This window comes from Phocoena phocoena, chromosome 10 (genome assembly GCF_963924675.1).
Source record: "Phocoena phocoena chromosome 10, mPhoPho1.1, whole genome shotgun sequence".
NCBI classification, from domain to species: Eukaryota; Metazoa; Chordata; class Mammalia; order Artiodactyla; family Phocoenidae; genus Phocoena; species Phocoena phocoena.
In genome coordinates this window covers 11228377-11718853 of record NC_089228.1, presented here as the reverse complement: position 1 = coordinate 11718853, position 490477 = coordinate 11228377, and the positions used below count along the sequence as shown (strand labels likewise).

The 490477-nt window shown below is 44.4% G+C and overlaps 2 protein-coding genes across 5 annotated transcripts; both read left to right on the top strand.

Moving 5' to 3' along the window:
* The first annotated feature begins 29403 nt into the window (after positions 1-29403).
* Positions 29404-325548, top strand: ITPR1 (inositol 1,4,5-trisphosphate receptor type 1). Of its 4 annotated transcripts, XM_065886458.1 has the most exons (60): positions 29404-29495; positions 33784-33854; positions 122922-123037; positions 131611-131697; positions 133693-133851; positions 136027-136125; positions 137263-137346; positions 137444-137590; positions 141359-141454; positions 143129-143173; positions 146724-146878; positions 153325-153424; positions 154401-154561; positions 155082-155223; positions 157830-157988; positions 160100-160272; positions 162116-162235; positions 163236-163430; positions 165517-165768; positions 166288-166429; positions 167164-167344; positions 168357-168544; positions 172279-172417; positions 172929-172987; positions 175425-175586; positions 175673-175843; positions 176349-176414; positions 177355-177492; positions 181150-181275; positions 183420-183620; positions 185247-185498; positions 188305-188430; positions 190420-190548; positions 195904-196024; positions 198302-198486; positions 202290-202438; positions 203386-203497; positions 207741-207773; positions 215905-215940; positions 217135-217182; positions 222371-222503; positions 224497-224687; positions 253984-254164; positions 255678-255931; positions 262187-262387; positions 263875-263985; positions 266196-266291; positions 268819-268941; positions 269925-270029; positions 272961-273153; positions 277764-277886; positions 283290-283465; positions 288135-288299; positions 293953-294148; positions 295500-295592; positions 296759-296898; positions 297477-297642; positions 300451-300611; positions 317246-317407; positions 325462-325548. In XM_065886458.1, exons 1-60 carry the CDS (start codon positions 29404-29406, stop codon positions 325546-325548), a joined length of 8274 nt encoding a protein of 2757 aa, XP_065742530.1. The 4 variants fall into 4 exon arrangements, with proteins under 4 accessions (XP_065742530.1, XP_065742531.1, XP_065742534.1 ...); XM_065886459.1 differs by lacking the exon at positions 143129-143173; XM_065886462.1 differs by lacking the exons at positions 207741-207773; positions 215905-215940; positions 217135-217182 and having other exon boundaries at positions 167164-167317.
* Positions 325549-443318: 117770 nt separating this feature from the next.
* Positions 443319-448381, top strand: BHLHE40 (basic helix-loop-helix family member e40). Its single transcript, XM_065885246.1, has 5 exons — positions 443319-443665; positions 443826-443895; positions 444162-444269; positions 445213-445336; positions 446643-448381. Exons 1-5 carry the CDS (start codon positions 443586-443588, stop codon positions 447497-447499), a joined length of 1239 nt encoding a protein of 412 aa, XP_065741318.1. The 5' UTR covers positions 443319-443585; the 3' UTR covers positions 447500-448381.
* Positions 448382-490477: the final 42096 nt, after the last annotated feature.

Sequence of the window (490477 nt, the reverse complement as noted above, 5' to 3'; positions counted from 1 at the left end):
TGGGACAGCAAATATAGGGCCTCTCCCTGTTCATGCCTTTTCCTAGCTTCAGAGGATGCCCAGAGCCTGGGCTCAGGAAAAACACCTTACTTTTCCAAGCTCCATGCCAAATTGGTCTCTCTTCTGCTCTTGTCCAAATGCCAACTGCACTTTTTCCATCTCAGGTAGGGCTGCTATGTGTTTGTGCATCATTTCTTCTAGCCATCCTTATAGTTTCGATAGTGAATTAGCCAATAAATGCTGTGCACCTACTCTGTATACAAAGCTGAGCTACATGCTACACAAATATAGGACCTGGTCGCTATCTTCAAACAGTTTATCTGGTTGGAAAGACAACATTGCAAAAAGACGGAGCTAAAAGACAATTTAGTCTTGTAGGGGTATCTGTGAATGAGACTGGGGGTGCTGGTACAAGAAATTTCAAGAACTGGTGCTAAAATTGTGAGCATCTGTGTTGTGCTGGGGCAAATGTCCATGGGTTTTATAAGATTCTCAAAGAGGACTGTGACTCCATCCTTCCACCACAAAAAGTAAATAATGACCAATGACCAAGAGAGAACAGTTGGAAGATTGGCTATATAGTAGCTAGTTCTCTTTACTGATAGTAAATGTAGTACACATGTAGGTAACACAACAGGGCCCGAAAAAATACATCAAATTCTCTGACTTCAGTGCCAGTCATTCTGTGTTGCCATTTAAGAGTGATTGGGAGAGCTATTAATGAAAGTACTCAAGACTCACTGTGACATTTGCCTGGGAGAAAACTGGGACTAATGCTGCCCTAATAACCTGAAGTTTGGTTTGGAACTGAGTACTATATCATGACGCATCAACATTTTCCCCATGCTTGTTGATAAGGCTCTCTTGGTACAGCTACGGTGAGCTTGCAACGCCAATCATGTCCAATGACTCATTTGATCTGGTGAACTTGGCAGGGCAAGGATTATTGGCTTTACTCATCAAAAAAACTGAGCCTCTGCACAGTTAGGTGACTGGCCACAGCTACATGGATATTAATGGTGCACCTGGGTGTCACACCCATTTTTTTCCCATTCTTTGCTTTCTCCAGCATATCTTGCTGTGTTAATCAGGGTAGCATTTGAGGGTGGGCTTCTTGGAAGATTAATTCAGTTGCAGTTTTCAGCTAAATACCGCTGACAAGAACCTGTTTCTATTTGCAGGGTTTCCCTGGGGTAGGCTGATGTGCTAGTTTTGGACGTTCTTCAGACTTCTGCTCAATCTGTGATAGTATCCTGACTGCAAAGCTCTCCTACTTCCCTGCACAGGGCATTTTCAAGGGTAAAGTCATAAATGGCAACTTTCAGGGCTGGTCATCTTCTCAAGTTGGATCTCAAGAATCAGATTCTTGGTGTTCTAGACCAGCACTGTCCAGTAGCATATAATATAAGCCATATATGTAATTTTGAATACTGCGGTAATACCATAAAAAAGTAAAAAGAAGCAGGTGAAATTAATTTTTATAATCTACTTTAACTCAATATATCCAAAATATTATCATTTCACCACGTGATCAGTATAAAAATTATTAATGAGATATTTTGATTTTTTTGTCCTAAGTCTTTAAAGTTCAGTGTGTATTTTATACCTACTTCACATCTCAGTTACAAGTAGTCACATCGTGAGTGCCCGAATGCCTAGTGGCTACTGTATTGGAAAGCACAGATCTAGAAACTTCTACCAGGAAAAAAAATACAGCAAAGACAAAGAAGCCCCCTTCCCTCTATGGATAATGGAGAATGAAATGGGCTGTGGTCCTTTTATCGGAAGTTCAATCATCAGTCATACTCCATCATAGAGAACCTCTGTACAGCATAGCAAATTTCGCAAAACTACCTTCTAGTGATCCTGTAGCTTCCAGAACCTGAGGCCAGTTGCAAAATGTTGAATAGGACCATTCATACACACAGATAGAGGAAACAGTCTATGACGCAAATGGGCTACAAGGTTTGTGTGCTCAAAAAATATGTTCATCTAGCTTTCCACATGCCTGCCACACCTCCTGTCAAAAAACCTTTTTAAAATGAACATTTTATTTTGCATATCTAAAAAAATGTGCAGAGGACTAAGGCCTGCTGCATTAGGAATGGTAGGGAATACAAGCATAAATAAAATATGGTCCCTGCCTTTAATGAAACTTGTGGTCTGGGTGGGAAGACAGTGGAGAAAGCAGTTAAAGGTCAAGTGTCCACTATATGGTGAGGATGAAAATCACACAACTCCAGCCCTCAGACTTGAGCAAGTTTTCTTCAGAAAATCTATGTTAAAATCCCACTGTGTTTCTGAATTGGAAGCACAGGGTAGGGTGCTTTAGTATTTACCAGTTATTTACCAGTTATGTCAGCATAGAGCGATCTGTGGAATATGAAAAGCAGAACAAAAAACCCTTTAGAAATAGAACAGATTGTTTTCATGGAGGAAGAGAGGGGACAGATGGGAAAGGTGTGAACCCCTTTGTTGTGACAAGATGGGGGAGCTTCCTGCTGATGGGAGGGGTAGCTTGAGGCATTAGGCAGAAGCCTGTGGTGTCCAGCGACCAGAGGATGATGCTGAAAGAGAGGAGGGGACAAAGGTGAATGTGATAACCATTCCTGGATGATTAAACGCTTATATGCGCAAATACAACACATATGTTTACATTGGGGAAGCTGTGGAGGGCAGTAGTAAAAAACCAAGGTTTGGGAGTCAGACAGCCTACTCCCTGTGTGACTTTGGGGAAGTTACTTAACCTCTCTGTGCCTCAATTTTCTCATAAGTAAAAAAAGGTTCATTAATAGGATTTGATGAGGTAATGTACATAAAGAGTTTAGAGTAATGCCTGGCACATGGCCTGTACCCAATAAATGTCAGTAATTATTATTAGTTTTGGCATTATTATGTCAGTAATAATTATCAGCTATGCTGCTCCCCTAATTTGTTTCTGAAGTTTCATAAGACTGTTGACTCTGTATCAAGCAAACTTGACAGAAAGTTGGCAAATTCTAATGATTTTCTCCCTCCAAGATGGCAAAACTAGGGCAAAGAGATAAAAATGACTTGCCCAAGGGCTCAGAGGCTGCTCTCAAAATGGGGAGGGAGGCCGTTTAAGGCAGTGGTGATGGATTTCCCGAAAGACAAGGACTTAGTACACTTACAGGCTGGACTTGGAATCCAGGCTGCACTACTTAATTGACGGTGTCATCTTGGGAAGTTACTTGATTTCTTTGAGCCCTCAGTCGCGCGTCTGTCAAATAGGGATACTAAATATGCCTAGGGTTGTTAAAACTGATGAAAAGTGCATGTGGGCTGGGCTCAAAATCAGTCTCCCCGATTATTATTATTGCTATTGCTGTTGTAGCAGATCCTATGCGGCAGTAGGCAGTGCCTGTCCGGAACACTGCGATGTGTTTTGGCTCACCACCATACTCCAGTGCCTGGCACAGCGCCTGGTACCCAGTAGACTCTCAGGAAACGTTTGAGGAATGAACGCACATCTTTTGAGGCTGACTTGCCCTCCCTGCAAAAGCCGCAGCCAGAAGCTTATAGCCAGGCATCACTTAGCAGTGAGCTGAAAGCCACCTTGTCCCTAAAGCCCCTGTCGGAGCTGCTGGAGTGCGCCCCGCCTGGACGCGCATCTTTGTATGAGCTTCTCTCTCCACAGCCCTTATTTTTCTGGTTTGCGGTTTATTTACTTAAGCATTTACAGCTCCCGGGAGCAGAGGGGCTGCCTGTAGCAGGGTCAGGACCGAGGTCGCGGTTTGTATTTATTTTCTGCCTCTCAATCTCAGCGCTGGCAAGTCACAACCCGGCTCCTTTATTTGTGCACCGAGAGGCTTGCGTTTCATTACCTCCTGCGGGGCGAGGAAACACACAAGCAGCTCGGGCTCAGGAAAGTGTTCTCAAGCCACTTGCCTGTGTCCCCGCTTGCACTGCTCCCAGACTTAGTTTTCTGTGCAAACCCGAACAGGGCAGAGCAGATTAAATAAAAGACAACCTCGCGCCTTTAATCCTTGACCGCAAACACTGGCGTTTTTGTGCCTTGGATTTCTGAAATTCTTGGCTCGGGGACTCAAAGCGGGGGAAGGGTGGGTAACAGCTTGTAAAAACTTCCCAAAGCAGAAATCCGAGCTCCTCCCCGCCCTCTGCTCCCAGTGACACCTGGATTCTAGGGAAAGGGGGCAGCCGAAGGAGGAGAGTCCCCAAGGGTTGGGGACGCCCCCAGAGGTGGTTTTGGGTCGCGGGCTCCAAACCCAGCCGGCTCTCACACGCGAGCTCGTTTTGAAGCCCGGACTCTCGGCCGCACGCCCCTCCCTGTCCCGGCGTGCGTCTATTTAGAGCCCAGCCCGGGAGCCCATAGGATTCTGGGACTTGTAGTTCATCCTCCCTGCCCCAGGCGCCGCCACGACCCCGAACTCGGACTACATTGCCCAGGGAGCTTCCCGGCCTATATAAGCTGCCAGGAGCCGCTTCTCAGTGCAGTAACCATGTGGATGAGCTGCTGAAGCGTTTCCTCAGGCTCGCTGGGGTGGGAGGAGAGGAGGAGGAGGAGGTGGTGGTGGAGGAGGAGGCAGAGGGTGGAGAGAGAAAGCTCACGCCGCGAGGAGGTGTGGGTGTTCCGCTTCCATCCTCGCGGAACGAGCGCCCTCTTCGCGGACATGGGATTACCCAGCGGCTGCTAACCCCTCTCCTCGCCCTCCTCCCCCAAAGCGGCGTGGCTCCCCGGGCACCAAGGTAGCGGCTGGGGCCGGGCAGAGGGCGCGGGGAGTTGGTACTGTTCCCCCGGGGGCAGAAGTTTTTGCCTCGCTCTCTGGGAGTTCTTGGTGGATTTGCACGCACTTGCATGCATTTAGAGGTTCTTTTACAGAGGGCATTTTGGGGGGGTTCATCTGAGGTTAAAAAAATTCTGAACTCCATCGACTGGCTTTGAGGGCTGCCCATTCTGGATTGGAATGGCATTCCCCCAAGTTGGAAACTGTTGAAGCTGCTGCAGGAAACAGTTGTTTTTTTTGGGGGGGGGAGGTGTGTGCGGGGGTGTCCTGTGTGAGTCCGCTGCAGGAAACAATCTTTCTTAAAATGTAGCCGTCCCTCGTGCTGCACGGTTGGGAGAATAATGCGTGTACTGGGGCCCCAGTGGGGAGGTTTTAAAAAACGAAGAAAACCCCGGGAGCGGTGAGGGATGAAGTGTGGACGAAGCTCACGCCCGATGAGGATACTTGGCCTCCGCTCTGGGAAACAAGTGCTTTGGGATCTGCCAAACACTTCGCTTAGTTTCAGCCCCCCGGCGCGTTCGAAGTTTGTGCGCACTTAGTCTCACCTGTCAGTTATATATTGGAAACAAATAAGCGAAGTTACCTGTAATCCTCACTTAAGTGATCCCACCAACCTACCTGTCAGATTTGGGGGTGGTGGTCGTGTGTGTGTGTGTGTGTGTGTGTGTGTGTGTGTGTGTGTGTGTTGCGGGGGCAGCGGGGTTGTCTCTCCAGGAAGGAGGCTAACGAAAGTGGAAGTGTGGAATTTGAAAATTTCTCTTAGGCACCCACATCTGGCCAATCTCGTATTCAGTCTTCTTTCTTTCTCAATATTTAGGAGCTGACTACGGGAGGAGCCGGACTCGCACTCCTGGCTGGGCGTGTTTTGGCAACAGAGTGCCTGACCCGGGTCAGGTGAGTGTGGAAGCCTGAGAGCTGTAATCAATAAGGAATTTTTGTCCTAAGCCTATTTAAGTTCCCTCTAAAGAGTCATGGAGACGGGGAGTAGGAAATAAAAGGAAACTTCATAGCTCAGTCTCCAAAATTTGTCACTGCCTTTGGTGAGGGCTTTAGGGAGCGGATGAGATCCAGAGGGCAGTCCTGCCTAGTACTTTTGGCCCTAGCTCAGAAGTGAAGCAGCCTGAAGGTTTATGAGAGGAGGGGAGAAAAAGAAAAACATTAAACGGACCAGTAAAAGGGATGCCCATTGGTGACGTGAGAATTGAACTTGCCAGGTGGTGTGCTGATGATTTAAATTCTGAAGGATACAGTGTATTTCATCTGCCAAGATATGTAAGCAAAAATTATCTGCTTCTCTCTTTCAAAATAGTCATTCTTTTTTCTTACTGTGAACGTGTGTTTAATCAGAGTAGATTGGGTTCCAAGAAATGAAAGTGGTTGCTGGCAAACTGAAAGAATTAGAACTTTAAAAAGGGAAGTTCTTGAAACATAAGATAATAGCATCCAGCCCTTGACTTGAAGCCACCTGAACATCAAGGAATCTGGTGGATTCTATGGTTTAGGTGCCTGTCATGGGATATGAGCTTAGAGCAGCATTTAAATGTAAACACAAGCAGCTCCTATTTTTTTCCTCCCCAAATGTTCAGACTGCACGTCACGAGAGGGAGGTTTCAACGGGTGCACATACATCCTCATTGCTGCAGATTTGAGCATCACAAGTTTTTTCTTCTGAAATGGTCAGGAAGAGGGTAAACGATAGGGTAATATGGGTGGGGGGCCTGGGTCTTCATAACTTCTTTAACATTCTAAATATTTAGCTGTTCCCTGGGCTACAATCTTCCGGCTTTGCTAATTAGAAAAGAAAAGTCAGACATTTCATTATAGTAGTATTGTGCTTTTGTTTCCTGTTGATAAGCTCCTCAGGAGTGCTCGTGGAGTGGGAAGGATTTGGATGTGTGAGGACTACTTCCTTCTTGGAGTTTTCTTGACTCGTATGGCTACGTGGGCACTCATAAGGTCAAGGATTGGGTTCAGGTCCCCTCTTAAGAGTAAGGTGCAGGCAGGGAGAAAGTGGTCTCTTCTCTGGTTGCTAAAAATAATAATGCCCATTAAGTACTTGTAAGCCAGGTCCAGAGCCATACATCACAGAAACCCTGTGAGTCAGGTACAGGTGAAGAAGCTGAGGTGCAGAGAGTGAAATCACTTGTCCGGTAACTAGCACCCAGTGGATGCAAGATATAACCCCAAGGTTTGGGACTCTGCTGCTTCCCACAAATGCACCTAGGTTTGTGGGGGGATAAGGGGGTACCTGGGAAAAGTGGTAAACTCACTGCTGTCGATGAATAACTTTTGCTTGTGTCCCACCAAACGATGAAGGAACAAAGTGACCTTGATGTAAGAAGAAAACGACGTAGCCATAGATGTAGGAATAAAAGACTGTGGCTATTTGAGGAGGTCTTAGGTGTTGTACTGAGTTCGTTTTGGTAAGCTGTGTGCTGCCAAGTCTGCATGAGGAGAATAAAAGAAACCAAACCAAACCACAAGGAACGTTGTTTAAGTTCATCATTGGGTTGATCTCATACCTGAAATCCATCTTGATTGTCTACATCAAGGCATCTGAGCAGGTTACAAGAATCAGGTGTTTCTCCATTTGAATACTTCGAAAGTTTAAATTGCAGCGAGTCTAAACTGTGAAATGTTGATGTCTTTTCATGTATCCTTCAGTTTGCTTTGTGGCCAGTTGTGTAAGAACACTTTTCTTTTTCGTTTCTTACTTTCGCTTGCGTGTGTGTGTGTGTGTTGAAAGTATAATCTGCTTTTTGAATAATTCAAATCGGAACAGAATATCCTATCAAGATTTCCTTATCAGGCAGGGAAAGTTCTTCATGCTCGTAATGAATTACTCCTGGCCTCCAGTTTGGTACTCATGGAAGTTGTTTGGGGTTGACAGTGGTGTTGCGTTTAAACACAGCGGTTGCCTTTTGGAGGGAGTTAGCACCTTTTCTTGAGGAAGGAGAGATGGAATGGTTGCTTAGAGAAGAAATAGGCGAACTGAAGACAGATCTGTTGCCTTTTATCTCAAAATATTTTCAGCTGAGGAAGACCATAGTCTTAAAGAGAGAAAGAAACTTCTAATACAATGGTTTACTACCAACTGACTTCCACAGCAAAAACCCAAATGGCTTTTTAGCTCATTTGTAATGATTTCATGGAAAATCTGATTTCTTTACAAGCAGCTCTTAAAAAACAAACCAAAATGAAGCAACAAACACCAAATTTGAACAACAGAAAAAAGTCAAAGAAATAAAATTAGGCCTGGAGTTAGGTTTTTAGGTCAAGCTGCACTTGGGCACGTCTAATTAAGGAGTCTACGCAAGGCCAGTGCCCCATCTTTTTGCTGTTGGTTTGATCTTTTAAAATAAAACACATTGCTTTCACAGGCTCTTTCTTTAGTAACTGGAAGTACATGCGATTTTTTAGTTCACTAAGTTTTTGCGCAGCTCTTTTTTTTTTCGGTACGCGGGCCTCTCACTGTTGTGGCCTCTCCCATTGTGGAGCACAGGCTCTGGATGCGCAAGCTCAGCGGCCATGGTGCACGGGCCCAGCCGCTCCGTGGCATGTGAGATCTTCCCGGACCGGGGCACGAAGCCGTGTCCCCTGCATCGGCAGGCGGACTCTCAACCACTGCGCCACCAGGGAAGCCCTGCCTGGCTCTTTTGATGAAATGAATTAAGGCTTGAAGTCAGGGACAGGAATGACATAATTTCCATGATTCCTACCAATTGTCATAGTGTTTGTGGTTCTGAGGTTATTGCTAATGAGGATGAGCTGAAACCATCACCCACTGAGCTGTTCCTCCTGTTGAACTATGTCCAGGTTCCTCCCTAAACTGGACATTGTTTAAGGCACTTGGTATGATAAATCTAGTCTAGAAACTCTAATGCCTGTTTAAGTTGTGGTTCAAATATTTTATTCCTTCATTCAACAAACTTTGAGTACCTGCTGTGTGCCAGGGTGTGTTCTAGGTGCTGGGGATGCAGCCATGAGAGTCCTATTCCTAAGAGGCTTAAATCCTAACTGGGGCTAGGCAGCCAATATAATAAGCAAGTATTGTAGTGTGATACGTAGTAAATGCTATGGAGAAGAATAAAGCTGGGTGAGGGGTAACGGAAGACAACAGTGTTGGTGAGGAAGTGGAGAAATTGGGACCTTTGTGCACTGTTGGTAGGAATGTAAAATGGTGCAGCCGCTGTGGAAGACAGTATGGCTGTCCCTGAAAAAATTAAATGTAGAATTACCAGGTAACCCAACAATTCCGCTTCTGGGCATATACCCCAAAGAGTTGAAAGCAGGGATTCAAACATTTTTGTATACCCATGTTCATAGCATCGTTATTCACTATAGGCAAAAGATGGAAACAACCCAAATGCCCATTGACCCATGAACGGATAAACAAAATGTGGTATATCTGTACAGTGGAGTACTATTTGGCCTTAAAAAGGAATGAAATTCTGATACATGCTATAACATAGGTGAACCTTGAAAACATTCTGTTAAGTGAAACAAGTCAGATGCAAAAGAACAAATAGTGTATGGTTCCGCTTAGAAGAGGTTTCTAGAGCAATCAGGTTCTTAGAGACAAGAGGCAGAATAGGGGTTGCCCTGGGCAGGGCTGCTGGGGAATGGGGAATGTGTTTAGTGGGTACAGTTTCCTTTTGGGAAGATGACAGAGTTCTGGAAATGGATTGTCGTGATGGTTGCAGAATAATGTGAATGTACTTAATGCCCTTGAATCATACACTTAAAAATGACTAAAATGGTAAAATTTGTGTTGTATATGTATATTTTACCACAATAAAAAGAAAAAAATGATAACAGCAACAGTAACAGTAAAGGGGATAACAGTAAAGGGGATAACAGTAAAGGGGATAAGGGAGTACTCTGGGAGATCAGGAGTCATGGAGGGGCTTTTTTTTTTCTTCTTTTGACTTCAGTCAGGTTAAGTCTCTTTTTATTTTCAGTTTGCATTTTGTTATTTATACCTGCAATGCGAAAACGTTGTGATCAGTTTCTCATCTCTGTTTATGGTTGTGGTAATAGGGAAATCAATTGTTAATTGGTCAGCTCAAACTGTACTCATTTACCTATTATGCCTCCTTGTCTCTCTCTCTTATTTTTAAAAAAAATTTTTGTTGATTTGCAACGTTGTGTTAGGGAAGGGCTGTTTAACACGGTGGCATTTCAGCAGAGATCTGAAGTGGGTGGGTGAGCCATGTAGGTGTCTGGGGGGTGGATGTTCCAAAGGGCCAGAGCAGCCAGTGTAAAGGCCCTGAGATGGGAGCAGGTGGGGCCTGTTAGAGGAGGGACAAGGAGGCCAGGATGGCTGCAGCTGAGGGAGAGTGCCAGGTGTTCAGGTGGGAGAGGGAATCGGGAAGATTGTGCAGGGGCCAGGTGTTGGCCGGTATGCAATGATTTGTTTCCCCGAGGATTTGTAAACTCGCACAGAATTCTCAGTGGTTCTCGGCATCACTAAACCACCTTGTCCTTTCCAAAGAGGCTTTGGTGAGGCTGGCAGGATCACATTACCAGCTTGGAACTTGCAGGGGGATAAAACCCAGATTTCTAGACTGTCTGGTTAATCACCTGATTTACCTGGGATTGTAATTCACTTCAGGAGGAAAGGCATCTTTGATAAAAGAGGTGAACGTACTGTTAGCTTGGATAACAAAACAAATTCTAAGAACCTAATGATATTCCTGGGGGTTTATCTTCAACACAAACCTTTTGTGCCCTGTGGCTACCCTGCAGTCTGTCTAGTCTCATTTTAAGGAATTACACAAAGAGCACTCATGCTCTGCTATCTAATATCCTTCGGGGATATGAAGTTCCTTCTAAGTGATTCTCCCTGAGGAGTGGAGTGGACCCCTCAATGTGTACAAACGTGTAACAAAAATACATTTTGTTACTTATTGTGTAAGATGTACATATTCAGTTGTAAAACCTTAGGAAATATAGGCAACAAAACAAAAGCAGTCACTTCCAATCCTACCATCTAAGATTAGGGTTTCAAACTTTCCCTCTATGTATAGACATATAAAAATTACATGTATGTTTAAATTTTGTGAAAAGGGACTCATACCTCCTGTTTGATTCCTTGCCTTTTGCACTCTATATTGTGAACATATTTTCTTCTTAATAAATAGACATCTGAATCATTTATCCAGAGGGGGCTGTACGTTTGATGGGATTTCATTGGAATGAGGACATGTATGGAATCACTAGGGTAAAAAAAAAAGTATATCATTCAGGTTTCATCACTGTCATGAGTCCAGGTTTTCTCATTCAGTTTGTCCTGTTTTTAAGAATGTAAAAAAGAGAGGATATGTGTATATGTATAACTGATTCACTTTGCTGTACACATGAAACACATTATAAATCAACTATAAATCAAAAAGAAATAAGGAGAAAAGAATAAAAAAAGAAAACGAAATGGAAGGTAAAACACTATTCAAATGTCAGTTACCACATTACAGGGGTAAAGCCTAGTTATCATGTATTTAAATAAAAAATTTCTCATTGGTTCTGCAAAGTAACCTAATCCCCTGAGGGGTTAGGGCCAGGCACTCTTTTGTTTGCATAACAGGAAAACTTTACTCTAGAAAATTGGAAATACATGAAGTAGTAGCGATCTTAGTATTATGAACCCCTCTTAACTCCTTACTCACCCTCCATGGTTATCAGTTCATGACCCATATTGTTTTATCCACATTCTCATATACTCTTCCCTCTCTTCTTGGATGGTATTGAAACAAATCTCAGATATACCAGTTCATCTATATTTTAGTATATATCTCTAGTATTGGGATTCTTTTAAAAAAAACAAACAATCACGATACTGTTGTCCCTCTCAAGGGGAAAAAAAGCAAATTTTAAAATTGCATGGGTTCTCACTTCCTTAATTTAAATAAATTTATTATTTCAACATATATATAATAATAACAGATATGCATACTTCAGCAGTTTGTTTGAATTAGGAACCAAATGAGGTCGATACATTGCAAATGGTCACTGTGTCTTTTAATCTATGTATTTCCTCGACCCCTCTTTTCTTTCCATGCATTTTTTGGTTGTTATTAAAGAAACTGGGTGATATCTTTTCCTACAGTCCGCATTTTGCTGGCTGCATCAGTGTGGTGTAGTTGAACATGTTCCTCTGTCCTCTATATTTATTATATTTATGTTAATTTGATAGTTAGATGCAGAGGCTTGATCAGAGTCACGCTTTTTTTCCCCCAAGTCTACTGTGAGCTTCACTCACGGGCATGTGTGGTATGTCTGGATATGCTTTCTTGTGATTAGCATCCAGTGATGCTGATTGCCTCAATCCATTAGTTCAGCTGGACTTGTAACACTCCTAATTCTATTTCTGGTTCATTTATTAGCTGGAATATTTTATGAAATGAAATTTCCTCCACTTAGTGTTTGGTTCCCTGGGGTAAAGTTTCATATATATAAACAAAAGACAGGATCAATACTTCAGTCTCTCTCTGTGTTTTATCAGTTTTCAGAAATAACGTGTTGATCCATGGCAATGGATCTCAAGTGGGGGACATTGGACGATATCTGGGGACATTTTTGGTTGTCACAACTGGGGAGAGGGTGCTACTGGCATCCAATGGTTAGAGGCCAGGGGTGTTGCTAAATAGCCTTCAATACATCTCACAGCCCTCCAACCCAGAATAATCGATTCCAGAGTATCAGCAGTGCCACTGTTGAGAAACCCTGTGCCGAGATGACCAGTGGGTATGGTTCTTTAGTATCATTATGAACTCATGGCTTTAGACATATTTTCTGTGTTTCATTTTGTGTAGTCATCCTTACTAATGTTCAAATTGTCCATCTCTGCTCAGAGAGAGGCTACTCAAGTTGATTCAAAAGGCACAACCCCAGTGGTCTTAGACTTCCTGCTTCTTGTATGACAAGATGTTCCAGGCTCATCTTCTATATTTCTTGATGCAGACCTGAATTCAGTCTTTTCTCCAAGAAGCCCTAGTTCTTTTGAGTGGGAGATGGTACTTAAGAGAGCTGAGCTCAGGGCCAGATAGGTACTCTTCTCACTCTCATCCTATGGGTCAGAAAATAAATTAAAATGAAGGAAATATAAAACCTGAACATTTTTCATGAAAGCTTTTCCAGAATGTAATCGATACATCCTTGCCTTTGAAAAAAAAATTCTGAACATACTCTTTTTTTTGTGGTACGTGTGCCTCTCACTGTTGTGGCCTCTCCTGTTGCGGAGCACAGGCTCCGGATGTGCAGGCTCAGCGGCCATGGCTCACGGGCCCAGCCGCTCCGCGGCATGTGGGATCTTCCTGGACCGGGGCACGAACCCGTGTCCCCTGCATGGGCAGGCGGACTCTCAACCACTGCGCCACCAGGGAAGCCCTGAACATACTCTTAACTTTTCAAGTTGGTCTCAGTTTTAGCTTTAGTAGGCTGGGGTTAGGATGTAGGAGTTCTCCCCAGTCAAGCAGGAATGTTACTCTTGTTCTATAGCCATGCTTTTCAAACTGTGTGGCAGGCCATTAAGAAGTTGTGAAATCAGTTTGGTGGAGCTTGGTAGATGATTTTTTGATAAAGCAGACCAGAATAGAAAACGTCACAGTATATCACATAGGTACTTAAAAGAACTATGTATGCTGCAACAACTTTTCTCAATCTCTCTCAATCTCAATCTCTCTCTCTCTCTCTCTCTCTCTCTCTCTCTCACACACACACACACACACACACACACACACACATACAGAGTAAACATTGGATTGTAAGTTCAGTGTATTTCTTACTGTGGGTCACAGCCAAAAATCTGAGAAACCTTGTTCTACATCTTTACTACTCCATTTGTGGTCACCAGACCAGCATCATTGGCTTCAAACTGAGAGCTTGTTAGAAATGCAGACTCTCAGGTCCCACCCCAGAGCCACTGAATCCGAAACTGCGTTTTAGCAAGGTCCCCAGGGGATTCTTAACGTGTGTGAAAGTGTGAGATCTGTGCTGGAGGGTGCTTGCCCCTGTGCTTTTTCAGAACTTTTTTTTTTTTTCTCCCGGTACGTGGGCCTCTCACTGCTGTGGCCTCTCCCACTGCGGACCACAGGCTCCGGGCACGCAGGCTCAGCGGCCATGGTTCACGGGCCCAGGCGCTCCACGGCATGTGGGATCCTCCCAGACCGGGGCACGAACCCCTGTCCCCTGCATCGGCAGGCGGACTCTCAACCACTGTGCCACCAGGGAAGCCCCCAGAACTTATTTTTATAGTTTGTGTTTTCATGGCTAGCTGTCACCTCTTGAAACTGACCTTTGTACTTTCCCCTAGCAGCCTTCTCATGTTCAATTAAGAGGAAAGGTAGGCGAAATCACCAACTAAGGTGAGGGTATAGAAGTCTGGCAGGATTCTTCCAATCCAAGAACATGGTATATCTCTCCATCTGTTGGTACCATCTTTAATTTCTTTCATCAGTGTCTTAACAGTTTTCTGCATACAGGTCTCTTGTCTCCCTAGGTAGGTTTATTCCTAGGTATTTTACTCTTTCTGTTGCAGTGGTACATGGGAGTTTCCTTAATTTCTCTTTCAGATTTTTCTTCGTTAGTGAATTGGGAGGTTGGGATTGACATGTATACACTGATGTGTATAAAATGGATGACTAATAAGAACCTGCTGTATAAAAAAATAAATAAAATAAAATTAAAAAGATGGTTATGAAGAACCTAGGGGCAGGACAGGAATAAAGATGCAGCCATAGAGAATGGACTTGAGGACACGGGGAGGGGGAAGGGTAAGCTGGGACGAAGTGAGAGTGGCATGGACATATATACACTACCAAATGTAAAATAGATAGCTAGTGGGAAGCAGCCGCATGGCACAGGGAGATCAGCTCGGTGCTTTTTGACCACCTAGAGGGGATAGGGAGGGTGGGAGGGAGGGAGACGCAAGAGGGAGGAGATATGGGGATATATGTATATGTATAGCTGATTCGCTTTGTTATACAGCAGAAACTAACACACCATTGTAAAGCAATTATACTCCAATAAAGATAAAAAAAAAAGTCTGGCAGGATTCTCTCTGATAAAAATGAGAGCTTTCATGCTTACATTGAGGGAGTTTTTTAAATTGGCTGTTTGGATAGAGGTAGAAGGAGACCAAAATCTACATGTAAAGCCTACTAAGGATTGTGAAGCCACAGACACACAGAAAGCTGCATTTTAACCTGTTGTCAGACACTTTGAGGAAGTTACGTTTTATTATGTTCTATGACCCTTCGAGTCAGCAGAACTTCTGGACTGCTTGGTATAGCATTGCTCATCAGAAAAAGATGAACAGAAGAAAAAAATACCACTAGCCTCCAAATTCCTCAGTGTTCGTTTGCATTTCAGGAGCAGCTTTCTTTGGGAAGTGATTTTGTTTTGCAGAAACAGCTTGAAAAGCTCCTCATACCCCCTTCACATGCACATATATCTGAACAGAAAAAGCTTACAAAAACACCTAGACTTGGGGACATTCATGTACTTCCCAGCCACGTGCGTGATCATGTTCTGTCTCTGTACCTTTGCACGTGTGCTTTCTGCCTGCCGACCCCATCCTTATCCCCTCTGTATCCACCTTGCCAAGTGCGTCTCTTCCCAGCCAGGTCTTCCTCTTCTGGAAAACCTTTCCTGAACCTTAAAAGTCTTTGTCATCTGAATCGCCGTGACACTTTGTATCTATAGGCCTTTTTGATTTTTCCCTCATAGGAGTACCTGGCACATAGTAAGTGCTCACAGGTACTCATGAATGAGGTTATTTATCTACGTTTTATCTCCCATTGAAGTCTGTAGGCTACTTCTTCGTCTAATTTTTTGTACCCCTGTCCCGGTGACCTATTTCCTGAGTTGGCCTATTGCTTTGCCTGTTTGCCGTGGAGAGTGAAGTGAGAACCGGGTAGAAAGGTCTTCAGCAGTTCCTCATGGTTGCTTTTGAGGTGTTTTCTCAGCACAGCTCTCTGGAGAGCATTTGACTTGGGAAGTTGGTGATGGTTACTAAAAGGGAGTGGAGGTAGGAATGCAGTAGTGAATGAGCTGCTGTCAGGTTGAAATGGTGTTGTCCTGCTGAGCCGCAGGATGGGGACTCCCGAGAACTGGGTGTTGCCTGCGTGTTCAGTCCAGGCAAAACATGTAACATCTGTGCGTCTGTTTCCTCTTCTGTAGAATAGGTATAAAAATACCTGCTTTGGGGCATTGCTGCCAAGTTGTAGAGAATAATAGATGCTAGCAAAAGGTCTCAGAGATCAAAACAACCAAGCCTTTCCAGCAGGGTGATTTGGTCCCCCAGGGGCCATTAGGCAGTGGCTAGAGATGTTTTTTTTTTTTGTCCTCACAGCTGAGGGGAAGAGGGTGCTAGTGGCACCTAGTGAGTTGAGGCCAGGGATGCTGCTAAACATCCTACAGTGCACAGGAAGGGTCCCCCACAGCAAAGAATTGTCTGTCCCCCAGTGACAGTAACCCTGAGGCTGAGAAAGCCTAGAGTGTTTTTCCCAAACTTAGTGAGACTTTTCTCTCTCTCTGAGGATATTAACCTAACGTGCTTTTAAAAATTATTTATTTATTTATTTTTTTGTGGTTCAGCCTATGGCGGGGCGGAGGGGGGTCTTCTTAGGTCGGGACTGACTTTAACTTTTTAACAAAACAAACACCCTCCCCATCCCTCCAAGCGTTGGTCTTGGTGCCTGGAGCCCTGTGGTCTGCAGGCTTTGGCCACCAATTGGTTTGTGTGACCTCCAAGAAGTCTCTCAGAGGATGTTTGTTTCCACCTATAAAAGGAGGACTTGTGGCTAAATGATCTCTCCGCACCAAATGTAAAGTGCTCTGACTGCCGACTTTGATTGGCTTCTCTTACGTTGGCCTTTAGGAGTAGGCCAGGAGCACGTGTCATACTGACATCTTTTCTGAGAAATAACTCTGTGGATCGTGTACCTGTTTCAAGAATAGCTTATTTAGCGGATGTGTTTGTGAAAAGGCAAGTAGTTTATCTTTGTGTGTGTGTGTGAGATGTCTAAAGGAGCAACAATTTAAACCAGAGGATCGCTCCGCACTTCAGATTTACGATGATTATTTCTGAGATTGTAACAGAGGGCCCTGCTTAAAGTCGAAACTTCTGAATTGATGACTTTCTTTGCGACTGGCTGAAAACGAAAGCAGAATGCGATCTTCTGAGCTCCAGAGAGAAGTGCTTTGTGCAGTCAAATAAATTCTCTCTTGATGGGGACGCACTGCATTTCTGAGGACAGTCTGATTAGACTCTAGAGGAACCAGAAGGCGAGGAGGGGGCTGCACAGAGACGTGGATGGCAGTGGGGGTGGGAGCATCTAGCCGGGTGTCCGGCTGTAAACCGTGCTGCTGCTCGTCCTCGTTTCACAACGAAGATGCTATCGTCAAAGTGTCTTTGCTCAAAGGAAGTTCCAGAATTAACCGTGAGAGTCCCCAGTAAGCAGAGACGGTTAGAAAGAGAACCTTTTCTCCTTCTGTTGGCAGAGTCAACCATGAAAAGGATGGGTTTTCTCTCCCCCGTATTTACAGCCGTGTTACCATATATGTGCCTGGGCTAGGGCGTCTTACTGAGGCTTGTGCTTCTCTGGAGGGAGTGTCCTTGGTCTCCAGCCAGGAGATTGATCAAATGTTGGCAGCTCTCCTTTTTTCTGGGCATACTCTTGTTTTCCCTCTAAAAGGCCTTGTGGTTTTGCCTGGCTATGCCCACCGGGGGCTGCTTGACCTAAAAGTGAAGTGGCGGCTATGGTTCCCCCCCCCCCCCCCCACCGTGTTTCTGAGTCCCTGAGGTCTCTTGGACCTCCAGGCGCTTGTAAGTCTCTGTGCATAAGCCCGCTTCTTTGCACCCTAACTTTAAAGGGTGCTTTATGATTTCATTCTTTTTAAACAGTCATTTTTAAAGCGAGCAGCAATAAAACCAGCGCTGAAAGACTTTGGCAAAAGCCCTTTGTTTTGTAGGGGCTGGAGGTGATGTGGATATGCCAAGAAAGAGCAGGAAAAGCTGATGGATTTCTATTGGCTACGTTTTTCAGCAGAAGAATGACTTTCCAAGCGTACGGTGCTTTCAGGCCAAGTAGCAAAACTTGGGGTTCCATAGGTGTCATGCAGTCATCCATTCTTCACTTGGCGGTGCTTGGGTGGTTTGGGTCTTACTTGGGGAGAACATTCTGTAGGAGTTGGTGTTGGCATGTTCAGGTAAACGCATGTCACAGTGTGTCCCTTGTCTGCATTCATTTGGACTTGCTGGTTGATAGACTGATCTACAACTGATCATAAGCCCATAAGCCCTCAATACGAGTAGCTTATGAGAGTAGAAGAGAGAGCAGATCAGAAAGTAGAATAACAGCACACAGGAATGTTTCCTATGTCTTGCCTCCTGTGTGCTAAGTCCATTATTTCCTTTCTTTGTGTTTAATCCTCAACACAACTTTATGAGGTAAACCCTCAGGATCCCCATTTCTGCAGATCAGTAGTTTGAGGCCCAGAAAGAGTAAGTGACTTGGTCAAGGTTCCGAACTTCCCATCACAGTTATAATAAAAGCCATGCATTTTACCCTTGTGAAGTCCCACTGGCACAGGCTTCTCTTTTCTCTGACCTTGCCCAGTACTTTCCTCCTTTCTCCATGAATTCTCCCGACTTTGCACTGGTTTTCTGTTCATTGAACTTGCCAAGCCCTTTTCTGCTGTAGGGCCTTGGTGCTAGCTGTTTGCTCTGCCTAAAATGCCCTTCCGCCTGATTTCTTTTGCATGACTGCCTCTGTCTTGACTTTCAGGTCTTATTTACATGTCTCAACTTGTTCCCTGAGCAGCCATAACTGATACGATTGGGTGACAGTTTTAATTCTCGGGATAGTACTTATCATTGTCTGACTTGATTGTTTTATCTTTTTTGTTTCTTTACTGTCTTCACTAGAGTGTGTGTATCATGAGAACAGGGACCAGGACTGTCTTATTTGACCTACGTCCTCAGCACCTGGAGTAGGGGTAATATATAGTAGGTACTCAATGTGTCAAATAAAAAGGATTTAAGTTTCGAATCAAGGGGTCCTCTCTAAAGCCCTGGCTATTAAGTTGTATGGTTTGCATTTTAATCCTATTCAGTTTTTTATATTTATATGATATGAGTCCTAAGTACACGACCAGCCAGTGCCAGAGCAAATCTTAAAGAAAATTTGTAGCAGCAGTTTTTTCAAACTGTTGGGCCTCAAGAGCTCTTTACATGCTTAAAAATTACTGAGGACCTCAAAGAACTTCTGTTGACATGAGTTATACCAATCTGTATTTATAATATTCAAAATGAACCCTGAGAAAATTAACACAGAAAATATAAGAAATAGACCTATTGCATATTAAAACAGTAACATATATTTTTAATAGACAATAACTATGTTTTCCAAAACAAAAAAAATTCAGTGAGAAGAGTGGCATTGTTTTACATTTTTGAAAATTGCTTTGAGATCTGGCTTAATAGAAGATAACTGGACTCACATACCTGCCTCTGCCTTGAGTCTCTTGTGACATCACATGTCTTGCAGCCTCTGGAAAATTCCACTGTACATGTATGACAGACTGAGTGAAAAGCAAATGACACCTTGGTGTTCTTATGAAAATAGTTTTGACTTTGAAGATTCTCCAGAAGGGTCTTGGGAGCTCTCAGGGGTCCCAGGGGTACCATTAAGAGCCACTGGCTTATAGGATAGGTAGGTAATTTGGAAGCTTGTATGGTGGCATGGAACATTTGGGAGAGGAAAGCTTTCTGTTCGGAAATATATGCATGGGAATGCGTTTAAGCTGTTCTTGCAGAACAGAATTGCTTCCCAGCTAAAGCTCCTCCTGAATTGCAAAGGAACACTGAGAACTTGGAAGCCAATGGTACTTGTGTTCCTCTTTTCCAGGTGAGCAAGATTAACCAACCAGTCCAGAAGTTCTGCAGTGGGAGGGAGGGGTCATTAAAAAATGGTAAAGCGCAGGTTCCTCTCCTCTCCATGTCTGAAAACAGTCACTTCAAATGCAACTTCCCTAATGGCTGTTACTCTACAACCCCTTACACTGGTGGTTCTTGCAGCTGTTGGCCTTGGATGAAGTTGTGTCCTGTGATAGAAATTAGATTGTCTCGAAGCATTATTTTCCTCGGGTTCTGTCACAACTAGTGTTAAAAGCATCAATGTGGAAGCTATTGGAAGTAGATGAGGGAAATTCCTGGCGGTCCAGTAGTTAGGACTCTGCACTTCCACTGCAGGGGGCATGGGTTCGATCCCTGGTTGGGGAACTAAGATCCCACATGCCTCGTGGCATGGCCAAAAAGAAAAATAGATGAGGTATTCCATGTTAGTCAGTTTGAGTGTTTAAGTAGGGTAAATGAGTGCAAATCCAGGTCTCTGGGGAGTATTTTGCATGTGTCTTGGGTGATGTATACAATTGTCAAAATTAAAGTAAGTGGGTGGGAAAAACACATAGGGCAGTTGGTCATCAGGAAGTGGGTGATGCACCAGGGGCAGGCATGACGGGGGTCTTCAGTGCCTGACACCAGGGCTTGGAAGGGCTGAATTTAAGAGGGCAGTGTCAGTGGGTTTCTTTTTGTCCCCTGATTACTGAAAGTCAGACTGTTCAGCCCTAAGGGCCAGGTGGCTTCATCTTAATGAAAGAGGCTTGCTTCTACATGTTAATAAAAATGTGTGAGTCTGTGGTTTTGGGGTCTATTCACTGCCATAAAGTAATGATTCTGATTTCTTCCCTTGTTCGTCCACCCTTGAGGATTAAGTGATACCTTAGTTAACTTCTTGGTTAATGAAAGTGTTCTAACTTGATCTCATTTCAGGAGTTGCTAACTTTTAAATTCTGAATTGTGTGTAGGCGATAGTTGAGGTTTTTTTTTTTTTTAGAAAAACGAATATAATGCAATTAGTTAAGTATGTGCAGGAAAACTAGATGGGAAAAATGACAATCAGTGAGGTTCTGCCACAAAGCTTTTAGCAAAAAAAAAAAAAAATTGGATTTCTTTCCTATCTTGAACTGTTTAAAATGAAATGAACATACTTCTTTTTTGATGAGGCTGTGCTTTAGCCTGTCTTAACACCCAAGTGGAAGAGGTTCTAAATATTGAATTACATCATTCCTTTGAAGAGGTTTCCACCCTCCACCCCCGCCTTCCAGCAGGGGCCTGGTTTGATGTTAGAAGAAGGGAAAGTGGAGATGAAGTCTGGCTGTCTTGGGTGTTTTGAATCTGGGGGCTGAGAAGCAGTACCTTGGATGACTTGTCCTACTGTCGGCCACTTAACGGGCCTGCAGAGGACTGAAACATTTCTGGGACCTTTGTTTATTTGAGTGTGTTTCCAGCAGTGCTGACAAAGTAAGAAGGATGTATCCAATAGAAGAATCACAAGTTATGGACAGAAGTGAGTGAAGACTTTGAAGGAAGAAAAGGGAACGTCTTCATTTCAGTCTCACTTGAAAATAAAAAAGTGAGCCCTTAGTGAGGGCCAGGTACTGGGCTGAGCACTTTGTGTGGATTATCTGGTTTTCCCCTCATGATGACCCTGTGAGATAGGAAGGGTGTTCACCGCACCTTTTTTTTTTTTTTCTTTTGCGGTATGCTGGCCTCTCACTGCTGTGGCCTCTCCCGTTGCAGAGCACAGGCTCCGGACGCGCAGGCTCAGCAGCCATGGCTCACGGGCCCAGCCGCTCCGTGGCATGTGGGATCTTCCCGGACCGAGGCACGAACCCGTGTCGCCTGCATCGGCAGGCAGACTCTCAACCACTGCGCCACCAGAGAAGCCCCCACCCCACCTTTTTTTATATGCATGAGGGAGTTGAAATTCAGAAGTTATGTAAATTGCTTAAGAACACACAGCAGGGCTTCCGTGGTGGCGCAGTGGTTGAGAATCTGCCTGCCAATGCAGGGGACATGGGTTTGAGCCCTGGTCTGGGAGGATCCCACATGCCGCGGAGCAACTAGGCCTGTGAGCCACAACTACTGAGCCTGCGCGTCTGGAGCCTGTGCTCCGCAACAAGAGAGGCCGCGATAGTGAGAGGCCCGTGCACCGCGATGAAGAGTGGCGCCTGCTTGCCACAACTAGAGAAAGCCCTCGCACAGAAACGAAGACCCAACACAGCAAAAATAAATAAATAAATTAATAAACTCCTACCCCCAACATCTTCTTAAAAAAAAAAAAAACACACTGCAGCTAACTGATGATGCTGGGATTTGAATCCAGGTGTTCTGAGTCAATGTTTCTAGCCTTTTTGGACATATTAAGGGATGGTCAGTGGGAGAGGGGTACTTCTTTTCAGGGATGGAAGTTAGATATTTTGTTTCTGGCTCTCCAGATTTCTTTTAGAAATCTGTTCAAAAGGGCCAGCAGGCCTGTATTCTCCATTCTTGATCCAACAGTATGAACTTGGCTTTTATTAGTTTTAGGAAAACAATCCCCTAAAAACCAGTGTAATTTCTTTTAGGCAACAGACAAGTTGATACTGTAGTACGTTGAACCCAAGGTTGACTGCTTGCCGTGTCCCAGGCACTGTACTAGGGACTGGGAGGCAGTGGGGAAGAATAATTTTGCTGTTCTTACTCTCATGGACTCACAGTCTAATGGTGAAGACAGGTAAACAAGCAACCAAGTGAACAGGTGATTTTAGGACAGTGGTGGTGGGCCCAGATGGGGTAATTGGGGTGCTATATAGAGAAGCGTATTGCCAACATATAACCCAGATTTGGGGAGTCTGAGAGGGCCTCCCAGAGGCAGTGACATCAAACTGGGATTGTAAAGGTAACTGGAAGTTAGCCACAGGGGGTGGTGGGGAGGTGAGGGGAGGAGTGTCAGGCAGCAGGAACGGCATATGCCAAGGCCTGGGGAACAGGGAGGCATACAGCATGTTGGGGAATCTGGAAGAGTTCATCATAGCTGGAGTGTAAAAGCAGTGTGGAGAGTACAGAGAGACGAGGAAGGAGAGGTAGACAGGGACCAGATTATGGAGAGCCCTGAAGAGATTTGGGAAGGTTTTAAGTAGAGGAATGACATCGTCTGGTTTATGCTTCTAGAAGGTCATACTGGCTGTGCGTGTAGAATAGATGCAGGGAGAAAGACAGATTCAGGGAGATGAATAGGAAGGGTTTATGGAGCCCAGTTGAGAAATAGTAATGGCTGCAGTTGGGCCGGGGAAGAGGAGTTCAAAAGAATTGGGGGAGTCAAGAAATATATTAAAGCTTAAACTCTGTAAGATTTGATGCCCATTAAACTTCTTCATTCATATATTTGACATACTTACTAAGCACCTACCATGTGGTAGGCACTGGTGATGGGAATGCAGTGGGTATGCAAAACAGATCCCAAACAGATCTGGGATTTAAGTAGGGCAAGGGATGAGATAGGGATGAGTGTGTTCTAGGCCCAAGGGAACAGCATGGGCAAAGGCCCTGTGACAGGGAAAAGGAGAGAGGGGAGACAGGAGATGTCACCAGACTCTGTGGAGGTAGATGATGTGAGTATGGAGGAGGAGAAGAGGGTTGGGCACACAGGTGAGTTCTTTTTGGTACATTGAGATGCTGTGGGCATTTAGGAGCTGAATCCCAGTAGCTCTTGGCCATGAGACAGATTTGGGAATCCTCATCCTAGAGAAACCACTGGAGCCAGCAGAGTGGACATGATGACCAGGCAGGTATAGAAAAGGCAAAGAGCAACACAGATTCTTTGACCACGGATTTCTTCTCCAAGGAGATCTCTGAATTGGTGCATTTTTTTTTCCCAGCCTTTACAGTGTTCTTTATATTTGTGGAAAGCTTGGTATGTCTGCTTTTCTGTGAACTCACATTGATTTTTTTAATTGAAATATGATTCACATACAAAAAATGATAACCCTTTTAAAGTATACAATTCAGTAGGACTTCCCTGGCAGTCCAGTGGTTAAGACTCCGTGCTTCCACTGCAGGGGGCACAGGTTTGATCCCCGGTCTGGGAAGTAAGATCCCACATGCCACGTGGCACGGCCAAGGGGAAAAAAAAAGTATACAATTCAATGCTTTTGAGTATTGAATTGGCGCATTTGAATTCCCACCTTGCTTACCAATAGAATCCGACATCCCTTTTCTTTATAGTTTGCTCAGGGAACAGTTTCAGAGGACAGTGAATTGAAGCTGGGCCAGCGGGTGATGTGAGGCTCAGCAAAGCCACCACAGCTCCATCTGCCTGAGGACGTCACAGAGGCAGTAGTAATCCACCTTTCTCCACCCTGGTCGAGCCTCCCTGGGGGAATCCTGTTTTAGAAGGTGCATCAGCTGGTTAGAGCAGTGGTAGGAGGTGGAGGTGGTCTAGAAATGGCTTCTGTAGATTGCATGATTTACTTTCTGCCGAGTACTTTGGTGGGTGCTTTATAAACACAATCGTATTGAGCCCCTGACCACCTGCTGAGGGAGGTACTCTCACTATCCCTCTTTTATAGATGGGAAAAGCGAGGCTTAGGGAAGTTACGGATCTGGCCTGAAGCCGTGCAGTGATGAGCTGGCAGAGCTGGGGTTGGAACCCTGGCTCTTGAGGCCAGGTGCTGTCAGGAACAGGGGACGATGCTGATGCTTTGCAATCAGAAGCCATGTCTTAAGGAGAAATCAGATAGAGAGCGTTCACATACTCAGAGGTCTTTGAACATCGGAAGACAGATCAGTAGCAAAAATTCTGGGAGGTGTTTGTCCTTGTGTCGGGCGGGGGGACAAGGGCAGGAGTGTCTTCTGACTAGGCTGTTTGAACCTAGGGTAGACCTCATTGCCAGGTGTTCAAGCAGAAGCGAAGACTATACCTAGGCGAGATGGGGGGTGGGGTGGGACGGGGGGAGTTCTATCATTGGGCAAGAGATGGAATTACAGGCTTTGCAGGGTTGCTTCCGCCATTTATTCTATGATTCTGTATATTTGGAAAGGCCAGAATGTTCTGTGGTTGGGAGTTGAGTATAATTCTGAATTGTTCAGCTTTTTCTCAAGGGATGAATTAGGGAGGGTAATTATCTTCCCTAAAGTGAAGTGTATCATCATGGGTCATACAGGAGTTCATTTGTTGATACCCAGCTGACTTTTTATGCAGGGGATCCTTTCCTTTGCTGAGTTTAAATTTTTTAAAAATTTATTAATTTTCCAGTTTTATTGAGATACTTGACATATAATATTGTCTAAGTTTAAGGTGTACAACATAATGGTATATGTATATATTGCGAAATGATTACCACAATAAGTTTAGTTAGTATCTGTCTCCATACATAGTTAAAAATTTTTTTCCTTGTGATAAGAACTTTTAAGATCTGTTCTCTTAGCAACTTTCAAATATACAATACACTATTGTTAACTGTAGTTGTCATGTTGTACATTATATGCCCAGAACCTATATAATGAACAGAGAAAGTTTAATATAAAGAATTCTTTTTATTTATTTTTTTATGGTATGCGGGCCTCTCACTGTTGTGGCCTCTCCCAATGTGGACCGCAGGCTCAGGGGCCCAGCCACTCCGCGGCATGTGGGATCCTCCCTGACCGGGTCACGAACCCATGTCCCCTGCATCAGCAGGCGGACTCTCAACCACTGCGCCACCAGGGAAGCCCCTTTTTATTTTTTAAATTGAGGTATAGTAAATTTATAATATTATATAAGTTTCATTTACACAATATAGCGATTCATAATTTTGAAGCCCAAGAATCATCCAGAGTTCCACCTCACCTCATTAAAAAAATAATGAAAAATAGCTAGCATTGAGCGGTGAAAGTCCTCCAGCCCCTGTACTGGGCACTTTGTACGTACCATTTCATCTATTCCTCAACTCCTTGAAGTACGTATTATCCCCATTTTACAGATGGGGAAAGGAAAGCAGAGAGGTTTAAGTGGCCTGGATGACAGTGGTGGACTAAAAATAATAGTTAGTAGGCCAAGAGACAGTTGGAGCTCTGGAGCTGACCACCTGGGCTTGTTTTCATAGATGTCTGGTGACCAATTCAGAGTTTGTTAGCAAAGAGCCCTAGGTATCCATATAGTGTTTGATGTACCAGGGTCATGCAGCTCAACTGCAGGTTGGCCCTGGCTCTGTTTTTCCCTTAGGTGATCCCCAGCCACTGTGTGAGTGACACAGGAGCCCTGGGTACAGCTGTGAAGAGTTTGCAGGCACAAGTGGTTCAGGATCAGATAAAGAGGCGGGCTCTCCCACCCTGCTTCTAAACAACAGGAAGTCTTCCATAAGATTGCTCCCAGGCCCATGGCACCGGCTGACTTTCCACCTCCTCCCCTCCAGGCCCCAGAGGCCTGTTCTGTTGACTATCAGTGGCCTTTGTTTTTACTTCCAGGACATCACTGATGATTGCACCAGAACCTCTCCTCCCCTCCCCCCTGCCCCTCCTCCCCTCCCCCCTCCTCCCCCTCCCCCCTCCTCCCCCTCCTCTGCCTCCTTCCCCCCTCCCCCTCCTCCCCTCCTCCCCCTCCCCCTCCCCCTCCCCCTCCCCCTCCCCCTTCCCCTCCTCCTCCTCCTCCTCCTCCTCCTCCTCCTCCTCCTCCCCCTCCTCCCTTTCCTCCCCCTCCCTCGCCCTTCTCCTCTTCCTCCACTTGACTAATGGTAGGTGACGGGAAAGCTCCAAAGATTTCCAGCCAGACCAGGGAGGCTCTGCCTGGTCCTGTGTGAGGGTACTTATTGTTTGAGACCCTGGGGAAGAATCTGTCCCTGCCCTCGCCTCCCCCCCCCCCCCCGCCCCCGGCCTTTTTAAAATTGGGACCCCTGGCAGATTGCTCAGTAGAGGATCATTAACTGTGTGGATGTATTGGCCTGCGTTTTCTGGGGGAAATGTAAAGTATGCCTAAAGTTTATTTGTTCAACTATCTACTTAATAAGCATGTTGATGAGGAAGAAGATACTTAAATTTTTTCCCTATCAAAATATTATGTGGCGACGGTAGAAAAATTAGGAAATACCAAAGTAGGAAAATTAGCAAATAGAATTGTGCGTATAAAAGAAAATCAGTTCTCCATAGTCTTGTCACCCAAAGAATAAGAATGGTTAACATTTTAATCCATGTTCCAGGTATCACCATTGAACAGTTCTGTTTACCAGTCACGTAGACCAGGGTTATAACCTGGGCCTTCCTGCTTGTTAATTATATGTGGCTTGGCCATCTTAACCTCTTTGTAGCTCAGTTTCCCAACAGCAAAATGGGAATAATGGTAGCGCCTGCCTCATGCTGTGGTCCTGAGGATTTGAGAACATTTGTAAAGCTCTCAGCACAATGGTGGGCATGATAATGCTTGCCAAATGCTAGGCATTATTATTGGAAACGGTCGTAATGCAGAACCTTGCTGCACGAGTGTGGTCCAGACATGTACCTCAATTATCAACCGCAGGCAACGTTGAGTATGTCATGCTTTGTCATTCCAGAACACTGAATTTTGTCCACTTCTTCCCATTAAGGGCCTGAAGCTTTTAGTAAGGTGACCAGGTGGTGCTGAAAGTTCAGTGAATAACAGTCATACTCCTATTTCCTGGCCTGGTCTCCACTGGGGCCAAATACTCATTCAAAGGCCAAGCCCGAAAGGAGAGTCATTCACAGCAGACAAGGCCCCTTGCCCTCTTGCCTGAGCACGTACCTGCTCTCCTGCGTTCAGCAACTTGCCAGTGTCCTTCTGGGAGGTCGAAGTGTGCAGACACAAATTTGGTCTGACTCAAAATTCAAACAGAACTTGTTTCCCAGTAATCAGTTCCAGAAGTACACTGACTTCCTGACCCTTTATGATGAAACTTTTATATATAAGCACATAAGGGAAATATTAATGCCCCTTAGTGGTTTTCATTTGTGCAGCTTCGGGGGATGTTGTTTAAAACATTGGTTTGCCTTTAGGTATAAAATATCCAGTTAGGAAGAAATGACAGGATGATAGCCTCGATTCTGGAGAGGGGGACTTGGCAATCTGTCCCTCTGCATGTTGTCTGTCTTTCCCCAAGGTCGAGAGATGCTGGCTCTTCTGTTTGAGAGTTTGTGTTCTCAGCTGCTGTCTCTCTTTATACATAAGTTCAAGGCAGTGCTCTTTATGTCTCTTGTAACATCTTGGTTGTTGGGGGGATAAATGAGTTTTTCCTTGCTGTTTCTCACAAGCAGTGAACTGAGGTTCTTTAATGGTTTGTTTTCTTACCTGCCGCTCCTGCTAAGGTAGGAGAAATGCTTCCTGAGGTTTCCTGCTCATCATTGCTGCATACTAATTCTGAAAAGAAAACTTGGCACCCAGAAAGCAATTTCAGGAGAGTATGCTTTTCCACGCCCTTACAACTCTTGTGGCTTTGCGGGAGGAATGCTTTCTGGCAAGGAATCTTGAGTAAAGAGATGGGCAAAGATGTTTAAGGGGGTCTGGGTTTGGAGGAGAGGTCTGGGGAAGACCTAGGTGACCCTGAACGTTTACACACCAGGTGCCTGAGGAAGTGATGGGGAGGTACTGCAGTCCACACCAGCACACACTCTTCCCATAAAACTGAGATTGTTTCTTTTTTTTTTTTTTTTTTTTTGTGGTACACGGCCCTCTCACTGTTGTGGCCTCTCCCGTTGTGGAGCACAGGCTCCGGACGTGCAGGCTCAGCAGCCATGGCTCACGGGCCCAGCCGCTCTGCGGCATGTGGGATCCTCCCGGAGCGGGGCACGAACCCGTGTCCCCTGCATCGGCAGGCGGGCTCTCAACCACTGCGCCACTAGGGAAGCCCCTGAGATTGTTTCTTAGATGTCAATTTAGTTTTTTACAATTGGCTCCCACTCCTCAATATTTATGCCTCTGATGAAAGCTGTTTCTATGAGTCATGTCAATATTTTCTTTGATATTTGTGTGTGTGTGTCTACTAGGCTGTGTAGAGATTTCCTGAACTTAAGAGCATTTTCTAGGACTGCCCCTAACTAGCTGTGTGCGTTCCTGACCAAGGTTCTTAAGCAACCTCAACCTTACTCTTCTTAATTGCATTGGGAAGGGTTTGGACCAGGTGCTAAGATTCTTTCTCCCTCTGCAAGTGTTTCTTGGTGAAGTATGAGAAGGAAGGACCCTGGAATAGCATTTGGCTGAAGTGTGTAGGTTGTTGAATTCTTAAAAGGCTGCCAGAGCTTTGTGGTATTTATTACTAGGTTTCCTCTTATTAATTTCATTTTGTTGCTTTGGCACCTCAGCCCAGGCACTGCTGGACCCAAGTTTTATACCAGGTGTTTCCTTCTGACTGAACATTCCCTGAGGCAGATTGAATATGTTAATGTTTCATAAGTCAGACTTTCCAGCTCCTCAGGACTGCAGAGTTCTTGGCTGACTTCCTCCTCTCTTCATATTCACTATTTATTATCGAGGGTCTTCAACTTGGAGAATTGGATCCAGGCATGGTTTCATTAGAAACAAGCATTACTGTGGTTGGAATATCCTGAAATTAAAGAATATGTGGGAAAAATGTGGTTGCAGATGTCCTGCTTGGCTCAGTGAATTGCCTGCCTGTCACACCCCCATTTAAATTTGACTTTTAAGTAGGCCGCTTTGGAAAATTGAGCGAAGCCAATTTTCAGTGACTTTCCCACCCCCCCACCCCCGAGCATTTCTTTCCTTCTAATAATGTTGCATATTTTACTTTGTCTAGGATTCTCAAGAAAGCCATGTCTGACAAGATGTCTAGTTTCCTTCACATCGGAGACATTTGTTCTCTGTACGCCGAGGGATCGACAAATGGATTTATTAGCACCTTGGGGTAAGAGCACTTGGTTTCTTGTGTGGCAGGATTTGTTTAAGACATCATAACATCAGCTGAAAAACTGATTTTTCTAGGACAAGAATGTTTCCATTTTACTGGCTTTTCCAGCAGTGGTTGGAATCATGAATATCAAATCTCACGTTAACCAAGTTTAACATCTTACACAAAAGTACTGTTTTCCTGTCAATTCTGCAAGAGTGAAATCTCATTAGTTAGGACTCTGTTAATTCAGAATTTATCATAATTTCCTCTTTTTTCATATGTTCGGGGGGAAAGTGTTAAATATATGGGATGAATTTTAAGATGAATATTTACAGACCCCAAGGAAGTGCTTTAGCTTTGTAAAAGCTCTTATTTTTACACGGTGACTTATTTGTTGTACAAGCAAAGACCAGAACTTATCAGATGCTTATCTCTCTTCTTCGAAGCAGAACTTTTCCTGCTTCCCGTTGCTGTGTGCATCTGAAAGTTACAAACTGCACAAAGTTCTTTAAATCAGATTTTTGGTCTTTTGTGCTTTCTTCAGTTCCCCCCCCCACCATCTCTTAAGGGTATAAATACATTCCCTAATGTACTCATTTGATTATCTTCTCCCTTCTTTCCCTACTCCTATTGTCTAGAAGAGGAAATGAGAGGTGAATTAGCCCCAAAGGCAGACACAAGCAGAATGGGGAGTGAAGATGGTTAACTGCCAGAAGAGTCACAAATGGCCTATAATGTCTTTGCTGGAAAGGAGTAGTGGGTGGCATTGTTGTATTTGGCAAGAGCTGATCTCAAATAGATGGGGCGCGGGAAGGCAACAGCTTCTCCAAGAACCTCATTCTTACAGCAGCCAGAACCTTCATTTTAATCATACTTCTTAAAGTATGCTTGTTCCCTGGTATTTGTGCAGAGTGAGTACTCTTAGGCTCTCTTTCAGTTACTCCAGCCTCAAAGAGCAAGTTATGTCAGGTAAAGAGTTCTATAGCTCAACTGGACCTCTCTGAATAAAGATTTTATTTTCAAGAGTCATCTGATAAAAACAAGTCATCCACGACTGCCTGATCACCAAATCAAGTGTTTTTTTTTTTGAGTCCTTACCTTTTTTTTAACTTCTCTAAAGACCCACCCTTCACATTTTACCTTCTGTGGCTTTTGGCAAAGAGTCCTGCTGCTCTGCCTCTCTGTTGTCCCTTTTTTCTTCTTGGCTGACTCCTTGCTTTTTCCATCCGTGGTTGAATCTTGAGTCCTCTTCTTATTTTTCACCCATAACAGCACCAATAATAAGTAGGAATGGTAACTCCTTCCACGAATCCTATGGGTGTTTACAGCTCTGTGCCGCGTACTGTACATACACCATCCCTTTAATCCCCAAACAGCTTTTTACAGTTAGGACTGTCATTATTGCTATTGATGGGGGCAAAACCTCTGAGCATCAGAGAGGTGAAATCACCTGCCCCGGGGTTTCACAGTTGCGAAGATTCAGGACTCTAAGACCAGCGCTCCTAACGGTTGCCCTTGACAGGGCAGACTTTTCCTTCCTGGCTTTGCTGACCACCCCTCTCTGGCTGAATTGGCTCACCACCCTCCTAACTGTCCGCCCAGAGCTCTTACCTGGATGCCTTGTTAAATCTCAACCCCACTCTATGCCCCATCCCTCCTCTTTGGCCCCAGTTTCTTTTAACGGTGCCACTGCCCTTCCAGTCACCTGGGCACGCTTCCTGTCACTTGCTCAGTCTACTGTACCAGCCCCTATAAGGTTAATACCTCCTTTTCTTCCAGAGCATCTGTTCTTAGATTTCGTATGAAGTGCAGAGCTTTCTACGCGTTTTCCTCAAGTATTATGAACAAATTAATGATAAGGTCTCCCCCTTTAACATGAGGATGGCTCTTTTATGAATTTTGGGCCCTAGTCCTTCCTTTAGATGAATATTTTATTCCCTTGGTTCCCTGCACGTATTTGAGGATAATTGGCTTAGAAATGGATTTGGAAAATAAAGTGTGACCTTTTTCCTTCTCATATTTCTTACATTTATGGAGCAGCAGTCATGGTTGATGATGAGTGACTGCCAGTTTTTGTGGAATCAGCCTCCATCTCCATTTATGTTGCCCAGTTCCACTTATATAGATGGTGGTTACCTCCAAATGGCTTTATTGACTCACTGAACTTTAGAACTCAACTAGGACCTTGGACAGCCCAAGCGTATGACATGCAGTGTCAGAGATGTGCTTCTGAATCACCTGCAGAACTTGTTAAAAATAAAGGTTCTTGGCTCCCATTCTGGAACACGGCTTTAGTAGGCCTGGGGAGGATGGGCACCGGGTATCAATATATTTAAGAAACAAAAAGTCTTATGAACATCTGCCTACTTGAGAATCCTTGAGACCTACTCTTCGATTTTACACATGAAGAAACTGAGACCAGGAGGAGTGAAGCGATGGAGTTAGCGTCGTGCCGCTAGTAGGTGGCCGGCTGCCATCTACAATTCACTTTCTTCTAGCCTAGACTGGGGCTCTTTCTCCTACCTCTTCCTGCTTGTTTGAGAGCTTGATGATAAATTAACCCAGTCCCGCATTGGATTCCAAGGCATTCCCCCTGGCCCCTGCATACACATATTATATTTGATCTGGTGGCATTACCTTATTTATACTCACAAAGGCTCAGTGATTCTTGACTTTCTGCTCTTGAGTTTTGCATTACAGTTCAGGCTGTGACCACACTGTCCCTCTTGTTGATGCAGAGGGCTCTTGTGTCTCGGAGCTGAAGGAGGCAAATTGCTGGTGGGACACTTTTGATTCATCCACCAAGTAAATACTGAGCACCCAGCCTGGACAGGAAGTGTGCTGGCCCCGGGCACCTTCTGGGCCACAGAGCCGGCAGATCTCTGCCCTCATGGAGTTCGTAGCCTAGTGCACCATTTGTGTTTCAGCCCAGTGATATTGGGGCGACAGAGGAGAGGCAGAGAGGGCCTGGGGCAGGAAAGGCTTGAGGGCCTTCATGGAGAAGATGGGGGCTCTGAATCAAGGTCTTGAAAGACGTGCAGGACTTCAGCAGTTGTCAGGGAATTTTGGAGGAAGGAGCAATAAGATTTAAGGCCGGGTATTTAATGGTACCTTGCCTTTGGGATAAGACACAGATTAATGGAAGAAACCCTGGAAAACCATATTAACTGGGAGCAAATTCTGTGGTCACTTGGAAAATGAGCCAATCGTACCGATACCACTTTTAGGAACTTGGAAAAGTCATTTAAACTCCTCAGAACTTCAATTTCCTCATCTGTTCAAACAAAAATATTGTTTTAAAATTGGTTCTTCTAAAAGCATTGTACAATTCAGATTGTTCAGTTGGGACTTTTTTTTTTTTTTTTTTTGCGGTACACGGGCCTCTCCCTGTTGTGGCCTCTCCCGCTGGCGCAGGCTCAGCGGCCATGGCTCACAGGCCCAGCCGGTCCGCGGTATGTGGGGTATCTTCCCGGACCGGGGCATGAACCCGTGTCCCCCTGCATTGGCAGGTAGACTCTCAACCACTGTGCCACCAGGGAAGCCCTCAGTTGGGACTTTAAACATGGGGGCTTTATATATAATTTGGGGCTGGTTATTTATCTGTAATTTTTGCACTAGTTGCTTTTGAAGCTCCAAAGTCCTTTCTTATTTCGATGCTTTTGTACGCGGGGTTCCCTCCCCCTGAAAAAGCTCCCCTCTTCTTCATCCCCCACCTTGACTTCAGTTTCCAATAGCTCCAGTTTTCCCTCTTCCACCAGCAGCTTTTCAGATGGCCTCAGGCACAGTTAGTTTCTGGCTGTATTTTGTTCTCTTCCTTTACAGCCTTTGGTTTATATTCTTGTTATCAGTTTGTCTTTGTGGCTCCTGCACAAACTAGCCTTGAGCTCCCTAAGGGCAGGGGCCTGGCTTCTACTCATCCTCACATCCCAGGACCTAGCTCAGTGCCTGGCATGGGGTGGGCCCCTCAGCTACCGTTGGTTGAGTGCGCCGATCCCTTGCTATGCCCCCGACTTGAGCATTAGTGCGTGCTGTGCTCAGATCTCTCATGGCTGCGGGTAAGAGAAAAGAGCCACAGAAAACAGTAGCTGAATGTGTCTGTTGCAGAAGCAGAGTCTTGGGTGTTTGGATGAGGTTTAGCTCCCTACATAGGAAACCTCTAGTGTCAACAGCTCCCTGGCAGGAGAATAGGGCAGCCTAAGTTTTGTGCAGGAACAGCCCTGAGTATTTGATTTTTGCAGAGTGCTTAGGGTTTTATTTTCTTAGACTTGGCTTGGTACAACATTTATCTTTATTTTCTTTGCAGCCTGGTTGATGATCGTTGTGTTGTACAGCCAGAAGCTGGGGACCTTAACAATCCACCCAAGAAATTCAGAGGTAAGTTGGTGACCTTCCCAGAGCGGGTCCCTTGACTCATTTGAAAATTCATGAAGTGTGTTGCTCTGTGTGGATTTAGTTTTTTTAAAGCAGTCGTAGGTTTATTTGCTTACATATTTTTTAAAAGTATGATACCAATTTCAAGCTTTCTGACCTCTTGAGAATGCATAAATAAGTTCAGTGTCAAGATTGGGATGGCTTGTATTAGGGCCTTCATTTGTCTCTTGAATACATGTTGGTAAGTGCTAATTCAGTTTAAAGCCTCACACTTGTGCAGATATTGCCAAACAAACAGGATTTCTGGATTGAGTCACAAGGAACAAGTGTTATTTCCGCAGATCTTGCTGTCCCTTTGGGGGTTTGATATCCTTAGATACCTCGCCTTCGAGTGAGAAGTTCTCGATTATTACTTACTTTTTGAGTTAAAAGGCATAGGTGGGACGGCTTTCCTGCTGGTAGCCTAGCAGTGTTGGCTTTCTTAGTAGGCCTCTTGCGTTTGATGCCTTCCTTGGAAGGTAGCTTAGTTTATTCCAGGAACTGTTTAAAATATAGTTGTTATCTTAAAGTGAGAAATTTTTTTTTTTTTATTTTTTGCTGTGGTTAGTGGTTCTCAGCTCTGGCTGTGTAGTAGAATTATCTGGGAGAGATTTTAAATGGCTGCTCAGGGCCCCACTCCAGTCCAATTAAAGAATCTCTCAAGGTTGCAGCCTAGGCACTGGCATTTTCAAGGCTTTCCGTGTGATTTTTATATGCAGCCAGGGCTGAGAACCCACTGGGTTAGGTATTTGACTGATGGCTTCAGTCCCAAAGAGTTTAAACCTTGCTGTTTGCAGATTGTATCCTTTGAGTTATAAGTTCTTATTGTTAGGTGATTTAGAAACTGTTTGAGTTTTTTGGATAAAAGCTAAAGAAATTAGAATAAAATAGGAGGCAGACGTTCAGATGGGGAGAAGCCATTTGGAAGACGTTCAGTGTTGAGCTGCATCCAGTTGGCACGAGTCTGCCAGCAGAACGTTTTCACCTGGGGGGTGCTGGTGGGAGACTGTTAAAAAAAAAAATTGTTGGCGTGGGGCTTCCCTGGTGGCGCAGTGGTTGAGAGTCCGCCTGCCAATGCAGGGGACACAGGTTCGTGCCCCGGTCTGGGAAGATCCCACATGCCGCGGAGCGGCTGGGCCTGTGAGCCATGGCCGCTGAGCCTGCGCGTCCGGAGCCTGTGCTCCACAACGGGAGAGGCCACAGCAGTGAGAGGCCCGCGTACCGCAAAAAAAAAAAAAAAAAAAAAATTGTTGGCGTAAGCCTGATGTGACAGGAACCTGGGGTTCCTTTTGCCTCTGTTGCCTTTTTCTTCTCAGTTCCTGTTCCATGTCATCTTCCAAAACAGAATCCTGAATGCAGCAGAAAGATTGGATCCAGTGATCATAATCCAGTCACTCACTCATAGAATTAATTCCCTACTCTGAATTATATAATGTGCTGCAGTTTATCTTTTAAAAGAGCCAAGAGTGATAGACTTGAGCCAAGAGTGACGGGCAGGTAATGTGCTTAGGGCTCTGCAAGCATTTTTAGCTCTTGGAGGGGTCTGTTCTCCCTGGGAGGGGATTGAAGCCCTCGTAAGTAGAGGTTTAGCACCTTGTCTGGAGTCACAGAGCTGGTGATGGGTGCAGTAGGAGCTGGGCTTGTCCACTTGGGCTGCACAGAGAAATCACCTGGGGGACATTCAGAAGTATCACGTATGAGCTCCACTTCCAGAGATTCTCATTTAATTGGGCGTTTGAGATATTTTGAAAGCTCCCTGGGTGAGTCTTCCGTACAGCCTAGGTTAAGAAGCACTGCTAATAGAGCCTGAGCTATAAATTCCCGGCTTTACTACATAGCAGGGAGCTGGTCCACACGTTGCTTTTGCAGCAGGGACCAGGTGAAGGGATGAGAAGCTTATTGCTTGGGTCCGATGTGAGCTCTTATCCCATTCTACACCCAGGCTTTGGGAGTTGGGAAAGGAAGCTGAGAAAGGTGTTAATGGACTGTACAAAGTTAACCAGTGGCTATTTGAATACAGGTTTAGAACGTTAAAATAAACAGGACCATAGCCAGGGGAAGTCAGGAGAGATATATGTTTTCCTGGCGCTAGGGTAAAAGTGCCTGGTGCTTAGATGTATACCTGGTGGCTGATTGAAAGGGATTGTTCTGAGATAAAAGTGACAGTCCGATAGAGGCCATTTAGAAAGAACCAAATTCCATTTATGGCCTGGCCTGGTTCTACAGGTGGTCACGTGACAGTGACTTAATTTGTTGACTGTCTTTCCCCATAAATTAAAAATAAAGGTTTCTAGGTTGTGAGGTGCTTTGTACTTGTGGGAAATCTGGTTCAAAACAAGCTTTGCTGCAGGCTTTGTGAATGTAGGTCAGGGCTGCCTAAATTCCTTGTGGTGAGCCGGAGGCCCTTTGCACACAGGTGAGGGGCCCAGGCCCATCTCCCTTCGCAGCCACTGCCGTGCCAGGAAGGTCTCTTCCACCTTGGAACCCGGGCGACCTTTTCCAAAGCAGCCTTTCAATTCTGGTGTAGCGTACTTTGAAACATTTTTCTCTAAAATGAAGAGAAAGATCTCTCTTTAGAAAGGGATGACTGCCTCTCCAAATACTAGTCTATTTTGAAGTTGAAGTCATTTTGATGTTTAGAAATGGTGCATAGGGCAGTTGGGCAATTTGGAGGCATTTCTAGTCCATTTCCTTGCTGTGCCATTGCACCTCAGAGTTTAACAAACACATATGGAAAAGTGAGGTGCTGGCAAGCGGCCGCATAGAATGATGGAGTCTTTATCCAAGCAGTCAGCAGAGCTACATTTAGTCATTTGGGTTTGCTGTCGCTTCCATTGTTTCCTTGCCAAGTTGTTTCCTATATTGAGAACCATCATAACCTGTTCTTAAGTAAATGGAAGCCAAAGGCCTATTTATCTAATACTCCCTGTGGCTTCTGACTTTGGGTTTTTCATTTTGTGAGCTCCTCTTGAAATCTGCTACCCTAGTGGTTAATAGCATAGGCTGTGGTATCAGGCTTCCTGGGTTCAAATCCAAGTTCTACTCATTCTTAGCTGTGTGACCCTGGACAAATGGCTTAACCTCCGTGAACCTTGGTTTTCTCATCTGCAAAATGAAAGATGGTATTAGCCCCTCCCTCGTAAGGTTATTGTGACGATTAAATGTGTGTTCCGCATTTAGTACTGAGGGAGCCTGGCCCTTAGTTAAGGGCTCAGGAAGCCTTAGTTATCCCTGTCTTTTTGCTCCCAGTTCTTAGTACAGAGCCTGATACTCATATATGGTGGCAGAAGGGAAAGGAACTATATGTGAGTTCTTATATATGGTTCCACTTTTTGTCTTTAAATGCTTCTGTGGTTAGGGGTGTGTACATGGACCCCGTGGGCCTAGATTTGAGCCCCAGGTGTTCCCATATACAAGCTGAGTGATCTTGGTAGATGACTTAAATATCTAAGCTTGTTTCCTTACTTATGCAATGGGGGAAAAAGAATTCCTTCCACATGAAGATAATAGGATTGAAGATAATATGGATAAGTAGCCAAACAGAGTAGTTGGGTCCACAAGGCTTGCTCAGTGACTGGTTGCTGTTATTTTTCACAGTAGATGCAGAAGAGTGAAACTACTGAACACACTTGCTTCTTTCTGCTGAGTCAAAGTGCGTTTCCAAGGGAATTGCTTTTTTTTGTGATTCCTTGGACTATATCTCCTGCCCCTAACATTGTCTGTACGAAGAAAAGATTGGCTGCACATCTGTTTCACATAAGCCAAGCCTTTTTCATTATCCGAATGAATTTTGGACCATGTCCCTGCCCTCTAGGTGATGAGAAGAGCTGAGATGTAGAATAGTTCAGTTACTTTCGTCCTTTTGTTAATGTGGTACCATTTTAAAGCACCAGTGTCCATGGAAGGGAAGGCAGAATCTCTTCTCTTCCTGATCTGTGTTGCTTTGCCCATAATCTTAAAAGAATAGGGAAGGCAAACATCAGATTGAAAGTGGGAATAGAAACTTTGTGGTTCGTGATTTCCTTTCTCTATGTTATCTTTTCCTTTTCACTCCCACCCATCCCTTCCCCCTAGTAAATATACCGGCATCTTCTGCAAAGAAAAGATGGAAACTAACAACCATCGTCCATTTTGAGCCTAGAATCTCTGCTGTTTTAAGTATAACCTTCAGCACTGTTGGAGTGGAAATAAGAACTGGGGCTTTTGGGAAATAAGATAGGCTTTGGTGTTGATGCGGTTTATTGTGTAATCTCCTTTTTCAGACTGGGGCAGTGGTCCAGTTCTTGCCCTCAAAACTTGATCTTTTCCATTTATGTCAAGAGGCCAATCTTGGCCCCAAATCCTTGATCTTGTACAGATGCTATCGTATCAGTGTCACCAAGGTGTGAGAGGTTTTTAACCTTGTAGTTGAACCTTTAGTTTCAGAAGAAAAGCTGTTTGAAAGAAAACTCACAGTGGAAGATGGGGAGGAATTTAGTTTGGGCAGGGAAAGGTGAGGAGAAAGGAAGCGTTCTGATGTCGTTCAGTGCTTCCTGTGGATTGGGGAAGAGCTCAGAGACCAGGCTGAAAGTGTGGCTGTTTTAGGTAAGTATCACCCTTGTCCTCTGTGCTTCGCCTTCTCCGCTAATCACGTTGGTTTCAAGCGTAATAATCCACTAGGTGGATGTATTATGAAAATGAGTGTTCAGCTCAACAAGCACTGAGGTCCTACTGTGTTCCAGCTGCTGGTTTTGGTGATAAGGGAAGGCAGGATGGGTTGAACACAGTCCCCCTGGCTTTTTGAGAGTCTTAAGGTGTCTTGGAGAAACAGACCCACATTATAAATAACAGTAGCCGACAGTAATAGAGCATTCAGTTGTGCAGAGCATTTCCCGTGGATTCTCTCTTTTAGTCTGGTAACCTTCCTGTGAGGTGTAGGTATCAGTGTTCCCATTATGCAGATGAGGAAATTGAGGCCCTAAGAAATTGAGTAACTTGCCCATAGTCACTTAAATGTCCCTTCTTAGAATGATTATTATAATTACACAGACGTTTATTGGTTGCCTCCTGTGCACCAGCCATTTATGTCCCAGGGAGGAAAGATAGAGACATTGTCAAGGAAGTCAACGCCAATACACAGTTAAAATTTTTCAGGGCTGTGTTGAGAGTAATTTGTTGTCCACGTGACAGCTGTTTATATGCAAGTAGAGGCCCAGCAGGTGAAATATCTTTCTATAAAGTAGGAAAGTTGCCCCTGTAATCTAGTAGTTTGTTGGAGCAAAGTAGATGATGACACTTTTCACGTGTTCTCTCTCCTTGAGGTTTGCCACACCTTCTCAGCCCAGGGTGTATCTGTTTTATCCCTGATGCCATTTTGGCTGACAAGGGTTGAGGATCTGGCCCAGCATCACATGATGTGTGAGTGTCAGAGTCAGGCCAGAACACTCTTGCAAAGGCCTGGACCCAGTGCTTTGTCTTCCCTCAGCCCTATGGACCCTTCCCTGCACAAAGCACAGGGTTCCTTCAAGCCGTGTCACCTGCAGTCTCTAAATGGGAATGGACTAGGTTATTACTTTTCTGCTGTCTGCCCACACTCTTTCTAGCATTAAGTTAGGACCATATAAATGAGGAAGAAAGCCCACTGCAAGATAGAAAACCACTTGGACCCTTTAACTTAATGCGTTTTTAACAAGGTGTGGGGTACTCTGTCTGTGACCTGCAACATTATTTGAATCCTATTTGTAATGCAAATGAGGGTCTGGTCTGGGGCAGTATAACCCTGCCTCAGGGCATCTCCTGAGTAACATGTTGGCTGAAGACTCCTGCTTGCTCAGCACGTGTCCCCTTTAAAAGATTGACAGCCTAGGAATCATGGTCTCAGGATGATACTGGGATAAGGAGTGTGCTGGTTGGCGGTGACCAACCACTCTGGATCTGAAGCGTGGCTGTGAGTTTGAGGATCAGACTTAGGGTCTTTTCATTTTATTGGACTCTTCTTTTTCTGCAGTCCCAGAATGCTTGCACTGTGTCAGCCCACCTATTAGGGGGCTTGTGGATTTAGTAAGATGGCTTGGTTGAGAGAGAGAAAGAAGGGTTTCCCATCTCATGCAAGCTCTTTGTGAACTGGCCTGGGATCTCCCAGCAGTTTTGAAGGGAGCCTCAAATAAGAATGGCATTTTTCATGATCCAGCGATGAGAAGAATTTGAGTACCAGCAATCTGCTTATCTGATCACAGTCTTACCTCCCATTTAGGCTGAGGTGGGGGATGGTTCTTCGCAGATGTGGGAAAACTGCTAGCCCTGGAGTAGAGAGAGCCCCAGCTGACCTGAGAGCTAGCGCCCCGCCCAGGCTCTGCCACCAACCACTGTGACGCCGTGGGGGAGTCACTCACTGCATCTCTCCAGGCCTCCGTTTTCCCATCTGCTCAATGGAGTTTAGCTTGAAACTGTGATCAGCGCCAGAAATAGGCCGGTTAGCTTTTCACAAGGCAGCATTGTTGTCCAGGAGCCTCGTGCTGTCCAGAAGTAGGTTTCTATTTCTTTGGGATTGCAGGTCTTCTTTGTCAAGATAAGACGAATGGATGGAAACAGGCAGGCCTCATTCTGAGGCCAAATGGGGACACGGCCTGGATCTTGGGTCACAGAGGTCATCTGGACTAGGGTGGCCATAATGAACCCATAGGCTCAGCTTTCCTTCACCCCCGCTCTCCTTCCCTGCCCGTTGTCTATTTGTTGCTAAGCAACATTATTTCTCCTTTTTTTTTTCTTTTGGCAAGGCCTCGAAGGAATGAACCCATATCTTACTTAGTTTTAAATACCCACATGCGAAGGGGAGGGCCTCCCTTAAATTTTGTTTGTTCTTTTGATTCTAATCCACGATGGGCCTTTCGCAGTGGGACTGAGTTTTCTGCCTGTCTTGTTATAAACAAGGCAGAAAAATCAGTCTATTTAAGGTGCTTGTCAAGTATATGCCTTGAAGCATATTCAAGGTTTTGTGTGTGCGAGCAGCTGTTTTGTGGGAACGTCTCTTGCAACGTGTTCCGTATTCACAAAATCAATTCAAATTTAATAAAAAGATGAGTGGGTTTTTTTATAATCTTCATTTCAGATTTACCCGCTTATCCCAATCTTGAACCAACAGACTCCATCTAAAGGGCGCAACATTGTAATTTAAATCAATTCCCCGGACACCGTAGAAGGGTCACAGCATGTTGCACGGCCACTGGGGTGACGCCTGCTGCGTGATTAGTCTGGAGTCCCACACACTACAAGTGGCCCTCGCTGGATTCCTGCCTACTTGCTCAAAGCTTTTTTTTTTTTGTTTTGTTTTGTTTTTTTGTGGTACGTGGGCCTCTCACCGTTGTGGTCTCTCCCCCTGCAGAGCACAGGCTCCGGACACGCAGGCTCAGCGGCCGTGGCTCACAGGCCCAGCCGCGACCGCGGCATGTGGGATCTTCCCAGACCGGGGCACGAACCCGTGTCCCCTGCATCGGCAGGCGGACTCTCAACCACTGCGCCACCAGGGAAGCCCTGCTCAAAGCTTTGAGATGCGTGTCTGAAGGTGCTGGGCATCCTGCACATGGACACAGGAGAGCTTTATCTCCGTTGCCTTGGATAGCTTCCTTTCTGAATAGCTGAGTCACCCATGGGAGAGTAGACCCCAGACCGCTGTTTTATATTCATTTACTCATAATAATTCATTTGCTCATGGAGAGCAAATTTCAGCTCTATATGCGTAAAGTGCTTCCAGTGTAAGGGATGTGTTCTCTTTGTCATCTGATTGAGTCTCAGTATTGCCGTTGTGGCCTCCTCCATCGAGGGCAAAATTGATTTGGACAGAGAGCATGTGTAATTGCATCATACTGTTATATGGTTCTCCTGAAAGCAGAACATAGTGGTTGATGAGGGACTTTTTCTTTTGGTGAAGGCTTTTATAATCCTGTCTTCAGAGCACTGATGAAGTTATGTGGTGAATCACTTGCGTTTATGATAATTATTGCCCTCCCTTTTTTGACGGATGAGGAAATGAGAGAGATTTAGGTCGTCTCCTGGGCTCAGAAAGCAATACCGCGTCAAAATTGGGATTGGGACACACCCTGGGTCCCCACCCACACTATCTTTTAGGCTGCTGTGTTTGAACAATGGATGTAAAAAAAAATTTTTTTTTTATCCTGTCACCTTGTGTACTTAATGATAATGTGTTTTCCATACATGCAAATAATAGTGAATACCATGTATAGTGCTTACATATGTTAATGAAATTTAATCTATTTAATTTGTATAGTTTACTTTACATACGTTAATTTATTTAACCCTCATACAACCCCATAAGGCAGCTACAGAGCTATGAAGTCTTGCCGTCCTTTTATAGATGAGGAACTAATGTACAAGACGTTGAGTGGTGGGTCCAAGTTACACAGCGCGAAGTGGCAGAGCCAGGATTTGAACCCAGACAGTCTGACATCAGAAGCCTTCCTTATAATACCTCCTCTAAACTGCTTTAGAAGGAGACGGGCCTTTGAGTATTCCTTTGCCAAATTACTGGATTCCTTCTTAATCTCCTTCTTCCTCTACTGCCCCGAAATATGGCGTTCTGAAATGCGTCGCACAGGAGTCAATGTCTGCATGCTAGAGGTACATGCTAACTGCCTACTTCACAACCTTCAGTGTAGTGTGTATCACGGCTGTCTTCTATTTTTGTCTCCCCAGCTAGATTTTGGAGCACCTGGAGGGACCAGATCTTGCCCTGCCCTCGTGGCCCAGTGCCCGGCATAATGATGGTCCTTAGTTAAAAGCTGGTTGAAAAGGAATTAGTGCTTGTTCTAAAATGGTTTTCACTGTTCCCGGTTCTTGTAGCGTTTTTTGCTGATGACGTTTTAGGTTGACTGAAGGCTAATTTTTTTCCTACATGGATGCCTGATGCTGTGCTATAACCTCTCTCCAAACTACCTGAGTCTGGAAAGATTTCTGAACAGATTTCTTATAGTTGACTTGTCTTCTCCCTGGAATGTGGACTGGCTTCATCCGCTGAGGGTGTCTTCTCCTTGACCTCCCCCAGCGTTTGATCTTTTTTTCTCTGTTACGCCCACAGTTTTGAGACTCCTTGGCCTCATTCAATACATGATCATGAAAAACAAACAATAATTAATGCCCTTCCTCCTTTGTGCCTGGTCTTCTGGCAGAGTCATGGTATGCCTTTGCTCTTGAATGTTGGAGCAGTCCTGTGGTGTGGTGGTGTATTATCCCCACTTTGCAGTTGGGTACCCTGAACCTGGAGAGGGTCAGTAACCAGTCTGGACCAAGCTGGGATTTGAACCCATGTCTGGAGTGTTCTTGACCCTGTCTCTACTCAACCATTCAAGCGAATTCTCAGGAAGCATCTGGGGGCTCTTATCACATCCTGGGTTCCACATTTAAGAGTCATACTGCTCAATGGGAATAAAGCTAAAGGAGGGGTAACCAGGAGGATAGGTCCCAAAGTGATGACGTTCGTGCTGAACCGTGAGTAACTGAGAGAACTTGAGACATTTTAGACTAACTGGGCAACAACAATTCTCACCTAAGCTGCTGCAGTGGTCTCCTTGCTGGTTTCTGCATTTTCCTCTCTGTCTCCTTTGGGCCTGAGCGTTGGGGCCCCTCCCATCCATTCCCTGCGCCTAGAGGAATCAGCGCAGGTCTCGTGATGTCACTTGGTTGCTTGGATCCCTTGGTGGTTCCCTAGTTGTGCTTAGGATAAAGGACATGCTTTCGGGGTTCACAAGGCCCTGCATGAGTCTCCCTGCTTACCTCTCGGCCTCACCTGCAGTCCCCCCCGCCACCTCCACATTCTGTGTTCCTGCCACACTGAGGCATTTCGTCCTGGCAGTCAGGGTACTCGCTCTGCGCTCTGGGCCTTTGCGTGTCCTTTATCTTCTGTCTGAAATGATCTCCCCATCTCTGTCATTCCTCCTGGGACCCCCTAGTCTTTCTCATGCCCACTCATCCTTCAGACCTCAGGCATCCCCTGTGGAGGGTCTTTGCTGACGCTGTGTACACATAGGCTGCTCCTTGTCAGCCCGGTCCCTGGAGCCAGACTGCTAGGGCTTGACTCTCAGCTCTGTTTTATGCTGGTCATGTCAGCTTGAACCTCTCAGTATCTCCATTTCCTCATCTTGAAAATGGGAAGATTCTTATATGCACCTCATGGTGTTTTTGTGAGGGTCAAAGGAGCCAGTCCATGTGAAGCACTTAAAGGAGTGCCTGGCCCGCACTAAATGCCCTAAAACGGTTAGCTGCTCTTGCCGGAGGATGACTTCACTGTTACCCACTCCATTCATCGTGAGCTCGGAAGCTGTGCCTGTCTCCTCTAAGGCTTTGCACAGGCCCTGGCCTGTGGTAGGCTCTTGCATATTTGTAGAATGAATGAAGAAAAACCTCTAAGGCATCGCTTCTGAAACTTGAACGGGCACCTGGGGATCTTGTTACAATGCAGAGTCTAATTCAGTAGGTCTGGGTGAGGCTTGAGATTCTGCATTTCTGACAAACCGCCATGCTGATGCAAGGCCCGAAGGGACAACTGACAGTTGTCTTCTCTTACTGTGAGGCTGTCATATGCAGGGATGTGCTGAGCCCAGAACAATAGAGAATTAGGCCCAGCAGAGGAAAGTGACCAGAGGCAGAGTTTTCGATTTTAGGAATGTGCTTCTGACTGTAATAAATGCTGAGCCATTGCTTAGGGAAGAGGCCTGCTTCAAATTACTGAGTTTCCTCTCATTAATAGGAGTCTGAACATCTGTCAGGGATCTTGGAGACGATTTCTGCTCTGGGACAGAGGTTAGGTAGGTGATCCCATCTGACCGTAAGTGTCTGTGTTTTCCCACCAAAGGACCCAGCTGTTTCTTCTGTTTTTGCTTCCCGTGGAAGCCCTGTGTTTGGGGGCATTGGGTCAGCAAACAGCTGGGGAGAGTTACAGACACGCTGTCCACATGAGTAGCTCTCAGGGAACCAAGTATATTCAGTTCAGTGGGTAGAAAACAATAGGTAGTAGTGGAAAGATGGAATTATTGAATATTTGAAAAGGTGAGCAAATATAAAAACCCAAAAACCTTTCTGAATCAAGATCCTGCCAGATCTGGTTTAAATGAATAGGTAAGATGTATTGGGGAGGCCATGGGCATAGTGGTTGAGAGTGCTGGCTCTGGAGTCAGACTCGGGCTCAGGTCCGTGCCCCACCTCTCATTAGCTGTGTGACCGTGGGCAAATTACTTAACCTCTCTACACCTTAGTCTCCCCAGCTGGTAACTGTGGTTAATAATAGCATGGAACTGATGGGATTATTTTAGGGTGAGGTGATGCACGTGTGTAACACTGTTGGCAGCATGCCTTGCACAACCTAAGCACTTAACATGTGGTAGCTGAGTAGCTTTTGTGGCTAAATTTGCACTTAACAGCTTTCAGGACATCTGTTAGGAACATCAGACATTGCCCTTCAGACGTTGATATGTCCGTTTTAAAACTTCAGTATGTGGAGTGTACAAAGATATCCATGGCCAGACACACTTTAACCTCGCTGCATTTCTTATACTTTATTGAGCGAGTTCATGAACAAGAGGGAGCTCGAGAGCTTGAGAGCTTGCAGCCTTTTGAAGAGAAACCAAAGGCCTTTCTCTACTTACACAAGCCTTGATCAGGGCCTCGCTTACTGATGGGGCGTTCACTTGAGATGGCAATCCTGCCTTATGTATAGAATTACAGGCCCAGCCGAGAGAGGAAGTTGTGTTTATCTTAACCCAAGCAGCAGGCACTCCGACCACTCTTGACAGACAGGAGACAGATATTGCCAATCTGCTCTTTTCCTGAAACCCCCCACCCTGCTGTGTGTTTTTTGTAAGTTCGGAGGGGTGCCTGCCAGTTGGCCTGCAGAGTGACATTCTCTACCTGACTCTGAGGACAGCTGAGCTTCCAGGAGAAGGGATATCCAGCGGCTGCTTCCTTGATACTGTTGGCCAAGGCAGAAGCCAGCGTGGCTCCTAGAGAAGGCAAGAATTGTGCTTGTGTCCACTGGTTTGGGGAGAAAAGTGGAGAGTGGCCACAGGTGTGGGGAGAAGAATGTGTCCCTTCAAAGAGTCTGTCTTTTCTCCCTGACAAAGCAATAGCTGGAGGTCAGGGCAGAAAAACTCTAATTAGAGCAGTTGCAATAATTGAGAAAATCAGTTGGACAATTATTTCTCTTATTGACATTTAGAAGTGCCTTTTTTCGTCTGGTATTTTTCCAGGTACATGTGAGTTCCAATTTGGGTGCTTCTGAAATGTCTGGATATTTTGTACTGCTAAAATTATATGTGTCTAAAAATGTTATCAGTGATGACACTTAAGTATAAGCTCACTTGGACTTACTGCTAGCACGTTGCTGAGACTGAAGTCACCCCCTCCCCCATATCCATTCTCAGAAACATGGCATTTCAGGTAAAGGTAGAAAATAGAATAGTTCAGCCTAGGTTTAGCCATCACGTAGAGGCCTGCTCTTGAGAACTTTGCTTCGGTCTTGTTGACAAAGAATACTGGGGTTTTGTTGCCATAGTTTCAGTGAAAAATTTGACCTTAGCTACAATAACATACAGTTAGAAAGAACTAGCTAATCGGTTTTCTAAAATTAGTGTTCTCTAGTACATAAACCAGTAAGCACAGAGTATTTAATTAACTATTACACAAGGATATAAAAGCCCAGGGGAATGCAGTCCCTTGATCCGGTCAGGGGGAGGAAGGAAACCCATAACTGTCCTTCACTGGTCTCTTGCAAGCTAGAAGAACTTTTCTTTTTTTTTTTTAATGTTAGCATTGACTTTATTTTCAGATCTGTCAGGAATGAATACACAAAGCTTGCTGAGAGAGCAAAACAACCTTCAGCATTATTTCCAGTTGTCCCTTGCTGGGTACAGACTCACAAGGCAAGAGCTGAAATTGATGTTGGGCCGCGATTCTCACAAGGACACTTGTTGGTGGTGTCGTAGTCGGCTTGGGGAGAAGGAGAGGCATTTGGAAAGCTATTTCCTGTCTGAAATCTTAGCAGCTAGGTTCTAGACTTTAGTTCCTTTGAATGCTGAATGTGTGATGAAGGGGCCAGTGCCCCTTTGTTGTCCTCTCATTCCGAGTTCTGAGTACAGCTGTGTTCTTCCCTCAACCCCACAGTTAGCTGGTCACTGAGCGCTGACTGAGCGCCAAGAAAATGACCCGTATGTAGGTTACGCAGAATTTGGTATCTCTTGTCATCTATCTATTGAGACCCCCTGCCTGCAGTAGCTCATCTTTTTGGCGATGGCTCGAAATGTTACCAGTGTTGCATCAATCCAGAAAGCTGTGTTAACATTTCTGGAGCGAGGAAGGTTTCAGCCTCTGTGGTTTCAGGACATGTAGTCAGATCCCTAGCTGACATTCTTGTCTAATCTTTCCACTGCCTGCCATGGATGCTGCAGAGGTGTAATTGAGTTCGTCTCTTTGCCAAGTTTATTACTGTTTGAAAACATGACTCAGGATTTTCTGGAACGTCCACTGTTGTATCTTCCTATCGATAACATCATGATAAATGTTCTCTCTCAATTGCATTATGATTTCAGCTTTTTCTCTTTTACCCATAAACAATTCTTTCATAGAATTTGAAGTGTGGGCTATATTTGAGGGGCTATAAACTTTCTCCATTTGATTGTTTCACCATTTTGCATGTTTCTGTATTGGCATCTTAACTATTGCAATGGAAAATATGTGCTTGGCAAGACTCTTAGAAACATAGTCTGAAAGGTCATTGGACTGTGCAAGCTTCTTGACTATTTACAAGGTCATCTACCTGAACAAATAGAAATGGTCCCTGCCCTTAAGGAATTTGCAATCTTATGAGAAGAGATGAGTGAGAACTACTTTGAGGATTATTCTTAGAGAATGTTGAATCCTAGACATGGTTTTATTTCCCTGATGTTCATTGTTTCCATGTATTCCATCAGGTCACTGTGCCCAAATCATTTGAATTCATCTTAATAATAGCTTAACTGTAGTGAGGTGGGTGGACCTAGAGTCTGTCATACAGAGTGAAGTAAGTCAGAAAGAGAAAAACAAATGCCGTATGCTAACACATATATATGGAATCTAAAAAAACAAAAATGGTTCTGATGAACCTAGGGGCAGGACAGGAATAAAGATGCAGATGTAGAGAATGGACTTGAGGACAGGGGGAGGGGAAACGTAAGCTGGGACGAAGTGAGAGAGTGGCATGGACTTATATACACTACCAAATGTAAAATAGCTAGTGGGAAGCAGCCGCATAGCACAGGGAGATCAGCTCGGTGCTTTGTGACCACCTAGCGGGGTGGGAGGGAGATGCAGGAGGGAGGAGATATGGGGATATACATATACTAGTTGATTCCCTTTGTTATACAGCAGAAACTAGCACACCGTTGTTAAGCAATTATACTCCAATAAAGATGTTAGAAAAATAATAATAATAGCTTAAGAAAAAATGCAGTTAGAGAGCTTGTTGAAAAGTGACAACACGCATTTTAAAGTACTTCCGGTTGGCCTGGCTTTCACTACCTTTGTGTCCTCAGGCCCTTGCATTAATGTGGTTAATTGAATTAATGATACTTAGCAAGTATCATTGAAGAGATTGAGTGTGTCCAGTTGGTTGGTGGAATGGTGAACTAGTCAGGACTCTTGGTTGTGGGTAATAGCCAGCTTGAACTAGCGCAACATAAAGGGGCTTTTATTGGCTCAAACAGCACTGGCTGAACAGCTGAATTGCATGAAGGGCAGGGATGCAACAGCGGCTCAGGAAGAGACCCATTCAGGCACTGAGGACCTTCAGCGGCCTGTGTCCATCTCTGGTCTCTTCCTCTCTCTGCACATCTGCTACTTTGTGTTCTCCTGTTCTCATCTAGTTTTGGTGTCAAGGTTATACTACACTCCTAAAAGGAGTTGTGCCATGTTCCCTGTTTTTCTGTTCTTTGGGAGAGTTTGTGTAGCATTGGAATTAGCTCTTCCTGGAAACTATAAAAACCTATATGTTTTCTTTATAGCAAGATATACTACTTATCAGTAGACAGTTTTCTTATGTCCTTAAAGGGCTATTTCTTCTTGGGTCAGTTTTGTAAGTTGTCTTTTTCTAGGAAGGTAGCCATGCCATCTAAGTTTTCAAACCTATAATATCCTTCTATTACCTTGTTAATCCCAGAAGTGTCTGGTTTGGGCCCTGTGGTAAGTTTAAGAGTCTCCCTCTCCCTCGTGGTGTCCACTTTTAAACCCCCAGAACCTGTGAATATATTACCTTATTTGGTAAAAGGAACTTCACCGATGTGATTAAATTAAGGATCTTGAGATGGGAAGATTATCTTGGATTTTGGGAGGTGCCTAATGTAATCACAAAGGTCCTTATAGGAGAGAAGCAGGGGGAATAGGGTTAGTAGTAGGCGATGTGAGGATGGAGGCAACAAGTTGGGTGATGTGGCCATGAGCCAGGGAGTACAGGAAGCTGGAAAAAGCAAGGTAATGGATTCTCCCCTGAAGCCTCTGGAAGGGGTGCAGCCCTGCTGACAGTTTAATTTTAGATTTCATGACATTGACAGCATAGCTTTGTATTGCCTTAAGCTACTAAACTTTGGTAATTTGTTACAGCGTCAACAGGATTATTATAATAATAATCTGAATATTATTTGTTCTTTTTTTCTGGATAAGTGTTGGCACATTTTTCTGTCTTGTTAGTGTTCAAAGGAACAAATTTTGGCTTTATTGATTCTCTTGTAGGTTGGTTTTGAAGTTCATTAATTTTTGCGTTTTATTTTATTCCTTCTACCTTCTTTGGATTTATTCTGCTCTTCCTTTACTACTCTCTTAAGTTGGATAATCAATTCCAAATATTGAGCCCTTCTCACCTTGTAATTCAAGCATCTAAAGTTGTGAATTTCTTTTAATATTGCTTTAGTTGCATCCTACCTATTTTGACATGTATTATTTTTTATTCTTATTAAATTTTAAATACTTTCTTATCTGTACTATCATTTCTTATTCTCTATGAGTTATTTAGAAGTATTTCACGTTTTCAGTTGTATGGGGGATTTCTGGTTCTGTCTTAAAAAATTTTTTTATGACTTAGTTGTATTTTGGTCAGACAATATGATCTGTATCCTATCAGTTCTTTAAAACTGGAGCGGCTTGCTTTATGGCTTAGCAGGTGACCTATTTTTATGCATATTCCACTGTGCTGGAAAGAATATGCTTTTTCCAGCCTGGGGTGCAGTATCCTATATATGAGTTCATTAGGGTCTTTTTTTGTTGCTGTTTTTTTGTATGCTGGAACTATCAAGACATTTCTTAAAAATTCCCACTGTTAATTTTCTGAAGTTACGGAACTCTTCTGTATCCTAGTTGTGTTGGTGATTATACAATACATGTATGTGTTAAAACTCGTACATCTGTGTACCAAAGAAAAAGGTGAATTTAACTGTATGTAAACATTTTTTAAAGGTTTAAAAAGTTCCCACTATTACACTGGATTTGTAATTTTGTCTTGTAATTTTTAAGTTTTTGTGGTTAGGTTTTTTAGTTTTTCGTTTATTGAAGTTATGTCAGTAAAGGCTAACACTTGTAAAATTGTTTATAACTTCCTGATGTACTAAGTGTTTTATCATTATGCAAGGAACATTTTTATCTGTTTTATGTCTTGAAGTCTGTTGTTGTCTGTTATTAATAAACCCACACCAGAATTGTTTTAGTTAGTATATATTTGGTATAACTTGTTCTTTTAAATTATGTCTTTATGCTTTGGAGATGTCTCTCATAAGCTGCGCATAACCAGATTTTTAAAACTATTCTGACCATCTTTGTCTATTAATTGGAATGTTTACTCCATATATATTTGTTGTAATTACTGATGGTTTTGGATTTACAAACTTAGCTTGTGTTTTTCTTTTTTTACCTCATTTTTTTCTTTATTTTTTTCCTTCTTTAAATTTCATTGAAGGCTTTTTTTGTTGTTGTTCTCCATTCCATTTTTTCTCCCTCTACCAGCTTGAAGGTTATACTTTATATGTTTACTATAGCAGTTACTCAAGATATTTTAATGTGTATTTAATTAAGCGTAACGTACAATATAAGGACCTTAAAACATTTTGATTCCTGTCACCCTCTCTGAGTATATGCTTTTGTTAGTACTTTATTTTTTATTTAAGCTTACATATTAGATATGATTTTTTATATTGTCTTTTTTTAAAAATTGACTTAACACGTTATAATATATCAGACTATCTGGGATAATTGTCTTTCCACCTCAGAAATGCCCTATAGAATTTAGAGGGTCTGCTAGTGGTAAATTCTCTTTTTTTCTTTGAAAATATTTGTTCTATTTTGTTTGTCTGAAAATTTGACTTTTATTCTCGAGTGATAGTTTTGCTTGGTATAGAATTGTAGGTGGATGGGTACTTTGTCTCAGCATTGCTCTTTTTTGGGGTTCCATTTTTGCTGTTAAAAGCAATTGGCAGAAAGTTTGTATTTTTCTCTCCGGTTGATTTTAGGATCTCCTCTATGCTTTTGCTTATCTGCAGTTTTATCGGTATGATTCCAGGTGTTGATTTCTTTTCATTTATCCTAAATGATATTTGTTAGATTCCTAGATTGAGCGTTTTTTTTTTTTTATAACAGTAGTGGAGAGTTCTGAGCCATTATCTATTGGAATACTTCCCTTCCCAGTCTGTCTGTTGTCTTTTGGAACTTTAGTTAGATTATGCTTCTTAACTTCTTCATCTTTTCCATCTTTGCTCTCTAGCCTGTGCTCTGGATAGATTTTCAACTCTGTCTCTGTTTACTAATTCTGTTTTATTCTAAACTGCTGTTTATTCTTTGAGAGTTTAATTTCAATTCTGTTTTTCATTTCTAAAATTCTCTTTGTATCTTCTAAAAACGTTTGGTCATTCTTCCGTATTCCTCCATATTGTCAAGCCTCTGTTTTACTTCTTGTTGCGTAAAACGAAACAAAACATAGTGTTAAAATATTCTATCTAAAAATTCCAGTTCTCTACAGATCTGACTCTATTTTCTGTAGTGGCTTGCTCTAAAACTGGTGTCTTATTTCCCTGTGTGTTTTGTGATTCTGACTATTGCTTGTGTTTCGTGGATTTTCATCTGTGGGAATTCTTTGTGGACTGCGGTAAAGCTCTGTTCCTCCAGAGAAAAGTGTTTCCTTTCGCCAATTGCCTGAGATGCCACAGCTCAGGACTTCTTTAAATCAAATTCTCGGCCTAAGGTTTTCTTTAATTTTGTTTTGTTTTCTGCTTAGAGTTTAAAGATTTCCTGTATAGTGTGAATCTGGGTAACAAACAAGTATGAGAGCCCACTCGTGGTTACGAATTATAGGAGAGTTTCCTCTCCTATATCTAGTGCCGAAGTCAAGAGAGACAAATTACCGGAGCAGGTTTCTTTGTTATTCGTCATTGCTTTGGAGGTGTAACTCCTTGGGAGTCCAGGCTTTATGCAAGAGTCTCCTAGAAGACTTCTGACCTTGATTAGGCTCAAAGCTTTATCTCCTGTATCCAGTACAGCTATCAAAATGGAAGCCTGAGGTCAGCAGGTTTTCCAGATAACCACAGGGTGAATGCTAGCTTTAGGACTCATGCATGCACCACCCAGGGGTCTTGCTTTCACTTCTTTATTGGGTTCTTTGGATTCCCAACTAGCTATCTACTTCAGTAGGTGCCTTAAAATGTGTTCCAATATTTCGTCTAGCTTTTTTTGTGTTTTGATTGAGAGGCTCATTCGGAATTGGTCACACTGTAAAAAAAAAATAGATGTGCACAATCTTGGCTTTTTACCTCCTGCAAAGTGTCATTTTCTGGGTGTTGGAAAACACGACTGCCAATAGCTCCTGAAATTTAGAATTTTACAGTTTTAATCGTTGGAGAGAGACTGATCTCTGTTGTTTTAATAATCAAAAATGCCAGGAAGACCTTCAGTCAGATGTCTTCCTCTGGATCAGAAAAAGCTTAGGGGGATTAGACTAGGGGCTTAGGGTTACCTGTGTTGACATGGAAGCTCCCAAGAAAACCACCTGGGCTAGAATCAGTTCCTAAAAATGGAGGTATCGGGTACTGGTCTGCTGTGGTGGTTATCAGGGAATAAATAATGATACTTGAGTCTGTTAGGAATGATTTTGACTTTGAATAAGAGAAAGGTCCGTCTAATAGTGGCTTAAAATGTAAGTACATTTGTTGTTTACTTAATTAGAAATCCAGAGAATGGGCAGTGTCAGGTTTAGCGAAGGACTCTAAAGTGTCCTATCTTTTTGCTCCACATACTCAGGGTATGGACTTTTCTTTTCATGCTCTTGTCACATCTTGGTTACAGATTGACTGTTGTGGCATCAGATATCCTGTTTGCATTCATGGCAAGATTAAAGGGATGGGGGCAACACAGTGAGCTTTCTGCTTTCATTCTTGTCCTTTTAAATAAGGCAACAAAAGCTTATCTTCGTGTTCCCCAGGATCCTATTTTTGTTTCATTGGTCAATACTGGGTTCCATACTATTCTTAGCTGCAAGGAATTTGGGGGAAGCGGCCAGGGAAAAGGTGTTAGAAATAGCTAGGGTAGACATTAGGACCTCCATAATGCGGTACGCTGATTGCAGTGGAGGGCAGCACGTGGTTTTCTTTCTGTCTCATTTTTAGTGTTTTGGTGATTAAAGAATACTGGCTTTTATCAAGGATAAATACTTTAAGGTACCTATCTATAAGAACAAGAAGAATTTTTTTTTTCCCCCAGTTGAAGTTAAACATGTAAAGTCATCTTAAATGGATGCAAGCAACCATATATGTTCACCAGATGCCAGTATCTGCCATTAATAGTATGACTGTTGGTGAAAGCAGGTAACTTAATGAGTAATAGCCACTTGGTTTGTTTTATTGGCTGGCATATGAGAGGTATGCCCCAAGTGAATAATTTCTGCATTTTGTTTGTAATTCCTCGGTTTGGCTAGATGAATGGGACTAGGTGAAGAAGAGCCTTTCATACACGTGACTGGGTTTCCGTTGACCAAGTCTGGGGGCCACCCATCTCAGTTATTTTGGAACAACAGTGCCAGTTTGCAAAGCGCAACGGACTTTTCTGTGATGGCGATGTTGGAGGGTCATTCTATGAGCTTGCCCTTTGGTTTGCTTTCATTGGAACAGCTTCTTAAGAACCAAGAGCTTACACGCGGTATCAAAAACAGTTTGGTTTTGGTTCCCCAAAAAGATTAAGCTTGAGAGAAAAACCTAAAATAAATTAGATGATCTTCTTCAAATTCAATGCGTTTTCCTTTTTCGTCTTAAGGAGGAAGTAATTTTTCTTGGAAAGTGGCAGGGAAATCTTTCCTATTTCTAGTACTTGTGTATGGAGGCTGCATATGGTATAAAAAAAGAATTTGGCTCTGGAAGCATCTTTATTGGGTTCAAATCCTGATGAGTGTGTGATCTTGGGCAAAGTATTTCATTCTTCTGTCTTGATTCACTCCTGAGTAAAATGGTAACAACTTTAGAGAGTTTGGGGGACTAAGGGATGTAAGAAGTGCTCTGAGAGCAAAGCCAAGGACACTGTAAGCGTGTAGTTAGTGCTCAGCAGTATTATTGTGATGATGATAGGCATGTACATTTTTTTTCCTCCTTTCTGAGTTATGCTTCTGAGTTGGAAAAGGAGTTCTTTTCTTTAGGAAGACAGAGTTGGGGAGCAGAAAGTATCTTCTAAGGGCACCGTAAGAAGACTTTCGGGTTGCTGGCGCCTGAGAGTGTGTATATACAAAAACCTTTCATTCACTTTTATATCGTCTGATCCTTACCTCAGTTCAGTGAAGTTGGTGCATTATAACCATTTTCTAGTTGAGGGAAGATGACCGTGTAGGTTATGAAACTTGCCCAAACTCATAATTCTGGCACACGATAGAGCAAGACTTGCCCCTAAGAGGGAGCTCCTGAACTTTTCCTCCTCTTGGAAGTTCTTGCCTCAAGGCTGTACCTTAGCTCTGGCTCGTGCTCAAACTGGGTTCTTCTGTCCACTCGGTAGCAAATGTGCGCTCGGCCTTCAGCCCATGCATCTGAAAACTGTATTATACTCTTGGTTGTTTCTTCTTCATTTACATAAAAGGGTCGTGTGTCCGTCTTAAGATGGGACAAATAATTTAGTGACAGAGGGACAGGGTGATGCTTAAAACTCAATGAACTAAACCAAGCATTAGGAGAACTTTGGCTTTTTCCCTTTGGAATGACAGCGTGCTGCATTCTGCAGTAGGTCTTGCCAGACCTTTCTGGAGTTCATGTCATGTGAAGAAGTGTGGGCACATAAGACATAACAAGGGGAAAATGAGAGGGCTGACTTGGAGTGTCCAGATGTCAGTCCAGGTTTGGGAGCGGAAGGACCCGGGTCCCAGCCTTTGTTTTGCCCCTGACTAGCAACGTGACCTCGGGCAATGCTCTTGACCAGTCTGGGCCTTTGCTTTTTCATCTGTGACGTGAGAATGCTGGCCTGGATAATGAAACATAACAGAATTTTATTAAGTGTTGATCCCATGCAAGGCCTGAGCTGGGCACAGTTGGTCTTACAATTGTATTTACAGTCTCTTAAATCACTCAGGCCCGCTCTGCGTCTCTGATTGATTTTAATCTCTAGTTTATGAAAGATTCGGTTTGACATTTTGTTCTTGCATCCTGGTTGTAAGAAGCACATACCGATCCCTCCAGTTTACCACCTGTAGTTACTTAATATGGATAAACCCCATGTATGCCTTTAAAATAAATTTGGCCAAGAAGTGATAACAGTGTCTAAAATTAACCCAAATGGAAAGCCTTAATACAAGCAATGAAAAGACAGATCTGCAGCCATTCCTTGTATTATGCTGCTGGGTTCCCTACCTCCATGTCCCAGTTGATGACATGGATTTGCCTTTCTTAATTGTGCCCTGGTCCAGTATGGCTTCAAAGGAGTTGGGCGTGTTGGTCCATGGTGGAGTGGTGGTATATGGTGGTGATATCAGAGACTTTATAGTGGAACTTGGGTTCAGATATTAGTTTTGCCATTTACTATGTGTTAGTATCTCAGAAGCTCAGTGACTTAAGCTATAAAATACTATCCCCGTCAAAAAGATGGTCTATTGTGCATATCATAGGCACATAGTAAATGTTAATTTCCAGTCCCCTTCCTACCCAATCACATTGGGATATAAGTCACTTACCCAGGTCCGGGGGGTTGAGCTTCAAATGCACCAGAGTCATTTTCCTCCTTCCTACCCTGCAAAGACTTAGACTTGTTGTGTGGTAGGTGGGATATGAAACAGGTACCAGACTGCTTCTTGGCAAAATGGCCTTAGATATCATTTAGATCATTTTATTTCACTCTATTAAACTCACATTTTCTTCTGTACCCACTTCTGAAGCACAGTTACAAGCCTGGCTCTGTCTGGGTGCCTACCTGTGACTAAGCCATCCTACTTCTTATTTCCCACGCTGAATTAATAACCAAACCCTCTCTTAGCTCCAAGCACTGGTCAGGGTTATGTAGGGTGATTAAGTGAGCCCTGGCCGTGGGGTTGTTAGAAAACATCATCTTTTTTTTTTTTTTTTTTTTGCGGTACTCGGGCCTCTCACTGCTGCGGCCTTTCCCGTTGCGGAGCACAGGCTCTGGATGCGCAGGCCCAGCGGCCATGGCTCACAGGCCCAGCCGCTCTGCGGCATGTGGGATCTTCCTGGACCGGGGCACGAACCCGTGTCCCCTGCATCGGCAGGCGGACTCTCAACCACTGCGCCACCAGGGAAGCCCAGAAAACATCATCTTTTTATTCCTCTGAATGGAGTCTGTCCCCTGTCCTGCTTAGGTTTGTCTTCAGTAGTAGATAAAGTTAGTAAGACCTCAGTCTGACTGTAAATAGCCAGACACTGCCAAGATTCAATTGCAGTTGAATTAAAACCAGTGGAATTGAATCTGGTTAGTTAATTGAGAATTACTTCTCAGTCAGTGTTCATCTTCAGTTTTTCGCCTCTGTGCTGCTGTCAAAAACCAAGTTTGGGGCTTCCCTGGTGGCGTGTGTGTGAAACTAGGATATTCTCATCTTCCTAATAAATACTCAGTACTTTATCTCTCATTTCTTGGATGGCATCTAAGTTTAAGATGCCACCCGATGGCGTCTAAGTTCATCAGGTTTCGCAGCTGTTTGATTTCCTTCATGCAGAAAATAAATCTCAGCACCTTTTCCTAAAGCCCGTATGTTTCCTCTTGAAATGTACAGGTAGTGATGAAGGAACCCTTTGTCCTGTTGATTGGAATTGTGCCACTGACCCTTTACACTGATCACTTCCATTCTTTCAAGGTGACACCAAAGATATGTTACTGGGGGAGGAAGAGCAGGCGTGTCTTGCTCAAGTCATAAGTTTCATTTGGGGGCTAAATTTTGGGGCTAATGGCTAAGAGATCTTTTTTTTTTTTTTTTGTGGTACGCGGGCCTCTCACTGCTGTGGCCGCTCCCGTTGCGGAGCACAGGCTCCGGACACAGGCTCAGTGGCCACGGCTCACGGGCCCAGCCGCTCTGCGCCATGTGGGATCTTCCCGGACCAGGGCACGAACCCGTGTCCCCTGCATAGGCAGGCGGACCCTCAACCACTGCGCCACCAGGGAAGCCCTAAGAGATCTTTTAAAGAACTGCCCAGGACCCCACATTCTCTGTAAGTCAGAGGCACAAATTTAAGTGTTTGCATTTTACACTTAGAGTAAAACTGCTCCAGTTCTCACCTAACCTGTAAACCGTATTAAGAAAATCTGGGTTGTTAACTCGCCTTTCTCAGAAGGAAAAAAAAAAAAGTCTTCTTGAAGTGGAAAGCTGATGGGTGGTTCTCATGTTTCTAAGGAGTCACTTTTCAGGAGAGCATGGCTTGTTTTTCTTCTTGGTTACAGAGGGCAAGTAACACAGAGCACCCTTGGTTGTCCAGTTAGTAGGAAAGAAATCTTAGTCCCTCTTGATTTTCTGATTTTTTAGAAATGATTGGTTAATAAGAGAATTATAACATGAAAATATTAAAAAAAACTTTCATGTACAAACTTTCTCTGTAGTAAATGTTTAAATAAGTATAAGATGCTCTGCTTTTTCCTAATCAGTAAATGCACTGACATGGGTATTGAGTCATCCTCCTTTCTGTTTTATCACAAGACTATTTAAAATTGAAGTCAAAGATAACTTAAAGCCTCACCAGGGCTGTTTAAAGCAGAGGGGCTTGAAATGATCTTTCTCTCGCAGAAAGAAGAAAAAAGATTTCCAAGTTTCTAAAATCCTGACAGCTCCACCGTGCATAAAGGATTCAAGGGCTTTTGTTCATTTGTCACAAACATCTGTCTTGAAGTTTGAGCATTTTTGTTTTTAAAAAAAGCCTGAAACATTCGGATTCTTTGTTTCCCCGAACTATAACTCGGATTGCTGAGAGGTAGCAAATTGTCAGTGTTAACTATTACTTTCTTTCTCTGGACCATTTCTCTGCATTTTCTCCTGTGGGGTTGAATCTGGTCTAGTCAATGCCCCGCATCATGTGGGCACTCTGAGGAAGGAAATGGGAGAAGAGAAAGGAGGTCGCTGTTTCTACTAACTGAAAAGTCAGAGGTGGTGTTTTTTCCCTGCCCCCAAGGAAAAAAACAAGATTTTCTTCTTGAGACATCACTTCAATTGCCCGTGTTTTCTTTGCTAGGCTGTTTTTGCTGATGAAATCAGTGTCTGCAGCATTTCCTGTGCTTTCCATCTCTTTCTTTAGAGTTATAACATTCACCTGTCATTGAATCTGCTAACAACTTGGCACATGCCAGAAAGAAAGCTGTTCTTGGGGGAAGGGGTTGATTTCTGGCTATTAAAAATTTCCCAAGACCCCGTAATTCTCTGAGTAGGGCCATATTGATGATTTCCAGTACCTGTGCTTTTCAGACCCTGCTCCAAAGGGCCACAGCCAGCTCCTTCCATACAGTAGGACATGTCAGTACATGTCTGCCACGCAAGTGCACGGTAACCATCTGTCCCACTGACACACTGGCACCTACCTGACAGGGTTGTGATGATGATTTTATTGGCTGTTTCAGATAATCATTTAGTGCCTGGTACATAATAAACAATAGAAACTTTGTGTTTCTTACACCTGGCATGTAATAAATATTCCTAAACTGTTAAAAGACAAAACAAAAAACCTGAGCACATAATTAGCCAATTATCTTTGAGTTAGATTTTATCCAGATACAAGTGACGTGCATTGCTAACACGGGCTTGAAGAAGTAAATTCAAAACATTGATTTGGGGCTTCCCTGCTGGCGCAGTGGTTGGGAGTCCGCCTGCCGATGCAGAGGACATGGGTTCGTGCCCCGGTCCGGGAAGATCCCGCATGCCGCGGAGCAGCTGGGCCCGTGAGCCATGGCCGCTGAGCCTTTGTGTCCGGAGCCTGTGCTCCGCAACGGGAGAGGCCACAACAGTGAGAGGCCCGCGTACAGCAAAAAAAAAAAAAAAAAAAAAAAACCAGAAAAACCCACATTGATTTGTGGAAGATTAAGATGACTCCCCTGGGAACCAAAATGGCTGGAGTAAAAGAGGAGGACAGACCAGAATAGGGCTGTCTGGCTTTGTGTTTACATCTTACACGGAGCTGTTTTTCCCACTGCATCGAGCAGACAGAGCTGAAGTGCTTGTGTGTATGTATGTAAGGGCGTGGCGACTTGGAAGAGAAGATGCCAGCTGTGGCTTCTCACAGCAGAGGTTTGGAGGCCAAGGACGGGGCTGCAGGGAACTCCCTCTCCTACAACATATGTTTTGTTCATTTCATTCTGGTTTTGGTCTGCGTGTAACCAAAAAAAAGAGAGAAGGAAAGGAAAGAAAAAAAGACAGAGACCAGCTGCTGGAGTCTAGAAGGGAAAAGTAATGGGAATGGGGAGAGTATGTCAGAATCATCCAGCATCATCGTGTTCATGGGGTGATCTCTTTTACTTCCCCCTCACTGTTGGTGCTGAGATTGAAAGATGTGAAATCATGGAACAATTCAGAAATGTTTCCTTAGAAAACACCATCTTCTCATAGCTTCACTGTATAATGCTTTTTATTAGGACAGATCTTTCTGATCTCTCAAGCATTGCCAAGAAGTGCCTATGCTTCTTATCTAGAGAGTTTATTCCATGTCTTAATTATAAAGGGTTGAGTAGATGTTTCAGTATTGACGTTGGTCCTTGCCTGTGAGACAAGGTCATAAGAGAGGTAGCCCTGGCCTTGGCCAGTGATTTAGCACTCATTCAATAAATACTTCCAAATTCTTGCTATGTTAATAATATGCGCTAATTGCATTGGGGTAGATAAAAAGATAATACGTCATGTGCAGTGCTTTTAATAGTTTCTAAAGAATTATTCTTTTATACCAGTGAGGAATTCGAAAATCAGAGGGGTCAGGCCGAGGTTATATCACTGGTAAGTCAAAGAGTTATAGCTGCAACTAACTATCTAGTTCTTTTTCTCTTCTAAGACATGTTCCCTACTCTCAGTCAACTCAACTTTTAATAGAAAAGATAATTTGGTTGACTACAGTGAACATTTATGAAGTACATTCTGGAGGTTCCATGTTAAAACAGACTTGCTGTTAATCTGGGTCTCAATATAGCAGAAGCAATCCTATTTGTATTTTTATCTGTTTTATTTTAAGGGTGCTTGTCACAATTTTAATGAAGAATTTATTTGGGTAACAAGTTATTCTCTGTGTATCTCCCCTCCTATACCGTGGGCAGGGGTTGTGTCTTTCCTGTTGACCTCAGGATTCCCGACTCAAAATGAAGTACAAAACAGGTGCTATAAAGAGCAGATTAGGTTTTGTCTTATCAGTATGTAAAGGGCCGTGGGAGTGTAGATGAAGTCTGTTGGGGAAGGGGTTGTAGACAGGAGTAGGGAAACTTTGAAAGAAGACATATAAAGCTGGGCCATGAAGGATGGATGGGAGTTAGGGATGAATGGAATGAGAGGCATTGGGGTACATGAGGGGAGGAACATTCCTATGCACTGACTTATAGGACCAAAACTATAGACGGGCAGAGTCCAGAGGTATCTTTTTTGACTTGGGACGAAGTGTTTGAAGTTGAGGCCGAAGTGGTTGATCAGTGCCAGATTTTGAAGCCCTTGCTAGGCTTAGGGCATTCTGATTTTGTTAATAATATTGTTACTAGTAAAAAAGAACATTTATTAGTTTCTTGCTATGCTGAATGCGTTTTATACCTTACCTCATTTTTTAGGTCAATCCCGTATAGTATAGTGATGGTATCCCCATCTTGTAGATGAGTAAACTGACACTCAGAGAGTTTAAGTGACTTTCCCAGGACCACACATTGTTTTTGTCTGTTCAGGCTGCTATAACAAAAATACCATAGACTGGGTAGCTCATAAACAAAAGATGTCTTTCTCATGGTTCTGGAGGCTGGGAAGTCCAAGAAGAAGGCAGACCCGGAGTCTGGTGAGAGCTTGCTTTCTCTTCATAGAGGTGCCTTCTAGCTGTGTCCTCGTGGTGGAAGGCTGCGAGCTCTCTCAGCTCTCTCTCGTAAGGGCGCTAATCCCCTTCCTCAGGGCTCTGCCTCGTGCCCTAATCCCCCCCACCTCCACAAAGCCCCTGTCTCCTAGTACTGTCAACATCGGGCATTAGGTCTCAACATATAATTTTGGGGGGACACAAACATTCAGACTGTGGTAATCAGTGAGCAGCAGAGTTGGTGATAAATTCAATTCTCTTTGAGAGGAACAGAGACCCACTGAGGTCTGTGAGCCTAACGTTTCTCAGTGAGTGGGGGAGCAATATATCATTCTTTATATCATTAGAAGTGAGCACAACTTGGCAACATACAGATGTTCCAGGGTTTGAGAATAAATTTTTGCATCTATAAGTAGATGTAATCGGTACTTTCCTTTACGAACATTAGTCCGGTAATAGTATGTATTGGCTGAGTTAACAGATGTGTGTGTGTGTGTGTGTGTGTGTGTGTGTGTGAGATGAATCCATTGAATTAATATATTTGATGCTTGCTGTGTGTTAGGCACCATGGTAGGTGCTGGGGACGTAGAGTGGTGAACTCGTTGGTGGGTTGGGCTGGAGGGATAGAGGCTGTAGGGAGGTAGGAAGGCCAGATGGGAAGGAGTGAGGGTGAGGTTGCAGATCTAATCAGTGAGAGAAGGTGGTGACGAAGAATCATGACTGGTGTCAGTGACAGAGAGTCTCTGTCATTGGTCATTGGGCGAACGATGGAAACATGACCCTGATTTTGAAACAGCAGTTTCTTGTCTTCCTGCTTGTGGGTAGATTAATTGGGTTACATATGTCTACGAATGGTAGTATAAATGTGTTTCTGATGATAATCCAGAGAAAAAGTAAAAATGGCAATAAAGGAACCGTTGCTCATATATCAATTGATAAAGCAACTCCGTCTTCTGTAAGAACACATGGCACCGGTGTGGTGGCTGAGAGTGAAGAGTTTATTACTGAGAGCATGATCCGTGGATGGAAATGTACCCACGTGGAATGTGTTTCGATCTGGTACGGGCTGTGCTTTTGAAACAATGCGCCCTGTTCCATAGGGCTTTTGATAAATACTGAGCAGAGTGGAGTGTTGGAGAACTCAGTGTTATTATTTATAGAAAGCACCAGAATCCCATAATCAAAGTCAGGGAATTTGGGGGGTTGGAATTGATTGGAGGGATTGCTGAATCTAGTCATCCCTACCTCTCCCTGTCTTTTAAGCTGAGGAAGCTATCCTTGGGTGTTAACTGAGTTACGTGACATAGCCAAGGTGGTACAGCTAATTATTATAGAGCCTAGACAAGAACCTAGATCCTCAGAGGTAATGGATCACTTTCAGCAGTTTGGTGTCTATCTTTCCAGAATGTTTCCTGTTCATTGGAAGGCATATACAAGTATATAAACGTGTACATTTTTATGAGTCCTCTTAAACTTAAAATTATTCTTCTGTAACTTGATTTTTTTCACCTGGAAGTATTTCTTTAACCCTTTTTTTTTTAAAGAAAGCCAGTGCCTAGTTCTTTTCATCTATAGAGGATTGTTCCATAGTATGGATATGTCAGAGCATAAGTAGGCATTTGGTGAATGATAAACATTCAAGTTTTTTTTTCTATCACGAACAATATTGTAATTGATTTATCAAAAATTTGTATAGCCCCCACTCTGTGTCACATGGCGTGCTAAAATTAAGTTAATCCTTATGAGTGCCTAGAGAATTACCTGCCTTACAGATGAGGAAACTGAGATAGGGAAGCAATTAACTAATTGTGCTTTAGCACCACATGGCTTAAAGCCAGCATTTGAATGCACGCAGTCCAGCTCCAGAGCCTGAATTCTTAACCACTGCACTGTGCTACTTTTTAGCTTACATAGCTCTGCATTCACGAATATTTCTGTGCAATAGGTAGCATAGAAATAGAATTATCAAAGAAACTTTTTTCTGGAGAAATGGCCAAGCATTCGGACACAAGATGGCTTCTGAGTTGATAATAATATCAGTGACTAGCCTTTATCAACACTGTGCTAAATGCTTGTTATGCTTTATCACACATAGTCCCCACACCTGGCCAGACGGAATCCCTTACGTTAAGGGAACTACAATGTGGTATGGTTTTTATGGCCCCAGATCGCTCACACACTTCCTCCCTCCCTCCTTCCTTTATTTTTTCAGCTTTGTTGACTTATAACTGGAGTATAACACTGTGTAAGTTTAAGGCGTGTAAGTTTAAGTTGTACAGCCTTTTGGCTTGATAGGTTTATATATTATTACAAACTGATTACCACCGTAGCGTTACCTAACATCTGCATCACTTTGCATGCCTACTCTTTCTTTTTTGCAGTGAGAACATTTAAGATCTTCTTTCCTAGCAGCTCTCCAGTATATAACACGGTATTGTTAACTGTAATCACCACGCTATACATTAGATCCCCAGAACTTACTTATTCATCTTAACAACTGGAAGTTGGTACTCTTTGACCAACATCTCCCCTTTTTCTCCATCCCTTAGCCCCTAGTAACCACCATTCTGGTGTCTGTTTCTACGAGTTCAGCTTTTTTTAGATTCCACGTATAAGTCATATCATACAGTGTTTGTCTTTCTTCGTCTGACTTACTTCACTTAATATAGTGCCCTCCAGGTCCATCCATGTTGTCCCGAATGGCAGGACATCTCTCTTTTTCATGGCTGAATAATACTCCATTGTTTATATAAATATAAATATATAAGTAAATACACACATGTGTGCGTGCGTGCACACACACACACCCCACATCATTTTTATCCATTCAAAGGTTGATGGACACTTAGATTGTTTCCATATCTTGGCTGTTGTGAGTAATGCTGCAGTGAACATGGGTGTAAATGTATCTTTTTTTTTTTTTAAAGGTATCTCTTAAAGATAGTAATTTTGGTTCCTTTGCATATATACTCAGAAGTACGATTGCTGGATCATGCGGTAGTTCTAGTTTAAACTTTTTGAAGAATCACCGTACTGTTTTCTATAGTGGCCGCACCAATTTACATTCCTCTCAGCTGAGATCACCCATTTAGTGAGTGGCAGTTGGTGACTTGAACCCAGGTTTCTCCAACTCCAGAGGCTCAGTTGTTAATACTGTTTAATTTCCTTTTGACTCTGTCAGTTGGGCCTCCATATGATGAAATATTTTGGCTAAAGCTTTGACTGGACTTCTAAATAGTCATCTGTGGCTTTTTAGCTTAAATTTTGTTTCTTTTTTTAGCGTTTGGAATTACGTTTACACAGTAGAGTAACTCTCCTCTTGCAGATTCAGTATTTTTTCTCCCTCTAGCAAAGTTATAGTGCGTGGATATGACTCAGAAGCTGGGATGAGGGTAGGATTGTTCCCAGTTATTCTAAATGTAAACATGAATCAGGGGATTCATGTGGATGCATACCTCACTTCTCTAAAAATGCAGTGATTTTAGCATTCATTGTAAATTCACTGATGTTCATAAATTCATGGTGTGACTCCACTGAGTTTGAACATAAGCTTTATTAGAACTGCATAAGCTGCTACCCCTACCCTCCACCTCCTTTCCTACAAGAACATTCTCTGCCCACTCTGAATAAGTTTATAGATGTGTTTGGACGTCTTCTCAGCTCAGTTTAAAAACAGGGAAAATAGGCTTTGGAATATATTTTCTGAGTGAGAATTTCTTTTGTCATGTGACCGGTTTAGTCTGTTTAAAACATAGGAGGGGGGTGCTTCCCTGGTGGTGCAGTGGTTGAGAGTCCGCCTGCCAATGCAGGGGACACGGGTTCGTGCCCCGGTCCAGGAAGATCCCACATGCCGCGGAGCGGCTGGGCCCCGTGAGCCATGGCCGCTGAGCCGGTGCGTTCGGAGCCTGTGCTCCGCAACGGGAGAGGTCACAGCAGTGAGAGGCCCACATACCGCAAAAAAAAAAAAAAAAAAAAAAAACAACATAGGAGGGGAAAAAATGTTAATTGGAATTAAAGCCATCCAGTTGAATGCTTGATATGATGAAGAGTTTGAAGAAAGTCGAGGATATGCTAAAGGCAAATAGTAAAAGAAAAACAGGTAGAAACTCCAGGAGAAACTAAAACTGAACTGAAAAGGAAGTATATTCATATTACATTATCTGATATGTTTTGAACGATATTTACATGGTCATAATAATAGAAACACAAAGTCAATTTACAGGCAAAATAGAAAGCTCATGGTTAGAAAACATTATCACTAATCAATCTTGATGATGCAAAAGTAAAATTATATAAGGTAGATGATAAGAGATGGAAAGACATGGAAAAGTGAAGGAGGAGACAGTAATATCAAAGTAGGGCAGATAAGAGCTACTGAAGGTGGTGGAACAGGAGTTAAAAGGGACTACATTTAAAAAATAAGAAAAATCCATGGGCAAGAAAATACCAAACTAATCTTTTTACGAGAGGAAAATAAATACTAAGAAGTAACAGAGAAAAGAGTTAAGAGTGCATCCTCTCTGGAGAGGCATTTGGGGAAAGTGGCTTCTATTACAGGACAAGGGACTGTTGCTTTTCATTTTAAGTTAATTTGATTTTTAAAACTTTTTTATGATGGAAATTTCCAAATGCCCCCAAAATAGATACAGTGAACCCCCATGAACCTGTCTGCAAGATTCAACAACACTCTATGTTTTACCATTTTTGTTTCATTTATCTTGTTTTTTTTTTTGGCTAGGATACTTAAAAAAAAAATGTCATGCTGTTTCAACTCTTAATACTTCTGAATGTGTCTCAAAATAAAAAAGATATCTTAGATAAGCACAGTACTATTATCATAGCCAGTACAACTAACAGTTTCTATCATTACCACATTGAATTTTCTCTGATTATCTGAAAAAAAAAGTTTGAATAATTAAAATGTTCAAATGAGTTTCCAAACAAGGCCTCCTCTTGTACATAGGCATATATCTCTTCAATCTCTTTTAAGTCCCTTTTAATCTAGACTAGTTCCCTTTGCTTTTTATCATACAATTGACTTAATGAACAATATTTGATATTGAAAATATGTGCTTGCATTAATTTGATTAAAAAGTTTAATTTGATTAAAAACTTCAAAGCTTTATATATATATATATATATATATATATATTTTTTTTTTTTTTTCCTGTACGCGGGCCTCTCACTGTTGTGGCCTCTCCCGTTGCAGAGCACAGGCTCCAGACGCACAGGCTCAGTGGCCATGGCTCACAGGTCCAGCCACTCTGTGGCACGTGGGATCTTCCCGGACCTGGGCACGAACCCATGTCTCCTGCATCGGCAGGTGGACTCTTAACCACTGTGCCACCGGGGAAGCCCAAAGCTTTATATATTTTGAAAAGCCTTATGTTCTTCTCAACTTTAAGTATATTTTAATAAAAATTCCTTTTTAATGCTTAAATTTAAACATCTCTAATGCAGAAGCATTCAGTTATCAACTATTTTGGGCAGGATTCTTTGCTTACAAAGGTGAATAAAAATAATCGTTTTCCTCACAAGGATTTTTCAGTTTAGTCATAGAGGGCAGTTTATGGATGTCCCTGCTGAGGCATTTTGCCATACGGAATTGTAATTATTTTTTTAACTAACAGCTAATGGATCCCTTACTAGGTGCCAGCCACTAAGTGCTTTAAATGTATTATTTTATTTAATCCTTATCATACCCTATGGGAGAATCACCAGTGTACAGACAAGGGACCTGAGACCCAAGGGGACTGAGTAACTTTGTGTGGGGTCATCTAGGTTAGTATGTGACTCAGCCTGTATGTGAACAAAGTCTTTCTGATTCTGGACCCTGAGCTCTTAATCACTAAACCTCTCAGTTTTGATGCACTGGTCATCTCTTCTAACAAACAGCATCCTGTATTGGTTCAAAATATGAGCTGTGGAGCCAGACTGCCTGGTTTCCATCTTGGCTCTGACACTTAGTTGCTCTGTGATCTTGGGTGAGTTACATAATCTTTTTGTGTGTCAGTTTCCCCATGTGTGAAATGAGGATAATAGTCCTGCTTCATAGGGTATTATGAGATTGAATGACTTCTTATTTGTAAAGACCATGGAACAGCCTGTGGCACATACATAAACAAAAAAATGATTTAAATAGCTGCAGCTGGAAACACTGTGACCGCCATATGTGTGGATTGATGGGCAGGTGACAGATGGACAAATAAGAAAAAGTAGAAGCAGATAGTAGGCAGTGTCTTCTTATAGTATCTTATGAGTGAAAGGAATCTCTTAATGTAATAAAATTGTCCATCAGGCTCATAATATTTTGTTGGTAGATTTCTTGATACTTAATGTTCAGATCAACTTTTCTAACCATTCCTTTTTGTTTTGTTTTTGTCTTGTTACTTCAAATCATTTGAATAATCAGGAAGCATAAAAAGCAACTCTCATGTTAAGTTTTCTGTGGAAGGAGAGAGAACTGGGTTTAGGCTTTCCTTTCAAGGAGAAAGGAAAAAAAAATGTTAGTCACATTACACAGTTGAAATCTCAAAAGGTTCTGGAGGGGCAGATAAGTTTTAGTGCTGGCTAGTAGATGCAGTCACTTAGCCTCTGCCACATAATCTATCCCCAAGGTCTCATGAAGGGAAGTAGAGGGGAGAAGTGGATTATAATGTGACTGAGCAGTTAAGGATGGCTCCCAAACGTCTTGCTCGGTTTGACTTGATTTTTTTTTAACATTTTGAACTGGGCTAAAGCATAATTATTTATAATCTAGGAGACTAGAGCAACTTGGAGACCAATGAATTACTTCTAAGATGGCACTCTGCTGTTTTGAGGATGTAGGCTGATAGGACTTTAGGTCATATATGGATTCTGCTGGAGATGTCCGTAGAATGAGGGGAAGGATCTTGTATTCAATGCCTCCTGATCCATTTTCAGCCGCTGACCTGGTTGGCTGTGATGTGCTGATTACATTTGTGTAATAGGTGTTAGTACATGCCAAGTAGTTTTGGGTAAGTGGTGTCAGATGGAAGGAGATGATCTGCTTGGCCTAGTAGCTGATTGTTCCTGTAACTGGTAATGATGTGAGTGAAATTCCATCTTAAGGATGGCAACAACTGACTTAATTGAGAAGGACGACGTGGAATTTCCCATTGTCTTCCTTTATTCTCCAAATGACGTATGAGCAATTCTCGTGACTGGAATGATACTGTGACTGAGTAAAGATGGCTCCAGAAATCCTAGGTTGGCTTGACTGTTTGTTTTTTTTTTTAACCTTTTGAACTTTGGTGATACATAATTGTTTAGAATTTGTGTACTTATCCAAGCACATTTATATTTTCAAACTTACTGACTTATTTGGGTCCAGTGTGATAAACTGACCAAAAGGAAGAAAAAAAAGGAGAAAATAAGAAAATATATCAACCTTATCTCTGATTTTTGGATCTGGAATGGATTTTGGACAGTGTTATGCTTGCCTAGGGACTTCTTTATTTTTTTATTTATGGCATTCGTTTGTCACAGTTATGATTTACCCTAAATGACTTAAAGGTTTATTAATTTTTTTGGATGTGGGATAAAAGAACATGAGTAATAGACGTGCCAATAACTATTTTAAAATACAAACAGATAACTGTTTGTTCTGCTCTAAAGGTGAGGGAATCTTCTAGAGAAGGTAATGTGTGGGTTGATTCTTAAAAGTCTAAGAGGAGCCAGCCATGCGAGCCTCTGGGGGATGGTGTGCTAGGCACCCGGAACACCGAGGGTGAAACCGCAATGTGGGTACAAGGAGTGTTGGAGAAAGAGAAAGAAAGCTTTAGAGCAGAGGATTCAGAGCTTGCGGCTCTCAGGATGGCTTGTTTCTTAGGAGAATGATTTAGACAAGCTGAAATGAAAAGTTCCTAGGTCACTCACATTTATTGAACTTTGTTTTTAATGCTTGTTTAGTTTCTGATTGTATAGAACATTGGCATTTAGATACATCTTATCAAGATATCTTGATGTGCTCAATTTTTTAAATTTGTGTTTTTGTATAAGAAAAATTGTTAGATTGAAATGTTAAGTTTCAACACGTAGCTTTGCCTTTTGGGTGATAATAGTCCCCAATTTTATTAAAAGCTTGTTTTGTGGTAATCGTAGATTTTTTTTTTTTAGCTGATAGTGTGTGGAAAAAAATACCGAGTGGGTGAAGCAGTTGGACTAATTGTTTAAGCTGAAATTACTTAGGAAAGGATATGTGACATGTTTATATTACACTCAGCAAATTGTTTATAGCAGGGATCATTTAAATACACGTTTCCAATATCTTAGGTTTTAGATTTGCAAACTCGATATATGTTGAGACTTTCCAGAGTCTTCTAATTGCACCAGCTAGTGGTTCTCCCTTGAATAAACTGCAGGACTTTGCACCTCGCTGAAGATATAGCTCACCTTTGAAGGTGATACTCATTCTTTCAAAAAAAAAAAAAAAAAAGTGCCTGCAAAGCACTATGCATGATGTTTACCACTGGGGCTGTAGTACTGAATGAGACAAATGAAATCTCTGCCCTCATAGAACTTTCAGTCTAGTGGGGTGAGACTAACACCAAGCAAGTAAACAGTAAATAGTAAGGTGCACCAGAGAATGACAAATGCTGTGAAAAGTATCAAGTAAGATGGTGGGATGCAGTTTGGCTGGGGTAGAGTGGTGTGGCCAGCCCTAAATAGAGAGGTGAGGGAATCTTCTAGAGAAGGTAATGTGTGGGTTGATTGTTAAAAGTCTAAGAGGAGCCAGCCATGCGAGCCTCTGGGGGATGGTGTGCTAGGCACCCGGAACACCGAGGGTGAAACCGCAATGTGGGTACAAGGAGTGTTGGAGAAAGAGAAAGAAAGCTGGATGGCGGGGAGCCCATCACCTTGTCCTAAACCATTCCCACTATAGGCAGTGCTCAAGACCCTGCAAGAAGTAATTTGGTCTCTTTACCCAGATGTTGAGAAGTATTATGTAACTTGGGTTTTGCTAAGCCTTGCAAAGTTCAGGTGACAAAAGTTTGATTTCCTACCAAAATGCAGGAGCTTTTGCCCCCAGTACCCCAACTTGTGTGGATTTCCAGCACCCTGTTTCCTATTTTGCTTACTCTTTCTTCGGCGAGGAGAGGAGACTGCATTGGATTTGTCCGTTCAGGATGTTTGGGGTGTCTGTGAATCGACAGACCAACATATTTGCTTTTGGAACTGGTGGGTTCATGCTTGTTTATTAAACAAATATGACTTTATTCAGAGGGTATATTAGTTTGCTAGAGCTGCTGTAACAAAGCGCCACAAGCCATGTGGCTTAAATCAGTAGAATTCTGTTGTCTCACCTAAATTAAGGTGTTGGCAGCTTTCTGAAAGCTGCGAGGAAGACATCTGTGGCCATCGTCTCTCTCTGCTGGCTTCTGGTGGTTTGCGGATGATCTCTGGCATTCCTTGGCTTCTATTGTATCACCCTGATCTCTGCCTTCACCACATGGCGTTCTGTGTGTGTGTGTGTGTGTGTGTGTGTGTGTGTGTTTGCGCGCGCGCGTGCGCTCGCATGCCCAAATATCCCCTTTTTATAAGGCACCAGTGACACTGAATTAGGGCCTACCCTGCTCCAGTATGACCTCATCTCTGCAGTAATCCTGTTTGCAAAAAAGGTCACATTCAGAGGTACTGGGGGTTAGGCTTTCACCATATGAATTTTGGGGGAGGGGGAACACAATTCAATCCTTAAGAGAAATGTATATAATTTGGCTGAATTCACTGTTTCCCACAAACAGAAAAATGAACAATGCCTGCAGATTTCTTGAAGCTGTTTAACCCATTTTTTTCAGTTCGGGCACTGGGAAGCCATGGCTCCCTCTCAGTTAATAACAGCTTAGTGTTTATTGAGGACTTACTAGGGTCCTCTGTGCTAAGGTCTTGACACGTGTTGCCTTGTTGAATCCGTGTATGCACCCTCTGGAGATGATTCTATCATCAACCTCACTTACCCTTGAGGGAACTGAGACTTAGTTCTGTAAGGAACCTTGGGCTCTGTCACCACAGCAGCTCTCGTTGCAACATTATTTTTCATACTCATCTCAAACGGCTTAGCCTTGGTGGGGTACTGGGAGCCACCATTACCACTAACAACACCTCTAGGTAAAAGGAGTTTCTTATCTTCCTAATTCTATTCTGTGGCTGTTCAGTGCCTCCCTTGGTCTTATCCTTGGGAGATCTTATGTCATTGTGCAGCAGTGCTACGAAGATTAATTAGTTAATATTTGTGAAGCACTTTGAAGATGAAAAGCTCATGAACGCTAAGTAGAATTAAATTTGGTCTCCTGGTGCCAAGAGATAAAGTTTCTTCTTTGCTGCTTGGGGTCAAGAGCTCGCCGTAGGCTGCAGGAGAGCCTGTCCTCACAGGGCGTAGGCTGTATTCATTAACCCACCCAAGGGGAAGGTCTGAATGGTACTCAAATCTCTTTTAACCTAGATCGGATTCTGCAGGCTATTGAACAGTTGACCCTCTGGGAAGTAGAAAGGTGATTGATATCGAAACAGATTTTAAGTTTTAACTTCTAGGGAATTTTGTTGAGTACAACCCCAGAAATTCAGAGATGAAGTAGTTTGAAGAGTGGTTCTGACGTTGACTAAGTATATTAACTCTGGAAGTGATACTGACGTTTCGGAACACGAGGTTGCCGTTATTTCTTTTCCTTTTCATTTGTTACCACTTTGGCCTGAGGTTTGTGCCAGGAAGTTGCGATGTCTCACTCTTAATGATCTGAGTGGTACAGTGTTGGCTCTGCCTTGCCTGTTGCCCTTCCTGGTGGCCAGATCCCTGTGCAGTGAGCTGTAACATATCCTCAAATAAACTTTGTCAAAGTGTGTTTGGAGATGGAGGAGAAGATGAATTCACAGAACAAATAACTATAAAAAATTCATGACTCGTAAGAATTTATTTGACTTAAGAATTTAAGCCAAATTAGGAGCCAAATTGGAAACTGAATCTTGGACTTTTAAAGAATGTTCTTTCCTTCTCCTGTTGGCTAGATCTTCTAAGCACTCCCCTCAACTTACGTGTTTAACAATTGCTTTTCAAAAGGACAGTTTATTTAATTAACCCTGACTCTATATATCAGCAATTTTTTGTTGCCCAGGAGCTGTTTTCCCAGAATACATTGACATTTATTCTGGTCTTCCCTATGAGCAAGCGTCTGTCTGTCGAATTCAGCTCCTAGAATCTCAGCTCGGAATGAAGAAATAGGTAAGGTGGGGAATCGGTGAGTCAGTTCGGCCAAGACTGAGGCTGGATAAGCTCAGAGTCCAGAGCCAGGTCAGAGTTGGGAGTGGAGAGAAAGAGCCAGCAATATTTGGCCCAGGAGACAGACAGGTAGACACACACATACTTACTGCAAAAGTAGAGCTGTTTCCCAGGTTCTTGACCTCCTGAACGCAATAAGGATGCCTCCCCCTTTCTTGCCCTGCGTTTTTCCACCTGTCTACCCCGTATGACTCTGGACAGTTACCCACCTGCCCTAGCCTTGGCCACTACTAGATATTCTCCTGGCGCCCAGAGCAGTTGAGACGTTTTCCTTCTCTTAATCTCTCCTCAGGAGAGTTGAGTGCATGTTAGATTGCTTTCCTTTCATTTCCTCTGCCTTCCTCCATTCCCACTTCAGCTCTCTTTCTCCTTGATGTGTATCTTGAGAGGTAACACAGGGTGGGTTAAGACTGCCTGAGTTTGAATCCCGGCTCTGCCACTTTAAACCTATATGTAGATCTTGGGGAAGTTATTTAGCCTCTCTTTGCCTCAGTTTCCTCATCGGTAAAATGGGGATAATAATAATACCTATTTGATCACAATATTTTGAGGATTAGATGAGATAATGTGTTAAAGTCTTAGGATGTGGCCCGGAATGTGTTCAATTAATGTAAATTGAAGAGGAAGTGAATTGTCCTCTTTCTGCCCTTCAGTTCTTACCTAGGTAACATTGGACAATCCCTATCTGTTTTGCTTTAGTTCTTTCTCTTTCTTACTCATTCCTGTAGCACTAGAGATAAGGAGAAAGGACCTAATTGCTGATGGATCAGTTCCTTGTCGAATTCTTGAAATACTCCAGGTTGAAAGTGAAAAGATAAAGCACAATAAGATAAGTTCTTTTTTGTAACTTAGGGTACCAGGAGGCGAGATATGCCAACAGAGGATAACAGTATAGTGTAGAAAGTGCTAGATCCCAAGTACAAACCAAGATTAGAGGTAGGACGAAGGAAGACATTCATTCAACTATATGGAGGAGTCTTGGGAGCAAGGGTTGGTCATGGAGGGCTTCCCCGAGGAGGTGACACTTGAGCTAGTTCTTAAAGGATGAAGAGGCATTTTCCAGTCATACAAGATGGGAAGAAGAATTCCAGGAAGAAATAACCTCACAAGTATAACAGTGGAGATACCAGAGCATTGGGAGGACTGTGCAAGAAGTTCACTGGGGCTGGAGGGGGTGTTGAGAGGTCATGTGGCACAGAAGGTGAGGCTGGATGGACAGACGCCCAAGTCATGGAGAGTCTTGTGGGCAGTGAAGCCACTCGGCCTTTACCTTTAGTCAGGGATGTGATTAAAGGGCTTTGGCAGAGGAGTGAGTCTGGTATATTTGCATTTTAGGTGGACAGCCGTGCTAGCATTACACGTCAGATGGGTTGTCTGGGAAGGGGAGATGGAGAAAGCCGAAGACGAGTTATTCTACACTATGGGTGAGAGATGGTGAGGAACCTGGGCTGTGGGGCTGGAGAGGAGAGAAATCTAAGAAGTGCTTTGACAGGACTTAGTATCTGATGGATACGAGTGCTGATGGGGAGGGAGCCTCTGGGAACGTTTCCCAGGTGTCTGCCGTGAGAGCTTACTGGAATGGTGTGCAGTTAACCGCAATAGGAAGCGTGAGAGAAGATGAAGTTGTGTTGGGTTCAGTGTCGGGTATGTTCAGTACCCAGTGAGCAAGGAAAAAGGGTCCAGCGGTGAGATGTGGTTGAATTTAGATACATGTTTAGAAGTCAGCAGGTGGTACTTAAAAACTTTGGGAATGGAGCTTCCTTGGTGGCGCAGTGGTTGAGAGTCCGCCTGCCGATGCGGGGGACACGGGTTCGTGCCCCGGTCCGGGAAGATCCCACACGCTGCGGAGCAGCTGGGCCCGTGAGCCATGGCCGCTGAGCCTGCATGTCCGGAGCCTGTGCTCCGCAACGGGAGAGGCCACAACAGTGAGAGGCCCGCGTACTGCAAAAAAAAAAAAAAAAAAAAACAACTTTGAGGATGGATGAGATGGCATAGAAAAAAGAAGGGCAAAAGACTAAAGCCTGGAAACTCAAGAAACACCAGCATTTGGGGGAAAGTAAAGGGAAGGGAGAAAACCCAGGGGCAGGTGCAGTGGGGGGAAAATGCAGAACATCTGGGAGAGGAGGCTGTCCTGGATGCCAAGCGGGACTAGAGGTTCAGTCATGAAGATTCAACACTATCATCACCCCCAACAAATCAAATATGTTAAGGTAAGAGAGCTTCTCATTGGATCTAGCAGATGTGTGCTCACTGGGAGTCTATGCCAAAGCCGTTGCAGGGCGTGGGGGAGCCCGAACCCAGGGACCCAAGGAGAGGAGGACGTAAAGAAAAAAAAAAGTCTATTCTTTTTACAAAATTGGGCCATGAACTGATGGTACGTACTGTAGAGTTTTATGGTAAAACTTCTGGGTGCTAGTGATGTTTTAGGGAAATCCAGAAAGCAAAAAACATAATAAGCTTTGTAGTGAACTGAGACGTAGTGAAAACTAGTCATACTCTACTGCTAAGATCCTTACTGTCCTTCGGGACGTGTGCTCGCTTTTATCTGTTTCGATTTCTCTTCTCTTTCCTTCTACTTCCTCCCATTCCACAGAGCTTTGTTGAATACCTATTATATGCTAGGCCCTAGGGGCTGACAGGCTGGGTAAGGATTATATCCCTCCCCTGGAGGTCATCTCCCCTGAGGGGGAAGATAGTGGTGTGAATTAATGGCAATGTCCCAAGTGTGTCTTGGGCTAAGAAGGTTGGGGATGGCTTCAGTCGAGGTGGATCTTGCAACATGGGTAGATGTTGACCGAAGCACTTCAGCAAAGGGAGTAGAGCCTGCAACATCAAGAAGATGAGAGGCCATAGCTTGACTGAAGAATGTACATAGTTGTGTGGCCGGAGTACAGGGTGCTTGGCTCTTGACATCAGGAGTGGTTCCAGATGAGGCTGGAAATGCTGATGGGGGCTGTATGGGGCAAGTTCTTTTATGCTCTCTTCAAGGCATAAGGAGTTTGGAAGAATCCTTAAAAACACGAAAGTTTGTAAGCCAGAGCATGATTTAAAGATCATTACAATTTGGCTTTTTTTTAAAAAAAGGAAGTTAATTCTGGTGATAGTGTGGAAGACATGTTTTCTTACATCCAGTCTTCCATATAAAATTTACAATTTGATTTAAAAAATGCTTAGTTTCTAGCATTATAACAGTATATATATTTCTGTATACATGTATATAAAATGTATTTCTAACAGTGTAGCAGTCTAACATTATAGCAATACTTTTATACATTTTTAAATGATATTTTAGGTTCTTATAAGTAAAGTCATTTTTGTGACCACCCTTCTTCTATAGAAAAATGAATATTGAATGTCAAAGGACAGAACTTAGCATGTGAGAATCATAAGCTAAAAGATCCTAGACTCAGGTCTCTGGTGTCTTTTAAAAATGCTTACCTTCCTTTTTGTGTACGATGAGAAACCCAGAACTCATGATCCCCGAAGTGGAAACCTATGATTCCCTGTGTTTGCCTGCGTAGGTAACACAGCTGTTCTATAGATGTCTTTCAAAGGGTGCATGTATGTTTTGGTATTTAAGGAATAGGTCTTTGAGCTTGTCGTGGGAGCTCATAGTTTTGGAAACCAGTTTTTAACCTTAAACATGGCTCACATTGAACTCTAGAATAATGTGTTTTTTAAAGACCAGCTGCTGACTGCGTTCACGCATATTTAATGAAGTTTTTTGAATGGCTATTAAAGATCTTAAGACAATTATACTCAGGTTTAAGGAAAGGACTTCCTGTGGGAATTTAATATTTTTAAACTGTGGGCTGACCAAGGACTGGTATTTACTGATATTCTTGACTCCAGGAGTCCCAAGTATAACAGCTAAGGGTTATTATGTTGCTGTTCATTTCCTCTCTTCTCCCAGCTCTGCAATTGAGCTACCCTTCAATTTTGGACCACTGCATATTTTCACACTCCAACTTTGAGGCTTACTATTTCCATGTACGATACAAATACAGTTGCTGAGGGAAAATGACAAAATTTCAAACTTGATCAGAGGCAAATAGGAAGTTGTTAGTTGGGCTTGTTTCAGTCTTCGTAAGCTCCTCAGCCTCGTGATATTATCAAAATAAGAGTATGGACTGTTGAAATATTAATTGTTTACAGTTTCTTACAGTCTATGAATATCGTTTATGAGAGCCGTACTAGCTTGAGTTCCCCTAAGATCATTCTCTAATGTTTTCGGAACCTATGTACAGTTTGACCTAACAGTACAAATAGACCGTGTAACCACTCACTGAATATAAATGATGTTTTTATGCTGAAAGAATAAGACTGTCTCTTGAGTTTCCAGACACTGTACAGCAAATCACAAGTAGAAGAGTCTGAATGCCTCATAGTCTTCAGTATTATTTTACTTGCTTGTCTGTTTATTTGCGTATTTATTTTGCCGTAAACCTTAAAATTATAGGTAGTTCTACAGTAGTTGGGGGTAGATCAGTCAGATCACACATCACCTAGATATTTTTGAAGCTCCTTTTTTGTTTTGTCAATTATGTTTTATCTGTATTTCGCAGTTTTGGGGGGCCAAGTTTGTCCTCACTTACCAGTGGTGATAACTGTGAATAGGAAGTAAGTCAATCAAATCCCATCAGTGTTTTTTTTTTTTTTTTTGTGGTATGCGGGCCTCTCACTGTTGTGGTCTCTCCCGTCGCGGAGCACAGGCTCCAGACGCACAGGCTCAGTGGCCATGGCCCACGGGCCCAGCCGCTGCGCGGCATGTGGGATCCTCCCGGACCGGGGCACGAACCCGTGTCCCCTGCATCGGCAGGCGGACTCTCAACCACTGCGCCACCAGGGAAGCCCCCCATCAGTGTTTTTAATCGATGATGTATCAGTTATCTTTGCTACATAGTGACTGGCAACATACCGGTTACAAAACACTAGGGGTGCACACAGGTAAGTGTGTTTTGCTCATGTGTCTGGGGTCGCTGAGGTTCTGATTGCGGGTGAACACGCCCACGTGTCTAGGCGTGGCTGGCTGTAGGATGGGGTGCGGTGATGGGGTCCGCTGCACACGTCTCTCCTTCTCCGTTAGTCTTGGCAGTGGCTCTAGAGAGCCAGCCGCAGTGTACAAACCCATGAAGCCTCTGCTTGCATCATGTCTGCTTGACCAAAGCTTGTCACTCTGGGCTGAGGCCAAAGTCAAGAAGCAGAGCAGGCCACCCCACGCATGGAAGACTGGCACTGCAGAGTTACAAGGCAAAGGGCGTGGATGCAGGGAGAAGTGCAGAACTGGTGCCAAATGTTGCAGTCCATCAAGTAAAATGGAGAATTTTGATTGAGACCAGTTGGTTTCACTTCTTGCCCATCACATACCTTGTCTCCTTCCTTTAGGATTACATGAGGGATTCTTTGTTGGTAAAGACTCAACACTCAAGTTGCCTTGAAGGTTACTGTAAACAGAACAGGCAGGCTCACAGACACGTAAAAGTATCAATAGGAAACCAAGAATAAGCAGTTCTCACTGGTACTGAGATGGCTAAACAGAGTTTGAGGCTCTTCTGTCTGTGAGAGTCTGAATGGCTTCTCTCATCTCTGCTTCTTTCTTTTTTTTTTTCCTTTTCTTTCCTTTTTTTTTTTTTTTTTTTTTTTTAACCACGCCTTGTGGCTTGCGCGATCTTAGTTCCGTGACCAGGGATTGATCCTGGGCCCTTGGCAGTGACAGTGTGGAGTCCTAACTGCTGGACCGCCAGGGAATTCCCCTCTGCTTCTTTCTGTTTCTTCTCTCTTGCTCTTGACCCATCATGGCCTCCTCCATCCCAATTCTATGTGGCCTTTCAGCTCAAGCACCCACCACATCTCAACTGTCTGGATCTGTTTGTCTCAAATTCCTGTCCCAGCCTCGTGCTCAGTGATTGGGCATTCTTGGGTCTACTCTTTGTGTCTCCCAGGGCTGAGTTCTCAGATTTCCTCTCTTTATTTACTCCCTCACTTACTGAGCTGGTGTCGTCCCATGACTTTAAATGTTACCACAACGCTGATGACTCAGACATTACTGTCGCCAGCCTAGACTTCTCCCTTGAACTCCAGACTCACATATACTATATCTTATTGCACATTTCCCCTTGGATATACCTCACAGGCATCTCAAACTTAGACCACTTGATTTCCCCCTCATAAACCTGCACTTCTCAGTTTTTTCCTCAGTAAATGGTAATTCCAGTTTCCCATTTGTTTAAGACTCTTGTTGGAGTCTTTTTTTTACATTTGGTTATATGTTTATTTTAAAATGATATGCATATACTACAGTTCTAATATATATAGTATGTACATGATAAAAGGAAGCAAATTTGAAAACTTAATATGATACAGAAGAAATCTGTAGATATTAAAAGTCTTCTTCTTTAGGATGCTTTGTATTTTCATTTATGAATATCTTAAACACAGTAGATGCTTAAATGGTGCCTTAAACATGAGTTTCATTTTTTATTGTGGTAAAAAATGCTTGATGTAAAGTTTACCCTCTTAACCATTTTTATGGGTAACAATTCAGAACTGTTAAGTATATTCGCATTATCGTGAAAGAGACCTCCAGAACTTTTTCATTTAGCAAATCTGAAACTCTGTATCCATTAGACAAAAACATGCCTTTTCCTCCTCCCCCCAGCCTCTGGTAACCACCATTCTACTTTGTTTCTATGAATTTGATTACTTTATTTAACTCATAAAAGAGGAATCATACAGTATTGGTCTTTTTGTGACTGGCTTCTTAGCATAATGTTCTCAAAGTTCGTTCATGTTGTAGCATGTGGCAGGAATTCCTTCCTTTTTAAGGTTGAATCATATGCCCTTGTGTGTACAGACCACATTTTGTTCATCTGTCCTTGGGTATATAGTTGCCTTCACCTCTTGCATATTGTGAATAGTGCTGCTGTGAACATGGGTGTGCAAATATCTCTTTCAGTTCTTTTGGGTGTATATACCCAGAAGTGGGATTGTTGGATCATATGGTAGTTCTATTTTTAATTTTTTGAAGCACCCCCATACTGTTTACCCAGCAGTTGCACCATTTTACAATTTCACCCATAGTACACAAGGGTTCCAGTTTCTCCACATCCGACATCTGGAGTCTTGTAACTCCTCTTTTTTTAATTTAGATTAGATAGCTAATGAAATCCATCTGCAAATCCTCCTGACTTGTGCTCAAAATATATGCCCCGTCTGACTGCTTCTCACCTGTCCATCACTGTCACTTTTTCCCTAATCACCACTGGCTCTTGTCTGGACCACTCCCATAGTCTTCTAACTGGTCTCCCTGTTTCCACATTTACCCCCTACAGTCTGTTCTCCACAGAGCAGCTAGCGATAACTTTAAAACATAAGCCAGGTTTTATCACCTTCCTTCTCGAAACATTTTCATGGCTTCCATCACACTGAGGATAAAATCCAAAGTGTCTTCCTTGGTATATAATGTCCTAAAAATGTTCATCCCTTTACTTATGTGGCTTCAGACACGCTGACCTCTTACGGTGCCTTAAACACACTAAGATTGTTCCTGCCTCAGGGCTTTTGCATTTGTTGTACCCTCAACCCGGGTGGCTTTATTCATGGACAGTTTCTTGATTGACTTCCTCCTTAATTCAGGTGTCTGCTCAGTTGTGACCTATTCAGAGAGGCCTTCCCAAACTACCTGATCAAAAGGGGAGCTCATTGTCAACATTTGCTGAGCACTTAACACTCTCTGACGTCGTACTATACTTACTTGTGGCATTATTATTGCCTTTCTCCTCCAAGAGAATTTCAGCACTATGAATTCTCTCAGCATCTGCAAGAGTGTCTTGCACGTAAAAGATGCTCAATCAATAATTGTTGAATGAATAAAAGAATACTTTGTACTCATGTATTTAAACAACTTTGGTCATGGTGACAGAGATACCTAGTGTACGCATGGTGTCCTAGGTGGGGGACTTCTGAGGAGAATGACTTTAGTTTTTCTCCCTCCTCCAGCTGATTTCACCAGCTCTTATTCACTTGTGGGCTGTTGCTCAAGGGATCTGAGTGGGAAAGTATAGATAGATGCCTCACCCAGCCTCTTATGGAAGAAAAAAAAAAACAATTCAAGAATTGATGGGCATTGTTTGCCTCTGTCCTCTTGGCCCCAAATTACCCTTCCTAAATGAGTTTTGCCTGCTCTTTATTACCTGCAATCACATTTCCTATTGTAATGTGAGGGCAATGCCTCGTTTGCACAGTGAATGCTGAAAATGGGCTTTAAAGCATAAAGCAAAGCCAGAAATTCCTCCTGCAGGGGACATGGTAGTTTGACAAGTCTTTGAATTACATAATGGAATCTCCTCTTACTGTCATTATAAAAGATACCAAAGTATCCAAAACAATGGGCTTTTCTTCCCAGTTTGTTTGGGATATTCCTGGCACTCCTGCCATCCTATACTTTAGGGGTTCGGGGATTAGAATTATGTGTAGTACCTTTGTTTTCCCCCAGCGGCGTTTGTGATGAAGTTATTCCGATGGAAACACTCAGTTAATTCTAAAGGATCTGCACGTGCTTGTTGAGCAGAGCGCTTCTACCTTAAATGGTCTTCCATGCTGTGGAAGAGAGCTTCGGGTGCATCATCACAGTGATAGTGTCGCAGGGCTGGAGCATCATCTTTGTTCACGCCTCCTCGCGGCTTTGAGAAGTCTCTTTCAGTCTTACTAGTCTGTTAGAGACAATGATAGTCAAAATGGTCCGTAGACTCCTGGGGTCTTTGGATAGGTAACCAGGGGGTCTGTCAATTGCAAGAGGTTGAAAGATGATTGCAAACATAGTTCCTAGTTTCTCAATTTGGGCGCTACTTACACAGCATGTTCACTTTCTGAAAATTCAGCTTCTCTGCTTACGACGTGTGTACTCTTCTGTATGTTATACTTCAGTAAAAAGGCTTTCTGAAGAAAACAAACCAAGCATAATTCCTGTCTGCAAAAAGATCTCCTCCTGGTGGAGGTGGTCAAATAGAAGATCACATACTCAGATTACTACTAGGATTAAAGAAAGCCCTATTAGAGGAGCACAAATTAAAGGGATCAGACTCATCTTTTAATGGGATGGAGGAAAATCTGAGAGAAGATTTAAAGGGAATTTATCACCTTTTCCTGGCTTCCTCCATACACGATAGGATTTATACAGAGAAAACCAGAATAAGTAGGTTAGATTCTAATTCTGTGATAGCATGCTTAGAAGATAAAATATTGGTTAAAAAAGCATGTTTAAAATATCATTGCCCTCAGCGAACTTGTTGATAATCGTCTCCCCAGACCTACCTCACTATTGGCATGGGTGACTAGATGGATGAATGAATGAGTGTTGAAACACATGATTATGGGTGGTCCACTGATGTGTTTCGTTACTGTGAGATATTTATTATTATTAATGACCAGCAGTGACGCTATATTGGAGGAAAGTGGTGTTGGTGTTACAGTGTCAGGTGTTACATGGTGTTACATGTGTCAGTTGGTGTTACATGTTACATGGCTAAAAACATGACATAATTATTTTTTAAAATGTTGCTCACTGTGAAAGAGTCTGATGAGACAAAATGGTTTTATTGTTTCTCTTCATCATAATGATTGAACAGAATCATAATAGGCAATAATTAGCAAGCCTTGCAAGGTGCTATAAAGCTAATTTCTCTAGTGTAAGCGCATTGAGCTCATAGCGGGAACTGATGGGCAGGGATTGGAACTGTCGGGCAGTGGAAGTCCTTAGTGTAGATAGCACCCAAACTGGTCTTTGAACAGTGGGTTCCACACATGCGGGTGCAGAAGAAATACCTTGTTAACAGGTTTAAAGTGTAGATTCCTAGGTCCTGCCCCCATGTTCCGTGGGTCTGGGGGAAGGAAGCCTACCGTTGTGAAAGTGTGGGTGGTTCACAGAGGATGCTGTGAGAAGTGATGATGGGAAGTGAAGGTAGGGGGTGAGAGGAGGCTGGGTGAAAGGCAAGTGCTTGGAAGTGAAAAACGATAGCATTCAGTGAGGAGGCAGGCTGATTCCCAAGATAGAAACAGAGACTGTGTCTGAGAAGGAACAAGCGTGGCGGGCAGTCTCTAGCTTTGGAGGGACTGACGCCAGAACAGATAATAGCGGTTGAACCTCTTAGCCATAGGATGCTATGATCTATACTTGCTGATTTTATTTGAAGGTGGCTTAAGAATGAGGTTAATATTTAAGTGAAAATGTCAACTCTAGAGGAATTTGTGCCTTAAGATGTCAGAGCTGAAACCAATCTCAGAGTAGCTTTTTGTTCTAACCTGTCATTGAAGGGCTGAAAAGACTGGGAGCCCCAGAGCCAGGGAAGTAAGTTGTGAGGGGTCAGCAGAGCTTTGGCTGAAATTCAGGAATCTCCTGATGAGTAACCATTCCACTTATTTGTTCACTTATCAGACACTTAATGAGCCCCTACCATATGCTCAGTTCTGGGCTGGGCCCTGAGATTCTGCCGTAAAAGAAAAAATAATACAGCCTTTACCCTCGTGGAGTTTATAGTCTAAGGAAGGAGAGTCAGTTGTAGAACAAGTACAGGAATTTCTCCTACTGTGAGTTCTTTCTCCCAGGATGCCAGTTAAATAGAGTAAGGTTGTTTTTTTGTTTTTTTTTCTGCTGTACGGGCCTCTCACGGTTGTGGCCTCTCCCGTTGCGGAGCACAGGCTCCAGACGCACAGGCTCATCGGCCATGGCCCACGGGCCCAGCCGCTCCGCGGCATGTGGGATCTTCCCGGACCGGGGCACGAACCCGTGTCCCCCGCATCGGCAGGCGGACTCTCAACCACTGCGCCACCAGGGAAGCCCAGTGAGGTTGTTTTATTAGGAAACAAGCTTTGCACTTTGCAGCCCCCTGCTGATTACAATACTGTTGGAATGAGGACCTGGGTACATGATTAGCTGTGCAGCTCTCCACATAGCTGCACTGTTTGAGTGGCAGGTTGCTCCTTGGCCCTGAGTTATTTTATTTAATGCAAGCTTTTATGATTTATTTGGACAGTGTAGCTGTGCTGCTTGACATTTACTGTGCAAGGCCATCCCCTAGGTGTCTTGTTAAAGATGCAGATTCTGTGGGTTTAAAGTGAGGGCTGAGATCCTGCGTTTTCAGCAAACTCCCAAGGGTGCTGATGCTGGCAGCAGGTGGACCACGCAGAATAGCAAGAATCTAGAAACCTGGAGATATTAGAGGATCTTCTGAGTCACTGAAGATCTCTTCTGTGATAAGCCATTGGGTTTTCGTTAGTTTGCATCAACTGATTTTTTTTTCAGCTTGTAATAATAACAAGGTCCATTGTAACTACAAAAATACCTTTGCTGTTGAAATTTATCCAGAAGAACAACTTCATGATTGCAAGTCCTTTCTAACCCATTTTCATTGAAAACATTATAACATCATTTTGGATACACCAGGTTTCTTGAATTCACCAACTATCACATTATAGCAGAACAGACTGTAATTACAAGTGTGACAAATATTATAAAGGAGCTGGGAAGGATGCTAGGATATCTATATTGGGGTGTTCTAGCTGCAGTACGTTTGGATAGAAGTCACACTGGTTTTTCTTCTGCTCGCTCACCCCAATCTTACATTAGTACATAAGATAGTATATCCCGGAACAGAAAATCTTGAAGGAGGGTATAGCATTATTACCTGAAGCTCTTCCAATAGCTAAAGCCAGTGAAACTGCACATTCTATACACATCTCCAAATATCAGCCCTTTCACTTCTGGCTCATCATTTGTTTATAGCAAGCGGAAGGAGAAGAATTATTACTTTCAGATTGCTATAATGCTTTACACTATTGGGCTTTTTAAAGGTTGTAAGTGAATAAATTGAGCTTTTGTGTAGGCATGTTTCTTTTTTTAAATTGTTTGATATGAGGTTAAAAACTTAATTATATAAGATTCTATAGAAAATAGATTCTCTCTGCCACTTTTTTTTTTTTTTTTTTTTTTTTTAAGAGCGATTTTCCCATCTTTTGAGTGACAATATCGGAAAATACAGAAAATCACAGGAGGGAGAATTTCAGTTCGACCTCCTTGATTAATTTCCTTCCATTGTGTATTGGCCTGCTTGTTCAAATTAGAAATTTCCATGGCTGACAACAAAAGCATTAATCCAGTTGTTATTCTAGGTTCCTTTGCCACTTAAAATTGTGGAGTTTGTGTTATCTTTAGAATGAGAAAAGACCTTGGTACTTAACCTAGCCCAGTGGTTCTGCATTCTGTGGTGGGCTCAGCTGTGGAGTTATTGTTCGAATCCCCCTTCTTTAAGGATGTCTGTGCTTAGTAATCTTCCAGTCAACATTTGTGCATGAGATTTGGCCGTTGATGGCTCTCCTGATGGCCATAATGAAATGTGTAGTTTCCAAGGAACAACGGAAGAATTATAAAATGACTACACATCAAGAAGTTTTTCTTATTGTGGTCTTTTCTTTTTCTTCCTTTTTTTTTTTTGGTGCCTTTTACATTTTGTCTCTGTGAGCACAGAGTCCCTGTTACTGGTTTGTGTAGAGATAGACCAAATGAGGTAGATAACAGTGAACTTGACGGTGTCGTCAAGAGGGTAGGACTCAAGGGGTCAAGGCATCTTTTGTCTTGTAATTTTGAGGCTTCTACAGTTCTGACTAGAACAAAAATTTGACCCACGTGTTGCTGCCAATTTTGACTATCAAAGTATTTCATTTGGTTCTACCCAACCAATTTTATGTTATTCCATGGCTGTTATGACCTGAGCATTTTGATACGAGGAAGGTCCATTTGTGCAGTGACTTCCTGTGACTTGGGGTCAGATTGCCGGGGTTTGATTTCTAGCCCACAGCTCATCAGCTATGTGATATTGGGAAGGTTACTTAACCTCTCGCAGCCTTCTAAAGGATGTGTCCCTCTGATGATGAAATGAGATGATATTGCAAAGTACTTAAATAGCAAATAGAACATTGTAAACACTTAATAATAGTAGTACAATTGAACATTTGTTGAGCTCTACATTCTTTTTCATATAATAATGATCATGATACCTCACTAATATCAATATATACTTTAAATCCTTGTTTTATATATTATATATAATAAATGTTATATATTCTATATTCTATATATTCTATAGCTTAAATGTTTAGAATAATAGATCAGCATGTATTAGAGCATGTTGATCCTGTAACTTGACCAGAGCTGTCTCCGTGGAAAAGTGTTTTCTCCTTTTGGGATGAATGGTTGTGGACTAAGGTTGGTGCTTGGCTTGGAGGTGCTTAGAGAGAGGAAATATTGGTCAGTCACTGAGTACGTCCTTCTTTGGTGGTTTCCCTTTAATAGAAAGTCTATTACTGATCTGGGTTCCTTTCTGTAGGAAAGTTCATTTTAGACAGTGGCACTGAGCTTGAGTTTGTGTTTTAATGATAGAGAATTGAAAAGTGTTATTCTCAAAAGGCATGGTAGGTTCTTTTTGGTGCTGTATAAAATGAGGTTGGACATAGACTTTAAGTGGAATTATTTGCCCTCATTGCTTTGTCTTTAAAGCACATCTCACCATCTGCAGTTTATAAGCATATATTATCTGGATTGGGTAATTAGATATAACTGCATTGTGAATGTTAAATCAAGCCTTTTTTCCCCTTATGATATGTTGGAAGACCCCCTGATGGAGAATCAGTAATAACATTAAGTGAGGAGGAAGGATAAGGGTTCAAGTTAGTTAAATAAGGAATTGGTTGGTTGATGGTTCAGAGAAGTGGTTTTCAAATTTACTCATCCAGCTACTTCTTAGGACCCATGTCACCCTTTCGAAGGGGAGTCAGAACAAGAGAACCCCACAAATTCCCCACATTTTTCATTGTAAAAATTACCAAGCCAGTTATTCAAAGCAGCATAGTTATGTAATTTGCTGATGATCCTGGCGAGAACAAGTATTACAGGGAGGTTATAGATGAGCAGAGCGGAGAGCTTTCTGCACTGAGGTTCTACAAGCTCACTGATTTTGCAAGTGAAGGATGTGGTTTTTGCCTTGCTATCCCATAGGCTTGTTAGTAGTACCTCACAAGTGTCCTTATCCCCAGCCCCTTGCAGGGACAGAGTTTCCCCGCTGAACTGAACAGAACAGATCCTCTCAGTGGACAAGCCACAGGGACTGAACTAAGCATGCCCAGCTTCTCCCAGTCCTTCAGTCCCTGAGTGGGGCTTCCTCCTGCCAGGAAGAGGGATTGGGGGGGGACTGGAGAGAGGCTACCAGTGTCACCCTTGGGAAGATGCCCCTACCCTCAGGCAAGAAGAATGAAGATTCCCGCCTTGTCCAGCAAATATTTATTGGTTCTCTAAATACCAAGCAGTATGTTCCGTTCCAGAGCAGTTAATTAAACTCTGTACCTCTGGACTCCGTAACCCTTAGGACTTAACTGTATTGACCCTGGGGATATAAACCAATCCCCACACCCCCCAGGCACCAAACTGAAATCTTTCAGAAGTTTCGAATACTCCCTGTTTCAGGTACTGGTAAAAATTCAAAGTAATTCCCCTAAGAAACACTTAGAAGCCACCCAGATCTGTTCTGAGAGCCCAGCCATCTTGCAGAGTGTTTTTGCTAAGGCAGCATGAGTAGGGCGCAGGTGGAATGTCAAGTGTCCGTCCCTTCTGAGCTACCGAGAGGCCATGAGGTTCCTGCCTGAGGGGGCTGTCTGTACGGATGAGACACATGGACGGTGACGCTGTGGTCTTACGTCGTGAGGTTAGCTCTGTTTTGGGGGCTTCAAAACTCCCAGGAAAGATTTCTTTGTTGTTCCCAGACCAGTGTTGTATACATTGGTCATTTTTACATAATTTTAGGTTGCTTGCCATATTCTATATAAACCTCGTTTAGGAAAATTTAGCTTGGTAGTGGCAGTCTATATTGGGAACCATCCCTTCTCAGTATTAAATGAGTCTGGGACAACGGGCAACGCCTACCCCATTACAAGTTTTTTATGAAGCAAACATCTATTTTTGCTTTGTGCAGACTCTACTGTATGAAGGGCTGAAAATAACCAAATGCTTAGACACCATTTGTAATGCAAAAAATGACCGTAGGGGGAACCGTGTTTTTTGCTGCCCTGGTTATGACTGACTAGTATAGGTCATAAATTGTGCCCTCTAGAACCAGTTTTGCTAGGTCATTCCAAGGTTTTTTCTGGTATTGGAGGAACCTGCAGTTTTTCCTGTGCACCTGAAATGTCATCTTGTCCACACAAACTGTGAAGGAAACTGAAAATAATTTAGAGAAGCAGGATTTTTTTTTTTTTTTTTTTTTTTGCGGTACGTGGGCCTCTCACTGTTATGGCCTCTCCCATTGCGGAACACAGGCTCCGGACGTGCAGGCTCAGCGGCCATGGGGGCCCAGCCTCTCCGCGGCATGTGGGATCTTCCCGGACCGGGGCACGAACCCGTGTCCCCTGCTTCGGCAGGCGGACTCTCAGCCACTGCGCCACCAGGGAAGCCCCTTTTCTTTTTTAAAAAAATTTTTATTGGCGTATAGTAAATTCACAACGTTGTGTTAGTCTCAATAGAGTGACAGATGTAGATGACGCTGTTTCTTAAGCTATGCCACGCATGAGGCTTGCAGACTCCGGAGCGCCCATACTGGCCTGAGTTGTACTCCCAAGGAGTGTGTTTGCTAGCTCTCAAACCAGCATCAGAAATCATGCTCTGCATTCAAAAGATAGACACTTCTGATTTTTATCAGATAGGCAAGTTCCCTTTCCCCCTAGCAAATACACAAGCTTTCTGATCCAGAAATGTCGGAGTGTGCCAAAGGAACAGCTGGTTATTTTAATGCCTCAAGGCTGTTCCTGCTGCGTCTACAGGACAATGCTCCCCCCACCCAACCCCCCAACCCCACAGTCTGACTATGTGCAAAGGGAGCCCAGTTGACCCACTTCTCCTGTGTGCTGTGGAGAATGGATAGTCACCAACTCCGTGTCCCACCTGCCAGCAGAGGTGCATTTACAGACAGACGTAGACTTGAGCGTTTCTCTGTAGCATTGTGATTTATGTTATCATCTCCAAACTTCAAGAAAAAAAAAAAAAGGATCCAGGATGGGAAGTGACTGTCCAGGTTGCTTTAGCAGGACGTGGACACAGAGGAATCACCTCCTGCATTTCAAGCGACTGGCAGTTGACTGGACATTGCATTTTCTCTGAGCCTCTTAACCTTTTCAGTGCATCCCTTCATGGCTGTGAAAGTTTCTTACCATCTGTTTGATTTTCCTGTGAGATGATTAACTTTCAGAAACCTAAATGACTCAAGGAAAGTGAAAGCAATACTAGACTTTCTGGAAAATTTTATGCAACGTGTCATTCTTCTCCCAGTGATGTGCGTGCTTTAGCGAAGATGCCTCCTTTGCTGTAAGAAGTCCGTACTCTTTGAGCTGGTGGTTTGTCTCAAAAGCTGCAGAAGACAGTGTCAAAGTCTAAATCACAACCCTAGAGATTTTTTTTACCCCCAGCCTTTATTTTAGCAACCTTTGTCTCCAATTTCATCTCTGGCATGTAAAAGACTCATGGCATAAGGGGGGAAAGAAAAGTTGATTTATAAAAATCAACCCATTTCTCCTATCAAGGAGATGGGCTAAAACAGGAAATTGGATGTGGAACTTCTTTGGAAGAGAAGAAAATAGAGTTAAATAAAAAAAATTTTTTAATATTTAAATGCAGGTAGTCTCATAAATATTTCCTTTGGAAAAAATTCATTGGATAACCTTATCTATTGATATAATAATGTCTAACTATATTTTTTTTTTTTTTTTTTTTACTTTTTTCACATCTTTATTGGAGTATAAATGCTTTACAATGTTGTGTAAGTTTCTGCTGTACAACAAAATGAATCAGCTATATGTATACATATATCCCCATATCCTCTCCCTCTTGAGCCTCCCTATCCCACCCCTCTCGGTCGTCACAAAGCATCAAGCTGATTTCCCCTTGCTATGCAGCAGCTTCCCACTAGCCATCCATTTTACATTTGGTAGTGTATATACGTCAGTACTGCTCTCTCACTTCATCCCAGCTTCCCCTTCCCCCCAAGCCCTCAAGTCTGTTCTCTACGTCTGCATCTTTATTCCTGCCCTGCCACTAGGTTCATCAGTACTGCTTTTAAAAATTCCATATATACGTGTTAACATACGGTATTTGGTTTTCTCTTTCTAACTATATGTTATATCTGAACTGTTTGCTCTGAAGGTGTTGATGTATGATATTGAGAAAGAGTTAGGATTTGAATCATAGCAAAGCCTTGTCCTAGTTTGAGCTACGTGTTTCACAAGAGAACGTTTGGGCAGCCCAGTGGGTTTGAAACTTCCTGAAAGTTGCACGGGCTGGGATCCGTGCATTCCGGGCCTCTCTTTGGCAAAATATTCTTTCCTTTGTGGTTTCTTCACATTTTCTCTTTGCATTTGCAATCCACGCTGGTAGAATCGGGATACTCAAATTTCTATGATCCAGCTGGCTAGTTTTAGGAAAGATACAGCTTGAGCCTGTTCTTCCTTGGCTTTTCGCTTTCACTTGCCTTATTTGGTAAAGCTGTGGGCTTCGTTGTTCCTGGAAAGGGCTGTTTCACCAGTTTCAAGGACTATTTCCCACTTGCATCTAGTTCGGAGCTGGGAACCAGAGCTTGCTGGTTGCTCTGTGGTGTCTGTTCCGAGCTGGGGCCATTGCAGGGTTGGAGTAGCCTTAAGAATCCTCAGTGTATACAGGGCTGACGGTGATGTATCCCTCCCTAGTGAGAGGTTGGCATGTAATATATATAGTGCAGTGTAAACTTCCTTTTAAAACTGGGACTCATGAAAGATGCCGGCTTTTTTGCTTTGTCCAGGGCCTGGAATGGGCATGCCCTTCTCCCTTTTCCCTGTATCTCGTTATCTAGATTACCTTTCCCCCAATTATTATTTCCGGTTCTGCTTTCTCCCTACTACTTTGGGGGCTTTTTCCTGTCCCTTTTAAGGAACCGATAATTTTGCTCATCCCAGGTTTTAATAGAGCTCACGGTTTAACATTCGGTAAGTACCTCTTTTGATGTTATTTATAGGAAAACGTATTCTTATCATGTTTGTGGTATATGAAGTCATGTTCTTAGCACACCCACACCACCTTTCTGACTACACACCCTTCTCTTGTTCCTAAGGAGCATTGCTTTTAAAAATAATTAGCATAACTTTTAGAGAGATGAGAAGGTGGGCCTTATTTCTTGGAGCTTAAATTTGTTTTCTGCTTTAGCATAAAAAGGAAGTTTGTAGACCCCTAATCCTCAAAAAGATAGTTATATTCTTTCTGATAAAAGATGAGGATGGAGAGGGGGGAGGAGAGGAAGTGAGGTTGATGTAACCTGATCCTTCACTCTTTGCCAAAAGAACAGTCAACTGTTGTTGTTGTTTTATAAAGTACAAGGAAGTTGATTTCATTAAGAGTTTGGAGGGAGGGGGCAAAGGAAACATTTTTTCTTTTTAACCTCCCAGAACACAGAGGCTGCCCCTCAGTAGGAGAAGCAGCGAAACTCCTGAACTGAGCTCACTTTCATTTTCAAGGGCCTGTTGTGGAGCATTTTTTCATCTTTGCTGCAGAAAGAAAGGCTCCCTCTTCTTCCTTACCCTGCAGTTCATTTTGGGGGTGTGTGTGAAGTTAAGGGATGCTTAACATCACCAGGCATCCCCAAAAAGCTAATGGACAGGCACATATGTGCCATCTAGACATTTATTGGGACGGAAAGCCAGAAGGAGGAAAACAGAAGGGCAGCCTCTGAAAGTTAAACACCAGAGTTAAACCTGACCTGACCTCTGACAATGTATTACTCTGCTACCCAAACGTGTTAGAAGCACACGAGTGTCCCCCACTCTCCTCGGGTATGAATTCTGGGCTGTTCTCTGACCAGCCACTTGTTTTGAATACTCAGTTCAGCCCTATCAGGTTTGAGTGTTTCTGTTTCCCTTTTAGAAAATAACAAACAAGTTTGAGAAGGTTGGAAGCAATGCGCTAGGCGTGTAAATGAACAAGTTTGCCTCATGCTGGGTTAAGCGTGTAAACCCAACGAATCATGTGCCCGTACAGGATACACACAGGAATATTTTGATCTCACTACCGCTGCTCCTTCTACAGTAGAGATTAATGTCTCTTGGCTGGATTAGTTCTTTGATCCTCCTTACTCATTCTTATCTGGCCTGGGGCACATAACTCTTTGTCACACTAACAATAATGATTGCTACTGACACGAAGGCTTAACGGTAGCTATCGGTCTCTACCGAAAGCTCTACCCCCGTTTCCCCGTTTGTTCCTCACAGCGATGCTGAGAGGCTGGTGCTGACTAACTCTTTGTTTGACTCTTGAGGGAACTGAGGCTTACAGAATGAACATGCCCAAAGCAGTGCAGTTAACTGGAAAGCACTGTCTTGCCGACGGCTTCGCTCTGTTGCCTCCTAGCCCTGTTTACGTCATTGTCCCGCTGCCCAGAGCCTCGAGTGCTCCATTAAGTAGTTTCTGGAGATCGTGGTGCAAGGACTGACTAGACTAAATGCACATCAGTAAGTTGTCGAGATGACTGTGTCTTTAACACACTCAGCCCTCTGCCCTGCTTTGCTGCCATGTTCTCTCTTAAACTTCATCTCTCTTCTTACCCTGTTCCATTTGCCTCTGACTTCGGTTCATTTGCTACTCAGGTAGGTCTCAGACCTGTGGGTCCTCTAAAGGCGTTGGTTCCCAACCTTGACTGTGCCTTGGAATCACCTAGGAGAATGAAAATATGAGATTGGAGGGCTCCATCCCTGCTGTTGGGATAGGACTTGGCAATACATGTGTGTGTGTGTATATATATATATATATATATATATATTTTTTTTTTTTTTTTTTTTTTTTTTTAACATTTACCTGGAGATGATGATGATCAACTAACTTGGCTTTCAGGCAGTTTCTCAAACTTTACTGCTGAAGTACGTGGTGATCTTGTTAAAATGCAGATTCGGAATCCGTCTGGCCTCTGATTGCTGTCTCTCTACCCAAGATCCTGCATTTCTAACAAGGGCACAGGTGATGCCGAAGCTAATGGTTCACAGTTTTTATTTTAAGTAAAGGGTGCTGAGATGGCGCATCTTGACTGTGCTTCCTTTCCTTTTCAAATCAATTAAGTGAGTTGTATCTCCTAGTGGCTGGAATTGGTGGCTTCCAACAACCTACTGGATGTAATTGCTTCTGGGATAAAGTGAGAAAAAGGAGCAAAATGGAAGGGTGTTGAAAGAGAAACTGGGGAATTCCCTGGTGGTCCAGTAGTTAGGACTCCGCTCTTTCACTGCTGGGACCTGTGTTCAATCCCTGGTTGGAGAACTAAGATCCTGCAAGCCGTGCGGCACAGCCAGAAAAAAAAAAAAAAAAAAAAAAAGAAAGAAAGAAAGAAAGAGAAGCTGCCTCCATTTGGAGAGGACTTGTTAAAAAGGCAGGTATTCTTAATTAGTAGCTTAGGATCTAATCTTTGTCACTGAGGGCTGCAAATCAAGCTGCCTGGAGTCTTCTTGAAGACAGCTTCTAGCTGCAGAGGTTTTTAACACCTCTCATCTGACTTTGTTAAATATCTACTGGAATCTGAAATAGAAGCTGTGTAGGGAGAGTCTCCCTAAGCATACCTCAGCTGCCAGGCATGCTCTGTATGGATTTCTTCCTTGATATGAAATCAGTCATAGGAAATCTCAAAGCCCTCCAAGACGTTTGGTTCCATATGATATTTAATGCTGGAGCGTGTCCCCTTGAGTGTCCCCACCCCAGGATCCCTAGCCCTGGCTGCCCGCAGAATCATTTAAGAGCTTTCCATTCTATAAGAAATAGGTAGGTACAGTCTCTCCGTAAACACGTAAGGCATTGATGCAAAGGCTTGTCTCCTTTTATCCCTTCCTGACCCTACGTGACTACTATTATCGATGGTGCAGTAATCTTGCAGGTTTTTTCCTCTGCATTTATTCACCTATGTGTATACCTTTTTTGAAAAGAAGGCTATTATTGAGTGTGTATTTTAACATTACAGTGGGTTTTTTTTTTTAACCTCTATTCAAAGCAGCAGTGAAGTCCCTTTTCCGCCTGGCTTTGCACACATCCTACCCTCCTGGCTCTCCAGAACCTCCCTGGCTACACCTTCTGGGTCTCCCTATCTCTCCCTCTTTCTTACTTCCTTAGTGTGGTCCCGGGCCTTGTTCTCAGCCCTCATCTCCTCTCTACCTATGTTCATTCTCTAGATGATCTCACCCAGTCCTGCGAGGTTAAATATGCTGACCACTAATTCCCAGCTCACTTATAATAAAATCCTATAGGACGTTCTGTCAAGCCAGGTTCTCAGCCTTGGCTGGCTGCACGTTAAGATCACCTGGAGGAATTAAACAACAACAAAAAACTATAGTGCCCAGGATACATCACAGAGGAGGTGGATCAGAATATCTGCACGTGCGACCAGGATTGAGAACTGCTGTTGAACGTGACCTGGCTCCTGCCTACGTGTTGCTCTCCCGGCTGGCTCAGCTCTAACCATATGGGCTGCTTGACCGTTCTGTACACGTAGCTAATTTCTGCCCCAGAGCCGTTGTCTGGCCTGGAATTTTCGTCCCCCCACCCCACAGGACTCGTACCCTCACTTCCCTCATGTGTCTGCACAGATGTCACCACCTCAGAGAGACCTCCCCTGACCTTCCTGCCGTATCGCCTTGATCCCTTTAGCTGCTTCATCCCTTTTTGTCCGTCCACCATGCTTCATTCTTCTTCATAGCAGCTATTATTCCCAGTACTATGTTTTTTTTAATTTTCTTATTCTTTGTCTCCCTCTCTAAAATTTAAGCTATGTGAGGATAGAGGTCCTCTCTGTCTTGGTCACCAAGACACTAGGTATCCCTACTACCTAGACCAGTGTCTGGCCCAAAGGAGATGCCGAATCAGCATTTATGAATGAATGGGAGTCAGCAGGGTAACTGGATGACCGTATTATGGTTTTTGTGGCTTTTTACCACTGAATCTGCCCTCGCTCTTTCAAGACCACAAGGCAGGAGGAATGCCTCATCCCTCTAACTCTGGTCCTCTCCATGTATTTTGATTCAGGATGGTGTTTCCTCGATTCCTCCTAAGGGAAGAATGTAAAGGAGAAAAAGAACGAATGGCAGGATAACCTGATTATTTTCCTCAAGTGACTTGACTGTGTTCAGATCACTAGATCTTTGCCTTGAACTGGTTCCAGTTTGGGGGGAATGTTTGAAAGAGCTTTTCATTTAACCTGGGCATTTAAAAATTTTTTTGAAGAGACGCTTATGCTAGAATTACAGAAACCTTCAGCACTTAGGACTGATACCAGAGTATTAAATGTCACTGGTTACTCTGGCTTGGGTTTGGTTGTGAGGTATTTATTTAAATGATGGCTTCCCTCGACTTGATTCTTTTTAAGTCCTCGTTTGGAGCAGTGTCAGTTTACTAGTCAGATCTGATATAACTCTCTTATATAATCAGACTTTTTAAAGATGCAAATTGAAAAGGCATTGCAGTTAGGGTTTAGAACTTCTTTTATGTTACACACGTTAAGGATTGGTCTTCCTGCTTTTGATCTTTTTCCCTTGATCCCTCCTTCAGTAGGTTAATTCAGAGCTGGGTTCTGAAGGGTTCTTCAACTGAAAACAGAGGGCAGTGAGAATAATGTCTGTGTGTAATAACGACACCATTTGAGTTGAAGGAGGGGACTGTGTCGCTCTCTTGTGTAAGTGTGGCTGGTGCCTTACCTGTCATACCTGGGAATGCTGGGAAGGTGCAAGAGTCATTCCGTGTACTTAGGTTGACTGTCCCGTTTTATGTTACATATCTAGTCACTGTTGGCCTCTGTTATGCATTTTGTCTCTTAGTCTCAACACATTGGTGATATTCTTTGTACATTAAGTGTTTGCATCGTATTTTGCTCATTACTTGTAAAGCATAAAGCCTTTTGTCTACTGTGAGATACATTTCTGGCTGTTTAAGTGAAGCAGTTCCTCTTGCTTTCCCTTCGTGGCTTTTATATGAATCACAGTCCCTCAGGGTACAGACAGCTGGAAGCCTCACTCATGCAGGGATTTGTTGGCTGATGTTACCGGCTGGAACCCAGGGACTGAAATGATGTGTCTTCAGGGGCCGTACTTGGTGCCTTCTCCGTGTTTTGCCTCTGCTTCTCTGTGGCTGGGCTCCTTTCTCAGGCAGCCTTTCCCTTTGTGGTATCCAGACTGTGGTATGCAGCTCTGGATTTGCACGCTCTTGTCAGCCAGGCTAGGGGAAGGAAGATGTCTCCGCCTGTTTTCTCCAGCCAGTTAAATCCCACCGACTCAGAGGCCCTGGGCTTCTAGCACTGTGGCCTGGGGAGGCAATCCTGTATTTGACCAGGGTGGGTCACGGGCCCACCTGCGGAGCAGGGAGGTTGAGTGAGCTCCACCCAAACACTGCAGTTGGATGTGGCTGGAGGTTTGGCTCCCTGTAGAAATGAGTCATGTCATTGGAAGAGTAGGGGATTGGGCTTAGCTGGGCACCCTACGAACCACTGGCTTCTCTGGTGTCATCATTGGGACGTGACCCATGGTCTGATAGCGCAGAACATGCTGTGTGCTGGGGCAAGAACTTGCTCAAAGCCAGGCGACCTCAGCTCTTGTCAGGTGACCCTTGCTTTGGCACTTGGTACCCCGTCTAACAATATCTGTCGGCGATGCTCTACCCAAAGCTTCCAGGTGTGGATTTTGTTTGCACGTTTGTGAACCGAGACATGTCATTTCCCTCCTTTGAGTAAGTGTTACCGTTATTTGCAAATGGGAGGCTTAAACAAGGTCACTCTTCACTCTCAAGCTTCATGATGTCCTATAGGCCCCTCCCTCCATTTTAAGAGGAGGAATGTGGGAGTCCAGTTGAGTGCTTGGAGCTACTGGCAGAGTCTGGGTTACATTTTAAGAGCTGAGATTAGAAAGAAGTGAACACAGCAGTGTGTGGGGGGGGTGAGGACAGATTTTTTTGCCTTATAGCCTTGAATTTGATTCAGCATTATGAATCGGATAATTCAGTTTAAATTTCTGATGCTAGTTCCTTGGGGGAATATAAAAGTGAATAAGATGGCCATGCTTCCATGCCGGCATAGAGAAGGCTGTAGGAGAGAGAGGGCAACTGTATTCTATCATAGTTCTATTATAAGTCATGAGAAAATAAACACACCTTTGTATTTATGTAAACAGACTTGTGTAATATTCCAGGGGAGCCCAGAGTGACAGAAAGTGTGAGATGTGCTGTTAAAGATGCACAGGGTAAGGTGGGAGATGAAACCGGAAGTGTGGCTGGAGGCCCCGTCACTTGGGTGCTGGCTTCAGGTGCTCAGATCTTTATTCTTGGCCTCTGAAGACTGCTGGGTGGGGAAGGCTACGGTCAGCAAGTGTTGCAGAAGGTCACCCCTCGTGGAGAAGTGGGAGACTGGAGCCAGAGAGGCTACCAGGAGAGTCCCTGTGGCAGATGACAGGATTAAAAACCAAGGCAGAGGCAGCACTGAAGGTGGGGTGGCCGTACGTAGAAGGTAGATTCACTAGGACCTGCTCACAGGCTTTGGGAGATGTGAGGGAGAGAGGTACGTTGAGATCATTTAAGTGTTCTTTCCTGATTTACCAGGAAGGTAGTGGTGCCGTGAATCACTGCCAATGGTTAGGAGAAGGAAAGGATTTCGAGTGGTGAGAGGGGCAGAGAATGGTTTGACTCTGGTTCATGTCACCATGGCCATGAGGCAGATGTCAGCTGCCTGTATCCTTGAAGGAGCCAGATGCGGTATGTATGAACAAATGTGGAGAGACATACCTGGCACTTACATTCTTGGCTGGAGTTCAGGAGAGCCGTTAGAGCTGGAGATGCAAATGTGGACGTCTTCAGCCAAGAATCTGCATCGCTCAGGATTAGGTCTGGCTGTTACAGAACAGAAATATAAATCGCAGAGCTTTCAACTGAATGGATGCTGTAGTGGCAGCCGTCAGTGCTTGGCCTGGGCCCCCTGGGATCCCTGTGTGTTCTTCCTCAGTTTTGGGGCATTTGCGTCCTACAGCCCAAGAGCACGCAGCTCATCATGGGAAGATAGCCCTCAGGCTGCAGGACCCACTGTGCCATAAAACATGGAGAGCCCAGAGTATCTGGGAGTCTCTGAAGTTTCCCACCTTCACCAGGGACTGACTGATACAGAAGAATGAAAACTCAACCTCAGGACGGGAAAACAGGAGGCATTGTTTATACCCCGGGGCTCCTCGTAGGATCAGGCTGAAGTCATCCTCTGTAGAACTGTACCTAACAGTCCACTCTGATGAGCTTTTCTCTCTTCCCTGTCTTGCTTCACCCACTTCCTTATGGGTTTATTTATTTTTTTATTTTTTTATTTTTTTATTTTTTTTTGCGGTACACAGGCCTCTCACCGCTGTGGCTTCGCCCGTTGCGGAGCACAGGCTCCGGACGCGCAGGCTCAGCGGCCATGGCTCACGGGCCCAGCCACTCCGCGGCATGTGGGATCTTCCCGTACCGGGGCACGAACCCGTGTCCCCTGCATCGGCAGGCGGACTCTCAACCACTGCGCCACCAGGGAAGCCCCTTATGGGTTTATTTTGGGAGCATTTCCTTTTTTAAAAAAAAATTATTTTTTTATTTGGCTGCGTTGGGTCTTTGCTGCAATCAGGCTTTGTCTAGTTGTGGCGAACGGGGGCTGCTCTTCATTGTAGTGCACGGGCTTCTCATTGCAGTGGCTTCTCTTACTGCGGAGCACAGGCTCTAGGCGTGTGGGCTTCAGTAGTTGTGGCACGCAGGCTCTAGAGCACAGGCTCAGTAGTTGTGGCGCATGGGCTTAGTTGCTCCGCGGCATGTGGGATCTTCCCAGACCAGGGCTCGAACCCGTGTCCCCTGCATTGGTAGGCGGATTCTTAACCACTGTGCCACCAGAGAAGCCCGCGCTTCCTTAATAAATCATTTGTATATGAATCCTAGTCCCAATCAGCCCAAGATAGGGGTTCATCTTTATCTCAGGTAAATGAAGTCCAGGTAGAGGTGTTCCAGGTCTGCTGTGGCAGCTGTGTGGTTATCGAGAGGCAGGCCCCTTGTGTCTTTCTGCTCTCCCATCCCTCGTGCGTGCCTGTCCTCAGGTTGTCTCTTTATCATAAGATGGCTACTCTTGCTCCAAACATCACAGTCACATTCCAGGAAATGGGAAAGAGGAAAGGGCAAAAGGATGCACCTATCCACTGATTGAGCCTTGTTTAAAACCCTCAGCCAAAAGGCCCTCCCCAGGACCATCTCACTGGGAGGCTGGGAAATGTCTGTGTGTGGCTTGGTGTGTTTATTTGAATCTGGGCCCATTGCCACCCCAATGATAAAGTGTTCTATTGGTGAGAAGAAGGGGGAATGGGTACTGAGTAAGCAGCAGACAGTCCCTGCTGCAGAAATTAAATTCAAAACTGAGCATGCAGACAGTGTTGCTTTTGGAAGCCTGGCTGAGGAGGAGGAAATAGAGCAGGGAGGTTAAGGATTTGGGCTCTGGATTTAGACCTGGTTTATAAACCCCTCCCCTGCTCTCTTGTTTACATGATGTATAACTTGGGCCAATTGCTAAGCCTCTGTTTCCTCTTCTGAAAAATGAGGAGGGCGATAATAATGGAATCTAGCTAAAAAGGCAGTTGTGAGAATTTGCTAAAGTAGATACTGTATATGAAGCTCTTCACATAGTACCTGGTATATATCAGTTATTTTGGGGCAGTATATGCGAGGAGCAGGGGCCTTGGCTTAGGGATGTTTTTAAGAGCAGAGAAGGAGCTGTTAGCGAAGAGAGGCCTGAAGAGGAGCAACGTGACGGAGGGAGGGAACTTGGAAATTGCAGGGGAGAGTGATGAAGAGTGTCAGACGGTGCCGAGATTGGGGAGGATGAGATCTGAAAAGTCAGTTGACTTTATTTATTTATTTTTAAATAAATATATTTCTTTATTTTTATTTTTGGCTGCCTTGGGTCTTCGTTGCTGCGTGCCGGCTTTCCCTAGTTGGGGCAAGTGGGGGCTACTCTTCGTTGCGGTGCCCGGGCTTCTCATTGCGGTGGCTTCTCTTGTTGTGGAGCACGGGCTCTAGGCGCGTGGGCTTCAATAGTTGTGGCACGTGGGCTCAGTAGTTGTGGCTCGCGGGCTCTAGAGCGCAGGCTCAGTAGTTGTGGCACATGGGCTTAGGTGCTCCGCGGCCTGTGAGATCTTCCCAGACCAGGGCTCGAACCTGTGTCCCCTGCATTGGCAGGTGGATTCTTAACGACTGCGCCACGAGGGAAGTCCCAAGTGTGTTGGCTTTATAGCATCTAGGTCATTGATGACCTTTGGGAGAATTTTAGAAACATGACTGGGGAAGAATGTTCTCATGAAATCAGAAAGGCGGCCAGGCATGGCCCTCATTTCATAGGTGGAGAACTGTGGTCTTTGTGTGTTTTTCTTTGGCATTTGCTTAAGCACACCCTGCCCTGCCACCCCCAGCCTCCTCACCCCACAATGATTATGGTGAAACCAGAAATTAAATCCAGATCCCCTGCTTATGAGCGCCTCACTAGAATGCCAGTTTAATCCCTGAAGTTGGCACTGGTATCTGCATCTTGCTTGTAGGTGAGTCTCTACAGTAAAATTCCCTGATGAGCCAAGAATTGAGAACGACGTTCTTTAGGGTTTGTTATGAAGAGTCTACCTTTGTGGTTGAAAACCAAGTTCATAAACAAATAGATAAAATCTTTGCATGAGTTTTCATTCCTGCTTTTAAAATATTGATTTTAATAATATTTATAACTGCCCTATATTTCATCATCTTTGATTCCAAATCTCAGACTTAGTAGTCAAGTGAAGTAATAATCTACTATTCGTGTTAAGTGGTGTTTGTACTCCGCTGATCCCTTGTTTATAGATGGCAGAAGTGGAACACGGGGTTATTTATGTTCAGAAGGGTTTAGTAACTGGTCACAGATGGGTTTGCAATTCTCCAAAGCAGGTTGTTACCCTAATGAAGGTGTGAAGTGTCACCTTTCCGGTTTTGGGTTATGTGGGTTAAATGACTGCCTCTTTGCTAGAATCCTTTAAATTCTGATAAATGGAAATCTCTCTCCTCCCTGCAGTCTTAGACAGCTTCTTATGATCAGAACTCCTCATTAGCTGCTCAGTCTTTCCACAGTCACCTTTCATTTGTGTACCCTGGCAGTGTTGAAACCCAGCAACTACTCCATGCTTACTACACAGGACAAAACAGAAGTCACCCAGTGGGGAAACGGGAATGTGTTTGCAATTCACTTTAAAGCAACTTGGCTTCACAGTGTTTCTCTGGGTCAGTAAAAGGATGTAACTTTTAGAGGCTGATTTTCTCAGTGTGTTGATAATGTCAGCAGGGGTTTGCCCTTACTTACTGTGTTCAGCAAGCATGAGTGAGGCCTGCAGAGGGCAGTAAGTGAGTAAATGAGCTCAGAGAGGATGAGGGCAGATGAGGAAGTAAGTGTATGTCCTGTCGCCAGGGGTCCTGTCACTCACCTCCAGCAACTTGCTGCCATGCAGAGATAGGAGCCCAGCATTGCCAATTCCTGTTTTTGTTTGTCTTTTGATAAAAAGCTGGAGAGGAGGATTTTAATGTGAAGTTGCCTGCTTTTTAAATAGTGGCCATTAATATGAGTGTTTGGAACAGTGAGCTGGCCAGATAGAACATTGGCTGTGGGCTGGATGCGGCCTGAAGTCCACCAGCTGGCAACTTTGGCTTAGGGTAATGCTCTTAAGTGCAGCTACTGTTGATTCATTGAATGTGTCTTTATGTCAGAGCAGTGAGCAAGGTTTTCTGGGGCTGGGGGTCTGTGTAGGTGATGAGGATGCCGCTTGAGCCCCCATGGAGCTCACAGTGCTGTAGATAAATGAGGCAGTAATCCAGGGCCGTACCTGAGAAGCATTGTAAGAGGAGGGCGGCAGACGTGCCGCAGGGTTTCCAGGCTGGAGAGATGACTTCTGGCTGGCATCACCAAGGAAGGGGGGCATTTGCGTTCTGTTGGGAAGATGATGGATCAGGGGGTCATTCTAGGTGCTGAGGAGCCCAAGGAAAGTTGTAGAAGTGAGAGCAAGCTCTGTTCAGGTCCATAACTGGGTTTGGCTAGAGGTCAAGTCCTGATTAATTTTTGTCTGGGGATTCTGACTAGCATGATATGGGATCCTGTTTAGCTGTGCTCATTGCAGGCCGCCCCTCCTCGCTTGTTGGGCCATTCCCGGCTGTGTGGTCAGACTCTAAAGTACACAGAGTCACAGTGGTCATCTACCTTGTGTTAATCCCTGTCGTTGGTTTTGCAAACATTTGCAGAGACCTGCGCATTGGGAGGCTGTTAGCATTAGCTGACTTTCAGATTCAGAGAGCTGTTTCTATAAACCATCTTGGAGCTCGCCTGCCGTGTGCTTCTGTGACTGTTTCCCACTGAATTTTCTTATCAAATGGCACGAACTTTCAGCGCCTGTCCTAGGTCTACACAGCCCTTTGTGGCTCTGGATAGCGAGGAGTGCTAAGCTTCAGTCCTCCTCCCGGTTAAGGTGTGTTACTGCCCTCATCACCCCTGGTTGAAAGGAAGCAAGCTCTCCTGACTACGACCTGTCATTACCCTTGTTCTGCACACTGACTATGGCAGTCCAATCCCTTTCTAACAGGGTCCTGTGATTCTTGAGGGCAGCAAGGAGGTCTTCTCCCTACTTGGTTATCTGGGTCTGTTTTGGGAAACCCTAGTTTGACCAGAGGATTAAAACATAATAACAATAAAGGTGAAAAATAAATAAATAAAAATAAAGGTAGAGAAGTTTTAGGACACACAGTTGTGGTCCATGTTTTAAGATGCTCGTGAAGCATGGGAACATAGTAAAGGCTCTATCAAGTGGTACAGTAAATCGTTTTAACTTTTTCCAAATGAAGTTTTCCAAAAGTATGTCTAGAAGTGTGGCTGTGGATTTGGAGCGTCTCAGTTCAGGTATGATCTCACGTAAGGTACTTAACTTCACCGAGCCTTACTTTCCTCCAGAAACATTGTCAAGTCCACTGGGTGTCCTGGTGCCTCTCTCTGGCTGTATCCCGTTCACTGTGTCTCCTACAGCGTGGCTTCCAAAACTCGATGTCGTATTCACTTGTGGTCTAATTAGTGCACAGGATCATGAGTGATGCGTTGCCCTCTTCCCCACCATGTTTTGTTGCCATAAAACACTGACACGTTCTACTCACATCCCTCCAAGTCCTTCCGAGTTGCATATTGCCTGTATCTTACTTAGTGAGTTAGGATTTGCTCCCCAGCACGCAGAAGTTTACTGTTGAACCTGTGTGATGTGGTTTGTTTTGTCTCCTTCCTCTGGCCTGTTGAAGCCTGTTTGCTTCACCAGTGTTCTTAAGATCACTCCAAGCTTCATGCCATCTGCAGCTTCAATACAAAAGACAAATCTATTTTTGGAGAAGTCTGTTGAAGTGAGGCATGCTCTCATTTGGAGAATAATATTGGTGATATGTACTGGGGGTTTTCTAGGTGTTAAACATTTCGTCTTGACTGCAACCCTCAGATGTAGGTCCTTTATGAATAGCCCCATTTTACTGGTGAGGATATGGGATCTTAGGTTAAGTTACCTGAGGTTGCAGAGCAGGGAGGGATAGAGCTGGTCTTGAACCCAGAGCCTGTGTTCATAGCCTCTCTGTCCACATTTGCAGATCATCAGCCCATGGGCTGACTCCTGCTCTCCCTAGTTTTTGTTTTAACCTGCACGATGTTTTAAAAATTGAGTTAGTTGGTTCACCCTTTAAAATTGTATACTTTACATAAAAACACAAAATTCTGGCTTTGGGGGAAAATTCAGAAGATCCAGCCACTTTGGATTCGTGTTCTTAGGTGGCAGAATGGTCAGAAACTGACAGTTTTCCAGAGGGCAGGCACTCTACAGTTTGCTCACATCCCTGCGTTCCCTGTGGTCCTCACCTTCTTAAAATTCTTGCTGCAGCCAGTTGGATTTGTGATGCTGTACTTGATTCATAAAACTGGGGTCAAGAGAAGTAATGAACTCTACAAATGAAAATCGTTGAACGAAAGTAATTGGCTGAAGCCCTCACCCACCCAGTGATGGCATTTTTACAGTTGGGGTCCTTGGGGTCATGGCTTTCCTTCTGTGGCACTAGCACAAGTCGGATCTCCTCTGCACTGAATTGGTCTTGGGCTTGACAGTGTCCGGTTCGCACGTCAATATGCCCTGTTGTGAGGTGGTGGATGTAGTTTTGTGTTACTGTTGTTTTAAATTGTTTTATTGAGGTATTGAATATAATTGGCGTACAATAACCTCCACATTTAAAAAGTGTACACTTCGGTAAGTTTTAACACATGTATATATACCTGTGAAATCATCACCATAATTAAGATATTCACCACCCTAAAAGTCTCATCCTGCCCCCTTTTAATCCCTATTCCCTCCTTCTTTACCCCACTGCCACCCGTACCCAAGGGAACCCTGATCTGCTTCATCATTATAGATTAGTGTGCGTTTCCTAGAATTTTATATTTAAATGGCATCATACAGCATGCACTCTCTTTTGTCCGGCCTCTTTCCATGCACCATACTTATGTTAAGATTCATTCATGTTGTGGTTCTGTCAAAAGTCTGGTCTTTTTTTTTTTTTTTACTGCTGAGCACAGTTCCATTGCATAGCTCGGTTTGTTTATCCACTCAAGGCAGAGTTTTGGACATTACGGCCCCGGTTTCTGGCCACTCGTCATGTTCTCTCAAGCTCCCCCAGGGATTGGGGTTGGCATCCAGGATTTCTAAGGTCTTAAATGATTCTGTGATTCTGAGGAGAAGGCAACCTTGGGTCTTGTTGGGTGGCCTTGCTGGGGAACATGCAGATGGGCTCTTTGACAGGCTGGAGCTCAGAAAGAAGCTGTCTCTACCGACCTTCCTGTTCTGTGTTTTTTTGAGAAGGGTTTAAATAGCTTTAATTTTTGGCTTCTAAATTGAGAACACTTTCCTGGCATTTGTCAAATATATGTGAATGTTTATGTGTCTTCTGCGTAAAATGATAGTCTGTGGGCTGGTTAGAAATTGTAATGTGGAGATTATGGTGTGAAGGTTGGTATTCTGAGAATTTAAAGTTAATGGTGGTAGACACATTCCTTGGAAGAAGGTCAAGATTGTGTCATAAAAACTAATTTCTATGGCTGTCCCTCTAAGACTTATTTGCTTCCCAAATGGGAGTTCAACAGAACCTCAGTAGCCATCACAACACAGGAATGGAGAAATGAGTCCCACTTGATTTCTTGGTTGGGTGGTACAGCTCATGAAACCACATCCTAATTTTGTGGTCTTTAGAGAAATTCATTCAGTATTCCAAGCTGAATTTATTCCTGGAAGAGAACTTCGTCAAAGCTAACTTTGCCAAGTATGTTGTCATATCCATTGTTTAAAAAGTTATTGACAGTAAAGTAGCCTTGGATTGTAGTCTCACACTGCCTTATATGTCAACAGAACCCATTCTGAAGACCTTCTGTCTTCTTCCTGTATTTGAAAAGTTGGGTTTTCAGACCCAGTTGCATCACCACACATTCTTACATACTCGAGTGCAGTATAGATGGTGGTTGTTGTTCTTGTATATATGTTTGTTTAACTTTGAGAGAAATAATACTAATTTTACATTTTCAAATGTGTTTAATTATATTTGTAGGCTTTCTTGGTGAGTTTCTAGAACATTTTTTTTTAATAGACTTTTTTTTTTCCTTTTGTTGCTGATAGTTGAGTGTGGGAAGTGTTGGGTGTACAATTAATTGCCTCTTAGAAGCAAAGGGGAAGGAAACCCATGATTTATAGTCAACTGATTTTCAATGTAGGTACCAAGACAATTAAAAGGGGAAAATGGTCTTTTCGGCAACTGGTGCTGGGACAGCTGGATTCCCAGATGAACAAGAATGAAGTTGGACCCCTACCTCACACCATACACAAAAGTTAACACAGAGTGGATCAAAGATCTAAAGATAAGAGCTAAAATATAAATCTTCTAGGAGAAAACGTAGGTATAAATCTTCATGAACTTGGATCAGGCAGTAGTTATTTGATATGACACCAAAAGCATAAGCAACAAAACAAAAAATAGATAAATTGGACTTCATGAAACTTAAAACCTTCAAAGGACAGTATCTTTCTCTTCAATAAGAAAGTATAGAGACAACTCACAGAAAGGGAGAAAATATTTGCAAATCATTTTTCTGTTAAGGACTAGTGTCTAGGTACTTGTAGAATTACACACACACACACACACACACACACAAACTCTTAGAACTACACAACAACAATTCCAGTTTGAAAATGGGTAAAGGATTTGAATAGACATTTCTCTAAAGGCAATATACAAACGGCCAATTGGCACATGAAAAGACGCTCATTATCATCAGTCGTTAGAGAAATGCAAATGGAAACCACAATGAGAAACCACTAGTATGACTAGAGTCAAAAAGGTGGACAGCAATAAGTGTTGGTGAGGATGTGGAGAAATTGGGACCCTCATACGGCTGAGATTGTAAAATCACGCAACCATTTTGTAAAATAGTTTGGTAATTCCTCAAAAGGTTGAATATAGTTACCATATTACCAGCAATTCCACTCCTAGGTACATGCCCAAGAGAAGTAAAAACAGATCTGCATAAAAACTTGTATGTGAATGTTTCTAGCAGCATTATTCATAATAGCTAAAAAGTAGGAATAACTCAAATGTCCATCACCTGATTAGTGGATAAACAAAATGTGGTATATCCACAAAATGGACTATTATTCAACCATAAAAAGGAATGAAGTACTGATACCTGCCACATGGATCAACCTTCCAAACATGCTAAGTGAAAGAAGCCAGTCACAAAAGGCCATGTATTTTATGATTCCATTTATGTGAAATGTCCAGAATTCATAGAGACAGAAAGTAGATTAGAAGCTGCTAGGTCCTGAGGGGAGAGGGGAGAGGAGAACAGGCAGTGACTGCTACTAGGTACAGGGTTTCTTTTGGGGAAGATGCGGGTGTTCTGGAATTAGATAGTGGTGATATCTGAATTAAAAAAAAAAAAACTGTTTAACTGTATACTTTAAAAGTGTGAATTTTGTTGGATGTAAATGATAGATCAATAAAAAATAGGTACATATCAAAAATTTCAAGCTTACGGGTAACAAAACATATGAAAAGGAAACAGAAGCATTAACTAAAATAGTAAAGCATCAACTTTTGACTAAACAAGTGAAAAAAGGAACTAAAGGAGACAGAAATAAGGCAAGACCCATTTTTCAGATGACAGTTTTTGAATGTGTCTGAGGGTGCGTTCTAGGTGGGAGGTACATTATAGCTCAGCAACAGTTAGGGAAGGCTTATGTGTTTGCTAGGCTGTTTGGAACACAGGGATGAATAAGACCGTAGACTTCTGTTTCCAGGCATTGGCAGAGTTGTGGAGGTGGAAGGTGGGAGGGAGGTCAGGTAGGATAAAGTCAGAAGTCTCTGCTGAGACAGCAGGACACAGAGGATGATGCATTCCTGTTGAGGGATCAGAGTCTTTATAAAAGCATTAACTGAAAAAAGTTACTGGATTACTTGGAGAGCTGGGTGTGTATCTCCTCTGCTGGGGGAGGGATGAGGGTGTCTGATTCCAACCAGGGAATATATGGGGATGAAAGAGGCTGTCTAGCTCTGTTGACAGCAAAGTAAAAGAGCATTTCTGCTACATTGGCATCCATTTCCTCAGGCAAAGAATGTGTGATTTTTCCACTGGGCACGTAAGGGCCATGGATGTAGGTGAGCTGGTATGGGGCTTTTCTTAGCCAGGAAGGGCGCCCCATGGAGAAGAACCTAGGGTTGATGGATCGGACTTTCATTGGCTGCGGAGGGGTTGTGACTGCCAGAACAGATGCTTTTCCCCCGGAAGGGGGAATGCAGAGGAGGGACATCTAGCAATGGCAGGCTCACCTCCAAGATGCCTATTAAAGTGCCAGCCAGAGCAGATGGATGCCGTACACCTCCAGATGTGATGCCCCGAGAAGCACACAGCATCCCTTACGTAGTATCCCAGATGGAGTCAAACCTTGAGGAAACATCAGACAAACCCCTAATGAGGAGTGCTCTGTTTTTTAAAAAAAGGACTGTGTTCTTAAAAAAAAGTCATGATCATAAAAGATGTGTAACAGCTGTAGTCATATCACAACTAAATGCATTCCCTCATGCTAAACTGGATCCCGGACTGGATCAGGAAGTGCTAGACAGGACATTATTGGATCAAATGACAAAATGAAAATCTGGACTATAAAAGTTGAGATAAAAGTATAGGATCAATGTTAAATTTACTGAAGTTGATAACTGCACCATCGTTACGTTAGAGAATATCCTTGTTCTTAGGAAATGGGCACTGAAGTAAATATAAAGGACAATAATGTGTGCAACTTACTCCCAAGTGGTTAAGGAAATTCTGTCATATGTATGTATCATACATATGAAGTGTTATATGTGTACATACAGAGAGAGCATGAATGGTAAAGCACATGGGCAAAATGTTAACAATAGGTGACTTTGGGTAAAGAGTAGTCTTCGTATTATTACTCTTGCAACTCTTCTGTAAGTTTCCAATTACTTACAAATAAAAATCTAAGAAAAAGTGCTCGTGAATGAAGCAGCTCTAAGTATCTGTCATGCCGGGCTAGAGTGTGAAGCTAGCCAAGGAAGGACTCTGCTGTTCTCCTGTCCCTCATCTCTTCCCCTGATCCCTGGATCAGAAAGTGAAGTAGGCGGCATGGGAGTACGGTGGGGAGGATGGAGGTGTATGTCAAAAGGGAGTGCGGGAGTGGAAACCTGGCTTGAAATAATATTGGCAGCTTTGATCATTATAAGGGTTTAGATAATTTAAATTTCTGAATTGGCTCTGTTTGCAACTTAGGGTAGTCAGTGTCTTGCTGTTATTTTTGTTTTGTTTGTTTTTTTAAATCCGGGGCAGAGGCAGCAATTTTTCCCACTGAATAGATGAGTCCTTCATGGTCCATGTACCTGTTACATAGATCAGAAGGGAGAAAGGCACTGTTTGGCATCCTGGAGGAGGGAGTGGTGAGTCTGCATCGTAGCAGAGTCAGGTAGGATGGGGAACAGGGAGGTCTTCTCTAGGGAGCTGGCCTTTGAAGTGAGCTGAAAGCATGTGAGAGATGAAGAGTGGCCTAGGCAGCAAATAGCCGTGGTGCTGGTCAAGGTGGGGACCTGGGAATACAATTTCAGGCGGAGAGAACGACTTGGTAAAAATACAGAAGAGTGACATGTGGCACACGTTTGTGAGAACTGTTTGGAATGGTGGGAGCGGGGTGTTGGTGGGGGAGCATTTTAAAGAAATGAAACTGGAGAGGTGGGTGGGAAGGTGGGCAGCCCACGCATCCCCAGCTGATGTTCTGTGCACCACGCTGTCCTCTGAGGCATCTGAACGCTTTGCTTGCTAAGCTCTTTGAGGTATGTCTGACAGGACTGGGGAATCCAAGTGGCTGGCAGTGACTTCAGTTTCTTAGAACGTTGCTACTCAGAGTGCTTCCCCAGGCCAGCAACTTCCAGATGACCTGACAGTTTGTTAGGAACGCAGCTTCTCAGACCTGTCTCCAGACCTGCTGAATCAGTGCCTTCCTGTTAACAAGATCCTCAGATGATTGGTCTACATGTGCAAGTTTGAGAAGTCCCGTTCTTAGAATTCATTTATTCTGCAGGTTAGTGTTTCTCTGAGTGCGGCTGGGGCCAATTCACATTAGAATCACCTGACTTACTTCACTTACTAGGATCATCTCTGGGTCCATCCATGTTGCTGCAAATGGCAGTACTTCATTCTTTTTTATGGAAGTAAGTCAGACAGAGAGAGACAAATATCATATGAGATCACTTATATGTGGAGTCTAAAACAGTGATACAAATGAGCTTATTTACAAAACAGAAATAGACTCACAAACATAGAAAACAAACAAGGTTACCAAAGGGGAAGGGGGGAGGGATAAACTAGGACTTTGGGATTAGCAGATACACTACTATATATAAAATAGGTAAACAACAAGGACCTACTGTATAGCACAGGGAAAGTCTTGTAATAACCTATAAAGGAAAAGACTCTGGAAAAGAATATATATATATATATATATATATATATATGTATAACTGAATCACTATGCTGTACACTTGAAACTAACACACATTGTAAATTAACAATACCGCAATAAAAAAAAGAAACATCACCTGGAGAACTTGTTAAAAATGGCAATTCTGGACTTCCCTGGTGGCACGGTGGTTAAGAATCCTCCTGCCAATGCAGGGGACACGGGTTCGAGCCCAGGTCCGGGAAGATCCCACATGCTGCGGAGCAACTAAGCCAGTGCGCCACAACTACTGAGCCCGAGCTCTAGAGCCCGCGCGTCACAACTACTGAAGCCCGTGCACCTAGAGCCTGTGCTCCGCAACAAAAGAAGCCACCGCAATGAGAAGCCCGTGCACCAAAACGAAGGGTAGCCCCCGCTCACTGCAACTAGAGAAAGCCTGTGCACAGCAACGAAGACCCAACGCAGCCAAAAACAAACAAACAAACAAATTTATTTATTAAAAAAAAATGGCAATTCCTAGGCCCTGACCCTCCACTCAGGCATTTGTATTAATCTGTATTGATAAAATCCCCTGACAACTATGATATTTGTACTTCTGAATTTGAGCTCAACTGCTGTGGTGTGAAATCCTGAAGGAGTGGTTCTCAGTTGAAATCTCCTGGGGAGTTTGGGAGGGAAAATTGCTCACACCCCACCTCCAAGGAGTTAGAATCTCCTGGGGAGGGGCCAGAGCATAGTATTTTAAACACTCCCTGTGTGGCCGTGGGGAGTAGCCAGGGCTGAGAATCACAACCCTAAAGGGTTTTAGGCAGGGGAGTCAGTTTCAGAACAAGAGCTATAGCCATGAAGTAGAGTTGCAAAAACAGCAAACAAAGAATGTGGTTTTGAGACGTAGTACAGAAGGGTCTGGAATGCTTCCCTTTTCACCCCCTACCGTTGTATTTATCCCTCCATTTTGTCAATTTCGGTAACTTTAGGACATTGATTCATGAGAAGAATGGGAAGGAAGGCTTAATCCTGAGGTCCTCAGTGGGGGGCATTTTTGATTGTAATACCTGGGTGCTACTGACCCCTGAGATGTAGAGGCCACGGATGCCGCCAGGCTTCCTACAATGCACAGGACAGCACCCGCCCCCGCCCCCCCCAAGAAAGAATTATAGATGATGCCCACAGTGTCGGGCCTGTGCTGAGAAACCCTGGTATAATAATTTTGAAGCAAGGGGTCATTCTTGAGGTGCCTTCCTGGAGAGTTGCTACTCTAATAAGCCACTGTTTTGGGTGGGAATGTATCATGTCTTTCAGATACGTGTTCTGGAGGAGAGAAACATCTTGACAGTCATTTTTCTTGAGAGAGATTTTAACTGGTAAAGGCTGTTTGATGGTAGACTGTGTTTGCTAGGATTAAAAATCAAATGTAAGTAAAGGAAACCTAAGTCGTGAAATAAATTAAGAAAATGACTTTTCTTTTTATTCAGGGTAAATATATGCCATCTTTGAGTGACTCCTGATTTGTTTACTTAGTTCCTTTTCGCTGAGTTAGGCTTGGTGAAAGGGTCCCTTTGGAAGTAATCTGTTCACTGAGGGTATGCTTAGTATGCAAAAAAAAATCACAACTATGTATGGGGAGTGGCCCACATCATGTATGAAAGGGGCTGGTTGGGGAATCCTGGGTTGGAAGCACCGAAGGACCCAGAGTTGGGTCACTAGGGCTTCAGTGGAGACCAGGAAACAAACGAACAGAGCAGGACAAATGGGGCTGCATCTTCCTTTGGTCGTCGTTGTCCGCTTGCCTTCTTGCCTCTCTGTGGAGATGTGAATACAAACCAGCAGTGACAGCTTTGCTCACTTGGCCAAGGTTGCCTTGAATAGCACGTGGAGAATGTGGGAGGGAAGGGCACTCATGGGGGTCAAAGGGTGATGCCCTCCTCCCTGCCCCTGCCCCTGCCCCCGCCCTGCCTAGGTAGGGGTGAGAGGAGGGCCAGCAGGCTGGCAGTATTAGCCTTTCTCTTCTAGACCATGGGCCGTATCAGGAGGTCTGGTCCACGTCACAGAGAAGCAGGATGTTCAGCATATAATGCAGCAGGTTTTCCAGCTTCTCATTCTTTCCATGTCGTCCATCCCTCTTCCTGCCCCACCCACTGGCTTGAGCAGTAGATGCTGTTAAGCTCAGCTGAGAAGGCCTCTGACACTGTCTCTCCCATGTCTCCCTGGGCTGGCTTAGATGTTCTGCTCCAGACACCCTGCAGCTACCTGTTGGCTCCGTCTGTCTCCCCGAGGACTCTCAGGGCCCAGGTTCTACTGACACTGTCTCCAGCACACATGTGCTTAAGAAATGTTTGTTGAATGAAGGAGGAATCAAATTCAGGAGAAACTGTGTACATTTCCTTCGTGTAATGGGCGTTTCTGATGGCAAAAGTATTTTTCCAGGAGGATCTTGGGCTAACCAACCCAATAGCTCATGTAAGTCTTTTCAGACCACATGTTGCAGACCTTCTGAATGCCCTTTTGTAGAAGATGTGACATATCCTCAGAGGTTCACATGAGCTGTAGTGTTTGAAATAGCCAGGGCTATGCACTGTGAGATTTGATTTGCGTTGAGAGATACTGAGCATGCAGAGTTCTACACAGCAAGATTTTTAACCTGAAGTCCACAATTTTGTTTACTCTCCGTATATCTAACACAGAGCTGGGGCATCCTAGCTCAATTTTTTGTGACTGTTGGATTTATTTGACAAGTCTATCCAGCTATTTACTCCTTTCTAGAGTATATTGGTTTTCAGGTAGATTGGCAAATTGGACCAGATGATATAAATAACATGCTTTTCTCCCTTCCTTCCTTCCTTCTTCCTTCCTTTCTTCCTTTTTCCCCCTCCTTCCCTGTCTCCCTTTCTTCCTTTTTTCCTTTCTTCCTCCTTTAAAAATAGTCTTTTTTTGAACTTGGTGAACATTTGATTGATTTTTATAAAAATTTCACATTTGAAAATAAATTAATAGATGATTTTGAAGATATTGAAATATCTTTTATTATACAAAAATTTAAGCACGTATACAAATTGAGAGAATAATAGTATAATGAACCTCCATGTACCCAATACACACCTTGAGTGTTAGCAATTCATGGCCAATCTCAAGTCATCTATATCCTCCCATCTCTCTCTCCCCAGTTATTTTGGTTTTTTTTGTTTTTTGTTTTGCGGTACGCGGGCCTCTCACTGTTGTGGCCTCTCCCGTTGCGGAGCACAGGCTCCGGACGCGCAGGCTTAGCAGCCATGGCTCACGGGCCCAGCTGCTCCGCGGCACGTGGGATCCTCCCGGACCGGGGCACGAACCCTTATCCCCTGCATTGGCAGGCGGACTCTTGACCACTGCACCACCAGGGAAGCCCTCCCCAGTTATTTTGAAGCAAATGTCAGACAACATGGCATTTCATTACAGATTTAAAACCGCTGCCTGTTAATGGTTTAAAGGTGTTTGGATAGAACAGGGAATCAGTGGGGAAAAGGGACTTGGTCAGAATACCTCCGGGCATCGGGCTTGGTGCCAGGGAATGCTTATTGCCCAGAGTGTCCTGCGGTGAACAAATAACGGCTGCCCTTTGGGGAGACAGTGATGTCATCTCCCTTCTGCCCCTCCTCCTCTCCATTATGAACCAGTAAACGCCCAACCCAAACCCTGACAAAACAAGGTGTGTTTTCGCAGCCACAGAAGTCGGACAGTATTGTTAACCTTTTACATGAAGGGGAAATTTGTTTTTCTGTTATCAGCAAGATCATCCTCCTTTTTGTGAGAACAAGTACTATCTCAGTTTTTTCTTTCCTTAAGGGGTATTACACACACACATACACACACACAGACACACACCCACAAAGATGCACAAACCTTAAATTTGAGCACTGCTTGATGATGTTTTAAATACACTTATACCCACATGACTCCCACCCAGATTGAGCTAGGAGAACATTTCCAGCACCCCAGAAAGTGCCCCTTCTCAGGAAATACCGCCCCCAAAGGTAACTGCTATTTTGACTGTGGCTCTAGCAAAGTTTTGCCTGTTCTTGAACGTCACGTGAATGGATTCATTCAGTATAAATGGACTCTTTTTGCCTTGGTTTCTTTCACTCAAAATAGTGTTTGTGGGGACTTCCCTGGTGGCACAGTGGTTAAGAATCCGCCTGCCAATGCAGGGGACACGGGTTCGAGCCCTGGTCCGGGAGGATACCGCATGCCACGGAGCAACTAAGCCCGTGTGCCGTGGCCGCTGAGCCTGCGCTCTAGAGCTCGCGAACCACAACTACTGAGCCCGCGAGCCACAACTGCTGAAGCCCACGTGCCTAGAGCTCATGCTCCGCAAGAGAAACCACCGCAATGAGAAGCCCGTGCACCACAATGAAGAGTAGCCCCCACTTGCCGCAACTAGAGAAAGCCCGCGCGCAGCAACGAAGATGCAACACAGCCAAAAATAAATAAATAAAATAAATTAAAAAAAAAAAATGTTTGTGGAATGCATCCATGTCGTTATGTGTAACAGTAGTCTGTAGCTGTCCAGCATTAAAGTGGAGCATGAGATGCAGTTCGTTTATCCACCTTGTCTTAGTGGCTAATGTTCGTTTACTCTGTGCCAGCATCTGTACTAGTGCTTCAAGTGAAGTAGTTACTCTTTTAGGTTAATTTGTGGGTTACCCATTGTGGTTATTGCCCTTTTATAGGCAAGAAATGAAAACCTACAGAGATGAGATAATTTTCCCCAAGATCATACAACATAGAATAGAGCTGAGGTTTAAACCAATTCTTCCAGATGGCACATCAGTGTACACCTCAGTGCTTCCACATTTGGGTTTTCTGTGACTTCTCTGACGTGGTCTATAAGCTTCTACAAACATCATCAGGTCTTAGGGCTCTGGGGTGCCTTGGGGATCATCTGTTTTCCAGGGAAGATGTGTGGACACAGGGAGCTTTAGTAACCTGACTGTGGCTTCCTGGCTAGTGAGTGGTGGAGCCAGGGCTGGAACCCGGGTTTCCAGATTCCTTGTCTCTTATTGTTTTTGGCATTTTTGTTACTCTATGGGTCAGCTCGGACTTTTGGTTGCAGACAGCAGAAACTGACTCACCTAAGCCAAGAGGAAACGGTTGAAAGACTCGCAGACTAAGCAGGGAACCAGACTCAGTGCTGGGGGAGGCAGGCTCTGGACATTTCCCGTGGACACATCCGGCACCGCTCCCATGAGCAGTCTTGAACTGGCCCTGGGACTTTGTATCCATCTGTCCAGGTGCAGAGTCCAGGGCAGAGGCTCCAGCTGTCCAAGCGAAGGCAGATACCTGTGTTGGGGCTGCCTCTAGAAGGAACTCCTGGGCCCTTTTGTCTTCCACAATGGGAGGAATCCTTGCCTTCCCAACTAAGTTTTTACTTCTCTGATCTATATTCAAAAAGGTAAATAAAAATTTAATTGGCCAAGCTAAAGTAGGTCAAAAAGGGAAGTTTCTCCCTACATTTCTCGTTTTTAATGTGTTTGTGAGTGATGGTCCTGCAACCAGGTAAGATGATAAAGGTACAGGAGAGCAACCTTGGGAGTCCTCAGTCTGAGTTTTCTACTCAGAAAAAACATCTGGTCACCTTAATGGGAAAAAATTACCTTGTTGTCCTTTGTCTCTCAGGAACAATGTCTGTGTTTTCTGTAGATAGGTAATGGAAGGTTGATTTGGCAGTCCCTATTGGAAAATGTCACTGGACTTCAAAGGGCTTCTTCTGTTCTGGCTTTTTGGGGAAATGGGATTCGCATGCAACAGACACAACAGTATGATGTACTGGTTTCCTCTTACTGAACTGGACTTAATTACTTGTTCATGGAAGGCTTTTGTTGGAAATAGGAGTAGGTTTTTCCTTTTGTGAACTGCCGTTGAAGAGCATTCTTCCACCTTGAGTACCCACTCATGGACTGAGTACTCATTCACTGATCCCATATTTACTGAAAGCACCAGGGACAGGATGATACAGAAGGCAGATAAGCTCTACCCTCGTGAAACTGTTGGTCCAGTAAGTATGAGTTGGGAAAGTCCTTAAAATGCAACAATTTTGTTTTCCCCTTTCATTGCTTCTTTGAAATCTTAACTCCCTTGGTGGGGAATTAACATTCCCCTTTCTCTTTGTTAATCATATTGTCTGCTCCTTCTGAAATTTTTACTCTGTTGCCTCTTTTTCAAAAGAAGCCAAGATATGTACGATCAACACTTAAATTTTTCATATTTGAGCTCATGTAAATCTACTCTTGATTTCTCCCTATATAAAATTGCACTTATATATACTCACTGAATGAAGAATTTTAAAAAAATGATAGCTTGTTGACTGTTCGTCTCTTTGATCAGTGAGGTAGGTTAGAAGAGCTCAAATTCTGTGCGATGAGGGACTGTGTTTGCCTAGTTAACTACCGCCACATCAGCCAGTGAATGGGGTAAGAGACAGTGAAATGGGTGCTTGGCAACCTGGAGGACAGACTGCAGCAGGGGTTGCTTAGGTCCACAGCAAACTCATTTCTTCTTCCTGGGCCCTCGACTGAAGGGCATTTCTTAGCTCCTGGCATCATGGGGGTGGGGGGATCATGTGATTGGTTATCACTGATGGTCTGTGAGCACAAGTTTAATGTTGCTTCCAGGCCAGTGCGCTCAAGAGCAGATGTGCCTTCCCATCGCCCTTTTTCCTAGAGCATCCTTCTACATGTGGAAGTGCGAGATCTGGCGACCTGGGAGAGATTTCTTTGGAATGTTTGCCCAGCAGAGAACTGCTGAATTATATGTTAGAGGTTATGTGCGCATTCCTTTGTAGCCACACTGAACGATAGTGCAGAAAAGTTTCTACGTCCCCTCTGATCCTTGTTATTATCCAGCTAGCTTGTTGGCTTTTGTCACCCTGTAGTGTAAAGTGATATCTCACTATGATACTGAACAGTGATTTAGTATAAAAAGGTCATTTTTAAAAGTTACAGATTTTCATTGATACATGGGTTGGAGGGGGAACTGCTTCATAGGTACAGGGTTTACTCGTGGGAGTGAAGAAAATGTTTTGGTGGTGGTTGTACAGCATTGGGAATGTACTAAATGCCACAGAATTGTTCATTTGAAAAAGGTTAATTTTATGTTATGTGCATTGAACTTAAAAGAGTCAAATATTGATAAAATGCAGAATAAAAATAACGGTCTTATGTCTGACACCTCACGCTTTCCCACTTTTTTGAGGCAACAATTGAAAACATTTTATTCTGGTATTTACCACTGTATTTCTAGATGATGTGTGTCTCTTCATATCTGTAGATGAATTTATCTTAAATATCACCTGTTCACTTCCTGTTATTGTACATGACGGTGGCTTCCGACACTTTCCTGCTCCCCCTCCATCCTCCCATTAAAGTTGTATTACTTTTTTTGGCTAAATTAATAGCTAGTCTTAGATTTTTATGACTGTGTAAATATTGTTCACCATTGAGCCAAACACATACTACATTTTATCAATAGTACACAGCTTTTCCCTGGAGTTCTTAATCATCTCATTTGTCCTGATTTGCCTATTAGCTCTTTTGTAGCGTTTACTGGTGTTCTCTCCCTCTGCAGGCTTCGTCACGCTTCCATGTAGCAGGCGGAGGGGATGACCCATCACTCCTGGGTCTCAGCCCATGGGCCCTTTGTCCCTGCTCCACGTTGGGCAGTGATGCCCTGTGCAGTGTCATGGGGTCCTGAGCCTTTCCAGGGTTCCGTAGGGCAAATAAGCTTGCTTCTCACTGGCACCCTCACTGTAGATACCTCCCTCCATCTCTCAAGTTCTACCTCTCCACCCTCTTCCCATCTTCATTTATTCCAAAAGAAGGATTTGAGTTTCTCAGAAGATGAAGTTGCATTTTTTTTGTTTTTCATTTTCATTGTGTTGGAGTTTTTTGTTGGGGGAGGGGAAAAGGAGGGGAAAGGTCTTTATTCTGCCCTCTGAAAACTATGAATCGAGTTCAAGCTTTTGTAAGGCTCAATTAACATATTCTCTAGGTTTGGTTAGATCTCCCTAGCCAAGATGAGTCGCTACATTGCGTTTGTCGTACTGATTTCCTCAGCTCTCTTCTCCAGTACCCGCATCCTTCCTCTTCTTCTGCCCCTAACCCCTTAGATTACTGACTGTCCTGTATTTTCAACCTGCTAGTTGACCAATGGCCCACTGAACATTTCAGCTTGGTTGTTTCATAGGCATCTCAAACCAAGCAAAGCCAAAATAAGATTCTTGATTTCTCCTATTCTCCTCTAAATCCACCCCCTCCCGGCCTTCCCTCTCTTAGGAGGTACCATCACCAGAAGAAAGCTCCTGTAGAAACAAAAACCAGGTTCTTCTTTGTTTAAAGCCCTTTGGTAGCTTCCCACAAGGACAAGCAGTGCCTCCCCGTGACCCACACAACCCTGCGTGATGTGGCCCCCTGCTCGCTTCTCCAGACACGTCTCCTGCAACTCTCCCTTCGTCCGCTTCCCTCCAGCCCTTCTGTGCTCATTTTTAACCTCCTGAAGATTTCCTTCCAACTCGAAGCCTTCGTACTTGCTGTTCCCTCTGCCTGGAAGGCGTTGCCTCTACGTTGTTATCAAAGCCGGGCTCCTTCTCACCCTACAGCTCTCTGCTCAGAAGCCGTGGGCATGCCTTTCGCTGATGACCCCGTATAAAGTGCTACTCCTCCACACCAGCCGTATTGGGCCGATAGATAATTCTCGTCTCCATAGTCCTTTAACTTGCTGTGTACTTCGAGTTGTATATTTGACTAGTTTTTCGCTGTCACTAGGGTTATACTAAGAAACTTGTGCATTGGGTTCACTGTTACAATCTCAGCCACCTGTACTGTGCCCAGCACATAGTAGGCACTTTAATAAGTAGTCATTGGATTCATGAATAGACTGCTGGGAGCTCAAAGCTGGAAGTGACTTAGGACAAACCTGATGTCGCTTCTGGAGACCTAGGGATTTCAGCATGTTTAAATCCTTAATACAACAGCCATCTTTGTGCCGCTACATTACTCCTAGCCCCTGGGTTACCGGAGTGTACAGAACCGACACGAGTCCCTGCCATCAGGCACTTTACTTTCTAGAGTTCAAAGTTCTAAGGATGTGGAGGACAGCAAGGAGATGGGGGGTTTCGGCCGTTCTTCTGGCAGACTTTATTCTCTCACTGAGTCCCTGATGTGTGGCTCCATCGGTTTCTTGCTTTCTCACCCCGCTGGGGACCCCATCAGGGTGGCTCCAAGCACATCTGTGCCTCCTCTTCCTCCTGTTTTTTCTTTTTTTAAAAAAATTAATTAATTTGTCTTTGGCTGTGTTGGGTCTTTGTTGCTGCACGTGGGCTTTCTCTCGGTGTGGCGAGCAGGGGCCACTCTTCGTTGCGGTGTGCGGGCTTCTCATTGCGATGGCTTCTATTGTTGCGGAGCATGGGCTCTAGGCATGCGGGCTTCGGTAGTTGTGGCACGTGGGTTCAGTAGTTGTGGCTCGCGGGCTCTAGAGCGCAGGCTCAGTAGCTGTGGTGCACGGGCTCAGTTGTTCCACGGCATGTGGGATCTTCCCGGACCAGGGCACGAGCCCATGTCCCCTGCATTGGCAGGCGGATTCTTAAGCACTGTGCCACCAGATAATCCCCTCCTGTATTTTCCTAACCAAGCACCACAAGTCCTAAGGTCATGGTTAATGCAGCTGCTAAGCAGTTGAGTGTTCTCCCTTCAACCAGGTTCTGGAATGCTCTTTATTTATTTACTTTTATAAATTTATTTATTTATTTTATTTTCGGCTGCATTGGGTCTTCGTTGCTGCATGTGGGCTTTCTCTGGTTGCAGCGAGTGGGGGCTCCTCTTTGTTGCGGTGTGCAGGCTCTAGGCTCGCGGGCTTCAGTAGTTGTGGCTCACAGCCTCAGTAGTTGTGGCTCGCAGGCTCAGTAGTTATGGTGCACGGGCTTAGTTGCTCCGCGGCATGTGGGATCTTCCCGGACCAGGACTCGAACCCATGTCCCCTGCATTGGCAGGCGGATTCTTAACCGCTGCGCCACCAGGGAAGTCCCTGGAATGCTCTTTAAACCATGGAAGATCAGCTATGGCCTGTTTTCAGCCCACGTGCCCTTTAACACTTAACCCAGCCCCTCCGTTCCGCTCACTTCTCCTTTGCTAGCCCAGTGTGGCATCTGCTAAAGCTTAGGAATATTCCAAAGTAATTTTTTGAAAGCTTAGTTTAGTTTATTTTTTTAAAAGCCTTGAAAAATCACTTGTCACCTAAGAGATCTTTGTGGCATTTCTTTGGGGCAAAATCAAAGCACAGTGTGTGTGTGTACATGCACATATATATACACACATACATACTTCCCCCAAATAGGTACAATTCTTCCACCAGATTCCCTATATTTGTGCATTTCTATACTTAGCACAGGATTGGGATCCAGCAGAACTTTAACTTTGTCCTGCTGTGCCGTCCAAATAGCAAAGGGCAATGTAGAGCCGCGGAAGTGCAAAATTTCAGAAGGTTACTTTAACATCATATTTGAATTGCTTAATCTAATTTTCACTTTGAATCAGTTGCTAAGCAACTGGGAAGACAGGACAAAATCAGCAAGGCTAATTTGGTTCTGTTACTAGTACGTTAGCATCTCATATTTACATAGACAGTTGGTTGTAAAAATGCTTAATCCAGTACAATGCTGTTTTGCCCAAGAGAAATAGTTGTTGTGGAAGTTAACAGCAGGGCTTTGGTTGGATTGACAGTGCTTCAATTCACACTCTCATCTTAGGTCAATGGAAAGCTATCTGAAATTTGAGCCTGTTTGTAGTCCATTGGTTTGTTAAGTGGGTTATACCCACTGACAATACCATCAACAGTTGTAAAATGGTACCTTCCATTGCTTGTTGATCTCTTGGCGTTATAGATCCAGCCCGATCCTTAAATCAACTTAAGTCAAATTATGGGTGGGATGGGGTGGGATGGTAATGCATACCGGTTAGTCATCATCATATGAATTGTGCTGGAGGGAAAAATAATAGTTTTTCTCAATGTCTTCTGATTGATGAAAATTGAAATTATTAACCTCATTTAATCCATAAAAAGTTGTGTATCAGATATTAATACCAGTGACTTAAGTGTTTTGAATGGTTTTTTGGTATTAGGTCTTGTGATTATCGAGGAAGTCACCCTGGTCCTGCGCGAATGGCACCTTCTGTCTTGTGTCAAAGATAGGACATTTAACACTGGCTGGTAGTCTCATGGTTGTGTGTGATTGTTCTCAGGGTGAATGGAGAGTTCACATATATCAAAGCAGTAGAAAAACTGTCTTTCAGTGACGTCATGAAGTTGCCACTGATACAGTAAATAACAATGACCTGTGAGTTTCATTAGAGGTGAAACTTTTATCTTTTAAACCAGTTTCCTGCCATGTCCTTTGTTCTCTCCAGACCTGGATAGCGTCTTTCATGTGCACTAACAATTACTTTCAGTAGATGGATTATATTCTTGATAAAGATGGATATCAGTGATCTTATATTTGTCTGGTAGCTGCTTGTGACTAGGTAGAAATATTTAGTGAAGAAGGAGGTTATAGAAATGGGAAAGTACCTTTTATTTCTGCAGTTAATTGATTAAAAATTATTTTCTGAACAGTGTCAAGTATTTGTGTGCATTGTACTTAGTAAAAGTTCATTGATTCCAACTGAATTAGAGGAAAGACTTAGTATCTGTGTCCTTGACAGTAAATGAATATTTTTTTACTTTGAGATAGTTACGTGGCTAAGACAAAAACAGTATTTAGCTGTTCAGTGTCCTTTCAGGGAATGTCTCAGTGAACAGATAAGAATAAGTGTACAGTTAGTAGATTAAGTTTTTTATAAAAGCTTGCTCTGATCTACTTTCAGGGTGCAGTTTTTCCAAATCTGGGTGTTCATTCCAAATTTATTAATTTTACTCTACAAATACCATTTGAAAATCCTGTATGTCAAAAGGTAGAATTTTCAGAGAGTGAGTATCAATTCTAGTGTTAGTTTTTTAGAGTGGTTATTTGTAAACTTCTTCCATGGCATATCCCTATCAAAAAAATTTGACAAAAATACCCGTAAACTCTACGTGTGTGTGTGTGTGTGTGTGTGTGTGTGTTTAAAAGTTATATACATGTGTCACTGTACTAATAGATTGTATACCTTATAAAAGCAAGCAGGAAAATATATGTTGATGAAAAAGATTAAGGTTAAGCAATAATGTGTCCTCTTAATCATGATTAGCATATTATCGTGAATATCTTAAGGCACATGGGTGCTTGAAGGGCAACATTCATCATTAGAGACAACATTTTAAGTGTTTTTTAAAAGAGTTTTTAATATCTGGGTGACTTTTTTTTCACATCTGGTTAGATCATCATTATTTTTCCTTTTTCTTTTTTGTGGGGTTTGCATTACTCCTCTCTTTGGTGTTTTGATTTCATTGCAGACATCTTTTGAAGCCACTAGTCCATCTTGTGAGTTAGTTCTACTACATAAAACAATGTAAAAAGTCATGACCCCAGGCATTCCTAAACAGAAGCACATCACCATGCACTGAGAGAGAGGGAGAAGACACAGAATGTCTCTGCAAGTTCATTTATTTTCTTCCTGCTCCCCAGAGAATCATCTGGTGAACAACACTCGAGAGGCCATTGCCTGAGGAGGTGCCTCCAAATAAGCTTCTGTTGTTTTTTTTGAATGTAGTCGAATTGGAGTGAGTTGGATTTATGTCCAGAAATGTTTCTGTGTACTGTTGCATACACTGAGACTACTGCCCTTAAATTTGTCCATCATAAAGGAAAGGCGATAACTCTGGGGCAGCATTGAGAGCTCTGAATTTGGACTCTGAGTCCCAGCTCTGCCCCTAAGTGGCTGTGTGACAATGGACATTTGACTTAACTTTCTAGAAGTTTCGTTTTCCTCATTTCTAACCTCACGTAATGGTGGTGAGAATTAAAGGTCAAAGGAGAGGTTTGTAAAAGGGCCCTGTAACTTACCATTTACACTTTCATGCGTTATAGAAATAAAAGGGGAAAGTTTTTTTCATAGGTTGAGTGTATATACTTCCTCAGTAACAGTTTTTACTTGTTTGTTTCACTTCTAGATTGCCTCTTTAAACTATGTCCCATGAATCGCTACTCCGCCCAGAAGCAGTTCTGGAAAGCTGCTAAGCCAGGAGCCAACAGCACGACAGACGCAGTACTACTCAACAAACTACACGTACGTATTGGGATGGAGCTCCATGGCGAGGTCTCATGAGCGGCCATGTGGGTTGTGTCTGAGTCGAATGGGTCGGGGAAGATGAGTTTTGCAGTCCTCTAGCTCTGGACACCAGCTTTCATACAGTCTTTGATAAAGGGCTAAAAGGGAGCTGACCCTAAGGAAAGGTGGGTCGTAGTCATCCTGAGATGTCTTGAGAGTTTCGTTTTTCTCAGCCATGCCCTTTCTGGGATGGCTTTAGGTACGGTACTGGTTATGAGCACAGGGTCAGGAAGCCAACTGCCTAGATTAGAATGCTAGCTTCACCACTCACTAACTGGACATCTTGGGTGAGTTACTTAGCCATTTTGTGCCTCTGTTACCTCATCTGTAAAATGGGAATGGTAATAATATACACATCAAGAGGTTGTTGTGAGGATTACATGAAACATAAAAAGCACGTGAACAATGCCTGGCTTGTGATAAGTGCTCAGAAAATTTTAGCTTTTATCATTGTATTTATCTTGTCTATTACTTGGCATATAAAAGAGATGCTCATTCTACTGCTGGTGTGCTCTGGGACCATAAGCAAATTTTTGAGCCTCTCTGAGCCTGTTTTTCCATCTGTCAAACGATGCTATAATTCTTCTAGTGTCGAGATGATATAATTCTTCTGTGAGGCTAATCTGTGTGGAATTTCTTTGAGATGTGGAGAAGACAGACATGACATATATCCAGGGTGGTACTGAAATTGCAGACCGTTCCCCATCCCCCTGTTCTGCTTTATTTTTCTCCACATCACTTATCATGATCTTTCTAATTTACTTATCAGCTCTCTACCCCCACTAGAATGTAAACTACTCAAAGGCAGAAATTTGTGTCAGGTTTGCTCGTTGCTGTATCCCTCTTGCCTACAACATATGGTAGGCGCTCAAATAGTTACTAACTTAATTTTAAAAAAGAGCTCTTTCTTGAGACTCAGTGATGACAGCCGAGGATGTGGGGTATCTGTGAGCACATGGGGCTCACGCTTGCTCTCTTTGTGACTAATAAATGACAAAGTCACAGCCAGCTGCACTGGGTAAGGTAGGGCCCATGGAAGGGACTCCTTTATTCAGCACATACTGTATCAGACAGGGGTGAGGGGCTCCAGGCATGATGAGAAGACCAGGTTCCTAACCTCCATGAGCTGATCCTCCAGTGTGAAGACACACAGGCACTCATGGCCCTTAAAATGAAATGCAGACTTTGTGCCTGCTGGATGCTGCTTTCCCTCTGAGCCATCTGAACCAGCTAGACTTGCTCTGTGTCCTTTCGTTTTATTTTTTTGAGCACCACAGGCTCCTAACAGTCTCACGACCTTAGCGCTTGCAATTTGTCCTGTTGAGAACAGTCTTCTCCTGACTTTGCCTAAGCTAAGACCTCTGCCTCCTTCATCTCTCAGTTTAAGTCATCACACTGAGGTCTCTCCCCATCTCCTTATCTAAGCCATGTGTTGCGTGCTTTCCTCCGTCATAGCACCCTGTTTATATCTTTCTCTGCACTGATCAAAGTCTGCAGTTATATTTAAAAGTTCCCTTAATTAGCATCTGTCACTCAGTAGAGTGACGACACCGCAAGATGAGGAGCAGTGCCTGTCTTGTTCACCGCTGTATCCCCAGTGCATTGTAATAGTGTCTGGCACATAGTAGGTGCTCAAGAAATAGTTCTTGAATGAATGAGTGAGCACTGTGCTAGGTGATGGTGATAAAACTGTGACAGCATCATAACCCTCTGGGAGCTTAATAGCTAATTAAGAGTAAAGAGGTAGTGACATGACTGTAGCAAGTTCTATTATAGGGCAAACCACTGAGGCTGTCGGAGCACCTAGAAGGGGCAGTCAAATCCGCTTTTGAGTATAAGGATGGGTGATATGGTAGTCAGGGAGGGCTTTCTGGAGGAAGAGGAGGTGACAGGTAAGCCTCAGAGTGAGGCATCTGTGGGAGTAAGAGGGTAGGAGAGGAAAAGAAAACAACAGAAGCAAAGAGATTGCTTTGAAGGCTTCTGGGATTGCATCATTATTTTAATGGTTTTAGGGCAGATATTCTCAACCTCAGCAGACCCATTGCTCCCTCTGGATAGCAAATATTATGTAACTATAAATATAAATAGGAAATAAAATCTGTAAATAATATAATCTCCCAAGATACCAAAGTTTTGAAACTGAATTATAAAGGCAAAATAAAGGGAAAGTAATCAATTTTATAATTGCACAGTCACTCTAGAGGACATAAGGAAATAAATGCTTTTACCTATTTGTATAGACCCTGTGAATGAGGCAGCTGAAGACTGCGGCCGATGTAGGTCTATAGTACTGGTGACCCAAAAAGCATGTTTTCCATAATGTGGTGTTCCAAAATGGTCAGCTGCTCTTGGTAATGTTACTAAGAATGCAAGGTACACGCTTCTCTTTATTAAATAACACTCTCAGTTTTGGAAAAGATGTTAATAATATTATTAATTGAACCGTGCAGATCCATGCTTTGTGTTCATGTGTTAAGTGGAGTTAGGGGTTTGGCTCAGAAATTGCAGCTTTTTAAGCCATGTGACTGTCCACTGGAATACCAAATTGTGTGGGAGGAACGATGCTTCTTCCTTGCACAGGACTGTGCTATACATTTCAGGGCATCCAGCATCCCTGGCTCTTGTCCGTGAAGTATGAGTAGCGATCCCCTCCTTCCCCAATCATTGTGAGGATCCAGGACGCCCCCGAAGTCTGTACTGGGAGCATGGGAATCGAGTTAAATGGGTAGGAAAGGTTGCTCAATTCTGCACGTCTCTTGGGAGAGCCATTTAGCACGTAGGCCTGTGGGGTCATCTTGGTGGAAAGAGTGTGGCCTTAGCAGTCCTGCGGCCCCTTTTCTCGGACGAAATTGATTCTGTCCACTGAGGTATTCTTAGTCCGTCTCAAACCCTTTCTTCTCCTAGGCTCTTTACAGCTGTAGTTGTAAATTCAGATTCCTCATGGCCAAGCAGGAAGCCAGTTGGAACCAAGAGGCCTTGGAGGGCTGGGCTGCTAAGGGGCGTGTGCCTGTGTGCGGGTCTGGGGGGCAGCTCCGCTCCCCTGCCATTGCTGCGTGGGAAGATGGGCCAGGAACTGCCACCACATCTTCTGCTTCTTCAAGAGAAGCTAAAATCCGTGCTTTGATGTGTCATCTCTCAATTTTTAAAAAATGTTGGCAGCTACTTCCCTCAAAGTTTAAAACATAACACTCAACACCAGTACAGGAATGGCTCAGCAGGATGGCGTCCTCTGGCCAACTATTCTCAGCCTGTGATACGTGTGTTGTTTCATCAGCAGTTCCTTTTCCCGCCCCTTCCCACAAATGAACCATGAAAAAGCCACAGAGTTGAAAAAGGCGATCCTAAAGGTGACCAAGAACTTTGAACTCCTTACTAAAATAAACAATAAATTCTCTCTTTCATGCTGTTTCTGTTTTAAATAAATTTTAAAAGGAAACCAGCACTGTCTCCTGATTCAGGATCACTGACATGACTTGCAGGTCTTGGCTGTTAACTTTGTGCAGTTCCTGCTTTCCTGCTTGGCTGGACCTTTTTTCCCCCCTCTTGTGTCTGAAAGTCATCCACATGTTCTAGTGCCGTCATTAAAATGTTGTATTTTGGGCAGCCACTTGCCTTTGGGGGCGGACGGCCAGTCTCCAGTGGGTTTTCATTTTTATTTTTGTCAGCTACTGTGGAGCACCCCAATCAAAGGTCAGATTATTTTAAATTAATGCCATTTAAGGAATTAGTGGTCTAGACCAGTTGACTTCCTTTTGACTAGGATAAGCAACATGTCACCAACTCCCTGAAGGACAGTGACATCTAGTGGCTGGTTGCTATGTGTGTCTGTTCCTTCTGAGAGAATAACTGGATTCTAACTCCCCTGGTCGTGATTTCCCAAGACTCTTGGCAGAATGAGGTTCCCCCAGTCTGCAAATCACATAATTTGTTCTACAGCCCTCGACTACCGTTTCCTGACAGCATTTTTACCTGTTACCTTGAAACAGCACCTACATTGTTTTGGTTCTGAGAAATGGTCCATTACCTTAAGCCGTAGCTTCTACAAGCTAGGAGGAACCAGAGGAGTGAGGAGTCTTCATTGTCATCTGAAGCCTGGGTCCTGCCTTGCTTGTTTTCAGAAGACTTAATATTTATGTTAGATACTTCAGAGCTTGTTGACCTTAAATAAGGTTCCCCACTGTTCCAGTGACGTCTCTGTAGTAATTTAATAATGGTTTCTCCATTTCTGAAATAAAATAACAGGTGACTGTGATGGGGTTGACCTTGATGTTGCTTAGGGAGCATCGTAATGTCTGTGGTGATTCATGGTGGTAGAGACCATAGCATAGAGCGTAATTTCTCCCTTAGAAATTCAGAACTGTCCGCAGCCCATTGTGTAAGGGAAAAGAGCAACAGGTACTTAAATTATTGGGGTTTTTAAATATTGAAAAGATAACACATTTAAGATGGCTTTTTAAAAGTCTAGGCTTCTTGCCACAGAGGTACGATGAAGGTGTTTCTGAAGTGAGTATTGTAGGAAGAAGTGAGCTCCAAAGTATACATGAGTAAGAAAAGGAAAAAAAAGAATGATCTCTAAACCTTAATCCTCAAAGATAATCTTGGTGTGTGCCCCAGTCTCCCATCCCCTATTTTATTCCTTTATCTCTATATTTTAAAGTATTAAAGGGGGCATGCCATCTCACTTTCTTCCTTTTTTTTTTTTTTTTTTTTTTTTTGGCGGTGCCACGCGGCATGTGAGATCTTAGTTCCCTGGCCAGGGATTGAACCCATGCCCCTTGCACTGGAAGCGTGGGGCCGCCAGGGAAGTCCTTCGCTTCTCTTTCTTTCACCTGCTTTTTTCCCCACTTAATGTGTCATGGATAAATAGGTAGCTCTGTATTTTTAATGGCTACTTGATTACTCCATGATCTAGCAGTACTGTTATTTTAGACAGCCAGTCGCTATGGGGGGAGGAGGTATTTAGGATTCTGACAGTTTTTGCCATTCGCCCCAAAAATAAATGATGGTTATGGCCTTGTGCACATGCCAGATTATCTTAGAGAAACTCCTAGAAATGGGATTGCTAAATCAAAGTTACGCGTGTTAACAACTTTTTGGTAGATATTGCTGGATTATTCTTCAGAAAGGTTATACAAATTCAGTGTCTTTTTTTTTTGCGGTACACGGGCCTCTCACTGTTGTGGCCTCTCCCGTTGCGGAGCACAGGCTCCGGACGCGCAGGTTCAGCGGCCATGGCTCACGGGCCCAGCCGCTCCGCGGCATGTGGGATCTTCCTGGACCGGAGCACGAACCCGTGTCCCCTGCATCGGCAGGCGGACTCAACCACTGTGCCACCAGGGAAGCCCCAAATTCACTGTCTTACAGTGTGGGCTCCTCTTTAGAATATACTTGAGGGATTTAATAGACCAGATTTAATTTTTTCAAGGGTGAAAGTAGCCTTGATCAGTGGGCCCAGGTATTGTCTGTACTGTCCTTCCTTTTTTTTAATTTTATTTTTTAAATTAATTTTTATTGGAGTATAGTTGATTTAAAATGTGTTAGTTTTACTTCCTTTTTTATCAGCCTTTTGAACTAAAAATCATGATGAATTCTTTTTTTCCTGAAAGCCCAATTATATGTCAGTTATATCAGTAAAACTGGGGGAAGGGAACAAATTTGGTTTTGTGGAGGAGTTATCTAAAGACTGATTTGTGAACTCAAATGAACATATATATAGTATTTGTACACTTAGTAAAAGGTGAAGTGAGCGGGAGAGTTTTCTCCTTAAACAAAGAGTGCGTATAGGAAAAGTGAATTCTTAGAATGGTCCGTAAGCGTAATGCGTGGAATGTTTGTTTAGTAGTTATATGTAGGCTTGGTCATCATTAAACCTTTTAATGGAGTTTTTAGATGTGATATTTGATATTCTTAGATATTTATTCTCCAGTTGTGTATTTTCTGTTCTAATTTTATCTTTTGTATGTTTGTACACGAATGACCTTTAATCTTTAGAGCTGCTGGTGTTTAGTCTTAACTATGAAATATGTGTCTCCTTGGTGACTAATCTGACATTTCCTTTTAGATATGCCAGTGACCACTGGATTACCACTTGTGTACTTAGTCTGAGCGTAGGTAGGAACTTAATATTTTAAATGAATATTTCTTAGATTGAAGCCACTGGAAATTCTTGAGAGTAACAGGAATACCCATGAGAATTTTCCCTCTTAAACAGGAGCCCTTATATCATTTAAGTTCAAGAAACACTACTTTATAATTTTCTCAAGGTGAATCCTTTTGGTGTGGTGTCTCGAGCAGAGAAAATTTGTATTTGCTTGTTGGAAAATGTTTTATCTTACTGAATTCCTTGATTCCCCCCACCTTTGACCTTTTTTTGCTTTCTCAACTTTCCTGTCCTTATTAGCTGAGAACTACTTAGCAGAAAGAATAAGTGGCTCTCTGCAGAGTATAAACCTGCCTTCCAAGTGGATGCAGTCCAGTGTATTTTTTTTTTTAAACTACCTGGAGAACCTGTGGGTACTGTAGAGCTCTTTGGATAGGGTACAGCTCAGGCATGAAAATAGGGAGAACGGAGGTGGGAGGAGGGGAATGGGAAGGTGTTTATGGAGGGGAAGAGAGAGTTGGGGAGAGCCATGCCTAGGGCGGTTTGGATGCCAAGGATTGCCATGGTGTCTGCGCTGGTATTATTTCTGGATGTGTCTTGAACCCAGTGGATATTACCTTTTTGTAACTGAGAATAGCAGACTGGTAACTAATTCCAAAAGAGAAAGAGGGAAGCCTCTGAATAGACCATTGTTTTAAAGGGTTGAGACACATGCTACAAACTTGCAGTCAGCCACACAAACTTAGGCAAATCCTTACCCTCCTATAAATGTGGTTTCTTTTTAGTCTAGGATTGCTTCCTGCAGCTTATTTTTCTCAAAAGATGTTCCTTCCTAAAAATACCTATACTCCAGGTAAAGGTGGAGCGAATGCTGAATTTGAAGGAAACTGAAAGATTCTTCACCCACCCACCTTAGTTCACCTTTTGAAATTTTCATTAGAACGTTTCTTAGTTACAGAAACTTGTGTATAACAATGGTTAAAATTTATTGAATGCCTGTTTTGTGTCTGGTATGCATTTTCTGTAATCTCTATGATTAAGGAGAAAAAAGGCTTGTATTGTCCTCATTTTGTGGATGAGAATGCTGAGTGAGGCTTGGTGAGATTAAACAACCTGGCCAAGATGATAAAGCTGGTCTGTGGTGGAACCATGACCAAGTCCAGAAGGGTTGTGTGGAAATGCGGACGTGTTCCCTGGGAAAGAAGCCCATTAACCCACTGGCATCTGGTAGCATCTTGCCTCAAGGCAAGGGGAGACTCTACGAAGAGAACATTGGAAGCGATTCTGAAGTACATCATTGGTCATCATCATGCTTCTGTCACCCATCAGATTAGATGCCGTATTTCTTCCATTATTTTTCTTTTGTTTTACTTAGTCTGGGTTTGGGAATCAGAGATTGGAACGGCAGTTTAATTGCCTAGGATGAAACTAGTTCCCCTTGAGTGTGGTTATAATATGCTAACAGACTTGCAGAGCTACACAGGTGAACGAAGGAAAAATGACTGTGCGGGTTGGTGGCCTTGGCAAACTGTTATGGGAACCCTCTATTTGGATTTACCGTGTTCCCTGGCCCGCCAGAGCTGTGCTAGTAATATCTCCAGCCTCGTTTGTGAATGTGTAAATCTGGAGTTAACCCAGATGTGGGTTTGAGGATTGTCTCTTACTTAATTAATAGATGTGTAATTTAAAAAAAATGACATTATTAAGCAAAATTTCAAATATACACAGTAATAGAGAAAACAGTGCTCCTTTTGTACCCACTCAACTAGCTATGCAGTGTCGACCAAACTTTTTCATCTCTCTGAGTCTGTTTCTTCTTTATTAAATTGAGATAATGATCTTCTCCTCAGGGAACTACTGTGAAAATTAAATAAATTATAATTGGTATGTAACAATAATAACTAACACTCCATGAATGCCACGATGATGAGATACCGTGCTGTGTGATTCCTGTGAGGTGAAGGTACTATTTTTATTTTCATTTTACAAAAGAGGAAACTGAGGCTTGCAAAGATGTTAACTAACACATTCCAGGTCACAAAACCAGTATTTAAATCCTGTTTTATTTTACTCCAAAGCTATTAAGAAGACCTGTACAAATCATAAAAGGGCTATGCAAATTCCCTTCCAACCCTACCCTATTTTCTTTAAAAATACATAAGCTTGTGACTTAATCTCACCCTAACCAGATGTCCATGAATTCCTTAAAAATTGAATACATGTTTGAAAAGCCAAGAAGGCCAGCAAACAAGGCATAGTGGGTTGGTTTCTTGAACCCCTTACTCATTGCACTTAGCCTCAGAGTGTACTTAGGTATTTGCTTATTTTTGTGGTTCTTGTATGAACTGGCTATATTGCTTTTGCCCTGCGGCAGAGAAATCTTTAACCCATTGTTTCCTCTTTGTGACCAATCTTCCTCCTCTATGTACAGCATGCCGCAGACTTGGAAAAGAAGCAGAATGAGACAGAAAACAGGAAGTTGCTGGGGACCGTGATCCAGTATGGCAATGTGATCCAGGTGGGTCAAAGCCGCTGTTCTGTCGTGGAGCTGAAGCTTTACAAAGAGTGAATCGAAAAACAAGCACACGAAACCCGGTTTGGACAGATAGGACTCTGTGGACACAGCCAGTTTATTGCAAAAGGTCTAGCATTTCTTGTGATGTGGGCTGGACTCTTGGGCTTTTAGTTGGTTCTCTCTCAGTGCAAGGGTCCACTTCTCTCCCCTGTACTGTTAATTTAAAATCTGTCCACATTTTTTAGATGGGAGGCTCCCTGTCTGAAGAGGAGCCTGGCTGTTGCGCTTTTGCCTAACTTGCATTGCTTGAAAGTTCTTCATATTTGGTAAAAATTGGTTCAAGAGCTGGTCGCCAGAAGTAAGAAGAGCAATTCTGTACCTTCAGGTAGAATATTTGATGATAGGTCTCATGTTGTGAGGGTTGTGAGGTTTACTTGTTTATATCTGGTACCTTCAAATTTGACAGGATAAAACACAATTTAAGAAACAGCTACAACAGGTTTTGCTAAAAAAAAAAAAAAAAAAAAATCCACCTAGGTCTATCCTTGCAGAAAACTGTGTGAAGAAGTCCAGTGCCAAATGTGGCTTTTTTTTAACCATTTTTAAAAATTGAAGTATAGTTAACTTACAATGTTGTGTTAGTTTCAGGTATATAGCAAAGTGGTTTAGTTATACATATGTGCATATATCTATTCTTTTCCAGATTTTTTGCATTATAGGTTATTACAAGATATTGAATATAGTTCCCTGTGCTATACCGTAGGTCCTTGTTGTTCATCTATTTTATATATAGAATAGTGTGTATACGTTAATCCCAAACTCCTAATTTGTCTCTCTTTACTAATACTAATATTAACTTTACAAATGACAAAGGAGTTCCTTCCCACTTTTTTTCCTGTTAGATATTGGGCAAGAATTCTTGCCATGCTTCAGCTGGCTCAGTAGCAGAATGGGAATAATAATGGTATGTACGGCCTAGGATGATTGAGAGGTACCTGTCACAGAGTATGCTGTGAATACTTATTACCTAATATTTCTTATTTTCCCAGCCTAGATCTTGAGGATCACCTGTAGGTAATGCCAGGTTATAAGCCAGCTAAGTCCAGCCCTTGGAGAGGTGCATGGAAGATCAGAGGTACTACTCATCAGAGTACCACGGAAGCTTGGGAAGGCATTGCCTTATGTATCATGGCCAGGGGATGTCAGGGACTTACAGATCAGACAAGAAGATTTGTGGGCCTCCTAGGAGTGTTCTAGAAACTGTATCCGTTAACCTGAAAAGGGAGATACTGGCAGTTGGAGGTGGTGTCCCATGCTAGTTTTATCATTTCTCCAGGGATTGGACGGTCTTTCATATTCCCCTCCATCTTCTCTTACAGCCTGTTGAGTTGGGAAGCCTTGGTCAGCTCTTCCTGGTCTAGACTTACTATGAGACGTTTCGCATCTAGATCTTCCATCTTTCCAGCCCCTTCATGTAACCGTTACACAAGAATTAAGAACAGAGTGCTTAGAAATTCAAGGTGGAAATCCACAGCAGCCATGTTTTTTCCAAGTGAATTGACAGTCCCCTAATGGGGTCACTTATTAAATTGAACTGTCTCTCTTGTTCAAAAGTGCCCTTCCTTAGCTCCACCTTCATGTCAGGGCATATTCAGACTGCAGTTCTTTAGTCCCTTTACCTGGGGTTAGACCCCTTGCCGCTAACCAATGGCAGGGTGATGTTCCTAGCTGATGGTGCACTTGACCTGAGCGACACCTACCTTGTCCAGGGCTGTGTTGGGGGAAAGAAACGTCTTCTCCTCTTCCTTCTCCTTCTGCTCCCTTTGGTCTTCCTTCTTTTCTAATCATTCCCTGCCTTAACCACTTCTGTGGTTCTCTGACTTCACAGGTGGCTCAGTGGTGGGAGGAGTGTTTGATACATATCTTATATGACTGAGAGAGAAATGTAGAGATTCGGAGACGTGCTGACACTCACCTTATTCTCTTGGTGGTTTTCAGCTCTTGCATTTGAAAAGTAATAAATACCTAACAGTGAATAAGAGGCTTCCAGCTCTGCTGGAGAAGAATGCCATGAGAGTAACGTTGGACGAGGCTGGCAACGAAGGGTCCTGGTTTTACATTCAGCCATTCTACAAGCTGCGATCCATCGGAGACAGTGTAAGTGCACATGCCCAGCCCAGGGCGTGCTCCGTGCCAGGCCTCCAACCATAACTGTACACTAGAGTCAACTAAGAGAAATTTAAAGTTGGAGCCAGAGGCTTATCCCGTATGAGGAGAAGGAAGTCGCTATGGAAACCAGTGTTTGGGAAACAGGGAAGTTTGGAGAGCAATGTGACCTAAATACAGTAGCTCTGTTTTTTTCCTACTGGGCTTCTGAAAAAAATCATATGAGCAGCCCATTACTTGAGTAACTTTACCACAAAAGCAGCTATCATGTATGAGTGTCCTGGGGAGTGTCCCTGTCCTTCTAGATCAGTAGTGGAAAAGAAATGCTTGTCTATTGCGGAAATAAAGTTAGGACAGAAGGATGGAAAGGAAGTAGATAGATCAGGGAAGGAGAGTGGATTTTAGGATTATCCTCAGCTGCTCTTTGTTGATAACTCTGCAGGCTCTTCCATTTCAATGACTGTGGTTGGTCCCAAGCTGGCTCCTCTCCTGAGGGGTCATTAAGTTATAAAGCCCCAGAAATCCTTTCCAGGTGACTTAGAACAGTTCTGATACTTATTAGCTACCTTAGTAAGTCATTATGTGGGCATATACTTAACAGTGACTATGTTTAAATACTATCAGCTGTATTTCCAACCTCGTTAAGATTCTGAAATAGTTGTTTTCTACCAAAAAGAAATATGTATTTAAATAGTGTGAAATCTTGTCAAAAAGCTTAACTTGCCTTCACCTGAAACTGGGTTTTCCCATTTTTTAATATTTAAGTATACAAGCTTTGGGTGGTTTAAATATGTTTCACTTTATATGTTTGTGTGCATATTAAAGTCTGTACGGTATACGTGAAGCATCTAGTACCTGAGCAGCCCCCTCGCAGCGGGTGTACACTGCATAGTGATCGTCAACTGAGTATAGAAGAATAAGCCCAGTAAAGCTTAGGTTTCACCTAAAGGGTTGGGTTTTTTGACATATTTAACTTGCATATATTTTGAGTTGGAGAAAATTTAGTTGTATGTGTTCCCCAAATGTATCAAACTGAGAATAGGTGTGTTTTACATCTTAGGAAACCATCCTTTCTACTCTTCTTCCTTCCACTCCCATAATAAAAGACAAGGGTGCTTTGCTCTGAACTTCATTTTTGCAAGCCCTGTGCTTTCCTGTCCTTTAAGCTTACCTGTTTAGCTGTGCCTTAGTTGAGAAAGTAAGATGGACTTGAATACTTGTAGAATAGTGTCTTTCAAAGGACAGGTATTCATCGACTCATGGGCCAAGAGATCAATTTAGTAGCTTGGGACTCTCATTTTAGAAAGTGGAATAGAATAGGCAGTATCAAGCTGTGTTAAACATAATGGGGATAAGATTGTTTGGGGGGGGTGACTTTTTTTTTTAGATAAACAGACATCTCTATATCTTTCTATATATACATGCATATATGTATATACACATACATACATATACACTTATAGCCACATGAGTCTGTATGTATGACTGAGTCGTAATAGAAAACGTATTTCTTAATACGACTTTTCAAAAGAGTATAAAAGCCTTTGCTTTAGAAATACAAACTTATAGCTTTATTCTTTCAAAGATAAAGACTTACTTCAGGCAATAATCTGCTTCTACTCCTAAAATTTAGTTAGAGCTTATTTGTACAAGTGCCTTAACTGAAGCAAACGAAGATACGATTTTTTTCTTTCTGCTCTGGACTGACTTGGAGATCGCCTTTGGATAATCATTGACAGCTGTGGGCAAAAATATACCCTTAGGCTTGTGAACATCACCCCTTCCTGGTCAGGGTCAGGCTTTGGGGTTTTAAAATCTTTTTTTAATTTTTAATTCTTTTTGAAATTCCATTCTTTATATATTAAAAATTTTTAATTTTATATTGGAGTATAGTTGATTAACAGTGATGTGTTAGTTACAGGTGTATAGCAAAGTGGTTTAGTTATACCCATACAAGTATCCATTCTTTTCCAAATTCTTTTCCCATTTAGGTAATGATAGAATATTGAGCTGAGTTAATTGTGCATTTGTGCTGTATCATTCTACTTGCTGGAAGCTGGGCCGCCTTCTATGCAGGCTCTTACAGCTCCTGCCAGAGCTAGCCACTGGTCAGTCTGCAGTCCTGACCTGTTTTGTGAAATGCTCTATTGGTCCTTTCCTTTCCAGGTGGTCATAGGTGACAAGGTCGTTCTGAACCCCGTGAATGCTGGCCAGCCCTTACATGCCAGCAGTCATCAGCTGGTGGATAACCCGGGCTGCAACGAGGTAAGGGAAATGAAGTTATGGCTTGTGGGCAGGCGTATGCTGCAGGAGCAAGCCTTCCTGGGGCCAGAGCATGTGTGTGCTCACGGCGACTTGAGTGGTGACTCGGGGCAGTGTACCCATTCTGCAGGGGAACAAACCGAGAGCCAGGCCTGCCGCGTGAGGTTATATAAGCCTGTTCATTGGGTGGGGGCTGATGTCACCTGAGGGCTCAGTTTGCTAAGCTTTGTATCCCTGGGGGATTGTTTTCTAATTTCTTTAACGAGAGAAGGGCCCCCTTTACCAAGTGTTTTTGGCCAGAGGGGTACCCTTTTCTAATTGGTCTCCCTAAAGAGTGTGTCTTTTGCTAATTCATAAGAAGGGGACACTGCCGGCCATCGGCAGCCCTGTGAGAGTGACATCTTACTTTTGGCAGTACATCTACTTAACTTAATTGGCAATTTTAGGACGACACAAGGGCAATAACTTGATGGTGACATAAATGTTTGCCTGATGTTTGTTTGGAGGACACAAGCTCTGGAAACAGACAGATACGGATTCAAATCCTGAATCTGCCCTTCCCTACCTTTGTGACTGTAGGTTCATTAACCAGTCTCCCTGGGCATCAGTTTTCCTACCTCTGAAATGGGCATGATGGTTATTGCTATTTTTTAGGGTGTTGCTGAGGATAAAATATATTAGTGAATGTTAGCCCAGTGCCTGGCATATATTTCGTGTACAAACAATGGCTATATCATTAACATTTTAGGATGTATACGTTGGACTTTTTTTTTTTGCCTTTGTAGCTCATCTCATTTTATACATACTTGTTTTCACTGGGCCTTTACGTTCTGGCTATAGTACAAGAGACTTGGGGGAAAAAAAAGAAGAAGAAGAAGATATCATTCCAGGGGGGCAGGAAGCTTGGTTCTGTTAGCCGGAGTTGCAGCATACATACTGACTGGTACAAATGAACCATTTATTACCGAAGACTTCTGTCAGGCCAATTGAGTCTGCAAGTTCTATGATCTTCATGATGTCAGTCTTTAGGCTTGGAGGGCTGAAGCACAGCCTTGCTTCTTGGGCAGAAATAAGGCATTTGGGCACAGGAAACCACAGTTGTTGAGGGGTATGTGAAATAATAACTAATTTGTTTTCTAGGTCAATTCCGTCAACTGCAATACCAGCTGGAAAATAGTCCTTTTCATGAAATGGAGTGACAACAAAGATGACATATTAAAGGGGGTAAGTTTGATACGTTACAGGCTGGGCAGCACTTGGGTCCTCTTTGGTTCTCTTTTTAAATGCGTTTTCCTTCATTCCTCCGTGTGTTGACTTTTAGGGTGACGTGGTGAGGCTGTTCCACGCCGAGCAGGAGAAGTTTCTCACCTGTGACGAGCACAGGAAGAAGCAGCATGTCTTCCTGAGAACTACCGGCCGGCAGTCAGCCACGTCTGCGACTAGTTCAAAAGCCCTGTGGGAGGTGGAGGTAAGGGATGGGGTGGGGCAAGCAGGGAGAAAGGATTCATGGATTTGTAGGAATAAGTCACATCCAGGTACTTAAACCCACCTTGTTCCAAAAACAATGGATGACTTGGGATGACTTAGAGAAACAAACACATCACGCCATATCCGAAGGATGCCAGATGTTCCTGTGGAGGAAAATAATAGCTACCTCGGAAGCCAACTCCCAACTGAAGTTGGAAATTTCTTTCTCTGGATCATCTGATCATCTCTTCCTTCTGTTTTTTTTCTTTCCCTTGCTCAGTTATCTATCACAGCAATATGTAATCAAGTGCCTAACCCATCACAATCTGTAGGTGAGTGCACATTGGTGATAGGATGGAAAGATACTGGATGGTGAAGTATCTACTCCCCCAAAGCACAAAGAGGCACATTCCCTGTCCTCTGGATGTGTAGATGAGGGGGAGGGCAAGGGATTAAGGAAGACTTCCTGAAGGAGGTAGCATCTGAGCTGGTGCTGACGGGATGACCTATATTTCAGAAGGAAGGGATGAATGGAGTAAGTCACTTCCTATAAGATACTAATGTGGAATTGGAAATGTGAGGCAACCTTGGGTTAGAACTCAGTAACCTCATTTGATGAGGAACAGAGGATAGTCACGCGGAATAAGACAGAAACTGTTTTAGGAGACCAGATCCTGAAGGGCAATATATCCAGGCTGTAGGGACTTGGGACTTAATTCATAAACGAAAAAAGTATTAGAAATGTCAGAACCTTACGGAAGTCACCGTGACTGACTTTAGAACCTTAAAAGCAAGTACCATGTCTTCTTCACTCACAAACTGATTGAAATGAATTAAACGTGTCAACCTTTTGGGGAGAGTTTTTGCAGTACGGACTAACTTAACCCAGAAGTCCACTGTAGAACATCTTCTGTATTTTATCGTCTGAGAAGCAACAGCTGTCTAATTTTTACTCCCCCCCAAAACTGTTCCCTGCCAATTTTCCCTCTGAATACTCTAGGGAAACACTGAACATCTTCCTTTTTTTATTTTCTTGAGGATTTTAGAAACTTAAGTGTCCCTTCCAAATAAAAGAAGGAAGGCAACACCATGTGTTTTATATTTTTGGTCATGATTTAGGGTTTTCGTTATTTCTCCCTTCCTGTCCTTTGTGGTGATGTTCTCTTGCATTTTATTCTATATATGCTATAAACTCCATAGTGCATTTTTATTTTTATTTTTGCCTTGTTTAAGGAGTCACTTGCATTTTAAAAACATGGAAAAACGAGAGGACAGGAGTCTTTTACCCACATAGTCATCATCTCCAGCTCTTCATTTTTTGGTGTAGATTTGAGTTTTCATCTGGAATCATTTTCCTTCAGCCTAAAAAACTCCCTTATCATTTCTGTAGTGCAGGTCTGCCACTGGCCAATTCTCTCAGCTCTCATTTGAAGACAAGAAAACAACTTTATATTTGTCCGTGAATATCTTTATTTCACCTTCATTTAAAAAGATCAGCTTATTTTTCGTCTTTGAAAATAACAGCCTCATTGAGATACAATTCATATGTCACACGATTCAGAAATGTACAGTGTGTAGTTCTCAGTGGTTTTTAGTTGACCCAAAAGAATCCCTGAGCCATAGCAGTCCCAGCTCATTTCTCTTCAGATTTGCCCCTCCCCACCTCTGGTAACTGGTCCACTTTCTATCTCTATAGATTTGCCCAGGTTGAACATTTCGTATAAATGGTATCCTACAATATGTGGTCCTTTGTACCTGACTTCTCTTACCTAGCATAAAGTTTTCAAAGTTTATCCATGTTGCCATGCGTATCTGTATTTCATTTCTTTTTATTGTCAAATAATGTTCCACTGTATGGATATACCATATTTTATTTACTATTCATGGGCATTTGGATTGTTTCTGCTTTTCGGCTGTTGTGAATAATGCTGCTGTGAACATTCGTGCACAAGTTTCTGTGAGGAGTTTCAGTTCTCTCAGGAGTGGAATTGTGGGTCACATGGTTACTTTGTTTAACCTTTTGAGGAAATGCCAGACTGTCTTGAAGGCACTATTGTATGTCCCCACCTGCAGTGTATTAAAGGTTCTCGTTTCTCCATACGGCCTTCATTCATGAAAGATCTTTTTGTTGAGTGTAGAATTTTACATAGACAGTTATTTCTCTTTGTACTTGAAGGCGTTCATCCATTGTTGTCTTGCACGCATTACTTTCTGATGTGAATTCAGTGGTTTTCTTCTCTTTTGTTCCCTGCATATAGTGTCTCTTTTTTTCCCTAGCTACTGTAAAATTTTTTCTTTCTATTTCTGGTTTACGTTCACCTAATTATGATGTGTCTTGATGCATGTGTGAGTGTGTGTATGTGTAGTTATCCTACTTTGAAACCACTGAGTTTCTCAAAATGTGTGGGTATGTATCAAAAGGGGAGAATTTGGCGGTCACTGTTACATACGTCTCTAGCCTCCACCAAGCACATGGACATACTGGGTCATTCGATATTGTCTGACAGGCTGCGTTTTCCTGACTCTTGCCTGTCCGCTGCTTTGTGACAATATGCCCAATGTTGCGATGCTCCTTTGTTGACTCTCTGGATCTGTTGCCTTCCTTTAAAGAGTATTGAATTTTGTTTTGCCAGACAAAGAAAGTTACTTGTAGATCACTGTGATCCTCTGGAGGTTTGTTTTAAAGCGTCATTAGGTCAAGTGTACCGTAGCATTTTTTAGGGTTAGACTAGCCCTGCTACTAAGGTATGCCTTTTGATGCCTTTTGACATCGATACTGAATGCCCCAGGTGTTCAACCGGCCTCTCCTCTGGCTTGTTAGAATCAGAACACCTAGTCCTGTGTGAACTCCTGGATTGTTGAGCTTACGACTACCCTCTCGTTTTTTATTTGGCCTTGTGGGGTCTCGCCTTACACATACGCAGCTTGGTATTTAGCCAAAGACTAAAGGAGGCCCCTGTGCAGATTTCTGGAAATCGTTTTCTGGGGAGCTCTGTATTCTGCCCTGACAAATTCCAGTCACCTCAGCCTCCTTAAGTTCTGACATATCTCCTCACCTCAGAGAGACTGGTTTCCTCTGCTTGAATACTTCTTCTCGATGCCACTGTCCAGAGAGGGGACCTCCCAGCGGAAAGCCGGAGCAGTCGTGGAGATCACCTTATTTCCCTGTCCTCAGAGATCACAGTTGTGCGCTCCCTGTCATCCAACATCTGAACCCAGTTGTTTTGTGTATCTTACTCAGTTTTCTCGTTGTCTATGGCGTGTTCATGTATTGTGTGAGGTGTCTATTTATGGCAGCAACTCCCAGTGCCAGTTATTCCATCTTGAACGGAAGCTACGGTTACATTTATTTGTAGGCTGAATTGGCCCAGGCACTGTGAGTGTCCAGTTTCAAAGCACAGGCGTGTGGATGTATTATAGTGCATGAGTGCATGGATAAACTGCTACAGTTTTCCATGAGATTCTTTCTTTTTCTGCTTGTTTCGCCTTTTGTGGATGAAGTCCAGGATCTTAACTTCTTCCTTGTGATGAAGGCAAATAATCCGAAAACCACTGAACTTTGTCTTACAACCGTTTCATGTTAATTACGGGACTCTTCTTCCTTTGGAGAAACATTGCTTAACAATACATATGGTACTTGTTACGCGTTTGTTGGAAGATAATGATTTTTTTCAGCTTAAATACGGCTCCTGCACTATGACTTCTGGGTGGTGTCTCAGATTCAGCGCCGCCCTCATTTGGATTGACGTTTCTTCCACTCCTGTTGCAGGTGGTCCAGCATGACCCGTGTCGGGGTGGAGCAGGATATTGGAACAGCCTCTTCCGTTTCAAGCATCTTGCTACAGGGCATTACTTAGCAGCAGAGGTAAGTGGCAGCCCCATAGCTTTTCTCTTTCAAGGATGATGTACTGCTCTTTCCTCACTTACCTATAGCCATTAAGTAGTTAGGGGCTGAGGGTAATGCTCAGTTACCTAGCTTTTCCTTCTGCTTTTCTGTTTCCTTCCACCTCATTTCCCTGCTTATAGACAAGAAGAGGCAAAAATCGTGAACACATTTTAGTATTTGACAGGGATTCTGATCAAGCTGTGGGGAGAAGGTCAGTTAGAAAATAATGCTGTGGTGGGAATGTAATGTCCATCCTGGTGACTTTATTTAATAATACCGTGCTGTATACATTTGACTCTGAACGACGCGGGTTTGAACTCTGAACGGGTCCAGTTACCTGTGGATAGTTTTCAGTAGTAAACACTGCAGTGCTACGCGGTCTGTGGCTGGTTGAATCCGAGAATGCAGAAGAACTGCAGATGGGGAGCCGCAGGTCTGGAGGGCTAGCTATAAATTATACGCGTGTTAACTCCCGCATCGTTCAAGGGTCAGCTGTATTTGACAGTGGCTAAGAGAATCGATCTTAAAAAACATAATGCTAATCAGGGTTTTAGGGTGATCTTTCCATTTTGCTCTGTTTACTACTCTCACCGCATCTTATTTACCAACCCTGATCCTAACACGAATGACCAAGACTGGGCCGCAGTGAAACACGGTATGTAAAGCTGGAAGCGTTAAAACCCGTCAAGAATTACGTAATTTTATATAGCCTGGTTACTCAGAGCTTTAGTGGAATAGACAGGGTCTTTTACTTACAGGAATGTAAAAAATCAAGGCAATGTATTTTAAATGACCGTGAAGGGTTTTTGAGGAAAGGCAAGACTCAACACTGAAGGATGGGAGGAATTTCCCTTTTAGTTTTTGTATTAAATTAAGGAGCTGTGTTACTGTGCGACAGATGTTGAGTTTTACTCTGATCTGCTGGAAGATGTACGATGCATATTCATACCAGATTCTAGCCGTACATCAAGGGACACCTCCTGTCATCTGGTACCACTGGTGAGACTGCTCAGAGATTTTCAAGGTGATGCCTGGGTGTCAGTGTTGCTTCTGCAGCTGACCCCAAGGAAGGCTGAATCTAAATGTTGCAACCCCCCTGGGATGCCTGACACTTGTATGAACTGATGGTTTTGAAATATTGAAGAGCCGAAGATTAAGACTAAGTTGAAATTTAAAATGGAGCCATAGGAAATGATGGACCCAGCCCACCAGCTGTGAGAAATGTTGATGACATGGTTTGCCAAAGATCAATGGTGGTTGCATTACCTGTTATGTCCTGGGGCGAATGCAGTTCTTGCTGGAAGCCAGACATTTTTTTTTTTTTTTCTAACTAGAAATAAGCAGGATTATCAGTCACTGGATACTGATCTTTTATTTACTTCAGGCTTTTAACTGTTGCTTTGCTAGTGGATTCTTTGTGTTCCTCTGTCTACATTTGAGAGCCGTCTATCGGTGACTGGTAGATTGTTCCATGTGTGTTGTACTCGTGTGACGTGTGTTGTGATTGTGGCATGCTGGTTTCGTGAACAGAGGGAAGGGAGAAGTTCTTAGCTGTCCAAAGATATTCGCAGGCCTCGAAGTCTCCTGCTAGCGGGGCCAAGTCCTTGAGAAAGCAATGGATGTTTTAATTTCCTAATGATTCTTTTTCATCAGGTAGACCCTGACTTTGAGGAAGAATGCCTGGAGTTTCAGCCCTCAGTAAGTATGGACAAGAGCCTTCTTGTCTTCGTCTGGTAGGGTGAGGACATGTGATCTGGAACCCCATGTAAGAAACTGCCCCTGTGGTCACTGAGTGCTGGGGAAGGGGAGAGCTTACGCTGCCTTAACAGAGGATCTTGTTCTGTGCTTCCCTTGAGGGCAGTCATAGCCCCTTGTGTCTTGGTTGGTCCAGGAGACTGTCGGTCATGATGCTCTTTCTGTGCGCTTAGTCAAGGGGTCTCCATCTCTGAGTTGCAGAAGTTCACGGTATCTCTTGGAATACTGCTAGGTTGGAGACGGTGATGGTTGCTGTAGAAGCCAGCCTTTTACATGCCAGTGTCTCATTGCTGTTGACCTGAATCTATGACTCACTCGGATGTCTTCAAGGAATGAGTGTATAAGGTGGACACTGTCATTTAGAGTGTGGAGGTAGCACATGAGGCATGACCGCTGATTAGACCCTCAGTTGTCTAACCATCTGTCCTTTCTGCAACGTCAGAAATAGACCTTATTGTGTGGTTTGGAATTTTAATGCCAGCTGGATCCTTCTTTGGAAGCCATGTTGTCAATTAATGCTGATAGGGAGGCACTTGGGTTGGGGGTTCAGGTGTCCACAGTTACGGGTTGAAGAGGGAAGTGGTTGTGTTACAGGGAAATGATGGGTGTAAGTCATGCAGTTCTCTTGTGGAGTGCTTCATTCTGGTCTAGGATTAACAAAGACCCAAACGGTTGCTGCTCTGTTTGACGTTGTGTGTCCATGTGAACATCTTGATGGTGAATATGCTAGGTGGTATTGAGGGTGTTGTTTTTCGTAAGATTTTGAAAAAATTGGACATTGACATAGGTACATTAATGAAGGGAGTTGGGGTGGCGATAATACAGAATGTAATTGTCAACGAAAGTGCTGTGAATTCTGCAGCAGCCATGAACCTTCTGATTAGGTTTGGGCAGAATGTTAGCTTCGGAAGAAACGCAGAGTTCTAGCTGAGGGTGTCCCACCGTTAGTTGCTGGACTTGCTGGGGGACTAAGGCTCCCCTCAGAGATGACTTTGAAGGAGAACCATGGCTTCTTTCAGGGAGAGCTGATGTCCGAGTGAACCTTGAACTCTGTGTGGAACGGGACTGCTCTCCTGGCCTGTTCACGTGCGAGGGAAAGACGGGCACGTGCAGTGCAGGGGGAAGGACGCAGTGATCAAAAGTAGGGCCAGAGAGAGACAGACTTGGGTTTGAGTAGCGGACCCACCGCTTATGAGCTGTGTGACTCTGGACACGTTACTTGCCCTCTCTGAGACTGAATTCCCTCATCTGTAGCTGTGGACAATGGGCTGGTTGTAAGGACGAAGTGAGATGTTGTGCAAATGAAGTGCCTAGCCCATAGTAAACGCTTAATAAATGGCATTTTTGTAAGTTGCAAAGGCTGATTACCATTTTCAGTGCCTTTCCATCCACAGTTCCTCTGGGATGCACAGCAGTTGCACGAAGGGATTGGGACAGGCCTCTCCATCTTTGTTTGACGGGTGAAGAAGCAGAGCGTGGTCCTCACTGGCCACAGGCCTCAGGGTCGCTGGGAGTGCAGCCATCTTTCTACTCTTTCGTGCTTCTGCGTGCCAGGGCAGTGCCATGTGCCAGTGGGTCTGGCTGCGGATCTGGGTCGCGTTGCTCCGGATACTCGGGGTGTTGCTTGGGTGGCGGTCCTCGCGTGGAGGAGGGGTGTGTGTGGTGGGGAGGCTCACCCCGCACCCACAAGGCCAGCAGCGCAGCTCCTGCCTCTGGGAGGAAGGTGTCAGCGTTGGGAGGGTCCTGCACCCTTCACGGTCTTCTCGGTTGGGAGACTCGGGAGTGTGGGAGAGGAAGCCTCTCTTTCTGCTCTGCTTACTGGTCGCGTGTTTCCTGAGACTGGCACCCAGTGCCTGTGGCTTTGCCTGGGACCCCATTCGGCTTTGTCGCTCTCCTCTTGCTAAATTCAGCAGCCCCCTTGAGCCACGGGCTCGACGCCACAGGGACAGAAAGAACAACCCGAGGCTGGCTCTTGTCTGACGGCCTTCTGCACATGTGCTTTTCCTCCCACTAGATGGCAAGCGCCGACTGCACTCGGGAGGATGAGGGCGCCTTGCTCAGTCACAGTCCAGACGCCGTGGACTCAGTGCAGCTGGCATTTTTCTTCAGATGTGTGGCAGGTCTGAAATTTAACTGCCAGTCTGTAGCTGAGCCCCGTGTCTCACACCAGAACCGGGGCAGGGCTTATTTTGAAAGTGGTGTGTGCAACCCTTTACAGGTAACAGTGGTTAGAAGAGGACACATTCTGTTCACAGTACTTTCTCCCGAGCTGAGCTCTTGGAGCTGTCCTGAACCTCTCCAGTGGAGTCTTACGTTAGTGTAGGTGGAATGACGAACGGGGGTTTGTTTAGCCAGAGGTTACAGGGTGTGAGAAGGAGGGAGTGTGAGGGGGGAGACAGAGGTTTGGGGTATCAGAAGAATTGTTTGCATTTTCTTTTCTTTCTTCCGTCGCTCCCTCCCTTCCTTCCTTTTTTTTTTTAATAGACAGAGGCTGGGGCTGCTGATGAACTGAAAAAGCAAGCTGTTGCCTACAGTCCTAGAACTCAGGCCCCATGGAATGACATTGTCTTAACGCTCTCTCCTTCGCCTGTTAGATTTGCTTTTCTTTTCTCCATTGCATTTGGAAAGGAAGCAGGGCCTCAGCCTAAGCAAAGCAAGATAGAGACAAGGGAAATGTGATTTTCCTAGTACATACAGGTGGATATTTTCATCTTGCAAGGATGCTAAACATGAGAAATGATCCCGTCTAGATCACACGGCGGAGAGCCACCTTGTGAAGCCTGTCAGAGCAGGCGCTAGGCTCGGCGTGCAGCTTCCGTCTTCTTAGGCAGATGGCCTTTGGAGACTAGATGTGTTTTTACAGTTTCTTGGGAAAGCTTTCATCCTTGTTCTTCAGCCTTCACTGTCAGAGATTTTCTTCAGTCTCAGCCAAATCCCTCACGTAGCAGGAGGGGCCCCTTTTCCCCTGAATTGTCATCAGCAATTGATTAATTGGGAACATTTTTTCAGGGCTAGTCTGACTTCTCAAATATTTTTCTTGGCCACATGGGGGTAGCTGCTTCCAAACACTTGGATTCAGGTTTATTTCATTGCATTGTTTTTTTCTCCTGGGAAGTAGCTGTATCATATTCGTGCTAGACAGTTTCACTGTAGGTTAACACGACCGCCCATAACAGAATCCACAGGCGAAGTTTCTCCCGACCGCTGCACCGGGATGTACCGCCAGTAGCACTCTGCCCGTGGAGAGCTAGTAATGCAACCCCACGTTGCTTAAGCATTTTTATTGCAACACCAGGAGGTAGAGTGTAAACATTCTTGGTGTGGGTGGCCAACTATATCATCTTTGATGACTGCTCTGAAACGGTGGTGCTTCTCCTGCCAGCTACTGACGCTCACTATTGTTTCTTCCCTGTTCCTGTGGACTGTGCAGTGACTGTAGTGAGGGAAGGCCGTGGCATGTGCAATCCTTGACGCGATGACTTTTCCTCCTCAGCTGGACTCTGATCAGGATGCCTCCCGGAGCAGGTTGCGAAACGCCCAAGAAAAGATGGTGTACTCCCTGGTCTCTGTGCCCGAAGGCAATGACATCTCCTCCATCTTTGAGCTAGATCCCACCACCCTCCGTGGAGGCGATAGCCTTGTCCCAAGGTATGAGTCCAAAACGGCTTATCTCAAGTGAGTCAGGGTGGTATATGCGGCCTGGCTGGGGTTCTTGGAATCCAAAACATCATTGTCGTTCTTGAAGCTTTTGTACAGGATTTGGTAAAGGATTTGTTCTGGTTGCCCATTGAAATGACACCTGATTTTTCTTTTTTCCATGGCTTATCAGTTGTAAGTTCTCAGTAGTCAGTGGTTAGCTAAGACGTGCTATGTCTAGGTGAACAAACCAAACGTTAAGCTTAAGTAGCTCAATATTTCTAGTTTCCTTTACTCTCTCCCTCCTTTCCAAATCTGAGAGATCTCCTGGTCAATTGAATAAACAATTGAAAAGAAATTCTAGAAAATGGAACGTTTGAAATTCACTCAGTGCATAGTAAGCTTTATTAAAGGTATTGAGAAATCAGACCAATCTTCTTTGGTTATTTTATTAAATTTGACTTTTAGTTTTGTTGCATAAAAAAGCATTTCCATTTACTAGACCGTAAATGGAACAAAAGCTCACTCTTAAAATCAACAGGGACTTCCCCTGGCGGTCCAGTGGTTAAGACTTCACCTTCCAATGCAGGGGGTGCAGGATCAATCCGTGGTCGGGGAGCTAAGATTCCACGTGCCTCATGGCCAAAAAACCAAAACATAATACAGAAGCAATATTGTAACAAATTCAATAAAGACTTCCAAAGTGGTCCACATTAAAAAAAAAATCTTGAAAAAACAAAAAAATCAACAAAAGTATTAATAGTGGCTAACACTTGTTGAGTGCTGACTACATGCCATCTGTAATGCTAAATACTCATGTTATATAATTTCACCTTCACCAAAACCCCTGTGAGATAGGTATTATCATTTGACGTTTCCTAGAAGTAAAGAAATGAGGCTCAGAGAATTTAAACAACTTACCACAAGTCAGCGAGCACCGTTGCAGAGCCAGATAGGGCTGTTCTTGCAATTCTGACTCTTGGACACAGCCTTGGGTAGTGGAAGCCTCACTGGCACTGGGAGGTTTTACACAGGGCCCCTCTCTCTGAGGATTCCTTTGTGTTTCATTGTTCCTGTATATCATTGCTGTTTACCTGCTCAGCCAGAGCTGGGCTGTGAAAGTGGTAACTGCAGCTTGGGTGCTGTTACAACCGGAGGAGAACACAGAAGTGTCTGTGTAACACAAAAGACTATGTTCTTAAATACTGTATTATAGGAAACATTAAAGGAATTGTAAAGAAGGTAATGGCTATGGAGAGGTTCGTATCCAAGTGTCTAGCATCCACTAGACACTTAGGTGCTTAATGAAATTAGACGGCAGAGAAGGGAATGATTAACGCTAACAAAAATGCCAAAACATGAAATTAAAAAAAAAAAAGAATTAGAGGAGAACCTTCTCTTGTGCTGGATACTCTTCCTGTCCCTCTCAGAGTGATAAACAGAAGGCAGTGTCCACAAGAAGAGAACCTTACAAGGAGGCTGTTCATTGCCATTCAGCACAATGATCGCTGCTTCTTACCCCCTGCTGGGTCATTAACCCCTTGAGAATCTGGGAAAAGCTGGAGATGTTCTCCTATTAAATCCTAAGTATGGGCACAGCTTCGCGTACTCCAAGTTTGTCCTGATGTAGATTGCTTTTTTTTTTTTTAAAAGAAAAATGATATATTGAGATATAAGTCATGTATCGTACAATTCACCTGCTGGAAGTGCTCAATCCGTTGGTTTTTAGTAGATTAGCAGAGTTGGGCAACCATCAGCACAGTCGAGTTTAGAACAGTTTCATCACCCCGAGAAGGAGCACTGTACCCACTGGCCGTCGCTCTCGTTTCCCCAGGCTCCACCCTCAGCCTTAGGCTAATCTGCACTTTGTCTCTATTGATCTGCCTGTTCCGGACATTTCGTATAAATGGAATGGCTTTTTGTGACTGGCTTCTTTCACTTAGCGTTGTTTATAAGATTCATCCGTTTTGTAGCATGTATTCTTCATTGTGTTCCTGAATGAGATTCCACGGTATGGTTATGTCCCATTTTATTTATTCACTTATTAGTTGATGGCCATTTGGGTTGTTTGCCTTTTTCTGGCTTTTCTGTGAACATTTGTGTACACATTTTTGCGTGGATATATATTTTCATTTCTCGTGGGTCTATACCTACGAGTGGAATTAGTGGGTTATGGGGTGTAACTGTATGTCTAACATTTGAAGAACTGCCAGTTTTACACTTATGGCTTTATATTCCCACCAGCTGTATATGAGAGTTCTAATTTCTCTCTAATGCTTGTTTATCTTTTTTACAGTTGAGCCATCCTAGTAACTGTGCAGTGGTATCTCATTGTAGTTTTGACTTGAATTTCTCTGATGGCTAACGATGATGATCTTATGTGTTTATTGGTCATTTGTGTATCATTTGTGGAGACACATCTTTTCAGATCCTTTGCCCATTATTTTCTGGCCACTTAAAAAAAGGATTATGTGTCTTATTATTGAGTATTAAATGTTCTTTATTACGAACTCCTTATCAGTTATGATTTGCAAGTATTCTCTCCCATTCTGTAGATTTCTGCACTTTCTTGGTGGTGTCTTGTGAACCACAAAAGTTTTTAATTTTGTTGAAGTCCAGTTTATCTATTTTTGCTTTTGGCTACTTATGCTTTTGCTTTATAAGAAACGGTTGCCTAATCCAAGGTCACGGAGATTGATGCTAATGTTTTCTTCTGAGAGTTTTAGTAGTTTGTGCTCTTTTCACTTAGATCTTTGATCGATTTTGAGATCATTTTTAAACATATGGTTTGAAGTAGGGTAGATTGCTTTTGTAAAGCGTCCTTTCTCACTGACTACCTAGATAGGCATAGGGACTATAGAATCCAATTGCGTTTTGTTTTAAGTACTTTTCCCTGTGTTGTGTCCTCTATTCTGGAAGCTCTTTAATGGATTTTGTTTTTAGGCTCCCAGAAGACAAGGGAATGACGTTAGTTTTATTTGCTAAGTGTTTTGTTTGTAAGGGTTAGCAAAGAACAGAACCATGTGATGTAAAATATCTGTCAGAAGGTATTTCATGGCATTCCCTTGGTGAAGAGGAATGAGGTGCCAGTTGGCCATATTCCCCAGTGGGTTGGAAATCCCCATGATCCCGTGGGGAGGGGAAGTTTGAATTCCTAGGTCAGCTTGCCAAACAGCTTTGGTTGGCTGTAGAGCCCTGCTTCTGTATCCCCTTGATTCATTACTGTTTCTCTGTTGGAAAACATTCTTTGTGGGCAGTTGTCCATAGACAGACTGATTGTAAACTCATAAGCAAGGGAAGCCTTGTATTCACCCTGGAGAAAGTGTCTGGCGTGGTTTACCAATGTGTTTATTATTAGTTATGATCTTGGACTTGGTCTTAGCTCTCTAAATTTTTATCTGTTCTTGCCCTTGGCCACCAACCTCAGAGCCAGAAGTGAACAGAGCCTCTTATTCATTGATTCAGTGGAGTCATAAAAGTTTTAGGAGGAGTACACACATTTCCCTCCATCTTAGAGTTGTGCTAAATTTTGCTTCTTTGAAGATCAGAAAGTCTGGCGGTAGATACATGGAGGTACCTGAAATGTTACCAGTAAAGAACTTTTTTGTAATAGTCATTGGTTGAAAGAATGCTTTCAAGACAAACCGAAAGGGATAGTGACAAGTCCTGGATGTAATAAGCAAGATAGTAAAATTGCAATTTATGCAAATTAGATGCAGTAAATGAACATTGGGAGAGCATCCAGCTTTGTGGCTCTTTTGCAGTTGTCCTGATGTCATGACTCTTGAGCTAAGGGTTGGGAATGAGACTTCAGATGAATAGACAGAATGCCCTTGGTATTTTAAATGAACTTTGACATAGAACTCTGTAGAATGTAGTCAATCGGCCAAGTAAAAGTTAAGTTCCAAGCTTTCAGTTATACTTTGAAAAGAAGAAAATGCATCCAAGCTCCTCAGAAGAAAAAATGCAAATCTCTGTCAAATGTCCTGTTCATGTTGTTTAATTTATGTTCGTGCTATTCAGAGTAAATACCACTTGTAATTTTCAAGACAGTTAAAATGAAGGAAGTTAGAGGATCTACTGAAGAGACGTGCCTGGTTTAATGTGCCCTCCCCCGTGCCCCTTTCCCATGAACTTAGGATGCTGTTGTTTTGAATTCCTCTTAATGCAAATGACTTCCATGCTGTCCTTTCTGCTCTGGTCCCACCAGTGTTTAAAGTTCCAGCTCAAGTTTTCTGTAACAAAAATATTCCATGCCTCCCTGAAGCCTCCTTAATCTCCTCCTCTAAAAGTACTTACCTTGACTGTCTCCCATCTTAAAGCCTTTCTAAGGTATGTCTCCTGTTACTTTCGCTTGGTGTGCGTTCATTTCATCTCACTAATGCGATGATAGATTCCTTAAGAGCAAGTATTCTGTCACTACTTCTTTAAAAGAAAAGCAGATTTGAAAAACATCGTAAAATGATCCATGCTCATCATAAAAAGAAACAACAACCAAAATATTTTAAAATCTCACGGAGAGCAAAGAGACAAGTAAAAAATTACATAAAATCTAACCATTCGGAGGTAACTACGACAAACATTTTGGTTTTCTGTAGTTTCAGACACGTCTCTGGGCACACAGATAACCTGTGTATAATTTATCATAAATAAATCATAAGCTTTTTTTTTTTTTTTTGGCGGTAAGTGGGCCTCTCACTGTCGTGGCCTCTCCTGTTGCGGAGCACAGGCTCCGGACGCGCAGGCTCAGCGGCCATGGCTCACGGGCCCAGCCGCTCCACGGCATGTGGGATCTTCCCAGACCGGGGCACGAACCTGTGTCCCCTGCATCGGCAGGCAGACTGTCAACCACTGCGCCACCAGGGAAGCCCCATAAGCTATTTTTAACATTTTTTCCACTGAACAATATGTCCTGTACATACTTCCAAGTAAATAAATATCGATTGTAATCATTTTAAAGAACTCTGTACTATTCTGTCTTACATACTATAATTAACTAGCCCATTACTGAGACATTGGGTTGTTTGCAAGATTTTAACTATTATAAATAATGCTTTGTTGAACATCTTTCTGCCTCATTTTGCACCTGTGCTGTCATCTCTTAAGAAATATAAAAATGAGATTGCTAGATGAGAAGGTAGATACATTTTACATGTTATACGAAGTGCCAGACTCTCTTCCAGAGTTTAACCTGTTGACACGCTTACCATGAGTGTGTAGAACTCATTTCTCTAAGCTCTGTAAGCTCTCTAAGCTCTAAGTGCTGGGTTGTATCAGTTGCCAGGATCTTTGGGATATGATACAATAAAATGATATATTGTTTTAATTTGTATAAATTGAGGAAGTTGAATATGTACTTGGATGTTTATTGGTCATTTATGTTTCTTTATTAAACTACTGGTTTGCGTACGTGTTCCATTTTCATTTCCAATATACATGATGTTTGTCTTACGGATTTTTAAGATCTCTCTATGTATGTGGATTAATACCCTTTTATACTATATATTAATCTTTTATTTTCCCAGGTTGTCATTTTTCTTTCAGTTTTGTTCATGATGGTTTTTAAACTTTTTTCTACTTTTGCTGTATGGAAATGTAAAATTTAAACTATGTAATAAGATGTATCCATCTTTTGCTTCTGAAATTTGGAAATCTTGTGTTTTGTTATGTGCTTCAAAAGGCTTTCCCTCTCACAAGATTGTTAAATTTTTACTCACATTTTCTTCCAGGCATTTTATGGTTTTATTTTTTGCTATATTGATCCATATGAAAATTTCAATTACTGCTTTATCTCTCATGATAAGCACTAGTAGGTCCTCAGTAAATACTTTTTGTTACTGTCTCATGTTCGCTTTGTTCGGAGATAGTCATTCCCAGTGTATAATTTTATACGCGCATACCTCAGAAATACTGTGGGTTCAGTTCCAGACTATCGCAATAAAGCGAATAGCACGACAAAGCAAGTCACACAAATCTGGGGGTTTCACACTGCATATGAAAGTCACGTGTACAGTACACTGTTATCTGTTCAGTGTGCAATAGCATTATGTCTTAAAAAACAATGTACATATTTAATTTAAAAATACTTTATTGCCAAAATGGAACCTGTAGACTTGCATGATGAACAAACCTTTGATTTGTTAAAAAAACAAAAAAACGGGGTCTATTAAGGGCAATAGAGCCAAACATAATAGAATGAGGTGTGGCTGCATTTAGAAATACAGCACGACACAATCACCTTAGAGTGGTTATGAATGGTTTGCCACTGTAGATCTGTCAAAGTGTATCTTGGACCAGAACCGTTGGCTCTTAAGTTTATGCTGTCCAGTGTGTATAGCGGAAAACCATTTTGGTATCCTTTTTTTATTCTTATAGGATGTATTCTAGGGCAGTGGCTGTAGAGAGCCTAAATAGCCCTGTCCCTAAAATCCTTTTTCTTTTATTTTCTTTTCCTTTAGAAACTCGTATGTCCGGCTCAGACACCTGTGTACTAATACCTGGGTTCACAGCACAAATATCCCCATTGACAAGGAAGAAGAAAAACCCGTGATGCTAAAAGTAAGTCCCCTTACTTGGCTGCTTCCCTCGGTCTCGTGCTCCCAATAAAAGGGCTCCTTTGAGGGCAGATGGAGGCGTATGCAGGTGTGAAGTTGTGCTGTGGTGGCGGACAAACTTGAATGTGATGAAAGAATTCTTTCCAAGGGACCTGGCTAAAGCAAGCCCAGGGCTTTTGAAATAATTAGACCCTTTTATTTTATTCCATAGCTTCTGCCCTAAAGGTTGAGCAATTGTCTGGATTTCATATCTGTCTGAAGGCTGATTTTGGCTGGGGGAATGTTTGCTTGTGCCTTGACATACATCACATACCTAGTTGATTTCACCCAATCTTTATTATTTCTTTATTTCTCTTTGTGTTTAAATGTGTACTTTCATTTCTTGAAAGTCCTTCCAACCTCTTTAATTTCTCTCCCTGAAGCCCACCTCTCCTTTCTCACCTTGTACAGGATCAGAGAGCATAAATACACAGACGTAGGGTTTTTCTTTTTAAAAAATGGAATTATGCTCTCGCATGATATTTTTTGGTGATGGGGAAGATTATTTGAATTTTTTCTCCTACTTTAATGAACATTTTCAGGTATATAGAAAAGCTAGAAGATCGGTGCAGTGTCTACCCTTATAATACTCTCAGAAACAAGAATTACCATTTTGTACGTTTGATTTTTTTCCCTATGTATTTATAAGTGTGTTTTTAAATTACAAAAGTCTCATGCTCCCTGTAACAAATGAAGCTATAAAAGCATAGTACTGCCCCATTTCCTGCCTTACTTTTCTCCACAATACCAACCTCTAGAGGTAACAGCTGTTGATGATTTGGGGTACATCTTTCCAGGTGTTTTTCTATGTCCATTCATTTGAACCACAAGAGAGCTCTAGGCTTTTTGGATTGCCCCATGTCCCATAAATACAGTGTTTGATTAACGTCTTACCCTCTCAGTCTAAGAGGCTGTTCCACAAAGACCATCTTGCTTTTCAGATTGGAACCTCTCCCGTGAAGGAGGACAAAGAAGCATTTGCCATAGTTCCAGTCTCTCCTGCTGAGGTTCGGGACCTGGACTTTGCCAACGATGCCAGCAAGGTGCTGGGCTCCATAGCTGGGAAGCTGGAGAAGGGCACCATCACCCAGAATGAAAGAAGGTGAAGGCTCCTTGCCAGAATCGGACATGCTCATCTTCACCCCCCGTGGGTTTTTGAAATCCCTTGCGGAGAGAGAGGGTGCTTGGAAGAGCTCAGTGTGAGAGCAGCAGGCCTTAGCATTTGCGGGTGGCTTCAACTTGTGGTTTTCAAGAAATAGTTACTTTTGCTTTCACTGTTCTGAAAGTCTCTACACTTGTAAATATCTCCTTCTTTCTCTGTTGCCCTGTCTCCAACTTGGTCTCTGGGACTATCTTACTGAATGTCAGGGGTTGAGGTTACTCTGAGATAAGATGTAATGTCTAATATTTTGTGAAGGTGATAATGTTTTTGTGGACAACTAGGTATTGTCTCTATTTCACTCTTATTGGTAATTGGCCTCAACTGACAAGTTCAAGGAAACTGGGAGAATGGGTTTGCTTCTACTTAACTGGTTCCTTCGGCCTGAAGGCTTCTAAGGTGAAGCTTTCAGCCTGTTGCACGTCGAACACGTCCCATTTCTAATAGCTTTTTTCCTCCTAAGATCTGTAACCAAGCTGCTGGAAGACTTGGTTTACTTTGTCACTGGTGGAACTAATTCCGGTCAAGATGTTCTTGAAGTGGTCTTCTCTAAGCCCAACAGAGAGCGGCAGAAGCTGATGAGAGAACAGAATATTCTCAAGCAGGTCAGTAAGTGGTGACATATTGGGTTGGCTTTATAAGAAATCAGTGGTATCACTGCTCTTACAGAGGTATGTGAATGATTTCCACCTCACAGGCTTGATCCATTGACTTTAAAAAAAAAAAAAATAGACTTAATTTTTTAGAGTGGTTTTAAGTTCCCAGCAAAAGTGAGTGGAAAGTACAGAGAGTCCCTGGGTACCTCATACCACATCCACAGCCTTCCCTGTTATTAGCATCCCCACCAGAGAGGTACGTTTGTTATAGCTGATGAACCTACACTGACACATCATAATTGTCCAAAGTCTATAGTTTACATTAGGGTTCACTCGTGGTGTTGTACATGCTATGGGTTTGAACAGATGTATAATCACATGTATCCATTATTATCACGTCATACAGAGTAGTTTCATTGCCCTAAAAATCCTCTGTGCTCTGCCTATTTGTCCCTCCCTGTCCCCCAACCCTTTGCAAGCAACCACTGATCTTTTTTTTTAACATCTTTTTTGGAGTATAATTGCTTTACAGTGGTGTGTTAGTTTCTGCTGTATAACAAAGTGAATCAGCCATACATATACATATATCCCCACATCTCCTCCCTCTTGCGTCTCCCTCCCACCCTTCCTATCCCACCCCTCTAGGTGGACACAAAGCACCGAGCTGATCTCCCTGTGCTATGCGGCTGCTTCCCACTAGCTATCTATTTTTACATTTGATAGTGTATATATGTCCATGCCGCTCTCTCACTTTGTCCCAGCTTACCCTCCCCCCCCTGTGTCCTCAATTCCTTTCTCTATATCTGCGTCTTTATTCCTGTCCTGCCCCTGGGTTCTTCAGAACCATTTTTTCTTTTTAGATTCCATATATATGTGTTAGCATATGGTATTTGTTTTTCTCTTTTTGACTTAACTTCACTCTGTATGAGACTCTAGGTCCATCCACCTCACTACAAATAACTCAATTTCGTTTCTTTTTATGGCTGAGTAATATTCCGTTGTATATATGTGCCACATCTTCTTTATCCATTCATCTCTTGATGGACACTTAGGTTGCTTCCATGTCCTGGCTATTGTAAATAGAGCTACAATGAACACTGGTACATGACTCTTTATGAATTACGGTTTTCTCGGGGTGTATGCCCAGTAGTGGGGTTGCTGGGTCATATGGTAGTTCTATTTTTAGTTTTTTAAGGAACCTCCATACTCTTCTCCATAGTGGCTGTATCAGTTTACATTCCCACCAACAGTGCAAGAAGGTTCCCTTTTCTCCACACCCTCTGCAGCATTTATTGTTTGTAGATCTTTTGATGATGGCCCATTGATCTTTTTATTGTCTTCATAGTTTTGCCTTTTCCAGAATGTCCTATAGTTAGAATCTTACTGTATGTATCTTTTTCAGATTTTACTTCTTTCACTTAGTAAAATGCATTCAAGTTTCCTGCATCTTTTCATGGTTTGATAGTTCAGTTGATGGTTAACACACTTGTTGAATATCGGCCGTGTGAGAATTTACCTGTTAGGAACCCCAACAAGAATTCAGTTGACAACTTTATTTCCCTCACAAATAATATCAATATCCTTAAGGTTATTTCATGTATCTGGGAGATTTGGAGTATATGATAAACTCAGAAGGCCTGTAGAGGCTCTTCTGGGGACCATCATAAGTCACCAAAAAATCTTCCTGTGAATGAAGAATGAGTAGAAAATAAAATGAATTCACAGAAAATACAGAAATGATGTAATTTGGTATAAAGTTAAATAAACTGAGGTAGAAATAAATTAGAATAAACTGGGGTAGAAATAAATTAGAGGGAGAAAAGTGACAAGTCCGGGGTAGATGAAGTACATGGAAATGTATGCCATACAGTTCTCTAAAGCTGTTGGAGGCTGGGCCACTAGAGCCAAAAGAAAAACGTGTTAGTTACAAGTCCCATAGTTCTCCCTAGGAACTTGGATTTGAGAATCCTTTCTCCTTTTGGACTGTGACAGACGATATTTATTAACACTCCATCCTGTTTCAACAAGGGTTTAAAGTCCCAGAATAGATTATGCCCTGCTGTTTGATGTGGTAGCTGCCAAATAAGACCTCTGGCTTAATGCCCATGCTCTTTTCCACAATAGTGATTCCTAGAGGGTCTGAAACTGTGGAGGAGCCTTCGTTGAGCACTTGTGTGAGCACTGCACTTATGACCTGACACTTGCTATCCACTTTAATCCTTACAACACCCTTGTGAGCTAGGTATTACTCTCTCCATATTACTGCTGAGAAAACTGAAGGTTACCTTGACCATGATCTGTACCTGTAGGAAAGTAATAAAGATGTGTAATTTCAACCTAGAATCTGCTGATTCCAGAGTCTGTGCTCTCAGACACTGCTTGAAACACTGCATTTTCAAGTATTTGAGGACCACTTAGGTCCAGGAGGACTGAATTCAGGGAGGAGCCAGTCCCAATTGATGGAATGAATGCAGTTTTCCGGTTCATGACTGTTTGCATAGAGAGATTTTCCTATATAGTTTAGCCACTCTTGAGGTTATATTACTTCCAAAGGGAAGGTTAGCCCTTAAAACAGTAGGTGATGGCAGTTCTTATTCTTTTCTTTCTGCAAACAGATCTTCAAGTTGTTACAGGCCCCATTCACAGACTGTGGTGACGGCCCGATGCTACGTCTGGAGGAGCTGGGGGACCAGCGGCATGCACCCTTCAGACACATCTGCCGCCTCTGCTACAGGGTCCTGAGACACTCCCAGCAGGACTACAGGAAGAACCAGGTTGGGATTAAGGACCAATGGGAAGTGAGGGGCAGCTTCCTCCCTGAAGTTCATGTACTTCCCTCAATGAGTTTTAGGTGTCACATGTATGTTTATTTAATGGCCAGGTAGTAGTTCATTGTTAAGTTTGCTCTCAGAAAGGAAACACAGATTTGTTTTGCAAGCCTGGGAAGATGCATTACAGACTTGAGAAGGATACCTGAAAATTCCCCTTCTACAGCCACCTTTGAATGAGATTTCTTTTTCTTGACATTGGTATTACATATACGGTACTTCTCATGGCACATTCCCGTAAGACTGAAGGGCACACTGATTCCATGTGCTTATATTGAAGATGGAGTGCAATCTTCTCTTCCTGTCCCATCCATCTCCTCCATCTCTGCTGGTAACTTTCTCTTTGTTTTGGTTGTGTCTCATGTTTTATGACGTTCTAAGTCATCAACTGTGTGATGACAGTAAACACACTCACAGCCAATATATTCTCTCCGTGAATTAGGTGTTTTAACCTCTGTGAGGGTTCCTAACACTTGGAGATTCTGAGGAAACACTGTATCAGTAGTTCTTAACTGGGAGTAAGTTTTCCCCCAGGGGACATGTGGAAATGTCCGGAGACCCTATTGAGTGTCGTGAGTTGGGGATGCTACTGGCATCTAGGGGACAGAGGCCACGGATGCCGTTAACATCCAGCCATGCACGGCACAGCCCCCCTGCAGCAAAGAATTTTGCGGCCCAAGAAGTCAGTAGGTAGTGCTGAGGTTGAGAAAGCCTGCGCTCCATAAACTACTGTAGGTGCCCAGAGTGCTGCTTATCGTAACTGCAACTCCAGTCCCTGCCTTGTGTTACAAAAGGTTTTGTTTCTAAACTTTGAATGCCCCTACATCTGGCCTTTAAATTTAAAACTGTTCTCTGCAGTTAAGGTTTTTTGTGTGTCATCATAAACATAGAGTTGATCCTAAGCAGTGCTCTAAAACGGTAGATGTAACTTTGTTAGCTAGTATTTCTAAACCTTTCACTTTGCCTTTGCTACTGTTTAAATATAAAACATCACAGACCCGTGATGCTATGTTTGTTAGTTTTACGGTCGCTATAAATCTACCTCCGGTGCATGAATACCATACACATACCATACTAGGGCCAAAGTGATTTTATTCTCTTCCAATGAGGATACATTAGAGTCTGTAGTGTGTGCCAGGACATTTTGCTTGTACATGAGGGGACTAAACCAGTCCCTCTTGCTGCAACTCTGGATGTCTTTGCTTGGTTGCTTATGGACCCTGTGCCAGCTGGCAGTGGTATATCCCTGGGGGCTGATGAATTCCCGAACACGCATCCTTATTGAGTGAGGGCTGAAAGGTGGCCCATGTCTGCTGTGTTCATCCTGAGTCACTTTTAGAATTTTGGAATTAATGAAAACAAATTATACCAAGTTTCAAGGGCCGTTTGAACTTTGAGCAAGCAAATAGTCTGTTTTGGGCAGGAAAAATGTCTTTGAATAGCAACAAACAAATATTCATAAGAGACTTCCTGGAGTTCTTAAATATTTCTGTGGAACGTCATGTCTGATCCCAAAAAGAAGCCAGGGGTGTTTTCATATTTCTACGAATATAATTGACTGGCTTACATATTCCTAACTTGTTTCTGCTACCCACTGACTTTAAAAATGTATTTTCACCCCAGATAAGGAAAACGCCATGGGGTAGCATTGTTCTAAATATCCAGGTAGGCTTGACTGTGTTTATTCAGCAACACAGAGCAGTGAGGCACAGTTAAATCCTCTTCAATTAGTAATAAAATCAGAGCTGAAAAACAACTTTTGACCTTTCGAAAAATAAGTCACTACACTAAAATTTATACAGTGGACTTAATAAAAATGCCTCTCTGTAAATACAGGATATTTTACTTAATTACATCTGTGTGGCAGGTTTAGTAAAAATAAAGGATGCAAGGGAGTTTGCAGCTGTTGCCCTGGATTAGAAAGTTGTGGAAAGATGCTCTGTGATTTCCCTCATGGGTGGTGATGCTCCTCGGGGGCCACTGCCCCCTCCCTTACTTCCAGCCTCATCCCATTGTCTCCAGTCCTCCCCACTCACCTCGCTTTACTTCCTTCGAAGGAGTACATAGCCAAGCAGTTTGGCTTCATGCAGAAGCAGATAGGCTATGATGTGCTGGCTGAAGACACCATCACTGCCCTGCTCCACAATAATCGGAAACTCCTGGAAAAACACATCACTGCGGCAGAGATCGACACGTTCGTCAGTCTGGTGCGAAAGAACAGGGAGCCCAGGTGAGGCGGGGGCGGGGTTGATAGGCGGAAGGTGTCTTTGCATTTCCGATGCAGGCACTGAGCGGGTCATAGTGCTTTTTCCTGGATTTCCTTTGTTTGGGGCTGTTAGGGACAGGTGTTTTTTTTTACCATTAGTATTTTTTTTTTTTTTGCGGTACGTGAGCCTCTCACTGTTGTGGCCTCTCCCGTTGCGGAGCGCAGGCTCAGCGGCCATGGCTCACAGGCCCAGCCGCTCCGCGGCATGTGGGATCTTCCTGGACCAGGGCACGAACCTGTGTCCCCTGCATCGGCAGGCGGACTCTCAACCACTGTGCCACCAGGGAAGCCCGGTATATATATATTTTTAACATCTTTATTGGAGTATAATTGCCTTACAATGGTGTGTTAGTTTCTGCTTTGTAACAAAGTGAATCAGTTATACATATACATATATCCCCATATCCCCTCCCTCTTGCGTCTCCCTCCCTCCCTCCCTCCCTATCCCACCCTTCTAGGTGGTCACAAAGCACTGAGCTGATCTCCCTGTGCTATGCGGCTGCTTCCCACTAGCTATGGGTTTTGACTGGGCAGGTTTTGACAGGCTCTTTGATGAGTAGTGGAAAGAGCTTAGTATGGGAATGAGACCAGGGTAGAATCCTAGCTGCAGCATTTACCAGCTGGGTGACCTTGAGCTTTAACGTCCTCATCTGCTAGATGGATCATTGTGAAAATTAAATGAGAATAAATACATGTGAAGTGCCTGGCACTTAGTAGGTGCACAGTAAATGACAACTGTCGGCCCCTCATTCACTTCATAGCACCCCGTGGTGATCAGTTAGAACTCCCCCAAATATCATCAGTTAGTGTTTTGCACACATAGTTGTTACTTGAGTGTTTTCATTTACATTAGTGAATTCTATCAATTCTGTTGCATTTGTACAGATCTCCCCCTCCACCTATGCTCTCTTCCCTCTTTTTTTCTCCTTCTAATTAATTGAGATCCACACCATTTCAGGTGAAGTGGGAAATAGTTTACAACGTGCGTATCATGAACGGTGACACTGGAGAGCTGAAAGTGTTCTTATAAAAACGACTGCCCCCACCCATAAAGTAACATTTTATGGGCCATTCTCATGTGCCAGTGAGTGAGCTAAGTAAGCACTTTGCATGAATTAGCTCATTTAATCCTCAGAAGAACTCTCTGAGGTTCTATATCAGCCTTTTTTGTCGATGAGAAAACTGAACCACAGTGAGGTTAAGTAATTCCCCCCAAGTAACAGTACATATCAGAACGTAGTGGGTAAGAACCAGAACCAGGGTTCTGATTTGGGCCTCAAGCATCAGAGCCTTGCCCCTCACCACTCTGGATACCCTGCATCCTAACCATGTCTTCCTTATGTGAACTTCTTACTTGGTGGTTCCTTCTGTTCATTTTTACCTTGTCAGCTCTTCCTCACAATAGTCACTGCCATCCTTCCTCTTTTGCTTTTCTTTCTTTGCTCTCCCTCCCTCCCTCCCTCCTTCCTTCCTCCCTCCCTCCCTCCCTCCCTCCCTCCTTCCTTCCTCCCTCCCTCCCTCCCTCCCTCCCTCCCCCCTCCCTCCCTCCCTCCCTCCCTCCCCCCTCCCTCCCCCCTCCCTCCCTCCCTCCCTCCCTCCCTTCCATCTATCTATGCATCCATCCTTCCTTTCCTCTAGTGTCTGGGTTTCTGGGCGTTCCATGGATGCTGACGCTAAAACCCAAAGCGTCTCTGACTTGTGTTAAAGGTAGTCTGGGTCAGTTCTCTTGAGGGAGAGCCAGGCTCCCAGAGCCCAACCCCTGCTCTGTGTACAGAAACTGTTTTATTTGGTTTCTCTTTCTCGATAGATTCTTAGATTACCTCTCTGATCTCTGCGTGTCCATGAACAAATCCATTCCGGTGACCCAGGAACTGATATGTAAAGCTGTGCTGAATCCAACCAACGCTGACATTCTGATTGAGACCAAGTGAGTGAGGTCTGCGGGTTTAAGATAAAGAGAGATGAGGACGGGATTTAGGTGGAGAATGTGTGGCTCAGTGGATGTCTGTGCTCATAGGTAATGAAACCCAGCTGCCTGATTTCTGAAGTCAGGTTGGCTGGCTATTGATCGTCCTCTTGCAAAGGTCTTGATCAGAGGAATTTTCAAGTTTGCTTTTGGTGTGGGTGCCTCTGCATGGTGTTGCCACATATTTTGACAGTAATGTGAGCTCACCAGGGAACGTTTCACACACCCTTGGTTTAATTTTAAAGTTTAAAATTCTCTAATTATGATCATCCGTTTTAAGTTTTAAAGGAGGTAATTCATTAGTAAGTCATTGTAGGGAAGAGCTTGTTAACTCATCACTGTTCAAAAAGGGTTCATTGGTCCACAGAAGTTTTGGTAATAGTAGCAATTCATTTTTAACAGGGGAGCAGTTTTCCTGAGAAGCATAGTGCCAGTAATATTTAAATGTTAAAGACAATGTTTAAAAGAAGTTTATTTAAAAAACACTAAATTATGCTCTAAACTAGCGATTTTTTTTTTGTTTCTCATGCATAGCTTAATTTTGGGCTTGGGCTAATTCCGACTTTCTCATCCTTGGCCTTTTGATGTTTGGGGCCACGTAGTTCTTTGCTGTGGGTTCTGTCCTCTGCATTGTAGGATGTGTAGCAGCCTCCCTGCTTCTACCTGCTAGGTGCCAACAGTACCCCTCCCATTTGGTTGGGACAACCAAAAATGTCTCCAGACATTGCTAAATGTACCCTGGGAGACACAGGCACCCTGGCGGAGAACCCCTGGGCTGAAGTGTATGAAGACGTTGATGTTTGGTTCTTTGTGACTCTGCCAGTGGGAGAAGTAAAGTGGCTTTTTCTGTGTGTGTCTTTGTGCTGGAAGTGCAGCTCGAGTTCAACGCATTAATACAGTTGATCCGTGATGAGCAAGGACTTCAGACATAATGAGTGTCCCCCCTCCTCTTATTTTCCAGGTTGGTACTCTCTCGTTTCGAATTTGAAGGTGTTTCTACTGGAGAGAACGCTCTGGAGGCAGGAGAGGATGAGGAAGAGGTGTGGCTGTTTTGGAGGGACAGCACCAAAGAGGTTCGCAGTAAGAGTGTGAGGGAACTGGCGCAGGACGCTAAGGAGGGGCAGAAAGAAGACCGAGACGTCCTCAGCTACTACAGGTGCGAGGGCGGCATGGGTGTCCTCTGATGAGATCGTCCGTCAGAAAGACGGATGTGTACTTCAGGAGTTTGTAGAGTGTAAGGTTTCATTGGTACTTAGATAGGACGTTGCTACCTGGGTGTGGCTCCGTCGAAAGAAGGCTGAATGTTTGCATCAGCCCCCAGTTACAGTTGATCCCTACGTAGCATGGCACATGACATGGATATATTTTGTAGTAGTTAAGAGTCAGGCTGCGGGGTCACCTCTCTACATAGTAGCTTTTTGACTTTGGTCAAGTTTTTCACCTCTTTATGTCCCAGTCTCTTTATCTGTAAAATAGAGACAATAGTTACAACGTCATAGAACTTTTGCAGACAGAGCTAGGAAATATGTGTGTCTGTACACACATCTGTTTGTCCACGTAGACACACACATATCTATTTCTATATCGACCTATATAAATGTAATAAAAATCATGAGTTCACGTCAGTACTTCCAATTCTGTTCCAACACCGTAGCGTTATTCTAGCCTCCACCCTTCGGTATTCGTAACTCGTTCCTCTGACAGCGAGAACCTGGCTGGCACTGTCCCCGCCATGTCGCTCAGTCTGCATCGCTGCCGGTCACCTCCTCCATCCCAGCGTCACCTCGGTCCCAGCTCTGAGATCTGCTGACTCAGTAAATACTTTTAAAATAAAACAAGAGGGAAGGAGAGATGAGGAAGTGCTTACAGCATTTTTTAATAGAAATACATAAAACTTCGCAATTACAATGCCCTTTGTTACCTCCTGTATTCTTTCTCTCCGTTCATGCAGATGGTGTGTGACCTTCCACACTTTGTGTGTTTATATTTTACATTTCTGTACATTCATAAATAATACATAGTATTTTGTTGATTCTTAAAATTTTATATAAATGGTTCCAGAGTCTGAGTTCCGTTCTGAAATCTGCCTTATTTCTTCATATTGTTTCTGAAGTGGATTCATGCTAACGGTGGTAGGTCCATTTCTTGCCTTTAGACTGCTGAATGCTATTCCATTTTATTACTGTGCCACATTTTCATTGCTCTTTGATATTTAGTATATGCCACAATTTAGTTTTTCATGTCGGGAAATATCCTTGTTCAAATTTGTGCATATGTGTAGGAGTTTCCATTCTATACCAGGGAATTACGAGATTGGGGGGTATGCACATTTTAAACTGACCAACCAATCCTAAATTGACTATTTTGGTGTCCATTCCCACCAAAAGGGAACTCTTGTTTCCCTTTGTCTTTGCTATCTGTGAATACTGTGATGCTTTTTAAATTTTTGTTAATCTTACGAGCATGAAATAGAACATAGGTTAATCCTCATTTCACTGATATCTAGTGCGGTTGAGAATATTTCCAACTCATGATTATTGGTAATAAATAGGGTTTTAAAGTCAGAAGCTGGAATTTGCCACTGTGGAACCTCATGGCTTTCTTATTTCACATTATGGGTATGGTTACTCTTTTAATGTTTGCTATGTCTTCTGCTGACAGTGAATGAGGAAGAGTGTTTCAGTGGTCAGATTTGGAAGTTAACAGAGATCATGTGTAATTAGGTGAGGAAGAAACTGTAACATTTTGAGGAGCCCCCTATTTCTTCTACCATGTTTTTCACATGTGTGTAAAAGTCAAAGAGGAGAGCTCTATGGGATAAGACGCTGAAAGTATCATAAAATTTCTAAGCAGACTCAGTAAGGGTCTGAAACCTTTACCATTTCCTATGCGGTCTTTCATGTGCTGCATAAAAGCAGAACTAAAGAAACAGGCAACCGTTTTCAGCCTAATGCTTCCCCCCCCGCCCATTTTATAAAATAAACAAGGGCAAAACGGCATCAACTAGCCATGTAATTATTCCCATACAGCAGGGTAGGCACATGTGACTGTTGGCGTGGCTTGAACTGTTCCTTTTCCCGCTTGGTACAGAAGCCAGAGTTTGCATACACAAGCAAGTGAAGAGTGTTGATGTGTAAGTTCCCGTGGCCACCTGTCACTCCTATGAGAGTTGGGGCCCCCCGCGACTCTCCTGCTGTGTGTTTCCATGAGAGTGAGCCCTGTGTAACTTTCCTTTTCTCCAGGTACCAGCTGAACCTCTTTGCGAGGATGTGCCTGGACCGCCAGTACCTCGCCATCAACGAAATCTCAGGCCAGCTGGACGTGGATCTCATTCTCCGCTGCATGTCTGATGAGAACCTGCCCTATGACCTGCGGGCGTCCTTCTGCCGTCTCATGCTCCACATGCATGTGGACCGAGACCCACAGGAGCAAGTCACTCCCGTGAAATACGCCCGCCTCTGGTCCGAGATTCCCTCCGAGATCGCCATTGATGAGTGAGCCTGGCTCCTTCGCCCTGTTAAGACCTGATTCACGTTGCTTTAAAACTTCTTAGTTACAGTGTTCTATGTAGCGGAAGACAAACCACTTATGGTCAGGTTAATAAGTCTGGTTAAATCAGAGGGAAAGATAAGTCATTTTTTCTTTAAGCTTAAGATATAATTAAGGGTGGCAAATGTTGTTTCCTCAAGAATGTAAAAGATGGCGTGATTGTCCTTTTATATCTCTTTTATTCAACAAATGTTTAAGTGTCTCCCGCATGCCAGGCTCAAGGAATCTATCTGGGAACAAACAAGAAAACTGTGTGTACACTAGTGGGGAAAGACAGACAGTAACCTAGATAAAGGACTGAAATGTATTCCTTGGTGTGGTGGGTGCTGAGGAGGGAAAAGTAAAGTAGGGACAGGAGGATGGGAAGCGTTGGGGTGGATGGTGTTAGCTCTGGGGGCTGAGCAAACAGGGAAGGCCTCACTGGTCAGAACTTGAAATCTGATTTCTTTCTCCTTTGCTTTTAGCTATGATAGTAGTGGCACTTCGAAAGATGAAATTAAGGAGAGGTTTGCTCAGACCATGGAATTTGTGGAGGAGTATTTAAGAGATGTGGTGTGTCAGAGGTTCCCTTTCTCTGATAAGGAGAAAAATAAACTTACATTTGAGGTAACTCATGGTGAAGTGATCGTGTGTTTTGTCTGCTTTGTGTTGATCATTTTTCTATGGGGTAAATAGAAAATAGGTGGTGATTTTTTTTTTTTATCCTGATACTCTGGTTTTGTAATAAAAAGGAATTCAGCTCAGTTTTGTTGCAGAGTAAAATAGAACTAATACCAGTCACTTGGCTTAAGGCAGTTATGCTCCTGGAAGAAATACATCTGGGGAGCTGAATCATGTAAAAAGGATAGAACATTATGTATAATCTGTACATTATATTAAAAGTGACAGGAAAGAAACAGTCTGTGCTTGGGATCTGTCATAGATTAATCATTTGAGGGACATAAATCCTTATCACCCTTGAGTTGAGCATTTCTCTTTGAGATCACTTTGCCTTTTGAGGAATTAGATTTCCAAGGACTGCTATGTTATCTGTGTCCTTGATTTGTATACCTTGGCTTGCCCTGTATTATCTCTGGGAAGCTGCCCAGAGCCAATGATGAGGTCAGTTTTTCATTAACCAGTCATCAGAGCAGATCAGTAGCTTTGCAGGGTTTTGTTTCTTATTTTTTCTCCTTATGAAACAAAATGAAATTTGGTCAGAAACTGCAAGTAAAATAAATGCCTTCTCTCTTACTGTAAAGAAGGTCAGAGTCAGTCATTTATAAAATAGTCAACCTAAAATGCAAGTGAAGGATACTGTTTATTTAATTCCTCCTCTCTCTCTTTTTTAAATACAATAGGTTGTAAACTTAGCTAGGAATCTCATATACTTTGGTTTCTACAACTTCTCCGACCTCCTGCGATTAACCAAAATCCTCCTGGCCATATTGGACTGTGTGCACGTGACCACAATCTTCCCCATCAGCAAGATGGCGAAGGGAGAGGAGAATAAAGGTGAGAATAACATGGAGAAGCTGAGGAGGGAGGTCTCATGGCGCCCATAGGTCGGGACACGCTTGCCCGGCCTCTCCTTCTGCTCTTCTCATACCTACTGTGTGATGACGCGTCCTTTCTTTGTCCTTTTCTTCTCAACTTTTCATTATGAACATTTTCAGGTATAAATAAAGGCGGCAAGAATAGTACAGTGGACACCTGTAGACCCACGACTTAGAGTCAGTGATTATTAACACTTTATTGTATTTTTATAGTTATATATATGAGTCTGTACATTTCACTGCAACATTTGAAAGTTGCCCAACACTTGCCTAATGCTTATGTCTTAAAAATACATGTCATTGTTCTTGATGTGTCATGAGGTCCTCAGATGTTTATATTAGTATATGAGTAAGTGAAATCCAGACTGTGTCTGGGTATCCTATTTCCAATTTGTAAATAGGAAAATCTGCCTTTATATGTTTTTTTTTTCCCCCTCTGTTTTAGGGTCGTAGTAGACACACACTAGGTACTCATGTGTGGATTATTGTTTAACTGGTCTCTACAGCTAGAATAGAAAAAGTACGTTTACTTACGTCCTACTGTCTGTTAGGGGCTGTGCTTGCTCAGTCATTTGCATACATTTTGCCACTTAATCTCTGTCAGTTGGGCTCCATTATTCTCATTTTATAGTGGAAGAAACTGACCGTCAGAGGTAGCATAATGTATTCAAGATCAAGTGGCTTTTGGTAGCGGCACCAGATGTGTGTCTTGTTAGCTCCTGCATCCCTAGTTCTGTGCGCAGCAACAAGCATGTAGTAGGTGACCAATAAAATTTGGCAGGTGAATTAACATACATAAATGCTCCATACTCTTTCCCCTACTCCTTGAAGCCCTGCATTTCTGATGGTTGTTAACCGTTTCAGGTTCCCAGGCTCTTAGAATATATTGGAATAGAGACATGTTAAGTGATTTGTCCCGAAGAGCCTCTGACCCTGGCCAGGTGCCCAGAGCGCACACCAGGGATGTCATGACCAAGGTTTGTCCTGGCCCTTCTTAGGTAGTAACGTGATGCGGTCCATCCATGGGGTTGGAGAGCTGATGACCCAGGTGGTGCTCCGGGGAGGAGGCTTCCTGCCCATGACTCCCACGGCCACCGCCCCCGAGGGCAACGTGAAGCAAGCAGAGCCGGAGAAGGAGGACATCATGGTGATGGACACCAAGTTGAAGATCATTGAAATACTCCAGGTAACCGTGGGCCGGGGCGGGTGCAGGGTGGGCAGGAGTGTGCTTCCCGGGGGACCATCTGCATCCAGTGTCCCTGCTTTTACGGAGCCCTAGGCTTTCTGGGAAGAGAGTGGAGGTAGAGTCTTAGCTCAGCCTCAAGTGCTGTTTCTGAATTGGCCCTCTGCTCCCTGTGCTGTCATCCTCTGTCCCTCCCCAGCATGCCCTGTTCCTCCAACCATGCCAAACTTTCTGCAGTTACCTTACGTTTCCCTATTCATTGGTCTCTGTCTTCACCCACTTAGAATTAACTCACTTACGCTTCTATACATAGCTGAATTCCCTGTTTTTTGGTCATAACTCATTCAAGGTTCCATTAAGTTTGTAACTCCTCCCATAATCCTTCCCTTCCTCCCTCCCTTATTCATTCATTCATTCATTCATTCATTCAACAGACATTTATAGAGACTGATTCCATGCCGAGTACTTTTTTTTTGCTTTTCCCTCTAACAGTGTTACTGTGAGAGGGTTATATTTGTTTAAATTTTGAGTACCACATTACAAATTAATTACACAATTTAAACATCATCTACCATTTCAGTTAACAATGAGAATAAAGCATATGTTTCTAATGCTTTTTTTATATGCATTATCTCATTTAATCTTTTTTTCACACACACACACTGTATTTTATTTTTACAAGAGATAAATAAACTGACACCAAGCATTGTAAGTGGATGATCACAACAAAAGCAACAATGATTGCAGTTACCAAACATGAAACACACTCGTACTATGTCATAATATTGACATTCAGTCCAGTAATCCTCCACTGTAACAGCTACTTTGCAGTGAAAATTGATTTGTATATTTTTTGCCTCTGAGTCCTTGTGGGATTTTTTTTTTTATTCAAACAGAAAGTCACAAAAATTATAATCATCCTCATCAGCTCACTCAGTCCCATGTAATTACTTTTTTTTCATCTTGATCTTTTGTTAGCACTTTTATGAGTTCATCAGTTTTCCATTAGAGCTCTGAAAACGCTTATTCATTCAGTTCAGCAGTAGAGTCAGTTTCCAGAAACCTGTACTTGTCAGAGCACGCCGAGTACTTTTAAGCACTGAAGATCCAGCAATGAACAGAATCATTCCTGCTTACATTTTGATAGGAGGCATAGACATATGAAAATGTATATACTAAGGACGTTAAAATATAAAAGAGAGTCAAGATGGTTTATAGGCCATTGGGGGTAAAGGCCACGGGTACTGTTTTTGATGGAGTTGTCAGAGAAGGTCTCCCCATTAAGGTTACGTGATCAGAGACCTGAATGCAGTGAGGGAGCTAGTATGTGGGTATCTAGGAAAACAGTCTCCAGGACTCCAAGAGGGAACAATAAAGGCAAAGACCTGAGGTGGTAGCACACTTGACAAGTCTGGGAACAGGTCAGGTTCAAGAGAGGATGGGAGAAGATGAAGTGGGGAGTCAATACGTACAACCTCTTGGGTGGATTTGCTGTAAAGATGAACAGAGAAAAGCGGGAAGGTGGCTGCAGGGTGATTATTGGTATTATTTAAGTTGGGAGACGTCAGCGAGATTGTATGCTGAATGGGAGTGATCATGTAGAGAGGGAAGACTTACTGATGAAGGGGAGAGAGGATAATTGTAGGAGCAAAGACCTGGCATAGGTGAGAGGTGGTGGGAGCCAGTTTACTGGAGAGGCCGTGCGTGATCTTCCATGTGAGAACCTCCCAGCCTGCCAACAGTGTGTGTTTCCTCTTTCTGCTCCTTGGTAATTTTTTATTCATTAACGAAACCAGCTGTTCCTTCATGAAAAGAATACTGTTATCACCTTTCTCTTTCATCCCGCACTGTCTAATCTCAACCCCGGAACACGGAGTAGAGAACTATAAATGTTTACAGATTGGAGGATTTTTTTTCGATTCTAAAATCACAGTTAACTAATGGTTTGAAAACATCCCTGGGACTCCTCAGAATAATTACTGAAGGCAATAAAGAGTGATTTAAATAAAGAAGAAAACTCCTTAAATTTATGTCTGACCAAAGGTAGAGAGGGATTTCAAGGATTTCTTAGGCCGTGGCTTACAGGTCCCAAGTATGTGAATATCGTGCACGTTTATTGGAATGGATGTGGTGTGAAGCTTGGTTACATCTTGAGGTCTCTTCACTGTAGTGATCTGAGAACATTTGGTTGATGGATTCATTCTTTCAGCAAATACTTACTGATCCCTTACCATATGCAAGGCACTTGGCTGGGCTCTGTGAGGAATGCACAGATGATTTGGACACAGGCTATGTCTACAGGGGGTTTACAGTCTAACAGGAAGATAAGGTGTGATGAAGCTGTGTGTACGTGGAAATAAAACCATGAGAAAAGTGTTCTCCCGAGATATGGGTAGGTCATGTGATCCCAATTAGTAAGGACCAGAGGAGGTAAGATTTTCTTGGAGCCTTTAGGCCTGGACGGGATATGTATAGAAACAAGGGGACGTTCTTGGGTGGATGGAGCAGGTCGAACCAGGGCATCACGACGCATGGGTCCGTAAGCTGTTCTCCTTGGGCAGGGACGTGGAGTGTGCTGAAGGGAAGTTATCAGAAATGAGGTTGGAAAGGCGGACTGCGCTATGCTCTAGGGAGCTCTGGGTGCCTGAAGTATTAGGACTTTACTCTGTGGGGAGCCTTTGAACTTTTTCAAGCAGGGAGCTAACCTAAGAATAAGCACCTTTGAGATGTGGATCTGGTAAACTTGTTTCTGTTTCTGTAATGGCCGAGGAGGGAGATAGAGGCTGTGAGCGGGGGTAAACGATGGCGGGAGAGAGATCCGTGGAGAGTGGCAGAGGTAGAACCAGCAGGGCTTAGTCACTGATGAGATGTGTGTATCAAGGAGGGAAGAGTTGATGGTCCTGAGGTTGACTGAGCGTGGGAGAACCCAGGCAGAATGGACACTGTTAGTTCCGTACAATACTGAGTTTGAGACTCTGGGAAAACACCAAAGGGGATGTCCAGCAGTCAGTAGGAAACGTGGACCGAGAGCTTGGAAGATAAGCCAAGGATCTGTTTCAATCCAGGATAGGTGACAGCCCTGGCATTGGGTAAGGTCGCCAGGAGGGCCAGGCAGAGATAAGGAGAGCACAGAAGGGAGAATGTCGGTAAGGCCCTTAAACAATGCCAGGTGCTTGATCTTTCATTTTGGCTCCAGCCACAAAGATGGAAAAAGTGACTTTCTGTTGGAGTGAACTGGGAGGGAATACAGGGAGTGAAAGAAGAGGGAGCCCAAGGGATTGTATCTACATCAAAGAAAACAATCAGTAATAGAAAATAAGAACCAAACTAATTTTCAGTACTGAAAACACATTTTTCTCTGTCAGTTCTTTTAAAAGCAGCCAACTTCACCCTTCTTAAGGCCCAGAGTTGGCATTCAGTACTTGCTGAACTAAAGCAATGTCTTATAGAGGGTGGAGTGGAGAGTGAGTGATTTATTGTCCTGAGCATTAAATTAATTGCCGGGACGCTGGAGTTTACACTAGAAGCTAAGGTGCTGTGGGCAAACTTGATATACTCCTAGAAGTCTTTTGTTAAAGTGACGGTTTGAAATCTAAGCCAAATATCTGGCTCACGTAGTGTTTAAGGTAATTGATGCAGCAGACGCCAGGCCCAGCCAGAGTGCGGTGGCTTGGCAGAATGTTCCAGGTGGTCTGCTAATGTAACCAATCTCTTTCCATTTCCACTTGAATCTTTAGTTTATTTTGAATGTGAGGTTGGATTATAGGATCTCCTGCCTCCTGTGTATATTTAAGCGGGAGTTTGATGAAAGCAATTCCCAGACTTCGGAAACATCCTCCGGAAGCAGCAGCCAAGAGGGACCAAGTAATGTACCAGGTTAGTGATGCCAGAATGGGGTTTCAGCCATAAAATGGGACCTGGGTCTAATGAAAACTGGAAGTCCAAAGAGTATGTTCTAGAACAAGGGTAATATGTGAACGTTTTTGAAGATGACTGCATTTTAGAATGAGACCCTGGGAGTTACCCTTTTGGGGCAGGGGAATAATTGAAAGGGCCCAGATCGCTTCTGGGATAGATCTTCCTTCCTTCCATCTTGGAGTGTCTTAGTCATAAGACAGCTGAGGGTTCTAGTGTTATGGTGAAATACCAAAAAACAAAAACAAAACTCTCCCAAGAAAATTTACTGTCCACTACCAACTTTTACTCATGGTGGATGCTTTTTCCTGCCCAGGAAATAGTGGTGATGGATAAGGAGAAGGGTGGTGGTAGGAATAACCCCACCTATCAAGGCCTGAGGGGCAGTGGCGAGCCTGTTTTGGGGGGATGTTCACGAGCGGCACGTTTTCACCCCTTCCTGCACCTGAAGTTCTGTTCTCTGACTTTTCAGGTGCTCTTGATTTTGAACACATTGAAGAGCAAGCCGAAGGCATCTTTGGAGGAAGGAAAGTATATTTTCAGTTTCTGTTTTGTAGGTGGTTCTAAGATGGGGGAGGCCTCCCTTTTCTAGCTCTCAAAGGCTTCTCCTTTACTGTTCTAGGAAACGTTTAGTCTTTGGGTTTAGGCTGTTTGACTGCTCTCTTTATAACTCTCAGTACTCAGTCAGAGTGATCTTAGTTGGGTTCACGTGTGTGTGTGTTTCCTGCTTACAACAGAAAGAATTGACGGAGGTTTCCCGAAGTACACACATTACAAAACTTTTTTAAATGGTGAGGAAATAGAGTTGAAAGAAAGGGGGGGGGGGCTCGAAACAGAGTGAGTGTAGCAAGATCGTTGCTGCTAATGGGCTGCAGTCACCCCCGAGCCCTTTAGAAGCCAAGCAGCGATGAAAAGGACACAGACACTTATACTGTTCTTTCATTGTCCCTAACATGAGATTAATGTATGAACCCCTTTTTAAAAGATGAGATTGCTCAGTGTTGACTCAAAACATTGTTACGAGACTCAAACACTGGCAAACTTGGTATAAACACCCTCTATGCATAACTCTTAGAATATGCACACTTGGTTGAGTTACCTATTGCCGTGTAATTAATAACCTACTCTCAAAACGTGATGGATTAAAACAACAGTCATGTTATTGCCTCTCACAGTTCTGTGGGTTGACGGGCTCAGCTGGATGACTCTTCTGTTGGTCACTGTTGGGTCTGTTGTGCAGCTGTGGTAGCTGTGACTGGGGCTGGCACATCCGTGTTGCTCTTCTCGCGTTTCTGGCTCTTTGGTAGAGGTGTCAGTAAGGCTGGGGCTCGTCTCTCTCTGCACACGAGTGTACCTTGGGCTTCTGCATAGCGGGGTGACTGGCTCTAAGTGTAGAGACCAACAATGTGCAAGCACTGAGCAAGCCTCTGCTTGCTTCATGCTCCTAACGTCCTATGGGTCTGAGCAAATCGCCCGGCCGAGCCCAGCATCGGTGTGGGAGGGATGTATACAAGAGCGCTTAGACCACAGAGGGGCCACCGATGTTAACAGTCCACCGCAGTGCTTGATGTAAAACCTGTGAAACTTGACTTAGCAGCAGCATTTACTCTATGGAAGAGGGGGCTCTTCTGAAACTCAGGGGTTTTGAGTTTAACATGATGTCATTTCGGTCTGCTGGGTGGTGTCTCAGCTCTCCCACCACTTTCTTGACATTGAACAGCAATGAAAGCTTCTTCACACCTTTTTGGAGCACATAGCACGAGCAGAGGATTTACGCACCGAGTCCCATCTGTCTGCAGCCACAGAGGTCCCAGCATTCGGCCTTCATTTGACTGGAAATACAAACTGGGCACCGACACAAAAATTGAGTGGCAGCGCTCAGGTTTGAGGTGGCCTGCCGTTGGCTCCAGCACGTGCTTATTGCATTTTTACTTGTATCAGTAACACACAATCAAGTTACCGTAGATACTGAGAGAACCCCTGATTCTCTCTGATTAACCCCAGTTGGAGGAACACTGAGTTGGAGTGATTCACGGCAGCACTCCGCAAAGTGGGGTCTGTGGGACCAAAGCGCTTGCTACCAGTTTAGATAAGTGAGCCTTTGGGCACTTTGATGGCAGTTGGACACTGTGACCGCATCCAGGTGCACCATCAGTGGACATGGTACAGACCAAGACGGCAGTTGGCTACAGACTAGACATAAAAAAAGCTCATCCTTCACCACAGAGGGTTTGCTAGGTGCTGAATTAGGGCATCTTAAATAAAAAGTAAACTAGCAACTCGGGAGAAACACAGCTGTGTGCAGCTCTCAAACCACAGGTGAAGCCCAGCAGAACACCAGTTGGGAACTGGTTGCAAAGCCAGGCCTGTCACTGTGGGACGGTGGGGACTTGGATTAAAAATCAGATAGTTGTGACATCTTTTTTTAAAAATTGATTTACTTTTGGCTGCATTGGGTGTTCGTTGCCGCCCGCAGGCTTTCTCTAGCTGCGGCGAGCGGGGACTACTCTTCGTTGCGGTGTGCGGGCTTCTCATAGCGGTGGCTTCTCTTGTTGCGGAGCACGGGCTCCAGGCGCGCTGGCTTCAGTAGTTGTGGCACACTGGCTCAGTAGCTGTGGCTCGCGGGCTCTAGAGCGCAGGCTCAGTAGTTGTGGCGCACGGGCTTAGTTGCTCCGTGGCATGTGGGATCTTCCCAGTCCAAGGATCGAACCCGTGTCCCCTGCATTGGCAGGCGGATTCTTAACCACTGCGCCACCAGGGAAGTCCCCAGTTGGGACAGCTTGACTGCCCCCTCACCTCAGAATATATTTGAAGAGCAAATAAGGTTGTGTGTTGTTAAATGAGGCAATGAAAAGCCAGGTCGGCTGAGGGGGGATACAGAGTTAGGAATCTCACTAGGTGAGGTGTGTCTGGGCCCAAAGGCACGGGAGAGGGCGTCTTGGCTCATTTGGCCTTTCCCCTCAGTGAGGAGAACACGCCACTGGACCTGGACGACCACGGCGGCAGAACCTTCCTCCGGGTCCTGCTGCATTTGACAATGCACGACTACCCACCCCTGGTGTCAGGGGCCCTGCAGCTCCTCTTTCGGCACTTCAGTCAGAGGCAGGAGGTCCTGCAGGCCTTCAAACAGGTAGGTCGGGTTGCTGTGTGTGTGTGTGTTGTTGGCATTGTGTCTGAGAGTCTGTTGTGAGTCACTAATGAATTGCACTCGTTCAGGTTCAACTGCTTGTTACCAGCCAAGATGTCGACAACTACAAACAGATCAAACAAGACTTGGACCAACTGCGATCCATCGTGGAGAAGTCAGAGCTTTGGGTGTACAAAGGGCAGGGCCCCGACGAGGCCATGGACGGTGCATCTGGTGAAAACGAACATAAGAAAACAGAGGTGGGTGACACACAAGTTACGCTGCAGGAGGAGATGGATGGGGTCCTCAGAACAAGTACACGTCCTCCTCTGGTTTTAGATAAAAATGCAGATTATAGGATGGGCTTGATTCTCAAGAGGTCTGCTTGCTAACAGGGTGACAGCCATTCTTCCAGTAAGTGAGCTACAAATACAAGTTCAGCGTCATCTCTCGTGCCACCTTGGCCCATGTAGAACAGACTTTGAGTGAACTAGCTCCAGGTGTCCCTTACAGACGCACCTGGGAAAGAACCTGTTCTCCAGCCATGCCTGGACCATCATCTTCTCCCCCATCAGTGCAATAATGTGCATCCTCTCCCATCAGAGGGGAGCTGAGTTGTGAGCAAGTGAATGACAGGCACAAACCCAGCATGACAGCTGGAAAACGCTGCAAAACCCCTGTTCTTTCCTAAATTGTGATGCTAATGCAAACAGACAGGAACCTAAGAGTTGTACAAACTGCACTCATGTTCATCTTGGTTCCTAGGAGGGGAATAACAAGTCCCAGAAGCATGAGAGCACCAGTAGCTACAACTACAGGGTGGTCAAAGAGGTAAGTGCCCCATCTTGAGCTTTTCCCTTCATGGAAAGTGTAACAGGGAGAAAGTGAACCTCTGAGGTGAAGTGCATGGGTTTTAGTGTCAGGTCTTGGTTCAGATCCAGCTCTGCCACTTATTATTTGTGTGTCTTCAGTCTCCTCACCTTGTATAGGTGCCTCCAGCACCTATACTTCTGAAGGTTTACAGTTGAAGGAAGAGTTAAGTGGTGAAATTGTCAAGGACTTAATCTCAGCGGCTGGCACGTAGTACCCACCAATGAGAACCATGTCTCTTTAGGAATCTTTGCACAGGCTAGTTCAAAGTTGGGAGGTTGGCGCTTGGTGTTTTTTACCCTAGAGCAAATTCTTCCCAAGTCCTTGGCAATGATGCTGAGCCATCATTTTAGGAGATCTGAAACCATCCCACTTGCTGATGGAGCCGTAATCCATTGGTTATTCTGGAAGACTTGTTCTTAGCCGTATGTGGATTTGGTTTAATACAATCAATAGGGATACTACAAGTTAGAGGAGTTTCCCTCGTTTTATGTTCTTAATATATTTTGATCCTTTTGCCTTCCTGTCCACACCGCCCCCTGCAGTCTTTTTTCCAACTACACTTCCTAGTTTTCTGAGATTGATTTCTTTTTTCTTAAAAAATTTTTTTTCCAACTTTGAGGTATAGTTGACAAAATTATAATATACTTGACAAAGTGATGATTTAATATACATATGCACTGTGAAAAGATTACCCCAGTCAAGTTAATTAAACATCCATCACTCACATAGTTAGGTTTTTGGGGGGAGCCAGTAGGGGGGGCGGTAAGAACGCTTAAGATCTACTCCCTTAGCAAATTCCAAGTATACAGTGAGGTATCATGAACTGTAGTCAGTAGGTTAGGTCCTCGGAACTGAGATGGGGGTCAGAGGAGAAACTTTGATTCTTTCTTTGTACCAGATTTTGATTCGACTCAGCAAACTCTGTGTCCAAGAGGGCGCCTCTGTGAGGAAGAGCCGGAAGCAGCAGCAACGCCTGCTCCGGAACATGGGTGCCCATGCCGTGGTGCTGGAGCTGCTGCAGATCCCCTACGAGAAGGTGGGCATCCACATCTACGGCTGCCGCTCCATGGGGGGCGGGTTCCTGGGTTTCCCCAAACACTTCGCACTTGGGAGCGGTCAGTGAAGAAATGAAGCTGATGTGACGATTGTCACTATAAAGCCGTCTTCGGTAATTGATATGAAACAAACAGAGCATCCTGACAAGGAAGCGAAACCACCCATAACCTCCCTCCACTTGGACGATTCTATAAAGAAGGAGCAGTCTGTGTATTCTCTCCTTACTCCCATACCATGCTGGACGGGGGCAGCTTGGTCTGAACACAAAGGTCTGATGACAGAGCTGTCTGTGCACGTGGGCTTGTGCTGTACAGTTTCGTCTGCAGTGTTACTCAGGCATGTAAGCACACAAGTTACTAAATGCACGTGGGGACGTGGGACTCGCCCACTCAAGGTCCTCACTCATATGCTGGCAGCTGGTTGAGCTGGATCTATCAGATACTGCTTGGCTCTAAGTCTGCTGGTCTGTTGCTAGCCGTTACCCTGCGTCTCCCATTTTTCATGTTAGCGTTTGGCATTGCTAGCGATGGGATTGAGGGAAGGAGGATAACATTTGCATCCGTGTGGCCTGACAGGGCGCTTTCAGAAGCATTCATTCAAGCTTCTAAAACCCAGTATGGTGATCTCGGTGTTGCCACGTGATAGATGAAGAGACTGAGGCTTGGGGAGGTTAAGAGTCCAAAGCCATAGACGCCGGTCTCTTGAGTTTGCCAGTGGCTCCCAGAGACTCGCTAGTGAAGAGTCGCCTGAAGAAGGTTCACTGCCTAGTGCTTGCAGGGTGCCAGGCACTGTGCCGAGGCCTTTACGTCATTTGCTCATTTAACCCTCAGGACACCCAGATGAGATAGGTGGTACTATTAGAAGCCCCATTTTAAGTGAGAAAACTGAGGCCAGGGAGGTCTAGTAACTTGCCTGGAAGGCCCAGCTGCACCTCGCAGAATCAGCCCCGCTCACCTGTGGAGCCCGGGCCTTGGACCTCTGTGCCTTCCACCTTACCTGTACCTCACCTTTGTAGGTAACACACCTTTACCTACTGCCCTGCACTTTAGGAAGTTCCCTGCCAAGGCTTCTTCCTCAGTCATGGCGCCTGTGTGAATCAGATGCGTCAGGCCTTTCACCAGCCGCCAGTAAAGCACAAGTTTAATCCCTCCAGTAGGTCAGGTACTTAACTACCTTGGAATTAATGTAGACAGGTGTGGGTGTCATCCGAATGTGGCTGACGTTTGGACTAGAAAGAGCAGGTGGATTTCCCTCCCTCTGTGTAAAGAATGTGAGGAGGGAGTTTGCTGGCCTCGGCTTTGCCTCATAATAACGTTTCCCTGATGAGAGACGTTCATTTTCAGAGCAGTGTTGAATCGACTGTAGGAACCAGTTTCGGTTGGAGTTGGTGGCTCAAAGGCAGAAGATTGTGTATGTATGTGTGTGTGTGCGTGTAATTTGTCTGGTTTCTGGATGGGTACAGTCATCCCAGTGTGTGAGAACAGTGGAGGGGTTCCTACCAACAGCTAACCTCTTGTTATGTCTTGATGAGTTTGCTTGCTTGCCCTGTAGAAGTCTGCTTCGAAGGCCAGAAGCTTTTCAGTTAGCTTGTGCACCAGCAGATTCTTTTCTTAGCTGAAGAAGAGGAAGAATGCAGAGTGGTTCAAGGTTGCTGCGGTGTCTGTCTGTCCAAAACCCTCTTGTTTCTTAGAGCTAGAAGCTTTGCCCCTCTCTCTGTAAATGGGAGGCAAATCTAATACCCGTTCTGTTCTGAGACTTGCTAACAGTGTCCTTTTAGATCTCCTGCTTTGTTCGATTGTCTCACTGACAGCTCGGATTCCTTCCGTCAGTGTTCTCGGCAGACGTCTTCTGTTTTCTCACAGGGCTGTTGTCTAGACCAGGGTGGGCAAACTGCAGACATGGATCACTTCCAGCCCACCACCTGTTTTTATACAGCATATGAGATAAGACTGGTTGCTACGTTTTTGAATAGTTAAATTTTCAGGGGTTATATAAGTTCGTGCGTAATGCCTTCCGTTTTGCTTTTGTTTTTTTTTTTTTTTTTTTTTTTTTTTTGCTGTACGCGGGCCTCTCACTGTTGTGGCCTCTCCCATCGCGGAGTACAGTCTCCGGACGTGCAGGCTCAGCGGCCATGGCTCACGGGCCCAGCCGCTCCGCGGCATGTGGGATCTTCCCAGACCGGGGCATGATCCCGTGTCCCCTGCATTGGCAGGCGGACTCTCAACCACTGCGCCACCAGGGAAGCCCCCGTTTTGCTTTTCGACCCATAAAGCTTTAAAGTACGTATCTGGACCGCTAAGAAAAAAAAAATTTGCTGACACCCTTTCTAGATCAGTACCAATAGCTAACGTTTACTGAGTCATTACTGTCTAAGCCCTTGACATGAATTTTCTCATTTAATCGTCGTAACCACAGTAGGAAGTGTGTGTGTGTTATTAGCTCCATTTTACAGATGAGGAAACTGAAAGGTTAAGTCACCTGCCCAAGGTCACACAGCTTGGAAGTTGTAGACCTGGCATAAGGGCCAGGCAGCCTGGTTTCAGGGCCTGCATTCCCAACTGCTACACTTTCTGGCCCTTGAAATGTGGCGAAGTATGTGCGATGACTTAGGAAGATGACGCGGGCTCTCTGAATCTGAGGGATGATTTCCATTTGGGGCCTTTTTACTATTGTAAATGGTGGCTTGTTTAGAACTGGGCAGAGTGGCAAGAGGTTTTATATAATTGTCTTGTCATAGGCATCCAACTCTTTACAAATACTGAGTGTATTTTTTTTAATTGAAGCATAGTTGATTTACAATATTATATTAGTTTCAGGGGTACCGCAAAGGGATTTATTATCTTTATAGATTTTGCTCCATTAAAAGTTATTATACGATAATGGCTGTACTTCCCTGTGCTGTACAATATATCCTTGTTGCTTATCGAGTGTGTGTTTTTGATATATGAAATGAGAAAATCGTAATCAACCATGTGAAATGCCTGAGACACATATTATCCTGATTTTATAGGTAGGAAAACTAAGTCTTAGGTTAAATAATGTGCCTGAAGTGACAGGGAAAGGAGTTAAGACAGATTCCTGTGCCCTAACTTAGAATCTAAAGAGATTTCCACTGTGCCATGTTAGCTACTGCCAAAAGTTAGTGTGTCCACAGGTTAAGGCAACTTAAAAATGTGTGCCCGAGAGCTGGGGAGATGTGGGTTTATGGCCATTGAGGAAGTCGGCTCCCATCTGCTGTCCGTCCGTATTTTCAGAAGTAGGGGGTTCAGAGATGGCAGCCGTTGCTAGACAGTGGAATTCCAGACACTTCCTCTTAGCTTTCACTCTCTATTGCCCTTTCCCCCCAATAAAATCATTTCATTTCTGCCCAAAGCTAGTGGGAGAGAATTCACTTTTCTCCATGAAGTATAAACAACTTGTTGGCTTCTTTGCAGGGTCAGCAGTGCAGTCCCCCAATGTTTTCACACAGCCCGCCCCCAGCAAACACCCCCAGAGCCCCACATTAGTCGGAGGGGATGGAGGTGTCATCGAACCTGGCCTCCTGGCCTAGAGATCAGTGCTTTCTCCTGTCGACCTTCTCTAGTCAAAGGCATAGCCCTGTTTTCAACCTGTTTTTTGTCTCTCTCCCTCCACACAGGCCGAAGACACCAAGATGCAGGAGATAATGAGGCTGGCTCACGAGTTTCTGCAGAATTTCTGTGCTGGCAACCAGCAGAATCAGGCTTTGCTCCACAAACATATAAACCTGTTTCTCAACCCAGGGGTAAGACTGGAGGCCTGTCTGGAAATCTGTGTGGGGAGGCGGGTGGGGAAGCAGGAAGCGAGAAGAACACCTTGTTCTTTTGCTGTTGTGGCCGCTGGGACTTGTTATGAGGCAACATTCATTCCAACGGGGAACATTTTGATCAACACTCAGGAGGATGTAAATACTCCCCATCCTTTGGGGAGAAAAGGTAGAAGGAGGGGGGAAGAGGTGGTAGATGCGAAGGTAAGATGGACTGATATTTTTTCTTACTAACAGCTCTCATTACATCAAACTCCGGTCATAGCCAAGTGCTAATCCTCACAGTGCAGGCACAACCTCCTAAGGTCATGTGCCAGGTTTTCTGTGTTTATACAAAACATCGTCTATCCATGTAAAACATAATTATGTTACATTTTAGTTAAATCTGTTTTAAAAAATATATTAAATGTGTAATATGCTTTTTTAAAAAGAAGGTGGTGGTACATTCCACCCATTGTTTTGCGTTTTGCTTTTTTCACTTAACACATCTTGGCTGTCTTTGCAAGTGAAAAATATATAAACTTTGCTCATTCATTTTCATGGCTAAATGGCATTCTGTAGAACGGCTGTAACTTTTTTTAGACCGTTCCTGTATTAACGGACAGTTAGGCAGTGTCTGATTTTGGCTTGAGAACAGTACTGCAAAGAACATCTTTGTACATGAACACACCCTCACGTACACACACAGAAACACACAGAAACACTCGCTCATCCGTACTGCCGGAGCTTTCCAGGAAGAGGACTACTGCGTTGTAGGGTAATGTTCCCTCTTTGTCATGTTAAGAAAAAGAAAAGGCAAAAAATGAAAAGGTTAAAGCCCCCTGCCTCATACTAGTCATAAAAATAACTCAGTAAGTCTGGGTAAAAAGTAGAAAATTAAGCTTCTAGAAGAGAACATGAAAATACCTTCATAACCTTGTGGAAAGGGAAGTTTTTTCACACAGTATGCCAAGAGCACTAGTCATTAAGGAAAATATCAATAAATTGGACTTCTTTAAAATTAAGAACTTCTGTTCATCAAATGACACCATTAAGTAAGCAAAGACAAGCCGAAGAGTGGGAGAAGACACAGCGTACGAGTCCAGCAACGAGTTCGTACCCAGAATAGGTATCAAACTCAGGAGAGTCCGTAAGGAAATTCACAGCCCACTTTTTTAAATGGACAAAAAATTTCACAGTGGGACACTCCACAGTAGAGGTTATCCAGATGGCCAATAAATATGACAAGGCCCTCAACATGGTTAGTCATCAGAGAAATGTAAATCAAGCAAGATGTGTGCAACAAAATGTGACTAAAATGAAAAGACTGACATTACTAAGTGTTGAGAAGGATACAGGGTAGCTGTAATGTAGAATGTAAACTGGTAACATCTTTCAAAGCTGTTTGGAAGTATCTTCCGAAGCCAACCATATTTAAACTCTGCAACCCAACAGTTCGACTCTTGGGTATAAAGCCAACAGAGACGCATACATTGTGTTTATCAGAAGACATTGAGAAGAATGTTCAGAGCGGCACTGTTCACTGTTCATTATTCGTTCACTATACGATACTGTTCATCATATTTGTCGTAAGAATTGTGTAACTACTTACTCTTAAACTTAGATACTCCCACAGATGCCCGTCAACAATAGAACAGATCAGTACATTGTGGTATAGTCATGCAATGGAACGTACATAGCGGTGACAAGGAACAAACTAGTAATACATGCAACAGCATGGATGACAACGTGCAAAAGTAACATTGAACAAAAGAAGCCAGGTAGAAGAGGATGCATGAGGTTCAAGAACAGGCAAAACAAATCTATGGTTGTGCAAGTCAAAATAGTGGTAAAACTGGGGGGTGGGCCAAAAAGGCAGCCTGTTGTATTTCTTGATCTGGGTGCTGATGGTCCCTCTGGAATTCATTCAGCAAAAAACAAATGATTAGTTTAGTGCCCTGTGTGTTTATTGAAAAAGTTGAGTAAAAAGACGGTACAGAGGCGAGCACGGAGAAAGGTGCTTTCACGGGGTTAAATGTCCCCCTCTCTGTGTTTGTTGTGGACTCTTCTCTTTCTCACTTGGTCCTCTGCTCTGGCCTTCCTTTGACCATGTGCCTGTGCCCCCGCCCCCACTCTTGTGCCAGATCCTGGAGGCGGTCACGATGCAGCACATCTTCATGAACAATTTCCAGCTGTGTAGTGAGATCAACGAGAGAGTCGTCCAGCACTTTGTTCACTGCATTGAGACTCACGGTCGAAACGTCCAGTACATCAAGTTCTTGCAGACGATTGTCAAGGCCGAAGGGAAATTCATCAAAAAGTGCCAGGACATGGTCATGGCTGAGGTGACAACTATGGATTTCTATATATCTTCCTCTGGTGTTCTGTAGGAGCTTAAAAATTGTTTAATTTTATCAGTATGAACTGGCACCCTGTCCAGGAGCCATAGGAAGGGACAGAAAGTAATTGTGTGTGTGTGTGTGTGTGTGTGTGTGTGTGTGTGTATAAGTGTGTGTAATCATGTGTTTGTGAGCTTAAGCTATAGATACAGGCAAGAGTCTGATCTAGTATTTTGTAGCAATAATTCTATTTATTTTAAGGATCATTGGCTTGGATTCTTCTGAGAGGGAAAAACACCCCCAGGAATACTGAACCAAAATAGAGTGGATGGAGGTTAAATGTGGGTAGAACCTTTTGAGCCAGAGCATCCCGTCTTGTAGATTATATGACTTTTTAAAAAAAAAATTATTCACCAAATTAATTAGCTGGAAAAATTGTTGCTTGATGATTCTCAAGGAGAAGCTGGTCAGTGGAATTGGGGCAAAGTCCCCCTTGGTTCTCTGTGGGACGTCTGTGTCCCATGTATGCTGTCTGGCCAGGAAGGTCCTCTGTCACTCCCGCAACTTTGGCGTCTGCATATGCTTGGTTTCATCCATCCTTCCACCTTTTAAAAAAAAAAAAAAGGAATCTCAAGTAAATCCACTTAACACTTGGGTTTATAATCTTATCTACATATATGATTTCAGTGAAAGGTGGTGTAGTGTCATTAAAAGTGTTGGCTCGACCTGGGATGCAAATGTTGGCTGTACCATGTCCCTCGCTGTGTGATTTGGGACGTGTTATTTGACTTCTCAAACACTCAGTGTGGGTTTCTGTAAATGAAGGCATGGCGGTATTCACTTGAGGAGCTGATAGGCGGGTTAAATCAGATAATGATGACAATAATAGCTACCATTTATTGGAAGTCTGCTGTGCTACTCTAGTTGCTGTTGTAAGTAATCATGGTATCTGGCACATAATCAGAGTTCATAAAGGTTAGTTATTATTAAGTAAATAATATTGACCATATTTATTTTGACTTCTGTGCCGGCCCTTTTTGGATCTTTTGTATTTCATGCAGGGGTGAAATCGATTAATTCTTAAGTAGAGTTATGAAAAGCCCCAGTCCCCGGGAGGCAAGTTACGAATAGGAATGCCTTGACTCTTTGAGTGTTGAAAGGAAGGCGTATCTTAATTAGGATTGGATAATTTGTGATTGTGAAGAAATAAGGCAGCGTGTGAAAGAGTTGTAAGAAGAGTACTTATAAGGCATGAAAAGGAGATGGAAACATTTTTAAAAACAAAAATCATAGCCTAATTATTAGTTTGGAAATACAAGTGCAAGGTTGAAATCTACATTTTTACCAGATACATGAATGCTGGTATGTAGACTTTCTCTTCCCCTGATAGTTTTTTAGGACTGTTGTGATATTTTTATATCTGTGGATGAAAATGATGATGCTGAAGATTTGTAGTTGTTCAGTAATATAAGTGAATGAAATCTAGGTGAGTTCAGTAGTACAGGTGCTACTGGTTTTGGAAGGTAAATGCTAACAGAACATCTCTTTCTTTGTGAATAGATTTGTTTGTTTAATGCTTCCCCCATCCCTGCAAACTTGTGCTATAAGCAAGTCTTGTTCTTTTGATTATAGCTGGTTAATGCAGGAGAGGATGTCCTCGTATTCTACAACGACAGAGCCTCTTTCCAGACTCTGATCCAGATGATGAGGTCGGAACGGGACCGGATGGATGAGAACAGCCCTCTCATGTACCACATCCACCTGGTCGAGCTCTTGGCCGTGTGCACAGAGGGCAAGAACGTCTACACGGAGATCAAGTGCAACTCCCTGCTCCCGCTGGATGACATTGTCCGCGTGGTGACCCACGAGGACTGCATCCCTGAGGTGAGCGACTCTATCCCCAGGATGGGTGGGCCCTGCTCATGTCTCTCCTCGTGGCGTGTGGGGCTGGGGCTGGAGGGGAGTCTTCCGCTGACCTAGGTGGGACCTCACAGTTTTGACACCTGCAGCTCATTTTGTCGTGAGATTTGCATTGGCTGAAACAGCATCTTCTTGAGCATTGGTTTTGGGTGAGAGGAATGATGGGGGAGTAAATTTTTCCGTCTGTCTCCTTGAAGAAGAATGGGAAACTGCTGGAGGGCTTCAGCTCTGTGTAATGAATGATTCCACGTGTTGAGCAAAGAGCATTGACCTGAATGAACCTCTCAGAAATGAGAAGAACGGTGCATTGAGATACAGTTCATACCAATGTAAAACTTAACTCTGTGAAGTGTATTCTTTAAAACAAAAACTTGTATTGCAAAAATAATGAATGTCGACTATAAAATATTCAGGAACTACAGGTAACCAATAAGAAAATGAAAGTAATCTACCATTTCACTGCCCATAATAAATACCTCTCAGGTTTTTGAAGTAAATTCTTCCAGCTTTCTGTTTCCCTATTCATATACATTAGCTAGTAACAAAAAATGGATCATACAGTATATATTTTATCTTTGTATGTTTTGTAATATATACTCTTAGTTTATATTTTAAGCTAAATATACATACATTTTTATATATATAGCATATGTAGTATATATTAAATATATGCACTGTTTTTAGATTCATGTTTGGAAAAGTTAATACATTTAGAAAAATTCAAATAGCAAAGACCATAAAGGAGTAAACTATGAAAAATCTTCTTTACCTGTTCCCCACACCCCTCAGAAAATTATTTATTAGGTTCTTGTGTATCCTTCCGGACTTTTGCATAAAAACATTTATAAATATATATACTTTATTCTCCGCCCCCCCCCCTTTTAACACAAAAGGTGACATTCCAGGTACATTCTTTTTTTCATATCAGTCCGTAAAGAGATTCTACATTCCTTTTTTATAGTTGTATAAAATTTCATTGTACAGATGTACCATAATTGTCTTCCATGAATGTTGACCCAGCTTATTATATAATGTGATAATAATAATAATAAGGAAATAAAATGCTACATTTTTCTCACAGTATGGTTTATACAGTATATTATCAAATATTTGGATTCTCATATCCCTGATATATGGATGTGGTATTTCGATATAGTTGTACTTTGCATTTCTCTTATTATGCATAAGTGAGGTATAATAGCTTGTGTTTTGCCCATTTTTGTTTGAAATACAACCTAAGTACAGAAGAGTACATAAACGTGACTTGTGCAGTATAAGAATAATTACAAAGATAGCGGCTGTGTAACCACCACCCAGGTCAGGAAATGTGCCTCATTCCCCGCCTGTGTCCTTTTCCAGTCCCCAACCTCCCCCAGAGGGCTCCCTCATGGAGGCATAGTTGTGACGTGGCTCTTACGTAGATTTCTTTGTACATCCCTAAACAGTATAATTCAGTTTTGCCCACTTTTGAACTTCCTTTATGCACTATTTTGTGCCTTTTCCTGTTCCGCTGTGTGGTGTTAGGATTCATCCATCCTGACATACGCACCTGTATTCATTTCCTTTGCTTTGGAGTGTTGCTCTGTGTCATCGTCCCACAATATGATTTTCTGTACGTCTGTTGATGCTCATTTGGGTTATTTTTGCTTTTTGGCTGTTAGGACCAGTGCGTGTGTCCTGGCCCACACGTGTGCACATCTCTGCAGGGGGTATACTTAGAAGTGCTGGGTCATACGAGGTGCATTTCTTCCCTTTGACTTGATAATGTGAAGTGGTTTCCAGCAGTTACTCCAGTGGCCACCCCTCCCCCAGAGCTCTTGTTGCTCCCAGACCCTGCCAACCCTTGCTATTATCAGACCCTTTATTAGTATATATTTGTTTTCAATCTGGTGGGTGTATAGTGATATCTCATAGTGGTTTTAATTTCTATCCTCTTGATTCCTAAATGAGATTCAATCCCTTTCCATGTGTTGTTTTTGAGATTTGATATTCCTTTAAGTAAATAGCAGATCCGATTTTTTGCCTGTTTTTCCTTTGGCGTGGCCATTGTATATGCACAGATCTGTAGGAATTCTCTGTGGGGATATGCATTGCAAACAGCTTCTTCCAAATCGTGTCATTTAACTCTTGTAACAGTGCCATTTTATAGATATTCTTTTTTTTTTTTTTTCTTAGTTCCTTGATGAGGGATCGAACCCATGCCCCCTGCAGTGGAAGCACGGAGTGTTAACCACTGGACCCACCATGGGTGTCCCAGAAATTCTTAATTTTAGTGTAGTGAAACGTGTCCATCTTCTCTTCTCTGATCAGTGTTTTCTGTTCCATTCTTTTTTTTGTTTGTTTGTTTCTTGCGGTACGCGAGCCTCTCACTGTTGTGGCCTCTCCCGTTGCGGGGCACAGCCTCCGGACGCGCAGGCTCAGCGGCCATGGCTCATGGGCCCAGCCGCTCCGCGGCATGTGGGATCTTCCCAGACCGGGGCACGAACCCGTGTCCCCTGCATCGGCAGGTGGACTCTCAACCACTGCGCCACCAGGGAAGCCCTTGTTCCATTCTTTACCTTGAGGTCATGAACATATTCTCTTCCAAAAGCTTTGTTTTTGAATTTTATAATAGTGAATTTTGAATATCAAAAAATCATAGAAGTTAAAGCGTGCAGGGGAAAATGGAATGACCATCATGGTCCATCCTTGTCACTATTAAAATGAGGGAACTAATCAATCCTGCATGTACTAAGTTGGTTTTTGAGAAAAGCCTGTTTCTCTCTTCCAGGTTAAAATTGCGTACATTAACTTCCTGAATCACTGCTATGTGGATACGGAGGTGGAAATGAAGGAGATTTATACCAGTAATCACATGTGGAAATTGTTTGAGAATTTCCTTGTGGACATCTGCAGGGTGAGTCTTTCTGGAGCTAAGGAGGCAGGGTAAGGGGGTACGTGTGGGTCTGGGTCACCCTGTGCAGACGTAAGGACGCAGTCACGTAATTTCACCTTGCCGATTTGTGGCACAAGGAGGCACCTGGCTCTCGTCTTTCCACACGTCTTGTTTCTCTTGACCCTTTTACTCCTAGCTGAGAATAGATTTTACTCATCAAGCTTCAGGTAAGGTAGATTATTTCTGGTTTTCATCTCATCCTTTATGGGTTGATTTGTGAATGATAACCTGGGACATACTAAACTCAAATTTATGCACTTTTTGTTTCTTTGAGAATAAGTCTTTCCTCGAAGGACACCTTCTTAAGTGTGAGCATTTATGATATCTCCTACAGTCTGGTGTTCAGCATCCTGGAAAGCATGTCACTTTCTGTCTATTGCTTTCCTGGCCCAGCCTTTGGGGTGGGCTTCAGTACTCTTGGTTTGGTTTTGCGCTGAGCTTAATATTGGTTCTAAAGCTATGGGACTGCGACCTCACAAGGCGCTTTATGGATTTCATATGCGTTTTGTGGTAGTAGGGTTCGGGGGGAGGGCACGTGGGGGGAAAGTAATTTGGTCCTTGAGAGAATGATTGTGAGATGAATACCAATTTCAGAAACGTTGTGATGCTAAAAAGAAAAAAAAAAGGTGCATTGGAGAACGCTAGAATATGGTATTTTCTCCTGACTGTACAATTCCCAGTGTGAGACAAGGAGCCTGAAAGAAGTTACTTTCCTTGTAATGAAGGACTATGTTTAATAATACCCTGGTGTTGGTGTCACAGGTATATATATATATTGATATATTATTTAAATATGTATATATTTTTATCTCAAATTCTTCCTAGTCTTTTAATCCCATAAATCTGGGGGTTCAGGCTTGAAATGGCAGGCCTGCTTTGCCCCTTTAAATCAGGACTCCGACAAGTTTTCTGTGGAGGTCCAGATGGTAATCGTGTTTGGCTTTGTGGGCCATGCGGTCTCTGTCACAACTACAACTCTGCCCTGCTAGCATGAGAGCAGCCATAGCAGTCTGTAAACAGATGGGCATGGCTGGGTTCCAATAAAACTTTATTTATAAAAACAGCCAGGAGCACTTAACTTGGCTGACCCCTGCCTTAAATTGTTCAAAAATGCTGTGAAATCTGTTGCCACCTTCATTCTCTGGATGTGTCCACAAACTGCTCATCACTGGGCTCAGAGCATGATAGCTAATAAAATTTGATTGTTTTTACCCCTTACTTCATAATTTTTTATTATATACAATTTTATATCTGAAATTAGAGGGCTAATGAATTTGGTAATAAGACTTGATTTAATAAAATGAATTTTTAAAACCTGTTCTTCTATTGATAAATCTCTAATCTTATTCTACACAGCGAAATTATGTAGAGTCCAGGTGAAATCTGAAGTCTCTCTTCACCTGAAAACTTATACAATTATCCTGAGTCACAGCCCACTATTTTCAACAGTCCTGCATATCAGCAGAATTTTGATTGAATGGAAGAGTGTTGTAGGTTTGGAGAATATCATGCACAGTGGTCCTCAGTGGTAACATTTGATTCAGGATCTTAATTACATGCTTTAGGAAGCTACGGCCTAGAGAGGATGAATGGCTTAAACAGTTTACTTTTAGGGACAACGTAGACAATTGTAGTTATGATGCCTCTTACCACCTTTTGGGTTTTAGATCTGCCGCAAGTTGGTAGGAATTGGGAAGCGATGGCCTTGTAGGTCCCACACCAATTTTCATGTTCGGTGATTCCACACCATGATATCCAAGTTGATCTGTTTCTCTTCTTCCATGATTTATTTTTTTATCATTGCTGTCTCTTAAGGGGAGAAGTACTGACTTGCAGGCTTTTCCTTTTCCTTTGTTAAGGGTAATTAGCAGGAATAGTCACAGATCTCTTAATTTTACAACGGGTGTGCAGGTTTTGGTATAATGTCTCAAGTGTCCATTTGTCCTCCAGGCCTGTAACAACACGAGTGACAGGAAACACGCAGACTCAGTTTTGGAGAGGTACGTCACCGAGATTGTCATGAGCATCGTTACCACGTTCTTCAGCTCTCCCTTCTCAGACCAGAGTACGACTTTGCAGGTAGGAAATACAAATGTATTGATAGATGCAGGCTATTCACAGTAGATACTTGGCAGCAGGAGCTGGTGCGGATTCGGGACCTGAGCGGCTATAGATGAGCCACTCTGCAAAGCGTTGCTACAGATGCTTTTCTCTTTGTGAAGAGTGGTTTTTACAGGACCCCTTGGATAATCAAGTACCTGAGAATGATTTTCTGTACCGATGGTTCTGTTGGTTGTTGATTTTCTCCTTAAAATGCCTTCTTCCTTCCCTCCCCCCTTTAATCTTGCTGATTCCTTATCTCCAATCTTAGAAAGAGAAGCAGCTTTCAAATAAATGCTAGCATGTTATTAACACTATTTAAAAATATGTCTGGAAATCTCCATTTTAACTTGAAGTGTGCGCCTAGAGTTCACCAGAAGGGGTCCGTGGCAGGTGGGAGTGAGAAGTCCTTCAGCCTTGACAGCAGGGCTGCCACGTTACACCAGCCCCAGCACGTGCTGCTCACACGGAGCCCCCTGGAGTCGTGTGGTGCAGCAGCCCTGCGTGCCGATTGTCAGTGTAGTTAGAGTTCCAAAGGTTTGAATCCCTGGATCTGGGAGGTGTTTTTATTATTCTTTTACTAGGAAACATCGCTCTTCTTTTTAGAACTGATGTCTGGGTCCGTGGCAGTGGGAGTCTTGCTGCAGGTCTGTGTGTACAGCCTGCAGAATGAAAGCAGGACTCGGTCTCAGGTGGTCAGAAGAGCAGTAGTAACCATCCTTGTCACGCAGATAGATGGAGGCTGTCCTGGGGTTGATGGGTGGCCCAGGGTGGTTGGAGCGTAGACAAATAATCTTAAGGTAAATTCTCCAAGAGAAGAGTGATTCATGGTCAGTATAATATCACTGGCACGTTTATTAGATACTGCTGTATTCCAGTGCCTGTGTAGAGGAGCTCATATTAGCTTAGTACAGATGGTATTATCCCCATTTTGCAGCTGAGCAAAATGAGGCTCAGAGGATTTAATTACCATGCTCAGCCATGCTCACAACTACTAACTGGCAAAATCATGATTTCAACCCGGGCCTGTCTGACTCTGGAACTTGAATTATGGAATCTTTAGTAAGATATGTTTTCTTAGGGACTGTTGGTAACCTTCTATTTAATTGAGCTTCACTGCTAGCTTTTAGTTATCTCTAAAGCGGCGCTCCCCAGCCTTTTTGGCACCAGGGACTGGTTTCGTGGAAGACGGTTTTTCCACGGGGTGGGGGGTTGGGATGGTTCAGGTGGTAATGGGAGCGACGGGGAGCCGCAGATGAAGCTTCGCTGGCTTGCCGCCGCTCACCTCCTGCCGTGCGGCCCTGTGCCTGACAGGCCGTGGACGGGTACCGGTGTGTGGCCCGGGGGTTGGGGACCCCTGCTCTAAAGGATCATAAAGTTAGAATGCGACTTTTAGAATATCTGTACATAGTTTTTGTGTAACTGGGCAACAGGAACTTGTTAGATCCCAAGCACATGAGCTGCTGGAGGCCAGAACGTGCTCCTTACCAAGTGCTGTTCTACAGAGCCAACTGCTTTGGTTAGTCAGGTTGGACTTGCATAGTGGCAATTGCTATGGCAATACCCATTCTCCTAGAGATTGTGAAACAGTATTGCAAAACCAAATACCAAAGTAAACCAATCAAATTAATTTAATGGAAACCATTAAACAGGAATTTGTGTTTTTGGTTTTTCATCTTGGTCCCCCTGCTGTCTCCTTCCACTGCCTTGCTCTGAAAGCAGTTTTAAGCCAATTAACAGGCAGGAGTGGTCAGAGAAATAAATCTTCAACATAAATGTTATGTAAGTCCCTAGCAAGGCCCAGGTTGTCTAAGCATATTTTTTGTTTGTTTGTTTGTTTTGTTTTTGTTTTTTGGTACGCAGGCCTCTCACTGTTGTGGTCTCTCCCGTTGCGGAGCACAGGCTCCGGACGCGCAGGCTCAGCGGCCATGGCTCACGGGCCCAGCCGCTCCGTGGTATGTGGGATCTTCCCGGACCGGGGCATGAACCCGCGTCCCCTGCCTCGGCAGGTGGACTCTCAACCACTGCGCCACCAGGGAAGCGCTTGTCTAAGCATATTTAAAATACAGAGTCCAAGCTGGATTTCTAGAATATTTATTTTCAAGGAATACTATTTTTGAAGCTGTCCTAACATGTCTTACTTTATCTGTTGAAAAGCCTATGTCTTGCTCCCCAGGTAGATTTGTACCTTCGTCCTTCCTTCCTTCCTGGTTTTGTTTCCTTCCTTCCCTTCTTTTAACCCACATTTGTGAGGGAGGAAAATGGTGGCCTGGGATTGGACTGTGCTGCGTTTAAGGTGCCAGTGGAATGTCTGTGAGGCAGCTGGAAATGTGGGATCTGGGAGCAGCAACAGAACTTTGGAGGCTTTGATAGCAGGTCAGAGCTGGGTTCCAATCCTCACTCCACCCCTTCCCAGCTCTGAGAACTTGGGTAGATGTTGAAACTTCAGAACCCCGTTTCTTACTATAACAGGGTTATAGTATCAACCCTGCAGATTATTGTAAGAATTAGAGTTAGTGTTTATGAAAATATAGCATAGTGCCTGGTACACAGTAGGTGCTTAATAATTGGCAGTTTGTACTGTGTCCTGCTAGACGGCAAGCTACAGTGGGGAGGGCAGAGAGGTGTCTCAGATACTGTTCTATCTCGAGCACTGTGCCTGGCCCCTGGTACATGTTCATTTGTTGAGTGAGTTAAATGAATCAGGGAGACTCAGGAGAGGGAAATGGTAAAGTCCAAATATAGACATTGGCTAGTTCAAGTCTCAGCTGGGAAAATGAAGGGGTTGACTAGAAGGGACCTGGGCAGAGCACAGATAATTAAGGACAGTTTGTTAAAGAGACCAGAGGAAGATCAAGGGGTTATCTTACAGTCAGAATGGGATTCACGAGCAACGCAGAGCCTTAAGAACTAAGCAGGGAAGAATCTCAGGAAGAGGGTGATGGGCAGCCGTGTTCATTAGCCCAAGGGGTCGCGTGAGCTGATGCCCCCAGGTTGTCCATTAAAATGGATAATTAAGAAGCAGCTCCTCTGGCCGATTTATTCGTCTTTTGTTTATTCAGAGGCCAGATGGGAATAGAGCAGATGCTCAATAAATAATGGTTCAATTGAATTCATTTAGTCGAAGGATTCGTTTTCTTTGAGTTGGGCCATTGAGTTCCCATCCCAACTCCACGCACATTAGCCAGTAGGGTGGGTGCTGATACCACTGCTTACTTCGTGGGGTCAGGGGTTGGTCAGATGAGGTGTGTGTAAAGCACTCAGCACAGGGACAGGCAGGGAAGAAGTGTTCTCAATAGATAGCTGCTCTCAGTGGACCCATTGGGCTCAGGAGCTCAGTATCAGGCTTCTCAGCCAATTTCTCAGGCTTCCTGTGTTCCTGTTCTCTATTAGTAACACAGATGACTGTCTTTCTTGGTGGGCTGTGAGGTGCAGAACAGAAAGTACTCCCTCAAGAAAGTAATGAGATTCTGGTTTGTACGTGAACTTAGTAGAAACAGCACAGATTTGGGGCATCAGAGAGCCCTGAAGATGACTCACTGCTTGGCCATCACTTCGTTCTTTTGGATGCTTTCTTTTAACCTTTCTGAGCTTTTGTTTTTCATTTGTGTTATTAAGGTAACTCCTCTGTCATAGGATACTTACCAAGGCCCCAGTGAGCTCTTAAGTGAAGTGTGTGGTACTTAATAAGTGAAAGTTATCTGAACGGTGTTTATAGAGGAGGTTCTGAATTTTTATTAACCTGTTTTATTTTTTTAAATTTTAATTGAAATATAGTTGATTTACAGTGTTGTGTTAGTTGCAGGTGTACAGCAAAGTGATTCAGTTCTACACACACACACACACACACACGGACACACACACACACACGTATTCTTTTTTAAATTCTTTTCCATTATAGGTTATTACAAGATACTGAGTATAGTTGCCTCTGCTATACAGTAGGTCCTTGTTGGTTATCTATTTTACATATAATAGTGTGTATAGTTTATTCCCAAACTCCTAATTTATCCCTCCCCACTTTCCTCTTTGGTAACCGTAAGTTTGTTTCTATGTCTGTGAGTCTGTTTCTGTTTTGTAAATAAGTTCATTTGTATCATTTTTTTTAGATTCCACATATAAGTGATATCATAACCTGTTTTAATTTCTTACAATAAATTTCCTTTCCCCTAGCACTTTTCAATTGTTGTTCTTTTATCTAAGAAACTTCTCTAGAGTTTTTTCTGTACTTTTTTTCATTGCTGTATTAACTCCTCCTGTTTTTTGGAAGGGATCTGCAAGTACTTTCTCCTAAAAATTAAAGACCAGTGGAGTAGCATACCATACACAGTAACCTTTGCCTTGCAGGTCTAATGCTACTCTGGTCCAGGTAGCTTTGGATGAAGGCCAAAATTATAATTTGCAAATGCACTTAGGAAGTCAATGTCAAATTGATTAAGTCGTAGTTTGAGTTCCTTTATTTTAAAATGAGTACAAATTTATACCATCATAGAGAGGAATAAATCCTACTCTGTAGTTAACTTGCAAGTACTGATCTGTGTAGTAAATGAACACTTGTGAAGAGTAACCATGAGAACTAGCTTCTCCTTATGTCATTGAAGACACGGCCAGAAATAAAGAAGTAAGGAGCATTCTAGGTGAGATTCACTAACCAGTTTGTTTATGCTGATTAAAACTATAGGTTCTATGGCTTCCCTGGTGGCGCAATGGTTGAGAGTCTGCCTGCCGATGCAGGGGATGCGGGTTCGTGCCCTGGTCCGGGAAGATCCCACATGCTGCGGAGCGGCTGGGCCCGTGAGCCATGGCCGCTGAGCCTGCGCGTCCGGAGCCTGTGCTCCGCAACGGGAGAGGCCACAACAGTGAGAGGCCCGTGTACCGCAAAAAGAAGAGACAGTATATATATAGATAGATAGATAGGTTCTACTCATGGAATATAACATCTGGAAAGAACTCTGGGGGTTCATTGGCCTCAATCCCTGTATTTTATATATTGCACGAAGTTAAAGCTCAGAGAACTAAAGTGATTTGCCTACAGTCACACAGCCAGTTGGTAGCTAGACAAGAATGCCTGTTTTCAGGCTGTGATATTCTGCTTCGCCTTCTGGTGGTCAGACTTAGCATGAAGTTTGTGCATTGCCTTGAAATGCTTCTGACTTTTTCTCCCTTGGCCAGGCCACTTCTGGAATCCAGCTCATCCCTGGTCACCCCTTCCCACTCTTGCATAAGGGTCCATGAACCCGTGGTTCAAGGCAGTGTCTGTTTCTGACCAGCGTATCAATCGGTCACAAATAAAAGTCTTCACGTCGCCTTCCTCTTGGCTTCTTTTTCTCGCAGACTCGCCAGCCCGTCTTTGTGCAGCTGCTGCAAGGTGTGTTCAGGGTTTACCACTGCAACTGGCTCATGCCGAGCCAGAAGGCCTCGGTGGAGAGCTGCATTCGGGTGCTCTCTGATGTAGGTAAGACACCAACTCAGGTTGGATTTAACATGATGAAAATGCGTTGCCCAGTGGTAATAAAGGCCACCCTGGATGGAGCAGTGGCTGTAAAGCTCTGTGAGGCTTCCGCACCCGGGAGGCTGCAGAGCCAGAACTGGAACGGAGATCTTCTTGATTCTTAAACCTCCTTTTCATCTTTCCAAGCCAGCACCTGCCAAAGTCCAGAGCCAGCAAGTCCCAAAGAAAGATAGGCTTTGAAAAACAAGATTCCACGGTTAAATGTTAGGCAACTCTTGGCAAGTCACAGAGCTCAAGTTTATTCAAGGCCCTGGGAAGCCCCTTGTTCAAGAAAGTGATTTGTTTAATCCGGGAAACATATTTGACCACATGGAAACTTTTTTTAGTGCAAAGCACATGTCCAATCCTGTGGAACACCCTTTCTCAGAAATGGCGCACTGCTCCCTTCTGCCTCTTGATGATAAATGCTTCTCCATCCCCTCCCCCCAACCTTGTATCACCTCTCCTAGGCAGCTCTGAAAGGAAGTTACAACCGTTACTGCTCCCTTCACCCTGAGCTTGTCAGACTCTGTTGCTTTGCCCTGTTCCACCCCCTCCCCATACATGCTATGCAATGCAAAGGGATAATCTTCCTGCCTAAATTGAGAAGGGTTGTCTGTCTATAGTAGCTGTTAAGATCTCTGCAGACACCAGAAAAGACAAGCGGGGTTCTTAGCATTGTTGAGTAGCTGTCCAGCAAGTCTAGATTGTGTTTACTAGGGCTCATTGCCCGATTTCAGTCATCCCTGCCTGGTTTCCTTCATACTCATATGGAAGGTATTCGTGTCTTTTTATTATTTACGTGGTACTATTTCACAGAAAGAGATTAGGCTTTTGAAAGTGCGTACGTTACAGATTATAGGTTCGTGGTGTGATATCTCTCAAATAGGGTTCTGGGATGGGCTCCCCAGATAGCCCTAAATTCTGCCCATGTATGATCCTGTAACTTAAGGTTGTTGGTTAAAACTTGGGCAGATCTCTGAGTTCCTAGCCCAGTAATCATCAGAGAGAGGAAATGTTTTCATAGTCTTGGCCGTGATGAGGAAAGGCAAGGAGGGCTGGTATTTGTGAAACAGCAAAGCATGAAAACTGTGCAACCCATTAACCCCAGCACTTTTTTGCTTCTACTGGTATGAAGTTTTGAAGAGAAGGAACAGTTGTCTTAGTTTTTTCCATGTTGTTGGATTTCGCATATGGAAAAAAGGATTGTTCGTCTAGTTATTTTCCTTTTTTAAATTAACTGTTTTATTTTGCAGTCATTTTAGATTTATAAGAAAGTTGCCAAGATGACACAAGAGTTCCCACATATCCCTCACCCAGTTTCCCTCGCTGTCAACATCTCCCATTACCAGCTACGTTTGTCAAAACTAAGAAGCTGACATTGGCCTATTGCTATGAACTAAACTTCCAGACTTGATTTGGTTTTCACCACTTTTTTCCACTGTTGTCCTTTTTCTGCTCCAGGATTCAGTGTAGGCTACTACATTGCATTTAGTTGTCATGCCTCCCCAGTCTCCTGTGATCTGTGACGGTTTCTCAGACCTTCCTTATTTTCTATGACCTTGACAATCTTGAAATGTCCTAGTCAGGTGTCTGTAGGATGTCCCCCATTGTGGGTTTTTTCTTTTTTTTTCTTGCTCATCGGGTTACTTTTTTTTTTTTTTGTAACATCTTTATTGCAGTATACCCCATTGTGGATTTGACTAATGTTTTTCTCATGATGGGACTGGAATCGTCCTTTTTTGAAGGAAGTAAAAAAAAATAAATAAAAGAGCCTATATGGAAAGACTAGCTTATGTCATTGTAAATATTATCTTTTGTACTATGTTTGGCTTAAAACAGCATTTTGTAGATTGTTGAAAGGATACCAAACTGGAGGATTTTTAGAAAAACAGTTTACTGGCCAAATGAGTTCCCTGTCTTGATAATTCTTAAAATGTATGAACACATCTGAGACCCTAAGAAGCTATTCATTGTGGAAGCCCCTTGAACTTTGACTTTGAGTTACCTAAACTATATGACCTTGGAGCATTATAAATTCTCTCAGAGCTGCTGCCCCTCAGAATTCACATTGGAAAACCCGACCTAGCAGAGTATGAAGTTCAGTTGAGCTACTCCATATCCACACTCATGTTATAGGCGTGGAAACATCTGTCTGCTGGATGGTGGGGGGGAGTTGTCTGTCTCTAGGGTGTCTCCCATCAAAATTGTAGGCTCACGAGTCCGCTTTCTCCTGTACAGCCAAGAGCCGGGCCATTGCCATCCCTGTGGACCTGGACAGCCAGGTCAACAACCTCTTCCTCAAGTCCCACAACATCGTGCAGAAAACTGCCATGAACTGGCGGCTGACGGCCCGCAATGCAGCTCGCAGAGACTCTGTCCTGGCAGCTTCCAGAGACTACCGGAATATCATCGAGCGATTGCAGGTAATGCCTGGTGCTGACAGAAGCGATCCTTAACCTGGCCTAAGGCGGTTCCCCACACAGAAGTGCTTCCTGAAGCCAGAGAAAATCCAGGGTTGGCCACAGTTTGGTGAGTGGACAGTCAAATGCAATGATGTTTGTGGGGCTAGGAGTGCAGAGCTACTTGGGACCAGAAAAGCTCCTGACAAAGTCATGGTCTTTAGAGGTTATTCATTGATTTACAGATCTCTTTATGAAGAAGTCCCTCCTCTCTTATTAGGAAGGAGTACATCAGTGTTAGAAGAAGATGCTTAGAATAAGGGCATAACAGCTCCTTTTTGTTCATCGCCTTGGGATTTTAGCCTCTTGAATTAGTAGGTAAACAAGTGTAATCATGACTTGAGAGAGGAGTTTTATATCAAAATGAGCGAAATGAAAATAAAAGTTATTAAATTCTAGCTAGGGTATACTCTTTTTTTTTTTCTTAGTACCTATGAAGAAATGTGCTCTCCCTTTGTTAAAAGGGAGAGTAGTGAGAATTAGATGATGTTAAACACTTAAACATACATCTTAATATTAACATCTTCCTTTGAACAAGCACCCCAGGTGATTTTCTCACAGGTGGTACCTGGACCACAGTTGGAGAATCACAGATCCTTCAGATGAGCTCAGTGCAATGGTGCAGTCGTGAAGAGCGTGATCTCAGGACAGTGCCTGGGTTCAAATCGTGGCTCTGCTGCTTACAAGTGCATAACCTTGGGAAAGTTACTTAACTTCTCCAGTTTCCTAACTTGTAAAATAGTATACTAGTAACGCCTACGTCACGGGGTTGATAACGAAGATTAAGAGAGTCAAGATGTTGCGGTTATCTTTGCCTGCCTAACAAAGGACAACAGCGATTGTTTTATGCTCTTTCAGTGTTGGAGGTTACTGGGCTCACTCACATGTTTGGTAGTTGATACTGATTGTCAGCTGGGACCTCAGCTGTCACCTAAAATATCTACACATTGTCTCCCCATGTGGTCTGGGCTTCCTCACAACATGGCAGCTGGGTCCCAAAATAAGTCTCTCTTGAGAGAGAGAAGGAAAAGCTGTTTTGCCTTAATGACCTGGCTTCAGAAATCACATAGCACCCCTTCTGTCATATTCTCTTGGTCAAGGCAGTGACATATGTCCATTTAGGTTCAAGGGAGAGGACATGGACCCCCATTTGATGGGAGGGATGTCAGTGACTCATTGTAAGAAGAGCGTGCAAGATAGTTTATACTGCGATGGCCATCTTTGGAAAATACAATACACGTAAAGCATACGGAACAGAGCCTGGCACGTAGTGAGCACTTGATCAGTGAGCTGCTCTTCTAATTATTATTACTATTGTTATTGTTACGACTGTAACGATTATTATCATTTGGTGAAGTAGATGAACCTCTGAGGGTTACATAAGTTACCTAAAGACGAATGAGTTCACTGATTCATTCATCAGCCGCACCCTAGGCACGGGGGAAACAATGACCAAAACCAGAAGTAACCTTAACCCTCATAGACTCTCAAGTGTTGGAAGGGAGACAAATGTTAATCAACTAATCACACAGATAAAAGTAAAATGGCAGGAGGGGCAAACACTGCAGAGGAATGAGTAGTGCTACGAAAGGCACTGATGAGGACGTTAATCTTGCCTGGAACTGGGGCAGGTGGTCAAGGAAGGCATTGCTGAGGAAGTAGCATTGGAACCGAGACCAGGAAACCGTAGGACTTACTTAAAGAATGGAGTGGAAGGGAAGGAGAGAGCATGTGTGTACAAAGACCACAGGAAGGTTAGTGTGGCCAGAACCCATGGAGCTGGGGAGGTCGGCAGCGCTTCGCAGGTCAAGGGAAGAATTTCAGCCTTGTTGTGACAGAACCGCTTCTTAAACAAAGGTAATTTGGTTCCTCATCGAGTGCTTCCTGACCCCACTATGTTTTAGAAAGAGGAAAGTTATTGTATTGTAGACTCATAACTGTATGAACACACCGTATTTTCTCCTGCTCAAACTAAATAAATTATCTGTGGCTGCAGAAACATACCACGGCTCTTCTTAGATCTATTATGCATACTCTTGGGGAATAGAATAAAATACATAAGTTTAGGTAGTGCTTGTTCTAAAGACTTGGCCAGTGGCTAAAGGGATCCTCGTTATCTAATGAATTATTGTCTGTCTGAGTCCCTGGAGTTACGAGATTGCCCAGAACAGCAAAAGTTGTCATAATGTGAGAACATTAAGTTGCAAAGGACGCGCTTATATAATTAACCCCCATTCAGACATACCCCCTCACTTAACACTAGCATCTCCCTCTGCCCATCGCTTCTCCATCCTTGTCTGTTGGTCTTTCCCTGATTGCCGAATGTTATACATTTGACAATACAATGCAAATCAATTGCAATGTGAAGTTCAAACCTGGCAAAAGATGCAAGATTTCATGAACACGATGCTGAAGAACTCCTTCATTCTCAAGCAAATGCTGGAGGCAAGTAACATTTTGCCAGAGTTAGGACCCGTAACTCTTGAAGAAGGGGAGATTGGGTGCTTTCTAAGAGGAAACTGGTAGGGAAACTGACAAAACCCTCAGAGAATTTTGCCAAAGCGGCCCTCTTTTTGACAGCGGTGTGCAAGTCACTCTGAATTAAGGGATGTGGCAATGTACTCGTACAAACTTTTTGGGAAAATTGTCCCCCCGCCTCCCCGCAAGAAATAGTTTGATTCATTCATGCATTCTTTAATGCATCCTAAATATTATTGCGTGATTACAGATTTTGTTAAATCTAAGATCAAGCACACTTGTATTGACAAGTTTTAGTTTTAGTTTCTGGATCACCAGAAATTGGCTGATCTGGATCACCCAAATCTTTATGAATTTTCGGCCTATGAAATTTGGGTCCCCAGTTGAGACGAATGCAATTAAAGTGGCCCTTTCCATGCAGATCTCCTTGGTTAACGGCTCCTTCTTATCCAGTACGCTGTGTTCTGTTCTTCTTAGCCAGCATGCCGATGCCTTGGTTCTGAGTTAGCAAGCCAGACAGCAGACTTGAGCATCTTTTGAAGATAACTTCTCATCTGTTTTCTGCCATTTGCCTTTATACGGTGTTTGTTGTGTTGGTTTTGCTGCTCTTTCAACTTCTCTCTGTTTTCCTTTCCTACAGCTATGTGTTTTGCATTTGAAGACCATCATGCTATCAGGGTACATGTATTTAGCATGTTGATACAGCATGTTCATTCATTTGTGTTCTCATTTTTATATGACTTTTTATTATGTGAATAATTCATGCTCATTGGAAGTAATTTGACAATACTCACAAGAACCGATATATAGAAGAAAACTAGAATCACCCATAGTTCCGCCACCCAGAGAAAACCACTAATGATGTTTTAATAATGTTTGCTGCATATCCTTGAGATATTAATGTTGTTTATAAGAAGCGGATCATATAGTCCATACTGTTGTTTGACCATTTTTGGCACTCATATTGTAGACACCTTTCCATGTTGTCGAACGTACTTTTTGCATCATATTTTAAAATATGTGGAATGATCCCTTAAGTAGCATAAGGACCATCTCACAGGGTGGGTGGGAATGATGACTTGTTATCACTTTGTTTTCTGTGTCAGGGCCTAATGCTTCAGGTAACCGTTGGGCAATGTCTAATAATTTGAGGCAAATACCAGACAGTGCTAAGGTTACTCTAACCCAGTCTCGTCTGTGGTCATGCTTTAGGTCAGAAATGAATGTTCTCACCCTCCTGCAGTCAGCTGTGGCCCAAGCTGCTCACCAAGGCTGTGCTTCCATTCCAGGACATCGTCTCTGCCCTGGAGGACCGTCTCAGGCCGCTGGTGCAGGCCGAGTTATCTGTGCTGGTGGATGTCCTCCACAGGCCTGAGCTGCTTTTCCCGGAGAACACAGATGCCAGAAGAAAGTGTGAAAGTGGTGGCTTCATTTGCAAGTAAGCAGCCCCTTTCTCTGCGGAGCTCAGGGGCAGAATCCCACTGACCAGACACAGCACTGGTTCCTGAAGAAGGAGGGGCTGGCCTGATTTTTGACTTTGATGAGTACAAGGTCCCGTGCTAGGGATCTGTTCTGACCTTCCCAAAGTAAGTGTGTAGGTTCAGTCCTACTTACTGACACTTGTTTTGGTGAAAATTTCTCCTTTGAACTGCATGCCCATTTGTTCATCTCCATTCAACACGTGTGGATAGGGTGCCCACCGTGAGCTGCCATACAGACTCAACAAGCCATGGCCTTTGTGCCCTCAAAAAGTTCTCACCTATCAGGGCCTCACAGTCTTTTCCTAACAGCTTTGTAGTTGGTTAGTTTGTGCCTTGGGGCAAAATCTAGAAGAAACGATTGGTTCCGTCACCAGAAATCTCCATCTGATTTTCACCCTAAGTTTGGTTGGTTGTTTAGCTTGAGCATGGGCTCTGCCTGAGTTTCTTATTTTTCTGGGCCCCTCAAAGAATAAGACTGGATCAAGAGAACAGTGTGTTTGCTGCAACCATCGTACTCCTGAGGGTTTTTTAACACCCCTGGCATATTTTAGCCACATTACTGACAATCCTCAGTGGATAAATAGCTGCACTTCCTAAATGAGCTGGTTTGAGGGAGCCCCTGTCTCTGTTCTCCATCCTCTATATCATTTCTCCACTACGTGTGGCCGACCCGTGGCCAGGGAGCCTGTTTGCTGTTACCGACCAGCAGGTGTCGCTATTGAGACACCAACGGGCTGTTCTTAGTGCAGGGAAGGCCCGGAAGCCTGTTTAACCGGGGAGCCCTTGGTAAATATTTGTTCATTAAATGACTAGTTACAATAAGTTGATTGTCAAGTGTTTTTTTTTTTTTTTAAATTTAAAGATCGTTTCAGGGCTTTAATCCGTGGTTTTCCCCTCCATTCAGGTTAATAAAGCACACTAAACAGTTGCTAGAGGAGAATGAGGAGAAACTCTGCATTAAGGTCCTACAGACCCTCAGAGAAATGATGACCAAAGATAGAGGCTATGGAGAAAAGGTACTGCATTTTATTTTCATGTTAAAACTAGGTTTTGCTATTAAATTGAAGTGGAGTGGGAGCGGTTAGAAATCCACCTTAGTTCAGGCATATTCACTGAGGGGGTTAAATTTTTTTTTTTTTAAAGCTATTTATCCTGTCCTGAAGGTAGCTAAATCATATGACTGTCTCCTTAAAGGCATATATACGTAGTTGTCTCTTACAGGCTGCTTGCCATACAATCTATAATCAGAAAAACAGCAACAGCAAGATTTTCCATATGTTTAAATTCCCAATGAGAATGCAAATGCCTCTTGTGTATCAAGGTGTGTGTTCCTGAACTTTGGGTTCCAGCTAAGCATACCTGTGGGTTTACTTCTTTCTGGTGAGATGTTACACAATCCTTCCAGTGTATGAAGAAACTGCCTCCAGTTCTAACTGGAATGAAGACGGACAAACATGTCACCTTTTCTAGTTGAGATTGGGAAATGGACCATCCCTAGGACATGAGACTTCCTAGCACATGCAGTGAGCAGTGATGTACAGAGAACAGCCCTCACACCCCCGATTTTGGTCCAGGTGGGGTAAAAAGAGCCCCATTGCTCTTCCTTTCTGCCCCCAGCAAAAAAGCATGGGCCTGAGTTTAAATCTCACCAGTCTTCATTTGAAGGTAATAGTGTTCATTGTCTTCAAGCCACTTCTGTCAGCATTTTCCCAGCATGTAAATGTGCTGATATCACTGACTTGTCAAATACACAGTAACTCATTCATCTCTATGAAGAAGCCTTGGTAATTAAATCACAGTCGTTCTCATCAAAAGGGATGGTGACAGCCAGATTTTTGCAAGTGTAAAAGTGTGTCAGAATCTTGCTTTCTAACCTAAGCAATATCTGTCATTAATATTAGAGCAATTTAATGTGTGAGGGTCTTTGGATAAGAAAAAATAAAACAGAAAGGTATGCAGTCCTTTTTGTGGTAAACATTTCTCCACTGCCTCCAAACCCAAGGCTTTTAAACGTCACCCTAAATTTGTACAGTGTATAAATTAAAACTGGAATAAGTGTCGCTTAATTAGAAAATAAGTGTTTATAACTCAGGAGGAATTTTGTGTGGGAAACCTGCCAGAAAAGAGTTTATAAATATAAAAGCAAAGAACACTGGTACAAGTGGGAAGTAATGAGATGAGCTGTCCGTACAACACCTGTGTAGACAACTAGGTAGGTCTTGCACTAAAAAAAGGCAGGGGGTGGGCAGGAATAGAGAATACACTTAGCAAATAAGTAAGTAATAACCATTTATTCCACAAGATGTTTATTTTTCTTAAGGTGAGATTTAAGAAATGTTTTAAAAATATGACTCTAGTTATAGAAATTCACTCGCCATAATACAGTGAAATCCACCAAAGGGACCTTAACCAGCTGTGAATATATTAGCACCTTTGGGGCAGAGAACTTGATTTTAAAATGTGGAGACCACAATTTTCTCTTCTTGAGAATATCTGTTTCTTTCTATACCCAAGGTACTTAAGGTAAACTCTGTGTCTCAACCCCAGTGAATTTTTCAAGTTGTGATGATACTTTTATTTCTCTGAAGTTTTTCTTTTTATAACATGGAAAGTAGAAGTACTAGGAGGTGGTCGAGTGTTTGCTGCTGACCAGAAAAGTACACCGGGGTCTTTGGGGCCGTGTAGAGCTGTGCTTCCCTGCTCCCTTTCACTACCCAGTAGTGCCAACAGGAAGAACACCGTCACGGCCTCCGGGAGACAGCAGACCTGAGATGTTGTACCACTGCCTGTGAGAAAGCTCATGGAGAGTGACAGAGCCAGGGCTTCAAGAGGGCAGCAGATGGAGGTCACTATCAAAGAGTTATCAGAGTTGAGAAGAGGTTCTTAGGCTGTAGCTCAAATCCCTTTTCAGCTGGTGAAGAAATGAGTCATACCCTAGCAGATAGAGGCTTGGAGGCAGGATGACATTTCTTTCCAGTCTGATTGGAGCTGTCATCCCCCTTGTTGAAAGTGAAAGTACTATAAGCAAGTATGGGAAATGCTCTGCAACCAAGGAAGACATTCTGGAAACCCGTGCTAGTCAGCAACTCCTGACCGACAGCACGTATGTGCCAAGCTTCTGGCCCCAGGCTCTGACTGCTGGAAAAGGCTCCTTAACCATTCACTTCAAAAGGGGGTGGAGGGTGTTAAACGATTTCTGTTTCTTCCAGTTTGGTTGTTGGTATCCACTCTGTCCAGTTTCACAAAGGCTTTTGGAAAATGCCTTTGATGGTTTGTTGGCTGCCCCTGTTTGACTAAAGAAGCGTGACGTATGGGACAGCCTGACTCTTTCAAGGGTGGAAGGAACAGAGCCAAAGCAATAACCTTTCTTAGGCGAACCCGTGGGCATTAGTCGATAAAATAAATGAGGTGTCCTTTGGACTGCGTGCTTGGGACACAAGGGCAAGTGTGAATGCCATTTCTGTCTTCTTGGCGCCATTTTTCTATTAGTTGCTTCTTAAGTGGAACTTGTCCCATGACTAACACCCTCCTGGGACATCCAGGGCTGTTCTCCTCCCTGCCCTCTCCTGAGCCTTCATGGCCATGGATCTGGTCCACTGGGCTCTGGTATCACCTGTGGTTTGCGTCAGGCCCTACGAGTCAGATCCGTGAGAAGCCAGTGGTCAGTCCACTTGTCTTGGTTCATTGCTTGAGATGTGCCCATCCAAGAACTATGACATATGATGGAAAGGTAAGGGCTGGACAAAGAAGATGGTCACAGAATTTAATCATGATCATTTAGGAATTAAGTCCTCTTTTACTATTGTATCTCTAAAATGCAAAGGACCAGCCATATTTCCCAAAGAGTGGTAAATATAAAATAAAGGAATATTTCAAAGGATCACCAAAATAACGATGGAATACATTTTTGTGTGATTCTTGCGTTTTTCTGTCCAATGTATTCAAAGTTAATCAACTTTAAAATCAGGACTTTGCAACCATTCTGTGTGTGCAGTGGCTACTAAACTCTGCTTTTAATTTACAGATTAAACCATTAAAAAAAATAACCTCCTGTAGCTAAATATCTCTAAAATTTAACCTGAATCTCTCTATAACTCGTAGAACATCTTTAAGCTCTTAGACCCTGCTTGAAAGGAAAACGTAATTATTTTATATACTGGCTACTACTGTTACTCTACTGTAGGATTTTTATTAAGCTACTTTTTATTTAAGTTATTAGTCACAGAGATTTGGAAAGAAATTCAGAGGCCGACAATTAATGTGAAAGTGTATCTCAATTTATTTAAAGTCCTTTTTTTTCTTCTGAGTAATAGTAGCTGTTATACTACTAGAGAGTTTTTTTGACCTTCAGTAATGTCAGGGTTTTCATTTCATACGAATTGTCAGTCCCCTGTTAATTACCAGTACTTCTTTTCTCTAGGTGAATAAACTATTAACATTTCCAGCTACCAGTGTTTCTAATAGGATTTTAAATTTGCAAAATGTACTAAATGTTAATGAAACATAATCTTTAGTACATTTTGTGGATCATCCATCTATCATCAAACAAGCATAATTGTGATCAGTGCTTTTGTTTTTTCTTTTTCTTGAACTTGATGCTAATAATAAATCATTTACTTGTTACTACTCTCACTTGGGTAGGCACTAATCACCTTAGGGGAAATTTGTTCTCTTCAATCATCAACAGTATCAGGATTCAGAGCTTCTGGGCTTGGTATATGCTGGTCTTACTACTTAAATTGAAGTTGGATCTGATTTAGTCCAGTGATCATTTGGACCGCAGACTCCCGCCTCCCCCACTGAATGGGAAGATGAGTCCAAAGAAAGAATTTTGTCCTAAGCTGAGTTGATCAGTGTTTAGCCTTTGACTCTACTCCTTGCCATCCTCTTCTGAAAGGACGTGGTTCTTGATTGGGGAACTTGCCCTTGCCCACAGCTCAGTTCAAGGGTTTTCTCTACAAGAGAGTGCGAAGGTGCTGTCCTGGGCTCTTGGTTAAGTGACCTGCGAGGTTTGATACCTGGCATGTGAACAAAGGGTGGCAGCACCCTGCCCGTTCGTTCCGGAGCAGAGCATTGCAGAGCAGATGTCAGGGTGAGGTGCGCCGGTGTTGAGAGCGCCTGCGCCTCTTAAGATGGTCATGATGCTTCAACCTGAGTCAGTGATAAGAATACAATGACAAAGTTTCTAACACTTAGCTTGCTTGTATTTTCTTTTCTAACACTTCCTTCTTTTTCTCCCCCCCCTTTTTTCTTTTCCAGCTGATTTCCATTGATGAATTGGAAAATGCAGAGGTCCTAATTTCATTTTTTTTTTTTAAGTGTCCCATGGTGATGTTTCCATGACCCTCTGCCATTGAACTCTGTGATCTGTCCCCTAGTCTCTGCAGCGTCTAGTATCTGACTTTGTGTAGTGTTGGCTCTGGGAGTGAGTCGAGTCCTTTGTGTTTGTGTTAGCATTTCCCATGAGTTTGTTTGCCATTTGTCTTTGGAGATCCCATCTGAGTCTAGAGAAGGATTTTCTAAGCTGTGATAAGATTTCCGTCCTTCACTGTCTAGAATCTCAACTGAATTTGTGGTTGACACTGGCTATTAACATATCTCTGAAACTGAGTGTTGATATTACCATGAGGAGCTTTTCTGTCCATATGTGAAGCACCCATGCAGAAAGAAATAACTACATTGGTATAGCGTGGAAGTAGTCAAAGAAAAACCAAACGACTGCTCTCTTGGCCTACATGTTGGAAGTGTTAAGTGTAAGGGGTCATATAAAATTTTGTCAAAGTGCCGTGCAAATTCCACAGCCCTGGTTGAGACTTGCCAGCTGCTGGCTTGTGGTGGGATTAGGAATGTACAATATCCCTGGCTTCTCTTCTAGAAAAACCAACTAGAGATCAAGAAATTGAAATGTCATCTGATGGTTTCTATACTTATGTATCAAATTAGTTTCATTTACCCAGAATGACCCTGGAGACTGATCAGTGGCCATTGTGTTTGGGTTTTGAGGGTGTCTTAAATATTTTCTCTCCTATGAATATTTTTCAGCATTTCTTGCCATATCTGTAGGATGTGATACATGTTTGGTAAATGATAATAGAAAGGATTAATGAGGGGAATTAATGCATATAATTGAGGGAGTTTAATTGCTTAGTGAATTGAAGCAGACTGGAAAACACTTTTTTTTTTTTTTATAAATTTATTTATTTTTGGCTACGTTGGGTCCTCGTTGCTGCGTGCGGGCTTTCTCGAGTTGCGGCGAGCGGGGGCTACTGGAAAACACTTTTATCTGACTTTTAAAAATTAATTTTCTGGTCTACTTCTTTAAGTATCTGTTCATTCTTTTGGTAGAACGGTTAATACCTTATTTTGGTGGGATAGAGCTACCAAATAGAATATGAGGCCTGTTCTAATATCTACCACCATAATTTCAGAAATACTAAGAGGTGGTTCAGGTGTACCTAAGGAGAGTTTGAATCACAGACTTAAAACTGAAAGAGACACGAGCGGTTATGAATTTGGTCCAGTTCCCTCAGGAATGGAGCTCAGAGAGGTTAAGTGAGTGGTGTTAGCTCACACAGGTAGATAGCGGCTAAAGCAGAACTAGTACTGCTGGCTCAGCTGCTGGCCTGGAGCGCTTACTGCAGACTTTTCCTTAAATCGGTCAGCATGAACAGGTGAGGAGGCCGTGCTTCTTTGGGATGGATAGAGGGTGAGAAAAACAAAAGGTTGTACAGGGGTTTAACTACTTTAACTACAGTGATTTTTGCTCCTTCCTGTTTGGTCTTCTCTCTTCCGGGTTATTTGTATGCCAGCAGAACGTCTAATGCTGAATTTTCATACTGGCACCCTTCGACACTCTTGTTTCTCCCTAGAGTTGTAAATGCCTCTCTAATTTGAATTTTTCCTCTGAAATATTGAGGTTGAGTTTCTATTTGCTTAAAGACAAATTAAGCCAGGAAAGGAAAACCTTCCCTAATCGGAGTCTGCAGTGTTATTAATACACTGTTTTGCAGCATGGTAATCATTTGATGTGTTTGCTTTGCTCAAGATAGAACTTGGGTCTCCTGGCTGGGAGTTTACTGCTCGCTTATGGAAAGATTCCACAGTTGGAGCAGGTGTGTTTATAATTATACACTAGGAAATAGAATACTGTCTGTTTATAAAAGAAGAATGTTCTGGCAGCCACTTGGATTCTTTGAAAATTCCCTGAGGAAGCAACTGTGGATCCCCTCTCCGTTGTTATCCCTGGCAACCCACAGAGCCCTAGAGCACCAACAGTGTCCCCAGGTCCTCAGCCTGTCGGATCTGGCCCTCTAAGCAGAGATGCCTGATTGGCCTTCATTATCCATGTCTGTTCTGGAAACAACCGCAGCTCCTGAGGTTTCTCTCCCACCAAGCCTTTTGTCCATGTGTGTGGGTGAAAACCGGCAACCCACAGCTGGAGTTCTGCAGAAACTCCGTTAAGAAACTTAATGAGAGTTCACGCTGGCCCGTGGTTATGGGCAAGGCCTCCCACCTAAATTGCAAACCAGCCCTTCCACCTTGAAGCGTGCTGGGGAATAGCCCCCGAGCAGGGTACGGCATATCTGGAGAGCCATGGTCTCTAGATTGGGGAAGGACCACCACTCTTCAGTGATAAAGGCCTGTTGAGCATCGTGAGAGAGGAGATGTGCAGTGAACGGCTTGGGAAAAAAGCACAGCATCGTCCGAGTCTCTGTCTGTGCTCTGAGAAAAGAGGGTGAAGTGAGGACAGAATCAGAGTCACTGCAAGAAAAGTGCATGGTGGGAGCCTTCCCAGCTGTCTTCTGGAGTAAAATTTCATTTGAAACCAGGAAAAGGAGGGTTTTCTTTCTTTTCTTTATTATTATTATTATCCGTTTTTGCAAATAGGCAGGGTCTCCGTCCTTACCCCTTGATTTTACCTTTTCCTTAGGGGGCAGGGAGAGGGCGAATGAGGGGAGAAGCGTAGGGAGCTGCTTCCATTAGTGTCCATTCAGCTTATTCTTACGTTTGTATCTCGACGAATTGTTAACCTATAGACACACACAAATCAAGATGGGGACTGTTTCTATCAGCCCAGAAAGTTCCCTCATCTACCCATTCTTGGCTTTAAACAGACACTGATGGCTGCTTGAGACATTCGTTCATATGACTAATACCTGAGTGCCTGTTCCATCCCAGGCGCGTTGACTAGGGGAGTTGGGTCCAAATAGGCACAGTGTCTGCCCTTCTGGAGTTTACGGTTCTGTGGAGGTGACAGACGATAATCCAAATTAATGTTAAATGACAGCCATCAACCATGAGAAATACAGGAAGGTGAAGTACTTGGGGTCATGAGACCACGTAACTTAGAGACTTGTACCTGAGCAGGGAGGTCAGGTGACAGCTTAGGAGGTCAGGTCACACCATGAGGACCACTGGCAGGTGAGCATGTTCGTCACTTTTCTAAACTGTAAATTTCTGGACTAAACAAAGGGATGATTTTGATGCAGCACTCCAACTTCAGGCCGAGGCGGTGGGCAGAACGGTAACCTACCTCATTTTCACGTGTGCGTTTTTGGAAAGGAGGGCGTGTTTAGAAAGTGTGTGCTGTAGCTCAGTGGACATGCTGCATTTCTTCCTATTTGAGATATGATCACCGTTTAATCACTGTCGCTTGGAACCCTGGCCTCTCCAGAGCCACTGGTGGCAGTTGGCAACCTCAGCTCCTTGCATTGCAACGAAAGAGCAAGTGGGATTGGTGTTACCGCTTGTTAGGGTGGCAGCAGCCTGCCTGTATCTGCCTATATATTGAGTCCTCAGCTTCTGCCACCGAGAACTGCATCTGCAAGCAAAGGAGGCCACTGCCAGTAAAATTTGGCGGGGGGGGGGGGGGGGGGAGAAAACAGAGAAGAGAAACCCAAGAATTATTCAATTTCACCTTCAGGGGGCGTTCTCATGACATCCAACCCAGGGTGGAGGTGTCCTACTTTTGTACATTGCTGCGAACTGCTGGGTTGGGCACCTGCCAGCATTCAGGCGGCAGTTACATAAGAGCTTCTTTTTTTCCTGGAATTTAGGCTCGCTGCTGATGTGTGACCTTCAGCAGTAATTGCCAATAAATGCAGCGGGGCTGTTTACTGTTAGACACTGGCAGCCATAGAGCAAGTGGGCTCAAGTCGGAGCATACAGGAGCTATTGCAGAATCTGGGGAAGTTTTGTTTTCTTTCTCTTTTTTTCTTTTTTTTTTAAATGCTGAGATGATTCCATAATGACAGAAGTTGTATAATTCAGTCAAGTCAGAATGTGGTTTTTGAAAATGAATTTTACTTTTGGGTTCCGATGAACTTGTTCTATAAGACACAGGTGAAACTTCATCGTTGGGACTAGATAATGTGTATTTCTTACTTTGTTTCTAAAAACAAATGCCATTAGTAAACGGCATTGTGTTAGCAAACGTGAAGATTTAAAATTGCCCTGCTAAAACGTTAGGTAACTTCTATTTTAGCTCAATTTTCTTTCAAGCGTTCTGTTCTCTTAATGTGGGTTTTCAAAGGCTCATGAAGGCCAGGACCCAGCAAACATATTTGCAAGGCCATTCGCTGTTTGTTTTTTTTTTTTCCCTTCTCTGAGATGGAGTGGGTGAAAGGAACTGAAGCCTGATTCAGGGGATTGGAGATGGTAAATTCTCTTTGCTGTGCTGATAATTAGATCTATAGTACAGTCTCATTTCTTGAACTATATTCAACCTCTGCTAGGGGTGGCCCATGGAAGGAGACATCTTATTTCAAAGGAAAATTCTAGAAGCCCAGGGGAGAAGGATTCATGTTGATGGCAGCAGGAAACAGTGTGTTTTAAGTGGCTCTGCTCTGTGTTGGCCTGTAATAGGCACACATGAAACGGATGTGTATATGTATGTACATACGGTATGTATGTATGTGAGGATGTGCCGTTGTACACACACCACAAATAGGAACCCTCAGAAGTCTGTGGGGTTTTTTTTAAGAATGGCGAAGTATAATTTCCTTCATTTGTAGTAGAAATCCATCCCCGGCTAAAATGTTAGGTACATTATGTATAGAAAGCGAGTGTTTCAGCATCTTATCTGCACGAATCTAGTTACTACTCAAGTGCCGTAGTTACGATGACCTGATTCGTGGCCTCATCTGGGAAGGACACTTGGGATTCTGTACTTTGAGGTTCATTTTGAATTTCTGTTTCAAAGCCAGTCATTTGAAATCTTTTTCCTGTGAAGTTTGATTTTGCTGACCTTGTCTAAAAGCACTGAGAAAGACGTAAGATCCAAGAAGAAATACGCAGAGGCAGTAGAGGGCAATAGTTGGTTCCCAAGTTCAAAACCAGACAGCATCGGACCACTGCCAGTCACCTGTTCATTTGGGGAGACTTCACCTTGACTGGAGGTGTCAGCGTCTGATTATAGTGGCCGATCCTGAGATGAGGTGGTGGAAGACAAGTACCTGGGGAATGCAGAAATACTCATTTTCTCAGAAGAGTCTCCCTTACTATGTGGTCACTGAGAATTACCTTTCATGTAAAAAAAAAAAAAAGTTACTTTGATAATAAAAATATGTTGAGAAAATCAGTTCATTCATTTACCAAAATTATCTTTTGCTTTGGATAATATATATTGTATTTATGTAGCTGTTATCTGATTTGAACATATATAGCTTATTAATATGCTTACCTTTTTCAAAAGTGTGGCTTACTGCCATAAAAGAGCCTATCCTCCCGGAAATACAGGTGAAATCCTCATAGGAAGCAGTGCTGGTAAAGACCATTGGTTATTTTACCAAATTATACGCCAGGCTTGGTTTGGCCTTTTCGATGCCTGAAATCATTTTATGTCCTATTGTGCTGTATTATTTAGAGAACTTGCCTGTTAGATATTTACGAAATGAAGTTTACTGAAAATATACCAAGCGTTACTTAATGTTTTAGTTGGAAAGGAACCCTAAGTAATAAGCTCCAGTCTCCTTGAACTACAGGTCAGGAAGTGGAAGCCCAGAGAGGTTCAGTGACTGCCTGAGGGTCACACAGAGCGCCAGCGCCTGCATGAGCCACGGTCGCGTGATACCTGTCCACTGCTGTCAGTTTTTCTATTCTGTTTCCTGAATGGATAGCGTTAAAAACTTGTCCTCTGTTTAAATAGTGATTCCTGAAGCAGCAAAAAATGTTCTGTTGTCTCAAAAGTCTTTCTGTAATGTTCTAGGGAAAAGGTCAGTAACTGTAATTTTTGTTCTAAAAATTAAACGAAAACTAACATGACGGCAGTTGAGGGAGGCAGTAGAGTGTCAGTACAATCATAAAACATATCAGAAACGACTGATCTCTGAGTGTGTAAGAAATAGCTATATACTACCCATGAACGTTCCGAAAGAATTCAAGGTGCTTCTTTGGACAAAGAGATCTCAGACAAGAGAATTTTTAAAGGACACGCTACTTCCTTCCATTCCGTCTTCTTCTTTTTCTTTAACTTTTATTTTGATGGGCAAGGGAGTAACAGGATAGCTCTGTAGTTTCCTACAGTCAATCCCTGCCTATAATTCTTTTGTTCTGATCATACAGAATCAGTATAAAGGATATGTTGGTGAAATGTGGCCAAAGCCAATTGTAAAAGATAGTACTTTTCCCATTTGTATCTCTGACTGCTCTAAAATGCATGGGAAGTTGCTTTAGTTCTACTTTTTCTTATGTGTCCTTTTTGCACTAAGAGCAGATGGCACGAGTGTTTGCACAGTTTTAATTCTTTAGCCTAAAGCATACAGGATGTAAGGATAGAGTTAAAGTGCGTTCTTGGATCGTGATATTGTTTATATTATCTGGAAAACACATACGCCTGAGCTCTGGTTTTATTTTCCTCACCACACTCAAGTCCTTGCTACCACTCTGTGCTTCCCGACCCCAACAGGAAGCGAAGCACGTTGGAGGGAAATTTTCTCCCTGAGGCTAGTGGAGCTGCACTCAGGTCTGAAAGCTCTTGTGTCCGGAATCCAGTGAGCAACCCCCCACCTATGCCTCCTTGTCCTTCTTAAATTAATCTTGGTACTTAAAGAGAGGCCCTGTATCTTTACTGCATTTTACCTGTTGGCAAATAGAAAAAAAAAGAAAGAGAGAAATCATTAGGTTACATAATAACAGTCTTATATGAAGAGCATTTTTTTCTATCTTGGGGATCAAACCACGAAAAGGGGTATCAAGTGTTGAGCTGGGTTGAGACCCCGCCAGATTTCACAGCTTCCAGCCTCCCCACCTCGTGCTTTCAGCACCTGTGCTGGCTCACACCTGACAGCCACGCTTTGGCCTCCCGGGAGGTGTGCTGTGTCGCTGGAGTCCCGCCGAAGGAGGCCAAGGTCACTCAGTTGCCGCGTGAGCCTTGGCTTCGTTCCATGGCCCCAGACCGCACCTTGAAGCAGCCAGCCGTGCCCGGTGCGTGACTTTGGTCCCGGGCAGCCCAGGGTGGGGTCTGGCGGTTACATCTGATGTCAGTCCCTCCTCCAAGCACGTGCCCTCCGGGGGACAGATTCGTGGTGCTGCTGCCACGTGAAACTGTGGACTTTTTAGCCGCCACGTACACCCTCGCAATTGCCTTTCCTTTTCCTCGGGGCCATCATCTTGTCTCTCAGGTATGGGTTGAGTGTAACGAAGTTGAGCGGCAGTCAGAGGAGTGGGCTGTCTACGTGGAATGGTAGGGGTGGCTCCGGGGACCCCAGGCCCTGGAGCCCTGAGGGAAGTACATGGAGGGGCGAGTCACCAGCCAAGTAACCCTGCAGCCAGGAGCCTTCCTGTCTCCTCCCAGAGCTGCTGGAGCAGAGAGGCTTTTTCAGTCCCTAAGCTGGAGCCTCGGGTCTTACCCTCTGATTCAGGGCCGGAATGTGGGGAAAGGAGAGACCCAGGAGGACGCACCTGCCCACGGAAGAAGCTTGTCACGGACGAGTGGTGGTACAGACTTTGCAAGGGCCTCGGGCCTCCGGGGAGGGGGCTGCACCTGAGGCCCCTGTTGTCATCACGCACACACTTCTCCCCTCCCTGAGCCTCCGTGGGGATACGCTGTATCACTTTTCCTCTCTGTGGACGAACAAAACATAGATGTGCAGTAGTTCTTCCTTTGACATCGTTTTTGGGGTTTTTTTTTAAGGCACACTTCCTTCTTGAACAGTGGTAGACTTTTTTCTTACCTTAATTTAAATGTGTTTTCCCATCTCAGGCCAGTTGTCTCTCCCAACACAAGCCCATTCAGTTCAGTTCAAAAGGGAGGGTGTCTCCTGCCCTCAGTGGCTGAAGCCCCTTTCGGTGGATGTGGCACCTCTGTCACCTCGTCATTGATCTTGCCCTCCATGTTTCGTCCTTGAGTGTTGGTCTCTGGACTTTTCACGGCCCATGAGATGCACGTGCTGTAACTAACATGCTTCATTTTACTCCCAACTAGCTGCCCCAAGCTCCGGCTTCTGAGAACTCCACCGAGGTGTGTGCTGCTCACCTGTATTTGCAGCGCCAGCAAATACGGGTGCTTGTCAGTGTTCCTGGTTGAGTGTGTGAGTTGTTCTGGGGAAACGTCTGTCCCGCTGGTAGGTGGAAGGAGGGAAGTCTCTTGTCTGCCTGGGGCCTGATCATTGCTGTAATCGGGTGGCTCTTGGTATAGAAAGAAATTTCTTAGTTGCTGGAGCTTAAACCACAGGGTCCTGCAGGTGAGGGCACGTGACTGTCCAAAGGTTTTCACACAAAACCGTTCATCTCTGTCTTGAAATGTTCAGTTGAGAAATGCTGGAACGTCCAGGCCTTTCTGCTGTGACACAAAATAGAACTCTGGGTTCTGCGCAGAGATGAAGGGAGTTTGAAGTTCTGGATAATAATGTATAGTTTTGGTGAAGCTGCTGATAAAGTTGTAGTTTCACAGCGCACTGTTTCTGTTCTTCCTGTCGCTAACTCAGCTTGCTAAATGAGGGACTAGAATTAATTAAGACATCTAAAGTTATAGAGAAGCTTTTTGGGGAGGCATATTTCCAAGGATCAAAATTTACTTTCAGAAACAGTTATAGAATCACAGGAGTCAAAGTTAAAATGAAGTGTAGTTTATCTGAAAGGAGATCTTAGAAATGAAACATTATCAAATAGCTGAGTTCCAGTGGGGATGCTTTGTAATGATCATTCTCTAATATTCTAATCGGAGCTCTTCAGCATCAGTAGCCTTGATTAGAATGCCGTGTGCTGGTGGCCTGGGGAGTGCTGAGGTCTCATGTATGTGTCTGCTTGGAAGTGTATGCGTTGATGTCCTCACGCATGTGCTGTGCAGTAATGCATGTGTGAGTCATGTAAGGACTTGCATCATGACCCCTTTTGGGTTCATGTAAATGTACCTAACATTCAAGTTCCTTTTCATAATCTGTGCAAAAAGTAATATTGGCCAAAAGTATTAGTCGTGTGCCTGTTCATTTTAAACAGTGCCCGAGGGTCGGGGATGGGCGCGTTGTTAAGCGGTATCCGAAGTGATGGAGCATTGGTATCTGTCTGGGGAAAGCCCCACACAGGCCTGTGTTCCTTCTGTGTCAGTCTTCGCTGTGTACGCATGCTCCGTGTATTTTATTTGTGGCTGATCCTGAAGGTGGGAGCGTCTCCTAGTGTTGTACGTACTTAAATGGAATTTCTGCCTGCTTAGCAGGAGGTTGAACCGAGTCCACCCCTGAGGCAACTGGAGGACCATAAAAGGGTACGTAGTCCTGGGTGTTGGGAGCTAATGACCACAACACTGTCCACAGCTGTGGCTGTGACTTAAAGATGGATGGTGGTGGTGGTGGTTGTCATTGTCATAGCATTAATTGACTCAGGACCAATCACAGCCATTCACAGAAATGAAACCGACTGGTGATTCTACCCGTAAACTACCTGTTCGCGCACTACACCCAGCCGGTCCCCGAATAACGGCCAAGTCAGCTTTTCATATCCTCTCTTCTTCTCCTGGAGTGGCTTTTCCCTTAAGTGTAGCCTTAAAAACAATTTTTTTTTTCTGTAAGTAACGGATGATCATCATGGGTAAAGTATAATAACCAAAACAAGTATAATGGAAAAAATGTTCATAATTATACTGCCTAGCTAGAAAAGCTGCTATTGATTTAATATTTTCTTCTGCCCCCCTTTTTGCACACGTGAGAATGTGTGGCAACACACACAGATACACTTTCATTGTCATTGGGGTTCTTCCAAGTGTATAACTTTTCTTCCCTGCTTTTGTCCTTTAATATATCTAAGCATTTTCTTTGATAGTCTTTGAAAGTTAACAACTGGCTAAAGTTCCACAAATTAATGAGTACTTTGTAATGTTTTCCTTTGATGAGGAACTGGACAAGTGTGTACATATGTGTATAGATTCAAAAAAGGGGAATTTCTAGGCCAAAGGGTAGATTCTCTCTTAAGGTGCTGATTACGCATTGCTAAACCATTTCCTAGAAGGCCACATATATCGTTAGCATGCTGACCACTGATTGCATGTTACCCATTTCTGGAAAATACCAGATATCCAGGTTTTCTGGGTGCCTATCATATGCCGATCACTACGCTAAGACTTTTACACGAGTTAACGCGTAAATGTTTATAAATGCTCTTGTTGACCTACCGAGACAGCCTTCCCCTCCATTTCACAAGTCATAGGGTTAGGAAATGGGCAGTCGTGGCGAGTACTGCCCTGAAAGTGTGTTCACCAGTGTCCTGGAGAATGTTCGTCTGAGACGAGTGGGTGCCTGGGGCACCTTTGTTCTGCTCACGTGCTTTCAGTCCCTGCCACAGTCCCAGCACATCTCGAGTCCTTTCCTATTTCTTGCGATTGTGCTTTCTCAGACTATGACCAAAGAAGCTCTTCTAGGAAGTTGGCATTCAGCCCTTCCCCACCAGCTTTCAGTGTCTCCTGCCGTTCATTGATCAAGGGCACCTTGCATTCCTGTTTTTTCCATCCTTGCCTGTCCTTCAAGAATTGTCCTGGGTCTTAGAAGTAGCCGGTAAAGGCACATAGCTGTCTCTCGTGCCCTAAGTTTGATTTGCTCCAGTGCATGAGCTTTGGAATTAGAAACCGGTTCAAGCCTGCCTTTGCCAGGCCCTCGCTGTGTGATTTGGGGCACATGATTTAACCTCAGTTTCTCCTGCTGTAGAATGCGGGTAATAGTCTCCATCCCTTATGACTGTTCTCCAGAGCTGTGCCCTTGAAGCACTTAGCACAGTGACTGGATTCTGAGAAGGGATATTAATGATCATGGTCGCCTTGCATACTGAGACACAGCAGTGATTTGACAGACAACCGGAGTAGGAAAAGGAAGGTATTTTTAAATCAAGGTGCTGCCTTAGTGCTGACTAAGGTGTGAGAGGCTCACTGCTCATGTGAGAGGGTAATCTTTACTGAAGCACCTGATTTTTAAGCGGCTGGAACCTGGGAGCCCAAAGGTCACTTTTCCTCTCCTTTGCGATCTTAACTCTTAGTGCTGTGTTCAACGCTGGGCTGTATTCCCACACAGTTCATTAGCCACGAGTTTCATTGACGGAATGAAACGCGTTTGAACTGACCTGCAAGGCAGGAGCTTGGTTTCTTGACTCCGCATCACTGACCTGCCTTTCTCACCATTTTCACCTGACACTTAACTGCAAATGAAACTCTTTGCCTTTGTCTTTTCTCAGTCTTAGGTCATCGTGTGTGGAATGTAGAATTTTTTTTTTACCAGAGACAAACATCTGATATTGGTTTGCATGCTGTAGGTGTAAACTGCTGGGGGAAAACTAGTATTCTTTTTGAAGAAAAGGCTGCATGGCCAAATATGAGAGCTGGGGAAGTGATGTTTTTTGGGAAGTGACTTTTTTTCCTTCTCTGCAATCAGCTTTCTCAGCCCAGTACGCCGTGAACAGCTTAGTGCTGTTGAGTAATTTATATCAAGATGATTAGGAAGGCTTTTCTCTGCAGATTTTAATTTTTCCTAAATTAAACCACGAGCTCAGAAAAACAGAATTTTCCTTGAACCTAAGTTTTCACACTAAGGATTTGCATCACTTTTAATAATGCTTATGCATTTTCTCTTTCCCTTTTTTTTACCTAAAATTTTCAGTCTTTATTCTTTCAGAAAGGGAATGAATCTCATCTTGTTTTTTTTGTTTTTTTGTTTTTTTTAAAAAAAGCAAATCCCACATGTTCTCTTTTTTCCCCTTGCCTTAAAATTTATTTTTTGTGGAGTGAAGGTGAGGTGCATGCGTGCCAAAAACCTTACAATTAAGAGGGAAAAAATTAAAAGTTTGGAGGGTGGAGCGTGTGTGTGTGTGTTTTCCATAATGAACACATTTCATGATATTCTCTTAAGGGGGAAAAGGTACCATTTGATGCATTGGTTGCTATGGTAACTGCTAGGGTTTGTCTGTGCAAGGAGAGGCAAAATGGTAATGTGAGATCCCTTTGTAACTTCAGTTGGCATCCAGGCTGCATAAATGTGAAGTTCCTGTTCCTGGAGTCCACGTGTTCCTGGACGGCATATGCTCCTTTCTCTACTTCCTGCTTCCTTGATTGCAAACTGACCTGGGTCTTGCTGATGAGACCCTCAAAACCCCGAGGAGCGGAAACGCTGAGCCACTCCAGTCCTAGGTGGAATCGTAGTGTGAAGCCTGTGGTTGAGTCTTCCCTTAAAGGATGCATGTTTGTTGGCTGGTGACAGTCACCCTGCCTTTGACCATTCAACCCTGTGGTCTTCCAGGTTCTTGCCACAGTGGCAATGTTGGCTCTTCTCTGTGGCTGCAGCTTACAGGTCTCAGATCAGCCATTTACCTCTCAAACAGTGTTCTTGTGGTGCCCAAGAGGATCCCATAGAAAACTGGGATGGTTTCCTGCCAACCCTCCGTTCTGGGGGAGCTCAAAGTTTGTATCTTCAGAAACAAAATCAAGTAGGTGCGTCATTGTGTTGACAAAGGGAAATGGTATTTAGTGTACTGTTACATTCAACGTGGAGGTAGCCTTGTCTTTCCCCCTTTTCTTTCTTAGTCAGCTTTCTCGACCATTCCTTTGAAATATGTGTTTCTCTCGTGAAGTCGGCCTTTTAAAATCACCGTGCTCTCCATGACTGCCTTGCAGAGTGTTGATAACATTTGTTCTGGTGCAAAGCTATATCTTTATACCAAAATGTGGTTTCCTAAGCCATTAAAGAATATTATACTGAAAACAGCTTACTTTGAAAGTATTTTTAAAGATCACAAATAGCTTCTTCACTGAAAGTACTCTTGGAATCTTGAATTTACTGGTAGTCGAAGTACGAAATGAGTTTCCTGTCCTAGTTACAAGCATTCTCCCTTGCTTAACTACGACGAGAGACGTATTTGTGGATGGAATGGAGAGAGGAAAATTGAGATTTCTTTTCATGCCTGAACTTTCATTTAAAAATCAGGACTGCCTTCCCCCCTTCTCTCTCTCCTGTTTACCCCATCTCTCCATTTTTCCCTGGAGTCTGACCAGCAGCATGCATTTAACAAAGAGAAAAGCCAGGCTGTGTAGCCCTGGGACCTCACATCATTTTGACAGTTGAACTAAAGGGTTTTGTGCCTTGGTCCTTCTTCCCTGGTCCTGCCTCCCCACCACCCTTAGGACACTCTTCTCCCTCCCATCTTGTCTTGCAAACACCCTCCTTGAAGTCACCAGTCCTGTTCTTAGAGCCTCTTAACAAATCACTTTAAGCTCTACTGGCTCCCGTTACAGTGGCAGGTCTCTGCAGAAGAACTCCTGTGTCTCTGTTTTAGAGACTTGCTGTACTGTAGCACCTCTTCTCTCTGCTAGACTTCTCACTTACCTCTCAGTGATGTGCCAGAGGAACTCCAGGACTTAACTGCTTTGTCCTTGAGAAAGGGTCCAGGGGAAATCCATATATCCTTTAACTGGTAGAAACTTCCAGATTGGGAGGTAGTCTGGGAGTCCCTCAGCAAGACTGCACGAGGAATAGAGCCGAGAATAAATCCCACTGCTTTGTGCTGCTTTACCAATGTGCGTAGTATTTGAGAATAAGTCAAGGTTGTGTTTTTGGTTAGGTTTTTTTGTTTTTTTCTTTTTTGGTTGGAATCGTGGTAGTTTGTTATATCCCCTGCCTAGGAGTCCTTTGATATTTATGTATATTTTTAAGTTTTTACCATCGAAATGTTTAAAAATATCCAAAATACATATTTTGAAGAGTTTCAAGAACCCTCATTCGTAAGTCAGCTTCTGTGACTATCAACTCATGCCCACTCTTGTCTCATTTATACCCAGCTAGTACCCTCCTCCCATATTACTTCAAAGCAAATCCCAAATGTCACTTTATCCATGCGGCCTATTTTTTGATTGACATATCTGATCTCTGCCAGAAATTTATTTTCTGTTGCATTATTTTTTCTTCACTATGTGGCCCATTGACTATTTCTGTAAGAAAGGCTTACTTTCAGCTTATTTTATTTACTCTATTACTCTGATAGGTTGAGATTTTCTTTGGACCTTGGGATGAATGCTCTGGTTGGAGAAACATTTTCATATTGCTGTGGGGAAGATGACCTGTGAATTTTTCAATTTGTCTGAATTTTATTGGCTTATCCCAAAGGGATTTTCTCTTGTTTTGTTTTTTGTTACTCTTAGTTACCCTCGGAGATTAATGTTCTGTCTTTATCACCGTGTGAGAGAGTACTTTCAGATATTTAATATTTTAGATTGATGCTTTTTTATGATGTGGTTTCCTGAGAAAACACTGAAGAAGTTAACTTTAGAGTTTCCAAATGCTCTTATTAATAATTTATTTTTTCACTGAGTGAGACTGAGCCAGTTATAACTGAGTACCTCTGTGTTGTTGTTTTTTTTAATATTAGTAGCTCAGTCATGCATTAAATTCAGAACCTGATTTCATTATCCTGTTTGAATTAAGGGTGAGGCCCTCAGGCAGATTTTGGTCAACCGTTACTATGGAAACATCAGACCTTCAGGAAGAAGAGAGAGCCTTACCAGCTTTGGCAATGGCCCGCTGTCACCAGGAGGACCCGGCAAGCCCGGGGGAGGAGGTAGGCCACGTGGGGTGCTAATTAGCTGCATGTGTGAACTGAGTGTGCCACGCAGGAGCTGCGTGTTTCTGATTAGCACGTTGGACCTCTAACAGATGCATTTGGGTTGCAAGTGTATTATTTTAGCAGCTTGTTTTGTCTTTGGTCTACCATCAAATTGGTGTCTAAAAATGTTTCCCTGCAATTAGATATTGGCTGAGCGTTTTGCCCCTTTTTCCCATGCAGCAGCCCTCTTGGTGATACTTGAATGACTCAATGAACTTGACTTTATCGCACATTTTCTCGTGGCCATGAGGACTCATGTTTTCCCATAAAATGAGTATTTGCTGTTGGCAGTGAGGAGGCGAAAGCCACCATTTATTATACACTTACTGAGCCGAGGGCTTTCCCAAGCATTTTGCCTTCTTTATCTCCTTTTCTCCTCCAAGTTACTATCTGGTAGGGACTGCTGTCATCCCTGTTGAACAGAGCAAAGGGGAGCTTGTTAGTGACTGGTCTGTAATGTAAAGCTACTTCAAATTAATTAAATCTAATTCTAATGCCCAAGCTTTGTGCCTCCCCAAAGTCTTAGGTTTTTGCAAAAAAAAAAAAAAAAAAAAAAACCAGTAAAGAATTGCTTAAAAACACATCCTGAAAGGAGTCCCAAAACATTGTAAGCACAATTACAGGTAAAGGCTACCAAAACGTTGAATTCAACTGTGAGCGATGGTGTTGGTTTTAAGAGGGGCCAGTAGTTCCGTGCTCAAAGCACAAATGTGAGTTGCCTGATTCCCGGGCTATGGTGATGACCCTTGAGCGCTTCCAGTCCTTGGTGGACTCCACTGGTGGCACAGAAATACTCAGTGGTTAGTAAAGTAATTCTGGCAGTCTCTGGGGAGTGATCTTGGGCTTCTCGCCAAATGAAAATGTAGAGCGGATCTGCCCACAGAGCACCCCAGAGACAGACCTTAGCTTCTCATCCAAACGTTCCCAGTGATTGTCAAGCAGAAGTTCTTTCCACAACATCTCAAAACTATTTCTCTTTACTTGCCAAAGTGCAGTCATTCAACAAACATGTGAGGCTCTGGAGCGATATCAGGAGGGGGGTTTGGAAATGCATCAGAGACAGGTTCTGCTTTAAGAAGCTGTTGGAGAGAAGATGTGACAGCCAGTGTCTACCTTGTACTAGAAATGCAATAGATTCTAGAAGGTCAAGGAAAGCAATGTAAAGGATGTGGCATTTGAATTGAACTCTGCAGGGAGGGACTGATAGATGATTTTCTGGGTTTTTTTTAATTGATCACCCCATTTCCCCATGAACATTAATATTTCGGGTTTTGCCAATAATAGTGCAAGTTCTTAAATAGGCACTTTCTCAACACGATTGGAATCTGTTCCACTAAATGGCACAGGCCATCTCTTCCTAAGTATATTCTTCTCATCTGAAGCTCAGTGAGGAGATGAACTTTGTTTGGTTCACTCCCCTACCCCCCGCTCTCCGCTCCATGCCAAGCACTGAGTCAGTATTTATTGAATGAATGAATGAACAAAGTATGGGAAAGGGTGAGTTTTGGGGCTGGGGTGGGTTTCTTAGAGAGCTGAAGTGATCATTATAGGCTATGCTTCTTGAGCATGTTTAAGTTCTAAGAAGTGTTTAAGTTCGGTTTGTCTCTTAAACTCAGATCAGTTCTTAATAATTCTGCCCCAGGTCACTGTATTTTAATGTAAGGGAGAATCTTGACTGGATGGCTTTAAGTCTCTTGCTTGAAATGTCTTATTCTTCCTTCATCTTACCTGCCTACATTCAAGTTCCACCTCTGTTACTTACAAGCTGCACTGGGTGTCCTTGGACAAGTGACTTAATCTCTGTGTTAATAACGAGTACCTTCCTTTGTGCTTGTTAAGATAGCATCACTGAAGTGTTGAGTGCACAAAGTGTTGGTACGCGGTAAGTATGCAATAAATGTTAACTGCTCTGATTGTGGTTGATAAGAGCAATGTTCCATCTTCCTAGGGGGAGGTTCCGGGTCCAGCTCCATGAGCAGGGGGGAGATGAGCCTGGCTGAGGTTCAGTGCCATCTTGACAAGGAGGGGGCCTCCAATCTAGTCATCGACCTCATAATGAACGCATCCAGCGATCGAGTGTTCCATGAAAGCATTCTCCTGGCCATCGCCCTGCTGGAAGGAGGCAACACCACCATACAGGTAAGAAGGCAGCTTCGCTGCTCATGGGGCGTCCTTGCTGAACAGGAGGAGGATTTGTTCCGGGAACCAGGTACTGGGCGGTGCTGAGACTTCTGTACGAGAGAGAGCTCATTCTTAGGGCGCAAAATTGTATTGTGCTGAAAAGCGAATTCTTTTGATATCTTGCTGTGGTCATCCTGTCCTAATTCAGACTTGGTTCTAAAACGTGAGTTACATTCAAAAACTGATAAAACGCTGAGGATATGTGAAGAAAACTGGCCCAGGATTTGGAGCATAATAGATAATCCATAAATGTTTGTTCCATGAATGATTGCATGAATTATGTTTACGGTTTTTATCCAAGGTCATAGAGGATCCCATCACCTGATGACCAGAAGGGGTTTGGACTGTGTGTGCTATTTAGATTTGTTACATCTATGGACCTTGCAGCTCTTCCAAACTATATGTTTCTCTTTCTTTTAACTGAAAAGCTCAATAAAACTGAACCAGTTTGAACTAATAGGAGCTAATAGGGGAAAGCCAGGCTAGCTTAGTCAAAGATAAATAGAGGACTTTTTGTTGGCTTGTTATGACACATATTTTAAAATAATAATAGGAAGTAGAATTCTGAGAAGTCCTTAAAGAAGCAATTTTAATGAATTTTAATAATATATACATAATTTTCACATGGACACGGCAGTTAAAAAGATTCCTTTAAATATTTTAAAATACTTTGGATACTCCCTTCATGCATTCTTCATTCTTTGTTGGCTCTGAATAAGGGTTTACTTAGCTGTGTGTGTGTGTGTATACATACATACACACACACACACACACACACATTTTGATAACAGCTTTTGATTGAGATATAATTCATATACCATAAAGTTCACCCTTATGTATGTATTTGACTTGACCATATATTCTTTTTTTTTATGCCATTAATTATTACGCTAGGTCAGCAGGTGTACACTGGGATGTTTGGTCCCCTAATTAGATGTATTATTTCTTTTTTTAAAAAATAAGTTTATTTATTTTATTTATTTACTTTTGGCTGTGTGGGGTCTTCGTTGCTGCTCATGGGCCCTCTCCAGCTGTGGCAAGCGGGGGCCAGTCCTCGCAGCGGTGTGCGGGCCTCTCACCACGGTGGCCTCCCCTGTTGCGGAGCACGGGCTCCGGGCATGCAGGCTTCAGCATTTGTAGCACGTGGGCTCAGTAGCTGCAGCTCACGGGCTCCAGAGTGCAGGCTCAGCAGCCGTGGTGCACGGGCCCAGCTGCTCCACGGCACGTGGGATCCTCCCGAACCAGGGCTTGAACCCGCGAGCCCTGCATTGGCAGGCGGGCCCTCAACCACTGCGCCACCAGGGAAGCCCTGACCATATATTCTTGGTCTTGAATTTAATTTCAGAATCTGGATTAATGAAATTTTGTTTCTTTGTGCAAATTTAAAAAGGGCATTTCTTCTCCTGGGCCTGAGCCAGGGCACCTGGGTTTCAGCCCCACTCGCTCCTGCAGCTAGGCGCCCTGTGCCCCCCCACCCCATCCATGGCAACTGCGGCGGCCTCCAGCCCAAGTACCCCAACACACACTGCTGACGTTCTTATGTGCACTGCCCTCAGTTGAGATTTGTGCCGGTGGGAGAGTCCGCTGCATGACTGAGCTGTCCCACGGGCACCTGTGACCTGTAACATGTGGGCTGCCGCTTGATCTTGTCCCGCGTGAGTCTGACCATGCGTGTGCGTGTGGACGGGTCCTGCAGGTCCTCTGATCACGAGGATTCGCTCGCCCACTGCCGTGGTCCTGCTGTCTGGGTGTGTGCGTTGTCGTGGAAGCAGGGCTGGAACTCTCCTGGTCTCTGAACCATGTGATTCCCAGGGACTAGATCAGTCAAACTAAACATTAATTGAGCACTTGCTGTGTACACGATGCTGAGCTAGGGACTTCGGGCAGTGGTTTCCAGACACTGGGGCCAGTCGGTCTATGAGAATTTTCTCCAGGCACAGCCAAGTGTGGAAACCAGGGTGATGTGGTCATTGTTTCATAAACCAAATGTATCAGTTTGAAGGACCATCTGACCATTTTATTCTGAGGTGATAGCCTGTCCAATTTTTATTTCTTTTTAATCTCTGATGTCTTTTCTTGAATGAAGTGGTGTTGATAGTGGTTGGGGTTTTTTCCCTATTGGCCAAATAAGAAGTTGGAAACCTTAGGTTATTCCTTCCCCATCTCAATTAAAAAAAAAAAAAAAATGTTGCTAATTTGCTAATCCCAGTCTTCAAGAAATTAAAAATGAAGCAAGGGTATAAGACTTAGTATACATGCACATAGGAAGCTGTGTCTCAAGAATGATGCGTTGTGCCATCCAAGAGGTAGGAAAGATACTGCAGACCCTCCAAGGAAGAAGTAACGGCAGCTGTGTGAAGAGTCAGTGAAAGGTTTTTTGATGACATGGGTTTTGAAGGATGGGTGTGGGTCTGAAAGCTGTGCACAGAGCTGGGGGGTGGGGAGGCTGGACCATGCCGCAGGGCGAGAAGGCCCAGAGGCGCAAGAGTGGAAGGCGTGCTCACAGGGCAGGATGTTTTCTAGGAGGGGCATAGGAGGCCTTTTGGGGTGTTGGAAACGTTGGGCTACATGTTGGTAGTTACGTGGCTATGAATCTGTTTCAATCTCTATGAGCCATACAGTTAGAATTGGTGTGCTTTACTATATAGAAGCTATACTTCAATAAAGCAGGAAAATATCCTGAGCCTGGTGGGGACAGGACGCCATGAATGGAGACTCTCCAACGCTCGCTCCCTCCTCAAGGCTGGTGCCTTGGACCCATTTATAGTTAATGCATGTCGGCCAAAGCATCACACGATTGCATGCCAGAAGCCAGAAGGTCAGAGGGCCCCCCACTTGGCCCCGGGAGGCTTTACCGAGTCTGGATGACTGGACACAAGAAGACACCGTTAATTAAGGAATAATGAAGCCCGGGGAGGGCTCGAGGAGACTGAGGGCTGCCGGCGCTGAGCCTGGCTGGCACGACGCAGTCTGAGTTTCTGGCGAGATGCTGTGTTTTTCACAGTGTACCCCTGATGGTGATGGCAAGGCACACAGAAGCTGTTTTTCTTTCAAGTTCTTTATCTTGTAAAGTAATTACGAATATTAGTTTCATGTTTTCACACATTTATTACTCATATGCTCAGGCTCCAGATGAAATGCCTCGGTGGAGCTCCAGGCCCAGCCTCTCGGCGAGTGGAGCTGCTGTCTGTTGGAAGAGCCAGTGTGCTCACGGCTGGGCGGGCCTGGATAGGGTGGCCTGTGAGCCCCCTGCCAGCTTGGGAGGGCACAGCATGGAGCGTGTGCTGGCTCTGCCCGCACCCCATCTCTCTTCCTCCTGTGATTTCAGGGGTTGCTGGGAGGATTTCACCCACTGCGTCATTAGAAACTGTGGTTCCAGGAAAATTCATTCTAGCCTGCAGCTGACTTGGCCCTGAGCTCCTCTTTCTCCAGAGAAAATGATGTGGAATTCAAGTTGTCTGGGGCCACCTAAGCACAGACACTCTGGAGTCCCAGGGGGAGTGTGATTCAGTTTTGTTTTGCTTTAGAGAAGCCGGTTCAGAGTAGTAAGAGAGCAGCTGGGAAGTTAGCGTGAGTTGGGTGAAGGCTGCAGTTGTGACTGCTAATGGTCGCCGAAGGCTGTCGGCCATTACAGGCGGGGTGGGTCCCAGCTGGAGCGCACTGCCCGCCATCCTTCCTGTTCACCGTGATGTGTCCCAGTCCCAGGAAGGGAATCCAGGTGGGCTCCCCTGGACTCCTGTTTCTCAGGGACAGGTGGTAGAAAAGGCAGTCGCTGTGGGGCATGCAGCGCCGCACAGTTCCAGAGCTGTGTGCTGGTTCTCCAAGGAGACAGCTGCAGAAGAGCCCTTAGCTTTACTAGCGCCTCCTCCCAGGATGTGCGGCAGGCTTCACGTGGAGAAGAAGGGGAGTGAGACCTGCTTTCCAACCCAGTTTTCTGTGGCATTTGGGAAGTCATCCCTGGGTTTCTGTTCCTGTGTGTATCTATCATGAGACATACATGCGTGTGGACTCCTGGGTTCCTTACCGCTTTGAATCAGGACTTTTTAGAGATTATTAGATGTTTTTCCAGAAATACTCAGAATCCAGTAGTGATGGCTGGCTGGCTCCACTTCTGAAGCCTTCCTTCCCTGGCTTGTGAAAATAATTATTTAAAGTATGGCGATTGCATAGTCTGTGGTACGTCCATGCAACAGAATCCTACTCAACAATAAAAGGGAATGAACTATTGATAAATGCGATTACGTGGCTGCACCTCAGAGGCGTTACGCTGAGTGAAAGAAGCCAATCTCAGAAAGCGACGCCCTGGATGCTTCTGTTTATATGACATTCTCAAAGGACAAGGCTGTAGGGATGGAGAACAGATCAGTGTTTTCCAGCATAGGGCTGAGGGGAGAATGCGACCATAAGGGAATAGCACAAAGGAGTTTTTTGGGTGATGCCACTGTTGTGTGTCCTGCTTTGGACACACAAATCTATACATGTGTGAAAATTTGTAGAACTGCGCACCAAAAAGTCAGTTTTACTGTATGATCATTTAAAAATGAAAGTAAAAACCATAATGATGATGACAATAACCAGCATTTATTAAGGGCTTACTGTGGGCCAGGAACTATGCTTACGGGTTTCTCACGCATTATTTAATTCTTACAGTCTCCCTAAGAGGTAGATGCCATGATTATCTCATTTTTCAGATGAGACTAAAGCCCAGAATAGTTACGGAACTCACCCCTCATCATACAAGCAGTAAGTAGTTCTGCTATGTGTGATCCTGGCTGGGGCTGCAGTCATCAGGGCCTTGATTGGGCTGGAACGGCCAAGATGGCCACTTGTATGGCTGTAGCACTGGTGCTAGCGCCCAGCTGGCTGCTGAGCGGGGACTGTGCCCTTGGTTCTCCTCCATGTGGCTTCTCTGTGTGGTCTGGGCTTCTTAGAGCATGGTGGCTGGGTTCTGAGAAGCAGTGTTTTGGGGAGTAGGATGTGGGAGCTACCAGTCGTTTTAAGGCCTGGGCTTGGAATCCATGGTACAACACTTCTGCCATGTTCTACCGGTCAAAGCCAGTCATGAGACCGGCTCGGCTCCAGAGGGAGGGGAGAGGAGTGGCACCTCTTGCTGTGAGTAGAGCTTGTGCACTAAGGAGAGAGGGAGGCTGGCTCCTCCACACCCTTGTTATCATTCATTGAGCACCTGCCATGGGTCGGTCAAGACCCTGAGTTGGGCAAGAAAGGGAGACACTATTGTCTCTGCAATGGAGGAGCTCAGTTCTCTCGGAACTTCAATCCCATTTTTGCAGAAGTGTCAACCCCTGTCCTTCCCCTTCTGATGGTGTGTGAAAATTCACCCTTGTACTGAGGATAAGGTCACTGGGGACCAGAGTTCTTCAGAAGTTCTAAACTTCATTATCCAGACCTCAGAGGGATTCCATTTGTAGCAGTCCAAAACTAAGGACCTACAGTGCTCGCTAGGAACCCTCACATGGAGAATTGCCCTTACTCTGAAACCTTGTAATCTGTCACACCATCACTTAAGCCCTGAAATGCCTGGAAACTGAATTGGGGATAGTTCCTGGCCTGGCATAGTGGGCTCCAAGTCTTCCCATATCTTCTGTCCCTGCCCTGGCTTCTCTGATGGTGACAATGTCTGAAGATAGATACTGCCTCCAAAACTTCTCCTACCTGGGTGCTGTCGGAGTGGCTCAGGCTTCATGGTGAACCCTCTGCTTATAGGAGCAAGGAGATGGTACCATTACCCTGGGGTTCTCCAGGAATGGGTGACATCGTTGAGCCATGGGACCAAGCTTCTCTTTAAGAGTAACTCCTTCTTTTACATGTAGCTGTCCAGTTTTCCCAGCACCACTTTTTGAAGAGGCTATATTCTCCATTGTATGTTCTTGCTTCCTTTGTTGTAAATTAGGTGCCCATATGTGTGTGGGTTTATCTCTGGGCATTCAATCCTGTACCATTGATCAATATTTCTGTTTCTGTGCCAGTACCATACTGTCTTGATTACTGTAGCTTTGTGGTATAGTTTGAAGTCGGGGAACCTGATTCCTCCAACTCCGTTTTTCTTTCTCAAGATTGCTTTGGCTATTCGGCATCTTTTCTGTTTCCATATGAATTGTAAAATGTTTTGTTCTAATTCTGTGAAGAATGCCATTGGTAGTTTGGTAGGGATTGCATGGAACCAACCTAAATGTCCATCGACAGATGAATGGCTAAAGAAGATGTGGCACATATATACAATGGAATATTACTCAGCCACAAAAAGAAATGAAATTGAGTTATTTTTAGTGAGGTGGATGGACTTAGAGTCTATCATACAGAGTGAAATAAGTCAGAAAGAGAAAAACAAATACCGTATGCTAATGCATATGTAAGAAATCTAAAAAAAAAAAAAATTGGTACCGAGGAACCTAGTTGCAGGGCAGGAATAAAGAGGTAGACAAAGGGAATGGACTTGAGGACATGGGGTGGGAGGGCGAAGCTGGGGCGAAGTGAGAGTAGCATCGACATATATACACTACCGAATGTACAATAGTTGGCTGGTGGGAAGCAGCCGCATTGCACGGGGAGATCAGCTTGGTGCTTCGCGATGACCTAGTGGGGTGAGATAGGGAGGGTGGGAGGGAGGCTCAAGAGGAAGGGGATATGGGAACATGTGGCATATGGCTGATTCTCTTTCTTGTGCAACAGTTACTAACACAGTATCGTGAAGCAATTTTACTCCAATAAAGATCTATTAAAAAAAAAAAAGAGTACCTCCTGCCTTCTCTCTGCCCTCTCTCATGCCACCCACTTCCTGCCAGCCCCCAGAAGAAGTCTTTCCGCTTGATGTTTTGTAGCAAGTGGGAAACTATAAAATAAGCATTTGCTTATGAATTAATTTTTGGCACACGCAGGGCTCAGCGAGTCTCATGGCACTTGCATATCCGTCCTTCGCGTCCTTGCCAATTTCTGTGTTTCTTCCTCCTGAGATGTCCCCACCAGCACCCGGGGGAGGTTCTTCCACTTCCTCTTCGCTTCAGGAGGACAGAGACTGCTCTCACCTGGGGGAAGGGGAGGAGTAGAATGTATCTTTGAACATACCCAGTGTCAGGTTTCTTTTTTAAGCACATACAGATGTTTGGGGCTGTACGTGCTGTCATGACCATAGAGAACGTCACAGCAAATGCAGGGAAAAGATCGAAAAAGAAAATTTTTTTTGGATTAATTGCTTCCGGTTGCAGAAGCCCAGTGAATTGTATGTATCAAATGGCTGCCCACGGCTCTTCCCATGCCAAGTCTAGCCTACAGACACACCCAGAAAGGATTTTCTTTTCCGCACGTACACAGCTCGAGTTGGAAAAAGTGAGAAGTGCTCTGTCAGGAAGCTGGCTGCGGATTCAGCTGAGAGAGAGAGAGGTCCCTCGTCCAGGGGCCTTTCCCTTGCCACACACTTATTTTTTGTGGTTGGCTTAAGACAGCAGCCCAAGAGCCAATATTCGATAGGACATCTCCCACCCCTTCCAGAAGAAGTCACCGCAAGAAGGCACTGAGCGGGGAGCACGCTGGACTGGAGGCCACCCCGACCCCAGTGAGCGGAGATGGGGGGCAGGAAGGGCGCTTTGCTTTGCCTTTGCGGGAGGTGGGAGGCCAGCTGGTGAGGCAGATCAGCCTTGGTTTGACAGGACAGCTACCCCGAGGCGGAGGACGAGGAGACTGGTGTGCAAGCGAGTTACGTAAAAGGGTGTTGTGTTTGGCAGCCAAGTCAGAAATGAGTCACTCGGGAGCGGTGTTTTCTGACCTCGGGTTTTATCCATGTGGGAGAAGAGCGCGGCCAGCAGTGGAGTCAGGAGACTGCTTTCTCCCCAGCCTGGGGGGTGTGGGAGCCGTTGCCATGACAATAAGAGGAAGGCTGGTGGCCCCGCCCCCTGTGCCCTTTGGCTGAAGCCACCAAGGGTCTGGACGGCAAAGCTGCCCGGCTTGGTTAAGGGAGGGCTGTAGGTGCTGCCAGTTGGCCCTTCTTGGAGAACGGGTAGCGTGGGGTCAGGGACTTCAGGGGACACTGCCCAGAAGGGCAGGCGTGGCAGGGGAGGGAGCTTGGCCTCCAGAGTGGAAGCACCTGGGCTACAATTCCGGCCCTGCCCCTGCCATCGGGGTGACCTTGGACTTTCTCAGGATGCTCTGAAAGTCAGTTTTCTCATCTGTAAACCACGAGTTAGGAAACCTGAGTCCCTTCCTTATGCAGTTATTGAGAGGATGAAACAGGGTCACATGGTGGAGGGGGGGTACAGGGCGTGGCTGCAGGAATGAGCCGCTGCCCTGGGGCCGGTTTGATGGAGGGACGAAGGCCTCCAGCCCTGCCTCTCACCTCCCACACCAGGGCTCAGGGAAAGTCCTTGACCCCCCAGGCCAGCTCCTGCCTGGGGAGCAGGACGGTGTCCGTCCCCACCTCACAGGGCTCCTGGGATGGTCGGACAGGGTGATTCACCGAAAGTGCCTCTCTCGGTGCCCAGGTCACAGAAGGATCTCAAAACGAGGTGGTGATTTTTTGTGTTAACACAGTCTTTATTATTTAAAAATGAGCTTTGTTTTCTTCCATTTGTTCTCCGTCAAAAATCCGACTTCTGTTATTTTGCTTCTGTCTAGTGGTTGATGATGCAGTGGGCCTGGGGGGTGTGCTGTCGTATGTTGTTTTCACACACTGTTCACCTGAGTCCCTCTCACTCTTTCTGTATTTGAGCTAACATCAGAGGTCCAGGAGGGTGAGAGGCTTCATTGCTTCGGGTACTGGTTCTTTACGCTGCCGGACATTCTGGGCGAAGCAGAAAGCAACAGGCAGTCCAGTTACCTGCTCCCTGACCCAGGACTTTTTCTTTCCTTCTCTGTATTATTATTTTTATTCTTACTTTTTGGTCTAAGTCATCCTTGGACATAGGCCCTTCCTCTCCATCCCCAGGAAACTGGTGTGTCACTGAACAAGAGTCTTTTAGGATTATGGGTCTAGACCAAGGTTTTGCAGTGAAGACTCAAAATCCAAAAGTAGTTCCCATTGTTGGGAATATAAGACTTGAATGAACGCCCCCAGCTGTCCAAGTGATGTGGGCCCTGGATGATGCACGGACCTACTGCAGTTCAGGACAGAACATGACTGCAAAGATGGTCGGCGTGTTCTTTGTCACTTGGGTTTGAGAAGCACATTCCTGTTGCGGTGGTCCGAGGGGAAGATGTGCCCACCGGCTCGTGCCTGTAGAGGAGCTGGAGACCCAATGTTACTTTTCTTCTTTCCTGAGTAGCAAAGCCAACACTGTAGGCAGAAGTGGACAGTTCCATACATGTGCTCTTCTGGCCTTCCCTAACAGGACTACAGTCGTTAGGGAGTTGGGGGGAGATCTTTGGATACAAAGTGTTAATCTTCTTGCTTCCTAGAAAACCCATGAGCAGGAATTAGTTTCTAAGAGGAGATATCTTCAGAGGAAACCTCGGGTTTTCCATGATCTCCAAAATTTGACTGAGAAACAAAAAAAAAATGTCAGAGAAAACTGGAAAATTGTTGTCACTATGCCTTCATTGTATCCTATTAAATCCACAAGTCTAAATGGTCCTTCTTTCTTTCTCTGCCTTCAGCTCTAGCAAGAGGTCCGTGTTCTTCCTAACTTTCCTTAGTGACTTCTGAGGATGGAGTGCCTCTTATGAACTTCTAAGCTGACCCCAGATTCTCCTCTGTTGGCTTACGATACCTTGGTCCAGGGATTGGCAAACTATGGCCAGTGGGTCGAATCCAGCCCGACGCCTGCTTTTGTAAATAAAGTTTTACTGGAACACAGCCAGCCTTACAATAACCTTTAGTGTTGTCTTTGGCTGTTCTCACGCTGCTGGGGCAGAGCTGAGGGGTTGTACCGCAGACCGAATGGCCGGCAAATCCTAGAATATTTACCATTTGGACCTTTATGGAAAACCTCTACCAGCCCCTGTGTTTGTTGAATCTTTGCTGTCGAGATAGGAGGCTGCTTAAGGAAAAGAACCAAGTCTTAATCCCTCTCTTCTGTCTTCTTCACCCCCTGGTAGAGAGCAGTGATAGGTTTGTGGTAAATATTCACCAGATGACTAATATCCTAAGTCCCCTGAGAGTCTGGCCACTTACTCAGCTTATAAATGGAAATTCAGGGAGAGGCCTCTACTTTTTCTTTCCTTTCTTGATTGGAGGGGTGATCTCCCCTTTCCCTTTACTGCCTCTGCGGGAATGTATTCCATCGCCCTGCCTAGCACTTTTTAACGCAGACTTGGAAGGCAGCCTCGGGCAGCTCCTTCCCGAGGGGATTTGTATACATGGCTCAGGAGTCCAGAGTTTTCATCTGGAAGCCCTTTCTGACCGTCCACCCCAGGGTGCCACACTTTACGTCAGTCACTTCCTGATGGCCTGACGCTGTGCTATTTCTGTGCTTCCTCTGGAGATGTTCCTCGTGGTGAACAAGGGACGTCTTGGGGACACATACAGTTCACCTTCAAATATGTGAGATGCTGGCGCCTGGTCTCCGGCCTATTGTCTTTTTCTCCAAGCTCCCTGGATGACCTCACCCATCCCCATGGTTCCTAGCTACCATTTATGCCAACAGCTCCTGGCCCTACCTCTGTGATCATCTCCAGATTTCTGCACAGATCCCTGTTGGGCATCTCCACCTGCGTTAACTCTCAGTTCACGTGACCCCAGGCGTGCCCATCACCTCCAGTCCTCCACCGCATTGGCCTTCTTGTGTTCTGTATCTAGGTCAGTGGACTTCCCACCGCCACCTGTGCAGTCACCCGAGCTGGAAACCTTGACGTCATCGTCTCCTCCCTCTGGATTTTCATCAGGAACTCATTCCACGTCTACTCTACCTCCCAGTATTCTAATAGTCAGAACTTAGTTCAGACTTGTAATGAGCCAGACAGTTGACACCTGGAGGCTACATGACATGCCCAAAGTGACCCGGCTGGGGCTGGGGGAGCTGGGGTTGGAAACGAGGCGCTCTGGCTTCAGAATTCCTGCCCCTGACCAGCATCCTATACCATCTGCCAGAATGGGCCATCTGAGTTCTGAGCCTGAGATGGGCTCTTCTAGGCCTCCCTGCCTCCGGACATTTCTCTCTTCCATACTGCTGTCAGTGATGCCCACCCCGGCCCGCCAGATGAAGGCCGGACCACCTCATTCCCTGTCCTAACAGCCTTCCGCGGAAGATCAAATCCACTGCCCTGTTGCTGCGATCCACTGGTGCCCACGTGCCTGGCCCTGCCTGGGTTCCCACGCTCACCCCCGCGTTCATTGTCCTGTGGCTGCAACCTGCTCGTTTGCCCGGCCCTGGCCGTGTACTCAGATGCCTCTGCTCCGTGTGGGACGTGCCGCTTTCCCTTTGCCTGGCACACGCTCCCTGAGCCCTGTTTAAATTGCCTCCTCCTCTGGAAACTTCTTGATCCCCTGAGGCAGAAGTAGTGGTCTCTTTGGGCAGTTCATTTACTCAGCAATCACCACTCTTGAAATGGAGGCTCATTGTAAGACCCAAGGAGGCAGAGATCAAGTCTGTCTTCACCCCCAGGCTCCCCAGAGAAGTCTCTGCATGTGTTGGATGAAGGGAAGTCAATCTGTACGTAACAAATACACGTAGAGAATCCTGCTCTGTAGGGCTCCTCTGGGGATTAAATGAGATAATATACGGAAAGCACACAGCAGCTCAGAATGGTGCCTAATACGTAGTCATTGCTCACAGTTTCTTTTTGGTTGTATGTCTTCCTCTCCTTCCCCCTCCCCCCACCCAGGAGTGTAATTTCTCCCAGGGTCAAGCCTCAGTCTCACTTTCCAGCACCTGGACCATGGTGGGTGCTCAATAAATGTTCCCTGAATGAATCAAAGTCTAGACTCTATGTCGCCACCATGTTACGTTCGTCATCTTGTTCTTTTCCCAATATAAGCATGAGGATGTGAAATGTGAAAATGTGTTGTTAACAGTTATCACAATTTTAAAAAGGCACTTTCTTTATGTGAGAGAAGGAGTTAAGTTTATCTGAACCCAAGGGAAATATATAATGTCAGTCTGGAGAAATCTCCTTGTGATGCCAGAGATTCTTGATGGATCTCTCCCTTCTGCTTTTCTTCTTTATAGTAACTATAGTTGGTGCTAATAATAATGAGTACCAAAGTCTGAACACTCATGTGCCAGGAGCGAGGCTTGGTGCTTTGCATGGTCTCATTTACTCTGCGTGGTGGTCCTGTGTGGGCAGGTACCGCCTGGAGCCCTTTTTGCTCAGCGGGAAATAGAGGATCTGAGAGGTCAAGTTGCTTGCTTAGGGTCACAGAGCTAGCTGGTAGTTGTATCAGGGTTTGTTTCAACCCCACATTCCCCAGGGAAGTCTCTGCATGTGTTGGGTAAAGGGAACTCGAACTCTACGTAATGAATAAACATAGAGAAGAGCCTGAGCTCTCAGCCCCTCTGTAGAATGTGTGGCTTCTCTCTCTTTGTTCTTCTTTTTGCTAGTGGGCTCATTGTGGAGGGCGGTCTGCCTTCCAGAGAAGTCCTGAGATGGCTTGTGTGTCTTTGCTTTGGTTACATCACCGGCCTGTGCATGACGGAGAAGAGAACCACGAAAGACTTCACCTTTCAGGCTGGGCATCTCATTTGTCAAATAAAAATTATATGTGCCACACATGCTGCTTCCCCTCTAGCGGGTTCCAAGGTCTCAGGTCCATGAAAGTCAATGGGAAGGAAGGTCTCTTGCATAACTTCCTCTCCGTGGACACAGAGGGCAGCTCATTGAATTAGGGCTCCTAAGAAAAGTTAGATTACATTGCTACAATTTTTGATTTTCACTTGCATCTAAAGGAGCATATGTACTTCGGTGTAATGTGAGGCTTATTAGAGCTTATCTTTTGCCCATTTTGCGTGAAGAAGCTCCATGCACGGGATTCTCCCCATATTCGAGTCTTGGGCAGGTTGAAGAATGTTTATGTGTTGCAGAAGGAAAAGGAAAGGACTTGTTGCCTTTATAAAGTGCCCGTGGCAGGGCAGGCACAGCGCATGGTGCTGCTATGTACTTGATCTGGGCTAGGTGGGATGACCCCAATTCTGGATGAGAAAACTGAGTCCCAAAAGATCGAGGGAGGTCTTACGCAAAGTCACCCAGTTAGCAGAGCTGAGATTCGGTACCCTGGTCCATCTCCCTCAAAACCTCTTTCTACCGTGCTGGACAGCCTTGAAGTTGCATGGGTCCAATGCCAGGGAGTTAATCAGTGCCCTACATCCACTGTGGCGCTTTGCATCTTCCTCGTCATTGTTGGGAGCGGGTAGGCAGCGCTAGTTATTTGATCTGAGAAGCAAGTGGTCACTGCTTGGTCATGCAGTGAATTCTCTAAGTCAACTTAGGAACCACACGATGGAAGCACGCCCAGTTTTATAATAAGGTATGAGTTTTTCTGTAGTTGCCACTGGTGTCCTTTCTCTGGTCAGAGGTGAACTTGTCCCTAACACAGGAGAGGCTCATGCTTGGTTACGTTTCTCTTAGTTTTCTGGAATCCATGTTGGGGGGGAGTGGAGGGGCAGGAGAGTGAAAGCTGGGGTGCATTGCAGATGGCTGCGGCAAACCCCTCTACTGTTCGCAGTTAGTGGCTGCGTGTGTGAGTCGTATGCCTGTCTTATATTTACAAGAGGAAATATCCCGTTTAATTTTCTTTTCGCACCAAGAGCCCAAGTGTTCAGAGAACATGGTGTTTTAACACTCCCTCGGTTATCAGCTACAGAGCGGAGGTTGTATATTGTCACATAGTTTTCTGAGTGTATTTCTACATTGTTACCTGGCAACATTGCCACGTCGGGACAGGAAGATGTGTTGGTTCCTACCAGATCTGCGCTGTTTATATTGTAGAAGGTCGATGGTGTTTTCGTCACAGGAATTTAGAAGAGGAGAAGGCTTGGGCTAATAGGGCTCAGTTGAGAGATGAGCTGACGTGCTGACCTAGGACCAAGGGTTCAGTGGGGGATGGTGGCTCTTGCCCTGCCTGGATGGATGCCTCGTTGTGTTGTTGACCACCTCCCAGTTCTGATGAGAAGGGAAATCCCATGGTAGGGATGATAGCCACAGCATCCCTTATTGGAGTCACCCTCTGAGCTGCTTATATCCCTGTGGGGTCTTCTGTTTAGCGGATAGGATGCGTTAAAGGTCCTGTGGTTCAGAATTTGCGTGCCTAGTGGGGCCTCGGGCCATCATAGCACCCATGCCCTGTGTGATTAACCCCATCCCTTGAAGAGATTTGTGTTCAAAACCCTTGCATCATGGGTTTGAAAGTCCTCTCGGTTGAAGCCACATGTTCAAAGACTCAGAAAATGCTTACTGAGACCAAGGGCATTGAATTCTGCAGCACCTGTAACATTTCTTGAAAAATGCTTGAGAGGGAAAAGTTCCCATGGTAACAGTTTTTTGAAAGAGTCTTGTGGCATCACTAGGTTAGACAAGATAGCAGAGTAATGGGGATTCAGCAGCACAGCTTGTAAGCACACGCTCCTTTAAAGCTACTTCCCGGTGAAGATGTCAGAACCAGAGTCTGTCCAGGAGCCCCGGCAGCGCTGGAGACTCTGACCGGGTTGGGGTAGATCTCAGGGCCTCCCGTTGGTGTTTCCCTCTGCACTTCTCACCTCTGTTGGCCTCCCGAAGGAGGAGGCCTATTTTTTTTTTTTTTTTTTTGTGGTACACGGGCCTCTCACTGTTGTGGCCTCTCCCGTTGAGGAGCACAGGCTCCGGACGCACAGGCTCAGTGGCCATGGCTCACGGGCCCAGCCGCTCCGCGGCACGTGGGATCTTCCCGGACCGGGGCACGAACCCGCGTCCCCTGCACCGGCAGGCGGACTCCCAACCACTGCGCCACCAGGGAAGCCCTCCACTGGACTCTTACTGTCTTGCCTGTTGAGAAAGAAAAAGACAACTGAATCTTCCTGGAGGTATTTAGAAACCATCAGTTGGCTTTAAATGTATGTATTTTGAGTGCTCTGACCTCCTTTGAAAACCCAAGTCATGTATTTGGTTTCACACGGTTCTCTGCTCTTGGGCGTTAATACAACTCCTGGCATCATCAGAAATGTCCTCAGAGGATGCCACAGGATTCCTTAAAGTTTTATTCTACAGCAAGTAGATTTTTTTTTCTTTTTGATACCTGAGGAGGCCTTGATCCTGAGGGTTCCGAGCTTGGGTGATCCTCCTGAGTGTCCTTAATGTGGAAGTCTATAGCCTACTCTTTAAACTTTCAGATGATCCCTAACTGGCTTAAAGTCCTCAACCCGCAGGCTGGAGAAAACGCTGCAGGAAAAAAAAAAAAAAACAAGGTCATGCTGCATTTTTTGGGTAAGCACAGGAATCAACAAAGAGATGTTATATAACTTCTATTTATATCCTCCTTGCTCACTATCTGCAGGCAGACAAGAGTCGCTGAGAAGGGATTTAATGAGCTCTCCGGGTTTGCTCACCTTCCTGAGCTGGTAGGAACCAGCTTGTTCTCAAGTGCGTCAGCAAAGAATCTGGCTGTGGGTGGGCGGCCAGGGTAGGTGGACAGACTTGTTGCCATGGTGTTCTTTAATTCCCCTGTCTCTCAGCCATCTCGCTCCCCCTTCCCTGACTCCTTCTCCTCCCCACCTTTTCTTTTCTTTCTTTTTTTTTTTCCCTCCAATCTATCAGCTTGCTTGTTTCTCACGCCTAGCTCAGTATTCTTGGAGCTGTCTCCAGAAACAGAATATTTTCCTTTTCCCCCTAAGAGTTCCCCATTGTGTAGCTCTAAGACATCAGAAGGGTTTCGGCTGAGGTGTCTTTTCTCCCGCCCTCACCTGTTTCTTTTCCTAGGATGATTTTCTTTATTACCAGCCCCTTCATTATAGGGACCTGTCCTGGGAGTCTTCAAGCTCATCCGATAGAAGCTTACCCTTTGCTCTCGGGTTGGCCCTGAGCTAGATGGATTCCACTGCCCGTTGGACAGACCATCGCTCTGCCCCAGAGAAGGAGGGCTGTTGGCATTTCCATAATCCTCCTTGTGCTCTTGCCCTGGGTGGGGTGACAGCTCTTATCTCATCTAGCACATTATAAGGTGGAACCACATGAAAACAAAGGAAGGCGTTTGTCCCACAGTGATAATTCCTGGAGCTTGGGCAACTTCTGTTACCTGAAGGCTGCAGGTTGGGATTACTCAACCTGCACTAAAAAAAAAGTGGCTGCTGCATCCAGTTCTCGGCAGGGAAGCAGAAGTGCCCTCCTGAGAAGCCCCGGTGGCAGCTCCGGGGGTGTCCACCTGCACCCTGGCTGCTCTGATGGCTTTGCCTTGTCGGTCACATTCCCACCAGAGCAGAGACATTTAAAAGACGTGAGTTAGGGAGGTTATAATGAAATGTTCTTCGAAAAGAATAAGTAGTTCCCGTGAGGACAGGCTTAAAAAAAAAACAAAGCCGAAACCCACCCCTGCCTTGCCCAAGAGTTGTGCAATTCTTAATAGCAGTAGCCTGTTTGAATAATCAAAGGCAAGCTGACTTCCCCTTAGTAACTTCTGTTAGAGCCATCTGCATAAAATATCCCCAGATTCCAGACCAAGAAGGCAACTTTTTTTCCCCCCTTCTGAGTAACTGGAGGGACTTTCCCTTTGGAACTTTTCCAGTCGAGCTAACTTCATGGTTGAGAATACTTTCTCATTAGAAACTGTCAGCGGCTAGAGTCCTGCCGTGGGGGCCTTAAAGACGTGTCACTCACAAGCCTGGACCCTGCGAACTGAGAACCTAAGTGACATTCACAGCTGGCATCGGCACCTCTGCCATGACCCTCCTTCTTACTGAGAAATCCATGCCCACGTGCCTTTCCTGAGTCCTCTTTAAGTTCCTCTGTGAAAGTGTCAGAGCCTCTCTTGATGTTTCTCCCAGTTACCTTTGCCTGGGTTTTAAATTTGTCATCAAGATGTCCCAGATGCCAAAGGGGAGAGTCCTGTAAACCATCTGATATCTTCAAGCCACTCGTTTCCCTTTGAATTCAGGACTTAAACATTTAGATTGCTGTTGGAGGAGGAGGGTGCTTCAGTTGCCCTCACCATACGGTGTTTGAAAAATGTGTTTTCATTAGCCTTCTTGCAACACAAGCCCACAAACTGTTCAGCCCCGAGCTCGTAGTTACCAAGTCAGGGGTGTGAACCAGGTTCTGAGATGGAAGGTCTACGAATGATTGTCCTTCCCGCCCCACCTTCATAATGCAAGTGTCAGCGAGGCCAGAGTAGTTAACAGTGAACTAGTTGGATTAGGATCCCCAGCCAGCCTGAGCCCATCGCAGAGACCTGGGCACAAACCTGATAAGCCTCTGAGAGGTGAGAACGCCACGTTAGCCTCCTTCAGCTGGCCTTTGGCGTTCGGCGTTTTCCCCGCTTGGCAGGATTTTGAGCTTTCACGGACAGGGATCTTCTGGTTATTGAGTTAAACTTCAGCTGCCGTAGATACAAAGCTGGACTCGATTTAAGTTTTGCAGGATTGCACGTCCTTCAGGACTACTGTGCGTTCATTAAGATAGCAAGTATTGATGGAGCCCCTGCTGGGTGCCGGGCACTGGATGAGGTGGCCGTGACACAGTCCGGACTGAGATCATAGACGGCCTGCCCTCGAGGAGGTTATAGTCTAGCAGGGGAGATGGATCGTAAGCCAGTTAACAATTAAATAAGGGAGAAGCGTGAAGAGGGAAGAGTGTCATGGAGAGGCCACTTAGGGTGGTCAGAGGAGGCTTCTCCAGGGAGATGCATTTAAGCCCAGACTTAGACGAGACGAGAACAAGTGGCGTGAAGAGCAGAGGGCAGGAGTGTTCAGACAGACGGGTTGGCAGGAGCTGAAGGAAGCCAGCGTGGTTGGAGCATAGCACTGGTGGGGGGCGGGGGGGGTGGGCAGGGGCGCGGGGCATGAGACCACTGCTCGACCCAGGTACTGAGCTTCTCGTCAGGTGGGAGGCTGAATTAGGTGATCTCCACGGCCTCTGCCAAGGCCTAGTCAGTGCTTCTAAAGGGCACCAAGTTGGCTCGGGCTGTAACCTACTTGGATACACGTTACTGATGTCAGAGCCGTAATCTATTAAGCAGCACTTACACAGATGAGTGCTGTGTAATTTTATCCGCCATCTCCATCCGTCTGGCCATCTGTACGTTTTACTCTTGGATCCCAAGGATGTTCTCTGCTGCCATATGGGCCCCCTGATGGGCCAGTACCCAGTGAAATGGACCTGCTGGGTTGGGAGGACTGAAAGTCCTGGAGCGTGTCCTTTGGGGTTCAGACCAGGACTGAGACCTGAGAGGTCATCTGATCGAGCAGAGGACAGCGGGTGATGGTGAGCCCTCCGTCAGAAGGCGCTCGCTTTGCTTGATGTTTTGCGTTTGCCAGCCGACGTCCTTGCCCCCGACGGGCCAGGGTATATTTATTTCTTTTTGGATGTTATCCGTCGAGCCCGTGTGTCACAGTTCGGTTTGTTGAGAGTGGGGAAGGAAAAGTATCTGGTACAGAACACCTACCAGGTGCAGGCCCTGTGCTGGGCTTGCACTGTGTGTTACCTTCTTGATTCCATCCTCCAGGCCTCTTGGGTGGCACTTGCCCTCCTCCTTCCTCCGTTACAGATGAGGAAACCGAGGCTGCAGGTTAATAAATGCCCTGTCCATACCTGCCCAGTTCCTCAGCCACCCCTGTCCACCTGTTTGTACCTTGCTGGGTGTGCAGGACGTGGAGCCCTTTCTCTGAACCTCTGCTGCTCTCCGTACAAACACAGAGAATGGGTGTGCAAAGGATCCTTCTTGACGTCGACATAAAGCTCAAGTTGGATGCCCCTGGGGACCTTGGTGATTTTAGGGCAGAAAATGTCCGTCAGTGTTGATTGATTGGCCCTCAGGTACCCAGGATAGAAATAAGACCAAAGAGCGAAGGTCTTATCCTCCGACTCCTGTGTCAGTTCTTCCTTGATAACGCGGATGGAACCCCCAAGTGAAGCGGAAGGGACAGCAGCCGTGCTGCCCCTAGGCTCTGGGCAGGGGAGCCACCTGAGCCCTCCTTTGCTGATGCCTGGGGTACGTTTCTTGCTGATGGAGTTTTTGCAGCACCTCTTGCATCGTTCCTTTCAGGTCTCATGATACACACTGGAGGCTCACTGAGAAGGCCTCTGTCCCCCTGTCACGGATCCCACAGCAAGGCTGTGGGCAAGCTGACACGAGGCCTGAGCGTGTCACCTGAACCACCAGAAGGCACTTTCGTTAAATCATAGAACCAGTCCTGGAGGTCACCCTTGGAGACTAGTGTGCGTCTCCAGCAGCCCCAGACGTTCACTGATACTGATTTTCTTCATCTCTGGTTGAGTAGATGTCTGTAGACCGAAATTCCAAAACCTCCCTGAGTACGTTAACAAAAGTCGTCCCTGAGGTCTAACCAAAGTCTCGTCTGCTTCACAGTGCCTTTCTTTTTTATAAACCTCATGTTGGCTTGAAGAGCAACCACAGTACCTCCTTGTACTTAAAGAAATTTCCCAAGGAGGTCCCTGCCGCAATCTCCCATCACTTCAGGCAAATTTGGGGTTGCTTCTGTTTCCCATTTTACTGGTCATCATTGTTTTTCTCTGGAGGCTCTTTGTTTTCCTGCCTTTGGCTGGAAGGGACAGACGGCTGTGCCAGTGCACCCCACAAAATATGCTGGCCTTTGGCTTCTGTAAGGAGGTTTGAGAATTGAGCTCAGAGAAAATTTGGAGTCCCCTTAACTTCTTGTCCCTGGGTCTTCTAGAAGGAAGGCTGAGCTGCCTCCCTGAAATCTGTGTGATTTTACTCTTAAATATTGCTAGAGATGTTATTGCTGACAGTTTACCTACACATACAGGGGCTTTGTAAGAGAACACTTTCAAAAAAATTTTTTTTTCGGAGGTACAGTTTGTCGGTTGAGGTGTCATGGATGAGTATGTGAGAAGCTGTCCGTGTTCTGATCCACACGGGAGAGGGGGGACCAGACTGCTTACCAGATCGGGCAGACTTTCCTGGCCAGTGCTGTTTCCTGTGGGCCCCGGGGGACAGGTAAGGAGAGGTGTTAAGCTCTCAGGTCTCAGAAGAAAAGTGGTTCTTAGGCAACAGGTGGGACTTTGCTGCTTGCTAAAATCAGAATTAACTCACGTTGAAAAGCATCATGAAGACCCAGTGCTTTGGTATTGACCTTGGAGCTCAGGCCCTTCCCTGGAGCCCAGTGTCCAGATTAATTTGGTCTTCATCGTCCTCCAGCCCCTCTCTCGGGCCTTGGGAAGCAGCGATGAGCAGACGGTGGCCTCCGTCCAGCCCTGGCAGGGGAGAGGAGATGAAGCATGCTGTTTATGTCTGAGTTATCAAGAGACGCCTCTACAGTTTCGATGAGGGAGGAACTCTTTTCAGAAACATGAAGTTGAAATGTCAGTGCCTTTACAACCCATACTTCGTTCACTTCATCGCTTCCTTCTTTTCTGTTTAAAGTTTATATTATTTCTGAACTCATTAAAGCTGGCAACATCCTCAGAGACACCGGTGAGCTGAGACTTGCAGATGTTTACTGGTTGAAACCCATCAAACCTTGCTAAAAAAATGCCCTTAGAGTGAGTGATCATTTATACCAGGGGAGTGTTTGATTCTTAATGCCCTCTTCACTAATTATTAGATTCTTTTCAAATATCATACTTTTCCTGAAGTCAAGAGTAGTTGAAAATATTGGAAAAACAGTTCATGTTGAAAGGCTTGGGACTGTCCAGGGGGAGGGTCTGACACCATTCTGCCTTGGGTGTATTACACTTTCAGAATTGGAAGCAATAACATTTGTCTCTGTGTCTAACGGAATCTGAATGGCGTCTATAACTAGTGGAATTCCAGCTGGATTTTTTTTTTTTTTTGACTTCCTTCATTGTGACAGTCACTGGGAAAGGCTCTTTGGTGTGTTTTTTGCCGTCAATTTACAGGCCGTCTTGACCTACCAGTACGAGCAGGGCTTGTTTATCTTTGGATGTTTTGGGGACACTAGACTTTGGTCATCACATAACACCCAGCACATTAGTCGATCCACCTATCTTACCTGCTAACTGATTTCCTTTGAAAGTGGTATTGATAGATTATACACCCTGCATTTGAGTAGCTTCCCGTAGTAATCAAAGTGCGTTTCACGTAGTGTTTCATAACTGCACCCTTGATGGACCCCCTCCGTGTGAGCACGCAGGGCAGGTGGTAAGAGTCATGTTTTTCAGATGCGGAATCCAGGGCACAAATCCAGTTAAGCAAGTTGCCCAAGTTCACGTAGCTGGTTATCGAGGAGCAATGGCTAAAATTCAGGTTTCCAGACTTGCAGTTCTCCAGGCTCCTGTGTCTAAAGCATGTGTGTTTTATCACCTGGTTCCTGGTACACGATCTTTGGGTTTTGATTGTTGTCATGGGTTTCTAAGAAAGGGACTCAAGACCTACAGTGGTCATTGGGTGACAGTGGTTCGGTGAGCAACCTGTAACCCCCAGCCTCGGCAAAGCTTCAACTAGCAAAAGAGCCTTGTTTGGGAGCCCAGGTTAACTAGAGCATCGGGCCTTGCAGGAAAGTTGGGGCATTCACGTGTGTTCCTCCCATGGCTGTTCTTTCCTGTGAGAAGAGTCTGTGAGACTCTCTGCTGTGCACCTGAGAGACCTGGGCTGGCGGGTAGGGAGCGCATGATAAAAAGCCAAAAGGTGTTTGGAGTTTGACACACTCTTGCTTAGGTGAGAGGTGTTGGACGAAGCAGGGGCGTTGAGAGCGTGGACTGAGGTGTCAGACCAGTGGGGCTTGAGTCCTGGGGCACCACCACCACTTCCTAGCTGTATGACTTGGCAAGTTATTTAACCTCTTTGAGTCTCAGTTTCCTCATCTGTAAAGTGGGGATAGTGGTAGCCCCTACCTCATGGGGTAGTTAGAAGGGTTAAATGAGATACCGTATACGAAGCACTTCGGTAGGTGGCAAGCAAATCAGAAGGCTTCAATTATTGTTCACTGTAATTTACAGATCAGGGGTCCCCAGGAAGTGATGGAAGTCTCAGTTAATCACAGGTATAGGAGGAGAACCCCACAAGCTAAGCCCCACACTTGGGTAGCCATTGCTGTCACTCTGTCACCCGCACAGCCTCTGAACAAGCTGAACAGGAATGGGTTGGTCTGTTTGGAGACATCCCTTCAAGTCCTGGAGACTCCAGGGCCGAGGCCGAGGTGCCCGTGTGCCAGAGGCAGAGTAAAAAGAGAAAAAGTCAGACTCCAGGGAGGAATTTCCATCTGCTCCTGGAAGCACGAGGATTCAGCACTGTTCAGCAGTCACATTTTTCAAATTCTTGCATTTAGCCTGAGAACTTATTCATTCTGCAGCAGAGAAGTGAGCACGCCTAGTGAATGTCACGGGCTGTGTACCAGGCAGTCAGATAGAAAAGCTCATTCTCTGGAGTCTCTGAAGGCTCAGTGTGAGGGTTTCTAGAAGGTGGACTGCTGCCGGGTGAAATGCTTTCCTTTGGGGAAGGATCAAAGTCTCAGAGCTGTCCCAGGAGCGCTGGGGACTGCTCCCCCCATACCGTCCCCCTCTCCCGCCAGACCTGCCCTGGATCACATCCACCTCTGCTTCCTGCTGCTGCCGCTTCCTTTATCTGAGATGCTCGTAAAGGGCTCCTCCCGTGTCCCTGCAGGTGCAGGCTGGCTGGCTGGCTCTGGGTCCCAAGGTTCCAAGACTGTCTTTGCCCTCCTTCCCCCAAGTCTTTGAATTCTGGGGAAGATGGCTTTTCAATAAGGTGCTCATTCGCTCACCGTCAGCGAAGGTGTGTTGTGTGTTCAGCGCATGGCGAAGGCCCGTGGCTCCCATTCTTCTCCCCACACCTCATCCTGCAGAGTGTGACCTCTTGCACCTAAAGAAAGGAGTCCCCCCACCCCATCCTGCACACTTCCGGCCTGTTGTTTAGAGGAGCTGCCAGTTGTCTGCTGGTCCCTAACTTCGGGCCGCCTCTGGTTTCAGGAGCCGGGTGGACCTGTCATAAATCACGCTCTGTTCCTTTGCAAGGACTTGGCTGGGCACAGAGGGTGGCTGCCAGGCTAATTAAGAGATATCTTATTATTTTCAAGAGTGATCTGAAAGTGTGGTCTCCTTATTATTTTAAACTAAGACCTCAGTTCTTAAGTCCCCATACAGCTCACGCAGCCCGAGGAGGGCAAACTGTGTCCGCTTGACAGTTAGCTGAGAGCAGGAATGAAATCCGAGCTGCTTGCTGTGTCAGCCAGCCACCACCGAGCCTGGGCAAAGGGACTGGCTCGAGTAGGCAGGAGACGTGGGCTCTGTGTGGCCTTGAGATGTCTGTTTCCCCCGCTGGGCCTCAGTTTCCTCCTCTGTAAAATGTGTAGGGCTGGACTAAATGGGTAGTTCCCAAACAACGTCCTGTGGAGCCCTGGCGTTGCAAGGAGGAGTTGCAGTGATGTGAGGGGCGTCCTCCCTGCTGTGTTTCAGGCTGAGCAGTTCTGCCTGTATCTCTCTCATATCCGGGTCCTTACGGAAGGTGGTGTTAGGGGACGGAGGAGAAGCAGGGTTTCCCTGCTGGGAAAAACATCTGGAAGTGTCTGGAATAGGGTGCTTCCAGCTTTAACATTCTGGGATCCGTCTTTTCTGTTTTGTGGGGATTGTTTTTAAGCCTGGCTTACAGTGGCCATACCTGGGTCCCCTCCCACCTCTGTCCCCCAGAGCTTCCATGGAGGTGGCCGCTGCAGGTGGTCACTCTCTCACCTGGCCCGACCCCGGCTTCCTTCCCTGAGGCCACTCCAAACATGGACCTGTTGTCCGTGATGTTGGCATTGACGCTGTGTCTGCCCCCAAACCCACCCTCGTTTTTTCGGAGCTGCCTGCCGATCACTGGGGCTGGTGTTCCGTGTGATCACCAAGAAGGCAGGCGGTGCACAGGGCCTTGAGTGCAGAGGCAGGGAGCGGGCGTGGCTCTGCCACACGTCAGCTGACCTCTCCTGACCCCAGCTCTCCTGTCTCTAACGTGATGGACTTATGAATGGTGAGATCTGTCTTGACAATCCCCTAAAACGCTCATGAGACAGCTTACGTGAAGAGAGGGCTTTGGAATCACATGCGATTTGGAGATAAGCAGAGGGTGAAGAAAGATGGGCCATGAGGGCGGCAGACGCAGGTCCCTCTGCAGGGGGAGATGGCCTCTGAGGGTGGCCCCTTGTCTGGACAGCCTTGACAAAGTTCTCTAGCCTTCGGGTAACAAAGCAGTTTTTTTCCCCCTTCTCTTCCTCTTTATTGTGATGTGATTTACATACAATAATATGTAGAGATTTTAAGTGTACACTTTGATCAGATTTGACAAATGTTTATACCTATCGTATTTGTTTTCATTGGCTGCTGTAACGAATTACAAAAATCTTAGTGGCTTGAGACAGCCAGATTTTTTATCTTACAAGTTCGACATGAGTCTTAACTAGACTAAAATCAAGGTGTCAGCGGGGCTGCATTCCTTCCTGGAGGCTCCGGGGCAGAATCCGTTTCCCCGCCTTTCCCAGTTTCTAGAGGCCCCTTGGCTATGGCCCCTTCCTCATGTTCAAAGCCAGCAACGCCGAGTGGAGTCCTTCTCACACCATATCACTCTACCCTCCTCTTCTACTTTTAAGAACCCTTGTGATGACACTAGCCCCTCTGAATAATCCAGCATAATCTCCCTATTTAAGGTCAGCAACCTTAATTCCATCTGCAACCTTACTCCCCTTTGCCATGTAAGGTGACATATTCCCAAGTCCCAGGGATTAGGGTCTGGACATCTTTTCAGGGATGGGGACGCATTATTCTCTCTACCACACCTGTGTGAATTCCACCCCAATCAAGACATTTTCTTCACTCCAGAAAGTTCTCTTGGTTCCCTTTTAGTCACTTCCCATTCACCCGCCCCCCGTTTTGCTTCCTCTTACCTGGGACTAATGTTGCCTGCTCTAGACCAGGCTTATTTGGAAGGCGGTGCTCAAACCTGCTGGGTGGCGTGGAGTGAAAAGTCTGGAGAAGTGAAACAGTCTCTCCATGGCTCTTGGCTCTAGGTTTTGGGGGTGGAGGTTGGGGTGTGATTCACTGAAATACGCCCATGGAGGGAGGTAGACCAGTGCCCATGAAGAGCCTGAGGCGGGTCAGGGCCGAGTCCCCCACCTGCTCTGGTCTGAGGTCCCACCCGCTTCTGGGGAAACAGTCCTGAGGAGGGCGCCCCCTTCCCACCCGCAGGTCGTCCGAGCACATTGTGACGGAAGCAGGTGGAATGAACAGGTCTGTGAGCCGTGTTCAGGGCCTGGTCTCACCGAGTCCAGATGACACCAGGCACCAGGGAGGGGCAGCGAGGGTCTCCAGGAGCCCCTGGCCCCGGCCTGCTCCACGGCCCCTATGCCTTCCCCCGGCACAGCCCCTGATTGGGGACCGGGGGTCCTTAGTTCCTGCACATGCCTCCGTTTTCACTTCTCCTCCCGTACGAGGTACCAGCGCTTCCCCTCTGGAGCCCAGATATCTTCCTTCTAGGGCGTCTGCTGAGCTTCTCAGTTGGGGCCCCTGCAGCCCCGCTGTCACCCCTCCTCGCTGCTCTGCCACTTCCCAGGCCGGTGCCTCTCACAGCGTCCTGGGAAGACGACATTTGTCACAGTGTGGGCTTCTCGGGCATGCTCCACACCTGATGCACATTATCTGAAAGACCCAAAAGGGTCTCCTGATCTCAAAAAGGAGTAATAGTAACAACTGCTTCATCAGGGACTGTGTGTGAGGTGAGACGCACGAAGGTTCACCACAGGTTCCCGGCACCTCGTCAGGTCAGCTGTTGGGAGTGTTACTGTGATTATCTCGGGTCTTCATAACCACCCGTGAAGGGTACACCCTGTTACAGTGACCATTTTGCAGATGAGATGATTGGGGTTTCAGAGGCGTCGTCACTTTCTGAGGTGACACCAGCTAGTGAGCGGTGGAGCTGAAGACCGGTCTTTCTGACAGTTCTCGCCACTTAGCTGCTTGGGTGATGCCTTTGCTGTGGGGTTTTCACATGATACTAATGTCATGGCAGTGTGAAACCAACACACTTAGCGGGCACTGTGCTAAGCACCTGATGTGCACCCTGGCAGCCCTTCCACGTGGGTTCAGAGAGGTTGAGTAATTTGCCCACGGTCACAGAGCCAGTGGACGAGGGACCCCAGCCTCGAACCCGGGAAGTCCAACTGGAAAGCCTGCCCCACTAACCCCTCCGTGAAGAGATGTTTCCTTGCTTCAAAGCACTGGTGGTATCTCTCCTCTTGCTTCTTACTAAGAGGTGTGATGGAGTTGGCCTCTCATTTCAGCGTGATGGCCGGGTGCCTCGGAGCCGAGCCCAAGACTCCCGGAATCACCTCTCCCATCCTCCAGCCCCCATCCTTGCTTGATGTCGCTTTTCTGTGCTTACTCATGTCACCGTACCCCGCTGTCCACTCTATCGTTTTATCGAGCACGTTCTGTTTATAAAGCAGCTTCAAATCCTTGAGGGACGGGGACTGTTACAAACAGTGCAAAATAAATAATACTGGCCGTTGCAGAAACGTATGTAGAAGCCTGTAATCCTCAGTGCCTTGCCTTTCCCTCGTTTTATAAGAGGTGTCCTCGCCCTGACCCTATCAGGTGACATGGGCTGGGTTAACCAGCTAGACCTGAAGCGGTGCATTTGTAGCAGGTGATGGGTGTGTACTCTCGCGCTCTTCCCGATGACACATGGCAGGCTTTGGCTCTTTATTTATTTACTTATTAAAGTGCACTTGTTTTCTTGAATGACCGGAATGTCCAAGGATGCTTTTTCAGTTGCCTCCATGCCATGAGAAGACTTAAGGGGCAGCAACTGAAGTTCATTGCCCCGAGCAGCCGCCTCCTTGTGCAGTCCCCCCCTGACCCCATGTGGGTGAGATGCTGTGTGACGCCTCTTGGTGGAAAATGTAATCACCGTATTTAGGTGGCTCTCGGTTGAGGTCTTCGTCCCCCGCACACCTCCTCTTGTTTGTCTGCGGAAGCGCTGGCCCTCAAAGAAGTGAACAACCGGAACTTGGTTTCTCACATTAGAGGATATGAGAAATAAGAATCTACAGTATGGTGGGAATTTATTTCTCCCGTGGCCGGATCTGATGGGGGGGGCGTGTAGCGGGTCAAGAGGAGCCATAACGTGTCGAGTTGTATTCGTTCTTTCATCAAATCATTATAGAGCGCCTTCTATGTGCTGGGCCTCTTCTGGGTGTTCTGACGACAGCTGTGAACCATGTAGGCGAGGCTCCTGCCCTCTTAGAGCTTACGCTCTGCCCAAGACAGACAGTTAAGTAGGTAAACAGTAAATACAGGTGTCGTTTCAGGGGCCAGTTGCTATGAAGAATAAAATAGAGCGTGTGAGGATAAACAGCTGGTGTGGCTGCTGTTAGTAGGATGGTCGGGGTGGTTCTCTGGAGGAGGTGATGTTAATGCTGTGACTGACAGGTGAGGGGACCCAGCCATGGGAAGAGCCAGGAGGAACCGGGCAGTGGCGCTGAGTGTCTGCCGCTGTTTGCCAGCACTCTGTGGACTCAGTGGTTAAAAGGCTACTTTAGTGAAAGTCATTAGCGTGACTATTGAACGACTGTGTCTTTTTCCTACCAAGCCGCCAGTTTCACGGGGCGCAGGCCTCTTTTTGCTGAGCATTGTTTCTCCTATAATGGGCGTAATCCCTGACTCATGGCAGGCGCACAGTAAATAGTGGATGGGCGGATGGACAAACGGAATGCCGGTTGAATGGATGGACGTACTAGAAGCCTAAAAGAAAACAGAGGGAAGCAAAGGGCAGTGGAGCACACTGAAGGCTCGAGCTTGGTTCCCAGAGTGGGAGTGTTGGAGGACTCAGTGACACACAGGATGGAGGCAGGCAGTGACTTGTAAACTGGCATTTGGGAGTGGCTGGAAGAGAGAAGACAGAACCAGAGAGCACAAGTAGGAAGGCTGGATCCTGTGCTGTGTTTAAGAAACAGCCAGAGGTAAAGAAGAACAGGCAGAGGGAAAAGAAAGGGCACGGTCAAGAAGAGCTTGGTGGGCAAATGAGGCTGACATTTGTCAGGGCAGCATATGGGCTAGTGGCTAGAAGGAGGGTCACAGTGACTGAAGTTGCATGTTGGCAGATGGGAACGTGGTGGCTCTCGGGGCGGGGGCAGGCGCTGAATCAAGCACTGGGTGTGGGGGGGTGAGAGATGGAGCAGTTAAGGGGCTTCATGAGGCTGGTAAGATGTTGCTTTTCTCTGGGATTGCAAGCCTAGGGTTACCTTCTGTAGGGAAGTGCCATCTTTCCAAATGGGGGAGGATATGAAATTGGCAGAAAGCTCCCACTGGGAGAAGCAAATATATTGTTCGGAGCTTTGTTTTAGTCCTCTGGAAATTGACTGTATTGTATTTTTATGTAAATAATTCACAACAGCGTGGTATTTGCAAAGGGGTGAAAAGAGAGTGCTCACAAATGAAGTTGAGATACCATATTGTGTTTTTATATCAACAATGTATACTATTGCTTGCAGTGGGTCCAAAAACAAATGTGTATTCAAGAGGCGAGCTACCTGTTCATTGTTAGCTTTTTCATCTAATCACCCTTTACCTGCCCTTTAAAACCTGATCCGAAAATCACTTTTTTCACGACGATTCTGGGATCACTCCAGCCCAATGTCATCCTTGCCACCTCTGAGCTTCTATAATATAATTGTCTGTGTAGCTTCTGGAGCATGTTTTATGCATTTAAGCCCTCCTTATGGGCGTGTCATGCTAACCTGGTATGGAGCCCTATAGGAGCAGGTAGCACGTCTTACTCATCTGTATATATCCACAAGGCTTTGCAAAGAGGAGGCCTCATAGAAGTCCTTAAACACATGACTGGCCCTGCAACAATCACCAAAAATACATTCTGTTTCCATTGTTAGTGGAGTTGATTTATATGTGTGTAGGGGGTTGTGCTTCGTTGGCTGAAATCTGCCCACCACCCCTTAGCATGCTTCCCAAGCCTATATGACTGATTCAGCCAAGGAATGGCATTTTGCTTTAAAGACTCTGTGTAGAAAACCTCAGGCTGTGGAAGCCAGAGAATGACAGTGCATTGAACGGTGTTTAACCCTGGTCCAAAGTTAGACCGTTTTTGAGGTTTTGGGTCTGGCTCTGATCTCCACGAGGTTTTGGTGTCCTGAGTGGGATTCAGTAACTGGTGTGTCACAGTGTTGAAAAAGCTGTGGGTTTTCCTTGGCAGCACTCCTTTTTCTGCCGGTTGACAGAAGATAAGAAGTCGGAGAAATTCTTCAAGGTCTTCTATGACCGGATGAAGGTGGCCCAGCAAGAAATCAAGGCAACGGTGACCGTGAACACCAGTGACTTGGGAAATAAAAAGAAAGATGATGAGGTAGACAGGGATGCCCCATCACGGAAAAAAGGTAAATGCTCCCCTGCGTGCAGCTCTTCAGTCAGCTGGATTGTAAACATGGGAGGAATCCCTGGTTTTCCTTCAGTTTTTACACGACTTCTAGGCTCCAAACTGTTTTCTGACTGGGGCTTTCAGAAGAAGAAAACCAATCTGGTTGTGATATAATTCTTCCTGTGTAACCTGAACTGAATTCCTGCTGCTTTGGAGGCTCCTCTTGTTTAATAAACTAACATACATTCTTCTTTGTCAAACTGAGGGTTTTGTTGGCAGGAAATCCATTAATAATCTTTTCCTGTAATTTCCATTTAATGTTAGAGAAAGTTGTGGAATACGCACTTTTAAATTGGCTGTCGTCTTTTGTCAGCTAATCCGCCCTTATTTTCTGAAATATTTGAAAGTTCAGAAAGCTTTTTATCCATTATCCCCCTTGAAGAGGAGTTATACTGGGGAGTGGGTAGACCCAAAAGTGTTGGAGTCAAATGGCCTTGAATAGGTCTGAGTCTCGTTTTTTTAAGTCTAGAGCTGAGTTTCTCAGCCACAGCACATGGGACATCTGGAGAATCCATTGCTATCGGGGCTGCCCTGTACATTGCAGGCTGTTTAGCAGCATATGTGGCCTCGACCCAGTAGATACCAGTAGCTCACCCCCAACTTAAAATCTCTCCAGACATTGCCTGTCGTCCCCTGGGTGGAGATGGGGTCAAAATCATCCCTAGTTGATCGCCACTGGTCTAGAATGGGGATAAAGAGAAGAAAAAGAAGAAAGGCTAACATTTACTGAGTACTTTCTATGAACCAGGCACTGTCCAAAGTCCTTTACATGTGTTACTTCATTTAGAAGTCAAGTGGACATTGTAAAATCGATAAAATCGTTATCCCCATTTTACAGATGAGGAAACTGAGGCATAGGGATGGTAATTAACTTGTAGGATATGGAGCTAGTAAGGATATGGAGCTCGTAAGTACTAAAGCCAGGATTTGAACCCAGGGAGTCTGGCTACAGCATCTAATGCTCCTAACTCTAGTGCCTGGTTACCTTACAGGGTTACTCTGAAGATTCGATGAGGTAATAAACATGAGGTGCTTAATCACAGTGCCTTGGGGCTTAGTAAAGGGCTCCATCAATGGTTGTCTAAGAACAGTAATTACAGTTTGCTTAGCTTATGTTGAGTGTCTCAGGAACATTCTAGAGGAAGACTTCACTGATGTTCTCCCCATTTTACAGATGAGGAAGCTGAGGCCCAGAGCCATAGATGTATGAGGTTGACAGAACCTCTGCTGCTTTTCCCCTAAACCACAGAGCAAGTGTAGGTGACGTGTTAGAGCCACCAGCAAGCTGGAAGGGCTCAACTTACTTTTAATCCTAAGAGGTGAGAGAAGATGGTGGCTTCTTGGAGCGTTTTGCCAACCTTGAGAGACTCTCTGGTGAATTCCAGAACTTAGGTCTCTGAACGTCGTCTTTGGCGTGGTGAATAGTGTTCCTGGGATTCGGCAGCATTGACCACCTTACATTTGCGTTCTAGCCAAAGAGCCCACGACACAGATAACGGAAGAGGCCCGGGATCAGCTTGTGGAGGCCTCTGCCGCCACCAGGAAAGCCTTCACCACCTTCAGAAGGGAGGCCGACCCCGACGATCACTACCAGTCAGGGGAGGGCGCCCAGGCCACAGCAGACAAGACCAAGGACGACCTGGAGATGAGCGCAGTCATCACCATCATGCAGCCCATCCTCCGCTTCCTGCAGCTCCTGTGCGAAAACCACAACCGGGACCTACAGGTGAGGGCCGGGGGGCAGTGGAGGGGGCGGTCCCAGGTCCTCACAGCTACCGCCGCTTACTGTGACATCTCAGCTCCTCTCCTTTCAGCCCATCTCTTCGAGCTGAGGACCCTGCATGGTTCTCGATGTCTGGGCACTAGAAGCGTTTCTCTGTCTCGTCGTCCCCGCTGTCTCCACAGGGACAGGGACCAGATCTCATGTTCAACAGTGTAGCTCCCACCTGCTCCACGTGTGTTTGTTATATGTGTGTATGTGCCTCTGTGTGTGTGTGTATCTGGTAGCCTGCCACCGTTTGATACATAGATGTACAGGTAAAACTTGAATGGATGGAGGGGTGGATGATTAAATATACTAGACTTAACAGAATCTGGTACATAGAATGTTCTAATCAAATATTTCTTGGTTGAATGAATGAAGTGGCTTTCTGGTGTTTTACACAAATGTTCAAAAATATTTGTTGAACTGATTATTCCAGAAATCCTTTGTTCACTTTTTTTTTTTGTCGTGGGATAATAACAATGGCCAGGTTTATTGGGCACTTAGATGATCCTGGATGCTAAGTGTTGCCTGTATTATAACACTTGTTTTATAGATGAGGAAACCAAGATGCACAAGACCCAGTTAGGGAGTACAGAGCTTGGAACTGAACCCAGGCAGTCTGGTGGGTAGAGGCTGTGCTGTCAACCACCGCATTAAGATAGAGGGCGTTTCCTTCCTTGCAGAGTTTCCCCAACAGCAAAGGCTTTTCAGGAAGGGCCAAGGATGGGTTCCAGAGATACCCTCTTCGTTCTCAGTGGACACAGATCTGTGGAAGGTGTCTCTGCCCAGGAGAAGCATGCTAGAGCACCGGGGCCTTGGCCTTCTCCTAGTTTTGCTTCTGACTCTTGGGGAAAACACCCCTCTCTGCCTAAAACAGATGAGGATGAACAGGAAAAGTGTGTCTGAACTCCTCTAACGTAGAATGTTTTCTCCTAAAATAAATAAATTGGTGGGGCTAGTTTTATCTGAATTGTGATGGTTTGAAAAGAAAATAATTCTAGTCCGAACACCGCAAGGGGAAGATGCAGCCTTGAAATATTTGCACAACTGAGTTTACCCACCAGGTGACTTGATGGCCTTTCACATGTTAGCTGTGGCCAGACCATTCGGTGCCACCACCAGAAATCGCTAACGCTTAAAATGTGCTGCAGAACCTCTGCCTGGATAAGTTGAGTAAGAAATTGTATTGTTAAGCAGTAAGACAGCACAATTTAATGGAAGTGGGGGAAGTCTGCAGTACGAGTACCTACTGTGCTGATTTGTGTTTGCAGTCAAATGGGTCCGAAGAGCCTGGGCTTTGAAAAAGCATCGAGGGACTTCCCTGGCAGTCCAGTGGATAAGACTCTGTGCTTCCACTGCAGGGGTCACGGGTTCCATCCCTGGTCAGGGAGCTAAGGTCCCACATGCCGCGTGGCACGGCCAAAAAAATAAAAAATGAAATGAAATTTTAAAAAAAAAGAGCATTTAGATCCAAGGTCATCAACCAGCCGCATCTGGGCCGTATTTCAAAATGAAGGGATTTCCATCAGCTCCACTGTCGGCCGCGCAGGGACTTCAGGCGCGTTCTCTGCTTTGCTGCCCACTCCTTTCCTCCACTGACATTCCAGCTTCATCCCTGACCACGTCTGAGTGTGGGATCTTGGCCGTGAGTCTGTTTTTCTTGCCTGTTGCTCAAACATTCCTACTTTGGACATAGAACACGTCGGCCCTTGATGCACTGGCCTGACTTGCGTGGATGCCAAGATCAGTGGGTGGACAAGGCCCTCATGACCCAAAGGTCCGGGGTCCGGTTACTGGCTCGTTGGCTGGTGTTTGTCTGGAGGCGGACTGTGTCTGCTCCACCTACCGTATCTACACCGTTCATCACCGGGGAGACAGGCCAAGGGAGTGTGAGCGATGCCATGGGAAAGCACGCTGTCCCACCAGTAAGAAAACAAAGACTACAGCTCGACTGTGGTGTCTTTGTGGATGGGGGCCCTACCCTGCTGGGGCGATTTCTAGGCTGAACTTGGTGGCCAGTGCCCTGTATCGTTCCCCTATACCAGTGTTACTGGTTTCCACCAACCTTGGGCTCCAAAGGAAAAGTAGGTTGAGACTATGCATATGTGTGTTGATCTCCTCATCTCGGCGAGTACCCTGCTCTGTGCCCTGCCCTGGGGGTGATGGAGACCGCCCCCCCCACCTTCCCCTCACGGAGCTGCGCATCTAGGACAGGAGCCACTCGGCAAGCGGGAGGCTGCCGTGCAGGGTGATAGGTGCTCCAGTTGTGTCATCTTAGGGGTTTTGTGGGTTCAGAGCAAGAGAACCAACACAGTAGTAAACTGGGTCCAGGAAGGCTTCCCAGAGGAGCTGATGTCTGCTGAGTTCTGAGCAAACAAAACACAAGGCTACCTTGAGTCGAGTCCATCCGTGAATGTCAGAGGGGCGGTCCTGATGTGCTTGTTTCCCGGACGTGGCTCTGGTTTCGTGGACCTGTTCTACCTTCCGTCCGCCCCCTTGACCTGCCGTCTTCACAGCACACCCAGCCTCCACTGGGAAAGCAGAGGGAGGCTCCCATTGTACGAATTCACCACTTCCTTTGGGGAAGTCTTCACAGTTTTTGTTTTGTACCTTAGCTCTTTGCAAAACTCTGCTTTGAACGAATTCCCTAAGAACTCCATGGGCAGAAGCCCCTTTTAATGAGTCCTTCCAAAACAACATTCTCTAATACGCCACTCTGCCAGAAACAGTGGTATCAGGGGGAGAGGAAGTGTACAGTATATTTCAATATATATACATTTAAAGCTTAGCAACTTAACCTTTGAAGGTTCTATAACGCCAGTGGTGTTAAACTGCTTGGGGCTGCAGAATCCCCCGTTTGAACATCTTAGGCAGAAACGTACGTGGTAAAGGAGATGAGAACAAAGCTGCTTTGTTCAGAGTAGAAACGACAGAGTGTCAGAACTTTGCTTTCCTCCCTCACCTGCAAGAGTCCTGAGGGCTGGGGCATTCCTGGGCTCCTCCAGGGTTTTGCAGGGAGTGGCTGGAAAACCAGTGATCTGGACCAGTGGTTCACAAGGATGAGTGCTGCACCCATCTACAGACTCCCACTAAGCCAGGCACACGGAGGTAGTAATAACATTGCTCTGATACGATGGTATTTGTAGGAATCCAGTTCTCAAAATGATGGTTTTAGGTGGGATTCAACGACTCTGCCTGCCACCCTCTTGACAGTTTTCTGGAACCGACGGTGGATCTCTGGGTCAGGGTTTCCTCGTGGATTCCGAGGGAGAAGACATTCTCACGAGGAGGGAATTATCAGCTCCCTGGTATAAGGAAGTGCAGACGAGCCCAGAGAGAGAGGGACTCTGGCCCTTTGAGGTTGCCCGGAGTTGCTTGTCGTATTTAGAACCTTAACTTTCCTGTTGGTAAATGTTCAGTAGCGATAAAGCCACTGAGTTTGACTTTGCCGAATGGACGGTTGCTGCCTTAAGCAAGCTTTGTTCACAGTAGCGAGAGACGTGATGGGAAGGACTGTTTTTGAACCATTTTCCGTATGCTTTTGAACCTTCCCCTGAGAGGCTGGCTTTGCCTTTCACCTGGGTTAAGGAATACAGGTCTTGCTCTCTCTCCACTGCAGTCTGTTTAAGCACAGACTTGAAGTCTTGGATCTCCTTCGTCTACCCATCTTGACTTGGTCCCTGGCCCTCCAAGGAAGACGACAAAAAGAACAGGACTTCTCTAGTCTGGACAGGGTGGGGTAGGTGGTATGTGCTGTGGGTGAGCTCTATTCCTTGAGCATAGAAAGAGTTCCCATGGGCCTTTAGCGAGTGGCACGCCTCTGTTTTAGTAGAGAACAAGAGAAAATGGAACTGAGTTAGGAAGGAGAGATTCTGACTAGACATTCTGCAAAGGCCATGAGAAATGGGAGAGGCTTTCAAGAAAGGGCAGCCCACCGTCCTTCCTGGGGAGTCTGCAACATGTCATCTGCTGGCCTTGATGAGTTCCCAAGTCCCCTTTCCTTCATCCAACTTAATCCAGATACTTCAGCCAGTGTTTACGAAGCCCATGGCATGAGCCAGTCCCTGGGCCAGTTGTCGGTCACCAGTGCTGGTGCCCCAATCTCACTGGAGTCAGGATGGAGAGCTTCCTGAAAGAAGTGACTTGAGATGCCATCCTGAAGGAAGAGGAGTCAATCAGGGTGGAGACAGGGAGGCGGGGAGTGACAGGCAGAGGGAATAGTGGGGCTGAAGCCCAGGAGATGAGAGAGTGGAGGGTGCTTAAAGAGCAGGAAGAAGTTCATTGCTGCCAGCCAGAGGAGCATGGCAGGAGAGATGATGTCCGTGAACAGAAAGGGGCATGAGGGGAGTGGCCACATCCCTGAGCAGAGGTGGGGAGGGGCAGGGCGTGGCAGGAATGATGACACAGGAGTTGCAGAGGCAGAGTGGCCTCGAGAGCCATGCTGTGAATTTGAGCCTAGGTTAGCCTGGCTGTCTCCTGCCCTCTCCCTGAATACTCCTTCACTCCACCTCTGCATGCTGAGGGGTTCAGCCAGGCCCTCGAACAGGTAGCATCTTCCCCGAGGGGCTGGGGTGAGAAATGGCTGCAGAACCCTCCTCTGGCTTCCTGTGACCCTTAGAAAAATAGTCACCTTACGAAAGCCCACGTGGTCTCAAATCACCTGTCCTTCCTCCACCTCCACCTGCACCTGAATGACTGTGCAATTTCTAGACTAGTCAGGAAGGCTTGCGCAGAAGGCCCTGAGGTTAACTTGGGGTGGGGGTGAGGGGGGGGTTATCTAGAGGATGAGTCGAGCATAAACTTGATTACCAGCTGTTAATCTGGGCATTTATGGATGTTTTAATTACACAAGGAATACATGAATATATTCTATGAAGGTTTAAATGAAAATAAGTGTTTGATTTGAGAAAACAGTCCCTCTACCCATTCCCACGTCTCTACCCAGAGAGAACTGCTGTTGGTTTGGACTGTATCCTTCCTGTCCTTTTTCTGTATATTTGGATGGAAGCATGGGATATATATTAATCTGCTCTTTGCCTTTTTGTTCATTTAACGTAACAGTATGTCCTGGAGGTCTTTCCATATTGGCACGTATGGACCTACCTCAGTGTTTCCAACTTGTGATATCAAATGATGCTGATACACTATCACTTGTTTACTTCCCAACTGACGGGCATTTAGCTTGTTTCCAGTTCCCCTCTGTCTCAAACAGTGCTGTAGCAGACATCCAGTACGTACTTTGTGAATAGTGATAGAAGTGGAATTACCAGGTCAAAAGTTAACATTCATTTTATCTTTTGATTATATCTTTTTACTTTAAAAAGATACAATTTTCTACGGTTTTCTACAGTAAACATGTAACTTTTATAACTATGCCCAAAAGAATATCTGGGGTTAATCTTCCCTTCTTTTTAAGAAGAGATTACTGGAGTCTGTGACGAAAACAAAAAACAAAAAACAACTCCTCTGCATCAGAATAGGCTGTGAGTTATGAGGTGGTTGAATGTGGATTGCTTGACTTGGTTGAGAAATTATCTGCTGTTCTGTCTCTTGTTAGCATTGCAAGTTTACCTGGAGAATACATACTCGGTCACGTGCACCCAAGCACACACACATTTACTCGCTTCTGTTCCTTCCTGTAATAACGGAAGTGGCCAAACAAGATAAGCCAGGTTCCCACCATGGCAGGTGGGCTTAAGCCCAGCCTGTAACACTTCATTCTGTGATGAACTAGCCTCAGTGTTAGGTTCTGGGCATTCAGCATCCAGACCCCAGCGTCATCTTTTAAACATTAACTAGTGTCCTTGGAAACGTCAAAAGGCTCTGAACTTAACATGTGATGGGTGGGGAGGTGGGCTGGGGCGGAAAAGAAAGAAATGAGAACTTAAAAATGAGAACTTCAGACTCCAGTTCTCTTAAAAATGAGAACTGGAGTCTGAACTGGGTCGTCAGAGAGGAGCTCTCCTCCCCTGCATCCCATACAAAAGCACCTTGGAGAACAGGCCACAGTGTTTGCAGCCATTGCCATAGACCATGTCCACGGTTGACCGTCATGGGGGCTGACTGACTCTTCTACCCAACACTGCATCTCTCTGCGTAATTGCTGCTCCATCCCAGGCCCCAACCAATTACATACCATCAAAAGGGCAGAATGAGTGACCTTTTCCCTCTTCTCTTTGCCTTTGTTCCCCCAACCTGGGGACTGCCCAATTGCAGAACTTCCTTCGTTGCCAAAATAACAAGACCAACTACAATTTGGTATGTGAGACGCTACAGTTTCTGGACTGTATTTGTGGAAGTACCACCGGGGGTCTCGGTCTTCTCGGACTCTATATCAACGAAAAGAACGTGGCCCTCATCAACCAAACCCTGGAAAGTCTGACCGAATACTGTCAAGGACCTTGCCATGAGAACCAGGTAAATCCATTTGCATTTCGGGGCGGAGAAAGAAGTTTATCGTTTTGAAACGTTGTTGACAGGGACTAGTTCAGAAGTCGCACAGCATCTCCCTAGGGGCCTAGGGATTCAGTAGAACTGGAGGCCTCTTCCAAGCAGTGAGGAGGGAGCAACCGAGCGTTACCATGTTTCAGGACGTGACCTAATCACAGGCGCTTGAGGGGCTGTCGGGGTGATCGCGCCCAGCTTGGTTCGGTTTGAACGGCCCAACTCGAAGTTGACCAGGGGTACATATTAAAGTTGGAGTTAAATGAATATGACCAGGAGACTGGGCTCTATTTCAAATATTAGGAAAGACTCAAAAAGGGGCCACTTCATGGAAGGAGGTTGAAAGCGAACTAGAGAGAAAAAACTTGCTGTATATGAGACAACTTGAAAATAACATGAGAAAATGTATGATTGAGACTTTAACACCACAGACGTTCAGAGGAGAGAAGGACTCCCTTAGTCTTGACTTACGCTTCTCGAGAAGTATATTTTTGGAGTGGAACCCAATAGTTTCTTGAATAGAGTCATTGCTTATCCCTGACGTCTTGCAGATTCCGTGCAGTTTTGCACGGATGCTAGCATGAGTATGATTGTTCGCTCAAATTATAGCTGTATCCTGGCTGGAGGGGGCAGTCCAGTGCTTAAATAGCCCATTATAAACCCAGTGGCCAGGAAAGGTATGACATGCTGCGTTACTTGGGAAGCAAGGCCAGAAGAACGGCTTACAAGAGGGACCACTTGCTGTATATTGAAAAATCTGATCTTAGTTGTCCATGACTGCGAGGCTAGCATTTCGTTAGATCCACTTTAGTCTCCAGGCTTCCTGATGGGACCAACGGGGTAGTTTGAGTTAAAGTGAAAAGGAATAAAAAAATTACAACAGGATTTGGGGGAGAGGCTTTATCTAAGTGAATTTCTTTATAACCTCAAGATGGCTTTTCTGCCAAACAGAGGCCTGTTCAAAGGAGCATACTGGGGTGAATTCTGTTGCAAACGGGGATCTTACCTGGGGGAAGGTGATTAATTCTGATATTACGTGAATTAAAACGTGCTTTCCAAACTTAAGCCTTAAGCAAAAGTGTGCCGTACGAAAACCGAGTGATGTAGAGAGAATGCAACACACCTCTGAAGGGGAAAACAGCGCTCAGGACCCGGAATCAGTCACACACCATATTTTCCCTTAAGAACAAAAGCCCACTGTACTGTTTGGATTAGACACGGCCAATTTATCAGTTACAGTGCATGGGGACTTTCCTACTGTTTACTGTTAATTCTGAAACTAGAGACTTTCATCTGTCTTTTATTTTTACCACTTTCTCACGGAAAATTTGCTGCTCTCCCCTAGAGACATTACTGGGACTGGCGAGCATTGTGCTGAAATCGCAGTTGAGCCTGTCGGCCTGTGACGTCTGATCTGTGACCAGCGTTTGTGTAATGTCTGCATGTGTCTCTTTCCTCAGAACTGCATAGCCACCCATGAATCCAATGGCATTGACATCATCACGGCCCTGATCCTCAATGACATCAATCCTCTGGGAAAGAAGAGGATGGACCTCGTATTAGAACTGAAGGCAAGTAGGAATTGAAAGCCAAAGACAGTAGCATCTGGAAACCCTTTTGTGTATTGCCTGTGCACGCGACATGGTCACTGCCGTGAAACTAAATACTAAAGACCGTTCTTTTAAAGTAAATGAATGATCCACGCTGCAAGTTCTGAGTAAAAGGCAGAACTTCAGTCTTTCCCTTCCAAATAAGGCCTTGGGACAGGATACCAGCCTTTCAACTCACAGGTCACATGGAATGAGAAATCATCACTCAAAGCTGAGAAACAAATTCGAACCGCATCCAAGAACTAGCAGCCTTGATTCTGAAAGCCGCAGACGGAGAAAGAATGGAAACTCCATTCCATCTGTGGTCTCTCATCTTTCCCCCGTTGAGGACACAGGGCCAGTTGAAGAATAGTACAGCTAAAAACGATCTAGACCAAAAAAAAAGTTGAACTTTTATATTATCCGGCAACACCTTTTTCTGTTCTGTGGTTGATTTAGCAGAAGGGTGGTTCATAAGTGTTGGGTTAAAATGAGGAGAGTTAAACAGTCCAGAATCGTGCCTCTGGGCCTCTGATGAGTTTCTTTGCATCGTGTACAACCGGTGGCTGGCAGATGACTGATGTAGAAGCACCCTTGACATGCTGACTCCCTCTGATACCAAAATAGTTTTACGGGGTGACGAAGCTTAAGCGCCTTGAAGCAGTGACTTCAAGGTGATTAAGCTGCTGGGTTTACAAGCCAGCCTCTGGGGTGTTTGAGAAGCTGATCCACTACTTCGGATGTTGATTTCTTGAGGGTACCAAGAAAATTAATTTTTAAAAAATATTCAAAAGTAAAAGCAAATGAACAAAAAGCCCCTCACTTATCTCAGGGCTTCCAAAGATTCTCTGAGTCCAAAGTTTCAATCCTGAGAATCAGACTTGCAGCTCCATCCTGGTGTCTAAAGCATATTTCGAAATGTTAGCCTTACTGAGCACATTTCATTTTCACCCGTTCCCATGTTGGGGCAGGTTGAGATCTGCCCTGCATCTTGCCCCTGTTTGCAGCAGCGGGCCACTTTCTCACTGTCACAGGAGAGCCTGGACCTACAGGGTTTAGCTGAAAAGCCGATCTGTATTTATGGCTTCAGTGGTGCCGGAGGACGGAAAGGTCATTAGGGAAGGTGGTAACACAGAAGCCCACAGGAATTGCACAGTTGCTTTTATTTTATTTTAGTATTTCCAAACGAGTGTCCAAACTACTAGATGGTTTGGGTGTATGGTTTAAGTGGATTTTTGGGGGCAGGGGACTATTTTTATCTCCTTTGACAAATCGTGTTGTAGAAGTGACTTGAACATCATTCAGGCTCACATCCCTGGCTACCATGTATCAGAATATATATGATGAGAGCCTGAAATAAACTCAGAATTTCATGCATTCCTAATCAGCATTTCCGTGGCTTTTTGAAGCACTAATCTGGTAACCTGAAGGTTATTGTAGAAATTTCTGCCCTGTGAAAAGCCAGCTTTTGATAGCACAACAACCCGATGGAACTGCTGGGATCTGTGCTTGGGGAGAAAAAAAGATACTGCCCCCTCTCACCAAAACAACAACTTTCGAGTCCTATACATGAAGAAGCATATGGATTATCATAGGCCTGGGGCCTAAAATGGGCTCAAGCCAAGAAGTACAGGGTGTGGGCACACGAAAACTTTGAATATGATGGGAAATTATGGTTTGGCGTGAGCATGGTGCTCCGTTGGGTCACTTTTGTTAACTAACAGTAGGGGTCATGAGAGCTGATAGCACTGTTTTAGGACGGTGGGGGGCGGGGGGCGTTACCTGAATTGCCTGCCTTCTCTGACCTGCAAGGCTGAATCACGGCGTTTATAACCACTCCCCACCCCCCGGAGGCGTCGTGGGTCTATGTACCAGGTGCTTCCTGACCACTGTCATCGTGAGGGTCCCAGTGTACCCACAGAACCCATGTTTAAATGTCCACTAGGACTTGGACCAACTGACGTAAGGGGGAAACTGCCCAAACCAAGAGGTGCCTCTTTGACCCCAGTTTCTGCGGACATGTTTTTGGGGTGTCAGGTAGCACATTCTCAGTGTGGTGATGCTCTTGATTTATGCTCTGCCGTGGGGCAGGGTGTCTTTAGCCAGGACGCAGCAGCTGGTCACCCATGGTTCAGGCCAGCTGCCCCCAGTAACTCCTCTTCATTTCTTCCTCCCTTTGTGTCTCCAATTAGAACAACGCATCCAAGTTGCTCCTGGCCATCATGGAGAGCAGGCACGACAGTGAAAATGCCGAGAGGATACTCTATAACATGAGGCCCAAGGAACTGGTGAGTCGCAGGGCTGAGCCTCTGGCCGTGGCACTGCCTAAGCATCAGAGCTTCACTTGTGGCAGAGCAGGGCATCTGTCTCCTCGAGCCTTCTTTACGATGCCGACGATCAGAAGTGCCGAGAGAACGTTTGATTCGGGCCCCTGCCTAGGGCAGGGAAGTGAGCCCTGCGTGGAGTAAGTGTCCTCTGCCTTCAGCGCAAACACGCATGGAAGCCTCCCTGGCCTATTTCCCTTGGGGGAGGTGGCACCGGGACAGGTCTGGGAGGCCGGCGGACCGGAATTCACGTCCGTCGCTCTGCCCTTTGCTGGGTCACCTTGGGAGGCCCTTGGACTCTCTGAGCCGCACTCCCCTCTTCCCTAAAAGGGAGCTGGTCCAGAGGGTTGCTTTGGAGACAAGACAGATGATTCCCACCGGGCCCCGCGCACAGTGCCCGCACACCCGGTAAACCCTTCGAGAATGCACGGTCTCCTCTTAATTCTTCATTCACTGCCGCTTTGTGCCGCGTCTTCTTCCGGGGCTCAAGAATTCACATCTCTCCTTGGTGCCCATAGTCTGGGCAACAGAAGGGTGTTTTGGGGGGTGCTGATGTTTTGGGTTTTTTAAAAAAGAAAACACAATCTTGTTTATATTTGGGGGGTGATATTCACAATTGGCTGTGACTTCCAGGCTGGGAGTCTGTGCTGCAAACTGTGAGACAGCAGCTCTCAGAGACGCTGAACCGAGCTGAGGACGGAACTCTCTATTTGGACTCTTTCCCACGCAGATGAGCTGTAACTGACAGACCTAAATGAGGGCACTAAAACTTTCCTGCCCCCCGGTGACCCAGTGTGCGCTTGGGGCCAGGCTGAAGTCCCTTTATGTGTTCCTTTAAATAAAGTTCACAGCGAGCCCAGCTCTTTGATCTCGGAGGTCAGGAGTGAGTTCTCAGCCTGAGATGGAAGTCCTCTCTGAGTTTACATAATGGCTTATGTAACTGGGGTTGGGGGAGGCTGGGATCTGTCGCTCCTGAGTAGGGACAGGATGACTTAGCAGAGACCCCGCTCCAGTTCCCATCAATCCAGAGCACGCCCCGTCTTGGGTGGGGGACCTGGCAGCACCCCGGGCTCTAGGTGCCACTGACTCCCGGGTCGCCCCCTTGTGGTTGATTAGCTTCATTCCCGAATCTCGGAGAAGAGTCAAAGGCTTCCCGGAGCAAACACGGTTCTGAGCATGTGCATAGCGAAGACGCTCACGTGTCCGGAACACGTGTGTACATTTGTGTGTGCACGCGCGTGTGTGTACACGCATATATGTGTACGTTCAGGCTCCCACGTCCCGTGCAACACGTCTGTTCAGTTTGGTTTTAGAGAAGCGAAGGGAAGACAAGCTGAGAGAGCGAGGGTCTTGTCTCCAGAATTATTTCTAGGGCCTGACCTGACGTCAGTACAGAAATGTGCGTCCCTCTGCCGTGCTTGGTCTTAGATAACGAGAAATAATTCAGAGTAATGGCCTCGAGGCGATGCAGGAGGCGGAAATGCCTTGTGAGTCATCAAAGAAAATGATTAATTTTTAGTACAACTTAAGGGTTGCAAGCATTGTGTTCTTAATCGTTGAATGATTAAATCTTGAATGATAGGTTCATTTGATAAATAGTGGCCGGACCCTGCTTCGTCCGGGGCGTTGTGCTGGGCACCAGGGAGGGACTGGGAAATGGGCAGAGCCAGCCGTGTTCCTGGGGAGCTGAGGCCAGTGGCTGGGAGCAGGAAGCGGAGCAGGCACCGGAACGCTCTGGGAAGCGTGCTCTCGGCGTGAGACAGTCAGGGGCAAAGCTCAGCTCACTAGCCGTGCGAATTTCAGCACGCCTCCTTCCCCTCTGCGTCTGCTTCCTCATCCATAATCAGGCGGAATCTTTGACATCTCATAAAATGTTTATGAGCAGTAAAGTTTCTGAAAGAATGAAGATACTGGGCACAGTGCTTGGCACATGGAAGGTGCTGGTAGATGTCGCCTGTTAGTGGTATTTTTTTCACATGGAGTAGGCTGTGGGAGACAGGGAAACATTTGGAGTCAGAAAATAGTTTCATCAGCTATTCCTAAAGGCAAATGCTTTCCTTTTTAGTTTTTCCTGAAATGGCAAAGGTAGGGGATGGGGAGAGTTGGCAGAATGAAATGGAGAGAAAGGGAAAACGTGTGGCTTCTAGCCTTTGTTTGTATCGTATCATTGTTTGGAGGCTTTTTGGGTTTTTGTTTTAGCCATTGTCCCGTTCTAAAGGAGAAGGGCGTGGACCAGCCACAGAATGTCTCGTGGCCTAGCGAGAGCGAATGGGTTCCCCTCTCATTTCATTGAAGGCTGATTGGTGGTGACTGCCTGCGATCGTATTGAGAAGGATTCTGAGGCTGTGTCCACGCCTGCTGGCCGAGCGTACTGAGGCCCATGAGCAGTGTCTGCCCCGGGAGGGGAGACTGATAGTATGCGTGCTGTCATTGCCAGTCCTACGTGGGCCTTCCTTGAAGCAGGAACTCTGTTCCCTGGCCCTTCTTGCAGGTGGAAGTGATCAAGAAAGCCTACATGCAAGGCGAAGTGGAATTCGAGGATGGAGAGAATGGCGAGGACGGAGCTGCTTCCCCCAGGAACGTGGGACACAACATCTACATCTTAGCTCATCAGGTGCCACCCCTCCCCACGCCCACCTGCTGGGCAGGACTCCGTGCTGCGTGCCCTTAAACTTACTTTTCCTTTAAGCTTTTATTTAGCCTGAGCTTGTTTGGGTTCGTGGTAACGGGTACTGCCAGCCACCTGACCAAATGTGCCGAGGTCCAGGCTGCTTCCATTGCCCATTCCCGTAGGGTCATGTCCTTGGAAACCCCACGTTTCTTAAAAGCGTTCGCGCTGAGCAGTGACACTTGGATAGCTCATGACTGTGTCTCAAGACAGTTGAAAGGAGTCTTAGTCTTTTCATAAATATTGATGAGTCTGTCTTAACCATCTAAAGAAATAAACCTCAGCTGCCTGACCGATCGCACTTGGCAATCTTTGGGAACTTGTCATGATGACTTCTTTTTGTTTGCATTTTGGGGGATGTAGTAATACTTCCTACCCTGGCACCAAAAGGCCCTGTTTCGTAACTGTCTTCCCAAGTGGCTGGGCTTTTGCAGACACTTCCTCTTTCTGGAGGCTGATGTGTGTGGGCAGCCGGGAACTCTGCTGCAGGCTGGCACTTCCTGTCCCTTTCACCTCTCTTAGGTAGAGGAGTTTGGTAGAAAACAGTGATGGGATTGGGCCGGAGGTTGATAGATCCCTGCCCCTTCTCTCCTCCATTCCTGGCAGTTAGCCCCTGAGAGGTCTCGGGACATTCCGAATGCAGGCTCTGTGGGGCTGGATGGATAAACCCCATCTCCCTCCTGCCTGGCTAAAGGAATCGGGGCACAGCGGGACCTCGAGTGGGCATGCGCTTTCCACGCTGCTCTGCCGGAGCCCGGAATAGGTGCCATGCAGCACACCCTTGATGGGGAGGAGAGGTGCCCTTGACCCCTTCGCCCCCCAGCTTGCTGCTCGTTACTCTGCGTCTTTTGTACCCAGAGCTGGAAAGGAGCTGTGTGTTCCTGTTGCAAAGAGACGTGACTCCCCTGTTTTCTGTATTTGTGTTCTAGTTGGCTCGGCACAACAAAGAACTTCAGACCATGCTGAAACCTGGTGGCCAGGTGGAGGGAGACGAAGCTCTGGAGTTTTACGCCAAGCACACGGCCCAGATAGAGGTAAAGGCAGGGTAAACTCGGGGCCCGGGCCTGCGTCGAGGGCCTCCGGTGTGGGTGCCCTGGGCTGGGGCTGGCACGCGGTCATTGGTCGGAACCGTAAACAGGTTGTGGGAAGCTACCGTGCACCAGGGCCTGCACTCAGTGCTAACAGCCAGTGATGGCCAGGCCGGTCCCGAGGCCTGCGTAAGGCCTGGCGAGAAGGTAGGTGAGTCCACACAAGGAGACGCGCCACGCGTTCCGACAGGGCCGTGAGGACAAACAAGGCATCACGAGACGGTCCCCCGGAGGGACCTGCTGTGGACTGTGGTGGTCAGAGAGGCCTGCTCTGAAGATGGGTATCGAAGCACAGACCTTCAGAAGGATGGGAATGAACAGGCAGAGCTGGGAGGCAAGAGCTTGGCAGACACGGGGAGGCCCTGAGGTGGGAGGTGAAGGTGAGGAGGTAGGATGTAGGGAGCTAGAGGGAGAGCAGCCCACGATCAGAGAGGGAAGACGGGTGGGCCCAGAGCCTGCAGGACCGTGTCCGCCGTCCTCAGAAGAAGTCTGGACTTGGCCCTCAGAGCAGTGTGGAATCATTGGAGAGTTGTACACCGAGGAGTGATACGACCAGATCCGCCTCAGAGAAAACACACACAAGAAACAGAATCCTCTCCATTTCGCAGCTGGGAAAACTCTGCAATAGGACTCAGAGAGGTTGTGTCATCTGTCCATTTATCACTCTCAGGGCTGGAATTTTCACCCAAGTCTGGCGCTGACCCCCGAGCCTATGGGTGCTTTTTATGTCACCTGCCTTGTCCCCTGACAGTCGAGAGAGTACAGACCTATGGGTGCAGGCTGTGGGCAGTAAGCGATGGTGTGTCTGTCTTGTTTGGCTAATGAGGAAATGCACAGATTCAGTATCAGTGTCGGGGCAAAGATTTTGAAGGACTCACAGGCTCCTTTGGGCCGTGTGAAATGTTCAGGATGGAGTCTTGTAAGAGTGTATTCTCACCCGCTGCCTCGGGCCTCTGGGCTGTCCTAATAAAATGTGTCATTTCACTGATTAGTTGATCGTGACGGTGTGTGTAAACTCATATGCTTGATTTATTGTTGATGACCGGAAGTTTGTTCTCTGGAGCCCTTAGAAGATGAGCTTCAGGTGTTTGCGGTGTGGAATGTCAGAGGGGAAGGAGCCTTGGAGATCACCGGGGAGCAGACGGATGCTTGATCAGATTAAGAGGTGTGAACAAGGTCATCCACCCTGTTAGAGGTGGCAGAAGGGCTGAGTTCTCATTCCCAGCTATAAGTTTACTGAAATAAAGAGGCATGGATCAATCTTAAAGGATAGAGAGAAATGGCCAGGCAGGGGGTCCCGAGCTCTTAAATCCTCTTCCTGGGCAGCTGCCCGGACCTTCCAGCCTCCCAGGGAATTACCTATGCAATTACCTATGAATTACCTATGCAAGGCGGATAAGCGCTGTCACTCCCTGGGGCTCTTGCAGACCCTTGTGCGTTCACTCTGGTCACTCGGGCCGGGCAGCCCTGGAGTCTGGGAATCAGTTCTTGCCAGGAGGCCTCCTGTGTCCTCCTCCGTTGCCTCCTGAGCCCAGACACACTTCTGAGATCATGTTCCTGCCGTGTAAGGGGGGGGCTGATCCAGAGCCCACTTGACGGTGTGAAGCAGGGCGGCTCTGGACAGTGGGAGACTTCAGACTGTGTGTGCACCCGTGTTACCAACCCCCGCACTACAATTCCGGTTAAATGAGGTTGGCTTATGACCCACAATTAGTATGATAAGGAAGCTTCCATAACCTGATCTCCAACTCGCTTTGCAAGCCGTTGGTCTCAAGATGACATCTCCCAGAATTTATGGAGGCAGGGCTGTGGGAACCTGTCTCGTTTCTGAGAGTTTCCCGCTACAGCTTGACCTGAGTCACCTCTCTTGCTGCGTTGGGAACAGTGTTGGGAGAGAGAGAACCAGATCTTCTTGTAGAGGGCGTGGGCCCTGGGCCTCACCTGACTTGTCCAGCCTCTGGGGAGGAAGGATAAAGGGAGGCCATGCCCCTATGATACTGCAGCCCGTACCCCTTCGGAAATCTCTGCCCCCCAGGACTGTGACAATGCAGTGTTGAACAATTTGAACAATCTCGACCAGACAACTCTCTCTGGGGATTGAGCCCATCTAGGAAGGGCCCGGGGAAAATCTGTGAGGTGTCCACCCCGGGACCCAACAAAGCTAGTTTAAAGAACAGTGAGTTCCACTATACCAGTGTTAAATGGGCATATTGGTTCAGGCATCGCACATGTTAGATGCCGTGACAAGTCAGAGGTAGGAGGTCACTGCAATTGCATAAACCAGTGGTCCCCTTGTAGAGTTCCTATGTAGGAAAAATAACGCAACTTTGCAATCTGAGGAAGGCTGTTAGGTGAGGTTTGCACCACAGCCTAGCGCTGCAGTAGGATCGCCACTGGCCATGTTTGGCTATTTACATTAAAATTAAGTATTAAACTCAGACCCTCGGTTGTACTAGCCACACGTGCTAGTTCTCAATGGCCACATGTGACTAGTGACTCTCCTTTAGGACGGGGCAGGCACGCAGACACAGAACCGTTCCATCATTACAGAAAGTTCCACTGGATATCCCCAGCCCAGAGCCTCATCTGAATATGTACACAAAACACGCTTTAAATTGTTCCAGATAAAACTTAGTCACTAGTCAAAATAATGGGTCTGAGGTTAGAAAAATACTTTAACAGACTTACCAAAACTACTCTCTTATAGATCTAAGAGATACAGCCCAGCCTGGGAGCTGCAAAATCACAGAAGTCTAGATCAAGTCTGTGTTGTGCTGGACCTTCAATACTGAGCCCGTTGCCAGTGTAGAGGTCCTTAGTTGTGTGTTGGTTTTTGAAGATGATGAGTACTGAACCTCATCCATTTTTTCCCCCTAGATTGTCAGATTAGACCGAACCATGGAACAGATTGTTTTCCCCGTGCCCAGTATATGTGAATTCCTAACCAATGAGTCAAAGCTACGAATATACTACACTACAGAGCGGGATGAACAAGGCAGCAAGATCAACGATTTCTTCCTGCGATCCGAGGACCTCTTCAATGAGATGAATTGGCAAAAGAAGCTGCGAGGTAGGTCAGCAACGCCTCCAGAAGCTACAGAGACACGCGGTTCTGGGGTCTCACACAGCAGGGCTTGATGGTGGGTACGTGGACCTCCAAGTAGGAGCAGAGCTGGTGTGATTTAGGATTCTGTCCCCCTCTGGGCACCAAGAAGACTGGGCACCTTTGGAGCTGAGAAGTGTGCTCCAGCCTTAGGGAGGCGCCTCCCCTGAAAGGGCTTGCTCCCTGCCCCCTTTGATCTGATCTGCTTGCAGAGCTCCAGGGAGAACTTGGTATCTTGATGTAGAAAATAAAAGGAGCGGAGAACAGGCGGGCCTGGCGCTCACAGGATGGTGCATTTGAGCAGGAGACTCAGCCCACCTGACTGCTCATTTACTAGCCCACCTGCTCGGAAGATGCCGCTCTTCCCCCTTTTATGGGGTAGCTCGGATTTTAGACCCTAGTGTCATTTTATAGGCAGTGGAATCATTTACCGCTTGAGATGCGTCATTGGTCACCAGCGAGTCCCGTGGCGGAGCCCAGCCAGGCGGGCTGCAATTACTCATCTGAAATACTTTTATAGGGCTTTCCCGGAAGGCTTCTCCGCGCCCGGTTTTCATTAGGGTTTTAACGTGATCCTGCGGTACCGACAGTACGCTAGGCACCAACTGTTACGACCCACTTAGAGAGGATGGTGCTTTATTCCTGTCTGTTAGTCAGGAGCCAGGGTTTTTATTTGAAACCCTGGATTCCAGCTGCAGTTGTGATCACTGGGGCTCCTGCTGTGGTGAGGGGAAGCTGGGCTAGAGGTCAGTTTCTGGACGCTTTTGTCCTCTTCCGCCCCTACCAGCCTGGGCCGGCACAGACTAGCCTCCTCTACTGCTTCCACTGCACTGCTTTGCTCCCTGCCTCCCCAGATTCGGTTGGTGTCAGAGGGGCTTGTGCAAGCGGGCTGGCCGGGAGGCGCTGTTCTCACCTCACCCCCACTCCATCCTCCCTGATCTCTAAGGGGCACCTCATCATCCGGCACTTTAAAGCATTATCATATGTTTTGCTGAGCCAACCCATTCCTCGCCCAGCCCCATGCTTGGTGTCTGGACCACCTTTAGCAGAACAGCGGGCGTGTCCTCCTTGGTGTGGCCCTCAGAAGACCTAGGGGACAAGCTGCCCCACTCTCTGTGTGTCCTCGTAGCCGCTGTGGGCTTGATCCAAGCTCCTCCCGCTGAAGCATTGTGAGTAGTGTTGAATGTCTTCACAGCACCACGCTTGGGCAGTAGGGTAAAAAAGACACCCAGAAAGGTAGACATAGACCCCATCCGTCGTGTACTCTTGTGTTTTCAGCTATTCCATGAAACAGAAGGCACCTTCCTCTTATCTGTTGATTTTGCTCTTCACTGAAATAGTCCATAATTCCAACTTGAGGAGATGATCCTGAATTCGTGTATCCAAACCTCCAAAATAGTTATTAAAATGGTGATTTCTCCCTTACCAAACGTGTGGGTCTACTAAGTACTAAGACTGGTCAGATGCATTCATTCTCTCAGAATTGTGTTATCAAATAGGTACATAAAATAGGCTCTCCAGTGGGGCTTATGAACTGAAAGAAAGGTTCTTCACCTTTTATGATGAGGTGAGATACCTTGTCATCCCTGAGATGTTGTCATCAGCCTGGCATAATAGGAAGACCTCAGCCCCAAGAGGTGGGAGATCTGAATTCCATGCTCCTTCTGTCACCCCCTGACTCTTTGGCTCTGGACAGATGACTTAACTTCTTCTAGGCCCTCACCTATAAAGTGGGGAATTAAGACTACCTGATTGTTTGATTGATTGCATAATGGCCATCTCATCATTCCAAGATTTATGTTGCATTGTAGCTAATACCTTCTCTTACTAAGTCTGTCTTTGTTTCAAAAACAGTTTTTGTTTCAGTGAAGCTTAAACACAGCTATGGCTGTCAACTGAGAGATTTTAATTGGCTTCATAGCTTTCTGCTGGTAAGAGAAAAACTGAAAGTAATAACGGAATTAAACATGATTTGCATATTTAGGAAGGGGAGAAATGTACTCAGAAGTGCAATTAAAATGAAATATATTTTCTTCTCTATGTAGCTTATTTCTCTTCTAATAAGTCTGCGGAAAAGATTTCTCTGGCTTATTCACAAAGCTCCTCTTCCTTTTCCCGAAAGTATCACAGAGAATCATCTGTGCTTTGGAGAAATCCGTAGCTAGGGCTCAGGTACACAGTAAGGTCTGTCTGAGACTCGGATTGCTTCATCTTTTCTTCTGCAAGTATTAAGATCCTCAGGTCCTGTGCTCTCTTGTAAACCCTCTTCCCTGCTCTCCTCCAAACACACACACACACACACACACACACACACACACACACACACACACCCATTCTGTGAATTCACATCCTCTGTCCACTGTGCCTCTCTGACATCTTCTCCTGAAGATCCTGGCCCCAGTGAAGAGAAAACTCTGGGCTAAGACAACTAGAAGATAGTGAGAGGAAACTGAGGCAGAGTTGCGTATGCTGACACTTCGTTATGTGGTATTACGTGGAGTTTACCCTCATAGTTACTACACACATCAGAGTAGAGTGGGAAATTCTCTTGTTATATGCACATGGAGTCCAAGTCCTCAAGCAAGCCCCAGTTCCTTACAAACAAACAAGCTAGAGAGGAGGGTTACCAAGAGATGCCCCAGGTGCAGTTATTTAAATCGCCCTGCCCATCTGGGATCATGGTACCCTGTCTTCCTGCACCTGCGTAGACACCCACTTGACTTGAAGGACGGAATGTTTGTTCATATTCAGAGTGACACCACAATTTAAGTACAGTGTTAGTTTTATAAAAGTAAGATTTGTTAGTTGTCTGCCACAGTTGAAGACCATCGTACAGCAGCTACTCTCACACTTAGTATTGAGAGCTGCTCTGAAGGGAATTCTGGCTTACCCATCACTGAGCCCTGCCATTTCCTGCCTTTTTGTCTTTTAACTTCTCATGAGCCTGTTACACATACACTGATGTGGGGAGGATTTTGTAAATTCCCGTGAAACCCTCGCTCAGCTTCAACAGTTTTCAGCCCTTTGCCATCCTTGCCATGTGTCTCTTCTGTGCTCTCTGGAGTTTTCATATTCAGATCAGAAATGGGCTTCAGTCCCAGAAGAAACACCAATAGCCATTGTCTACAGAGCGGGTGATTTCTCATCTTAAATTTGCTTTGGCAATTAACTTATGAAAAAGTCATTCGTTAACTATAGGTGGGACTGACTCCTGGTCGGCTTCTCCATTGCATGGTGACATGAGCCGCTTAACTTTGTCCCTGTCACTGAGACCAGCAGGTCTCTGAGCTGGGGAATGAGATCTCCATGCCTTCCATCCTCTGCTGGGCCTCAGTTTCCCTCATCTATAAAATGAGATCTTTTAAACTAGATGATGCTTATAGCTGTAAAAGTCTACAGTTTGGAAACGTGGCCTGTTACCAAGTGCAAACATGAGATGAGCAGTTATTCAGTTATCCAGGGCTCTGTTTAATTATGCCATAACTTTATTTTGGATAGAAGTTTCCAGAGGCTTGGCTACTGCTATAGGCATCATTCGAGAGTCATTGGATTTGTCCCTGGCTGCTGTCCTAAAGTTAAATGATGACTTCATTGGGAGAGAGAAATAACACGCTAGAGATCCATTTTCACATACTCCACACTTTTCTTTGGAGGAGAATAATGTTGAATGAGACCGTCTTTTGGAAACTTTGCCTCTGGCATGGAGATGGAAATCATTCCTGCCATCGTCCCAAGTGTAAGGCACCATTGAAGAGTTCAGAGGAAAAGGATGCACCAGTGCACACAGTGTGGTCACCGGCTTGTTCTCCTAATGCTGAGATGCAGCCAGTGTGGTATCACCTGTCGGTAACAATGGATTAAGATGGCAGCACTGCCTACAGGGTCTCTCGCCCTTTGTGAGGGCTTTGGTTCCACATCCTTTCTCTACTGTAGCCTTTGAAAATGGGAGCTCCACTGCTGACCGTCCAGGCAGAACTCCCACTCCTAGTTGGCAGATGACCTGGTGTTAGGAAAGGGAACATTACCTTGCTTTTAGTCACCAGTGAGTCGGTGAAGAATTTCGAGCAAGGGAAGAGTGTGGAAGAGGTAACATTGTTCCTAGCCTGGGGCCCAGCTGGGCCAACTCCGAATGCTGTGTGTCCCCCACCAACCAGCGCCCCCCACTTCTCAAAGTCTTATTGAATTTTCGGGTCTCCTTAGGCATCTCATCCAGTCCCAGCACCCCAGGGAGAACTGAGGACTCGGCACATGAACCCTGGATAACCCCCAAGATTCCATAACTGATGGTGTTGACAGGGGCATGCAGGGTTTTCAGATGTTCCAACTTTTCCCCTTTCTTCTCCTCCTTAGCCCCCAATACATCTTCTGTTCCAGTAAGTACTCCAAACAGAAACAAACCAATCTGGTGTCGTTCTGAGCCTATGAGTCACCTTCAAAACAAACAATCGTTTTTACTGTTGTGGTAAAAACTGGGAACAAAAGTGGACTTGTAGGGGCGGAGCGGGAGGGCCGTGTGGATTCCCAGCGTTCTGGCTTGCAGTCTTGAACCTCACGGGGCTCTGTCCTTGTTTCCACAGCCCAGCCCGTTCTGTATTGGTGTGCCCGCAACATGTCTTTCTGGAGCAGCATTTCATTCAACCTGGCTGTCCTGATGAATCTGCTTGTGGCCTTTTTCTACCCATTTAAAGGAGTCCGAGGAGGTACCATCCATATCTTTAATTTCAAGGAAAATTCCAGAGGCAGCAGGAAGGCTGTGACTTGCATCCTAAACGTGATCCCTGGAAGTACTGGTGCAAGTTATGGGATCCCAGTTACCCATTTTCAGACAAAATGAGAGTGTAGCTTTTAGCACGGGTTTATTTTTAAATCTAACTTGAAATAATACAAATTGTATGTCCGTATTTATTTACCGGGAAAGAAAGAGAAGAAGCTATTTACAGTATTTAAACTGTAAGGGTTCATCTTAGTCAGCCTCCTTGTTTTATATGTTGGGAAACTGTCAGAGAAGCTGAGAGATTTAGCCAAAGTCACACAGCCAGTTAGCGACCGAGCTAACCCTAGCACGTAGATATTTTGATGCTCAGTCCAGTAGATGTTTTTTTCCCATGCCATACTTGTGAAATTGATTTCAGACTAAAGAATTTGTAGGACATCTCTGGAATTTTTTTTTTTTTTTTTTTTTTTTTTTTTTTTTTGACAAGAGGTAGGGTGAGGCAGGGCTTGAGTGACTGCAGACGGCACATCCTTGGCACTTTAGTCTATTAAGAGCTACATGCCCTTATTCACATAACGAAACGTGCTGTCCATGGTCTTGATGGATTTCCCCCACCACTGTCTCCTTCCAGTCATGTGTGTGTACATTCTGCACATTTTGCTGAGAAAAGGCAAGCCGTTCAGGAGGGGCATTTTTCTGTTTGGGGCTCCTCGGTTTGCGTAACAGCTCTCTGGAGACATTTACGCGTGTGGGGTTCTGGGGGTTGGCGGAAGCTCCTCTTCTATTAAACATCTACGGCCTACTTTTCTGACACCTGCTACAGCCTCCTGGGAGGCCTGCTTTTCAGCTCAATTTCTCATCAGAGCTTTTTGGCAGATCACCTCCCGTATGTATGTCACAACCTGCCAGGAGCCACCTTGTGTGAAACATAATGGGATGAAGAGCCCAAAAGTAAGACCAAAAAAAAAACAGAAACAGTGCAGAGGTAAATTCCAGGCTCAGCTCTGGATTTAATAATATAGATGTCATAAACGTAATGGAAGTAAGTTTAAGGTCAGATTTGAAAGTGGTCATATGTTCTGTGATGTGTCTAACTTACTCATTTGAGGCGTTAGCTTTTCTGTTTGGCCTGAAGCTATGTTGAAGGCTCCATTTAAGTGATGTTTTTCCCCCCAAAAGCCGTACTTAAACACCAGCCCAAGGGGCATTTTCCTTTAAAATGCAATATCAGGAATCGTAAGTGTCCTTGGCTGCAACGTTGGGCAGGTCCACAGGGCTGCAGGGTGTTGCCCCTGGGGGGAATGTCTGCCCTCACCAGGGTGCCAGTCAGCAGAGGTAAGAGCGCAAAGTGGTCAACCCAGGGCTTAGGTGGAGGGGACAGAGCCCAGGCCTCTTTTCACCTCTGGGGAGCTGTTGTGCACATCATAGCAGATCCTTCAACTATTACTTTGGATGTGTTTTCGTTTTACCCTCCACTTCTTTAAAAATATTTAAAATTGATTTTTTTTTTTTTTTAATATATCTTGGCCATTTTCTTCACTGGTCACTTGTGGCAGTTTTGAGGCCAGTGCTGGGGACAGTTCATTGACACCTCTCTCCTCTTCAATGATAAGCCTCATCCAGTGGAACAGCTAGAGTTACAAAGTCCAGACTTCGTGTCTAGGCCTGGCTCTGCCACTCACCTGCCACGTGACTCTGGGCGAGCCACTTCAATTAGTTCTCCTTATCCTCTCTTTTAAGAGGTGCTTAAATTGAGCCAGTAGTTGTGAAACTTAGGTGTGGATTTAGAAATTCCTGTAGAGGTCAGGAGAAGATAGTCGCTGACCTAGTCAGGATCTCTGGAGCATCCTGTTTCTTGCCCATCCAAGTTGAAGAACTACTGGATGCAATGATTCTTAAAGGTCCTTCCATCTTTACAGTGGTGGCACTCAAGGTGACATCACCCCTGGCTGATCTGTAGAAGTCCAGGCTTTCTTTTTTGGCAGCATGGGCTTTAGAACTTCACGCAGATAGACTCAACAGAAAACGTAATTAGATGTCCTTGGAGAGGACAAGGTTGATCCGACCTAAGGAAGCCCTTTCCATTATGCAGTGACTGAGATCACCTCAAACACATCCACTCACTCAGAGGGATTTACTTTTTTCTTTTGGAAGATGTGTCGGGGGCATCTTCTATAGTCACTGTTGACCATCTTCAAGAGGAGGGTTGTGTTAGCCCGGTCTAGAAACAAAATCTGATTGGTTACCTGAAAGTATTTCTTTGAGAGCAATATTTGTGCTCATTGAATTCTGAAACCAGGATTTCCAAAATGTCTCTCTTTCAGGTGTGTAATGACCTTGCTCTGTGTGCCGACGTGGCTCTGTGACTTCCAAGGCTTGTGGCTGCCAAGGACACTGTGGCCTTAAAAGCTCCTTTTTAGAAGTATCATTTTCCCCCTTTATTTCAGAACTGATGAGTCACAGCGTCTTTGAACAGCATGAAAATTGGGCATCTTCAGGTTTCATACTGAATTTGTAAACATGGCATGATGATTAAAGCACATAAAGTACTACTTTTTAAACCTTCTTACTGTTGAAATTTTCCAATATATACACAAGTAGAAAGAACAGTATAATAAACTGCCATATACCCATAAGCCCAGCTTTAACAATTACCAACATTTTGCCAATTTTGTTTCATTTATACTCCTACTGTATTTTCTGCAAGATTTTAAAGAAGTCTTGACATCTTGTCATTTTGCCCATAGATATTTCACTGTGCATCTCTAACTTCTAAGAAAAATTTAAAATGTGTATAATCACCATACCATTATCATATCTAACAAAACTAACAGTAAATCATGTCATAGCCTGTCCATATTGATGTTTCTCCAGTTGTCTCAAAGAAGTCTTTCTATAATTGTTTATTTGGAATCTAGCATTAATTATCACCTCTGTTTTTATAGTCGGAAGACAGCAGGTTTTTATATTGTCCCCTTCAGGATTTGAGTACATGTGTTGTACTGGTCACATTTATTACACTGAGCTCTTAAGAGCAGTTTATGATAATCAAGTGCTTAAGAAAATGAAAGGCAAGCCACAGGCTGGGAGAAAATACTTACAAATCATACATCAGACAAAAGGCTTATATCCAGAATATATAAAGAACTCTTACAACTCAACAATAAAAAGATTACCCAATTAAAACAGTGGGAAGAAGATTTGATCAGTTACTTCACACAAAAAAAGACATATGAATGGCCAAGAAGCACATAAAAAGATATTCAACATCAGCAGTTATTAGAGAAATGCAAATGAAAACCACCATGACATGTTACTAGAAACCTACTAGAATGGCTAAAATTAGAAAAACTGATGATACCAAGTATTGGTGACGATGTGGAGCAAGTGGAACTCCCATATATTGCTGATGGGAAGGGAAAATGGTACCAGCAGTTTGGAAAACAGTATGGTTAGGTCTTCTAAAGTTAAGCATGTACTTAGGGTCCCAAAATCTACTTCCATGTTTTTGTCCCAGAGAAGTGAGAACATACACCTACCCCAAGATTTGTACTTGGTTGTTTCCAGTAGCGTTATTTGTAGCAACTCCAAACTGGAAACAACCCACATATCCATTAATTGTTAAGTGGATAAATCAGTGGTGGTGTATTCATATTACGGAATACTTCTCAGCAATAGAACAAACTATTAATACACACAATAACCTGAATGAATCTTAAAAATTTTGTTAAGTGAAAGAATTAAAAAGACTACCTACAAATATGATTATTTTTCTCATTTCATGAAATTCTGGAAAATGCAAAGCTACAGTGGTAGAAAGCAGGTCCATATTTGCCTGGCATTGGAGATGGGAGAAGGCATCAGTTGCAAGGGGCACAAGGAAACCTCTTAGGGCGATGAAGTTGTTTATATCTTGATTGTGTTGGCGGTTACATGAGGTCATATGACTGTATATACACTGCCAGAGGTCATCAAAGTGTGCACTTAAAGCAGATGGATTTTTTTTTTATTTTTTTAATGATAGTTAAGGCCCATTCCTCCAGGGGCGTATATACTCCTGGTATATGCTGTGTCACCTTAGGCAAGATACGTAACCCAAGATTCCATTTCCTCTGGAGTAAAATGGAGATGATAACAGCAACCTCATAGGGTGATCAAGAGGGTTAAATAAATGATAATCAGCATAAATGGCTTAACACAATATCTGACAGTTGTTAAATGCACAGCAAGGGACACCTAGGCCCCATTATGCACTTCTTCCTGAATTTCTGAGAAGCTTCTGCCTCCTGGTGCCCATTCCTAATCAGGTTTACCTTTGAAGGATATCCAAAGGGAAGAGGTAGGTGGCTGGGGTTAGGGGGACAGTTTTCAGAGAGAAAGTGAGTCTCAGCAGGTGTGGACGAAATGAACTAGGGCAGCCAGCAGGCTCGTGGAAGAGCTGGAACCTGCCGGGGTGTCTCTTTCCCTGGCGGTGCTTCAATCCCAGCAGTGCTGGAGAATTGAAACTCCTTTATATAAGTGGCCTTAATCATGTAGTGCTACTTGTTTACATCTGAAGGAAAGTCAAAACGTGACAGCATTTGAAATAGGGGTGTTTTTTTTTTTTTAAATGAGTGTTTTGCAGAACCTTATTTTTAGCCCTGTTGGCTCATCTTACATAACCAAGCCGTCTCGTGGGACACTCTAAATAGAACTTGCAATAGCAAGAGATGGCAAAAACTGGTATAAGCTCTTTGACTACAAGGATAATCGAATTGTAGGATGATGCTAATGGTACGGAAGTTGCTTTCCTCCTTGCCTTGAAGAAATTTGATACAGGCAGGGGACCTGCACTTTTCCTTAGCGTGCTTTTAATAGAAATTAGAAGTTTATTCTTCCAGCTTGCCTCCCCTAAGAGTGAAGTGTGACACATGTATGAGTTTTGCTCATGGAACAGACTCATCTGATGGGTGCCTACTGGGTGCCCAGTGCTTCCCTTGGGGAATTTGGAGTCTGGTGGGGATGGGGTTTAGGGAGGGGGCAGTGACCGCTAAGAGAACAGTGTCCCGTAGGGATGACCAGGGGTACAAGAATCAGAGAAGGAAGGAGCACCTGGCATGTTTTGTGAGGAGGAGACTTCCTAGAAGAGGTGACGTCGAAGCTAAGACTTAACATGAATGGGAAAGGGAGAGAATTTCCCAGGTAGAAGGAACACGTATATCAGTAGAAGGCTTGCAGGTAAGAAAACATGGATGTGATTGGTTACGTCTGGGGTAGAGAACTGGACGTGAAGGTTGGGACATACAAGACCAGAGAGGTGGTTGAAGAAAATGACGTTAAACCTGTTTTGGTCTGTCACCTGTACCAGGTGAAAGCTCTGATCTCTGAGAGCCCTGCCTTGTCTTTCCAGGAACCCTGGAGCCACACTGGTCAGGGCTGCTGTGGACAGCCATGCTCATATCTCTGGCCATTGTCATTGCCCTCCCCAAGCCCCACGGCATCCGGGCCTTAATCGCTTCCACAATTCTCCGGTTGATATTTTCGGTCGGGTTACAACCCACGTTGTTTCTTCTGGGAGCTTTCAACGTAAGTATGAATACCTTCATCGCCACTTTTTTGTTTACATACAAGTAGGAATGCCTTCCATCCTCCCCAGAATCTTGGCCTGTGCTTCTGGTGCAGAAAAATATTATCTGGGTCAACTGTTAAAATAGCAGAAGCAAAGGAGAGCTACAGGTGGCCGTCTCCCTCTTCCCCTTGTCACAAGACGGTGAACCTCTTAACGTACTCTCTGGGCACCGACAGTCTCATTTTCAGGGAATATTCCTCTCAGAATTAGGCAGACAAAGGGAGAGAAGTTGAGATCTGGGTTAGTTTTGCCAATCAGGTCAAAGGTGTGCTAGGACGAGAGATTTTAGCCAGTTAAGTCAAATGACGGAATAACACAGCACCCACTTCTGGTGAGGACCGCAGAGAAGCAAGAGGAACTGTTGACAGAGATGGGGCAGGTGGAGAGGTAAGAAGAGAATCAAGGAGAGTTACCTCAAAGTCAGTAGTGACATTTGGAAATGCTCTTTCACCGCTGCGGATGGGCAGGTGCCAGCTCCATCTGCGGAATTCCTAGGAAATGGACACAGCTGATATAAAGCCATAAATTGGAGAGGTTTCCTGGTGAAAAAAAAGGAACGAATTGGGACATGTGGGGATCTAAAACTGCCTTCCAGAGGTTTCTGCCCTGAGTGTATAAGGAAGCTGAGGTCACTGTTCAGAAATGGAAGTGATACTGCAAAAAAGGTGAATCCAGTAATTGAGGGCAATCATAAATGTCCCCCAGTGGCTGTTCAGATGACAGAGGCGGCAAGGGCGCTAGGGGAGAACGGGGACAGGGCTGAAGTTTTGTCTTAAAGAATGGAGACAGTGGGGCCAGGAAGCAGAGCATCTTCCCCACAGGCCACAGCAGCGAGGGGAGCCCGGGCCTGCTCAGGAGATGGCCACCCGTCGCGCTTCGCCTCCTCTGTGGCTCACGTACCGACGTGTAGGGCCTGATCCTGTACAGGGAACCTGGGCCCTGCATTTCAGGAAGACGCACTGGGGCTTCATCCTCCAGGGCAGCGTGTTCTAAGTTGATAAATCTTAGGTGAAAAGAGCGTTCCTTGGTCAAATCCATGTGCGAAATGCTGGGTTAAGCAACATGAAAGGTTTTTCACGGCAGCATTTCTGAGACTTTAACATGCTGATACGGGTTATGAATCTGTAAGAAAGGGACACCAGGTATTTGTGTTTCCCGAACTTATTTGCCCACATTTTTTGTAAAGTATCACTTGGAATTAGTGTTGTATAGAATACAGGTTGGGAAATTCTATTCCCAATAGTGGGAAATGATTCAGGGTTTTTGAGCAATTCAGTGGTTGAGAAAATTCCCTTGGTAGTGGCATGAATGTACACGGATTTGTGCAGGGGGTTGGGGGACCACTTAGGGCCTCTAGCAGGGCTTTCAATTACGTGTGACGAGCCTGCGTCTTGGTCATAATGGAGAAGAAGGATGGTACAGATGTCAGAGCTTCGGAGGGAACAGTGACACGTGGTGGGCGCTGGGTCTGAACCTTAAGCCTGAAATTAGTGCAGGGCTTGGTCTGGGTCCTTTTCTCCAGGCAAAGAAGGTATCACTGTCTTGACTGGGTGATGAAGGAGGCAAGTATAACTCCAAATTTTTAGTCACGGGAGGCTGGGAGAAGAATGATGACTCCAGCTAAAATGAAGTCATGCAAGACCTGGTTTTCAGGGTGAAAATAGACGAAAACTGTTGGCTCACTGGGCTCGAGGTAACAAGACAGGCTATTAATGTTGGGCCTCGTGTTTGGAAATCGGCCATGACCAGAGTGACAGAGCCACATCAGCATTGAAGCAGGAAATACAGGCCTCACCTGCAGTGAGAGGAAGCTTTTTAAGAAGGAAATACGGGAGAAACAAATAAATAAAAGGAAAAAACACTCAGTATTTCAGAGGTTGTCTTCTGCGAGTTAATTCTTTTGTTTCTCTGGCCTTTGGTCATTCCATAGTTTTCTCTTTAACAGAAGTCAGTTGGGGGAAAGACTCCGTTTGGATAATTAGTGACCATTCATAATACCATTAGCTCGGGGGCATGGGGGGGAAGCTGAAACAGTAAACAATTACTCAGAGGGGATAACAAAAGAGGAATGTCACATGCAGCAATGGGAGAAGGAATAGCGGCTGTGGACACCCAGCGAAGGAATGTTGGAGATCTTAGAGCTGGGGAAGCAGCCCAGGGTGGTATCCTGGCAGCCACGTGCAGGGACGGTGGTGAGAAGGGTGCTGCAGGAGCTGGGGTTGGGTGCTAGGAGTGGGCAGGGCAAGACGGCCGTGTGTGCCCTGGAGAATCCCTGGGGACGTGGGGAGAGCCGCTGCAGTAGAGAGCTGGGACCAAAAGCCACATCTGACACTAACCAAAGTGGGGTCCGTAGGAAGTGGGGACAGCAGACTAAGACCATGAATAGGAAACAGTTGCTGGTGAAGCGACAGAGAAAACGGGGGCACAAGTTAAAGGGGAGAGTGGAGTCAGGTGAAGTGGACTGCTCTGTTAGTACCGCAGGTGCCTGGGCTTGTGTGAGGTCCTGGAATGTCGAGCAGAGCGTGGCCTTTTTTTTTTTTTTTCCTCTCTGAAACCCCAGCAACACAGTTCTTTCAGAATGAATGATGCTTTCTCACCCTAAAAAAGATCCTACACTGGCAAAAGTTAGAATATTAGAGGAAAAAGACCTGGTGGATTGAAAGGTTAGCCTGTCTGAGAAAGCCGAACCTTCTCCGTGGGTGTTGGCTTCCCCCCTTATCTGATTGCCGAGAAGCTCGCTTGCACTGACCCACCAGATTAACTGGCACCGCTTCCCCAGCACCTGTGGCCAAGCTAGCTCGGGTAGCAGGAGATGGTTTTACCAAGTGCGGCCGAAGCGCATTCTCTCCACCTTTCTCCTGATTCAGGTTTTTCTAGCAGCATGTTGCTATAGGCAGGCTTCAGGCATGGGGTTTCTCTCAAAGGTGGGACTCTGTTATACAGTAGGTCAGCCTTCAGTTGCAGGGGTCAGAAAACCTAATCCACGCTCATATAAGCAAAGGAGGAAATGTGACTGAGAATCCTAGCGCCTGGCTTCAGGTGTAGCTGCATTCAGGAGGCTGGACGGTAGCGTCAGGGCTCAGTTCCTCTCTTTTGGTTCTGCGCTGGTGGTACCCTTGGGCTCCATGGTGATGCAGGATGGATGCCAGCAGCCTCAGAGGTCACTTTCTGTCAGGTCCAGGGTCAGGGGTAAAGAACAAAGTTGTCTTACGCTGCAGTCCCAGGAAGGATCTCAGTGGGTGTCATTGACTCCATTTGGTCACGTGCCTATCCGTGAACCAGTCGTTGCCAGGGGATTGCCATAATTCCGACTGGCCAGGATGGAGCCCCACCCAGACCTCAAGGACCGATACACGGGAAGGGATGGATCCCCAGAGGAAAAACAGAAGTTATTCCCAACGCAAGAAGGGCCAAGCGTTGGTACTTTACGAGGTCCCAGTGTGGCTCCTTCTGAGGGATCAGACTAGTCTTCTTGGAGAGTTGGGGGGATCTGATAGTATAGGTTGGGAGGGAGACTTCCTTTATTCTTTATACTCTTTTATGCTATTGGGAAAAAATGCTCTTACTTTTACCATGTATATATGACTATTTCAATGAAATATGAGTTTATGAAAAGGAAGAAATGGGGAAAATCGCATTTCTTTGCTTATTAATAAGGTTACATACTTTTCGTATATTGTTTTTTAACTTTTTATTGATGTAATTGACATATAATATTGTATTAGTTTTAGGTGTACGATATTTTGATTTGATATGTATATGAATTACAAAATGAATACCACCATAAATTTAACTTTCATCACCAAAAAAAAAAAAAGAAGTTATTCCCAGAAAGGGGGGCAGGGGAATAGAACTCATCCTGAAGTCCCTTACTTTCCCCTGCGCACCCCAAGAGAATTCTCATTTTCCCTGTAAAACTAGGAGCAATGGATGACAAGAACTGGCTGCTTCTCATTAAATTGCAACCCTCTAATGCCTAGAATGTAACAGAAAGTTAGAAAACACTTTTTTTTTTTTTTTTTTTTTTCCTTTTCCTTTTGGTACGCGGGCCTCTCACTGTTGTGGCCTCTCCCGTTGTGGAGCACAGGCTCCGGATGCACAGGCTCAGCCGCTCCGCGGCATGTGGGATCCTCCCGGACCAGGGCTCGAACCCGTGTCCCCTGCATCGGCAGGCGGACCCTCAACCACTGCGCCACCAGGGAAGCCCCAGAAAACACTTTTAATCATGCTGATCACAGGGTTCGAGGATTGAGGTGACTTCTGTGTTTGACTAACTCATGGAAGGATGTTAGAAATGATTCATATCTTATCTTGAAAATCATAATTTCAGTATGTGTTAATTTTGTTTTTGTCACTTACAAATGCCACTTGATTAGTGTTGCCCATGAAGTTATTTGACTGTCACGTTAACTTGCAATATGCCTGAAAAGCAAAGTAATGAAATGACTTTGATCCGCAGAACAGGTCTCGGCGCGCGTTCGGTGGGCCCTGGGTGCAAAAGGAAGCTTTTGTTTGGGCACAGGCGCCGAGAGACGCCTGGGGGCAAACTGCCCTCGGCTCTTGTGAAGAGTCTCGAGTTCGGCATGTGGTCCGTGCTTATCTGACTGTTGCTCTCATTGTTGTCAGGTCTGCAATAAAATCATCTTTCTGATGAGCTTTGTGGGCAACTGTGGAACATTCACCAGAGGCTACCGAGCCATGGTTCTGGATGTTGAGTTCCTTTATCATTTGCTGTATCTGCTGATCTGCGCCATGGGGCTCTTCGTCCATGAATTCTTCTACAGTTTGCTGGTGAGTTGCTGGTGTTGAAAGATTTTACATGTGGGCAACTAGGAGAGCATCCTCTGTCCTTCCTCCCCTCACGGACCCCTCTTTTTCATGGTGACTGGTGTGCCTGGTCTACGAGGTCGTAGCCCGCCCTGTACGCAGCGTTTGGGGCATCTGGAGAGGAAAGCTGCCCAGGGAGCAGGTCCTGGAGCTATCAGGAGCCCGGGAGGTGCGCGATCACAGTGCGTGATCATGATGATAGATGATGCCCGCCATCTGGGTCAGGAGACGTTGCCTCCATGTGCACCTTTGTCTGTCTGATTTCTTGGCCTCAGCCAGCGCTTACAAGGAGAATGTTTTTGCGACTATCACCTTCTGACAGTTCTCATGGGATCCATTTTCCAGTGAAAACATGTAGTGCCAGTAAGAGCGGGAGGTATTTTCAAAGACCCAAGACCCATGGCGATGAGCTTGATAGATTTATTGATCCAGGAGACCTTTTTAGCAGAAGTTGTGTTCCAGTTTGAGCCGAGTGGTTACATGTCTTGATTTTCCATTATTTTCCTCCTGAGCAGGTTTTTAAATGACAGACCTCTATCTGCTTATTCTCCTGTCATTACAGGGAATCTTGACCTGTAGGGTTGTAGATAAAAAACCACTTCATTGTACCTATGTTAAATGACAGGAAGCATAAAATTGACCTTTCTGCGAGCAAAACCATCCATAAAGGGAATACGAGAAGTATTGGAATGTGTCTGATGATAAAAAACGATCAAGGCCTAAGTGTTGACTTAAGACGAGGGACTTGGGAATACCCTGGCAGTCCGGTGGTTCGGACTGTGCGCTTTCATTGCCAAGGGAGCAGGTCCGATCCCTGGTTGGGGAACTAAGATCCTGCAATCCGCGTGATGCAGCCAAAAAAAAGAAACGACGAGGGATCTACTTGCAAAAAGCAGAGCAAGGAAGGCACTTCCAGGAATTGCCGTCCGTGTGGTCTCCAGGCTGGTGACTTAACTGCTCTGTGCCTCAGTTTCCCCATCTACGAAATGGGGAGAACAGTCCATTTCCTGGCAGGGCCATCATAGGGATTTTCTGCTACTTCGCGTGTCAGGGTCTGAGAACAGCACCGCCACAGAAATGCTGGGCGGTGGCCGGCTGTCATTACCGTCTCTGTCATCCCGTCTCCCCTCTCCCAGCCATACACCATAAAGGATGCACCATTTAGGCCTCCAGGATTAGCTCCTTCCATTAGTGGTGGATGTTGGCAGACTGAGGGATATGGATATGGATTCGTTTTCCTCATTTTAAAATAGGTCTGGCCGTACTTTGAGGTTTTAGGCAAAGAGGTCTCTGGATACACTTGTGATGGCCATTACGTGCCCGATTTTGGTCGCTCTCTATCAGAGATCTTTAGAGCTCTGTGTATATTTCTAAGCCTTTTTGTCTCATGCAATAACACCCCTGGGTGGGGTTCCTGTTTGTGAGTCTGGGAGGCCCACGTCCGGAACCTGACAAATTCCTGTCCTCTCTCAGTGGGGAGGCAGAGTTGAGTCGGGGTCTCTCCCACCCCTGCTGAGGGCTCTCTCCCACGAGGTAGGGGAGTCCCCTTCAGACAGTGCCATCTCGCCCTGGCAGAAAATGACTTTTCCAACCATCTATATCCCGTTGGCTCTGTTTCTTTTTCCGTTCATCAAATCCTTTTGGTCACTGGCAGTGCCAGCCGGTGCCAGAACTAGACGCGGTGGGTGTCATGGTGAGACGAGGCAGTGTCGTCCCAGCCCTCACGGGCCTCACAGTGTAGAAAAGAACAGTTACTGTCACTTACTGACTGTGCCCTGTATGCTCTTTCTGTCCCCTCTCACGACCGCCTTTGAGGCGGACGAACTCTGCAAATTACCACTGGCCAGGTGGAGCCTGGTGAGGCAGGTCACCTGCCCGGAGTCGCACCGCAAGTCAGGGGCAGAGACCACGACAGTGACGCAGCTCTGTTGACTCCCGGGTCTAAGTGCTTAAGCACGGCCCTGAGCTGCCTTTCATTTGAGCCTGTGAAAAAGTCCCTGCTTCGGTGAAACCGGTATTTCACATTGCAATCTGCATGCCTGCCTTCCCGTCCCTCACCTGTCACAGAAGGATCAGAGGGGCTCCGAGCTGCTGGTGATGCTCCCTCGGCTCAGTGCACTTTGAGAAAGACTGACCAGGGTCAAATGAGACTGGGGTTGGACGCTTCTCGTAGGTGCTTCTGCAGGGTTTCTAAGTCACTTTCTGTGACTTCAAGTGATGCGTTCCTTTTGGTGTCAAAAGCAGTATTTAACGTGTCTGTTGGGAACCACAGACAGAATACTGAAACCGTTCACATTATTCCATAAACGAGGAAAGCCTGTGACAGGAAGGAATTGAAGAGAGACCTCTAGCAGGGAAAACCCACATGTCACGTGAAAACTCTACACCAGCAGGGCGGAAAGGCAGAGTGGGCGACTGTGGCCTAATTGAAGTTCACCCCGAGACTGGCTGAACCCGGTCCCAAGCCTGCATTCAAGTTGTGTCCTTAGCAAACTATTAACATCGCAAGATGAAAGTGTACAAAGTTCGTTAGCAGGCAGGTAAGAAAAGGAGAAATTCACGTGGTCAGTAAACGTGGAAGTGTTCTAATGTCCAACAGTGACGTAGTGATTAAAACAGGAGTGTGATCCCGTGTTGTACCTGTAATGCTGGGAAAGGTTCAGAAGCGTGATCGTGCCCACTTCTAGTGAGAGTGTGCTGAAGTGGGCCTCGTTCTCTGACAGTGGTAAGGGTAAATGGGTACAGCCTTTCCGGAAAGCAGTGGAGCGAATATTGCGTGTTATGTTTGACCCAACGGTTCCGTTTCTGGAAACTTGCCAAAAAGAAATAACCGGACAGGTATATATTGAGGCACCTGCCGAGGTGTTCATCACAGCATTACTTTTAATGATACATCATTGAAAACACCTTGACTGTTTAAAAAAGGAAAAGATATTGATTGAGTAGACTGGTTTTTCCATACACTGGAATACTAAGTGATCATTTTTTTTTTTTTTGAAACTGACATAAGGTTCATTATTTTTTTTCCTCAGAAAAAATTATAACAGAAACAAAGCTTAAAAACATAATGAAGTAAAACTTTCCTTAACAAAGATCCATGGACATAAAATGAAAAAGCTCTCAAATCCAAATAGATCTAATTGTTCTTTTTATTAAATATAGACACAGGTGGCAGCTATATTGCCCAAATTCAAGAGACTGTAAATACCTCAGGACCGTATTCGAATAATCTCTAATCTAAAATGAGTGAAAGTACCAGAAGGAAGAGAGAAAAGGTATTATCCAGAAAATCAGACCACTGCTTTTTTTTTTTTTTTTTTTTTTTTTGCTTTTTTTTTTTTTTGCGGTACGTGGGCCTCTCACTGTTGTGGTCTCTCCGTTGCGGAGCACAGGCTCCGGACGCGCAGGCTCAGCGGCCATGGCTCACGGGCCCAGCCGCTCCGCGGCATGTGGGATCTTCCTGGACCGGGGCATGAACCCGTGTCCCCTGCATCGGCAGGCGGACTCTCAACCACTGTGCCACCAGGGAAGCCCACTGCTTATTTTTAACCAGAGCTGTGATGATAGTTACTTACTTAGATTTGAAAAAATATCTGTTTTGATCACACCCTCACAGAGATTCTGAGTTTGTCAATAAGGCTATCATCCAGGCAGGTACTTTAACTAGGTGATCTTTTTGACATGAAAATGTTCATGATTCTTTTTACCAAGCAAGCGGACTATATGCCAGCTTGCGGTATAATATTTTTGTAAAAATATGTATGCATACGTTACACTTTTTTCAATTATGTAGTAAGGTCAGAAGGAAAGAATTTGTTGAGTAAATGTCTATAGATATTGGGGTTATTAGTGATTTTTGTTTTTTTCTTTGTGCTTTTTTGTGTTTTCAAAGTTTTCTCCATTGCACTTGTCTAATTTTCTAATTAGAAGAAAGTTTTTCCTTATTATCAAGTGATATATGTCCACTGTTTTAAAATCAGAAATGATAGATAAATGAGAAGGAAAAAGTTACTTGTCATTTCAGTGATTTGGGGGCTGTATAATGTCTACAGTTCCTAGCCCCAGAAAACAAGTGTCATTTGTTGTCTGAAGTTGCTCTTCCTTGCTGCTTCATGGTGAGTTGCTGGAAAATATTTAACCAACATTAACAGCAACATTAGCCTTTGTACTCTTATATCGAATAAACGCCTCTTCCTTGCTTCCTTTTAAGTGTCCTCCTTTACCCGGTGCCCTTCACACTGGTCTCAGGACACAGACTGGCCTGATGGAGGCAGAGGGGCTAATTGAGCAGAAAATGAACTCAGATGTAAAATTCTAAACTGGAAGGGACTCGGAGATGAGCTAGTTCAGTCCACTGATTTTACCAATTCAGAAACTGAGGTCCAGAGAGGTCTCATGGCCCGATCAACAGCTTGCAACGAATTAAAAGCAGAGTCAGGATTCACACCCTTGTCCCCTGACTCACTTGGCTGTGCACAGTCATTCCCCAAAGCCACGGTGGAAGCAGGACCTTCAGGACAGGATCAGATGTCCACACAGAGGCCATATTAAAGCTAGCTCCCACCCAGGTCCAGAATAACACCATGCATCTCTTCTCTCACGGCTCTCCGCCAACCCTCCAGCCAAATATCTGAGATTGTAGTTCCTAGAAAACCAGCTACTGGTCTCCCATACCTCTAAGTACCTCCAGGGAGCCTCCATTTCTCATGAAGCCAAGTTCTTGCAAAGCGCAGGCCCCTTGGACAGAGGGCGCACCAAGATGGTGAACCCGCTGTGAACCGCAGGGGGTCTCTGCCCCGACCAGGGCCATGGGAAGGGTTTAGGCTTCCTGGCGTGTTACCACCGCCAGCGTCCCTGCTGTGTACTATCTGTGTGACCTTGGCCCAGTCTCTTCGTCAGGAATTTAATGATAATTACTATCGATGGTGGACTTACTCGGCACATAAGTATGACTGTATGCTGAGCACTGTATATACATTGTCTATTTATTCTTTACAATAAGTCTTTCTCCTTCAGTCTGCAAATGAGGAAACTGAGGCTCCGAGAGGAAGGGGGTAGTGCCTGGACCTGGTGGTAGCAAGCGGTTCAGCTGAGGTTTGAACCTTTGTCCGCTCCAGAGTCCCTGCTCCCTGGCCTGGCCCACTGCAGGTCAGCCAGCCCCGTATCCAGAGTGGCTGGCCCTTAATAGAAGCTCAGTGAATAATCACAAAATGAATACCAGGCCCCTCATCCTTTTCCTCCCTTGTCCTCTGCAGCTCACTGGTACAGCCTGTATTTTCTCTATTCCCAAGACCTCTAAGCTACATGTAAGCAACTTGAAATTGCTATTGTTTCCCACCCTCCTTTTCTATATTTGTTTTTCCTTATTTTTACAATCTCGGTTTTCACTGTGAAGACAGGCAAGGGTAACACGTTAAGGGTGTAATGCTTTTGAGTTTCCGGAAGGGTAAATTCTTTATAAATCATTATAAAGTTGTCATTAGGGGATACTGATGTCCATCTAATATAGAGGCTTCTTAAAATGGCCCCATTGTTGTCCTTCCATTTGTTTTTTTTTTTTTTTTTTTTAACATCTTTATTGGGGTATAATTGCTTTACCTTCCATTTGTTTTTAAAGCTTTTTGACTTAGTGTACAGAGAAGAGACTCTGCTTAATGTCATTAAAAGCGTCACTCGCAACGGACGGTCCATCATCTTGACGGCGGTCCTGGCTTTGATCCTGGTTTACCTGTTCTCAATAGTGGGCTACCTTTTCTTCAAGGATGACTTCATCTTGGAAGTAGATAGGCTGCCCAATGAAACCGCTCTTCCAGGTGGGTTTGGGATCTTCTGAGCTTTTTTAATGTTAAAAGAGTATTTCCTGATTACAACTGAACTAAAAATGATGACTTTGGCAGTGTAGGTCTCTCCCTAACACTCAGAGTGTGAACTGAATACAGGGCTTAGTTTTCGCTTCATTCAAAGGGCGGTATGATGTGTCAGTGCTAAGCGTGAGTGTCCAGATGCTACGCTGAATTTATTTACTAAAGTCCTATTTTAAACTAGTACAACATTTTCATAAAACAGTTTGACCATGTATATTGAAAGCATAGGAGTCTGCATCCCTCTGGCTTGGTAAATCTACCCCTAGGAATTTATCCTTTAAAAAAAAAAATGTAGAAACAGATGTGTACGGAAGTATGTTCACGGCAGTGTGAAATTGGAAGCGATCTCAACGTAAGGGAGTGTTTCATTAGAGTGTGTTTCATCCATGGTGTGGTGAAGCCTGCAGATATGGTACGTCTTGATAAACCTTCATGGAAGAGTACCCAGGATATGGTAGGAAATGGCCAAAGAATAACTACAATAGGATCTGTGTAGATTTTTATTTTTAATTAAAAAGCTCATATATGTCTTATAAAATATGGAAGAATATACCCCCAAACTGCGTCAGTGGCTGTCTCTGGGGCTTTTTTTTTTTTTTTAAAAAAAACAATGTGCACGTTTTACAGTGAGCTTATATGATTTTCATTTATAGAAAAAACAGAAGAGATTTCCTCTTTTGAGAGAGAGAGATACATATTCTTGAGTGATACCCAAGTGCCTTTTCCCTCAATTAAAATACTTGACACTAGTAAGTGAAATATTACTGGTTTTTCATCTGGTAGCCAGGCGCCCTGAGTCCAAGGAACAAACTAGAATTGTAACTAAGCCGGGCAGCCTTTTTCTCCCTCCCAAATGCTGCATTCTTGGCATGTAACTCCAGCCTCCAAGTTGACACTAAAAATGGCATTCACTGCCAACCATCTTAGGGTTCTGAACTAAACTGATCTGGGTCTCAGATTTCCGCTCCCGCTTCTCATGCAGACTTGGTATAAATCTTGCTGGAGTCTGTATGTTCAGTAGTATTTGTCGAAGAGTTTCAGCTGTTTGTCTTTAAAGTTGGAGAGGTGCTATTTAAGTGCGATATTTCTAGTAAGCTTACAGGAATTGACATTTCTGGCTTTTTTCCCATACAGATCACCAAATGAAAGTGTAAATTGCATCTCTGCTTTGAATTTATATGCAGGCTTGTCGGGTGTTATTTATGTAAAGAATTGTTTAATCAGCCGTAAGTTGGGGACTTCAAACATTTTAACCATATGTTGCCAGATTGTTCATCATAAAATTTCCTTCTCTCTCCAGAAGCCAGTGAGAGTTTGGCAAGCGAGTTCCTGTACTCTGACGTGTGTAGGGTGGAGACTGGGGAGAACTGCTCCTCTCCGGCACCCAAAGAAGGTAGGACCTCGCAGCGTTACCATGTTAGTGCCAGGCTCCCCCCAGAGGCTTAGATGGTGCACATGACATTGGAAGCAGATGAAAGCAGACTCACTGCTCAGAAGTAAGGCCAGTAGCAAAGAGGAAGGGCTGGGAGAGAGGAGGGGGATGAAGCGGGGGAAAGAAGGCTATGTGGGAAGAAAATAGCTGCTTCATTGATCCAGCCAGTATTTACTGAGTGCCCCCTATTTGCCAGGGACTGTGTTGTACTCTAAGATATAATAAACTATAGTGGCAGGGTCGGGGCAGGGGGAGAGGGAGGTGGGCAAAGAGGTGATTACTAGAGAGGATGCTAAGTGCTGAGAATAAGGATGGACTATAGAAGATAGGCACCCAGCCTAGTACTGGAGTAAGAGTATCACCCAGGAGGTGACAGCTGAACGAAAACAGTAGACTCTTGGGCGAAGGAGGAGGGGTCGGTATTCCTGTTGGAGGGAACAGCATGCCTGAAGGCCTGGACGTAGAATACAGCATGTTTAGGGAGATAACGATCACGAGGAAGGAGAACCGGAAGAAATGAAGCCAGAGAGGTCAACAAAGGGCCAGATGGTGAAGGGTCTTACATGTCAGGCTAAGGGGGTCAAAGCTTACTTAAAGGATGATCCAGGTTGTTGAGAGGGGAGTGATATGATGAGACAGGTGTTTTAGCCAGAGCATTCTCCCTGCAGCTGGAGAAAAGAACAGGGCGGTCAGCAAGTTCTTCCTCCAAAACCAGTAAGAACGGACAGTTTCCGGTTTAAAGCGATTCATTCAGAGGACGAACTGTAAAGATGTTGCTGGATTTAGCCCTACGGCGGCCCCGGTGAGGAACCTGGGCCGAGCTGAGAGAAGAGATGCTCATCACTCAGCGTCCTGTCAGCGCCTGTTCAGAGCTGACACTGTAGTTTAAAATCTGAAAACGATAGGGAATATTTTAGATTTAATAGAGGGAAGGGCAGTTCTGGGCTTGAGAAATTAGCAAGTTTTAGTGATGAAAAAGAAAGCCTTGGATGCTCGACTCCTTTCTTTTATTCTCTCTGGCTCCTGTCTGTCCGCTGGTGAGGCGGCATTCAGGAGTCATGATGTCCAAATCCCGGTATCTCTTTTCACTCACGTTTCAAATCTCTCCTGACTCGCCGTGTTCGCAGAGCGGGTCCCCGCAGAAGAGACGGAGCAAGATAAAGAGCACACGTGCGAGACGCTGCTGATGTGCATCGTCACGGTGCTGAGTCACGGGCTGCGGAGCGGGGGCGGAGTGGGAGATGTGCTCAGGAAGCCGTCCAAAGAGGTAGCTGCGCCCCAGGAGAAGGAAGGGCAGGGGGGCGGGGTGGGTGGTGAGAGCACCACGCAGTGGGCTCCAGTGTAAACCGAAGACACACAGGCAGGGCTGGGAGCGGTGGTGAGGAGACGTGCGTGCGGAGCCAGCTGCTTAGGGCTGCTTTCCTCTCCGGTCACCATCGAGTTGCAGCCCTGGGAGGAAGCCCCAGTGCGGAGGGGGGCAGCTTCTGCTCTCCCCTCCGTGTATTTAAGCGATTCCTTCCTTCGGGGGCCAGGTCTGCCCTGCGTGAACACATTCGTAAACCCCGTAGATCCCAGGAAGCTGCTCTCGGGCACGTGCCACGTGACACTTGGAGAACTCACAATATACACGGCGGGTGTGAAAAGAGCCACATTTGTGGCTTTTACACTTGACACCCAATGTAACATGCCGAGCGAAGCACACGGCACTGCTGGGGGTTGGGGTGGGCCGGGACGGCTGGGACATCTGACTTGGAGGCATCCAGTGCCCTCCTTCTGCCCTGAGCTCTGCAGACCCGAGTGCTGGGGACAGGGGGTAACCCGCTGACAGAGGTGCCTCTGTTCCAGGAGCCCCTCTTTGCTGCTCGAGTGATCTATGACCTCTTGTTCTTCTTCATGGTCATCATCATTGTCCTTAATCTGATTTTCGGGGTCATCATTGACACCTTTGCCGATCTGAGGAGCGAAAAGCAGAAGAAGGAAGAGATCTTAAAGACCACGTGCTTTATCTGCGGTGAGTGGTAAAGCCTGGCTTGTGCCGAGGGGCTGGCGGTGCCCAGACTCTCCGTGGGAAGGGCCGCTGCTGTTCTCCAGCGTCCCTGCCCTTGGTACTGAGCGGACCCCTGATCTGTTCTGCTGGGGAGTGTCTGGAGTGCCCGTGGACCTAGTGCAGCACTTGCCGGTTGGTTTTAAGAAATGAAGCTTGGGCTAGCGGAAGCATCATCGTACACCGTTTGAAATGTGTGTGTCTCAGGGCCTCATGGTTGTTGGGCTGCCAGAGCATCTCGTGTTCGCATTCTAAGTAACCAGAATGGAGATCTTGCCTCCACCTCCAGCCTGTGGATGGCTTTACTGCAGATGGTAACCGGTTTTAAGTGGAGATAGAGTCCTGTAAGAGCATGCAGTGCAAACGTTCAGAGCAGCTTGGGCTCGGGAGTCAGACCTGGTGTCTGATTAAACCTCTGCCACTTAGCTGTGTAACCATGGTATAGTCACTTCACTTCTCTGAACCTTCATTGTTCATCTGTAAAATGGGTACAGTAACACGTACTTCTCGGCCTTATCTTGGGACTTAGGAGAGCTAGTTTATGAAACACGCCTAGCGTAGCGCGTGCTCTGTGTAGGCGCTTAATGATGAGTAGTAAACTGCTACATAAGGGAGGTGCATGGGGTGCCAGAGATACCATTTTCTGTATAACTACAAGGACATACATGTAAATGCAGACTAATCATGTAGGAATCTGGGAGCTGAGTAGTCATTTCAGGATTGTTCATAATGTAGTTACTAAATACATAAATTTCCTACTGGTGTGTCTACTCAAAGAATGATCATTTTTCCATTTAAAAACTTAAGATCTTAGATTTTTGTCCCCTTAAAACCATTTAAAACTTCTCGTTTTGACAGAATCCCAGTTACAGAAGTCATAAGAATAGTACAAAGAATTTCTATATACTCTTTCCTCCAGTTTGTCACATGTTAAAGCTTTCCTTCATTTTCCTTATTCACACACACACTATTTTTCTGAACAGTTTGAGAGTGGCTGGCACAATGCCCCTTTATCCCTATTTTAATACTATATATTTCCTAAAGATAGGACCCTTTTCTTATATATATGCAATATAATTCTCAAAATTGGGAAGTTAACAAGGATGTAATACTCTTACTTAATCTACAGATCCTAGTCAGAGTTCACACTTCATGCCAATAATGTCCTTTATAGCAAACGATAGTCCCAGGTCATGTGTTGAATTCAGTCCATTGACATTTTTGAAGAATATAGAAGTTAGTTATCTTGTAGAATGTCCCTTGGTTTGGGATTTTCTGATGTTTCCTCATGGTAAGATTGAGATTATGCATTTTTTTATAGGAACATCAAAGAAATGCTGTTTCTCCTCAGTGCGTCATATCAGGAGGTACATGGTGCTGGTCCATCTTATAACTGGTTGTATTAACTCTGATCCCTTGGTTAAGCTGGTAATTGCCCTGTTTCTCCACTGAAGTTACTTTTCTGCTCTTTGTAATTGAGAACCATTTTATGAGGAGATACTTTGAGGCAACGTAAATATCCCATCATTTCTCAAATTAAATGTTAACGCACCGGTTTCTGCATCCAGTTTTTTCCTGAGTCTGTGATTGTGACGTTTGCCAAATCTTACTTTATGGTTCTTTCTACATTTGTTAATTGGCTTTCTACTTTAAGAAATAACTTTCTCTTTTCCCTGTGTATATTTGTACTTTTGTATTTGTAACACAATGGATTTGCGTTTTTAGTTAATTCGATGGGTTATATAATCCTTTACTGTCATAATTTATTCTGATGCTCAGATTGTCCCAGATTTTGAGAGCCCCTTCAAAGCGGGCTGCTGTGTTTTTGCCGTGTCACCATCATTTATTATGGACTTTCTTACTTTTTTAGCACCATGAGATATTCTAGATGCAAGCTCACCTTGTATCTTCCCTGACCCAGCCCTGGTATCAGCCATTTCTCCAAAGAGCTCTGGTTCTGTTTAGTGGAGACTGGTATTTAGAAGCCAAGATCTGGTGACTGGGTGTGCTCATTCCTCTTGGTGTGTCACTGCTCCCAGGGCTAATCAGGGCACAGATCTAGAGGATACATGTATCCACAGAGTTCTCTATTCCATAAACACATGAGAAAGGATGAGTTCACACCCATACCTCGAATTCCAATTCAACAATCAGAGTTTATTCTGTCTCTCTCCCTTTCTGTCTTTGTGCTCCCTTCTTTGACAGTTAGATATCTGACTCCCAGTATCACCATATATTTATTTATTTGCTCAATCTAAGAATACACAGAAGCTATTTTCAGAATCGCTCACCTATACCTCTGCAAAAGATAAACTTACCAGCTGTCGTTTAAACTGTATGTCTAGTTCTTTTTGTCCTTACACTGTCTCCTCACAAACCTTTTAACGTGTCTCCCTTTTGGCATTTACCTGGGAGAAGGGACTTCGCATTCCCTGGTTGCCTGTGTGCACGGACCTGTCACACCCATGCTCATTTAACCCACACACACTCCTGGAACCTAGATGATGTCTTCCCATCCCCTGAGAAGGCAGCTAAGGCACGTGGAGATCAAACAGTGACTGGTCAGTAGCAGAGGTGGAACTCAAGCCCAAGTCCATCTGACCTACAGCCTGTGTTTTCCTGCTATGATGCAAAAGTGAATGCATTTGTAAGGCCAGCAGAGCCCAACTCTTTATAAAGACAGGAGTGAAACCACAGCCTCCTCTGGATGGGTAGTTCTCTCGTGGGTTTTTCTGCCCCATGGCTGCTCACTCAGGGCTTTCTGTCTCTTTTTAGGCTTGGAAAGGGACAAGTTCGACAACAAGACTGTCACCTTCGAAGAGCACATCAAGGAGGAGCACAACATGTGGCACTACCTGTGCTTCATCGTCCTGGTGAAAGTCAAGGACTCCACAGAGTACACGGGGCCCGAGAGTTACGTGGCGGAAATGATCAAGGTGAGCGCAGAGACCTCCTGGAGGCAGGTCACGCTCTGGCCTGCTGGCCCGGCTTCAGCTCGGAGCATGGTACCGGGAGCCAGTGGGGAAGCTAACATCCAGCGTCTACTGATCCCTTACCACGGACCGGGCTCTAGTCTCTGGAACTTCGTGAGTCTTTGCAGGTGACCTTCAGAAGCCCCAGATGGGGTGTCATCTCCAGGTTAAAGGAGGAAGCACTGCAGCTCAGCGAGATTAGCACACGGCCACCCTAACCGGGGCTGGGCTTCTAACCTAGATCTCGCTCTGTAGCCCGCCTTCCTACCTCTATGTACTTGGCCTCTTCCTGATGATGGATCCCTTTCTGTTTTTCCTCCTTATATAAGACCTGGTCTCTAAGCGGTATATCTTTTAAATGATCACTCGGTGTAGTTCGGCCTGGTTGGTCCGTTTGGCCTCAGCCTAGCCTTTCTGGGAGACAATTTGCTAATCATCAGGAAGGGATCACGTGATGGAGGAATCTGAGTCCCAAATTAATCTTCTTGCTGACGGGGAGCGTGACCGCCGTGGCCCGGGAAGGGGGAAGCTGCCGCCGGTTTGCAGAGCGCTCTTCTCAGGCAGGGCTTTGTAGAGGCACCAGGCGCGTGTTCTGGGGGTTCCGGGCCAGCTGTCCTTTCATCCCTGTGGTTCTGAACTTCATTGAAACGTTCAGGGGCGTATGGTAAAGCAACGAGGCATGGATTGTGAAGTTCAGGGAGTCTGTGATTTACACCAGCTCCCTGAGGAGAGGGGACGGTGAGCTGGGAAGAAAGACTACATGATTCACTGATCTCCTTCCTGTTGCCAAGGACTTGAGCACGCTGCCCAGGTATAAGTTATCCTAAATGAGCCCTTCTGTGTTTTTTTATGCAGATGTGATTTTAAAGCTTTTTATGCAAAGAAACCCCAGGTGAGGGCTGATCACTGGCGGTGGACACAGGCAGGCCAGTACTCACGGGGCCCTAGTTCTTGAGCACCCAGTTCTGAGGGGCTTTCTGGGGATGCTGTACTGTCTGTACCATGGAGGCCCTTAAGCCTAATTCTGTGCTTCTCATAATTTAATGTACATATGAGTCATCTCGAGAGCTGGTTAGAATTCAGATTCTGATTCAGCAGGCACTGGCAGAACTTGAGATTCTGCATTTCCAACAAGCTTCCAGGGGATGCCAAAGCTGCTGGTTCGTGAATCACACGCCGAATAGTAAGAGTCTAACAGAAAAGACAAAACAGATACTGTTTTAAGAAATTATCATCCAAACTGGTTATGTGACTGCCGAGGAGAAGTATTCCTTCTTCTATATGGACTTAGCTGTCTGTGTGGTCTGTGAAGCTCTTCCACGTCTCTGACTGCGTTGCATGAAGAAAACTACCCAAAGTGGGGAGCCAGGAAGAGAGAACTTTGGGGGTGAGGAGAAATAGATGGGGTTTCACCACAGAGATGACTTTTTAAAAGGTTTTAAAAGAGAGAAGGTACAGTACTTCCCTGGCGTTCCAGTGGTTAGGACTCCGCGCTTCCACTGCAGGGGGCCCGGGTTCGATCCCTGGTCGGGAAAGTAAGATCCCGCAAGCCACGTGGTGCAACCAAATTAAAAAAAGAAAGAAGGGTAGAGAGACCAGAGTGATGAGAGTAGGAGAAGGCAAGGAGAAAAAATAACACAAAGAAGGGGGAGAAAAAGACACGAGTCCCAGAATGAGGGTGATGGATGTCCTCTTTTACAGATGAAAGGGAGGCTTAAGGTTAAGTAAGCTGCCCAGGAAGAGCTCAGAAGCTGGGATGCAAGCCCGGGTTTAATGACCCGGAACTGCACTCCACGACCCCGGCATTGGGAGGACACAGGGAGGGTGCTGGCGGCTCTGGGCCAGGTGGGAGCAGGGTCTGTTCTTAGAGAGGGAGACTGGGAATTCTGGTGGTTGTCGGGTGCAGATGTTCACAGGGTAGGTTTCCGGGGTCAGGACACATTAACTGAAATGTCCTCAGGTTCTTTCTTTTCCTCCTGGTGTCGACAGTGCCAAATTAAACCGTGTTTGATCGACATTCGTGCAGACACAAACCTATCTGCATTGTGTAAACCAACCTGCATTTGCATTAAACCCTTTAATGTTTAGAAGAGGTAGCCTGTAGTTTTCACCCTCATCACACATTCCTTTTCTCCCCTTACTTCGTTTGCCTCTCTCTGAATGTGCCCTATCTTTAAGTCTTTCGGGGGCCAGTTTTCTGTTAATCACCGTGCTTTATGGTCGCAGAAAACTCTGGTGCACTTCTGGTTTTCTGTCTCAGTCATGAAGACTTAAGAGGAGCCTTGTGAGCAGTCACCTGATGAGGCTTAAAAGCCAGAAGTCCCCCCCCAGCCGGCCACCCAGCATGCTCAGAGCCCCCTGCATTCACTGCGCTTTCCCATCTACATCATCCTTTGTATGAGAGCTTCTTGTCAAACAGCCTAAAAATCTGTAGCATCAAAGAATTCTTAATTCTGAATGTCCAAGTTGCTGAGGAACCAGATGTCTCGTGTGCTGGGCGAGGGCCCAGGAAGCGTTCGATCCACCAGCCGAAAGGCGATGCCATTTTGCCCACAGCGTTCCTGGCAGTGTCTCGCCCTGAAGCCACATGAATCCTTGCCGGGCAGGCTCCCTGGAGAGCCACAGTGGGCTAGGAACTGGGGGTGCCCAGCTGAGTCACTCAGTGGGGGCTGGCAGCCCGAGGGCACTCAGCCACCACGGTGGGGCGGGCTCCTTCCCCGCCGCCGGCCTGCCCCGGGCATGGGCTCCCTTAGTCAGATGCCACAGAGGCAGCCCCAGATGTAGCCCCAGCCGGTGGGGCGGTCCTCAGCATCCGTCCTCGCGAGGCGGGCCTCTGGGAGGAGAAGCCAGGAGATGTCTCGAAGAAGCCAACTCCGGGAGGCTGCAAATACTCCAGCGTCAGGAGGGAGAAGGGCAGCTGACGAGCAGTGTCAGAGATGGAAGGAAAAGCCGGCCAGGAGTCCGTGAGGCCCTTTGGCTTATCACGTCCCAGAAGAAATGGCTGAGACGGGCCCTTTGGGTTCCTCGGGAAAACCGCCTCTTGGTTCGTGGCACGAGGCGGTGGGTGTTGAGTTCTTCTTCAGCTCTCCTTTAGCCTGTTCGTTCAGATCCCAGAGACTCCTAAGGAACTGGGATGTCACAGGTGCCAAGAGACGACCCTACGGAACCAAATGGAAAAGGCCCCGGGTGGCCGCTCGGAGGGTGGGGGAGCTTTGCAGATGCCCCGAAAACAACTGCTTGCAGATGGGGTGTCAGGGGTGGCAACTAGGTTTTCATCTCAAAAACCAACAACTGCTTAGGAGACTCTACCAGGGGCTCTGATGGGAGAAGGCTTCTTAGAAGCCCACGCTGACTCTGAGAGGGCAACTCCCGAGGCTGCAGTTCCCTCGAGAACTGGCCGACGGTCAGGGGGCCAGGACCTCTCTCTGGAGACGGAAACATCTGGAAAGAAGGAGCATTTGCTGCTCTGCCTCACAGCCAAGAACTTAGCAACCGGATGTTCACCCACAAATTAGTTTTCATCTAAACATAACAGAGAATGGTTTCCCTCTCCTGATCATTCCCGTTTCCTTTCACTGGAGGTGGGACCTTTCCTGGCAAAGCCAGGCCCAGGCTGATGCCTCCCATGCAGTCATCACCACCTAAGAATGGGATCTGGGGGCAGAACATGGAAGGTGTGAGTTTTGGCTCCGGCCCTTCCGAGCCCGGTAACCCCGGGCAAGTCCCTGGACTTTCCTGACCCATGTGTGAATCGGGGTCAGTGTCCCGTCACGTGTCCATGGGGTGGCGGAAAGGAGAGGAACGTGTGGGCCCGGGGACAGAGGTGGTAAGCACTCAGGCACAGAGCCGTCAGCCGGGAAGCAGAGGGCTGCAGCGTGGACAGCTGGTGCGAACACAGACTCCTAGGTGCTAGGACTGCGTAAGGCGTCTCGGCTGTTGACGTGCTATTACTGAGAAAAGTCAGAACAGGCATCCTCCAGTGGAAAATTCCTGTGTCTTCCTCTCTCTTAAATTTAAAACTGTTAAGTGTCCTTAAATGTTGAAGCAGGACCAGGCTGACGTTATCACTGTCTCTCCGTTGAGTCGGTCACGGATACTTGTGACGTTGGTCTGTGCGGTTAGGGCCGTCCTCCGCTCGGGTTCACTGCCCAGGACCAGGGGTTCCGGCAACATGGGGAGTGCCCCCGGAGTGCTGTGTGTTAGACTCTATCCTGATGATACTGGGTTAGCTGGTGGGTTCGTCTCTTGGCTTTGCGCACATGACGGGAGGTGCGCGGAGGTGACTTCGGGACGCTCAGCCTCTTCCGTGACTAAGTTACAGGACTCCCAGAGCCACCCGGTAGCGCGGAGCCGGTCTCAGATTCGTTGACTCAGGCCCCAGACAGGGCTGAACTTTCAGAGAAATGTGACTACAGAGTGACCTCACTTAGCCCTGGCAGTTCAGAGGAGGAGGAAAAAACCCTGAGTTCCCTTCTCCCCATATGAACTTGAAGTCTGGTGCTGCCACATAGAGTTTTGGCGATAGCCTTTGTAATAAGTGGACTGTTTTTTTTTTTTTAACCCTGGACTATAATTTATGTACCACACGCCCTTGCTTGAATGATGTTTAGCGCTATTTGGCTTTTCTCCATTGCCAACTGAAATGAGAATTTGTGTTAGTCTATACATGATGATTTGACAGGCCATGCAGTCTGATGTATTTCACCAGAATAAGTGGTAAATCAGTTGTGAGTATCTTTGCCTGAAGGAATTTAAATACTGCACGGTGGGCGTGTTGTAGGTAAAAGATCAAATATATGATTCCAAGCAAAGACCCAGCAGCCCAGTTTTCTATGACAGTCAAACTCAGGAGAAAAGTCAGTCCTTGAAAAGCAGACCTAAGTTATTCTTGAAAGTTAGAAACTCGAGAAGCATTAAGAGGAAAGGTTGGTAAAGAAGACGAAACAGTAACTTAAATATTAAGGCATCTATTTTGCTAATAAAATAGAGATTTCCCTTCTGAAGCTTGGAATTCTACCTTGTCAACATAAGGTGTATTTTCAGAGGTGTGTTTTTGAGTTAATTGCATTTAAAGACAGGGTGATCAGATGGGATACTGCTCATCCATAGTTCACAGGGGCCGCTCCAGCCCCTCCTCTTTGCCAGGACAGTGTGTGAATTGACGAGTGAACTGAACGGTGAACTAGCTGGGGAGAACCTTCTTCCACGCCAGCCTGATCCTGGGGCACAGAGGGTGCTGCTGTGAACTCTGGGCTGTACGTGCTTCGCCCTGACCCAAGCAGACTGGGTCATACCGTGGTAATAGGTCTCGTTTAATCAGTATGTACTGAGATAAATGCTTTGCGTGTATGATCTTGTTTGGTCCCCGTAACAGCATTGCAGGTGGCACTATCACCATCTCCCAGACGGGAACCTAAAGCCCAGGGAGGTTGAACCGCTTCTCCAGGGTCACGCGGCTGAGAAGTGCTCGGGCTGAGACTCACATCCAGGTCCGATGATGAGCCCACCCTGGAGGGGTCCTGACGCGTGCACGTTCAGCGTGGCTCGATCTGTGCTCGCACACATGCCTCAGTGTCGAGAACCCGCAGCCGTTGGGCTCTGGATGGTGGTGGGTTTTCCTGACTAGGACTGGCTCATCTCCCGGGCCCCTCCTCTCCGTTGCGGCGCTGAATTAGCTGCCTTCAGAAGAGGCAAGGGCCGGAAGAAGGGGGGTAGGGAGAAGAGCAGGAGAGAGGATCCCCTAGGGAACGCGCACAAATAACAGGATGGGGTTAAGTCTCTGAGCTGCCGCCAGCACCGCCAGTCAGGCAGCCACCTAAGTCCGGTGCTACAGGGGTTGTTTAAAAGACTAGAGCTCAGGAATGGCAGAGCACAGCTCTTATGAAGGGTGTACCTGCAATAGGTGTTCATTTGGACTTGCTACAATCTGATAAATTTCGTGGGCCTCACCTAAGCTTGGAACAGGGGATGATATTTCCTTTGGTGACCACATCTGGGGAGAGAGAGGGGTTGGTTAAAGGGGAAGGGCGGTTCACCGGAGCCACAGCCAGACTTGGGCTCCCACACCCAGGGGACTACTCATGTGAATGCACAGAACTCCCTGAAAATTAAACGTCAGAGCTTCTGATCCATCCTCCCTTAGGCCTGGCGCTGACTTTTTCTCACAGGTAGAGCAGCCCGCTCTCTCCCCCTGCCTGCCCATCCCCCTACTCCCACCCCACCCCCCCCACACACACACACACTGATCCACCGGAGATTTCCAGTTTGTTCCATCTTGTATCGGTTCACTTGACCTCCTCGGACTTCGGGTGCAGGAGGGAGGGGCGTGCACCCGACGCTCCCCGACCTCCCCTTTCCCGCGTTCTCGCCTCGCCTGTGCTTCACTGTGTACCCGGCAGGCGGGCCCTGGCTGCTGATACTGTGACGTGGAAACTCTCTGCTTCTGCACAGATGTACAGGAACGGGTTTGGGCTTTTATGCTGGAATTCCAGTGAGGATATGCTGGGGCCGGGGGGTGGGGGGGCGTGTTGATAAGATCCCGAGATATGTCTTCTGCTTTCCTGCCTGAGCCGGGAGGCCACGGAGTTGCTTAAGATGCCCGCTGGGCTCCGCCAGCCCTCAGCGGTGGGTAGGTAGGGGTACAGGCTGTGCCGCCCTCTCATCCGGCCCAGAAAGCTTTGTGAAGCTCGCTGACGCCACGGCAGAGTTCAGGCGCGTCGGAGTGAGGGAGAAGTGGAGAGGGATTTGGCACTCGCCCCTTGGCGGCTGGAAACAGCGCGTCAGCATCACTGGACGTGCCACCCAGCCGGCCAGGGGCGCTCTCGCCCCACCCTCTGCACTTGAGCCGGGGTTCGTGTCCATGGCAGCTGCAGAGCTTCGGTTTCCCCACCCAGGCTCACACCACGTCCCGCCCTCCAGTCTGGAGGTACGAAGCACCCCCCTGCCCGGCCGCGCTTCGTGGGCGGCTTCCTCCTGTCCGGCAGCGCTGGGCATGGGAGCCGGGCCTGCAGGGCCCTCCCGGCCCTCTCTTCCGAGTTTCCCACGCCTGCCCTTCGCCAAGGTGTGCGAGGGCACTGTGTGCAGCAGCGAGGGGAGCAGAGCCGTGAGCTTACTGCTCGCGCAGGGCCCCGGCACTCGGGTCCGCCCGAGCGTGGGGTCCGTGGGCCTGGGCGCTGTATGAGCGTGGCTGCCGGCGTGTTCACCGCCTCTGCTAGGGTCTCCCCTTGGCTCATCAGCCCCAGGGCGTGTGTAGGGGTTGACGTGTTTGCACACGTATGTAAAATATTTGTTTACACGCACATTTCTCCCAATTCAGCAGATTTTTTAAGCTCCCAAAATGCACTTCCCTCCCTTCCACACCTTGAGCCCGCCTCCTGCCCCTCCCCCGCCGCAGACCCCACTGGGCCACCCGCCCTGCCCCTTCGGTCCCCGACTCCATAGCCACGCCGGTAACTCCCTGGCCTGCACTCCTTCATTTCCTCTCTGCTCTGAACACGGGCTGCGTCTGACAGAGCCGGGCGGTAGTGCGCGATGCCACTGAGAGGTGTGTGACCCCCTGGCTTTTATGAGAATGTTCTGAATTCGTTTTTATCGGGTACATATATTCAGGATTCTTTAAAATGTATCTCTTCAGAATAAGGCCTACTAGTGTGTGTCTAGGGAATGTGAGAATGAGGAAAAGATGCTAGCATTTAGGTACAGCTGTTTGTATTTAAAGGTTACGACGTGGACAAGGTCTCAGTTTCTCCTTTCACAAACGCACTTTTTTACAGGGCCCCCGTGTTACCACCTGTCAAGTGAGAAAGTTGAACCAGAGGGTCTCTTAGGCCACCTTTAGCTCTACAGTTCCACGAAGCAACTTTCAAACGACTACTGAGGGTCTGTGACAGGAGTGGATGCAGGGAGGTATCAGGAGGGAGAGAGGAGACCCATGTGAACGAGCTAGTGAGTGTGTGGGTCAGAGTGCAAGGGTCAGGTTGGTAAAATGGGGCGGTTGGAAAGGATTGAGGAATCTGGAGAATTGTACTTTCTCCCGAAGAGTTCAGGCTGTGGGCACCATGCCTTCCAAACCCCTCTCAAGTCAGGATGGCACTGGTGGCGCGCCTTTGAATTCTCACTGAAGTCGTACGGATGGTGACAAAGATGACACCCTCCCGTCACCGGTTTCTCAGGGTGTCTAGGCAGGGCTGGCCTTCGGTAAAACCATTTCAAACAGGAGGAGACTGCCAGCACAGCAGCCAGAGGCCGACACGCTATCTTGCAGGACCCTGCTGCAGGTGAGACAGCGAGCGGGGTGGCACGTGGGTGTGCATGATTGTGTGTCCAAAGACAAACACTAAGTCTTTTTCCCCAAAACAACAGCAAAGAACTTTGGAAAGCCTTTTAAGTAAGCTAAAAACCAACCAAAACAACCATCATTGTATAAAGAGATCAAAGTTGAAAACTCGTGGAATGCAAAAAAGAATAGAGGCCAACCAAGAAACACTGCTAAAATCCCATACGTAACCCCAAGGAACATTCTGGTAGATTGCGTAGCTAACTGAACGTGCAGGGGCCGTGGCCTGAGCAGAACATCCTGAGCCAGCCTGGGAGAAGCCGAGTTCGCCTGAGGGCTCTTCATCAGGAATCTCCGCCCGGCCCGCCCTGCCCTGTTCCAGCACAGGCCATCCCCCACCTTTCTCCCCTCCTCTGTGACCTCAGGCTTCTTCATCCCACCACCTCAGGGGCCCAGGACCCAGCTGCACCTCTCCAAGTAGGGAGCGCTGCTTTCTCGTGGCCCCAGTGGGAGCCCAGCATCACTTCACCTGAGGGCCCAGAGTGACATGAAGCAGTGACTCTGCAGCTGACTCTGCCTAGGGATTTCATCAGAAATGGGTGCGGTTCTCTCCCTGGCGGGGCGTCTCTGTTACACTGTATCGTCCAAGGACAGCTATTAACCGAGTCTGGAAGGGTGAGTGGTCATTCCATCCCAGCTGAAGATTATATAATGGGGCCTGTCTGGGCGATGTCGTCCGAGACAAGAGCAGCAGACCACGCTGACGCCTGCACTTGCGAGCAGCGTGGGCACCCTTCCCGTGGCTCCATCGGCAAAAGAGAAATCTGTGCCTCTAAAATCGAAACCCTCACCCTGGGAGGGGGAGAACTAACTTACGTGGCAGTCGGGCGCCACACCTGGGGTCGGCATCGTGGGCCGCAGACCAGCTTTGTGACCTTAGGCCGCTGACACTGACCTATACTTGTGCATAGTGCTTTCCAGTTGACGGGACACGTTCTTACAGCCATTTGATCCTCACATTAACCCTGTGAAGTAGCCAGCCAGTAATCTCTTTCTCAAAAAAAAAAAAAGAGGGAGCAGACACCCAGGCTGGTTGGCTGACTCACCCCAGCTCACTGTCCTGTGAACACTCTGGACTGTCAGGGCTTCAGCTCCGGATCCTAGGACGCAACTCTTCCCACTGACACACTGACGACATGGGCTTGCTACAGAAACAAACCTGTGAGATACAGGGACCTGGACCCTTGAATTTCATTTCAGGCTGGCCAACAAATTCCAGGTGTGGGATCCAGTTTTTTAAATAGGTTTTATTTTTTACAGGAAACACTGAGCAGAAAGAACTGAGTTCCGTATGCCCCCTTCTCCCCACCTCACCCGCCAGTTCCCGTTATTAACTTCTGTATTACTGTGGTGTAGCTACTACAATTGATAAACTAATCTAGATACGTCATTATTAACTAAAGACAGTAGTTTACATTAGGATTCACTCTTGGCGTTGTACATTCTGTAGCTTTTGACAAATGTATAATGACGTGGATCCACTATTACAGCAGCCAACAGAATAGGTTCACTGTCCTACAAGTCCTCTGTGCTCTACCTGTCCATCCCTCTAGCCCCCAACCCTCAATCTTCTTACCTTTGGAATCTATTTTTTCAATTTAGTTTTTTTTTAAATATATAATAGATACTATAAATGACAATTTTGGAGTCACTGAGCAAACTTACTATCACTGTTTTTTTCACCCAAAGCAATGGATTCTGGGTTTTGTTTGTTTGTTTTCCATGATCTTAGAAAAATGAGCTCTAAAGATTATTTTCTTCCTCTTCAATGCAAATATAGTCACCCTAACTCACAAGAGGGGCAAATATTTAAAGTTTATTGAGTGTAATATATCCCTGCTTTAGAAAAGTTAAGGATTATCTTCAATCCTCCCCTTCCGCTCTCTTCCAGGCATTTTCTGGGGGTTTGGATACATGGGGAGGTTTGGATACATGGGGGCAGCCAAGGATCTGTCTCCAGGCCTGCCCCTCAGTCACTCCTGTCACCTAAGCATCGCCAGGCACTCTGGGAAAATCCTGTTTGTCATCTTGCTTGGTAAGATAAGTGGAAACGCATTTGACATTTGAGTTGAAAGGACAGTCTTTGCCTTCCTGAATCTTCCCCGAGGGGATTCTATGGCTTACAGGTCCATCTTCCCAGGACCCATCTTCTCGACCATGACCCCTTCTTTGACCCTCATGCCCCCCACCAAAAAAAAAAAAAAAATTGCGTTTCTCTAGTCTGACTGTAAAAGAATAAGGGATTCAACAATAAATGTTGCGTTGTTTACATGGTAAACAAAACTCTACCTCAGTGGACTTTCTCTGAGGAGGTGACTGATCTCAGTTGTCTTTCTTGGAACAGCCTCTTCAGTTGAACCTGGGAAGAAGAAGAAAAAAAAAAACGCTTCTCAGAATGATGAGCATTTGCATCACACAATCCAACTTCCTCTCCTCTCTCTCTCTCTCTCTTTCTCTCTCTCTCACACACACACAGCCTCCCTCTTTCCAGTCAAGAACATTTCAAGAGGTCAGTGCCGCCCCCGTGTCTAAAACTTCAATGTTTGCCTTTGCAGGGACTTTTCCAACTTTACCTAGAAAAGAACTAACCAGAACCTTAGCACTTGTGGTCAGCCTGCTTCCGGCTGTGGCTTGAGTCGGTTTGTCTGCTCTGACGAGGAAGTGCTTGCTGTGACGGGAACTGCACTGGCTGGATGGTAGGAGGACCAGGGCAGACAGTGCCTAATGACATTGGTATGCGAGGTGCCAGCAGCAAGGAAAGCAAGGGAAGCACAGAGGGGCCCTCAGACCCAGAGCGACAGATGCGGCCGAGAGACGTGCAGTGAACCCACGAGCCTCCCCACACCCACCCTCCTGAACACACGCACACGCACGCACACACACACACAGAGCCCGAGATGAATTCATGTATAAACAAAAGTGCCTTCGTCGATGACTTTCTTAAAAAGGCAAGAGAAGCCAGGATACTGAGATATGTTTTTGATCTGGAACGGACATAAAGGCAGGATTTTGCAAACGTTTATGGACCTTCAGCCCCTGGCCGGCCGGGGAACCACGGGCGCAGGCTTCCCTGGAGTCACTGAGCACTCAGCATTTGCTCTGAAAGTCTGAGCTAAAGAGAAAGTGACTGGACTCAGGTCTTCTCTCTCCGCTCCAAGGCCAGGACTGGGATAGTCTAACTATCTTCCTGTAAAGGTTTCGCTCTCTGTGCAGAGGGTCCTGCTGGTGAGGAGCCTCCACGCCGCGTCGGGCCTTATGCCACAGTGCAGGGTGCAAAGCCGAATGGAAACTGAGAACAGTGTGGCCAGAATTGTTAATTAATTTTAACTGCTAGATGCTCCCTGGTAATTTGAGATTAGACTTAACAGCCCAGGATGATTTTTTTTTTTTTTTTTGCGGTACGCGGGCCTCTCACTGCTGTGGCCTCTCCCGTTGCGGAGCGCAGGCTCAGCGGCCATGGCTCACGGGCCCAGCCGCTCCGCGGCACGTGGGATCTTCCCGGACTGGGGCACGAACCCATGTCCCCCTGCATCGGCAGGCGGACTCTCAACCACTGCGCCACCAGGGAAGCCCCCAGGATGATTATTTAATTAAAATACTGGCAGCACCTAGGACCACAAATTTGGGTACGTACCCATGTCGGGGCAAAAGAGCTACCGGTACACACCATCGAGAGCACTTGGATACCTTGTTTCCTGTGGTTTAAGGTTTGGACGGGGCCCCACCTCTGCTTTGCATTGTTAGATATTAAGGTTGGAGGAGGGCAGTGAGGGAGAACCTTTAAGGTGGTAATTGGTGAACATCTCGACCAGGAAATCCTGTTCCTCCCTTTGTACTGAAGGACTCTCATGAAATGGAGAACGAAGGTGTATCACCAGGATTGGGGCACATGGTACAGAGTGGCCTGTGAAAAGTATGACATTTCTTTAAAATCTTGGGGGTTTACCTTTAAAATCAGACTCGGTTTCATGTTCTCCAGGGCATATTTTGAGTTTAATATAAAAATATTTTGGATCGTTAACCACTGACTAAACTGGACATTCTAAGAAGATGCATTATTTCTGTCTATGGCTTTATGTACCCCTTGGGCAGGGCCTTCATGCCCCAGGATTACAGGTGGCAGCCCACTTACAGAAGTACAGATAAAGCGAAAACGCACAGCATCTGATGCATCTCCTGGCCACTGCGTGAGGAGCAAAGATGCCGGTAGCAGCCACTTTAAGGCCGGTGGGCCCCATTCGATGGCCTAGCGGATACTCACTGGGCACTCAGGACTTGGAGCTAGGGCTGCAGTGGGGTCCACGAAAGCGAAGAGCCATGCCCTGAGCCCTGCACTACACATTCCTTGTACTGCATTCCACCCCTTGGGGGCAGGGACCTTGTCTTCCTCATCTCTAGACCCTCAGCACTCAGCCCTGTGCCTGGCACAGAAATTAGAAATATTCAGTAAACGGTTGTTGGATGAGGTCTGTGCGTTTTGCATTTGTCAGAGACCTTTCTGAAATCACTGCCTGGGAGTCCAGAGATCAAATCACCATACACCATGCAAGGAGGTGGGAATCTGCCGTGGAAAAATTCTTTTTCATCCATAGTCATGTGGTCGCTTGCTGTTAGAATAAGGAAAAGAAACCGTTCCTTAAACTTAAGGAACTTAAGCTACGTACAGAATCTTGCTTCGATTTTCTGTCTTCTTTTTTGAAGACCTGTTTAATGTGGACTCTGTTTGGAAATCTGTGTTTTCTATTTTTATGGAGTGTTTGCTAAGCAAATGAACATGAAAATTTCAGAGCCAGGTCTGAGACGAATTCTCTACCCATTTTAGGCAGTTGTACATTCCTCTGCATGTCGGCAGTCGGTGGGCTGCAGGTGAGCTCTCACTCCTTCTCATACACGGCCCCTCTCTCTGCCAGCGCCTCGTCAGGCAGGGGCTCCAGGTCACTTCCTCCCCTTCCCCGCCACCCATGTGTCCAGGCCTCCTCCTGTCACCGCCGTCCCTCTCCCTCCCCAGCCCAGCTGGCATGGCTCTCCCGTGCTCCACAGTCTGGGCTGCTGCCCCGCCTGTCCGCCCTCCGCCCCAACTGCGGCCCCACTGGTTTCAGGGCTGTGCCAGCCCCCTCCTCCCTCTGCTGAGAAGGCCCTCACGCTGGCCCCGCGTCTGGCCACGTGATAACCTTCCTTCAGGCCCTCCACAAAGAGGATTCCAGCCACGCAAAACCACTGCAGTCAGTCCTTACGTTGACCCTTCTCTTCCTGCCGCTCATTTGACACGGCCTCGCTGCTTTGTTTCTTCTTTTTTTTTTAACTGAAATGTCCACTCTCCTTAACTAAAGTGCAAGCACTTTGATGGCAGGAACCCTACCTCATACTTAGGTCTCAAAGCCATGTCCACTTTAAAGAGGTCCAGGAGGCCGTGACCAAGTGCAGGGGGCTCACTGCTGTTCTTCAGAGCCAAGCATGTAAGGTAAGGGCTCCTTAAGTATTCGTTGAATATGCTGTATTTTTTTAAATGTTTTCTTCCGAGAGCGCTTATTATACTTCTGACTTGAATCTAAAGAGCTATCAAACGTTTCCCCCCAAATATACTCAGTAATAGGAGTTTACAGTTTGTAAACACCAGATCATCCGCGGGATCTCCTTTGAAACGCAGGGATTGTTTCCTCCCTCCCGGGGCCGTGTCCTGCGTTACCGTGCAGGGTAGGCCTTGGCGGTCTCTGAACTCCCTGCTACGTCACGTTCTGTCGTAGCCCCGCTGATGGTGTGTCCATGTGCTCCTGAGTCTGACGGTTTAAGTGGGACTTTGGATCTTTCCTCTTCACCTCGCTCTCCTCAGGGGTCAGTGTGCAGACATTCGCAGCCGTCCCCGTGGGTATCCGGTCTCGGGTACACGGCCGGCCTTGCTGCAGCTGTGCCCGTGGCCCATCAGCCTGGCCACCCGTCCCTCCCTCCGTCACGGGGCCCGCGCCGCCTAGTGAGAGTAGCCGCCAGCCACCCGTCCCCTCCGTGTGCCCCGAGCAGTCAGGGGCTTCTTCCCTGAGAGCGGCACGGTGGGAAGGTGGGATGACGTGTGAAGGACTAACATGGGGCAGTGGTATGATCAGTGACAGGTGACCTCAGCTGCCTTTCGGTGTCGCCACTGTTCTTAAATGTTTTCAGATGTCTGCTCTCTCCTCTTCGCTGGAGACACACAGCAGAAAACTGGTCAGACGTGGCAATGCTCCAGGGTTTTAGGCTGGTCATCTTTGAAATGGGGTGTCTTGTCAAACATCCTTTTGCCCACTGCTCTGTCTGCGGTGGGAGGCTGATGAGAACGGGTACAGGCTAACGTCGGGGCACATGGGAAGGGTGTTGATCACAGGGTGTGTGGCACAGCAAGGTAAACAGCATCACTTCCCTCTTCCAGCAGTCGTTCTGAGCAATGGAGGTTTACCATTTAAGCATTAGTTAGCAGGGCCCGCCCAGGAGACAGTGGCTTTATCAGTCCTTGCTTCCACAGACACTTATCAAGGGTCTGCTGTGTTCCAGTCACTGTACTCTAAGGTGGTTCCCGTTCTCAGGACGCTGGCAGGCTAGTGAGTCCCGACTAGACTCCCCACACGTCTTAAGCAAATGCTCTCAAGTAGATAGGACACCTCGTGCCACTGTGGTATGCCTTCTTTGTAGTATTTTCAACTAGTTCTTGTTTGGCTTCTACATTGCTAGATTGCATTAGGTCAAGACACGGTTTACTTATGTTGCTTTTTAAAATTTAGACGTCTTGTGGTATTTTGTTCTTGATTTTGAGTATGTTGATGCCTCTTATTGTATGTGACAGCGGTTGGCCAACTACAGACTGTGGGCCAAACCTGGCCCTCCACCAGCATTTGTAAATAAAGTTTTATCGGAACACAGCTACCCCCATTCATTTGTGTATACTCTGTGGGTGTTTGGGGGCTACACAGCAGATTTGCTGTGACAGAGACCATATGGTCCAGAAAGCCAAAGGTATTTACTATCAGAAAATGTTTACTATGCAGAAAAATTCTGCTGATCTCTGGTGTACACAAAGCAACAACAGCAAATTCTGTGTGTGTGTGTGTGTGTGTTGGTGGGGTGGGCATGATTTGTGTTAGGATGTTTATTAGAATTCATGCCGACAAGATCCGAATGGCCCACGTGAGATGTGACGCCAGCTGGATGTGGAATGAGTCAGTGTGCCTCCCCTTACCTCCGGCTGATGAAGCTCTTCTTACAGTTCATTCCTACCTCTCTGTCCAGAACTCACCCAGGAGGTGTACTTTTTATGAGAAAAGCATATGTGGGCAGGAAGAAGTGAGGTGGGAGGAGGCGGCTTGTCCATCCTGTTAACCAGCGGTGAGAAATGCTGTTTACAGGTATGAGCTACAGGCATCAAAACAAAGGGAGGAGACAGACAGGGAAGGAGACTGAATGGGTCTTTCTTATACCAACTGACAGCACCCACCAGCCATTTCAGGCCGGAAGGAAAAGGAAACACGAGTCGAGAGGTGGTGTCCATAAGTTGACAAAGAGGGAAACTGAACCCGCTCCCCATTTTCAGCCTCTTAACAACCCTCTACCAAGCAAACACACCCATACATGTATCTGGTCGATCCCAGAACACTCGGGATCTTAAAATTCATGTACTTGTAGAGTGTTTGCAAATGATTTTCCAAGTATAACGCTTTAAAAAACATACAGCACGGTATGAGGTACGTAGAGTAGTCAAAGCCGCAGACTGCAAACAGGAGGCAGTTGCCAAGGGGTGGGAGAGTTACTGTTCAACGGGGATGGAGTTGAAGTTGGGGAAGATGAAAAGAATCCCCGAGATGGATGCTGGAGATGGCCGCACAGCAATGTGAATGCACTTAATGCCACTGAACTGTGCACTTAAAAATGGTTAAAATGGTAAATTTTATTACATATATTTTAACACAGTTTTAAAGCTCCAATCTCATTAGCTGTGTCATTTGCAAAGATCACAGATGGAGTGGCAGTAGTCGTATTTGGAGATTAGGAATCTTGTTTGGAAACCCACTTTTCCTCATATGTTAAAGTGATTTCTTCTAGGAATTAAGAGAGTTTAATTATATTCAACTAAAAAGATATTTGCTGAACGGTTTAAAAAAACACAGTACAGTACATTAGTTCTGCAGCAGTCAGAAAGCGCCTGGTGAAAGACGGCACAAAGAAAAGATGGCGTGATAAGACTGCCTTTGTTGTCTCTCCTCTTCGAAGTGACTCCCTCTTTTTTTCATGTGGATTCCAGGAAAGAAACCTTGACTGGTTCCCAAGGATGAGAGCCATGTCCCTGGTCAGCAGCGATTCGGAAGGAGAACAGAATGAGCTGAGGAGCCTGCAGGAGAAGCTGGAGTCCACCATGAAGCTGGTCACTAATCTTTCTGGGCAGCTGTCAGAATTAAAGGACCAGGTAAAGAAAAGAAACCCCACCTGCCTACACACCCGCACACACACCCACTACCGTACACAACAAGTGTGGTGAGAAAATCAGTAGTGCTCATGTTAAAATGCTGAAGTTTATCACCTGGATAGAAAAGGAAACGGGCAACAGAGGACAAACTCATTTAGTCCATCAGTTTCCCCTCCACTCCCCCTTCACTGCCCTTTGACAGGATAAGCCCATGACGCTACTCTCAGTGCCGCTCAGGACGAGGTTTTCATATGAAAAACAAAACCAGAAAATGAGAAAATGCAAACTACTTCAATGAAGTGCTGTACAGAAAAACACGATGTGCAAAGCTGTACTCTGGACTTTTCTTCACTGACAGAAGATTAAAGGCTGTTTCTGGTTTTGCTTTTCAGCCCCCAGATCTATCCACCCCTGGCCCCAGATACTGAAATCCAGCATCCTGGGATAAACCACAGTCAAGGAAGAGCCCCTTTTGGTTCATTCATTGGCCAAATCCTTATTGAGTGGCTCCCATTGTCCAGGCAGCGTGGCGGGTGCTGGGGGTGAACAGTGACCGCTCTGCCGGCCGCGTCCCTGCACTCACCCAGCTCAGCCGTCTACAGATGCGCTGCCCCATCCCTGCTCCCTGTCCGTAAGATAATTGCTTTGCCCCTGTAACTCAGCTGGGCGAAGGGGGCAAGTCTGCAGCAAACCCTGTGTGCTCCAGAGCCCCCCTGCCCCGCCCTTGACCCCCTTAAAGTGAGCACTCACAGTTACCAGGTGGTGACCTCCCGCTGGGAGGACCCGTGCTCTGCCCGCAGCTGACCGGGGTAATCCTGCACAAACATGGCAACAGTTCAGCCTCCCGCATGCGGTGCTGAAAGCTTTTCATCAATTCCGTAGACGAGATTATAAATTTTGCACAGCAGTAGTTATCAGGCAAGGCTGGCCTGGAGGTAAGTTGTAAGGTATACCCACAGGTGATTTATTCCTCTTAGGTATATAATAACTAGTGAAGGCCCCGTCTGGCATCAGCTCTTCTTGGAGGTAGTCTCCATGGCACTTTAACAGTCCTACTTTGGATTGTATTTCTGTTCCAACTAAATTACTCCAAACTGAGCCCCAAGATACCATTTGGCCTCAAGTTCTTTTCTTTCACATGTATTAAGATACAAATGAGACTAATGGGAACAGAAGACCTTATTTATGAAGGCTGTCTACAGCACTGAGCTTGGTAGCCACCTAAAATGAGTAATAACCTAAATAAGTAAAACTCATGAAGATCTAACTAGATTACTTTGCTTATTATTTTATTAACTTTTTACCCCTGCTGTGAAACACTTGACAAATGTTCCACAGGACTACACTGATTCGTGAGCACACTGTCTGCTACAGCTGCTTCTGTTTGCCCCCCCGAAGAGCGAGGCGGGCTCCGTAAGGCATGTAGCAATGCTCAAGTTCCCTTCCTCTCCCTTTGAGAGAGCTGTGGCTACAAGAATCTCCATTAAATCAGATGTTTTAAATTAGATGCCAAAAAATCTGACAAAAATTGATCTCATGCAGACCTAAATAAAGGAAGTATTTAGCGCTCTATAAAGTGCCATTTGTAAACGTGTCTGAAACAAACTATTATTGGGTATTCTGGGGTAGTAAATGCCACTCGAGCCCTTCTCTACAGGCCGGGCCTGTCCTTTCAATGCTTAGGATCCTGTGTGTTGAATCGCTCCCTGAGGGTGGGTCTGAAGTTGCTTCAGTGATGCACACTGCAAACCAGTGAACCCGGTCTAAGGAGCGAATTAAAGCTGAGGAATTCGCACAGAGAATCATAGGTATAGGAGGTAGCCAAGAACACAGATGGCATTGCACCCAGTTCCCTCGTTTTATTTCGTGAGGACATTCAGGTTCACGGCAGGCTCTTAGGAAATTTATCCAACTTTACCTGAAAATGTCAGGCTGGAACTCCTGGTCCTGCAGTCTGGGTTTGATTTTGTGTGTGCGTGTTGTGTTTTTATTTTCCCTTGTTTTGTTTTGTCACTGTACCCTGTTTGCCTTTCATGGTTGACTGTTTAAATTCTCATTCATTTTTTTTAAGAACGTTAAAGAGTTTCAGAAGTCGCATCACGCACTTAAACGTTAAGGAGTGATACAGTCATTGCCATGTTACACCACTGATCAGAGACTTGGCATTAGAATCGTTTCTATGAAGCCAAAATTTTGGCTTGAACAAACTATGTAAAACTTGATTACATATGGACTAAGGTTCATTAAGTGACATCAAAACCAGTGTGGTTTAAACTGCTTGGTTTCAGCTGTTTACATTTTTGTTTTAAAGTTAACGGTTGGAACTACCCTTCAGAAAACCCTTCCCCTATGAATGAATTTGAAATCGGACCATTTTTTCTTGTAAGGTGTTATAGGCTAAGAAGAAATCGGAGGAAACCAGTAATATATTCTCCAGTGCCTTTACCAGTATTGATCTGCTTAGGTTTTAAGGTGACCAGAATCACAGGAAAAATTCAGCATTGTTGCTTTTGCTGGGGAAAATCTGCTTTTTTCAGAAGGAATTAGCCAACATTTTCTTTTGATTTTGTAGCAAAACTGTAAAGCATTTGTTGGACAATCAACTTGCTGAAAAGATTTGAATTTTATTAAATTTGGTGTGTACCAGTCCTAAAGATTTCTTAAATTGTTCTGCATAAAAAGCCATGCAGACAGGTCAGAGAACTGCTGGTTCTTAAATGGTCATTGTGAGAATTCCTGCCCTCCAAAGGGAAAAAAATTCTGAATTAAAAAATAAAAACTCCATGAACGATTAATGAACAAGAAACCCTGTGACAGATATTTTTTAAAACAGCTATGAAAGAATACCATTCACTGGTAAAAGTGCTGGAAAATACAAAAATTGCTTCATCACTTAGATATTTTTGCAGATCTAATGGTCCAAAAACCAGCATAATGGAGCAAAGACAGCTGAATGTCTTGGGATTTAATCTTAACTGTTATTGACCTCGTTGGTTGTTGTTTTCTTAAAATACCAGTTTGAGGAGAAAAAGTTCTTATCAAGGATATTAGTAAAATCCTGGTTAGTGGTCTTTCTATTACTGCCAAGAACAGTTAATTAAAATTGCTGTTCTAAGTGTTACTTAATGATGCTTCTCATCTTGAAGTTTCCCCTCCCAAGAGATTCTGAATACTAAATGTGATTCTCTTACATTCTTATTCCAAGGCGGAGAACTAATGTAAGAACTTAAATTTTTTTTGCATGTTTTCTTTATATTGAGAGAAGGGTTCACTTTCTTGAAAATGTGACTGGCTTCCTATAGGACAGTGACCCTTATTTGTAGTTGGTAGGAAAAGAAGTAGTGCTTGAAATTCATGTCATATTAGCATGCGATAGTGTTTGGCATTTTGTTTGTTTGTTTTTTGTTTTGTTTTGTTTTGTTTTTTTGCGGTACGCAGGCCTCACTGTTGTGGCCTCTCCCGTTGCGGAGCAACAGGCTCTGGACGCGCAGGCTCAGCGGCCATGGCTCACGGGCCCAGCCGCTCCGCGGCATGTGGGATCCTCCCGGACCGGGGCACGAACCCGTGTCCCCTGCATTGGCAGGCAGACTCTCAACCACTGCGCCACCAGGGAAGCCCATGTTTGGCATTTTTCACGCAAGAGGGTTATCATCTTGTTAACGTTAACTGGGTAAGGAAGAACAAAAGAATAGAATAATTCCCCACAGTTGGAAGAATGGAATATTAAACCTTACTTGAAAGTCTGTGGTCCTTGCACTGTGTTGGAACCACAAAAGAGAGGCCTTTGGTAACACCTGCCATCTAGGATACTGTAACTGATCCAGAAAGAAGCAGACCTCTAATGTTAGGATACGGTAGGAAAAGTTCCGTGGCCCGAGGAATGAAGTGAGTTTCATTTGTGAACAAAGGAGCACAGAGAAGTAGGCAGGCAGTCCCGTGTGAGGTCTCAGAGGGTCGGAGGAGTTTAGCTCCTACAGTCCTACGAGCAGGTGACTTCTGAGCTAGCTGAAAAATGCAGCAGGGGGCATCCCAGGAAAGGAATAGCATGAGCAAAGGCATGAGAACGCATGGCATGCTCGAGGAATGGCACTGTGCTCTGGGTCATTTGTTCTTCGAACCATCATTTACGAAACACCTATTTGCCAGGTGCAGCCCTAGGTACTGGGGTTACAAAGGTGAATAGAACCAATTCTCCTTCTTCAAGGAACTAACAGCCTAGAGTGGGAGACAAACAAGTAAACAAATAAATTATAATTCAACATGGTAAGTACGTAACAGAGGTTTGAACAGATTGCCCTGGGAGTGGAGAAAAGGGAGTACTTCATTCAGCCTGACCACAGGGAGAGGATTCGAGTCATTGCCTCGGAAACCCTCTCAGAGGTGGGAATGCAGGAGCTTGGTTTCAAAGCTCGAGCATTTGCCAGATGAACTGGAGAGGAACAGCACACTAAGGATCAGGAGTGTGGATATCTGTATATTTATATTAAACCAATATAACTGCATTCAAGAGATGCTGCAGTCTTACTTCTGAGTATTTTAGGCTCGTCGTTAGGAGCGTGTCTGATTTCATAGGCCTGTGAAGCACAATTCTGATGACTGGAGTTTCTTGGCTGTTCAGAATCTGAGTAGCCACGACCTCACCGTGACAGGAAAGCAGGTTGCGGCTTTCATGTGCTGTCGATGAACCTTCCCTGCTATGCCAGCCCTTAGTCGTTTGGAGGACGATAGTGGTGGAGTAAATTTTGCCCGTTTGCACTCAACAGTCCGTATTTTCATGGAAGATCTTTTAGATGTTTGGCTACATCTGACTTGTAAAGCTACCATCTCGTTTGCTTCTTGTTTAGACTGAGTCCAAAGAAGGAATGCTGAAATTCAAGTTAGTCTGTATATAGATTATGAAGAAGGATATTGCTTCAAATATTCATTCTTAGCTAAATGTAGATTTTGAGGATTTTAAACGTATCTACTACAAATGGGACATTTCACACTAATCAGAGTAGCTTTTTCTGTATTAGAATTTTGACTGAAGTTACCACCTTCGACATGAATCTGATGGATATATATATATATTTTTAATTTATTTTGTTTATTTTTGGCCGCGTTGGGTTTTCATTGCTGTGCGCGGGCTTTCTCTAGTTGCGGCGAGCGGTGGCTTCTCTTGTTGCGGAGCACGGGCTCTAGGCGTGCGGGCTTCAGTAGTTGTGGCATGCAGGCTCAGCAGTTGCGGCTCGCGGGCTCTAGAGCGCGGGCTCTAGAGCGCAGGCTCAGTACTTGTGGCGTACGGGCTTAGTTGCTCCGTGGCATGTGGGATCTTCCTGGACCAGGGCTCGAACCCGTGTCCCCTGCATTGGCAGGCGGATTCTTAACCACTGTGCCACCAGGGAAGCCCCGGATGGATATTTTTATCTAGTCAGTTTTGTTTCAAATGTCCAGAGAGAATACACTGTGAGAATATACATTGTGAGAATATGCTAAGGATAGACTTTGGTCATTATTTCTGTTTTGATATAGATAGTAGTAACAGAAAATGGTGATGCCTTAAATAACACATATAGTGCATGTGAATCTATGAAGACCAATAGGTAAGTAGGTTGAATTGAGCTAATAAAGCCAGAAGTTATGTGAGAATATGTACCAAGGGGCCAGGGAAACTTAACTGGCCAGCAGTGTTGAGCTTGGTTTCTTGTAGGCCAGATTTAGTCCTTTCGGGGGCTTTGTTTTCATTACTGTTCCCATATAATTATCACTGGATGATGACCTTGCCAAAAGGGACCAATACTTAAGCAGTTGCCCAATTCCTTACCATTTATTACTCACTTAAATGGTAGCCATTCTGTCTAAAAAGGCCATGGTCGATCAGAACAGAATCCAGGCAGTCAGATTTGCGTGCCGACCACCTGCTCAACTGCAGAGAATCTTCTCCAAGGTCTTATTTTGAGAAAAGTAATACATTTACCCAAAATACTTTTTTTTAAAGTATTCAAGTATATGAAAATATAACCACAGTGATCTTGGCCTGTTTCTGAGATAACCAGTGAAGAGCTCTTCTACAGCAGCAGCGGCCCCAGATCGGTAACACCAGTATCACCGGGGAACTTGTTACAAATGCAAACTCACCAGCCCTACCCTGGGCCTGCTGAGTCAGAAACTCTGTTTGTGGGCCCTTGGATCTGTGTTTTAAGGAGCCTTCTAGGTGTTTCTGGTGCACGCCAAAGTTTAAGAACCATTGTTCTAGGGAAACAGAAAAGAAAATTAGATAGGTATGTACTAGGTTCTTGAAATTACCCGGACTATGACTGCCTGAACGAAGGTTTTGGCCACTAACCTACAGCAGTAGGGAGCTTTAAGGTTTGTGATGCAGGGAGAGTGATGCAATCGTTTTTCTAGGAAGACAACCCTGGAAAATCAGAATCGGACCTCCACTGGGCTATCAGGTGATAGCCTGTCGAAGAGGGAAGGAAGGTGTGTCTTCAGTTGAAGACTCATTTGCTATAAGGAACCCAGTTTAGAAGCCCTTAAGTTTAACAGAAGGAAGAGCCAACAGATTGAAAAGTCACAAAAAGCTGATCCGACAAACAGGCGTGAAGATGCATGTACATAAAAGGTCATCTCAAATGCACGTAGTTATTTACGGAAAAATTTCAGGGAAAGCTTTAATGGCCAACTTCAACAGCAGAAAAATCGCAGCATCTTTCAATAAAGTTTCTGTCAATACGGGTTGGGCGCACCAAGATTCCTAAATCCGTGAGAATGCAGCGATTATTAAATTTAGTTGCGTTTTACTGGATTCCCTCTCAAGGCTACCTGCCGAGGGGCTAGTCAGGGGGTGAAACTCTGGGGCTAAGCAACATGAAGTATCAGGCAGTGAGATGGCTGAATTACTGATTGCGTTACAATCTACTTGTGAATTTATTCCACGGGTCACGTGAGGTTCTGCTTCCGCAGCTGAATCTGTGTAGTATAGGGGGTGACACCTCCCTTCACGATTTGTCACTCATCCAAGGAAACTTTAGAGGCTAGCTGGGATATCCTAATTCAACTCTTTATAAAAAGCTTTATAAAAAGCTGCCTTTGGGAGATATTCACTCCTTGTAAATCTTCTCTTCTAAAATATAACTGAAGGCATTTCACAGGAGCCTAAAAATAGTATTTTGATATGAAAGGAAAACGGCTATGTTTAAGAAAAAATAACCACGTTAAAATTGAACCTAGGTAAGTTCATCTTATTTTATGTTCTCAGGCTATTTTGTACCGAAATATTTGAGGCCCAGCATCAAATCCTGAGCTGGGACTACCTGGGTTATGAGCAATGTGAATGCAGGGAATTAATTACGCCCTGAAATAGCCAGAACAGAGCTGGATACCTGTCCGTGTGAGAACTGATTTAGTTCGGCAGCCGAAATAAACGGTACCAACCTCTTGTTCTGGGTTTGCAAAGCACTGTTTCATTTGAGCAGCCTTAGGAAATGGTCTTTCCTGGCCTTAGTGTCTGTAGGTGGCAAGGAATAGTCACCACTGAGTGCCAGGCCATGATTAGGTTATTTAGTCACCCTGGACCTCAGAGGAGAGGACATTCCTCATCATCTCCCTAGAAATGCTGTGTGATTTCTTTCTCGCAGATCAAAACGGCCCAAGAGTCCCTGGAGAGGAATCGAGACCCCCTGAAGACCGTGGACTTAATCTCTCTTAAACCTAGGATTTTAAACACACTGCTTTTCTTGACAGTTCAGTGTGTTGTTACTGTCATACAAAGCTATCAGTTGGAAGTGGATTTGGGAAACGATCAAGAATCTTGTGCTTTAACTGTTTTTTTGTTCCTTTATGAAACAAGTAGAAAGCAACGTTTCTGAATGTCACATTGCCTAAGGCACCGAATTCCCCATTCTGCCTAGGAAGATGTCCTTTTTGAAGTTCTGTGTTTGATACGCTGACAGTACACTGTAGAAAGTGGGTTTCAGTATAAACCATAACCACAGAGGTAATCTATGGTTGAGTATATGATTTGACGTACAGGAAGTGTCTGGGTCTAATGATGAAACTTTTTAACTTTCCAGATGACAGAACAAAGGAAGCAGAAACAAAGAATTGGTCTTCTAGGACATCCTCCTCACATGAACGTCAACCCACAGCAACCAGCATAAGCAAATGAAATAAAGGAATCGTATTTACCTTTTTAAATTATTTTTAGTGTGGGTATGGCTAATTCGTTCTGATTCACCCACAGAGGTTACATTTATGCGTAGTATATTTGTAAATACTCAGTTTTATACCGTATGTATATGATTGCTACCCTCAAGGTTTGGATATATGTATTGTAATTAGAATTGTTGGCACGATGAAATGTCATTTGTGCCAAAAATATTAAAAATGCCTTTTTTGGAAGGACTAAAAGAAAGCACCTGATTTGCACTTGAACCACATTATAGATTTAAAAGTATATGACATGTATTTTGTATTTAAAACTAGAATAGCCAGTATTTATGTTTTTTATAGAACTGTGCAATACCAATTATGCAATCACAATAAATTTGTAACTCCTGAGTATCCTAAGGGGAGTGCACATCTTTGAAGCTGGTGTGTTAATAGTATGTAATAAACGGTTAAACAAACATCAAATGATGCTGCTGCCAAAATCATATCAATAGTGAGTTCCAGGCCCCCGGGCATTTTGTACCATATAATTAGCCTGTGGTGATACTACTTCTCATTGCTAGCGGCACTAGTGCCTCTGTCTCGTAGTGACAGTGCTCCAAGCCTATGAACTGTCAAGTCAGCATTCATTTTAAGAAAAGCAACTTTAGTTTCAAAGATACTTTAAGGCTTCTGAATTGATCCTTTAAACTATTTCTTTAAGTAAGAGAGCTGAATTAGAGGCTCAGACTTTAGTTTGCCAAGTCCGTGAATTTTTTAAAGGGAACTTTTTATGCCACGCTTGAGGTAAATGCATACTGCTAGCCAATCAATGTCATCTCCTAGGTGAATTTTGGTGTCACGTTATCAAGAAACGAGTAATTCATGGGCTCTAGATTATCTAGTCCAAGCAGTAGAGCTGATTTTTTTCCTTCATCTGAACCAACATGCTACAGTAGCGAAGAAGTATTAAACTATATCCATCCATATAAAGATGAAATATGATCCCATTAGAGCTCATAGTTTGAACACTGACATGTTATTCTTGTGGAAGAGCCACAGTTGGGTTTTATTTCTTTGTCACATTATTTCTTTTCTTGATGGATGAAAAAGTATGAAAGGAAACTTTTATATCTGTTGCCTAGTTTTGTACATGGATCTCATTTTACAAGAGAATCTCTCTACAAAAAAAGTTAAACATGTATTGAAAGCAGAGTTCTGAAATGAGTAAAGTTTGTAAATGCAAATATAAAAATAATATTTAATAAATGATGCAGAATAAAATACAGTGACTGGCTGGTGGCTTTCATTTAGACATTTCTTTGCGTCATAACAACAGCTATTCCAATTAATTATATATTTCCTTTAGGACCAATTTAAAGTATAACTGGTCTGCCTACCAGATTAATTCCAAAAATGCTTACCTGATTCATGATAACGGAGAACTACCTGAACAGATATGGGGGAGGGTTTATACAGTAGCCAGCCATTCGTTCTTCTCGGTAAGTGACTGCCAAGCAGACTGTCACGAGCACTGTAGCACATGGTAAGGCTCCCACTCCTGCACTTTCCCTGGGGGACCTGCATCTTGCTACCTGCAGTGCAAAGGAATCACCAACAGGGAGATTAGTTCTCACTCATGCCCAGCGGTCAGAGTCCTTCAAGACAGTTGAAAATGTTTTACAAAAGCTAACTCGTCTATCCAAAGGTAGTGAAACCTGTCCCCTCCTGAGAGCAATGCCCACCGTGGTTGCTCTTTTAACAAACACTGATTTTTCTCTGTGCTTTGCTAAATAAGGATAATTACCATCCAATGTTGGGAACTAGGTCGTGATTAAATTCCAGTTAAATGACTAGTTTCAAAACCAATGCTTCTACTTTATAATTGATAACTTTAAAAAAAAAGTGAGTAATTTTCCATTCAGTGCAGCGTATCTCCATAGAATTTTTCCATAATAAGGCAAGCCTAAGACAGATACGTACTTGTATCTATAAACAAATTGGCGCTCCGTGCCGACCCCCCCCACCCCTCCCCGAACGTGAGCTCCAGCCAGCAAGGACTTGCTCCCCTCGGATCTCCCTTCAATCTCCTGAGCTACCCAGCACGGAGAGGCAGTGTGTGTGGTTTGTCTCCAAGCCCCGTCCCATCTCGTTCACTGCAGAGTTCTGCAATGACACGTTCAGGTTGCAGCTTTTACAGGTTTGTCCTGTTTCATTCGAATCCTGTCACTTGAGATACAATCTTCATTCAACTCGCCAGCTTCAGCAGAAAATAAATGGAATCGGAATGCCACTCCACCCTACAAGCGGTAGATCCTACCCTTGGAGTTTGAGTGTGAACACAAAGCTGGTACAACTGAAACATAAAATTTGAAGTTATAACTCCTACAGCCTTTGATGTGTGATTGTGATTTCACCTTTCTCCAGACATCACTTTTTCAACACTTCTATTTCAAGGATCAAGGTCCAAGTCACCTTCAAAGTTACTCACGGAGGTGAAGAATTAGTGCTATCGGGCTAAGAAACAAATGTGATAGCATACTACTAACATGCAAAAAGTCTTCTCGGCTCTGATTATTGAATTTTAGAAGTTTTCTGTAGCACGGATTCATATTTGAAGATTTTGCCAACTTCCTTAACTAAGCCACGTGTTAAGTCAAAGGGTCTGGGAAATTCCGTTCCACTTTTCTAACGTTCATATTTTCTGGCCCGTTTCTACTTATGTCCCTGAAATTACGTAGTGATGAACCTCGTTTCCCCCTGCAGATACCGCTTCCACCCTGCTGAGCCCTAGAGCTTTACTCGAAAGTTCATCCTGCGCAAATACTCTATTTATTTATTTTTTTTTTTTGTGGTACGTGGGCCTCTCACTGCTGTGGCCTCTCCCGTTGCGGAGCACAGGCTCCGGACGCGCAGGCTCAGCGGCCATGGCTCACGGGCCCAGCCGCTCTGCGGCATGTGGGATCTTCCCGGACTGGGGCACGAACCCATGTCCCCTGCATCAGCAGGCAGACTCTCAACCACTGCGCCACCAGGGAAGACCCCGCAAATACTCTTAAAGCTGTGCGCCCTGACTCCTCACACACGCACACAAAATACGCTTTTCACTTTGTTTTTTAAAAATTTGATTCAACCTACCTGTTCCCAAGCTCATTACTGGTTGTTCTTCAGTCAGTTTAGTTTTATTTGGTTCTACTTTCTGAAAATAGGTTGCTTGATTTTGCTCCTGTAAAAACTGCTCTTTCACCCTGTTTAAACATTTCCTAACATAAATTACAAAGCAAGCATACCTTATTTGTGGAAGCTAACCAGCAACTCAGTCTTTGCAGTAGCAAACTAAACAAAGCTTTACTTATGTGCTAGTGAGAAATTACCACGGTCTTCATGGTAAACTAAGGAATTATCACATTAAAAACTCAATTATAGGGCTTCCCTGGTGGCACAATGGTTAAGAACTTGCCTGCCAATGCAGGGGACAGGGGTTCGAGCCCTGGTCCAGGAAGATGCCACACGCCGTGGAGTAACTAAGCCCTTGTGCCACAACTACTGAGCCTGCGCTCTAGAGCCCGCGAGCCGTAACTACTGAGCCCACATGCCACAGCTACTGAAGCCTGTGCACCTAGAGCCTGTGCTCCGCAACGAGAGAGGCCACTGCCATGAGAAGCCCGCGCACCACAACGAAGAGTAGCCCCCGCTCACCACAACTAGAGAAAGCCCGCGCGCAGCAACAAAGACCCAATGCAACCAAAACTAAATAATAAATTCATTAATTTTTAAAAAACTCAATTATAGATTTCTGTATCCTCCTGCTACGGCTGGTTGGGATAATGCGCTAATGAGAAACAGCCTGAAAGTTTCTGATAGTTATTTTAAGGCTAATCACGAGACCATTAGTCTGACTTCTGGGCTACATAGAAGGAAATTTAGTCCCTCAATAATATTAAATACAAAAGGATCACAACTACATACTTACACAAGTAGAGTTGAGTTTTGCTAAAATAATGTTTTCACAGATTTTAAAAAACAAAATGTGCTTGATAGAAGGCTTAATTTACATGACAGTCAAAGTCACCTTTACACAAGACAGGATATAATAACAAAGGACTCCTACTGAAGGTTCTTGAGACCACATGTTCTTATCTACCAAACCATAGATGGAAGTGGAGCTTTCATTTTAAAGGTGAGAAACTGAGCCTTACAGTGGTAAAGAGACTTGCCCAAGGGCTTAGCTCCAGAATAAACAAAGCACTCCCGACTCAGCTAAACAGGAGAGAGCTCTTCCACCTGCTATCCCCATTCCAGAAACGGGCTACAGTATCTTATCCGTAATCAGTTTCCCGTAACAGTTCTCACTTTACAGAAAGTTCTTATGCAGAACTGTATTTTGTCCTACGATACAAATGGATTTCTTTTTCTTTTCAAATCTCTTTCATAAGAGGATCTACAAGTTAGAAACTCCTGAATATGATCACTTTGTCAAGACTGAAAACTTTGTGGCAAAGATAAGAAGCTCCTAAAGTCTCTTTTACAACTACAAATCTCATATAAATATCTCTTATTTAATTGCATTTTTCAAAAGGAGAATCTGTTCTCTCAGTCAACGTGGCTTTCTCCACGTGGAAAGATTCCATACAGACTGGCATCCTATCCTACCTACCACAGAAGTCGGTGTTGATTAGCCAACTCTGCTCTCTCCTCTTCGTTACAGTGATCATTTGTTAACAATCAACTAGAATGTTGGAAAACCCCCGTAAAGATTTCGATTTTACAGAAAGTACCCAAAATTCCACCAGTTTTGCATCACAAAGCAGTGGTTAAAGTTTTGAGTAAAATGCCATGCATGTGGTTTTTGTGGGTGGCTGCAGCTCAGAACGACTCTTAGGACTTGTCAGTTATCTACAGGGGAGAGCTAGGATGGCAACTATAAACTAAGACCGTTCTGATCATGGTAACAAACAACTCTCCGTCCCTGGTATTGTATGCCATCTTTGGCAACTCTTAACAACCTAAAGGCTGATGCAGAAGCGTAACTAGCCTTCGAGTCTGGACCCCAAAACCTACCAAGTTGAAGAAAAGAAAAAGACCACTGGCAGGGTTTTACATCTGGTCAAGCCTGACAATGCTCATGGACAACTCCTCCGGCTGCTGGTGATTTAAACTCACTTGGTAAAACAAATCTCTAGCTCACCAGGGTACTCCATTAAAAGAAAGAAAAAAAAAATTAACGCAAAGAGAAACTTAAAATACTTTCAGGTCATGACAAACCAGTGTGACAGAGAATCCTGACACCCAGAAGTGAAACTGCATCATTCACGCAGGTCTGGAAAGAAAAAAGAAAGCTAAAAACCACTATAGATTAAGAAGGCCGAGTCTGAGAAAACCCCTAAGGTGAATTCTGAACAACAACAACAAAAAAGAGAGTCCCACAATAGGAGAAGTACATACTGCATGCAAGACCCACTAATGGAGAGAGTTTGCCAGCGTTTCTGTCATGACCTCACGAAAGACGGCTGGTCCCATGTAAACGAAACTTGAGGCAATCCAGGAATTTAACCTGTCCACTCCAGAATTTAATTCAGCTAATGACTTCATCTTTTTTCCCACATACCTGTCACCTCTAACATCTCATGAAGTCTTGTCAGAAGCTTTCTGTAAATGCTCTACAGAAGAAAATCAATTAAGATGCGGTGTGACACTGGGACAAGGAACCAGAACCACACAAGGCTCGGCTGCTGAGTGTCACTTTACTTCCGGGCCCCCGTGGCAGCATGGTGGGAGGGAAAGAACTGGACCCTGAGGCTGGTAAGAGTCTTCATGCCAGCTCTACCACTTCAACGCTATGATTTTAAGCAAGTTCTTTAATCACTGTAATTTTCACACACACCCCCCAACACACACACACCCTGCCCGTTCCCTCAACCACCATCTAAAGACTGGAGATGCTACCACTTCTTTGGGCAGCAATAAGCTTTATGAAAGACAATATATGTCAAGTGTCGAGTATATACCCGACACGTGTCATTTCCCATTCCTTTGCAACATCATCATTTCCTTGTGCTCAGGCCGATCCACAATGTCAGCTAAATACTGCACGACCAAAGCTACTTCTGTTCCTACTAGACGGGCCTGAAGTTACTACAGTGGGATCCTAAACCTCCAAGTCTTAACATGATATGCTTGGGACATACAGAGTCATTTTTAAAAACTGTATCTTTAACATCCAAATTGTTTTTACTATCCGTTTGAACTGAATTCATAAAGAAAGAAAACTATTATAGAGCTCATAACTTCCGGATAATTATTCTCATATTTGTGATCGGAGTTGAATGTACGTCTGACTTCCTTTTACAAAATCTTCATGGGAAGACACTTTATCTTAGGGGTGACGATGTATTTCCTTAGTTTATGAAGTGCTTTTACCTACATTCTCATTTAGGTAGAAGTCTCCCAACCCGGTTAAGTAGGTATCATCCCTGACACATAAACGGTCCTGAATTGTACCATCTTAGCCTTCAAATGCCAACTTTAGACCGTCATCTCACGTAGCTGTACAAAGCCCAGGACTTTCCTTAATCATTTCAAGGATCCTAAGGTGAGTGCTTCCAACTTCCTAATAATCCCTTGTCACTTACTCATCCGAAATCCTGACTGCAGCTAATTCTCATCATCTCCCCTCTCTATTCCCCTCCACCCTAGTGTAGACACAGCCGTCTCTACTCTGTCTCCAAAACACATTAACACCTGGGTGTTGTGAAAAGCAGACCTTTAGTAGAGGAAGGTTTTAACAAATAAATAAATAACAAGTAAACAGTAAGAAACGATTTAAAACTGAGAATCAGACACTGAAGCTCTCTACCCCCTTCCTTTTCTGCCAGTGGAGTAGCCATTTGTATCATCTTGAGCCTAATTCTAGGACCCACTTTCTCTCACCACTCCTGCCCAAACAAAAGCAAAATAACAAAAAAAATTTTCCCTCCAGCTTCCAGTAAAAGCTAAAAATTCTTGTTCCTTTATTATACAGAACAATGTAAGCCCCCTGGTCCCGACCCCTCCCATCTAGATTAGCCCTTTACCTTGACAGAACGAAAAAAGACTATAATTCATCTGTCTTTAGCTTTCAACTCAAAGAGCAACCAGCTTTTAAAATAGCTTTATTTTTTTCCCCTTCCTGATAACTCCCTATCTTAGAGAAGAAGAAATCAATTTAGAAAGGTGAAGTGATTTGGCCAAACTAGAACATCAGACCTGGGATTCAAAGGCAGGTCATCTGACGGTATACACTCACCCTTCGATATCCACGGGGACCCCCCTGGATAGCAAAATTCGCGGGTGCTCATGTCCTTTACGTAAGGAGTACAATCGGCCCTCCATTTACTCAGCTTCCATAGCCACAGGATCCACATCCAAAAGATTGGAGGGCTGACTGTATCATATACCTTCCTCTCTAGGCCAACGCTTCACTATGCCAGGTGCAATCCTGCCGATAAGGTGCTAGGGCCTCCACCTGTCCACCTGTTTGGGGAAGATCTGTAAATACCAGGTAAGAGTTCTAAGAGATGCAAAGTAAGAGTTCTTATGGGTAAGGTCTGTAACTAGTTCTTTTCATTCAGTACCTAGCACAATTCCTGCCAATAAAGGGGCTCAGAACACTTGAGGGGGAAAAAAGATTGTGAACCTTCACGTAATCTGCTTGAGGGTTTTGGAGCCAAGGCCAATTAGGAGTCTTTCACTAAGGAAGGACTATTTAGCAGTGGCCCAAAAGGAGTTGCACAGACAACCAGAGGTCAGGCAGTCACTACTCTCTTTGCTGCGGACCGTTTACTCCTATAACTATCCGATAATCATAATGCCTCTGACCCAGGAGTCCTGCTTCACACCCCGAACCAGCCCCCACTGCCCCCTCCCTCTCACCAGGCAACCCCAAGCTCTCTTCCTTCTTCAATTCTTAGAACAGATAAACCTGTGCTGGCTTGTCTATCAAAGTCTAAAATGGGTTGGCAGGGGACTTCCTGGTGGTCCAGTAGTTAACACTTTGTCTTCCATGCAGGGGGTGCAGGTTCTATCGCTAGCCAGGGAGCTAAGATCCCACGTGCCCTGCCAAAAAAACAAAACATAAATAAAAAACAACACAGGGCTTCCCTGGTGGCGCAGTGGTTGAGAGTCCGCCTGCCGATGCAGGGGACACGGGTTCGTGCCCCGGTCCGGGAAGATCCCACATGCCGCGGAGCGGCTGGGCCCGTGAGCCACGGCCGCTGAGCCTGCGCGTCCGGAGCCTGTGCTCTGCAACGGGAGAGGCCACAACAGTGAGAGGCCCACGTACCGGGAAAAAAAAAAAAACACAGAAGCAATACTGTAACAAATTCAATAAAGACTTTAGAAATGGTCTTCATCAAAAAAATAAAAAAATCTTAAAAAAAAAAAGGGGTTGGCAGGGTTGAATTCCTTCTGGAGGCCCTAGTAGAGAATTTACTTCCTTGCCTTTTTCAGCTTCTAGAGGCTGCCTGTGTTCCTTGTCTCGTTGCCTACTGCCATCTGTAAAGCTAGAAATGGCCAGTCGAGTCCCTTCACACCCTTTATCACACTGACTACGATGCTATGCCTCCCTCCTTTACTTACGAGGAGCCTTGTGATGACATGGGTCCCACTTGAATAAACCAGGAAATCTCCTCAGTTCAAAATCCTTAACATAATCACAACCGCAAAATCCCTTTTGCCGTGTAAGGTAATACATTCACAGGCTCTGGGCATTAGGACTTGGACATCTTTAAGGGGCCCATTATTCTGCCTACCACATTTGCCTCAGCAGAAACCAGGCAGCTGTTTAGGTTTAAGACAAGAAAAACAAATCACCTGTTTTCACGCTTGACAGATTTGAATACAACTGGAAAGGTCACAATTTCTTATGGTCCAAACAGGCTGAACAAGTCAGTTAATTAACATGACCATATAGAATGATGAAGCTACATATGATTACCGAAGACAGTCTGTGGCTTCCTTTTACTTTCACTATTGATACTCTTGGAGAACCAGAAACAGCTATTAAAAATGTGTTTACTTTTATACAAACACACACACACACACACACACACCCCTAATTAGAGTTTTTATTACCTCAGGTTTTACTTGTAAGGATTAGCATTTCAAAAATAAGAGGGGGCAGAGCCAAGATGGCAGCAGGTGAGGACGCAGAGTTTGCGTCTCCCCACAACTAGGGTGCCTGTCGGACACTGGTGCAGGACACCTATGCCCAAGGAGAGGGGAGGAACCCCCAAGCGACTGGGTAGGACATGGGGGCACTGAGGTGGGAGGAGAAATGGAGGCTGGACAGGACCAGCACCCCTGAGGGGTGGCTCGAGGCGGGAGGGGTTCCCATGCCTGGAGAGACCCTGGGGGGCTCGGAGGATCAGGCGTTTCCCCTGCCCTATCAGGCCCAGGAAGCCTGCGGGGCTCCCGGGCCGGGCCCTCTGAGGCCCCCTGTAGGCTGTGTTGGTCCTAGGGGCATAGGAGGGAGGCGGGCGGGAGGGGGCCTCCAGGACCGGAGGATCAGGGAGGTGTGGCAGGCGTCGCCCAGGCCCACTCAGCCCCGGGAAGCCTGGACTCCCAGGCTGGGTCCCCGCCCTTCAAGGCCCCCTCCAGGCCACGTTGGTCCTAGGGGCAGAGGAGGGAGGGAGGAGGGGGGAAGAGGAGGAGAGGCAAATGTGGGGGACCCTCCTGGGCCAGGGGATCAGGGGAAGCACCGCAGGTGTTTCCCCCACCCACCTGGCTCTGGGAGGACTGTTGGGCTTCCAGGTCTGGTCCCCTGATTTCCAAGGCTCCCTCCAGCCACGTAGGTGCTAGGGGCATAGGAGGGAGGAGGGGGGAAGAAGAGAGGTCAACGGGGAGGGGCCCTCCAGATCACAGAATGCGGGGAACGGGACTAGCACTTCCCCCGCCCACTCGGGCCCAGTGAGCCTGCTGGGGTCCTGGACCTGCTCCTCTGCCCTCCAGGGCCAGAGGCACTCCTGGGCCCCTCCTGCTGCATTAAGGCTAAACCCCCCCAACATCCCCCACCCCACCCGGCCTTTTCCGGCCCTGTGGGTCCTAAGCATAAGTCCTGCCCACTGCCTAAACCCCACCCCTGCCTAAGCCCCACCCAGCACAGCCAAGGCCTTTTCCGGCTTTTTTTTCCCCCTCCTGAATTTAACTATTGTGGTTCTGTTTTACCTTCTGGTTGTTGTTCTATCTAAATTTTTATTTTTCTATTCTTTCTAACATATCTGTTAGTTTTCTAATCTTATTTTATTTTTTCCTCTTTGTTATCGTTCTGCTCCTTTTTTCTTTTCTTTTCTTTTTTTTTTTTTTTTTTCCACCCTTTTCAGCTCACAGGATCTTGGTTTCTGAGCCAGGGGTCGGGCCAGAGCTCCTGCAATAGAAAGTCCAAGTCCAAACCACTGGACTAACACAGAACCTCAGACCCCAGGGAATATTCATCAGAGCGAGGTCTCCCACAGGTGCTCATCTGATCAACAAGACCCAGCTCTACCCAACAGCCTAAAAACTCCAGTGTTGGAAGCCTCAGGCCAAACAACCAGTAAGACAGGATCACAAACCCACCCATCAAAAAAAAAAAAAAAAATGAGATGACAAAAAATATGTCACAGATGAAAGAGCAAGGTTAAAACCTACAAGACCAAATAAATGAAGAGGAAATATGCAATCTGCCTGAAAAACAATTCAGAGTAATGATAGTAAAGATGATCCAAAATCATGGAAACAGAATGGAGGCATGGATTGAGAAAATAAAAGAAATGTTTAACAAAGATCTAAAAGAACTAAAGAACAAACAAATACAGATGAACAACACAGTAACTGAAATGAAAATACACTAGAAGGAATCAATAACAGAGTAACTGAGGCAGAAGAACGGATAAGTGAGCTGGAAGACAGAATGGTAGAAATAACTGCTGAGGAGCAGAATAAAGAAAAAAGAATGAAAAGAATCGAGGACAGTCTCAGAGACCTCTGGGACAACACTAAACGCACCAACATTTGAATTATAGGGGTCGCAGAAGAAGAAAAAGAAAGAGTCTGAGAAAATATTTGAAGAGATTATAGTCGAAAACTTCCCTAACATGGGAAAGGAAATAGTTACACAAGTCCAGGAAGCACAGAGTCCCATACAGGATAAACCCTAGGAGAAACACAACAAAACACATATTAATAAAACTAACAAAAATTAAAAACAAAGAAAAAATATTAAAAGCAGCAAAGGAAAAGCAAAAAATAACATACAAAGGAATCCCCAGAAGGTTATCAGCTGATTTTTCAGCAGAAACTCTGCGAGCCAGAAGGGAGTGGCAGCATATACTTCAAGTGATGAGAGAGAGAAAAACCTACAACAAAGATTACTCTACCCAGCACTGATCTCATTCAGACTCCACAGAGAAACCAAAAGCTTCACAGACAAGCAAAAGCTATGAGAATTCAGCACCACCAAACCAGCTTTACAACAAATGCTAAAGGAACTTCTCTAGGCAGGGAACACAAGAGAAAAAAAGGACCCACAGAAACAAACCCAAAACAATTAAGAAAATGGTAACAGGAACATACATATCGATAATAACCTTGAATGTAAATGGATTAAATACTCCAACCAAAAGACAAAGACTGGCTGAATGGATACAAAAACAAGACACATATATGTGCTGTCTACAAGAGACCCACTTCAGACCTAGGGATACATACAGACTGAAAGTGAAGGCATGGAAAAAGATATGCCATGCAAATGGAAATCACAAGAAAGCTGGAGTAGCCATAATTGTATCAGATGAAATAGACTTTGAAATAAAGACTGTTACAAGAGATAAGGAAGGACACTACGTAATGATCAAGGGATCAATCCAAGAAGAAGATATAACAATTGTAAATATTTATGCACCCAACATAGGAGCACCTCAGTACATAAAGTAAATGCTAACAACCATAAAAGGGGAAATGAACAGTAACACAATAATAGTAGGGGACTTTAACACCCCCACTTACACCAGTGGACAGATCAATTAAACAGAAAGTAAATAAGGAAACATGAGCTTTAAATGACACAACAGACCAGATAGATTTAACTGATATCTATAGGACATTCCACCTGAAAGTGGCAGAATACACTTTCTTCTCAAGTGCACACAGAACATTCTCCAGGATAGATCACACCTTGGGTCACAAATCAAGCCTCGGTAAATTTAAGAAAATTGAAATCACATCGAGCATCTTTTCAGACCACAATGCTATGAGACTGGAAATCAGTTACAGGAAAAAATTTGTGAAAAACACAAATACATGAAGGATAAACAGTGTGCTAATAAATAACCAAGAGAGCACTGAAGAAATCAAAGAAGAAATTTTAAAAATACATAGAAACAAACGACACCAAAACACGACACGACAACCCAAAACCTATGGGATGCAGCAAAGGCAGTTCTAAGAGGGAAGTTTACAGCAATTCAATCTCATCTCAAGAAACAAGAAAAATCTCAAACAATCTAACCTTACACCTAAAGCAACTAGAGAAAGAAGAACAAACAAAACCCAAAGTCAGTAGAAGGAAAGAAATCATAAAGATCAGAGCAGAAATAAATGAAAGAGAAACGAAGAAAACAACAGCAAAGATCAATAAAACTAACAGCTGGTTCTTTGAGAAGATAAACAAAATTGATAAAACTTTAGCCAGACTCATCAAGAAAAAAAGGGAGAGGACACAAATCAATAAAATGAGAAACAAAAAAGGAGAAATCACAACCTACACCACAGAAATACAATGCACTATAAAAGACTACTACAAACGACTATATGCCAATGAAATGGACAACCACAAAGAAATACACAAACTCATGGAAAGGTGCAATTTTCCAAGACTGAACCAGGAAGAATTATAAAATATAAATAGACCTATCACAAGTAATGAAATTGAAACTGTAATTAAAACTCTTCCAACAAACTAAAGTCCAGGACCAGATGGCTTCACAGGTGAATTCTATCAAACATTTAGAGAAGAGCTAACCCCTATCCTTCTCAAACTCTTCCAAAATACTGCAGAGGGAGAAACACTCCCAAATTCGTTCTACGAAGACACCGTGACCCTGACACCAAAACCAAAGATATCACAAAAAAAGAAAATTACATACCAATATCACTGATGAACACAGATGCAAATATCCTGAACAAAATACTAGCAAACAGCATCCAGCAACACATTAAAAGTATCTACACCATGATCAAGTGGGATTTATCCCAAGAAGGCAAGGATTCTTCAATATATGCAAATCAATCAATGTGATACATGATATTAACAAGGAATAAAAACCATATGATCATCTCGACAGATGCAAAAAAAGCTTTTGATAAAATTCAACATTCTTTTGTGATAAGAACTCTCCAGAAAATGGACAGAGAGGGAACCTACCTCAACATAATAAAGGCCACATATGACAAACCCACAACCAACATCATACTCAATGGTGAAAAACTGAAAGCATTTCCACTAAGATCAGGAACGAGACAAGGATGTCCACTCTCACCACTCTTATTTAACACACTTTTGGAATTCCTAGCCATGGCAATCAGAGAAGAAAAAGAAATAAAAGGAATCCAAATTGAAAAAGAAGATAAAAACTGTCAGTGTTTGCAAATGACATGATACTATACGTAGAGAATCCTAAAGATGCCACCAGAAAACTACTAAAACAAATCAATGAATTTGGTAAGGTTGCAGGATACAAAACTAATACACACAAGTCTCTGGTATTCCTATACAATAATGATGAAAAATCATAAAAAGAAATTAAGGAGACACTCCCATTTTCCACTGCAACAAAAAGAATACCTAGGAATAAACCTACCTAAGGAGAAAAAAGACTTGTACTCAGAAAACTATAAAACTCTTATGAATGAAATCAAAGATGACATAAACAGATGAAGAAATATACCATGTTCTTGGATTGGAGGAATCAATATTGTAAAAATGACTATACTATCCAAAGCAATCTACAGATTCAATGCAATCCCTATCAAACTACCAATAGCATTCTTCACAGAATTAGAACTAATTTTACAATTTATATGGGAACACAAAAGACCCTGAATAGCCAAAGCAATCTTCAGAAAGAAAAACGGAGCTGGAGGAGTCAAGCTCCCAGACTTCAGACTATACTACAAAGCTACAGTAATCAACACAGTATGGTACCAGCACAAAAACAGAAATAGAGATCAATGGCACAGGATGGAAAGCCCAGAAATAAGCCCATGCACATATGGTCACCTAAGTTATGACAAAGGAGGCAAGAACATACAATGGAGAAAAGACAACCTCGTCAATAAGTGGTGCTGGGAAAACAGGACAGCTACATTTAAAATAACAAAATTAGAACACTCCCTAACACCATACACAAAAATAAACTCAAAATGGATTAAAGACCTAAATGTTAACACTGGACACTATAAAACTCTAGACGAAAACGTAGGAAAAACACTATTCGATATAAACCACAGCAAGATATTTTTTGACCCACCTCATAATGAAAATAAAAACAAAAATAAACAAATGGGCCCTAATTAAACTTAAAAGCTTTTGCACAGCAAAGGAAACCATAAACAAGATGAAAAGACAACCCACAGAATGGGAGAATATATTTGAAAATGAAGCGACGGACAAAGGATTAATCTCCAAAATACGCAAGCAGCTCATGCAGCTCAGTATCAAAAAAACAAACAACCCAATTTAAAAACAGGCAAAAGACCTAAACAGACATTTCTCCAAAGAAGACATACAGATGTACAAGAGGCACATGAAAACATGCTCAACATCACTAATCATTAGAGAAATGCAAATCAAAACCACAGTGAGGTATCACCTCACACAGGTCAGAATGGCCATCATCAACAAATCTACAAACAATAAATGCTGGACAGGGTGTGGAGAAAAGGGAACCCTCCTGCACTGTTGGTGGGAATGTAAATTGGAACGGCCACTATGGAGAACAGTATGGAGGTTTCCTAAAAAACTAAAAATAGAACTACCATATGACCCAGCAATCCCACTACTGGGCATATACCCAGAGAAAACCATAATTTGAAAAGATTCATGCACACCAATATTCACTGCAGCATTATTTACAATAGCCAGGACATGGAAGCAACCTAAATGGTCCATCAACAGAAGAATGGATAAAGAAGATGTGGTACATATTTACAATGGAATATTATTCAGCCATAAAGAGGAATGAAACTGGGTCATTTGTAAAGATGTGGATGGACCTAGAGTCTGTCATACAGAGTGAAGGAAGCCAGAAAGAGAAAAACAAATATCGTATATTAAGGCATATATGTGGAATCTAGAAAAATGGTACAGATGAACCTATTTGTAGGGCAGGAATAGAGACGCAGATGTAGAGAAAAGACATGTGGACACAGTGGAGGAAAGAGGGAGTGGGACAAATTGGGAAATTAGGTTTGACATACACTACCATGTGTAAAATAGACAGCTAGTGGGAACCTGCTGTGTAGCACACGAAGCTCAGCCTGGGGCTCTGTGACGACCAAGGTGGGTGGGATGGGGGGAGTGGGAGGGAGGTCCAAGAGGGAGGGGATATAGGTATACATATAGCTGACTCACTTCATTGTACAGCAGAAACTAACATAACATTGTAAAGCAATTTTACTCTGATAAAAAATAATTAATTAATTTTTTTAAAAAAGTTAAGATCCAGTGAGGTACAAAGAAAACAAAAGTGGATCAAAAACTTCCCAACCAGATAACCACTGCTGATTAAACAAACATACAACAAAACATACCTATATAAGATTAGAAATTTTAAATAATATGCCATTCATATATCTTCTTTGGTGAAATGTTTTTTCAAACTTTTTGCTCACTTTTTAATTTCTTTGATATTACTGAATTTTGAAAAAAATTTTAATATTCTGGTTGCCAATTCTTTATCAAATATATGTTTTGAAAATATTTCTTTCCTGGTCTGTGGACTGTCTTTTCATTTTCTTAGCACAGCTTTTCAAAAACCTTATGTTTTTAATTTTGATGAAACCCAATTTATCCATTTTTTTTTTTATGGTCACAATTTTTGTGTCCTAAGAAATCTTTGCCTAACTAAGATCCCAAAGATTTTCTCCTATGTTTTCTTCTAGAATAGCAGTGCATAAGACTGTTTTCTGTGATGATAGAAATATCCTCTAATCTAAGCTAGAGTAATCAAGACAGTATGGTACTGGCACAAAAACAGAAATATAGATCAATGGAACAGGATAGAAAGCCCAGAGATAAACCCACACACATATGGTCACCTTATCTGTGACAAAGGAGGCAAGAATATACAATGGAGAAAAGACAGCCTCTTCAATATGTGGTGCTAGGAAAACAAGACAGCTACATGTAAAAGAACGAAATTAGAACACCTCCTAACACCATACACAAAAATATACTCAAAATGGATTAAAGACCTAAATGTAAAGCCAGACACTATAAAACTCTTAGAGGAAAACACAGGCAGAACACTCTTTGACAGCAAGATCCCTTTTGAGCCACCTCCTAGAGTAATGAAAATAAAAACAAAAATAAATACATGGGACCTAATGAAACTTAAAAGCTTTTGCACAGCAAAGGAAACCATAAACAAGATGAAAAGACAACCCTCAGAATGGGAGAAAATATTTGCAAACGAAACAACTGACAAAGGATTAATCTCCAAAATATATAAACAGCTCATGCAGCTCAATATCAAAAAAACGAAAAACCTAATCCAAAAATGGGCAGAAGACCTAAATAGACATTTCTCCAAAGAAGACACACAGATGTCTAACAAACACATGAAAAGATGCTCAACATCACTAATCATTAGAGAAATGCAAATCAAAACTGCAATGAGGTGTCACCTCACACTGGTCAGAATGGCCATCATCAAAAAAACTACAGGCAATAAATGCTGGAGAGGGTGTGGAGAAAAGGGAACCCTCTCACACTGTTGGTGGGAATGTAAATTGATACAGCCACTATGGAAAACAGTATGGAGATTCCTTAAAAAACTAAAAATAGAACTACCATATGACCCAGCAATCCCACTACTGGGCATATACCCTGAGAAAACCATAATTCAAAAAGAATCATGTACCAAAATGTTCACTGCAGCTCTATTTACAATAGACAGGACATGGAATCAACCTGAATGTCCATTGACTGATGAATGGATAAAGAAGATGTGGCACATATATACAGTGGAATATTACTCAGCCATAAAAAGGAAAGAAATTGAGTCATATGTAGTGATGTGGATGCACTTAGAGTCTGTCATACAGAGTGAAGTAAGTCAGAAAAACAAATACTATGTATTAACGTATATATATGGAATGTAGAAAAATGGTACTGATGAACCTAGTGGCAGGACAGGAATAGAGATGCAGACATAGAGAATGGACTTGTGGACACAGGGAGGGAAGGGGAGGGTGGGACGAACTGAGGGACTAGCACTGACAATATATACACTACCATGTGTGAAACAGAGAGCTAGTGGGAAGCTGCTATATAGCACTGGGAGGCCAGCTCAGTGCTCTGTGTCATCCTAGAGGGGTGGGATGGGGAGGGTGGGAGGGAGGTGCAAGAGAGAATGGATACAGGTATACATATAGCTGATTCACTTTGTTATACAGCAGAAACTAACACAACATTACAAAGCAATTATAATCCAATAAAGATGTAAAAGAATAATAATGAAATGTATTTTTAAAAAAACAGAAAAGCCTTTCCCACCAAGCTCAAAAAAAAAAAAGAAAAGAAAAATGCTGTAATCTGAGCTAATCAATACACCTTTAGTTAGCCACCCAAGGCCACTGAGGACTTGACACGTGGCTAGAACAACTAAGCAGCTGAACTGTCACACTGTATTTAGTTTTAATTATTTAAAGTTAAATAGCCACATGTGGCTAACAGATGCAACAGGAAGTTCTAGAAGTGCTGTAGTTTTAAATTTTACATTTTGATCTATTACACATTTTTAGTTAATTTTTGTATACATACAAGGTTCATTTTTTTTAATTTTTTAAGGTTTTTTTCTTCTTTTTAAAATGTATTTTATTTATTTTTGCTGTGTTGGGTCTTCGTTGCTGTGTGAGGGCTTTCTCTAGTTGTGGCAAGTGGGGGCCACTCTTCATCGCAGTGTGCGGGCCTCTCTTGTTACGGAGCACAGGCTCCAGACACGCAGGCTCAGTAGTTGTGGCTCATGGGCCTAGTTGCTCCGCGGCATGTGGGATCCTCCCAGACCAGGGCTCGAACCCATGTCCCCTGCATTAGCAGGCAGATTCTCAACCACTGCGCCACCAAGGAAGCCCAAGGTACATTTTTAAAAATATGGATGTCAATTATTCCGGCACCAAGTTTTTGAAAAGACTATCTCTATTCCAAAGAGTTATCTTGGCATCTTTGTCCAAAATCAGACCGTGTTTGTGTGGTCTGTTCCTGTACTCTGTATTCTATTCCATTGGCCTATGTGTCTTTCCACTCACCAATCTCTCATTGTCTTCATATATGGTCAACTGCTCTTTGACAAGCATACCAAGAATACATAACGGGGAAAGGTTAGTCTCTTCAACAAACGATGCTGGGAAAACTGGATAGCCACATGCAAAAGGATGAAACTGGACCCTTATTTTACACCATACATATATATCAACTCAAAATGTACTAAAAATTTAAATACAAGACCTGAAACTCTAAAACTCCAAGAAGAAAACATAGGGGAAAATCTTCACGACACTGGTCTTGGCACTGATTTGAACACCAAAAGGATACACAGCAAAAGCAAAAATAGACAAGTGGGGCTACATCAAACTAAAAAGCTTCTGCACAGCAAAGTAAAGAATCAAGAGTGAAAAGGCAACTTATGGAAAGGGAGAGAGTATTTGCAAACTGACAAGAGATTAATATTCAAAATATATAAGGAACTACTACTACCCAACAGCAAAAAAACAAATAAACTGGTTAAAAATGGGCAAAAGACTTGGGGAGACATTTCTCCAAAGAAGATCTACAAATAGCCAACAGTTATACGAAAAGATGCTCAAAAGACTTGGGGAGACATTTCTCCAAAGAAGATCTACAAACGAAAAGATGCTCATCATCAGGGAAATGCAAATCAAAAAACCACAATGAGATATCACCTCACACCTCTCAGGATGGCCATTATCAAAAAAACAAAATAACAAGTGTTGGTGCGGCTGTACAGAAACTGTAAGCCTGGTACACTGATGGTGACAATGTCAGATGGTGCAGCCACTATGGAGAATAGTATGGAGGTTTCTCAAAAATTAAAAATAGAACTACCATATGACCCAGCAATCCAATTACTGGGTATTTATCCAAGAGAATTGAACTCAAGATATCAAAGAGATATCTACACTCCCATGTTCACTGAAGCGCTGTTCACAAGAGCTAAAAGGTGGAAACAATCTAAATATTAGTCAACAGATGAATGCATAAAGAAAATGTGGCATATACATACAGTGAAATATTATTCAGCCATAAAAAGAAGGATATTGTTTTGTATGCTACAGCATGGATGAAATTTGAGGACCTTATACAAAATGAAATAAGCCAGCCAGGACAAATACTGCATTATTCCACTTGTATGAGTTATCTAAAGTAGTCAGTCACCAAAGTACAAGAAGAATGGTGGTAGCCAGGGTCTGGAGGAAAGGGGAAATGGGGAGTTGCTATTCAATGGGTATAAACTTCCAGTAGTAAAAGATAAAAAATTCTACAGATCTGCTACATGACATTGTGCTTGTAGTTAACAATACTGTATACCAATTTATTAAGAGAGTAGATCTCATCTTCTGTATTTTATGTTCTTACCATACTTTAAAAAAAAAAGAAAAACAGCAGCCCAGAAGCTTTGATTTTTCCAATGGCAAATCTTACCTCAGCTTTCCGAGGAGTAGAGAAAGAGTACTGTTCTGCACTGCTTGTACAGTGAATTCGGGGAAGTTTCTCCTGGGTTAGGGTGGTGGATACAGAAGCCAAACTATGGAGTCCACAAAAAATAATGAGCAATCCAGAACAGCCTACTGGAATCTTGACTCTGGGCCATTCTTGATGCTCAGCACCATCCCAGATCTCCAGCTTCCCAGTATATAAGAACCTCAAGGTTGGGACTTCCCTGGTGGCACAGTGGTTAAGACTCCATGCTCCCAAGGCAGGGGGCCCGGGTTCGATCGCTGGTCTGGGAACTAGATCCCACACGCATGCCTCAACTAACAGTTCACATGCCACAACTAAGGAGACCGCCTGCTGCAACTAAGGAGCCTGACTGCCATAACTAAGGAGCCCGCCTGCCACAACTAAGACCCGACACAACCAAATAAGTAAATTAATTAATTAATTAATTTAAAAAAAAGAAACAAGGTAGCTCTGATTGACCACAGCGGACACCCATCTTTAAAGAGGACCCAAAGAAGCTTCATCATGAGCCAGCAGGGGGTTTGAAAAACACTGGAAAGAGCTTATTTAATAAAAAGCAATTAGAGATTGAGATAACAGCATGATTGGAGACAAGATGGCAGAGTAGAAGGACTTGAGCTCACCTCCTCTCATGAAAACACCAAAATCACAACTAACTACTGAACAACCATCAACAAAAAAAGACTAGAACCTACCCAAAAAAAGATATTCTACATCCAAAGACAAAGAAGAAGCCACAAGACAGTAGGAGGGGTGCCTTCGCAATACAATCAAATCGCATGCCCGCTGGGTGGGCAACCCACGAACAGGAAAGTAATTACATTGCTGAGGTTTTCTCACAGGAATGAGAGAAAACAACAGCAAAGATCAACAAAACTAAAAGCTGGTTCTTTCAGAAGATAAACACAATTGATAAACCTTTAGCCAGCTTCATCAAGAAAAAGAGGTAGAAGGCTCAAATCAATAAAATTAGAAATGAAGACTCACAGACATAGAAAGTAAACTTATGGTTACCAAAGGGGGAATGGAGGGGGAGAAATAAATCAGAAGTTTGGGATTAGCAGATACAAACTACTATATATAAAAGAGATAAACAACAAGGTCCAATTGTATAGCACAGGGAACTATAGTCTATATCCTGTAATAAACCATAATGGAAAAGAATATGAAAAATAATATATAATATATATATATCACAAATATATATGAACCACTTTGCTGTACACCAGAAACTAACACAACATTGTAAATCAAGTATACTTCAATTAAAAAAAATTTTTTAAACCCCCCTCCCAAAAAATAAAATAAAATTAGAAATTAAAAAGGAGAAGTTACAACTGACACCACAGAAATACAAAGGATCATAAGAGACTACTATGAGCAACCCTATGCCAGTAAAATGGACAAATCCTTAGAAAGGTACAGTCTTCAAAGACTGAACCAGGAAGAAATAGAAAATATGAACAGACCCATCACAAGTACTGAAATTGAAACTGGGATTTAAAAACTTCAAACAAACAAAAGTCCATGACTAGATGGCTTCACAAGAGAATTCTATCAAACATTTAGAGAAGAGTTAACACCTATCCTTTTGAAACTATTCCAAAAAACTGCAGAGGAAAGAACATCCACAAACTCATTCTGATACCAAAACCATCACCCTGATACCAAAAACAGACAAAGATACCACACACACACACACACACACACACACACACAAATTACAGACCAATACGAATGATGAACACAGATGCAAAAATCCTCAACAAAATACTAGCAAATGTAATCCAACAATACATTCAAAGGATCAGAAACCATGATCAAGTGGGATTTATCCCAGGGATGCAAGAATTTTTCAATATCTGCAAATCAATCAATGTGATACACCACATTAACAAACATAATAAAAACCATATGATCATCTCAATAGATGCAGAAAAAGCTTTTGACAAAATTCAACACCGAATTATGATAAATTCTCCCCAGAAAGTGAGCACAGAGGGAAACTACCTCAACATAATAAAGGCCATATATGACAAACCCACAGCTAACATCACACTCAATGGTGAAAAGCTGAAAACATTTCCTCTAAGATCAGAAACAAGACAAGGATGTCCACTCTCGCCACTTATACTCAACATAGTTTTACAAGTCTCAGCCATGGCAATCAGAGAAGAAAAATAAATAAAAGGAATCCAAACTGGAGAAGAAGAAGTAAAGCTGTCACTGTTTGCAGATGACATGATACTGTACATAGAGAATCCTAAAGATGCTACCAGAAAACGACTAGAGCTCATCAATAAATTTGGTAAAGCTGCAGGATACAAAACTAATACACAGAAATCTCTTGCATTTCTATACACTAACGACAAAAGATCAGAAAGAGAAATTAAGGAAAACAATCCCATATACCATCACATCAAAAAGAATAAAATTCGTTGGAATAAACAAAAGCAAAGATCAAGACAAAAGACCTGTAATCTGGAAACTGTAAGGTGCTGATGAAAGAAACAGAAGACGACACAAACAGATGGAAAGATATACCATGTCCTTGGATTGGGAGAATCATTACCGTCAGAATGACTCTACTACCCAAGGCAATCTACAGATTCAATCCCTACAAATTACCAACAGCATTTTTCACAGAACTAAACTAGAACAAAAAGTTTAAAAAATTTGTATGGATAAACAAAAGACCCCAAATAGCCAAAGCAATCCTGAGAAAGAAAAACAGAGCTGGAGGAATCAGGATCCCTGACTTCAGAATATACTACAAGGCTACAGTCATCAAAACAGTATGGCACTGGCACAAAAATAAAATATAGAACAACGGAACAGGATAGAAAACCCAGAAATAAACCCACACACCTATGGGCAATTTATGACAAAGGAGGCAAAGCTATACAACGGAGAAAAGATAGTCTCTTCAGTAAGTGGTGCTGGGTAAACTGGACAGCTACATGTAAAAGAATGAAATTAGAACACTCCCTAACACCATACGCAAAAATAAGCTCAAAATGGATTAAAGACCTAAATGTAAGACCGGATACTATAAAACTCTTAGAGGAAAACACAGGCAGAATACTTTATGACATAAATCACAGCAGTATCTTTTTGGATCCACCTCCTACAATAATGAAAATAAAAACAAAAATAAACAAATGGGACCTAATGAAACTTAAAAGCTTTTGCACAGCAAAGGAAACCATAAACAACATGAAAAGACAACCCACAGAATGGGAGAAAATATCTGCAAATGCAGCTACCAACAAAGCATTAATCTCCAAAATATACAAACAGCTCATGCAGCTTAATATCAAAAAAACCAACAACCCATTCAAAAAATAGGCAGAAGATCTAAATAGACATTTCTCTAAAGAAGACATACAGAGGGCCAAAAAGCACATGAAAACATGCTCAACACTGCTCGTTATTAGAGAAATGCAAATCAAAACCACAAGGAGGTACCACCTCACTCTGGTCAGAATGGCCATCATCAGAAAGTCTACAAATAACAAATACTGGAGCAGGTGTGGGGAAAAGGGAACCCTCCTACACTGTTGGTGGGAATGTAAATTGGTACAACCGCTATGAAGAACAGTATGGAGATTCTTTAAAAAGCTGAAAGTGGAGACTTCCCTGGTGGCGCAGTGGTTGAGAATCCGCCTGTCAATGCAGAGGACATGGGTTCAAGCCCTGCTCCAAGAAGATCCCACATGCCGCGGAGCAACTAAGCCCGTGAGCCACAACTACTGAGCCTGCGCGTCTAGAGCCTGTGCTCCGCAACAAGAGAAGCCACGACAATGAGAAGCCCACTCACCGCGATGAAGAACAGACCCCGCTTGCCGCAACTAGAGAAAGCCCATGCACAGAAACGAAAACCCAACACAGCCAAAAATAAATTTTTAAAAAATGGGTAAATGTTTATGTGTAACTGAATCACTTTGTTGCACACCTGAAACTAACACGACATGGTAAATCAACTATACTCCAATATAAAGTAAAAATTAAATTAAAAAATTGCTTTGGCTACTCTATGTTCTTTGCCTCTCAATATAAATTTTAGAACTAGCCTATTAATTTCCACAAAAAAATGGCTGCTGAGATTGTGGTTGTAATTTCATTGAATCTACACATCATTTTGGGAAGAAATTACATTCTGATAATATTGAGTCTCCCCACTTATGAACCCAAAATATCTCACTACCGATATTAGGTCTTCTCTAACTTCTCTCATCAATTTTGTAGTTTTTAACATACAAATCTTACACATATTTTGTTATATTTTCCCTAAGTATTTAAATAGTTTGGATGCTTTTTTTTTTTTTTTTGGCCACACCTTGAAGCTTGTTGGATCTTAGTTCCCCGACCAGGGACTGAACACAGGTCACTGCAGTGAAAGCTCCAAGTCCTAACCACTGGACCACTGGAATTCCCTGAATGCTATTTTAAAGAGCACTTTAAAAAGTCTTCAAGTTCAAATGTTTGCTGTTAGAAAAGTACGACAGTTTTCATATATTGACCTTGGATCTTGTGACCTTCCTAATTTTACCTACTATATCCAGGAGTTTTTTGGAGAGTCTTTGGGATTTTCTACACAGACAATCATGGTATCTACAAATAAAGGCATTTTTATTTCTTCCTTTCCACTCTGTATGCCTCTTTTTCTTGCCTCATTGCACTAGCTAGGACCTTCCGGAAAATGACGAATAAGAGTGGTGAGAGCCAGCATCCTTGCTTTGTTCTGACTTTAGGGGGAAAGCATTCAAGTCTTTCACTATTAAGTATGATATTAGCTGTAGGTTTTTCATTCATGGCCTTTATCAGGTAGTGGAAGTTCACTTTTATTCCTAGTTTTCTGAGAGTTTTTTCAGGAATGAATAACAAATGTTTCTTAAAATGCTTTTCCTGCATCTATTGAGATGATCATATGGTTTTTCTTCTTTAGTCTGTTGATATGGTGAATTGCATTGATTGATTTATGAATAGTGAACCAATCTTGCATCTTATGATAAACTCCACTTGGTCATGATATATTTTCTACTCTTTTTATATACTGAATTTTGTTCAATTTTGTTTACTGTGAGAAAATAAACAACAGAAAACTTACCATCTTAACCACTTTTAAGTGTACAGTTTAGTGGTATTAAATATATCCAATATGTGTTCAACCATCACCACTATCCATTTCCATAGCTCTTTTCTTCTTGGAAAACTGAAACCCTGTACCCATTAAACAATATTTCCCCATTCCCCCTGTTCCTAGCCCCTCAAAATCACCATTCTACTTTTTGCCTCTATGACTTTGACTACGCAAGGTATCTCATATAAGTGGAATCATACGGTGTTTGCTGTTTAGTGAGTGGCTTATTTCATTTAGCATAAGGCCCTCAAGTTTTATCCTTACTGTAGCATTACCAGAATTTCCTTCCTTTTCAAGGCTGAATAATATTCCTTTGCATGCATATACCACATGTTGCTTATCCATTCGTCTATCAATGGACACTTGGGGTGCATCCATCTTTTACCTATCATGAATAATGCTATGAACGTGGGTGTACAAATATCTCTTCAAACCCCTCCTTTTTTTAACTGAAATACAGTTGACATACAATAGTATGTTAGTTTCAGGTGTACACATAGTGATTTGACAATCAAATACATTATGAAATGATCACCACAATAAGTCTAGTAACCATCTATCACCATACAAAATTATTACAGTATTATTTGCTATATAATGTGTATTACATCCCCGTGATGTGGAATTGCTAGATCATATGGTAACTCCAATTTTAATTTTTTTGAGGAATCACCCTACTATTTTCCATAGCAGCTACATCATTTTACATTCTCAACAACACTGCACAATGGTTCCAATTTCCCCACATACTCATCAATACTTATTATTTTCTGGTTCTTTTGATAGCAGCCATCCTAATGGGTGTGAGGTATACTGCTGGCCTCATAAAATTAGTTGGGAAGTGTTCTCCCCTTTTCTATTTCTGGAAGAGTTTGTGTGGAATTGGTATTATTTCTTCCTTAAATACCTGTACAATTGACCAGTGAAGCCACCAGATTTTTCCTGTGGGAAAGTTGTTAGGTTATTTACTACTTCTTAAGTAAGTTCTGGTAGTTAGTCCTTCAAGGAATTTGCCCATTTCATCTAATTTATCAAATTTATTAACATAGAAAATTGTTGATAATATTCCCTACTATCATTTTAATGTCTGTAGGGTCTGTAGTGATGTTCTCTTTTTCATTCTTGATATTGATTTGATAAGTCTAGCTTTTCTCCTGGTAAGTCTAGCTAGAGGTGTATCAAATTTATCTTTCAAATACCACTTTTTGGTTTTAGTGACTTTCTCTATTTTTGTTTGCAACTTTATTCATGGCCTTATCTTTATTATTTCCTATTTTCTGTTTGTTTTGGATTTAATTTGCTCTTCTGTTTTTTAGTTTCTTAAGGTGGAGGCTAAGATCAGCCTTAAGAGGCTAAGATTGATTTCGGGCCTTTTTTGTTTCTAATATATGCCTTTTACGCTACACTTCCCTCTAAGCACTGCTTTAGCGTGTGCTGCATTTTCACTGTCATTTCATTCACAGTCGTTTTTAATTGCCCTTATGCCTTCCTCTTTGACTCAGGGTTATTTAGAAGTGTGCTGTGTAATTTCCAAATAGTTGGAAATTGCCGATATTGTTATTAATTTCTAGCTTAATTCTCCTGGGATCCGAGAACATACTCTATATGATTTCTTAAATTTGTTGAAATTTGTTTTATGGCCCAGAATATGATCTAACGTGGGGAATTTCCTACATACACTTGACGAGAATGTGTATTCTGCTATTGCTGGATGGAGTATCCTCTAACAGTCAGTTACATCAAGTTGGCTAACAGGGCTGTTTAGGTCTCTACATCCCTGCTCATTTTCTGTCTACTAGTTCTATGGATTACTGAAAAAGCAGAGTTGAACTTGCCAGCTAAAACTGTGAATTTGTCTATGTCACCTTTGGCTCTTTCAGTTGTGTTAGGTGCGTTCACATTTGTGACTGTTAAGTGTTCTTGATGAACTGACCCCTTATTCATTATGTAATGCCCGTCTTCTTCCTTGGCAGTATTTCTTGAAGTCTACTTTGGTATTAATAGAGCCACCTCATCTGTCTTTTGATTAGTGTTTTGCATGGCATACGTTTTTCCCATCTTTTTACTTCTAACTTATCTATGTCTCTATATTTAAGGTGAGTTTGTTGTAGGGAGCATATAGAGTTGGTTCTCGATTTTTTAAAAATCCAATCTAACAATCCCTGCAGTACTTTTTTGAAAGGTAATTCTCTAAGTACTTGTTTTTTAAAAAATGCACCTGTGCTGGGGGGTCATGGAGCTGGTTTTTCATGCAGAATGAGGGTGGCCCAGGGCCAGGGTGTGGCAGCCCTGCTCTGGGATGGCAACCTGGCCATGTGGGCCCCAGTCACATCTCCAGGCACCTGCCTCCCGCTGAGCTGCAGGTCAGTTGCCCCAGTCTCCCAGCCTCCATCCCACCGGGCCCTCCCGGTGCTCATTTTTTAAAAGAAAATTAGGTATCTTTCCACATTAAGGCACTTTTCAAGCCACTAGCTCTGATTCTTTGTGATGCAATTTTTTCCTTGTTCTAGAGGTTGCTTACAGACTTGTCATGTAAATTAAACGTAATTTCTTTCTTCAAAAAGAGCATGAAGTATTCTTAGTATTTCTAATCTTCTCCCAATCGTAATGAGAAGCAAATATTATCCCCCCAATAATTCCAAATCACTGGCCTCGACTCAAACCTCCCAAGTCATTATCTTCAGCTTGATGTTTAGACTCAATCTGTCTAAAACTGAACTCTTATCTTTCCCCTCACAGTCTTCCTCTCAAATTTGTACCCCTGTTTTGTATCCCTCCTCTCAGTGAGTAGTATTACTATTCTCTCAACTGCCAAAACAGAAACCCAGGCATTACTCTCTTGTCTCCCTTCATCCAAGCTATCACAAAACTGCATTAGTTCTACTCATATATAAGAGGTCAAAATGGCAGAGTAGGAGGACACTGGACTTGCCTCCCTGCACGAATACATTTACATGCAGAGCAATTATCACTGAAAGCAAACTGGAGACAGGCATAAAGACTCTTATATGTGCAAGGCTATAAAGAAAGATCCACACGGAGTCAGGTAGGAAGGCAAGAGAAGTGATAAGGTCAGGACGTACGCAAACATACAGTAAAGGTTGTGGATCAACCACTTAAATAAGCTAGTATGAAGATTAAAAGACAAAAACTGTAAATCAACTACAACCACAATAAGCAGTTAAGGGATAAACATGAAGATGTAAATATGACACCAAACGTGGGGGAGGGGAATTTTAAAAAGTATATCTTTTAGAATGTGTTTGAACTTAAATGACTACCAGTTTGAAACAAGCAGATATAGTTACAGGTCAACATATATGAACCCTATAGTAACTACAAATCAAAAACCTACAATAGATACCCAAGAACTAGAGAGAAGGAAACACAAGCATACAGCTAAAGAAAATCATCACACTACAAAGGTAAAAACTAAAAGAAGAAAAGAACAGAGAAGAACTACAAAAACAACCAGAAAATAAGTAACAAAATGGCAATAACTACATACCTATCAATAATCACTTTAAATGCCAATGGACTAAACACTCTGATCAAAAGACACAGGGTGGCTAACTGGATGAAAAATCAAGACCCATTTATATGCTGCTCACAAGAGACTCATTTCAGACGTAAAGACACACACACAACAAACACTCTCAAAGTGAGGGGATGGAAAAAGAAATTTCATGCAAATGGAAGCAACAAGAAAGCTGGGGTAGCAATACTCATATCAGACAAAGTAGACTTTAAAACAAAATCTGTAACAAATACTCATATCAGACAAAGTAGACTTTAAAACAAAATCTGTAACAAAAGACAAAGAAGGGCATTATATAATGATAGGGGATCAATACAAGAAGAGCATACAACATTCATTAAAATATATGCACCTAATATAGGAGCACCTAAATATATAAAGCAAGTATTAACAGATATAAAGGGAGAACTGACAATAATACAATAATAGTAGGGGACTTTAACACCCCACTTACATCAATGGACAGATCATCCAGATAGAAAATCAATAAGGAAACAGTGGTCTTGTATGACACATTAGACCAGCTGGACTTAATAGATATCTACAGGATATTCTATCCCAAAACAGCAGAGTACACATTCTTTTCAACTGTTCTCCAGGACAGATCATATGCTAGGCCACAGAACAAGTCCCCTCAGATTTAACAGAATAGAAATTATATCAAAACAAAAACACTAATTCGAAAAGATACATGTACCCCCAATGTTCACAGCATTATTTAGAATAGCCAAGATATGGAAGCAACCAAAGTGTCCATGAAGAGACGAACGGATAAAGAAGATGTGGCGTATATATAAATACACATACATATACACAGTGGAATATTACTCAGCTATAAAAAAAGAATGAAAATTTGCCATTTGTAACAACATGCATGGACCTGGAGGGTATTACGTTTAGTGAAGTAAGTCAACAGAGAAAGACAAATACTGTATGCTATCACTTATACGTGGAATCTAAAATAATAAAACTGAATGAATTAAAAAAAAACAGAAACAGATTTACATATATAGAGAACAAACTACTGGTTACCAGTAAGGAGAGGGAAGGGAGGAGGGGCAAAATAGGGTCAGGGGATTAAGAGGTTCAAAATAGGACACGTAAAATAAATTAGCTACAAGGATATATTGTACAGCACAGGGAATACAGTCAATATTTTATAATAACTTTATATGGAGTATAATTTATAAAAATATTGAAATGCTATGTTGTACACCTGAAACTAATATAATATTGTAAATCAACTATACTTCGGTATTTAAAAAGATGCAAGTTCTGCAGTATGCAACTTGAGTTTTTACCAATTATGTTCTAGGACGATAAACCATTCTTTGAAGAAAAAATTCTACTCGTACGTATTTTTTCAGTTATCTTCCCTTTCCATCCTCATTTTATCTGCAGTGTCACTACCCTTTTCCAGGCAACCATCATTTCTTACCTGGACTTCTGCAATGGTCTCCTAATAGCTGTTCCTCCTACTCACAGTCTCAAAGCTCCCAGCATTCTTCTACCCTACTTTCCAAAACCTTTACTCACAGATTCAAAGTCCTTTAACTCCTTCTTCCTTATTTATCCTCATCTCTCGCACTTTCCTCTTTCACCAAAGCCACTGCCCCCAACACACCCCTACGTCTATAATGATTAACATTGTACTTTCCAGGTCCTAGAACAATGGATGCACTCTTCTGCATCACGTCTTTTCACACACTGTTCCTTTACTGAGACTGTCCATCTCCTCCTGCCTTCACCTGATTTTTACTTATCCTTCAGACAACAATTAAGGTACCCTTTTCCTGGGGATCTTTCCATGACACCCTAAGCTGGGTTATGTGCTCTTTATCTCTTTAGCACTTAACAATCTGAAGTTATTTTGCTCTCTGTTACCTCTCTCTAAATTGTAACTCCCATGAGAGTTGGGGCTGCTTTACATCCTGTTCACCACTCTATTCCTGCTAAATTCAGAAATCCTTATTTTGTTAATAGAAACGGGTAAAAATTAGAACAGAGGAGTCAATCGCAGTGAAAGAATTCTAATTCCACTATACTGACTGCACTGACAATGGGCTCAATCAAAAATATTCATTGCCCACCATGTCTTTTTTTTATTGTGTGAGCATTATAGGACTTGGACTCAGAAGACCTTAGGCAATTTCCTTTCACCTTCTCTGAATTTTTTTTTTCCTTTTCTGAAACTTTTTCTTCCTCTCTTTAATGGCTTAAGCAATACCTATATGAAAGTGATATAGGAGAACTGATGAGAGGAGATTAAAGTGAAAGACTTTTGTAAAACAAACAATGGTACATATACATACGTATCATTATATACATATATGTATCACTGACTAATCCATGTTGCCCAAAGTCTAATGGCTTATTTTTAATCCATCACTGCGTTTTACTATTAATTTCCAATATTTTAATAAGGCACAGGATAAACACAAATTTACCTTTCCTGTTCTGAAGTCTAAAACCCTTGTTTTAAAACCTTTGTCATCCAATATCAATTTTATGAGCAGATCCTTAAGTATTATACTTGCTATGTATTAAATTAAAATTCTTGATCCCTTTACTAAAGTAAGAAATGACTGGTTTTGGCTAAGGGCCACACTAACATTGTAAGAGTTCGTTATTTCATTTGAAACAAAGAAAAAACAACAAAAATTTTAAAGGAGAGTACTGTTTCTCAATGAAACATTATATTCAGGATTTCTACCACAATTAAAAGGCTTCATTTTTCAGAAAGATTCTTTTCTCTTAAAAAAAAAAGAGAGGAAACAAAGTCATAAACTCCCGAGGTGAAAACATATAATAAACATTGTCTTATTCCCCAGTGTCCAAAATGGTGAAATAAATGTACATATATGATAAACATAAATACAAATGGAAATGGTACATTCTCAATGAACGTTTATTATGATTGTTGCAGTTCAGTTATTCAGCATATTATACTCTCTGTTAAATAATGTATGTTGAACTGAAATAGTGAGACCAAGGACAACTAGCTCTTTTAAGCCAAATTCAAGAAGCTGTTAATACCAGCACATAAGTTCTACAACTGTTTAAAATACTGAAATGAGAAGATGAAAATAAATGAAAAAGTCAAACCCCAAAATCTCTCATATGCTTTCAATACTATATTTTAAAAGTATCAGTTATAGAGAATATCAACCAAATACTTTTTCCAGCAAGGAGCTATTGTGTGGGCAGAATACTGACTTTTCCAAACACCCGTCAGTCATTTAAGGGGGTCAGGATCTATTAGTTATTTGTACATGTCTTAGATGCTAGGCATCATAAACCATGTATAGTCACTGTAGACTTACAAAAAGCTAGTCACATTCTTGCAAAGTATGTTTCATGATAAACACACCACAAACAGAAACTCTCACTAGTACTGAGGGGCAAAATCTAGCTGGGTTTCTTTATCCCTAACCCCAGCTTCAGCTGCAGGTTTTTTCCCAGTAAGAGCAGTAGTTTGATTTACTCAACACTGTAGAAGTCAGGGTGTGGTCACCCTTCTCCAAATAATATTACAAATGGATTTTCCCTGAACTCTTGGAGCAACAGAATCTTTAAGTGGTTACTGGTAGGAAAAGGTGAGATTGAGGTCAAAATGTCTGAAAAATAAAAATTAACAAAAGCTTTCAAGGACCACCCTAGAGACAATGGAAGCTGGGGTATTACTGAGACGATGGAGGTAATACAGCACAGAACACGAATATTTTTTAAGCTTTCAACATGGAGCCCCAGTAACAGCTGAACGTAAAGTTTTGCCAGCTCTCCTGCTGAGTACTGACAATGTTATCCCCAATTAATCCAGGATACTAATAACCATGGCAAATACAGATCGATCACATTTCCTTCATCATCATCATCATAAGAGGGCTAAATGGGGACGTTCCTGGTGGTCCAGCGGTTAAGAATCCCTCTTCCAAAGCAGGGGACACAGGTTCAATCCCTGGTCAGGGAACTAAGATCCCACATGCCGAGTGGCAATAAAGCAGGGCAACAGAGCCCGCACACGCCAACTAGAGAGCCTGCGCGCCACAACTAGGGAGAAGCTAGCGCACCCCAACGAAGAGCCTGCGCACTGCAACGAAAGCCAAAAATTATTTTAAAAAAATAAAAAGAACAGAACTAAATGTAACATCAAATTCAGAACAACCAATGAAACGTTTCCTTTAGCGTTTCTAAAACACTACGAACTAGAGAGATCGGGAAAATTAGACCAAGGAAGCCTTTTCTAAGTCAGGGATAAATGGGAGTGTACTTAATAAAATATTAAGTGTATCCCTTCTCCCTGGCTAGCTGACAGAGTAGAAACGGACCGCTATCCGCAGGTATGCACCCTGGCTCGCATGGTCTGTGGCTGCATCCCCCAGACGGCCTGGCTACTCTAAAATAAACTCTACGTCGACGCCATTTGCTCTGCCTGACACCTGGAACTAGCATTATGTGCCCACCATGTGCCAGGGACAACGCTCCACACTCCCTTCTCGTTATCTTCGAAGCACATTCTGTGCGCTGACAAAGGAAACCGAGGCCCAAGCTCACACAGGGGCCCTGGCACTAAACCACCGTGTAACTCATCTTGTTGAAATGAGGGCAAGGGCGTGACTCAGATGCTCTAAATACTCACTAGGCCGGTAGTATTTGTGACGTTAACTCTTTTCTTCGGGGCCACTCGCAAGCCGCAAGCCCTCTAGAAGGGTGGGGAAACTGAGGCCAGGCTGTGACACGCCAGACGTCACAGAGCCGGTGGCGGGCAGACAGAGGCCTCGAAGGCTGATCTCTGCGCATCTCAACGTCCGTTTGTTAACACTGCCCAGGTCTTCTGCTTGGCTTACTCGGCCCTGAAATCTCGCAGGTTTTCAGGGGAAAGGACCTGGGCCGAGGCGCTCCCTCCCGGATCGTTTTCCCGTCAGCAGCCTCCGTCGACACGGGAAAGCGGTAGCCCGCCCGCCGGCCCCACCCGCCACCAGCTGCAGGGCACCGCGCCAGACACAGGTTGCCTGTTCCCAGGCACTACCTCCTCCGCCTTCACCCCTTTGCCGCCTCCGACCTCGCCCTAACCCTGCTGTGCGCCTGCGCGCCCGGGCCCTAGAGCCCGTGGGCCGGCTGCTCACGTGGGCCTGCACCTGGCCCCGCCGCCTCAATGGAAAGGCGGGGCCTCGCGCTCACCACGCCCCCTCGCTGCCACGCCCCCTCGCTGCCCAGCCCCCTCGAGGGAGCGTTGCAGCCTTGGCCGATTTATTACCCCTCTCGCCCAGCCGGCCGCGCCTACTTGGCCGCGTGCTGTGTGCGCGTGCGCCAGGTCGGGATTTGGAGGGGGTCGGAAGACTGTTGCGCGGCCAAGGCCGCGAGCTCTACTGGAAGGCGGGGGACGGGGGCGTCCGGGCAGGCCTGGATGGGGGAGGGGGCGTTAACTCGGAAAAGGAAGGAAGTGGGTGTCACGGGCTGCACACCCTGCCCTTTTGGGGTTGTCAGAGGAAGGTCAGAAAGGACTGCTCCAGATTTCCCCATTTCATGTCTAAATGCAAATCTCTGGAACCCTCACTAACTCCTTCATGTCATGAACCTCAGCAGTTCCTTCAGAGCAGCACACCCTTTAGTAATGATCATCTCTAGAGCATCCTGTGGGCAGAGTCTCTTCCAGTAGGAGTAGCAGGCTGAGTGATGCTCTCTTCCGAGGGCACCCACCCGGCCATCGGCCTGCCTTAGAGGCCAGTCCAGGTCACGCATACAATTTTAGTGACACTTAGACTTCTTCCATTAACGTAACCCAATGACAGGTGTTCTTGTGCAGCCTTCTTGTGTATGGTCATACGAAGAAAAATACAAGGCTAGATGTAGACTGCGATGTTAGATTCAAGACCTGAAATATGTGCCTTATGTCAGTTGTGTATTCTCTTATGGCATGAGTCCCTCGATTAAGACATCTGTCCCTTGAGAACTAGCTTTTTGTTGTTTTTAACACGACTTAGAAGCTGTCATGGCCTAAGTTGGGGCATTCCTGATACAGGACTTAGGTGAACATCTGTCCCCCGTTTGTCATATTTGTCCCGTGGACAGTTTTTTTAGGCTGATAACCTGGGTGCAAATATAATGGGGAAATAGCTTCAGATCTGCTCCTCTACCCCCAAATTTCATTTCCTGGTTACTAGAGAATAGGAGAAGGACTCAGGAACAATGAGAATTGAACCAATGACAAAAAGCATTACTGCTTTGAGGTCTTAAAATTCTGGTTCATCTTTGCCACCTCTCCCCCAAAGATTTTAGAAAAGTGACTGTTCATGGATTGATTTTGATCACATGTTTCTTCATAACATTTGAAAGAGTATCCTGCCTGCATTTGGGTTTGTAGGGGCCTAAACTGAAATTTTGACAGAACGGAAGCAATGGAAGCACTGGAAATAGGTTGTGAGGGGAGAGTGTGGGATATTAAGGAAGCAAGGATAAGAAGATCCTAGTTGGTGGAGATAACAGAGAGAGCTTAGAGAAAGAATGAAGGTCAAAAACATGGAGTGGGTGGCAGATCTAGCAGATTATTCTGATAGTAATGATAAGCTGCATTCTTGAGCATGAGGATTTGTATATTGCTTATGGTGACCAAAAAACATGACTATTTTCTGATTTGAGGAGTCCTAAGAGTTCTGGCAAAAAAGTAGAAAGATGTAGGGAGGGGTGAGAGTTTAGTGCCAGAATGATCATCTGGGATCCAGCAGATCTCAGTGCACATTGTTTTAGTGTCCCCACCCTACCCCCAACTTGAAAAATCACGGACTAGCGTAAAGGAGTAACGGGGTAGGATACACAGGGCTCTGCGTGTATCTGGATGCTGTTGTGGAAATTCCTGGAGCAGGTATAGCCAGTAAGGGCTCACCTGCTATGTCTAACTGAGGCCTTCAAATTGGAAGGCACCTGATAACTTACTAAATGATGAGCTCCTTAAGGTAAAGACCCTGTGTACCCACTGTAGATCTTTTCCATCCTGAACCTCCCAAATAATGATCAAAGATCTAGTCTGGGGGGGGTCCTTGTGGCAACCTGTAGTTCTCCTGAAATCAAGGGTTTGAGACTGCTTGCTGAAGGAATTGTATATTTCACAAGTATAAAGCCCATAGTTGAAGATTTTTAAAAACACACAAAAAACTGTTTCAGTTCACTTTGGGGGTGAGGGGGTAGGTCTCATCTCGCAGCAGGTGCAGACTGTTCAACACAATATTCAGAGAGGTATTCAAATAGCTACACTATTTTGTCAACTCCTAGTTCCAGGGTCCCTACTCCAGCTCCCTTCAGAGCCCTAATGCTTCCTGCTCCTTGTAAAAGATAAAAACTCAGTTGTAAAGCTGAACAGCATTTTGACTTCCCACCCCGTGAGGCTGAAAAGGAGGAAGAGGTGGAAGGGGAAGGTAGGTTGTACCAGGAACAAAGTCCTGAAGATAGAAGAATAAGCCTCAAAAGCTGAGACCCTACGGTGATTGATTAGTTAGCCCGTCCAGAGCTAAAGGTTAAACACAGGCTAACAACAGCCCAGAGGAGAACAACTGGATAATTCATTAATTGTGTTCCTGTTTATATACCCTCCCCCCCACCTCACTTTCTAGGCTAATGTAGGTTCTGTCTTGATTAGAGGCAAACTTTTGGAACTAGACAGGATCTTGGAGCTCATGACTCATTCTCCACACCTGGCATGTGAACAAACAGGTTAAGCATTAACAGGTGACTTGGCCAAAACCACACAGCTAGTTAGTGGCAGAGCTAGGATTAGAACCCCTCTCTCCCTCTTCAGAGCCAATTACTCTTCCCGTTTGTCTCCTAAATGGCCAACAATTTCTTCCCACCCTGTATGTGCACGACACGCCATCCTTCTACAGGTAGAGTCTCTTTTTCCTCCCCTTGACTTGGTTTGTGACTTCATTTAACCAGTAGGATGCAATGGAAGTGACATTCTCGGACTTTCACGCTCAAGCCCCAAGAGGTCTGGCAGTTCCTGCTTTCCGCTCTGGGAAGTCTGCCTCCATGCATTAAAGAAGCTTGGGTTACATGGCTGAGTGATGAGACACAGCACATGAGTGGTGAGGCGATATGCAAGAGAGGCCTTCTTGCACCTTCCAACCCAGCCCAGCCACAAGGTGGAGGCAGCTGAGTGAGTGACTCCCACCAAATCCCATGGAGCAGAAGATCTACCCAGCTGAGTACTCTCCCCATTCCTAACCCAGAGAATCACGAGAAGCAGACACTAAAAGACCACGACATCCTCTGCCTTCCTCTGTTCACTCGATTATCATAATTAAGAAATCAAGACATTAGACTATGGTTAGGCTGCAGAAGAATATCAAGGAAGCTCGTCAACCAAACGGTTCCATGTTTGTCAACAGCTCTCATCAAGACCAGGTGGTTTTCTGCTTCAAACTTGACACTAACGCTGTAAATGACAGTTTATTGATTTGCTGGTCAAACAACCTTGCTATGGGTATATTAACTTTTACTTAGCATTTAACTCTAACAAAATTTTCTCCAAATCCTAATGTTCTCTAATGATGCATCACAGACCACCAGAAAACTTAGTAGCATAACACTACTTTGCTCAGTACTTTGCAATTTGGGCAGGGCTCAGTGGGTACAGCTGGTCTCCGCTCCACTCAGCATCAGCTAGGGATGGTTTGAAGGCGGGTTCTCCTGTGTCTGGAGGTTGGTGGTGGGAAGAAGGCTCGAACAGCTGGAGGCTACAAGTGTCGCTAAGGAGCCTCCCATGTGGTCTCTCCAGCAAGGTGGCTTCAGGCTAGCTGGTACTCTCACGGGTTCGTCTTAGGGATCCTAAGACAAAGTTCTAAGAAAGGAATCCCAGCAGGCGCTTTGTCCCTTTGCATGACTTAGCTTTGGAAGTCAGGTGACATCCCTTCTGCCCTGTCATTGGCCCACCCATATTCCAGGAAATGGGACATAGGCCCCACCTGTTGATGGAGGGATGCCATCGTCACACTGTTAGAAGGGCATGAGGGAAGGACATGTTTGGAAAACACAACCCCGCCTCAGCTTCTAAACTCTGCATCTGAATTTCACCCTAGGGATAACATCTTGCTAGAAAAACTAATTCCAGGAGCTTTGGCTTAAAAAAAAAAAAAAAAGTTATTTCAATTTGCAACCCCTATGAGAGTTAATTCATTTTTCCTATAGATGTCTTAGTTTGGAGGCTACAGTTTAATCTCCTTCCCCAGGTTTTTCAGAACTGGGGAGAAGAGGATATGAATAATCTACTATTACGGCTGTTTTGTAAACCCCTCACCTCTTAAAAAAAATCGATTCACTGCTTACAGTTGAAACAAGTAGGGTATCCGTGGCAAGGTTGCTCTCGTGACCACATATTATTTTAAAGAAAATTAGTTCTGTCTGTTCTGTAACAAGTTGTGGATGACTACTAATAACTTATGTTTCTACATCCACGTGCCTGCAGGCACGTTCAGTGTGGATTCGTTCAGGAATCTTTTATTCCTAATGGATTCCTAGCTTCTCAGCTCAGCTAACCTGGCATCATTTTTTTTTAACACCTGGCAATGTCACACCAAAGGTATGTGGCGCCTTTTTAACTGTTGCCTAGCAACACTCAAATGGTCAGGACAGGAAGCAACGTGCGCAGTATCTCACTGGAATTCTGGTAGGCATCATTCTGTGCCTGAGACTTAAATTAGCCAAATTGAGGGGTTTTTGTGTGAACAGCAAAACTAACATTTCTATTATCGCCAAAACATGCCCCGGGACATGTACCAATCAGAGAAAAGCTGTTATATTTTTCTATGGCATTTTGTAGTTCTTTTGAAATTGTCAGAAGTAAAAAATATCCAGGAGAAATTATCCATATATTCTTGGCAGATTATTATGCCTATATTAAATACTTTTCTATCTGTGGTCCAACCGTTAAACCTAGTTTTTCCAGCTTATTTTCCTAAACTATGTTTTCATCATAATTCAAAGCTATGATTTTATGAAGCTTTTAACATTAGCTTTCCATACTATCTCTGTAGATTCCACTTTGAAGTTTACCAGATAGTCTTCTCAACAAGGTGATTTCAGAGATTTTGCTGGTCAACTGACTTCTAACATTTCACTCCTATAAATTAAAGTTACCACTAACAGAATCCATCAGTGAACAAAATATCTTTAATAATGTGAGTTATTACCCTTTACTTATTGGGAATGTTTCACTGACATAGTCTATCTCTCTTAAAGCTGAGCAGTCCAAGAATACTTTTGCAAGAAGCACAGCAGAAGGACGGGTGACACTGTTCCTACCCGAAACATTTTAACATTTCAGTTCATTGTAAAAGAAAGGAATTTGTTTTTAAAACTATATTTTAGGAAAAAGAAAATTGGGTTACTTGTCCAAGAATGGTTAACACAAAAAGTGCTGTGAGGCGTTAACTTTTATCTTGTAGAAGAAATGAAACTGCTAAGAATCACAGAGCGCATCTTTGTCACAAGCTGATGAGATGCATTACTTTTCAAGTAGTTTAAGAAGAGGAGCCCTGTCTCACATAAAGTCGCTGGATGAATACACCTGCCCAAATAAGGCAAGCGCCGGCCAGCATCCCACCGTTGGTTCCAGGCTTCTGTGTGTGCCCCTTTTGCAAAGCCATGTTAACCAAGGCAGCTGAATTTTGTTTGTTTGTTTGTTTGTTTTATTTTTTTAACATCTTTATTGGAGTATAATTGCTTTACAATGGTGTGTTAGTTTCTGCTTTATAACAAAGTGAATCAGTTATACGTATACATATGTCCCCATATCTCTTCCCTCTTGCGTCTCCCTCCCTCCCACCCTCCCTATCCCACCCTTCTAGGTGGTCACAAAGCACTGAGCTGATCTCCCTGTGCTATGCGGCTAGCTATCTATATTACATTTGGCAGTGTATATATGTCCATGCCACTCTCTCACTTTGTCACAGCTTACCCTTCCCCCTCCCTGTGTCCTCAAGTCCATTCTCTAGTAGGTCTCTGTCTTTATTCCCGTCTTACCCCTAGGTTCTTCATGACCTTTTTTTTTCTTAGATTCCATATATATGTGTTAGCATATGGTATGTGTTTTTCTCTTTCTGACTTACTTCACTCTGTTTGACAGTCTCTAGGTCCATCCACCTCACTACAAATAACTCAGTTTCGTTCCTTTTTATGGCTGAGTAATATTCCATTGTATATATGTGCCACATCTTCTTTATCCATTCATCTGTTAATGGACACTTGGGTTGCTTCCATGTCCTGGCTATTGTAAATAGTGCTGCAATGAACATTGTGGTACATGACTCTTTTTGAATTATGGTTTTCTCAGGGTATATGCCCAGTAGCAGTAGTGGGATTGCTGGGTCGTATGGTAGTTCTATTTTTAGTTTTTTAAGCAACGTCCATACTGTTCTCCATAGTGGCCGTATCAATTTACATTCCCACCAACAGTGCAAGAGGGTTCCCATTTCTCCACACCCTCTCCAGCATTTATTGTTTCTAGATTTTTTGATGACGGCCATTCTGACCAGTGTGATATCACCGGTATCTCATTGTAGTTTTGATTTGCATTTCTCTAATGATTAATGATGTTGAGCATTCTTTCATGTGTCTGTTGGCAATCTGTATATCTTCTTTGGAGAAATGTCTATTTAGGTCTTCTGCCCATTTTTGGATTGGGTGGTTTGTTTTTTTTAACGTTGAGCTGCATGAGCTGCTTGTAGGTTTTGGAGATGAATCCTTTGTCAGTTGCTTCATTCGCAAATATTTTCTCCCATTCTGAGGGTTGTCTTTTCGTCTTGTTTACGGTTTCCTTTGCTGTGCAAAAGCTGTTAAGTTTCATTAGGTCCCATTTGTTTAGTTTTGGTTTTATTTCCATTTCTCTAGGAGGTGGGTCAAAAAGGATCTTGCTGTGATTTAAGTCATAGAGCGTTCTAAGGCAGCTGAGTTTTGAAAGCAACTACACACAGAAATTCTCAGGCAAGTAAGTTTCATTTAGAAATGAGAAGGTTACTGAAATTAATATATATTTTTTTCATCATTTCCCCCACCTGCACCCCCAAAAAAGAGTAAAGAATGATTTGAACCTGGCTTCTTACATTTGACTCAAATTGAACTGAGGCCATTAGCTCTGCAACTCTATAGAGGATCTGACAGGGTCAGATCCGTAGGGGTTCTCTTAACCCCACAAGAGTGGTTCAACGGGTGTTTCAGGTTCCCTGTGTGTTTGCCCCACCCTAGAGAAAGGTCCCTGGGGACTCACTTGATGGCCCTTTCCAGGCCGGCAATAAGACTGCAATTGGAACTCAGTTTAAGAACTAAAGAATTGCTTGTCATTTCAGCAAATCTCTCTGAGCACGATCTTCCTCCTCGGTAAAATGAAGATAATCCCCCATGCCCTACCTTTGCACAAGAATGTTTGTGGGGGGAAAGAAATCAGACAATAAGGAACGTGAATCGAACGTTTCCCATGATCTAGATCCTCTTCATGCGTTACAAGCGTCATTCCACCAAATCCTCATAATGACTTTATGAGATAGGCCCAGAGATCAGACTGAGGCTTAGAGAAGCTCAACGCCCAGCCCGCGCCATATCAAGATGTGAACTGACTTCTAACTACTAAGCCAGTCGACCTCCAATACAAGATATACGAAAACAGCTGTTGAACGGTAAAACACTAGGTCAGTGTCAAATATCACTATTATCAAAACTTCCTAGTTGTGAATCTTTATTTAAAAGTTACGTATGTGTATGTGAACATCTCCATATGTTATTTTTATAAGTTTCTATCTGTCGATTTGGGGGGGGAGGGATGACGTTTCTATTCAGATGACATTTTAGAGGGCAGTGACATATGATCAGTGTAGAATATCTGGAAAATAAAGAAAAGTCCTAAGACGTACAAATGTGATGGCAAGTCACACATAGAAGCATGTTGGTATAGCAGCAACCTTCATTTCCCCAATAAAGAAGGCCATCAAAGCACTCTTCTCGGAGGAAGAAGAGAGCCTTTTAGCACCAGCACGTAGTTAGAACTCTGATATTTGTTAAGTAAGGGTCAGGATGACATACTGACCATAGCAAGTTGTCATAGGTTTTCAGCTATAATCAGATCAGAAAAATTAATACAATTGCATGCTAAGTAACGAAACAATTCAACAGAGGTAGGATTTAGCAGACACCTGGAGACTCCAGATTTGCTAAGATCCCTGAAGAAACGTTCGTTGCTAGCAGTTCCAGGTCTAAGAGAAAGGTTTCAGTCGTATAGCAGTCTGCATGGGGTGATGCAGAAGGAATTCTTTTGCAAAGAATGACCTAAGTGTTGATTCAGCCGAGTCTTCATTCTGGGATCAGAGCAGAGGGCCAGAGAATTCCTACAATTCAGAGTTGTACCTTGGATGTCAGAAGGACATTTGAGGCAGGCATGTGTGTCGAAAGCTGGAGACGGGACTCTCGCCATGAGGGGCTCTTTCAAGGGAGGAGATTATTGCTAGAAATGAGCAGTCACGAATGTCTGGCTGTGCTTTTAGGTAACTGCTGGAAAGCAGAAATCTAAGGCAGGAACTGGAGGATGCCACAGGACTGGAAAGACTTCCAAGGAGCCGGTTGAGATCGTGTTCAGAGGCGAAAGAATCTCCCAGTGACGTCATATGTATCTGCCCCTATCTCCATTCCTATCAAAAACGGAGGCCCGTTTTGTCTTTCCCTGAGCTCTCTTCAATTCCCTTCTAATGTCAACTTCACTCACACTGAGAGAAAGAACATGTTCATATGGTTTCCCCAGACAGGGTCCGGGGGAAGGCCCTTCCCCAGGTTCAGGGGCAGCAATGAACCCTCTGAAACCACCACTTTTTCATTCAAATGTAATCCTAAACCATCTCTGTCCCCCCTCGATTCTTTCTATGGCATCTTTAGCTACTAACTCGGAAAGGGAAAATTCCAGGAAAAAACATGATCGTGGTGAGGTACACACACACAAACACCCCACACCCTCAAAGTGCCCCCAGTGACATGTTAAGCGATCTTCCCAAGATTGTGAACAAAGTTCCCCAATCCCATTAATCCTACCCTTTGTTCTTTTGTAGGCCCGAGCAATCCCGTTCTCTGATGCCTGGTCAGTTACGGGCCACACGTGGAAGCAGAGAAAGAACTGACCTTAATCTCTTTCAAGGAAACTTTCCTGCGCTGACGGTTCATGTCATTCTGTGACCTGAATCCTCTTAGACACTTAGTACAGACTTAACTATACTACACTCATGTTACACATAAGGGAGCATGAACTTTGTCACTGAAACGAAATAATTTGCCTAAAGAACAGGCACCAAGTCTTACCCCTTAAGCACAGAAGGTGCTTAATACATCCATTAATTTAAAAAACACAAACCCTAGAATGTCTGAAATATCAGGAAAGGAAGTTTTCAATTAATGTAATTATTTCCTATTATACACTAACCAAACAGTAATTTGACCTTATCCCAGTCTTCCTTTCCTTAAAAAAAAGAAAAAAGAAAAAAAGCCTTTTCAATTTTCATTTCTCATAGGCAGTTTTAATAAAGAACCACTAAAAAGGAATCAAACAGGGAGATTTATACTGCTCAGGCAGCAAAATTAGCAAACAATGAAAGCCTTCTGAGGTGCTAAAGGTTAAAAAAAGGAACATAAACTATAATCCTTGCCTTCAGTGCTTTACCACCAAATAATCACCGTTATCCACTGCTTCGTTCATTCTTTGCCTCGTGCTAGCAACTTTACAGCTGTTCTCTCCTTCCCTCTTCTTCCAATAATTTCTTCATTCATCAACAGTAACCATCAACCAACGCTTCTTATCAACTGCATAGTGACCATAGCATCATCACGTTACCTCCTATAGGTTATCTCACTATTGTATCGGTAAGCCCAACAAAATGCTATTTTTAGAGCATAGGAGCGCATTTAATTACACAGGGCACTTAAATCATCCAGCCTCCTAATCCCAATTTTGATATGCCTATATCCTTACTCTCAGAAAAAAATTCACACACTGGTCAATCATTTCACACAAGAAAGGAGTTCAGTGCTAATAGTCAATAAACTTCCTTTCAAAGAAATTTGGATATTTTCTCAGTAACGCATTTTTTTTTTCTCCCTTTAGATTATGAAAAATAGAGAGCGGTACATTCACTGAGTATGTTTAAAATTAATTTTCACTTCCTGTATTTCTGTTTACACATGTTATTAGTTATGGGCAAAAACTATTCCGGGTATAGTTAATGAGATATTTTTCTCAAGCGATCATATTAAGTTTCCGATGAGGAGATTGGACTGGCATTTTTGATGTGTTCATTTAAATTTCAGGATGAATATTCTGAAGAAGAAAAGATATTCTGATACAAACTTAGGAAGTAAATTGGATTTCTTTTTTTGTTTCCATTTCTTAAATGAGATCTAGCTGAGACTAAGTTCTATTCCACGTCTGATAGTAATGAAACTGCTTCCTCTTTTTTCTAGCATTCTATGTCATTCTTCCCTGATTGCCAAATAGATGTTTTATTTTTATAAGTAGCCATGTCTATATTAAACACAGTATATGTTTTAAAATAATTTAATAAACCCTGTAAAATACTTAGGTGGATGTCTTCCCCAGGAAGAGTCAGAGGGTTGACCCAAGTTGGGGCCATTTATGGTGACGACCTAGCAAAATCATCAGGAAGAAAAACTGTTCCAAGTTCCTGTTCTAGTGATTTCATTTACAGAATGCCAGCTGGTTTCAGCATTTCCCTGTTTATATGAATACTAATTTCAAGCTTTTCAAAAAGACCTTATTTGATTCAAGAAAGTCAGGAATAGGACATGAGCGGGTGGTCCAGTGTCTAATGCAGCCTATGTGTCTCAGGTTTAAAACCAACTGGTGAGATTCTGGCGTCTGCAGAATGTCTATGGGATCTTTATTCTCGGCTATATAATCTTCCAGATTAAACCAGAAATAATCTATGTGCACCCCCAGAAAGTAAATAATCAGACATAGCGCTGCTCTTCCCCCTTTCCTACTTTCACACGTGACTGCATCTGATTATCTAAAGCCTGCAGACCTGATATTTTCCCTAAAATTCTGCCATTACAAGTATTATATAACCAGCCCGCTGTTGTTTCCAGTTTAAAAATATTTTTTAAAAGTGACAAAACCAGCCTGCAATAAATGTGATTTAAGGATAAGTCTCTAAGTAACCTCACCAAGAGATTCTGAGGTAGATCTAAAACCCTCTCTTCCAACTCTTTGCCCATTTGATCCGTCTTTAAATACTTTAAAATACATTATGTATAATAAAGAAATATTTCTGACCTGAGTATATGGAGGTTCTCTGGGACTGAGGGAAGTTCACTTGAAATAGATTTTTCTTTTTCGCAAGAACTCAGCTTTTGCAGAATTAGTTCTGATGCGAATAATAGTTTCACATAATTGCAAACACATTTTTTATTCTGTGTAAGTTTCTAGAGATTTTGCTCAAGGAAGCAACTAATGCAAAGCTTTGTTAAGAGGAAAAAAGCATATTTAAAATTTTAAAAAAAAGTAAACACTGAAGTTACCTAAAAGGAGCCTGAACACAGAAACAGCATGGGAACATTTTTAAGAGTTGAAATGTATAAAAATATGTATACTTTTAAAAGTTCATAAATTGATCCAAATAGATATGAGATGAAAATGACATCACAAAACAGTGTGGAAACATGGACAATTCAATACTTGACATTGAGATAACTGGGTAACATTTTAGGGGGAAAATTCATATCTTACTCCAGGAAAAATTCCAAATGGATAAAATATTTGAAGACACACAATGAAAAGTACTCAAGCCCTAGAAGAAAAACAGGATGCTCTCTTAACGATGTTGGAGTAGAGTTGCCCTTTCCAACAATGAGTCAAATCCAAAAGCCATAAAAGAAAATACTGATAAATTCAAATACATAAAAATAAAACTTTTGTGTCAAAAGCCATTCCCAGCAAGTCAAAAAACAAATGAGAATGTAAGATAAAAATATTTCCAACTCATATTACTAATGAAGATCTTACCTTCCTAATACAAAAGAGCTTTTTCAAATAAGGGGAAAAAAGGACTAACAGTCCAATAGAAAATCCTAAAAGAGATAAACAATGAAAAACTGAGATACCGTTTTTCTCCAATCACTCACCAAAAAAATCTAAAAGATCGATAACACCAAATGGAAAATAAACATTCTCATATATTGCTGATGGAAGGGTAAATGAGTGCAATCTTTAAATTAGCGCAAACACAGGGCATTTTTGCAACAGCTACTAAAATGACCAATGACTGTATCTTTGACTAGCAATTCTACCTTTCTGGGTATACTTGGGAAGTAACCACCCATAAGGTTGTTCACTGCAGAACTGTTTATTAAAAACAACCCGAATGTCAAATAAATTATGGTACATCCATACAGTGTAATATGATACAGCTGTACATGAAAAAACAAAAGTGAAAGGATTTGCATATTGATACAAAAAGATCTCCAAGAAATAAGTGAGAAAAAAGTGAAGGCTCAACAGTGTACTCGGGACTTTACCTTTTGTGTAAAAAGAAACAAGCCCATATCGAAATTTGCTCATATGTGCTAAAGAACTCATGTATACACACACACAAGTAATAATAACTTGCAGGGTGTGCCGTCTCTGTGCGCCGTCTAGGATGGTTGAGAATTAGGTGGATGGAGAACAGGATGGGACGAGAGATATTTGATTTTTGGATTCCTTGATTTTTTTTTCAATAATGTACTTATTACCTAAAAGTTGGATTAAAAATTCCTCCCCCATAGTGCTCTGCACCCTCCACAATATTACAAGGTACAGAGTTGACTTGCTATGCTTGAGACTTCTCCAAGGGCAGATGTTATGTATCCCCAGTGTCCCTCATCAAACCTAATACTTAGTAGACGCTCAAGAAAATGTCTGTTGAACCAAATAAATGTACAATTCATGTTTTAAAAAAAATAGTGTACATATTACCTATTCAAATAGTACTGAATAAGCGTAAATTAATCTTTTTACCCAATCTAAGCCTAGTAGATGATTACACTTACTTTGCTTCTGGTTATTTCTCTCTTTTTTTAAAATTAATTAATTTATTTTTGTCTGCCTTGGGTCTTCATTGCTGCACGCAGGCTTTCTCTGGTTGCGGCGAGCGGGGGCTACTTTTCGTTGCAGCGCGCGGGTTTCTCATTGCGGTGGCTTCTCTAGTTGCAGAGCACAGGCTCTAGGTGCGAGGGCTTCAGGAGTTGTGGCTCACAGGCTCTAGAGCTCAGGCTCAGCGCTTGTGGCGCAAGGGTTTAGTTACTGCGTGGCATGTGGGATCTTCTCGAACCTGTCTCCCCTGCATTGGCAGGCAGATTCTTAACCACTGCGCCACCGGGGAAGTCCCTGGTTGTATATCTCTTTAATGACATATTTTCTAAAACTGCACATTGTGCTACAAATTGAAAATTAATTAGGTTTGGTTGAATTTTATTATTGAAAGAGTAAATTGCAAAAATCATTTAAATTATATATTTGACTTTTCTTAGTCAATTTAGGATTTCCTTGTACAACTCTGTCCTTACGTCTCAGCTTCAAATAAAATCATTCCATTTTGCTTAGAAATATATGAGAACATCCACTGATCAAGGAACCTAACCTTGTCACTGAAGAATTTTAATCAGTTTGAAGCTTTTACAAACATATAAACATGTTAAAGGTTTTTTTTTTAACATTAAACTTTACTTTTTTTATCATGTGCATGAGGTTTGACTGAAGAAGTTAATTGGCCATCTGCATTTCTTATCCATTTTTCCTCCTTCTTAAGTGGAATATAATATCTTACTTTCACCCTAAGATTAAAAATCATTTCCTCAAGTAATAGGAAATTGTCTTCGGCATGTGCACGGACATATTCCTGCCTATATAAGATTATCACCAAACTACACCATATTTATCTTAGAGATCTTTTGACTCTTTACCTTTAAATACAATAACTTTTTTAACCTGACACAATTAAGATTTTGTCCCAGTTCATTCCAAACACAATTTAAACTTCAAGAACTCCCTTAAAAAGAAGGCTGTTCCTCCAGCCGCCTCCAGATATCTTTTGAAACACTTTCCGTAATTATTAAATAATTAATTGTATGATGTGTCATTTCATGTTTTGTCTCCCCGATAGACTACAAGGATATGAACCAAATCTCTCCTATTTGCCACAATGTATTCCCCAGGCCAGAAGAAAGTGTAACAAGGGGCCTTGTACATAGTACATTCTCAATATACATTTGTTGAATAAGTGAACAAATGAATTGCCTTTGTTTCTCCCCGACATCTTTTCAAGTGTTAGAAATCTAAGCTCCTGGAGGCCGAGGCTGTCTCAAAGGAGTTGGGAAGGTATAGCTAGCACAGCACCAAACCAAATTATATAGCCTATTCATTTATTACTAATGAAGCAGTCATGTATCAGAGGCGACAGACCCAGAATTCAACATCCTTGAAATAATGGAACTTGGCTGGCTTGCTTAGAAATAATGCTGAAAATTTCAAAATATATTTTATACCAATAATCCTGACAACTAGCATTTCTTACACTTTACTCAGAATATCAACTAAAGCCATGAGGTGTTACCTATCTCCAAAGTAGGTTCTAGATGGAATCCATTTTACCTCCAGCTGGCAGGTTTTTTGGGTTTTTATTCCAGAAAGACCAGCGAAATTGAGCCAGCATTGGATATTAAAAATATTTACAGGATGTACAAAGGGAAAGTATATCTTCCGTTGAAAATGGTTTAATTTTCCTTGGGTTGTTATAATGACAATTTCCTTAACCTGATAAGATAACAGATTTTTAAATGTAATCATGTATTTATTTTATGGTTTGCACAAGATGTACCTTTAGTACATCCAGATTTTCATAACCCATCAAACAGTTTTTCAGTATGTGTTATGGCAGGATATTCTAGAACTGCCAAGAAAAGTAAATTCACAGAGCTGCCTGCAACTCACTAACTATAACAAATTAGCATAAGCAGCCCCATTTTAGAAGGAATGGCTTTTACAAGTTACACAGAAAAATAATGTGATTTTGCATTTATATCATTAAAAACTGTTCATACAGTACACGGTTTTATCATGAATATTAAACATAGCCCAGACTGTTTAACATAGCTAGTTAGTCTACTTGAGGTGGAACTCCTTAATGAAACCGAACTGGTTATGCTCTTAAGAATAACTAGGAAAACTAGCTTAAACGTACCTATTTTTACGGATTTGTTTCTACTTTAAAAAAAAAAATGCATATCGAATAAAACTTTTCAACACTTGTCAGCTCTCCTGTGAACATACCATATAAATGGACCGGCACCGACTGCCAGGAAAAAATAAAGGCCAAATTACTCCCTTCCACCCATGCTGTGAAGTTCAGAGAGAAATCTGTCCTAGAGCCGTTACAGATAGCATACAATGAGCCATTTAGAGAGAACCGAAGGATGGATAAAATTCTTCAGATTTCTCTGCAAAATAGCAAAGATCTTATTTTCTTAGTCACCCTCACAATTTGAAATGCCTCTGGCTGGTTGTTCACAGCACAAAGCAAAGGTGCGTATTTTCCAATATCTAACTTGCTTAAACTCTATTAATTCCAGCGAAAGGAGTTAATAAGTGCAAATGGCAAAGGCAACTATGACTGCAGGCTTACGTTATTACAAACACATCCACACTGCAATCGGTGGCCAGTGCAGTGCTAAAGAGGTATATCGTTAGTACCCAGCGTAAATGAGAAACTAAAGAGAGTCAGAATCCGTGCTGTACACTACTCTGGTAAACATGGAACCATGAGGTGATGGTTTATAAGCACCTTAAGAGTATTTTCTTTTTACAGAACCTAACACGCGGGCTCCTGAATTTTGTAAACACGGCAGCTTATAACGCAGGACCACCCTTCGGACCCCTCCACTCTGGAGGATGCAGAGAGGAGGAAAAGGCCATTAGGCTCAGCCTGCTTTAGGAGGGGCATCGGGAGTGTGGGGGGGCAGGGAAAAAGCAGGGGTGGAGGCCGAGATGCAAACTCAGTAAGGTTTAAAGAGGAATTAGGAGATGCCTGTCCTGCCACCAGCCACCACCAAACGACTCATTTCTCAGTCGGACTGCAGACTTTGATTTAGCTCTCCTTTCTTCCTCGTACTCAAAATGTCAAACTCAATCCTTCATTCTCCCAAATCCCCTTTCCCAAAGCGCTTTCCCACCTGTGTTCCCGGTTGAAGTGAAAACACCTGACTGCCCATCATAGAAATCTGGGGCTGTCCCAGTTACAGCGCTTTCAATCCATCACCAACTCTTGCTGAATCTGCCTTTTAAGTAACTTTAAAATGTCTGCGGTCTTCTCCCTCCCTACCATGGCCGTCTAATTTAAGCCAGTCCCGTCTCTTTTGACAACGGTCTCCTCAGTTATCTCCCTGACTCCACTCGCACTCCCTTCCAATTCATTTCCTTTAAACATTGGTTATATCATTCCCAAGCTTAATGCCTGACTTTCAGAGCTGTCATATTTTTTCCCATCTTATTTTGATCCCAGTTTACCTCCCTCATTTTTTTAATATATATATTTAAAATTAATTATTTATATATTTACTTTTGGCTGCGTTGGGTCTTCTTCATTGCTGTGCGCGGGCTTTCTCTAGTTGCGGCGAGCGGGGGCTAATCTTCATTGTGGTGTGCGGGCTTCTCATTGCAGTGCCTTCTCTTGCTGCGGAGCACAGGCCCTAGGCACACGGGCTTCAGTAGTTGTGGCTCACGGGCTCTAGAGCTCAGGCTCAGTAGTTGTGGCGCACAGGCTTAGTTGCTCCGCAGCATGTGCGATCTTCCCGGACCAGGGGTCGGACCTGTGTCCCCTGCCTTGGCAGGCGGATTCTTAACCACTGCGCCACCGGGGAAGTCCCTACCTCCCTCATTTTATCTTGAACTTCTCCTGCACACAAACACCACAATGCTTTACTTTTCGGTTGCCGAGAGCAGCAGACTGGACCGAAACTTAAAGCCTTTGCGTCTTTCTTTTTTTCTCTGCCAGGAATACTTTCCTTCTCCATTTGCCTGGTCTGCACCCCCTCATCATCCCTTTTGACTCAGGGTGGAAAGCCCTTCCTTCAGGACGCCACCCTCACCTCCAGCGCCAGCAGCTGCTGTGGTCCACACACACACCTTCCTCATAACACTCGGGCTGAAAGTGGCTGTTTCCTCTATCAGATTGTCAGCGCCTGTGAGCTGGGTTCACTGTTCACCGCCGCCTGGGCCCGGCACATAGTAGGCCTTTTAAAATAATGGTTAAATCCACAAAACTAAGTATAACATCCAGGATAGAATCCAACTAAATGCATTTCATACAACTCAAGCGTAACCAAGTGAAGTTTTCTAGCTGTTTCAAGTTACTTGGAAAGATCAGGGTGTCGCAAACCCACCAGATTATAAGAATGACTTGAGTCACTTGTTAAGATGACAGAGTTCTATCTCTGAAAGAGACACACAAAACACTGGGAAAAGTGTTTGAATCTGACTGATTCTGAAGAAGAGAAATGGAGATCAGCACCAGGAATGAACTGGCTTTTCACTGTTTACTCTTTGGATTTTTCTTTAAAAAATACACGCACACACACACACACATATATATACATATAAATGGAAAGTACATATATTTACCTTACGTGTGTTATGTATTCACATATTGCTGGAGGAGTATACACATACCAAAAAAATCCAGTAACACTGATCACCTCCTCCAGAAGGTGAATTGGGATGTGGGGAGGACAAGCTTGGAAGGAGACTTTTCGATGACATTCTTTTATATATTTTGGGATTTCTAATCATGTTCAATATACGACCTGGTCAAGAATTTTAAAAATTATGCAGAAATACAGATTTTTAGGCCCCTCCCTGGAGATTCTGATTCATGTAGCTAGAGGTGGAGCACGGAAATCTGTATTTTTAACAAACTCCCCAGGTAATACTAGGTAAACGATCAGGAAAGTTTGGCGAACAGGATTAAGGTGGGACTTGACCTTGGTGGTCATGTAATCCAGTAGTTCCCAAATCTGGGTATCATCTCTGATTTAATCAGAATATTGGGGGTTAGGGTGGGGCAGGGAAACCATGTCTAAAGCTCCTCAGGTGAGTCTGTTATAGCACTGCTTGCCGCTTGCATTGAGACCACTGACCTAGCGCAGCCAATCACTCAATCAATACATGAATTTCTTCTCAATCTTGTATGCACAGAAATATCTCTATCACTTGACGGCCAACCCCAGCGATTCCCACCTCCTGGTGTTCACACGCATATGTTGTCCCTGCCCACAGTGAATAGGAGTGACCTGTATAACCTGTAGGATATTGTGGAGATGGTGGAGTCTGACTTCTCATGCTACGTTATAAAAGACATCGTGGCTTCTGTCTTGCTCTCTCTTGGATCATCCACTCTGGAGAAGGCAGCTACCATGTTGTGAGGACACGTAGGAAGCCACATGTTTAGCTGTTAAATCCTCTTGCTAAAATCCAGCAATGACTTGCAGGTCATGCAATTAAACCATCTTGAAAGTGGATTTTCCAGCCTCAGTCAAGCCTTCAGACGACTGCAGCCTTGGCTGTCATCTTAACTGCGAGCTCATACGAGATCATGACACAGAACCAAGCTAAGGCACTCTTCCATTCCAGACCTATTGAAACCATTTGTAGGAATGTTTATTATTGTTTTAAACTGCTAAGCTTTGGGGGAAGTCGTTACGCAGACTTAGATAACTAATACAACCATATTTTCCCATACGTTTAGTTCTTACCAGTGGCCCCATTTCCATTTCATTTTTATCTCCCAACTGGCAAAAATGTTGCAGTTTCTTAAGCCTACAACTAAGGTACTGTAATGTGATACTTGCTTTCACAGGCTGAGCGTCAGCTCAGTGTGCCGTCACAGACTTTCTGACTTGGGCAGCGCTACTTCTTCAGTCATGTCGGTCAGACGTGTAAAGACCTGAAAATTCTGCCTCCTGTGGTTCCCTGCGATGTGGCTTGAGAGGACGGGGAAAACCCAAAAGATCTTTTATGTGCTAATGAAGTGCTAAACATCTGTCCACGGCAGGCCCGATTCTGGCGTTTTTCAGCCTACTGAAGCCTCTCTCTGACCTTTCTCTAGAAATGGAGAGCAGAAGGGTTCTAAGTGACTTTAGCTTGCGACACAGGATCCATTCACTGTGCTCTGCTAAGCTCTAGAGCCGGACCTGAAAATACTAGTCTCTACGTTGACCGAGGAGATGTGCACCCGATTTGCATCTGGCGAATTGGGTATGTTGACATCACCAGTATCATGAAGAGTATTCCTTACACAATTACGCTCCAAGTCCTAGGAGTACTTTAGAAGGAAGCCAGCACCCTCTCTCTCCTTCATGTCACCTACAAGAATCACATTTGATTTCACTAATGAATTATCAGCTAAAGACTTAAAACAAATATGTGCATGTCCCTTATGCCAGCTCTTCCTCTTTTCTGCCAGTTTCTGAGAGCTATGGTCACTTGGTCTAGACCTGCGTGGACACCTGATGACTTAAAAATCTGAAATTCTAAACCCACTCGTGTGACTCTACTTGCACAGAAAAGCAAAAGTCCATTTGTGGAACATCAAAAGGAGTTAGGAGAATGTGGGCTGTGTGTTTCTTAGTGTTGCCTAGCAATATGGTTAGGGTACAGGAATCACAGAGAGGGTGAAATTCTCACCCACAAGGAAATCATATTATTCATAAACACTCACTCACATACACACACATCTGACATCTCTGGAAGAATGTAATAAACTATGAGTACAGAATTATAGTCACAAGTAGAACAGTCTTCAGAGCACTGTAGAATAAACATGCTAGCTGATCTGTTATTTATGTTTCAATGTCTTTGTGAGTATATCTATCACTTGAACAAAATATTATATGCCTTTGAGTGGAGTTTACAACTACTCTCATTGACAGGAGCTCTGCCAGTATATGTAAAACGCACACGTTAAAATAAATGTTAATATGTAAAAGTCCAGGAAGAAGTATTCAGTATATAGAAACAACTTTAACTCCTTTGCTCATGCTTACTTCCAAATATTGAGGTGTACCATTAATTTTCGTAAGAGCCAAGTATAGCGGTACAAAGCTTGATCATCAAAGGCAGACGCTTGATTTCAAATCCTGACTCTGTCTTTTGCCATCTTAGTTAATTTCCCTGAAACTGACCTTCCTCATCTGTGAGTTGAAAATAACAGAAATATTTAACTTACAGGGCTGTGGTAAGGATTAAAATAAGGAAATCCATGTACATGGCAGAGACAGGGATGGACACTCCGTAACCTTTCTCCTCCTTGTTATTCTGCAGAAGACCTCTTGATTGACTTTCAATAAATACAGAGGCCACCAGTTAACCCAAGCAATGGGATCGGTAGGGTTTCTGCCTATAAGAACGCTGTTCAGGTGTCAGAAAGGGGAAATTATGGCCTCCAGTTCCTCCCCTGCCTGAAAGGAGAGGTGAGAAGTCACCCTACTCTTTCCTCTCGCAGCCCAATCTGTGATTCTTCCAAAGTCAGAGAGCCAACCAACTCTGTTCTAAGAATGAGACCCAAGACTAGAATGTGACCACTCACTAAAGGAAAACTCCACCCTAAGGCTACACAGCCTAGCGACCTCCGAGCTCCAGGCTCCCCTCTTAGAACAACTTGCTCGTCCATACTGCATCCTCCCAGGTTACCGAAATGGAGGTCCCCTGAAAAGACTTCCCTCTTTCTTCTTTCCAGCTAACCTTGGAAATGTTCTCAGATTTGGGTAGAACTGTGGTTTCCTGGCTACATGTTCCTTCCCCAGGCTGTGCTGAGGGGAACTGGCAGGTGGGGAAAGCAGGGAGGCATCATCTGTCTCTCCTGCTTGGGTTTCAAGCTCTAGTCCCCAGCAGTGTTTGTCTCTTAAGATCTAGGTGAGAAAGAATCAGAATAGCTGAGCTGCCAGCCTACACCTGGGGAGAGGTAAGTAATTAGCAGAGCTCCGTAAGCAGCACTGAGCAAAAACAATCTGCGTGCCCTACTAGGCAAAAAATGAACGGTGAGTGATTTGTGAGAACAAGAAAATTATATGGATTCTATTCATTCATTTTATATGTGAATCAATAAGCAGTTTTTAAAAGATATTTTAGTCTGTTCCTAATATCCTTTCACTTGTATGAATTTGTGATTTTTTTTTCCTTTTGAACTATTTTGAACAGAATTAATTTACAAGTGCTATGGTTACTTACTATGGTTTAGAAAATTCCATTTATTGAGATAAGAATAAATTTTTTCTTTGGCTTTTAAAAGTCCTTGAAACAACAGTTAGAAAATATAATGGAAAAAAGGACCCCATTTGTATTAGCAACAAAAAGATTGAATCCCTAAGAATAAACTTTTAAAGCTACTGAGGTTCAAAAGGAAGACTTGAACAAAGGGAAGGATATCCATGATTTTAGGTAAAAAGCCTTTATAAAAATGTCATTCTTGGGCTTCCCTGTTGGCACAGTGGTTAAGAATCTGCCTGCCAATTCAGGGGACACGGGTTCGAGCCCTGGTCCGGGAAGATCCCATATGCCGCGGAGCAACTAAGCCCGTACGCCACAACTACTGAGTCTGCGCTCTAGAGCCCGCGAGCCACAGCTACTGAGCCCACGTGCCACAACTACTGAAGCCCACACGCCTAGAGCCCGTGCTCCACAATGAGAGAAGCCACCACAATGAGAAGCCTGTGCACCGTAACCAAGAGTAGCCCCCATTCGCCACAACTAGAGAAAACCCACACGCAGCAAAGAAGACCTAATGCAGACAAAAATAAATAAAATAAATTAAAAAAAAATAAATAAATAAAACAAAAATAAAAATGTCATTCTTCCTAAATTACCTATACATGTAAAAAAAAAACACCTCAATTTTAAAAAGGTTTTTTTAAAATGATACAAGTTTTTTATAACATTAATATGGAAAAATAAACAGGCAGGTGTATGCAGGAAAATCCTGAAAAGGGGAAGCAAGGGTTGCCTAGCTGTGTTAGATAGTAAAATGTAAAGCTACAATAATTAAAAAGGCAAGGTACCTGAACAGACAGGCAGCTCAGTGGAACAGAAATGGACTCAGATACAAAAAGACATTTAGTATGAGATAAAATGGCATCTTTTATCAGTGGAGAGAGATGGCTTATCCAATAAATGGTGTGCAAACAACTGAGCAGTCCTCTGGGGGGGGAATTTTAAGTTGGATCCAAACCTTATACCTTTTGCCATGATAAATTCCAGGTGGTGTAACATTTTTAGAAATAAAGAAAATCCTGAGCATGCCAGAATAAATTGTTAGATAATTTTTTACATAATCTTAGAGAACAGTAGGCCCTTTGAAATATAGAAAAAAGCCAGAATCCATAAAAAAAGTTGATTTATACATAAAGTCAAATATTTCTGTATGGCAAAACAACAACAACAAACACAGGCAAAGTTGAAAGACAAACAACAAACTTTTTAAAAAGGCCATTTTTATAACAGATAAAGGATTCCTACAAATTAATAAGAAAAAGATCAATGTTTCCATTAAAAAAGACAGTTTGCAGAAAAAGAAATAAGTGGAAAAAAGCTCTAGTTCACTCATAATAAGATATCATTTTCACCTGTCAGATTGGGAAAGATTAAGTAAAATTCATTGTTGGAGAGAACATGGTCAAATAGGTACTCCAGTCTTACTGCTGAAAGTTTAAATCGTTACAACACTATCACAGGCAATTTGGCAATATATATCAAAATTATAAATGGACGTATACTATGCCACAGCAATTTCACTTGCAGGGATTTATCCTGCCTATGTGCTCAAGCATGTGTGAAATAATCTGGATACTAAGTTATTTAATACATAATTTTCTGTAATAGCAAAAGATGAGGAATAATCTAAGTGCGTATTAATAGGAAATAAATAAATCGGTTCCATGAATATAATGGAATATTATGTAGCTGTTAAAAGGGATGAGGAAGCCCTTTATGTACTGATGTGAAATGATTTCCATGATCTATTGCACAGAAAAAGGTAAATGAGGACCTGCAGTCATCAGTTATGAGACAGAAAAGAGACAACTGGGAAAGAGATTGCTACTGCACATCCCTTTATCTTCGGAAATGTGAACCCTGTGAATGTATCACTTAGTCCAGAAATAAATAGATAAAATTTTAAATAAAAGCCTTTGCCATTTTGATCATTTTTCTGAAAACAGTTCAGTATTTTACTTGGTATTTTGACAATCCTGCTACAGCAAATAGCTAAAGATCTTTCAGGACTTTCATGTTATCTTTGTTTTTATGGAGTTGGGTTTTAAATATAAATCCTCCAAGCAAGGAGAATGCCAAAGAAAGCCCATTTCTTCTGAATGTGTAATTTTCTACTGCCTGATTCTATTTCTATTACCTGATTTAATTTTTCACGTTAGAGCTCGCGGCAGGCAGAATTCTGAGACGGCCCCACGATCACATAAATTTTGTTAGACCAAAGCCACGCTCACTTGTTCACGTGTTGTCTGTGACGGCTCTTCCGCTGCAGGAGAGCTGCGTAGTCTTGACAAGAAGCCACACGGCCTGAAAAACCTGCAATCTTTACTATTTTCCCTTTATAGAGAAAGTTTGCCAACCCCTGTTTAAACCATTTTGAGTTGGGTCTCCTCTTATTTGCAGCCTGAAAGCATTCACAAAATTTTGATCTCTTTCATTCTGATGAAAAGTGAAATTACACTAAAGCAAAACAGATAATAATGACTCTGCAGGTTTTTGAGTAAATTTCTACTGAAGTAAAGCACACATACATAAAAGTTGACAAATCATTATTGTACAGTGCAATGAGTTTTCGCAAAGCAAATATACTTGTGTAATCATCACCAAAACTCAGAAGCTCCCTTGTTCTCCCTTTAGTCACTGTATCCCTCTCCCCAAAGACACCCACTGTTCAGATTTCTATTAGAACAGATCTCCATAGACTAATTTTAACTGTTTGTGAGCTTCATGCAAATGGATTTATAGTTGTGTCCTTTTGCACCTGACTTCCTTTGCTCAGTGTTTTGTTTGTAAAATTCCTCTATGTTTTTGTAGCAGTAGTTCATTCATTCTCATTGCTATGTAATAGGTCATTGTATAAATATGTCACAATTTATTTATCCATTCTACAGTTGATGGACATTTGAGTTGTTTCCAATTGTTGACTGTAATGAACAGTGCTGCTGTAAATAATGTAATTATTTGGTGCATATATATACACCTAAATATATATTATAGACATGTATATAAGTTACGTATGTAAGTTATTGATATCTATGTATATGTTATATATGTGTATGTGTATAGCTTATACACTGTTGGAGTGCAATTGTGGTTCATTCAAACATGATTTTTACCATGGATCTGCAAGTACAATTCAATGTCAGAAAGTACATAGTTTCACTGAACAGAAATTGATATTGTTCCCATCTTACTTTAACATCAAGATTAACTTAGCAGAGCATCAGCCTCAAAAGACTGTACGCAACCCAGCGATTAATTAACTGAAAGATTAAAACAATTACCAACAAGCTGATTTCCCCTCCAGAACTTACACCATTACTTTAACGAAGTTTCAAGCTGCCTGCTTAGAGACTAATTGTTTGAGCAGCTGAATTCAAATCATTGCTTCCTTTGGAACACTGGGAAGGCTCAGATCACTTTGGCACGTTGCTAAGTCACAGAGGTGCATTTTCTGGGACACATTCCTTACTTTGAGGAAAAAGTGATGAAAAGTTATAGACAGATGAGGTGGCAGGGAGCCTCAGTAAACTGAGAGCTACAAAAAAAAAAAAAAAAAGGGCAAAATTGCTGCACTCGAGTTCCAGTGACGTTCCTACTTAGCAATCCTGTTATTAAAAAAGCTATAGAAAATCAAGATTTCATGAAAGGGCACTTCCTCCTATTCCAGCCACCCCCGACTGGTACTTCTGCCTTGCTGTTCCCTTCGTCACTCAGGCAACATTCTCCAAAGATTTGAGCACAGTTTATCTTTTTTTTTCAAGCAGCACCCAAGGATTGCATGGATATCTTATTGTTTGATACGTACCAGGAAAATTAAGAGAACGAGTCTATAAAGGCAATAAGGAGAGCGATTATTAGGGGTGCATATTTGACTGAAGTTCTTTTTCCACTCATCAGGTGTTATCAAACCAACAGAGAAGACGCAGTCTGATAATTATCAAGATGAGTCATCTGTAGCCACAGAGTGCTAGGGTCAAACTCAGGGCTTTGTGGTTTTGAGCTGCTGTCCTCTCAGCAAGATTGCAAATTGCAAGTTGAATTCTTTTGGCCTATCTCTCCTTTTTGGTCAACTCTAAGATCAAGATTTCTTTAAGCAAGGAAGGAAGAGAGAGAGAGAGAGTGTGAGGGGAAGGAGAGATGGGGGAGGGAAGGAGGAAGAGGAGGAGGAGAGGATAAAAAGGTGCGCGTTCGGGCTTGCCTGGTGGCACAGTGGTTGAGAGTCCGCCTGCCGATGCAGGGGACGCGGGTTCGTGCCCCGGTCCGGGAAGATCCCACATGCCGCGGAGCGGCTGGGCCCGTGAGCCATGGCCGCTGAGCCTGCGCGTCCGGAGCCTGTGCTCTGCAACGGGAGAGGCCACAACAGTGAGAGGCCCGCGTACTGCAAAACAACAGCAACAACAAAAAAAAAAAAAACAAAAAAAAGGAGCGTGCTCTTGGCAGAATCCTAGAAATACTTCACTGTGAACTCTACAGAGCAGAGCAGCTCAGGTCTTCTACCCCCAGGAGTCTGCTCTAGCTGTGGTGTGGGCATACCTAGGGGTCGGTTCTTCAACGTTCTTTTGAAATGTTAGTATTTTCAACCTGATAGCATCTCCCTCAAACTCCAAGGGCCAGTGACAGACTGCCAGCTATGAGGCAGCCCTTCTGTCCCTAGACTGGCCACAGTCTCTCTCTAGGACACATTATGAAAGTCTCAAGAGAAAAGAAAGTGTACCTTCATAACTGAATGACACACAGGAGAAGTGGGCAGAATATTCCAAGCTCTGGAAGTACAGATCATGCAGCCACGTGTGGCTGTCTTGTGCAAGGCAGTGCTGTCTGATTTTCAGTATCCTCTCCCACCTTAAACGAAAACAATTTCTTCCCTCATATTAACTTACAGAACAGGACTCTCCTGGTGGTTTATGGGCACCCTTAGCAATCTGTAGGCTCTGTATCTTCTATCAGCGATCATTTCTGTGTTGCAAAGCTCCTGACTCTTAGAAGCTATAAACAGCGTCCTATTTTGATTTTTAAAATCTTTTTTTTTTTTTCTCCCCTGAACTCTTGAAAGAGAACTTTTCACAACTCAGTTTCCAGGAGCATTTATCTTGAAAGCTTTTGGTGGACATTTATTGCTCTCCATCACACTCCTGTGAGGTGGTCGAGAACTGCTAGCCCCATTTTATCGCCAAGGCAGCTGAGATAGAGCTGAGCACTTTGCCGAAGGTCACGCACTGAGTCAGGGAAGCCCTCAGAGGCAGGACTCCGTGTTCCTGGCAGCCTCGGCTGCCTCGCCTCGGTTTGAACCGCCTTAAAAATAGGACTTTTAAGAATTCTGATGAGTAGATTGAAACTGTGCAGTGCTTTATTAATGGTGACTTGGTAACTGCATATATTAATGTTATTCATTGACTTACAGCCAAAGCCATTCATTTACTAGATGCTCAGGCTAAGAGGGACTATTTCTCTCGTTTGTCACTGAGTATAATCCAACACTTCCCTGTCAGGATAGGAGAATACAGTTACATCAGACACCAAAGTAAAAGCGTGAATTGCTGTCCTTTGGGCCTCTAAGAGGATGAATGTCTAGATTCCCTACCAACTCCTTACCCGTGGCCTGTGCTATACCCTTGCCTGGGTTTCCTGCCTGGGAGGCCACCCCTCCAGCCACTTGCTTCTGCAGGTGACTGGCCCTAAGGTTCCAGAGCACTCCCTGCGTTTCAGTTTCTCTGACCCCCTCTTCACTCCACCCACCTCTCTCCTTCAAAATCTCTTATCTGCAGGGTTCCTCTGAATCACCTCCCAAGAAACCACTCCCTATTTCTCCACCAAGCCTGGTGTCTCTTCCTTTGAAGCCCTTATCTGACGCCATTTACTTTACAGTCGGGCTTACTGGCCTTATGCCCCTTATGTGTAGATTATAAACTATTAAGGGGCAGGGAAGATTTTACTCAATCTTGCAGGGTCTGATGGAAGTCACGGTTCTGCTCACAGCATAGCAAACTGCTTACTACAGGAGTGGGCAAAGTTTTTCTGCTAAGGACTGGTTAGTAAATATTTTAGGCTTTGCCAGCCATGAACAGTAGCGATTGATTATTCTTTGCTTTCTTTGTTACAAGTCTTTAAAAATATAAGAACCATCCTAAGCTCCCAGATCAGCTGGGAGCTGGATTTGACCCTCTGGCCATGGTCTGCCTGACCGCTGGCTTAGTGAGTATTTCTTGGACTGTATCCATGGTCTTGAATTATGTTGGAACACACTTGTTTTGCATTTATGGAAATTTTAGCACAACTGATGACTTTTGTACTGGTTAAAAATAACAGTATTTGCAATGAGAATGCTTTCTTTCATTTTTCTAAAATTGTGAAAGACCAACTGTGCCACATAACCCAAATACACTTCTATACTCTTAACTTTTTGTGCTTTTAAAAGAAATTCCATACGATAGTATCTGTATTTATTGTATTTTAAAAGTCCAAGCAGTTCAAACATGGGTGAAACCCAGCATTTATGTACGAGGAAGTATGACCTTGCAAAATCCACGCGTGCATCTTTTTGCGTCATTAAAAGGCCAAATTCCATCACCTTTGCAAAGATTCTGCCAGAGCTATTGAGGTCTCTTGGCTTTTTTAGGAAGTGGGATAATAAAACTAGCTCTGCAGCAGTGATAAGATCGTTTCTTTTTAAGGTGCTGCAAAATGTTTCATTCGTCCTGTCAAGGACTGCTCTGAAGCCGGATCTTGGACAAGTTAATATTTATAATGCCTGAATCTCTAGAAAGGAGGACAAAGGAATGGTTCCTTTCAAGTCTCACTGACCTGGGTCTCGGTTGAGCACCACACAACGCCATCCCTGCTACCTCCCTGGCCCCAGGAATACTGCAGAGTAATAAGCATTAAATGTTTAGTCATCTCCTGCATCACGTTTGCCAGACCCCTCAGGCTCCCCTGTCAACATATACTGAGTTAGAGTTCAAACAGCCAGTTTCCATATCAGCAGCTGTTTGCTTTTTTTCAACAAAGGTGCCATAGGGAGCCTTTCAGAAAACCTCCTGTTAATAATACTTCAGCCTGTTTTCCTGAGAAGATACAGCTGAGGACAGTGTTGACCCCCCCGTACAGCTGATAATTTGCCAGCCTGTGATTTGTGAAATTTTGCAGATGAAATTGTCTTTAAGATGTCACATCGGAAAACCTCTGAACTTCACTGAAATTTAATTGCGTGCTGAAAGACATGTCTTGATTTCATTAGCATACTGAAGGTCAGCCTGTCCTGGGAGAGCATGTATAGCCTATAACGGACGGTAGCTCTGCTTATAGGAAAGGAAGACGGACGGAAGCATAATAATCCCAGCCTTGAAGACAGCATTACTTATAGCCTGTTGGCCTCTCCCTTTTGACAGGGAAGCCACCATGTTTCAAAGAGAGAGTTCCATTAGCGAGGTGACCAATTAAGGAAGCAGGAAACAGTAAGGAGGAAGGTATAAAATTATCTTGTAAAAATACTTTTCAATATTAGAGCTATTTAACACATAATAAGAATATATCGTCTAACGCAGTAGAAAATTTGGTTTTAAAAATAACCCTGTCCTGGGACTTCCCTGGTGGCTCAGTGGTTAAGAATCCACCTGCCAATGCAGGGGACACGGGTTCAAGCCCTGGTCCCAGAAGATCCCACATGCCGCGGAGCAGCTAAGCCCGTGCGCCACAACTACTGAGCCTGCACTCTAGAGCCCGTGAGCCACGACTAGCGAGCCCGCATGCCACAACTACTGAAGCCCAAGCTCTGCAACAAAAAGAAGCCACCTCAATGAGAAGTCCACAAACCACAATGAACAGTGGCCCCGGCTCGCTGCAACTAGAGAAAGCCCACGCGCAGCAACAAAGACCCAATGCAGACAAAAGTAAAATAAATAAAATAAATAAATTAAAAAATAAATAAACTTAAAGTTAAAAAGAAATATTTAAAAGACAGTGGCTTTCATGCTAGAAATAGCCAGAATTTTTGTTAATGTTTACTTCTGTTTTATATTTAGAAAATGCCATTTCCTGTATCTAAAATGGCTTCTGAAGATGGCAAGTGCAATAAACTGAACTTGTGCTGAATTCATTTGTGCTCTCTAAGCGTTGAACAACCCTGGTGAATCACTATTTCCTATTCAATTTTTTTAATCTTTTGCTATATGTTTGTTTCATATGCTTTGGAAGTAGGTCAGAAAAAAACAATAGAAAATACATTGTCTCTTAGGTTTTATTCGTAGCCTGGGTGCGTCTGGATTCATAGTCTATTAGGTTGAATCATGTGAAATTGTTACTCATGTAGGTCAAAAATCACCAAATATTGGTAATTTCATAAGTGGTTGCTAGCTACCACTTTGCTATTTCTCCTTTATTCTCCCCGTGATAGGTCTTTGACCCTTGTCAATTGGCTGTGGGTAAATGGGAGAGCTATGGGATAAAAATTTATTCTTGCATAATAGGATAATAGATGATAACAGATGATAGATAACTGACAGAAAATCAACAGATAATGATAGACAGTAGATATATAGATGAGAGTAGACGACGAGAATCGATAATAGGTAGAAAGTAATACATGACAATTCCTGGCTCCAAGCATTGTGCGTCTACAGAAGAGTATTTTAGCTCTTCCAAACTTTTGGAAGAAACAATTGAAACTTTCTCTTTTTCAAAGTAAACACCCTATTACAAACATTCTTTTAATCTGCTCTAAGTCAGGGATTTTGAAGTCCTCCATTTCTTTCCTCTATGAGCTGATCATAGCGATAATAGTAGTTAACATTTATTGAATACGTACTAAGTACCAGCGTCCGTAACAAAGCCTGTACATCTTCTCATTTCCTCCTCAAAACAACTCTGTAAGTATTAGGCTTATAATCCCTGTTTTAAAGATAAAACTTTTGGGAGAGCATCACGGCTCTTGTTTTCGAGCCCACGTTGTATTTGATGAAGTGGAAGGAGGACCCGAGAGGCGGAGAAAAAGTTGACCCAGTCAACCTGCATATCCTCGTGTCAAATAGACACAACCTTGGTGTCAAAGTCTGGGAATCTTTTCTGATGTGGTTTGGCAGCAAATCATACTTCTGATCCTTGAATCTGAGCTTTAAAAGCTTACTCTGTGGCATGGTGATATGACACCAGGACTTCATCAACTTCTCAGTACCTCATTATCCTTATCTATAAAATAACGTAAAATTATCTACCTCAGAGAAGCATTAAAGTTGACATGTGCAGGTGAAGGCAAATACAAAGTAGTACAACCGGTTCCAAAACCGGAGATGATTATACTGGTTATTCTGCTTTCACAATAACTGCTATTTCTCATTTGTGAGTTTGTGACAACAGATGGACAAGAAAAAAACAGACTCCATAGAAATCCAAATCTATAAAACCTATCAGTTTTACAGATTAAAAAATAGCCTCTTTTCCTAAACCGTACCGTTTATCAAAACTAATGAAAATCTTTTGAATCGGAAATGCATTCTTAAAGGTATAGAGAATTTCAGTAATTTACAGCTCCTATAGATCCTCCACATTCTGTATTACAAAGGATAGGAGAGAAAAACAGATGGAATTACTGCTAGTCTCCAAAGAGCATATGTTCATGGAAACCTTGCTACAAAAGCTAATCAGCCACAGGAAAGTGATTTACTTTTCTGAAGATTACACATGAGTCAACAGCACAACTAGACAATGTTGTTTTAATTCTCCAGGTTGCAGAGTTATCCAAAGAAAAGAGAGCTGATTTTTTTAATGATCGCTAAAGACATCTTTGAAGACAGTTGAATCTGGGTTGGCAAGGCAAAAAGTCAAACAGCAGATCAAAACAAGAGAAGAAAGCTGTGACTAAAATAAAAGTGATGTGTTCATGCAATTGAAACATTCAAGTCTGTGTAAATGAATGAAAGAATCTTCTCTGCGAGTTTCTGATAGTTTCTCACCAGTTGTTAGATAGACCAAATAGTTTAAAACAAACACTCTGTAGGGGCTGAATTAAGGCTCTGGTTTTAAAAACACTGTTAGGCAGATGGTGATAAAAATGATCACAAAGTAATGATTATAGACACAGCTAAATCAAGCTGCCCAAATAGTGTCACCCATTCTTTGTCTACTTCCCGTGTCTCGATCTTACCCTCCCATGCACAGCCACGGGCCTGTCATTTCACAGGTCTTTCTTTCAACTAGGAACAAGGTTGTTTATATAGCACTGTTGTCAAAAAGGTACACTGGAAACTTATGGTTGCCGGGGGGAAAGGCCGGGAGGAGGGATAGACTGGGAGTCTGGGATTGACATGTACACATTGCTATATTTAAAATACAGATGATAACCAGCAAGGACCTACTGTATAGCATGGGGAACTCTGCTCAATATTCTATAATAACCTAAATGGGAAAAGAATTTGAAAAAGAATAGATACATGTATATGTATAACTGAAACACTTTCCTGTACACCTGAAACTGACAGAACGATATTAATCAACTATACTCCAACATAAAACAAAAAATTTTTAAAAAGGTACACTGGAAGAGAGAAGAAAATCTAGGGAGATGGCCACAAGGATAAAGACCCGTTCCTAAAATCCCATGACCACTTGCATCATTCACATATATACCTCAACTCTAATTTAGAGAAGCACTTTCTATGAAAACATGATACTACAACAATTTCAACACTTGTTTTCTCAAATTAACTACCTCACTTTTCTTCAGATTAGCTAGTTTTACAAAAGAATGTAATTGATTAGTGAAAAAACAGACTTGACTAATGAGTGAGCTCTGGGAATAGGCTTCTGGGTATCTGAGAAGCACTGACTCATACAAATAAGTTGGAACAATGACTCTGGCTGGGAAAAGAACAGAGACGGAACAAGCAGTTGCCTAGGGCAGTGAATTACCAAGGGCAGCAGACGCCTAAGTGGCTTCCGCGGGAGCAAAGGCAGCCTTTGAATTTGGATATAACCCAATTTGCTCAGGGTAGGAGAATCTGTAGATCGGGTACTCGCTGGAGAAGTTAAGCAGCCACTCCACTGGGCTCGTGGGTGGTGGACAGATGGATGTTTTAAAAGTGAATATTTAGAGTTCAGGGTGCAATTTGATGCTTTCGCTAGTATGGCTCCCTAAGAGTATGCTGCATTGGCTGTAAGCCAAGCTTGCCTTCTGCTGCTTCTCTCCAGCCCGGCACAGGCTGCTGACTATAAACCAAATGGCGATCACCAGGTAGCAAAGATTTGTCTTTGCTCTGGCTTCTCGAAAAGCTTAGAGTCTTTTTTTTTTTTTTTTTTTTTCTTTTTTCCCCACACTGCTGGCAACTGAGCTGGGCTACTGTGTATATATCTGGCAGTTCATCACATTTCCTTATCCATATTTTTTTTTTCTTTCCCCAAACTCACTCCACTTTGTTTTATTCTTGGACAGAGCATATATTTGTATAAATTGCTTCAAATCCTTCTGTGAAAGTGGCAAACAGACAAACACACAGAGTATAGAAAGAATGTCAATATGGTAGATCACAAGATCTCACAGTCATTCTGGCTGAGGAAAGACATCGTTTAAATTGTTAACGCAGGAGACTGGCTACATGTGAGTGAAGACCTCGAGTGTTCAAGTTGCAGGGTTCACAGACTCAGGGAAAAGGAGAATTTGGGAAAGGTCTGGAGAAGACGATGCCGTGTTGAGTGTCTGTACTGTTAACGCAGGTCCACAAGAAATCATTCTCCTTTCCTTCACTGAACTTCCCAGTCACTCTCTGAGTGTTTTTTCTTTTCTTTAGCTAAAAAAGCAAAACAGTGCTAGAAACTGATTTTAAAATGGGCTTCATTCTGCTAGATTGTTCATACCGATCTCTCCTGGCATTTTACGTAATGTTTTATTATGTTTGGGGCATCATTTTAAGAGAAATGGTAGAATCCAGTGTTCATATATAGCTTTGTTAGGCGGTTGTTGAATAAATCTAGCAAATCTGGTAGCTGTTTTGAATGTAATTATGAGTCTCTATCCTGGAGGTCGAATCTCACCATTCTCAGGAAGGGGTTGGTCTACCTGTCTGTCACTGACAGACCTGGGAGTCACTCAGCTGCTCCCGGCTCCCTAATCTTTGAATTGAGGGGCATGAAGGGCTGTAGAAATCACCCTCTGCTTTTCACAGTCATGAGCTTTTTTGATCTTCATAACAACCCTGAAAGATAGGCAAGGCAGTTGTTAGTTTAACAGACGAGGAAATGGAAACTCAGAGGTTATACAACGTGTTTAAGATCTTAGAGCAATTAAAATAGAACACCTGAGACCAGAACACAGGTCTAACTCAAGAGATCCATTTTATTGCAGTTTTAGCATTTACAGTTCTATTGGAATCTCCTACCTCACTTAATATGTGGGAAGAATAAACAAAAAAACGTCCCTCAGCGCGAAGACACCAAGCTGAATACACTATCGTCCTGACCTCTTAAGGAATGGTTTTTGATCTTGTAAAAGAATGTAGAGTCTAACTCTATCGAGAGCCAGATGATTGACAGCTCGGGGGGCGGGGCGGGGTGTCACGGGTTTGGGGTGAGAGTGGGTTGAACCACCCCGCCTGGCTTTACATGGAGCACATAGCATTGCTACCCCAGGTGGTTCCATGCTGTATCATATGCTCAACCTTTTAGTAAAGGCCAGGGTCTTATTTAAAAATAAAATATCCAAAATTTCTATTATGAGCTTCCTAAATCCCCGTTAAATGAAAATGCAGCATTTTCCTCACTTTTCTTCCTATGCTGACATTTTAAAATACCATTTTCCTATTTCTTTTCCTATCTTTAGAGAGGGAACTATGTGAATGCAGCAGAAAGAACCCCATTCGGAATTCAAGAAAACTGGGTTCTCAACCTTGCAACTCAGTTCTGCGACTTGGGGCAAGTCACTTAGCCTCTCGGGGCCTATTTGTACACAGGAAATCTAGGGGTTTTCCTATCTAAGCTTTGAGATCTCTTCTAACTCTCAAATTCTATGATTCATTTCTAACTTAGGTTTCTCTTACTTAACGTTTATTATTCGTTCTGTCGTGTGTTAATTCCTTCTTGTAAACCTAGTCTAATTTCTAATTGATAATGTTCATATTATTTTACTCCACAATTACTAGTAACGGGATCCCCTCCCCGAGGGACTCTGCTTTGCTCTTCAGCATAAACTTTATATCACTGATCATATTCTGACAAGTGTTATAAATATCAGTGTGCTTACCAAGGGCATCGGTTAGAATGCAAAAAGCCAACTCAAACTGCCCTAAGCAATCGAAAAAGATCTGTTGATTCATACAATTAAAATGAAATGAAGCATTAGTGCAAATTCAGGTAAGGCCTGATCAGTGTTCTCCACCCATTTCTCTGAGATTTTATTGACTCTGCTGATCTCTCTTCACAACTTTTATTCTGCAGTGCTTGTGGGTCTCCTATTCATACCCAGTTGGGGCTCTGGGAAGAATACCCTACTGTCTATTCTCTGTTTTAGGAATCAGGAAACTCTCCCTGGCGCCTTCAGAAAACTGCCTTTGGCATCTAATTGGACTAAATTGGGTCACACAATCATTCCTGAACCAACCATTGTGGCTGGAGGAATTTTATTTCAGGCTTAGGCCTGGGTGTCTGAACAATTCTTTGGTGAGGGGGCGGGGCTACCATGGAACTGAGTCCAAACCCTAAACTACATCATGGTTTCATAACCTGAAGGAAAGAATTCCGGGGAGTCAGTCATTATATCCTGTCTCTTCAACTCCAAGAACATGGAGGCTGACATTGCATCTTCTGACCCTCTGCATGCTGGGTACCTAGTTAATATTTGTTCAGTTGAATTGAATTTCAGATAGTGGTGAAGACATAAACCAAAACAGAAAATAACACACAGTTCCCCTCACCTCTTCCTCTCTTTTCTATTCTTGTAATGGCTGCTGTTTATCTTCCCTAACTTTCCCCACTATTTATATTTTACCCCTTTTATTTTTAGCCATAAGTTTTACTAAGTCTGAAGATAACCAAATATTTCCTGAATAATGTCTCTGAATATGCATATTCTCTAAATACGAATATAAGCCTATTTGCAAATCTAGCACTTAGAGTGTTGTTGGCAGAACTCTGAAAATCAGTTTTTCTTTTTTTTTAATAGAAAAATGTACTATAGCATAAGGATTTGTTTTCCACAAAGCAGAACCATCTTTTTTGATTTCAATGATTTTGATTCTTTATATATATATATAAAGAAAATATTAAATGAATAAATAACAAATCAGACCTTACGGATTATATCATCTTCTGCCACTAAAACTCGAATTTACAACTGACAGGTCTACCTTAGAAAAGATAAGGGGTGTGGAAGGGGGTGGACATGCTTTTTTAAAAAACCATGGTACCAACCAAGGCTGGAGCACCTGGGTTTATTCAGCCACTCTCTCCCATTCCAACCCCTCCGGCAGCCCTGTTCTCTCAGAAGGTACAGAGGGTACTGGGGCCTGGCAGGAGGTAACGCTCATAAATGACAAGCAATAGGGAGACCTCTAACGCGGGTAGCACCTCTCTTCCAAAACAAGACTATGGCGACTGCTTGCTCAGGTCCACACATCGGGGGATACGGGATCCAGAGCCACAGAACTTAACAACTCAGTTTACCCTTTACTGAGCCCATACTCTGTCAGGTTCAACCACCTAAGATACAGTCCCTGTTCTTCAGGAGGAAAGGTGGACAAGGGAACAGTTACGGTTCAGCAGGGTAAAGTCAGGGGAAGCTGTAGCACATAAGAAGGGCACGTGGGTCCTGCAATCCCACTCCTGGGCATATATCCAGAGAAGACCATAATTCGAAAAGATACATGCACCTCAGTGTTCACTGCAGCACTATTTATAGTAGCCAAGACATGGAAACAACCTAAATGTCCATCAACAGAGGAATGCATAAAGAAGATGTGGTACATATATACAATGGGATATTACTCAGCCATTAAAAAAATGAAATAATGCCATATGCAGCAACACGGATGGACCTAGAGATTATCATACTACGTGAGGTAAGTCAGACAGAGAAAGACAAATATCATATGATATCACTTACACGTGGAATCTAAAACAATGATACAATTGGACTTATTTACAAAACAGAAAGAGACTCACAGACATAGAAAACAAACTTATGGTTACCAAAGGGGAAAGGTCCAGGGGAAGGGATAAATTAGGAATTGGGGAATAACATATACACACTACTATATATAAAATAGATGAACAACAAGGACCTGCTGTATAGCACAGGGAACTATACCTAATATTTTGTAATAACCTATAAGGGAAAAGAACCTGGAAAAGAATATATATATACTCTACAGTTGTGCAATGCGGCAACCCTAACCCATGCCCCATGTTAGGCTGATGGAGAAAGGCTTCCTAGCAGAAGGGATATTCAAGCTGAGGTTTGAAGGAAGGAAGGGGAGATCATTTGGAAGATCCACACCAGGTTCAGGAGGGTGCATGCACACACATACTGCAAACATCACCCAAGCCTTAAGGAGAAGTGTGGACGCACATCCTCCAGTGAGTAGATGGCAAAGAAGCACTCCCATCTCTGCGCTCTCCTATTGCTGGGTCAGAAGAAGGATGTGCTTATGGGCTGCTGGGATGTATACAAGCCTTGGGTCTTTGGGGAACTAGCTGGTACTTTATCAATAATTGTCTTCCTGAGTCCCTGCACATCTGCTAACACTGGAGAGTCTAGGCAGAAAAGAGCCTACACCCAGGGTATGTCTTAGGGTGTCTTAAGACAGATTGTCACTGTAAACAAAACAGGAATAATTAATTACATTAAATAGTTAATCCTTCCCCATCTTTGTAAAGTTTCACTGAGCTTGTGTTTGGCAGCCCACACTAGCCATAAAATTATTTTTTTTAATGGATTAATAAATACGAAAACAATTCTGTTTGCCAGATATGTGAACTTGAGAAACTCACTATCATAATTCAAGAACCCAATTCAGCATAGGTTTTCAAAGAAGCAGTTGGATCTAAGTAAAATCAAATAAGTGGCTCAATGCCTGATATACACTGATAGATATCTTGAATAATCGGAACTGACAGATATGAAAAGAGATCACAAAAACATTGGCAGTAAAAAATGTTATTTATGTCATTTTTGAAGCCAAACATTGTAACATCGAATCATTATTACAAAATCTGGAAACAGATTAAATTGGATCACTGGTTATTATCAGGTTGGTGACATAATTCACAGTCCTGCTTATGTCTCTTTGGGGTTTGAAAATGGAATTGCCAGGGTTGGGCTCTTAGGATGCACACTTGAAAAGATAAATCATGGACTATGGAGTCATTTTTGGAACGATTTGTGAGACAAGTGCTTATCATACCAGAAGTATCTCTAAAGAAAGGACAATTTTTTTAACATCTTTATTGGAGTATAATTGCTTTACAATGGTGTGTTAGTTTCTGCTGTATAACAAAGTGAATCAGCTATACATATACATATGTTCCCATATCTCTTCCCTCTTGCGTCTCCCTCCCTCCCACCCTCCCTATCCCACCCCTCTAGGTGGCCACAAAGCACCAAGCTGATCTCCCTGTGCTATGCGGCTGCTTCCCACTAGCTAGCTATTTTACGTTTGGTAGTGTATATATGTCCATGCCACTCTCTCACTTTGTCACAGCTTACCCTTCTCCCTCCCCATATCCTCAAGTCCAAAGAAAGGACAATTTTTATGGAATACATTTTACCCCTGGATGAATGCCTCCTGCACTGTTTATTAGAACTTCCACGAGACCAGGTAAAGTATTTTAGGCTGATAGCGACAAAGTTATGTTCTTTGGGCTCGTAGGAGTTCATTTTGGTTTCCATTAGTTTGTCTTTGTAACACTGCGAATCGGAAGAAGAGATTCTGAGGTCTCCGTTCTTTCTATACCACTACAGAAGTTGAGCCATGTGTATAACGTCTGGGTAATGACTGTTCACTCCAAACCACGTGCCTAAGAAAACCACTCTAAATTCAACCACGAGTGTAAGAGTTTGGTAGTGACCCTGTGGCATCTGGACTAGTCTGAACCACAGTCGTCTTTATGATGAACACGTTTCTCATTTATCACCAGTCTTTCTATTGCAAAACAGAACTATTCTAAATCTTTATTTTTGCAAGATGAGCTTCTTTTCAGGTAGATAAATGCATTTTGCTTACATTTACACAAGGCATTAATTGCAGACATGCAGATATACTTGAACTTCTCATCAGTAAGTATAAAAATTCCATTATTGTCCCTTTTTTTATTCATATCCACCAACTCTCTGGTTAAGCACTCTGTTCTTATCACAGTACATAATCAAAGACACAGACAGTTAAATTTTTTATAACAACAGCCAGATTTGTTTGTTACGTTTGCAAGATGATTTTGTGGTTAAGTAACAATCACTGATGAAGGCTTATGTCAGAATGTCAACCTTGAAAGGTCACATTTGAAAAATTCATGCTAGCACTAACTACTTCTGCTATCATTTATGTTAGACCGATAGCATTTTACAGGCGGAAGGAACCATAGTGGTCATCAGGACACAGGTGAGGAAACTCCTCCAAAGCAGAACAAATTATACCGTTAGAATAGATGAAGAAATGCTCATAAAACCACTACATCCATAGAGCTTTCTGAAGCCACTCATCTGAACCACACAAAAGCATTTTTTGCATCTGTGTGCTTTTTAAATTACCTATTGAAGTATAACATGTATCGAGAGGTCCACATTCCAAGATTCTGGCAAAACGTGGAAATGAATGGAAAATTCTAGCAGATCATTTGTATTCTTCAGAGGAATTTTCTACTTACCTGGCTTCCTTTATATCTTTCCATGGCTGGTATCCTGCTACATATAGGAATTGTGAGCAATTATTAAGATTTTTACTCAAAAGTCTGATTATAATTTTTTGTGTGTTGGGGACGTGACCGTATGTATGCTGAAACAACTAAGATATTTAAATTCAGTTAGAGAATAATGAGTTCTAGTCTGTCTCCTTGGTATCAAGAGTCAGAACATATTGAAAGGATAAGGCTGACATTTATATATACACGCCTGAGAATATACACATGTGCACATGTACAGATGCACAAAACCTACCAGAGACACAATAGCAGCAAATTACCCCATGAACGGTTCAGAAAATGTGTCTGGTCTGATACAGAATTTGCATGAATACATACACACGTACATATATACATTCATACATATTTTTCAGCCTGGTAAGGGTTCTGATATCTGTACAAGAGAAAAGCCTGTGGGAGGTGGGGAGAGTGATAAATTAGGAGTTTGGGATTAATATATACACACCACTATCTGTAAAATAGATAACCAAGAAGGATCTACTGTATAGCACAGGGCACTATACTCAATATCTTGTAATAACCTATAATGCAAAAGAATCTGAAAAAGAACATATATATGTATGTATAACTGAATCACTTTGCTGTACACCTGAAACTAACACAACATTGTAAATTAACTATACTTCAATTTTCAAAAATGGTTTAAAGGAAAGAGAGAAAAGCTTGTGATTTCTTTACTTTCCCTGTAGGTTATTATAATTCCTCAAGGAATTGATTACCAGATCAGGGATACCAAGTGTATCAGTTTGCTTAAACCACAGAAATGTATTGTCTTGCAGTCCTGGAGGCTACATGCCCAACATCAAAGTGTCAGCAGGGATGGTTCCTTCTGAAAGATATGAAGGAGAATTCGTTCCAGGTCTCTCTCCTAGCTTCTGGTGGTTTGCTGGCAATCTTAGGTGTTCCTTGGCTTATAGATTTATCACCTCAATCTCTCCCTTCATCTTCACATGGCAGTCTCCCTGTGTGTATGTCTCTGTTGTCCACATTTCCCCTTTTTATGAGGATACCAGTCATATTGGATTAGAGCCCACCCTGATAACCTCATTTTAATTTGACTAATTACATCTACAACAACGCTATTTCCAAATAGGTTCACATTCTGAGGTACTGGGGGTTAGGACTTGAACATATAAATTTGGTGGAGGGACACAATTCAATCGATAGGACAAAGAAAAAGTAACCTAGCTGCCCAACAATTTTCTTGGGTCATGGAAAAGAAAAGGAAAAAATAAAAATAAAACATAATAATAAAACCAAAAGTCCACTCATCAAAACTAGTATCCTGATTCACAAGAATATGTAGTGAACACCTACATGGAGTAGGCACCCCCTAATCATGGAATTGATTGAAATTCCCAAGTGTTTTAATTTTCGAGAGAAACAAAAGCTCCCACATTGTACATCTAGTAAATGTGATCTAATATTTTTCACTAAGTGAAATGGAGTAAAAGCATAGCATCACCAGAGCCATAGGGAACTCTAAAGACCATCTGGACTCAGGGAGGAAGAAACTGGAGCCCAGAGAAGTTAAATGATTTAAGGTCACATGGCTAGTTCGTGGCAGATTAGAGACTGAAACTGTGATCCCTGGTTTTGATTTCTAATGCAGTGACGTTTCCACTGATCCCAGAGTAAGGGGCTGATCATGCCCTACTACTCCAGGTTATAGATTGTCACCTGATCTATTGCATGCCTGCCATTAGATTTCTACTTGTAACTAAAAGTTGTCTAAACCAATAGCTGGAATTGAGGTATATAAGGAAGAAAAGAAGCAAATAGATTTCCACCACCTCTCCTCCAAACACAAGTCTTTGTCATTCTCTAATGATTAAAGGAGTAACTATCAGAGCTTAAAGGGGAAATTGTACCTTTTCAATGGAGAGTTCTAGAGGACATTACCGAAAACAAGTGATCAAACTTAACATCACTAATAGGAGAATAATGACGTCATATGCCTCCTGATAGGATGCAACAGTATACAGATTCACTTACTAAATGCTGTCCCAAAGATAACCTGTATCTTATCAAAACTTTAGGATTAACCTCTAAATTTACAGAAAATACTGGGAATAAAAGAACAAGGTAAACAATACCATGAGGAAACAATCAGACAAAGCTAGAATGTGGGACATTCTAAAAGTCAACTAGCTTAGTCTCTTCAAAAAGTCAATATTATTTTAAAATAAAAGATACGGGAACTGTTCTAGATAAAAGAGACTTACCAGAGATAACAACCAAAATGCACTGTGTAGACTTTGATTAGATCTTAATTAAGAAAAAAAAAAAGACACTGAAAAGACATAGCAGGGACAAATTTTAAAAACTGAACATGGATCAGATATTTGAAGATATTTAGGAATGAACAGTTAAGTTTCTGTGTGATATAATAATGGTAGTTAAGAAGGAGAATATCCTGGGCTTCCCTGGTGGCGCAGTGGTTGAGAGTCCGCCTGTCGATGCAGGGGACACTGATTCGTGCCCCGGTCCGGGAAGATCCCACATGCCGCGGAGTGGCTGGGCCCGTGAGCCATGGCCGCTGAGCCTGCGCGTCCGGAGCCTGTGCTCCACAACGGGAGAGGCCACAACAGTGAGAGGCCCACGTACCGCAAAAAAAAAAAAAAAAAAAAAGAAGGAGAATATCCTTATTTTTAGGGGTGAATTGTCTAGAAATCCACAGCTTACTTTCACATGATTCAGCAACCAGAGCAAATAAACATATTATCATAGATAAAGATGGCAAAATGTTAACAATTGATTATTCTAGGTAATTATTATTTGAGTTACCTTGTACAACTCTTTCAACTCTTCTATGTGTTTGAAATTTAGAAAGTTGGAAGAAATAGGGTCAGGCTAACTTTTTAATTTTTTTTTGCTCAAGTATTTCTATAACAAAAATAGGAAAATGAGGTGAATGAAAGACTCTATTTTCTTCAATAACTTTTATTGTGCCCTACCTACACAATAGTAGGTGTTAAATAAATATTAGGGATTAAGTAAATGATTGCTGATTTTGAATTCATATGACCAACACTGCTGAGAGTTAAATTATCCTTCAATAGAGGGCTGATTAAATAAATGATGGTGTGTCCCTACAATGAAAAAACCAGGCAACCATTTTCGTTTAAATGAAGAAATTCTTTAAGCACTAATTTAGAAAGATCTCCAAGATATATTTTTAGCTGAAAAATGCAAGGTGCAGACAGTGTGTATAGGCCAAAAGTTATGTTAATATATTTTCTAATATATGAATATACTATCCCTGAAAGAACACACACAAACCTTCCTACTGCATCTGTGAAAAACCCACAGCTACCACCATACTCAATGAAAGCTTTCCTCCTAAGATCAGGAAAAAGAAAATGATATGCACTTTTCACCATTTCTATTCAACATTGTACCAGAAGTTCTAACTAGTGCAGTTAGGCACAGAGAAGCAATAAAAGACATTCAGATTGTAAAACAAGAAGTAAAACTATATCTATTCACAGAAAACACGATGTTTTATATTGAAACCACTAAAAAAAATAAAATCCACCAGAAAAACTATTGGAGCTAATAAAAAAGTTCAGCAAAGTTGCAGAATACAAGATCAATATACAAAAATCAATTGTATTTCCATACACTAGCAACAAACACCCACTAGGAAGGCAGTAAAAAAATAGAAACAGAAAATAATGAGTGTTGGTGAGGATACAGAGAAATTGGAACCTTCATACACTGGTGGTGGGAACAGGAAATGGTGCAGTTACTGTGGAAAACATCTTAGCAGTTCCTCAAAAAGTTAAACATAGGGCTTCCCTGGTGGCGCAGTTGTTAGGAATCCACCTGCCAATGCAGGGGACACGGGCTCAACCCCTGGCCTGGGAAGATCTCACATGCCGCGGAGCAACTAAGCCCACGTGCCACAACTACTGAAGCCTGCGCGCCTAGAGCCCACGCTCCGCAACAAGAGAAGCCACCACAATGAGAAGCCCACGCACCGCGACGAAGAGTAGCTCCCACTCACCACAACTAGAGAAAGCTGCGCACAGCTTGCACAGCAACGAAGAACCAAAGCGGCCAAAAAAAAAGAGTTAACGAGGTACCATCGGTCCAGCAATTCCACTCCTAGGAACATATTCGCCTACACACAAACTTGCACGTCAGCATTCACAGCAGCATTATTTATAATAGCTGAAAGCAGAAAACAACCCAAATGTTCGTCAGTGGATGAATGGATTAAAAATGTGGTGTATCCATACAATGGAATATTACTGAGTAATAAAAAGGAATGAAGGTCTGATACGCGCTAAAACATGGATGAACCTTGGAAACATTACGCTAAGTGAGAGAAGCCAAAAACACAAGTTGCCACACATTGTATCATCCTATTTATATTAAATGTCCAATGCAGTGGTTGCCAGGGAGTTGGGGGAGGGGGAATTGGGAGGTGTATAAAGTTTCATTTTGATGTGATGGGGTATCCTGAAATTAGATTGGGTTGATATTTGCAAAACTCTGTGAATATACTAAAAACCATTGAATTATATACTTTAAGATGGTTAAAACGATGAATTTTATGTTTTATGTAAATATGTTTTACTTCAATTAAAAAACATTTTTTTTAAGTATTAGGTGGCTTCCGTGGTGGAGCAGTGATTAAGAATCCCCCTGCCAATGCAGGGGACACAGGTTTGAGCCCTGGTCCGGGAAGATCCCACATGCCGCGGAGCAACTAAGCCCCTGTGCCACAACTACTGTGCCTGCGCTCCAGAGCCCGCGAGCCACAACTACTGAGCCCATGTGCCACAACTGCTGAAGCCCATGTGCCTAGAGCCCGTGCTCCCAACAAGAGAAGCCACCACAATGAGAAGCCTGCACATCACAGTGAAGAGCAGCCCCCGCTCGCCGCAACCAGAGAAAAGCCCACACGCAGCAACAAGACCCAACACAGCCAACAATACAATAAATGAGATAAGGGACTTCCCTGGCGGTCCAGTGGTTAAGACTTTGCCTCCCAATACAGCGGGTGTGGGTTTGATTCCTGGTCAGAGAGCTAAGATCCCACATACCTCTCCGCCAAGAAACCAAAACATAAAACAGAAGCAATATTGTAACAAATTCAATAAGGCTTTAAAAATGGTCCACATCAAAAAAGAAAAAAAAGGATAAAATAAATAAATTTATTTAAAAAAATTTTTTTAAAGTATTGGGCCCCAGAGAAGGGAACTGAATGAAGGGGGAGAAAGCATAGGAGGGAAATATTCACTTTGTACACTCTCCTGTCCCTTTTGAATTTTGTACGACGTGAATTTGTAAAACACACAAAAAATGTAAAGATTTAAAAAATAAATTTCTGGGCTTCAACTTTTACTGACAAAAGGTAGTAAACTCCAGATCTGGGGATTAATGGATGATTAAACCAGATTTTAAAATTGCCAACTTTCACAGCCTTTAGAAATAGGATAGCTTCTCCTATGTCTAGGCAGACATGATTGTTTCTGCCTATGGATCAGATCATCTTTCAAAGCCCCTTTCCATCCTACATTCTAGAAGATCAAGATTTCTGAGTGATGAGACTGGGTGGTATAATTCCCTTCCTCAATCAATAACAAAGGATAGTTACACATTATAAAGTTAACCCCATTTACCTCTGCCATGTTACTATGTGATGTGAATATCAGGCTGCTTCCACTGGTACCCATTCATTCCTCAGATGAACTGGGCTGAATTCTCTCCGTGTGTGTGTGTGTGTGTGTGTGATTTTCAGAGTCACTAAAGATCAATGAAAATACAGACACCTACACCACACCTAGACTCACTGAATCAGAATCTCAGTACCTCGGTGGGCAGGACCCAAGAATGGGTATTTTAAACCACTGTCCTACTCAAAAGAAGTGCAATGTTAGAAGCAGGTGAAAAGAGTCCAGAGGTGGGAGGCGCCTTACTTAGCTTTCATATACCTAAAGGTTCTACCTCTAGGACAAGGAGTCAGCCATTTATGAGAGGGATCTTTCCCAGGACCTCGCCTGCCTCAGGTCTTAAATTTCTTCATTGCAAGGAGCTACTCCTGTGGGTTAAAGCAAGGTAAAACAGGGGCTTCCCTGGTGGCGCAATGGTTAAGAATCTGCCTGCCAATGCAGGGGACACGGGTTTGAGCCCTGGTCTGGGAGGATCCCACATACCGCAGAGCAACTAAGCCCACGCGCCACAACTACTGAGCCCGTGAGCCACAACTACTGAAGCCCACGCGCCTAGAGCCCATGCTCCGCAACAAGAGAAGCCACTGCGATGAGCAGCCAGTGTATCACAACGAAGAGCAGCCCCCGCTCACGACAACTAGAGAAAACCCTTGCGCAGCAGTGAAGACCCAATGCAGCCAAAAATAAACAAGTAAATAAATAAATTTTTAAAAGTAAATAAATAAATAACCTAATTAAAAAAAAAAAAGCAAGGTAAAACATTAAGCAAATATCAGTTCCTAGGGTCTCAGTATGAAGTACAGTATGAGTTTGCTTTCAAACCCATTAACTGACTGCAAGGCTCCTAAAGGCCAGGACACATTAGAGGAAAGTTTTACTGTGGGGTTAAGACAGGGATGGGGTCACAGCAAAGCATCACTGACTTAGCCCAGCAAGTCAGAGAGACGCTCGTCACTGTGCGTGGGGCGTGTGGGTGGGGTAGAGGTGACGTCTTGGGAAGTTTGCAGGAGTATTAGTTATACACTCTTTGTGTAACAAACCACCCTAAAATTGGTGGCTTAAAACAACGGTTTAGTATTTCTCACAACTCTGTGGCTCATACAGGTCTCACCTAAGCTCACTCCCATGGCTGCACTCAGCAGGGGGGTCAGCTGGCGCTGGACTCCAGTGGGCTCAGCAGGGCAATGTCCTGGGCCTCTCTCCTCTCACGATCTCTCATAGCATGCTGGTTGCGGGGCAGGGTTCCAAGAAGCAAAGGCAGAAGAGGAAAGGCCTCTTCAGGCTCCTAAACTTGTATACAGTCACTTCTGGTACATTCTGTTGGTCAGTGCAAGGGCCTAGACCAGCCCAGATTCAAAGTGTGGACAAACAGCCTCTCCCTTTTCACGAGAGCAGCTGTCAAATATCTTTGCCACGTTTTTCAATCTACCACAGAAGGCAATGTGAAGACCCTAGACATTCAGAGAAGAGGCTTCAAATTTGATGAGGGGAAGTGAGAGAATATTGCTAAGAGGAGGTTCAAAGACACGAACACTGCCCAATGCAGATCTTTTCCTTGGACTCACCTATTGTACACACCTCCTTAAATCCAAAGGACGGAAGAGCCAGACAATACACGTCTCTGCCTTTCATTAAATCTACAATAGCAATTTCTATTTCCCAGTAAGGAAATTTGAGCTCTTAGCAACTCTAAACTGATTAAAGTCACATAAAATTTAGCATTCAAGTGCAAACAGAGACTGCTGGCTGGTCAAGAACGGGGATGGTCTCTCATACAGAGTCGAAGCATCTACAATTACTAAGGGTCATCATTTGGCCCCATTTTTACAGTGTTGTGCTTTTCACATATTCTATCATTTAATCTCTGTCCTATGACAAAGGTACCTTATGAGTCCCAATTTATTAATGAAAACAAGGCCGAGGGAAGCTAAGAGAGTTGTCAAAGGTCAATTGAGCTGGTAACGGCAGAGCCGGCATTCACACCCAGGTAGGCTGACCCAGTTCCCACTCTTTTAACCACAACACCACCCTGCATTTATAAGTGTTTGTTGCCGATGATGATAATGTAGATGGTGACGATGGCTTTGTTCTTTCAAAAACCAAGATATACAATGGTTTTCATTCTGCTTCTTGAAAAGAAATGATCGTGCAAAAATAAAAACATCCAAAGGAATACCATACAAACTACTACCGATGGTCATTTTCCACGGGAATACAGAAAACACCTATGGAGTGCTTCCTAGCTGGCGGTCACTGCTCTAGGTGCTTCTCTATGTCACTTGTCTTTAAGGTACATACTGTCCCCAGGGTACAAGATGAGAAAAGAGGGAAAACAGAGGTAATTAGACTTACCCAGGGTCACGCCACAGGTCCTGATTCTTAGGTTCTTCCTAAATTGCTACTTTTCAAAAGGATGTTTATAACATAGTTATTCTTTTCCTAACCATACCCTGTAAACAAAAATTAATTTGAAGATATTTTTCCAAAAACAGCCAAGCACAGGATTTGAACAAACACTGGCCAAGTTATCTTGTGAAGTTATCTCGATCAGAAACTTTCAGCCATTTGAGGACCAAAAGCTTCTCTGAGAATTTAAAAAACAAATTCCTCAAAGCCACCAAAAATGAAATATTCAGTAGTAATCTTTGATACAACCAGTTTACTTGGGAACAGACATAACAGTTCAGGGAACAGAAATTATTTCAGATCTGAAGTCCTAGTAGGAAAAGCTAAAGGAAATAAGAATTGCACAGTTATAGGGAAAACCTTAGGTAATTATGGCTTTTTATAAAGGCTTTAGAGACTTTAATTCCCTTTAAAATAGAGAGACTAAGAGCCATTCAAAATAGAATTGTCACAGATAAAGCAAAGCATATCAGCAATATTAGGACAGATTTTCCTTCCCATTCTGCTCAGTTAAAAGGTTTCTATATTGGTCCAGGTGAACCTTTTGTCTTCCAGTGAGCACTGAGTATCAGGCTCTATCCAAGCTACTGATCACGTATGTTTTTGCTTTGTTTTGCTTTCTGTTTTTAAGGGAAGGGTCGCTGCCAGAACAGCGGGCTGACTTTCTGATAGGGGGAGCTGACCCCGACCACGGGTTATTTGCCTGTTTTGTTTGTTTGTTGTTTTTTGCGGTACGCGGGCCTCTCACTGTTGTGGCCTCTCGCGCTGTGGAACACAGGCTCCGGACGCGCATGCCCAGCGGCCATGGCTCACGGGCCCAGCCGCTCCGCGGCATGTGGGATCCTCCCAGACCGGGGCACGAACCCGTGTCCCCTGCATCGGCAGGCGGACTCTCAACCACTGCGCCATCAGGGAAGCCCCTGATCACGTATGTTTTACACAGCATAAAATTCACTCGTATTCAGTGTATAATTCAATGATTTTTAGTAACTTTACCAAATGGTGCAACCATCATCATCAGTCAGTTTAAGTATAGTTTCATCTCCCCTAAGAAGCCCCCTCATGCCCACTTACGGGTGATCTCTGTTCCCAGTCCTAACCTCAGACAACCACTAATCTAGTTTCTGTCTAGAAATTTGCATTTTCTGGTTATTTCATGTTCATACAATATGTGCTCGCCTGTGTGTGGCTTCTTTCACTTAGCATGTTTCTGAGGTTCTGACATAGCCCGTGTCCACAGTTTGCTCCTTTTGGGGGCTGAAAAGTATTCTGTCGCATGCACTGGCCACACTGTGTTTATACATTCGTCAGTTAATGGACAGCGGGTTGTTTCTAGTTGGGGACTATTATGAACAAAGCTTCTCTGAACACTCAGGTGGGATTCTTTCTGTGGATACATGTTTCCATTTCTCCTGAGTAGACACGTAGGAGTAGAACTGCCGGGCACATGGTAGTTTTATGTTTAACTTTTTGAAAGATTGCCAAACTATCTTCCAAAGTGGTGTGGCCGGTTTTTGAGACGAGGAAGATCATTTGCTCGGAACTGGTCTAAAACCCAGCTGCTACTTTCTACTCAAACAGAAGCACTAGCCTGCCCTTCAGTGAGCTCCAGTCTGGATTACAGCTGTGAGGATAATAAGGGTTAGGGACAGAACTGCTGGAGTCACCATGATAGCTTTCCCTGGGCGGAAAGACTTCTCCCTAGGGAGAGTTTCTAAGAAAAGTCGTCATGGGCATGCAAAATTTAAAGGAACAGAAAATGATTCCCATATAAGGCAGCCTGTAGTAACTGTTTACTGGATCCAGAGTTTCTGTTTGGGATGACGAAGAGTTCTGGAAATGGATAGTGGTGATGGCTGCACAACATCACGAATATACTTAATGCTACTGAATATTGCACACTTAAAAAATGATTACGATGGTAAATTTTATGTTACGTATATTTTGCCACAATTTTTTAAAAAGCAAAGAACAGCATCTGGTCACATCATTCCTTTGCATAAATCCTTCACTGTCTTCCCACTACACTGAGAATAAAATTCAAACTCCTCACCAACGCCTGTAACATCCTGCAGAATCTGGCTCCCGCCCGTCTTTCCACCTCTGCCATTCTTGGTCACGTTGGCCTCCTTTCTCCTTCTGGAACCTTGCGCCTTTCCTGCCTCTAGGCCTTTGCTTCTGCTGGTCCCTCCCTCCAAGGCGCTTCCCAGTTCTCCTGGTGGACTCGGCCTCACCCTTCAAGCCTCAACTCAAATTCAGAGAGACCCTCCTTAGGTAGCCTCTTAGGTAGGTCTGTCTGTCTCTCTCCTTCCGTGCTTTATTTCCTTCCTAGCATTTACTACAGGCAGTAATTCTCTTGTACTATTTTTTTGTCTACCTCCCCCAATGGAAGTAAGCTCCATGGTGGCGACTTCCTTCTCTGTTTTGCTTACCAGCTACCCCTAGAACAAACATACTGCCTGGTACAGAGCAAGCCTTTGAAAAATATTTGTTGACTATGATAAATAAATAAAAAGAGCTCTCAAGTGTCAAGGAATGAGACTTAATTGCATTTTTAACTATGTTAAGCTTGCATTTAAACATTCATTTTGAAGTTGATTTTTTAATAAAAAAGAATAGCTCTCACTGGCCTAGTTTCACACTAATGATTTTTACAAGACTCTTTCCCACATACGAGTGTGATAAAAAAAATAATCTGGGAAGATTTATTTGCCTTGTATAAATTATTACTTTTTAAAAACCACTTATAAGAGTTAGACAAAAAAGATTAAGATATTTCTGAAGCTCCTTTACACACAAATTATATATTTTTTAAAAAGATCATAGAAAAAGGAATCACACACCCTTCTAATAAAACATTTTCCATAACTCCTTTGCTTAAAGTCAAAAGGATGAATACTAAATTCTAAAATTATAATGGGGAGTGGACAAAAAAGTTCCCAAGAGAGATGGAAGAAAACTGAATTCACATATTAAAATTCTATAATATCTGTAGAGCCTTCACTCTTGTATTCTGGCTACATGGTAAGTTTACTATTATAACAAAAGTGACAAATTCAGAATTACTTACCCAATGGCAATGCGTCTATTGGTCAAAACTGCAAAATGTAAGGAATCCACTCTAAGTCCGATCCTCTATCCTCTGGGTATTCAGTGCCCTACCACTATTGCACCCTGCCTTCAAGTGTCATCTAAGGCAGCATTCCATCATCTTGTCCCAGTTAAAACCTACTTATTCTATGTCCAATCCTTCAAGCCAGTGCTATAGGCAGAAAATCTGATAAACTAAACCATAACAATGTGTTAATGGAACCCAAAACATTTATGTACCACCACGGATTGTCCACTAACATATGTTAGCAGTGGCCTCTTAAAGACAAAGCCTTAATAAGAAGGCATGGCTGCATGGCTTCAGTAGTGAAATCCAGGGAGCACCGGAGGAGACAAAGGTTTCAGATGAAAAAGCAGAGCCTGCGGCACCCACAAAACACGGAAAGGGGAGATGACCAGTAGGTTTTTGGATTTGTGAGTCTGAGACTCAGGAGAGAGATTTGGGCTGGAAAAAAATAGACTTGGGAGCATCAGCCCATGAATGATCATTGGAACCAGGACAGCATGAGTACCTCAGATTGTCCGAGAAAAGTGTGTCCAGTTAGAGGAGAGAATCACTCCTCTTGGCTTCTTCTGGCACCCTTTCGTCTGCCTCTCTCCCAGAGCCTGCTGCCATTCCAGCCACCTCCATTCTTTCTCAATTCAGCAGCAAGAGTGGTCCTTTTGATGACTTGATTCTTTTCCTCAAAACTCCCCAAAGTCCACCCCCAACTCCCTGATAAAAGACCAAGTCTTCACAAAGGCTTACAAGGACTACAGGATCTGGAGCCCGATGTTTCTCTGACCTCACATCCTAGCGTTCACTGCATCCCACCACCGGGGGCATTCTTCCTGTCCTCAGACACCCCAGGCTCGCTCCTTGCCTTAGGGTTTTTACACTTCTGTGCTCTCTGCCCGGGATGCTTTTCACTTGTCCTATTTTTTTTTTTTTTAATTGAGGTATAGCTGTTTTGCAATGTTGTGTTAGTTTCTACTGTACAGCAAAGTGCAGTTCCCTGTGCTATACAGCAGGTTCTCATTAGTTATCTATTTTATACATATTACTGTATATATGTCAATCCCAATCTCCCAATTCATCCCACCCCCTTTTCCCCCTTTGGTGTCCAAACGTTTGTTCGCTATGTCTGTGTCTCTATTTCTGCCTTGCAAACAGGTTCATCTGTACCATATTTCTAGATTCCACATATATGCATTAATATATGATATTTGTTTTTCTCTTTCTGGCTTACTTCACTCTGTATGACAGTCTCTAGGTCCATCCAGGTCTCTACAAATGATCCCATTTCGTTCCTTTTTATGGCTGAGTAATATTCCATTGTATATATGTACCACATCTTCTTTATCCAGTCCTCTGTCTATGGGCATTTAGGTTGCTTCCATGACCTGGCTACTGTAAATAGTGCCACAATGAACAATGGGGTGCATGTGTCTTTTTGAGTTATGGCTTTCTCTGGGTATATGTCCAGTAGTGGGACTGCTGGGTCATATGGTAATTCTATTTTTAGTTTTTTAAGGAACCTCCATACTGTTCTCCATAGTGGCTGTATCAATTTACGTTCCCACCAACCATGCAAGAGGATTCCCTTTTCTCCACACCCTCTCCAGCATTTAATGTTTGAAGATTTTTTGGTGATGGCCATTCTGACCAGTGTGAGGTGATACCTCATGTAGTTTTGATCAGGCTCCCTGACTTCAAACTATACTACAAAACTACAGTAATCAAGACAGTATGGTACTGGCACAAAAAAAGAAATATACATCAATGGAATAGGATAGAAAGTCCAGAGATAACCCCACGCACCTATGGTGAACTAATCTATGACAAAGGAGGCAAGAATATACAATGGAGAAAAGACAGTCTCTTCAATAAGTGGTGATGGGAAAACTGGACAGCTACATGTAAAAGAATGAAATTAGAACACTCCCTAACACCATACCCAAAAATAAACTCAAGGGGCTTCCCTGGTGGCGCAGTGGTTAAGAATCTGCCTGTCAATGCAGGGGACATGGGTTCGAGCCCTGGTCCAGGAAGATCCCACATGCCATGGAGCAACTAAGCCCGTATGCCACAACTACTGAGCCTGCACTCTAGAGCCCATGAGCTACAACTACTGAGCCCACGTGCCGCAACTACTGAAGCCCACGCAACTAGAGCCTGTGCTGTACAACAAGAGAAGCCACCGCAATGAGAAGCCCATGCACCGCAACCAACAGTAGCTCCCACTTGCTGCAACTAGAGAAAGCCCGTGCGCAGCAACGAAGACACAACGCAGCCAAAAAAAAAAAACTCAAAATGGATTAAAGACCTAAATGTGAGACCGGACTCTATAAAACTCTTATAGGAAAACATAGGAAGAATACTCTTTCACCTAAATCACAGCAAGATCTTTTTTGACCCACATTCTAGAGTAATGGAAATAAAAACAAAAATAAACAAATGGGACCTAATGAAACTTAAAAGCTTTTGCACAGCAAAGGAAACCATAAACAAGACGAAAAGACAACCCTCAGAATGGGAGAAAATATTTGCAAACGAATCAACGGGCATAGGATTAACCTCCAAAATATACAAACAGCCCATGCAGCTCAATATCCAAAAAATGGAACAACCCAATACAAAAATGGGCAGAAGAGCTAAATAGACATTTCTCCAAAGAAGACATACAGATGGCCAAGAGGCACATGAAAAGCTGCTCAACGTCATTAATTATTAGAGGGATGCTTTTCTAGATACCCACAGGTCAGTTCCTTTCCCTTTTTTAAGGCTTTGCTCCAATATAATAATCTCAGAAATGCCTATTCTGATCTATTCTTTCTTTAAATTCCCACCTCCCCCTACCCTATACTCCCTACCCCCCTGTTCTGTTTATTTTTTCTAAAACACTTATTAACGACTAGTTTTGTAATGATTTATTTTATTATGTGTACACTTACAAATTTCTCCAACTGCAGGGAGTTTTGCTTGTTTTGTTCGCTAATGTGTCCCAAGTACCTAGAATAATGCCTGGCATACAGTAGGCTCAATATATATTAGTTGACTGTCAAATGAAATCTAAGAGAGAATCCTGAGGACTTGAACATTAAATGTTAGGCAGAAGATCAGCACGCACCTCTCCCCTCCCACTCCCCACAAAAGAAATTGACAAGAAACGTCCTGAAAGACAAAAGAAAATTAGGAGATTATGATTTAAATGAATAAAAGGGAGAAGATGTTTCAAGAACAAAGAGGTGGTCAAGAGTGTCAAATGTTGACCAAGAGTCAAATGAGACGAAGACTGAAAGACATCTAGTGGATTTAGTAACAAAGAATGTGTTCACCTTCGAGAGAGAAATTTCAGTGACATGTAGCTAAGACACAGGAAAAATTTCAACAGAGCTTACTGAAAGTTAAGAGAAAAGAAAAATTTAAACCATGAAATCATCAAGCTTATAAAATACAGATATTAGATTTTACAGTTTGTTTCAGTTGTTGATGTATAACAAACCATCCCAAAACTTAATGATTTAAGACGGCAACAATTAGATTATCACTCACGATGTGAGTTGGTTGGATTCAGCCAGGCAGTTCTTCTGCTTCACATGATGGCAGATGAGGTTGCAGTCATCTAAGGCAGCAGTCGGCAAACTTTGCTATAAAGGGCCAAATAGTAAATATTTTAGGCTTTGCGGGTCATAAGGTCTCTGTCACGGCTTTTCTACTCTGCCATTGTAGTGAGAAAGCAGTCATAGATAATATATAAACAAATGGGCATGGCTGTGTTCCAGTAAAACTTTATTTACAGAATCAGATGGCAAGCCACTTTTGGCTGAAAGCCATAGTTTTCTCACCCTTGATTTAGGGGCTGAGATAGGGTGACACATCCAAGGTGGCTCACTGCTGCAGTGCCTTGTTACTCCTCAGTGTGGCTTCTGCATGTGGTTTGGGCTGTTACAGCACGGTGGCTGGTTCCAAGAATGAAAAGCGGACGTTGACAAGGCTTCTAAGGTTTAGCCCTGGAACTTTCACACCAGGAGGCATGGTTCACTGGAGGCTTACCAAATGTAACAGACAACCACACAACTCTCAGAGTTTTGCTTATTAAAGCTGTGCTCCACTGTACATTCCATCCAGGGACCCTCACCTAAGGAAAAGACTCGGTGACTTGTAAAGCCATCCTTTCCATCACCAATCCTTTCAAGAGTTCTTTATTTTTTTTTTGTACCATCAACTGAAAGACTGTATGATTTATTATTTTAAGACAGCCTGAGGAATTATTTCCTTTCCATTAGCCTGGGAAACTCTAGGTCTCCTGACACCCACCCTTGAAAATGCAATTTCCAACACACTGTACTTAAGCTATAAAGCACAACCCACTAAACTTAGATGATGAGTATGACACAAAAGGGGTATTAGTAGTAAGATGAAAACATCCATACTTAACTACTTGAAGGTCTATCAGAGCGATGTTATTTTGCAAAAGTAAGTGAATTATAATCTATGTGTTCTATATATTATATTCATATGTAATATATCATGTAACATATGCATATATGAACATATAATCTATATGTTCTATATGTAATCATAAGTTATGTTATAATCTATATGAATAAATATTCATTTACTCTCTCATCAATTTAAAAATTATTTCTTGAACACTTATTAACTGTTAGATCTTTACTGCGTTGTGGTGATTACAGCCATCACCTTGTTCTTAACGCAGGCTGATAACCTATTAGGTAACCTTGAGCACACAGTAAAACAAAGACTGCATGAAATCAGATAATTTCCAGGGGACTGAAAAAAAAGGGAGGAATTTAATTATCATAAAATTATTGAACCACAGGAGAACTGAGTGCATATACTTAATTTTAGGTTGATATTCTAGTGAACCAATATGGTTCGATGTATCCAGACTACTTTAATCAAATACTATTATTATATTGATAAGAAAATAATACTTGAATACCTACGAGAAGAACTGATCCTACCCTTTAAAACTATGACCAAAAATTACTAAACATGCTGTCAGGGATGTGTGGTTGTATGCCAGGGCAACAAGACACTACCAGGTGAACATATCTCATCTTCTCCGTGTCAATTTTAGTTTAATATTTTGGGAGAAAAAAATTTTAACTGATGAGGACTTTATAATTCTTATCACAATACAGTGAAATGACACAATATTTTAAAGGCCTTTACAGGTGAAAATTAAAACAATCTCGGTTAAAAAACAGTCAGGTGAAAGTGGAAATAAAAACCACAACAGGAGTATTTCTTAAAAAAATAAAGCACTATATATGAGAATTTTTGGCAGACATTAGAGCAGTGATCAAAGAGAAATTCATAACCTCAAATACTTATATTCATAAAGATAAAACAAGTGAATGACACCCCAGCTCAAAAAGCTAGAAAAACAAAGTCAACCAAATAACTTAAGGAAAGCAGTAATACATATTAAAGCAGAAATTAAAATCCCAGAAAAATAAGAGAACTAATTAATAGATGAAAATGGTTCCTTGGAGGTGAGGGGCACACTGGCTAACGTAAAGGAAAAAAGCATAAATATAGAAAAAAGGAAAGTGAGAAATGTCTTAACATGAAGGAAATTTTAAAAATCATGGAAGACTACATTGTACAATCCTACACAAACAAATCTGAAAACTTAGATAAAATGAATAACTTTCTAGGAATACAATTTTACAAAATTGACCCCAGTAGAAAGAAAATTCTTAAGCAGACATATTTCCATTAAAATTTTTAAGGACATTTTAAAGAACTACCCCATAAAAAAATCATCACGCTCAGATAGTTTCAGAGAGGAATTCTACCTAATCTTGAAAATTGGAGTAATCGCAATGCTATGTGAATTATTTCATAGCACAGAAAACAGAAATGTTTAACTTTTGTATAAAGCAAGATTAACATTCCTACTTAAGCCTAATATGTATAGCATATACACAAACTTAAAGATGAGTCTCACGAATATTGATACCAAAAAAAAAAAACACACCTAAATAAAACATTAGCAAACAGGATCCAATAACACGATTGAGTGGAATTTATATGAGGAGTGCAAGAATGGTTCGCTATTAAGAAATCCTTTAATGTAATTCACCATATTAATATAAGAAGGACATTTGTATGATTGTTTTCAATAAATGCTGAAAAGGCTTTTGATACAATTCAACACTCATTCCAATACTAAATAAAATAGGAAGATGGATATTTCCTTAACACAATGAAAAAAATACCTAAGTCCAAAAGCCAGCTTTCTATTTAATTGGGAAACACTAGAGACATTCCCACCAAAGTCAGGTATATGGCAAGGATGCCAACTATCTCTACTACTACATGTTTAACACCATATGTGAGGTATCAGCCAATGCAATTAGACAGGAGGAAGCAATTTGAATTATAAAAATTGGAAACTGAGAAGTAAAACTACATTTGCAGATGACATGATATTATACTTGCAAAAGCCAAGTGGTCCAAAGATAAAACTAACTTAAACAAAAAAAGCAGTTCAATAATATAGCAGGATATAAAATTAACCTACAGAAAACAATAGGTACATATACACAAACAATGACCAGCTAAAAGGGGTAACAAAAACAAAACCCCATTTACAATAGCAACAACAACAAAGATAAAATATTTAGATATTAACAAGAAATGTGTAAAAGTTATAAGAGGAAATCCCATATGAGCATTCCTGAAACATGCAAAAGTATACTTCATGGAAAGACATTCCTTGCTTTTGGGAAGTATCACCCATCATAAATGTGTCACCTACCCCTAAATTATAAATGTAATGCAATTCCAAAAAAAATACTAATAAGTTTTTGTTTCTGACACTGAACAAGTTGATTCTAAACTTCATATATATGTATATTTTTTTATTGGGGTATAATTGCTTTACAATGGTGTGTCAGTTTCTGCTTTATAACAAAGTGAATCAGTTATACATATACATATGTTCCCATATCTCTTCATATATATTTTTAAAAATAAAGTGCAAAAGAATAGGTAGAAAAATTGAAAAATAAAGGCAAGGAGGGAAGACTAGCTCTAATAGCATTGAAACATACTATAAAACCTCTATAATTAAAGCTGTGTGATATTGGAGCATAATATAGACAGATTAGCAGAAAAAATAGGAAGTCCAGAAACAGACCCAAGTATATACGGAAATTTAGCACTAGACTATATATTCAGGATAAATACCCAGAAGTGAGATTGATGGGGCAGAGAGGAAATATAGTTATTTTTAGATATTTAGATACTTTTAGATATTATTGCTTATTTTCTCATGGGCTCACCAACAGTGTGTCTTGTCAAGGTTTTGAATGTTTGCCACTCAGATAAATGAAAGTGGTATCTCAGTGCAGTTTTAATTTGCATCCTCTTATTATGAATGAAATTGGATCTCTTCATTTGTTCAAGAGCATTTTGCATATCTTTATATCTTCCTTTTTTAATGAAGGAATTTACATACAGTAAAATGTACAGATATAAAGTGTTCAGTTCAATGAATTTTGACAGTTGAATACATCTGCGTACACACCACTCAGAACAAGATCTAGAACGTTTCTATCACCCCAGAGAATCCCCTTGTGTTCCTTTCCAGCCAGCCCTCCCACCCGCTCCAGAGGCAACCACTTTCTGATTTCTATCACCATAGATTAGTTTTGCTTGTTCTTGGACTTTGTGTAAATGGAATATACATTATGTTTATCTATTTTGTATATGTGTCTGATTCTTTTGCTCAATGTAATTTTTTTAACATCTTTATTGGAATATAATTGCTTTACATTGTTGTGTTAGTTTCTGCTGTAACATAACTTTTTTGATTTATCCATTAATCCATGTTGAGCATTAGTTCATTTCTGCTTATTACTGAGTACAATTCCATTCTATGCATATAACACAATGTTTGCAAAATTAAATTTTATCCTCCATATGGTTTCTCATTGCTGAGGAATGGAGTTGCAAATATGGAAAGGGAGAAGGATAGAATGAATCCTGGGCTGTTTGATTGGAATTGGAGCTATCAGTGTGAACTCACAGCTTTGAATATGTATAGACAGATGTAGAAATAACTACAGATATGTGTGGGTATATGTATGTGCATATACATATGTATGTATACGCATGTATGTGCATGTGTGTGTATGTATATACATGTATATACATAGATGTATTCCCCCTGGCTCTGACAGCATGGAAGCAGTGTCATACCAATAGTAATGAGTACACCCACCACCTATGCCTTGGTTTCTAAATACCATCCTTCATGAAAAAGACTCGGCGCCCTTTGGAGAAATGGCTGATTCCAGGGCTGAGGCAGAGAAAGTACAAGGTCAGTCTGGAATATCTTCTTCCAGACATTAAGAACACTCTCAAAAACTGATGTAGCTATCTCAAAAGGACAGAGGAGGTGGTGTGAAGGAGCTTTCTCTGGCCAAACTTCAGACAATGTGAGCATCAAAACGCATAAAAACAAGAAGAGATTATAACACATTAAATTTTTAAAAATCCACAAGTCCCTATTGTTACTAAAAATAAAAAATAAATGTTGCGTAGACGGAAAGGTTTTTTAAAAGACAGAATAATACCAACTCAAAAATGTAAGAAGAAATGATAGAAAGAGAAAAATCACCATTTTATAATCACCAGAGGAATAACTGATTCAGACAAAAATCACCATAGTGTAGAAGGCCGCTGGAAAACAGGACATTTACGTGATCTCATGTGAATTCCTTATTAATTATGCAGGGGAAATGTACTGTTATAATGGTGGACTCAGCACGCACCATATTAACCAAGTGATCAAAGTGAACACTGCCAATAACTGCACACACCGATGTCATGTGTCCCTGAGGGGATGCACTGAGAAGTACATAGTATTCCATCCAAAAATGTTGAATCTCATCATAAGGAAAGAATCAGAGAGTTCCAATTTAAGGGACGTTTGGCAACTGGAGCTTGGGCTCCAAAAATATCAATGGCATGAAAGACAAAAAGAGGAGACTAAAGAAATAAGGAAACCAAATGCAATGTGTCATCCTTGACTGGATCCCAGAGCAGGGGAAGAAAAAAACAACAAACACTTTAAAGGACATTATTGAGATACTTGGGGAAATTTGAATATGAGCTGTATGTTAGATAATATTATTGCATCAATGTCAAATTTCTTGAGTATAATAATTAAATTGCGGTTACATAAGAGAATGTTTCTGTTCTTTGGAGGTATAACCTTAAGTACTTAGGGATGAAGTGTCATTGCACCTGCAACTAACTATTAACTGGTTTAGCGGGGAAAAAAAGGGAAATATCTTTAGGTTCTTTTGTGTGTATCTTTCCATAGGTATGTGTGAAGAGAGAGAAATAAAGTGGATGTGGCGAAATGTTAACAACAAATCTGATGAAAATGGGTGTTGATTGTACTATTTTCTTTTTAACTGTTCTGTAGGTTCAAAATAAACATTTGGGAAAAAACATTATTTTTAAACTAAATGGATTCAATACAAGTCACAAAATATTTTTCGTTTCAAACAGGAGACTTCCAAAAGATGTTTAGACTGACCATGCTTGCTTTGAGCTATGACCCTAGACTCCCCAGGAAATAAACACTACCTTCAAGGTCACTTCAAGGTGAACAGTCCTTCAATGGGGAGGTTCAAGGAGCTTGGGGGTGGGGGATAGGATGCATCCCTTTGGGGCTGGCTGGATGCCTCCGTTCATTAGAATAGGTCAAGGTCACTGCTGGGAGTGAACCTGTGTTTCATCTCCACAGCCATCTCTTCCAGTTCTTCTGGCAGGAGCCACTATTCCTTCGAGGAACTGGGATTCCCACTCCACGTGCTTCCGTTGGAGATGCCAATCACGGGAGCCTGTTCCGTAGCCAAAGGATCAATAAGTAATCCAAGGCTGGCCAAAACAGACCCCAGCCTCGTGGCCACAGAGATTAACCCAGGGAAGGGTATGTGACCTAAGCTGGGCCCATCAGGCTCCTATCCTGATATTTTGTTAGTGGATGCCCACCTTCCTCTGGGTTCCTTTGGACAGGATAATGAGAATCTGGAGCTGTCTGTTCCAGCAACAAAAAGAGTCGAGACCACCACGCTCAGTTGCTGTGCTGTGCTGCAGAGTGAGGTACTGGCTTTGCTTTGGCATCATCGTTCAATTCACTGCAGCTCCATGATTACTGTTCCCTCGTGGACCTTGTGACTGCTGGGTCACCTGGTCCTGATTTAGAGTTGTCTCACCTTACCCTCGGTTTTGTTTTCCACTGTTTCAGTTACCCTCGGTCAACCGCAGTCTGAAAATGTTAAGTGGAAAATTCCCAAAGTAAACAATTCATAAGTTTGGGGAGGGGGTTGTTTCTTGCTTTGTTTTTGTTTTTGCTACACCGTGTGGCTTGTGGGATCTTAGTTCTCTGACCAGGTATCGAACCCAGGCCACAGCAGTGAAAGCACCGAATCCTAACCACTGGACCGCCAGGGACTTCCCAACAATTCGTAAGTTTTCAATCACATGCCCTTCTGAGTAGCGTGATGAAATCTCACGCCATCTCGCCCCATCTCGTGATATCTCTCCCAGGACACGAGCCATCCCTTTGTCCAGCGTATCTTGCCTGTCAGCCACTTAGTAGGCCTCTCAGTTATCAGATCTACTGTCGAGGTATCACAGTGCTTGTGTTCAAGTGACCCTTATCTTCCTTAATAATGGCCCCAGAGCGCAGAAGTAATGATGCTGGCACTTCGGATAATGCCAAAGAGACGCCACAAAATTCTTCCTTTAAGTGAAAAGGTGAAAATTCCCCCACTTAATGAGGAAAGGAAGAGAAATTATCTGCCGAGGTTGCTAAGATCTACGGTAAGAATGACTCTTCTGTTGGTGAAACTGTGAAGAAGGAAAAAGAAATTCATGCTAGTTTGGGTCTCAAACCTCAAACTGCAAAAGTTACAGCCGCAGTGCACGATAAACGCTTAGTTAAGACGGAAAAGGCTCTAAATTTGTACAATAAGGTATTCTGAGAGAGAGAAAGAAACCACCTTCGCGCCATGTTTATTACAGTGTGTTGTTATAATTGTTCTGTTTTATTTTTAGTTGTTCATCTCTTACTGTGCCTAATTAATAAATCAAACTTTTATCACATGTATATATGTATAGGAAAAAAATAGTTTATATAGGGTTTGGTACCTGTGTATCTGTGGTTTCAGGTATCCACTGGGAGTCATGGGACGCTTCCCCTAAGGATAAGGGGGGATTACTATACAGGGAGCATCTTATGCCACAGACTGAGCTCTATTTTATAGATCACGCGGCACATATGCATGCGGGCACACGTGAGCACACATACACACCCCTCTGCAAAACGCCTTCTTATTTGCCGAATCCCTACCCTCTCATAGGTCATTCATTCTTTCAACAAACATAGAAGACCAACCGTGAGCAGACGTGGAACGCAGCGCTGTGCGACGGCGGGGCCCAAACACCACCCTGATTGCCAAGAACTCCCCCAAAAGGCTTATCAACACGGCTCTGTGGGGCCCACGCCTAGAGATTTTGGAGACACTCTGCGTGTATTTAACAAGTCATCCAATGCCTATTCCAGTCTAGAAAACACTGCAGGGGGAGCCAGGGAAATCCAGGTGAACGCGGCTCAGAGCTTTGTCTCAGGGGGCGTTAGATTAGCGGGGACGAACTCAGCAGAAGTCAGCGAGGCGTCCAAAGCGAACACTGCAGAGCGTCAGCGGAGGAATCTAGAGCTAGCCGGAAGCGACGTGCGGCGGGGTCTTGCTCGTGGGGTCTCTCTTCCGGTTATCATGCCTGCCTTGTGTCTCAAAACAGTGCCTTCAGAGGGAGGACTCAGCCTGACGATTTCACAGCAAGTTCACGTCGGCAATGGGGGAAATGAGGCCATTTAGGGAGCTCCTGCAGTTGCCTTGTGGTGGAGCTAGGTGTGGGGTGACGGAGGGGTGTGAGTGTGCGGTGGGTGTGTTGTAGCGTGTGTGCATGTACAGCCTCACCTAGGGCTCTTGACCTGCATGCGTTCACAACAACCTTTCAGAACCGTGTGTTCTCAGCAAGGGGACAGTGCTGATGGGACCACATAAAGCTCTAGGTGAGCTTTTTGCCAAATCAGAGTGTGCCGCTTATGGTAACCTTCTGGATGAAAATCACAGTGTGTTGTAATCATAATAACTGTAGTTTATTGGCCAAATTGTTACATGCCAGGGAACATAATAGCTGCTTTTTGTAATTCTCGTTTAATCCTCTCAAGAACCCCCTGAAATCAGTACTATTATCCTTATTTGACAGATGGGGAAATGAAACTTAGAAGCGTTAGTACAACCTTTTGTTTGAGTTCTTGAAGTGTGTTTGTAAGTGATCCTTAACAGATATTATAATCTAATGTATATCAATTAAGTTGCAAGATGTTTCCTCAACTATTACTTACTTGACAAATATTTATCGAGCACCCCTTATGTGCCTAGTTCCCTGCTAGATGTTATAGGAAAGACTGAAAAGTATCATAAATAGCTCTCTCCTTAGAAGCAGTTCATTTGGTCTGGAGGTAGAATCATAAAAGGATATTTTTGTGAGCTACTCTCCTTATTTGTGTTGCACTTTTACAGCAATAGTACTTGGACTTGTAGCTGTGTAAGTCTCTGCCCCTCCTTTGCCCCCTAGGGGTAAGGAAAACCATTTCACTCACCTTTGTATTCCTCGCACATAGCAGGTGTCTTATCAATGTTGGCTGAATCAATGAACTGTTCGTCTGGGAGTTGGAAGGTATGAATGAACATTCTAACCCTTTCCTTATTCAGAGGCTGGAGGGTTTCGTGCAACTTGCAAATGAACCCAAACCCAAAATAGAACACAGCTATTATTCAGCAAAAAAAGTTTTCAAAATAATGAGTATGTTCCATATGCAACCATTCTGAGGTACTTTTTAACCAACTTCCCTGAATGTCCCATGAGATGCTAATAAGTTTTTCTTAAAAAAGAAAATAATTCCACAGTCAAATACATCTGGGAAATGCACGGCTCGGTAGGATTACAGGATTTCGTTTCTGCAGGAATACTCAGAGCCCATAATAGAGTACCATGTACTGTGTATAAACCAAAAGATGCAGATGGGGAAATGAAGAATATACCATATATGATAAGCAATGTTTTCCAAATTTCTCTGACAGTAGATTCTTTGGAGGAAGGGGTGAGGGGAGTAAAAAAAAGAGTTAATTGCAGGGCTGGAAGTAGTGTGAAGTGAGTGAGACACCTAGGGCACAACATTTAAGAAAGCCCCTACCTGTAATGTAAGCTGGTACAGCCACTGTGGAAAACAATATGGAGGTTCCTCAGAAAACTAAAAATAGATTTAGCATATGATTCAGCAATCCCACTCCTGGGCATATACCCGGACAAAACTATAATTCAAAAAGATACATGCACCCCTATGTTCGTAGCAGCACTATTCACGATAGCCAAGACACGGAAACAACCTAAATGTCCATCAACAGATGAATGGATAGAGAAGATATGGTACATATATACAGTGGAATACTACTTTGCCATAAAAAAAGAAAGAATGCCACTTGCAGCAATATAGATGCAACTAGAGATTATCATACTAAGTGAGGTAAGTCAGAAAGAGGAACACAAACACCATATGATATCACTTATATGTGGAATCTAAAATATGGCACAAGGACTTCCTTGATGGTGCAGTGGTTAAGAATCCACCTAACAATGCAGGGGACATGGGTTCGAGCCCTGGTCCAGGAAGATCCCACATACTGCGGAGCAACCAAGCCCATGAGCCACAACTACTGAGCCCGGTGCTACAACTACTGAAGCTCGCGCGCCTAGAGCCCGCACACTGCAATGAAGAGCAGCCCCCGCTCACCGCAACGAGAGAAAGCTCGCGTGCAGCAACGAAGACCCAACTCAGCCAAAAATAAATAAATAAATTTATTTTTAAAAATAAAATAAAATATGGCACAAATGAACCTATCTATAAGACAGAAAAAAACTCACAGACATAGAGAACAGACCTGTGGTTGCCGAGGGGGAGGGACGCACTGGGAGTTTGGGGTTAGGAGATACAAACTATTAGATTTAGAATGGGTAAACAACAAGGTCCCACTGTACAGCACAGGGAACTATACCCAATATCCTGGTAAAAACCATAATGGAAAAGAATTATTTGAAAAAAAGAACATATATATGTGTATAACCGAGTCACTTTGCTGTACAGCAGAAATTAGCACAACATTGTAAATCAACTATACTTCAATAAAAAAAAAAAAGCCCCCACCTGTGCAAAAGCACTTCCACAACACAAGAGTGAGCACATCCCTCAGTTTCACATCCTAGGTGCCTCACTGCCTCACCCAAGCCCCACAACAGAAAGAATGCCCGATATGACCACTGAAAGAACTCTGCCATAAACACGATTAGGGAAATGTTCTCTGGCCACTCCTCATTTGCAGTATCTAGTCAGGGGTCATCATTTTAAAGATGACAAAAACATTTCTGGACCTTCTTCCACATGTTCTATAGTGATTCTGGCTCAGCTTAGGGGCTGTGGAGTCTTTTCCTGGCCCTGCCCAAGAGGCAGAGCCTTCTGTGGAGGGCTGGCCAAGGGCACCAGAACCCAGATGGTGTTCTGAGCAGAGCCAGGCTGCCCCTTTGAGCTGGTCCAGGGAAAGGAAGTCCAAATGGAACTGGTCTGTTCCACACACCGGAAATCACTGGTTGCTCTGTTTCATTCATTCTTGAAAACAGCAGAGGAAGAGAAAGTCAATAAATGACTCCTTAATGACTAGGACAATGTCTGGTGCTCAATAAACAGAATGAATGAATGAGTGAATAAATGAATGTATGAACATATGAATCAGATAGAGGTCCCTGCCTTCTTTTTAGAGTCTCTCTTCTGAGCCAGATGTTCTGCTTAGATCTTTGATGTTTTCCATTTGTACACTCTCCTCAATGTCCCTCCCAGGGTAAAGCCCTGTTTGATCTTACAGCTAATGACTAAAGCTGGTTGGGGCAGAGAGCCTGAGAACAAATTGTTCAAGAAAGTGTGTACATTCTACAAACTCACTTTCCTTCCCTCTCCCATTTTCTTTCTTCCTGTTTCTTTTAACCCATGAAAACAATCATCTTGAAAGTTTCACAGTGGCATACACTCAGATGCACTTAGGATACTCGTGAATTCAATGTCACTATAACTCTTATACCCTCTTTTTTTTTTTTTTTTTGGTTTAAGTAAAAAAAACTTCAGGAGAAACCCAATCCAAATAAATGTAGTAATATATATAGCTTTTCAAATGGCATGCTGAAATATCAGGTAACAAACAAAGTTTTGCTTGGTTATCAATCTAATTAGACTCTAATACAAGCAAGGGATAGGAGATAGTTCTACATTATAGTCCAGTTCATGGAAGAACTTAGAAGCAGAAAGTGCATATCTGTATAATTAAAACAGCTACTGCATTTACTAAATATCCATATATTCCCTGGTCAGGAATTCGGTTTTCCTGAGAGGGTGCCATTAGGATTTTCACACTCCAGGTCGAGAAAACTGAAAGAACCACTGTGCTTCTCAGGACCCAATTTGACTCATTGGTGACAATGGTGGCTATGCCTGTGTTGTCACATGAAATGATCACTTTGTCTTGCCCCTCATAAATTTTCTAATATTCCTTCTCTTTTCAGTATTTGCATTTTATGAGATCAAACTCTTTTAAGTAACAATACACATTTTCCCTCTGTGACTAAACATTTCATCTAGCACTTACGATGCTAGTAACATATTCAATACCTTCTGTAATCACATGGTTGAATAACTGAGGAAACATGCAACATACCCAGCCCTTAAAAGTCACTAAACCTTACCCTCCAAACTGCAAACAGTGGAGATCAAAAGTTGTCCTTTTTTTTTTTTTTTTTTTTTTTTTGCGGTACGCGGGCCTCTCACTGTTGCGGCCTCTCCCGTTGCGGAGCACAAGCTCCGGACGCGCAGGCTCAGCGGCCATGACTCACGGGCCCAGCCACTCCGCGGCATGTGGGATCTTCCCAGACCGGGGCACGAACCCGTGTCCCCTGCATCGGCAGGCGGACTCTCAAACACTGCGCCACCAGGGAAGCCCAAAAAGTCCATTTTATATGCTGCTCTTGCATTTTATCTTTGCATATTTTTCAGGGACCCTTTCACAGCAACACATAGAAGCAGAGAGAAAGGAAGCACCTTTCCGCGTGAGAAGAACCTTGGATTCTACTCCTGAACAATGGGTGGTATTGGGTGAAAGTATGAATTTACCAAAAGCCCACGAAGCAAATCTTTTCTACCTCTCAAAAACGTAGCTGGCATAACATCAAGGCTGTGTACAAGGACCTCCTTGGGCTCTTGTGCCAGGATAAAAAAATGTCTTGTGCCAAATGAGGAGGGAAATATGCCCTTTGAGTTGACTAGTTTATGGAAGGAGGCAAACAGCATGAGTTTTCATCCCACGTGCGCTGCTTTGCTTACTCAGTTCTGACGAGTCACATTGCACCTTAACTCATGAGGGTTGGTTTCCCATCCAAGAGGGGCAGTTTTTAATTGGTCACACCATTTTGCATGGCTGTTTATCCTCAGGTGATTTCAGTGTGGTATCAGATGTTCTAAGAAACTGCTATTAATTCAATAACAAAAACTGCCTCAGGTAATTGACTTGGCTTAACTTGTCCCATGCTGGTGATGGCACTGCACATCTTGAGTCTTCCTAAATTACCATAGGTGTTCGGTTTGGTTTCAAAGGGTATCTCTCTAGGCAAAGTGAATTGAGGAAGCCGAATTATCAAACAAAATTCTACAGTATTGTAGATGATTGAGTTTAACTCATAACAAGTGCCAAGGTATCAAAAAACACCTAGGTATTACTATTAAATAAACTGCAGATAATCTGGCCCTTGGCTACCAATTCAACCTCTTCTCATGTCACTCATCCTTCAGTTATGACCCTCGAATCACAATGGTCTTGTAACTGGTCCTAGAACATGGCAAGCCCCTTCCCATCTCAGGGCCTTTGACCTTGTAGTCCCTTCTGTTGAATGCCCTTCTCCTGGCTAGTCTCCAATGGCTGGCTCCCTCTCATTCCTTAGGTCAGCCTAAACATTCCATCATCAGAAGGGCCAGTGGCCTTCTCATCTCTTGCCCCATTATTTTTCTAGGAGCCTTGTTCATTTCCTTCACGGCAGTCATCATATTCAGAAATTAACTGATTTTCTTTGTTTACTAATTTATAGTCTGTTTCCTCCCTCCAGGAACATAGAGATCATATTTGTATTTCCAATACCAAACATAGGAAGGCACTTGCTATGGGCTAAATTGTGTCCTTCCCAAATTCATATGTTGAAGCTGTAACCCCCAATATGATGGTATCTGGAGGTGGGACTTTAGAAGGTAATCAGTGTTTAGATGAGGTCATGAGGGTGGGGCCCTCATGATGGGATTAGTGCCCTTATATGAAGAGACACCAGAGAACTAACTCTCTCTCTCTTTCTCTTTCTCTCTCTGCCATGTGAGGACACAGTAAGAAGGCACCTATCTGAAAGCCAGGAAGAGAGCTCATGCCAGGAACCAACAATGCTGGCTTCCTGATCTTGGCCTTCCAGCCTCCAGAACTGTGAGAAAATAAATTTCTCTTGTTTAAGTCACCCAATCTATAGTATTTTATTATGGCAGTCCAAGAAGACCAATACAACATTCAATAAATCTTTGCTGAATGAATGAATATATGATCTCCTGTATGCAATCAACGGTTAACTACATTTTATAATCTGAATGGTCCTGGGATGATTTTTTAAAGTGTCAGTTGGCCAGGGTTTCATACTCTATTTTTTTAGTCCATTGTGATGTGGAGCTTTATTAAACACACGCCTACCTTTCTTTGCTACTCTTATCACAAATTCCTGTTACTGCGAAACTTTATTGAAAGATACATCCAGGCAAAGTCCATATGCACAGTTGGTTACCAGATCAGATGTTGTAACTAACCAGGCTTATCCATCAAAGAGCTTTTATTTTATTTTATTTTTTTAAAAAATACTGGGCCATTGTTTGAATTGTTCAAAAGTTTCAGCACCATGTAGACAAAACCACAGAGCTCTGAACACCTCCATGGAACTGCATGATTCTTTGTGGGATGAATTTATACAGGTTTATTCTAAAAATTTCCAGACTTTTCTTAGATTCTAAGGGAAGATAGTTTAAAAATAGGTCTAATTGGGCTTCCCTGGTGGCGCAGTGGTTGAGAGTCTGCCTGCCGATGCAGGGGACACGGGTTCATGCCCCGGTCTGGGAGGATCCCACATGCCGCGGAGCGGCTGGGCCCGTGAGCCATGGCCGCTGAGCCTGCGCGTCCGGAGCCTGTCCTCCGCAACGGGAGAGGCCACAACAGTGAGAGGCCCGCGTAACGCATTAAAAAAAAAAAAAAAAAAAATAGGTCTAATTTTTTTCTAGTCGTCACAGTCCTTATAAACATTCATTCACATTCCTCAGAATCATCTATTTATCTTTTAATATACTTTAAAATCTAAAACTTAAGATTTTACCTATTTATTTAAAAGAAAAGTCTATTGGGTTATTCTGGGCAACATCACTGTGCTGGGGAAGGGTGACATAGGTCAATGTTATCTTTTTCTGGGCAAGAAGCTCAGGACTCTGAAATTGTTTCCCTGCTTGCTGGTCCAGAGAGCAATCAACAGTTTGTATATAACACGCACCCAGTCTTAGAATCTGAGGTCACCTTCATACGTTTTGCAGAGAAAATGATTGTACTACTAATATCCAAATTACATCTATGGGCCTAAAGGCTTAGATATGCTAATTTATTACTGGCACGCTACCAAGAAAAATACACGGTGTCAACAGATATTAACAGAGTCATTACTATGTGCCAGGCATTGTCATCAGGATTTTAAACACTGATCTCATTTGATCCTCAGAACGACCCTATGAGGTAGCTACTATCATTACCCGATTTTACAGATGAGCAAACTAAGGCTTTAAGGAACACACAAGAGACTTTCAACCATGTCAGTCTCACCGCACCAAAGTACTGGCTCTAACCTCTAACGATATTACCCAGCTTTCTCGGATCTCGTAGCCTCATTTATCAATCCCCATTTAATGAAAGTCTTACCCTTCTAGAACCCTGCGATAATTGGCTACTGGTCAGCCTCAAATTTGTCCCTGCCATGGGAGAAAAGAAAGGGCCCTACTCAAGAAAATAGTGTGAGTGATGTCTGAAAAAACTTGGCTTAAGTACTTAAGAGAACAAATTATTTTCCAGTTAAAATGCCCGTTTGTAGGAGGGAAAAAAAGCATGACAATTTTGAATAATTCTTATCTACTCATTAAACAGTTGCCCTAGAGAAATGTATGCAATATTCACTTAGCCTAGTTCAAGTTTCTTATATGCTTCAAAGTAATAAAATCATCCATGAGAACTGTAAGCTTCTTGAGAGTCCAATCATGAGAATTTTGTTCACATAGCATATGTCTGGTACATGGAAAACTCTCAGTACAATCCTCCCTCAGAATCCGCTGGGGATTGGTTCTAGGACACCTCCCACCCCCACAGATACTAAAATCTGAGGATGCTCAAGTCCCTTATGTAAAATGGTGTAGTATTTGCATATAACCTATGCACATCTTCTTGTAAACTTTAAATCATCTCTAGATTACTTGTGACACCAAATACAATGTAAATGCTATGTAAAGAGTGGCAAGTGAGGGGCAAATTCAAGTTTTGCTTTTTGAAACTTTTTGGAATTCTTTTTGGGTGGTGGGGTTGAATCTGCAGATGTGGAACCCACAGATACAGAGGGCTGGCTGTAAATGTTTTGGTTAAATAAATACTACAACCCCTTAAATTTTCTTTAACTAGCTGCTACTCAAACCTCAGACTACCTCCCTCTGCATGTCTGTGAGTGGTAAAGTTTTATTAAATTGAATCCTTATCTTCAGCTAGTTTGTCATTATTTTCTAGATTTCTCCACGCTTTCTTCCTAAAAGGTGGTCTGGACCCTAATCATCTTTGTTTGACAATAGCGCTGCATTGGTAAGTTCAGAAAATGAGGGAAAATTAATTCTCTCTTTTTATGATGCATGAATTAGTTCTGTATATAATGTAGGACCAATAGCTAATATCAGAGCTATAAAATTTCAACTGGTAAGTCTCTTCTGGTGGAAATAAACAAACAAACCTGGTCACTGGAAGGGGAAATGGGATTCAGGTGCTGATTTATAACCATTCAATGAGTGTTCTCTGCAATTGTCAGTGCTGGCACCAACCCAAACTTGGCTGGGTTCCCTAATGCTACCCAAACCCTCTCCCCATATCCCCTCCTCGTCGTTCTCTCCCCATGGAGATGGTGCTCCACGGACTTAGGCAGGTTTGAGCCCAGAGGTGTAAAAAGCCTAGTTTCTTATAGCAATGAACCACCTCTGACCCTAGCTCCCAGCATGGCAGCTGCCCACTTCAAGAAAAACTTAAAACCCCATCCAGGGCTTCCCTGGTGGCGAAGTGGTTGAGAATCTGCCTGCTAATGCAGGGGACACGGGTTCGAGCCCTGGTCTGGGAAGATCCCACATGCCGCAGAGCAACTAGGCCCGTGAGCCACAACTACTGAGCCTGCGTGTCTGGAGCCTGTGCTCCGCGACAAGAGTGGCCGTGATAGTGAGCGGCCCGTGCACCGCGATGAAGAGTGGCCCCCGCTTGCCACAACTAGAGAAAGCCCTCGCACAGAAACGAAGACCCAACACAGCAAAAATAAATAAATTAATAAACTCCTACCCCCAACACCTAAAAAAAAAAACCCATCCAAAGAAGCCTGCCTCTCACAAGGTTTCCTCAATACTAAAATGTCACTTTTCTCTGCACCTTGCATGACTCTAAGTTCCATTTTTATTCCCACCCACAAATGAAGGTGTACATTCTCTAGGACCTTGCTATTCATATATCATCAGTATGATCTGGGAGCTTTGTGAGGAATGCAGAATCTCAAGCCCAGCCCCAGATCTAGAAGGAGAGAATCTGAATTTTAATAAGATGCTCAAGAGATCTGTATGCAGAGTGAAATGTGAGAATCACTGCCCTAAGAGACATCGGAGGGAGGGGGACATTCTCCGAAGAGGAAACAACAGACTTCGGTGCAAGTCTCTTCTTCTAAATAAATGTCACTTGTTGGGTGCCCAAAGCATCTCTTCCTTCTTTGCCTTAGCCTGTGTGTGTGTGTGTGTGTGTGTGTGTGTGTGTGTGTGTGTGAGATGAGCACTTTAGCACCTATTTGATAGATCTGAGTGCAAACCTTTACTATCCTCTATTTTGTCAGCTCCCTGCGCTGGCTTCATCTTTCAAATTTTCAGTTACTACCAGTTCGTTTCTTCCTTCTGATCGCTACACACCTTCTCATCTTTAATAAGAGGCAGTTATCTGGGCGATTTCTGCTTACAGGTCAGAGGTATAGAGTTGCAAGAGACTGTCATTCTCACCCTAACAACCAAAACAAGCCAGGTAAGCCCAAAATAATCAATGGCTTTTAAAACCCATCAAAAAATCTAAATGAACTCAACTCAAAGTGACAAGCTCTCCATAAGAGAAAAGAGACCCAGAGCCACTTTTGCCTCTGGTGGAATGGCAGAAGGAAGAAGAGTTTGTGATCCGTGGGGATAAGATGAACTCAGCTGAAGTTTCACCAAACTTGTAACGGCTGCCTGTGGGCCGAGAAGCCGTAGCCACAAAGCGAGTCTGCACCTACGCACCTAACCTGTCCTAGGAGCCCGCACACGGGGTTGGAAGTAGTTCACCAAAGTTGTGGGCAGGGAAGAAGTGCTGAGGAGGACTCCTCGAGGCATTTCACAGAGTCTAGGGAGCTGCTAACGCCGGCAAGGAGCAAAAAGTCTGGAAGAGGGCTTCCCTGGTGGCGCAGTGGTTGAGAGTCCGCCTGCCGATGCAGGGGACACGGCTTCGTGCCCCGGTCCGGGAGGGTCCCACCTGCCGCGGAGCGGCTGGGCCCGGGAGCCATGGCCGCTGAGCCTGCGCGTCCGGAGCCTGTGCTCCACAACGGGGGAGGCCACAGCGGTGAGAGGCCCGCGTACCGCAAAGACAAAAAAAACAAAAACAAACAAACAAACAAAAAGTCTGGAAGAGATTTCCAGTGGGCGCAGAAAGCAGGGGACAAAGGTCAAAGAGAAATCAAAAAGCTATCAGCTGTAAGGCAGACCGCGTGTATTTGTGGCGAAAGCTCTTAATTACGTGGATCATCTGATGACAGAGGAACTTACACAATTTTTTTTTTAAGAATTTAATTAATTAATTTATTTATGGCTGTGTTGGGTCTTCATTTCTGTGCGAGGGCTTTCTCTAGTTGTGGCAGTTGGGGGCCACTCTTCATCGAGGCGCGCGGGCCTCTCACTACCGCGGCCTCTCTTGTTGCGGAGCACAGGCTCCAGGCGCGCAGGCTCAGTAGTTGTGGCTCACGGGCCCTGTCGCTCCGCGGCATGTGGGGTCTTCCCAGACCAGGGCTCGAACCCGTGTCCCCTGCATTGGCAGGCGGACTCTCAACCACTGCGCCACCAGGGAAGCCCCTATACGTTTCTTAAAACAGGCTTTTTCTGGGTTTGGACCAAGTTTTTTATTAGAATGCAAATCCAGTCTAACATGGTTCCGTTCGGATAGGACCTACGAAACATCATCATGGAATTTGCTGAACATGTTGGACCCTGCTTTGCCGCCTTCTCCCCTAAAATTCCCTCCTCGTCTCTTACATCAACTCTTTCCCCTCCCCCTTACCTTCATCCCTCTGTTCACCCTTCCTGTCTCCTCCCTCCCCGCCCCCTTAACCTTCTCCCCTCCCCTCTCACTCCCCTCCCCCATCCTCCTACCCACCCCCTCCTTCCCCTCCCCACCTGTATTTCTAAGTGTTACCCGCCCCACCGTCTCTTCCTCTGGCCCCTTGTTTCCCAGAGGCGGTATTTGGTATTTACCTTAATAGACTCATTGCTTTAATTTGTTCATTTTTCCTCAGTGAAGACTCATGTCAGTGTTTCTCAGAGAGGCCCCCTTGTTTATTTAGGGAATATGAAATTGAACTGGGACACTCACCTCACGTGAATATAAACTCACTATGTAAGTTTTCACATATGTAAATTTTCACACAATACAGGAATCTAGCTACTAAAAAAAAAAAAAAAAACGGGCACGCGGGGCAGTAAGTAGAGCAGGGAGAGACCTCCCACAGGTCTGAAACCTGTTGGCTTGGTTTTGAAGAATAGGCAGATCTCAAAACTCTTGCCCGTACTCAGGGCAAGGGAAAGTCCTACCTCACCCTCAAAACATTTGAAAGCAGTCGTCAAGCGAATCAAATTCAAGCTACAATTAAGCCCAGATCCAGATCCAGTACAGGTTAGATTGGCTCAGCCTCTCATGGGAGAAGAGGCTTGCTCTGTTTGGAGGTATATATTATTTACTTTGTATTTTACTTCTCTTTCCTACAAAATATTCACCATGCAATAAGAAATTCAAGACCTATGGAAAAGGAAGCAAATGTGTCTCGTGGTTAATATAAGAAAGAAACAATAGAACCAGATCCAGAAATAGCTCAGAGGTTGAAATTATCAAACTGGGGTATTAAAATACAAAATTCCTATGATAGAAAACTATTAAAAGATCTCATGGAAAGGAAGGCAACATGCATGAAGAGATGGGGAATTTCAACAGAGTAGTGGAAACTAGAGAAAAGAACCACATGCGAATGCTGGAAATGAAAGACACAAAATCACAAGTAAATTCATTATATAAACTTAGTAGCTGACTCAACAGCAAAGGAAACTGAGCATCTGACAATGTTTGAACTAATTTCAAACAACCCAACATACATGTAAATGGCTTCCCAGAAATAAGAGAAGAGGGGCAACATGGCAGAAGAAATCACTGAAGTTTTATTGCCTAAGACTTACACAAACTGATGAAAAATATCAACTCACAAAACCAAGAAACTCAGCACATGCCACATAGACTAAACACAGGGAAAACCACACCTAAATAAATCGAGCCAGACTGCTGAAAAGCAACAGTAAGTGGGAAATCTGCAAAGCAGCCAGAGGGGAAAAGAAGACATAAATTTAGGCTAACATACCAAGAACAGGTGATTTTTCAGTACAATCAATGGAGGCAGGAAAAAAATAGAACCTCTTTAAAATGCTAAAAGAAAAACACTGTCAAATTCCATATCCAGGGCTTCCCTGGTGGCGCAGTGGTTGAGAGTCCGCCTGCCGATGCGGGGGACGCGGGTTCGTGTCCCAGTCCGGGAAGATCCCACATGCCGCGGAGCGGCTGGGCCCGTGGGCCATGGCCGCTGGGCCTGCGCGTCCGGAGCCTGTGCTCCGCAACGAGAGAGGCCACAACAGTGAGAGGCCCACATACTGCAAAAAAAAAAAAAAAAAAAAATTCCATATCCAGTGAAAATATATTTCAAAAATACTTCAAAAGTGAAAATGAAATAAAGTCATTTTCAGGCAGAAAATCTGGGAGAATTCATCTCCAGCAGACCAACACTTCAAGAAAAGCTAACATTCACTTTTCAGAATGAACAGAAAGGAAACCAGAAGGAAACTCAGATCTGCAGGAAGAAGTGAAGAGCATCATAGAGGATACATACATGGGTAAACGTCAGAGACCTTTTCAAAGTAATATGTCTACGTCTATATCTATCTGTGAATGAATAATATTTTAAAAGACTATTGACTGTTTAAAGCAAACAAGAAACAATAAAACCAAACCAAAATATTGTGACAGTTATAGCATATGTAAAGTGTAAGATAACAAGGGCACAAAGGTCAAGAGGAGGAATAAATAGAATTATATTGTTGTGAGGTTCTTATACATCTGTCAAATTGTATAGTAGCAAGTTTTAGCATACTATTTGAAGGTAAACTGACATAACTTAAAGATACAGAGCAGAATCTCTAGAGCAGAGATTTCCAAAGTATGCTTCCCAGATATATATCATCAGCATCTGAGAACTCAAGTGCAAATTTTTGAGCTCTACCACAGAATAAGAAACTATAGGGGTATGGCCCAGAAATCTGTGTTTTAATAAGACCTCCAGCTGTTTCTAATGCAGGTAAGGTTTAAGAACTACTGCCCTACAACAGCTACTAGAATATACCATAAAGAAGTGTACTTAGGGCTTCCCTGGTGGCACAGTGGTTAAGAATCCGCCTGCCAGTGCAGGGGACAGGGGTTCGAGCCCTGGTCTGGGAAGATCCCACATGCCGCAGAGCAACTAAGCCTGTGCGCCACAACTACTGAGCCTGCGCTCTAGAGCCCGTGAGCCACAGCTACTGAGCCTGCGTGCTGCAACTACTGAAGCCCGTGTGCCTAGAGCTGGTGCTCCACAGCAAGAGAAGCCACGGCAGTGAGAAGCCCACACACCACAACGAACAGCAGTCCCCGCTTGACGCAACTAGAGAAAGCCCGTGAGCAGCAACAAAGATCCAGGGCAGCTAAAAATATAAATAAATAAACAAACAAACAAATAAATAAATAAATTAGAAGTGTACTTAAACACAGGAGATGAAATGGAATGATTAAAAAATTCAACACATCTAAAAGGAGGCAGGAAAGTAGGAGCAGAAACAAAGAACAAATGGGATAAGTAGAAAATAAATACCAAGATGGGAGATTTAAACCCAACCATATTAATAATTACCTCAAATATAAATATTTTTAACACTCCAATAAAAAGGCAGAGATTGTCAGATTGCTATAAAAGCAAAATCCCACAATATGCTGTTTACAAACATACAATTCAATTATAAAGACACAGGTTGAAAGCATAAGAGTAGAAAAACATATCATGCAAACACTAAGTATAAAAAAGCAAGTGTGGGTATATTAATATCAGACAAAGCATACTTCAAAACAGTAATATTACTGAAGAGAAAGAGGAAAAATTTTAATGACAAGGGAATAAAATCATCAGGAAGACCTATCAATCCTAAATGTGTATGCACCTAAGAACAGAGCTCCAAAATGTATAAAACAGAAGTTGACGGAAACGGACAAACTTACAATCATAGTTGGAGAGATTTTAATACTCCTATTTCAGGAATTATAGGACAATGGACAAAAAAATCAGTAGAGAGATATATTTGAACAGTACTGTCAACCAATTTGACCCAAATGACATCATAAACTATTGCACCCAAGAACTACAGAATACATATTCTTTTCAAACCCACAGGAAATATTCATCAACATAGACTATATGCTGGGCAATGAAAGATATCTTAACAAATGTCAAAGAACTAAAATAAAATAGAGTATGTCTTCTGACCCAATGGTAATAAGTTAGAAACCAATATAAGAAGATACCTGGCGTTACACACCTATTTGGACAAGCTAAAAAAAAAAAAAAAATTTTGTGACAATACCAATACTGGTTGGGATACAGAGAAACTAGATCTCTCAAACATTGCTACTGGGAACATAAAATGGTACAGCTACTCTGGCTAATAGTTTGTCATTTTCTTAAAGAGCAACCAAACAGGGCTTCCCTGGTGGCGCAGTGGTTGAGAGTTCGCCTGCCGATGCAGGGGACACGGGCTCGTGCCCCGGTCCGGGAAGATCCCACATGCCGCGGAGTGGCTGCGCCTGTGAGCCATGGCCGCTGAGCCTGCACGTCCGGAGCCTGTGCTCCACGACGGGAGAGGCCACAACAGTGAGAGGCCCACGTACCAAAAAAAACAAAAAAACAAAAAAACGGTAAAAAAACAAATAAACATATATTAGTACATGAACCAGGAATTATACTCCTGGGCATTTACCCCAGAGAAGAAAACTTTTTTTTGTCTACATAAAAACATGTAGAAAAATGTTCATGGTAGGTTTATTTCTAATAGCCAAAAAAAAAAAAATAGAACTCAAATGTCCTTGAACGGATGAATAGTTAAAACAACTTGTGGTACATCTACATCATGGAATACTACTCATCAATAAAAAAGAAACACTATTGATACACACAACTACTTGAATGGATCTCAAGAGAATTATGCTGACCAGAAAAAAAAATTCAACTTCAAAAGGTTATATAATATATGATTCAATTTTTATAATATTCTTAACCTGATACTACAGATGGAGAACATTTTAGTGGTGGCCAGACATCAGAGATGGGAGAAGAGAAGGGAATAGGTATGACAATAAAGAAGTAACAACGGGGGACTTCATAGCGATAGGACAGTTTTGTATCTTGGTGGGGTGGTTGTCACACTAATCTACACACGTGATAAAACTGCATAGAACTCTACACATACAGACGCAAACACACACATAAGCGAGTGCGTGTAAAACTGGTGAAAACTCTCTGTAGATTGTATCTATGCTAATTTCCTTGTTTCAATATCGTGTCATGTCATGTAAGATGTTACCATTGGGGGAAATTGGGTAAAGGATACATGAAACTTCTCTATATTATTTTCGTAACTTCCGGTGATTCTAAAATTATTTCAAAAGAAAAAGGAAAAAGTTATCTGGAAAATTCACAAATATTTGGTAATTAAACATTACCCTTCTAAATAACCCATGAATCAAAGAAAAATCACAAAGGCTAATACAACATATTTTGACCTGAATGATAAGGAAAATACAAATACCAAATATTGTGGGATGCTGTGAAAGCAGGGCTTAGAGGAAATTCTTTAGCTTTAAATACTTATAATAAGAAGAAAGATTTAAAATCAATGAGATTACTTTGCATCAAAAGAAACTGAAAAAGTAGAACAAATTAAATATAAAATAACCAGAAGAAAGGGAATAAGAAAAATAAGAGAGAAAATTGATGGAATATTAGATGAACAGACAGCAGAGAGAATCAACAAATCCAAAACTGGATATTTGTAAAGATTAATGCAACTGATAATCCTCTTGGTAAAATGATTAAGAAAAAAAAAAAGAAAAAAACTAAAAAAAAATGTTAAAAGAAGTAAAAAGGGTTTATCACTATAGATTATACAAACATTAAAAGGATAACACTATACCAATATATTCACAACTTTAAATGAAAGAGACAAATTTCTTGAAAAACAAAAATTACCAAAACTCTTAACAGAAGAAATAAAAATTTTCAATAGGCTGAAATCTATTAAAATATATTCATGGCAAAAACATTCCCCCAGAGAAAACTCCAGGCCCAAGTAGCTTTTCCTAATATTTAAGAAAGAAATGGTACCAGTCCTACTTAAGGTCTTTCAGAAAAGAGATAGAATATTTCCCAAACTGTTTTATGAGGCCAGCATTACTTTGATACTAAAAGCTGACAAAGATTACAGGAAAAGAAAAACTACAGATGAATACCCTTCACAATCATAGACGTGAAAATCCTTAACATATATTATTAGCTAATTAAATCTCACAATAAAAATACTACATTGATCAAGAGAGGCTTACCTCAGGAATTCAAGGTTGACTGAACGCTAAAAAAAATTGTACTTCATGATATTAACAGAATGAGAGAGAAAAGCCACACGATTATCTCGTTGGATGCAGTAAAAGTATCTGACAAATTCAACATCCTTTTATGATAATCTCTGTCAGCAGACTAGCAACAGCAGAAAACTTCCTCAACTGGATGAAGGAACTACATCTCACCAACACATAACATGATACATACTGACAAAACTCTGAATATTTTACTCCTACAATTGAGCATAAAGCAAAGATGTCCTGAAAGGAGACATCTATACCGTTGAATTCATGCTGAATCTGCAGTCTTATTTAACATTTCTATAAGTGCCTTAGGAAGATCTGCAAGTGTATAGATGCTGTTGACGTTTTTCTGGTGGGGACAAGCCCAAATTCCAGCACTATCTCTAGTGCAGAGCATATTTCCAAATTGTAGATCGGGATTTATTGGTGGACTGAAAAATCAAGTCAGGGGCTTCCCTGGTGGCACAGTGGTTAAGAATCCGCCTGTCAGTGCAGAGGAACACGGGTTCGAGCCCTGGTCTGGCAAGATCCCACATGCCATGGAGCAACGAAGCCCGTGCGCCACAACTACTGAGCCTGCGCTCTAGAGCCTGTGAGCCACAACTGCTGAGCTCATGTGCCACAACTACTGAAGCCTGCATGCCTAAAGCCTGTGCTCCTCAACAAGAGAAGCCACCGCAGTGAGAAGCCCGCGCACTTCAATGAAGTGTAGCCCCCGCTCGCCGCAACTAAAGAAAGCCCGCGCGCAGCAACGAAGACCCAGCACAGCCAAAAATAAATAAATTAATTAATTTTAAAAAATCAATTCAGTAAGATCAAAATACTTTTTAAAATTTACTAGACGAGACCAGAATATATCGGAAAGAATATATCAAAGAGATACTATTTTGTAAATTTTTCATCTGAAGTACATTGGGTTGGCTTCTTCCTAAACGGTTTAAGTTTTTCTTTAAGTGAGCAATCGTTGCTCAGAGTGTGAGAGACAGAGTAGTGGTCGCTTATTACTATAGCCCAGCCAAGTCTTGGCGGCTCTATGTTTAAATATGCTTCAGATGTGTGTGTGTGTGTGTGTGCATACACGAGGGTGCATGTGTGTGTACATGTTTAGTCATGATGTAAAATGTATTTCTTACTGTGAACTGTGATAAAATAGATTGTGAGACTTCATCAATAGGCAAAAAGTGGTAGATATCTGGGCAAGAAAGGTGTGGGTACGTACAGGGAGGGGGCTGTGGGCTCTAACTTCCTGCTAGGAAGGGCCTGCCTAACTCTTCCCAACACACAGCATCAGACCACCGAAATGTTGAGCCTCACTAGCACAGAAAAGAAAAATCTCGTCCTTCCTTGTGCAAAATTATGTTCTCTGTACACTTAGAAGAAACAAAACAGAGGAGAGGGCTACAAAATGTCAGGATTACTCAGAGCAGCTGCTCAGTGCTGCCTTGCACAACTCTAGAGGATGTTTTCACACAGACTGCAATGTGAATGGCTCCCCCTGGAGTTGAGCAGTGTGCAACCCAGACAACCCTACCAGGCAGCCGTAACTACAGTGATTAAGAGCACAAGCTTTGGAGCCCAACAAACCTGGGGTCTAATTCCAGATCTACTCTCAGGCTATATAATCTGGGGCAGGTAATTTAACCTCCCTGAGCCTCAATTTCCTCAAGAGGACGTGTTATATATTCCTAGGACTTAGTTCAGGGCCTGGTACACAGTGGTTCTCAATAAATATGTGTTAAATGAATGCAAAAATGAGCTAATACCTGCCCTATAAGGTGGTGGTGAGAAGTAAATTAACATGTGCAATGTTTTTACATACAGTCCAAAAACTAGTCCACAGTAAGCACTAAACAGTTATCTACAAAAGATGACAGACTGAAATATTAAGATTCTTCTGGATGGAAAGATGCATGAGGGGAAGGAGTTATTTTATTTAAATCAATAAAAAATAATCATAAGCTATTGAGAAAAGAAAAACATTTAAAAGTAACATGAGCGGGGCTTCCCTGGTGGCACAGTGGTTAAGAATCTGCCTGCCAATGCAGGGGACACGGGTGCGAGCCCTGGTCAGGGAAGATCCCACATGCCGTGGAGCAACGAAGCCCATGCACCACAGCTACTGAGCCTGCGCTCTAGAGCCCGCCAGCCACAACTACTGAGCACGTGTGCCACAACTACTGAAGCCCGCACGCCTAGAGCCTGTGCTCCGCAACAAGAGAAGCCACAGCAGAGAGAAGCCCGAGCCCCACAATGAAGAGCAGCTCCCGCTCGCCACAACTAGAGAAAGCCCCGCGCAGCAACGAAGACCCAATGCAGCCAAAAACAAATTAATTATTTTTAAAAAGTAACATAAGCTGGATATGGTAGAACTTTGGTTAAGTGGGGAGAATTCTTGATGCTTGAGAGTACATTTGGAACAAACAAAAAGTAGGAAATGATATATTTTGTTATTTCCAATTGTAGGTCAGGTAAGGGCAAAAAGTATCGATAACTTCAAAGCATTCTAGGAATGATACTGAGCCCTGAGCCATGGAATCTGAACTGTTTGGGTTCACTCCTGGCTTGGGCGGGGCCGGGGGGGTGGTGGTGGTGACAGCCGTGGGGACATATGTTCCTTCCTTCTCCACTACTTATTTCCTTGTGGAACTGTGGTTTGGACACAGTCATGACAACTCTTCACCCCTATTAAAGTCTCACAATGGAGCAGGTCACCTTAGACTGAAAGCACAAACCCAGGAGCGACTCTAGTCCCCTCCTGCCTGTGGCCCTGCTGCCCACCTCTCCGCAGGAAGCCTGCGGAGAGATGGTTGATAACAAAAGCCAGTAAAAGTACATTCCAGGAGGGAGGGATGCTGAAGCGCCAAGTGAGGTCAAGCCAGTCAGCAGTTAGAAAAGGAGGCACTTCTCACACTTGCTAATGAGTTTGACGCTTGTGAAACATAAACAGGAAGTGGGAGCTCTCCAAAACGACCTGAAGGAAATCCACTCCCAGTTTGGTCGAAGTGTGAATCCCAATTCTCTAGGTTGTCAAGGGCACTGCCAATTAAGACTGACCCCACCCCAGCCCCCAAACTGCAGCCGACGCTAATTTTCACCCGGGTCCAGCGTTAACCCCATTTTTTTCTATCTTTCCCACAGCCAGGTCACTCCGCAGCGGGGTGACTGACCCGAGGCGTGGTGGGAAAGGCTTACAGTCATCTCTCAACTCCCCGATCTTGCAGGGCAGGGCAGCACAGAGGTCAGTGAAATCCCCAGCCAGGCCTTATTTTAGTCATGAATTTCCACTGGCTCCCTCCTCTGACTGCATCAGCGCTGCTCACACCGCGGGCTTAGAGTTTCAGCTGTTTTCCCTGCTCCAGGCAGTTAGAAGGTCACAGAGGCCGGACTTTTCCGGGGGAGGCGCGCGGGGGGGAGGGGGGGGGTGCTCCGGCGGCCCAAGTGAGATTGCGGAGATCTGGGGCCGCTTGGAGGAGGCCTTTCTGCCCCAGGCTCCGGGCAATGGGTTAACTTCTCCCCTCTCCTCCTGTGCCCAGGCATCTTTGTTCGTATTAAATTTTAAAAAATATATTTTTTAATAAAAACAAAACCACACACACTTCCTATCTTTTCTTTTTTTCCCCCTCTGTCCGTCGGTGGCACCGATATAATTTTCCCAGGGCTGCCTTCCCCTCACTGCCCAGCGGAACCTCTTCTCAGACGTTCCTGTGAGTTCAAGGGCAGAATCTGTATTCGATTTGCCCACAGTTTATCTAGCAACGGGCACAACGCCTGGCACAGGGTAGGAGGCTCAACAATATGTGTCCAATGAATGAACGCTAAGATGTCACTGTGATGGGCAGTTTGTCCTAGTCTCTCTCTTCCTTCCTCCTCCGAGCGCAGACCCCACACAGCACCCCCGAAGTCCCCGGCAGGAGGGAGATGGCCGACCCTGGCGGGCACACCGCAGCCCGGGGGCCTCAGCGCCAGGGCAGAGGGGCTCGCAGTCGGGAGCGCTGCGGCCCGAGCCCCGGCCACGTGAAGTGTCACACCCCGGGCTGCAGCAGGGCAGGCGCGTCGCTGCGGTTGTGTAACGTTGCGGCCCGAGGGGATGCGTCCTGCTCCGGTGGGGGCAGAGAAGGGAGGGGACGCAGGGCACCGCGCCCTGTATCTTTCTGTCTGTGCCTGACTAGCCCAAGTGCGGGGCGGGGAGGGGGGGGCACTGGGGCACACTGGGGGGTGCTTAAGTGGGTGCTCGCCGGCATGCAGGCTATGCCCGGGAACGCAGCTCCGATGGAGCCAGGGGCCCGCGGCGCATAGCCTCGCGGGTCAGGTGCGCGCAGCGTGCTCGGCGGCGGCCTCGGCTGCCCCTGAGCTTGGCTGCCAGCCCGCTTCCCATGGGGTGACATCCGCCCCGCCCCTCGGCCCCTCCCCACGGCGGGCGATTCCTGGACGCGGGGCCGAGGGGTGGGGGCAGGGAAGCCGGCACAGAAAGAAACCCCAGCCTCTGGGGAAGGCGCCGGGGTGGTGGTGCGGGGGGGGGGGGGGGGGGGGCGGGGAGCCGGGCGACTCCCTCCGCTGTGCGCCGGTTCCTCCGAGCGGGCCGCGCGGGGGGAGGAGGAAGAGGGTTGGGCTGCAACTAGCGAGGGGATATTCCTCTCCCGGCTTGAGTCAGACGCGGGCGGGTCCGTCCTCCCCCGTTCCCTCCCAGGAGACGGGAACTTACTTCATTTCCCTGGGGCAGGTTCGCCCACGTTACCAACCTCCCCCCACCTCTCCGGCCCCTTCCAGTTTTCGCGCCCCCCACCCGGCTGGGCAGGACCCGGTCTGCGCTGCCACCCCCTCTTCGGGGAAAGGCAGCCGCAGACACCTGGGGGCCGGGGGTGGAGGCGGGGGCTCCCTCGCAGCCGCGGGAGCGTCGTCCAACACGTGAGACTCATGTGATGAAGCCGGGGGAGGGCGGGCAGGTCGCTCCTTCCCTCCCCGGCAGCGGCCAGACGTGCCTGGAGTCACAGGGTAGAACACGTAGCTCCAACCCACCCACTCGTTCCCATTTAACCCAGCCCGCAGCCTCTCCATTACTCCTCGGCTCGTCCCCCCCCCACCCCGCCCTAACCGGCCCCCCCACCGCGCTCCCTCCCGCCTCCCCGCCCGCCCCACTTCTCATTCACTTGGCTCACACGGCGCAGACGGCGCAGGGAGCACACACTGCCAGTCTGTGCGCAGAGCCGGAGCCCGAGGCCGCGGGTCCACCATGCACGCCCCCAACTGAAGCCGCACCTCAGAGCCGCAGCTCCCGGCAGCCCAACGGATTTCAAGGAGCTCAGAGTCCGAGGAACCCCGGCGAAGAGACCTCCGAAACCCTCTCCAGAACACTCCTCACCCGACGCTCTGCCGCTGCAGACAGGAGCGCACAGTGGCCCCGGCTCGCCGCGCAATGGAGCGGATCCCCAGTGCGCAACCGCCCCCCGCTTGCCTGCCCAAAGCGCCAGGACTGGAGCCCGGAGACCTACCAGGGTAAGTTGGCACCCCGGCCCTTTCAAGCCTCAACTCCAGTCCTGCGTTGTGCGCGGCTTGCAACTCGGAGTAGTTCTGGGCGCATCCGGAGGTTCTTGCCAACCAGGGCTCCTGCAGCCGGTGCGCAAGTCACAGCCATTCCTCGTCCCTTTCCCTGCAGGATGGATTTTGCCCATATGTACCAAGTGTACAAGTCGCGGCGGGGAATAAAGCGGAGCGAGGATAGCAAGGTAAGAGCACCGCGCCCCTCGGGACCCCAGCCCCTCGCACGCGCTGAGTTTCCAGTAAAAGTTTTCTCACTTTGCGGCTGAAAGGGGTATGCCAGGTGTGGGCTCTGTGCCTCTACTGAGTGGCCTGGAGAAGAAGGGGCGGAGGGGAGCTGGTTCTGGGTGTGACTCTGCTCCGCTGCCCCGACTCCTCGCGCCGCGGCGGGGGGAGGAGGAGGGCTCCTCACCCCCGTCCTCCCGCGCCCACCGTCTCCCCGTGCGCTTCGTAGGAGACCTACAAACTGCCGCACCGCCTCATCGAGAAAAAGAGACGTGACCGGATTAACGAGTGCATCGCCCAGCTGAAGGATCTCCTCCCCGAACATCTCAAACTTACAGTAAGTGAGAAGCTGGCCCCTGTCCAAACCAGCTCCTCTGCCCAGAGGGCGGGCGAGGGTCACTCGCCACCTGCAGGCCCCGCTGGGAACTGCAGACCAGATGGCTCGATCCGAGCTGGTGGGCGGCTCTGTTTGGGGGTACCCTTCCCCAGGGTCAGAATTTTCTGTCAGCCTCGTGCAAATGAGGTGAGAACCGTTTGTACCTCTCCAGGTTGGCACCGACACCGGCTGGCCTTCCCTTGCAAGAGTTTAAGACTTTCCCTGCTGGCGATTTTCAGGGTTCTTTCGTTTTCCTGAATTGAGCAAACCCAGCAACTCGCAAATATTTTACCCCCTTCCCCCCCGCCCCCCGGTCCCTTTTTAAAATAAGAGGACTTGTTTTGGGTGTGTGTGTGTGTGTGTGTGTGTGTGTTTTAACGCCCTGTCCTTTCTTGGCAATAGCCAACAGCTTACTAGCTTGGCAGGCTTTGGTTGGGGAAAGAAAAAAGAATAGTATTTAGGGAGGAAGAAAAAAGTGTAGATGAGCTGGAAGTCATGACAGGATGTCAGGAAAGAAACTAGGGAAAGCCTCTTGGCTGCCAGACACAGTAGAAGTCTCTCCTCGGGTTGACACCACTGCAGAGAAATGTTATCTGCGGATTCCCCTGAGTTAAGGTCAGCAACGGCTGCTGGAAAAATTTATCTGTCAAAGCTTTCTCCTGAGCTAGCTGCTGCTTCCAAAAGGCCTCCAAAGATGGGTGACAGTTTGTTGTTCTTTAATCAAAAATATGTATTGAATACATTTTTTTTTTTAAAACTTCATCTATAAACTTAAAACTAAATTTAGCCAACCAGGAAAGGTTTTTTGTTTTTTGTTTTTTCTTCCTTTATCTCATTGCTAATTAGTGTCCCAGAGGTGGGACTTCTCTGCGCTCACTGCTGACCGAGGCTCTTTTTATTCCAGACTTTGGGTCACTTGGAAAAAGCAGTAGTTCTTGAACTTACCTTGAAGCATGTGAAAGCACTAACAAACCTAATTGATCAGCAACAGCAGAAAATCATTGCCCTGCAGAGCGGTTTGCAAGCTGGTGAGTACCCAAGCCTGGCTATCATCTCCTAAGAGTTCTAGCACAAATAGAGAGCCTGTGGGCTCAACATCTAGTATGAGAAACATTCCTGCAACAAACTGCTTATGCACATTCGTTGGGGGAGATGCCGATTTATCCTTCCAAAAAGGTCAGACTTTTCATTCGGAACGCTGCATGTGCCACCTGGCGTGAATACGTATTAGTCAAATGGTAAAATATTTCAGTGGCATTTTGACTTAAGAGTTTCTGGATTCTGGGAGTTTTCCCCCCTCCCTCTGAAAACGCCAAGGCACCTATAATTTGCATCGTGGGTGTTTTACAGTTGTTCTTAGCCCTGTTTCATTGGAGAATAAATCATGGGTATGCCCCAGTGTTTTCCTGTTCCTCTACTTCCTTATCACTCGGTGTGCCGTAGGATCCTGGCAGGATGACAACAGGAGTTTTTCCTGCATTTCATGTGATTCCCTGAATAGCCACTAGGTATCTTGGTGAATTACACAGTCTAACGAAACCACTGAAGTTTCATCATCTGTTTCTACTGACTTCTAGAGAATCACAGCCACCTTCTAACCATCTCGTCTCACCCATTCCAAGTCATACTGTACAAACTAGGGAGAAATTCCTCTACCCACCCCCTCATCCCATTCTTCTCTGCCCTCCTTTCCAAACAAGTATGATGAGAATCACAAAAAGCCAGCCAGTGCTTCTGCCAGTTTCCTTACGGGAAACAGGAAGATGATCATACCTAATTTCTTGGGGATCATGAAGGGAATACATGAGAAAGACTTAGAAATAGCCTTTAAAGACGACAGCATGACTGCAACTTGTATAAGTCATTGAAAATAAGCTTACTTTAGGTGACACTGTTCCTTCATTCTCCTTTTTTGACGATCCGGTCACTTCCTATGGTGAAAAGATATAAATTGACTATAAATTGGTTATAAACATACTAGGATGTTCATTGCTGTGTCACTTATACTGGAAACTCAAGAGCAACCTATAAATTCAACAAGAGGGGAAGCAGTCTGTCTCTATTAAATATGGTCTGTGTCTGTGATGGGATATTATACAGCCATTACAAATCATATTTCATCTCTGAGTGGTAGAATTACGGATGATTTTTATTTTATTCTTTATACTTTTTGCTGTCATCCACATTCCCCCGATCCTATTACTTTTGGAGTTAGGAACATAAATCAGCAAACGCTGTTAACAGAAAGGAAAGCTCTGGGTCTTCGGAACATAGGTGTCCAGGTGAACCACCGGGCCTTCTGAAACGTCTTCCTTTGGATCTGTGTTTATCCAGGTGATCTGTCGGGGAGAAATGTCGAAGCAGGTCAAGAGATGTTCTGCTCAGGTTTCCAGACATGTGCCCGGGAGGTGCTTCAGTACCTGGCCAAGCACGAGAACACCCGGGACCTGAAATCTTCCCAGCTCGTCACCCACCTCCACCGTGTGGTCTCCGAGCTCCTGCAGGGTGGTACCACCAGGAAGCCGTCAGACCCAGGTGCCAAAGCCATGGACTTCAAGGAGAAACCCAGCTCCCTGGCCAAAGGCTCTGAAGGCCCAGGCAAAAACTGTGTACCAGTCATCCAGCGGACTTTCGCTCACTCGAGCGGCGAGCAGAGTGGCAGTGACACGGACACAGACAGCGGCTACGGAGGAGAATCAGAGAAGACTGAGCTGCGTGTCGAGCAGCCGTACTTCAAAAGTGATCATGGACGCAGGTTCACCATGGGAGAAAGGATCGGTGCTATTAAGCAAGAATCCGAAGAACCCCCCACGAAAAAGAGCAGAATGCAGCTCTCAGATGATGAAGGCCATTTCACTAGCAGTGACCTGATCAGCTCCCCGTTCCTGGGCCCACACCCGCACCAGCCTCCCTTTTGCCTGCCCTTCTATCTGATCCCACCGTCAGCGACTGCCTACTTGCCCATGCTGGAGAAATGCTGGTATCCCACCTCTGTCCCAGTGTTATACCCAGGCCTCAACGCCTCTGCCGCAGCTCTCACCAGCTTCATGAACCCAGACAAGATCTCAGCCCCCTTGCTCATGCCCCAGAGACTCCCTTCTCCCTTGCCAGCCCATCCGGCCATCGATTCTTCCGCCCTGCTCCAAGCTCTGAAGCAGATCCCCCCTTTAAACTTAGAAACCAAAGACTAAACTATTTAGGGGGTCCTGCTGCTTCGCTTTCCTTCCTCCCTACTTCCAAAAAAAAAAAAAAAAGTGTTTGTGAGTGTAGCAGGATTGTTCCAGTGTGTATGCCAAGATCATCTGAGGCAGGGAGAGAAGACTCAGGGGTGTGTGTGTGTGCGCGCGCGTGTTCGTGCGTGCACACACGCATATGCATTGTGTGTTGGTATGGGACATTAAAGCTCCTTTTGGTGTAGGGAAGACATGAAGGATTGCCTGACATCAGGAGACTCGGGGGACTGTCGCAGACCTCTGGGCTTTTCCCCTCCCAGAGAATAGCCCCCTCTGATAACAGATCAGCTGGATTTTCAAAAGCTTCAAAGTCTTGGTTTGTGAGTCAGTCTTCACTTTGGGAGCCGGGTCTGTGGCTTTGAGCAAAAGGTACTTTCAAAAGAGGGCTTTCCAGAGTGCAGTTCCCAGCCAGCTCTTAACGACCCCACCCTGCTCCCTTTTATTGTCTCCGTGACTCACCACACAGGGACAGGGCAGGCAGACAGCTTTCTGCAAAGTGGTGAGGTAGCAGACACTGGCATAGCACGGTAGTGGCCTGGGGAGATTTCCGCAGGTCTGCTCTCCACCCCTGCCTCGGGTGAGTAAAGAGAATGTAGTTCCCTACTCAGGCTTTCAAAGTGATTCGCTTACTAACGATCTGAAACGGGCGTCCTGGTACAAGCCCAGCTGCCAGGGGAGGCGGGAGGGGTCCCCCGGGCCTCTGACACCTGTTTCTAGTCTCACCTAGAAACAGTTTCTCTGTCCAGGGAACCAAACCAGGCTCTGAGAGATGCAGGTGCCTAGGTTCCAAGCACCCCAGAGCGCGTAAAAGCTGAGTAACAAATTGCAGTTTCAACGAGCAAAGCCAGACTCGGCTCTCAGCTCTCTCCTAAAACTCCTTTTAACCAAGCTTAGCTTCTTAAAGGCCTAACCAACCCTGGCAAAGCAGCATCCTCTCTGCAGGCTAATTCCCCTCGCCCGACGGCGTATGGAGTGTCCTTATTGCTAAAAAGGATTCTGTCTTCTTCAAAGAAGTTTTGTTTTTGGTCCGGAGTACTTTTCTGACTTGTCCAGCTCGCCCTGCACCAGCTTTTTGAAATGCACTATGCTTGAGTCACTGATCGTGTTTTAACTTTTTCTTTTCCTGTTTTTATTTTGGTATTAAAGTCGTTGCCTTTATTTGTAAAACTGTTATAAATATATATTATATAAATATATTAAAAAGGAAAATGTTTCAGATGTTTATTTGTACAATTACTTGATCTACAAAAGTGAGAACAAATGAATGTATTCCTGTTTTTGAAGAGAATAATTTTTTTTTCTCTAGGGAGAGGTACAGTGTCTATATTTTGGAGCCTTCCTGAAGGTGGGAAATTGTAAATATTTTTATCTATGAGTCAATGTTAACTAGTTGTTTTAAAATACTTAATAAAATAATCCTTTTCCTGTGGAAGAGAAAGATGGTCTCCCGCATTTTTAAAAGAACTCTCAAGGGTGTGATATGGCCGCCTTCTGCCCTCCCCTCTTGGCTGAAAGCAACAACTAGTTAATCTTGGTGTGATTTCATTCAGCTTTTCCCATGCCTGTATTCACACAGAATAAGCTTAGTCAATTTCGTAGGTAAATATTTGTTCAGCTGTCTTTTTAGACTAACCTTAGCCAGAGGCTTACTGTCAGCCTGTGCCTCTTTCCAGAGTTAACCAAAAAGCCTATTTTTTCCCCCAGTCTGCTTTTGTCACGGTCCTTAAAACTTGACAGAAAATCAAAGTACGGAATCGTGGGCTTCAGTGTCTGGGGAGCTTGCTGGAGGGGGGCAGCACACTGAGGGAAGATTTAATGGATTACAATGCAATAATAATTGCCGCTGGGGATAGCACCTCTACCAAGGCGACTTTTTCGAGTCTAGCACGGTCTAATGGGTTTGCCATATCCTGTCCAATTGCCGCTGAAAGCAACATTCCATGATTAGTTTCTACATCCTTCCTGGACTTCCTCTCATTGGGTGTGTTTGTGCGTGAATGAATATTGGTGTTCCTTAGTCAAGCGCTTATGAAAAAAAAAAAAATTCCATGGGAAAAGAAGTGGGAAATGACCCGGTAGAGTGAGTGTTTCTGCCTGTCCCCTTCTCCGTCTCAGAGGTGTCCTGATGTTTCCTGATGGCCAGCGCCTGGCTCGCCACGCTCCAGATCCCAAAGCATCTTCCAGAACCCTCTGGCTGTCTGGAGCCCATGCAGGGAAACTGCCCCCAGGGAGTTCTCAGCCAGGCAGAGACACCACCTGCCCTCCGTGTCTGTTTGCTTCAAATGTCACCTTCTCTCACCGCTGCTGAGCCAGCAGGCGACAGGGAGCATCGCCTGGCTTGTGTGAGGTGCCCGCAGGCAGCCTGGTGTCATGGGAGGAGCCCTGGACCAGGAGTCAGGAGATGAGCTGGTGGTCTTATCAATGAACCGGTAGTCTTGGCATCGCCCCCTCCACACCTGTTTGTGGTTCAATAAAAAAGGATTCTGAGCCCCCCTCACATGTCCTACAGCAGGCAGACAGCCATGGGTAAAGGCCGTCTTTCTCCCAGCAGCTTAGGGCCTGGCCCTCAGGGTCTCCTGCCTGTTAAGCTCCTGAATTCCTCCATGAATTGCTAAGCTTTTCTGGCTAGACTTTATGGGTAAAAAACCTAAACAAATCAAGTGTATCCTGGGGATGGAGCCCTGGGTTGAAATCAAGGCCAGGCCTTTTGGCCTGCCCCCCCTCTCCTCCCTGGGCCGAGACTCAAGGAGTAGCTGTGGAGACAGAGCGAAGTGGTGCAGCACCCTGAACTAAAAAGGGTTTGGGGGTTCCACACAGCCTCAGCCCAGAATCCCACGACTGGAGCCTATGGAGCACCCCTCAAAGCAGCAGCCCTCCCTCTGCCTCCTTTTCTGCTTCCAGTTTGCCCTTGATCTTCTTTCTAGGTCGGTTCCAGCAGGTTCCAAGTGGTTTGGAGGGAGATGTGGAGGAGGGGTTCGCACCCCAGTCTCTGGCCCCTTGGGGACAAACAGGACCTCTGTTAACCAAGGGGTGTGTGTGTGAGTGGGAGGGGCTGAAGCGCTGGCTTTGGGGCCGAGGAGAGGTGGCCAGAGGTAGGGGGAGCGGACACTTGCGATCCAGCCGCCTTCAGACAGGGCGTGAGCCTCCGGCCAGCCGGGATGGTCTCACCCAGCGCTGACCTGCCTCGCCTGTTGACACAACGTCACGTTTCCGACTGCAGCCCTTTCATGTGCGGCCCGCGGCTAAATGCGGCTGCCGGTTCCTGGAAGCAGACGTGCCTGGCACCGCGTCAGCAGAAACCTGATCCCCGGAGAAGCTTGGCACGGCCGCGGGCTCGCTCGGCCCCCAGAATAGGACCTGGCATCGGGCGCCGGGCAGCCCCCCTTCGCGCCCCGCGGGAGGGAATCCGAGCGCTCTCCCGGGGTTGGGGGGGAGGGAAGGCTTGCTGGGGGCGGGGCGGGGTGGAGCTGGATTTAGGCAGGGCATTGGAAAAAGAGCCTAATTAACTAGAAGCTAGAAGCTTCCCACGGGTCATGGCTCATTAATGAAGCCTAACAACTTAGAAGGACCATTACGGGTACTAGTATAATTTACATTTTGGAGATAGATAAAGGCACGCTCAGAGAGGGGAGTTAACTGGCCCAAGGTCACACAGCTTCTGAGTCACTAAACCATGAGTAGAATGGTGGGTATGTTGGTTTCTGCCTCTTAATTGGATCCGAGGGGAAGGCTTTCAGAATCTGGTGGCGCACAGTAGTAGTAATACCAATACCAATACTAGCAGCAGCTTGTAGCACTTATTATTTGCCAGGCACTCGTCAAAGCACTCCATATACAAAAACTTAATTTTCACAGCAACTCCATGAGGTAGGTTTAATTATTATTCTCCTTATATGGTTAACAAAATGTAGGCAAGGAGAGGCTAAGTAACTTGCCTAAAGCCACACAGCTCCGGTGGTGAATTGGAATTTAAACTTTGGCAATTTGGCTCCAGAGTCTACGCGCTTAACTACAAAACCCCATTGCCCTTCCTGTTAAATAATAGTAATGGTAATCATAAAAATAATAATAGTAAAAGTGTAATAATTGCCTCAGTTACTACCATATTTTGAGTGCTCTCCCGATGCCAGGCACTATATTAGGTAGTTTATGTGAACTATCTCTACTTCCTATAGCAAATGAGAAGGGTAGGTATTTAATAAGAGGTGAAAAACCTGGAGCTCAGAGAGGAGAAATCTGAGCCTCATCAGAGGTTACACATCGTGTGAAGGACAGAGCTAGGCCCTTTCTCTGGTACAGAGCTGCTTCTAAACTGAGCTGCTGTGACGTTGGGCTTGGGCATGCATTATCTCATTTAATCCTCAAAATAGCCCCATGGAATAGGTACTATGATCCCCAGTGGGCAGAGGAGATAACTGAAGCTCAGGGTAAAGTTATTCGCCCGACTCTTTATTTACTTCCTGACAAATGTCCCCACATACCATCCTGCAGCCAAAAATGGGCCCATTCTCTAATTAAAGAACTAACCCTGACGGACTACTGGAGCTTGGGGCGGGCTGGGCACTTAGGTTGACTACGCTGAGAACCAGAATCTGGGTTTGAGGAAATTCTATGTCAAATGTTCTGGGGTGGGAGGAGGGACCACTCCTTCCCTCACATCTCTCTTAAGGTTAGGAGAGGGGCAGGTAGAGGGGCCTGGGACAGTAGTTACCTATGGACCACTTGGGACGAGGCACTTCTGCTGGACGGAGGGAGGGAGGCTGGGACCGAGTTCCCAGCTCTCTTGCTGGAATGGAGGCTGGAAGGCTCGGAGACCAGGCCACTGCAGCTCCTTCTGTCCCTTGCAGGTTCCTGCAGCCCACACACACCCTGGCCCATCTCTACAGCCCTTGGTCAGCTCCCCAGTACGTGGCTGGTGAGCAGTAAGCAAGAGGTCTCTTCTCTGTGCGGAAGGGGGGTCAGAATCTCAGGCTGGAGCTTGCCGGGCTGCCAGGTTTCTCCTCAGGCCTCTGGAGCCCCTTCAAGGCTCCAAGAGACAGACCGCGCTGAGTTCCCAAGTGGTTGCATATAAAGACTCTGTGTTAACGGGACCGGCATGTTCCCCAGAGACCCAGAACTCCCCAGAGTGCCACATGGCATGGAGGGAGGGCAGGCTCTGGGCTTCTCACCCCCTCTTTAGCTGGAGCAGCTTCCTGTTTCTCTGTCCTAAATATCGTAAAGGTTTGTTTAAGCAAGAATTCCATTGCTAAAAAACATCACAGAATGTTTGGAAGGCACCAAACTACAGCCCGTTCCTCAGGCACGGCCTTCACCTCACCTACCTCTTCCTCTGGGTTCCAGAGGGAGGCTGAGGCCACTCAAAGCCAAATCCCCCCTTCGGCAACACCCCCCCCCCCCCCAATTATCCCAAGCCATCTGTCTGGCCCGACTGCCACAGCAGAACATGAGCTGGGTGAAGCCTCTCCCATTGGCTATGCAAGCCACCGACACGCTGGTCCATCCAGTCTTGTGATGTGGCTGGATTGGGGCCCAGGAGGTTTCTTCCGCTCTACACGGGGCCCTCAGGGAATGAGTCACCAGCCTGCTAGACAGGTGGGGGCTTGGCCTCAGGCTGTGGCCAAAGTGATGGGGACAGCCAGCCTCGGCTACTGCTAAGAGCCCTGCTGTTCCACCCTGCACCTACCTATAAGAGGGTGAAAGGGAAGACACCTGTGCTTATTTATTTGTTTGAAGAGCAAATACGGTTCTTTTGGAAACCACATTATGGTATATGGAGGTAGGGATCTCTGGGGAATTCAACTGGGGGAAAAAGGAGGGAAAACTACTACTTTTCCTGGAGGGGTGGGGGAGGGGGGGAGGGGAGATGTGTGTTTCTTAAAGTTTTTAATAAAATGTCTAATATTTTTGTACCTTTTGTTTTTTTGACTGTGGAGGATTTAAGACATATAAGAAAGTAGACAGAAACAACAGAAAGACAAATGACCCAATTTTAAAATGGGCAGAGGACTTGAACAGACATTTCTCCAAAGAAGATGTACAAATGGCCAAGAAGCACATGAGAAGATGCTCAACATCATTAGTCATCAGGGAAATGCAAATCAAAACCACAATGAGATGCCACTTCACACCCACCAGGATGGCTACAATAAAGAAAAAACATGTTAACGAGGATGTGGAGAAATTGGAGCCTTCCTACATTGCTGGTGGGAATGTAAGATGGTTCCGCTGCTGGGGAGGACAGCTGAGTGACGTGTCAAAGAGTTAAACATAGAATGACCATATAACTGCAGTTGTGCTCCTAGGTACACGCTCCAGAAAACTGAAAACAGGTACTCTGACAGGGACACGTGCAAGCACGCTCCTAACAGCACTATTCACCATAGCCCCAAAGTGGAAACAGCCCAAGTGTTCGTCAACAGATGAACGGATAGACATGATGCGGTATATACACGCAAAGGACTAAAAAGAAATGCAGTACTACGTGCTCTACACTACAACATGTACACGTAGCATGACACAAACTACGACATGGAGGAACCTCAGAAACATTATGCTCAGTAAAAGAAGCCAGACACAAAAAGTCACAAATACTATGAGTCCATTTATATGAGATATCAAGAATAGATAAGTCCACGATAGATAAGTGACAGAACACAGACAGATGGCTGCCGGGAGCTGGAAGGATGGAGAAATGGGGGGAAATTGCTTGATGGTACAGGGTTTTAATTTGAAGTGATGGAAATGTTTTGGAACTAGACAGAGGTGGTAGCTGCACAGCGCTCTGAATGTACTAAATGCCGCTGAATTGTTCACTTTAAGGTGCTTGATTTTATGTGACTTTTACCTCAATAAATTCTTTCTTTAAGTAAACAGAAGAGCATAATGAATCCGCTATGTATCAGCTTTTCAGCTTTAACAGTCATCAATTCGTGTCCAATCACTTTCATCTGTAATATATATACTATCCTGCTTCCTCCATTCAAATATTATTTTGAAGGAAATCGGGACATTATATAGTTTCATTTGTAAATATTTCACTATCTCTCAAAAGGAAGTATTCCATTAAAAAAATTACTACAATAGCATTATCATACCTAAAAAAATTTAACAATACCGGAAGGGAAATTTTAAGAGCTAGAATTTTCTGAATAGGCGTACAGCATAGTTTCAGAATCTGAAAGCACAAAAAGTGATCAGTGAAAAGAACTGTTCTCCTGTCTTGATTCGTTCTCTTTAATCTTGATCTCTCTGGCCCAGCCAAAATCACTGTAAATAGGCAGGTAGGTACTGTTTTAACTTATGTTAGAGCTTATCAGTGTTTATACATGCAACTACAAATGAGGGCTATCACTTGCCTCCTTTTTTCATACAAAAATAGCATGCTATTTACACCATTCTGCACATTTTTAAAATTGAAGTATAGTTGATTTATAATATTGTATTTTCAGGTGTACAGCATACTGATTCAGTATTTTTGCAGATTATACTCCATTATAAGTTATTATAGAATAATAGCTATAATTCCCTGTTCTATACAAAATATCCTTGTTGCTTATCTATTTTATACATAGTAGTTTGTATCTGATAGACCCATACCTTTAATTTGTCTCTCCCTGCACTTTTTTTTTTAAACATCTTTACTGGAGTATAATTGCTTTACATTGTTGTGTTAGTTGCTGCTGTATAAGAAAGTGAATCAGCTATACGTATACATATATCCCCATATCTCCTCCCTCTTGCGTCTCCCTCCCGCCCCTCTAGGTGGTCACAAAGCACCGAGCTGATCTCCCTGTGCCATGCGGCTGCTTCCCACTAGCCATCTACTTTACATTTGGTAGTGTATGTATGTCCATGCCACTCTCTCACTTCGTCTCAGCTTCCCATTCCCCTTCCCCGTGTCCTCAAGTCCATTCTCTACGTCTGTGTCTTTATTCCTGTCCTGCCCCTAGGTTCTTCAGAACATTTTTTTTTTTAGATTCCATATATATGTGTTAGCATATGGTATTTGATTTTCTCTTTCTGACCTACTTCATTCTGTATGACAGACTGTAGGTCCATCCACCTCACTACAAATAACTCAATTTCATTTCTTTTTATGGCTGAGTAATATTCCATTGTATATATGTGCCACATCTTCTTTATCCATTCATCTGTTGATGGACACTTAGGTTGCTTCCATGTCCCGGCTATTGTAAGTAGCCTGCACTTATTTTTAACCTACGATATCTTGGGGAGCTATTCCCATGAATACATAGAAAGGCTTGGAATTCTTTTTACAACTGCATATGATTTCACTGTATAGACAGTGTCATTTACTTGATCAGTTCCTTATTATGGACATTTGGGTTACTTCTGACCCTTCACTATTACCAACAGGGCTGCAATGACTAATTGTAACATATGGATGTCACTTTGTATGTGTATAATGATATTTATGGGATAAACTCCCAGAAGCGGGACTGCTGGGTCATAGCATGAGCATCTGTCATTCTGATGGGTATCACCAAAGCTGTCCTCCATGGGGCTGTGACGGTTCACATCCCTTTAGCCTCCCAGGAGTCTTACTGCTCTGGGAGAAAACTTGCAAGGGGCGCCAGAAGCCTTGGAACAGGTATGTCTCGAGACGAGGCGATTCCACTTCCAGGAGTTTTCACAGGGAGGGATTCATCAAGTTTTCAAAGATTAAGCTACAGGGCTTCCCTGGTGGCGCAGTGGTTGAGAGTCCGCCTGCCGATGCAGGGGACGCGGGTACGTGCCCCGGTCTGGGAGGATCCCACATGCCGTGGAGCGGCTGGGCCCGTGATCCATGGCCTCTGGGCCTGCGCGTCCAGAGCCTGTGCTCCGCAACGGGAGAAGCCGCAACAGTGAGAGGCCCGTGTACCGCAAAAAAAAAAAAAAAAAGATTAAGCTACAAAGATGGACATCTCTGTGTCATTCATAGTTTAAAAAAAACCTTGAAAATCAGAAAAGTGGCCTACAGGACACTGGTTGAATAATTCATGGTATGCATGAAGGTTGGAATGCTAAAGAGTCATGAAAAAGTACAATTGAGAAGGTAAATTTCTAATTGTTAAGGGGAGAAAAGTAGGTCAAAAGACAGTGCTTTCAGAATGCTCCCATTTTAAAACAGGAGAGTAACATGTACACTTTTAAATGTTCTCCCTCTCTGCCTCAATTTCCACACCTGTAAAATGAGGGCAGTAATAATCAGCTCACTGAGCTATTGTGAGGAATAAATGAGTTAAAATTTTTAAGGTGCTTAGAACGGTATCTGGTACAGAGGAAGCTTCAAGTCAGGGTTAGTTAAAATTAGTGTTATCATTATTATCATTATCACTATTAATTATATTCTAATTGCATAAGAGAAAGGTCTGGCAGACGATACAATAAAATTTTAACCATCTCAGCAAGACTTGGAGTTACCGTTACTTTGAAAATGTTTGCTTTTCTTTATTTTCTTTTCTTCTGTCTCTCTCTCTTTTTCAATGAACACGTGTTATTTCTGTAATATGTATTATTTCGTGAAGCGCAAAAGAAGGGAGAAGAACGGACTTCTGAGGTAGTCTTGGAAATCTACTCAACGGAGCCCCAGAAAATGAGGTGGAAAGAAAAGGCAGGAGGCTTTCTTGATCTGGTAGCTCAGCCTTGGGCAGGGCCAGTCCTACACACTAGGAAGAAGGCAACTCCCTGTGACAGGCCATTGGAGGGAAGGGGAAGGCGCTCCCTGACCACATGCACAAGGTTTTCAGGGACTTTAACAATTAGAGGGATGACAGAAATGTGCAAATACAGCCAGTAGCCCATGAGGGTCTTAAGATGGGGGTGTGACTCACTGCCTGCTGTGCCCCTAGTCCCCATTCTGAGACAGGGCAGAAATTCAGTCAATGTTTCCTGAATGGACAAGGCTCTGCTGTCTGAGCTTGGGAACGTTCTTTCACCTCCCTGAGTCTCAGTTTCCTCCACCAGCAAATGAGGATATTAGTGATTGTGCAGAGACTGTTGTGAGGATAAAAAGAAAAATCTGTACTTAGAGTAATAGCCCCTCGCTCAAATGAGGTACCAGGCAGGTACCTGGCATTTGTTGAGTAAATAAATGAAAAGAAGGAATGACACTGACAGGAGCTTATTCACACTAAAGTGTGAATGACTGACACCATTTTTTCTAAAAAGCAGCTCGGTAGGGCATAAACGGAGAAGCTGGAAGAGATCTTGTATATAAGCCAGACTCTGTGCTATGTGCTGCCCTAGGCACTATGCATGCATTTATCCTGTGTACTTTCCATTTGACATGCACAGAAATTTAGTCATTTGAGATCAAGTGACTTACCCAAGGTCACACAGCAAGCAGATGGCACAGCCGGGATTTAAACCAACGCATGACTCAAAAGTCCTTGCCCAAAAGCCCTGGATGTCAACATGGACAATGGCACGAGGAGGGAAGAGGGTCTGGGGGGCCCATCGGAGTCAAACTCCGCACTCTGCATCACGCCAAACCACCCCAAGGGCAGACTGAACATGTGCTCAGGGCACTAGGAAAGCAGCCCCAGTTCCCTTCCATCTTCCCCCTTGCTGGAAAATAATTCCACTTTGATATTTCAAAGGAAAGCCTGGGGATAAATACTCATGAAGCAAATCAAGACCTTATTCGTTTTCTCTACATTTAAGTTTAGTGTTGTTTTCTGTTTGCATGTCCTAGGGGCAGGAAACACCATAACTCGACATTAGGACTTAATTCCCCTGGGGTCTTAGGGCCCCTCCAGACCTTACCCAGCTCCTGCTGTGCTATGCCAGGCCCCCAAGAGTCTGAGGGGGAGGGAAAATAGGGACCCCCGCTCCCCCTGCTTCCCTCGGGCTCCCAGGCTGCGTGCGGGTGCTCCCCAGGGCCGCGGCCTCAGCTCCCCTGACCCGCAGCTTCTCACCACCCAGCCTTTAGACAAGGCGTTCACTGCCCAGGCATGTTCCAAGCCACCGGCTCGAGTCCCAGCCAGTCCAGGCCTGTTGCAATGAGTCAGCCTTTCACTGGGGAAAAACGTGGTGACTGGCCTGCAAGTCACTTTTTCCAGCTTGGCCCTCGTCCTGAGCTAGGTTTAGGGAGGCCTTCCTTTTTCCCTTTGGGATTCTACCGCCTATGAGGTGTTCCCCAGGGGTCCTGGGAAGCCCGGGGGGCTGGAATTCCTTTATGGGTCGGTAGTTCGAGTTGCTTCAGTTGAGCCAGATGAAGGTCTCTCGACGTATCCACCTGGTCTCTCCACCCACACAAGGGAGAGTAGAGGCCACAAAGGTTAAAGCTGCATCTCCTACGCAGGTGAGTGCAGGATAGCCCCGCGGGGAGGGCTGGACCCGGCAAAATCCACACTGTCAGGCAGTGGTGGGAGAGCAACCCCGGGTACCTGGAGCTTGGGCCACACTTGGCCGCTTACCAACTAGAGTGCTTTTCTGCAAGATGATGCTCCCTCAGGCCCCTTGAATTTTAAAGCAAGCGCTGTTACCTTCTGCGAACCCGCCTCCCCCAAGCTCCATGCCAAGGGTCAGGTTTCAGAGCTGTTCACTTAACCAGCCTTTCTGACTCACCTCCAGCTTCCCCGAGGTTCCTGAGGCCTTCCCTGCAAAGCTATGCTGAGTGGATTCTCCCAGGGTGATGGGGTAGGAGCGAGAGGCCATGACCATTAGTCAAGAGGTGAGGGCAGGGTTTTGGCCCTTGGTAGATTCTGGAGCAAATTCTTTCCCTCCAGAGGAAATACTAATCTCTCTGACTCTGAGGGCCTTGCTTAGAAACTTCTCTTTGCTTTTGCGATTAGTGAAGCTTAACCTCTCAATCGTTCATTCATTCAGGCCACGGGCATTTACTGATACCCTTTACTGACAGTCAGGTTCTGGGCTTTGGGGCTGCAGTGGTGCACAGCACAGTCATGCTCCTGCCCCCGTGAAGAGGAGCATCTGAGGGAGACACAAGTACTGACCAGATCACAACACAAGCAGATACCAGCCATCCACAACAAATAGGAAGGAAGAATACACGAGGGCAGACAGCAGGGCCGGGTGAGGTCTGCGGTGTTCAGAGAAGGCTCGCCTGAGATGGGACGGATAAGGAGGATGTCTGGTTGGGTGGGAAGGGGGTGAAAAATGGTGTTTGTTATGGGTTATACTGTGTTCCCCCCAAAGAGAGATTCAGGTTCTCACATCCCAACACCTCAGAATGTGACCTAATTTGGAAACAGGGGTCTTCACAGAGGTAATCAAGTTAACATGAGGTCACGAGGGTGGGCCCTCATCCGATGCGACTGATGTCCTTATCAAACATTTGGACACGGAGACAGATATGACACAGGGAGGATGCCATGTGAAGATAACGTCAGAGATCAGAGGGAGGCATCTACAGGCCAAGGAATAAAAGATGGCCAGCAAGTCGCCCGAAGCTGGGGGAGAGGACTGGAACAGAAGGGACCAACCCTGCTGACACCTTGATCTCAGACTTCCAGCATCCAGAACGTGAGACCACACATTTCTGTTGTCTAAATCGCTCAGTTTGTGGTCCTTTGTTACAGCAGCCCTAGCAAAGTGTGTTCCAGGCAGAGGAAATTCCAAGTGCAAAAGCTCTGAAGGTAAGGGGGTGGTGAGGCAGATTTGAGAAAGAAGTTACCCCTGGCTGGAATGTAGAGTCAGAAATTCCTTTATCTCTAATGAGAGGGAAGTGGATCAGTGTGGGTGCCTCCGGCGACGATAGGGATAGCAATAAAAATAATAACCACCTTGAAGATCTATATAGAGTGTATGAGATAAGCCTGGAGAGGCAGGAAGTGACTGAGCTATGCAGAGGCTTCCTTGTAAGAATGAGGATTGGAGCCTTTAACCCTAAGAGAGAGAGAAAGCAATCAGAAATCGCAGGGCAGGTGACCTGGCATCTACTTTGAGCCGTGTTACCTTGGGCAAATTGCTCTCCGTCTCTGTGCCTTAGTTCTGTGATCTCTTATCTGGGACATTCCATGACCATGTGACTAGCAGTGTGCTTAAGGTTCCCATCCTATGTGTGAGAGGGAAGAGAGAAAAAAGAGTATCCAGTATCATTTTTGTTCTTGTGGAGCTTCTAATCTACTGGGGGAAACGACATGCATTCAGGCCAGGGCACAATCAAAGTGCTGTAAGAGGACAGCCTCAGACATTCTCAGGGGCTGAAGTGGAGGCTCCCCGACTGGGGTCCTGATAGCTGGGTAGGTCCCTAGTGTCTGTGTCTGTGCTGTGCAACTCCATCTCCCCTTGCTGCCCTCCACCCGCTATAGCTGATTGATCCCGGGAAGAAACACATGACCCAAGGTGAGCCAATCAGAATCTTTCCATGAGATTTTTTTTTTTTTTTTTTTCATTTTTGGTTTGGATCTAGGGAAGAAAATCCAGTTTCTCTCTAAGGAAACAGGATGTTCTTGATGACCACGCTCCTGCCACATAGAGGGAGCTGGTTTGAGGGAACAGAGCTGACAGGCAGAGAGAGAGAAAAGATGGCAGAGACAGACAGCAAGAGAACACATGAGTGAACCCCTTAGCTGTCCTGAGGCCGTGGCTGCACTTCTGCTTTTCCTGTGCATACACCAATTACCCCCAGAGTCATCACCCCACATTTCTATTTTTGCCTAAGCTGTTGGAGAGGAGCTTCTGCGGCTGACAATCATCATAGTTCTGACTCTCACTGGGTCTGCTGTGTAAACTGTTTGTTAATGAAGTGACAGAGACGCTGCACTTGGCCCTAGTGTGTGTTATCCTGTCAGGGACCAAGAAGCTGGCCCTGCCCTCCTAGGAAACTCTCACTGGGGTTGTGAGAGGCTGCCCTCACTTTTATCCTATGCAAGGCATTTGAGGCTCCGCGATGCCTCCATGAGCTTTGCCTCATTTGTTTTTGCTCTGCAAACCCTTAAAGGCAGAAGTTACCACCCACTTCCCATCTTACCGTTGAGGAAACCGAGCCTCAGGGGAGAAGAAATAACTTTGTATGTGAGTGGTAGAGCCCTTTGTAAACCCTCTGGTCCTTAAGACAATGCACACAAGACAAAAGTAACCCTGGGCAGTTCAAGCTCTGATCAGAGAAGGAATAACTGTCCTTCTTTCATGAATTTATCAGTAAACATTTTCCTGCCGATAAAAAAGAGAAATTACCAAAGGTTGGTGTGGAGTCTAAAGTGAGAGTTCAGGAAGGCAGGCATTATCTTTTATCTCCACGAGCCCAGTAATAGTTATACACACAGCGTTGTGAGATGTTTAATAAATGTTTGCTGAAAAAGGATAAGAATGGTATCTTATTGAGTACTTACTATGTGCCAGGCACTGTTCTGAGTGCTTTGTAGGTAGTCATTTAGCTAACCATCACCCAGCCTGATGAGGTCGGTACTGTTATGCCCACTTTAGAGATGAGAAGACTGAGGCAGAGAGAAAAAGTGGGTAACTTGTTGAACTCACACAGGTAGTAATTGTCAGAGTGACCTCCAGCTACCCGGTTCCCATGTGCACTCTTAACCATTGGACTATACTGCCTGTTTCTGAATGAATGAACGAAAGCACACAAGCTAGTTACAGACACACACATATACATGTGTTTAAGGAGAGCTTGCAGTGGAGCAGAGCAGAAGGGGAGGAGAACCATGTAGTAGTGAGGCTGGGAGAAATTTAAGCTCCATAAAATTCTCCAAACAAGTGGGTTGTGAACGAGCCTTAAAGACGGGTAGGACTTTTGAATGTCAAAAGAAAGATATGGACACTCCGGTCTGGAACCTCCTTACTCTCAAACTCACGTAATAATTGTTTTCAGGACTTGAGAGCTTTCTCTGTGCCCAGCACCCTACCTACTTCATCTTCTGCATCTTCCCACGCCCTCGGTGTCAGAGGCCTCCCTATTCACTCTTCTGAAGTGCTCCCTCACCCTTGCAGTCCAGAGGAAGGTCAGCCTCATTGGTCATTCTTTTCAAAGCCACAGAATCTTCCCTTGATAATGACTGAAGTTGCTAAACCAAAAATTGACCTACACTTATGGAGTCTACAGGCCCAAAGAGTTAAGACCAGAAAGACCCAGAGCTCTGGCCTGTGAGTGGGCCAAGACCCAGACTTGGACTGGATCCATCGATGAGGGTTGAAGGGCTTCAGTGGGGATGGCAGAGCCCGGGGTGGTCACTTTATCTGCAGCTGTCTTTGCTGGAGGACTAGATTTCACTCCCTATCTCTGCTGGGGATCTCTCGAGCACCCATTGCACCCTGGTGCGGAACGGCCTGCTTGTGAGCTTTGAGGCCCAGCCAACCACGAGACAAGAAAAGACACAGCCCAACTTCAAAGGGCTGCAGAAGACCAGGGCAGTCGAGCAGAGCCTGGTGACCCCACGGTGAATCTGGCTGCATCAGGATCAAGCCAGCGTAAGGCAGGACGGGGCCCTGCCCTGCGGGCTTGAGGAGCACCTAAAATGTCAATGGAGATTTGATAGGAATTTATTTTCCATGCAGCCTCATCTTTCAGGAGAACAACCTCTGGGGTCTTTGGGAGGAGTCCAAGGGATAAAAGTCCTTTTGGAGAAAAACAACCCTTAAAAAATGCACCCTCAAAACAGACTCATGCGCCTTGCTGTGCACCTGAAACTATCACAACATTGTTAGTTGGCTACACTCCAAGATAAAATAAAGAGTTAAAAAAAAACCAGACCCATAGATGCAGAGAGCAAACAGGTGGTTGCCAGAAGGGAGGGGTTCAGGGTGGCGGAAATAGGTGAAGGGGATTAAATGGTAAAAACCTCCGGTTATATAATGAATAAGTCATGGGGATATAATATACAGCATAAGAAATATGGTCAATAATATTGTAATAACTTTGTATGAGGACAGATGGTTACTAGACCACTCGTGGTGATCATTTCATGAAGTATGCAAATATCAAATCATTATGTAAAATACCTGAAACTAACAAGCTATTATACGTCAACTACATTTCAATTTTTAAAAACTGTTTTAAATATTTTTTTTAAATGCACCCTCACTCTTAGACACGTGAGAACTTTATAACTTTGGAGCATTTTCTTTGCTCCTTAAGCTATGCTAAGAACTTTGTTTGCACAACCTCACTTAATCCTCAGGACACCTGGATGTAGAGACGATGACACTCCTTAGTGTAAGCATTGGGGAAACTGAGGTTCACAGGCATCTTCCAGGTCATATAGCTAGTAAGCGGCAGAGCCAGGAGTCAAACTCAGCTCTGACTTCAAATTCCTTGCTCTTAACCCTGGCGCTACACATTCACCGAAACCTGTTCACCCAGCAAATATTTCTTAAGCACCTACTACGTGACAGGCACTGTTTTAGATGCTGGGGACACCGCAGTGTGGAAGTGGAACAGACAAAAATCCCCTGCCCTCATGAAGCATACAATGCACAACAAAATCAAAACAGCATTAAAAGGCAGAGACGTGGCTCCATTTTACTGATACGGCAACAGAGGCAGGTGTTCCTCATGGTCTGTCTATTCCCCAAATCCATTCCGTCGTGTTCTGCTGTTTGACAAATAGTCCTTGAAAACTTACGAGGGGTCAGGTGCTGTTCTAGGCATGGGGGTCCTAGGGGTAAACCAAACGGATGTGGCCCCTGCCCTCGTGGAAGTGACATTCTGGTCTGATTTCTCTTTCTGTCTTTCTAAGCTGTAGCTGCTGCTCAGGGAACATGAGCTGTGCTGACTTACGCCCCTAGGAAGCTGAGGCAGAAGTTATGAGAAATAACCAAATCAGCACAAGTGTTGGGGATCACAGATGCCCTTTGCCCTCTCCCCTCCCTATGGTGACCCCTGACCCACAGTGTGTTAGAAGGAGCTCGAGGACAGAAGTTAGTAGCTGTGTCTTAACTAGCTGTGTGACTGAGCTAGTCATTTAAGCTCTCCCAGCTTCACCTTCCTCATCGTAAAATGAACATAGAAGCACCTGACTTGTTGGCAGGTTTGCAAGGTGATGATGAATTCAAATGAAATTATGGCTGTATGAGAACTTGCTGGATTTATCTCCTAAGTCCTATATTCTAATTTAACGTCTTTCGGTTCTTCACTTCCTATAACCACAATGCTTCAGAAAGGAGCTCAGAAACTCATTCACATGAAGGTATAAATAACAGATGAGCTTTTAAGTCCTGCCCCTCCCAGGCCTAGAGGCTTTCTCATAAGGAAAAACTTCTGATTCTGGCAAAAATGGAGTAACAGGAGCCGGATTTACTCTCCTACCTGAAACAAAAAGTACCCTAACTGTGTCCTAGACAAAACTTGATAATATTTGTAAGAGTGAAAAAATACCCAGTGCCCAAGAAGGGAAAATTCCCCAAGTCTGCCATCCGATCCAAAGAAGCCCCAGTTGGCAATATCCTGGACTAGAATATAAGCTCCCTGAGGGCAGGGATTTTTGTCTGCTTTATTCTCTGCTGTATCCTCAGTTCCTAGGAGAGTACCCGACGCATAGTAGGTACTCAGTAACTACTTGTTGAGGAATGAATGAACGACAGAGCATGTCACACACCAGTGAGGAGAGTGGGAAGTATGGGCAGAGCCCCAGAAATCACCCAGGGCTTAAGGTCTGCCAGACCAATCAGTTCCTCAAATCAGCCTAAGCGTGGGAGACAAGACCCTCCAAACAGTGACAGCCTCGAGGGGAGGGCACCCCTAGGACAAACCCTGTCATCACGGAGGGAGGAAAAGGAAAGCTTGTACTGAGCGATAACCATCGCTGTGAACCACTGCTCCCCGCAGCGCCCCCTCCCTTCAGCCCGGCCTGTTTCCTGGAAGGTGAGACCCTGTTCTCTACATCCTGAACATGGAGAGGTTTCATCACTGGCTGAAGGCAAGGCAATGAAGGTTGGATGTCAAGGACCCGGTGATAAATCACGTCAGAGCTGGGGTCAGGGGGAGACGGGCAGCTGTCGATGTTATCCCCATAGTTGGAAGGAACCTGCTCATCCATCTGTTAATCCCCTCATTCCGCACAAAGTGATATGGGTCACTTTGGGTGGGATCACTCCTCGTAGCTGCGTGGAGTCTCCGGAAACAAAAACAAAAATGGTGGTGACTAAAAGAGTTATAAAAAGCCACCATTTCCTGAGTGATGACTTCGAAAGGCAGTGTGCTGGAGGGGCTAGGAGCGTGGCCCTGAGCCAATCTACTTGAGCTCCCCTTCTCAGCTCTACTCCTTACCAGCAGTGTGACTCTGGGCCAGTTACCTATCCTCTCTGACCTCCATTTCCTTGTCTCTAAAATAGGCTGTTGCAATGAGTTAACACATCTAAAGCACTTAGAACTCTGTGGCTATTTCCTTGCCTGATGTGCTGTTAAACACTTTCCAGCCTTAGGCTGAAGGGGAAATGGTACTGTGGTTAAGAGCTCTGAGTTGTAATTTGGGCACCCCCTTTTCACTGTGTGACCTTGGGCAAATAACTTACCCTCTCTGATCCAAGTAATGCAAAGTAAACTCCATGGAGGTGGGGAATTCTGTTTTGTTCACTTCTCTCTCTCCAGGGCCTTTAAGCCATGCCTGGCTCCATAAATATCTCTTGAGTGTATAAATGAATACATAATAGTCAGAACTAGCTACATAATTTTTGCAGGGCCCAGTGCAAAATGAAAATGCAGGGTTCCTTGTCAAAAAATTGTTAAAAATTTCAAGACAGCAATGGCTGAGTTTAAAACCCACTGTAGGGCCCTTGGAACTATATCGTGGCCCTGCATGACTGCACGGGCCGTGTGCCCACAGAGCCGGCTCCCATAACAATCCCTGCCCCATGTCGTGCACATGACAATAAGGTAAACACCGCACGCAGAGCAATGAGCACAAGCTTGGCCCAGAGCAGGCTCTCCGTGTTTGCTAATAGCACTCTCATCAGATTTAATGTCCTCCCACAGCCCTAGGAGAGCAGACAGGTGTGAGCCCATTTCACAGGTGAGGGAAGTGGGGCTCAGGGGGGCAACGAAATGACTCCTTCACTGTCCCACTGGCTCTGATGGTAGGATTTGAACCCAGGTGGGGCCGATGCCGACTCGATGGTGAGGGAACAGTGAGTGCAGGAAGGCAGAAGGCCCAGCAGTCCGGGGGCAGCCGGCAAGGCAGGGTCCTGGGTTGGAACAGCGGCTCCTTCCTTAGGGCTGATTGTCCGATGCCCCCCAGATTTGTTCCTGTTGTTCAGTGGGGAACCCACAACCCCGACAGGCTCCAAAGCTGGGAAACGGGGAGTGGCTCTGCCTGTCCTATGACACACCATGAGCAGAGGTGGGGTCCCAGCCAGCCTCCCCTCTCCCCCTCCTCCAAGCCTAGCTCAGAGTCAAGGCTGAGGCCTGGGCTAATGGGGCACAGGCTGGCCACGGAGGCTTGGATTTATGGGTTAAAATCCATCCTCTGCCCCTGCCAGCCCCCGATGCCTCCATCCCTTCCCTGGGGTCTGGAAAGCTGCCGTGACCCAGGCCCACCTGCTTTCCCACCTCCCCTCCTCCCACTCTCCCCCCTGTTCACATGAGTCCCTCCCCGGAGCTCCCGTTAACCCACCAGGCCTTTCCCACCCCAGGGCCTTTGCTCTCACTGTTGGTCCTGCTGAGATCAACCTTCCCTGGGCTCTTTCTCACCCATCCAAAGCTAGCTCAAATGTCACCTGTGAAGAAAACCTTCCCCCAGCATCCTCTCTAAAACACCACTATAGGGAATTTCCCATCACTCCAGTGGTTAGAACTCGGCACTTTCACTGTGGGAGCCCAAGTTCAACCCCTGGTTGCAGAACTAAGATCCAGTGAGCCGTGCAGCACGGCCAAAAATCAACAACAAAAAAGCACGACTAGGGGCTTCCCTGGTGGCGCAGTGGTTGAGAGTCGGCCTGCCGATGCAGGGGACACGGGTCCGTGCCCCAGTCCGGGAAGATCCCACATGCCGCGGAGCGGCTGGGCCCGTGAGCCATGGCCGCTGGGCATGCGCGTCCGGAGCCTGTGCTCCGCAACGGGAGAGGCCACAGCAGTGAGAGGCCCGCGTACCGCACAAAACAAAACAAAACAAAAAAACCCACGACTATACCCCCACTGACGGTCCATCTCCTCGCGCCGCGTGCTCCTGATACCAACCTGCAGGTACCTTCCTTGTTGATGGGCTTATTTGCTCATGGCTGGAATCCTCCATTAGAATATATACGCGTACACTTGAGGCAGGGACGGTACTCTGGGCTCCCTCTGCCTCACCCAGGACAGTGGCCACAATATGGTGGGGACTCAGTAAGTAACTGATGAGTCAGTGGATGAATGAGTAGGTGTACAACACCGTGCTCCTGAGTCTCAGTTTCCCCATCTGTAAAACGGGATTAATACCTGCTCCTCAAGGAGGATGTGTGGATTGAAATAAAGTTGCCATTGGTGGGGAGGGATAGAATGGGAGTGTGGGATTGACATGAACACTGCTCTATTTAAAATAGAGGGGCTGGACCCTGGGTCTTGAAATGTTCCCCAAGAGGCTTCATGAAGACCCAACGCAGGGAGACAGTCTGGGGGCTGGAAGCAGAGGCCACTTGGGGAAGGAAAACTGGCCGGAAATTCTCTGAGGGGTTCCTCGTTTTGGGATTTCGCTGTTCTCTCCTGACCATCCCATGCCACTCCACCCCCATGCAGCCCCGCCCTTCCCAACCACACACCAAGAATAAACCTCATACCCCGCGAGCCTCACTGTCACAGTTTCCTGCCGCTACGGTCACGGTCACGGGCTGCCTGGGCGGGCTCTGAGGGATTTTCCAGCTCAGACAAATGCTTAGTGGGATCTGAAGCAATGTGACATAAGAGGGGCTGTGATGCAGACCCAGAAGCAGGAAAACCCCGAGCAGGCACCGACTGGGAACTGGAATGGGGCCCTCAGAGGGCACCTGGGCTGGAGGCGCCGGGAAGAGGAACCAGGCCTTCTCTCCGACCTTGCCCAGCGCCCTAAGAGCAGCCGTCCACAGCCTGCTGACAGCAAAGTCTTTCCTGGCCATCAGCCCAGAACAAGAAATCAACTTTTTGTCTGAAAAGCCTATGGCCGGTAGGTTCTCATGAGTTATCTATTTTACATACAATAGTGTATATATGTCAATCCCAATCTCCCAATTCATCCCACCCACCCCCATAACTGATCCACTTTGCTGGACAGCAGAAACTAACACAACACTGGAAAGCAGCTATACTCCAAAAAAAAAAAAATTTTTTTTAATTAAAAATTTTAAAAAAGAGTCTAAAGCCAGGCGGGATCCAAATGGATTCCAGTTTAGAGACCTGCTCAGACCTTGAGGAAGTTCTCTTTTCTCTGCCTGCTCTTCCCCTTCACACAGTCACCCAGGACTCTGTTGTCCTGAGCTAACCCCAGGCCACCTCACTGATACCCATCACGGTTAGATACCATCCCTAGAGGGCGATCCCTCCCTTGGTCTTTCTCTTCTAATCTCTACTCCTGATATCTATCTTTTTCTTCCCAACCTGTCAAGGGACCTGGTTCCTGGTCCTGCTCTGGCTCTAACTTAACTCAGTGACATTGAACCATTTCCAGCCCTTCTCTGAGCCTTGGTGGCCCATCTTTAAAATGAGGCCCCAGATGATCCCTTTCAACACTGACATTCTAAGATTCAAGGTTTAGAGACTCAACCTCAAGAATCCTTACCAGAAGTTATGCCGCCGCCTTGCTCCCCACCTTCACCCTGCCCCAAGAACTTGACAGATTCACACACAGCATTACCTGCCTCTTAATGATTTAGAAAGGTCCCTGTCCACCTTCCTAGCTGTTTGACCCTGGCCTAGTCTCTGTCGAATGGACAGAGGAGAATATATTTGGAGGACTAAAGAGGCAGTGCCTGACACAGTGCCTCCTAACACCTAACAGGTGTGTGTGAACAGGAAGCCACTACGACTTTAGAAGAAGAGAACGACACAACAGAAAGTCTAAAGGAAAAAAAAAAAATGGCCAAAGAAAAATCTACTTAGCAAACATTTGGAGCATCTCCTACCTGCACTGGAGCTGCAAACATGAATGTGGAGCTCAAGAACTCAGAAGTCAAGGTGTTTATAGTGGACTAGGCAGACTTGTCAACAAATGTTCTACAGTCTTCTGATTTCTCTGTTCCCCAATATCCATGGCCGTTATGTACAGTTGTACAGGTTGTTCACTGCACAAGGGTACTGGCTCAGAGTTAGTAGGCACTGAAAAGCAGGCCAGGCTCCATTCTGTAAGCACGGGTCTACAGAACTATGTCTTCCTTGGGGGTGGAGTCCTTTCTCCTAATTCCCACAAATGTGTCCTGCTCTGATCCACTCAGCCCCACAGGAACCAGAGTGATCATCTTGGGTTCAAAAGGATAACATGACCTCCCCCGCCCAAACACACACTCTCATGAGTACTCCATCATCCTTAACTTGGCCTTCAAGCTCCTTCATAATCTTCCACCACCTCCTTCCCCCTTGTACTCCACATACTACACAGACCACACACTGTTCCTCCACTTCCTTCAACAAGCCGTGCCTCCCTGCCCTTTGTTCCCTCTGTCTGGAACAACCCCTTTTCCCTGTTTGGACATCGAATACCTCCAATCTCCAGATCTCAGTTTAGACATTATTCTCTCAAAAAAGCCCGCACCCTAACAGACCAGGTTCTTCTTTATATGCCCTCACAGCTCCTGTGCTTCTCCAGAACACCGGTCAGAATTGTAATTAAATGATTAGTAGTATTCATAGTGGATTATTGCCTTTCTCCCCTATGAAATCAGAAGCTCCTGGAGCATGGGGACCATGTCTCTTATGTGCTGTACATGCTATCTATCTATCTATCTATCTACTGACTCTATGCTGTAACCCCAGTACATATAGTTGGTGTTTAATAAATAATTACTGAACAAATGAATGTTGTTCAATATAATGAAGGCCAGTGGAGAGCTGATTCCACCTGTCTGAGGAAGGAGCAGGTGCAGACAGGAAAGGCTGTCGATAGGGGGGTCTCCTTGTTTCTAGGGGGCCTGGGAGGACAAGCGGAGCTCCCAGGGCACAGTGGGAAAAGGCACGAGGACTGAGCACGGGGCCCCCGGGAGCCTGCAGAGAGGGGTCACTTCTGGACCCGTGACCAACACACAGACGTCAGAGGTCCCATCTTTTCCAATTTTCTGGGTGTCACAGAGCACAGGCAGCCATTGTGCCTTTGCTGGTAACATTTATAAGAGATTCCTCAGATCTCCTGACTGGCTGAACATGAACCACATATGGTTCCAAATTCCATCATAAAACCGCAGTGTGGTTGCAGGAACCCTGACATGCTGTCTTCACGTGGCTGCCAATTTGGGGGCAGACTGTTCTCTCGGATGCAAAGAGGGCCCTTGTGGTCCAGGGAGAGCAGACCCAGGAGGCCGTAATGAATGCCTTCTCAAGGCAAACTTAAAATGCTTTCAGCTGTGGGGCGGGCGACACGCGCCCCCCCCTCCCCCCACCCCCCCCGCCCCCATGGCACACAGCTTGTCCCAGTAGTGAATTTATCCCCAATTCACTACTTTACACATGTTAAATTTAAACTACATTTTTACATGATCGTGGATATTTTCAAACCTATTCACAGTGGGAGAGAACAGTCTAGAGAATCTCAACCCAATACCCCCGCTTCAAGAACTGATCAGTTCATGGACAGTTCTGCTTGATTTATATCCCTCCCCAAACTGGATCAGTTTAAATCAAATTCCAGATGACACAGCATGTTATCTGTAAATGCTTCCATTGGTTACCGCCTTGCTCCCTTGGTTAACGCAAGTCATTAGAGGGGGAAAATGTTTTTAATAAAAAAGAAAGAAAATGACACATAATCCAATCACTTGGTGTTGATTTAAATGGAACGGCTCTGTCTGAAGGAGTCACCCAGGTTGGGTCTGAATCTCTGCTTTTGCATGACCCTGGGCAAGGTGCCTCTCTGAGCCTCAGCTTCCATGGGTGTAAAATGGGTATAGTAAGTGTGGGTTTGCCTCACTGAGGGGTGCTGCATGGGGAGAGAGGTGGTTACTGTTGGCTGGTGCCTGGCCCATGGAAGGTGCTCGTTACAAGCTGGGACAGTAATCCCTGATGGAGGATCCTGCCTGGTCCAAGACCTACGATGAGCCTGGCATTGGAGCTCTGCAGAAGGCACAGCTGCTTCACCCACAGAATCAGAGCAGAATTGCTCAGGAAGGGAGGCCGCCCTGTGTGGGAGGGAACACTTCTGCTTGCCTGTGGGAGTGTGGAATCTCAGATCCCTGGGCCATCTTAAATTGCTTCCAGAGGCTGACCTCAGGGCTGGGTTGTTGGCTAATCCACACCGCTTGATCAGGTGACCTTCGCCTTAGAATTTCACACCCTTTGCTCTGGAGGGAAGGGAAGAGGAAGGATGGAAGGGAAGACGGGGCCTGAACACCTCTGCTTTAGGAATGGGAAAACAGGCCTGGCTGGTGAACCACTAGGACCCAAGAGCTAGTAATGGCAGAGCTAGGGCCCAAGGCCTCGTTTTAACCTCAGTTTTCTCATCTGTAAAATGGGGAGGCTGAAAGTGTAGAGAATGACAACTCTCATCAGAGGCTGAAGGTACACCGGGCAGAAGGCCAACCCCTGGGTGCTGGTTGGAAAGTCAAAAAGCTGCTGAGTTGTTTATTGTCTTGGGATGAGGGCAGTTTCTAAGAATCGGGGCCATGAGTTTTCTCCCAGGAGAGTTTTGAAAGCAAATCTTGCAGGGACCCCTCTCCTTAGAGACAGGAGGTCACAGCTGAGGTATCTAGCCAGATGCGAACGACTTCCCTCTCTGTTCTTGTCACACTATCCTCCCACCACCTCCACCCTCTCACCGACCTGCACTTGACCTTGCCCTAGACGGTCCTTCGGACAGGATTCGGGGCCACTTGTTCTCCTCACCTCAGCTGCTTCCTTCTCCTCTTTCTTACCCTGGTGGGTTCGTGTTTCACTTCTCCCCGGGGACAGCGGGTGGAGGCAGAGCTGGCCATACGTCACCTTATTTCTGGCAGCTGTGGTGGGCCTCGGGGACGGGGGTGTCTACTTAGGGCTCCACCGTCAGGCCCACCTCCCCACCTGGCCAGCTCTGGTTTCCTCTTTTGCACCCTGGGGGGAGTCGTGTCTGCTTCACGGGGTTGGGGGGTGGAAACTAGTGATCATGGTTTACACATGTTGGAGCATCTACTCTGTACCAGGGTCAGTCTGGGATGGATCTCCTTGAAATCTCACGACGACGCAATTTTACACACAGGAAAACAAGCTCAGAGAGACCAAGTGACTTGCCCGGGATCACACAGGAAGCGAGGGGTGGAAGCAGGATTTGAACCCAGGTACTGGGCCTCCAGAACATGAGGCCTTAACCACATAACCACACCGTCTTCCTAAAAAGTAACATCTGTACAACGCACCTGGAGCTACCTTCCACAGAAGCTGCAGACTTTCCGAACATGAAAGCATCTCGTCCATCGCACCTCCCCCCATATCTGAGAGACACCTACAGAGCGGATGCCCCCAGCACCCCACTCCCGTGCCGCTATCTTATTTCACAGCAGGAGGGGGATGATGCCCCTAGTCTGTACTTTTATTGGCTGTATCCCATTATACTGATGATGGAAGTGGCACCTCAGGGAGGCTAAGGGACTTGGGCAGAGTCACACAGCTAGTCAGGGGCAGCAGGAAGATTTCAATGCATGCTAAGTCATTCAGTTGTCGAGCACCTACTGTATACCAACCTTCATGTCAAGTGCTGGGTACGCAGTGGGGTCCACAACAGGACTCCTGCCCTCTCAGGGCTTACGACCGAAGGGAGGTGAGTTATAAACTGTTTGGTGACAGTCCTTTACAGCTAGGCTGATCGGGCCCTGCAAGCCTGTCTCCCTTGCACTGTTGACCTTGAAATCGCAAACACCCAGAAGATGGCCAGATCGAACGGAAGCAGCACAGCAACAGGGCTCTGGAGCAGGACCCCGTGGCCGCGGGTCATCTGGAGGGCATTTGCATGGACTGCCAGGCCCCTGCGGCCTTGTGGCTCCTGATAACACCCAGCAGCTGATGCCAGGCGTGTGGGCAAGAGGCTCCCCCCCGCCCCGGGGCTGGCAAGGGCCTGGCTGGGCCCCTGACTCACCGCCACCAGACGAGCTCTGTCTGAACACTTCCCCTCCTGTGGCTGGAACACCCACTTGGAAACCAAGGTGAAAAGTAGGGGGGGCCCAGGCTGGGATTTGAGCCTGGCATCTGCATCTCTGTGGTCTCTCTTTCTCAGGGTCTCCTCTCCTTCTCCCTTCCCCAATAAGGGCACGTTCTTTCGAGCACAGTCAACCAGGCGGCTGCCTAAGCCTGAAGCTGCTGAGGTCTCACTGTGAATTTTTAAAAATCTGCCACCTCTTGCCTGCTTGGTCTCTCCCTCAGCAACTCCTCCTCGGGCCTCCGGGGGCCCCTGTTCCGTTTCCCTTCTCCTGTCTCTCCCCCTCTGCTGTGCCTGCCCTATAATTCTTCACTCACTTTGCTGGGGAGCAGAATCCCTTTCTCCTACCCTCTTACTTTTCTCCTCTTTTCTTTAAGAAACAGTACCTTTTTCCTGGACTTCAAAAGAATATTCCCAGACTATTTCTCCCTTCAAAAAAACACTCGTTTCGTGTGCTGTGATCATATATACTGGAGGGATCATATACTCGTGGGGGAAGGAGTATCAAGAATTATAAAAGTGAAGTACAGAGGCTGTGGGCAAGGCTCCAAGGATAGGTCAGGTCTCATCAAGCACCCGAGGACACATACAAGGGAGAAGCCCTGTGTTTGCAGGGAGTGTGGGCGAGACTTCAGTTATAAGTCATGTCTCATCAGACACCCGAGTGACAGATGTGCCCTAGTTAGCCTCCTCTTGCCAAGTGCAAAGACGCAGCATTAACCCTACCTACTGTCCATCTTCTGTAAAGGACGGCTGAGCCCAGAGCAGCTTCCCTTTTGCAGGCATGTCCACTGATTTAGCCAACACATAGGCTTCTAGACTCAGACAGCCTGGGTTCCCCCTTCCCACCTGTACGGTTGAGACAGGTTACTAATATATCCTGCCTCAGTGTCCCCACCTCATAGGGTTCTCGGGAGGACTGAATGAGTGAACGTGTTAAACAACGGCTCCAGATATGCTAGTTGTTGTTCTTGGCACTTACTGAGAGTTCATTTGGCAGGAAATGTGTGCTGTGAAACGCGAAGATGCCCAGGATCCCTGCCCTAGAGTTAGGGGGGGTGTACGGCTCGTTTCCCCTGGGCTGTCTGGCTCATCTGTGGTTATAAACAACGCCCCTCCTTCACTCCCCAGGGTTTCCTGATTTAGGTCATAGGCTTGTATCACCTCCTTATTTCCGGAGCAGAGGCTGAGAGTGGATCGAGGTGGGTGGCTCGAGCCTGCAGGACACTCTGAGCAGGTGCCTGCCTGAAGGCGACACTCCTGCAGGTGCAGGCGATGCCCGTGGCTGTCTTAGCAGAGTTTCTGATTGTCCAATGGCAATCCCGGTTTTTATGTGAAATCATCGTATTTTTTTAAAGGGGCTTTTTTCATAGGCTTAATTTTTTAGAGAATCATCCTATTTCCAAAGTTCAGCATCCTATGAAAATGTTTCCAAACTCCCCTCTAGTCCAGCTAAGGCACACCTGTGTTTTGGGCCAGCAGGTGATCCATTTCCAACCTTTCGACTAGAGGAAGTGCCATTCTATTGAGGGGAGCAGGCCAAGTAAACAGGAGTTACCACACAGGCGACAGGGTGGTGACAGAGGTGAGTCGGGTGACTCAGAAGCCCGAAGAGGGGCAGCTACCTCAGCTGGCAGGTGGGAAATCAGGGAAGGCTCCCTGAAGAGGGTGACAACTCAGCTGATTCCAGAGACACGAGTGAGAACACGTTCCAGACATGATAAAAACAACGGCAGGGACTTTTTTCCTCGTTGCTTTCTAGGTTTGGGGCACCATTGTTAACAACTCGACAAGCACCAGCTCATTTAATGGGCACAGTGACCGTATAAATCAGGTACCACTGTTATCCTCATTGGCCAGAAGAGGAGACAGAGGCACAGAGAGGGTAAGAAACTTGTCCAAGGGCACACAGTCAGCCTGTGCCATGGGATCCACCGGTCATGCTTTTAAGCCCGACTCTAGAACACTCCGTGGAAGGGCAGAACAGCGGGCCACAAGACCGGAACGCAAGAGAGAGACCAAGGCACACTAACAAAACTGAAGGCAGGCCACCTAGGCTGAAGTTTGGGAGGCAGGAAGGTGACAGGAGTAAAGCCGGGCTGGGCTAAGGAGTTTGGGCTTTTTCTTGCAGACTAGACGGAGACACTGAACGATCTGGAGACCAACACAACTTCTACTCCTCTTTCCCCTCCCCACATTTTAGAGACGACAAAACTGAGGCCCAGAGCACTTCCCTCACTTCCCCAAGGTCACACAACCCAGCCCTGAGGCCAAGCCCAGACTCCCGACTTCCACCAGGACAGATCCCACCCCAGGGAGTGATGAATGGGAAAGGGAGAAGGGCCAGAAGTGGCTATCCAGACTTTACCCCGAAGATTAAAGAGATATCTGAACAAGAGAAAGTAATCTGTCCCAGTCCTGTTACCTTGCATGCCCGGGGTGGACCTGAGCTTTTCCTCTGGCCTCGCCCCGCCCCCCACCCACAGGCCTCGTGCGAAGGGAGATGGCTGGGAGATGACTCTTCCTTAGAAATCCTGGGTCTGGGCTTCCGTGGGCCCAGCAACTAAGAAAAGACAGCCAATCAGACGGCCTGAGTCAGGCCTTTGACACCACCACCGAGTGGTAAATAAAGTCACTGGAAACCAAAGCAGCCTGGTCTGTGAAAGGCCTCTCAGGGCGGGGCCGGGCCGCCCTGCTGAGTCAATTCCTACACCCGCCATCAATGGACTGGTGAACGTACGGTTGCCCCGCAAACCCGCCAAGATATTTAGAACGTGTCCTAGCTTGATTTCAGGGCAGAGTGGTCTCACGGCCTCTGAGGCCCGGGGCTGGTGGGCCTGTGTGAATTTACACGGGTGAATTCAAACCACTTGTTCGGCTCAGGCATCTAGAGACGCTGAACGCATGTTACGGAATGCCATGCCTACCTCATGCCAGGCGCTGTTCCAGGAGCTGCGAGCAGGCGATGTCCCTGATCTCATGACCCTCAGACTCTAGGAGGGGGACAAAAGCAGTGGATACGTCATAAAATAAATAATCTCAGAGACAGTGGGGATGATTCTAGACCAGAATTTCTCAATCTTGGCACTATGGACATTTAGGGGCTAGATAAATCTTGGTTATAAGGGGATGTGCTGTGCATTGCAGGGTGTGGAGCAGCGTCCCTGGCCTCTGGCCAGAGACACCAACGGCAACCCCTCCCCCTGAGGTATGACAACTAAAAATGTCTCCAGACATTGGCAAATATCCCCTGGAGGGCAAAATCGCCCCTGCCTGGTTGAGAGCTCTAGACCAGAGCTCTTCGCTGAAAGCGTAACACAATCCACGTGCATAATGTAAAATTTTCTTGTACTCATATTTAAAAAGCAAAAAGATGCAGGTGAAATTAATTGTAAAATACACTTTATTTTACCCAGAATAGCTAAAACAGTATCATTTCAACATGTAAGGAATAGAAAAAGGTATTAAAGAGATGTCTTACATCATTTTATTCTAAGTCTTCAAAACCTGGTGGATAGTTTAAACTCACAGCACAGCTCAATCCGGAGAGCCCAGCGCCAGACCTCCCATCCCTGCTGCCGGAGCGCTGTTGAAACGCACTGTGCTCCGAGCTCATCACAAAGACAGCCTAGCAACTGGGGCCCCGTTCTTCACGTGGCCCTAGACAAGCAGCAGCAGCAACACCTGGGAACAGGTCAGAACTGAGGATCTCAGAGGCTGGGTCTGAATCTGAATCTTAACAAGCCGCCCCAGGTGACGTGTGAGCACACTGAAGTGTGAGAAGTCCGGGGCGAGGAAATCACGGCGCCCAGGTGCCAGGCCCCTTGGAGGTGGGTAATGCCCAGGAAATGCAACCGCTCAGTTAGCAGGCAATGCGTCTTCCTTCTGGGAGTCCCCGTTTCCCCATCTACAACATGGGGTTCATTAGTGCTCTTTCTCTGGGGCTGGGCTGGTACTTAATGAGCCTGAGCTTCACACCCTCCCCCTTTCCTCTGCCCACCGCGCCCCTCTACTCACGAGTGCCTTCCTTCCAGGTGAAATAGGAGGCAGTTTTGGTTGCCGGGATGCTGCCCCCAGAGGGAGACCCTGAACCCAACTGCAGGGCCCGCCTCAGTGGGCGCAGCCACGGGGAGTGGCCGGAGGGCCTTGGGCAGGCTGTGAGGCCCTCACGTCAAGCTGGGCACGTGGCTATGCGCAAGGCGACTGACACGCTGTCACACACACGCAGCGAACTGTCAGGAGGGAGTGTGAGCGCTGGGGATTGCGGCTGCGCTTGTCAGCTCTGTCACCTCTGTGGACGTCCTGTTCCCAAGGCCAGAACATTACATGCCATGCTCATTGAGGAGCTAGAGGTTCACTGTTTTCCAAGTCCCCCCACACCCCCAGTCCCTGTCCTTCCTCAGGAAGGTGACATTCCAGCTCTCAGCTCTGCATCTGCCCCGGGGACCTGGCTCCCACCCCTGCCCAGGATCTGGGTAAAGCCCAGCTCCCTGCTCTGAATGTCAATCCCTCCTGATTTCTAGTCGGGACACGTCCAAATTAAAGGAGCTTATCTCAAAGCCCTAAGGCTGATCTAGCCTGGTGCTTACTTCCTGTCCCTGTCATCAGGCCTCTGGGCGGGCTCCCCGGGCAGGCAGGCGGCAGGGGGTGACGACGAGGTCAGGCCAGGGCCCCGGTGAGAGAGGATGCCCTGCACCTGTGCCACCTTGGTCAGAGGGGGGAGATTCAGATCAAACAAATGAGTAAGACTTTCAAGCAGAGATCAGTGAGCACAGAGGCTTGAGCGGGGCGGGGGAAGGAATCCCATTTGCCTAGATTTTTGCCTCCCAAATAAACTGGAACGTGATCTTGGGCAGGCCCGGGTGCTGCACTGGGGTTCACAGCTGTGGGGTTCCTCTAGGGGCGACATAGGTAAGAGAGTGACTGCTGCAACAATGAAGAAAGGCCCAGTGTTTACCCTGCCCCTGTTGTGATTCAGAAATATCACCCTGGACCATGTGAGGACTTTAAAAAGAGGCAAAAAGGAAGGGAGAGAGAGAGAAAGAAAGAGAGATAGAGGGAGAGGGAGGGAGGGAGGAAGGGAAAATCCAGGACCGTAAGAAGTGACCAGAAAAAGAAAAAGAGAAAGGAAGTAAGGAAAAAATAGACGGGGAGAACAGGTGCAGAGAACGAGATTCGCTGCATACTTAATGTGACGGGCATTTTACTCTCCCTATTACTTTTCCTCTTCTTCTTACTCCTCCATCTCAGGCCAGGAGAGTGAGGCCCAAAGAGGCCACTTGGAGTCAGAGTGCCCCGGGCTGCAGTGCCCACTACTAGCTTAGTGACCACCAGTAGGAAATGGCCTCTGGTCCTCAACTTCCGCATTTCTAAGACGGGGCAATATTAACTGCTCTGCAGAGCTGTTGAGTCGATGAGCTAATAGACCTAATGCCTACCACATGTCTCACCTTCAAAACATAGTAGTTATTAGCATGATTACTGCTAAGTGAGTTGCTGGAGACCACACGGTGAGTGAAGAGCCAGTTTCGACTCTGGTCCACTGAGTCCAGAGCACACACATTTCACCACACAGGACTGACTCACAGACAAACCCAGGAAAGTAACACCTGAACTGTAAACCCTCTCTCCCGTAGGCAGACATTTGCACGCAGGGAGTGGACACCCACAGTTTTTGCCTGCCCGGCAACCATTCCATTTCATTCTAGAAACGGCTTCCACCTCTTTCGCAGACTGTGAGGTTCTCAGTCTGTGAGATATTCACGATGGGAGAGATTTCTTTCTAATGATGTTGTTATGCCGAGCGAATGTAAGCCCAGAGCTACTGGGAAGATTCTTGGGCACCTCATGGGCCCATGAAGGCGAAGTGGAGAGATACAGAATAACATTATCATTGGGGCACCTGGATACAGCTGTGCCTGAAGCCATCCCCTGAATTTCTCCCCCTCGAGCTGATTTGAACCCAGTTCAACCAAGAGTCCCTGACTGACTAATGCAAGGCTTGTCTGATGCTAAGGCCCATGTACCTTCAACCATACCAGATTGACTCAACAGTGTACAGATGAAAGAGGAAAAAGGCGACTCAGATAAATCAAAAACTTTCTCTTTCATCTTATGTACATACATGGCACCTCTGCTAATGGTTGCTAGATGAGTGTACAGACGTGTCCAAGAAAGTCCCTTCATATTACCACTTATTAACAACTTAGTTACCTGCATAAACATCATGATTCTTTGTGTCAATACCATAGTCGTCTGCATGAAACCTGTGTCAATTCCAGGAAAATATATCAAGCCCCCTTTCCGGGCCCCCTGTGAGAAAATAGGCTGGTGGAAGCTAAGTAAGAATATATATTTTTCTGCTCGCAGTTTGGGATTGTCCTTGCAGTTGAACTCCTCCAAAGTAGCATCATTCAGCAAATATTTACTGTCCCCTTCCGTGTGCCACTCTCCTACGTTGTCTTAATCAAGATAAGTAGAACCATTCCACCATTTCTTAGATAGTTAGCATTCCACCAAACAGAAAACAAGCTCTCTCTGCTCCCTTCCCAAGGATATACGTCTTCCCTCTTTTACTTATAGACCATGACTTGGCAGTCGGGGTCTTGACCTTGGAGCTGGCTTTAATTACCGGAGGCTTTATGTGCCCATCTACTGGGGTGTTGAAGCACTGAGTCATAAAGAGGAATGTCTCCCACTGCACAGCACACTGGAGCAGCTCGACTTCCAGCTAAGCTGGCTGGTGACCTGGCCACCCATGAGGGGAGAAGATCAGAGATGTGGGAGGTGAGGGGCCCTCTTGACGCAGACCGTCACCCCATGATGACCTCACCTGCCAAGCCAGTGACTCACCCCTGCTTCTGTCCAGACCCAGCCAGACCTTGCTCATTTGGAATACCTGAGGGGAATACCAGTCTTCTGTATTTAGGGAAAACACACAATAGTGAGCTATTTTTAAAGGTGTGACGTTTTCTTACTTTCAAGCGGAGGTAGCAACCCCTGCAAAGCTAAATGGGCCTGGGTTTAAGCCACTCCTGCTTTAATAAACACGTGAGAATTCTCTTTTGAAAAGAAAAAAATCACATAAGAATGGGGAGTGCTAAGGAGGTTTCCTTTTTTTAAACAATTTTTTTCCTTGTGATAAAAAATACATAACGTGAAATTTATCATTTTAATCATTTTTAAGCGTACAATTCAGGGGCATTAAGTACATTCACAGGGTTGTGCAACTATCATCATCATCCATTTCTAGAACTTGTTCGCCGTCCCAAATAAAAGCTCTATACCCATGAAACAGTAACTCCCCATTCCCTCCTCCCCTCAGCCCCTGATAACCTCTGTATCTTTGTATCTCTACTAATTTGTCTACTGTACCTCATATAAGTGGAATCATGCAAAATTTGTCCTTTGTGACTGGATTATTTCACTTAGCATAATGTCCTCAGGGTTCACCCATGTTGTCACCTGCGTCAGACGTTCATTCCTCTTCAAGGTTGAATGATAGTCCATTGTATGTATATACTACATTTTATTTATCCACCTGTTAATGGACATTTGGATTGCTTCCACTTTTTGTCTCTCGGGAGTGGTTTACTTTCGTGTCCTAAATTTAAAGACTACTTGTTTTCTTTAGTAGTTAAAAAGTCTTCTCAGCAAAGCCCCTCAGAGTTCACCTGTAAATTGGAGCTAAGGTAACCGGCTCTGACTACTTCTCAGAAGTGTCGTGAAGATGCAGTTTGATCCTGGGTACGAAAGTGCTTCCTAAATTCTAACATTTCCTACAAAAAGCAGCAGCCACATAGCACAAGGAGATCAGCTCGGTGCTTTGTGACCACCTAGAGGGGTGGGGTAAGGAGGGTGGGAGGGAGGGAGACGCAAGAGGGAGGGGATCTGGGGATATATGTATATGTACAGCTGATTCACTTTGTTATACAGCAGCAACTAACACAACGTTGTAAAGAAACTATCCTCCAATAAAGATGTTAAACAAAAATGTCCTCACCTTGTTTATGTTATTTGCTTAGCAATGTTCACCCTGCCCACGGGGATAAAAGGAACCCTACTCTGGCCTGCTTTCAAATTTTAATATATCTTAGATGGAAATGGTCCGGATGAATGAGGTTCTCTTGAGGTGTTTGTATACCCTGTCCTCTCTCCATTCTCTCCTAAGCAGAGTGCGATTATACTGAATGCCTACAATGGATCAGCACATGATTCTGTTAATTACTATGTATTAATCTACCAGCTGTGGGATATGGACAAGTTACTTCACCTCTTTGTGTCTCAGTTTCCTTGACTGCAAAGTAGGGACCAAAGTAATAGAACTGACTTTGGAGAGCTGTTGTATCAAATGTGGTAACGATTGTAGAGGGGGCCTGGCATATAGTGGGTATTCAGTCAATGGTAGCTGTGTTTACATTATTATTATATAATTCTTATTCCTTCTTTAGGATTATTTTTGTCGTGACCTTCTCAATTATTATTTACACATAAAGATTAAATGCATGGCCTCAGTGCAGTAAAAATGCATCGGTTCCTGAGACTAAAGGTCATAGCCACCATTTTAACTGATGTTTTGAGAGGCTGCTCGGTGATGGTTAAGATCTCTGGTTTAGGGCTCAGATCTGATTTCACTTCCAAGCTGGTTTCAGATTGACTGGATAATCTGAGTTCGTTTTTCTAGAATGGGACAAGACCTACCTACCCCCTAAGGGTGTAGGGAAGATTGAGTTCACCTGTGTGCACGGTTGAACGTGTTAAAGGCACGCTGGCTAGCATTATTATTACAATCACACACCTCCCACTCTCTTTGCCTGGCACGTTCTAAGTGCTCAATACAAACTTGCCGAGGCGAATTAAAACAAACATTCCTTCACTGAAAGTGGCTAAAGCCAGAGAATCTTTTGAAGACAATCATAAGAAAATGCTCCATGGAAAGAAAGGTAAGAAAAAAAGCAAAACCTTAGAGGATTGAAAGTCAGTTCTGCCTGGTACGTCCTGTCTTAGGGCTTTTCTTTGGGCTTCGATTCCCGCCCCCTGCCCCCTCCCCCCCCCTCCCCCGCAAGGTTGTTTCTAAGACCCTTGGCGAGAGTGCTTTGAGATCTTGATAATCCTGCAGAATGAGGAAGGTGGCCCAACAGGGCTCCCCCAGGGGAGAATCCGGGACACGGGGCCCCGTCTCCTCGGGCAGGCATCCTAGAGCCAGTGGTTTCCTGAGTGGGCCGAGCTCCGGGTCACTTCTCGAGGGCTGGTTGGCCTCACCAAGGCTGCCAGGATGCTGTCGTCTCCATGACAACAGAGTGCGTGCGAGGAGACGCAGCGAGCGAGTGGTGTCATCCTCGGAAACCAAAAGCCCCCGCCCCCACACGGGCCGGGCCCCTGGCCGCAGGCGGTGGAATTCTTCTGGGAAGGCAGCTGACGTCGCGGGCGGCCCCTGCCCCGGCCCTGGCAGCGCTGATGCAAGCTCTGCCCCGCGCCCGCAGGCAGGCAGCCCCGGGGGAGAGCTGGCGAAGCGCTCCGTCTTGTTCCCTTCCGGCCGCCCCGCCCGGTTTTCCCAGTGAGGAGTCAACAGCTCCTGGGTGGTTCCTCACCGACAGGCCCAGTGGGGGAAAAAAATGTGTCTTTGCCCAAACCAGTTCCTCCCCTCTGCTCTTCCGACACTTCTCGGGAGAATCCGAGCATCCCGACCTGGGCACGTCTGGAGCGATGTGAAGGGTTCTCGAGGCTCGCAGCCCCTCCCCGGGGACGGCCCAGGTTGCCCGAGATACCTGGTGCCAGCTGGTGCCAAGGAAACCGCCCGGATCACGAGGGAACCTTATGTCTGTGTGGCGAGGCGCCGAAGGGCCTCCGGGGTGGAGGTGGTCCAGCCGGGGCTGGTCTCCATCGCCCTCTGCTGGGCAAACTAGAGGGTTGCTCTAAAGTTCACGCTGGGACCTCCCGGTTACTGGGGCGGGGCGCGGGGGCTGCAATGTTAGAGACCACCCTCCTCACGCAACACAGAGGACAAGGGACCTGTCGTTAGTTTTGCAGCTAGTCTAGGACCAAGTCGGGACCAGAAGTCGCACTGACACCTTCACTGCACAATCTCTATGCTGTTTAAAGTGAGAAGTCTTCCCGTAAGGACTCCTTATCATTGAGATCACGCTTATACACGCCACCCTACTGGGAGGCCTTCCTCCGTCGCTAGATCACATCACATCACCAGTTCTACGTGTGGTACGGGACCGACCCTCTGTGTGTGTGTGGGGGGGGAGGGGTACCCCAAGTCAAAAGTATTTTTATGACAGTACTAAGGGGGTATCTGCCTTTTTCACTATTTCTCTCCCATAAGTGTGGTGGAGTTTTCCAAAGTCCCCATGACATATGATGCTGCAAAAGACTGAATGCAGGAGCCAATATGAGAATCCAGACGTCTTCTATTAAGGCAGACATTTAAAGAGATTGGCAAACGCGTGTAACTATGTCTTCTATGCCTTCTAATTAATTCGTTTGGTTTTAGAAAATATAGCTACTTTCATAAAATATATGTTAATAGGTAACGTTTATCATTTTAAAGTGAATTAACAATATTTTTAAAAATTATTAGTTTAGTTTCTAATATGGCAAATACTGATAGATATAACCCACATAAACAAAGCTCATTAGGGTCCTCAACACTCTTTAAGGGTATATTTGGGTCCTGAGACCAAAAGTTTCGAGAACAGCTGCTCTGTGTTAAGGAGCCCCTTCGCAGTCACTGTCGTGTCACCCTCTCTTTTATTTACTTCACAGTTCTTTTCACTAAAGAAATTATCTTGTTTTCTTTATTGATGAATCAGCTGGAGATCTTGTTCAAATGCAGATCTGGATTCCGAAGTTCTGGGGTGGGGCTCAGAGTGTGCGTTTCTAACAAGCTCCCAAATGCTGCTGATGCTACTGGCCCAGGGACCACACTTTGAGAAGCACTTCTCTAGGGTTTGCTCTGTCCTTTCAGGTGGTGCTTACTGGGGACTCCTTCAGTGAAAGCAAGTCAGGTGGCTGTTCAATGTCAGCAGTGAGAGAGAAAGTTTACACAGTTACGACCATGTCCTCTCTGCTGGGGCCTAAAGGCGCTTGGAAGAAATTGAGGGTCAGCTAATTTGCAAATTGGGAGAGGCACAAGAAAATGGTGTCAGAGCTTAAAAGGAACTTGAGCTGCCTTTGCAAATATGCACTGAACTTCAAACAGTAAACTAAAGAGCAATTCAGTTAACGAGCATTAAATCAGATTATGCTAGGGACTTACACTGTGGAAAGCTACTCATAAAACAGAAATTACGCTTCTTCAGCTCCAGTTCTGGAATCAGCTAGAATCATCTCCAAATCTCAAAGCACATGGTAGATAGTTGAATAATGGGAATTTCAGTTGTCATGAAAAAAACCTTTACTGTGAGAGGGGGAAATATTCTAAATATGCCATGTAACATTTTTGCATTGGGGTGGAAAATATGCTGAAAACCAAACTACATGTAACTGTTTCTGCTATCTAATTTAGGGTGGTAGTATAATTTACATCAGTGGAAAAATGAATGTCTGTAACTGGGTCTTTCCACTCAGAGAAGGGAAGAAAGAGGACTGACGTAAAACGTCTGCCAGTTGGGTGACACGGCCAGCGAAGGGATTACAGCCTCAAATTCTTCCAGAGGCCAGACGAGTCACGCAAACGTGTATTCCGGCACAGACTAACCGTCTGGCCTGGCTACGGGGGCTGCCATGACTCTACTTTGGCTTGTTGCTGCTGTGTTTGACCCAGGGGCCTGTGTTATCCAATCTTCTCATTTTTTTTAGAGAGAACCCAGAAACCAGGGTTTTATGGGAAATGTATCTTTTTTTTTTTTTTAATGTCAGGAAGAAAATAAAATTAAGCATACCATCAAGCAAGTTTTTGTGCTAGGCAAACAAAGCAAATCTTCCCAGCAAATCTTTTCCAGAAGCAAATCTTCTCATTTATCTTCCCTGCTCTGAGATACATGAGGCAGGGGCCAGGTTTGGGGGGGGCCTTTCTATGGCTGAGCACTGGTCTTTAGGTCGTACCTGACCGGGGTGGGGGGTGGGTGGAGGGTAAAGTGCTTTGCTTAATCAAATGAGATTTCAGTATCATTGTGGGAAAGGAGCAGCTCAGAGAGAGGGGCGTCTTGGGAAACAGAGGAGCAGAAAATGTGAGGGGGGAGAAAAAAGGGAGAAGTTGTGTGTGTGAGCTGGGGCAGGGACAAGGGGATGGGGGAGGGTTGTACCTCTGTTGGGTGAGGGAGTTTTTGGAGGGGCAGAGATGGGGACTTGAGGAAAGGAGGCTGGGTTCCACCTGGCAGGGGCTTTCAGTCACTTTCACGTCTAAGGAGCAGACAAGACCTCAGCAAGTACCCTTTTTACGGGGCTGAACCATTTTGGGATTGGCCCCTGGTGCCACTGTTTGCCTTATGTGCAATTTGGGTAAAATCATTTCGCTTCTCTGGGCCTCGGCTTCCTTTTTTTTTTTTAACATCTTTATTGGAGTATAATTGCTTTCCATTGTTGTGTTACTTTCTGCTGTATAACAAAGTGATCAGCTTTACGTATACATACGTCCCCATATCCCCTCCCTCTTGAGCCTCCCTCCCACCCCCCTATCCCAGCCCTCTAGGTGGTCAATGGTTCTGATGAACCTAGTGGCAGGATAGGAATAAAGATGCAGACGTAGAGAGGACACGGCGTGGGGGGGGGGGGGGGGGGGGAGGGGGCAGGGGAGGCGGAAGGGGAAGCTGGGAAGAAGTCAGCTTCCTTTAAAACGGGTAATAATAACATCTGTGTCTCTCCTCTCTGGGTTCCTGCAAGGGGCAAGTAATACTATGTGAGCAACGCTTGGTAAAAAGAAGAGAACCAGATAAATGTGAGGTTCTGGCTGACGGTTGATACTCAACTGATCTGAATGACAATGCCAGCGCAATAATAATCGTAGTGATAATAATAGTAATAGCACACCTACTGTGTGCTGGCTCCCTACTGAGCACACCCAGACATTATCTGATTGAAACTACCTAGCAATGACCGAATATCACTACCTCCATTACACAGAGAAGAAAGTAGAGGTTCAGAGAGAGAACGTAACCTGCTCAAGGTAACTTAGCTGACAACTGGTAGAACCACTTCTGAATGACTCTAAATATTATATTCTTAACCACTTTGTGACATGCTGTTTCAGTAATCGCTCTTACCCTTACGCTTGCCTGCAAACTGGAGAATATTAATCGTGTGGTTTTTTTCTTGATAAAATGTTAGTATATAGAAGTAGTGCTTGTTTACTAGGTTTTGAAAAAATCATTCTGGTCCTTCATTCAAACACGTATCTAGTGGATACCTACCGTGTACCAGGCTTGGTGCTCTGTGTTAGGAACACCTCCAGGAACAGAATACAGACAGCCTCTTGCCTTCATGGAACTTACAAGGTAAGAGTAGAGAAAAAGTATTAAACGATTACAGTACCAGGTGCCGAAGGGAAGTGCTTTGGTCTGAGGAAGGAGGGGAATCTTAGGTGAGACCTAAAGCATCAAGAGGACTCAGCCAAGGAAAGATGGGGGAGGGTGAGACAGTTTTCCACCAGGCGGAGGGAGCACAGAGCAAGTGAGAAAGACAGTGGGGTAAGAGACTGAATGAGGCCAGGGAGGAAATGAGAGTGCTACTCTTTGCCCGGCGTGGAGGGTTAAGGGTGGGTGGTGAGAAATGATGCTGAGGAAAGGGTCATGGGTCAGATCACACAGGACCTTTTGAGTCACGCTATCATATATAAATATATCTGTATACCTATGTACGTATGTATATATGTTTTATTTTTTTTCCTTAAAAACCAAACCAGAACCATGCCCAATACCGCTTTTTAAGCTTTACTGAGATATAATTGAGACACAATAGACCACACGCACTTAAAGTATACAGCCTGACGACTTTTGACGTTCATATACACCTAGGGAACCATCACCACAATCGAGAGAATGAATTCCATCATCCTCCAAGGTTACTCATGCCTTTACAATCCCTCCCTCCTGCCTCACTGCCCCCGCCACCAGCCACTGGCAACCAGTGACCTGCTTCCTGTTACTGTCAGTTTGTATTTTCTCGAGTTTCATCAATTCAATGTATCACGTCAGTGAAATCATACAGCGTGTACGTGCTTATCTGGCTTCTTTTACGCGGCATAATTACTGTGAGATTCGTCCATGTAACCATGCTTTGTTCCTCTTCATGGTGTCCTACACTGTTTTCACATCTGCTTTTATCACTTAATTTATCAGTATAGGTGGGCTCTAGGTCAGATTGCCAGAGTTCAAGTATCAACCATGCCATTTACCAATGGGTGACTTGGAGCAAGAGTCCTCAGTATGCTACCCAGTATCCAGACCCCAGTGACCATGTCTGTTAAACCAGGATCACAGAAGTGCCTGCCCGGGAGGCGCGCTGTGGGTATTGTACAAGGTGCGGTGTGTGCCTGTGCCTATAGCAACCGCTCGGTGAAAGTCGTCAGGAATATTCTTCCTGTTACGGTTCACAGTTGGCACATTTTTTTTTTTTTTGCGGTACGCGGGCCTCTCACTGCCGTGGCCTCTCCCGTTGCGAAACAGAGGCTCTGGACGCGCAGGCTCAGCGGCCACGGCTCACGGGCCCAGCCCCTCCGCGGCATGTGGGATCTTCTCGGACCGGGGCACGAACCCGTGTCCCCTGCATCGGCAGGCGGACTCTCAACCACTGCGCCACCAGGGAAGCCCCACAGTTGGCACATTTTGAGAAAATATCAGATGCAGCCGTGGAACACCGACCCTAAAGCTAGAAAGCGGGAAACAGAGGCCAAGTTCCCTTTCTGGTGACACCACAGGCTCCAAGGTGGACAAAACTGGTTCTCGCACCTCTTTGCTCCCCAGACCCTCTTCCTCCAGCACAGTGACACCCAGAAGTGGGGTTGTGTTGGGAAAGAGCTTAATTAAAGAGACTTGACGGGCAAGAGAAAAGGGAAGCTGGGTTAACTGTAATCAATTTGGTCACGCAGACAGTCAGGCTTCATCATCCCAGCCCCAGAGACCCACGTCTTCCTTGATTTCTTGCTCAAATAACAGATTAAATCATCTCTAACACGCAATGACTGTGCTGTGTTTAAAAAGAAGCTTCTCCAAGGCTTACCTACGAAGAAGTGTCTGCCTTGTGTCCTGACCACAGTGATATAAAGTCTGCAAAAAAGTATCTGCATCGATGTCATCCTTCCTTTGCTGTATCTTATCTTCCAGGGCTAGATGGTCAGTAGCACAGAGGGCTATGCCTTCTAATAGAAATACACCTAAAGGCCCAGCTTTGGAGTCAGGTGAGATCTGAGTTCAAATCCCAGTCCCACCAAATATTAGCTCTTGACTTTGAGCCAGTTACTTTAATTCCTCTGGGCCTCATTTTTATTTTTGGCGGTGCCACGCAGCCTGTAGAATCTTAGTTCCCCGACCAGGAGGGATCAAACCCGCACCCCCTGCAGTGGAAGCTCAGAGTCTTAACCACTGGACTTCCAGGGAAGTCCCTGGGCCTCATATTTTAAATGGGGATAAAAATCATCCCTAAATTTATGGGTTGGTCGTGAGGGCTAAACGAGAAAGGAGAAGAGGTGTGTATGGGCCTAAGCACAGTCCCCCAGCCTGGGCAAAATGGTACCCATAGGGAGTAGGGGGCTGTCAGAAACCTCTACGTATTTGTCTTTCTTTCTTTCTTTCTTTTTTTATTTTTTAATAAACACTTTCTCTAACTGTAAGCGTCTTTCTGTCCCTCCTTAAATCACACCTTGTACAGCAGTGTGCCTATTTTAGGCATCTCACCAGCTGGACGTGAGTTCCCGTGAGGAGGAAACTGAGTGTGTATAAGCTGGGAGCTAAGTGGGACAGGAAAATTGTCTTCAGGAAGGGCACCCATCAGAAAGGTGTATTTACTTAGCTCCTTTTCACCCCCAAGGACTCAGACCAGTGGGTCGGGGGTGGGTGTTACCACGAGGCAGATGGGGAACTCTGTTGCTATCAGAAAAGTCTGCAAAGGAAGTGGGCCGCCTCGTGGCTTGGTCAGCTGCCTGTTGTGAATGCGTCCAACTGAGGCTTGATGATCAAGTATCAAAGTTGTGGTCAAGGTGATTCCTGATGTAGGAAGTTGGACCAGACATTGACCTTGAGATGGATGCAGGGGAAAGGGACAGAATCAGGAGGTGGTGGGCAGGGCTGAGGATTTCCCACGCTCTCACAGCCACGACGGCACTTCCTCTTTTATCTGTGTTATACATTTGGGTTTCTGAAGATTTAAAAAGGAGATTTTGCTACTTCCAACCAAAGTGTGTTGTTTTGTTTTTTTTTTTTTTAAACCACTGTCCTGGATGACCTTTGAGGCCTCTTTGAACTTTAGGGCTCTAAGTCGATGATTCAGAATTGCCTGTGACCCCGACAACTGCACAGTTTGTCAGAGCTCTTTTGGTTGCAAGTGTCAAAACTCCCCTCAACTTGGCTAAAGCAAGACAGGGAATGAGTGACTCGAGAAACTTGCAGGGCTATGCAGGTAGTTCGCAGAACTCTAAAAGAGAGCTGTGACAACGGTGGCCTCAGGGTCTAGGACCTGGAACTCCTTGCTGCCCAAGTGCTGGCTCTGTTCATCTAACTCTGGACTCTCATTCCCACCTGCCTGTTGGCCTCCATGAGCATGGCTGGCAGCAGCCTCAGCCATGGGAAAGAGAGAACGCCTTGTTCACAGCATCTGTGTATTT

Bases quoted from the DNA above. Each gene is read 5' to 3' on its own strand.
- ITPR1 (XM_065886458.1), top strand. From the start codon at position 29,404: ATGTCTGACAAGATGTCTAGTTTCCTTCACATCGGAGACATTTGTTCT. The intron at 141,455-143,128 runs GTAAGTGGCAGC...CTTTTTCATCAG, and splicing joins GGCATTACTTAGCAGCAGAG to GTAGACCCTGACTTTGAGGA. The intron at 172,418-172,928 runs GTTAGTGATGCC...CTGACTTTTCAG, and splicing joins GGGACCAAGTAATGTACCAG to GTGCTCTTGATTTTGAACAC.
- BHLHE40 (XM_065885246.1), top strand. From the start codon at position 443,586: ATGGAGCGGATCCCCAGTGCGCAACCGCCCCCCGCTTGCCTGCCCAAA. The intron at 443,666-443,825 runs GTAAGTTGGCAC...CTTTCCCTGCAG, and splicing joins GAGCCCGGAGACCTACCAGG to GATGGATTTTGCCCATATGT. The intron at 443,896-444,161 runs GTAAGAGCACCG...TGCGCTTCGTAG, and splicing joins AGCGGAGCGAGGATAGCAAG to GAGACCTACAAACTGCCGCA.